This window comes from Sinohyriopsis cumingii, unplaced genomic scaffold (assembly GCF_028554795.1).
Source record: "Sinohyriopsis cumingii isolate HCF-2022 unplaced genomic scaffold, ASM2855479v2 utg001110l, whole genome shotgun sequence".
Taxonomy (NCBI): domain Eukaryota; kingdom Metazoa; phylum Mollusca; class Bivalvia; order Unionida; family Unionidae; genus Sinohyriopsis; species Sinohyriopsis cumingii.
In genome coordinates, this window is record NW_028315961.1 from 1359838 (window position 1) to 1907384 (window position 547547).

At 36.0% G+C, this 547547-nt stretch overlaps 4 protein-coding genes, 2 long non-coding RNA genes and 1 pseudogene across 12 annotated transcripts; 4 read left to right on the plus strand and 3 right to left on the minus strand.

Annotated features, from left to right (window-relative positions):
* Positions 1–9867: 9867 nt before the first annotated feature.
* Positions 9868–320940, minus strand: LOC149772833 (nephrin-like). 4 transcript variants are annotated; one of them, XM_089947219.1, is made up of 21 exons: positions 320617–320939; positions 315364–315427; positions 290752–291039; positions 253052–253182; positions 236762–236990; positions 234260–234538; positions 225955–226266; positions 221934–222224; positions 212419–212691; positions 188924–189199; positions 179387–179659; positions 142746–143018; positions 136263–136538; positions 128952–129254; positions 114918–115214; positions 88457–88591; positions 66951–66975; positions 55625–55653; positions 44834–44995; positions 30390–30532; positions 9868–15038 (listed from the first exon to the last, which is right to left on the minus strand). In XM_089947219.1, the coding sequence occupies exons 2-21, from the start codon at positions 315419–315421 to the stop codon at positions 14844–14846; spliced, it is 4248 nt and encodes a 1415-aa protein (XP_089803345.1). In that variant the 5' UTR covers positions 315422–315427; positions 320617–320939; the 3' UTR covers positions 9868–14843. The 4 variants fall into 4 exon arrangements, with proteins under 4 accessions (XP_089803345.1, XP_089803346.1, XP_089803347.1 ...); XM_089947220.1 differs by lacking the exons at positions 55625–55653; positions 66951–66975 and having other exon boundaries at positions 320617–320938; XM_089947221.1 differs by lacking the exons at positions 44834–44995; positions 55625–55653; positions 66951–66975 and having other exon boundaries at positions 320617–320940.
* LOC149772834 (uncharacterized) lies at positions 155901–160785 on the minus strand. The gene is made up of 3 exons (XM_089947218.1): positions 160386–160785; positions 159717–160107; positions 155901–159357 (listed from the first exon to the last, which is right to left on the minus strand). Exons 1-3 carry the CDS (start codon positions 160783–160785, stop codon positions 159216–159218), a joined length of 933 nt encoding a protein of 310 aa, XP_089803344.1. The 3' UTR covers positions 155901–159215.
* LOC149772835 (uncharacterized) lies at positions 162117–163858 on the plus strand (annotated as a pseudogene).
* On the minus strand, positions 260880–262832 carry LOC149772836 (uncharacterized). The gene is made up of 2 exons (XR_016417584.1): positions 262580–262832; positions 260880–261170 (listed from the first exon to the last, which is right to left on the minus strand). It is a non-coding gene; the product is annotated as an uncharacterized LOC149772836 (long non-coding RNA).
* On the plus strand, positions 277266–280799 carry LOC149772837 (uncharacterized). Its single transcript, XM_089947232.1, has 2 exons — positions 277266–277773; positions 280667–280799. The coding sequence occupies exons 1-2, from the start codon at positions 277387–277389 to the stop codon at positions 280694–280696; spliced, it is 417 nt and encodes a 138-aa protein (XP_089803358.1). The 5' UTR covers positions 277266–277386; the 3' UTR covers positions 280697–280799.
* Positions 320941–320955: 15 nt separating the features above from the next.
* Positions 320956–455624, plus strand: LOC149772838 (uncharacterized). 4 transcript variants are annotated; one of them, XR_016417581.1, is made up of 8 exons: positions 320956–321145; positions 330622–330981; positions 335294–335326; positions 430620–431000; positions 437289–437591; positions 441540–441567; positions 447527–455259; positions 455326–455624. XR_016417581.1 is itself a non-coding variant. In XM_089947225.1 (7 exons), exons 1-7 carry the CDS (start codon positions 321067–321069, stop codon positions 447888–447890), a joined length of 1548 nt encoding a protein of 515 aa, XP_089803351.1. In that variant the 5' UTR covers positions 320956–321066; the 3' UTR covers positions 447891–455624. The 4 variants fall into 4 exon arrangements, 2 of the variants coding, with proteins under 2 accessions (XP_089803351.1, XP_089803350.1); XR_016417580.1 differs by having other exon boundaries at positions 447527–454867; positions 454998–455624; XM_089947225.1 differs by having other exon boundaries at positions 447527–455624.
* A 3661-nt stretch (positions 455625–459285) lies between these two features.
* Positions 459286–469847, plus strand: LOC149772839 (uncharacterized). The gene is made up of 2 exons (XR_016417579.1): positions 459286–460478; positions 460548–469847. It is a non-coding gene; the product is annotated as an uncharacterized LOC149772839 (long non-coding RNA).
* The last annotated feature ends 77700 nt before the right edge of the window (positions 469848–547547 follow it).

A 547547-nucleotide genomic window follows, 5' to 3' on the forward strand; every position in this document is an offset into this window, starting at 1 on the left:
TCCGTTTACCTCAAGTGCAACGATGGTTACAAGATCAAACTACCTACACTTTGCACAAACCCATTCGACGCAAGTTTTGCAGAAGTCGCACCCAAGTGGAAGGAATCGATCATAAATGGCAAGCCGATTTAGACGATGTCTCTCATTTGGCCAGCTACAATCGCGACTACAAATATTTCTTTTGTGTCATCGACGTCTTTTCCAAATTTGCCTGGGTCGTGCCATTGACTTCCAAATCGAGCAGCGAGTTAGTGCGAGCCCTGCAACGGGTGTTGAAATAAAACGGTCGTCACCCTCTTCGATGGCAAACGGACAAAGGTACCGAATTTCTGAACCAAGCTTTCCAAAAAGATTTAAAGAAACTTGACATTCATTTTTTCACCACTGACAATCCCAAAACCAAAGCCAGCATCGTGGAACGTTTTCAACGCAATTTGAAATAACGCATGTGGAAATATTTTATTCATCACCACACTCTCAAGAACATCGACATCTTACCGTACCTGGTTCAAGCGTACAACCAATCTTACCGTACCTGGTTCAAGCGTACAACTAATCTTACCATCGAAGCATTGGACGTGCCCCGCAAGATGTGACTCACGACAAAAAAGTACTGGTTTCTGATTGCCTGTTTGATACGTCCCCGACGGTGCCTGTTCCCAAGAAAAGTGGAGTGTTGGTCGTAGGAGATTGGGTGCGCATTGGGAAAACAAAACGCACTTTCGACAAAGGTTACTTACCCAACTGGACTAACGAATTGTTTCGTGTCACTGGACGAGTGCATGGCCGTCATCCTGCCGTCTATAAATTGGAAGACATGAATGGAGAAGTGTTAAAAGGAACGTTTTACTTACCCGAGTTACAACGTGTCACCAAAAACGAAGACGACGTGTACGACATCGAAAGCATTCCCGAACGCAGAGCGCGTAAAGTGGGCAAACGACGTGTCAAAGAAGTCAAAGTGCGTTGGAAAGGATATCCTCCCAATTTTGATTCTTGGATCGACGCTTCGCAAGTCACTGACTATAAAAAGAAGTGAACATCATGCCCTTTCACACAGCCTCAACTGACGCTACCACTGCAGCGACCACTCCTTAGCCCAGTTCTTCTCTGCAAGATCTACAGAAACAGACCTTGTGGGTGTGGTGTGGAGAACATGTGCCTAAAACGCAAATCGTCTTTTTCTGCCAAATCTTTGTGGTATATTGTATTATCGGTGCAGCCATCGTCAATTTGATTTTGCAACAAGGAGACAAACAATTGTGGTCCATTTTATTGAGCAGTTGCATCGGTTACCTTCTTCCCAATCCATCCCTGAAACGCTCCTAGAACGGCAACAACGGGAATCTTGCGTCAAGTGTCAGTCACCACTCCAACAACAACAACCCCATTTTGGGCGGAGACACGCCTCCGACTTCCAGGAACCTCTCGGACAGCCACAGAACTCTGGAATTATGAACAACCATAACCAATTTTACTTAACCCTATCCAGTGACAGTTCCATGATGGTGTTTCCCAATAACACTTTGTGCTGTTACACGGCCAAATTACCTCAGGCCATCCAATTAGATCACGAAGCCCATTTGGAAGTGGCTTTGGTGGAAATCATTCACCCGTCACAAATCAAAAACATAACTGAAAAGCAAAACACTTTCCAGGTTGAAATCCTTAATGCCCAATTGGAAGAAGAAATAAATAAAATCTGGTTTTTGGGGACACAAGACCAGCAAGCAATCCATCCTTTAGTATCAACACATTGAAAATTCCTTCAGGTTATTATTTTACTGGTGAACATTTGGTGGACACTATTGCGGACAGGTTCGACTTAGCCTTTGGCAAAGCCCTGAACAGAGCCAAAAGAAGTGTGAAGACTGAGTACCATAAAGTGGCTCATCGTCTCATAATCAAATTTCAGGATACGGACACATTGTCCCTCAGGTCTAATGGTAGTTTGAAATTTTGGGTGGACATCCACAAATGGTAGCAAACAATCTGAGCCCCAAGATCAACAGTAATATGGATTGTTACAGGGCTTTTGGAAACCCGGTAGAACTGAACGAAGGGTTGAACTTGATCTTTGTGTACTTTGTGTATGTGGTGGAGTATAACGTATTGGTACACACCTTAGTGAAGTTACTGCGTGTCATTCCTTTCAAAGTGGATAGTACCACGGCCAATGACCAGAAAGCTGCAAACACCTATCATGTCCACCGTGAATTTGTACATCCTCACTATTTGCCCGTCAGTAAGTCGTATTTTGACACTGTCAACATTGCTATAAAAGGAGATCTGGGACAAAATATTCCATTCTCCAAAAGGAAAGTCACGGTGAAACTCCATTTTCGTAAACGATTCTCTAACAAATTGTAAGTCATGTATCCAGTGTACCGAGGCGTTGCTCGACAGCGAGGACACGGTTTAGGAGATATGTTAAAATCAGCCTTTCGTTCGGTGGCTCCGGTGTTGAAACCTATGGTGACACGAGGATTACATGCCTTGAAAGATGCGGCATTGACACACGGTAAAGAATGTTTCTCCAAAATGTCATCATTGACAAACAAAACCCAAAAGAAGCATTCTTGAGGGCAGGCAAAAATGTCTTGCTGCGAACGGGTAAAGACATTTTGGGCCGACGAGAAACTCCTATAAATACTCTCAACCCTACCGAGTCAGTCATTCCCGCTTCCCTAACGAATCAGCAAGGACAAGGCAGAAAGAGACGACGAAGAAAACACACCTTCACCAGACTTCACACTCCTAAAGCTAGAAAGACTAAGAAAAAAAGAACTATTCTAGACTTAGACGATTTTGATTATTAAATCATAGAGACAAAAAAATGATGCACCGAGAGTCTTGCGTCTGTTCCAAGTCGGAACTGGATCTGTTTGCCATGCCACCCACCATGATGACAATGCAAGAATCCCAATGGGTCGAATTTCAGCCCGTTTCCTCTTTGACTGATTCAGCTCCCATTGAGTTTGAAATCAAAGGACAACCCGAAGATTACATCGATCTGAATAGCAGTTACTTGTACCTGAAAGTCAAAGTGATAAAAACGGACGACACTGCTCCAGGAGTTGATGCTAGAGTATTTCCCGTGAACAATTTCATGCATTCCTTGTTCAGTGAAGTGGATTTGTACTTGAATAACAAACTGGTAAGCAGTAGCTTGGATACTTACCCTTACCTAGCGTACCTGGAAAACCTCTTGACGTACGGAAAAGAAGTCAAAAACACTCATCTGGATGCTTGTGTGGTATAGAAAGCTGACACAGCAGGTGAGAACACGTTTAACGACACAGCCCTGACAGCAGATGACGATCCTCATAGTGTAGGTTTTAACGACCGTAGAAAGAAAATCCTGCAAGGACGAAGTTTTGAACTGATGGATCTTTTGCATTTGGACATGTGGTTGCAAGAGAAGTATTCTGAACGTTGTTGATATCAGCCTGAGACTGAATCGTAGCAGTACTGCATTCCATTTGATGGCCCATGCTAACGAGTACAAAACCATCAGCCAAGAAGACAGACTCTACGTGCGACGTGTGGAAGTGTTACCTAAAGTGGGAAACGACATCAGTCACACTTTGAGCAGAACGACCACCAAGTATCAGATACGACGTGTGGAAGTGAAAACTTTCACCATTGCATCTGGACTCCGATCCAAGATCGAAGATCATCTGTTCCAAGGACAGTTACCCAAACGTTTCATCGTTGGTATCGTGAGCAATGCAGCACTCAAAGGAGCCCACGATCAAAATCCATTCCAGTTTAAGCACTACAGAGTCTCCAAAATCGAAGTCACTCGCGATGGCAACGCCTTGTGTACCCGACCTTTTGAACCTAACTTTAACCAGAATAATTACTTGAGATCGTACTTGTCCCTGTACGAACCCACCGGGCAGTTAGGAACCAACACCAGTCACGGCATTTCGTACGATGATTATACAGGAGGCTACACTTTGTAGGCTTTTGATATAACTCCAGACCAAGGCAGTTACGAGGGACATTTCCACCCTATAAAATCTGGTTAAGTGCCTGTGGAACTTCAGTTTACAGAAGCTCTACCCCAGACCGTGAACGTCATCCTGTATGCCGAATTCGATAATACCATAGAAATCAACAGTTTGAGAGAAGTCATTCTAGACTATTAGAAGCCATGGAAGACTGTTATCCCGATTTACATAGTGGAGAATCTTTGGACATGGAATGTGAAGAGACCATGGAAGGAGAACCCCAAGACAAAGACGAAAAGGACATAGTGATAAAGTCGAGATGGTCAGAACAAGAACAGCATTTAGTCTCCTGTTTTTGCCAAACACTTAGAAGAAAAAATTACGGAAATGATCAAGAACGATTGCTATCGATGTCAAAACGATCATCCCAGTCAAATTCAACACGATAAATGTATGATGCTGAGTCAAGAAGAAAAATTGGACGAGTATCTGGAAGAAGCTTGAAGTGACATCTCGAAAGGAGCCGTGTTGCATCAGTGGTATAATGACCAGCGTGAATATTCTTGTCCTCCATTAACGACTCTAGAGATATATCACATCGAAGCTCTCTTGGCTCAGAATGCAGAGACTAGACGAAGAAATGGATACTTGTCAGACAAATTCAAAGAGAAAGTCAGGATCGAATTGATCACTTATCATTACCCATAAAGAAAAAAACAACACAAAAAATGGATACCTGGGAACTTTATTACCTTTTCATCCACGGTTTGTACACTGCTTCTTGGAATCATGTCGTGTGCGCTAAAGATGAACTACCTCATCGCAAACCTCAAGACCATCAAGCTTATGTGATCAACACGGACGACAGCCATCTCCCAGGAACCCACTGGGTAGCCGTCTACTTTCCTGAAGAATGATGTATGGAGTATTTTGATTCGTATGGATTGGCCCCGTTGGAAGACGATATCATTGACTTTATGGGAAGAAATGCTCAGACAACACGATAATAATGTGAAATTACAAGGCACAGATTCATTGGTGTGTGGACAATATTGTGTGTATTTTCTGCATCAACTTAGTCTTGGATATTCTTTAGAATATTTAGCGACTTATTTTGATCGTCATTCTTCTAGAAACGATGAGAAAGTAGATCAATGGTTTTGTAACCATTATGGTTATCTTTTGTCTCTATCTAGGAAACGTAGTGTACATCAATGACCTAATGACTTCCAACAATGGAAGTCTCACTTTAATTCACAACGTTGTCAACCATGTCCAAAATAGATAGCTATTGGAAAAAATGTTTGTTAGTTATTGAATTGTTAATTTTAAAAAAAAACCTATCAATTGTTAGTTCTGAGTTATTTGAATAAAAAATGTTGTTTTTTTTTTTTTAAAAAATGCGTCTGTCGTTTGATTGTCATTGGTATCATGAACCATGCTCTTTGACTTCTCTCTATCCCTCAGATCAATCTAACTGAGCGTTCCGACTCGAAACCGTGTAGGGATGTTTTCGTTCGCATCCGCGCTTTTACAAATAAAAGCGGGGTAGTCTCCAGTCTGACCATCCATTGTCGACTCATCCACCTACGAAGATGTGCTCAAGATTAGCCAAGCTGAACGAAGTGTACGTCAATTTGCATCGTGTCAGGCAAAAGCCTGTTACAGAAGCCTGAAGAGATAGAGAATGTCAGAATGTTAAGAGTCACTGAAGACCTGATAGAAGAAGTCTTCAGAGAGGAAATTAAGCGGAAAAAAGAAGAATGGGCGGAGAAGTACAGACTTCAGAAACAACAGAGAGAGCAGCAGCAGCAACAGGAACCTGACAGAGGTTTTGTCGACACCAAAGAGTTCTCCTTCTCTTTCCGAAGAAGCAGACCTTATCCTGTGAAAAAGTCTGCCACCAGACGAAGCCGCAATCTTAGACTTTAAAAGATTGCCATCACTCCTGGATGTCAGGGATGTTTTCCTTCACGTCCGTGCTTAGTGGATATATGGAACGCTCGGCAGTCTGGCTACCCATCGTTGATTCGTGAAGAACGAAAAAATGAGCAGCAGACTAGCGAAGATTTTGGAACTTCAGATGCACCTAGAGTATGCCAGGCGATTCCTGAATGAGCTGGCAGCGGAGGCCATTGAAGAGAAAGCAAGGATAGAGAAGGAAGAGGAAGAGAGAGGGAAAAAAAGATGAGGAAAAGAAAAGGACAATTTTCCTCACATAAAGATGAGGCAAACAAGTGATGTCAAACCAGTGGTGAGGACGCCTCCACAGGTAGCACCAGCACGACAGCCACAGCCACAAGAACGACATCAACTACTAGTACAACAACCTCTAGCAGTACCACAAATTCGCCATCCACGGGTGTGGCACAGAAGGTAGGAACATCAGGATTCTGAAGCCAGTCATCCCTCATCTGCGATCCCAGCCAAATGTATCAATTGGGATCACGATTGGAGTCGTCAATGTGTCTGCGGTGTTAGACCTGGGAGATGTCATCATTATCCAGATGCATCTGAAGCTACAAACTACAGCCCTTTTCAGGGCTAACCAAAACTCTAGAAAAGAAACACTATTCAATTTGCTCATTTTTTGTGACTGTGGAGTAGTGTGAATATAAACACTTACTCCTTTACTAATGATATTATGTGTGTGTATGTGTGTGTTTGTAAGAGCTCACGTACGTTTGTGTGGATCATAGAATATTGGGGTTGGTAAGCACTCAAGTACTTGTGTGTGTATAGGTGTGGGTTTAATTTTGCTTCCTCGCAAATGTGGATAGCATATTTTGTTATGTTTTTGCTTCTTCGCGTGGGTGGATAGTAGAATTTGGTTTTGTTTATCTCCTTCCCGTGTGTGGATAGTAGATTATGGTCATGTTTTTGCTTCTTCGCATGTGTGGATAGTATAATTTGTGTTTGTGTTTGCTTCTTCGCATGTGTGGATAGTAGATTGTATGATTTTGCTTCTTCTCATGTGTGGATAGTATAATTTGATTTTTTTTATCTCCTTCCCGTGTGTGGATAGTAGATTATGGTTATGTTTTTTGCTTCTTTGCGTGTGTGGATAGTAGATTATAGGGGTTTCTTTATCTCCTTCCCGTGTGTTGATAGTATATTTTGTGTTTGTTGTTGCTTCTTCCGTGTGTGAATAGTAGATTATGGTTATGTTTATGCTTCTTCTCGTGTGTGGATAGTATAATTTGTGTTTGTTTCGCTTCTTCAATTGTGTGGATAGTATAATTTGTGTTTGTTTTTGCTTCTTCGCTTGTGTGGATAGTATAATTGTGGTTATGTTTTTGCTTCTTCGCGTGTGTAGATAGTAGATTCTTGGGGATTGTTTATCTCCTTCCCGTGTGTGGATAGTATATTTTGTGTTTGTTTTTGGATCATCATCTCTGTGTGGATAGTAGATAATATGTAAAGAGAGAATTTCACGCCCGTGCTTTACAAATAAAAACTCAATGCATTCGTCATTCACGCCATTCTAAGGAATAAGCGCAAAGAAGATGGTAGCAGTCACGGCTTTATTTAACAAATTAAATGACATTTGGTATTGGATGGTGGATGGCTAGTATGCAGTGGAAAAGATTGAACATGAATGGAGGCATCCAGTTACCAGTGACAAGTCAAGTAACAAGCCTCAAGGTAGCTATGGATCTTGTCCAGGGAATAATAGAGGAAGAAGTAAAGAGATTAAAAAGCTTCATTCACCCTCCCTATGTGAGAGTGGGAATACTGAAGGAGGCCATTGATCATGTCACGAGAGTCAGGTGATTCTTAGAAGATATCTTGGAATGGAGTGTGTGGTTTTATGTAAAGTGGGGAGTAGGTCAGCTCAAGAAAGCTAAAGAACTGATGCGAAATGTATTGAGAGAAGAAGGCAAGAAGATCAAAGAAACCTGGACTAAAAAGAGAAAGGAAAGAGAAAACATAAAGAAAAAAGAAGAGTTTGAGAGGCTCAACAACAACTGGACCAAAGTCCAGGAAAAATTCAGAGTGATAGGCCATCCTGACTGGATGCCAGAAAATGAAGAAAAGAAGAAGATGAAAGGAATATTAGGAAAAGTCAGGAACTGGTGGAAAAGTGGAGAAAATAGAAGAAGAAGAAGAAGAAGAAGAAGAAGAAGAAAAGGCCACTCATAGGCATCGAAAAGAAATTACTTTCATGCCTCTAAAAAAAAATTTAAATGTTGTATAAGTGTTTGTCTCTTGTCTGTGTTATCTCTGTACACCTGCTCTTTGCTCAGTACTGTGACGTCACCTCCCCAAGTTGCCACATTGTTACCAGTCTCCCCTACCGTGACGTCAGACGCTATACAAACTCCACTTCCCCTTGTCGCTATACCAACCCAATAGTCCCATCTTAAATTCCCATTGTCCCTAGACAGTCCCAATACTTTTTGTCCCTCTATAGTCCCACCCATGTTAAATTTCCCTATGTTCAATTCCAATTGTCCCTAGACAGGCCCACAATGTTAAATTCCCATTGTCCCCAAAGTGTTGGTCCTGTATTTTCCATGTTAAATTTCCCCATGTTAAATTTCCATTGTTCCCAGAGTGCCAGGACCCTGTTTTTAATGGTAAGTCCCATTGTCCCTAGGGTGTCCCCATTATATATATATATATATATATATATATATATATATATATATATATATATATATATATATATATATATATATATATATTATGTGTGTGTGTGTGTGTGTGTATAGCAGCAGAGAGGATGAACAGACCACATGTTAGAAGGGTCCAAATGCCGAAATAAGCCTTCCTAAAAAACGATTAAAATGGCATAATTGACCTTAAAAATCAAAATATTCTAACCACACTGAGGATTCTCTCCAAAAGGTTAGTTCATTTTATTTTTTTATTTTTTTCTCGGAATGAAAACTCATCAAGATAAGCTCGAATATATTATGAAATTGAACCAACTTGAGGTTGCACCCTCTCTGCTGCTGTAATTAAATCATTATCATATCAATAATGCCACCAGCTAAAGAATCTCACACTGCTAGACAAGCTCGAGAGAGACTAGAAGCAATCAAAAAATTTCTTCCTGTTTGTGATTCTGTTAGATAAATATTGCAAGAACGTCAAGAAGCATAAGTTGAATTTGCAGAAGGAGCTGAACAGTTATTTAAACCAGTTACAAAAGTTACTGAAAGAGTTGCAACAGCTGCTGAACGTCTACTTCCATCAGTAAAATAAACCGCTGAGCAAACTAAAAAAATAGCAGCGAGAACCAAGAAAACAAAAAAGATTTTACGAGATCTTCCAACTGACATAGCTGCAACATCTCCTGTCGATGAAGAAGTACTTGAAAATATTCGTATTGAAATCACTGAGGTGAAAGAACTTGCTCGTAAATCCAAAGTAAGAAAAGAAATATTAAGTTGGCTGAAAGATAGAGCAATACCTAAAGCATTTATCGAAGTAGAAGGTGAAATTATAAAAACAGATGATATTGAGTATGGGGGTGATGTTAGAATTAGTTTTGTCAACAATGGTATTATGGCCTAACTAACGATTATAAAATGAGGTTGTTTCACCCTCTCTGCTGCTCTGGGTTTTCAGAGCCACTGCTTGAATAAGAATGCAAGTTGTGCAGCCACAAGCAGTAAGATACATGACAGTTTTGTGGCAGCCAGGTAATCTTTGTTTGTAAAATGATATCCACATGACAAACAGGTTTCTTCACTTTGAAAATTGTCCTTGCAGATTCAGTATATTAAAGAATTTGGAAGGGGACAAGTCTGGACTTCAAAAATTATGATGGCAGTTGTGACTGATAGAAGTTAAATGAATGAAAAATGTTAGCGGAGAGAGATCGTTTTATACTAAAAGATATTTTGGACCACAAAAAAGATCAAACAATAGTGCTTTACGAATAAAAAAAGAAATATGGTAGTGAGGTAAGTCATTTGTTTATTTATTTATATACTTCATTTCAGGACAAACTTGAATTCTCTTTCTACAATAACAAGTCATGTAACTAATCTAACCCCATATTTTCAGTTGACCACAGCAACTTCTGCTTCAGCCATGAGTAGCTTTGTTTCTGGAAATATTGTTTTGACAGCAGAAATATCCTACATCCTTGACTTTGTCCAGAACATTAATTCATTCTGAGTAGTGAAATGAAGAAAATCCTGTTTGCAAGAAGATATTTCCTGAGCCTGAGGTGATCAGTATTGTGGTACATGGCGAATGAAAATGTGCTTACTAGACAACTTCAGGTATTGCTCTATTTTTCAGTTCTCTGTTGGTCTCCAAAGTGAAGTCAGCCAGTGACTGGTTTACGTTTTGATGACAGCTTGAATACTCACTATTCGGATGGATTTTCATGTGAGATTTTGAGAGGAAGGACAGGTTGACACACAATGTTTTCTTCTAAATTATTTTGCTATGCCACTGCAGGCAATCTCCATGGTAAGATGAAGGATGTCTGCTCTTCCCTTTGACACAGTCTCTTGGAACATTCAACAGATGGACCAAATATCAAGTGGAAATGTGCTTCATCTTTTTGAGCATGACACTGCTGGTGAATGAGACCAAGTTCTTATTAACATTGGAAACTCCTGAATACACTTTGTTGACAATACTTTTACAACTGATGATATGTGGAGTAAACACTGACCTCTTTGTTTTGGTTGTTTAAGGATTCCCCTACTTAAGGTGACGATTTTGCACATCAATGTGAACAAGGAGCTGCTAACCTCTGCTAGACAATGGTGTTGAGCATTTCTTGATAAGGAAAACAAGAGTGAAAACAATGTCTCTTGACTACAAGAAAAAAGTAGTTATGGAGGAATTGAATGACCTCAAGCAAAGAGAAGACAAGCAGCAAATAGATATAGTTAAGTCAGCTGATTAGTTTGCAGGGAAGGCAGAGGCAACTGGACAGCTGCAATAAGAACAGCTTCCCCAAAAATATGATGCTTAACTAAATTCTCTTAAAAACATGGTTGATTTTAAGTTACAAGATCTGAACAACTGTGAATTTTGTGGACTTGTTAAACCCCTACTCACCCAACAGTAATTCTCGTTATAGTCACACTCCTATTTTTACCTTTTTAAGGCAATTCACTAAAGAATAACCAGTGACCAAACAATGGCAAAGAGTTATTTTGTTTATGTGATTGTTGAAGTGGTGCATTTTTAGGCTTACAAATATATTGTTGTATCTTTTCTAAACTGCATGATTTTATATTTGGACAGGAGGATACTATTTCAAAGAGTTAATAATAAATGTGCTAACAAGGAGGGTCACCAAAATAGATTAATGTGTGTAACTGATTCAAGAAAATTCATGTATACTGGTTCCTTATGACTGTTCATACAAAGTTTAAATTAAGCACTGCAAAGAGGATTACTGATGCTGAGACTGGCTGATACAAAGTTAAAATACATGTGCCAGAGGGGTCAGAAAAAAACTGCAAATCCATCTGGATAAAGTCTGGAATATTTTACCAATAGCTGTATGAAAATTGCAATTATTAATGGCCACTGTAAGTTGGATGCAGGACCACCCCATAATCTCCACTGGCTGGGTCAGCTAAGATTAAAATTAAAAGAATTATTATGGTCATTTAAACCCAAACTCCTGTGGTCAAGTACACAAAGTTGTGATAGGAGAATCATGTACTGAACCATACAAGTTCAAAACATGACCTTTCTATAGTGTGCTCTACAAATTCAACCATGTCCTTTTAACAGTGTACATACCGATTCAAACATGGAATTTACCTCTACTCCCTTAAAATATTGTTTCTTGTATTTTCTGCTTTGGGCAGTAACATACTCATAAACAAAATAAAATAAAATAAACTGTTCTTTAAATTATTACAGAAAACAACTGCATATTGATTTAAGATAATACATTAAGTCTTTAGCCGTAATATGCAATGTTTAAACTTTAACCATCAGAAGAGCATGTTTTGTGACTAAATACTATCTCTATAAATTCAGAATGTTGTAAAATTCATTACTGAACTGATTCAATTTACAAATAAGATTACCAATCAGTTCATGTGTACCTGGTTATTTTATGTGACCATATTGTTAAGAGGAGCTGCAGTAATAAACTTTCAAATGTGTTCTAGGTGAAACTGAACCTTTATATCATATGGTTTTTTTAAGGAAATGTATCTATCAAAATCAAAAGTTTTCAATATGGCCACAATCTATCAGTACCATTTTTATTTCAGGAAAAGTATATATTTATGGATGAAATTGTGTCCTTTGTAATTTATGAGTAATAGAAATAAACGTGCTAATAAGAATCTGAAAACATACCAACAGGCCATTGCATAAGCCTAAAGGCCTTTAAAGCACAAAAATAGTGGCTGTATACACTTTTTGGACACAAAAGACTTCCTTACAAAAATTCTAACAATTTGTTTAAGTCAGGATGGGTTATTATCATTCATGGGGTTTTCGTAAGATAAATATCACAATTTAGTGGATGTTCTTACGAGTATTGCAGTGTCTGTGGTATTTACCTTGACATCATTTACTACTATGATCAAGATATGCAGTATTTCTTTCTTAGACTGGATTGCTGTTTCACATGGAGGTTACATAATTTAAACTTGAAGAGTAAACGTGAATGTTTGTGTTTCACAAAAGGTTGTTTTTCTTCATATTTTCATGTTATAATAACATGAATATAGTACATCTAAACACATATTTGACCTTCACAATGGCATAAAATGATGAAAAATATTTAGAAAATGTTCTTCACTGAAGTCAAGAATCTTGGAAAACTATACAAATGCATATATTATTCTGAAAACAAAAATTTTTTATTCTGAAAATATGAATAAATATTCTTTCTTGTAACTTTGTTTCCCCTTTTCTGCATGAAACTTATTAATTTCTGTATCTTCAATGTTGTGTCTATAATTATGCCTCTATCATCAATGTCTGGACAGTGCTAAAACTGCACCAGGGCTGTGTTAGAAATGTGCCATAACCATGCCTGAGCTGTGCTGAGCTGCACTATAGTACAAATCACACGGGTCATGTAAGCATTCAAACACTGATTATTTCAGTAATTGGTGTAAAGTTTTACAATCTGATTCTACATACCTTTAAGTGGCAAGTATTCACTTCATTTGGATTTGTACACATCCATATTCCTTTGGAAGGTCATTATTTAGATGCTCCAAGAGGTGCAAATCGCAAAATCAATCTTATAATAGGTAGACATTTTTGGATGAAATGATCCAGTAAAATACAGACTGAATGTTGTGCTCTGTGATGTCACAATGAAAGTTACGCATATTGCTAAACAAATCTGTACTACCTTCAACTGTGATGATTCCACTCAAAGTGCTCTTATTTTGACCCAAGTTTAGTACATGGACGCCATTGTAAAAGTTCATAGCGATAGACAATTTTCATCTGGAAGTTTCTTGATGACAGTTAAGGTGCAGAGCATTCAATAATCAGCGGTGAATAGACTTTGGTTAAAGAAAATTAACGTTAAAGTTTGAACGAACAATTTATAATTAATTTAAAATTAGTAAATGTGCATACATGACTCATGTGACTGTACTATAGAACTATGTGAAAATCATAACACTATTGCACCAGAGCTGCAATAAAACTGTTCCAGAACTGTACATCTATTGTTCTTGCACTGTGCCAGGACTGTGCTAGACAGGTGTAAATTTTCACTTACTTGACATGCCTCCTGTACAACTCTGCCATTAACCAGTGGCACAAGTTTGCTAATTTTCAATACTAATTTTCATGACCTGCAACTGTGATCATGGGATCTTTTATTTTGGTATGGGTCTCTTTCAACATGGCATGTAATTAATATATAAAAGAAACAAGAAAGTAGAAATTTTCAGTCACCAAATAAGTTATTTAAGATAGAAATACCATTATGAAATATAATTCCTTTTGATGATTTTTGCACCTGTTTAGCAATAATTATTGTTAGCATCAGCAGAGCAAAGGTCTGTCTTGAAATTCATTAAAATTCTGTTTCCATATCCTATAGTAAATCAATTGTGCAGTTTGGTTTCTACTAAATGCATTTTTTTGACAGAATCAGTCGGTGCAAAATTTATTTATTCTTAGGCCAATTAAAACGTGACTTTCACATCCATCATGTGGATCAGTATATATATATATATATAAACCAAATATTCAGCATATCTTGTTTACATGAGAGCTGATTATATGATTATACTTAATAAGGATATGATTTGCCAAAAATAGTGGCACATATGAAAAATAAGATTCAGTCAATTTTTTTATTGCAAATCAATCTCATGAAGTGAATTTCTTTTAATGGCTCATTGACCCTGGAAAGTGTTATCTGTGGCATAAGCACTGCGCAAAATTAAATGATTTTCTGTTCATAACTTGGTGGCTGGAATGACTATTTCATGCTTTATCATGATCTCATTCTATATTTTCCTTCTACCTGATTCATTATTAAATAATCAGTTCAATAATGTGCTATTAAATAATTATACTAAAGAGTATATATATATATATATATATATATATATATATATATATATACATGTACTCTTAACAAATAATTTTTCATGATATACTACACAAGTACATGTAAAAAATGCATATGACCTTCACCATTATTATAAAGCATACTTATTAGCACACTGACCAAATGTTACACTCAAAGAATATAAAGCTGGATTAAAGACTACAGGAACAACAACGAAATGGTCAGACAAACAAAACAAATATATGGAAATAAGACCAAGAGACTTTAGCTATTTTATGACAGAATATATCGAAAAATGCTACAACATTAATGCAAGTGATGAACATTAATAGTGGCATTACAAATATCTTTATACAAAATGTTCATGACCAGATATATATACCGACACATTTGAATCACACATATTTTTTCTTATTCTTGCCATTATCAACCTTTTCTTCATCACTGTCTGGAAGAAACTTTCCCCTCTTGCTATATGCAATCTCTGCATACTCTGTACGGTTTTCTATGCCTCGTATGACCACCTTGCCATTCTTGGTTGTAGGGGGATTCAGCATCAAGTCAGCATACAATAAACCATCTTTATTTATCTGAAATATTAAAAGGCAATTTGATCTTCCATTTACTCTGAACAAATTTATTTTTGCGACATGCGCAAGATTTTAACTTTTCAACTAAGCCTAACCATATTATATGGCTTTGCAACACATACTGTGAAGTTACGAGCAAAAATGTTTAGCTTTTGAGGTTTTAAAACCTGTGGTGAGTGATCTAGAGGTTCATCAGTGTCTTTAAGCTTAGGGTAGAAAATATTAATTTTGTTACCCTCTCTGTACAACATCTCAAACCCTTTGCCATTTAACTTCAAGAGAGATGTAAAGTAAAGGTAACAGATTCTAATCTGTGTCAACATCTGTAATCAACTAAGGGAGCCATATGAAGGACATGAATTTAGGCTTAAAATGGATAAAGATGACAAGGTAGCCATTCAATACTTTTCTGCAACTGTTTGATTTTTTTGAGAACCATTATGGATGTATATTTCTATTTGAAGCACGATATTTCCAATTAACCAACTTAACCAAAATTGCAGTACACTAGTGTAGCTTAATTAGTGCGTGTTCTTGGCATAGCCATTTTTTAAGCAGAGTATATGAACTAAATGTGTTACTATGTAATAAATTCTAAAGATAGCAACATATTCTTAACATGTTACAACTGGTTCTATATGATCATATGAGCAAAGCTATTGATATGCTTCTGTCAGCCATGTTTTGTTAGTCACCAGGTGAATGACACTGCATTATTTACATCATAACAAAAACAGAAATAAGCAACAAGCAGTAGGTTACATGTACTTTGCAAAACATTCTATTTTGGAAGGAAACTTAATCCATGAACCGATATTTTATGATTTAGTGATTTCCATAGTCTTCAAAATCAACAATTTCTTATCGACCATATTCATTCATTTATTTAGGGTCTAGGATATTGATCTTTGCATACAAAACCATTTCTCAGACTGATGTTAAGTTCATGACTGAAAGCATTTGTAATGCAGACTTGGAAGGCAGAAATCAATTTAATGAATGCTAGAGGAAAATAACTTGGATTTGAACTGGAACTTCAGTCTAAATAATCAGTGAGTAGATTATTTCCAATAAATAATGTACCAGTACAATACATTTTTCCAGTTTTTTTAGAATTGTGTCTAATTCATGTACATTATTTCCTAACACCCCCCCAAAAAGACATAAATTCTGTATATTTGTATCCTCCGTTTTATTCACTATAACATTCCATTGATGGATAATGGTGTTCATTTTGTTGTAGACTGAGAGGGAGCAAAAAGTCTTACGGACAACTCATTCCCTTATTGTTGATAATTTGCATGTATGCTGAAAGACTTTAATTTAAATGACAGGGCTCCTTTATGGGTTGGCACTGCACACTACCCGCATTGAAGTCACTCAAGAGAGATAATGATGAAAACACATCAAATGTACTCCAAGACTCCAAAAGACCTTTGCTAGTAGACTGAATACCAAATTTGTAAGATACAAGGCACTGGAACTTGAATGCTTAGTATAATTCAAGGATCCTTTCATTGCTCAGTGAAGCATATTATTCACCTCCTGCCATTTCTTATACAGTACTGTATGTGTGACAAACATTACGGATGGGTCAACAGGAATATATAACATGTACTATGAATCTTAGGCCAACATATGAATATGTATAATGCTAATAAGGTTTATTTATAGTAAATACATTATGAGTTATTATATTATGTTGGTCATGAAATCATTACTAAAAATGTTTGTAACATTATGTATATAAATATGTTGGCCCAAGATTCATATTGCATATTATATATTCCTACACTGAGCAATGAAGGGATCCTTGAATGAATTATACTAAGCATTGAATATTTCATATTACATTTTTGTAGTATATTACGTAGTATGAGTGTCTCTTAAAATTTCACTTTGTTTTAGGGAAACAAATTATTTGTTGAATTTTACTTAAATTGTTGGCTTCATGTATTTTCTGTTACATAGTTTAAGACAGTTTGGTGATAGAAAAAAGATAGTTATCAAGTCATGAATATCAGGATAATGATGTTATGAATACTAGCTGCACACAAAGACTTGCTAAAGTCTGATTTAGCATGTACAGTGTCTGAATGCCAGGTCATAGGCCCAATCGGATTTACTGGAAGTAAAAAAAGAGTAGGTCCAAGTAAGCCTTCAATCACTCAGTTGGCTGTCATCTGCCTAATAGGTAAATGCAACAACTGTTGACTAATAATCCATGGAAGAAGGATGCTTCATATAGAAATTATATCATAGCAAAACTGCATATGGTAAAAAGTTAAAATGTCTCACACTTTCTGCATAGTTTTGGTTTCTTCATGCAATGGCATAAAATAGCCATCCTTTGTCTATTACTAACAGGTATTTATGCTAGTATTCTGACAAATTCGACTAAATGATTTTTGACATGAAGCTGTTCAAATGAACTTGTTTCTTTCTGCTTTTTGTAACCAGTGTTAATATAGAATGGCAAATTGGTGTCATCTGTAGAAACATTAAATGTCTTCTAACCACAATGCTTTCTGCCAAAGTTGGTCACATTCTGCTCAGCACTTTTTGTAAAGTTGTTCTCATATTTTTCCTACTTTTAGTAATGGTAATCATGTCTGAAGGCAGATCAGCATCATCTGCATAAATCTGAATGCCCTTGGTGATTAGAATACTTTGAAAAATTTTTTAGAATTCTGTTGAGATAGTTTAAATGTTTTCAATTATTAGTAATGGCAGCCATATTTTATGGTGGATCAGCTTCATCTATAGAGTCTTTCTAAGATGTTTACGCTATGGCAGAAGAGAATTATCTGTTTACATTATCTGAATATATTTGAAACCCCATCATTCCAGGATGCTTCTTTTGTAAATATGATAGAATGATCCTCAGTGGCTTTTGAGACAACATGTAAAAATTTTATTTTTCAAATGACAGCCATAATTGTTTAACAGTCTGCATCTTTGTATAAATATTGATAGCCTCTGTACAAGGATGTCTTAAGTCAATCTGCTCAGAGCATTTTACATGTCTTGTTTATTTTTTAGTAATGGCAGCCATTAATTAGTCCACACATCAAAGATTCAATTAAGTTAATTCCCTTTGGTTATGGACACAGGGCAGAAAAAACTAAGCAGATTTTCATTGTTTGCTACATATGGTGGGCACACACTTTGTCCTGTTGGACTGTGACACTGATTTTAGTATCACCATAGTTGGTTTCATGGCACTTATCATTAAATTTATTGCATCTATCATTGGAGTCAAAACACATAGCAAATAGACATGAGACATGCTGAATCAGTTAGCACAAGCTTGGCAAATGTTGATTTATATTCCTGTACACACTTAGTATAGCTGCCCTATAATTTCCCTACCATTTGATTTCCAGGTCAAACCTGTACCATATCACTGAAATCAGTAACAAAAAAGACCCCCACCCAACAACATGAAACAATTTGTCTTTTATAGACGGGTGTCACTGAAATACAGGGATCTTTCTTTGATCTGCTTTACAACTTGTACAGTTAAGACTCAGAGTAAAAATGCCAGAATTTGAGATTGTTAGGAACAATAATATTACTTTTGGAAATAAATCATGTACTGCACTGTAACATTCAATATAGATTTATATACACAGGGATAGGAAACTTCAGAAATTGTTGTATATCACCAATTCCCTTTCAGTGGGAAAGTGCAGTTCCCCATGGTTTGTTGTGCAGTAATATTGCATTAATTGGGCACATTTGCCCACGGGCTGGAAACTAATAACCAATGTCATATGTGGAAGCTAACTGAAACAGTGTTCTTAATCCTTATCATTTTAAACTAATATGTAATAATTTCCTAATATATGTACCAAAAAGAAAGATCAACTGTCTAAAAAAGATGTTACAGAACATAAAGATTCTATACCTGATATAATGATAATTTATTAAATTTTAGTTTATGCACAACTTGATGATCTCAAGTTATTTTAGGTACATGTTGCACGTTTTATAATGGGGATTCTCCTATAATGACAAGGGAGGAACTGGTGGTGTGGTAAGATAATGACATTATTAAGGGAGATATTGGTGGTGTGGTGTGGTAAGATAATGACATTAAGGGAGGTATTGGTGGTGTGGTGTGGTAAGATAATGACACTGAGGGAGGTATTGGTGGTGTGGTAAGATAATGACATTAAGGGAGGTATTGGTGGTGTGGTGTTGTAAGATAATGACATTGAGGAAGGTATTGGTGGTGTGGTGTGGTAAGATAATGACATTAAGGGAGGAATTGGTGGTGTGGTAAGATGATGTAATGTCAGATTATAAAGCATAGTCAGTGGCTAATGCTGGGATAGAGGTGTTGTACATGTACCTTGAAATTGAGAGGCAGACAGTGAATTATGCAAGAGTTTGTTATTAGCCTCTTACTAGCTGTCTTCATGGGGCTTTTGCCAGCTGAATTCAAAAGCCAGTTACATTAGATAATCTTACATAACACTGCATCATATATAGTACCAGATGATTCGTCAGTTATCTGGTTTTTCAAAGATACAGATAATGAATGTAGAGTTTTACATGACTGGCTTTTCAAAGGTACAGACAGTGAATGTAGGGTTCTTATCACTGGCTTTTCAAAGGTACAGACAGTGAATGTAGGGTTCACATTACTGGCTTTTCAAAGGTACAGACAATGAATGTAGGGTTCACATTACTGGCTTTTCAAAGGTACAGACAATGAATGTAGGGTTCACATTATTGGATTTTCAAAGGTACAGATAATGAATGTAGGGTTCACATCACTGGTTTTTCAAAGGTACAGACAATGAATGTAGGATTCACATCACTGGTTTTTCAAAGGTACAGACAGTGAATGTAGGGTTCACATTACTGGCTTTTGAAAGGTACAGACAATGAATGTAGGGTTCATATCACTGGCATTTCAAAGGTACAGATAATGAATGTAGGGTTCACATTACTGGCTTTTCAAAGGTACAGATAATGAATGTAGGATTCACATCACTGGTTTTTCAAAGGTACAGATAATGAATGTAGGGTTCACATCACTGGTTTTTCAAAGGTACAGACAATGAATGTAGGGTTCACATCACTGGCTTTTCAAAGGTACAGAAAATGAATGTAGGGTTCACATCACTGGCTTTTCAAAGGTACAGACAATGAATGTAGGGTTCACATCACTGGCTTTTCAAAGGTACAGATAATGAATGTAGGATTCACATCACTGGCTTTTCAAAGGTACAGACAGTGAATGTAGGGTTCACATGACTGGCTTTTCAAAGGTACAGACACTGAATGTAGGGTTCACATCACTGGCTTTTCAAAGGTACAAATAATGAAGGTAGGGTTCACATCACTGGTTTTTCAAAGGTACAGACAATGAATGTAGGGTTCACATCACTGGCTTTTCAAAGGTACAGAAAATGAATGTAGGGTTCACATCACTGGCTTTTCAAAGGTACAGACAATGAATGTAGGGTTCACATCACTGGTTTTTCAAAGGTACAGATAATGAATGTAGGATTCACATCACTGGCTTTTCAAAGGTACAGACAGTGAATGTAGGGTTCACATGACTGGCTTTTCAAAGGTACAGACACTGAATGTAGGGTTCACATCACTGGCTTTTCAAAGGTACAAATAATGAATGTAGGGTTCACATCACTGGTTTTTCAAAGGTACAGACAGTGAATGTAGGGTTCACATGACTGGCTTTTCAAAGGTACAAATAATGAATGTAGGGTTCACATCACTGGCTTTCAAAGGTACAGACAATGAATGTAGGGTTCACATTGCTGGTTTTTCAAAGGTACAGACAGTGAATGTAGGGTTCACATCACTGGCTTTTCAAAGGTACAAATAAAGAATGTAGGGTTCACATCACTGGTTTTTCAAAGGTACAGACAATGGATGTAGGGTTCACATCACTGGTTTTTCAAGGTACAAATAATGAATGTAGTGTTCACATGACTGGCTTTTCAAAGGTACAGACAATGAATGTAGGGTTCACATCACTGGTTTTTCAAAGGTACAGACAATGAATGTAGGATTCACATCACTGGCTTTTCAAAAGTACAGACAGTGAATGTAGGGTTCACATGACTGGCTTTTCAAAGGTACAGACAGTGAATGTAGGGTTCACATGACTGGTTTTTCAAAGGTACAGACAATGAATGTAGGGTTCACATCACTGGTTTTTCAAAGGTACAGATAATGAATGTAGGATTCACATCACTGGCTTTTCAAAGGTACAAGTAATGAATGTAGGGTTCACATCACTGGTTTTTCAAAGGTACAGATAATGAATGTAGGGTTCACATCACTGGTTTTTCAAAGGTACAGACAGTGAATGTAGGGTTCACATCACTGGCTTTTCAAAGGTAAAAATAATGAATGTAGGGTTCACATCACTGGTTTTTCAAAGGTACAGACAATGAATGTAGGGTTCACATCACTGGTTTTTCAAAGGTACATACAATGAATGTAGGGTTCACATCACTGGCATTTCAAAGGTATAGATAATGATTGTAGGGTTCACATGACTGGCTTTTCAAAGGTACAGATAATGAATGTAGGATTCACATCACTGGCTTTTCAAAGGTACAAGTAATGAATGTAGGGTTCACATCACTGGTTTTTCAAAGGTACAGATAATGAATGTAGGGTTCACATCACTGGTTTTTCAAAGGTACAGACAGTGAATGTAGGGTTCACATCACTGGCTTTTCAAAGGTACAAATAATGAATGTAGGGTTCACATCACTGGTTTTTCAAAGGTACAGACAATGAATGTAGGGTTCACATCACTGGTTTTTCAAAGGTACATACAATGAATGTAGGGTTCACATCACTGGCATTTCAAAGGTACAGATAATGATTGTAGGGTTCACATGACTGGCTTTTCAAAGGTACAGATAATGAATGTAGGGTTCACATCACTGGTTTTTCAAAGGTACAGACAGTGAATGTAGGGTTCACATCACTGGCTTTTCAAAGGTACAGACAATGAATGTAGGGTTCACATCACTGGTTTTTCAAAGGTACAGATAATGAATGTAGGGTTCACATGACTGGCTTTTCAAAGGTACAGACAATGAATGTAGGGTTCACATCACTGGTTTTTCAAAGGTACAGATAATGAATGTAGGATTCACATCACTGGCTTTTCAAAGGTACAGACAGTGAATGTAAGGTTCACATGACTGGCTTTTCAAAGGTACAGAGAGTGAATGTAGGGTTCACATCACTGGCTTTTCAAAGGTACAAATAACGAATGTAGGGTTCACATCACTGGTTTTTCAAAGGTACAGACAGTGAATGTAGGATTCACATCACTGGCTTTTCAAAGGTACAGACAATGGATGTAGGGTTCACATCACTGGCTTTTCAAAGGTACATACAATGAATGTAGGGTTCACACCACTGGCATTTCAAAGGTACAGATAATGATTGTAGGGTTCACATTACTGGCTTTTCAAAGGTACAGATAATGAATGTAGAGTTCACATCACTGACTTTTCAAAGGTACAGATAATGAATGTAGGGTTCACATGACTGGCTTTTCAAAGATACAGATAATGAATGTAGGGTTCACATTACTGGTTTTTCAAAGGTACAGATAATGAATGTAGGGTTCACATCACTGGCTTTTCAAAGGTACAGACAATGAATGTAGGGTTCACATGACTGGCTTTTCAAAGATACAGATAATGAATGTAGGGTTCACATCGCTGGCTTTTCAAAGGTACAGACAGTGAATGTAGGGTTCACATCACTGGCTTTTCAAAGGTACAAATAAAGAATGTAGGGTTCACATCACTGGTTTTTCAAAGGTACAGACAATGGATGTAGGGTTCACATCACTGGTTTTTCAAGGTACAAATAATGAATGTAGTGTTCACATGACTGGCTTTTCAAAGGTACAGACAATGAATGTAGGGTTCACATCACTGGTTTTTCAAAGGTACAGATAATGAATGTAGGATTCACATCACTGGCTTTTCAAAGGTACTGACAGTGAATGTAGGGTTCACATGACTGGCTTTTCAAAGGTACAGACAGTGAATGTAGGGTTCACATCACTGGTTTTTCAAAGGTACAGACAATGAATGTAGGATTCACATCACTGGCTTTTCAAAGGTACAAAGGTACAGATAATGAATGTAGGGTTCACATCACTGGTTTTTCAAAGGTACAGACAGTGAATGTAGGGTTCACATCACTGGCTTTTCAAAGGTACAAATAATGAATGTAGGGTTCACATCACTGGTTTTTCAAAGGTACAGACAATGAATGTAGGGTTCACATCACTGGTTTTTCAAAGGTACATACAATGAATGTAGGGTTCACATCACTGGCATTTCAAAGGTATAGATAATGATTGTAGGGTTCACATGACTGGCTTTTCAAAGGTACAGATAATGAATGTAGGATTCACATCACTGGCTTTTCAAAGGTACAAGTAATGAATGTAGGGTTCACATCACTGGTTTTTCAAAGGTACAGATAATGAATGTAGGGTTCACATCACTGGTTTTTCAAAGGTACAGACAGTGAATGTAGGGTTCACATCACTGGCTTTTCAAAGGTACAAATAATGAATGTAGGGTTCACATCACTGGTTTTTCAAAGGTACAGACAATGAATGTAGGGTTCACATCACTGGTTTTTCAAAGGTACATACAATGAATGTAGGGTTCACATCACTGGCATTTCAAAGGTACAGATAATGATTGTAGGGTTCACATGACTGGCTTTTCAAAGGTACAGATAATGAATGTAGGGTTCACATCACTGGTTTTTCAAAGGTACAGACAGTGAATGTAGGGTTCACATCACTGGCTTTTCAAAGGTACAGACAATGAATGTAGGGTTCACATCACTGGTTTTTCAAAGGTACAGATAATGAATGTAGGGTTCACATGACTGGCTTTTCAAAGGTACAGACAATGAATGTAGGGTTCACATCACTGGTTTTTCAAAGGTACAGATAATGAATGTAGGATTCACATCACTGGCTTTTCAAAGGTACAGACAGTGAATGTAAGGTTCACATGACTGGCTTTTCAAAGGTACAGAGAGTGAATGTAGGGTTCACATCACTGGCTTTTCAAAGGTACAAATAACGAATGTAGGGTTCACATCACTGGCTTTTCAAAGGTACAGACAATGGATGTAGGGTTCACATCACTGGCTTTTCAAAGGTACAGACAATGGATGTAGGGTTCACATCACTGGCTTTTCAAAGGTACATACAATGAATGTAGGGTTCACACCACTGGCATTTCAAAGGTACAGATAATGATTGTAGGGTTCACATTACTGGCTTTTCAAAGGTACAGATAATGAATGTAGAGTTCACATCACTGACTTTTCAAAGGTACAGATAATGAATGTAGGGTTCACATGACTGGCTTTTCAAAGATACAGATAATGAATGTAGGGTTCACATTACTGGTTTTTCAAAGGTACAGATAATGAATGTAGGGTTCACATCACTGGCTTTTCAAAGGTACAGACAATGAATGTAGGGTTCACATGACTGGCTTTTCAAAGATACAGATAATGAATGTAGGGTTCACATCGCTGGCTTTTCAAAGGTACAGATAATAATTGTAGGGTTCACATCACTGGCTTTTCAAAAGTACAGACAATGAATGTAGGGTTCACATGACTGGCTTTTCAAAGATACAGACAATGAATGTAGGGTTCACATGACTGGCTTTTCAAAGATACAGATAATGAATGTAGGGTTCACATCACTGGCTTTTCAAAGGTACAGAAAATGAATGTAGGCTTTACATCACTGGCTTTTCGAAGGTACAGATAATGAATGTAGGGTTCTGATCACTGGTTTTTCAAAGGTACAGATAATGAATGTAGGGTTCACATGACTGGTTTTTCAAAGGTACAGACAATGGATGTAGGGTTCACATCACTGGTGTTTCAAGGTACAAATAATGAATGTAGGGTTCACATGACTGGCTTTTCAAAGGTACAGATAATGAATGTAGGGTTCACATCACTGGCTTTTCAAAGGTACAGATAATGAATGTAGGGTTCACATGACTGGCTTTTCAAAGGTACAGACAATGAATGTAGGGTTCACATGACTGGCTTTTCAAAGGTACAGATAATGAATGTAGGGTTTACTTCTCTGGCTTTTCAAAGGTACATGCAATGGATTTAGAGTCTCTGCATCAAACCTTTCTTAGGGATTTGTGCTGGCCGGCCACCCACCCCCACCCCCATCACCACCGATTAATGGATACATCATAGGGTTGTGTCCTTAGAATATTTTTCCCCATTCAGACAGTCATATGCTATACTAATAACGTAAATGATCAGCATACCATTGATTTGCTTAAAGATGGGATCTCCCCAGAATACACTGTAATACTGCGATCAACCAAGCACTGATTGAAAAAAAAATAAAAATAATCAAAGTCAATCTTTCACATTGAGCTGGAATCAGCCTAGCACCAATTCTAGTTGAGCTGTTTTCAGCCCTCAACCCAGAATATACTGTCATGCTGGGATCAGACTAGCACCGATTGGGAATTAGTCTTTCACACTGAGCTGGGATCAGCCTAGCACCAATTCTCATTGAGCTGGCATCAGCCCTCAGCCCAGAATATGCTGTAATGCTGGGATCAGCCTAGCACCAATTGGAAATCAGTCTTTCATATTAAGCTGGGAACAGCCTAACAGTTTTCCCCCAATCAGAAACTCATAAACTATCAGCCTAGCATAGATTTAGTTAAGATGGGATCAGCCCATAATACATTATCATGCTGGGATCAGCCTAGCACATAGTTTACTTAAGCTGGGATCAGCCCAGTATACACATGAATTCTGGGATCAGCCTAGCACAGATTTTACTGGAACTGGGATCAGCCCAGAATATACAATCATGCTGGGATCAACCTAGCATAGATTTATTTGAAGATGGGGTCAGCCCAGACTATACTCAAATGCTGGGATCAGCCTAGCACAGATTTTATTTGAGCTGGTATCAGCCTAGCACCAATTCTAATTGAGCTGGGATCATTCCAGTATACACTGTAATGCTGGGATACGCCTAGCACCAATTCTACTTTAGCTCAGTGTACACTGTAATGCTGGGAGCAGCATAGCACCAATTGGGAATTAGTCTTTACATTCAGATTCTAGCCCATGAGTAGCCCCCACACAGAGAGCCAAATATTATTTAAATATTTTAATTAAGTGTTGATGTTATTTTAGTTATGATAATGAAAAGTGGCATTTTTGAGAGAAAAAGAGTGAGTGAAAGAAGAGAATAAATGTATTTACTCATGTATATTTCTTACAATGCCTGTATTAAATCATTTTTTTCTTCTTCTCTTTCATACACTTCAGTACTTATTATGTTGTGCATAAATTAAGTGTTTTACACAAATATAATAATTACGAATTTATTCAAAGTTTTGTTAGATACAAAATATTTCCAGGAAAAAGACAATGGAAACAAATTATTAAACATATTACTTATAAGTATGAAATGAGTGTCTTTCAAACTTGTGCCATACTGACATGTCCTAAAAAAAAATATTCAAAAACATTCATACTATTATAAAACCATAAATTGTATGGCAAACTCCAAAGCAGCAAGAGAATGAAAGTTAATTGCATCCCTTGTAAACATTCTAATCACTGTTCAAATTAATACCATATGTCTGTAAGCACTGCAGTTATTCTTACAATGTAGATGTCATACTCCACCCATTTATTTGCTGCCAAAGCACTCTGCGAAAAAGAGAAATATTTGTGACACATATTATAAATAATTTTGGCACTTTTGTCTTGGTACATTTTTTCATAATATAGAGAAATCTTCTCTCCTAGGAAGGGATTTTCCCAATGGCACCTGCTTAGATATGCCCAGAATACTAAGAAATTATATAATGTCTGCTTATGTGTTCTCTGCATCTGTAATACATAAATTATTTTCTTAGTTATAAGATCGATTTTTGAAATATCAAGATTTGAAAGACATGATTGTTGAAATTATGGCAGTCACATATTATTGCATGCTATTTATGTTGTTGTTGTTGTAGGCTTTGACACCATTTAACAGCACACTATAGGCTATACATGGCGGCCAGTATTAATGGTGGAGGAAGAACCTGGGAAAATCTGGAAAGAAACACCAACCAACGAGAAGTTACTGACGAGCTTTCTCACATACCCACATTGGCTGAATCCAAGACTCGAACCCATGCAGACAGAGGTGAGATGGCAGTGATCCGTAATGGAGAGCACTTTAGACCACTCGGGGCCCCTGCTATTTATGACTTAACATATAAAATATTATTTTATTGTATAAAGTTAATGATGATGTGTATAATAATTAAGCATTAGAGGGCTTTGCAGGAGTATGCCTTACCATATAATAAATATAGCACTCTCATATGAGAATCCTCAAAGGTAATCTGTGCTTCTAAGAGACTTATGTACATCTATGCTTATTGTATATAAGTAATACATTAAGTTTTATATTTCTTTTTCTTATGTTTGCAGCCTTAGATCTGAAAAGAGGAAATAAAGATTTTATATATTTTCCTAAGTACCAAAAAAGAAGGATTCCCATTCCCATCCAACTTGATATTATTGTTTGCATTTTTGTAATTTTATGATCATAGAGAGAACAAAAATAATACAAGTATATCTTAGTGAATAGATCTCTTTTTGCTAAACTTAAGTTAACCTTGATTATCAATTTCAAAGTATCAAAAATGGAAAATGAAATAAATTATTTAGTTAAGATTAGTAGCAATATGCATTTGTCAAGGTATGTTCATGCAAATTTGTTGAAGTAGTTCAAAAGAAACTATGCTACAAAACTTCTGTGCATAAGAAAATTCATCTTTTACCAGTTGGTTTTTAAACAATTGTTCCTAAATGTCAAATTGAATCACATAAATGCACCTTTGCCTATAAAATGACATCTTTATTTCTTGTCTTAAACACTGAAGTCATATACCTCACACAATCTTTTTCCTGGAATTTCAGCATCTATACCTCTAAAAAAATGGTGTGCATATAAAAATGAATTTTGTATCTCATTTTTCAAATAATCTTTGTGCATGGTGATAACTCTGCCACAGTGAATATCGTTACCAAATGAACATTGCTTGCATAGATCATGTACGGTATATTTTATCATACATCATTACACTTAACTGCAACATCACTGGTCTAGTATTAGGTTGCAATTGGCAAGATTTAGATTTCATTTTCTTCAGGATGAATCTAATTGGCACCCTTTGCCTGAAACTAACTAACTACAATGTACACTTTAGGTGAGAAAAAATATAGTAGTTCAAATATAAGTCCATATGTCAAATAAATGCTAGATCGTATGGCAGCTCTGTAACATGACATATGCGTTTCAACTGCAGTGGAATTTAACTTTGTAGTGGAATATTTGTTTCATGTTTTGAGATATGCAGTCAAATTAAAGTTCAGTATCTGCAAGGCATTTCATCTTTCATTTACTTCATGTTTCCAGCTGTGACATTTTGAGCAGGAAATACAGGTTACTTCTTACTTGAGCCATCATCAAAGACAGACATATATCACTCTAGGGTCAACATTCCAATTTACAGAACTCTTGGCTGTATCCAGTGTTGTATACAGAATAGTATTTGACCCAGTATGGTCAGTGTGCTCTAGCTGGAAGTTATGATGTCAATACTATGGGATGTCCTTTCCAATATGAACTATTTCCTGACTTATTTAAAAAAAAATTACTGGCATACCTTGGTCATGATGAACATATTTAAATGGGTCATTGTGTCTGCATTGGAAGAGCCACAAGTGTCACTGCCGTTGGCATAAAAAACCAGCTTACTGGCCATGGTCATGTTGTATGCATTACATTAGAGTTGACCCAAGCAGAATTCATTGTGTTCTAGAACAGTCATGTACAGTCTAAGCTTTATTTATATTTATCTATGTCCTTCATTGTATAGTGTGATTCCTAAAGGTACTTTCATAAACTGGACAACTAATTATTTTACAGCTAGGGAACCAGTTTACTGGTGGGAGAATAAAATCTTTTGAGATGCATCTTTTAAGTAATAAATAGGTTCAAGTTTTTCCATTATTAATTTCACAAACTTCTATCTCTCTACTATAGCTGAAAACAAGATGTTTGCTTTTTTATATCATGTATTTAATTTCATACTGACCAAAAAATTATATGGACTCTTGGTGCAAGTCTATGTTATATGGTGCAGACCAGAGGTCATTCTGTTTAACAGAATGCTAAAAATGCTGCGTAACATGTAATTGTCATGAATAAAACCAAGTAGGGTTTGTATGATGCTAATGTACAAATTCTTGTACATTTTAATATAGTACCTTTACAATTAAGTTCAAAAGGGAATAAATACAAAAACTAGTTTGATCCCATCATGACCATGTTGTGCATAATGAGCATTTACTTAATTAATTTTTAAAATTTTCCCAGACACAGTCTATGATGCTTTGTTTTTATTTCCTAAATCAGTAGTCACTGATCTCTGACTTGCATTTCAACTCTGATTAAGTTTTAAATCATTATTCACTGTTGACTTATTTATAGCCTAGAGTTATGTTTTCTTTAGTTAAGAAACTTTTTAATGAATCTTACTAGTTTGTTATCATTGTTTCCTGCCATTGCTGTCACAGAAGCTCTAGTTTTTTTGCATCCTCATTTTGTATAATTTTACATCAAAAGTTATCAACTGGCATAAACTTGGGGATTGTCATTTTGTGACTTTCTTTCACAATCAGATACTCATATTCGATACTAATAATAATGTCAAAGATCAGACAGCAGTATCACTTCATGTTTCAGCAAAAGTACATGTTATAATAAATATTTATGTGGAAATCACATGATGCTATGATAATACATACATACATACATACATACATACATACATACAAAGTCACTGCACTTTTTCAAGATCAAGACTTTTAAGATAGATTCCATGGTGGTCAAGTTGTAGGTCATGCTGACATCATTTTCATTTAGGGACTAACTACACAATATAAGAAATATATTAATTAAAACCCTATGTCAATATACAACCATCTTTTCAGAAGAAGTAATGATAACACGATGTTTAAGATTGACATCAAGTTCAAGGTACCCAAGAGTTTGTATTCCTTCTTAAACAAGCAGTAGTTGTAATATGTCAAATGAATATATCACACATACTTGCAAAGACACTGGCAATGTTATTCCTCCATTTTAAGTATGTGAAACATTTACCGCTGTCCGAATAACAAGGAACAGATTAAGGTGGTTTACACAAATCTGCATCAATACTATCTACCTACCTGGGCACTGTTTGATACAAGTGCTGCAGGATTTTCATAAACATTCACATCTGAGGTTTCTGTTCTTGTTCGTTTTAAGTTCTCATTTTCATTGTCTGCATTTGTATTTTTCCCTCGCAGGTCAATATTTTCATATATGTCTCCTGAAAAAAAAGATGGGACACATTCTTTTCACAAATTGTCACAGAATTAAAACTAGCAAGATTAATCAGTGATGTCTTATTACCATGAAGATAATTTGTGTATTGAGTCAGAGCCAAATTTCTGCTAAAACATTTTGTATGAGGTTGCAAATCACAGGTTATAGATACATATCTTTTGGTCAAAATGCTCTCTCAATTATAAAAAATATGAGTTTTATTAAAACACAACTGTTCTGGGACTTTGGGAGTTAATTAACATACCTGCCATATTCTCCCACATTGATAGTTTTTTTTTATGAGGAGACTGAAAAAGTGTTTTGAGGTGGAGGTCAGTATCATGACCCAAAATAAAAGTATCTTGTTGAATTGAGAATAAGCTATTTTTTCATACAAGCCTATATAAAATGATATGAAATTCAAATCTGAATAAAACAAAATAATTTGTCTTTTTTTTTTAAAGCATATTCCTGGTTAAAATGTGGATTAAATTTTAGTGAAATTTTAGAAAAATTCACTGAAATGTCTCTTTTCACCAAAATTATGGCATTTCACCAAATTTCAGTGAAATTTCACCGAGATTTTAACAAAAGTTCTGAAAATATCATTGAGAGTTTGTGATTTAAATTTTAAATAATTTTCAATGAAATTTTATCAGTGAGAAAGTACTTACTGACATAAAAATGAACATATATTCCATTTTAACATAATTTATTTTCTGTTTCTTGTACATTCTGAATGATTTTCAGCAAAGCATATATTCCTGATTCTGATAGCTCTAATTTTATTGTTTTTCTCCACAACGTTCCTTGACACATTTCCTTTTTTTTGGTTCAACTTGAATTAGATTTTACTGCCCTCAGATGACAAGATTGTTTTCTGTTTGAAAGCAGAATTCTGTTTTTCTCCTGACACAAATCTTATTTCCCTCTATATGAACTGTTTTCGTTTTTAATATATATCATTTCTGAAACAGTTTTCAAAACAAAAGCAAACTGGTCTGTCTGGTCCCATTCCATAATGACCCTGTCAATAGTATTCATTCTGTGTATTATTTAGCAGATGATCACTATACAGATCTTTCTGATTGGTCATACATTTGTACTTGCGTAACGGAAACTGATGTGAATGAGCATGCTTGCCAAACATGGCGTTTCGCATTTTTGAGCAGGAGATTGACACAAATTTTTTTGAATAAGGGTTAGGAAAAATTTTCGGAAATGAGAATGGCTTGAGTGCAAATCAATGAGAACATAACTGGTCAGTCTGTAACACTCAACACCAGGATTTGCATTTTGCGATATTTGCCATAAAGCTTTTAACTATTTCTAACTCAACGGTAGAGGCTAACATGTTAAATGAGAAGAAATTGGACCATATGTTTTCAAAGTTATATAACTCTAGACTGATTCACTTCCAGAATTTAAGAACAGCCAATGTATAGATCACTGGTGGGGAAGTGATGATATTGTTGCCAGATACCCATGTCTATCAAAGATGGTCTTATTGAAAATGTAATGTGAAAAGCCCATGGCCAGTAATTTTAGTTTCAAATAGATTCTAGTTTTGTTAAAGTTTATGTTTGATTTTAACTGTTAGAGGGCTTTGTAGTGCCACCTAGCATCTTAGTCTTAGTTTGGGTCATGTGATTCTGCCTGGGTGTGTGTGTGTATATATATATATATATATATATATATATATATATATATATATATATATATATACATGTATATATATATATATATATCTCTCTGTGTGTGTGTGTATGTGTGTGTGTGTGTGCCAACTGTGGCTGCAATGGGGATGTATTATGAAGCGGTATTGTATGAAGACGTCCCCTTGCAGTGAAACAGTATAACCACCTCACCAGAGTAAGCACATCTGGTCGTAGTTCGTCCCATCATTTCTCCCTGTTCATCTCTCTCAATCTTGAATGAGTAACAACGCATGACCATGACCTCATTGTGACCAGAAGACGACCAGTCAATGACCCAGGAGGATGACTCTCAGATTACTAGGTGACCCTAAGGACAACTCAGCGACACAATCGGCGACCTAGTCAGCAACTCAGTCAACAATCCCAGCAACTCAGTTGATGACAGTCAGCCACCCAGTTGATGACTCAGCAAACTAGTTGGTGACCCAGTCAATGACTCAGCTACTCAGTCGACAACACAGTCAGCAACCCAGTCAGCGACAGGAAACCAGGAATAAGGTGGTATCTCACACGGGTAGAAATCTGTCACACTCTGGAGTGCCAATCCTCAGACAGATACAGCGGGGTATCACTCCAAACAAAAACACCTATCTGAAAGAACCTGAGATAGCGAGACTCGGGATAATGTAGCCCAGGGAATTTCTGCTACACTGTCGTTGTGGAATTGTTTTCATGGCCCACAAGTAGAATTACCACCATGTCGGCTATTTCTGCATGTCGGGTAATTCTACACAACGATACATCATTTTGTAAATATTGGGTCACGTGTTATATTTGGTCAAAAATCCATTTTGTATCAAGAAAGAACGATCATACTTTAATTAAGGAAAGTGATATTCATAAAGTGAACAAAAATATACCACATTTCTATTCTAAATGTATATGAAAATGTGATTTCTAAATGTTAACATGAAGACCCATTCCATGACTTTTTCAACCTGTAACCCAGAAAATCCTATTTACTATGTATCCTTTAGAATCAAACAAATACATTATACAAAAGATAGAAATATACACATTAAAACAATTCTGCATCTTAATCCAGTTTCCAATTTTGCAAGAAGTTCCCCACACATACAAAATCGTCTGCTGCCTACCATGTCAACTTGCCGCTAGAACGGAATTCTCAAGAAATTCCCTGGCGTATAATCTGTTTCTAAATTCTTTAGTAAATTATTTATTAATTTTTCCCCATAAACAAGGTGTTGTAAACATTACATCCTATCATTGTTGTTTATCTTCCACATAATAGCTTATTTTTTTATAAAATGTTGAACATTACTAACTTTTTTACAAAATCTGTTCATTTTGTTTAATAGCTCTTGCCATTGATTGACATTGCTACGTTGAATTTTGTAAAAGTAGTTATAAACCTGACTTAATTACTCTACTGAACTGCTGACAGAAATAGTCCAAAGTAATGCATTTCATTTCCATAGCCCGATGCATAAACATTACATCTTTTCAAAGTTGTGTGCAGAATAGGCCAACATATTGAGAGTCATGAAGACATGGGGGTGGTATCCTGTTTGTCCAAATTTATTTTGAACAGAATACTTTGGTGACAATTGCCTCTTTTCAAATGGTAAGCACTGCAGTATTTTATTTTCGTCAATCGGTCGAATTCGGTATGCGTTTTGCTTCAGTAATAGAGACAGAAACCTAACATGCCCAGAAATGCCCAGTAGCATTGTATATTTCAGTGTCTTCAGTGATATAATTGCTCATATTAGCAAAATATTCTAGGTGTGTTATAAGTCTGAGTAAAATCAGTTTAATTATATCATGACAGATAAACATTTTTCATTGCTGCTTACAGATCGAGGGCTCATTCAAGCGAGCACAACATCATCACAGTTTGTCGACTCAGAAGTCAGGCCTAAAGTACAATTCTCAGATCTCTCGGATTTCTTATAATTATAATAGTTATATAATTTTGTTTCATTTATAATGAAATATTGTTTATTAAAGTGCTGTATAATTTGTATCCATTATTTAATTTGAAATGTCTGAAAAATTATGAAATATAGTAACTCAGAAATGTCACCATTTTAGTCAAATTTCACTGGTAACTCAATGAAGATTTTGATCAAAATTTTAGTAAAATCTCACCAACATTTGAATAAGTTCTCACCAAAATTTCAGTGTAATTTTAGTGAGATCTTGCCAAAATTTCATAGAAAGTTTAGGCCAAAATTTCGTAGAAAGTTTAGGTCAAAATATTTGCATGAGATCTCACCAAAGATTTCAGTGAAATCTCATTAATATTTTGACCCAAACGTTCAGTGAAATGTCATGAAATTTAAATGAATTACCATTGCAATTTCACCAAAATTTCAGTCACATTTCACTAAGGCTACTACACTTACAGAAAAATAATAATTGGTAGACATAGCATTGTCAAATATCATCACAATATTCAAATGTGCAAATACTTACATAATCACAATCACACTGATAATAAATACATCACTGAGTTTTTTAAAAAATCCACTGGATGGCAAAATATAGTTTTAATTAGGTGCAGTCTTTGCTGCTCTTAATGGTTTAATAGGAGGTATGAAGGTAATGCATGTGCCATTTCTGTTCATCACTGCATTCATTAGAGTTCTTCAAACTTCCCTGCTAGATTCAGACTGACTAAGGCAAAAATAGGGTTGTTTTTGCTGACCATAACATTAGCATTTTCAGAACTGTATATCATGCAGTTTGACCATGAGATATTACTTGTCCCTACAGACAAAAGAATATGTATCACATTTGGGACAGTCCATTTCACTGGCTGTGGGCAGGACATATTATGTTTCAAGTTGAATGGGGCATTACAGGTAATACAGCAGTAATAAATGCCTCTGTCCAGTACAGGAGTTAATATTTTAACAACACAAATCATCTGTGTTTGTTATTTTCTTTCACTCTATCTATTCAATATCTTTACTCCTCCTGAAAAGTATGGGTCAAGTTAATAGTACTTTAACAAGATTGAGGCAAATGATGATAGCAAGAACAAATTTGAATGTTCAATTCAGCATGCTGAATATTGGTTTGCTGCATTATTACTGGCGGTATTGCTATTCTGATTAAAAAATTGTGACTTATATTGATATGTTGTTTGCAGTGATTCACAAAGTAAAGCTTAAAGAAATTTAATTTTGCTGGACTTTGCGTGTTTTGTTTATAGCTTTTTGCTTCATGAAACATCCTTGAAAACATTTCTGGCGACTGAAATATCATGCTTAGCATTTTATATATGGAGTAAAATCCAACTTCAAAGAAATGTTGCCACTGTTCACAAACTTAATAGTCCGTACACATCACATAAACATTGCCCTTCAAGGTAATGATATATGTTAACTTTTGTTCTTGAATAATTGCATCTCTTTGATTTACCAATAATTTGAAATAAATCAGATTGTTCCACTGTACGAACTTTAACTATATAAATAGCATAATGGACCCCCCACACAGTAGTCTTCAAAGGACTGACCGTATTTAGCTGTGCATAATGTGCACTCTTTTCACTTAATTTCCATATTTTACATAAGATGTATGTGTTTTATGCAAAACAGAGAAGGTTTTGTCCAGATCAATCATACAAAAGGATGAAGGTACTGTGTTTTCCTACATGTGTTACATTCACTCCTTGTGAAATATTAAATCCTTTGAAAGCTGCATTCTAATTAAATTGTTTACTGGTGCTAACATTATTAAAAAATTAAATAATGATTACAAGCCTTGTTTTTTGTATTGCTTAAGTTAATAAACTTGTTTCATTTCACAAGCATTTTGTTCTGTGCTGTGACACATGGACTGGTAACTTGCTGTTCTAATGCTGTGCACTGCAGCAGAACATAAAAAATAGTTAGCATACCTATGTCATAAATGTTGTGCATTTTATAACCGTGGATCAAATACATTTTTGGTTTTGGTTGAATTGAAAAAATAATTAGAATTCAATTAGTGTTAATGTTTTCATCAGAGGCACATTTAGGGGCACATTTATCAGTAGTATATGGGGATACCCTAGGGACAATGGGGAATTAACATTGTCGGACTGTCTAGGGACAAGGGAAATTTAACATGTGTGACATCATAGTAGTGGACACTAGGGTAAAAATGGCAACAGTGTTGCAAGTAGGCTGACCTCAATCGGGTGGAAACTTAAGTACAGTGTTCGAGTTGACCTCAATGCATCCTACTGCAGGTAGGTATATGAAATGTTTTTTAATAGAGACAAACAAAACATAGACAGTCACAAAGAAACAAACAAACAAATACTTATACAACACAACAACAAACATTTTGGGGTAATAGTGAATGAAGATATATTTTCTAGACAAATGAGAAATGGAAAAACCTAGTATGTATTTATGGCTGCAACTTGTGGTAAATTCGTATGTAAAACCTTGTATCTATTTTTAGCTAGAATTTATGATAAAATGCTATGGAAAAACCTAGTATCTATTTATAGCTACAGCTCGTGGAAATTCCTACGGAAAAACCAAGTATTGATTTTTAGCATAATTTGTGCTAAAATCGTATGGAAAAACCTAGTATGTATTTATAGCTGAAACTTGTATGAAACTCCTATGGAGAAACGCAAGTATATATTATTAGCTATAATCTGTGGTAAAATCCTATGGAAAACCCCAATTACATATTTATAGCCTCAACATTTCTAGCTTCAATGACGTCACTGTACTGGAGTGTAACGTCGCCTTCTTAGTAAGAGGGGTGGTTAATTGAGTTTGGCTGCGTTATCCAGAGGATGACCTCCCTCAATATTATAGCTCGGCGGGAGTGAAAGAAGAATGGAATTCAGTAGAGAACTGAGCGAGAATATTGTGAAGAAATAAACAATACGAGCCCCCTTTGACAAGAAAATAACAAATTTAATCAGAACAAATTAATACCGGCAATTCAAATTCAAGTAAGATTATATAAGTAGAATTTAACAGGTGTGTCCAATCTGGATTTATTACATCATCATAACGACAGGTGAAAAGAGCACAATGTCCACGATTGATTACATCACCTTAATTAATGTTGACCGTATATCAACGTCTCCTAGTTCATCATTCCAAACTCTAGGTTCTGCTCCTTCATGAACTTCCTGGTCCCTTTATTCTGACCTCGTCCTTCTTTCTTTCTTTTCCCGGTACTCCTGTCTTCGGACTGTCTCGTCCTTCTCTCAGAAAGCTGTTCCTTGTCAGTGTATTGTTTTCCTTCCTTCAGGACTTGTGCGTCCTAGCACTAAACATGCCTTTCTTTTTATACGATGACCAACTGGTCCCCTTTCTTGTTTCATGAGGAAAGCACTTATATTTAGGCTTCCACAGAATCTAGACAAGGTTTCCTCTTCTAGGAAATTTCCAGACAAAAGAATTTCGACCAGGGTCGTCACTTTAAAGTCAGATTGCTCTAAAGCGTACACCCTAATTTATTCTACCCAATCGTAGGCGGTGGTCCCTAATCTTTCCCAAAGAAATAATTTCTTTCATCAGATTTAGACAGCTCATAATCTGTGTACAACAGTGCGTGACAATTTTCCCTTTGAAAATATGATAAGTGGATATAGGTTCCTACCAAGCAGTTAGGGTTGGTAACTCAAATGTTTACTTTCTAAGTAAGGACCGTGTTAGGATACCCCGGTCAATTTCACTGGGTCGGAAATAGTGTTCTTTTGAAGTTTACACTGATATGGGGGAGATGAATGACCAAAGTTCGAAGTGACCTTCACAAAGACTTTTCTGGCTTAACTGCGATAAGACTTGAATTGCTAAATGCATTCAACTTTAAAAATTTTCTGAAATTCAAAATTCGACAATTCACATGGAGAAAGGCGAAATTCGACACTTCACATGGAGAATAGGCAAAGTTCGACACTTCACATGGAGAATAGGCGAAAAATGGCAACAGTGATGCAGGTGGCAGTGATTTAGCAGCAGTGTTCAAGTTGATCTCAATAGAAGTTACTGCAGTTATGTATGTTAATTGTTTTTATAGGGACAAACAAAACACAGACATAGATAAACAAACAAATAAATATACAGAATATCCAAAATGTTTGGTGCAATCACCACATGCACACACACACACACTCCAAATGCCTTGTGTTAGCTTAAAGTGTAAGAGAAGAAGGTGAAATCCCACAAACCTACTATCACAGACCTTATATACCATCCAACATCCCATTATACACTCTATCCAAATGCCTTGTGTTAGCTTAAAGTGTAAGAGAAGGATAGGAAATCCCAGAAACCTACTGTCACATACCTTATATACCATTCAATATCCCATTATACACTCTATTCAAAATGCTTTCTGGTAGCTTAGAATATAACAGAGCGAGAAGAAATCTCACAAAATATACTACCACTTACATCACACAAAATACTATCCATCACACCACTATACTACACAACATCCCAATACCATCCAACACCCCTTATACACTATATAAAAAAGTCATGTGTTAACTTAAAACCGAAGAGAAGGAGATGAAATTCAATAAATATACTCTCACATACATTATATACTATTCAACTTCCCATTACACACTATATTCAAAACGTGTTAGCTTAGAGTGTGAGATGAGATGAAAATAATTAAAATATATTTACATCACAAAACTACTATCTATCGCACCACTATACCATCCAGCATCCCAATACCATTCAACACCCCTTACACACATACTATCTGAAAATGCCCTGTGTTAGCCTAGAGTGCAAGAAAAGTAGTTGCAAGCAAACAAAACCTACTATCCCTTACACCATAAAAATACTATCCATTACACCACTATACATCATCCCAATACCACCCATCAACCCACACACTGTGCCAAAATGCCATCTTAGCTTAGAATGAAAGAGCAGGAGATAAACTCTAACAACAATCACACACCAACTATAACATCCAATACCTCATACATGCGCTAATAATAATGCCATGGGTTAGCTTAAGAAAAGGAGATGATGAAATTTCACAAACCTACTATCCCTTATACCATAAAAATGCTATCTATGACACCGTCTATACCATCCAGCACCCCATAAATATACTATCCATTACACCATCTATGCCATTTATTGGAGGAGCATTTTTCCATCTCCCTAATGTGGTAATTTTTTTTGGGGTGCTACTGGTTTGCTATGGCTTGGAGTAGACTCACTTGGTCTGGGTGCAGATGACGAAGGTGTGATTCAGGCTCAGTCCTTTTGTCTTCTAAATCGCTGGCATGAATTTGAGCCAAGACTTCAGCAATTATGTGAGGCAGTGTGGCGTCATGGCCTCTTACTTTCTTTTCCTTTCTCATTGAAATCCTGCGATTGTTTGTTCTTGATTGCAAAATTGCAGATGACTAGATTCTACAAGTGATTGAGGCCCTATATATGTATGGTTTGTGTTTTGAGACTACAATTACAAAAACAAGATCATTTTTTACTTGACATGAATAATTTTTTTATTATTTTGAAAACAACTAATACATGGCTAAATAGTTTCCCTATAAATATGGTTTAGCTGTTATTTTTGGCTGAGTCAAGGACATTGATTTTGCCACATTTTATGTTCTAATCATAACCGTTCTGGTGGTCTAGTGTTTAGAGCATCCACCTTGGATGCAGGAGGTCACAGGTTCGAACCCCGGCGGAATCTTACCAAAGACTTAAAAAATTGGTACAAACAGCTGCCTCGCTTGGCACTCAACATTCAGAGGTTAGTGTTAGAACTGGTCAACCTGGTGTCAGATAATGTGACTGGGTGGGACATCATGCTACATGTCTGGCATGATTCCCCAGTGCTAGACATCACTATAAACTGCCACATTCCAGACATCGTAGCAATGTGACTGAATTTTTTTTAAAGCTACGCTAAAAATTCATATCACACACATATTCTATCTATAACTATCTTGTAAACATTAGGAACCTTCTAGAAGGTTATTTTATATTTTTTGTTAGAAAATGTTGATTATGACCTGATATCAGGTAGAGGACTATATTACTATATTACCTTGCTTTTCTAGAAACTAGTCATTCAAGCTTTAAGATCAGAGCAGAATAACTTGTATTATTATTGTGTCCAGTAGATCCAGTAGATCATTTGGGCTGGAATTTTATTTATTCAAATTATTTATTCACTGGAAATACAAAGTGCTCATCAAAAATAACATTCTTGTAAACAGAGACTTGAATTTATAGAGAAATTTCAAATGAGGGTATATTCTTGGATTGTATTATTGTGATTCAACAAAAGATTGTTGGCACATCACCATTACACAGGCCACTAGAGGCACATCAAGACTTTCAGTATTGGATTTAGTTTGGATTTCCACTTAAGTGTATTCAGAACATTAATCATAAGGATTTATGTCTGTAATTCTATGATTATTTAGGATTTGATTCGCAATACCCCAAGTAATTTCTTTTACATTTTCACTTTGTTCTATATGGAAATATATTATTTGTTGAGTTTTACTAAGACTGTTTTTTCTCATTCTTTTCTATTACTTTTGTTAAGACCACAGAGTCATAATAATCACATAAGGGATAATGTAACTAAAAAAATGTAGTTTTTCATGTAGCTCCTGATTTCTTAGTGGTACACATATTCGTGTTTTAAGCGAAACGTTTCAGTAACCAAGCTGTGTTGCTTTCTTCTTTTCTTTTTATAAGTCAGATATGGTAGAAATTAAGACACATACAATTTTATGATTTTTTTCTGTTCAGACATTGTTATGCATTCCCAAGATGACCAGTATTTTCAATTCACTGTCAAACCAAAGTAATGACACCAGTATATATTTACATAAATATATAATTACATTTTGCAAGATAAATATTGGTCACTTGAATTTCAATGAAGAATTCCATCCATCTCAATTTCTATGAAGTTTTGTACTAAATGATCCATTTTGGTCAACATCAATTGTAGACCGCTATACATGCACCATAAAAAGAAATATTCTTGATTAGCCAAAAGAACTGAAACATTTCTAAATCAATATCCTAACTATATTTTAACCAATCAACCACTGGCTTGTTAACGCTATTTGCTAGGCTAAAAGATATCTCTTGAAGAAAAAAGATCCATTTAAAATTATTAGTGCCTACCAGACTAGAGACTTCTGTCTCAACAGCTATGCCACATTACTCTCCAGAACCACTTGACAAAAATCCTTTAAAACAAGTCCTTTTCCTGAAATACTCTGCGAAGATAATCAACAAATAATCAACATAAGCAGCAGGTTTCTCATCTCTTGTAAGAATCTGACAGCAGCCCGATGCAAATTTTACTTCTTTCAGCTTTATCATTCACAACTCTCAAAGTAGATACTGTTTGCTGTTCTGCAGAATATTCTGATAGTCCACTCCAATCCCCACCTTATGGAACGTTTTCTCTTTACTAATGCTATAAATATTTTAGCTGCCTTTTTCGAATCGACTGACCACAGGGAATTGAGAAAAAAGGTCACATCTTTCTGATTATGGCATTTACCCTACTATGGCTCATTATGCCATGTTATACCATGCACTGAAAAAAATGGCGTTAAACCCCAAACAACAACAATTAGAACAACAAATGAAATTAAGGGTATTGGTCCACTGACAGCATGCATGAAGGGAGGGGTAGGCAGTAATCATGTAACAAGAAATTTGCCCTATATAAAAGAGTGGTTTAAATGTTAACTTCTAGAAGCAAATAAAGTCACCTCTGTTCATAGAAGAATGTAAATGTAAATTGGCCTCTCAACTGACAGAACTTTAGGCATATCAAACCACAGAACTTCTATGTGGTAAAATAGCTCAAATGATCTAAGGTCTCTTATGTGATGCAATTCCCACTGTCTTCTGTTTCAAATCAACTAATGCAAATATCCGGTCACTAATACATTACAGTATATATGGAATTTCTTCATCTATAATAATCCTTTTAAAATGAATATCCAACAACTTCCACTACTGAAAGTGACATACCTTAGGTATCAACATTGTTAAATTGATTGTCTAACATCAATGAATCAAACTACATGTATGTGAAATCACAGGGAACTTCCATACAGATTCTGTGTTGAGAAACAATATTCTCTGAGTCAATTGTTCCATTCATACTCAAGGACAATTACTCTTTTAATTCTTATTTGCAAAAGAAAATCTGTTTTTAAATTTTATTGGTTATATAACTGCCCCAAAAATTGAAAATAGTTTTTTTTTACTATCTTTTGTACATGCAACAAGTCAAAGGTACATCATCTGAGTCAGAATGAATGACATTATTTCTTCTTCTTTCTATTTCCATTACAACAAAAAACTGTGATAAACATAATCTCAAATGGGTCATGATTTAATATTAAATTTATGAAACTTGTTGAATAATGTCCACCTTTTGCTCACTGTTATGTATATTTGATTAAATTTATATTTGATTTAATTTAATTGTTTGTTTGGTAGTATTACATTTTTTGTATTATTCCATTACATGCTATTGTAATGTAATTTTATTTACTGGATTTGACATTTTCCAGAAATTCATTTTCCAGAAATTCAATTCAGTTTTTCGTAAAGAGAACTTTGTATCTAATGCTGACCTAGTTTCTGACCTTAAATCATGAGCTGAATTAAACAACTTTTTAGAAAAAAATCTTTCTTAGAGTAGTTTCATAAACTTAAATTGAGGCTGTACTGAGAAATAATTTAGTCTTGCCTTGACCCTGGAGATGTTCATGTGGGTTTTTTTTTGTAACCAGTTTGAGTTGAATTTTTTAATTTTTCTTCAGATTATTTGGATTCTAAGAGATTATTTTTCCCTGGAAATACTTGTGCTCAAAATTAATTTTTGGACAAGGACAGTTATCGAAATTTACAGAATTCAAACATTGGAATATTATTTTCTGTGGTGCAACAAAGAACTGTAGACACATTAATATGATGCCAACCATAGCATATGTCTGATCGCCTTCCATTTTTTATTTCATCGGGATGGAATCTAAAATTTCATTAGGACTTTTTATTATTAGGACTTCTATTTTTTATTTCTTGGATTATTTTTGGATTTGATTCTTAAAACATTAAGCTCTTTTTCTCATTTTTACCTTGTTCTTCTAGGGAAATAAATTATTTGTTAAATTTTACAAAGCTTGTTGCCTTCACTTTTTTCTTTTCACTGTTTAAAAGAGCCTAAACACGTAAGAACAAATTGGGGCTTATCTGGAATATATCAATTTTGGCTAAAACAGTTCAGAAAACTGTTTCTTGAAATTTGACTTCTCCTAGTTTTTGAATTTTTTTAAAATCACAAGTATTATTTTACAATTTTGAAATCTTCAGTAAAATCAACAAGCTTCGGGTACAAAGTCATCAAAAGTGGAAATCTTTCTTTCAAATCCTACTCAGGAACAATTAGACCTTTTGAAAAAAGATGAATTGTTTCAACTTGTCAGAAAATATTATCTTTCTGAGGCAAGGGTTTCCTTAAGAAATAAAAAATATTTTGGTCCAGTATTTGGTAGAAAAGAATGTTTTGGATAAAAATGCTTTGGTTTTGATCAGTAAGTCTGTATCAGACTCTGACATTAAAATAAAGGAATTACAATTAAAATACAAGATGGAATTAGAGTTAAGGAAGCTGGAACTTCATACAGATAAAGCAGAAAAACAAATGTAGTTGCAATTGGAAAAAGAGAAAGAACAAAAGAAATTATAGAAAGAGAAAGAACAAATGCAATTACAAAAGAACAAATACAGTTAAAGAATGAGCAAATGCAAAAAGCACATTCCTACTTTAGATACAATCTCAGTGTTATAAAGAATATTAGGTTAGTGCCCATATCAGAAAAAAATATAGACAAATATTTTCCTTATTTTGAAAAAGTTGCTGAGAATCTGAAATGGCAAAGGGTGCATTGGACTCAGTTATTACAAAGCACACTTTTTGGCAAAGCTCGAGATATCTATGCATCGTCCTATGATTTGGTGAAGGAATTAAGGGGTTATGAGTTAGTCCCTGAGGCTTATCGGCAAAATTTTAGAAACTATAAAAAAGAAGCTGGACAAAATCACATCGAATTTGTAAGAGAAAAAGAGCAGTTATTTGATAGATGGTGCTTAGCCAAGAAAGTTGATCAAGATTATGAAAGTCTCAAACAACTTGTATTACTTGAAGATTTTAAGAATTGTATCTATACTGACATTAAGTCTTATCTTGACGAGCATAACAATGACACCTGGAATGAACACTTAGCAACAATTTGGAAATTCTTTGATAGACTCACTGATGCAAGTTTGACAATTAACTTATCCAAAAGTGAGCTTTGCCAAGGTTGTGTAACTTTTCTAGCACATATCATGGGACATGGAAAAGTTAAACAAAGGTAAAGGCTATCTCAGACTTCCCTGTGCCTGTCAGTAAAAGCTATTCTGGGTAGGGCTGGTAAAGGCAAAGTACCTGAAAAAGTACTCAAATTGTTGTCAAGTAAATGCATTAGGAAAACAAGAGTCCCTCATTGGTAATGGCAAGAAAAAATTGTACCTATTGCTTTGGTTTCATTTTAAGACACCTAATGCTGCTAGGAAATGGCCACTTACCTTTCTTCATTTTTTTATTTGTCTTGTCCACCTGAGCATACAAACTGCTGGGGTCCTCCACTAAGGTGCCCTTATTCTTGGACTTGGTATCTGTGGCATGTTTACTGGTTGATGGAACAAATCTTGGGCCCGATGTTTCATATACAGGATTGTCCACCAACCCTATTGAAAATATACAAATAAACATTTTGTGTGGCTTAACTAAATTTGGAAACCATAGCAGAGTACAGTCTTTCAGTTACCTTCAAAAGCCTTGGATTGGGTCCTTAATGAGACACTTTTTATACTGATACTACTAATAATTATCATCACACTATTTTACCCATAGTTGGAATTGTGCACAAGGGCATTGTGAACAGCATTATGAGTTGCTACCCAGTCTCAAGGAGGCTCATTACCATCTGCCTGAGGGTGACTCCCTTCAACATCACAATCATACAGGCCTATGCACCCACATCTAACTATGATGACAATGAACTGGATAATTTTTATAACCAACTGCAAGGTGTCATTGACAACTCACACAAGAAGGACATTCTGTTTGTACAAGGAGACTGGAATGTAAAGGTGGGAGTTGGTTCACAGACAAACTGGCAAAGCACCTGTGGACACTCCTGCAATGCAGAAACAAATGAAAGAGGACTCAGGCTCTTGGAGTTTGCTTCCTACAATAATCTTGTGCTAGCCAACTCTTTTGGCCCTCAAACAGTAACTAGATGGACCTGGCAGTCCAGATGGACAAGATCACAACCAGATTTGACTACATCTTGGTGAAAAAAACCATACTGCAAAGGTGAAGTTTTCCAGGAGCAGATATTGAACGTGACCATAATTTATTAATGACAATGTTTCGCCACCACCTGAAAATGATCAAAAAGCCTAACCAACCAAAAATCAGATTTGATTTTGAAATACTGAAAGATCTAAAAGCCACAAAAGCCTTCCAAGCAATGATAGATGGTAAATTTGCACCTTTGATAACCCTGGATAGCCTAGAGTCCTCAACAACCACATTCAACACAGCTGTGTCTAGCACAGCTAGCGAGATCATTGGCAAATATCATCGAACAAAGAAACATTGGGCTACAACAGATGTCCTTGAACTATGTGACAAAAGAAGAGAACTGAAAAAAGGAAAATGGATCATCTAGAAAATGCAGAGAGAAAAACAATATGATCAGGAAAATCATGAAAAAGGCAATGGAATCCTGGATAGAAAGACAATGCTGCAAAATTGAAGACAGTCTGAGTAGGAATGATAGCAAAATGGCATATCAACTGGTGAAAGATCTCACAACCCATAAACAAGGGAAAACTACCACCATCCAAGACAAATCAGGAAATTGCCTCACAGAAGATCAAGAGATCATCAAGTGATAGAATACTGCTTAGAATTGTACAATCATAAGACCCAAGGAGATCTAGCAGTACTAAATTGCCCTCAAGAAGACGAAATTGATGACAACCCAATTCTTCATGAAGAAGCAGAAATTGCAGTTAGGTCACTAAAGAAAGGAAAGCCAGCCGGCATTGACAACATACCAGCAGAGCTCATCCAAGCAGGAGGATAAGAAATAGTCACAGTCCTACCAACAATCTGCAACAAGATATGGCAGACAGGAGAATGGCCCAACACATGGACTCAATCCTTGGTCATTGTGCTCCCCAAGAAAAGAAACCTACAGCTATGCCAAAACTGCAGAACCATCAGTTTGGTCACTCACTTGAGCAAAGTCATGAGGAAGATAATTCTCAACAGACTAAAGCCTCAAGCAGAGAGAATTACTGCTGCAGAGTAGACAGGCTTCTGAGCAGGAAGGAGCACCACAGAACAAATCTTCAATCTCAGACTCCTTTGTGAGAAATACCTTCTGCACCAGCAGAATCTATACCATGTCTTTATAGATTTCAAAAAGACTTTTGATAGGGCCAAAAGGCATGCATCCTTATGGGCAACTATGAGGAAGTAAACATAAGATCAAACCTGGTGCAGGTTGTTGAACACATCTATGACAAAGCCGTCAGTGCTTTCCTCATCACTGGAAGCAGAGGAGATTGGTTTTGAACATCAGTTGGAGTCAGTCAGGGGTGTATACTGTCACCTACACTCTTCAACATTTTCCTGGAAAAGATCATGGAGGATGCCTTGCATGATCACAAGGGCTCTGTCAGCATTGGAGGAAGAAAAATCACCAACCTTGGCTTCACAGATGATATTGATGGTTTAGCAGGAGATGAAGAAGAACTGGCTGACTTGGTTGAGTGTCTCAACACAACCTCCACAGCATACAGTATGGAGATTAGTGCCGAAAAAAGCAAACTGATGACAAACAACACCAGAAATAAAGGTCAGTGGACAGAAGCTGGAAAGATTCACAAGCTTCAAGTACTTGGGATCATTTATCACAGATTAGGGCTTCAAACCAGCACTACTTTGCAGGAGACAACACAGCAATAACAAGGTTGAGACCAATATGGAAAGATACCAACATTACGTTTGGTTCCAAATTAAAGCTAATGTGCTCAATTATCATATCCATCTTTCTGTATGCTTGTAAAACATGGATGCTCACATCAGATCTATAAAGAAAGATTCAAGCCTTCAAAATGAGATGCTGCTGCAAGATCTGTGGCATCTCATACATTGACCATGTATCCAAAGAAGTCCTCAAACGGATCCAATGAGCTATCGGATCCTATGAAGACCTCTTGACCACTGTAAAAATAAGCATAAACTGAAGTGGTACGGTCATGTCTCAAGATCATCTGGATTGGCAGAAACAATCTTGCAAGGCACAGTGTGAGGATGCAGAAGAAGACGCAGACAGAAAAAGAGGTGTAATGAGTGGACAGGCATGGGATTTGGAGATTCCCAAAGGGCAGTAGAGAACAGGGAAAGATGGAGAGAATTGACTGTAAAGTCAACTGTGGTGCCCCAGTGACCTCTTGGGTTAAGGGGTTGATGATGATACAATCTGCTGCTGTTGCATAACTGAATTTCTCAATTTTGTGGGATGCTGATGATCCTACAACTGGCACAAGAAAACAAACAATACGGATGGTATCCACATAGGCCATAGTTATGACAATCATACCCAATCAAACATGCCTTCACAGGGACAGAAAAAAGGGGGAGAAGGTAGTGCTCCAAAATATGACTTGTATCAAAATGTCCAGAGATCAATAAGTTAGACAGGCCCATGAGATGGCAATGGTTGGAACCTTATAGTCTTTAATTTTCATGAAAGAAAGGTCCACATTGGTAAGGAACTGATAAGCTCTCTTGATAGCTATTGCAATCCACCTTGAAATGATGTAAATTGAAATATCAATTGAACACTTAAATGTTTGGGGGATGGAGAACAATGCTTTCTATTCTTTTTTCTCTCTTTAGAGGCTGCCAAATAAAAACATAATGACCTAACAGAACAAAAGGTCTGTGGCAAACATCCCCAGCATAGATAAAACTGAGATTGAGGATCTCCACTGGGAGTGGTGCAATCAATGGAAGATGATATTTTGTAAGAAACCTAGATGGCAAAGGAAATAAACTTACTCATACTTTTCATTGAACCTTATGCTCTGAGGACATGGCATGAAGCTCGTTTCTTTATTCCACACACGCCAAGAAGAGCACACAAAAAAATCAGCCTGGAGGTTAAGGTTCTCAAAGGAGGCATCACTCAAAGATTCATATGGGATTTTATTTAGAGACCACAAGACACAAGAAAGAATCTGTCTGGGCACTAGCAAGTGAGACACAGGTCTTTGTAGCTCGAAACACTTGATGAGGCCTTTTTATTGAGCCTGTCCTGAACAGTTAAGTATTGGATAGGGCTGCACTACAGACTTGTAGGTAGAAACCAAGCATTGTTTCTCTTCAAAAAGAAAGAGAAGAAATCAGCCACTGTGCTCAAAGAGGGACAGCTATGATTAACATGCATCCTACTTCATCAATCATAAAAGATTCTCTAATTGGCATCATAAATTTTAGATATAGAGGATCCACTGGACTGAATGATGCACTTTGCAAATTTATTTGAGAACTTATTGTTTCCGGAGAGATTGTTTGAGATGAGCCAAGCATGAAGGCAGCGAATATGCGGGATGCTGTGCAGGAGAAAGCCCCATGCACTATGACAGGAGATTCTTACTCTAGGACAAAGCCATGGGACAATCCACTGGCAAATCAATAATATAACTGAAACATGAATACTGCAGCCACAGAGTGGCTATCAACATGAATTCCTTATTTTCAAAAGCACCCGTGCTGGTGAATAGACGATTCCATTTTAATCTAAAAGCATCCACTGTGCAGACCCACTGGTCAGGGAATAGCGAAATGTAAAAGGGAAAGTTGGAGAAAACAATATGGAACCTGCTTTAGATTGGTGTATAGAATATTCTGTGCAGACTATCTTCCCTTTCTTTGACAGACTGTGTGCTAAGATAGGCTGGAAGACATTACTGTCAAAACAAAAGACATAGTGCAATTTCTGCGCGCAAGTAAAATCTCATCGAGAACAAGTCCGTGTGGTGGAGATGGAATGAATAACAGTAAAATATTGTACTTCATGCAGATGCAAAGAACTCCATAGCCATAGGCTCTTCCTTTTGTAAGTGAAGAAGGAAAACTATTTACAACACCCAGTCCCCTTCTAAAATTTTTTAAATTTGCACAATGTGACAAACTCGTGTGGTTTGAAATCTGTTCCCTTGTCAGTTACATGCGAAATTGTATTTATTCTGATGGCATGTTCAGCCTTTGATAAAACATCTCAGCAAAAAAAAGACATTCAAAATTTGTTTCCGATGTACTATTTACATACTTTAAGATCATCTAATAACCACTTTTGTCCAAAGTTTCTCTGTTGCTTTGCAAATACTTATGTGACATGCAGGGAATAAGCTGCATTATGGTCTGATAGGTGGTTATTGTTTATCGTGGACTGGACCAAATGTAGCCAGTGTTATATTCAACATAAAAGTTATATCGGTTGTATGTGTTGTCTTGTCATTATATGTTTACAGTGTATACAACCTGCTAGACTGTGCATTACAATATGTAGTAGAATATGTTTGTGGAGTTCATCTCATGTAGCATGTATATATACATGTATATACAAGTAGGTAGAGCGAGTCAAAAAATAAAGGTGTTCACCATAATAGCATGTGCATGGTATATAAGCACATACATTGCATGTTGGCATGCATTACTAATCCCGCCCTAATTCTCCTTTTGCTCAATGCAGTTTATATTCATAGAGAGCAGTTGTAAAACTCTCTCCAGTATGTAGCACTTGTAGAATATATATCACTGTAATTATAAGCTAAATACTATACAGAAGTCTTAGTTCTGGTAAGGACTGTAAATAATTTATAACTACAGATGATATTTGCCTCGGGTATCAATTGTGTGAAGTTGTGTATTGTCTCTATTGTAATTCTTGCTTGTATTTGAATTTGAATGTTTGCTTTATATGTTGTAGATTTTATAAATTGCTGCATACCCTGCATCAGAAATTAAATCTATATTGACTAAGGATTGAATCGTTGTAATTATAACACCCAGTTTACACAAATAATAACTCGGGATATCTCACATATTTTATTTTCATAATGGAATGGAACTGGTAATACATGCCTGTTATTTCTTTTTCTTTTTATCTGCTTAAAAAACATAACCTCTATCTCTCATTAAAATTACAATAATTAAATTTTGTAAATTTTGTGAAGCATCTAAATAGTCTCATCATTATTTGCTCAGAAATGTATTATCCATCTCTCACAATTTCTTTTTAATGGATGAGTCTTAGAATATTGAATGGCACTGTGTACTGTAGCTGAACCGATAGGTAAGTTTCATGCAATGTACATAATTATATTGTTGTGACTTTGTGACTTTATAATTAATGCAATACAATTTAATCTGTCCACTATTCGCTACAACATGGATAAACCACGACCACTATGGAAACTGCATTAAGGGATTAATGTCCACCGAGAGAGCAACGATTTTCCATAAAACGGTATGTGTGTATGAGACACACACATACACAAACGAACACACACATATATAAAGTAAAACAAATAAGTTTTGTAAAACTTAACCAGTAATTTATTTATCAAAGTTATAATGAAAATCTGAGGGGAACTTACAGTATTATGAAGTGAATCCAAACTAACCCTCATAAAAGTCTATGAAAGTCCTAACTGAATATTTCCATATAAATTTCAAAACTGGTATTGTACGGGTCCCCCAAAAACCGTGACATCAAGATGACATTGTCCAGAATTCCTTCAAATAAGTTATAACAGTTTCAGAAGAATATGATAGACCAACTAATGAGCACTTTCTATTTTTTCGAAACAAATGTTTTTCCTCTGGAATATTATATATCTACAACATAAAACACATCTGCAGACTTACAACAGGATGACAAGAAATGTGAATGACTCCAAAATCGGAATGAAACTGATGGCTCAATCCTCTTGATATACACCATATATTGCAATTATTTTGCAATAGACCCCACCTGACAGAAAACAATACTCAGTTTGCATCGAACTGGCCTATTCAAGTGACCTAGCCAACATATGGGAAGATACAGAATAATTCTAGAAACATAAAAATCCCATTAACCACAAATAAACTAAAGCTATAGGCACCAATACTTAAATCTCATTATTAAGATTATTATTATTATTGATTGTCATCACATACGTAAATATCTTTTTATAGATCCTATGTAACTATGCTCTTTAACATATTAAGGTCATGTAAACAAAATTAACTAAAGACGTTCTGTATAACTTACAGCCATGAATAAAAAATATAACAATTTGATAAAATCATACACCATGAGTTACAAAGATATATATATATATATATATATATATATATATATATATATATATATATATATATATATATATATATATATATATATAAGACTGATAAATGCAGACTATTTTTTTTAAAAAGACCTGCCAGATAACTGCCACATTTGTATTTCATTTTAAATTCAGACATAGATATATTCTGAAAACAGATTGATTACCTTCTATAGTCAAATATCAATACAGATTTACAAGATAGTTTCAGATTTGATGGGAAATACTTGAAACAGGACATGTTTGTTAGAGAGAAGGATTTTTAATTTTACTTGTCAACTGTATATTACAATTATAAATTCCCAGCTGAATGAGTTATGGAAAGGAAAAATTTACAGGTAAGTCTACTTTTACAGAAAATGCAAACAAAAGATTGCTTACCCAATGGTATAGTTTGTTTTGTGTCAAATTTAGTCTTTTAGTCCCAGCATGTGCTGACACAGTATGTTGGTGTAATATACAGTTGTAACCCAGTTCATTTTTTAAAAAGAACATTGAAAGCAGTTGGGGTGAAATGATGCACTTGTGCGATATATCGATACGATTCATGATACACAGCCTGTGATATGATACATAAAGATACACATATGAACTTGATGTTCTTTCCATCATTGGAAGATAGATGGTGCCCCTTTATGCACACTGACATACTGCTTGTATTTCTATTATGCAGATTACAGATAGAGATATAGTTATATATTCCTATGCAGTTCTCATCGATGACAAGAAAAAAAAAGTACTTTGAAACAGAGAACCTGTTGGTAGTCAGTGAGTTTTATTCAACATTTTAGGCTGTTTAATGGTGGCTCCATTGAACTTGCTTTAGTCACTAGGGCTTTTGTTTTGCACGGTATAAATGCTTTGAAAACATCTAATTACCAATTTTATGTCTTACTTAAACTTGGAAGACATTACAATGTTATCTTCAAAACATAAGAAATAAAGCAATTTCCTCGTGCAAAGAAAATCTCATCAAGAATAAATCCAGGCTTGGGAATGAGAATGACTACCAACAAAAGCTATCACATTTTACTTCCTGCATGTGCAAATGACTATTGCGGCTGCAGGTACTTGCATCTGTTAGTGAAGAAGGAAAGCTATTGACAACACCCTGTCCTATTCTATAGTTTTTATTAAAACTATTTACACAAAGTGATAAATTTGAGCAGTTTATAAAATCTGCCCGCTTGCTGATTCTGTGCTAATTTTATTATTCCATCAGCGCCTTCATTCACTGGTTAAATATCTCTACATAAAAAGAGAAACTCCAAATTTGTTCCCCATGTACAATTTAAAGAGAGATGATGACAGGATTTTATCTTAAGGGGAACTTCAGCCTTTGTCACAGAAAAAAGAAGGGGGAAGAGTACATGGTCATTTCAATGTCTGTCTCTCTTTCTTCCTGCTCCATTTTTTTAGAGCTCTTTTACAATTAATGTCTTTAAAAGATATCACCTCTAGTTATATAAGCATTAATATGTTATGTCTAAGCATACTCTGTTCCTTATCTAGCTGTGAAAGGATATTTTTATGTGCTTCCTTCTGAAGGGGCATATGCATAGCTAGCTTTCTCAGCTTGAAACTGATCTTTGTGACCGTTATTTGCAATTTTCCAAAGCTCAAAGATATCTTTTGGATACATCTGCTCCAGAATAGGATTTTTCACTAACATAAACTTACTTTCTTGAATCAGTAGTTTACTGACTACCGTGCCAGATTTCTTATATGTTCCATAATGCAGTATTAGGGTTTTTAGTCCATTAATGCCATAGTGTGCTTGTGCAGAGAGATGTATTCAAATAAATATCTTTACTTCTTAATTTTTCAATGCAGGATGATATTTTATGTTCTATATGTTTATGTTTTCACTGATGCCTGTGCACGTGTTCCAGGCTTGATACTTTGAGGGGCCCCGAGTGGCCGAGTGGTCTAAAGCGCTCTCTGTTACGGATCACTGCCATCTCTCCTCTGTCTGCGTGGGTTCGAGTCTAGGTTTCAACCAAATGTGGGTATGTGAGAAAGCTTGCCAGTAGCTTCTCGTGGGTCGGTGGTTCATCCTGAGGTTTTCCCGGGTCCTTCCTCCACCATTAATACTGGCCGCCATGCATAGCCTATCATGTGCTGAAAAATGGCGTTAAACCCCACAACAACATGATACTTTGAATTTTAAAATTATTTAATTATTTAGTGTCAAGCCAGACTCTTCACATCATGTTGTATATACTGTATATATTGTACATAACTGACAGAAGGCCTCAAGGTAGATCAGGTCTGTAACTAACTGAGTTACCTTCTCTAAAAAAGTCTTTTTTATTATCATTATTATTATTATTATTATTATTATTATTAATTTCTTCTTTTTCATCCTTATTTATTCAGTATATCTTCACCCTGATAAGGATATATGGTTTTGGAGCCCATGATCCGCAGTGCTATATTGATTTTCAGAAAAATGAAAATTGCATTCTACTTTAAATTATCTGTATTTTAAATATGCTCAGTATTCTACCCTTTCTAAATTTATAAATCGAAATACCGCTGAATGGGAGACTGACCATCATGCCACCTATTTTTATCCATCCAACATGTACATATGACTCGTATCTATAACCATTTTCGGGCTCAAGAATCACTCACTGGTATCTATATTAACAGTTTCCAGGTCCAATAATCCAATATATTTCATAACTTGAAAAATTGTTGTCTTCATCACTATTGCCAGCCAGTATCTGCTGAATGAAAACTTAATGAACAACACCGGAAATCAGACATTTTGGGTTTTCCCTGTAGCCTGTATTTTAAATACGCATTTGTAAAACATTCATGATGGAAGGTTCAAACTACACCATATAATGCTTATTCCATGGCACAATGTGCTAATTATATATTAGTTAAACAACCATTCATGTCACGCTTGCAAACCCCAGACATGTAACCAGTTGCCTAGCAATAAAACACATGTCGCAACAAGAACAATTAAATAAAAATTGTATACTTCACCAAGCACATTTTCATATGCAGGACTTTCAACTAATTTGCAGGAGTTATTGCACATCACTGTTCTCCAAGTATGCAAATTTGTACAAATTTTGCACAATTGACGCAACTGCAACCCTGACACCATCTCTGTTTAAGTACTACATATCAATGACTTTTGTGTGAAGTTTCTCTGTTACTTTGCTAGTATTTCCTGTTTGTCATGCAAGGAATAAGCTATACTAATTCCTGATTGGTAGTAATTATTTAACTTGGACCATCCACCAATGAGTTTTCAATGTAACCTATTTTTCCGTGTGACACACCAATATTGTAGCTTTCAAATTGACCCAAGTAAACAAGAAAAAATTCAACGTAAAAACTTCGCATAAAAGTGTTTATTTAATTATGAGTAAAGTACTTCATTATACATATGTAACACATTGGAATGTATCCTATATGATGAACATGCTGCTGGGTTAGGATAATTAGCATGGAATGGGTTGGGGCATATTACGAAACAATGTCACTTTGTTCTAATTTGTAGATGGCGAGCAAGTATTCTCAATTGTCTTTTTCGTTTGTAATAATAAATATCAGTGCCTGGGACTGCAAATGCTGTTTCAGATGAATTCTGTATTTCATGAATAACAAGTTAAATTAATAAAAATTATTCATGACAGGGTGAAGACTAAAATAACTGACATACAGTAAGTATCGTTTTGTATCGATTCTCCATCTCTTGTATCGATATGTGTATTGTTACAACAAAAGTATCGATGCATTGATATATCAATGAATCATTTTACTCCTATAAAGCAGGTACATTTCTAATTACCAAAATATTGCTCACAAATTTACTTTAGAAATAATGAATATCTAGCATGGAGGTTGAAAAGAGGGACAAAAATATACACCTACCACTTTCAACGTTATTTATGCCCTCAGACCTGGAAGCAAATATGAGATACTTGTATGATCAATGTATGTTTCTTTATGAGAAGTAAATAGATACATTTATATCTACTAAGTTCGTACATATGATGCAACTGTACAATCGATATACATACATGGAAATCACACATAAAGCACACGTATAACAGGTAAGAACCAGTAAATGCAAGTGATGATCTAGGGAAAAGATAATCTGATTGAAGATCACTTTCCTGTGTCTCTAAGTACTATTTATTTTATTTAGTTATTGCATGTCATTCATTAGACTTCTCCCAATGTAATGCTTAATATATATATATATATATATATATATATATAATTAACATGTAAAAGAAAGCTTGATTGCATAAATCTTTCTTTTTTATGAGTTGAAGTATTGTGTATATTTATATTATGTTTTTAACTTTAGTCCATCATTGTAAGGATCATTTGTAAACAACACATTACACATCTACATGAATTTAGATGATAATTTAGGATAATGATCATTGGCAAATAACATGTTTACTGGGATTTCAGTTCATGACATTGATTTTTTCCCCTTGGTAAAAAGATATAGTCTACCTGGCCTTTCTCATGTCTTTGGCTAAAATTTATGCAAACAAACCTGATCTTGTTGACAACTGAGAATGTTCTGCAAATGAACTTTTAACCCACATCTTGATCAACTTATGTATTTTATAAAAGGTTGTTTTCATGAAAATTATTTATTCCTATCTTTAAGTTTGGTTATATTCAGAATTAATTTGAAATGAATATTTGCTTTAAATTATTTGTTGGAATTAAATAGTGCTCATTGACAGTCTTGAGCTAAATCACTATTGTGATACATCAAGACTCTTGGCACACCAGCTAATCCAATATCACTGGTACATCAGCATATTCAATACTGGAATTCACTTGTAACACCATTTTAGTTTAGACATGTGATAGGACTATTTGGGATAAATTCACAATACTGTATGTTCTTTTTAAATTTTCACTTTATATGCCAGGGAAATACATTATTTGTTGGATTTTACTAAACTTGTTGGTTTTCGCTTTTTCTGTTACTTAATTTAAGAGCAAAGAGTTGTAAGCAAGTATTGTCAAATTCTGCTTGCATAATATTTACTGTGTTCACTATAGCTAGTGCAAATTGAACTTCCACATCGAGTATACCCCTTAAATAATCGCTGGTGCCTAACTGCTTTAAACAGTGCCAAGTAGGATTTCAAATAGCTTTTCTCGGCAATGTTAGGTTCCAAACATCTGGCCAACATGGGTGACTTCTATCTTGGACAAGCTAAAGTGTTGGAACTTAAAAGGACTTTAATTGATGGTTCCAGTAAGGGCTGCATTGTCGACTATGCCTACGAGTAGCTGTTCTTAGAAAATGTGATCTTTGATCTTGGATCAGATTCCAGAGGCAATGGTAGATGTTTTCACTTCCAGTGATCATAGAGGACTCTTGATTAGTTATGCTCCAAGTTTGATATCATTTCCCACTTTAAGTGAGACTTTCACAAATGTTGCATAAGTCTAGCTTCATCATTTTTGTACTCATCTGATACAACGTTTTGGTCTAGTGCTCCACTCCATTCAACAAAATTACTACTTATCTTGTAACCACATATCCAATTACAAACAATCCATCAGCTCTAAGCTTCATCCTTGTTTAATGTCTTTCCATGGTCATTAAATTCAATATCATGAGGATTGTCATCTGCAGTCAACTCTGTGTCATAGAACTTGTTCGATGTGTCAGTAGTTGATACCAGGGATGCATGGAGATTTGTGTTCTTGGCTTATTTCCATACATCAAGAGATTTTCCAGGTACACTCAGTAAGGGTTAAGTGCTCACCAGTATGCTATTCAAGTACAAATCCACACTGAACAATGAATGCATGAAATTGTTGATGGGAACAAAACTGACAATTGCGTCTGGATTTCTGTTGTCCACTTTGAGAATTCTGACCTTCAAGTAATTGTTATTTGATTTGTACTTATATTTCACATTCAAAAAATGATGAAGTGCTCAAAGAGTACAAGTGTAAAATTCTCCCCAACATAAATTCTTGCCTCATCGTCAATATTGGTGACATGTTAAACAAATCAATTTCTGACTTGGAACATTCACAAAAATCTCAGTTCATCCTTACAATTTTCAAGATAGCAATCAAAAACATAAAATTATCTCACAGCTCATCTTTTCATATTCTTTATCTGAACATGTCTATGAGGTTTGGAGAGTTTTTAACATCTCTTACTGCCTTGTCTTTGATGTGGAATAGAGAATGATTTAATTCCTTGCCCAAAGGACAAGCGAATTTATAGGGGTGTTTCAGTGGCCCGAAAGATATTTTCCGCTTTGAATCAAAATGTGTTTATTTCTGCTTTCATTAAAACTTCTATTTATGACTTTGTTGGTAGATGATTAAGTTTTTCGGAAATTTTTTTCCTCATGTCAAAGATGCATTCTTTAAAGCATGTATAGGTTCTGAATTTAAGCAATCATACAAAAAGCTGGTTATCACATATCTGCTAAAAATTATGTAATTCTGGTCGAGTGTCTCCATGGTACAAAGGAAACACCTTTTACAATTCACTGGAGAATTGTTTCTGAAAATGTAACCATGACATGAGTTTGGAGAATAGAATATTTTATCCATGATCACCTTTGAAATTAACATACATACTGTCAAAATACAACTTACTGACATGAAGATAATACGTATAAATTCTTCCTTCATCGTAAGCTGTTATGGCAGAATCCACTTTGAAAGAAATGCCTCTTAGCAGCAGAGTAGCTGTGTTTCCTATGTCATTACACACGAGAGCATCATAATAAAGAAACATTAAAATTCATTCCTTCATTCAATTCAATCCACAGACCATTATCTGTTTTTCCTCCGGTTACCAAGTAGTACTTGTCGGCAGATTTGCTAACATTTAGGAAGTCATTACAGCAGTTTGTTCTCTTGCTTTCTTGCAATGAGGTAATCAAGACACTCGTTGTACTGACGTTTGTACTCACCCGACCATTTTCAAGCTCTTCCATAGACGGATGTGATGATATTAGCAGGAATTATGCCTTGCTTAATTATCATGTTATCATTCTAAAGGCTCATCCCTGTCATAGTTATGGCTTGCTGCATCTTCAAAATCCCAGTTTTGTTTCTATTATGTGTTTGACAATCATCGAGGACACAAATTCAAGGCTGCCCAGTAATGCTCAGTGGTAAAAGTGGTATTCACAGTTCTTGCCTTACATTTGGTGTAAAGGATCTTACACTTGTGTTCCATGATTACCAAGTTTATGATATTTTGTTTTAATGGCAAACAACAACTTACACTAATCTACTCCATATAAAATGGGTCATTTAACTGTCTTAAAGATGCTGTCGATGCTGTCGATAAATGCAGTGAAATGTTGTTCCAACTGATTTCAGGACACTGCATTTTGCTGTTGGTCTGATCATGATAGCTGCTTTTGCATCTGCATTCCATAGATGTGTCCCGGTGCTTGTTGAGGTACAAAGAAGATCAGCTATCACAACAAGACTGCTCCAAAAACATAAGATGGCATTCTCTGCTGTTTTTCATGAGCTGTCATTGTGCTTGTCCTTATTGAAGTTGCATATTAGCACCAAAAAGAAATCCACATTATATCCAGAATATCTGCAGTTATTTCTAGGCAGAGAGTGGCTTACAACTATATAGATACTGTGTACAGTTCAAACAGTCAAAACACCATGGATGTAGTTATGATGGGTCCCAGTTTAGCCTTATACATGGTATATGTGTATGTTACCTCTTGCATGTCACATGTATTGTCTTTCTTATTCACCACCATCATGCAAATGCACCTCACTTGGGTGTAAAAGATATCCACCTTTCCCAGGGTCAATGTTGACATTTTGTATACTGATATACATCATTATTATGCTCTTTGTTCATCAGCCAGCTAGCTTGCTAGAGATCGCTCAATCCTCAAAACACTGGCATCAACAACGCAGCCAAATGATTTCCTTCAAGCTTAACACTTATACATTTGGCAATGGCATGGCCCAGTTTGCTTTTATGTTGATCTTTGCAGTTGTACAATTGGTGCCTAGGGCTGGTTAGCCACTGCTTAAAGCAATTTGAATGTCAGCATAAGGGGACCAGGCAGAAATACATCTTTTCTGAGGATGTTTGGAAATCTGAAAATACATTGACGGTTTTGATCTCTGGTGCTTGGGTTATTAATCACAACAACACTGTTACAGATTCACATTATGATAAGTACGGAGGGAAATAACAGCTCAGGTTTGTTTCTGTATGGAGACACGCTTCAGTTTAAACAAGTTTGGTACTGCTGGATTTCCTTTAACATTTAAAGATTTGATGTTGTGTTTCTCAAGTGCTTTCCCTAAAAGTGAACCATGGCCGAAGAAAGTGAAGGCATGACTTACCTTGGCAACCATGGACAGAATCTGCTAGATGAACATTAATCCACTCTCACCACCAAATTAAGGAGACAAAAGAGTAGCAAAAGGAAACCCATTCTTGAGCAGCAGCATTTAGATGCCCGCTTGGTCAGAGCAGAAACATATAACCCAAATGGATGGACTAGTTTAGAACTAAACGAATTTGATACACATTGTAAAGTTTTCTCTTATATCCTCATAGGTGCCAACTTTTAGTTCCATGTCAGTTGTGATCATGTAAAGGCTGCCACCAAGGAGATAAGTTAAATAACTTCTGGCAAATCCAAGCAATTCCTGGTACTTATTGAGCAGCTCAGGATCATTACCTGTGTGATCATGCACATGTATATTTGTGACACACTGCTTTTGCAAACTAAAGGGCTTTTCTGAATCTGCTTAAGTCAGATAAACATTTGGGTTTGCCCAAAAGTGGACTGCAATGTTATCAATAAGATGCTATCCATCAGCTCCAGTAAAGAAGTTAAACTTGTCCAGCATAAATTATCTGAAGCTGGTTTAGCCCTGCTGCTTGGACTAGTATGTGATACACAGTTAATTATGTGCTTCTTTGAGTAGCCTGATGCATATCAACTTAAGGTATGAGAGAAATATATATATGAATTTTGACCTGCTGAAAGAATGCTGGCAAATTCCACTAATGCAAAGAGGAAAAAGGCATTTGGAACTGTTAAAAAGTGTTATGTACATCTATACTGTGTGCTTAACTTTGTCCATCATTGTGTATATCTATATGGTGTGCTTAATGTTTGTCCATGATTGTAGACTGTACCTTAAGATAATATAAACATACTGATATGGCCTTTTGACCTTATAAGGTTCTAGAAGCAATTAAGTTTACAGCGTGGTGTAATATTCAATGAAGATGATTTAGTATTTTCTGAAAATGTTTTTGAGACATAGTTGAAGACGGGCAGTATATAAATGAGGTTTTGTCAAGAAAGTCTTCATTCCTGTCTTCATGTCATTCTTTGGGGAACCTATGATCAGTTGTAGCTGTGTTCAGTTATAACCTGAGAGGAATTATTTATCTATATTAATCACTGGCATTACAAACTGCCCATTAACTTCTGGAATAAAAAATTATTTTGTGATTATTGAAGACTCATTCAAGGAGATTCTGGATTATATCACTGTGATACATCAAGAATGTTGGCACACTAGTAAGTTCGACACTACTAATATATTACCACATTCAAGATTTGAAGTGCCAATTGAATCACTTGGAACACACTATACTTGTTTACTTGTAATGTAACTTTCAGGATTATTTGGGATTTAATTCACAATACTGTACCTTCCTTTTATATGTTTACTTTGTATTCTAGGGAAAGAAATTATATTTTGAATTTTACTAAACTTGGTGGTTTTGCTTTTTCAGTTATTTCATAAGTTCATAGTCATGAGAATAAGCTCACCTTACAATGTAACAAACCTTCCTTAATGAGGAAAAAAAGTAACACCATTATACTAAGACAATACAATCTTACACAAAATTACAGGCCTATTTTGGTCTCACACAACATTTCAAAAATTATTGTTGAAACATATTTTTTGTATTCTTAGCTGACAAAGAAATAACTGACTGAAGGTTACTGTTTTTGTGGAAAAGTATGTGATTCATTAGCTTTTACAATTATAGTTAAATATAATAAATATAATGTCCAATCATAGACTTTTTAATTTTTTATCAATGTACAAAACAAAGTTTGTTGGTCTTCCTGTACCAGCAGAATAACATTTGTGGCTGAGATGATGAATTATCTGCTAACTTCAACTGTCCAGGTATGGACATTAATTAATTAACTAACCTATAATTAGCATATTTATTTGCAGAAAGTAACTTTGCTCTTGTGGTACAGAGATTATTTTTTGCTCGACTGTTTCATCATGCCTGAATTCATGCACCTGTTAACACCATGCCAGGTGGTGTTTGTCATTTCCAAACAAAGAAAGTGTGGTCAATCAGCCAATATGTTCAATCCATACATCAAATAACATAGTGTTTGGCATACTTCTGTTATCTTACTCGCATGAAACATATTATGTTGATACACCTGGAGGGGGTGCTGGCAGGGTTGTCAAGAAAAATAGTGGGGATGGGTTTACATGATGAAATGCTTGAGTTCACATTTTTTAATTGCACATTCGCTTAGCTCAAGAGAGTAAGATTTATCGTTCTCAACAAACTATATTTAAAATTTCAAGTATAATACAATTAAATAAATTACAACTAAAATTTTAACAAACTAAAGTTTACACAGACATAGACGTGCTGATATGCATAGACTAAAAATGAGAAATGCACATTAAAAGGTGATTAAATTTTTACAATTACAGACATGAATGAGCCATATCATTTTGAGATTTTTTTTAATTTTATTACTATCATGATGTTGGTTTAAATAATTTAATACTTGCATTATTTGACTGATAATTATGAACATGAGGCCTTTGTGAGTAATAAACATGGTATGCATGAGTAACATCTTTTATCAACTACATAGTTTATTTGCTAAGTAATAACATTTATAATCTAAAAACCAGAATCATAAAAGGTTAAGAGTCCTTAGCTTTCAACTTTATCGCAAGGCCTTCATCAAAGGAATGACTTCTGGACTGAAGTCACGTAATCAATATGATGTTGACCTCATGACAAAACTCTTCTGTACATTGGCGGAAGTTCCAATCCAGAATCACAGTTCAACACTGCCCCCCCCCCCCCCGCCCCTCCAAGATTTCAATCGCTTCTATTATTTTCCTCCTCAAGGTATTGTTCTCTCTGCCAAGTACCCTGGTGTTATTCCAAGAAATAGTATGCCCTGATTCTCTACAATGTTCACCAACTGCTGGATTTTCTGTTTGGTGTACAGGTGTTCTTTAACTCTTGTTTCAAGGTTCCAAGCGATTTCCCCAATGTAGTCTTTTTGACCGAGCACTTCTTACTCAAAGGAGTTTGAGTTTTTGGATGTACGAAGAATGAGTGGATGGTGTTATAGGGCTTGTGGAGCACATTTGCTCCATATTTTTGGGAAGATTTTGTAATTGTTTGGAGAGACAACCAATATAAAGTAGAGGGACAGTTACAGCCTTGTCATCTTTCTTCAGATGTTCTTCCCTCCTCCATTCTTTATCAGTGATCCAGTCTTTGCAGCCACTGGCCCTCAAAGCTTTCTTCATATGATCAATATCCAACACCCAGTCTTCCTCAACACTGACAGTGCTGTTCACCTGATACTGTAACAAAAGAGTTCTCACAACTGATATTTTATGTTCAAGATGGTGGTTGGAGTTGAAGTAAGGACATTGGTCAGTATGGATAGGTTTGAGGTAAATGGTAACTTTTGTTCCCTCGTTGTCTAAAATGTGCACACAATTATCCAAAAAGTTAAACTTTCCATCCACTTTCACCTCATGGAACTGAGATGCTCTGTAAATTCTTCAATCTTTTATTCATAGTTAAAGTGTTATACACATAATGAAACTGCACATATGGAGGATGGTCTGCATTGGAAACAGCATTCATTTCAAAATCTTCCATATATAACTTTGCCACAATAAGAGACACTGGTGAATCCATTGCTGCCCCAAACTTCTGTTGATAAAATTCTCCCTGGCAGAAAAAAGTAGTATTCAAGACCCATATCAACAGAGTAATTATTTGTTCTAACACCAAAGTAGTACATTTGTTTCACTCTGCGTCTTTCAAGAGCCTATTTTGGATGAATGTCAACAGGCATGCTAGTAAAAGTGGTGCTCACATCATAGGAAACTAACTTTTTTCCCTGGAGTTTCTTCCAGAACATTAAATTTTTGGACAAAATCAGCTTTGTTTTTATGTAAGATGTACCATAACCCAACACTTCTGCTCTGTATTTCGATACTGGATAAGTAATAGAACCAACCCATGAAACAATAGGATCAAGGGGTGTTCATCATATGTACCACGGGGAGTACATACAACTTTGATACCTCCTCACAAGTGGGATAAATATGGTTGTATAGATATTTATTTATCTTTTTATTTTTCTCCATGTCCTTAGAGTATAAAAGAACTTACTTTTGTATTTGCTACTGGGATCATGTTTTTAACTTCACATCTTCTCATCCATCAAAAGTGTCGTAATTTTTTAGATGTAGTCCCTATTAATCATAACCACAGTTGCTATACCTTTGTCAGCTGGGAGTATCAGGATTGAATTATCTCTTTTTAGACTCAGGAGTGCTTCCCTTTCTTGGTAACTGATATGTTGTTTTACGTTTCTCTGAGATCAGTATTTTTACTACTTCATGTTTAAGGCTCTGAACATCTTCAGGATTGGTCATATGGTAGCCTGCCAATTACGAGGACAACACAATTTCATTAACTGGATCATACTACAGCGTAATAGCAATGTTCATTCCTTCTTTGTGCAGAAAGGTTTTGTCATGTGACCAACATCAAGTTGATCTCATGACTCCAGTCTAGAAGTTATTCCTTTGAAGAAGGCCTTGTGATAAGGTATATGTCTCTTAGATTTGTTGACTGCAAATGGCTGTAGCAGGTAACAATTTTCATTCTAGAATTGTTAATCTAGGCCTGGAATAATTTGTTTAGTTAGGGATGGGGTGCCGGTGAGAGTCAAAATGTGTGATTGGGGGATACTTACAGATTTATATAGATGAACTTGAAAAATTCAACCGAATATGCACAAATCTGTGCATTATTTGTTTAAGTCATATATTTATTTTTTTTGTTAAATTTCTTCTATGTTCTCAATTGTTGAAGAATGATAAGTATGAGGAGCAAAACATTTAAAGAAAAGGATAGATTTGAAATTTGACTTAAAATTAGCCTCTTTCTTGTTCTGCTTACAATAATCTAAATGTTATAATTTAAAAACTAAAGACAAATACAATAAATATATATTGAATTTTTGGCATGATCATGCAAGTTAGCTGATGAGTTACATAATTTACAAATTACCAATGTTACAAGTACTGTTACTTAATTTGCACAATCAGATCTTCAGGAATTATGCTCTTATTTCATGAATATTTGATTTGATTTTGTCTTTTTGGGTACTGCATTTGTAAAAAGTGGATGAATGTTTAATTTACAAATAAAACAGATTTGCATCCTTGTGCCAGGGACACCAAAATACTGTACAGAAAACTAACATTTATATTCATCTTCTTGTGTTTCTACTTGGCATTTTATTTAAGTGATATATCTGGACAAATAAAATCTAATTTTGTGCAAACTGATTTCACCATCCACTTGCTTAAATTGACAAGAGAGTGCAGAAGTTAACATGTAACCCTGCTTAATGATATTAAGGGATACACAGTTACAGTGAACAAAGTTTCTTTACACTAGTTATCTTGAATAGTAAGCAGTGCTGAGATGACGTGACTTAGTTCAAGCAGTATATCTTTTCAACTTAGAGTAGCCTGAGCAGAACAAGACACAGACTGACTTTGCTGTGAAGGATACCAACTCTGATTTTTAACCTTAATAAAAAATTTTAAAAATCAACATAAAAATAAAGTGATGGTTCTATATATGTAGAATTATTTTCTTTTTCATACCATGTTTCTCTTTTTAATTAACTATCCTTACTATTTAATCTTTTCAGATTCTTTTTCAGTTTATCTTAACAGTTAAATAAATATTGTATACTGTGCAGAGTGTATTTTTATATGTGCTACTTTGAACTAAATGATGCATCACTGCCTTTCAAGTGTGCAAATTTGATCAGTGTCTGCATGATTTGTGCACCTATATGTGGCCTATCATCTTAAATCTACTTATTCAATTATGGTTAAATGACTGGCAATGTTTAGTTCAGTACAAATGACCACTCCTGTAGCCTAATTGGTTAGAGCATCTGTCTTGTGTATGGAAGACTGTGGGTTTGAACCCCAGCTCAGCCATACCAAAAGCCCTATAAAAATGGTACTAGCAGCTGCCTCGCTTGGTACTCAGCATTATTAGGTTAGTGTTAGGACTGGTCGGTCCAGTGTCAGGATAATGTGACTGGTTGGGACATTGTGCTACATGTCTGCAGCATAATGCCCCAGTGCTAGACATCGCTATAAACTGCGACACTGCAGACATCGTAGCGATATGAATGAAGAATTAAGCTACGTTAAAAATCCAAGTCACACACACATACACATGCATCCCATATGAATATGGTACAGACCTCAGATCCAATATGGTGAAAATAACAGCCTTCTTAAAAGTTCTTTTATATCTGCTCCTCCTAGATGGATACAATTTTGTTGACATTTTTGTAAATGTTTAATTGAAGTTTTTGACTTTCTTGATAGCACTGTGGAACATATTGGGTTTTCAGAAACATTCTTTCATTCTTCACTTTTCAACAATGTTTTTGAATGTTGTCAGAATGTTGTAGGAATGTTACTTTATGACATTAAACAACAACGTTTTAGCAACATTCAAGCAAGTTCACCAGATCACATTCCCACAACGTAATATGACAATGTTGCCACAACCTTAGTACAACGTTGATGCAAAGTTGTTGCAATGCTGAAATGTTAGCTGGTATATATTATTTTTATTTTAACTACAGCCACTGGATATATTTAGTGTGAAATAGAGGAAGAGTTGACATTTATAAATTTTGCTGGCACTCTATTCCATGATTAAAGTCCACAGCCGTCAGATTAAGGTAATATTGATTGCCAAATCTGCCATCCTCTAACTGAATTTTGCAACCTTCAGACAATTTAATTTCTGAAATCTTTTTTGTTTTTATTTGCTAGAAGTTTTATGGGGGGAGGGGAGATAATACAATGGTTAGAAATTTCCACTTACCTTTCATTAAGCTCTAAGGTTGTACCTAAAATTATATATATTACGATTCTCAAATTACATTAGCAAACTATATGAAGTCCCAAATGTTACTTGCAGTTATTCTTTATTTTATACATATAGAATATCGGGATTTAAAAGTTTGTAAATAAGATAATTTTTTTAATAAATTAATAAAAAAGCAATAAAAACTAAAAACGTATTTTTGGAATACAGATGCTCCACCACAGTACCTGAAATAACCTTAAAGTCAAACTTAACCAATCTGTGATGGACCAGCAGTTGTGATGGAACTGAAAATATCACCAATATTAGTATTGGCAATCAATCAGCCTTTTGCAAAATGGATCCATTCATACACATGAGCATTTCTTTCTAAACCTATTCAAGACAAATATTTAGATCTTTGCTACGAGTTTCATTATATATCATGCAAGTGATCTAACAGTTAAAGGGGCTTTCAGACAATACATATACTCTACAACTCACTAAATTGCACTGATGATTGCATCTGATCAAATACATTGGTAAGAAAAGAAAATATCTGACAACACACTGGTAATATACTCCATATTCACAACCATTGAGGGATATAGAAATTTTCGAAAGGGGTTGGAGTTTAAAAGAAAAACTGAATTGCTTTTACTGGGAAATTTGCAAACACTAAATGGATATGACCATCTGCCAATATACTGGCAATAATCTTAATGTCAAAAGAGATATTATTCTTTTTAGCAAATTAATATCCTGGCAGTAATAAGACATTTGATTCCTTTGCTCCATAAAAAATATTTTATTACCAGAAGTTCAGTTAAAGTGTAAGTGTATAGTCAATTTTTCTACTGTATCTAGTACTTCAGACTCATCACCCCCATCATGATTTTTCTGACTGGTTACATTTATTTTTGGAACAAAATTAGGATTTGCAAGTTTCTTTAAAGCAATGCATGTATATAAACAGCATATGTCGTCAATTAGTATACAAGAAAATTTTATATACATAAAATCATATTTAGTACAGTATGTATCTGCAATTTTAAATGTATATACCTGTCATACTTAAACTGGGTGGGTTTTTTTAAAGTGTAAGTGTGTTTTGAGGTCCAAAGGACTGTCAGTTCACGTGTCAAAAAGCTATGTTGTCCAATACACATCAAGTTTCTGTTTTTAAAATTCATTTGACGGCAAAATGAAGGCTTAATTAGATGCAGTTTTTGCTGCATTCAATAGCTCAATAAGGGGTTTGCAAGTGTCATTATTGTTCATCTTCATACTCAGCTGACACTGGATCGTACTGTTGTTCAAACTTCCCTGCTAGATTCACTGAGCAAATCCTGATCAGAACAGAGTTGTTCGTGATGACCATAATGTGTGTGTGTGTGCGATTTGGATGTTTAATATAGCTTTAAAAAATTTTCAGTCATATCGCTATGATGTCTGCAGTGTGACAGTTTATAGTGATGTCTAGCTCAGGGGCATCATGCCGCAGACATGTAGCATGATGTCCCACCCTGTCACATTATCCTGACACCAGGCCGACCAGTCCTAATACTAACCTCATAATGCTGAATGCCAAGTGAGGCAGCTGTTAGTATCATTCTTGTAAGTCTTTGGTATGACTTGACCGGGGATCGAACCCATGATCTCATGCATCCGAGGCAGACGCTCTAACTGCTAGGCCACCGGAGCCGATCATAACATAATAATTGTTAAAAATGTATCTGATACAGTCTGACCACGAGACATGCTTGTCTCGATAGAAAAATGAATAATTTCACATTCGGGACTGACCATTTACTTGGGAGAAAACTGGTTGTGGGACATTATATTTTCAGTTTTAATGGGGGATTCACAGGTAATACAACATTAATAAATGCTCTGCCAGTTAGAGTGTTTAACGTGTTATGAAGACAAATGAACCGTGCAAACACAAGCATATTTATTATTGTGCTTTAATCAATCTATTTCGTGGTTAAAATCATCATAAGAAGCTTTGGTCAATTAATAGTTAGTAATTGTAATGAACCTGAATGTTCAATTCTTTGGTTAACCAAGTTATATATATGTGGTGTCACATTTTTGATGGATGTCGTACGCTCCAGAATGAATTATGTCGGTACAGTGTTTGCTGTGTGTTTCAAGAATTAAATGCTACCTAATGTTGCTGTGCTTCACAAAGTGAAACTTCATCAACCTGGAGTTCTAAATTTATTTTTGCTACTCTTTGATGACAGCTTATTGCTTCAGGAATCAATTTAAACATCAATCACACTTAAACACTATACCGACAACTGAGATAATAATGTTGTGCGTTTTATGTCAAGATAAAGAAACACTGACACTGTTGACAAATTTGCCAATAATCTTTAATACAGATGGTTTAAACATTCCCATTTATGGCAATGATGTGTAATAACTTTTATTCTTGAACATGCATCTAGCTCTAGCATTTGATTGATGTACCTAGAACTTAAATGAATTTGCTTGTTCCATTTTGTGAACTTCACCTGTGCAAAATTACCTCAGTGGGTTCCCTCATAGTGGTCTTCAAAGGACTTAACACATCACGTGGCTATTGTCAACCAATTAAATAATACATGAATGCCTGTTTATACTGAACTTCCTTGCTGTTTAAGTGCCTCTATAATATTTTGCAAATTAAGCTGCCCAAAGGATAGTTTTACATGACTTCTACGCAGCTTACTTTTTATACATGCACATATTATGGGCATATACCAAAGTAGTTCTCTTCCTTTTCGAAGATTAGTAAAAATAGTGTTTTTCGAAACATGACAGTGTCAGGAATTTGGGGAGTAAACAATTGTGTTTTTGTGTGTGATATGTAATTTTATGACAGGTATGAAAGCAATGTACCAATTAGCATTTGTCTTTTAAGCCAAATAAGAGGTGTTATTCATTTAATGCAGATCATCTGTGGCATGGATTTATCCACCAAAGAACCAGCAGAGTATAACCTTTCCTAATACATGTTACCATAATATACTGTTATCCGACTTTTCAAAAGTTTCAAATGCATTTTGTTATTCTTATATTAGAAAAACACAAGAATTATATATATTGATGAAACAGAGCAAACAGTATGTAAAGCATAATGCATGCTCTATCTTGTACAAGTAACAGATATCTCTATTTAGTGCTAAGCAAAGGATTGCATATAGCCCAGCAACTACATCCATATATAGTTGTAGATATTTTAGGTATGAAACAATATTGATTATGATAAGCATGGTGATGAATTTGGGTTTTATGGTGCATTAGTAAAATAAGGCCATACAGCACACCCCAGGAACAGCAATAGTGATATTAATACTAAGTATATGCTACCATCTTTTGTGCAACATTTGCTTGTGTTGTAGGCCTAATGCCATTCTTCAGCACATGATAGATTATATATAATGGCCAGTATATTTGGTGGAGTAAGAACTTGGGAAAAGTTTGGGAACAGGGCAAGACATGGGGTTTGACACCCTAGGTAAATGATGACTTTTACACATACAAACACAGAGACGCTCACATACACTCCTTAGAGCGCCAACATATTTTAGAAACACAGACCCAGAGGAAGCTACTGGCAAGTTTTTCACATACCCACATTGGCCAAGTTGAGACTTGAACCCACAGCTAACAGAAGTTACATGTCAATAATCTATAAAGCCGAGCACCTTAGACCACTCAGCCACACAGGACCAATGTAACATTTGTAATACACCTATTTATGAACAACCCATATAAGTAAAAAATTACTTTACCTACAGACCATTTCAAATCAAATTTGTTACAGTTGCAATCGACCGCTCTGGTGGTCTAGTGGTTAGAGTGTCTGTCCCAGATGTGGGAGGTCATGGGTTCGAACACCAGCTGAGTCATACCAAAAGACTCCTAAAAATGGTACTAACAGCTGCCTCGCTAAGTGCTCAGCATAAAGAGGTTAATGTTAGGACTGGTTGGCCTGGTATCATGATAATGTGACTGGGTGGGACATCATGCTACATGTCTGCTGCATGATGCCCCAGTGCTAGGCTTCACTTTAAACTGCTGCGCTGCAGACATCATAGAAATATGACTGGAAAATTGTTAAAGTTATGTTAAAAATCTAAATCACACACACACACACACACACACACACACACACACACAAAGTTGCAATTAACACAGCATAAATATTTTCAGTCACATAAACTTTTTTTAAAATTAATTTTTAATTTGTATAATTTTGAGCAATTCTGTAAATTAGAAAACCTGAATGTTTGTCAATATTCCCAAGTAAAACTCTTTTCTTGTAAAATGGAAGATAGGTGTTGACATTTAGTCTAAATCCAATGGAAAAATATATAAAGAAAGCATTTGTGTTTATACAGTGATCTGCTGCATTCTAACAGAAATAGCATGTGTAAGTTTTCACCTATCCAATTTTACTAAGCATTTTTTTGTAATCAAAATTATATGTAGTATTTTAAATTCAGTCGGTCAAAACACAGCTGCCTGAAGTCAATCTTAAATGTGTCTGATAAACAAGTATGTGTATTTGTATGTGATATAAATAAAATATATGTATAGCAAGCTAAGCCTGCAAAAACTTATATATCTCATGGTAATTCAATGATAAGCATATATAGACACACACACACACACATATATCATATATATAATAATAATAATAATAATAATAATGAGGACTTTGTATAGTGCCTAATCTTTAGAAGCTCTAAGCGCTTTACAACATTAGACAACACCTATAAGATAAAAAACATATAATGATATGATTACAAAAACAAACACCATGAAATTAGAAAATGTTAAAAAAAGAAAATTAAAAAAACATGCTGAGAATATTTAAGGTAGGAAACATTATTAGGTCTTTAAGTTTGTTCTTGCAGTCAAAATAAGTGAGTTTTGAGAGTCCTCTTGAATGGGATCACTGTGTCTTTGTGTCTAAGTTCAGTGGGCAATTCATTCCACGTTGCTGGGCCCTGGTATGCAAAAGAACGCTGTCCATATGACTTTGTTTTCATAGTGGGAATAATGAGTATATGATTGTCAGAAGAGGAGCATAAGTATCTTGCTGGTGTGTACACATGGGTGAGGTCGGATAGGTATGTTGGACTAGAGTCCGACTGTGAAACGTAGCACAGAGAACAAATTTTGTGTTTGATTCTGTATCGATTGGATAGCCAGTGTAGGGTACAGAGCAGCAGGGAGGTGTGCTCTGATCATGGTACTCTAAGTATGATCTGAGCAGCTGTGTTTTGATCTTTTTGAAGTTTCTGGAGTAGATATTAAGAGGAACCAGACAGAATTGAGTTACAATAGTCCAGTCTTGAAAGTACTAATGAACATACAAGTGTTTTAGTGCCATCAACTGAAAGATATTTGCGAATCCATTTGATATAATAAAAATTTAATTATTTAACTGCAGCCCAGACAGAGATCATAGTTTGATTATTTATTGAGCATTTATCTGTAATATTAGAATATCCTTTTATAGCAATTATATTTTGTGGCAGCTTTTGGTTGTCCACCTGTCAGGCTCTACACAGGTACAACAAAAAAACAGTATAATCATAGGTTACATATTTCACCTCAATTTTTAGTATTCTACAAGAGCCATTGTAAACAAATATTAGTTTATAAGAAAGTGATCTTGACAATGAAATGCTAGTCAATTTTCTCTTATTGCAATTCTATCTCCTCACATTTTAAAATATTTAATTTGTCAAAATTGTACATTGAAACTTTTAATAGCCAGTATTGTATTGCTGTACCATTAAACAACCTACCTTCCTACATACATAAAGTAAGTGGGCATAGACATAAAATAACTGAAAAAAGAATTCTCCATGATGTCAATGTAGAGGTTACATAATGTGTTAATAATGGGCACATGTTTGGTTGAATACCTCTCAAATGAAAAAAATTATATATGACAGCTTGTAAAGGCAAGTCCACACTTGTTTTTAAACTGTAGACAGAAAAAAGTTTGGATCACACATCTACCTAATAAAGTTTGTGTCATTTACCTTCATCCTGTTACTATATATATATATATACCACATCTGATAAGAATCTGACTGGAAAAAATGCATTGAGAGTGTTAACAAATGAATGAAATGAACAGCAAGCTCACTTCATTAATTCATTGCCTACTAGAAATTATTTTCATTTTCACCAGAAATGGGGGCAGGAAGCTCATTTCTGGTGTTACTTCTGAATTAAATTCAAGCACGAGTTTCTGAGTGATTTTAATTTAACTAGATGCTTTGCTGCCCAAGATTTTGTTGTGATTGGCTATTTCTGCAGCACATGTGCAAAAAGGAGACAAATTGTTTGCTTTTGAAAATTTTATATTGGACCAACAATTTGTATGTTCTGGCCCCATTTTAGTTCAAATCTGAAACTTATCAAAATGTTGCCAAGGTTCATCTGTAGGTGCAGATCATGTTAACATGATCTAGATCTAAGACATAACAGTCTAAAATCTGCACATAACCTTTAGTTCCAAAATAGTAATGCTTGGCCTGAAAAAATATGGTCTCAGAAGTTGTTTTTTTTTTTTTCACTGTAGAATGTCTACATTATATAATATAAATTAACAACTACACCTTTCCCCTTTCCACCCACTTTAGTATATCCTGGATGATGTTGGCTTTCCAGAACTCTGAAGTATGATACTGCTTCATGAAGTGTAAACATGGCATGCAGAGTTTATGAGTTAATATACATGGATGACATTCATTCATTCAAAATTCAGAATCACTGGAGTTAATAAAAACATAAGCTTACATGTCCAATCTGATCAAAATATGATTGGAAACAATGCATTGAGAGTGTTCACAAACCCAGGCAATGAAATGGAACATCACCTTATTAATATTCATGAATGATGATCAAAATAAAAATCACCTGAGACAATGATGACATAAGCTTACATGCCATACCCATCAATACAGAGTATTTACAAGCTCAGCCAATCACATGCAATATGATCATTTTAATATGGACATATCTCACTCATTATTGAACTCATCTGACATCTTCATATACGATGTATTGCAAGTTTGAATATCATTACAGTGGTAGTCGATATAAGGGGGTTTCTGGCTCAAAACTATATTTTGAATCTCACGACAATATGATTTTTACCCCTAAATGACCCCCTCAAGTAGTCTAAACAAAATACAAAAACAACTTTGTTGAGACAACAGCACCTATTTTAGTATTTGATTAACCGTCGAGCACATGTTATTGATCATCATCATCATCAAACAAAAAAGGGTTTGATCCAGAAACAACCCCCTTTATATCTACTATTATATATTTCACACAAAATTTTACTTGAGATCGTAGCAATTTTTTAAATTATATTTTACATAAAATTTATATAATATTGTTAGAGGTTTATTGTAATAGCCAATCTAAACTATCTACTTTGCTAAAATCAATACTATCAAATTTTTTATATCCTACTGCAAATGTGTTAATACCATCAAAACAGTAATGCTTATCTTTGAAATTGCAAAGACCAGATTCTATGATAACATCTGTCTCAATTTTATGACAATTTGTTGCCATCATTTCAACATGACCACTAAAACCGTCTAATGCCGACTTATAATTATCGAATCCGATTACTTTACTGACCATATTTCTTTTTGTACCTTTGACTTTTTTATTTTCCTTGTTTTCAAGAAGCTGATATGCTTACATTGTATTGCACATTCCGTCAAACTTTTATAATTTTCATAGCTACTTCATCTTTAAACTTTCCTATTACTTTTTTAATATCACCGCACCAGAAGCCGCTGACTCAAGGATAATCAGAAAGATCAAACAGCTTCTGGTGTTCATAAAACTCCTGGTAAATATCATTAGACTGCATCTATTACATTAGTGAATCAGTGTCAGTAAACAGTAAAATCAGTTTACATTTTTAAATTTAAGTGTACATATATGTTAAAACAAACAAATTGGTTCTTTCATATACTATTGACAGTACTGGTACTGATTTTTTCTAATAACATTTCTTTGTAATTTACCAAAGAATATTACTTCTGAAAAGATAATATTATTAATGATGCTTATATTTTGATAATTTTTAGGTCTTAAAAGCATTTAAAACAATATATCACTTTTTAGGAATTAATTTAGCATAACACACACATGACACTGAAATTGTGAAGAGTTACTGAGTGCAAAAAGTGCATTATAATTAGATGATTGCGAGCACATAACAATTGATGATGCAAGAATTAGAAAGAGTTTAAAGCATCATTCTTCAATATTGTTTTACCTCAGATATTACTTGACCAATGTACCATTTTAAAGCATTTCCTTCCTGGAAACCATGTTTCAATATTTCCCAACAATAATAGGGTTATCTTCATTTCCATTTTCAGTCACTGAATATGCATGATGTACAAGTTTTTTAATATTCACAGTAAACTCATTAGAAACTTTCACAAGTTAAACTTTCCCTTTTTCATGGGCATAATTCATTTAACTTAAAGTTAAATGTTTATTTTTTTGATACGAAGTCAAATATATAATTTAAGTGTAATAAATTTGTTTAATTTATTTACATATCTAGTTTTGCTTTTTGGAAAGAGAACACATTCAAATTATTGTTTGTGATAGTTCAGTTACTATACATCACAAAAACTTACAATACAGCTTTCAGCTTCAATATCAGAGTCAAAGGAAATTCTTGTTTTTTGGGGATTTCTCTTAAACACTGGACTTGTTCATAAGAACATATTTGACTTTCATTAAAAAATAAACTTTCTATCATGCTTCTACGAGTTACACTTCTAGGTACATATTTAGTGAAAACTGGGTCAACATTCAAATAAACTGACTAATTATGAATAAATAATATCAACAGGAATAGTAGTATTCATCTGATCTTTGCAAAAAAAACCCACACTGATGTAAGTAAATTCTTTTGTCATTTAATATGACGTCATGCAATACGCTTCACTGCTTAGAATAAAAATAAAAGCCATTTGTTAAACATCAATCCTTACCACAAAATTCTCGTCCTAAGGGGTTAAACACAGTGAATACTGGGATAACAATTGTACTGCAGGAGACTGTGTTGATAAGTCAATCACCTCAATGTCGATCTCTAAATCAAATGAACAAAATGGAGGCTGTGTAGATCTTTGTGAGAATGGGATTGGACTTAAGGAGCCTGATACCATCTGTTCAAGTATCCCTGTGTTTGGGTGGTCTATGTCTATGAACAAGTCTTGGTGTTAGTGTTGAGGATATATGGGCTAGACATAACTGTTACTCTGAATTTTAAAAACAGGACACACAATGTACCTTTCTACAACTATTAATTTAAATAAGTACACTATTCTTCATAAGAGGTTTTAAAAAAAAGACAGTTTTCTTTAATTTGTCTGCAAATTAAAAAATTGTCTAAACCATATGCCATCCACTACACACTAATTCACAGTGCCTATTTTTGCATTTTTGCATTTTCAGATATCAGCAACTGCAACTGTGATCTTTATCATTAATTTAACTAATTAATTAAATTACCTGTTTACTCATCCATACAATTTTGCAGGGGAATTAAAGTCAACAACACCAGAAGTAGGATAGAATTGTGAAGGGAGATAATTTGGTGATAACTTTTCAGGCAGTTAGGATAGGGGATATTGTGGACTGTGGTTTGCTGAAAACTGTTCTATTTTGATGAAACTAAAATATGTTACACATGCATACAAATGTTTGAATTTACTTAAAATCTTCTTTTAAGTTCTATTGTGTAGAAATGGGGTATGAAAGTGTTAAAGTTTGCTCTTTTTGAAATTCACTAAAATTATATAAAATATGATAGAGAGTAAAGTTTTAATGTACTTACCCATTGGTAGCTTCAAATGTAATGAATGGTTGCCTACTTCCATGGTTTCCTTCTGATTTGGTATTTTTCTGATTTTTTTAGTCTAGTGGATTTTCCATGATTCTCCAATATGGCGGCCTAAATTCCCAAAAATTAGCGTAGTCCCCTTATTTCCCCATGCATGTTTAATGTATGTACCACAGTAAATAATAAAAATAAAGTACATGGTAATTAAAAATATGTTTATCTGTTTAAATCATTCCATTTCAGACATTTAATCTGAACAATACTTATAAAACTCACATAGATAAAACAGCATAGTTTTGCATTGTGGCAGAGGCAAATGGGCACTGCGAAGAAACCATTGAAGTTGCTACTTAATATGACAAGGAACTGAACCAGGATGATTTCAAAGTTATATAACTCCATAATGATTAACTTCCAGAATTTAAGGTGGGACAACGTATAAATCACTGGTGGGAATTGTTGATATTGTTGCCATATATCCATGTCTATCAAAGATAGTCATATCTTTGCGGAGTTTTCTCAGCATACAAGTAGAATCATTCTTCAATATCATGAGTGATATTATTGTTTTATATTATCGAAATATTCTAGCTGTGTTAGAATTCAGTGTAAAATAAGAGTAATTATACCATGAGAAACATTTGTCATTGCTGCTTATGGAACAAGGACTAATTCAAGCGACCACAACAGCATCCTAGTTTGTACATAGTCAAAAATCAAGTCTGCAGTACAACTCTTATGTCTCTTGGATGTCATATAATTACAACATCTGTATAATTTTGTTTCATGTACACTGGAATTAATACCCTGCTTAATAAAATCAAGTTTAATTCATACCCATTATTTATTTGAAACCTTTTGAAATGTCTGTGAAAAATTATTGAAACTTCAGTAAAATACTATATAATGGTCAAAATACAAGTGAAATCTCATCAAAATCTTAGTAAACTCTCATAAAACGTTCAAAGAAATGTTAAAGATCTCACCAAACCTTCAGTGAAAGTTATGGCCAAAATTTTTGTGAACTCTCATAAATGTTTTAGTGAGATCTCACCAAAATTTCAGTTAAAGTTTTGGTCAAAATGTTTGTGAAATCTCACCAAACTTTCAGTGAAATGAAATCGACTTAAATGATGTTATCATGGATTAGGTTTTTAATGCAAGAAAGAAAATGAGGACAAGATAAACCTAAATCTTATTTGATATAATCTGTCAAAATAAAATTTATGATCCATTTTTTAAATTATTGTGAATATTTATCATTGATTCCCAATGATGTCTAAGAAGCAGATTTTTTATTGGATGATATTTCTGTAGACAATTTAGACAGACTTTTTTTAGACAGAATCCTTAGGCAGATTTTTATCTCAGGTAGATTATTACTTCCCGCGGAAATCTTCGATGAATTTTTTTTTTTGTTTAAGGGGAATCTTAGGATAACCAATCTGCATATTTCACCCAAAATTCTGCCAGAAATCAACCCAAAGTCCACTTGAAATTTGCCTAAGCTTCTTTAAGTTTATGGTCAGGCAGAAAATGCATAAGAAACCCATCTGAAATCGGCCTTAAGTCCGCCTGGAAAATTTTGTACAGTATTTCAAGCAGATTTTTATTTCAGGCAGAAAAATCTTAGATGGATTCTTTTTATTTAAGCAGAATATTAGGACAACTAATTTGCATATTTTGCCTAAATTTCTGCTCTGAATTCCGCTTGAAATTGACCTAAACTCCCTTAATATGAGCATGTTGTGGTTTAGGCAGAAAACTCTTAAAAAAACATTCTGAAATCCGCCTGGAAAATTTTGTATGGATGAGTACCAAAAAAAAGAAAGAACTTTAAACATCAAATTTCAACAAAGTAATTGATGAATGAAACCTAGGCAAGATAGATATATTTTGTCAAGGTTCAAGTCTTGTCAAGATTCTCAACAAGTTTCATAATTCAAGATAGGATATTGTTTATACAGCACTCCAAAAAGTAATTTCTTGAGCTAAATGCATACACTTAAACAAAATCAATACAAGAACTAAGGTTACAGTGAGTTTCCAAACTAGTAATGGCATGGAAGCAACCAAAATACATATTACCATCTATTTCACAGTTCTAATATACACAATAAACATCAAAATTAAAAATGTAACCAAAGTCAGTATGTTTAAGGTATGGGCTATAACGAAACATGACTGAAATGAAGGAATAGTGATCTTCAAGATTGTTGTTGGTATGGTTTTAATTTTTCTACAACATGATGGCCAGTAAGGAAGCTCTTCAAGATGCATCTCTTCATGTTTCATGACTCTAGACAGATAATATTTACACAACATGAGCAATACATATGAAGTCACAAGTTAAATGCGAAAACTTAACCGAAGTCAGTAAAATGTGAAATGTAGGTCACAGTGACTTTTTACATGAGTGCAGTACTAAGAGAGATGTTTACAATTATTTATTGATTTAAACATGAACAGTATAAATACAAAAGTTGACCAAAGTCACTGGAACATAAAATGTGGGTCACAGTGACCAACTTTAAGATCATGGTGCAGTATGTATCAATATATATCTTCACAGCAAATTTAATGATTGTTGGTATAATGGCATTTTGGTGGGATTAAAAACCTCTCATATTAAATACAAAAGCATAACACAACTCAGTAAAATATGAAATTTAGGTCACAGCGATTTTCTTTTGCTGTAAGGCTCAAGTCCTAACAGATTTACATGCATTCATCACATTCTTTGTGCCAAAAAGGTGGCACTTTCATGGATATGTTGATGATGTCCTTACACAGGAATGTGCTACTGATCCAACTCTCATGAGACAACTGTGAGATTTCAGTGGCACAAAAGTTGGTGAATTCCCTAAACTGCAAAGTGCCATTCAACCCTCTCTAGTGATTGATGACGAGTTCCTAACACCAAAAGTGCCACTGTTTCCTCAAATGTTGACATTTTCCTTACACCAAGAAGTGTTGCTGATCACTCTCATATGAAAGCAGGTGACCTATTTATCAGTGTAAATGCCACTGATTCTTCATGTGAATGGAGGAGGTCATCCTGAAAAGAGGTGAACATGACTCTTGCCTTCTTTTTTCTGGAAGAGTGGTGGCTTTCTTCCATTTCTCACACATCATATGACTATAAAGCACTGAGAGGATACATGGTGCATGCCAGGCAGATGTGGTGTGCATCATAATTATTCTGGCTAAGTGGGGAAACAATATGAAGCACCACCACTTCTCGAGCATCTGCACAACTCCAACCCCCATATTAACAAAATGGAGACAAAAACAAATGCAAACAATATAAGGACAGTGGAGAAAATGTCCAAGGAAGCTATGCATCAGACTGGAATCATGCTTTTTTAAAAAATATATATAGGTTCTGCATTTGTATCGGAAAATATGAATGAGTTTTTCTGCAAAATATTGCATGACCTTGTTGAGTGCAGTATTTTTAAGAAAAATTGAGTTAATATTTTCTCATACCAATACAGTAACCTTTTTTATTATATGCTCATTTTGTTTAACTACAAGACATTACAATAAACAATGTAATTGAATTTATGCTTTATTCCAAAATAAATTCACAACCACAGATTCATCAATACACAATAACAGTTTTCATGTGCACACAGCTCCACTTGGTGCCCTTTTAACTTAGTTGCACACTCTACATCAGTTTAAAAAAAGAATTGATGCTTTGCCCAACTTAAAATTTAGAGTCATATTTTGAATGAATGCACATGGAATTTGTCTCTATGCTGATCCAACTCAATTCTACTTTTCTGATTATGAGGGGCTGGATTATTGGGTCAATTCAGCGAAACAAGGTGAACAGATTTCAGCTGGAAATGTAGGCTGCTCGAAATTCTGGTACAGCTTCTGTGTGTATCAGGTGTTGCAGGATTTAAAGAACAAAGAAAGTATAATTTGAGAAAATTCAAGATGCATAAATGTAAGTATATTTCTTAGCATTCTTATTACTAGCTAAAAAAAAACATGCTTATGCTCTGTCACTTGCGTCTCGCTAGAGGGACCCCAGCTATGAAGTGTATCATACAGTGTCTTCTATCACTAGCCTAACATTGTATTAAAGTAGTTACAGGGGGGAAAATTGAAAAGCAGCTGTTGTGTGACACTCCATTTACCCAGCATAAATAATACTTTTTGTCATCTTGGATTATTGGTTCTAAGGCTCTTAGTTTCCTACCAAAACCTTCAGTTGCATTTTTTTTCTTTAATCTAGTATTCTGATAGATTTGCACAATGGAACATTTCTGATAAGATATCCGATAACCCTTGACCTGAATATGCTTTCTATTTCTAGACCCTAGAGAGCACTTGTCATAGTCTTAACCATTCTACTTGCGAAAAGATATGAATATTATCCTAAATAACTGTTGCAATGATCAGGATGATATTTTCAATTACTGCATTTCTCATGTTGTTGACATTGTGAGTATCATGTTCATTCGTTTACTTCTTGGAAAGTTTTATTTCTGACTCAGTAAACTCGTCCATATCGTTAACTTTATTAGCTATACTTTCAAACAGATGAAACAGCTGCTTTAGTTCATTCACAAATTTATTCATTCAAATCCTAAAGCGTCTACTATACAAGTGTACATGGTTTGTTTACAGAGTAGTTCCTAATACACTATACTATCTTTGGGTCCATATTGTACACATGCGTGCAATATGAAGGTGTTCAGTATCATAAAATACTGCACAATTCTGACAATGTAAAGTTAGCAATGACAAAAATTAGCATATAATAACTGATATTACTAAATGGAGAAGGGCAATCACATTCACACCTGCAATTATGGTGAAAGAACAACATAAAAATGTCCAGCCATCTAGAAGAAGTAATGAAACAACACTTTCTAGACAGTTATTGTGGCAGTCATATTAGAAGTTAGATCGTTTTTATGTAGGAACCAAGTAGACATTTATAGAGGATCTCAAATGGGTAATGATTTAATATTGAATTTATTAAATCAGTTGAGTAATGTCCAGCTTTAGCAAGCCTTGGCTCACAAAAGCTGGTCATTATTCAATGAGTTTCATAAATTTAACATCCAATCATTACCCATTTGATATTCTTTTTAATCACATAGTTTTTATTTCAGTGGAAATTATTTAGATAGAAAGAAGAATGAACAATTTCGTTTATTCTAACAGACGTTGCACCTTTCATTTTTTTGTGCATACAAAACAGTCCCTAACAAAGTTGACTTAGTATTAACATTTAAAAGTAGATTATACTTTTCTTACAATCTATAAGTCAAAGAACAAGTATGCTTCCAAATAAACAGAACATTTGGCACAGGCAAAATCCTTTGTTTAATAAAATGACCAATGCTTGTGATGTCACACTGCCAGATGCAGTACCAGTTAGAATGCAGTAGACGGTCCATGATTACGTAACCTAACATAACACTTTCACAACTAAACATTAGATTGTTGCAATATTAATTTGAAAGAAGGTTTCCTGTATGCAGAAATTCCCATATTTACTGTAATGTATTTGTGACCAGATATTTACAGTATTTGACTTGGAACAGCAGACCACAGAAATTTCATTTTGAGTTGGAATTGCATAGCATATTTAGGCCTACCACATAAATATGCAATGGCTGGATAAACTTCTGTCAGTTTGGAGAACGCTTTATGTCCACGTTCTTCTGGGAACAGAGGCAAGTTTATTTAGTCCTGTAAGTTAACATTTATAGTGGGTGGATTCCATGCTTCAGGTTTACTGCCTCCTTCCAACCCCAACTTGCATGATTCGCTATGAACTGAGCAATACCTTAGTTTTACTTGTTGCAATTGTTCTTGTCTTGGGGTTTTAGCCATTTTTCATGTTATGATATGTTATACATGACATAACTAGCCCATGTGGTGGTAATTTGGCCATAATCAGAAAAGAGACCCCCTTGCCCAATTCCTTTCGTGAATTGAATAAAAATTATGGCCGCCAAAAAGTTCATTGACAACAAAATATTTCAGAAGGTGGGGTTAAAAAGATTTTTCCATGATCGAAGCGAATCAGTAAGGTATACTGCACAATACTTTGATGGGCTTATTTGGACCAATTAAAATCACATAAGTTGATATGTTCACATGGTATCATATCAAAATTATGAAACTGCACACACTACAGGCAAAGTGTACAGACTATGTGATAATGGGTAATACTTAAAAACACAATTTTATAGTCCCAAACCCTGACAATATTGTGGATTGGAAAACATAACCTTCAGTAATTTTTATTCGAAAGAAATCAGTGATTTCCTGAGTACCTCAATATATGCCCATAACAAATTTATGCACAAACTAGTTCTTGCTGCAGTTAATACAACTAATAGCAAATAGAGGCAACTAACTGATATTGTAGTGTGAGATAAGCAACCAATATTTCACATATGACTAAATGGCTAACAGCATCTAGGGTGGTGTAGTGTTAAGTCCTTTAGAACACTGAGTTGGGAAAGCCCACTAGACTTTGTTGCATAAGTAAAGTGCACGCAATGGAACAGCCGAAGTTATTTTAAGGTAGGTAAATCATAGGAATCCATGTTAAAGAACAAAAGTTACTACAGTCATCACTGCCTTGAATAATAATGTTTAAATAGTCTTTACTAAAAATTGTTGACAAGTTCATAAACAGTGGCAACATTTCTTTTAAGTTGGATTTTATTCCATAAATAAAATGCAAAACATGCTTAATTTTGAAGTCAGAACAGTGTAAAAGTGTTTTTGATGGCAAAATGTTGAAACTGCAAGATTCATGGAAGAATGGAGCCATATGCAAAGTGAGCAAAGCTCAGCAAAACTAAATTGGTTGATGGAGTTTGATTTTCTGTAGGACAAAAGCATGAAAGCACATTTCATTCTTTGTACATATTGCAACCACCATATCGACATTCTGGAGTGTACATTTAATACATAGCACCAGTATCATCGTATTAACATTGGAACAAACAAACACATACCTGATTCAGTGATTCAGGGTCAGTTCACTTTATTATTATTTGCTATCTTAAACTTGGTATACTACCAACTTATAATCAATAATGCTTTTCAGGGTGATTTTAACGATGAAATAGATTTGGTGGAAAAACTATAATAAGCACATATTCATGTTCACACAGTTGATTTTATTGATAAATAGACTGCATTAACACCCTTGCAAGACAGAGGCATTTATTACTGCTGTATTACCTACAAAGCCCCATAAATCTTGGAAAGAGAAAAATGCTCCACCCCCACCCCCACCCCAGCAGTATTATGGTTGGCAAAAGCAGCTTGGTTCTGACCAGGATTTGTTCAGAGAATTCAGTGGAAAGTTTGAACAACAGTACCATCCTGTCTCTAACGAGTGCAAAGATGAACACAAATGACTCTCAAACCCCATGCTGAACAACTCATGACAGCAGCAAAGGGAAGCCATGGTGGCTCAGTGGTTAGCATGACAGAATCCTACCCTTGGATAGGCCTGGATAGCCTACCATGGTGTGTCCTTGGGCAAAGCACTTTAATCCAATTATCTCAGCAATAAATATCCTAATTCTGTTGCCGTGCCATAAAAGCATGAAACCAAACCATGCAAAGATTGCATCTAATTAATTTTTCTACTTTCCACCAGATTTTAAAACAGAAACAAGGTATATTTTTCATGTCTTTGTGGCTGTGATTTTGATAATGTGTGTACATACATGTATGTGAGTGTGCATATGGTGATACTTTTTAACAATGCTAAATCTGCCAGCTATGATTTGTTTGTAAATGTATTAAATGCTTCAAAAAATCCAGGTGCTGTTTTCTTTTATTCAAATTTGAATTTCCAGACATATTCTAAAGGTAAATATAAAAAGAAAACTTAATCTGAATTGCATGACATCATTTATTTTAATCTCCTCCCCTCTCTGACTCCTCAAAACACACTTTATGAGTCTCAACCACCACACCCCACCCCCAATGTCTGGGAATATGGACAGCAGATACATTAAATCTGAGATTAGTGAAAGTAATAGCAGCAATTATTATATTACTGCTATTAAAACATAAGCTATTTTGTTGAAATCAGTTGCTATTCTTGGAGCATACAAGCAAACCCCAAGAGAGGAATAAGCATAATCTTGGCAAAATAAGTGGCAAAAAAGCAAGTTTTCCAAACCCCATCTTGGAAATGTGTTATATACATTAGATATAAAAATAAAATAAGGAACATACATGTAGGTCTACATTGGACAAATATACTCCTATGATATTCTTACACATTAGAATCCTTTTAGGAATATCCTCAAATTTTTTGTAATTAAATAGATGACAATAACAATTAAAACTTTTTTGTTTTATGTTTATTTTTAAAGTACAAAAAGCATAGCTGATATACAGACAAGTGTAATACATAAGTAGGTGATAAACCATAATGATTATGCCAAAAGTGTAAGTGTTACCGCACTTGCCTTCTCCTCCTTTGTGAGAAAATACAAGTCCAGTGTTTTGTTCAGTATTGAATTTATTATGCCTTATTGGGTTCATAGGTGGAGATTGAGACATTTCTCCTTGCTTTGTAACATAAACCCTTATCATATGGGACAAAGGCCAATTTACATCCTTGCAAGCACAAGAAACTCTAATGGACTGACCACTAACACTGGTCAACAGTGAAATCATTACTGACTTGAAAAGGCCCTAATCTGTAGTATTTTGGTGTGCCGAACACGAATATAACCGTGAAAAATTTGTATTGGCTCTCGTTTTGAAGATATTCATATACCTCATTTTCTATGTTTCACTGTGTAAATTTCTCCAGTAGGACTGCAGCAACATCCGGAATAATGATGTAACATTGCATAATACCATCATGCTCACATCATCCACAGTTGATTGCATCATTTTCTGATGCAATGCAATACTAATGCCATGCGGCTGCTGAAGTAAGTTGACGTCAGCAGTGTACTATACATGTGTAGGCCTATTATACTAATGCCAGGCGGCTGCTGAAGCTGACGTAAGCAGTGTACTATATAAAGCCCAATCAGATAGGTTCAGCATTTAAAATATTTTAGACGTTGTGCGAGACAGTTCAAGCTACTGTTACATAAAACTTATTATTTTATCCATTTACGTACAATAAAGAACAGTAATGCCTCGAAAGTGTGTTAATACCGCGGACAATTTTTGCTATATTTGTGGGGAAGTGACATTTGCCAACCAGAAGAAAAGTATCAATTCTCAAGTGAAGAAGGCATATCATCTTTACTTCGGATGCAAGGTTGGTGACCAAGACAAGCCTTGGGCTCCGCATATATGCTGTGCTACATGTACAACACAGCTTTCACAGTGGTTGAATTGCAAAAGGTCATCAATGCCGTTTGCAGTCCCAATGGTGTGGAGAGAGCCAAGCAACCACCTAAATGACTGTTACTTCTGCTTGGTTCCTCCTCTTTCCGGCGGAATAACGAAGCGAAAGAAGTCGAGAATAGTCTACCCAAACATTCCGTCTGCATTGAGACCAGTTCCACATGGTGAGGGACTTCCTATTCCAGAACCTCCAGCAGAATATTCTCTTGATTCATCTGACGAAGACAAAGGTGAGTCGACCTGTTCTTCTCCTGGTCCATCAGCATGCAGTGATCCAGATTTTCACTGTGGTGCATCATCAACCCCACACAGAATAACACAGGAAGAACTAAATGACCTGATTCGTGATTTGGACTTATCAAAGAACAAGGCAGAATTGCTAGGATCAAGACTCCAACAATGGAATCTTCTAGAAGAAGATGTCACAATTACTGCATATCGAAAGCGCCACCAGCAATTGGAGCCTTTCTTCAGAAAGGAAAGTAATCTGATATTCTGTTCCGATATTGAGGGCCTCATGAATGCTTTAAAAATCACTCATGACCCACAAGAATGGAGACTATTTGTGGACTCTTCGAAACTGAGTCTCAAGGCTGTGCTTTTGCACAATGGAAACATTCTTCCATCTATTCCAGTAGCGTATGCTGTCCACATGAAAGAGACATACGATAACTTAAGGCAGCTACTGAATTCCATTGAGTATAACAAGTACAGCTGGCACCTCTGTGGTGATTTGAAGGTAGTTGCCCTTTTAATGGGACCGCAGCAAGGATATACAAAATACATGTGTTTCTTATGCGAGTGGGATAGCCGAGCAAGGGAAATGCACTACATGAGGAAGGAATGGACTCACAGGCAGAATGTAGCCATTGGAGAGAAGAATATCCAACACCCAGCTCTGGTTGAGGCTCAGAAAATCTTGCTACCACCCCTTCACATCAAACTAGGTTTGATGAAGAACTTCGTGAAAGCCATTGACCGGACTTTGCCAGCATTCCGATACCTGCATGAAAAATTCCCTCGACTCAGCGAAGCAAAGATTAAAGAGGGAGTTTTTGTGGGTCCTCAGATTCGAGAGCTTTTCAAAGATGACCGGTTCAACAACTTGCTGGAAGGTGACGCGAAACAAGCATGGAATGCTTTTCGCCTAGTTTCTACAAACTTCCTCGGAAATGTTAGGGCAGAAAACTATAAGGAACTAGTAGAAGACATGTTGATGAAGTATAAGAAACTTGGCTGCAATATGTCTCTAAAGATTCACTTCCTTCATTCCCATTTGGATTTCTTTCCTAGCAACTGTGGTATTGTTAGTGATGAACACGGCGAACGTTTTCATCAAGATATCGCAACAATGGAACAAAGATACCAGGGAAAATGGTCCACTACAATGCTGGCTGACTACTGCTGGACACTCCTCAGAGATGCTCCCGAACAGCTGTACAAGAGACAGGCGAAGAAATCTAAGATGTAGTCAATGACTTGATTTTTTATAGGTAGGCTATTACAGTTGACCTTTTACTATTGGAATGCATTTCGTTATGTAAACATTAATTTCTTGCAGATTACAAAAAAACTAGAGCCAATTTTGCAATTTGACTGTCATATTCGTGTTCAGCACATAAAAATTGATAAGAATTGACTAATTTTATTTCAGTAACATGACTTTTGTAAAAATTTGTTGTCCAGTGTAATATGCTGGTCATACTATGTTGTTTATCCAGACAAGTAGCAAACTAACCAATCAGAAAGTTGTTTACCACTTGTCATACAATAGAACAACCTAGCATGACCAGCAATCACGGTAGTTGCATTGCTCAGTGAACAAAACTCTTAACAGGTAATCCTGGTTCAAGGTTACCTAAATGGCTAAACTTTTTGTTAATAAACATTAACTACATAAAATAATAAAATACCTATTTCTGCCTAATTAAAACATGACTATAAAATTATAAAACATATGCTCCTGCTACAGTTGGAATGTATGCTACAGTAACTATGACCATGACCAATGACCATGACTCAACTTTTTTTCCTTATTCAAGGTGAAATTCATGCAAAAAGTGTAGTCTGTGACAAAATCTACAACTAAAGTTAGTGTGTGGACACTAAAATTCAAAAGACAGACATGGATGAATGGAAAGATGGACAATGCCACAACAATATAAACTTCATCTTATGATGGGCATGTAAAAATGATACTGCTTTTACATTAATTAGTTGCCTACCAGCTTCTTACCTTCTTTGTTTCTCATGTTTCTTCGTCGGATGAAAAGTATGACCAAAATTATACAGATGGAAGCAACCACAACTCCAGCTCCTACACCACCTGCTATTGGTCCAACTTGAAACCCTGCTGCAGTTTGTACAAATTCTGAAATACAGTTTGATGTCTAAATTACCCTTTTTCTTAAAAAATCTAATATTTAGGTTAATGTGAGAAGACAGTCAAACAACAATCTTTGGACATTTCCATAAATTCCAATTACATCCCTAACTCTCACCAATGCAGAAGGTACCCTTATGGTCAATTTCTGAATTCAGGATTATGGGAAACACAAAAAAGGGAAAATATGATATAACTGCATTTCAAAATAAAAGCAATGAGTTCTATTTACCTAAGGTAAAGATATAACTGTACATACTTTAACTAATTTATATAAAAATCACAAAAATGATATGACTGCATCAGATGATTTTGTGGCTTTTACAAGTCATGAAAAAGTAATTTTCCTAAATATACACCAAATTCATGATCTGATTTGTATTTCTCAAATGTATTCCTCAACATGTCTAACTCCAAAAAGTAAAAGAAAATTATTTTTTAAAAGTTTGAGAAACTTCAGCTTTTAAGGCATGAACAGATGATTTACATGTGCATACAAATAGGCAAAACCAAATTTTTTTTGTCTACCTCAATATATTTTTGCTTTAATGTGCATTCAAAGTTTTCATTGAAAAAATCACACATCATAAAAAGTTAGAAGGTATGTGCAAAGTCGAAAATTGCTTTAATGGCCTGGAAGTCTAATCAGATCATCTCATATAAATATAAATATGCCAATATGGAGTGTTATTTTTTTTAATGGTGCCAACAAGGTTTTTGTCAAAACTTTCCAATTCATAATGAGAAACAGGCCATTACCTGCATGTCAAGCCCTAAGCCCAAGCTATAATCATAATATGGATGGTGGGATAAAAATGAAACAAAACAAAAGAAACTTTCAAGGCCACTGTTAAGCTATTGTGTGGATTGATGGACAGACAGACACTCACATGGTTGCCAAAGTGACAACTACAACAGGCTTCTGATGAGGCAGACATGACAAAATGTTGTTATATGTCCAAAACTTCAAAACTTTCTGCAATGGCCTGAAAATCTTATTAGGTCATCTAGATATGCTCTCCAAATCTTACCTTAAGAATCTTTACTAAATTGTTTTTACAAGGATTTGTCAGAAAAGTTAAAAGTTACACAAGAGTACATTTAAAAAAAAATGACATCATTTTCATTACCAGTGCTTAATAGTCTTCTGTGAAGAAGCACATATAGAGATTATCCTGGAGATTACTGTCCAACATGTTTTACTGGCCTTAAGACCTTTCTTCAAGGTGTGTGGTCTTTAACTAAAGTTATTATGCAGAAGCCAGTATTTTCTCATCACCTAATTGCCTGTCACCTAAGAACCTGAAATCGGTATGTTACTTTCTTATATATGTGAGCTATCAAGAAACAAACAAGTAAAACCAATTTTTCTTCTTATATTATTCTAACATATAATCTTAGAATCTATTGATATCATCTGCACAAGCATAGAACTGTTCATATCAAGTTTACAATATCAAATATGTCTTTTTGTTTGATTATGGATGCATCTACTGCATGGCAGACAGTGCTGCAGCATGTTCCATGGATTTACTCAGCTTTATGGAGTAAATACTTAGTCCACAGGAAAATACCTAAGTCATAAATGTTAATACAGTGATCATGGATTACTTGTGATATTTTTTAATACTGCTCTAGATGTGTGTGTGCAGAGATAGGACAAAATTATTTTTCTGCTGTGGATTTTCAAACAAGATGCATTCATTAAGATGGCTGCCAACACTCAATGATCAACTCTACTGTTGTTCATCACTTGCCACCACTGTATTTGTTGTGACCACTACAGTTAATACATATCATAATAATATTGAAATATATACTAAATAGACAAAATTTATAATGAATATTTTTCATAATGGATTCATCTATCACAACAATGTCAACTTTCTCACATTCTTCTGACTCTGAACATTTTTCACTTGAAGGATTATCTGGTATAGAACAAGAACTTCCTGTTAAAGGGTATTTAAAGAGCATGCTCTACAATGTACAACATTTAAATTCATCCAATTTCACAATAACATTTTTGACAACTGGAATTTTCCATCAGTTCCTGAAATAAATTAAAAAGGAATTCACATTTGATTCATCCCAGTCCAAGTGTACTAATACAACACATGCTGATGGACTAAAATGTGTGCTTATTTTTAATTGTGCTGACAGTCCAACAGAAGTTAGGGGTTTAGGGCCAATGAAATGGAAAGATAAGAACTTCATCAGAATGGCTACTAATCTATTTTTTGAATCCCCTATGAGTAAGGATAGTTTCAATTCCACATGTTTATCAGATATAGTGGACTCAAATGATAGCTGTAGTCATAGAAACCAAGAATTATCTGATGAGAGAACTGACGGTTTCTAGGGTTCCTGCAATGAATAGCACTGCAATGACTATGACCCCTATGCCACCTACAGAGGGCCCTACTAGAGATCATAGACAGCTCTCTCTATGTATGTGTAATACTGACCTGCTGTTGCCAGCTGTTATACAAACACTCCAGAAGCAAGGGGCAAGATGTAAAATCAAATTGACAAGCTAATAAATGAGAAGGTTAAATTAGCTGCCCAGAGAGAGAAACCTTTGACTATCAGCAGACATTCACAAACCATTGGTCCTAAACCTATTTCTCTAAGTAAAAGTGTACAGGCACCTGAAGTATTGCCAAAAGAAAACCAGTGCAGTTTTCCAACTCTGCCACTGACTCAGCTAGAACTGATCAAGTTAAGAGTAATAAAGCACCATACAGACTAACTACATCAATACAAAGTAAACATAATACTTTGTTTTCTACCAGCAGAGATAACATCCTCCTTATTGGTAGTTCCATTTTAAATTCTGAGGCACTGTGTTAGAAAGCATGCCATTTCAGGTGCCAAAATACAGACAATACTGGAAGATATAAAAATATATGATCTCTCCAAGTTTACTAAAATAATCCTCTATATTGGAGGGAACAATGCCAGTGAAGGGACTGATCTAGAACTTTTTGAAGAACTATATGACCAATTACTTACACACATCCATATGCAAAATCAAAGCTGTCAGGTTGCACTGTGTGAAATGGCCCACAGGGGAAGTTGTGATGTGTTAGATATCAATAAGGTCATCCGAAGACTGGCAAGTGAATGGAAGTGTGATATTGTTTACAATTACATGAGTTTCCTGGATGAAGAGGGACAAGTGATGCAACATTTATTTGGAAAAAGAGATAATATCCACCCTTCTACCAAAGGGGTGGAAAAGCTGGCAAAAAATATAAATGCAGTCATTTGTGTTGTCTGGTCTTACAGCCACATTACAAACTTCATCCGTCCCTATAAATCCAGTGTAGGTCAAAACAGCATCAGACAATATGATCAGCCATATCAGTACCATCAATACACTTTGGGATGTGACTACTGTAGTGAGATCAAACATTCAGCACAGGAATGCAGGCACAGACAGCCAATACAATGTCATCAGTTTTGGTAACTTTGTACACAAAGCCAAAACTCACAATAGATTTATGGAATAAAAAAAGGGCAATGAGGCCATCTCAACTCCACAGGAAGACTCTATTCAGCGGGAGGACCCATTTACCTATCAAGGACTGTCATATACACCAGGCATCCCTTGTCAAAACAGATTTGATCCCCTTGCTGATAGATGTTCTGAATGTGGAAAAGTACCAGCTAAAGCAACAAATTCAAATATGACTGATCTTTTAGATTTATACAATGATTATAAAAGTAGAAAATGCAGTTGTAAGAAAACTAATTTTTTATACAGTAATGACAGCTGTAACAATGATCATTGCGAACATAGTTTTAATACTTTTAATGTCTCCTTGAGTGCCTCTAATATCTGATGTTAACCTCATGAATTTTGGAATTTCTAGTAAGGGTTTACACATAGTTAATTTAAATATTCAGGGTTTTCATGGAAAGATCGAACAAGTGAAGTTACTGCTAACCTATCCAAATAATAATATCATTTATTTGGACTCTCGGAAACAATTTTGACAAAATATCAGGGTGAAAATGTCTTATATATCAGTGGATATGACAAACCTTATCAAAGGGATAGGAAAGCAGGTGGTGGTGGGCTCCTTGTGCATGTTAGAACTGATACTATTTATAAAAGATGGGAAAACCTAGAAATACAGGAAATATAATCCATTTGGCTAAAGATCGCTCCAGATAAAGATAAGCCCAACTTAGCAGGTTTTGTGTACAGACCCCCATCATCACATACTGATTGGTGTGAATATTTTGAACTTCAAGTAGATACAATTTAAAATGAAGAGAAAGAATTTTACATTCTAGACAATATAAATAGAGACCTCCTCAGCAGCAGAGGGGGCGAATCCCACAAAATATTTCGCTTAACAGAGCCCCCCATCGAGGACATTTTAGATAGAGATATTATTTTCACAAAATAAACCCTCCATTAGAAAACATGACAAAATGGGCTTTCTCAGCTGACTTGGAAGAGTTATATCGTGAAAATATCTACCCGTACAACTATTTCTTGGTACAAGGGTCTATGCTGCGAAAACACTCGGGAGTGTTTAGCCCCCTCTGCTGTTCTGTGAAAGTCCTGGCAGAGTTTGCTTGTCGTCGCCGTTTCTGCTGCTGTAAATTAAAAATTTAAGTTAACAATAATGGCCAACATTGGAGAAGCACATTCCGCTAGACTAGCTCGAGAGCGACTAGAAGCAATAAAAAAATTTCTTCCTGTACGAGATAGTGTAAGACAAAAATTACAAGTGCGGCAGCAAACACAAGTTGAATTTGCAACAGGTGCAGAAGAATTATTTAAACCTGTCACAACAGCTACTGAAAAAGCTGCAGCGATCACTGAAAGAGCTTTATTGGGAGATGAAAAGGGTATTCTTCCAGTGCTAAAACAAACCGCTGAGCAGACTGAAAAAAATTGCTAGAAGAACCAAACAAACAAAAAAACTTTCACGAGATCTTCCAACTGATATAGCTGCAGCTCAACCTTCGCCCGTCGGCGAAGAAATACTTGAAGGCATTGAACAAATTCGTACTGAACTTGCGTCTAAACCAATAAAGGAAAATATTGGAATAATTACAAAATTTTGGGGGGATTTTATTGAAGATCTTAAAAGTACTAAAGAAAAAGAATTGCCTGAAAAAATATTAACTAGTATATTTAGTAAGTCTAGTGTCTTAAAACCCGGCTCTGAAAAAGTAACCGACAATCTTATTAAGTGGATATATCGCATATATAAAAACAAAAAACAGGCCAGAGATGATAATTTAGAATACAGAATTCTTGATGAAAAAATAAAAAGCCTTTATAAAGAGAAAATGAAACAAATAACGCACCAGCAGGGGCCTTCTTATCAACTTCCTCCACCTCTGCAACAGATAGAACAACAACAGTCTCTTTCGCCGGAACTTAAAAAAGAGAAGTGTCTTAAAAAAGCGAGATCATTATCTAAAAAAGACACAGGGACAACAGAAAAATTTTTTGATGCATCTGACACTGTAGCTACTGGCAGTGGTTTGGGAATTACTTGTCCTGATAATATCATCAACGATGTATCACGGTTAGAAGTTCTCATCGGAGGAAGATGCGCTGGAAACAACTCTCCGGAAATTATTAATGAAGCGGCTGATATCTGTCAGCGATTATTTTGCAGCGGCATCATGGATACTAGCATCTACCGAGAACTTATTGATGAACTCATGGACAGCGACTGAAAGTCTCTGCGATTAGAGAAATAACAATTAAATAAAATGATCGTACACAATTCTCATCGTAGGCCAGTCATGGTCAGGGTTGTAAATTCATGAGTACCCGTATACAGAATGACTTATGGAAATGGACTCGGCAATGTTGTCAGGGGTTTATTCGCGAGAATGGCACCTAAAGCAATACCGATCGCAAAACAATTATCAATGAAAGCTATTGATGTTATTAAAGATAAAGCTACCAGTGCTGTTGGTAGCGCTGCCAGTAAAGCATTCTTGGCAATCAAGGACAGACTAGCACGATTAATATGCAGAAAACCACCGCCGGTAAAATTACCAGTCACCGCAGATATGCCCGCGGATGTTAGTAAAGCAATAAATAAAGCTGCAAATCAAAAACTTGCATCACTGATAGCCCCCGGACAAGGTCCGGGACAAATGAATACAAGTTTGGTGACGGGAAGTGGTCTTCGTTTTAGACGATAACTTTTATAATAAAATGTTTAAACGGGAATCCAACCCAGCATTCGACATAGACGAGCCGGTCCTTAAAAATGAATCGGTGCGTGATTATCAGTATTATTCTTATGACACACGAACCCCAAATCAACGAGGGGGGCAAATTGAACTTCAGGTCCAGGATACAAGTAGATATTTCCTGCCCGCTGAAGCATTCATTGAAGTAGAAGGAGAAATTGTAAAAGCAGCAGATGAAACAGCCTACGGACCTGATGTTAAAATCGGTTTTGTCAATAACGGAATTATGGCCCTGTTTGATAGTGCTATCTACAGCATTGACGGAAAAAATATTGAATAGATTTACAAGGATGTCGATGTTGCCACAACAATAATTGGTCTAGCGAGATATTCTGATGATTATATAAGATCAGCCGGTCCGTCAATGATGTTTGCCAAGGACGCATCTAATTTTCCTAACAGTGATCAGTTTATTATTAGACGACCAAAAAACCGTGCTGCCCCTAATCCTGCTGATATCGATGTGGAAGACATGATTATTAGCGCTAATGCAGAATTTAATTTAGGTTTCGCTGCATGTAGACAAATGCTGAAAGGTGATCGTAGAAATTTTTCTTGTGCGATTCCACTGTCGCACATCTTTGGATTTTGCAGAGATGTCAGAAAGGTAATTTTTGGAGTAAAACATACGGTCACGCTTGTTAGAAAAGTCAGCGATGATGATGCGCTATGGCGACATATGGGTGACCCTGGTCATGTAAACATAACAAAACTATCACTGTGGATGCCGGTAATGACTCCTTCAATTACTGAAGAACCACGACTGCTTTCTTTTATGGATCAAGGTGGTAAAATGCTGCTATCGTGGCTTACAACAACCACAGATAGTATGCAAGTGCCGTTAATGGTTTATTTACCTGGCATATAGCATCACAGCAGGGGGTTGCCGCGCCGCGACATATTTTTATTGCTCTTCAGGACGCTGCACAGGTAAACTCGCAGACACGTTCGCATATGATATTTGATCAACTTGGTATCACTGACGTTTGTCTGAGAATAAACAGACATCAAGAACCATCCGAGAATATAATGTTACATTTTGGTAACAACCATGTTGCACATGCATATCAACGATTGACAAAATATCTAGCGTGCGATCTAATTATCGATATTGGTTTGCAAATATCACAGTTGGATTTTATATCTCATTATCCAATCTATTACTTCTCGCTGGAGCATCTTGATTTAACCAGACAGTCTGTCGTTGATATACACTTTCGGGCTATCGTGAATAAAGACCCGCCACCAGCAGGAACAGCCGCTATAGCTAATTACAGGGCAATCGCTGTTATACTTTCCGATAAAACAATGCTGCTTGAAGGTGCTGGCAGCCGAATGAGATTCGTTGATGCACCAGTAGAAAACTTGTAGTTTTCTGAAGATATGTAACAAATAGATCAATCGCGTTTATTATAAAAAATGTCATACAGTCACGTTAATGTCACTCTGACTCCTGGTCAGGCTAAGAAATTACAATCGAAAAACGTGAGCACATGTGGGACAATGATAACACTAAAAAATGATCAGATTACCGGCGGTCCAAACAAGTTATCGGTGACTAAAACCCAACTAAAACATTTTAATAAAGCAAAACAAGCAGCGACTGGAGTTCGACTTGATTTCTCTCCTGCAGCTGTCAAAGATATTGTTAAAACCGGTGGTATATTTCCGCTTCTCACGGCAATACCAGCGTTGATAGCTGCTGCTGCCCCCGCAGTCGCTAAGGCTGCCACGTTAGGAGCTGTTGAAACCGCTGCTGGAATGGCACTAAAGAAAGCCACAGGGAAAGGATACAAAAAAAAGGGACGTGGGCTAAGACTTCCAGGAACTCCACCATCATGGTACCCAAAACAGTTCTGAAAATCGCTGGTTTTCTACCGATGTCCAATTTTGATTTGCTAGATGCTGTTAAACAATTAAATATAAAAAATTTCAGAGGTGTCTTTATGCGAGATCAGCTACCATGACAACCGAATAATCCAGAAACCGGAATTATTAATCTTGATAACAGCAATGGTCCAGGAACTCAGTGGGTGGCTTACGCGATCGATCCACGTGGAATTATCTATTTCGATTCGTATGGGTTAGCGCCGCCAGTTGAATTTCTCCAGTATACAAAAAATATCCCCGTGTCAGGGTCAAAAGTGTGGTACTCAACACTGCCAGCACAAACACTGACCGATCCTCTGATATGTGGCCAACAAGTATTGAATGTTCTTGATGCGATATCAGCGTCAACCAAACCACCTCACAAAGTTGTGCACGAGTATACCACGGGTCAATTTAAACAGTTTCCTATCAAATAATGGTTGATATCTACGGAAGATCTCTTCTTGAAACAAAGACAAAAAAATGCGCCAATGTGGATTTATCAAAATATGCGACCAAAGATGAAATCGATAATCTTTTAAGTCTGACCAGGATAGACCCAGATGAGGTTGTTTTTTTTCAGGACCGGCACGGAAAACTAAAAACCAGCGATATCAAATGGCATGAAATAATTTGTAGGGTTATTGGAGCTACTCCGGGTAACATCGCTGTGTTCACTGATAGCGGAAAAATCCGTGATTCACTGATATTAATCGCGGCGTTGCGAGATGATATACACAAAGTAGCAGTAAAAAAGACCGGTGATACAATGACAGGTGAACTCAGCATGAACGGAAACAAAATAACTGTGTTAGTGGATCCAACATCGGCGGAAGATGCCGCAAACAAAAAATATATTGACGCGTTATTTACAACCGTTGGAGGTATACTCGTTACTCAGCTAAAAAATACCGGTGATACAATGACAGGTGAACTCAGCATGAACGGCAACAAAATAACTGTTTTAAGAGATCCAACATCGGCGGAAGATGCCGCAAACAAACAATATGTTGACGCAAGCGCTAGCGCCGTTGACGGTAAACTAACAACGTTGCGAGCCGAGTATGACGTTCATGTAAACGCGTTTACAAATCTCCGTAGAAACTTTAGAAAAACTGATGAGACCACGGATGAGTTCTTTGGTACTCCGCACACCGTTGATATGAAGCTTTCTGATATCAAGACCAACACTGACACGATCAAACAAACACAGCAGGATATCATATCGGGGATTCCTGAGATCGTTAGCAAAACCAGTTTGATTAAAGTCCCCACTGGAGTTACTCCCGGGCATATCACCAATATAGTATACACAATATCATCTGGATTTGCAACATGGTCTCGACAAAATAATACTATCAAATATACTGCAACAGTCACTGGCGTGTACTGACTGTCTGTGTTCAGTGCCGCTAAATTTGAAATCTTCACAACATATCCCTGGAGACATTCTACCGATAAGTATTCCGGGGTTGTGATTATCATATTAAATAGCGGAACCGAAGAAACATTTATACTGGAATCCGCCAACAAGAAATTAACCGCAACATCTTACTGGTGGTGTTTGGCATTTGTAGCTGAAACACCTCAATTGGTTACTACGTAAAATAATAAATGACAACGACAGTGACGCAGTCACCGATAACAGCGCAGCAATAAAGATATGATCAGGTACACAAATGGCAATCAGAGTTAAAAAAATACCATCAACGAATACACAACAAAGGTAAAAAAAATACAAGCGGCGTGTAACCGTGTTAGACACAATAGTATATTCGGTATCAGTTATAGTTGCATCCACGGGTGTGTTATTATCAGCGTTAACACCAGTGACAACTGCAATTGCAATCACAATTACAGTTTCAACATCAGCGACAATTGCAGAAGTTACTAATATTATTGCGAAAAAAATATCCTCGTGTGTGCTAACAAAATTGCATGAGTATGAAAAGTTAAACAGCGTGGCCACAAGCACCTACTCGAAATTGTCTGCGCTGATATCATCCAGTCTTGACGATACAACAATATCAGATTGCGAATTCGCGCAAATGGCAGGGGTGTACAACGATTACAAAAAGAACCTCAATTGGAAACGACAGCAGATAAATAATGACGGAATTACTTCAGCAGATAGTCGCAAATACAAGCCCGGCGCGAACATCTATGTTAACAGTAACCTCAACTAAGCCAGAATTCAGTATTAATTTTCCAACTGCAATTCCAGTAAGCGAAATCGCGTTAGTACAATTACGAGTATATCACAGTTGGCCCAATATCAGATCAAGATCGTTTGGCGGATTGCCAGCAAATAATTCGTTTGTGTTCGCATATAAAAATAAACCCGATGGCACGGCAGACTGGAACGTCATTGGGTTACCAACCAGGTCTTATCAAATCGAAGATCTCAATGAGGAACTGCAACGTCGAATAAAAAGAATCACCAGGAAGGAACCAAAAATAGAAATAACTGTTCATGAGCCAATGCTGTCATCCGTGATCGAAATAAACACCCCAGACTACGCTGTGGATATATATCAGAGTTCGATCAGAACAGTGTTAGGATGGCCTGAAGTTGCTCCACCGGCACAACCAACGCCACCAGCCCCGAAGAAGTCTGATTATGTCACCAACCGCAAGTCATATCACGGAATTAGACCCGAACTGTCAAGTCTAAGAAAGGTATTGGAGGAGGAGGAAGTAGGACCGAATAAGGCATGGTTTGATGTCAGCCACCCCGGTGATGATCCAATTGGGTGGGGTTTTCCAGCACCTGGATGGGCTGCGCCATATCTCCCCATGTATCCATGTGTAATCACTGATTATTTTAAACTTATTAATCAAGAACATAAAACACAACTAACACAGCTACGGCAGCTCTTCCAAGAACATCTTTTTGATGTAACTGGTTCACGCAGCGAAATCATCACGTGAATTGAGATATTAAATCAGCTTGCCACTGACATGGAATACATAAACCAGCGACTCGTTCAGGTGACAATTGATTACCCTGATAAACTTAATAATGAGCGGCAAGAACTTCTCAAATATTACAAGCTAACAGAAGCCATTCTGCCAAATTTTAAACTTCCCGGATATAACGTGCCCGAGCTGAAGAAATCAGTCAATGATGTAATCAATGAGTTCTTTGATGACATACTCGCACAACACAGAAAATCACTACCGGAGCCAACTATCCTCAGACACAACAATAACACCGAAGGGCAGGGCCGTCATGTATCCCCAGGCATCGTAAATATAACCGATGTGGTCGCGGTCAATCTTGTGTGTGATGTCATTGATGGCAGCTACAGCACAGACATGACAGTATCAAATCAAGCCCAGCAAGGGTTTATTCTTTATTCATTTACTCTGAAAGAACCACCTGGATTTCTGATTGTGCAAGAGCCAATCAATCAGGTCTATCTGCGATGTCATAATCCCTGGCTGACCAGAATAAATTTCACGCTGACAGACCAGTCTGGGAATCCCCTTGATTTGCGGAATGAAACACTACATATTAGTCTCCTGGTCAAGTCCTAAGGACTTTCATCGTAAAACGATTTTCAGTCTTAAGACTTTCAATCCTGAAGATTTCCAAGCCTTTTCAATTAATAATATTATATTATAATAATGTCCCTGAAGAAAAAATGTGATGATGATGTCACTGATGCCACTGATGATAGCACTGATGATGATAGCACTGATGTCACTGATGATGATAGCACTGATGATGATAGCACTGATGTCACTGATGATGATGTCACTGTTGATGATGTCACTGATGATGATGTCACTGATGATGATAGCACTGATGTCACTGATGATGATGTCACTGACGATGATGACGATAGCAGTAATGTCACCGTCAACATAAAAAATATTTCAATAAATTATTTTAAATAATAAAAAAAATATAACATGACTCGTGCATTTCACGAGAAGATATTGCAGTAAAAATATATATATTTTCTGCAACACTGACAAATTCACAGCATTTATGGGGTATTTACTAGTAAAAATCACAGAAATCGTGCAATTTGCTAATTTGGAGGGGTATTTTACTAGTAAAAATCACAGAAATCGTCCGATTTGCTAATTTTGATAGGGTACTTTACTAGTAAAAAGCAAAAAAATTCACAATTAATCATCGGGTATTATATAATGTATTACCACATGAAATGTTTCATACATAATAAAGAACTTCTTGATGAAGTGTCAGAACCGGAAAAGTTACCCCGGAAAAAATAATCATTGACATATACGGGAATGACGATTTTATACTGATTGATAACCAACTTCAGGTATTAAACAAAGATCATATTGTGATCGCGCATTGCGGTATACATCAAATCCTTGAATATATACGCGTATTTAGATCTTAGATGGATTTATATGTACCACCACACAGATGTTTTTGTGTATGACAAACAAGCGCTCGAGCAAGCAGTCAAGGCTGCATTTGCACAAGAAGAAATTAACGTTAAATTGCTTATTGATGAATACGTTACGAAGATTTCTTACTAACACAGCAACAGTTGGATAATCTCAGACGCGAGCATATTATTTCAATTGTATGCGATAGAGATCAAATTCTCAATTATGCACATTCCTGTATTGAACCCGACCAATTAAGGGAAATACTATCTCGCTGACAAAATCAAGCATCAAGGAAGTAAAAAAAATATACCGTTTTTTTTTACTTTCATTTCCAAGTACTTGACGAAATCAAGGTGATTTCCAAGTAAATCAGCGTGAGATATTTACTTCCTTGATGCTTGATTTTGTCAAGGTGAGGTATTTACTTCCTTGATTTCGTCGCTGACTTCATCACTGACACTGTCCGCGGACATACAATCCTTTAACTTCCTTACCCGGGTATTTATTATCTTTTTCATTTCATACTCAGCCACCAATGCCAACCTAATCTTTTCAATTGCACGAGACAATGAAACAAATTCATTTATTTGTGCTTCTTCTACGGTAGCCAGCGATTTATACAAATTATTTTGAATTCTTTTTATAAACCGATACTGAGCAGGAAGAATATAATGCCCTGCGCATTTAGCTTCATGTAATGATTCAAAATCAGACATGATTGTTTCAGAATTTAGTGATAAATTAAATCCTTGTTTTTCTAATTTTTTAACAGCAGCAATCACATTATTGATATTTTTGTAATTCATATTTATATATATTTTTATATATTTTAAAGAAAAAAAATAGACACCATATCTCCTTGAGTCTCTAGCTTATCATATGATAGGCTACCAAACTCAGGAGCGGAAACACGACCCCCATGTGAGCCCCTAACCTGTCAAATACCAGTCTAGAAGGCCCAGAGGGTGTGTTTGTGAGCGACGAGACATTCTCCATGTGAACCCCTGGCTTACCTGATGATATGCTAGCGGGTTCATACAGGGACAACACACAACATATAGTATTTACATCTGTAAAGCTTCTAAATTGCCACCGCATTTTAGCAAGCTTACGGTAGGACGGTACAACATATAGTATTTACATCTGTAAAGCTTCTAAATTGCCACCGCATTTTAGCAAGCTTACAGTAGGACGGTACAACATATAGTATTTACAGTAGGACAGCACAACATATAGTATTTACAGTACTTATCCTAACGGAGTCATTTTCTACACTCAACAGCGGGACAATACCATCCCCTCAAAATCACCCCCTGATGGACGCAAAAAGCATCCGCCATGAGCGGATATGATGAGATGGTATTGACTGCTGTTGAACTTCGAAGACTCCATCTTCTAATAGGATCATATCGTATATAAACCAACTGATACTTGGAAGTTCAAAAATAGCTCAGGCGTGATTTGTTTAAAATGTTTTATTTGTTTTTCTTAAATATGATTGTGCAGAAAATACAGATGAACCATAACCCCGAACAAGTGCAATAAAATAAAGATTTCATCTGTGAAAAAAAGATAAATAGACAATTATGCCTTTGTTCCTGACTTTGTCAGGGATAAAATCATTCTTGACGCTGTTAAGGAATAAAGGGAAGTTATTTACTTCCTTGTACACAGAAAACCGTCTGCTCGTTGTGTTACCTGTAAACGATTTACCTCTGTAGTGGTAACAGACAGTTAACAAATTCTGAATTGAAAAATACCTATAAACGCGGAAGTGTTAACTGTATACCGCTAAATCGCGCTCGATAAATTTACCCACAATGACATCTCAAGGAGTATTGCACAAAGGGAGGGAACTAATTGCATGAGATATGCCTAATGGAGTTATCTCCGTTTTACATTACAAAACTTCAGGATTATAGTAAAGTACCTAACAATAATGAAAAACAATTTTCTGCTTATTATATTTTTTGACAGAGCTGATTTATAATTTTTTTCTGCGACTTTTCATACCGAAGCCCTACAAATATCAAAATATTTACTAGCTGAGTTCATTGATGAAAATATTATTTCTTCATTCGTATCTAAGTTTATGGATACAACCACCCTAGGCTCTCTCTTCCCCCCAGCATTCCCACGTGCAACATTTTGGCATTGTGTGATAGCTTGTAAATTTTGAAGAGAATTATCAAGTTTATTGTTGTTAATATGATCAATTACAAGATCGTTTTTGATCTCTCCATGGAAACACTCGAACACGACCCTGTGATTATAATAGTTTTTACCTCCAGCAACCTTAAATTTAAGATAACCAGTATTACTAACGACACCAACTGGTTTTTTCAATCTACGGTGCCCAACTATTCCCTCGCGAGATGCTTCGTAATTCTCGATGGTTGGATGTGGGACAAATTCTTGACTCATTTATATAATACTATATTTGTCTAATTTATAATTTGTCTGAAAACTTATTTAAATAATCGCGCTCGGATATGTCGCTGGATTTTTTGTTGTAATATCGTTTAAGATCACGGTATCGTTTTCCTCCGCAACCCGCACATAACTGTGTTTTACCCCTGACCCCAATACCACATCGCAGGCAGGGTATTGGCCCTAAACTCCCCCTTCGAACGCTTTGGGAATGGTTCCCACAGAATTCACCTCTGCAGGATTTATTACAGCGAGTTGATGATTTTGTACCTAGCCGCTTGCATTGATTCATATATATAATATTTTCTTATTTAAATGTTTGCCTTAAATATAATATGGAGGAATTTTCGAGGTTGTCTGTGTTTGGCACCCGGAGATTCGATCTTGACAGACTAAGCCCTGATTCACGGAGACGAGCCCTGACTGATCTGTTTGATATTATCAGGAATGCCAAAAAAGAATTCCGTGACGATGGCGCATCTCACGTGTGGTCGTCATTTAAAATTATCCGCGACGCCGAAATCATCGATGCTACAATGAATGATGCACGAGCGAAAACAATTATTGATTACCTTCATCAAGGCGGTCGGAAATATTTTTTCAGAATAAAATTTATTGTGTGGGCGGATTCTAACACCTGGATTATCCGTGACAAACTCGACCCTATCCTTGCTGGCGGAAAGACCATTCTGTTAAGTAAAGACTCCAAACCAGGAATGCTGACCGGGATTGATAAACCATATTACACGAGAGCTTATCCTGTGACCGCAGTCATTTATGGAATCTATCCAATAAAAAAACCCAAAATTGATAAACTCACCCCGATGAGGTCGTCGATGACGCTGAATTGTGTAGCCAAGCAAGTAATGGAACATTTTAAAGATGCGATGCGGGGAAATGGTCTGACTGCGTTAAGACAGTCCAAAATAACAGCGTGGGCTGAGCGAGTCAAACACACAGGAGCATCAATAAACGATGTTGCCGAGCTAGAAAAAGCATTAAGATTTCCCATAACCATAACAACGATAACAAAGGAAGTGTTATACAAATCGAAATATAATTGATACGGGGCTCCAATAAATATCATTGATCATAACGCTCATGCTTGGACTAACGCAGTTACGATATTTCCGCGGGATCGTGTTGTGAAATATTATCGCGGAGACATATTTGATGCTATCAAACAGATAAGCAAAACCGACCCTGTGTCGATGTGGTTGTTTAAAAGTTCCAAAGATTCTGAGTATGATCAATTTGTAAAACCCAACGGTGAATTATACCGGACGGAGTCGTTGCAACAACAATGAAAAAATTCGCAGAGAAATATATGAAAATTGAAGATTTTAAAAACACCGAGCAGTTATTGGTTAATTGTTTTACAGTTCCGAATGTTGTCGCCCACACTGCCAGAGAAAGAAATATGTGGAGACCAACCCGAAGTGAGTTTCTCCCGGACATACAATTAAGTTGTGTTGAGTATGGACACGGCGGTTTGTGGAATACCCGGTATGACCACCGGGATATGATTTCCATGGATATGATTGCGTGCTACCCGGGAAGCTTTCTCGGGATGGGCGAGTGTCGCGAATATTTTAAGCGATTTGGACATCCCACGAACTCGATGACAAGAGTTGCTATAAACGGTCCACTGCCTAATTTTGATTTGACAGGATTTGCTCGTGTAACTTCGTTTGAATTTGCTAAAGAGCTACATCCCTGCTGTTACGTTGGTTTGGCAGACACTTTAGTGAAAAGCGTTGGGCACCAACAGTGTTATTGCGATACATGCTTGACAGCCGAATACTGGTATCGTTGACTGTCAGTGAAGCAATCATATCATATCGACCGCAGACCTCAGTTTGGTTACCAACACCTGAGCATATCAGTGTAGACGATGTCATTGGCGAGTATGCACGAGACCCCAAATACCCCGATGGATGTCATTGTCGGTGAGGCTCCTAAAATTCTTAAGATCAAACTTAGCAATAGTGAAAAAATAGCAAAAGATCTCGGACGAAGAATAATCAGTAAATTTACTCAAGGCGGTGCATATGATCATAAACTACATCACTCGCGACTGATTATCGATGATGATGAATTGGATTTTATAATTGCTGATGCCGTTGCGAGAAATATATTTTGTAATCGGGAGGATGCTTACTTGTCCGACGGGGAAAAGTTGGGCACAATTGTAAGTTATATCGACGGAGAGTCGTCTCAACACATGCATTTAAGATCTTCAATGCTGGCTTATGTTTCTATAAATTTACTATCAACGATAAATCGATTTCCTGACACCGCAGTTAGAGTTGCAACGGATTCATTTTATATCAGTAGCAGATACTTAGAATCACTGACTTGTTTTACAAGGAAAGTCGAAGACTTTTGCGATGAATCATGGAGTTCGTGGAGAATAAAAGCGGAGATGTCACATAGATATTGTGAATCTGCTGATGTTACAATTAAGGATGATTATTGTAAATCAGAATTATCAGAAATGTCAAACGCACCATCTGTGTATGATCCAATCACCAGACACAAAACCGTTTATTTGAACGGACCAGGTGGGTCTGGTAAGACAACTCGAGCGATTGAATTATTTCAAAATTCAGATATGATTGTGCTAACACCTACACACAGGCTTGCCAGGGAGATGAAACAACAAGGAGTTAATTCTTGTACTTGGCACGGCTTTTTCAAATACAGCGGCGGTGCATGGACGTCAGATCGAATGGGAACAAAATATATTCCTGGGAAAATAATTTGGGATGATATATGTACGGTACCGTTAGATACATTAAAAATGCTCGTGGACTAGCTGCTAACAGCGAATACTGCAGTGATAATGTGCGGCGATCACGGTCAGCCACCTCCGTTTGTTGGGCCATCTCCACATGATTGGCTGAGGGATTTTGTTGATTATTACGAAGAAGTATCTGATGATCATAGAGCACTTGATGCAACATTGAAGGAATTTAAAACATTAATCAGATTACAACCGAATAAAATTCAATGCGAAATTATGCGCGAGATGATTCCTGAAACCTCCTTGAGTGACTTTTGGAGCACGTGGAAACCAGACGATTTGATAGTGGCAAGTAGAAAGATAGTCAGAGACACACTTCAACAACAGCTATTTCAATTACAACAAAAAAAGTTTCCAATGTTGCCAGTGCCGTTATGTTATAGACCAGCTGATACGTGGTTACAAAATACAGATGTTGATATCCCTGGGACAGAGTCAGGGAAACAGAATTTAGTATTGAATGATATTGTGCTAGTTGATATCAATGCTGTCAAAGATGCACTAAGCATGAATAAATCCCTGTGGACGCTAGGATACGCAATGACGATACATTCATCTCCAGGACTAACTATCAGTGATACAACTGTCTGGATCGTTGATGATCAAATCGAATGGTCAAACTTAGTCTACTTGGCTGTGTCCAGAGTCAGAAGAATATCTCAACTGCAAAGAATTGTCTTGGAAGAGTTAATAACTGATAGCGATGAAAACAACAGCGACATAATAAAAAGAAAATTAACTGGTTACAAACAGAGTGACAAAAAAAATAATCGTGATTTTGATCTTGATGTTGAATTTATCAGCGCGCTAAAACAACAGCAGAATAATCACTGTGAGAGCTGTAATTGTATAATGCTATGGCAGTATTCGAGTAATAATCCAAGACAATTTACCGTAGATAGAAAAGATAACAGTCACGGTCATACACGTGATAATGTGATGCTGACCTGTCTTGAGTGTAATCGACATAGAGGCGCCAGCGCCTTGGCGCTAGTTAAGTGATCGCGGTGGTAATTGGGTGTCCTCGGGAATTACTTGTAATTGCTCACGTGTGAATCCACGTTGAGCAGTTGAATCCAACCTGTAGATTGCTGGTCTACCAGTGGATCTAATTATGTTAGATATCTTGTGTGTGGTAATACTCCAGATAGGATCAGTTGCTCTTTTTTTACCACCTTCAAGTTCACCTGGTTCATATAAATATCTTACAGTGACATTACCCAGTATCGGTTGTGCTGAAGAATCACGTTGCACAGGTATATATTTTTTTGTGATCGCGATGGCAGGTTTCATGTTGGTTGTTCGAGTTATTTCATTATTTAGCGCAGCTATCATGCCTGGTAATCTTGCAACCCATTCTCGTATCCTGAATAAATTCCTTCGCGTACTGATATCCAAATAACCGCTCAGCAAGTGTTCGATTAAATCGCTCAACAATTGCCTGATCACGATGAATTTCAGTATGCCCTCGTCTGATGGTGACGTTATGTTGCTTCATCACTAATGATACTCCACCTTGAAATTCTTTGCCAGGATCAACTTGTAGCAGCTGTGGCCATCGTAGAGGTCCTCATTGATAAATTTGTTCAAACGCAGAAGCAACCTCAGATGCTGTTTTAGTCGCTAATGGTTCCGCATCTTTGTATCTACTTGCAACATCAACTACAGTTAACGCGTACTTGTATGTGTTTTGACGTCTTCGGATTTTAATAGTATCATGTGGCAGAAATAATATATCAGCCTGATGAACTTCATTTGGCACACTAACATTAAAATGTGCGAAGTGAATTTGTTTAGGACGCGGTAGTTAAATTTGCCACTATGCCTACTTGGATAACCAATTTTTAGCAGTAACTCGCGTAACTTTTGCCACTTCAGCGAGTTTACTATATGCTGCACTACCCCTCCAGTATCCACTTGGGGAATAATAAATCGACTCCATTATATACCAGCACCTAGCGCTAATTTACCTTTCGTTGCGGATTTTATTAACCAGGATGCTAACCTCTCCTTGAAAGATTTATCAGTGATGGCATTTAACGTGTGAATTAATTTCACATCCACGAGATGGCGCTGTTGTAAATCCTTGCTTCGGTAAGCTACATCATGGACATGGCAAGCGCTATTGATAGCATTTATCGGATACTCACCTGGATTGGGCTGATCTTGGGCATTAAGTCTGATATCAAGTCGGGTTCTAGGACCACAGTAATTATATCCCGGAAGATGTTTTTCTCCTGGGTATTTAGCCCACGGAGTTCCTGGTAATTTTCCTAACTTGGCTGCGATATCACCGCCTCACTTTTTTTTTTCGGAATAAATTTAAACTTGCTTGTGCCACATCGTTCACACTTGCCTGTAAGCGCAGATCAATTATTTTTTGTTGTAGTGGTTGTTATGTCTGCAGTTGGGGTACGTACTCTACATTTCACACAATATAAATCCATATTATTTTATAATATATCTAATGGAGATTACTGACTTTTCTGCTACAAAACGACGAGGGCCAATCAAACATAACTCAGCGCTACCAAACTCAATTCAAATGATTATTATAGGCCCATCTGGGTCGGGTAAGATGCAGTTGTTACTTAATTTAATAATGAAGTGGATGACGTGGGATAAGTTGTATTTGATAGCTCCATCTGTGGATGATCAGCGATGCTACAGCGTGTTAAAAGATTTTAATGAAAGCGTAAAGTCGCTAAATGACGGCGATGATGTTATTGAATTTATCACTGACATCGATGAAGCACCAAGTATTGATGATATTGATGGGAGAATTAACAATTTAGTCGTGTACGATGATGTGATGTTGGACAAGCAATCAAACCCCGCAAGGATATTTTCACACGGCAGACATAAAAACACTGATGTGATTTATGTAACCCAGCGATATACACAAATCCCAAAAGTGATCAGGGACAACTGTAACATTCTTGCGCTATTTAGCAGCGTTGATATTCATACACTGAGAAATATACATCAGACTTGGTGCAGCGGCGACATGGACATAAATAAATTCAGAAATTTCTTTAGTCGTGCTCAGGCAAAACCACATGGATTTGTAACAATAAATTTACATGATCCTCGAACACAGTATCGAGTTGGGTTAGATAAAATTTTTAACTAGACAAGCAAACTCTGCCAGGACTTTCACAGAGCAGCAGAGGGGGCTAAACAACCCCGAGTGTTTTCGCAGCATAGACCTTTGTACCAAGAAATAGTTGTACGGGTAGATATTTTCACGATATAACTCTTCCAAGTCAGCAGAGAAAGCCCATTTTGTCATGTTTTCTGAATGGAGGGTTTATTTTGTGAAAATAATATCTCTATCTAAAATGTCCTCGATGGGGCTCTGTTAAGCGAAATATTTTGTGGGATTCGCCCCCTCTGCTTCTTCCTCAATGATCAAATAAATGTGAATTGGATGAATTTTATTGCTTCTTTAGGTATGGAGCAACTAGAGTAACATCTACCTCTAAAACACTTTTAGATCATATTTATAGCAATACAAAAGAAAATGTTTTGAAAGTAATGGTTCCAAAGATTGGTATAACTGACCACTTTGCAATTTTTCTAACACATAAAGACAATGGCAAATTAAAAATAAATAATATCCATAAATCCATTACTTATAGATCTTTTCAAAACTTTGATACTGTTAAATTCTGAGAAGATCTGAAACAGATTCCATGGAATACAGTCCAAATCTTTGAAAATATTGTTTTAGATACTTGGACAGATCTGTTCAACAAACATGTCCCTTTAAAAACACACATGATAAAGAAAGACCACCAGCCAGGCTGGATCTCCCCAGAAATTTTAGAAGCAATAAAGCAAAGAGACCAACTAAAATCAGTAGGAAATCAAGCTGAATATAGAGTTTGGAGGAATAAAGTTCATAAAATGATATGTCAAGCCAAACAAGTTCACTACAAAAAAGTGCTGGATGAAAACCAAAATAACCCAAAAGCTATTTGAAAAGTGTTTACAGAGTTTGGTGCTGGGAAATGTAACACTGAAATTTTATCCCTCAATCATAAGGGTATTTATACTGATAATCCAACTGACATCTCCAATATTTGTAACGACTTTTTTGTTCAAACTGCTGAAAAACTTAAAGAACCCAGAACTTCATTGGATGAAAGAACAATTAGATGGTTTGCTTCGTACTTAAATGAGAGAACACAACATGTTTACATAAATAATGTTCTGTCTGAACCTGAAACAATTAGATATGGAGTACCACAAGGCTCAATTCTAGGTCCATTACTATTCATTTTATTTATTAATGAACTACCACTTTTACTAAGAGACTCAATATCATCTACAGATCTCTATGCAGATGACAACATTGTCAGACATCCAAAACACAAAGCATGAGCTTGAAATTTCTTTACAGAATGCACTAAACAAACTGGAAAACTGGCACACATGTAATGGCATAGTGGTAAATACTGGTAAAACTAAAATATTACTTAAATTAATACTGCCTGCTTTTCTGCAATTTTGTATCACTTTTTTGTATATACTGTATATATTGTACATAACTGATAGAAGGCCTCAAGGTAGATTAGTTTTGTAACTTACTGAGTTATCTTCTCTAAATAAAGTCTTTATTATTATTATTATTATTATTATTATTATCATGTTTTGTTTGCTTTGTTTTAGATCAGTTTTGCTAATAAGCTTTTTAGACAGGACAGATGAACAGACAAAACAAAATCAAAATGCCCCTGCCACATACAGTTGGAACATCAAAATTGGGAGTGCAGGGAGGCTACCCATTATAAACACTGGGGAGGGCGGCTACCCATTATAAACATTGGGCAGGGTGGCTACCCATTATAAACATTGGGCAGGGGGGCTACCCATTATAAACATTGGGCAGGGGGGCTACCCATTATAAACATTGGGCAAATATATTGTAGTAATTTCCAGCTTACCATTTGTCATGCATCATTAAATACACAGACTGATATGTAGGGCCATATTATGTTTATGTTTGTAGGTGGAACAAGGTCCAAAGTATGGATGGTATAAAAGAAAGATCTCTGAAAATACAAAGTTATTGAAGCATGATATGAAGGTTGTGGTATTGGGGAGTAACTCTTCTTGACAGGCAGCCACATACCAACTATTATGAATGGGATGATACGAGTTTAAGCTATAAATGAGATAAAGGATATCTCTGAAAATTTATAATATAATTCATACATGAAATTATAAAATACAGGTCACAGTGGCTTAGTTCTGATATGTGAGCTGCTCTTCTTGAGAGGCATGCACATTCTACTTCAATGAATTAAGATGATAAAAGAGACCAAGATATAGATGGTGTAATGAACAAAGCTCAGAAAATCATTAATCTGCTTTACATTCCTTGTCAGGCATTGACATAGATGTTTTCATAAGTGTAGGCTAAATAAGTCCAAGTTATAGAGTAGTAAACAAACTTCTGAATGCACAAGTTAATTATGATGAGTAGGCCACCTTAAACCTACTTGATCTGTGCATGTATCTATTCTTAAGATATATTAATCTTGATTTGTCTGGTTGAAAATAGGGTCCAAGACATGAATGGTGTAATGAATGAGTCCATGAAAATACACAAGTCACTCAAGCATGAATAGCAATTTCAGATTAATCAACTTTTAGCCTGATCAGTGAGTTAATCTTCACAACAGGCATCCACATATGAGTTTTCATGAGCCCTACTGATAGATGTGGATAGCTTAATAAAAATATACTTTGGAAAGAGACAGTTTCTCTTTTCAAGATGCATCTTAATACATGTAACAACCATAAGTTAACAATCCAAAATACAGCATGTGTAATGATTGAACATACAAACCAACAGTGAAATAACCAAGAAGGATAGCTCACCAGACAATATCTGCCAAATAGCCAAAATACAAGAGCAGTTGGCCAAGAAATGTTGATACAGTGAAATTTATCCAATTCTGTTGACTGTATTTGTTATGAAACAAAAGAACCTCAGTGGGACTGATACTCTACCAGGTGATAAGAATTTCCAGGAATTCAAGATAAGACCATTATTCCATTTAACTGCTTATTATTGGAACCATCTCCAATATTCCTCAGCAATAAGATTTTCAAACTAGCTGGTTGTGAGACTCATGCCATTTTCAGTTACTACAAAGTAGACAACATCAGAAGCCTTTGGTAAAATCTAATGTGACCATTCATATTAGGGTAGTACCGGGGCAGTGATAGCAGGATTCTGAGGAAGCAGTTATGGCAGTCATAATTTGAAAATGCGATTGGTATCAATTTTTACTTACAATCAACTAAGTATCTTAGGAAGTCAAGAGGCAAAAGCTCCATGTTGATATAGCCATCCTTTTGGGAGGAGCAAAGATAATATACACAAGATGTCCAACATGGTGGCAATATTGAGGGTCAGTTTACATCATTTCCAACTAAGTATCAAAAGAACTTGGCTCTTCTGATGAAAACTGAATGTCAAATTAACTTCCTGTTTAAGAATAGCTATAATAACAAAATTCTCAAATCAGCCATAATGGTGGCCATATTGTACGTCAGCTCAACACCATTATAATTTAGGACCCAAAAATATTTTAAGAAGTCATCTGTAATCTAGGAGAGAAAAAACATGTTGATGTGACTTTCCAGTTTGGAGAAGTAACACTAAAACTGTTCAGGACCAATATCATAAGAAATTCTGGTAAAAGCACAATTTTTATATGAAGAGCCATCTAAGAAAAGAAGGCACAGCAAGTCTTTTTAAGATGGCCATTGTGGTGGCTATATTGAAGATCAGATTGGTATATTGTTGTTTTGCAACCAGCTAGATGGGCTCTGGACTAAGTAGCTTGCCTTTATAGATCAATGACATCTCACCTCTCGCTGTGTAATTTTGAGTCTCAGGCTCGACCAGCATGGGTATGTGAGAAAGCTTCCCAGTAGCCTCCCATAGATGCATGGTTCTTCCTACAATGTGAACAGGCATTGACAAAGCACTATTGTCATGTGATAGCCATATTAGACATCAGATCAACAATATTTTCTATTAGGACATCATAAGAAGTCTTATGTGAAAATGCAATGTCAATATGACTTTCTGTTCAAGACAAATATCTACAGCAAGATTTTTAAGATGGCAAAAACATTGGCCATATTTGAATCAGACAGACACATTTTCATTTAGGACCAAGTAGACATAATGAGAAGCCCTTTAGTGAAAACCCCATTATTCAGGAGGAGTAGTAGTAACCCAATTTTCAAGATGGCCACTTTAGTGGATGTATGGGCAGTACCATTTTCATACAGTACCAATTTGACTATGGGTTTAATGTCTTATGGCAATCTATCAAGTAGCTTAGGTGGAATAGCGACTATACCAAGATGAACAGCAGACCATACAATAAACTATTCTGATACATGACCAGTAGAGCAAAACATATTATTTATTTAAACATGAAGTTGTGTAAATGTTTTCCAAAAATTAAAGCAATAGCTACTGTGGAAGTTGTGTGGGATTTAAGATCAGCATTGTTTTCATTCAAGTTAACCTTGATATTATCAAAGGTCATTGGTGAAAACCTATGTCAATATAACATCCACTGAGGAGGAGCAGTGATAAGATTTTGAGATTTTAAAATGGTCACCATGGCAGCCATACTGGAATCTTATCAGAACAATATTAATTTACAACCAGCTAGATATCATTAGGAGTCTTCATGCTGGCATCACTTTCTGTTGAGGGGCAGCAGGGATAATAAGAATTTCAAGGTCATACTGGCATATTGTTCTTTTGCAACCAACAAGACATAGTAGGAAATCTTTCTGTGAAAACATTATGCCAATATGACCATTCATTCCAGAGAAGTAATGATAACAAGATTTTCAAGATAGCTAATGCAGTAGCTATATTGGATGTCTAACTGCATTGTCATTTAGGATGAACTATACATTAAATTAATGATTCTATGCTACTCACAATTCTAAATAAACATTTTAAACTGCATCTGAAATCACAAAACAATAGGGTAATCACTCTAGTCAGTTCAAAACTTTGACCTTATATTGGAGTCGGAATATAGATCTCTAAGTGATTTTACATATGTAGTTAGTCTTATTTCTATTCATATCAGTAACATGATCAAATGACAAAGTGAAGCAAATTTTAGGGGCAACATGATAGGGCCTATACATTCACTGAACTGAGCTTTACAACTCTGCCCTTTTTATATTTAAGTTTACATATCACCTATGCATTGATGATATGGCTTTCATATCACAAAGCAGAATGTTGCTATTCATCAATTGATAAATTATTTTAGACACTGCTCCAAAATTTGTAGGGAGGACAACCAATCTGCAAAGTTCACAGGTTCAATAAAGCTACATGAAGCAAAGTATCAATATGGTACATGAAGCATCTTAGACAATAAAAATAATTGCTAATGAAGAAACAAAATGCAGGCATGAAAAAAGAACCTGTGAAAGATGTAGTTCTTCAAAATTATTTACTGTATTTATTTTTTTGGGGTGAATGGGTGCAAGTGCCACCTGTTATATCTAATAATCTGACTAAACACATACCTGATGTTGTTGTATTGATGATCTGCGTAGTCTTACTTAGTCCTATTTTATTTCTGGCATACATCTGGAATTCGTAAGTTGTTTTCTGCTGTAGATCGTTTACATTGAAAGATTGCTTCTGTGATTTTGCATCTTCCTGAATTGGATCTGTATCTATCCAGGTACCACCTGGATATATTCTGTACTGAATGATAAAATATTGGGTATGGCCACCCCAAAATCCTGCTATCCATTCCAATGTTACAGAGTTGTAATTTTGTTCAGTGACTGAAAACTCAGTAGGAACACCAGGATAACCTGTTAAGGTGAATGTATTTATATATTAACACAACGAAAATGTAAAACAACGCAAATGCATGTCAGCCTGTGAACTTAATTAGATTGTAATCATCCATCTATCAGTCTATCTATTGGTACATACAAAAGATATTATATATCCCACACAAATCCTGATGAACCAATAATAAAGTATGTGTGTGTGACTTGGATTTTTAACATAGCTTTAACAATTTTTCAGTCATATCGCTACGATGTCTGCAGTATGGCAGTTTATAGTGATGTCTAGCACTGGAGCATTATGCCGCAAACATGATGTCCCACCCAGTCACATTATCCTGACACTAGGCCGACCAGTCCTAACACTAACCTCTTAATGCTGAGCGCCAAGCAAGGCAGCTGCTAGTACCATTTTTTGTAAGTCTTTGGTATGACTTGGTTGAGGATTGAACCCACACCCTCCTGCATCCGAGGCGGATGCTCTAACCACTAGGCCACCGGAGAGGTTCAACCAATAATAATAATAATAATAATACTTTGGTGAAAGCTTAACTGTGTAGTATTATTATTCATATTTGACAATGATTTTTAACTTTTCAACAAGAAAGCTAACTTGAAGCTTTCGTCCTCTCACTAAGGACTTCATCAGCTCCAGGTTAGTTTTCCAGATATTGTTTGTGTATGTGATTGAAAAGTTAAAAATCATCGTCAAACATGAATAATCATCATCATCATCATCTTCTAAAAACAATGACTAAACATATACTGTCCTCAGATGATAAAGTACAAAGGTCGAAAAGCAAGCTACTTAAGACTGAAAATGATAACCTTACTTCCAAACAATTAGTTGGTTTCAAGGATCTACAACTGCCACTGCTGCAAGAAAGTCAGTGAAAAGCAGGAAAGGAAAATTTTGTTGAACGATCTCCTTTTGACTGTTCAGATGCAGTGGCATGATTTATTTTATGATCATTTTGGGGTGATGTTAGAAAGTACTTGATAGATAAATGAAGCAAAAACCTAAGTAAATATTCGTGCTTACCAGTAACTTCCTGACTCATTGACTAGATTGGATTTTATGGTGCACCAAGACTGTAAGGCTATATAGTGCCACATAAAGGCTACATGAAAAATGATTAATGTATGAAAAGTTTCTGTGGATTTGGCCATCTTAACAAGATTCAGCTCCTTTTCTGTTTATCTTTCCACCATCTTGGATCATCAGAGAATGTATGAAGGCCAAACCTGCACTTGAAGGTAAAACAATATCATAATAAACAAACATGAATGAGAAGATGGCCATAATATAGCCACTCCAAACAAACTATCACATGGGTGGTTTGATGTGAGAAAGCCCCATAAAGTTCACTAGGCTGGTCATCTGTTTCTTCCATATGATCAGGTATGTGCTCATATAGACCAAATGCACTGTCATAGATATTGCCAACAGATATAAAAGATATAAGAAAATAAGTCACTTCTGCATGTGGATTCGGGCAAAGAATGTCTTGGAGCCAATGCTACATTATTGGCAGAACCTCATGCACTGGTTCATCATGGGCATGTTATCATACATCATGATCAGGCCATTGTACAACATTTCAAATGTACACTTGCGGAATGATTATTAGACATCAGGACCCATAGGAATTGCTGATGCTTGGTCACAGCGGTATAAGGCTGGATAAAATCCCACTGTGACAATTGGGCTGACTGTTGTTCACTGCATACAGGAAGCTACAGTAACAGGCATTGCTGCTGACTTCAAAGTGAGAATGTCATTCCTTAAGCCAATGCCTCGCAATGCAATTAGATTCATAAAAAAAGTGAGGACAGAAATGAACTTTTCATTCATCACTTTTTTCATGATGTGAACAGCCACTGACAAAGCACTATTGCCATGTAACATTGTACGCTGGACTTGACCTTCTCCAAAATTAAATTCATTTCTGCTTGACCCTACTGACTTTCTTTTTATTTCATGTAAACAACATGGCTAAATTATACATAATCCAAGTAATTGTTTCGCAAACATCAGGATCATTTTAGATTGTTATTTTCCATTAGGTAATCTTTTTCTTAGAAAATGCTAACTGCGACTTGAGCTCAAGTAGAGAGCTATATAATCGTATGATTATATCGACTTGGTCAATCATGTTATAACATCTAGATTTTCAAATTGTATACTAAATGATGTGACCAGTAGTTCTGGGCTGGATTCTGTTTTGTTCAAATTAATGAAATTGTGATTATTTTCTCTGGAAACACAAAAGTACTCTGATAAAATTCTTGGATAAAGACATTCACTGGAATTTATAGTATATTCAAACCTGGAATTATATTGCTCTGATTCAAGAAAAGACTCTTAACACATCAACACTTTAATAGCTAATACAGACATTGACTTAAGTTTTGGGATTTATTCTGGACTTTTACTGAAGTTTATTTAGGACTTTAGATTACTAGGACTTGTATCTGTAATTCTTGGATTATTTTGGGATTTATTCACAATACCTTAAGTTCTTTCTTCTCATTTCCACTTTATGTTCTTCGGAAAAAAAATTAAATTTGTTAAATTTTACAAAGCTTGTTGTCTTTTACTATTTTCTGTTACTTATTTTAAGACCACAGATGCTCATAAAAATGATATTTTCAAAGTTTAAGGGCAAAAGTGCAGAAAATCTTTTTCATAGTATTGCTAATGTATCTTCTTTTTGTTACGTGTTTAGGCTTTTTTTATAAAAGTAACAAGAAAAAAATGAAGACAACAAGCTTTGAAAAATTTAACAAATTATTTCCCTAGACAAACAAGGTAAAAATAAGACAAAGAACTTATGGTTTTAAGAATCAAATCCAAAAATAATCCAAGAATAAAAAAATAGAAGTCATTGTAATAAAATATTCTAATGAAATTGAGTTCAAATTCCGATGAAATCCAAAATGGAAGGTGATGATGTATGCTGTGGTCAGTGTAGTATTGATGAATCAACAGTTCTTTGTTAAATCGCAGAAAATAATATTCCAGTGTTTGAATTCTGTAAATTTAGATAACTGTCTTTGTCCAACAATTAATTTAGAGCACAAGTATTTCCAGGGAAAAATAATCTCTTTGAATCCAAATAATTTGAAGAAAAATAAAAAATTCAACTTAAATTGGTCACAACAAAAAAACACCTGAATGTCTCCAAGGTTAAAGCGAGAATAACATTATTACTCAATACATCAATATTAAATCTGGCTACTGCGCAAAACAGATGCCTGGATAAGGGTCAACCTTCTGGTAAAACCAGAGTTTTGAAATAATTGCTACATGTTATTTGTCACGTACCTCATGTACGGACTTGATTTCACCCTACAAATCTACTCTTAGAAAGAATTTTTTTAAAAAGTTGTTTACTTCAACTCATGAATCATGGTCAGCATAAGTTACTAAGTTTCTAATATTAGGTTTATGAAAAACTGAACTGAATTTCTGGAATATATTTTTTCCAGTAAATAAAATTACATTACAATAGCATGTAATTGAATAAAAAAAATTTAAAACTAACAAACAAATTAAATCAAATATAAATTAAATCAAATATACATAACATTTAATTTAATATACGATGCCATATTATTCTTGCAGAGTAATTTTGGAATGGATTAGGACATACATGTCATAATGTTCTTAATATGTTCTTAATCGTACATGTCCAATATATAGTGTTTGTTTGTAATCTCTTTTAAAGTATTTCTTTACAGGGAAATTATTATAAATTAATAACCAGCATAAAAAACACTTTTATGAAATATCTTTTTTGGGGAAAGAACATCCAAGTTATGCCTAGATGTAGAACAGTATGTAAATGTATACAAATTTAAAATCACATTTTTTCTATGTTACTTGCATTAGTGCTTATGCATCCCTAGCTAGGCCACTGATAAATATAATGCAAAATATTACCACTCCAAGTTTGAACAGGTAAAGATATAAAATTGATATCTGCTCTGGTTGGATTTCTGTCAGGATTTCTCCCCTCTGTTTGTTTAGTGTGTTGCCTCACAGACAGAATAGAAATGAATCAGCAAGGGGTGCCATAAACCCACTATAGCTGCAATAAAATCAACCAGAGTGGACTTCCACTACTCAGAGTAAGCACTTAATCCCCTGTCCCTCTGTCCACATCCACCAGCTTCAGTGGCAAACAGTAAGATGCAATGCATGTACTGTAGATGAGCTGCACACAGCGCATGCAATTCACATTTATAAATTAAATCAAGTCAAACAAAAATTCCTGCATTGCTTCATAACCTGCATGGGTATGATCACAATTGTAATAATAATAATGCAAGCAGCAGCATCAATGCCAAAGGCACCAATAAGTGTTATTCTAAACAACATGGAAAAATACATGCTGGTTAAACTCAGAGAATTACAGTCATTGATTCATTAGTTTTGGAATTCATACTTGGACTAGTTAATGAACAATCTTAGGTGTCAGAAAGCTTCAAAATAACTAGTTGGTATTGTACCACGAGAAATGGTGTGTATTCCTATTAATTCACAAGTCATTGAGACAAGTTTACCAAAAATAAACTGCCAAAGATGGAAGCATTTTATTTGTTGTTGTCACGTGAAGGTCTGGTCTGCATATGATTGCAAATACATGAGTGACTATCATGATCTGTATTTGCACACTGATGTGCTTCTCCTTGCAGATGTGTTTGAGGCATTTCATGACACTTGCCATACAAGTGTATAGGTTGCATAGGGTAAGATTTTTGAAGAAAAAGAATTTCCCAGATTTTCTTCACTGGTCATACTGGTTATTTGAAAAAGACCCTGCATATCTTAGGTATTGCTAAAACAACTTTTAATTCTCTTTATTTTGGTGTATGATTGATGGGTATAATTTGGGGTATAGAATATACACCATGGCCTTACATCAGATGTTCACCTTCCAAACACTGTTAGCTTCGCTTGGTCATTTTCACTTCCTGGACTTAAGTGGTAAATTGAAAAAAAGAAAGAGCCTGTAACATTTTTTTATAAATATTATATATTTTGTAATTCATTTATTACACTCTTAGAAGCTGGCATTGTCTAGTCTGACAAAATTTGTTTTCCCTATTTTAATAACTGCTAAAGATAGTGCACTTTAGTCTAATTTTCGCGCTAACATTTCAGCTTATGGGAGCAGTCATTTGAGTTGACTATGTGCTTAGATCATGTACAATTGCTATAGGTACAATATCCAAAAACATTTTAGCCACTGTACATGAAAGTAACATATAGGTATGTCAACATTCTCTCTAATGTGCATGTTGCAAATGCAAACAGCTTCACCTTACACCTCTCACTCACTGAAGAAGTGAGCATCCCCATAAGCTCAATCCTGCAGTTTTACGTCTGTATGAATTGCTTGGTATCCATTGTATCAAAAACCTAAACTGAGTATTTTTCCCATGGAACATAAACCCTAGTGAATGTATAACACAAATCAGCTCTTGGTGTATATCAGTTCTAATCCAGTGTGGAATATCTGATTACATTTACTTCAAGTGATATTTCAAAGCTAGATAGATTAAGGCTTACACTACAAAGCTGATCCAGTCAAAGAAGCCAAAACGCATCCTTGTGGTTACCTTGCTGCAAGCTTGCCACAAGGTTGCAGCAAAACTGTGTCATCAAAATAAGCTTGCAGATAAATGTCAGTTTGTGCAAGCTTGCATAAGCATGGCACCATTTCTTACCAGCCTTTGCAAGCTTCTGTTTCTTGCAAGCTCACACAATTAGCAAGCTTATGAAAAGCGCAAGCTTCCACATATTTCCAGACTCAAAATCTTAGAGAATTTTTGTTCATTGCATGTTATATGCATATAAACAGCAAATAACTTTAAACAAATTTCAGATAGCAAATTTACAAGATACAATTTTATGCTAAAGATGACCTCAGTTAATTTAATAGTGCAGATAATTTAATTTCCAGCAATTACATTTTGTTATATTTAATATTACAAAATTTATACATAGAAATAGAAACTTAAAATGTATATAATTATTATTTTCTGAGAGAGAGAGAGAGAGAGAGAGAGAGACCCATCTCATTCTGCCAGCATTGTATACAGAATAAAGGGTCATGAATTTTGTTCTCTTTAAATAACAAAAAAATCAGAAAATAAAATCATGCAAGATGAAATGTGGTTTTCCCTGACCGAGACCTAATTCAGCACTGATACATCAGCAGTGGTTACTTCCCTTGTTTTCAGTCTTGAGACTGGTTTACGAATCCAATTTACATTGTAACGTATCTGAGTCATAGAAACAAAAGGCAGCTTCCTTTTAAAAGAGGCTTTATTTTCAAAACTGAACCGTCATAATTTAGCTCGTTAATTCAGGAAATTTCATTGCATGCAGTTCCAATACATGTGCAGCAACTGATCATGGAATCCCAAAGATAATTTAAAATCACAGAGTTATCATGTTTGTGAATAAAATCAAACATCAGCTTGCATTTTGCCCATTTACTGGATTGCAGTTTGGCGGATGATTATACTGTAGTGTATCAGTGTTTGTTTACAACACATTAATGTCAAAAGGTGACTTTGTAATCTTCCTGCACATAATCATTGAGATGACAACTTTGCAGATCATTATTATTTACTGCTGCACCATTCAAACTGCAGATTTTGATGCAGTGTTGTCAGTTATCAAAAACAGGTTGATGGATTATGAAATTACATGCAAGTATCTTAATCACATTTCTGTTTTTCTTATTTCTGTTTTTCTGAAGGACTTTTTTCTTCACACATATCAAATTCGGCAATTACCCACATACAATTAACTTTAATTATAATAAGTTCAGAAGTCACTGCATTGATCTATTTTCTTTTAATTTTTAATTTTCAAAAAAGATGGTAGTAAATCTATTTTAAGGTATCAAAGTCTCAACAGACAGTTCCAATTTTGAATGACAAGCTCCTCCCACTTAGTTACTCTTGCTGTGGCTCACAAGCTATCGTGAAAATGGCAACAGATTCATTTGAAAATATTTTCGACAATATTTCTGAAACATTCTTATCTGACTGCAGATTCTTTCAGCTCATGCATTAAAGAACAGCTTGAATTACTTACTACACACGAGGACAAAAGAACAAAATATTTCTGTTCTTGCAAAGTTATGCATACTTATTAATTATCAGATTTTCTAGTATGGCTTAATGTTTAAAAACAAATATATACTAAAGCTTTCATTACAATTGGCATATAAAAATAAAACAAGTATTTGATATCTACAATTAATAATTTCATTCTGTTTAGGTAAACATATATTGAAGTTAAATAAAAATAAAAAAAGAAACACTTTATACCAAGTAACCTGAGTAATTGAAGGAAATGTTGTAGGTTCTTTATGCTGTAGAGACATGTATCCTCAGTTGGACGGATGAACATTTCATAAGGGTATCAATGATAAACCAGTAAACTTAAATTCTATCAGATCCATTTAAAACGATCATTTGTCATAATGTCTTAAAAAAGAAGGAACTAATAATGGCACACGAAATAAGGAACAACATTCATGTTGACGGGATATATTTGCATCCACTTTGACCTTTGTTTGCTAATTAGTGTGGCTCATTTTAATTTACTATATTGACATTATAACATTTTGCATGTGTTTTAAAATCAGCAATTTTTAAGAGACACCAGTTAAAAGTCAATGCTAAGGTTTGAAAATTTTAATAAAATCAGCACTAATGAAGCACGATGCAGGATTCCAATATTCCAAATTTAATTGTTAAAAAGACAAAAGCAATGGAACTAAAAGTACACATTATAAACAACACTTGTATACAAAGTGTCTCTATTGCATGTAATATTATGGCTCCAATAAGATATACAATCTGAACATAAACATACAGTCACCCATGCTTTTCAACATCTACTTTGAGCGCATCATGAGTGAAGCCCTGAAAAACCACTGTGGGACAGTCAGCATTGGAGGGTGTAACATCACCAACCTCCGCTTTGCAGACGACATTGATGGGCTGGCAAGCAGTGAAGACGAGCTTGCCACCTTAGTGAAGAACCTGGATGAAACATCTTCCAGATTTGACATGGAGATAAGCGCTGAGAAGACAAAGCTGATGACAAATAGTGGCAAACAAATCTCAGCCAAGATTAAAGTCAGAGGACATGAACTGGAAACAGTGAGCCAGTTCAAATATCTTGGTTCCATAATCACCGAAGAGGGATCAAGAACAGAAGTTTTGTCAAGAGCAGCACAAACAATGGCAGCAATGTCAAAGCTAAGACCCATCTGGAGAGACAAGAATATCTGTCTGAAAACTAAAATCCAACTATTGCGAGCTCTAGTCATCTCAGTCTTTTTGTACTCATGTGAGGCCTGGACCCTGACAGCAGAAGTATATATATAGATACAACGAAGAATCCAGTCACTGGAAATGAGATGCTACAGAACCATAATTGGTTTCTCTTACATTGACCACATCACAAATGAAGAAGTGCAAAACACCATCAGGCGCAAAGTAGGCCAATATGAGGACCTCATCACCACCATCAAAAAGAGAAAGCTGAAATGGTATGGCCATGTCACTAGAGCCAACAGTCTATCCACAACAGTCCTGCAGGGCAGCATCCAGGGTGGTAGAAGGAGAAGTAGACAGAGAAAAAAGTGGACTGACAACATCACAGAATGAACCAGGAAATGTTTTGCAGAGACACAGGCATTGGCACATGATCGAGACAAGTGGAGGGAACTGGTCAGATGTTCAGCAGCACAGCAGTGCCTCGATGACCACACTAGGTCATGAGACTGATGATGATGATGATACAGTTAGCATAAAATTGTATTCAAAATTTTCACAACATCAACAAATGCTATCATTATTTAAAAACAGTTTTGTGTATTAAATTTTATATATGAAATATGATTATAAATAATGCATCACTTTCAACACAGAAATTGTCTCCATGTTGGTGTTTAGTTTGAGAATCTTTTAAAATAATCCCTCTTGAATCCTTTCATAATAATGACAGTCTGCATCTCATGTGCTCCAAGTACAATGTTAACCATTTTTCTGATAAATTTTCAGTGATTGTCTGTGTAATCTTTCACATTCCTCTGCAATGTAATGAAAGAGTAATCAAGCGTGGTCTCATGTTTGTGATCAAATATAGTGGACAGCAATGCGTAACTATGAAGTGAAATTGATACTTACATTTGATTGGTCAATGTACCCAGTTTGATTGACAGATCAGAACTAACCACTGAGCAATTTCATTGCTTTCTTCTGTTTAAAGATGTAAAGTACCAATCATTTGGCAGATGTCATATCCTTTTCAGAATGGATGGTAAAACTAATATTTAGGATCTATTTAAAGGATGGCCAATTTGTTTATAAGTTAACACTTAAAAAAGTTTCTATATCTTGAGAAATATTTCTCAATTGTCGAATTTAAAAGAAATGACTTTGCCAAACAGGCAAATAGTCAACTATTTTGACTAGGTTACATGTTGCTGTAGTCTATTTTAGTGGATCTACAAGAAGCAGAGGAGTATGAAAGATTTTATTTTGAGAGGATTTGTTTAGAAGAGGTGGTTGTGTATATTCAAATGGCTAACATTCTTGTTTTTCACCTAACAGTGTATAGTTTTAACAGAAAGGTTATGTAACCATCTGACATCATCCTTCCCCAACGTGATTTGAATATGGATGTGAAGTAAAAAGTTTCTGAAGCCAGGCAGACAAAAATGTGAAGATTTTCTTACATATTCAAGAAAATGCCATGCAAGATTCCTCAGACTGAAGAGCTTGACTTTCTGTGTATCAGTATGAATTTCTGGAATGTTCCTGCTCATGTGATTTTCAGATTTTGTTAGAATCTATTGGCCATGTGAGTTCTACCTAATTTGCCTGTTAAAATGCAAATAAGACTAACACGAGTTAGATTTCATGTTAGAATCACGTGTGCATAAAGGTAGCCAATTTTGGTTCAGTTGTAATTGTATCTTACAGTAAAAGTATCCTCGAGTAATTTCTTGTTTAATATTTTCTTCATAAATGGGTAATTTAAGCAAAGTTCACTCACATACCGCATTTGCAATCTGCATAACAGGGTTTTGCATTTCAAAAAGTATTATAATTTTACCATTCATGCATTCAAATACAAAACCTGAATACACACATAATGGCCCCAACTTGTTTTACAGTATCTGGCAAATGCAGTATCTGATGTAAATTTGCTGACCAGTGTTTTATCTACCCATGCATCATGCGTCAAATATTTGATGCACAAAAGTCATCGCCAGTACATAAACTGACACAGCCCAATGTTATGTCTTGCTGATTAACACAAAACAGGTTTGGTCTAAAAATCGTCACTGGTAGGTAAATTAACGCACCCCAATGTTATGTTTTGCTGATTAACACAAAATAAAGGTTTGCTCCAGCTATTTTATTGGCTAGATTACAACTCTCCCAAACAGGGAAAATGTGCACATCAGCTTCTTACGCTGATGTTATCATAATACATAGGGTTACAAGTGAGCGTTGAGCCTGGAGCTGACCTTATGTGACCTGTAACTGTCACATCATTTGTAGCAACAGGATGTTAAAACCATATAATCACCACACACAAGAAAGAGGCGGAAAATAAACATGTGATTTTAAAGTGATTTTCACAAGAAACTATTTTATGCACATCCTTGTCACACAATGAAGCAACGATTGTGTTGTTCCAAGATAGTCAACAAAAAAGTTAAAATATATCTGAAACAAACAAAATTATCATTTGGACCACGTTTTTACAGCTGACCATTGATAATACCCAGTAGTATTGTTATCGACCCAGTGGAGCATCCATCATCTAAAGATAAGGCACTGGTTACTCATAAGATAAAATGTAATTTTGTGCAGCAGTAGTTGAAAACATACGGCTGGCTATGTTTTCAAAAAAGTTAAGTCAAGTGAAGAATGTGACATTGAAGATGACTTTATGTTTTGCCATATATGTACAGAAGCTAAAAACACCTCCATGACCTTATGTGCAAAAAGCAATAACTTTCAGAACAGTACACTGGCAAGGCATGATGGGTTACCAGAACACAAACTGCTGATTGAAGGTCAACAACAACAGGCAGATTTTAATGCAGTTATACAAACAAGATATAGCAGTGAAAGTGCTACTGAAGTGTGTACACTGGCTGAGTGTAGAACACATCCCTTTTTGTAAAATACAAATCTCTTAATAATTTAATACAAGACTTAGTGGCTGAAGAAATTAATGCCACTGGCATTTTGAAGAATTCTGCCTATCAGTATGACTCAGCTACTACCTGTTCAGAGTTACTGGAGAGCCTTTCAAACATTGTTGAGGATAGTCTTATACGTGACCTGCAAAATTCATCATTTGTGACAGCAATGGCAGATGAAAGCACTGACATAGCCAACAGTAAATGTCTTGTTATATATACTCAGATTATTTCTGATGACATGAAACCATCAACAAGGTTTTTTAACAAATATATAATGTTCAGATGCTTCTGGCAAGGGAATTGGCTTTAGTCACATTATATAACTAATATTTTTGTTGTGTATTTAAACAGTATAACTGAAGACTGATTGTCGGCTTCAATAGGGCTCATAGGTTTGGATTGTGACTCATTGTTTTTTGCCCTGATGAGTAAAATGTCTTATATGAAACCATTTGTAGATGAAACACTGACAGACATGTGCTTTTCACGGCACAATACAGAGAATTAGCAAAAGAATTTTGTAAGAAGTTCATATTTTCTTACCACCATTTTAAAACTTTATACTTCAAAGAGGGCTGTGTATATTATAATTAATAATCCAAAGACAGGAAACCCAGCAAAGTGGGGGATGAATAAAAGACACTGTAAACACAAAATAGAAAAGAATAAATTTAAAGCATGCAGAAACTAACACACAAAGCACGTGATACCCATGTGATATCTGAGCTGGACAGGGTGCTTGTTGCTGATGCAATCGACTCGTCTGAATCCAAACTGATTTGAATATTGCCAAGTTACTTCGGAACAGATGCGCAGTTGACAATACATCAAAAGGGGTAGGTATGTATGCACCAAATATGCCTCTATGCATGCTTCTTTCCCATGCATGGCACACATTCAAGACGTATAAGTACATTATTATTGTTATTCTAATTCTATGTTCAAGGCATACATTTTTCCACTTGCAAATTGTTAATGAGTTTTTCGAGGATTGCTGATCTGTAAAGTCATTCTTCATGCAATATTTTTACAGCAATGAACCTTGCATAAGCTTGTGCAAGCTTGTTTGTCATGACAAGCTTGAACTAGCTCATTGTTAATCCTTGCAAGCTTGTATATATTTAGGATTGTGCAAGCTTGCAGCCATCTTCTGGAAGCTTGTAATATTTCTTTCATGTGTTTTTTTTTCTTCTCATTGTAGACTTGCACAAACATGCCACTAGGTTCCAAATACTAGCTCGCATGATAATAGTTTGCGCAAGTTTGTTACAAGCTTGCGCAAAGAGCTTGCGATTTCAGTTTCGGAATTTCATGGGTGTATACCTATTCACCAAAGTATGTTTGTCACTGCTTGATACCAAGTGATGGATGTTACCCTATGGCATTACCACCTACACATTTGGTCATCATGTGATTGTGAATTTCTTTGCGATTTTTTCACTACTGTATTTAAATGTTAACATAATAAAACAGATCTTGGTACTAATTCTGTATTAATTTGAACAACTTGCTATTCCTCTAGCACAAATGCTCTGCGGGAAGGCTTTGGACCACCTGGAGATGTGCCAAACGGTAAGATGTTGGTTGTCTTGGAGTATAAATCGGTTCTGAGATGATAAACTCATTTATGGACCATCTTGGATCAGTAAAACAATGTTGCCTGCCTTTTAATTCCCCTGGTGCATATAAATACTGAACAAAGTTATTTCCTAATGATTCCAGCAGCTGTGGCTGTGAAATCATTTCATGACTGTCCTTTGTTGAATTGCATTAGCGAGGTTGAAACCAACCAAATGTGTGGTTCATTATTCAATGCAACTATGAATAATGGAAGTCATACTACCTTTTCATCAACTGCTCTGCAATCTGAGACTAACCTAGGGGTTTAGCACTCCAAGTGCTAGCACTTTGGAACTGAGATTGCTTTGTACTCAGAGACCTTATTAGTAATTCATTTGTGTATAGATGAATGAATAACCTTTCTGCAGGTGTACAATTAAATAATCCTACAACAGCTTGGTCACAATGTATACTACTGTGATGTTCAACACAAACTCACACATGGTGTTTCATCAACAATGCAGCAACAGATCAGAGAAATTCTTTACCTGAATTGACTTGTAATAATCTTGTCCATGTTGATGGTCCATGTGCATAAATGCATTCAGTGCAATGGCAACAATTGCCTATCTTTTGATGTCAATGGCTTTACTTATTATCTGCATGCAATGTCAACAATGGTAAACATATCTGTATGCGTGTGTTTGTACAATGAGATTGTTTGGCCAGCAATGCTCGAGCAACGTCATGGGTGATAATTGCTGCGCTTGCCAATTTTTTGATGGCCAGTTCACCTCTCCAATAACTGTGAAGACTGTATTAAAGTCTGGATAAAATCTGCACAGTAACATTTATTATATTAATATGCTTTACCTCCCAGTGAAATCTTAGCCTTTATACTGCCTTTAATACTTCTATAAATAAATGGTAGACTTACTTTCTGGTATCACATTGAAGATAAGATCATTGTAGATTCCAACACTGTTAGTCATGTTCACAAGGTAGTATCCAAAATCTGCCTGACTGCCAAGATGGACTGTGATGCTGGAGTAAAGTCCACTAGAGGAATCTGGCTGATTTGGAAAAAGCTGCCATATGTCTATCTTTTCTCTCCTATGATACCACATGATATCTGTTGGCTCTGGGTAGGCTATTATGTTGACTTCCAATGTCACATTGTCATTCATCGCTCTGTAGTAGTCAGTTGAAATATTCTTTCGATAATCAAGCCTAGGTCTACCTACAAAGAAAAAGAAAAATGGCAACTAGGTATTATCAAAGGCAGATCAAATTGTTTTGAGGTAATCTGAGATAAATATCTGGTGCTTTGCTTTCTGCAAAATGAGCACATTCCTGTTTTTTTATATAAAGCACAAGTAATTGTAATAGAAATGGGTATACCACCAAACCACATGAATTTATTATAAAGTCTCATTGTTGGTTATTCTTCCAAGTGCTTATTTTTATTGACTGTTAGACATTAAATATGTAGTTACTGTGTTTCAGTATCAGTTTCAATGCATTGTACCCTTTAATATTTCACCTACTGCTGCTATACTTCTGTTGATTTGTGTAGTTTGTACTTTTTCATACTGTTGTATTATCATCCCAGATTTCCAGTTACAGATGCCAATGTGTGTGTATGTGTGCTTCTGTGTCTGATGCGGACATGTGAATTTAAATGTGTATGCATTTTGCAAATGTTGCACAAAATTAATGACTTTAATTTCATAACAAAAAGTAAAGTACTTCAAGGGTGGATGCACATTAACAGGCAATTGGTTGAGTAATGGAATAATTAAATGACCTTTTCATTTTGAAAATGAAATGAATCCTACCACTATACAAGTGCAATTCATCTAAGTAGATTGTTTGTTACAGAAACAAGTTTAATCTGCACTTTCATAACCATAACCTTTAATGTTTTGACCCAAAACTAAGTAGCTTCTTAAGTTATGTATATTAGTTTCATAATAATAGTTTTTGTAAGGATCATTTAATTAATGACATTTTTAATGCAATATCCTATGATTGTAGTCTGCACTTTAAAGATGAGTCTTGTATATTGTGTTAAGTTGATTCATTCATAAAGTTCCAAGGTTAAGTCCTACTATAAGTACAAGCAAACATCATGTGAAGTGACAAGGAGATGACTTCTAGTTAAAGGCCCAGCTAACCTAATTTCCTGATTAGGCAGTGTAAATCAGCTTATTTTGTTCACTGATAAAAATACCAAGATTATTCCTTCAAAGCCTCATGTTGTATTTTCTATATGGCATATTAGCATTCTATGTAAGAGAAGTCATACTTAGACGTAGGCTTTCTTAGTAGTATTGGAAGCGTTATATTCAGAGGACTGATTCATTTAATTTAATCATTTATTGGAATTACAGTGATTTAGCGTTCATTTGAAGGCTATTTGGATATATTATAGCTGTAGAGGATTACTGTGAACTCATTTAAAGACATTTTGGGATTATATCATAGTAATTTCTTCTGTACTGTTGACAGATCTGTATATTACTGATTATCATTCAAAATACTTTGGAACTCATTCTATTTACTCAAAACTTTTGGAATTGATAGAACATTTAGGATTTCACTTGCTAAACTGTAAGTTATTTTAATCTCTTTCACTTGGTATTTTAGGGAAATAAATTATATTTTCAATTATATAAAACTTGTCGGTTTTGCTCTTTCTTGTTACTTATTTTAAGACAATAGAGTCATAACACTTCTTGCAGACAAGTAGATTGAGTTTATCTTGTAATCCACAGTATTGTCCATTTCACCTGATGTAAACAAACTCTGTTGATTTTCCTATATATGTGCAAGGACATAAGTGATTTAATTTTGCAACTACCCAGGATAAAATAAAACTTTCTTTTAAAAACAACCATGTATGTGCTTTCTGATTGGTTTCAATATCAAAATTTGTGAAAATTTGTTACCATTTTGACACTTCTTCAAACACAGTGCCACATCTTTCAAAAAGATTTCTAAATCACTTGAGAAGGGAAATAGTCCTGTATTGAAGATTAATGGTGTTTTAATGTCACAAATGCTAATGCATCATAGGCAGCAGCATCCTCAGATTAGCAAACATAATGTTATCCCTGTATTTTGTCTCATTAAATTGTTCTTATTTTTGCTTCTATCATTCTTTACACTTGCTACCTTTCTAACTTTGTCTGTGTGCATAATGGTTGGTAAACTCTCAGAATCACTTATACCACCAACTACATTATACCATTATCAATGTCTGCAGATATTATAACAGGTGTATATTCAACAACTAGATTGTTATTTGTTATGGAAATTTTCAGGACTGCCCATACTTTGTTAATATGAGTATCACTCTATCCAGAAAGTGGACTGAAAATTCAGTAGAGTTAAAGGGTATTTCATTATAAAAACAACAGATTCAGTGTTTTTTTGTTTGGAAACACTGACAACAAATACTTTGTGCATGGTTAACGTGACACATTCTTTTTCCTAGATCATGGTAAGGCAGAATACCTCAGTAGACAGCTTAGACGCTGTTTTTAAAAACTAACAAAAAATATTTTGTTTCCTGTTCTAAACATGATATCACTGTTAAAATGTTAAAATCTGATAGACTGTAAGACAGATTTAGGGCTGAAACTATCTCAGATACTCTAGAACAATAACAAGATTTTCAAGATGGCCACCATTTTGGAATAAGATCAGCTTTATTTTCATTAGGCCCAACTAAATATCACAAAAGAAGTGTTTGGGTCAACATCTTAATATGTCAATCTGACCAATCTTTCAAGAGAAAAAGCTATAATAAGGTTCCTAGAATGCCAATATGGTGACCATATTGGATTTCAAATTGGTACTGTTTTCATACAGGACCAATTAGACAAAATAAGTCTTTTGCTGAAAACCTACACCAGTATGACCATAAATTAAAGAGGAAAAGCTATAACAAGATTTTCATATTGTCCATTGTAGTGATCATACTCGATGTCAGATATACATATAAATTTTAATTTATGACCATCTAGATCTTGTGAAAAGTTTTTTATTGTACACCCCACGTCATGCTGCTGAACAACAGCAACAACATAATTTACAAAGTTGGCCACCATGATGATCATGAAGGATATCAGATCAATATCATTTTAATTTAGAAACAATTATAAACCACAATAAACCTTCTGGTGAGAACCTCAAGTTGATATAACTTTGAGATTACAGCAATACATATTTTCAAGATGGATGAGATGGCAGTCCTGAAAGGTGATAGTGGTAATGATGAATCCAATGTTACCTCTAGATGTAGGCGAATGAGCTCAACTGACACCATCACTGTAGACAATACTTGTTATGAAGTCTTCACCAGTCTCTAACGATCATTGCCAGGCAATGGGTGATAATGATTATTCCTTCAGTAACTGAAGAAAGCTGCTGAAAACAGGTCAGCTATAGTTACTAATGAACTGGCCTTTGATTCGAAAGCCTCCATCAATTTAATCAAGAGGTGAGCAAAAGAACCTGCTGAAATGCCCACTTGCGAAGCTTCAGCATCCAAGGTTGGTGGTTTCAATGGCCAGGCAGGTGAATGGACCTTATAGCTCGAGGCTGATATCAAGGGTCTCAAATGGGACAGAAAACCCTTTATTTTGTCCTTCTGCTTCATGACCTTTGCTCAGCCATTTGCAATTTTGCTAACCGTCTGAGAGTGAGGAAGTAGCAGAAAGTCTAGTCTGGGCCTAGTTTCTCTAAACAAGAGAAGAGTTAATTGAACACTTTGGTTTTGGGCAGATGTCAGGAGGAAGAAGGCAGGAGACTTCATTTACAGCCATTCTGAATGATCAAGCCTCCTCTTCCTCAGCTACATGAGACAATGGTGGCAAGGGACTGGAGAACTTAAGAGTTTCAGTAAATTTCTGAGAATCTGCTAAATTCAACAAAAGCATCATGTTCCTGTTCCAAAGCTCAGTCAGAAAAAGGAGAAATGTAGCCCAAATGATCCCTCTTTGGGGTAGCCGGGAAGTAGGGACTGTGTCTTAATATGGTGGAGTGACAGAATTATCCTCAATGGGTGTCATGTCAAGAGATTAAGAATCGTTCTCATCTCTCTTTGGTCTCTTACAGGGAAGGGGATTAACCTTCACTTCCCTTGATGACCTTTCCTGCACAACTTGTGATGGTCATCACACCACATTACTTGTACATGCTGAAAGTCACATATATAATATATATCGCAGAGATTGTTCTCTTCCTTGAGGAGGTAAGTTCCATATACCAAATGGTTTTCAAAGAAATATGGGAAAGGAAGGACTTTGGTCCAGTTTCTTGGCCTGGAAGTGTATCTAAAAGAAGACCCTTTGTCCCTGTGGTGTGACAATTAGGTAATGTAACGAAAGGGGGTATTCACACCTACCCTAGCACTAGACCTAGATTCTGCATGTCTTGCAGACATATAACCCGTAGCTGGTCTATGTCTGATGATAAGTGGCTGGTCAGTGACTTGTGCCATGCCTCCCTCATTTGCTTGGGGGAGCATACTTGGTCCTTTTAGAAATATCTGTTACTACCTCACAAGTAGCACCAGTATTTCCTTCTATGTGAGATTTAATTGATCAAGAGGGAGAAGAATGTGCTTCCTTCCTCTTCAGATAGTATGTGTGACAGCTTTGAGCAAGGTCCCAAGTGTCATCCAACCATTCATGTACATTTTGTACACAAACGAGTATCCCATGTCTCCTATGCCCTCAATTACCAACTGTTTGAGACATCAGAAAACTTATAGTACTGAAACAAGAAACTTTTGTCTTACAAAATAACTGAGAAATGATTATATAATAACATGGGTTGTGTCAGCCTCTGTTTATTCCGTTTATGACTTATAAATACCAGAACATGATTGCTGTGTTTTAGCAATGTTATTAAATCACTACCAAAACATTTAAAGGGGCCTAGAAATCATTAATAAACAACTGTTATGACCTTGTTGTTGCATAAATAATATCGGGACCCCTTATTATAAATAGGTTGTAATTGGATCATTTTCAAGACCCTTAAGTAGTGAATACTAATTAATACCAAAATGTCCATGCCACTTATGCTAGGAGGGGAAAGGGAGGGTGGCTCATCGGCAAACAGCATGCAAATGAAAATTATGCAATTGATAAATACAGACTAAAAGTAAAGAATTCACTATATAGAACTATTATTAGCATGAAACGATTGCACTTGTAGGCATTATTTCTTTATAGCGTCTCAAAGTGCTAACTCATTGGTCATCTGGAAATGAATGAAGATGCTCTATAGAGAAAGGACTGATGACGTAGATCTGATTGAGTTGATGCACATGCTCTAAGAAATCTCCAGAACAGGGAGTTGGTGCATCTAGCAGAGATGAGGTCTTTCCATGCGGAAAGGTAAAGCATAATAATAGTGACAGGCAAGCTATTACTGACATTCAAACTGAATTTCAGATCAGCACAATTTCCATTTAGGACCAACTAAACATCACATCTTTTAAGTAAAACCCCACAGTGATATGCCCATCCATTCAGCAGGGATGACATCATTTTTTTAATGGTGGCCAAGATGGCCATACTGGCTGTTCAATATTAGGATAACCTACCATTATTGTTGTCAGAGGAGACCATCATGTAGCAACTGCTCATTTTTATTATTTGCCTCTGAAGGGCTAAGAACATTGCCCTCATTTTCAAATTGTTGATATGGAGAACTTATTCTTCCCAGGATAATGAACCCTGAAGAATCCATCTTTTGGCTCCAAACTAGACCTTAGACTGAATGTGTGTGTTAAGTTTCATGGCAAACTCCCACAAGTGTGGAAAGAGTAGTAATAAAAAGCTTGTGTTAACAGACAAATGAACAACAAGCAATCAATAATCAGTCAATTATCCATAACAAATCTCAATGGAAACCATTGGACATCACTATACTCGAAATGGAAGAGACTGCATAGTATAGCAGAATCAATAGAAATCATAATTTATCTTGATTTTGACACATACACACACACATTTGCCTTTCCAATCTTTACTGCATTGTGGAGAATAATTACGAAAGCAAATTAACCAGTTTTATAGCATCCCTGTGGGTATTAAAGCCAGGTCATGCACTTATTCACTGTAAGCATGTTGTCATATCATGTAGGTTAACAAGACAAACTGCCAATGACTTTCACTGATGTATATTTGACAAGTTTGGATTTAAACCTCTCACAGAACATAACCAAATTAACAATAAGTCACAAATACTGAAACTCCTAATAACTAATCTCAAAAGTAGCCTGGACAAAACAGTTTCACCATTTTCTAATCTGTTCAATCCATTTTCTCATTCTTGTATCATCAATATAATTCTTAGCCTGAAGACCAAACATTTGTCATTTGCCCAGATCTGCTTCTACAGAACCTTTGTACCTATAAGACCCCATTTTAAAAATAAAGTCATTATCATTAACACACTCATACTATAATAATAAACTTTTTTTTATCCCTTTTCTTTCTTTCAAGATTTGTGTATAACATTTATATGTCATTTTGCATGCTCGCATTTATTGATATTTCATTTGTTTCCCAATCAATATTAGTTTGATATATATCTTACTGACTTTCTGGAATGCTTTCCAAAATCATCGACCGCTCTGGGGGCCTAGTGGTTAGAGCATCCACCTCAGATGCAGGAGGATGCAGGTTCAAACTCCTGCCAAGTCATAACAAAGACTTATAAAAATGATACTAACAGCTGCCTCACTAGGCACTCAGCATTAAAGGGTAAATGTTAGGACTGGTTGGCCTGGTGTCAGAATAATGTGACTGGGTCAGACAGCATGCTACATATCTTTGGCTTGATGCCAAAGTGCTAGACATCAGGATAAACTGCCACACTGCAGAGATCTTAGAAAACGACTGAAAAATTGTTAAAGCTATGTTTAAAAAATTCAAATCCAAATCATGTATTCCAAAATCATCAATGCAAATTTTTGAAAATTCTCATTTTTCTGTCATGTTCGCTGTATTTGTAAATGAACTTTCCAAATGAAGGAAATAAATGTAGATAGATAGACAGACTGGCAGGCAGACAGTCAGACATAGATAGATAGATAGATAGATAGATACATAGATAGATACATAGATAGATTCACTGACCAGCCTGGTAGTGATGTTAATCATACATAGTTCAAACAAACTTGAGAAGGCAAACAGATGAAAATAAACATGTTTTCTTCACTTACATTGAACTTTTAGATCAACTTCTGCAGATATTCTTGTTCCATTCATTACCAAGTTGGTGGCACTGCAAATATACTTCCCAGTATTAAGGCATCCCATATTAACATTTTTGATTAATTCAAGTGAATCATGAACTGCTGAAATCAAAACATCACCAAAGGAAAGTGTGATGTCTGAGGATGGATTACTGTCCACACGGCAGTACAGTTCTAAAGTGCTATTCTCATGTATCTCAGTAACATTATCTTGGACAACAAATTCCGTAATGTTAGCAATATCTGAAAGATAAATAAAATGATGAAGCAGACTATTTCAGCAATATAGAATTGTGATGTTCATAGTAAATATAACCATCTTAGGAGTACATACATAACACATAGAAAGTATCAAGGATTCCTTATATAACTGCAAAACTAACTACATTCACAAAACTGTATCATATACTGCATTCACCTGCAAGTAGAAAATGGCATTTTATGTGACTCTTTCTCAAGTTGAAGCAGCTGCACAATCATAGTCAGTGCATACAACTTCAAATAATGACCATAATATATAAGTTCAACATAAACAGATCCACAAGACCTGTGTGTGCATGCGATCAGTCACATGGCTGTCATCTGCCTAATAGCAGAGCTAAGCAGTGTGGGACTGCAGGATACTTTAAATTAATATTTTCATACATCCACCTGTAAGTTGAGAAGGGGATTATATGTGACTCTTTCTTGAATCTTGGTAGCTCTGCAAAAATATTAAGTACGACTTCAAATGATGACCATAATTCATACCATGTTTCACATCAACAGATCAATAAGACCCATGTAGCTGGCATCTGCCAACAAGCTGAGCTAAGTAATTTGGGACAGCAGGACAACATGTTATACTGAAATGTTTAAAATCTATTGACTGAAGATTTATATGAATTTTTAGCATCAGCAAGTTTACAGGTCTTATGGGAACATGACTCTGTCATACAATGCAAAAACTACAATGCCAGAAAGGCAAAACCTGTAATAAAAAGTGCAGAAACAAAGTGAGTTATTATGTGCAGCTTCTGTAGATAACCAAAATATTTACAAAGATTCATGGCAGAAATAATTATGCTAACAAATTCGTGTCACTCTGCAATAATAGGTCAAAACACCACGGCAACAAATTACAAATTTAAATAATGTTTTTCTGTACACTTTAATTTGATATAAAAAAGAAACAGAAAAGTTATGCTATGAAACAGAGACTTCCAAGTGATACGTTAATTATAGCTGCATCAGAACTATGTAACAAAGGGCTATTGAAAATAATTTAATCATACTTTATTTTTATTCTGCAATAGTTGCCACTTTTTGGGCATGGATAGTGAGTCATAACAGTTTCCCAAAACTTTTACTTATTTCTAGGTGATGATCATAGTATTTACTGTATATGTTGGGACACCTTATTTGTTGGGACACCATAAATTAATTTTAAAAGTAACTTTTTGTGCACTGTATGTTCTTGGACAGATCATTTTTTGGAGTTGTAAGTTTTGAAACACCTTTAAAATCATTTGAAAATAACACGTTAGAAAATACACTCCAACTAAAATTTTATTTAAAAAAAATATAAAACTGTGTGCTTAAGATAAAACTCTTTAATCCACTGCAGCATTATCTCATGAACACTACCATTCTCTGGCATGCATATAATCCATTCTTTCAATGCATTAATACTTTTTGTAGCTTTCTTATACAATGAAAAATTATCATTAGAGGGAATGTATCACCTGAAGTGGAAACTGAAAGGACTTAAGTCAGACTTTTTTCAAATCTGCACCAGTTCTGCTAATTCACACACTTTTGACCCCCATCTTATCATCATTCCATCCAGGAATGAGATCAAAGTACACTAGGATTTCATCCATGTTAATGATCATATTGTCTGCGAAATCATCTGCTTCTCTTCTGGCCTTCATGAGTTAATCAAATGATTTTATTTGCTCCAATTCTGGGCGACACCAGGTTATCGATGTCTGTGCACGAAGCACTATGTTGTGTCACTTTAAAAATTGTTCGATTATTTCAATTTATTTTCAAAATTCCCATGATTAGCTTCCATATCTCGGCTGTCTTATTACATTCAGCAAAAAACAAAAAAACAATCGACACACTTAAAAGAATCTAAAGTCGGCTTCCAAGATCAGCTTGCTTTGTAATAAAAATAACATTTGTCTTTGATGTCCTGTTGGTAAGTCCAAATAATGAGTTTACTGGTTGCTGTCAGTTGTGTTTATTCATCGCCCAGGCTTCTATGTGCTTGGTATCTGTAGTTATAATTAACATACAGAGGCATTGATTTCTGAGGGTAAATAATATACACAACAATAACTTGCTTTAATGATACTTTTGTAACCTGTGCTAGTGTCAACTGACCAATTTTTCATGAGGCCTTCTACAATGACATTTGTATATATATATATATATATATATATATATATATATATATATGTATAATGCACAAGTTTTACAAGGTGTCTTTAGACAAAAATGATGTTAAAAACTCAATAACTGATATACTGCTCCAATAAAATATGTACAAGGCTTCAAGGATTAATTCATATAAATAGTAGTTGTGAACATGTGTAAAACATTATAAGTGAGTACATGATAACAATGCTGTAAAAAGTAGTAGCACTGAATTAAACAAAATCACACAAACGATTGCTTCTATAGATGTTGACTAAGAAGCTTTTCAAAAGCTTGGCATGTGTCAGTTGACTTTATTTAAGGTGGTGTGAAATTCCATAGTTTGGCTCCTGAAAAAGCAAAACTCTTCTTATAAAACTTTGAATTTGGTTTAGGTAAATATAACTTGATGTTTGAGATGGATCTTAGTTCATACATATGTACATTTTTAACAAATTTAAAATTACATTTAAGATAATCAGGGGCCAAACCATGTAAGTATTTACAGACTAGCAAACCCTTCTGAAATTGAGTTCTCTGTTAAAATGGAAGCCACTTTAGGGTTTCAGAAAAATTTGCTGATGGTGTATCTAAATCAGCATCAAGAATAACTCTAGCTGCTCTTTTTTGAAATTTCAGTAATCTTTCCTGATTTTGTATACCATTATTACCCCAGATAGAACAACAATATTCTAGATGTGACATGATATATGTATTGTAGAATACATATCTTTCTCTGTTCTTGAGGGAGATAAGATTTTATTCTGTTCAAGAGATAAAGCAGTTAATTAACTTTTTTAATGACCTTAACAATTTGTATTTTCCAGTACAAGATCTGGTCTATCATAATGCCAAGTAGCTTTTATTTTCAGACTGTTGTATATCCACTACTTTTATCATTACTTTGAAATAATTTTTCTCAGCTTTTACTCTTGCTCGACTACCTATGATGATGGCTTTTGATTTGGCTGCATGTTAACATTGATGGATTTCTTTAATAAATGAGCTGAAGTTTAGATATAGCCATTGTAGTTTAACTTAGTCAACTTGGGTCCCATTTTGCATTACATAAGTCCTTTGTTTTGAACAGGTTTTGAAAATTCTCTTGAATAACTGATAATGTGCACATTAAATTTCACTTAATATTTTCATAAATCTACTGTATTAATTATGGCAATAGGTATTAGCTTATTCTACACCAAATCTCTTGAATGTTGAGCTGTAACTATAGTCAAAGATATAGTGCCTGCTGTTAAATTGCTTAAAAAAATACTATTAATTATTGAATCTGAATGTTAGAGACATGGAAGATATTCTTGCTCCTTTACTCCTTGAAATTTGGAATGAATACACCACTGATGAGTAAACCTGTTCTTTTGAATATCCAAAGAACAAAGGAACCACAATCTGCCATGTTCAATCTGGCCGCTGGCTGAGCAAATTGTCACATCATAAAATACTTCTTGCATTGTATTGAAAGAGAAAAATAATGTCAAAGATTCATGAAAAGAAACATGATGTAGCCTTTTGGTCAAAGAATATTCCTGGATTTAACTGTTACTACAATTGCACTACTTCCCGATAGAAGGTTTCTACATTCAACAGTTGTCTTCAAGATATTGGTTGATTATTTCCCCCTCATTTGCAATTTTGTTGGATCCAGTTTTCAGTTGGATATCATATTCAAATCTTTGAGCACAACCAAACACTATTTGTTTTTCAATGTTTGTGTCAATGAACAACATGTCATGTGTCACTGAACATAAGCGATACACACTACAGTATACAGAGTTCGTGGACATATTTTATTCTTTAATGCCCATGATGAAAAAAAGAAATAAATGATAACAATACAAGGTTAGTTCTTTCTTTTTATTATCAAATGAGTGTTTTGTTTATCTATTTTATTGCAACGTGCAGTTGGGGTGCCACAAATTCAATACAAATTTATTTTGTTTCTTATGTCTTGGGACATACAACCTAGGTGAACAAAGTTGTACGATAAGTTCTGGGACAAGAAAAAAGTATTTTTTTTTATCGCATCCCAATATATAAGGTAAATATGTACCTGTAGCAAGTTTCACTGCAAGAACTACAGGACAAGCTGCACTAATGATATTGCATCACATATTGCTGCAAGACAATAAAACCAGCAACTCTAACAAAAAAAACTGAGAGTGGCACATTGTATAATTGACTTTCAAGTCTGACTTTACAACTCCAAAAATTAAAAGGCTTCTTCATTACCCAACACACAAGATATCCACAAAATGTTCGTTTCACATGAAGCTCTAATGTTATTGTGCAGATACAAATGCTTTACTTTCATTCAGTGACCTTGACCTATGACCTTATAAAAGATAGTGTTTTCCTTGCCCCACCTGCAAGCCATCATTAATGTGTGGTAACTGTAAGTACTGGAAAACTAAATTTATTGTGCGTCAACAATTTTTCTCCTTTCAATCACAATGAACCAGGCCGATTATTGTGTTCAGTGACCACAACCCCCATATTTTTTCATTGGTGAGATAATTAAAAAAAGTCTGAGATTATTAAGGTGAGTTTGATGTTGCATGAATATAATATTGACATCAAGGAATTTAATAGCAGATGCACTTTTAAGTGTATAGAAATATTGTATTGTTTGCTTTGCGTCATTCATAAGATTTCATCTTATGTAATTTTTTATCAATTGCACACTTGACTAATAGTAAAAAGAAAGCTTTATTGCAAAAATCTTTCTTTTTCTTGATGAGGGGAGTTGTTATGTATAATTAATTTGCATTGTTTGTTAGATAGTTTTTTAATTTTTGTTATTTCACTAAATGCTATTGTAATGTAACACTGTATTTTGGTCTGGACCTTGTCAAATATGGGGTTCATTTTCTAACTGACATAACTTGTTAACTTTTTGTATTCTGTAAACAACTTTTACAGAGCTAGAATATTCTCCCTGTGTATGTGTTTAATTTTATGATCAGTATTACAAGAAGCAAACATATTTATTTGGGTACTGGTCTAGGTATTGGAATTTCCCAATAAATTTTGCAAAGACAACCGGATTATTACACATATTATAATTTTAATTCTATTTCTAATTATAAGTAATATTTATTTTGTAAACATTAAGAACTTTCTAGAAGGTTATTTTCCATTAGGTAATGGCTTTTATTAGAAAATGCTAATTATGACCTGAGGTTAAGTAGAGGACTATATAATCTTGTCACTGAAAAATTATTCATTTGTGCTTTAAGATCTAGCAGAATCAGTTTGTATTATCGTTGTGACCAGTAGTTCATTTGGGCTGTAATTTTAATTATTCAAATTATTTCATCTCTGGAAATACAAAAGTGCTCTAATAACATTCTTGGAAACAGAGAACTGGATACATACAAAAGGATATATTTTAAGATTGAATTATTGTGATCCAGCAGAAGAATGCTGGCATCTCAACACTTTACGAGCCATCACAGACACATCAAAACTTTCAGCATTAATTACATGTATGAAATATTTAATAAAATATCAAGGACCATTATATCCAAAAAAACTTTTTTCTATTTTATCCATCTTATTAATATTTGATGTTGGAGATGAGATACTAATTTTTTGAAACCTTAATTTAACAATATGGATCTCTTTACAACTTTTCCACCATGAGTACATGGTTTCAGGCATGTGTATCACCAATTTTGGATGAACAAAACACTTGAAAACCAAAAAAACAAGCAGCAATTGTGTTAACAGTGACCTTCCTACAGATCATGCTTTTATGCTGTATAGGGCTAAATTTATTCATAGAAGCACATTTTACCCTTCTTCCAAATGAGGACATCCTCAGGTGGAGGTCTGTCCTATGTTCATGCATAATCACAAGAATATCCTCTTTATTTAAACAAATTTAAAATGCACACACACTTCAGTACACAAAAACTGATCTATACAAAACAAAATTTGACTGGAGCTACTTCAAATTCAGCATTGAATGATATCAAAAGACAATTCATGGTACACATAACATTCATTTGAAATATTGTCATTACTTACACAGAACATCAACCTGTATCTGACTTGTGCCTGTGCCATTCTGTTCTTGCCCAGATGTTGGTGTCATGATGTTTATGGCTGTACAATTGTAGGTACCCTTGTTGTTCCTTGACACAGATCTAAAGTATAACATGGAAGGTAAAGAACCCTCCCCACTTGGGGTCCAGAAGATATGTGCAGCAGATGGGTTGCTATTGAACTGACATGTTACATTGAGTGACTGGTTCTCTATCACCCTGTACAGGCTGGCCAACCCATATATGGATGGGGGATCTAGAAAAATGTAAGACATTTGTGTGTGATTATACATACATATATATATATATATATATATATATATATATATATATATATATATATATATATATATATATATATATATATATATATATCACATGATTAGTTTTACTTACAGCACTTTATATGAATAACAAAATGGCCACCATGGTATGACACTCTTAACCAGCTCCTGAAACATTCGGAAATACAGCTGTACAGAAGAAAATATACTAGTTATAAGTGCTACCAGCAACTAATGTAGGCAGTGCATAAAGTGCCAGGGTAACTCAGTATAAAAGCTCAGTCTGTGGATATAAGTACAGATTTGCATACGCCCACAAAATGGACTGATCTATAAATCCAGGGATACAGATTCTGCCACAGTAACTCTATACATAACAACTGGTAAAATTCATGTACAAGGGCCAGGCTACACAGAATGGGTAAATTATTTTATCAACACTTGTCTGCAAATGGTAGACAACACCAGATTGAAATCAATTACCTCTCAGCCAAGGGCTTCAACACCCATCCCTGAAGCCCACAGATCTCCAAATCCAGTCAACAGTAACACAGCTTTACATGAAATAAGCCAGATTGCTATCTGGGGGTGCGTGGCCTGGGCCTGACGTCCCGCTTGCCAAAGGAAAGTGAAGCGTCTCTCATAGCCTCTCCTTCCCAGGTGTAGTGATCGCCGCAGGACCATTGTCTCGCTCTGCGGGGCAGGAGGTTACTTGCATATGGCCTCTCCTACACTATTGTGTCCACAGCAGCACCTTCACGCGGTGCCCCCTGTTTTAACAGAGCCTGCTGTGTGGCGCGACCGAGTACCCGGCGGTATAACTGGGTGGGCAGACTGGGCTCATTAGCCTTGGCAGGCAACCAGTCTAAGAGAAGGGAAACTCTGACCCCAAACCCGGGCAGATGAAGCTCGTTAGCCTTGTCAGGCAGTTCATCTAGGAGAAGGAAACTCTGATTCAAAACCAACCAAGTCCCATCCATTGTATTATGGCTCCACTGCCTTGTGGATATCTTCGGGAGAAGGAAAGGCTACGGGAGTAAACCCAGACAGAAAATCAGGAGTGGAGCCCCTAAAGCGGCTGGGGGTCGACTACGACCTCCTTCCGGCAGCTCCTGCATCCAAACTGGTGTCAAATGTCATGCTCAGCATTCCTTTGGACCCCACCAGCAAGGACGAGAGGGGGATCCTGACGTCTGGGCAGCCCAGGATCTCCATATTCCACGCCCAGGCTTGCGCCCTGGAGAGGACACTCCAGTCTCGCTACTGAGTGAGGAAACAACACGGAAGCTGACAGTTTACGGGTTATAAGTCCCACCCGATTGGCGTAGGGAAGGGGCGCCACGGGTCAGCTTTGACGGTGGGAGGGATCATCGTGTCCCACTGGCCAACTATCGCCCGCCTCAAGCCGGGCAGCCCCCGGTCAATAAGGTGTTGACCCGCCATCGTCTGCCTGCTCCAGTGGGTGTCTGGAGCTCAGTGTGTTGTTCAGCATGACAAGCAGACGGTAATTCCACACCAGACAAAAGAAACAAGAAACCAATAAAGAAGACTCCAGCTCTTCGATTTGCAAGCTGGAATGTGCGCACCATGTGTACAGGCATCTCCGACGACCTCAGAGAAGTGGACGACACCAGAAAGACGGCCATCATCGATAGAGAACTCACCAGACTAAATATCAGCATAGCTGCCCTCCAGGAAACCAGGCTCGCCTCTAGTGGCTCCCTCAGAGAGGAAAACTACACCTTCTTCTGGAAGGGTCGAGAACCTGAGGAGCCCCGTCAGCACGGAGTGGGCTTTGCCATCAAAAACAATCTCCTGGCCTCGGTTGAACCTCCAACAGGGGGCACTGAGCGTCTCTTGTCCATCCGCCTCACCACTACTTCAGGTCCTGTCAACATCATCAGTGTCTACGCCCCAACCCTCATGTCATCAGAAGACGTGAAGGATCAGTTCTATGGGCAGCTGGACGAACAGATCAAAGGATGCCCCAAAAATGAACCACTATTCCTCCTCGGCGACTTTAATGCCAGAGTAGGTGCGGACCACGAGTCCTGGCCTACCTGCCTCGGATATCATGGCACTGGAAAGACCAACGAAAACGGCCAGAGACTGCTGGAGCTATGCACCTACCATGGCCTGTGCATCACAAACACCTTCTTCAAGTGTAAGCCACAACACAAAGTGTCATGGAAACACCCCAGATCTCATCACTGGCACCAACTCGACTTGGTCATCACCAGGCGCTCTGCCCTTAACAGCGTCCTCTCCACCAGAACCTACCACAGTGCAGACTGTGACTCCGACCATGCCCTTGTGAGCAGCAGAGTGCGACTACAGCCACATGTGCTACACCGCACAAAACCAAAAGGATGTCTTCGCATAAACACTGCACAGATGTCAGTCCTTGCCAAGGTGGAGGAGTATGTGTCTGCCCTGAACAAGGCTCTCCAGGACCTGCCTGAGTATGACGCTACAGCCAAGTGGAACGCCATGAAGGGTGCCATCTACAGTACAGCTATGTCAACGTTTGGCAAGAAGGAACGACCCAGCCAGGACTGGTTCAATGCACACCTATCAAGGATGGAACCACAAATCGAGGAGAAACGAAAAGCCTTCATAGCTTACAAAAAATGCCCTAATGAACGGACGCTTGCTGCTCTCAGAAGTGCCCGAAGTAACACCCAACGCATTGCTAGACAGTGTGCAAACGAGTACTGGCAACAACTGTGTGAAGGGATCCAGCGAAGTGCCGAGTCCGGACACATCCAAGGCATGTACAGTGGCATCAAGAAGGCTCTAGGCCCTACAGTGAAAGGGTCGCTCCCCTGAAATCCCTGACGGGAGAGAAGATCACAGACCGTGGGCAACTGATGGCCAGATGGGTGGAGCACTACTCAGAACTATACTCCCGAGAAACGTCAGTCACTGATGCAGCCCTCAGCAGCATAAAGAATCTGCCCACCATGGAAGAGCTCGACAAAGTGCCAACCTTAGAGGAGCTCAGCAAAGCAATCGACTGCCTTCCAAACAACAAAGCACCAGGTAGTGACAGCATCCCACCCGAAGCTATCAAACGTGGAAAACCAGCATTGATTAAACCACTGCACGAGCTACTTTGCCGCTGCTGGGAGGAAGGAGTAGTCCCCCAAGACATGCGTGATGCCACAATTGTGACCCTTTACAAAAACAAGGGCGACCGCAGTGACTGTAATAATTACAGAGGGATCTCGCTCTTGAGTATTGTTGGTAAAGTGTACGCCCGCATCATACTCAACAGGCTGCAGTTGCTGGCAGACCGTGTGTACCCGGAATCACAGTGCGGCTTCAGAGCAGGCAGGTCGACGACAGACATGATCTTCTCCCTACGACAACTCCAAGAGAAGAGCAGAGAGCAAGGTCAACCACTCTACATGATGTTCATCGACCTCACCAAGGCCTTTGACTTGGTCAGCAGGAAGGGCCTTTTTGAACTTCTGAGTAAGATCGGTTGCCCCCCCAAAACTCCTCAGCATGATAATCTCTTTCCATGCAGATATGAAGGGAACAGTCATGTATGATGGATCATCCTCAACTTCCTTCCCAATTAACAGTGGTGTGAAGCAGGGCTGCGTGCTGGCACCAACACTTTTTGGGATCTTCTTCTCCCTGCTCCTGTCCTACGCCTTCGACACGTCCACGGATGGCATATATCTACACACCAGGTCTGATGGGAGCCTGTTCAACCTGGCACGACTGCGCTCAAAGACCAAAGTGAGAGCTGTGCTCATCAGGGAGATGCTTTTTGCAGATGACGCAGCTCTTGTGGCCCACACCGAGGAAGCCCTCCAGAGACTGGGAGACCGTTTTACTGTTGCCTGCACGCACTTTGGTCTCACAATCAGCTTGGAAAAAAACAAATGTCAGCGTGCAAGATACCACCATTGCCCCTTCAATCAAAATCAACGGTGTCACCCTGGAAGCAGTCAACAACTTTACCTACCTAGGGTCAACCATCAGCAACACTCTCTCGATTGATATGGAGCTGGACAGAAGGCTTGGAAAGGCAAACACCATCATGGCTCGATTAACAAAGAGGGTTTGGGAAAACAACGCGCTGACAGAGCACACCAAGGTCCGAGTCTACCAGGCCTGCGTTCTCAGCACCCTTCTATATGGAAGTGAGACGTGGAGTACCTACATGAGGCAAGAACGCCGGCTCAACTCCTTCCATATACGGTGCCTAAAACGCATCCTGAAAATCAGCTGGCAAGACCGTGTTCCACACAGCGAGATCCTGCAGCGTGCAAGAACCCCCAGCATGTACTCCCTGCTAATTAAACGCCGCCTTCGATGGCTGGGTCACGTCCGACGCATGGAGGATGGAAGGCTGCCAAAGGACATCTTATATGGACAGCTGGCCACTGGCATGAGAAGAGTCGGACGCCCCTCACTCCGTTTCAAAGATGTGTGCAAGAGGGACATGAAGGCATGCAACATTTCACCCGATGGCTGGGAAGAGCTGGCTGAGGACCGAGGCACCTGGAGACTGATGGTAAACAATGGCATATCAGTCGCTGATGCGAGGAGAGGCCAGTTGGTGGCAGAGAAACGTAGGAGAAAGAAGAACGCAACAGCAACCACAGTAATGCAGACTTCCCAGTATGTCTGCACCAACTGCAGTAGGGACTGTCACTCACGTATAGGCCTGCACAGCCACAGCAGACGTTGCCAACAGAGACAGGCAACACCCCAAGGGCGCTATTCGCATGGTCTTTCGAGACCGAGTCGCCAATGATGATGATGATGCTATCAATGTGGAGGAAACTCCAGGACCCCAGTTTATGATAGGTGCAACAAATTCCTTTGAGTTCCATGGGACCCAAAACCAGCCTTGTACCTCCATACAGTGCTTAGTAGTGATAGGTATTCTCCAGGCCCAAGTAGAAAGGTTAGAACAGGAACTCTCTGCACTAAAATCAAAGAGTCTACACAGTGTTCAAATGGATAAACCAGGGGCAACAAAAGTGTACCAGAAAACCCAGACAACACCAGACACAAACATGTCAAAGGACCAAAACACAAGAGCATGTCAGGGCACTCAGACCATACCAAAACCAGCTATAAGAAAAAAATCATTATACACACAAACAGATGCAACCACACCAATTAAACAAGATGAGTCTCTTCTACAGGTATTAGATGGGCAGAGCCAAAAATTAGCTAAAGCACATGCTGTAAACACTGACCATCATGTGTCTCACTCACCATCAAATCCATGTACAGAAGAAACTGTTCTAAAGACTACCTCCAATTACCCACAGCAAGAAGCTAAATTAAATACAAATACTAAATACAGCAGCAGTCACCAAACTCTCGGTCAGTCTAGTCATGGAAAACAAGAAGTTCAAGCAATGCATCTGAACCCCCACTTGTCAAAATCAACAACATAGTTAAAGACAGATCTCTTCTCATAGGATCATCAATAATTAAAGGAGTAAGAACATGAAGGTTATATAAAACTGACATAAAAACCCATAGAGGTGCAACTATTAATACTATTGCAGAACAAATTTTGGAAATGGATATGTCACCATATCATACTGTAATTCTTCTCACTGGTGGCAATAATTACAGTAATGGCCAATCTTTGAAGGGCATTGATGATAATTATGAAAGCTTGTTGCATGCCATCAGGTCCAAAAACACAGAGTGTGAAATAATCATCTCAGGTCTACTGCCAAGAAGGGATATACTTATGACTCAACTAAATGACACCCTAAGTATGCTGTGTGAAAATTTCCAAATACTCTTTGCTCCACAATACAGGACCTTCTTCAAAGACAATGGAGTGAACCAACAATTATACCAGCGAGACCAAATCCACTTGTCCAACTGAGGTATTGCCTCGCTCCTTAGGAATATAGACCAGTAGATAAGACTTATAAAGTATATAAGACTTATAAAAGGGGTTAGGCATGAAGTCAGACAACTGTTTGTATTGTGGAGAGCACGGTCATGTAACACGGCAGTGTCTGCATGGAAAACAGATTCGTTGCCATCTTTGTAACGAACTAGGACATAAGCAAAAGTTGTGCACATACCAATAGGTAGAAGGCTATGATGTACAGGCCTATGCAACACATATCCAGCAACAAAATGCATTAGAATATGTGTATACTTTTCAATGTAATAATTGTAATTCTAGGTTTCAGGCACTATCTGATTTGTGTACAAAGTGCAACTTGTTAACTTGTAAACAACTATGTGATACTGTTCAAGTTACTTCTCCCTCTGAGGCCCCCCAAGTGTCTAATATGTCAATGTCTTCTTGTATGTATGCAAATGAGCCTCATATTGAACATTCTCATATATCCACTACATGTGGTCATGGTACAACAGATGGATCTTATAAGTTATCTTCTTCATGTGTTTATGTAAATAATCAAGGTAATGTAAAGAAATCTGTCAAATCTAAAAACAATACATTGCATACTACCTTGTCTGAAAATCAATCCTCTGATCAAAGTTGTCATGTATTTGGCCTCCTCAAAAGAGGTCTGCAAGTAATCAACCTAAATATTCAACACATCCTCCCTAAACTGAATGAGATCAAGTTAATATTACAGCAAACTAGATCAGTCAATATTCTAGGTCTATGTGAAACCTTTCTTTCCGATGATACTAATGATTCGGCTCTCCAAATACAGGACTTCAACTTTGAAAGAAAAGATAGACTCCATGGGGGTGGGGTATTCTTCTCTATGTAGACAGTTCCATTATTTATAACAGACGTGTTGATCTAGAGACTATTGGGGTAGAGAGTATCTGGATCGAAGTAACCCTTGCCCAATCAAAGCCAATAATCTTATGTTCAGTTTACAGGCCACCTAGTTCCACAGCTGACTGGATTGATAGATTTGAGGTTCAAATTCAAAAAGCATTACTAAAGGAAGATTTAGAAACTATCATATTTGGGGATTTTAACATTGACTACATGAAAACTCCACCATTAACATGGATAAGTAACTTTGAAACTTACAACTTTACTCAATTAATTAACACATCAACTATAGTAACAGATAAAAGTGCTACTATCATTGATCATGTCTATACTTATAAACCTGAAAACATAAGTGAAATTAATGTGCCAGACTAAACACTGAGTGACCACTACCCAGTCTGTGTAAATAGACATATTCCAAAATCATCTAAAAATGGCCAACACATTGAAATACAATACAGGGACTTCAAACAGTTTGATGAGGAAATATTCTTAAATGGTTTAGTTTGCAAACCCTTCCAATCAGTCTGCAATATAGCTGATGTCAACATTGCTTTAGACAAATGGTATCAGATGTTCAATGCTGCCTTATGCACGCATGCCCCAAGTGGATTACCCTTGAGATCAATGAGGATAGGCGCCAAAGAGATAATTTCCACAAGAAAAAAGACATGAAAAGCTATAGAAAGTGGAGGAATAAAACTAAGCACCTGATAGATAAGGCAAAAGAGAAATTCTAAAAACAGGCTATTGATGAAAGTAAGAGTATCAAGACATTGTAGAAGCATCTAAAAGAGCTGAACCCACCCAAGAACAGTTGTCTTCCCCCTAGACTTAGGCAAAATGATAATATAGCAAAATCTGTACCAGACATGGTGAAAATGTTCAACAATTTATTCAGACATGGTGAAAATGTTCAACAATTTATTCATAAGCATCTCCAGTAACAGTATTCAGATCCAGACTAACATCCCAATTGAACTTGATGCTCTTCTATTATTTATAAGAGCTAAAATTCCTGATGATAATTATTTTTCAGTAGTTAATGTTAGTGAAGCTGATGTTTTTGATATGCTAATTAAGGTGAATATTAATAAATCCTCTGGATTGGATGGTATTGGTCCACAAATTCATAAAATTGCTGCACCAGTAATAACAAAGTCACTAACGCATATCATAAATTTACGTATAATGAATGGCAATTTTCCAGAAACACTGAAATGTGCAAAGGTTACACCTATCTTTAAGAAAGGAGAAAAGGAGGATCCAGGAAATTACAGACCAATATCAATTCTACCTGTATTGTCAAAACTGTTTGAAAAGCATGTAGCAATTCGGGTCTATACATTTTTTGAAACATACTCTCTATTTCATAAAGCGCAATCAAGATTTAGAAAGTACCACTCGTGCCAAACAGAACTTACCAAATTAATTGATCTTTGGTTGAAGGAAATGGATAATGGACATATGACTGAGATTGTTTTCCTTGACTTCAAGAAAGCCTTTGATCTTATTAATCATGAAATTCTGCTGTAAAAGTTTTAACTGTTACAGGTTTAACAATCCTTCTTAAATTGGTTTAGATCATACCTAAACCAAAGGTCTCAACAAGTAAGCATTGGCAATATTAGCTCTCAAACTCACACTATTCATTCAGGAGTCCCTCAAGGCTCAGTTTTGGGCCCTCTCCTCTTCCTTATCTATATCAATGATCTTCAGATTTGTTTGCAGATGACGCAAACTTGTATACATCTAGTTCTGATACTGAAGTTATCCAAACAAGATTAAACTCAGACCTTATTAGAGTCCAAAACTGGGCACAACAAAATAGGATGGTAATTAATAAAGGTAAAACAAAATGTATGATTTTGGGGACATTACAAAAGCTACACAAGTCAGGGAACCCAAAACTATCTCTTGCAATAAATAATCATCCATTAGAAAATGTCAAACATGAAAGACTTGTAGGTGTGTCCATAGATAATAATTTATTATGGAATGACCATATTGATAAGCTTTGTAAAACACTGTCATCCAAAATTGCCCTTCTCAGAAGAATCAAGAAATATTTGCCTATGGAAACTCGCAATCTACACTACAAGTCATATATTCTTCCAACAATGGATTATTGTTCTAATGTATGGGGAAACTGTGCTAAATCTGAGCTTGACAGGATTTATAAACTTCAGAAATGAGCAGCACATGTAATTTTAGATGCATCTGTTGATCATCCCTCAAAGGCATTATTTACAGAACTCAAATGGTTCACAATATATGACAGGATAGATTTTCACAAGGCAGTTCTTTTATATAAATGTCTACATGGAACTGCACCAGAGTATCTTCAGGACTTATTCAGGCCTTTTTCAACACAATACCAGTTGAGATCAATATCACATGGAAACCTTCTAGTACCAAAATCAAGAACAGAGCAATTTAAAAAGAGTTTTCAATACTCTGGTACAGTTCTGTGGAATAAGCTTCCACTACATGTAAAATCTGCTGAAAATATTAGAGTATTTAAGAAGAGATTTCATGAGCATGTATGTGTTTCTAATAGATAATGGAATTTAGTATTTTAATACTAAACATGTTAAAATAAACACTAATTATTGCTATCTTCATATAATGTGCATTGTTATACTCTCCTTAAGAGGGCCTCAAGGGAGAATAGTCCTTGACTAATGAGTCACCCTCTATTATTATATGTAACACATAATATCTTATGGCAAAACAAATGACATCATAATGTTATGCAAAGGAAGGTGTGGCATTCACCATGGACTGCAAAATTATTTCACTTGTTTTATTAACTTTTATTTGTGATGAGTACCAAAGATCTCTCTCTCTCTCAATCTCTCTCTCTCTCTCTCTCTCTCTCTCTCTCTCTCTCTCTATATATATATATATATATATATATATATATATATATATATATATATATATATATATATTATGTTTATGCACAAAAAAAACCAGGGTTTAAGTTTGCAGATGCAATATAGTGAATAAAACGGAATGGAATGAAATGAATGCCCAGTGATTCATTCTGTCAATGAGTGATTCAGCAACTGAATGAGCACAACAGGGCTATACAATGGTCACAGCTGGGCTGTGAAACTTCCAGACAGAATGTTATGGATATCCCCAGAGTAAAGTTTCTTGAGTAGACACTGAATGAAGCCCAGTGACAAATGGGCTGTCCAATGTAAGGTGATGATGCCAAGGACTTCACTCATTGGTTGGATGCAATATAGCTCTGCCATTAGATCTTGGGTGAATAAAATAGAATGGAATGAAGTGAATGTCCATGAATTAGGGAAATCCACATGTGGCAGCAAAACAATCAGATGTTCACTGTACACCACATAAATATGCTGCTGTTCCAAACTAAGAATTGTTGAAAAAAGATACAGAACATGATGACTGTGATGTATTATTATGTTATAACTCTAGGCCTTGAGCTATGTAACAGAAAGAAGTGAAACCATCAAGTTTAGTAATAAACAATTTATTTCTCAGTGTCCAGGTGAACACTCTAAAGACACAGAATTGTGACTTAAATCCAAAATAATCCTACATGTCTTAGCACAAGCTCATAAATATAGAATGTTTCACATGAATTACAATGGTCTTGAATGTCCTTATGTACCACAATGATGCAAACCAAATTGTCTTTAAATGAATTCACAATAATTCCAAATAATGTGTTAATTCAAAGTCAGTGAGCACTTAGTAGTTCCAGTGAATGATTTAAATATATAATTTCTCTTTAATTATATATGAAACACAACTGAAAAATCTGATAAATGTATTCCACAGACCGATCTTAAGACAGGAATAAATTACATGTTTATGAAGTCCCTATATACACATCCCCACCTGAACAAGATATGAATCATTCTAATGGAAAATTTCATCATATTGTAGGCAAGTCTGTTTCTTGAATATTCTGAACTCAGAAAGATATGTCAATGTTGTACTGAAACAATCCTGACTACCTGTCAACTTATATTCTTATAAAGTGTATTTGCACATATCATTAATGTCTGAGATAATTTATAATTTCCTTTTGTTGTTTACATTCCCTTCATGTTGGAAAGTTGTACCTCTGTTTCCACTGCATATAATAGTAACTGTAGTAACAGTGTTTGATATATCACACTTGCACAAAGGAAAAGTAATTTGGTACACTATGTAAATGATTTGGTTCAATATTCATCATCTTGGGGGGGGGGGAGATTTCTGAAGCCCAGTTTATACATTACAGCACTGTAAACTGTTTTCACTTACCTTCTATTCTGAGGGAGAAATAAACAACGTTTCTCTTGGATTAAGGTAATAATCATGTAAGTTCATAATTTTTTGTCACCACTGTGACAAAGCTGTTCATCATCAATGTTAAATCTTTGTATCATTTATTGTGAAATAATTGCTGTTTTTGTCGTTTGAAATCAGGTGCCATTTTTACTAATGTGTGTATTGGGCACTCAGCTTTCCACTAGGGGGCGCTCAGGTTAATCTTTCCGCATTCTTCCATATTCAGTAATATTCGTGAAAACTTTGTTATGAATTTCCAGAGTATGTTCCCAAAACCTATAAATAGGTGTGAGATCAACCGTTTTCACAGTTGTGGTTCGAGTGGACTCCAGTAAAGGTCTCAAGACCAAGCAAACAAAACAAAAGTCTCTTGTCATCTCGACTGATAATTTCAAGCATCAATAGCAAGGTAGACTAGTCATTACCGACACATTAAATGTAGTACTCATAACAACTATAATGTTTCAATGAAGTTGTTTCAACATTTATTTCCTAGTTATATCAGATAAAAGTTCCCACAGAAGGATTTAGCTGATGACACTGTCACTGTGTCCTCATCAACAATGACATCTGCTTTCCATTGGAAGTTTAGTATTCTGATTCACAGGTGCTTGATGCGAGCTTGATGTTGAGAAACAAAAATAATATTCTGAAGGAAAAAAAAATCATACAGAGTGACAAAAATACCTTAGATTACCCCCCATGACCCATTCTGAGATAGGACCCTGTCTACCATACTATATAAGAGAGAAGGTAAGTAACTTCCAAATTCTTCGTTCCACCCATGACTCTCGATTTCCTTCTGCTATTTCTGTCTTTGAAGGCACACGACCATACTATATGTTTTGTTTTACTCCTGAAATATTTTTCTCTTCAAGCCATCAGCAACTTTTCTGCATTGTACCAAACTGAAGTTACGGGCTCTGAAATGAGTGAATTTCGCGAATCTTGCCTGCTAGGACAGTGTTGCGCTCAGGTGAAAACTGGTGAAAAGAGCTACATATACCACGTTTGCAACTCTACGTTACATCCCTTTTTTAATTACAGAACAGTGGTAGGTGCAAAAGTAAGTTTTTACTTACCATTAACTCGATTCAACTTTCAGAATCCTGTTCCATGGAAGAATTAGACATTGTCTTCTTCACTGCACATATATACAAGCGACTCTCATTTTCAAAACATGTACACTATGCGGCACACAGTTCAACAGCAAAATATGATTTGTTCAAGAGGTTATACTTAAATAACATCCATGCATCAGAGAAATAAATATTTTTAATCATTATCTAATGCATTTCTGGAAATTTTAATTTTGTTGTAGTGCAATCATGATTATTGTATTGATTGTATAATAGTTAGTATGCACAGCTTAATTATTTCCCCTGAAATGACCCAATTTCTCTGCCAATTAACTGCACGAAATTCAAATTCTGAACTGGGTCAATTGCGGATGATGGAATAGATATGGCAGAACAGAAATTTCTTAAATTGGTTAATGGTCTAAATGATTGTTTATCATATATGTTGTTTCTTGGCAAGTTAGACTTTGTATAACTTACATATATATTAAGAATTGAAAATAATTTGAACTTGTAATACTGCTTGCTTGGAACAAATGGGAAAATAATGACTATATAATAATAATAATAATAATTATTATTATTACACCTAAATTTTTATAATAAAGGATTAAAAGTTACTGTTATAAAAAATTATTACAATTGTTGTATACTAGTTTAAAATTTGATATAGGTAATTCACTCTGAAATTTGCATTTTTTTATACAAGACAGTATGACATTTGCCCATCACAATGGTCTATAGGTTTTTTTAAGTTGGGAGATCCCTTTTCTTTCATGAAATATATCAAACAAATACAAAATTTAAATGGATTCTTATTTAGAAATATGACATACAACAAATGATAGTATCATTAAAACTTTTAAAAAACTGATTATATAATATCAACTATGCACGTAAAATATTCATGCCTGCAAGTACAACAAAAACAAGAAAGACACAAGTGAAAACTGTACTCAATGCATATTGTACAGCAATTTTTATACGTACTTGACAAGACTCTTTAAAACCCGTTCAAATCTGAAATGTTGTCAACCTTGCTCTGATTAATTAATACACTTGTAGAACTAGTGTTACCACAACTTAATGATTGTTTTAAGAAAAAAATATATATGACCTCTCACAAAACATAATTTATACTATTTTTTCTACATTGTTCATTGTGCATAGAAGAGAACAAACATCAAACAAAAGGAACATATATTGTAAGTAATACAAAACATATATTGTAAGTAATACAAAACATATATTGTTAAGTAATACAAAACATATATTGTAAGTAATACAAAACATAAACTAGTTTTCCAAGATAAGACCATACTTGCATGGATGATTTTGTAAACTGGGAAGTGGTGGTTTATATACATACAAAAATGTTCTTGGAGTAAAATTGCTTACATGTACAAAACCAGACTGATCATGAAATAAAAATGCACAGTTGTTGATCTATTATCAATGTATGCACAATTTACTGCAGCATAAAATTTTAAATGCAGCTACATGAAAGTACATTTATATAATCTTTCAGATAGCTAGTATTTTGAAACATGTCACTGAATGATTGGGTCTATCACAACCATCCACAATAAAGTGATTTGAAAACCCCAAGCATAAATTTATATTTTATGCTAGGCATATAACTGCATGTCACTAGTACCTGTTAGTATTTCCAAACCTAGTGACTAAGAGAAGGGTCTGTCCCAACCTTCTACAGCCAAGTGATTTGGTGACATCATCCAGATTTCCATGTTATGCTAGACAAATAACTAACTGAATGCTGTTATTATATGTTATCTGCAAAGCCAGTAACTCGCAAAACCAGTAACATAGATATAGGGTCTGTCCAATCCTTGTATAGTCAACTTATTTTTGAACATCAACAAGATACTAGCTGCAATGTGTAAAATGGCTATTGCTTCCTTCTTAATACTCTGTGTGTGAAACAATGTCATTTTTATTCATCCAGTTATAAAACATATAATCATAATTGTTTCTTTTTTTAAGCTGTACAAAAAACTTCACCACTGTGCATGCTCATTTGATTAACAAAAAGAATCATTGATTATCTCTCTGTAACATTAAAGTACATCTTGAATAATAGTAGTAATGCCATTGATAGATATATAGATAACAAATTGCAAATACTTTAAACTCTGAATGGACCGTGCCTGCCCTTTGACAACCTAAATCTTCATTAATGTTAGTGATGCCTAACACTTGTAGTTGAAGTACATGATACTGTTACACTGAAAACAATAATTGGGCATCTTACATGTAGCACATTACATGCTCCCTATATGAACTAAATTAGCCCAGTAATGTTTTGTACTGAGAAAAGCAGAGCTTAAAGATTAGAATGAAATCTGTTCCACCACACTTTAGATATTACTTCTCTTGGGTGTACACCCTCCAAGTATAAACTGAAATTGTAGCTCCGTCTCTTCTCCTTATTTGCTCTTTTCCTATAGTGGTACAAGTCCAGTCTAAATCTAGATGAAAATGAATCTTGTTGCTCACTTAAATGCAGTAATAACTCAATTTACAAAATCAGTTTGCTCCTTAAGCTGAATATCCTGCTCCTTGAATAGATTGGGGTCATCACGTCCTTTACTCCTGTTCCATTCATAGACTGAGATAGGAGGCATCTCAAGAAATACAATTTTACACTTTTTGTTTCTGAAGAGTTGTGATGAGTCTACCATACTGTGATTCAAAATGCTGCACAACGTTTCTGGAATCTTCAACCCTTAATGATAAAAATCTTCCACTTTTATTAGAGAGTCTCTAGCAATATATAAATGCACAGTTTCCCATAGTCAGGTACATATTTGTCAGTGTTGGACTGTAACCAGAAAAACTGTTCTGCAGTTCTTGCTTTACTTTTATATGCAAAAATAACTGACATTCCAAAGTTATTCCAAGTTTTATACTACTGATCCAAATACCTTTCTTTGCTGTCACTCAAAATACATGCAGTGTAAATTTCCTGTCCAGTGTTTTCTTTGGGTTTCTCTGCTGCCAAGAATTTTAATAGCTTTGGGATACTTATGCTTCTCACCAAAATGGCACTGTGTGGTGATATGGAAATTGATAAGGAATGACAATATTGGTCTTAAAATTCCAATGTTCACAAGCTTCACAAAATATGGATACAATCACTGTTACTTCTTCATGTATAACAGCCAGTTACAACTAAGTTTGCAACAAAGTTATGAAATGATGTCATACTCTTGTATGTAAAAATACAGAAATGCAGCAGTAATAAGACAAAGAAGGATTTATATCAAGATATCTTGAGGGAATCACTAAAATATCAAACATGAAAAGATTGTGCAAAACTTCTTAGTGCCAAAATTCTATTCACTTTTATAGAAAAACAGTGTAGTCTTCGATCTTAAGTCACAGCAGATCATGCTGTCATCTGAAAGTACATGGAATAAAGCTTATTTCACTCATGACTGGTAACAGGCACATTCCTTAGGTTCATGATATTTGCCATTTAAAACTATGATTTTGTTGATTTTTCCCTCTATAGGCTCGCACATTACAAAATAGTCTAAAGTGTCTCATCCTCAAGGAATATACTAACTGATGTATGCGGCCTCCAACAAAATACAGATGCATGAAGTTTGTTCATAGTATCCTAAAAATAATGACATAAAATGTTCACAAGAAACCTCAAAGGTCAACAAACTTGAAAAACACACAATATGTGCTACAAATTTGAACATACAATTATTGTGCATTTCCAATTGTAATAATAAAGGTAATTACCAAAAGAAATGTTCACTGCCAGTGCAATACCTTAATGTTTAACTAGGCTTAAGTAATGGGTATGGATTAATCACATGTGATAGGGAGGGTACGCAGGTCTTCAAATGAAAACCTTGTATAGAAAACATTGCAAGCAGAAGACAGTGTCACATGAATGTAAAATCAATATACAGTATGCTAAATAAATCATACTAATCAATATTAGTGAGTGTCCATGACATAAAATACATTCTTATTTACTGACACCCCAAACATGGGAATTTTATTCCAGTCTTACTGAAGTTTTGCCATCTCTTAATATTACTTAATCCTGCACATTTTCTATGATACCAGCCAGAACAATCATGACACTGTATCCAAAATTCCCCTTTCACATATTCCATTTGGCAGAGTTTGCAAATTTCATCATTCTTCTCCTAACTCTCTTATTTATTATAATCTTCTTTGAATACGGCCTTCAAGCCTGATTTAACTTGTTCCTGCTACTCAATGATACTTGTTTTTTCACTTGCTGCTCTGTTACTTTATTTTCTGTATCTGTGTCGTCATCTGTTTTATATGTGCCATGAACTACATGCTGTGACACATTTTCTTGTACATGCTATATTTCAACAGCTGTGGGTCTTCTAAGGAATGCAGGGTTCATCATCTTCTCTGACTGGATTAGTCCTTCAAAAAAAAATTTTGACATTTTTTCTTTCCATCAGCTGCCCAACATTTAATCCCATATGCATTACATGTTTTCCAGTTCTTCTTTCCTGAACGACATAAGAAAGGACTTGTCTTCCAAAATACCAGATTTGAGCAAGTGATGAGAAACAACCTTGTCTTTTGACTTATCCTCAGTGAGGTTCTTGTAGGAAATAGGTGATAATTTGGTACAAGTCTGTTTTGAAATTTGTTTTCGGTGTGCCATTTTCTTCTGAACTGACACTGCCTGAAGAAAGTCCTTTCTAAATTGATTTAGCATGACAGCAAGAAATTTTTGAATTATCTCTTCGAAAAGTTCTTTTATGCATGAGGCTTTCAGTGATAAATCATAAACCAGATCTTCAACTGAATTTGAGGGAGAAATTTCCTCACAACATCTTTTGCATATAATTCCAGACCAGAGATCATACAGTGCACCTGAGCCCAATAATTCACTTACACAAAACTGGTGCAAATTTGAGCCATACATATTAATGTTTTTATCAATTAATAATTTGAGACACTGGGAACACAGTTCCATGAAAAATGTAAACAGTCATCAGAAATATTGGTCAATCCTCTTGTGAGACACTGTTTTCTTTCAGTTTCTGTCAAACTTTCTGTGTCATTTATCGACTCTATAAGATGATGCTCCATCTGCTTCAATCCATCCAAAATTGTCATTTTGCACTTGGCCTCTGCATAACATGACTAGCCTTGTTCTGATGTGTTGAAGCAATTTGACTGCTGGATACTATTATACTTGAATCTCAGCTTGTGCAGATAATGACCACCAACATACCAAATCTTACTTCTGGCACTACCTGTAACAGATGAAGAACATTGTCTTTCTGAAATCTTTCTTGACGAAATGGGTAAAAGTTTCTCCTTTTCCTTCAACAAGTATTTTCTAGCATCTACTGTTAAATTAAAACGCACGTGGTACAAAACAGCCTGTGAATGTACAGGTTTATCAGCAACCATCAAAAAGCATGAAAGCTTGTATTCATCACTTGTTTGGTACATGTGACACTTTTTGTAGAATTCAGATACGCATTCTGGTTTGACAGCATTTCTAGCATCTTTATTCATCTGCAGGTTATCATTTAACTTCATAATAACTTAAAACTGTTTACTGGACTCTCTTAAAATTTTCATCCTTTAATAGATGCATTGTAAGGTCATTTGTTTCTTTCTGCATGGGAGTTTGAACATTGTCCTTCATCAATTCACGAATACATTGCCTTATGTCAAAATCAACGGGAATCATTGTCACATCTGTATCATCTTCTTCAAGTGGTAAGTTAGCAATTATCTGATTGAAATTATCATCCAAGGCCTACTCTTCCTCTTGGAAGTTATCTTTTTCAGTAACTGTTTCACACTGAAATAAATCATCCTGGGTACACGGGTCTTCAGCCTCAACATCTGCAAGGTATTCATATGGTGGAGTCCTGAAATGAAAACAGAATGAAACAAGATGACATGAAAACATGTGTACATGCAATATGCAGTATTGTTTTTAAATAAATAAGTCCTCTGCTTTATTTATCAAAAAAATAGTATTCAAATCCATCATTTACCAATAAAAGACACACACACACATGGTCACTTTATTCATGGTAATTGAAAAACATATTATGGTAAGTACATTATCATAATAAAGTACCTTATCATAATAGCGCCTTCATGTTTTAGGTTACTATCAAGACTTAAAGTGCACGATGGAGCAGAAATAAAGGCGGATGATCTATACATTACTTACAAACTTGAATTACTGTGCAAAGGCCTGGAACCATTACAAGATATTCATTTGTTTGGAAGGTATATCAAGCATTTATTTTCTGACACAAAGAAACACAGGAGTGGAAAAAAATATGTTGGAATTTCCATAAAATCAATTGATGCTTTTAAAGATGGGTGTCAGAATCTCTCTCAGCAGGAATGTATAGACGGGATAAGAGGTGATCTTCCAGAGACATACAAAGTTAATGAAGTTAAACAGGGTTTAGTAGAATGCTTGGTAGCAACTAGATTCTCATGCAATGGAGTTTCAATTTTCAAATATTTCAAATTTCAGGAGAATGACTGAATCCTGAAAATTGCTGGCAAGGAAATAGATTTAAGGAGCTTATTCATCAATAATGAATATGAATGCAGTAGGGATGGAATACAGGCACTGTGTCAGCAAGTCGAATGTGTTAACTTGTGTGAAGGCATGAGACTAAACAAATCAGTTATATGCAAAAGAAACCACTTTGTCGAGAACCTGGCCTCTGAAAAGACAGGCAAAATACAGAAGACAATGAGATCTGTAAATTGTGTGTCATCAAATATCTTGCCCCAGGGTTTAAGCCATGTAGGGCTTGTCAAAAATTGACAGTATCAGAAAGTAGGAAAACAGAAGATATAGGGGAAGAAAATGAACATAATGTGGCACTCCAAGGATGTCGCAAAAAGAAGTAACTTTGGAAGATTTTAAGAATCTTATTCCAAATGTCCCCCCTGAAATGTTAGACTTTATGTTATGTCTAGCAGAAAATAGTGTTGCCAAGGATTCAAGAGGTCATCGATGGAGTAAGAAGTTAATTTCAGTTTGTTTAGACCTATGCACAAGAAGTCCTCAAGCATATAAAAGCATAAGAGACAGTAATATTCTTTACAAGAACAACATACAGCATCATGCAGGCTTTCAAGATGACATTTTTAAATGGATGTATTCAGAAGCAAAGAGGTTAAATGTTCATGTTGAGGGCTTTAACAGGTGGTATCATTTTTGATGAGATGTCCATTCAAGAAGATTTACAGATTGCCAAAAATGGTGATGTCATTGAACTTGTGGGTTTTTCCGATTATGGAGATGAAGGCAATGTTATCGAAACCCTAAAAGATGGAAAACAAATGAAGTCTTTAGGTAATTTTGCACTGTAGATGGTGTTTATTGGCCTTAAGGTTTTCAATTTCCATTTGCATACTTCATCACTTGACAGCCCCAGGCATCAGAATTATATACATTGTTCTGGGGGGCCATGAGTGGCCGAGTGGTCTAAAGAGCTCTCCGTTACTGATCACTGCCATCTCACCTGTCTGCATGGGTTCAAGTCTCAGATTCAGCCAATGGAGGTATGTGAGAAAGCTTGTCAGTAGCTTCTCGTGGGACGATGGTTATTTCCTAGGTTTTCCTGGGTTCTTCCTCCACCATTAATACTGGCCGTCATGTATAGCCTATCGTGTGCTGAAAGATGGCGTTAAACCCTACTAAAACAACAATATTGTTCTGGTGAGCAGTAGACAAACTATCTGTCTATGGATTTACTACTACTCATTTATGCATATGCATGGAGTTCAGCCTGAATGTGACAAGCCCAGTAAATCCTAATCAAACAGTTGTATCCACCATGGATTACTCACATGTCATCCAGAAAGTACGAAATAATATTAAGAAAAGTGGGGTCAAAAAAGGCTACACTAGAAACCTTGAACTGTCTGACAAGAACAACATTCAATGGCAGATGTGGGATGATGCCTTTAACTGGGATAAGACAAGCCCTTTACAAATCCACAGAGCCTTAGCACAAATACACATATATCCAAATGCCATGGAAAAGATGAGAAACCATCTGGCTGAAGAAGTACTAAATGATGACATGTTGAACAATATGACTCAGTACCAAGCTTCACTGGGACTGAATGGAGCCTCACTCTCTTGAAGCACACATCCAGATTGGTAAGAAATTTTCATGATCAAAGACCCATATCTCAGGTAAATGACATGAGGCTGCATGAGAACTTGAAAATTCCTCATTGGTTCAAGAGATGGGAGTAAAACCATAGCCAAAAGAGAGGATGTCTCATCAACTGAAAAGGCAAAGTAGTTTTTATTGTGTCAGTGCACTGAAGACCTATATGCATGCATTTTAGGATTTTACCAGCTATGTAGAAAAGTCATAAACATGTCATTGCATGTTACCCCAGCCCAAATTAATTCTGATGTTGTAGAAAATGAATTTTGTCAACAAAGGCAGCATACAATGGGCCCAACTCCCATCCAAATGCACTCCAATATAGAAGAAACCTCAATAACATAATTCCTGGACAGAGCAGTTTGTCAAAGAAAGGTAATGCTGGTGCAAAATGTGTTAATGCTACATTGCTACATCATATGCTTTTAGTAATCCACAACCACTGAGGAAAAGAACTAGAAAAAGCCTCCATCCACACATTACTGAATGAAGGCCCATAAGACTATAGACATACTAATACAGTCACAATACTGCATTCACACCCAGTTAGACAGTCACTAGATCATTTGACTGAAGAAGTTCGCTCAGTCATTGGTTTTAAAGTATTAGCTAAATAATGCTAATTTTGTTTTTATTCCTTAACTACCTTGATCTTGTGGACAGTGAGAGTGTAAATGGTGTTGACATGAGGAGGCAGAGCTTTTTGATTCTCAAATCAAATAAGGGCAACTTTAAATTCTGTTATTTAGCATTTGTGACTTAAATTATGTTTTATACATTTAATGGATATTTTATGTGCTGTAAATCATCAAAATTGCTTCACAATTATCAGTTTGTTTTAATATCAAATTAATACTGACTGAAAGTAATCTTAATCATAAATTGCACTTAGCTATTAGTTTACTTGACCATAACTTAACATGAAATCACCAGCACTGTATGGTATTTTCTTCAGTTAGATTAAGGACAAGTCAATCAATGTAACATAAGTATCAGCACTTGTCACTATGATAAATCATGACTTAAACATTCATTGATTACGTGGCATTAACACTTGTGTGATGACCCCTTGAATTCTGGCAGTACTATTTTCTGCTATTTTCCACACTTGTTTGAGATCTGTCATGATTCCTTTACAAATCAACAAATGTACATGTCCCCAACTAAAAGTCTGAGCTTTTGGGGTATTTCACTCTAGGCAATACAGACACTGGATCAAGTCTGAGCTTTTGGGGTATTTCCCTCTAGGCAATACATTCAATGGATGAAGTCTGAGCTTTTGGGGTATTTCCCTCTAGGCAATACAGACACTGGATCAAGTCTGAGCTTTTGGGGTATTTCCCTCTAGGCAATACAGACACTGGATCAAGTCTGAGCTTTTGGGGTATTTCCCTCTAGGCAATACAGACACTGGATCAAGTCTGAGCTTTTGGGGTATTTCCCTCTAGGCAATACAGACACTGGATCAAATCTTGTTCATATATGCCATCTATATTCAGTCAAAAATTATTAATTGTCAATGCTCATTATATTATTTGGATAGTGTATGTACACGGTTTCACGTGTCAGTCACCTGGGCATGACCTATATGTGCATTAAGTCCCTAGGTCACATTTATTAATCATTACAAACCACAAGTACATTTTATATATGAAGATCTAGGACTTGTAGTTATTGTATTTTCATACCATCCTAACACCTTGCCCAGGTAACAGCAAATGTGTAACATTTCACAAAATTACAAACCTGGCTCTATGACAACATAACAAGTCCTCTTCCTCAGGAACTGATGACTGATTGCAAAAAATATGGATCTTTTCTGGCTGCGGAATGAAAGCATCTTTGTTAAAATTAATCACTCAAAGACCACTTAGTGTATGCACCTGTCCAAGAGCAACAGCCAGTTGACCAGGTTGAGAGATCTGTCTGGAGAGAGAAAATAAGCATTTATATATTTGTTTTCATTTGTAATTTACACACTCTCTTATGTTCATTTCATTTCTTTTTATGCAAGAAATGTCCAGAAAACATCATATGTTGACAGGTTTTGCACCTTTTATTGCCACTGGGGACAGATTGACTAGGGTTGTCTTTATTAGTGATTAGCATTAGCTTCGCCTTGACTAGAGAAATACTAAACATACATTGTCCAAATAAAATGTGCAAAACAGAAAATGTAATATATATCATCACATGTAAGATCTGTACCATTCAGTATGTCGAAGAAACTGAAAAGCTACACAAAATAATCAACCTTCAAAAATCTGATTGGATGACAAAGAAGCTATACAGAAACCCAGTCGCAGAACATTTCTCCTCCCCTGGCCACATGTTCAGTGATATAACACTTACTGATATTGCTCACAACCCCAACTGGAGTTCCAAAACCAGGAAAGAAAAGGAATCTTACTGGATACTCCACCTTTGAACGTTGAAACCAAGCGGTTTAAAGCAAGAAGACTAGAAAAAGACAGCTATGCACAAATAAAATTATCTTTTGCAGCCAACACATTTTCTTTTAAATAATTCTCTAAATTTGCTTAAATTTGCTTAATAGCCTATATATACTAATATAACAATGAAATATCCAGGATATAATTTGCACTTGCATAAGTTTACATAAAGCAACAGATGTCGTTATGGCTCATCGATTTCTAGGACAATAAGAGTGTTTTTCAGCATCAGCAATAGGTTGAAATAGGCTAGTTGAAACAGTGGATTTAAAGGTTTTCTGTAGAAGCAGCCATGTAAAGTTTATAAACACACTGGTTTTTGCGTTTTGCTTTTGTTTGTCTTGTCTTTGATTTTTACTTGCCTTTGAAAAAGTCTTGTTAACACATTAACCCCTAGCAACGACTTTACAGGACAGGAGGTAGTAGCCTACTGCCGAGCTCTGTAGAGTCACGGTCATGCATGATACACTAACGTGGGGAGTATTATAGAAAGGCTGACAGATGTAGCTCTACAATGATACTAAATAATCTGGAATATCTAGTTGCACTACAAAATACAGATAAAAAAACCTCATTTTTTGGACCCGACTTTTTTTTAACCCAAAATTCGCCCTTGGTCGGAATCCGATTTTGTGTCTGGATTTTAGACTTTTTGGTCTCAGATCTAAGGCAAACTGGTATGAACTGCAAACAGACAGATCAGCCTTTGCATAAAGTAGGATAAGATGGGCATTTGGAATAAAGAGATGTCTCCATACAAAAATAATGGCTCCGTTTAGCAAAATAAAAAATAAAAAATATAAAAAGAACTCTAACTTTTACCCGTCTGCTCATGCGCAAGTCAAATATCCAATGAAAAACGATGTTTCTAACACAACGAGGCAGTATGTTATTGAAAGATGACCGGGGATTTGGTGTTTTCGCAAACAGACAGATGAGCCTTTGCAGAAAGTAGGATAAGATGGGCATTTGGAATAAAAAGATGTCTCCATACAAAAATAATGGCTCCGTTTAGCAAAAAAAACCAAAATGACCGGGAATCTGGTGTTTTCGCATCTATTCAGAAATAGCTTTCAAAATGTGTTTCCTACTCGATTTTCAGGCGAAAATGACAAAAAGCTCCAGGGGTTAATGTGTTAAAGAGTCAAAAGAGCTCAGGCACATTAGATACTAGTTTTGCACTGATTGTTGTCAGTTTATTGATATATATATATATATATATATATATATATATATATATATATCGAATAATTTTTATAAAACTATTGGCTATCTCTATGTTATTTTTAAATTTAAGTCTGCATTGGTAAAGCTAACATTGTATGCTTACAAAATGCAAACACTATCCACATTTACACATATTCTGAAAGGTAAACAGTATGTCCTCTGTGTGTGTGTGTGTGTGTGTGTGTGTTTGTGTGTGTATATATTTGTGTGGTTTTACTGTCCTATGCTTTTAATTTGAATGTAACTGTATTATTAACATGGTGTATGGAAGCATAGTAAAATATGAATGGTAGTTAACATGTTCAAAGTTTAAATTTACATGTTCACATTTTCTATTTGAATACATGAATATAATTTCAGATGTCATTTCTTATTCAAACAAAAATCATTCTTGCATGAGCATGAACTTATTTTTATGAAATTTCTGTATCAAAACCTTCGATCAATACTGATATTAATTAAAGCTCTTACCTGTGAATGACTTTTTGGGAATTGTAGCTGTCAATTTCATCTTATGAAAGAACACTGTCACACCATCTTCTTCACAGTTCACTACTGTACCCTGTGAACCATTCATTAGGGTGTCAGATATGTTTCGTATCAAAAGTACAGGGCAGTTCCTTTTTAACCAAAGCCTCTGTGGAGTCAATGCAGTGGAGACATATTTTTTCTCACCAGCATCCTGAGCAACATGTTCAAATATTTCAATATCTGATCTCGGTTGTAAGCAACAGATTGGTAGCAAAAAGTTTAAGACTAGACATCCCATCATCTGCCAGAGGTCTAGACAACTGATTCATTAATGAAATGGTGTCATCACTGATTTGTTTTCTGGCTCCAGATAATTCAGTTATAGAATTGATTAACTCATGTTGAGATTGCTTCATAATATCCGTTAAAATTACTCGGTGTGAAAATACCATGTCAAACAAATCTGATTCAAAGCAATAACTACCATCATTATCATACAAGATGTTCCTCACAGGTGTCAACTGGAAGAAATCTCCACCAAAAGTAACCTGCATCCCACCAAATAATTTTGATGTGTCCTTTAAGGAACAAATAGATTCCAAGTTCTGAAAAAGTCACTTACTAAACATTGAGACTTCATCTACTATCAAAACATCATCAGATTTTATATTCTCATAAGTGATTTTCATGTTGCTATTTGTTGCAATGAAATTTCATATTTCTTTACATGTTAGCCTCCCATCTCCATTCCAGACCACTTATGTATTGTCTCTGCACCAATGCTGGAAGGATAATTGATTCATGCAATGCCAGTTGTACATGTTAAATATAAAATTTTGCCTTCCCCTCTTAAATATTTCACACATTTTTGTACCAAGAAGGTTTCCCAGTACCTGCCTGCCCTCCAATGTACACATTATGGCTCTTTTTAATGAGACAAAATGCCTCAGTTTGCTTTAAATTGAACATGATTGTGGACTTATTACAAGTTTTTTTTTTTAATTTAATGAGGAAGTGTAAAACACGGCACCTAAGTATGTTAATCGCAAATATGCAACATGCAAGCTGACTAATTTTCTTTTAAATGATTCATCCACATTCCATTGCAGTTGAATAAATTGACAATACACATTTATAATAAAGAAGTCCAAGGAGAAGCATTTGAAAAGGTTGTTTCAAATTAATAAAATGCCAAGAATGCCATTCAGTTAAAAAGAATGTTTTTCATTTAAAATGTATACAAGTACAATACAGTGTTTCAAACAAAATGTATAAATATGTGTAAAGCTCAAACATATGCAATTTAGTCAGTGAGTAAGATAGATAATTATGCTAAACAACTTATTCTATTCATAGCAATTCCTCACTCACTTCAAGTTATTTTAGCTTAATACCATAATACTGCAATCACTTTTCAGGATTAAAGATAGATCCAGAATGATTTAATTGGCAGCCATATTAATGGTATTCTGACAGATTTACTGTTAATTTATATAGTGTTTGGAAAATAAGTAAGAATCTTGTATATCAAGAAACTGATAAAAAAACATACACACATGTACAAAATGCCAATCGTGCTATCCGCTAACATCTGTATTTGTAATTTAGAAGTTTACTTTGCCTCACTATGCCTTGTTCAAAATGACCAGTTTTTGGTGGCCACATAAAAAAGCTGGCAGAAGATCATCTGCTAGTGACATAGTCAGAAAGCGTCTATAATCATACGTAAAGAAAAAAACTTCTTATGTAAAGAAAACCCAATATACAATTTTGAAAACCAAAACCAAAATATAGTACACACAAAAAATGTATGCATATATTCATTGAGAAATGCTCTTCAAGTTTTGTAACCCATTTAAGGCCTGTTGCATTACCGTGATATGCCAAAACAGTGCAAGTTGAAAAGTGCCGAAAACTCTGATTGATATACTAATACTAAAACACGATCCTCATCATGAACAGACACACACACACACACATACATACATATATACATATATATATATATATATATATATATATATATATATATATATATATATATATATAACCCCAGGTATATAATAGTAATATTGGTAAATGGAACAAATGTTAATATCTGTGTTAGATATGATTTTACCAAAGGAAGTACAATGACAGAATTGTAAATTAAATTATGCAGATGAGCACTTTAATCTATACTCTCATTAATTAAACACATTCAAATGATTTCTAACAAGATGTGATCATGTTATTATCAATTTTTGCCAGGGTACAAATAGTCTGTATCATGAAACTGTGACAGTGCATGGATGTTATTTGAATATAAACTTTTGAGCCAATCATATTTCACCATTGATGTGTGTGCTGCATAGTGTACATGTTTTGAAAATGAGTCGCTTGCATATGATATATGTGCAGTGAAGAAGACAACGTCTTCCATGGAACAGGATTCCTAAGTTGAATCGAGTTAATGGTAAGCAAAAACTTACTTTTGCATCTACCACTGTTCTGTAATTAAAGAAGGGATATATCATAGAGTCACAAACATGGCATATGTAGCTCTTTTCACCGGTTGTCACCTGAGCGCAACGTTGTCCCGGCATGCAAAATTCACGAAATTCGCATGTTTTGGAGCCCGTAACTTCAGTTTGGTACAACAAAGAAAAGTCAATGATGGCTTGATGAATAGAAAAATATTTCACAAGCCAAAGAGTATGGTCGTGTGCCTTTAAAGATGGAAACAGCAGAAGGAAATTTAGGGTCATGGGTGAAATGAAGTATTTGGAAGTCACTTACCTTCTCTCTTATATAGTATAATAGACAGGTCCTATCTCAGAACAGGTCATGGGGTTAATCTAATGTATTTTTGTCCCTCTGTATGATTTGCTTCTTTCAGATTATTGTTGTTTTTCTTTCTTCTCAACATCAAGCTTGTGTCGAGCACTTGTGTTCCGATTGGCATGATCAAATTTCCTACTCAATTAATGTATCATTCTGAAGTCACAAATTTCCATCCATTTTGTAGTGATTGCATCATTTAGATGTCAAAATAATATACCTGACACAACATTGTTGCTACAAAATGACACACATTGTTGCATTCAACCCACGCGAGACACTATTTACATCCAGTTTCAGACTGTTTCATTTCAAAACGACAAAATGCGTTTCAGCAGTCCTGCTAAATACTGCTAAGCCTGACAAAGCCTGACAAAGCCGAACAAAACCTAACAAAGCCACACAAAGCCATGCAATTCAGATTCAAAAAAAGAGTGTATATTGTTCATTATATTGATGAATCAATTAACTTAGCCGAAAAACTAGTTTTTAACATATTGTGTAGATTTAAATGACTGAAAATTCTTTTTCTATCTATTTAACTAAGTAAAATGATAGAAACATTTTTAAACTTACAATACTGGAAAATATTTACTGTTGTTATAAAATTTAAGGCATATGGTAGTGAAGTACTACTATAATTTGATTAACACTCGTTAACACGTCCTACAATCACGAGTAGGTGAGTAGACACGTGCTACCTTTAACTGAATTAACACAGAGGCAGTATAAGGGCAGTTACAAAATGTTGATTATGTAAAATATAAGTTTATTCCTATGTGATTATGATTTATTCGCTTTCTTTCTATGCATTCCAAAAATAAAGTCAAATTGACAGTGTATTAGAGCAGAACATAATTCTTCAAAATGTTATTGATACTGTTTTGTTTTTTTCTTTTCAATCTTATAAAATTTATTCAGTTTTGGACTGTACTTCAAAGAAATAAAAATAAACATTACTGAACATTCATTAGTACACTGAATTCATTAGATATGCTATTATAAATTATAAGAGGTGGAATGTAGTGTAGTTGATTTTACTATACTTTATTATTATTTACATACATTAATGAGTTTTGGAATACAATTGCAAGGAAAAGCATGGAAAGGACTGTCAATTTTTTTGGCTCTGATATTTATGTAAGCAGCAATTAGTTTTTATTGATTATCAAATTCAGATGACTTAGTGATGTAGACGCAGACGAAAAACATGTAAATTTCGAGTATGGGAAATGGCAGCTACGGTTGGTCATGCAGCCTCACTTACATGATGGTGAACGAGTTCTCTCTCGATTTTAAAGCACATAAAATATTCTTCTGTTAAAAAAAAATTACAAAGCTATAACAATCGGACCTTACTCTTAAATTTTTCCACATATAATAGATGTGTACCTAAAACGTAAAATGGTTAAAACTGCTGTTAAATGTAACACCACTCACTGCTTAACAATTCACAGGGCAGGCCTATGTGTATGCGGTCGGCTAGGTAACATGTGTTCTATTTATAGCGTGCTGTACTTTGTCAATGTTCTATGAGGTAAAGGGATAAATACACTTGCCTAAAATGACTTGTATGTCTCTGTCTGGCTATGTGTGATTAGCATATATTGAGAAAAAAAATTGCACTTTCTTTCGATAAGTTCAATGAACAATTTAATTATGATTTTGTCATACTTTGTTAATACTTTTTCATTTTTCAATTTCAAATCTGTACTCTGTTGTCCACATTTTGGTCATTTAATTTTGCACAAATATGTTGAAAACTAGTCTTTCGGCTTTGTTAATTTATTCTTTAATATAACTAACAATATAAATACGCATTTTTTATTTGACTTGGCTTTATGTGGCTTTGTTAGGCTTTGTTGGGCTTTGTCAGGCTTAGCAGTATTTAGCAGGACCATGTTTCAGCCAACAAACGTGACAGGCTCCTGGCAAATTTCTTAACTTATGATTATGGTGTGACTTTTTCAGCTGCTATTGTTTACTATTTATAGATATGGATATATTTGTGAACTAGGTGTTTCGGGCTTGTGTTGTTCTTGAAACTGATATCAGGCATGTACACTTTGCATAGTTGCTCTGCAGTATGTTGATAGTGAAATACCAATAGTCGGCTAGGAAGAAAAGCTTGCCTCCCATAACAGTAGACTCGTGGGTTCAAGGCAAGTAGAATATCTCAAAAATGGCTCGGATGACAATTATTCTGAAATGAATCAAGCTATTTAGTAGACAATGTTTTTCAAAATTTTCATCCACGGAAATTGCAGGGCTTGTGTTTGCACTGTGAGCACCACATGCTGTCAAAAATGGCATTTGGATGTGAAAAATGCATGTATAAAATAGGGGTTGGGGTGCAAAAACTACTTCTGCTATGAATTGCCATTGACTTCTCTGGTCAAGTGAATACTATTCTTAATCTTTGTTTTAATATAGGTATCTAAAAATATGGACCTTTTTGACCTCACTTGTGTATTTTATTTTTTTATGATTTTTTATACTAGGTCACTGATTGTGGCATTAAATTTGTACATAAAAACTGGCCCCTGCCACCTTAACATCCAGTGCCAGACTGTGCTCCTACCATATTTACCATTGGACCATAAAACACAAACTCGTGTGTGGTTCCGAACCTTGACTGGATGCACAAAATCATTACCACCTCAGTATGTCAAATGAGAACTATTAACTTATTTTTCTGTGCAAGAATAGTTTGGGAACTGGGATTATCTGAGTTAGAGATTATGAGAATTAGGACAAATGGAACATTTATGCTGATTTTCACATGCAATTTACCACTGAAACTATTGTTGTCATTTCAACATGCTTTATCAAACATCTGTTCTGCATATTTGCAAATGTTATATTTCACCATTTTCAGCACTAAATTTTGTAAGAAAACACATACAAGCCTGGAAACCATATAATAAACGATGTTGGCTAATTATATTTGTTTTGTTTTATGCTTTTGTCATCTAAATAAGAACTTTGTGGTGAACACACCATTTCTTGACACTACAATACAATGGAGAGATCTAGTAACTGCAAAAGGTGTGAGCTTTCCATCTATTCCACTTTATTTGACGTTGACCCTTGACACATTACAGTATTACAACTTACATGTACAATCATGGACAAAAGCTAGCTATGTAAACATGATGTTTACAAATGACTATTATCTTAAAGTATAATCAACAATCATAGACAAATGTTAAGCACACAATATAGATATACATAACAATGCAGCTCAAACATATTGGTGTGTACTGTTTTTTGTACGCTGATAGTGAGAGATCACATATTGCTGTATATAAGCTTCAATGTATTTTTGATTCTAAATATATTCAAGAAACAATTGCAATGGCATCAACATTAAAAAAGCTAATATTGATTTTCCAGAGTTCTTCTGTAGTGGTAACATTGCTCCTTTGCAGGTTTTTGATGATTCTATGCAATGATCATCTGCACACTGCATGAACCATAAGGTATATTCTCGCTATTTAAAAGCACATAGCGTGGTCTTTCAATTTAAAACTGTCAGCAATACTTATGTTTCAGAAACATCTTATGAGAAATAATGGAAAATATTGCATTCTTCCAGTAATTTAATTTTTTTCCAGTATTTATCTTTGTTTTGGTTTGTTCCTGTAATTCAAGGGACTGCATGTTTACATCTGTGGCAGCAATTATTGAAAGTGAGAACAATTCTAAAATTCTTTTCATTGGTTGATGAGTGATGTATTAATATGTAGCTAAACCATACTGTACAATCTATTTTATGCAGGACGGTAGTCACCAATAAAGTAATTGCATAAGCAACAACTGCATGTCTCATTTAAACCTAAGTAAATATGGGTTCTTTCTGGTTCACCAACTTGATATTCATAAAACAAAGCTTATAATTGTTTTATTATATGATTTAGTAAAAAATAATGTCAAAACTTGTTTAATAATATGAAAATGATACCACAAAAATAGTTCTTGATGCCATATAAAAGTCTCTGACAACATGAGGGTGCTATATGATTTATCACAACTTGGATGATACAGTATCATCCAATGAAAAGCATCCCTACAGAACTATGCGATATTTATGGATACTGTTATCATCTGCATGTAATATAAAAAAAGAAAACCAAACAAAAATATTATACCCTTTCCATACAAAACCTTAACCTGATCCAGAAATGTCAATAGGTCAAATGGGTATGAAAATAAAACAAAGTACATCTTGATAAAGGTTTCATTTGACAAAATGTTCCTCCTGAGAGTTTAAAACTTGTCAATGTTATGTCAAACTGTATCCACTTTTATCAGATTATACCCTAAAAAATAAGCATCTTGTAAAAAAAATAAGATATTAAACTGAATCTAGACAATGAATGAATTCTGTATCTGAATTTTTAATTATTTCAAAAAAAACATTTTGGAAGGTAATCTAATTTTAATGATTCAATTCTTACCTGTAGATTTAAATATGAGAAATACAAAACCTTTTTCTACCTGTTGTAACTGCATTTGCCAGTTCAGTGGAAGGCTGATAACACCCCACAAACTGGAGAAACAAAATAAGGAAATACACACCATCATGGTAGGAGTGTCCACTACTGTAAGAGGGTATCCACCTGGATCACATTTGATGCCCTGTCTATGAAAATATGTCTTTGCTTTGTTGTTCCAAAGAACAAGAGAAAGAGGAGAAAGTAGTGTGAGATTGCCAAAATATGGCTTTTATCGTGTCCAATGACAATGAGCTATTTCGACCAGTGGTATGATCCTTCTGGATTTTAATCTTCAATGTAAGATCCCTCTTGGTAATGGACTGTTATGCTCTCTTGAGTCTTATCTCAGCCTAACTTAAAAAACAGGAAGCTGAAATATCAGCCAAACCTTTAAGATGAAGGGAAATGTTTTACACTTCTTCTCCCTTTAAAAGGCAGCCCAAAAAGAATGTAAAGCCATGCAATTTTATCTTGTTCATCCAAGCACAAACATGGCTGAGAGAATGAATAGAGAGCAGAGCTACTGACAGAAGATGCTTTCTTGCTTAAAAATGTTGGTTGCCAAAGGAGAGAAACAGTTGTCACTGAACTGATGTGAGCCTGATTCTAAGGGTCCGGCATGAAGCCTGTTTCATAGATACCAAGGAAAGCAAGAAAACTGTCTTGAAGGTTTGGTTCTTAAGAATCTTCACTCAAAGGTTCAATTGGAGTTTTCTTAACCACATGACGAATGTGAGATTCCATCTAGGCATTACAGAAATGGCACTTGTTGCTGTTGCTTAAATACCTGATCAGGTTAGCAATATGAGAATCCAAACCAATGGTTGGATATTTAGCAAATTTCTGTTAGAAAGGGGGCTGGCATATAGCCCTTAAAATTAAGCATAGTTTTTGTTCAAACAGGAAGGGACAACATCAGCCACTGCACTCAGTGAGCTAGGATTAATATGTTCCATTCTGTATCAATGAGAAAAGATTCTCCACCTGGCATAATAGACCTTAGATGTAGCACGTCTCCTGGCTTGAACAATACACTCTGCAACTTTGCTTAAACTTATTCTGGTGGAGAGATAATTTAGGAGGAGCCAAGCATGATGGTGGACAACCTGTGGACTATTGTGTGGGAGATCCCATGTGCTGTGACAGGAGGTTCATCTTCTACAGTAATGTCTTGGGCTGGTCTACCGGCAGCAGGTTGTGAAAATCATTAAACCATGATTGCTGGGGCCACATGAAATTAAGCTCAGCAGTGGAAGTCCTTACTTTGAAGTACCTGAAGAGTGAGAAGGCATAAGCAACAAATGGTCCCACTTCAGGCTGAAAGCATCCACTGACCCATTTTTATCAAAATAGTCTTTTTGCCAGGAATGTGGTGAACTCAGAGGATAATCCCTGACTGAGGCTGAAAGGTTTATCCAGCAAAATTTGTTCAGGGTGGAAAGATCATTAATAACTTCCCCACATTTTTAGAATGAGGAAAATCCATACACAGAAAGCTGCGGACTGCTTGTTGAAGACCCTCTCTACTGCAGCCATATGCTGAGGTACACCTCTTCCATTTGTAATGCCTCATTATAATGGTGGAACAACATGGGTGTCCAACTAGAGTCAGAAGTTCCCAGAAATGAAACTGGTTCATGATTAAAAGGACCCATCTACCACCCATTATGCCTGACCAACCCTCTGAACAAAGAGGTAGTCTCATACCTATGGGAGATGGTGAAAGAGACGAAGAGAGTCCTAAATGCTGCCACTCACCCACTCTGTTCCTTATGAAAGGGAAAATGGCCTGAACTATACCTCTCTTGGTGTCTTGGGCAACCGCTATTATTTGTTGCTGAGGTCCTGAGAAGACAACAAAGGAATGAGACCTCCAAAAGAGGATCTCTGCCTCTAAGGAAGCAGCCACTGGAAAGTTCTTACAAGGCATGTTGATCACTGATTCCAATCTTCCAGTAGGCACTGAAGGACAGTGTCCTTCTTAGTAGAATGGAGGCAAAATATGATCACCATGTGCTAAGGTCATCAGTGCCCTAGCCTTTTCTTCTAAGGTCTTGATTATTTAGATAGAGAGGTGGGCACATATCCCTAAGGAAATACCCACTTATGATGACCAGTATATAGAGTGGGAGGTTTAAGTGGACATGTAGGAATGTGATTCCTATTGGTAGATACAAATACTAGAGATCTCACTTTATATGTGGAAACAGACCACCCCCTACGCTGCCTACTAGACTATACATCGTTTAAGAAATCTCATTAACTATGGTTGAATGGGGGAACCAGATGAGTGGAGGCAGCTTGAGAGAATTGTTATGTCCACCAAGCTGAAGGCTTGGGGGAACAAAACTGGGGACAGGAGATTATAAACTTCATTACCATTCCATCAAAAGAACAAATCTTTTACTACTCCACCACCTGGCATGATGGTTGGAGGAAGAGAACCATATGACAGGGAGCACAACCTCAACCTGTTCTGTTTGAACTTTTGAGAGTCCACGAGGACTGATAGTGCATTATAATCCTGCTTTTGTTCCTGTGAGGCAGGACTTTTGGGCCCCATGTTAATCAGTTTGATAGAAGATCTAGATATAAGAGGAACCTCATCTGGTAACTCTTAATGCAAAGCATGGGGATTATCCATGGTGGCTGATTCCATGCAAGAGTGAGTGCACCTTTCAATCCTCTTTAGTTTTTTGGATGAAGAGGACCTAACCCTTCCCTATATTGAATCTCCATTATTGTGCCAGAACAATAAATTCTCTAGTATGAGGCAATGGGCCTAAACCCCATGGATACATATAACTGGTGGACCAACTACATCCCTGCACTGGATGACCCCACATCCCATACATATCGTGAGAGAAGTGGGGATACCAAACTGATCTCATTCCCTAGTCTGGTAATGTCTTGACCCGATCCCTAAGGGGACTTTCATGAACTGTGAATGGTGCAAAATGACTGCTTAAGTTTGTCCTGTTACCAGTGTTTAGTAGCCAGTGACTAGTGCCTTGTGGCTGGTGACCAGTCCCTGACCTTGTCTGACCAGAGACATTAAAAAGTAAAGCCACCTGTCCTTACACAATTGGTACATGCCAGACTGGTGGGGTCTGAATCCCAGGTGGCATTTTTGTGCCCACATTTACCAACAGCTTGTCTCTTAGACATTAATGTAGAGAAAAAAGAAAAAAATCTTGAATAACAAAAATAATTTAAATAAATTTGTGTATAAATTAAAATTAATGCAAAATAAAACAGCAACAAGTTGCCTACCCAGTGATTCTCTATTTAATATGAATGAAAAAAACAACTTAAGTTTTAACCCGAAAGATGTCAGCAATACTTAAGTATTTAAGTAATTGAGATGAAGAAAGCAAACAGTGTGCATGTGAATTTGTGACTTTAGATTTGTTTTGTAGTTTTAATAAATTTAGTCATATCACTACGATGTCTGTAGTGTTGCAGTTTATAGTGATGTCTAGCACTGGGGCATCATGCCGCAGACATGTAGCATCATGTAACACACAGTCACATTATCATGACTCCAGACCTACCAGTCCTCACATTAACCTCTTAGTGTTGAGTGCCAAGTGAGGTAGCTGCTAGTACCATTCTTAAAATCTGTGGTATACCTCGGCTTGGGCTCATACCGGTGACCTCCCACATCCAAGGCAGATGCTCTAAACACTTAGGCCACCAGAGTGGTAAATAAAGCAAGGAACCAGCAAGGTAAACTGATTGGACTTAAAAGGAATAATATGCTTTAAAAACAATATAAAATAAAAAGCATGCCAAATACACAATAGAGAGCTGGTATGAGACTTCCTTCTGTGAGTAGAAAATATCGTAAAATTATGGAGATTCATATCACAAGAAAATTGTGGCAAAGGAGGTACAAACTGAACTGATAGGTATGGAAAACTAATGCCAATCCAAAGATTGGAAAATAAAAACAAATCAAATGAACTTAATTTGAACATGGCAAACAAAAAAGTTGCCCTTAATGAATTATTTAGAATTAGCAATAAAAAAATATCTCCTAGACTGTTCCACAATATAGTAGCTTAACAAGAAAAGAAAGTATTCACTGCAAATTGAAATTGCTGATTACCAAATAGTGTGAGCCCACTATAACATGGTAGAACAAACCGTGTTATAATCAACCAAGTCAGCTAAAAAATTGATGCATATACTTTAAAAATGGTTTGAGGGGTAATAAACACAGATGCAAAATATGTGCTTTTGATTATATGAAGACAGCCTCTGTCTGAAATACACTTGAATATTGACAACTTACACTTGTGTAGTACAATGCATAACTTATATATATATATATATATATATATATATATATATATATTTCAAGACAAAAGTTAATTTATGCAACACATGGTACAGTTGAATCAGACTGGAGCTTGTTCCAAATTTTAGCACTCAGTAACACTTACAATCAATATATGCTATTTAAAACACTGATTTAAAGTATCGTCAGTTCAGTACTTACAAAGAACATCAACCTGTATCTGACTTGTGTTTGTGCCTTTTTGTTGTTTTCCAACTGTTGGTGTCATAGTGTTTGCGGCTGTACAACTGTAGGTTCCACTGATGCTCCTTGACACGGAGGTGAAGTACAACCTGGAGGGTACAGAACCCTCCCCAGTAGGAGTCCAAAATATCTTGTCAGGTGGTGGGTTACTACTAACCTGACAGGTCACATTGAGGGGTTGATTCTCTATCACTCTGTATGGGCTCGTCAGCCCCTGTATGGATGGAGGATCTGTTGGGAAAAAACATCATTTATAAATACTGCAAAACATATGTCATTATGGCATAAACTATTGTCATGATACAAATGTATATTTGAAAATTTTAAAAGGGATGAGTCTTAAAAATATAAATCAGACAGAGGTCATTCTTTTGCAATTCACATACTCTAGTAACGATAGAAAAGAATGCCAACTTTTTTAAAACTCATATAGTTGAGAAAGAGATTTACAAATATACACCAAACAGAATGGAAAGTGCTATCCCTGGATTCTACAGGAGAATGCTTGATAATACTAGGCAGACCTAGGTTCAAATCTCCATAGAGTACGGATTACAAATTATCTAACCTGTATGATAGTATATATATATATATATATATATATATATATATATATATATATATATATATATTAGTGTCACCCCACTATAACACAGTAGTTGGGAGCCATAGAACCCAACCGTGTTATGGACCGAACCGTGTTATAAGCAACCAGGTCAGTTAGCTGAAGAAAATGATGCATGTAACCCAACACAATTTGCAGAGGGGCTAAGTATTAAATGAGGGAGGCAAAATATGTGCTTTATTGGCATGGTTACCATCCTAAATTGATGCATATTAAATGAGAAATACACCTGTAGTGAAAACAGAAAAGGCATATATAATAGTTTACTTTATTTTAGAGAACCATGAATTGGTACATATATGTGAATACTGTTTATATATACATGTCTAATGTATAGCATGAATAGTATCAACACTGTGTACTCACCCACGAACCTCATCATATACATTGAATCTACAATTCAAGTGATTCCATCAAAAATATGCAAACACACAGATTCAAAATATTCAATAATTTTGTCACAGGTCATATTGGTCTGAATTCAGTGGAAAAACATAGCACAATCACGTAAAGAATGATGAAGCACATTTACTTTTCAGAACGTCCCAAGTCGGTTGTTGTTGCTGTTGTTGTTGTTGTAGGGTTTAATGCCATCTTTCAGCACACGATAGGCTATTCATGGCGGTCAGTATTAATGGTGGAGGAAGAACCCGGGAAAAACAAGGAAAGAACGACCGACCCATGATAAGCTACTGACAAGCTTTCTCACATACCTACATTGGCTGAATCCAAGACTCGAACCCACGCAGACAGAGGTGAGATGGCAGTGATCCATAACGGAGAGCGCTTTAGACCATTCGGCCACTCTGGGCCCCCTCCCAAGTCGGTACTAGTTAGTTTGCGTTTTAAGCCGCCATTGGTAGCGTTCGTATGCATAAACTTTATCCCTGCAAAAAGGAAACTTTCACGGCACAGTCAACGTGTTCCAGTCATGTTGGAAAATGCAAAAATCCATCAGATTCCATTACTTTTAAATTAAGTTTGTACTGACTTCCTTTGAAAAAAAGTTCTTTGTTTTTATTGATGAAGGGTGCATGCGTTATTCAAGTCACTGCGAAAGGACAACTTTGGAGAACCAAACAAATGCCCATTTCTTATTGTGGCAGCAACATCAAAATAACTGTATTGCATGATTGAGACTAATTTTTTCCATTTGCAGAGTACGTTTTCATAACAATCAGTGCTTCAAATGTAATCTGTTTCCTTTGAAATTTCAGCAAACTATTTTACATATTTGTTAAAGGGATTTGGCTGTCGTTTGGTCTATTCTAGTTACTGTTCCTCCCTGCCTATTGAATAAAACAATAAGACGTATTTATTTTTTTATTTTTATTTTTTACATTTGTGGTAGCACCATGATGCTGCCTTCCACACATGCATCAGAAATTTAATAATGGGCCAATGGACGACAGAGACGCAGGTGTTCTGGTTGATGACAGGGATCATGGCAGAAAATGTGAGTGTTCTGAAGGATTTAATTCTGAGTGAAAAGAAGATGAATTTTACTTACATCCATATACAAATGTCTTTGTAAATATATTAATTACTAGCAAGCGGCCAAAAATCTGATGAAAGATAGATTACGAGATAATGCCTTGTCTAGTTGATCTCCGTTACCAGAAATGTCAATAACAAAAAAGTGGATATCTCACCATATCCAGTACTCACGCTCAATGTCAATATAAGCGGATTATGATATAACAATGCACTGTTAAGATGGTTTGTCAATATGGACAAAGAATTTGCTTACATAACAATAGATAAATTTCAGTGCATTTTATATCCAGTTTGCGTCTTCCTTTCATGGAACCTCTGAATTTCTCCACTCCAAACCAATGGTTGTATATTGTAGCAAGGTATCTTTATTGACTTTATAAATAGTTCCCAAAGCTAGCCTGTTAAATGATCACACTAGGTCAGTGTGTTTGTCTAATGGGCAGTAAAATGGAGAGACGATGTGATAAGTACAGAGGCTGGCTGGTGCATGTTCTTTAGGCAGTGATATTGTTGTAGGCTTCAGATGTAAGGTTAATGACCTTGCGATCTTGAAAAAGACTGTAATATGCCACTGTCAGGAAAAGTTATAGGGAGGATAGAAAAATCAGAAAATCTAGACATTAGATCAGCATAGGAGAGTCCACTGTAAGATCTAGACTGGGTAAGGCTACAATAGACAAGTTTAAACAGCCAAGAATATTGCCAATAAGGGAAAAAAATCCAAGTTTGCAACATTGGCAAAGCCCTACATGATCTCAGAATAAACCTTTTACAAGTTATTTTTCGTACCTTGAAGAATAAAAAACTACCTATTTGTGTACGAGAAAAATACATTTAAAATTTCAGGAGCCACGCCACGATCATCTTGTATTATTCATACGCGATCTCTTTCCCAAAATGATAATAAACTTTTTACATTTTTTTCATACTTTTAAGAAAGACATTTTTTTCATGTACAAGAAAACTACATGTATATGAAATTTCGGGAGCCACACCATGATCGTGTTATATCCGAATTCGTGTTATAACGGAGTGTGCTATAGCGGGGTCACACTGTATATATATATATATATATATATATATATATATATATATATATATATATATATATATATATTATATATATAAAACAGTTCATAAGGAGATAAGAGTGACATGGCTAGATGAAATGATACAATTCCTAATAAAAATGTTGTTAACTCTTTCTCAAACCCTGTATTTTTACAAGACACAATGTCCAGTCATGCTAAAATGCATACCGAGTTTTGTGAAGGGTTCAGTAGATGTTACGTACAGAAAATCCTGATTGATAGACAGATCAATAAAATGACTCCATAAAAAAATCAATGCATATATTATTCAAGGTCAGATCTGTACATAACATTTTTTAAACTAAAGGATTTGCTCTTAATATTCACTATGAGTTAGAAAATAAGAGTTTGTGGATCTGGTTATTATCTGACACATGAATCCAAGCAATCTTGTCAAATATGCTTAATTAAAGATCTGTATAAATGATTTTTACAAAAAGGCATTCCTTGTCCTTTCGCATTCAAGTTCAGCAAAATTCTCCACCCAAATAAATACACCTGCCTTGATGAGTTTTGTAGTCCTCTAAATAGAAAACTAGAATTTTTGTCAGTCACAGTGACCATGACCTTAGACATTTTATATCAAAGTCAATAGGCAACTTCCTTACCCCATCCACAAACTATGGTCCATGTCTGTGGCTCCGAACTAATGTTATTGTCCCAAAAAAATTTGATTCTTTCAGTCAGAAGCCTTGAACTTTAAATTGGGTATAAGAAAATATGGTTTCTTTGTTGACCATGTGAATTTCATTCAAAAAGGAAAATGCAATTAATGAAGAACTTAAATTATTGTGCATAAATCATTTTTTTCTTTTTCTTTCAGTCCAAATTACCTTGACATTTAGCCTTTAGACCACGAAATTCCACAAACCTGGTATCTGAAAACTCCAAGTATTGCGTGGAACCATGTTTCTTCTTTCATTCACAGTAACCTCTGACTCTGAGCTTTTAACCCCCAAATTTATAAATTTCTTCCTTATCCCAAGTGCAAACCATCCACTAAGTGTGTTAACTGCTATTTAGTTGAAAACAATCGGTGACAGACATGTGCAGATGCATATCATCACAAAATATGCTCCACCTCTGCACACATTTTATGAATTGAACATAAAATACAAGCAACAAAAGGCTAATGTGAGTCTTAAATTGCTCACCTCTGAAATAGAGCCAATTATACATGTACTAATGAATGAGATATTTGCCAAGTAGTTTTCATTTTAAGACATTAATCTTAATCATCACCTCAAATTGCCATTTCTAGGAACTCAACTTTTTGGTGTCACAGTTGTTCTTTTTTGCAGTGCACTGGTTATTTATTTCATCTGAAAGCAACCCTGTTGGTGCCACATGAATCATGTCACTTGAAACAAAGAGAGCAAAACTAACCCTGCTAACTGAAATGATCTTTTCTCAGCCTCATGCCATGAGCTCCAATAACAATGATCAGCTTCAGATCTTGAACCATATACATGCTCAGTTTTCGGACCATAACACCAGATATAGTTGCAACAAAGAGCTCAAATATCATGCTAAACTCCAGGGTCATGAACACTATACAATGTCATGCTGAAATTTGGGGTAATCAACCATATTGAAAAAGAAACTTAATTTTTGTAGGTGAATCCCAGTAACTTCCTGAAAGCTGTGTGAGTGGGGATATTAGATCATGCCTCTTGCAAGTCCACACTGACTGCACAGTCTCCACAATGGACGGAATTTAGAACCCATTGTTGCATTCTTTCCTTAACCAAAGCATACAAGAATTGATTGAATGTGCTTAGGTTGAAAAACAAGTGAACAATGCCATGTTTATAGCTAAAGGAACCCTGGGCAAAGGAAGCTATTTGCTGCGCATGATACCGTGTCCTTTGGAAACCACTTGTCAGGTCGATATGTCTTCATGGCTAATGTTCCTCATTCAACAGCAAAAGATTGGAGCCTTCCCCTTACCGTGATCTGTGATAAGGGGGAGTGGAGCAAGACGGTCATGTCATTTAAAATAAGGAAGGTCTTGTGGAGAGTAATAGTGGTGAAAACTATCACCCTTTAAAGCTTCCTCTCCATTTTAGTTGTGGGACAACTGTGGTTTTTTATAGTTGTAAATTTGGTATGGCTACAGTGGCCTGCACTCTCCCTTTGTGCTCTTTTGTTGATTGACTTGCAAATCCCAGAGTCCCCTGTAGCTGTAACTGTGAGGGAGTGAAAAAGGTTATCCTTGGTGGCTTCTTTGCAGATTCCATTATCCATGAACTTGATCATTAAAGTGTAGATTAGATGTTTAAGGCTGCAAGCATAGCTTGGCCATATGATGATGGAGGTAAACAGCATTGCATCTCGTTTGCCCAGGTGCAAGTGTATTGTTGCTCACAGACAGTGTATGTTGGGCCTCTACATATAAGAAGTGGTCCATTCTATAAACATGATTCAAGAATGTCCAGTAAGACTTAGGGCTGGAGAAGGTAAGCTGTGTTCTTCCTTTTAAAAGATTGCCATAGATACTAGATCCAGCACTGACCCCAAGATCATGATGTTATGCATCAACTACAGGGTATCCAAATGTAAAACTTGTGTGTGGAGCTTGTAGAATTTATGACTACAATTTCAAGGAAGTGATCTACGAGAAAAAAAACAACGTCTGTAGATGCTTGAGATTTGTAATTGATGAAGTAAGTAGCCCAAAATGTGAGCTACTCTGACAGATTCTGGAAGCTGCTGAAAGTAGATTCTTCCTTAGTCAATGATCAACTGATGTAGGAACTGTAGGCCAGACAGGTGATGTAGAGGAATGAGGACATAACTACAATGGGGGTGGGTGGCCTGTAACCTCAAGTCATTTCACATCATAGTAGGACTGAATAATGATGATAATATGCTCCTAATTAATTGGACAGATAACACTTGGAGTTATTCATGAGAAATATGTAGTATGAGAAAGACAGAAACAAGCAAAAAAATGTTAAAAAATATTACAACATAATGAGCTGAAACTTATTTATATGCATTTATTGAGAGGCATTAAGAGACAAGTAGGACAAACTAATTTCAGATTGTACAATATAATCCATTGCTTCAATTATTTCTAAATCTGCTATTAGACATTTATTAGTCCATATTTTACTGTGCCAGCAACCCTACTGAGTTAGAGTTAATCTACAAACAATAGGTTTTACTTGAGTATTCAAAAATAATTAATGAAACTGAAACAAACAAATAACAATACTACATTTCTACTTGGTTCAGTTCTGATTTCATAATGTATGGGTGTGATGCATATTATTATCCATATTCTAATCCTGTCCTGTTTGCCAGAGTTTATATATATATATATATACATATATATAGGGGCCCCGAGTGGCCGAGTGGTCTAAAGCATTCTCTGTTACGGATCACTGCCATCTCACCTCTGTCTGCATGGGTTCAAGTCTCGGATTCAGCCAATGTAGGTATGTGAGAAAGCATGCCAGTAGCTTCTTGTGGGTCGGTGGTTCTTTCTGGGGTTTTCCCAGGTTCTTCCTCCACCATTAATACTGGCCGCCATGTATAGCCTATCATGTGCTGAAAAATGGCATTAAACCCCACAACAACATATATATATAAATGTAACGTAATTATGTACTGATAATAAAACATAATTTAAAACAATCCAGGTTCTGAAATCATTGACAGGGCTGTTTTTCTTCTCATCATTCCTTTTTGCAGACCATTTTATCAAAAACGAGCAAAACTGGCTGCTTGTTTTTGTTGTTGCTTTGGCTCTCATACCTTCAAGCACCTATTCTATGCTTAGAATATTCAAGTATTCAAAATGGTCATGAGTTGCATTAAAAACATGATTAGAAACAGAAAACAAGAATATAATATATAAATATAAATAGGAACTGACAACTGAAAATAAGATTTGCTTACAGAAACATACACTGTCATTTCTGTGATACCAGGACACATGTTAAAGACCTTTAAACAGGTAATCTAGAAAAAAATAATTTTCATTTTTCAGCTCATTGCAGATGAGAGCAAACAAGAATATGTATAAACTTTGTATATGTGTTATTTGGTTACAAAAAGTGTCTGTCTTCTATTTTTGAAGACTCATGACATGTAGAAATCAAGGAAAAAGTGAGGCTTTGAATATACACAAACCTATTTAAGGACAAAATTTACTGTTTCTTTAACACTCTTTTCATTATCTCATGTGAACAAATACTCTTACATACAATTTAATTTATTGCTAATCTGGTGACCAAACTGAACCATGGCATTCCAACTGATTGTGCAACTCCACTTTTTATAATGGACAACAAAATTGATCACAAAGTACACACCACAAATCTAACGACAAACAACATCCCTAGTGAAAATGTGACTGAAATTTCATTGAAATCTTGGTGAAATTTTAGAGAAATTCACTAAAATGTCCTTATTTTACCAAAAGAATGGTATTTCACCAAATTTCAGTGAAATTTCACTGATTTTGCCAAAATTTCAAAAAATATCTGTGAGATTTTGTGATTGAAATTTCATTGGAAAAATATCAGTGAGAAATAGTACTTGACTGATATGAAAAATGACAATATTATTTTCTGTTTTAAAGCAAAATTCTGCTTTTCTCCTGACCTGAATCAAATTTTCCTCGATATGGACCTTTTATAATATATCCTATCCAGTTTTCAAATAACCATCTGTTTGGTCCCATTCCACATTGATCCTTTTAACAGTATTTGTTCCGTATATTATTTAACAGCTGATCAATGTAAAGAGCAAACTGGAAGGCTAAAGGTTCGTACTTGCCCAATCAATCTTCACATAATGGAAACTGATGAGAATATGCATACTTGCCAAACATGGTATTTTGCATTATTGAGCAGGACACAGACAAAAATTTTGAATAACAGTTTGAAAAAATGTGAAAATAAGAATGTCTTAATTGTAAAGTCGATGGGAACATAACTGGACAATTTGTAAGAAAACTAAATGCCAAAACTAGCATTTTGCCATTTTTGCTATATAGTAGAATCTATCGAGTTACACAAGAAGGAAATGAACCAGGATGATTTGGAAGTTATATAATTCCAGACTGATTCCCTTCCAGAATTTAAGGAGGCACAATGTATAGATCACTGGTGGGGAAAAGATGCTATTGTTGCCAGATACCCATGTCAGTCAAAAGGGTCATGTCGAGTTGTTTTCATGCCCACAGCTAGAATCATCCTTCAATGTTATGAATGATATTATTGTTGATATTAGCAAATCTTATTCTTGTTGTCTTACAATTCTGAGTAAAATCAATGTAAATAAACATTTGTCAAAGCTACTTATGGATCAAGGGCTCATCGTAGCGACCACAACAGCATCACCATTTTAGTTTATACATTCAAAAGTCCAGTCTACAGCACAATTCCAATATCTTGTTTCTGTCATATAAGAACTGAATAATTTTGTTTCATTTATATTGAAATATTACAGTGATTAATAAAATGCCATATAATTTGTATCCATTACTTCATTAAAAAGATTTTTATGTCAATGAAAATGTACTGAAAGTTTAGGAAAATACTCTAAAGTTCAGTCAAATTTCACTCGTAATTCAATGAAATCTGAATGAAAGTTTTGGTAAACGTTTTAGTGAAATCTCACCAAAATGTCAATGAAATTTTAGTGAGGTCTCACTAAAGTTTCTGTGAAAGTTTTGGTCAAAATGCTTTAGGAATCTCACCAAACTTTTAGTGGTATTTTCATGAGCTATCACCAAAATTTGAGTTCAATCTCACTAATATTTAGACCAAAACCTTCACTCAAAGTTCAGTCACATTGTCACTAAGAATAGGTGACTAAACCTTGGGGGAATAAAATGGTGTCAATAGGGGGACTTGTACTTCAAAACAAATTGTAAAGCAGTGCATACAATATCTTGACAATGTATAGACTAATAACTGTGAACTGTTTCATTATGAAATCCCAGCATTTATCACACACTTCCATAAATATTTACAGATCTTTGCTTCCCTGTAACTAAGGAGGCTGTAATAATTTCATCTGTATTTATACACAATGACCACTTCCACATGGCACATGTTAGAACTAGCTTGTTGTCTTCCAGCTGCGGGTGTCATAGCAATTCTGTCCCCCCCCACACACACACACACTATAAGATACAAAAATGCATAAATGAACACATGAATCGAATTAAATTTGACTGGAGCTACTTCAAATTCAGCATTGAATGATATCAAAAGACAATGCATGGTACACATAACATTCATTTGAAATATTATCATTACTTACACAGAACATCAACCTGTATCTGACTTGTGCCTGTGCCATTCTGTTCTTGCCCAGATGTTGGTGTCATGATGTTTATGGCTGTACAATTGTAGGTACCCTTGTTGTTCCTTGACACAGATCTAAAGTATAACATGGAGGGTACAGAACCCTCCCCATTTGGGGTCCAGAAGATATGTGCAGCAGATGGGTTGCTATAACTGACTCCACAAGATACATTGAGGGGCTCTTTCTCTACCACTTTGTATGGGCTGGTCAGGTTCTGTATTGATGGGGGATCTATATATATATAACATGCTAGCATTAATCTTTAGAAGAAGTGATATTAAATGAAGTTGTATGAACAAATTAACCTCATTCTGATTAACTAAGAAAGAAAAAATAACCACCGATGATTACCTTGTTTGAAAATAGTCAAACTACCATTTAAGCAGTATGATGCCATATTAAATAGATCATGTGGTGCAATACGATTATCAGAGATAAGGTGAAACAATATCATCCAATGAAAAGTGTACCTCAGGAGGAATCATACTATACAAACAAGTAAAATGTATGTATGTATGTATGTATGTATGTATCTATGTATGTATGTGTATATAAGCATATATGTATGTATGTATGCATGTATGCATGCATGCATGGATGTATGTATGTATGTCTGTGTGTGTGTGTGTGTGTGTGTGTGTGTGTAGGTATGTATGCATGTATGCATGTATGTATGTATTTTTGAAAATAACATGGCTTTTAACATGTTTTTTATAAAGCAATTTGATATGCCAATAATGTTGATATATGAATTTGTGATCCACTATGGCACATTAATATGCTTATATAAATACAGCTGTATTGTTCCAGCATTAGGTTATATTTCAACAGTAGGCTATTGCTTCTACATTCTCTAAATCTGTGTTGAACTTCCACTAAACATTCATTAGTGTTGTTACAGTAAAATAATGATAAAAATATTAATAATCCTCTTGAGTCAGGGACTTTGCAATGGTTAGGTGTAAACAATCCATGGGATTTTAATAAAGTGTTCACAATACCAACTGTAATGATCGAAATATTGTAGAATAATCTGTGATATACTGTAAAAATGCATTTTGTTGAGGTCAGTGCATAAATCATTTTTTCTTTTTAATTTCAGTCCATCGTGACACTTAAACATTAAGTTTAATGTATTATGCTAGGATCTCTGAAGTTTGACAACTTGTAAAAATTAATCTGTTCTGGTTTAGGACATGAATTAAGTTTTAATTAGCCACCCAGTTGTTTAACAATTCAAACTGGAGGGGTGTGGTATTAACATGAAGTCGTAGCATTAAACTGTCCAGAATTTATTTAAACCAGAGAATATTTTAGGACATTGTAGTCCATCTGAAACAGGTGTAATAGAACGATATTTTCCAGAATAGGTATTAATAAAGGTGGACTATTGGAAGAATTTTCTGACTTCTATGGGGCTGATACGAATTTTGGCTGGTAAAGTAGTAATCCTGATTCTCTAAGTTAAATGAGGGTGTGTGTTCCCAGACAAAATTCTGAGATTTTAAAAATACCCCTCATAGAATGGATCATTCTAAGTTTCTTTGGGATGCCAAGTACATGTAGTTTGACTCCAGTGGAGCAAAAAGTATTCTAATATTATGAATAGTTGATGGGACAAGAGGGTCTTGAAATTTGTGAGAAGCGATCAGGGCTCGGAAAGGCTCAAAGGTATGACCTCAATTACATGTAATATTTGTTCACTGATGTAAATTTGTAATTATTGTTGAATTTATTCATTTTAAATTCATATTCATTTTTCCTTGAGTTTAGAAATAATAAGTGCATGTTCTATGATTCATGTTGTAATTATACGTTACTGCATTTGTATGGGAAAATATGAATGAGTTTTTCGGAATGCAGTATATCCATCCGACAAAACAAGTTCATATTTTCCCATACAAATGCAGTAACCTTTTTATTATATGCTCATTTTCTTATTCTACCTAAGGCTTAATTAAAAAAAATAAAATAACACTACAAGAAACAAAGTACCTGAATGTATGCTGTATTCCAATCTAAATACACAAGCGCAGATTCATTATAACAGAACAACATTATTAATACACACATAACTCCGCCCAGATAAATTTGAACTTAGTCACGCGCTAGACATAACTTTCGAGAAAAAAATGGCACGTCTAGTTAAAACTGAAAATTGGAGTCATATTGTGAATGAATGTGCATTGCAACAACTTTTCCATTTGATCTGGACTGAATAGATTTTGGTATTTTTGTCGATTCTACGAAATGTCGTGATTATGGACTGGATTTTTATGTGACAATTCCAAATGAAATACATCGGACTGAAGCAGTGAGGGAGACATATGCAAATGAGTTTCTGTTTCTGTCATTGGATGTTTGAAATCATAATGTGGGGAAAAAATATGAAGTCTTTCAATTGCAATTATCAAAAAGATGCTATGGAATTTAATGCTTATTTCATTTTGAGTGCAGTAAGGCGGATGTAAATGCACTTGGAATATATTCAAAATTACAGTAAAACTTCAAAATGTGTAATAAAGATTGAGAACCTATGATATGGCTCATATAATTTGGATTTGCAGAAGTAAGAAAGTACATTTTGAGCAAATTCAGGATGTAAAAATGCAAATAGGTTTTGTGCCATTCTTATTACCAGCTAAAGAAGACAGTTTATTCCTTGTCACTTGCATGTTATTTGTAAGGACCCTGTCTGGTGTCTACTGTATAGCTAGCCTAAATCCAAAACATTGTATCAAAAAATATAATGCGGAATGTGCCAAAGCAGATTTTATCCATTACTAGTAATTCCATCCAATATGTGCATAAAGAAGCACAATTGTTTTATTAAGAAAAAAATCATTTGCTATGTCCATTCAAATCCATTTAATTTCTTGCTATTAACACATTCACACAAATTAATGCATCCAAAGGGTCTGATGCCTGACTAACAATCAAATGCACAATTCTGACAGAGAATTTCTATATAAAAAAACCAACATATGTATGCTTGAATAGTGCATATAATTCAGCTAACAAATGTTAAAGGTATTGAACTAGCTTGCGATGAGAATTCAACAGGGATGTGTACATGCGAACTGCTTAAAACCAATTTGGGAGTAAACCATTCAACTAAGTGGGTTCAGAGTGAGTTCCTTAAAATAGCTTGAGTCTTCTCTAAAGGACAGAGGAAAAAATATTAAAATAAACCCAGTATTCATTGTTTTATTTGCTTTTTATAACTTTGACTTTGCTTCTCTGCAGAACAGCAGGAAATATAACATTTGATTATATTAGCCAATCTCTCCACCCTTATAACTTAAATGATTTTGTTCCAACCAGATTTGACACTGGAAGGAAGTTTCCTGTGTATGTGTGAATGATTTGGTCTAATCCCCACTTCACAAATGACCACTCACTCCATTCCAAGATATCTTCTAGGAAGCATCTGACTCTCATGACATGATCCAGGGCTTCCTTCAAGCTACCTACTCTTACATAGGGTGGGTCAATGAAGCATCTTAATCTCTTAACTTCCTCTACTGTCATGCCCTGGACAAGATACATAGCTACCTTCAGGTTTGTTACTTGACTTGTCACAAAATCCTTTGTAACTGTATGCCTCCATTTATGTTCAAGATTTTCCACTGCATAATAGCCATCCACCATCCAATACCAACTGTCTTTTAAGTTGTTAAAAAAAGCTGTTACTGCTACCATCTTCTTTTCGCTTATTCCGTAGAATGGCACGAATGACAAACGCTTTTACTTTTATTTCTAAAGCAAGGACATGAAGGAAAACATCCTCTACTTTTCTCTTCTCATATTATCTACTAATCACACAAAGGTAATGAGACAAAAACTAACCACATTATATACTATCCACACACGGGAAGAAGCCAAATCTAAACACATTATCTACTATTCAAACACGCAAAGAAGCAAAATCAAACCCTAACTATACTATCCACACATGCAAAAAGCAGAAACATAACCATAATCTACTATCCACACACGCGAAGAAGCAAAATTAAACCCAAAATCTACTATCCACACATGCAAATAAGCTAAATCAAACCCCTAATCTACTATCCACACATGTGAAAGAGCAAAAAAAATAACCAAAATATACCATCCACACACGCGAAGGAGCAAAATCAAACCCAAATATACACTCCACACACGCGAAGAAGCAAAAAACAAAACCCAATCATACCATTAACACAGAAGGAAAAGTTAAAAAAGCACACACTCTACTATCTGTACAAACGTACGTGAGCACTTACAAAACCCAATAATCTACTATCCACACAAATGTACATGAGCTCATACAAAACACACACACACACACATAACCACATTATTAAAGGAGTAAGTGTTTATAATCACACTAATCCACACTCATACAATTGGCATTTTTAAATAGTCTCTTTTCTAGAGTTTTGGTTAGCCCTGAAAAGGGCTGTTTTTCTGGAACTCCAGATGCACCTGAGTAATGATGACATCTCCCAGGTCTGGCACCACAGACACATCTCCTGCTCCAGTCATTATTCCAGTTAACTGTAGCAGATGGGAGTACAGAGGCTTGATGGTTAGCCTCAACACCCCAATCTTCAGTTTCTGGGATTCTGAAGATTTCCCTCTCTCTTCTTCTTCTATGCCACACCCGAGGATGTTGTCCTTGCCATGGCTCCCGCTGTCTCTCCAATTCCTCCTCCCAGTTTTCTATTTGGGGGACAGCAGCTCTTGATACTGGTAGTATTATTGGCTGTGGTTGTTGTTGACGCTGTTGTTGTGGCTGTGGCTGTCATGCTACCTGTGGAGGCGTCCTTGCTTCAGGTTTCACCTCACACACAGCTCTCAGCATGAGGTGAGGCTGGATTCCTTTTTCCTATCCTTCTCTTCTTTCTTCTTTTTTTCCTCCTCCTCTTCTATTCTGGCTTCTTCGGCTATAGCCTCCATAGCCAGCTCATCCAGGAGTTCCACATGCATCTGGAGTTCCATTAACTTCGCTATTCTGGTACTTATCGTTTTGCTGTTAACAAATCAACAGGAGTAGCCAGACTGATGAGTGTTTCCTATAAATACGTTAAGCACAGATGTGAAGGAAAACATCCCCTTACACCCAAATCTTACATTATCCATATTATCACCAAAAATGCGCAGACCTAAAAGAAACACTCTCTCACTTTTTCACTTACAATCACTCAATGAACATTTTTTGATAAGCGAAGGAAACGAACGACTCAATATTTTTTATTCAAATAACTCACAAGTAACAATTAACAATTTTTTTAAAATTAACAATTCAATTCAACAATAAACATTTTTTCAATAACTATCTATTTTGGACATAGTTGACAACGTTGTGAATTAAATTGAGATTTCCACTGTTGGAAGTCATTGGGCCATTGATGGACACTACGTTTCCTAGCTAAAGACAAAAGATAAGCATAATGGTCACAAAACCATCTATCTACTTTCTCATCATTTCTAGAAGAATGACAATCAAAATAAGTCACTAAATGTTCTAAAGAATATCCCAGACTGTGATGATGCAGAAAATACACACAATATTGTCCACACACCAATGTTCTGTGCCTTGTAATTTCACATTATTGAATCGTGTTGTCTGAGTATTTCTTCTCATAAAGTCAATATCATCTTCCAAAGGGGGCGATCCATACGAATTGAAATACTCCACAAATCCTTCTTGAGGAAAGTAGACGGCTACCCAGTGGGTTCCTGGGAGATGACTGTCATCCATGTTGATCACATAAGCTTGATGATCTTGAGGTTTGCGATGAGGTAGTTCATCTTTAACACATACGACAGGATTCCAAGAAGTAGTGTACGAACTGTGGTTCAAAAGGTAATAATGTTCCCAGGTATCCATTTTTGTATTGGTTTTTTTCTTTCTTCACAGGTAATGATAAGTGATCAATTCGATCCTGACTTTCTCTTGGAATTTTTCCGACAAGTAAACGGATATTAGCTCTGACTTCGTTCCCTGGTCCAAGAGAGTTTCAATGCGACGGATCTCCAGAGATGCTAATGGAGGCCAAGAATGTTCATGCAAGCCTTTATACCAATGATGAAACATGGCTTCTTTCGAGATGAGACTCCAAGATTCAGGACAGCTTCGATACGATGGATCTCTTGAGTGGTTAATGGTGGACAAGAATGTTCACGCAAGTCTTTATACCACTGATGCAACAAGATTTCATCCGAGATGAGACTCCAAGCTTCGTCCAGACACTTGTCCAATTTTTCTTCTTGACTCAGCATCAGGCATTTATCGTGTTGAATTTGACTGGGATGGTCGTTTTGACATCCATAGCAATCTTTCTTGATCAATTCTGTCATTTTTTCTGCCAAGTGTTTGGCAAAAGAGGAGACTAAATACTGTTCTTGTTCTGACCATCATACCTTTATCACTAGGTCCTTTTTGTTTTTATCTTGAAATGCTCCTTCCATGGTCTCCTCACATTCCATGTCCAAAGATTCTCCACTATGTAAAGAGGGATAACAGTCTTCCATTACTTCTAATAGTTTAGAATTACTTCTCTCAAACTGTTGATTTCTATGGTATTATTGAAATATGCATACAGGATCACGTTCACCATTTCATCAGGAGTTCGTGTTGCAAAATGAATTTCCACACGAATCTGACCCGATTTTATAGGGTGGAAATGTCCCTCTTCGCTGCCTTGGTCTGGAGTGAAATCAAAAGCCCAAAACGCATAGCCTCCTGCATAATCCTCGTATGTAATACCGTGACTGGTGTTGGTTCCTAACTGTGCGGTGGCTTCGTACAGGGACAAGTACGATCCCAAGTAATTCTTCTCATCACCAAACTCAGGTTCAAAAGGTCTTGGACACACAAATGTGTTAAAACCTGAAAGGATTTTTTTTAAGCTCCGTTGAAAGCTGCATTATCAACCATACCAACGATTAAACGTTTGGGCAACTGTCCTTGGAACAGATGATCTTCGATCATGGATTTCTGTCCTTTGGGAATGGAATATGTTTTCACTTCCACACTGCGTATCGGATACTTGGCGGTCGTTCTGCACAAAGTGTGACTGATGTTGTTTCCCACTTTAGGCAACACTTCCACATGTCACATGTAAAGTCTGGCTTCTTGGATGACGGTTTTGTTGTTGGTGTTGTAGTGTTTAATGCCATTTTTCAGCACACAATAGGCTATACATAGTAGCCAGTATTAATGGTGGAGGAAGAACCCAGGAAATCCCCGGAAAGAACCACCAACCCTCGAGAAGCTACTGGCATGCTTTCTCACATACCCACATGGGCCGAATCCGAGACTTGAACCTACGCAGACAGAGGTGAGATGGCAGTGATCCGTAATGGACAGCGCATTAGACCACTCAGCCACTCGGGATTTTGTACTCGTTAGCATTAGCCATCAGATGGAAAGCAGTACTGCTACGATTCAGTCTCAGGTGGACATCCACACCATTCAGCAAATACTTCTCTTGCAACCACATGTCCAAATGCAAACTATCCATCAGTTCCAAACTACAGCTTAGTGCAATATTGTTTCGTTGTTCTGTGAATCCCGAATTTGCCTCAGCCCAATCAACTGCAGTGCTGTCAAACTTTACACCTAGGGAGTCAGGCTTCCATACCATGCAAGCATCCAGATGGGTGTTCTTAGCTTTTTTTCCATATGTAAAGAGATTTTCCAGGTATGCTCGGTAAGGGTAAGTATCCATGCTGCTGCTGATCAGTTTGTTATTCAAGTACAGATCCACTGAGCTGAACAAGGAATTCATAAAATTGTAAACGGGAGCTACTCTGAATCCAGCAACTAGATTGGGATTGCCTGCCGTTTTGATCACTTTCACTTCAAAGTACAAGTAACTGCTATTCACATCGATGTAATCTTCGGGCTGACCTTTCATATCACACTCAATGGGAGCTGAATCCATCAAAGAGGAGATGGGACGAAATTTGACCCACTGGGATTCTTGCATCATCATCATGGTGGGTGGCATGGCAAACATATTCAGTTCGGACTTAGAACAGGCGCAATACTCTCAGTGCATCATTTTTCTGTTTCTCAATATTTTAATAATCAAAAACGTCTAAGTCTCGGACGGTTCTACTTTTCTTTTCTTTCTAGCTTTAGGAGTATGAAGTTTTGTGAAGGGGTGTTTTCTTCTTCTTCTTCTCTTTCTGCTTTGTCCTTGCCATGGCACTAGGGAAACAGGAATGCCTGACTTGGCAGCGTCCATAGTATTTATAGGTGCTTCTCGTCGGCCCAAAATGTCTTTGCCCATTTGAAACAAGACATTTTTGCCTGCTCTCAAGAATGCTTCTTTGGGGTTTTGTTTGTCAATGATGACATTTTGGAGAAATTCTATGTCTTGCATCAATGCGGCATCTTTCAAGGCGTGCAGTCCTTATGTCACCATCGGTTTCAACACCGGTGCCACCTAACAAAAGGTGGATTTCAACATATCTCCTAAAACATGTCCTCGCTGTAGAGCAATGCATCGGTACACTGGATACATGACTTATGATTCGTCAGAGATTCGTTTTATGAAAATGGAGTTTCACCATGACTTTCCCTTTGGTGAATGGAATATTTGGTCTTAGATCTCCTTTTATAGCAATGTTGACAATGTCAAAATACGACTTACTGGCAGGTAAACAGTGTGGATGTACAAATTCGCGGTGAACGTGATAGGTGTTTCCACCTTCTTTGTCAGCGTTCGTGGCAGAATCTACTTTGAAAGGAATGACACGCAGTAACGGTATGGAGGTGTGTGCCACCACGTTGTATTCCACCACATCGGAGTAAACAAAGATCAAATTCAGTCCTTGGTTCATTTCTACTGGGGATCGAAAATACCTTGCAAAATCCAGGTTGTTGACAATGTTTGGTATGGTGATCTTTTTGTTCTTATCCGTAACCATACTGAGGTCTCCACCCAAAATATCATACAATTCAGTGCACTTTCAAAGTGTATTAGCAGGAGATGAGACACTTTATGGTACTCAATGGTGACACGTTTTTTTTAGTGGTCAGAACTTTGTCAAATGTTGCATTGATTCTGTCAGCAATTGCGTTCACCAGATGTTGACCACTAAAATAATGTCCCGAGTTAATTTTAAACTCATAGATTAACAAAGGAGTGTCACTGTTGGGTACTGTATGCTTTGCAAGTAATCTGTGATGTTTAGTGTTAGTCAAGGTTTGTTGCAGTGTTTGGTCCAGAACTGCGACCTCAAAAGTGTTTTGAGTTTCAGTGATGTTTTTGATTTGTGTCGGGTAAATCACTTCCACCAAAGCCACTTCCCAATCGGCTTCATGATCTAATTGGATGACCTGAGGTAATGTGGCCGTGTAACAGCAGAAAGTGTTATTGGGAAACACCTCCATGGAACTGTCACTGGGTAAGGTTAAGTAAAAGTGGCTATGGTTGTTCATAATTCCAGAGTTCTGTGGCTGTCCGAGAGGTTCCTGGAAGTCAGAGGCATGTCTCTGCCCAAAATGGGATTGTTACTGTTGTTGGAGTGGTGACTGACACTGGACACAAGATTCCTGTTGTTGCCATTTGAGGAGAATTTCAGGGAAGGATTGGGAAGAAGGTAACCGATGCAACTGGTCATTAAAATGGTCCACAATTGTTTGTCTCCTTGTTGCAAACTCCAATTGGCGATGGCCGTACCATGACACAATATACTACAAAGATTTGGCAGAAAAAGACGATTTGCATTTTAGGCACACATTCTCCATACCACACTCACAAGGGATGCTTTTGTAGGTTTTGCAAAGAAGAACTTATTGAATGAGTGGTTGCTGCAGTGGTAGCAGTAGCTGAGGCTGTGTGAAAGGGCATGATGTTCACTTCTTTTTATAGTCGATGACTTGCGAAGCATCGATCCAAGAATCAAAACTTGGAGGATATCCTTTCCAATGCACTTTGACTTCTTCGACACGTCTTATTCCCACTTTACGGGTTCTGTGTTCGAGAATGCTTTTGATGCTGTACACGTCATCTTCTTTTTTGGTGACACGTTATAAATTGGGTAAGTAAAATCTTCCTTTTAACTCTTCTCCATTTATGTCTTCCAATTTATAGATGGCAGGATGACAGCCATGCACTCGTCCAGTAAAATGAAACAATTCGGTTGTCCAGTTAGGTAAGTAACCTTTGTCGAAAGTGCGTTTGGTTCTGGAAAACTTGCGTCTAATGGGTTTGTGTAAAGTGTAGGTAGCTTGTTCTTGTAACCATCGTTGCACTTGAGGTAAACGGAGACTTTTCAGTCGGGTTTTGGCAGCACGATACAATTTTTGAACTGCTCCGTAACCTGCAGGATGGGATGGATCGTAGTAAATGCTGGCTAACACCTTCTCCATCTTTTGTTTGTTAATAAGTTATCCACTCTTCGCTGGTGCTACTTTGGATGGGACAAAAGGGTGGCTTGGAAACGGATTTACGTGTCTGATGGGCCATGGCAGTAAAAGAATCTAGTGGTGGAGGTGGTAATGGAATGGCTTTGGTCTTCTTTTTTTTCACTTCTGGTTTCCCTTCTTTCTTTTCAATTTCTGTTGAAGGAGGAGTGGACATCATCTTTTAAACACAAGCTTTCATTTCGTCTCGTTGGGGTGGGGGGAAGGGGTCAACAAGGACGCTGCAATCTTACTAGAAATGGGAGCTGCTGACGGTGTTCGAAAAACTTCTCGTATCTCTTCTTCCTCAGGCTTTCGTGGGGTAGCGTCTCTCATGACCACTAGGGATGGTAGTGGTGGTGGTGGTGGTGTGGGGGAAGGACTTTTCATCAAGGTCTTAAAATCTTTCAGAGTGGGTAGAGCTGTTTCATCTAAAGGTTTCTGGTGAAAGAGTTGCAGTCATTGCAAGAGTTGACCGTACTTTTGCAATTTTTCTGTTTCGGACAAATCGGGGCGATCCATCAACGATTGCAATTCGTGTTGTAACTGGGACATCTCGGTCAAATTGGGATTGGGAGACAAATGCGGGGTTCTTTGTTCTTGCCAACGAGAATGACCAGATGGGTTTGATGGTGGTCAGACACAATTCCGTCGTCTTCGATAGGAATGCCTTCCTCAAACATGATGGAATCGCCTTGACTTTCTCGCAAGAGGCTGTATGACAATTGCCACTCTTTGTAAAACCACACAATTCATTGAGGTGGATGATCGATCAAATGATGTTTATGTTCAATCAAACGTTTGACAAATTCGGTTTTGCCTGAACCGCTAGGTCCAGCAATGAGCATGCTAAAGGGTAGACGAAGATATAAGGACTCACAACTGGCACGATCTAAGTGTTCGTCTATGACTTTGAAAGTGGAGGAAGAGGGCGCAGACACATCAGAGGTAGCCATAGTGCCAGGAATGTCACTTGTGACATGAAGACAGACAAGACAAGAGTTTATATACTTTTTGAGGACACATTTATTGATTTTTTTAAAAATAAACATGAAAGACTAAAATACATAAAAGCCAAAGGCTTAAGTACAGCGATAAAATGCACATTAAAACGATCAAAGTGGAATAGAAACAAGTCTCTGTACAACATGTTTTGGGTAACCAAGATGTCCTAGGGACAGGGTATAATGTTCTTACAGGTTCTACGGGGGTAATGTCACACAAGTGTCCTCCCCAAATAGTCTTTCAGGAATGTCCATGACAGTCCTGTCCTGAAGGGAATGGTTGTCCTCGGTGACGGGTTCTTCTGGCACTGTCATTAACACAGGTTGAAAAGTGATTTTTTTCCTTGGACATGTTGGATCACAACTCTCGAGCATACTGGGCCACTTCTTAGGTCCAAGCCTCAAAACCCCAATTTTTCCAGTCACTTACATCTGTCCAATGAGGGTGTAAGTCACAAGCTACACACACATCTTCATACACCTCTTCGGTACCTAAAACTTGACGAATCTTTTTTTCCCGTAGAGGTCGAGAAGTATCTAGATGAAAAATCAAAGCTTTGAGCGAAATGAGTCTATCGTGGAGATCTGAAGGGACCACTTTCATGTTTGATTGGGTGGTAAGTACTGTTCGTGAAGAGTCCACAATGAATCAGCTGGTAAACAAAATCCCAGAAAACAAGTCACTAAGACACACACCACACGTCGACCCAAATTCAACGGATACAGTTGTCATACTAAGTGTTGGTAATCATCCACTGTTTGAATAGTGTCATTGAGTTCCTTCCATGGAATCTGTTGAATCACTGTTGACAAAAGCCGTGGCAGGGCAGCCTGTTTTTATACCCTCTTTTTTCGGAAGCAATAAATGTACTTTCTTCCCAGAGATATTCATTCTCCAGTAAGGAATCTAAATGCTCCAAACACTAGCCTACAGTTCAGATTTCGTTCAGAAGTTTCCTCTTCCACTAAGCAGATGTTGCATAAAAGATTTCGGTATCCTTCAACTGTTCTTCCTCAATTCGTTGCAGTAGGTGTAAAGAAAATCATGAACATGTTGATCCTTCTCGTCCTTGAAGTGTTTAACAAGGTCTGAGCACTGGAACACTTTCTCATGAATCAGTCCTCTTATAGCATTCAGGTACCAGTGGTTTAAACATCAGTGACATAATGGATGCAATTGTTCTTTACGTTTGACTTGTATTTTAACCGGTTCTCGGTAAATGCTTTCTCTCAACTCCACAGGCAAATCATGAATGTTCTCTTGTAAAGTATCCATGATCAGGTCATACTAAAACCCTCTTTTGTTGGAGATAATAAGTGTACTGTCTGCACAGAGATTATTTTACTCTAATAATGAATCTAAATCGTTTAGTCATTAACTTGTACATCACAGTTCGTTCAGCCGTTTCCTGATCAGGTCATACTAAAACCCTCTTTTGTTGGAGATAATAAATAATAAGTGTACTTTCTATACAAATCTGAATGTACTCCAGTAGCTAAACAAATGTTTTAGTCTCTAGTTGACACACTACACATCACATCAATTTTCCTCTAGAGACAAAATTCGATCACATAAAAGATTTTGGTAATCCACTAACTCAACTCGTAAGTAGCAGGATGAGTAGACACCAAATTCTTACTGTCCTTTCAACTGAATCAGTCCTCTTATAGCATTCAGGTACCAGTGGTTTAAACTCTGGTGATGTAACGGATGCAATTGTTCTTTATGTTTCACTTGTATTTTAACCAGTTCTAGGTAAATGTGTTCTGTCAACTCCACAGGCAAAGCACAAATGTTCTCTTGTAAAGTATCCATGATCAGGTCAGTGTACTGTCTGCATAGAAATGATTTTACTCCAGTGTCAAATCTAAATCGTTTAGTCACTAATTTGCACATCACGGTTCGTTCAGAAGTTTCCTCTTCCACTAAGCTGACGTTGTGTAAAAGATTTTGGTAACTCTCTAACTCTTCCTCTGGAATTCGCTGCAGTAAGTCTACCTGGTAGCAAATAGAATCATCAGTAACAAACCAATCCTAAGAACCAAGGAGTAGTTGATGAATGTCTGACCACTGAAACACTTTCTCATGAATCAGTCCTTTTATAGCATTCAGGTACAGTGGTTTAAACATCAGTGACGTAACGGATGCAATTGTTCTTTACATTCATTTCACTTGTATTTTAACCATTTCTAGGTAAATGCGTTCTCTCAACTCCACAGGCAAACCACGAATGTGCTCTTGTAAAGTATCCATTCAGGGATTGCTGATATCATCCCACTAAAGGTAAATAGTGACAATTCGGGGACCATCGAGCAAGTTCCAGGTAGGCTGAATCTTGTTGTTCCAGTGGTGAAGTGACACATCGCAACTGAAGCACTGCACTTTATCCCCTTCGCCCAAGTAGAAAAATCCGGCTCTGGCTAATTCTTCGGGGGTCGGTCCTCTCAGATATTTAGGCCATTTTTCCTTTGAGCAACTGAAAATGGTTTTCAAAGTTGCAGTATTCAGGCAAACGCACAGGGAATGAATATTCGTCTTTCACAGGTTCATTTCGATGAGGGTAGGGTGACATCGACAGTAGTTTGCTCAGGGCTGGATGACATCTGTAGGGTGGTAGATGTGAAGGTTGACATCCACAATGACAACCAGTTCCACAATGACAACCAGTAAAGAGTCAACGATGACGAGTGGCATCGCTTTTGCATCCTTCAGGTTTGACACGCACAGTATCACTTTCCATGATAGGAGTAGTGGTAGTAGTAGTAGTGAGAACAAAATGCATCGCATTCCACTTGAGAATCACTGAACTTGAATTGTGCCTGTCTGAACTTGTTTTGTGTTTCTCTGAAAGTATTCATCTTTCTCGCTTGGTGTTGGTAGTCACAATGAACTATCGATCTTGGACGTTGTCCCTTTCTATATGCTGACCAATATTGATGTGACCGTATGGCAAAGTGAAGTGGTTGGGAAGTAGCACTTGCTACTGGTACACGATTTGATAGACTTTTTCCAAGGGTCGACTGATGATTTGGTGAGTGGGTAAACGTCCAATCTTGTGCGGTTGGTAGGTGGTCACTTTAAAATTTCCATCCTCTCCAGACTGCAAGGCTTCTTTCAATACCCCAAAGTTTACCACTCGACTGGTGCAATAATTGAGTCAATCCTTTCACTTTACACTCCATGTGCACTTCTCCTTGTTTGTCCCAGTATTCGTAGCTGTAATTATTTGGATCGCCACTAGCAAAACTAAAAATCTTCTTGTCGGGGTGCTCATCTGTCCAGGCTCCTAAACGGTCTCCTTCAATGTTAGGGTGATGTTGACCCGGATGATAGATGTAAATGCAACTGTTTGTATCAAAGTACAGGACGCGATCTCCTAACAGTTCTAAAGCTTTGTACAATTTTGAGCGAGCATGGGCTGTCACGTAAGCCATAATGATGACACTTCCGAATTCGTCGGCTTGTACAAAGTCCAGATCTTCTTCGTAATTGACTAAGATCAAATCCTCGTGAATGACGTCCACGTGTTTCATATATCTGGTTTTGTCATGAATCATCTGGAAGTAGCGGGAAGGTTCTGTCAAATACTCCGTCTTGGGTAAACACGGTCATTGTGCCATTTTGCCCCACAAGCAAACGATCATCTGCCTTCATTTTTCTCGAAGTGATCTAAAGTGATACCTCCCTGCTCCCAATATTTCTCTTTGAATGTCTTTTGGCCTTCGGGAGTGTGACACCAGGAAGGATAGCCACTGGCTTCTTGTTTCAGTTTCAAAAAGGTATCCACGTAGTCTGCGAAAATGCCTTTCTGAGTTGGGTCACACTTGTGGTATTTCTGTGTCTTTGGAAAGTGGTAAATTTCGTACACTTCTAACGGTTGGTATCCCAGGTCTAGAGCTTTGAACAATTCCACGCTGACCCACATTCCCGTCAAGGTGCATTCTTCCTAGGTGTGCTAACAAGGCTGGTCTTTGTTACACATTTTGGCACAAGTACAGCACAAGGGAAACATCAGTTTGCCATGGCAATGGTAAGGTAACACGGGATGATACAAGTCAGTGGGAGGCAAAACTTTGCACTTGATCAAGCCTTTGTATTGTCGAATGTGGTCCAGGTCGATGTGTTCCGTCAGCAATTGCGGGTGCCTTGTAGGAATGCAACAATATTTGCACATGTAGGGATACAATGAAAACACATCCAAGTATTTGATTTCTTCTCCTTTCTCTTCATTAGTGTGGTACAAAAAACAGGTAGCATTCGTCCATCCTCCATACAAACCATCCCTCGGGTTCAGGGGGTCCATCAACTTGCAACTTTTTACAATGCGTTTAAACTTGGGATCAGTTTTCAAACGGTGATTGTACTCGCATTCCCACATTTCCACCACTTGGTATCCTTGCTGTTTTAACTTCAAGCGTTGCTGACAAGTGGCCTGGTATAAGTCTTCCATGGTTCATTGTAAAAACTGATTTTTAGTGCCACGTTGAGGGTAACAGAGGGGACTTACGTGAAATAAGCAGCTGTTAAACTCCTACATGATCTTGGGGTTTTCTAAGTCCCAGCCATCTACCGAATACGTTCTGATGGTCTTTTCGCCTCCTCCATTGTGGGCATGCTGAATCCATTTGTCTTCCTTGTTGCACAAGTAACGTAACCAGCGTAGGGCTTTGACTGACTACTGACATTTGACAAAGTTGGTCATTTGAGGGCTGATAACAGCCAGGGTGTTTTCGGGCATGAATCGTTGATGGTACACTAAGGAACATGCTTTGGAAATGGTGCAGGCTTCTTTCAAACGATCGACCCCTCTATGTTCCATGAACAATTCTTGAAATTTTCCACAGCAACACCATAAAATGTCCACATCGGAACGATAATACTTTAACACTTCTTCCAGAAAGTCGAAGGGGTCAGCGGCGTGAGTTTAGTGCCAAGCGTAAAAAGCTTCTTGTTGTTCTGTACGCATGTTGTCGCGGTCGTAATAGTGAGCCTCAGGCAAATGGGGTAGAACAGCGTGTTGATTTGCTTCGTTATTGAAAAAGTGTGGAAAGTACCCTTTGAACATTTCTGTCATTCCAAACGTTTTAGGCATTCGACTCAAAGGCATGGCCAAGTAGCTCATTGAATCTTTAAACTGTACTTATCCTACTTGCATGGAAATGATTTTGGCTCCATTCAAAGTCACTTTAGGCCATTCTGTGCCTTGTTCCATATAGTATCTGAGAAGAAAATGTCCATCATATCCGGAGAAATTGTGAGCCATCACCATGGCATGGCGATGACAATCTCCGTAACGTTCGATGTCCTCTTGGCTCCACGTCTCGTCGATGGGGTCTAAGATCCATTGAGCAAAATCTGCTAACATGTTCGGTCCCCGAAAGATTTTTTCATGTCCTCCAGGAATCTTGCTGCAGTGAGGGCAATGACTAAAGATAGGTTCTTGGATGCACTTCTTGCACGCTTGATGAGCCACGCAGAAATTAGGAATGTGAATGCTGGTCTCCTGCATGCATTCGAAATCGAAAAAGATGAAATTGGCTTTCTTCTTGTTGTCATCATCTTCCTGTTGGAGTTGATATTTTTGAACGTAGCCTTGGTGTTCCGAGTCCACGATTTGTTGACAAATGTGGCATCACTTCTTTCCTGAACATATGTGTGCCTTGGCATTATTGGTAAGTATGCCTTGTCCACACGAAGGACACAATCTCAGCAGTTGACAAGCACATTTCTGCTGTGAACCTTGTGTCTTCAAATGTTGTTGGTAACAGGCAGGGAAGACACAAGTACGCTGACAAGCTGGACAATGCACTTGTTCTTGTCCTTCGTCCAGACAGGGTTGAGAGGCCAAACATCCTGAGCATTTTGATCCACAATGTTTGTGTTGCTCTCGATTGTTATAGCCATAGTCACATTTCTCACAGTAATAACGGTATCCCAAGAATGCAGTGATACTGGTAATGGCATCGAAATGTTCGTGGTGATAATAGACATGATTGTATTTTCCATCCTTAAAATCTTTGCCTCGAAACAACAGAGGCCTGCGTAGTACTTGAGGAAGCACTTTCAAGGTGTAGTGTGGAGCTAGGACATCTTGTAAATTTTGAATTTCAGGAATGCTACAGGATGTGTCTTTGGACAGGCCGGCTTGTTGTAATGGGAGTTCTGCTTCACTTCATTGTTTGGTTTGGTCCAATATGAATAGTTTTCCAGGCTTTTTTCCATTCTACCATGATGTTCTTGTCGGCATACATTCATCCCACCATGATGGCATGGGCTAAAGACATCTGTTCTTGAGAGTTGTTAATTTGGACAAGGCTCTTTTTGGTACTGCAAAGGTCATCCGCCAATAACACCTTTTTGCATTGTCCGGTCATGAACAGTGTCGCTTTTCCATCAGTGATGTGAAATTGGTCATTGGATTGTTGCACATGTTGTATCTTGTCCTTGACTTTGGAAGGTGTCAGTTCTGCTGGGTTGCTAAACTCAATCCAAACAGGAGATTTCAAGCTGTCATGAATGGAAAGTCTCAAGCAATTGTCTTCTTTGGCTTGACATTGGTGTTTCAGTGTGGTTAACAATGAATCCCACACCTCGGTGATGAAGCCCTCTGGGTTTTTTACAGTGGTGCGTCGGACTTGAAATCCTTAAACTTCACCCTGTAAGTGTAAGCCGTAGTTCTAAATTTTCTAGAGGAGCACTTTTCCATCTCTCGAATGTGATAGTAATTGTCAGGGTTTACTAAAGGTGGTGAACTTTGACTGTGTGTAGAATCTCTGGGTCTGGATTCTGGTTCACTCATGTCATCTTCAAAATCACTGGCATGAATTTGTGCCAAGACTTCAGCTATTGTATGAGGCGATCAATCACGTTTCTGCCTCTTACTTTCTTCTTCTTCTTTCTTGACGAATTGATGCAATCGTTTCATCTTGACTGCAAAATGTCAGATGACTACATGTTAAACACCATGGGTCACTTTATATCCATGACAGACCAGCTTATATAAAGAGGGTGTGTCTTGTCTTCCACTATTCATTTCACTCTCAAACCGAGCAGAACGATGGAAGAGCCTGCACATATCGAACATTTGATCAGAACTTTGTGAGGGGTCATCAGAAAATTGTTTTCAGACAAGCCGACGGACTACTCACTCTCCTTTCAAGATAAAAGTCAAGATACTTGCTATATCTTAAGAAGAAAGGGCATTGGTCTTCAGAGTGTCCAGACCATCAAAAAAGCAAAATAGGCGCTAGTTCTTGCCTGGACAAACCCAGTAAACTCTGTAATATGCCCGATCTCTCTTGGACTTTGATTTTGGGAGCAGGTACTTTGTAAGCAGCTGCCACTGCCACTAAATAGGAAGGTGTCACCACTGAAGAATTTCTTGGAGACATGGGCTTCCATGGTGATGGTGTCATCAACGGAGAACTGGATGAACCCGAGGCTACCGGAGACGCGGACACCGTTGTTGCAGGTCGTGGTTTGTGAATGTAAGGTTGCGTCCTGGCCGAAGTGCCTCTCTTGCGGGTAGAAGCTGTTTTCTGTGGGCTTTTCTTTTTCTGGGGGTTGTGACCTGGTCTTGACACCGCTGCTCTTTTTCTTCTTGGGAATTCGTTTGGCTTTTTTGGGGAGTGGCTTTTTCCTTGGGGAGAACTTTGGGGGCATTTGGATCCCATCCCATCTTAAGAGGGAGCGAATGATGACACCTCCTAGAGTACCGCTCCCTCCACGTTTCAAAATGATTTGCTTTTTGGTTTCAATGTCGATGCGGGGATCGGCCAGTTGGGTTAACGCTACTTTGTTTCTATCAAGAATGCATGTGGCTTGATGAGGAATCTGAATGTTACCTTGCAGTAATTGACGTGCTGTCACTGTAAACCATTGTAAGACTTCTCTGAGACTTGCTTGTAAGACACGAGCACGTATTTGAGGATTTTTGTCGCAACTGATGCCATACAAGGCACGAATCAATTTGACGGGAAGATGAGACTGAAGGGACGTCATGTTGACACTGTAAGAGACAAACGAAAAGTGTCTGAGGTTTCAGTGGTGAAACAAATGGGCACGAAATCGCAAACAATCGGGGGTAGTGGGTTTCCACTAGATGAGTAAATAGGCGTGTTGAGTTTTGAGTGGCATCGTCGTACGCCTGAGGTAGCCAAGGCGTTCCTAACTGTTTGGCTAAGACTTGCACTTGCGTTTTATCTAGAGGGATTTTAAACAAGACCACATAATGAGCAATGGTACTGATGGTACGACTGGCTTCACTTTGTTGAAACAAATTTTGAGTGATGTAAATGACACTGTCATTACGACGATGCCCTTTGCGCGTAAACCACAGTTTAATTTCTTCTTCTTCTTCTCCTAACATGTCGACGAAAATGACCAGATGGGTTTGATGGGGTTCAGATACGATTCCATCGTCTTCGTTAGGAATACCTTCCAGAAGCAGGATGGAATCACCTTCACTTTCTCACAAGAGGCTGTACTCCGGTTGACCCTATTTGTAACACCACACGATTTGTTGAGGTGGACGATCAATCAACTGATGTTTATGTTTCGCTAGGACATATTGCAATGTTTGCATTTCAGGAATGCCACAGGGTGTGTCTTTGGACAGGCGCGCTTTTTGTAACAGGAGTCCTGCTTCACTTTGTTGTTTGGCTCGGTTCGATTTTCGAATGTTCTCCCAGGCTATTTTCCATTCTGCTGTAACGGTCTTGTTGGCATAGGTTCGTCCTACTACGATGGCTCGGGCTAAACACTTCTGGTCATGAGGGTTATTAATTAGGACGAGGCTTGTTTTTGGTGTTACGAAGGTCGTCCACCAATAAGACCTTTTTGCGTCCAGTCCCTTGAGGGGGAGAGACTTGGGTCATAAGTAGTGTCGCTTTTCCATCGGTGATGTGAAATTGGTCATTGGATTCTTAAACCTGTTGTATGTTGTCCATGACTTTGGAAGGTGTCAATTCTACAGGGGTGCTAAACTCGATCCAAACAGGGGATTTCAAACTGTCGTGATGTATGGAAAGTCTCAAGCGAACATCTTCTTTAGCTTGACATTGTTGCTTCAGTGTGGTTAACAAAGAATCCCACACCTCGGTGATGAACCCTTCTGCTTTCTCCAACAATACGTCGGACTTTAAATCATTACACTTCACCCTGTAAATGTAAGCCATGGTTCTAAATTTTCTAGAGGAGCGCTTTTCCGTCTTTGGCCAGGTGAAGACTCTCTGGGCCTGGATTCTGGTTCACTCATGTCATCTTCAAAATCACTGGCATGAATCTGTGCCAAGACTTCAGCTATTGTAAGAGGCGATAGATCACGTTTCTGCCTCTTACTTTCTTCTCCTTTGTTCACGAATTGATGCGATCGTTTCATCTTGACTGCAAAAGGTTAAATGACTACTTGTTAAACACCATGGGTCACTTTATATCCATGACAGACCAGCGTATATAAAGGGTGTGTGTCGTACCCTTCCACTATTCATTTCGCTCTCAAACCGAGCAGAACGATGGAAGAACCTACCCATATCGAACTTTTGATGAGAGCTTTGCGAGGGGTCATCATGAAATTTTCTATAGACAAGCCAACGGACTACTCATCCTCCATTCGTGATAAAAGTCAAGATACTTTCTATATCTGTTAGAAGAATTGACATTGGTCTTCAGCGTGTCCCGACCGTCAAAGAAGCAAAACAAGTGTTAGAAGAGACAAAAGTCAAGATACCTCTTATCATTGTCAAGAACAAGGATATTGGTCTTCAGATTGCCCTAAGAAACAACAGGAGCAAGTAGAAGAAGAGAGGGATTCTGGAGAGGAAGAAGAGGTAGCCTCCCCCAAGAAAGAACCCAGACAAGGGCAGAAAGAGAAACATGAGAAGAAAAGAAGATGAGAAGAAAGTGAGGAAGAAGTGGAGGAAAAAACTGTGAAAGTGAAGAAATTTAAAAAACAGAGAGAGTGAAGACAGACACAGACGAAAACGTTTTAAAGAGTTATGTTATGCTGTGAATTGTACCAGGCATAAAACATAAGTGTCTCTTGGTTTTGATATTTAGAATAAGAACCTACACTCACGCACTCACACACATACAATATTGGTAAAAAGGTTTTTTTGAGTTTCAATTGATGTTGGCAATTGAAATAGTACCTCTTTTTGAGAGAAATGGGTGGCCCTGAAAAGGGCCTTTGGGTATTTGTTTGTTTAAGCAACAAACCTAGGAATGGGAACCAATCAACTTTAACTGCCTTAAGCCTTTGCCACGGCCAAGTCCTACTTCTGAACTGCCTCCTGTCGATGATGATTTGGTAGAAATCACTAAGGGTGGTATAGCAGGTGTAGTCACAGGGTTGGGTTGTTTCAGACTTCTTAACACTGCTAAAATGTATAAAAGTACCGTGACCGTTTGACTTTCACTACCTTGTTTCTTAGCTGCTTCTTCTTCTTGTCATTTCCTTCTTGCCTCTTCTTATCGCTGAAGGAGAAAAGCTTGTTCTGCTTCATTTTGCTGCTGTAAAAATATATCCAATTCTTCTTTCTGTCTCTGTTTAAAATTCTCCATGTGTGGTAAAGAAGAAGAAAGTGGCGAAGGTACTGGTTCCAGAATAAATTATTGCAAAAGAAAATCAATAAAATCCCAATTAAAATTAACCTCTTCTGGAAGTAGGTCTGTGTTGACTTTGGTAGTCAATGCTATTCCATCACTTTTCGTCTCCACTGCACCCCAATTCATTGTCTTCTTAGTTTCCGTCATGTTTGAAAACTGTCACATGTGCTTCTATATAGGGAATGTGATGTCACAGACTGCTCTCTTTGGATTGGACGACTGACTCTGTGTGGTGACTGAATTTGTAACGCTTTTTTGGATTCGTGAATGAACTAAATCCATTTCGATCCTGATTGGTGAATGAACTCAATCCGTTTTGATCCTCCCTTCCCCTATAAATAAACACAGTTTGCTGCATTCCTTCACCTGTTCTCGTCACAAGATGTGGACAAACGTAGAATCCTCTACTCTCGTATCATCAATGCTGTTCCGTACGGACTTGCCCATGTATGTCAGATCATCATGGACCATTGTCAGGATGATGGATACAAGCATTTGGAAAAGAAGAATTTATGTGGAGAGACAAGGCTGTTTGAAGAGGTTCTGATTTAAGGGACCAGAAGTCAGAAAAAGTTTGAGGAAAAGAAGGAGGCCTATATGATGCCCTCTATGTTAACGGCATAATGTTAACATAAACCCAAAGGCCCTTTTCAGGGCCCCTAATATGCCCTGAAAAGAAATGACTTTCTTGCCTGCCCCCAAATTTAAAAATAAAATGTTGGATAAGTATTTGTTTCTTGTCTGTGTTATCTCTGTACACCCCGCTCTTTGCTCAGTACTGTGACGTCACCTTCCCTAGTTGCTACATTGTTACCAATCTCCCCTGCCGTGACGTCAGACGCTATCTTTCCCTTGTCACTATACAAACCCAATAGCCGCATGTTCAATTTCCCTTGTCGATATAGTGGCCCAGGGTGTACTTTAAAGTACTTGTCGCTAAACAGGCCCAAGGGGGTCTGGTAATGCTAATTCCAAAAGTTGCTATAATGATTATCACTAAACAGGCTCATGGGGTCTGGTAATGCTAATTCCCATTGTCGCTGAATCGCCTCACTTCACTACTGTTATTTGATGTTTGGATCTAATGGGAAATATTATTTGGATACATAAATTGATACTGCAGATCACTCTATAAGTTTTTCACTAGGCAATAGAGAACATGTTTTTAGTTATGTGTATCATCAGCTCTGGAGGAAAGATACACTCCAAAACAGGGAACAAGCACCGAGCGTCTAAATGGATACCTTCCTAAAAATGATGTTTTTACATTATTCTGGCATAAAATTGTTGGGAGAAACAAGATTTTACCACTTTTCCTCATTTGGGGGTGTGTCATTAGTACATGGGTGTATAATCTTGTGTACTTTATTTACACTAAATACAAACATAGACATACATAATCACACACAATTTAAGCATTATCAATACTTACACAAAACATCCACCTCTATCTGTCTTGTGTTCATGCCTATCTGTTGTCTCCCAATTGTTGGTGTCATGGTGTTTTTGGCTGTACAATTGTAGTTTCCTTTGTTGTTCCTTGACACAGAGCTCAAGTACAATGTGGAGGATACAGAACCCTCCCCACTGGGAGACCAATAGATCTGGTCAGCTGGTGGATTGCTATTGACCTGACAGGTCACATTGAGAGTTTGGTTCTCTATCACTCTGTATGGGCTGATCAGCCCCTGTATGGATGGGGGATCTGGTGAAAAAATATATATATATATATACTGAGAAAATAAGAAACACTCTTTATGGCAATGTTATGTTGAACTTCCACCAGAGCAGATTGCTATCTCAAACTTCCACTAAGGCAGGATTCTATGTCAACCTTCTACAAGGCAGTTAACCACAGCTGGATTAATATGTTATGCTTCTGCTAAGTCAAGATTGCTTTATCCATTGTATATTAATTAAGATGGAAAGTTTACCACTGAATACACATTATTTTCTACTTCGTGTGTGAAAGAGCCTTCTCTGTAGGATATAATGTACATAGCATGGACAAATATGTATCATTAGGTAATTATAAGTTATTGCATTTGCATGGGAAAATATGAATGAGGTTATTTTTCGGATTAAATACCAAATAATCCTAAATGTCCCATCACAAGTCCAAAAGTATAGAATATTCCGAATCAGTTCAAACAGTCTTAAATTTGCTGATGTAAATATAGTCTTGAATAGGTTGAAGTGTGTGTGTGTGTGAGATTAGGATTTTTAATGTAGCTTTAAAAAAAAATCAGTCAAATCGCTATGATGTCTGCAGTGTGGCAGTTTATAAAGATGTATAGCACTGGGGCATCATGCCACAGATATGTAGCATCATGTCCCACCCGGTCACATTATCCTGACACCAGGCCAACCAGTCCTAACTCTAACCTCTTAATGCTGAGCGCCTAGCGAGGCAGCTGTTAGTACCATTTTTGTAAGTCTTTGGTATGACTCGCCTGGGGTTCGAACCCACGACCTTCTGCTTCCGAGGCAGACGCTCTAACCACTAGGCCACTGGAGCGGTCGAATAGGTTGAAGTACCAATGGTCTTGATGTGTCACAATTAAATAATGTCTTTGAATGAACTCACAATAATCCCAAAATAGTTTTTCTGTCTGCAAAGTCAATGAGCACATTGTAATTTCAATGAATAACTTGTAAAAAAATATCCTCTCAAATTATACCTGAACACAACAGAATTTAAAACATGTATGAACAGTTTTATTTACCACATTTTTATATAAAAACATAAGACACAATAAAATGACCAGGTTGTACATCACAAGGTCACTTGGTGAACATTCTACGTTTGTAAATAAGGCTAGACTTTGATCTCAAATAGTAAACAACTCATTTATAAACATGACATAAAACATGAGAATAGTCAGGTTAGCCAAACCTCTACCCTCAATTACGGATAAAGAATATTCATTACACACACACCCCATAGGAAAAGAAAGATTTACAAATTACAAATTACAACTTACCTTATTTGATATAATGTGATCTATGATACAAATCTTCCAAGGCACTGTAAATTGATGCTGAAAAGATTACACTCAGGAACAAGCACACACACATGCACATATGCATGTACACATGCACACACACCACAAATAAAACATATAATGCACAGAATAAGGCATATTGACATTATTATTAAGATGAAATATATAAGATCTTATTAGGCATTTTGGCATCACTAAAATGCCACAGTGTAACCCATGACAACAGTCATCAGAAGCATCGAACACAGACAAAAAAGGAACCAAACACATACACATAATTATATACACAGGCATGTACATAAATATGAGCCTTACCAATGTTATTCAAGAACAAAAGCTGGTAGACAATGTTCTGAATAGATCATAAATTATTTGCTAGAACTTATCAAACAGAAATGTTTTCAACTTGGATTTGAATGAATCCACATCTGGTGATGATTTTATATGGTTCAGCTCATTCCACCGTAACAGCGCCACTGAACTATATGAACGATTTGCAAATGTTTTTCTTTTTGTGAATGGTGTCTTCAAAAGTATAACTGTCATCATACCGAAGACTTTCCCTTTCCATTACATACAGCTCCACCATGTTTCTGAGATAACACGGTGATTGACCTTTTCAGGATTTTGAACACTTGAGTGAGGGCTTTATGTTTTATCCTTAGCTCAATGGGCAGCCAGTGTTTGAGGTATTCATATGAATTATTATTAGAGTTAAGCATGAGCTTTCCTGTCATGCTCTGCACCCGTTGCAGCCTTTGGAAATCACACGCAGGCAAGCCAATCAATAGGGAGTTAGAAAAATCCAGGTGTTAAACAACTAATCCCTGGATCTAACTTTCACTGGATTCTTTGTTCTCAGAAGAATTTGAATGCTTTTTATTCATTGAATATTCCACCTTGCTGTTTTGCATTTGATCGTTACGTGATGTTTATGGGTAATAGATTCATCCAAATATGCTCATTCAACGTATTTATTTGTCATAATATTTTTGAAGAAATGCATTTTTGGAGTTGTTGCTTAGAGCCAAATAGAATAAATTCTGTTTTTGTTGAATTCATGTTTAGTATCAATCTATTTTTTTAACATAAATTGCATATGGTTCAAGTTCTTGAGCTGCTGCTAGTTCCTCTTTCTTTTTGGCATCTGTGAATAATGTCTTGTGGGCATGGTTGTCTGCACACCCACGAAGGGCAATATATTTTGGTATTATCACTCATTGTGGAAGCATACAAAACAGAGAGAATAGGTCCTGCACAGGAACTCTGAGGAACAGAAAATGCTAGATCTTTTTCTTGAGAGTAATCAGAGCCAACATTGACCTTTCAGCTCCTAGGTCAGAGTTAAGTACGTTCCACTTAATACCAAAATTAGCCTCAAGAATAGACAGCAACAGTTAGCAGTGCGAAATTTATAGCATTGGAAGAAAGATTTATTTAATAAGGCTTTTTTAACATATTAGTAAAACATACATGATTCGTAAATAAATAAAGCTACGAAGGAAGATGTCTTATAAATGTCACAACATAAAGCAATACACTGTATATCCTAGAGTATAAGTCTGCGGGCCAAGGTCTAAACTTGAACGTTTTTAAGATTTTTCTGGGTTGACTACCATAATGGCTGTCAATTTTGGGACATGAAAAAAATAATTTTTTCCTTGTCCTAAGACGTGTATGCATGTGAAGAAAAAATACACTCTCTGTGTCCGAACACTTAATAAACTGTTATACACTGCTATGATTGCTTCTGTTATTATTTTGCATGTGCATATTTTCTGATCTATCTAACACAAAATTAAACAAAGGTAAATAATGACTTCATAATTCATGGGCCGGTTAGAGTTTACCTGGGAGACCAGGCTATACAGTACTTACACAGTACAAATCGTGCCTACCGTCACTTTAATCCTTGTTTATTCCAAAACATATTAGATGCAGATGTTGCTTTATTCATTTTTTCAACCAAATCACATTCTTCCAGACAACACTTCAGCTAGTTGGTAATAGCTGTTTCATTTAATATGTTGATCCACGTGCTCACGAGTTACTCTTTTCCAATGATATAAGCAATGCTACCAATTGAGGTAATCATTATTGAATCAGTTGTTGTTGTTGCTGTTGTTGTGGGGTTTAATGCCATTTTTCAGCACACAACAGACTATGCATGGTGGCCAGTATTAATGGTGGAGGAAGAACCCGGGAAAACCCCAGAAAGAACCACCGACCCACCAGAAGCTACTGGCAAGCTTTCTCACATAACCACATGAGCCAAATCTGAGACTCGATCCCACGCATACAGAAGTGAGATGGCAGTGATCCGTAATGGAGAGTACTTTAGACCACTCAGCCACTCGGGGCCCCTTATTGAATCAAATCACAATTATTAGTTCCAGTTCAACGAATGTAGTCCCAGTCTATTTTAGAGCATTTCTTACTGTCTCCTTTTGGTGGTGATACAAGAGTTAGATTTAGGCATTCTTGATATGGATTTAAAGGTAATTGTTCATTCTTTATAATATAGCTTATGGTGTGGTTGTCAGTGTGTATTTCAGCGACAGTGAACAGTGAGTAATAAGGTCTTGGTGATGATCCAGAAGGGACATCTGTGTTTCATTGCAGATTGCTTTCTTTACAGTCCAGCCTATCAAAGAAATGCCAGTGAACCCATGACAAGAACTTCACCGTGAAGTCATCTTTGAAGGTATTTTAGATTAATATATGATTTGTATTGGTTGTCACACAGTGGAAAGGTCAGTACTGAGAAACAAATGTAGAGAATAGATAGTAAAATTAATTGTTTTATGTCCTGTCAAAGGTATGTTCAGTTGTGCAAGGCACAACCAGCATAACTATTACATGTTCATGAAGGAATGGTAATAATAAAGGCTAATATTCTGAATACAGATCAATTAAGATCATCATCTATCTATTTTTAGTGTTTTGGCTGACCCTAACACCTCTGCTATGCAAAGTTCACTACATTATATGACATTGCAATTGTGTGATGGTTTCACTAAGAATTTATTAACTGTGTGAAATTAAAATTTTTACCAAGGACAATAAAAATTTAAAAAAACCCAATTTAAATCTGAAGGAAAATTGCTTTATTTTTATTTTTAATGTACAAATAAAGCATAATTTATATAGTCTTGTGTAAAATGTTATTTGGTGAAAAAAGTGTAATGATTTACATGTATAGTATGTGGTCATGAGATTTTACAAAATATTCTTCGAGAATTATGTAAAATCTTTTAATGAGATCAACTATATCACTGAAAAGAAAAACAATGCAAACAATTCACTTTTAACTATATTATACAATTACAGACTGCATTCCACTCAACAATAAACTGTTAATCAAACAAGTTTTGGAGTGAAGACAAGAAATATCCTATTTTCTGACAAATGGAACACATGAGGGAAGTTGGTGTCCTTGATTATTATGTATAAAATTAAGTCACTGAAGGTCAATAAAACATCAGTGGTGATTTAGGCCTAATAATCTTTCTGGTCAAAAAAATAAAACACACCCAAGCTTTAACAATGTTTTCTTCTTAAGTATAAATAGTATGATTGCAATATGAACAAAATTTTGCTTTCCTAACCAACTTATACATAACTATCATTAAGTAAATATAGTCTGAAGTCTTGAATGATGAATTTAATGTGTTTCCTAAATATGTTATAGTAATATAATTCTGAATGCAAATAAATTTTTATTCATCAACAATCCCCTTCATTTTTCTGTTTTTTTCTTTTTTTTCTTCAGATATTTATAAATAAACAATGACAGGTTTAGGAAAAATGGAATAAAAATGGATGAAGATAACAGAAACATTGCAAGAGCTGAGAGAAATACCAATTTCAATGCAATCCATTAAAAATTTTAACACCAGTTGCATGACAAGATTTTATCATAAAGTTTTATCATTCAGCTACAAAAGAATATGGATAAATATGAGCAAAGTGATTATCAACATGCATATCTCCATGGGATGACAGTAATCTTTTCATGCAACCTATCAAAAACTGCAAACCTAGTTGAACTAACAAGATCGTGCCATGGACATTAAGGATGGATGCATGCATATGAGAATTCCTACTGACCACATTTACAAAGATAGGATGTATTGAGTTACAGATATAAAAATAATTACATTGCACTGAAGAAATATTAATGTGAAGTGAAGCATAGCACACCTGCAATGCCATATCTGCCTGGAAAAACTCTTCAAATTTGTTTTATGTGTATAGTGATGAAGGGAGTTAATGTGCAGAAACAAAAGTCATTGAGCTTGACAATCAGTGGCCATAACTCTGCTAAATGATGACCAAAAATAACACTTGGTCATGGTCTTATCAATATCAAAACCAAAACTAATTAAGGAGTTATCGTACTGAAAAGGGTAGGTCTGAGAATCAGGGCTGTACTTTCCACTAAACAGGGAAACTGAAAAATAAAATGCAGCTGAGGTCTCATCAATATCAAGCTGTGCACCAATAACATCAAAAGAACAACAGAGGACCAGACAGATCCACTGTAATTGTCCCATTTCCTATTTTAAAAAAAAGGAGTCAAATAGATTCCAAATTGTGCATGGATACATTTTTAGATAAAGTAAAGTCAACTGAATGATAATGTCTTCCCTTTTAACATAAAGATATCCAAATTATAATATGCATTACAGTAAAATAAGTTTGCTACATACAATATTTTTGAAATTTTGTCCTTTTTTTGCATAAGTACCTAAATTCATTTTACTTCTACGCTAGTTTGGCAGTGTGGCTCGTTGAAAATACATAGTGTGTATGATATTTATTTTTTATATTGATAATCAAATGTATTGCAATGTGAATAATTTAATATTTTGGGTATTTTCAGATCAGGTGGAAAAACAGCTGAGTTAATCATATAATTTGAAAGAGAATTCTGTCAAAAAGCTTGCCAATAGTTTCCTGTTATTTGGTGGTTCTTCCCATGATTCATCACAGGTTCTTCCTCCACTAACATACTGGCCACTATGTATAGCCTATTATGTGCTGAAAAATGGCATTTGATTCACAAAACCAAAACCAATCTTGTACACTAACATGGTTGCCTATTTTTGCTACAAGCTGAATTTACCACAGAGTGATATTCTAACATTATCACAGATGATACTTACAAACAAATACTATTTGCATAGCTGCCAACCTTCCGGGCTCACAACTAGTGAAAATAGGGATAAAAAGTCGTGAATTTGGACATGAATTAGTGAAAAATACCATGACAATAACTCCATCCACTCTGACCACTCCATCCACACTGACCATCAATACTACACTATATCAAGATAGCAAAATAAAATTAAAACACTACATATATGCAGAAATATTTATTTATCAAGACATGATACTGTAGAAGACTTGAACTTCCTCAACTGCTTGACTGTAAATTTGTTTTCTAAACAGTTCAGACTTCTTGCATGTTGGTGGATCTTGGTGACTAAAATTGCTGACAAATTTTCTGCAGGTAAGGAGGCCCTAAAGTCTGTCTTATTTTTCCTCACTAGAGAAAATACTCTTTCGCTGTCACTGTTGCTGTGAGGAATGCACAGGAGCTGCAGCACTTCTGGTTCTTCCACAGGAAAATTTGGAAGCGATTTTCGAGTCTGGGAACATTTGTCAGAACAAATGTTTAGCATGGTCTCCAGCTGATAAAGGTAGCTTGTGTTCGACAAGAAAACTCACAAATAATGCTTCAGCACTGGTAGCCTGCAGGTCTTCCACTAATGGCTTTAAATATTCCAGAGCTGAAATTGGTGAATTCTTAAATTTCCAAACTTCTACGTGTTTTTTGCAACCAACGTGCTTCCTCACATCATCTCTGCGATGGAACATTGAGTGTAAATTGCATGATGAATATCAATGTTTAATGGCAGAATGCACGGCCAATATTTTATATATTCCAAATTAAACTTCACCTTTTGAGTAATACATTTCTTTTTCCTTGGTGGTGAAGACATTTTCAAGATCTTACATGCAATGCTGAACGGTAACTCAAATCAGTGTTGGTGACGCATGTGCAGAGCAAAATTCCGGTTAGGCCCCAGTTTCTCTCAAAAGCATTTGTAAAACTACTCTTATACATATAGATTAAAACAGGCTAAAATGCTTGCTACCAGGCAAACTGTACTAATCGGTGTACACCTACTAATATCGCGACCAGCAGTACCGGACCATTTCAGCAACTGCGAATATCACGACTTGCGCTTGACAGGAAATCGTTATTTTATTAAAGATTTGAAACAAGTGAGGATTGGAGAATTCATGAATTTCTGGCTTGCAGCATGAATCCTTGAATCGCTGAAAATGTCGTGAAATTCACACCAAATTCATGAGGGTTGGCAGCTATGCATCTGCTGCTAACAAACACATGGAATTGGAAATAATATTCTGGTCATATTACCTCAGGTCTCCTGCTGCCACTTTTAGCACATACAAATTTAAATGGTCACCATTTTTGCATTTTCAAGAGTTCTCCATGAAATTTTCAGTAGTATATAATATTACAATAACAACTTTATCTGGCAAAATAGGATACTTTCATTATATATAACATACTATGCTAATGAGTGGACATTGTTATCTCTGCCCTCGCAATATAAAATACTGGAAGATCTAAATACAGCTATGTTCCACATGAATGTCTGTTGTGTAGATATGTTCTTGTATTCCAGATTGACAGTATGTTGAGTTATTTCTGTGCTATATGCAACAGTGGATATCCTAAATTGCTTAGAAAATGACTGTAACTGCACAAAATTAGAGTCAGAAAGACACACCTTTATCATTGTGCATGCCCATGCATAATTCATCTAAACAAAGGCAATGATGGTAACTTAACTTCTCTGGATATTTAAAATATGAAAAGACAGGTTGAGAGACAGATAGTCCAAAATGGTGAACAGTACGGATTGTTCTATCTCAACTGTGGCCCTAGTGAATGTACATCCAACAATTGTATTTTCATGTGCAGTTTGGATACCAATAATTCCCATGTCATTATCAATTATTCAACAATGTTTCTTTGTGATATTTAATTTTTTTATTTTTTAAACTGTATTGCATTTTTAATTCCTTTGTGTTCTATTTCTGATTTAGAAATAAGTAGCAATTCTAGCAATTCACATTCCATCTTAACAGCAACATAACATCAAAGCTGAGTAACATATATATAATTGTGAGTGTGACTGTAAAATAACTGTGCAAAGTTTCATGGCAAATAACAAAAGAACTGAAACTCTATAGCTGAAAACAAATTCCAGGAATTCAAATATAAGACCATTTGTTCATTCTAACTGCTGAGTGTTGAAATCATCTCTGATATTCTTCAACAATAACTGATTTTCAAATTAGTTGCTGTGGTGGACATGTTAGATTATCACCATTTTTATTTAGAACAAACAACACATCATTTAGCACCAACAAGATGTCATAAGAAGTCTTCTGGTGAAAACCCCATGTTGATAAGACTTTCTGCTTTGGTGAAACAATAGCAAGACTTTCAAGATGGTTGCTGTAGCAGTCACATTGGGCATCAAATTGGGAATATTTTCATTTTTGTCCATCTAGACTTCACATGAAGGCATTTATTGTTATCCCACGTTGATATGACTATATATGAAGGAGTAGTGATATACTAGAGTAGCAAGATGCACCATTTTCATTTAGTGCCAACTGGACCATGAGATGAAGCAAAGTTTCATGGCAACCCTCCAAGTAGCTTAGGAGGAGTAACAATAACAAAATTGTGGTAATGGATAGACAGATGAGGGATAATATACAGTGGACAATGGGCAACATTCCATCCCATAGGTTAATCTGGTCTATGGCCAGTGAAGCTAAAAACTGAGCCTTTCTATGCACAATTACAAATACAACAAAATCTAAAACTTACAGAGAACTTGTAACAAGACAAAGACATCCCTGTTTCTGTCAGCTGGGTGTGAACTTTGACAGGTACACCTTTGGTCCTGAGCAATTATGTTCACTGTTAAGACTATATCTGAGGTAACAGTGTACCCAGATGTATTTGTTATGCCAGTATGACCCACACAGCTCCAGGAAAGATTAGCCAGGGGGTTTCCTCCATTTATTCTACATCTCAATGACTGAGAAGTGTTCTCTATGACAGTAAAATTTGATCCATTGACTTGTCCTTCAATCTCTGGGAAACCTTCAGGAGGATCTGGGAATAGATAAACAAGATACTCAAAATCAAATGGAAGCATTTTTCACTGACAAATTATTTATAATTTAGTCTTGATGATTATTTTTGTATTCCCACAATGATAATTTTCATACTTTACAAATCATGTCTAGTTACATGAAAAACATTAAACTGCTAAAAAACAATGACAATGTCTAAATATGTTGCCGTAACAAATGAAATGAGAAAATTAAATGCTACTAAAATATATTCTTCTCTGAAAGAATATTATGATTTGTGAAAGTCTCTGGAGTTTATTAAGGCCTTCAAGAAGCAATTAACAGATTTTATTGTGAATTCCATCAAGAAGAATGCAGAGAAGCTGCTTTTGAAAGCTACTCCAGTCAGAAAACAGGAGTAAAATGTAGGGAAACATCTGTGTATTGCAGTTTAGAACAGTTGGATTGATTACTGACCCAGAACAAGGAACATCATGTAAACATGTCAAGTCATGTCGTAATGAAGTAACAGTCATCAAAACAAACTAAAAATTATACAAAGGATAAAGTATTGATAGAATCATTGCCTGTGGCAGCTTCTATCACCATGCAAAGGCCAGAATAGTTTGATTTCAGTGTAATGATAAGTTTGCAAGAGAAAGTTTAAAGGTCAAGAATAGGCATAATATGCAGCCTTCATCAAGGAAAATGTCCATTACAAAAAGATCTAGATGGATAAGCAATTGTCAATCTAACAGCAGAAGGGACACTACCAAACAAAATAATTAAGACATAGTATTACCTCTCAGTTACTACTTTTATACCATATGAAGAATTTTTGGTGAAAAACCCATGCTGATATGACCATTCGTTCAAGAGAATTATCACAAGATGTTCAATGTGGCAGGCATTTTGAGGTGACATCAGACTGGTACCATTTTCTTTTTGGACTAACTAGATATCATAAGAAGTTTTTCAGAGCAAAGTCTCACGTTGGAAATGACCATCAGTTCAGTAAGAGTAGCAATATCTGAGCAATACATTAGAAGTGCAGTATTGCCCAGAAAAAACAAGTTCATGTCTTCCCATACCAATGTAGTAACCTATTTATTATATAATCAATTTTCAAGGCTGAATAGTAAAAAGAGCACACTACATGAAACAAAGTAATTGAATTTATGCTGGATTCCAAAGCAAATACACAACTGTAAGTAAACCAATATACACATTAACAGTTTTAATGTACACATGGCACAACCCAGTGACCTTTGAACTTGGTCACATGCTCAGTCATTTGTTTCGAAAATAAACCTTGTTTTGGTTTACTTAAAACTGAATGAGTGGACACTGAAACAACTTTTCCAGCTGGTCTGGAATGGATGGAAATGTTTTAAATTTAAATTTGTCCATCCAACTTAATTCTGCTTTTTAGTTGTGATGGACTGGATTTATTAGCTGGGTCAATTCCATGTTATGTACATGTGACTGGAGGTAGCAGCTTTGATTCAGCATGTGTTTCTCTTTTGTCATTGACTGTTTGGAATCATAATGTGTGAAAAATATTAATTAACTGAAATTATCAGATGCAGGATAAAATGTTTGATAGGGAGTATCGCCTTCATTTCATTTTGAGTGCAGTGAGGAGAATGTGATTTCTGTTCAAAATGCACTCGAAATCAGCCTACAGTACAATTTCGCTGTGTCGATCAATTTTTGGAACCCAAGTAATTCTGATACAAAAAGCAAATATACTGTGCCATTGTTATTACAACATAAACACAACATATGTTTTTGTCCTGTCACTTGCATGATCTTTGTTGGAGGGATCCCAGCTATTACATTACCTGAATTGTTTCAAAAAAGTAAAATGGGGAAAATTGCAAAACAGCTGCAGTGTACAGCCGAAATAAAACCTCATCATCTTGGCTTATTAGCTCTGAGGCTCATGGTTTTATGCCAAAACCAATCTTCTTCAGTTGCATTTTTGTTTTAAAATGTGGTGTTTTTACTGACTTGTAAAATGGTATATCTCAGAGGAAGTCAGAATAGCCTTGGCCTTAATATGCCTTTTTTTGCAATTTTTAAAGAACCTTGAGAGATTGTGTCCAAGTCCGAACCATTCAAATTTGCGAATAGTTATGAACAATTTTCTGAAATAAATGTTTAAATGATTAGAATGGAATTTCAATAATGTGTGTATCATGTTTATTTTGGATATCACATTCATTACTTTGCTTGGTTGAAAGTGTCTTTTGTGACGCAGTGAACTTATCCACATTGTCGACTTCATCAACTCTACTTTCTAATGGACAGCTTCTTTAGTTCATCCACAGACAAATCTAATAAATCAAAAGGCTTCAGCATCTGCTACATGAGCATATATTGTTTGTTTATAATCAAAGTAGTTCCTAAAATGGGAAACTATTTTTAGACAACATGTCATGCAGTAGGAAGCAGTGGAACAATACTGCACAAATCTAACAATGTAAAGTAATAGCAAAAACAATGAGGGTATAAATATTAATAACAAGTTTTACAAGTTGGTCATGGTAATGACCATATGATATGTCTGGGCAGAAGCATCTTCATTTAGGATTAACAAGAGATCATAAGAGGTCTTATTGTGAATAATAATAACAATAATAATAATAATAATGATAATAATCCATGCCAATAAGGCTTTCCATTTCAGAAGAGTAGATGTAACAAAATGTTTAAAATGCTTGTGCTGGTAGCTATATTGGACAGTTGACTGTCCAAGCCAAACCATTTTGCTTTAGGGCCAAGTAAACATCAACGAAAGCCTTCTGATGAAAACCCATACCTATATGAATTTTCCTTCAAAAGTTGCTATAACAAAATTTTGAAGCTGTCTGCCTTGGTTGTTGTATTGGATATTAAATCAGCACCATTTTCAGTTCTGACCAACTAGACATCTAAAGGAAATCCTTTATTGAAAACCATTTGTTGATATGACCATCTTTTGATGAAAAGTAGTGAAAACAAGAATTTTAAGATGACTTGTGGTGGCCATATTGGATGTCTGAGTAGTACCATTTCAATTTAGAGCACCTAGAACTTGGGATACATGGGCATGTGTAAAGTGTCATGGCAATCAGTAGAGGAGCTAAAAAGAACTATGACCAGGTACACAATATAAATTGTTTACTGATCAATAAGAAAATTCTAAAAGAGTATTTACTGAAAATATTCAATGGCCTGTATATAAAATAGGCTTTTGCTCTATATCTTTATCTCACTAACTAGGTCTCTTTATCTTTTATTGACAGCTGCTATCAACATTATTATTATTATTATTGTTATTAGTATTGTTATTATTATTATTATGTGATTGTGCGTCAGAAAGTAATCCCAACAGAAGGTTATTTTACAGTGTAATTTTATTTAATAAGAGTCAGTCCTTGTCATGCCAACTTGGCCACCCAAAAACTGTACCTTTTCCAGTAAGTTCTAATAACCTATGGCTAATGCCTATTGTTTAGTTAGAATCTGAAGTGGATTTTATAAAAAAGATCACATCTCTGACTTGTATAACTTCATATTTAGAGTAGGTCATGATTACAAATATTACACACTTGATGATTACAAAGAACATTATATATTAAAACAATCTGAAGGAATTCAAGTCAAGAATCTTCCAATTTTCAATATGCAGGACACAATTACTTAAAAAAGGGTTGGAACATAGATAGTTCATCACTTTTACATTACACTGTTTAGGACTGAAGAAGCACACCTGTAAAACTTACAGTAAATGTTGACAGTCAAACTTCCCGAAGTCTGGCCACTACCAAATCCATTGTACGCTCCACAAGTCAAAGTTTTCCCATTGTCTTCTCGTTGTCCCGTGTAATTCAGAGTTCCTCTACTAACAAACAGATCATTGCCATGACTAATTACAGTAAAACCAGAAGGAGAGTCAGTGATGTTAGTGCCACTCTTCATCCAATAGATGGCAGCACTTGGTCGGCATGCACCAGTCTCACAAACAATTACAGCCAATTGTCCCTCATTCAAAGTTAATGCTGTGCCATTCTGCAGTTGTACTGAATCAATGGGCACTAAAAGAGTTGTAAAATACTTATGTCATCAGAAAAATGTAACTGCTTCTGAATTACATAGAAAAATCATTTAAAAAAGTGATATAATGCAGCTTCAAATAGTTTAAAATTGTAATATTACCATTGCCTAATGGAGCTACAAATGTTGGTGATAACCAGAGTGGATATTTCAATTAACTTCAAGTATTCTGTTCATGTGGAATAATGTATATAATGACTAAAATGGTATCTCTACAAAAGAAACAATATCAATAAAAAAACAAAATAAGTTGTATACTGCTGTGTCCATGTTCACTTTTCATTGACATGGAAAATAAAAATGTACATTTCATAGGATCTACCAAGCGAACATCTTGTTTTATTTTTCTAACACAAAACTTTGATCTGTATTTTTTGCACTCTAGTTACATTTCATAAATCAACAAAACACAATTATGTTAATGGCCTTTATCAATAATATCTTAAGGATCTATGTAAATGTGTGGCACAATAAGAATTTAATGCATTTGGGACTGAAAGAATGTAAGATTCAACATAAAGATTGCAGTCTCTTTTTCCTCAGAGCTAAATTTGCTGTGCCAAGCTACAATGTTTTTTCATAATGAGAAATGTTATAAAAAGTGGTTGTAGACCCAATCCCCAATATATATATATATATATTGCCAGCAAGAAATAGCATGCTTCAAGCACATTTCTTACAAACATATAATGCAATTACAGCTGATAATGTAATACTTTTTAACATAAACTAAAACTGACCAACCGAGTTCATTTTACACCCTTTATTATTGGTAAAGCAAATTTTTAGTAAATTGTGTTTCTCCGAGAATACTTACCCGATCACATTAATGTTAGGGATATAAGCCTGCTACCTCTCGAATCGTCTTTTCGGTCTATCTCATACAGACCAAAGGGCAATAACTCCTGCCCCTTACCTCCCCTTGCCACTGCCAGGTGTCACTAGTTTTTTAAGCTGAGCAATATATATTATACGAGGATGCTCGCATAGCGGGGTGGTTGGGAGGGTTTTTAAGTAATGTGATCGGGTAAGTATTCTCGGAGGAACACAATTTACTAAAAATTTGATTTTTCCTTTAAATACATTCCCCGATCACATTAACGTTAGGAGAATAAGTAATAGGAGGAGGGAATGCTGAGCATCCTACCTCCACCCCGGGTACCTTCTAGGGAATGATGGCTGGATTCCCCATTTGAACGATAACCCGTTCTCCTAATTTCATCAGCAACACAGATAGGGTCACGTGATATGTGACCCCTATATATGGTTAAGAAGATAGTTATTGAAATCTTCTTACCAAGGAAATTTCACTGGCGAATCCAGCGAAGCTGATAGGCTGTGCTGATTGTTTTAAATGGCTCTGGTGGTCATCTGGGCTGCCGACACCGGACCTACCAGATTCAAGGTTTGCCTCTGCAAAGCCAAATCTCTGAGATAAAAATTGGAGAAGGTTGACTCTGCATGCCAGCCAACAGCTTCTATTATATCTCGGATCGAAACATTGCATTCGAATGCCAGGCTCGCCGAGATTGCTCTAATCTCATGAGCCGTAATCTTCATGAGGCGACTCTGATCTTGTGAGACCTCAGAGTACGCTGAGCGTATAACCCACTTCAGCCATGAAGCATGGGCTTGAGGGGTGATATCCTATTTACCAGCTTTGACCGGAAGAAAGAGGCGCTTATGTGTGTCCCGACATGCCTCTGTGTGTTTTAAATAATGCCTGAGTGCACGAACAGGATCTTGCATGGCTGCTGCTCTTGACTTATCTATGGAAGAGAGTGAGCGAATGACGATTCTTTGATTGCCAATGGATGGTAAACTATTTTTGCTACCGAACCATCTGATCTGAAATGAAGAAAGTTCGGGTCACTGGAAAGGGCATGTAACTCGCTCACCCTGCATGCTGAAGCTAAGGCTATCAAGAAACATGTTTTGTATGATAGTAGCTTTAATGAAGTGTGGGCTGAAGGTTCAAATTTGTCTGAATTGAGCCATGTTAAAACCCAGGACAGATTCCATTTTGGAAACAGGGTCAGGGATTTTGGTCGATTGAAATCAAAATTGGCTAAAAGATCTGACAGATCTTTGTTATGCCCAATATCACATCTACCATGATGGCGGAATGTGTCTGATATCATGGAGCGGTAGCCTTTGATAGTAATTGGGGCCAATTGTTTCTCCTTGAAAAGCCAGAGAAAAAAGTCAGCCAGATGAGGGATTGAGACACTCAACGGGACGATGTTATTGATATGGCACCAGTCCCTGAAAACACACCACTTTCCCTCATAAGCCTTCAGAGTGGAGGGCCTTCTTGCTCTTGAGATTCTCTCCACAATCGAAGGTTTAAATTGTTTGTCTCGCAAGGCTGTCCGGACAAGAGCCAAGCGTGAAGAAGAAGACGGTCCGGGCAGGGATGGAACACCTGTGACCATGGTTGTTTGAGAAGATTTGGGCTGGTTGGAATCTTCCTGGCTAGATCTATCACTAGATCGAGTAGATCGGTGACCCAGGACTTGTTCCATCTGAGAGGGGCAATCAGAATCATCCGACAGTTCTGACCCCTTAACCTCTGGATTATTTTCGGTACCAAAACCGTGGGAAGGTAGGCGAATGCCCACAACCCCTCCCAGCTGATTGACAGAGCGTCCACGGCCCAAGCCTCTAGGTCTGGAACCGGAGAGACGAAGGTGGGCAACTTGCGATTCCACCTTGTCGCAAAAAGATCGATCATCGAATGCCCCCAAAGTGTGCAAATCCGAAGAAAGACTGATTGATGGAGTGACCATTCCGTGTGAATGACTTGACCTTTCCTTGACAGAGTGTCGGCCAAGACATTGAGTCTGCCGGGAATGTGTCTGATTTGTATGTTGATGTGGAGGTTGTCACACCAACGTAGAAACTGCCAGATCAGAATGCACAGGTCTGGTGATTTGGTGCCCCCTTGTTTGAGGAGGTAAGTCACCACCACAGAGTTGTCTGACATAATGAGGACAGTTTTTCCTGAGAGTTGATCCTTCCAGAAATGAAAGGCATTGATGACAGCCCTCATTTCTAAAAGGTTGATGTAGAAAGGCCTCTCCCCTGGCTCCCATGTGCCGGTGACTGTAGCAAAGTCCAGCAACAGGTGGGCACCCCAACGGTAGGTACTGGCATCGGTACATACCGTTATCTCCGCTTGGGGCATCTCCAGAGGAATCCCCATGGACAGCCAACCGGGGTTGTGCCACTGATGCAGGAACGATCGTATCTCGGGCGTGATCATTATTGTTTGATTAAGGGGACTTGAAAAGGGGTGCCATTGTGCCAGTAACGTCATTTGTAAGAGATGCATAAAAAGATGGCCAAGCGGGATCAAGTCCGCTGCTGCATTGAATAATCCGAGGAGTTGCAAGAATTCTCTTGCTGAAATCCACGTCCTGTTGGAAACGGACTTGACGAGTTCAACGATCCGGATTACGCGAGCGCGAGGAAGCCGTACCAGATTCAGATCGGTGAGAAACTCCATACCCAAATGGATAAAACGCTGGGATGGACGGAGATCGGACTTTTTCCAGTTCACGAGAAAGCCTAGATGATCTAAAAGCACTAAAAGATCATTTCTGCCTTTGAGCAGAACAGAACTTACCATATGATTCTGGAGGAAGTCGTCCAAGTATACTGCCATCCCTGTAGATGAAGTCGAGCGGAACAGGGTGACGATGCAATCCATAACCTTAGTAAAAGCCCAAGGGCTGATGTTGAGGCCAAAGGGTAGGACCTGGAACTGATAAACCGTGTCACGGTAAGCGAATCGGAGAAATTTCCATGACACAGGGTGGATAGGAATGTGAAAATATGCGTCAGTCATATCTAGACTGATGGCATACTCATCCCGCCGGATGGAAAGAAGGATTGATCTCGCCGTTTCCATCTTGAATTTCGGTGGTAAAATGTATTGGTTCAGGCAATTCAGGTCGATGATCGGCTACAACTTGCCATTTGCCTTCTGAATAAGAAACAGCCTGGAACAAAACCCCGGCGATTGCGTTTTTTTTCTTCACAATCTGCACTGCCCATTTTTCTATGAGCTACCGTATCTCCTGTTGTAGAAAGGTATCCTTCTCCCGATCGGACGGTACATCCGTGAAGAGGGGAGAGGAGGACAGGGGAGGGGGTTGGATAAATGAAATCCGAAGTCCCTCCGAAATGACCTGGATCACCCAATCGTTCTGAGGAAAAAGGTGGTCCAGTGGTCCTGAAATTGCAGGAGGTGGATGCCCACAGGTAGGCTGTCCGTGGGTGGTGGAGAGGGTATGTCAATTTTTAGAGTTAGGAGGCTTGAAGACGGAGAAACTGCCTCCTAGCTTGATTAGACTGTTGTCTCCTGGCATTGGGTTGGGATCTATACTGCACATTTGATTGTAAGGATCCCTTGTCCCTGGTCCGCCAATCATCCCTCCGCTGTGGCAGGGGCTGATTTTTTCTAAACGCCTGCGAGGGTTGGGCGGCAAGTTGGAGGGGCAGTTCCTGAGCTGCCTGCTTTCGAACTTCTTCAATTTTTCCTCCAAAGAGTAAAGGCGACCCAAAAGGAGTCATCCGTAAAGCCAGAGTATGATGGACTTGAGCGACGTGGACCACAGACATGCGTCACATCGTATCAGGTCTAAGTTGGCAGAAGCAGTCAACGCATTAGCCATGGAATGGTGAGCTGCCCTGTTAATAACTCTAGCAATCCGGGCCGTCGCTTCCCAAGCGTGGTCATTGTCGGATTTTTCTGCGAATCGGAAAATGGCTAATGAAGCCAAGTCTAACATTGAAGACGTAGCGACTACGTTCCGGACTAGCTTTGATGTGGCATGGAACACATTTTTGTCCACTTTGTAAAACAGTGGAGCGGACGTGTGAACTGCTGCCATATTTTTGTCCAGGGCCGGAAGATCCGTACTGAAGGTGTCTGAATGAGTTTTGTACCAGCGACACTAGAACATCGCTGATACTTGGCTTTCTACAAAGAACGCCTTAACATTCCCCTCATCACCTATTTGTCCTGATAGACGATCACTGATCTCCTTAATTTTTGCCGACTGGGGAAGGAACCGGAAGGACGGCATCTCTTCCTCCCCGTCAAGATATACAGACACCTTAACTTTGTAGTCTTGAGTGGCAGTAGGAGGTGGAGGGCATTCTGAAGTTGCCAACACCCTATAAATTTCTTCCACTGCCGCCTTGAAGCCAAACTCAGTCCGTTCCATGGTTGGATATGTGTACGGCTGATTTGCAGGAGTTTCGTCACCCTCACTGTGTGCCGAGTCGTGTTCTGTAATAGCTTGCATTTCTGGATAGAGCATACCAGGTGGCATAGATGATGCAATTCCGTCATCATTAACACTGTTACTAACTCTCCCTTGTGGATAAGCCGTGAACATATGGATGGCTGGCCCTGCCGGCTGGTTTGTCTGGCTTGTGGTCAGTCTGAATGTTGGCGACGGTCCTGCTATCACCGGTACCAGCTGCTCCAATGGCCAGGCTGGACGGACAGATTTCTCACTAAAATCTCTGCCCTAGTAATGGTATGTTGCCGGCGGTACAGCTTGACAGACGGATTTATCACTAAAATCCCCGTAAGTCATGTTTGGTCGGACCGTTTTAGCAATAGGGTCCCCATGCTGGGACAGTTGGATGGCCGGTGACGTAGAGGTTGTATAAAGATATGGATCCAATGGATCCGGTAAAAAACCCATGTGTCCTGACTTACAGGCCATGCTCGGACATGCGGGGGGACTTACGCCCACTGGGCAGCCTAAAATTGGGAGAACATTCCCCCAAAGAGTCAGAAAAAGCTGTGGAAGCGAGCAAGGGAAATAAGGGTAATATCTGGCCTGATGTCAATAGTTGCGTCATCGTTTCCTGGACCAAATGACGCATCTGTTCAAAGCTGGACTGTTGTACCCTGTCAAAATTATTTTCCTCCATTGCCGCTGATGTTACTGTGGCTGATGGTTGCAAACGACGAACTTTAGGTGAAGGGGGGACCCCAACGTCTCCCACAAGGCTCGCAATGGAGGCTGTCTTCGGATGTATACTGAGGACATCAATGTTATCTTTCTTCGACTTATTCCGTCTATCCCTCCCTTTTGCTGCCTTCTGGACTACATCAGCCTACATTTGCTCTGTCCAAGTATTACACACGCTGCATGGTATAGATGATGTACACTTGGTACATACAATACAAGAGTCATGGTTGTCTTCTTTTGCTTTGAACTTTTTGCATTTCATGCATTTGGTTGACATTTCTACTGAAACGACACAAGAAAAGAAAACAAAGCACAAATTAGCAATTCAGCATGCTATTAATTCGCTAATACCACAACCGTTACTAACGAAGTAAGCGAAATTAGTCGGTGTCGCGTTAACTCTTAACTGACAACACGAGTTCCACGATAGCATGTGTAACATGGTCTTCAGTAAACGAAATCCATAAGGGTGACAAAGTCACTCAATTTTTTAAAAAAAATTGTTAAAATAATGTATACAACCTGTAGAAAAATGATTGTCCAACGCAATAAATCCAAATTTAACTTCGGATGGTCCAATTTAATGCTAAGATGGCTTGGATTGTTTGGAGGTATAATGTACATGTTATCCATACAAGCGAAGCTTAAAAACTAGTGACACCTGGCGGTGGCATGGGGAGGTAAGGGGCAAGAGTTATTGCCCTTTGGTCTATATGAGATAGACCGAAAAGACATCTTTTTGTCTTTTAGTAGGGCTGGATTCAAGAGGTAACAGGCTTATATCCCTAACGTTAATGTGATCGGGGAACGTATTTGAAGGAGAAACATATTAACATAATGCAATACTGACCAATGAAGCTCATTTTATACATTATTGCTGGTAATATTATAATATAATGTAGTACTCACCAATGAAATATGTATTACAGACATTAATGCACTATTGTTGGTAAACTAGTTTTCATTAATAAGAATGAGGCATTCTGAGTACTTTTGTCATTACTGATTATTTAATGTATCACATCAAAACTTCCTTTCAGTTACAAGAGCGGCAATTTGCAATACATGCAAGGAAACAATTTAACCATTAGCAACTGTACTAAAAATTCTGGTAAAAAATTCAATTAGAAATATGGCATCTAGAGAGATAACTTCAGCCAATCGGATGTAGCTTAGCTAATAAGATCAGCCAATCAGAGGCAAACATCAACTCATTAATATTGTTAGAACTACATCATGTTCAAGCTCTTCCAGAATGGTACCAAGCATATACTGATATAAGGAAAACTGGTGTAGGGCAATAAGCTCCCTTGGCAGATAAATGTATTTTCGTTTCAGTTATAATTGCAATTGTAACAGATAATTGTGCAACAGTATACCATACTTCATGGCAAGCCTGATAATTAAGTTCAATCTTACAAATCATTCATATTTAATACAAGTGTACATTACATATTTATATCCTTTAAGTGGTGACAGATTTCAGTACAGTTTCAATCTTGACATAAAAAATGGTTGTTCCTTTGTTGAGGGATGTATCTAGCTTGTAAATTGATATAAAAACTAGCTCCTGGAGGAAAAACATGTACATCTTGTACTCTGATAAGGAACTTTAACATCAAGGAAGAAAAGCCTCGGGTTTCATTTGTGGAAAGAGATGTATCAAATAGTTTAAAATGTGCAGCTTTGATTTGTAAAGCAGACAATTTAGTCAGTTCATATTTTGTTGGCTTTTAATGGCTCTTTTAACACACTAGCTTAGGTAATAGGAGGTAATAACCTTAGTGAAGAATATGCTGAGGCTGCAACCTCTGGCTGGCCTGGAAAAGTATCAAACCAATGACCTTTGAATTATGAATATGACACTCTACTGAGTTGCTACTGCTCTGTTGAGTTATTCAGATGCTGTGTTGAGATGTAAAACTTGTAAACAGATCCAAGGTGTATCAAAAATAGCTTGATGGTTTGTTACATTTACCTCTGACATAAAGCTTGGCTTTGTTGGAATCAATTTTCAGATTTTGGTCAGTATTGTACACCTGGCAGTACAATATCCCATTGTGGTCAGCAGCAGTAGGAGTAAAGTTCCAAATGGCTCCACTGCCCTTTGACTGATATCCTAGATACCATGTAATTGTTGCAGGTGGCCTACTGGTCCCTGTTAAACAGGTCAAGGTTACTGGTACTCCAGCTGTTACATTCAGTGTGTCTGTTATGTTCTGGTTGCTCTGTTGTATAACTGCCTCTGTAACCCGAACTGAAAATAATTTTAAAAAACTGTATAGTAAATAAAATGTCATTTCAATATAGATCAAATCACACAAAACAATTTGTACATGGAACATTTCAAATGTTTTCTATTCATGGGTTATACAGCTCCAGTCATTTAATCAATAAATTCTCATGTTTCTGGATTTTCTTTATCTCGATTATTTTGAAGTTTTATTATTTTTAATTCTTTTATACAATGCCTTAAATGCCTTCACACAAATGTAAATGGGTCATGCTCTCAATTTCAAATTCAAATAGTTTTGACCAAATTTTCAATGATTTCTGTTTCAACAAATTCAAATGCTTTTCCTTAGGTTATTCCTAATGTTGGAAATTTCTAGTAGTACCCAAGGCATGTCATTAAATTTGTTGTCTACAGTGAGTTCTATACACTTGGTCTCTTCCAAAACATGGAAAACAGAAACATCAAAATTATAGTTTGTAGTCATCATGAATTGAATCTAACCCACAGAAATGCACAGTTTTTGATTTGTTAAATTGAACCCATTCTGACCATTTTTTTAAAACTCTTTGTTAGGGTATCTATCTTTAATGTTCAACATTATTCATATTCTTTGATCAACAGTAAATAAAAAAGCTCTTGGCACATCATGAGTCATCTACGTCTGCATTTACATAATTTACATTGTTGTTTAGGTTCCAAAAAGGATGGCTGAATATATGCTATAATACCTGTCAGAAAAGGTGATAACTATCTTAACTCTGAAATTTATCTTTTAGTAATTGGATATGAAGATAGATAAGCAGCCATTTAGACCTGGATTGAATAGGTCAGTCATTACCCCATGCATCTATAGGTATGATTATCACCTACAGTCTATCACTGACAATGATAATTTAATTGGAAATCTGATAAAACTGTATACAAAGTGTAGAATTGTCCTTTTCAACACCAATATATGTCATCTAATTGCAACATATGTTATGTATTGTATTAGCTAATAAAATTATCTATATAGGGCATCTTGTCTTTCTTTAATTTCATGTTATAATAATGAAATTATTATTTAATAATAATGTGTCACTTGAAATAAACAATGATCGTGCTGCGGCCACACAACATCTTTCTTTTTTGCTATAACATGCAGGTTGTTAAAACTTCATGAATATTCCTGAAATTTCCAATCCAATCAGAGCAAATGTAAACATCTAAGTCTGGTTGTATCACCTTCATAGAATATTCCTATGCAAAGAAATATCCCCTCAAACTTGACAAAAATTTGACAAAAACTTTGCAATTTTACTAAATATATCATATATCATTAAAATCATTATATTTCCAGCTTTTGGTACCAAAGTTTTTTTGGAAATGATTATATTTGATGCTGATTATAAACTACCTGCATCAAGCATCATATTTATAAAACATTTAAATCTTGCGTTAAGATTGTCCACCAAATTTAAAGTTTCTAAAAGCTAATAATGATGTCAAATTTTGATAACTGATTTTCCAAAACTAAACTTATCATTCATTTTGTATAAATTTGTGTGCCAGAAGCACATGATTTTAAGATTTAATATATTTTTATCATATAAATGCTTGTCTTGCAGTACTGATAGTATAAATAGTCACAAAAATTAACATGCAAATTACAGATTTTCATATACTAAATAGCGTCAAGTTGCTGATGTTGTAAATATCTAAGCAAAAAAATTAGGCATCAGTTTTAAATGTTTTTTTTTGTATATTGATTACATTAATGCATTTCTTTCATGTTGTAATGCGACATTTTCTGATGAGATAATCTCTATGAGACATCACTTCAAAGCCAAGATGTATTAGAAGGTCTCTTTGCAGAAAGCAGTACAAATGAACCTACTGCGTTTTGTGGCAGAGTTGTCATGGTTCTATTAACTCTGGGATTATACAAGGCCTGACATTTCTGACACGTTGGCTACTTTTGTGAATTTACTAGGTACAGTTCATATGGCCAAAGGAATGTAAGAACTTAACAGTGCTGAAGGAATATCTGGAAATTTCATTAAATATTTGAGACCATTATAGGTTTCCTAACATCCTAATTCAAAAAGCTCAGGGTAGCATGGTCAATACCATCATTCTCCTCGCATCCCCAATTATGGACTTTTTTCTCACAAATAAAGAGAGCGACAGGTTTATTACTATAATATTCTGAAACAGGAAATGGTTTTACAAAATTACTGCACACCATTGAGGAAATCAATTTACCTGCATATCTTATTTGCCTTGACTCTTGAGAATACACATTTCTGGAAACATCAGAATAGTTAATGCCACAGGAGAGTGTGATGTTCTTGTCGACATTGCTCGGCCATGTGGTATAACGGGATAGAACAAGACTGCTGGTATACAACTCTTCTGGTGAAGTACAGTTTCCACCTATCACCTGTGTCTCTGTATCTTTGTAGACAGTGCGAAGTGCAGATGGTGCATTATCCTGTAAACAACAAAAGAATAGAACACAATGTAGTAACTTGTAGGCATAAAATGGAACTACTAGTAGTCATGTAATGCCTACACATTTTCATACACTTTTTGTAAATTATTTTGGAATGTACAAATAATTATACACCCAAAATTATGAGTTTCTAAAATATACTTTTATTTTAGAGCATTACTCTTTATCAATAAAAATGACTATTTACATCGCCAAAGGCCTAAGCAATCTGAAATCACAATAAAATTATTGGCTGATGTGCCTTTTTTGCTCTACTTCTGGCTGAATATCATCTGCAACAGTCACTGCATGGAAAAAGTACAGGAAAAAAGCACTCTTACCACCTGTCCATAAAACAGCATTTGAACAAAAATTTTAAAATACAGCAAATATGCTTAGGCTGAAGATCACAGAATCCACATGCCAAAGATATGAAGAAAAATTGTTTCCAAGTACATTTTGTCAGTATAACACAATTATTATTATTAAAATCACATTATAATTCTCCCAACATCAAGTTTGTGCAGCCAGTTTGTGTGAGTGTGAGAGATTTGGATTTTTAACATAGCTTTTTAAAAAAATTCAGTCAAATCGCTATTATGTCTACAGTGTGGCAGTCTATAGCAATGTCTTGCACTGGGGCAACATGCCTCAGACATGTAGCATCATGTCCCATCCAGTCACATTATCTTGACACCAGGCTAACCAGTCATAGCACTAACCTCTTAATGCTGAGTGCCTAGCAGGGCAGGTGTTAGTACCATTTTTTAAGAAGTCTTTGGTATGACTTGGCCGAAGTTTGAACCCATGACCTCCTGCATTTGATTTGGATGCTCTAACCACATAGGCCATCAGAGTGAACTGTGCTGCCACTCTAAGACAAGTCATAAATCGTGAATGATTTCCAAAAGGTTTCATATGTTTTTCACTGACTTTACTTGAATGACTCTATTTTCATGGGTTTTAAATTTCATGGTTTGGGTGAAAAATACATACATATCACGAGTACCTATTTTTTTATCTATGATTTACACAAAAATCTATGTACATGTCTCTGCAAATCTGTCTCTGATAATGATTATATTGACATTTGGTTCTACTCATTTGTGAGCAAGCAGGTGTAATCTATACTGCAGTAATTAATTTGATTAATTAAATTATTCATTGCTAACATCTAGCATAAATGCAGGGATCTTAAAATTAATGCAAATTTCTTTTCCAAACATATCTGAATTAACACTTTAATACATGTACCACTATTGTAAACTTAAGTAATTAGGTTCTTGTGTGTTCTTAAAGACTGCTATCAAAGCATAAAGTTCTCAACCACTTGAGATTAAGTGCCTGAACAATGCCAATGACTGAAAACATCTTTTGTTACAAACAGCCATGCCAAAATCGTCCCATGGGAACCCATTATTGCTAGGTGACCTTGACCATGTGGTCTAAAATTTGAACTGAAAGTTCCAATAAATGCCAGTTTTATTACCAGTAATGCACATCTTGTGATGGTTGATACTTAAGGAATTGTTACACAATATGCAAAACACAAACTGCAAAGATACAGAGAGTGGAGATGTCCTTGAGATCAGGTCTCAGTCAGCCTGAAAATATCTACCCTTAGGCCAGTTCATGGTAAGTAGCTTACCTGCAAACATAACACAACAGAACTTTGGAGAGACCTGATTGAAATGGCCTTGAGAAAATGGAATTAATCTGCTGATTGTTTATTTAACAGTTAGTTGATTGTATAAAAGATGGGAATAATATGAGCTTTGGGAAATAAAGAAGGGCATGGACAGTAAGTAAATCTGCATTACAACTTTAAATGAGTTTTCTTCTTGCTGATAAAATTTTGTGCTTGATTTAAATTCTAATAATTTCATTCTAGTGATCCTCATAATTCATGTACTTATCCGAATTCATATTCTCAACCCTATCGATAACCATGGTTTTAAAACAAAGGACAAAAGCAGGTAATGCCTTCTCAATGCATATGACCAGGGTCAGGGGTTGACTGTTGGCTTGGTTTCATTGCGACTTTTTACATTCAAGCTCAAGCTCACCCAAGAAAATTGGATCCCAACAAATTTAAAGGGTTTCATAGTATCATGCTCTTTTACACTGCTATTATTCACTATTTAGATTTGACATAGACTCTATAACCATGTCAATTTTAGACCCACTGACATGTCACACAAAATAAGATTTTTGACCCCAAAGCTCCCCAACAAGTTTGTGTTTGTAAAAACATAATTTCTACAACATTGTAAAAACATTGTTGTTGTCCACGTATTTTTGATTTTGGTTCTTTATCATTGATAATTGTATTTCTTTTCATGTTGAGATCGCCATACATTATGTCTCCATTATAGATCCAGCAATCTCTCCAATGATTGAATCTCTCCAATGATTGTTAGAAATGAATTTAACGATTCTTTAATTTTACCAGTTTTAGTGAACACCACTAAGTTATCTTCGGTCACACCTGGAACTCGCAGAATAATATCTGTCAACGAGGTATCACTAGTCTTTAACCGTCCTTGCTGATGCTGTAAAACAACAACTTAATTTGGGTAAACATCGGTAAGATGCATTACATCAGCAAGTTCATATAGTGTCGCATATTTTGATAAATCAATGTCACTGGGACCTTTGCGCATAGCAGATCTTCCATAAATATCTAGCATTATAAACCATTAACCTGTTTAAAATTACTGTTGTGTGTTACCTAGTGTGGCCCGAAAAATAACAGTTTCTCAGCAAAAAACAATGACTTTAATAGTCTCAGATCTCTTCACAGATTCTGATGATGTTCTGCACATTATGCTAATCTCATTCCGATTATTTATCTTGAACATGGTCTTTTGGGGATGAAATAATCACCCCATGATTACCTTCTATAAAACTGACTTCAACGCCATTTATATCTGCTCTGATTTTGGTTCTCTCTCATTGATAACATGTTTTCCATGGGCACATCAATCTCTCTCATTCGTCTGCCAACACCTTCAAGCAACATTATTTTGTCTGATAGTATAACAGCTATTGTTCTGTAACCACCAGCTGGTAAACGTGCTACATGAGCTAGAAAGTGTATGTCAATGACAGATTGTCTAAACAAATCCAAGTGTTCCAATGAGAAATAATAAACCAGATATAGTGTTGAGAAATCATGCTGAGATATCTGCAAACCAGAATCAACATTCTGATCACACCCCATAAAAGACATCAACCGATGATACGCACATGCAACATGATTATTATCGAAATTTAGTAACACTTCCTCGGATGGTTCTGGATGTCCATTTATTCTCAAAGAAACTTCACTAACTCCAAGAGTATCAAATACCATTGGGTTTAACTCTTGTGAATCTACTCTGGCGTTTTCCTGAAACGCTATGAATAATTGTCATGGCTTTGACACTCCCTGCTGCAATGCTATCTGCCATGTAAATAATCCAGCAACGGTACTCTGGATACTGTCTGTGGCCATCGTCAACCATGACAATGTTGACTTGCACCTCTGTCCATGAAAGAGAGCAACCATTGTTCTTCAATGAGTGATGGCGTCATCGTTGACATCCACAATGAAAATTTTGTCAGTTTCACTTTACCAGCATTAACTGCATTAGGTTGCCAGACTGTGTCGTTGCTTGTGGCTTTTCTGACAAGCACCACCGTTTGTTTGTCACCAAAGATAACTTTTCTGACATATATGCAGAACCCGAAAATATGTGAGAGCAGAATTGCACAAGAAAATTGTTCTTCATCATTTAACATTAATCGACATGATGCAAATCCCAGATTAAACTCCACATTCATCGCTGTTACTACATCTCCAGCAATGTTTGTTATTACGTTGCAACTGTCAAGGTAATCATTGGTGTCCTTGGCAAACATCATTGATGGACCGGCGGGCCTTGAATAATCATTGGAATATCTTGCGAGGACACGTATCGTTGTGGCAATGTCAACGTTTTTGAAACATGATTCAGTGTCTTTTCCATCAATGATGTATGTGGCTTCATTGATAACAAAACCAACTTGATCAAAAATTCTGTATGCAGTATCATCTGTTTTCAGACATTTCACTTTGATCTCAATAAATGCCTCGGCGGACACATAATATCTGCTTGTATCTTGCACTTGTAGCTCGATTCGTCCACGTGCGTCAGGTGCACGTTCATCATAAGAATAATACTGATAATCACGCACTTATTACTCTTTGAGGACTGGTGCGTCCATGTCAAATGCGGATCAGATACACGATTGAACACTTTTATTTATATTCGTGTTGTCAAAAACAACCATTAAGCGAGACCACTTCCCACTATTGACTGGCTGCTATATTTCTTTTCTTTCCGGTGGCTACTTGTTGTTTTGTTGGTGATGGCACTCAAGCTAATTCTCTCAACAGCTCATTTGCAGCTTGATTTATTATTTTGCTGACACTTGGTGGCATCACTTTGGTGCTGGGTAGTTTTACTGGAATGCTTACTTCGGTGGTGGGTTGTTTTACTGGCTGTGGCCAGAATACACGTAGTCTGCATACTAATCGTGCGAGTCTGTCTATGACCACCAAGAATGCTTTACTGGCAAGATTACCAGCAGTGCCAATAACCTTATCATTAACAACTTCGATGGCTTTCATACCTAATTGTTTTGCAATTGCAATAGCTTTTGGGGCCATCCTTCTATAAAAAAAACATGAACAATATCGCTAAGTCATCTCCATAGATCATTTTGTAAACCAGTAATCGTGAATTTATCACCATGGCGTTTTCAGGTCTACATTGGGTATTGTGTATAATCATACTATTTTGTTATTACCGATCTAACTGATCATTCACTGTGGTAATTGTCGGTAATTTCATAAATCAGCACCCTATAAATGCCTCTGTCCATGACATCAGCGGTAAATAAACGATGACAAATAGCAGCTACTTCATTGATTATTTCGTGGGAAATGTTACCGGCTCATCTTCCTCCTATCAAAATGTCTAGTCGATCAACATCAGCAACAATCACCAGCGATTCAGGAATCCTATTACCACCTCGTTTCCTACGTCTATCATGAGTGGCAAGGCCACTTCTGGTCGCTCCTTCAGGTGGTTCATCATATGAATCTGGTTCAGGAGAGAACGGCTGGAATGCTTCTGATGCAGATTTTTTCTTTTTTTTTCGTTGTTTTAGGTCCAGTTTTTCTTCTTTCTTCTACTTTTTCAAATCGATGCATCAATTCTTCATGCTCTGTTTCCCTTCTCAATTCCACTCTTGTGGCATATTCATCTGCTGCTTTTGTACAGATTTCAAAACCTCTGTCACCAGTTTTGATTTGCTGAATATTAGAACTGATGTAATATACATACACCCAATCGGCGGCTTTTAAGTTGTCAATATGTTTAGGTTTTACGTATCATCCTCAAAGATCACATCCAAATGCAGTAATGTAAAGTACTTGGTCTGGATCCCTAATAGCTCTGATACCTCCCTCAGTAAATTTATCTTTTATCTTGGTTTTAGCTTTTGGTGTTGGTGGCTGAACTGGTGGTAGTGGATGAACTGGAGGTGGTAGTGGATGAACTGGTGGTGGTAGTGGATGAACTGGTGGTGTTAGTGGATGAACTGGAGGTGGTGGTGGATGAACTGGTGGTGGCAGTGGATGAACTGGTGGTAGTGGATGATTGTTGTTGTTGTTTTGGGGCTTAACGCCATTTGTCAGCACACGATAGGCTATACATGATGGCCAGTATTAATGGTGGAGGAAGAACCCGGGAAAACCCCGGAAAGAACCACCGACCCACAAGAAGCTACTGGCAAGCTTTCTCACATACCCACATTGGCTGAATCCTAGACTCGAACCGCCGCAGACAGAGGTGAGATGGCAGTGAACCGTAACGGAGAGCGCTTTAGACCACTCGGCCACCCGTGGTAGTGGATGAACTGGAGGTAGTGGATGAACTGAAGGTGGTAGTGGATGAACTGGTGGTGGTAGTGGATGAACTGGTGGTGTTAGTGGATGAACTGGAGGTGGTGGTGGATGAACTGGTGGTGGTAGTGGATGAACTGGTGGTAGTGGATGAACTGGTGGTAGTGGATGAGCTGGTGGTGGTAGTTGGATGAACTGGAGGTGGTAGTGGATGAACTGGTGGTGGCAGTGGATGAACTGGAGGTGTTGGTGGATGAACTGGTGGTGGTAGTGGATGAACTGGTGGTGGTGGTGGATGAACTGGAGGTGGCAGTGGATGAACTGGAGGTGGTGGTGGATGAACTGGTGGTGGCAGTGGATGAACTCATGGTAGTGGATGAACTCGTGGTGTTAGTGGATGAACTGGAGGTGGTAGTGGATGAACTGGTGGTGGTAGTGGATGAACTGGTGGTGGTAGTGGATGAACTGGAGGTGGTAGTGGATGAACTGGTGGTGGTGGTGGATGAACTGGTGGTGGTGGTGGATGAACTGGAGGTGGTAGTGGATGAACTGGTGGTGGTGGTGGATAAACTGGAGGTGGTGGTGAATGAACTGGTGGTGGCAGTGGATGAACTGGTGGTAGTGGATGAACTCGTGGTGTTAGTGGATGAACTGGTGGTGGTAGTGGATGAACTGGTGGTGGTGGTGGATGAACTGGTGGTGGTATGGATGAACTGGAGGTGGTAGTGGATGAACTGGTGGTGGTAGTGGATGAACTGGAGGTGGTGGTGGATGAACTGGTGGTGGTAGTGGATGAACTGGTGGTAGTGGATGAACTGGTGGTGGTAGTGGATGAACTGGAGGTGGCAGTGGATGAACTGGAGGTGGTAGTGGATGAACTGGAGGTGGTGGTGGATGAACTGGTGGTGGCAGTGGATGAACTGGTGGTAGTGGATGAACTCGTGGTGTTAGTGGATGAACTGGAGGTGGTAGTGGATGGATTGGGGGTGGTGGTGGATGAACTGGTGGTGGTAGTGGATGAACTGGAGGTGGTAGTGGATGAACTGGTGGTAGTGGATGAACTGGAGGTGGTAGTGGATGAACTGGAGGTGGCAGTGGATGAACTGGTGGTAGTGGATGAACTCGTGGTGTTATTGGATGAACTGGAGGTGGTAGTGGATGAACTGGTGGTGGTGGTGGATGAACTGGTGGTGATAGTGGATGAACTGGAGGTGGTAGTGGATGAACTGGTGGTGGTGGTGGATGAACTGGAGGTGGTAGTGGATGAACTGGTGGTAGTGGATGAACTGGAGGTGGTAGTGGATGAACTGGAGGTGACAGTGGATGAACTGGTGGTGGTAGTGGATGAAGTGGAGGTGGTAGTGGATGAACTGGTGGTGGTTGTGGATGAACTGGAGGTGGTAGTGGATGAACTGGAGGTGGTAGTGGATGAACTGGTGGTGGTGGTGGATGAACTGGGGGTGGTAGTGGATGAACTGGTGGTGGTGGTGGATGAACTGGAGGTGGTAGTGGATGAACTGGAGGTGGTGGTGGATGAACTGGTGGTGGCAGTGGATGAACTGGTGGTAGTGGATGAACTCGTGGTGTTAGTGGATGAACTGGTGGTGGTGGTGGATGAACTGGTGGTGGTAGTAGATGAACTGGAGGTGGTAGTGGATGAACTGGTGGTGGTAGTGGATGAACTGGAGGTGGTGTTGGATGAACTGGTGGTGGTAGTGGATGAACTGGAGGTGGTAGTGGATGAACTGGTGGTGGTGGTGGATGAACTGGTGGTGGTAGTGGATGAACTGGAGGTGGTAGTGGATGAACTGGTGGTGGTGGTGGATGAACTGGTGGTGGTAGTGGATGAACTGGAGGTGGTGGTGGATGAACTGGTGGTGGCAGTGGATGAACTGGTGGTAGTGGATGAACTCGGTGGTGGTGGTGGATGAACTGGTGGTGGTGGTGGATGAACTGGTGGTGGTGGTGGATGAACTGGTGGTGGTATGGATGAACTGGTGGTGGTGGTGGATGAACTGGAGGTGGCGGTGGATGAACTGGTGGTGGTAGTGGATGAACTGGAGGTGGCAGTGGATGAACTGGTGGTGGCAGTGGATGAACTTGAGGTGGTAGTGGATGAACTGGTGGTGGTATTGGATGAACTGGAGGTGGTAGTGGATGAACTGGTGGTGGTGGTGGATGAACTGGTTGTGGTAGTGGATGAACTGGAGGTGGTAGTGGATGAACTGGTGGTGGTGGTGGATGAACTGGTGGTAGTGGTGGATGAACTGGTGGTGGTAGTGGATGAACTGGTGGTGGTAGTGGATGAACTGGTGGTGGTAGTGGATGAACTGGAGGTGGTGGTGGATGAACTGGTGGTGGTAGTGGATGAACTGGAGGTGGTGGTGGATGAACTGGTGGTGGCAGTGGATGAACTGGTGGTAGTGGATGAACTCGTGGTGTTAGTGGATGAACTGAAGGTGGTAGTGGATGAACTGGTGGTGGCAGTGGATGAACTGGTGGTGGCAGTGGATGAACTGGAGGTGGTGGTGGATGAACTGGAGGTGGTGGTGGATGAACTGGTGGTGGCAGTGGATGAACTGGAGGTGGCAGTGGATGAACTGGATGTGGTAGTGGATGAACTGGTGGTGGTGGTGGATGAACTGGTGGTGGTAGTGGATGAACTGGAGGTGGTGGTGGATGAACTGGTGGTGGCAGTGGATGAACTGGTGTTAGTGGATGAACTGGTGGTGTTAGTGGATGAACTGGTGGTGGTAGTGGATGAACTGGAGGTGGTAGTGGATGAACTGGTGGTGGTGGTGGATGAAGTGGTGGTAGTGGATGAACTGGAGGTGGTAGTGGATGAACTGGAGGTGGTAGTGGATGAACTGGAGGTGGTGGTAGATAAACTGGAGGTGGTGGCTGAGCTAGTGGTGTAGGTGGCTGAAGATGGCCAGCAATATCAGCTGGTAATCTCTCAAGAGTATTTTGTGTTGCCTCAGTCGCTGTAACAATTTTTGGGTTGGTTCCACTATTGGTTTAAATAACTGCTCTGTACACTCTGGAAATTCCACATGAGCTTCCTGGCATTGTTGCAACTGTTGCTTGACAGAATCACAGTCTGGAAGATACTTCTTAATTGCAACTAGTCGTTGTTGAATTAATTTTGCAGTAGGAGAATCCAAGGTAAGCGCAGAATCACTTATTATTATTACAACAATGATTTAATTACAGATCACTAAGTCAGTAGATACACCAGGGTTTACTGTATATCCAGTAACGTAAGGTATTTTTCCAAATACAATAAATTACTGAGATCTCAATTATACCCTGGTCACGTGACTGTGCTAAATACATGTATATCTGTTCACAAATATACCACCTATTTTGCCGCAGGCAGGAACATTCTTCTAGTATAGTGATAGCAGACCTGTTTTGCTTGACTAACTCTTCCTGTGGACTACAGATACGAGGAAGAATTTAGATATATTATTTCTGATAAATAACACTGTTTGCACTGAAATATTCTGTCAAAACCACCCATAGGCTGATTAGTATGGTGTATAACAAACCAGACTTGTTTTGCTTCATTAACTCTACCTGTGATCTACACATTTCACCCCACATGGCAATCTACATAGTGCGAATTTAGATGTATTATTTTTTTTAAATAAATAACACTATTTATTGTATTTTAGTTTAGCTAAATATTCTAGAGCACAGGATAATTATAAATTATCTGAAACGTCTTTGATATATCATCAGGAGCAGGTATTTATTTTAGGCAGTGGTAGTGTCGTTGGATTTCCAAAGAATTGCTGATATAATTCGTGGGTTTTGAACCCCGGAATCGGCGTACTGCTATGGGTTTCGCTTGAGGTTATTTAGTGGGGGCTCCAGCCAAGCTCAAAGGTTAACCGAACATTCACTGATAACACTGGACAACAAATTTTTACAAAAGTCATGTTACTGAAATAAAATTAGTTAATTCTTATCAATTTTTATGTGCTGAACACGAATATGACAGTCAAATTGCAAAATTGGCTCTAGTTTTTTTGTAATCTGCAAGAAATTAATGTTTACATAACGAAATGCATTCCAATAGTAAAAGGTCAACTGTAATAGCCTACCTATAAAAAATCAAGTCATTGACTACATCTTAGATTTCTTCGCCTGTCTCTTGTACAGCTGTTCGGGAGCATCTCTGAGGAGTGTCCAGCAGTAGTCAGCCAGCATTGTAGTGGACCATTTTCCCTGGTATCTTTGTTCCATTGTTGCGATATCTTGATGAAAACGTTCACCGTGTTCATCACTAACAATACCACAGTTGCTAGGAAAGAAATCCAAATGGGAATGAAGGAAGTGAATCTTTAGAGACATATTGCAGCCAAGTTTCTTATACTTCATCAACATGTCTTCTACTAGTTCCTTATAGTTTTCTGCCCTAACATTTCCGAGGAAGTTTGTAGAAACTAGGCGAAAAGCATTCCATGCTTGTTTCGCGTCACCTTCCAGCAAGTTGTTGAACCGGTCATCTTTGAAAAGCTCTCGAATCTGAGGACCCACAAAAACTCCCTCTTTAATCTTTGCTTCGCTGAGTCGAGGGAATTTTTCATGCAGGTATCGGAATGCTGGCAAAGTCCGGTCAATGGCTTTCACGAAGTTCTTCATCAAACCTAGTTTGATGTGAAGGGGTGGTAGCAAGATTTTCTGAGCCTCAACCAGAGCTGGGTGTTGGATATTCTTCTCTCCAATGGCTACATTCTGCCTGTGAGTCCATTCCTTCCTCATGTAGTGCATTTCCCTTGCTCGGCTATCCCACTCGCATAAGAAACACATGTATTTTGTATATCCTTGCTGCAGTCCCATTAAAAGGGCAACTACCTTCAAATCACCACAGAGGTGCCAGCTGTACTTGTTATACTCAATGGAATTCAGTAGCTGCCTTAAGTTATCGTATGTCTCTTTCATATGGACAGCATACGCTACTGGAATAGATGGAAGAATGTTTCCATTGTGCAAAAGCACAGCCTTGAGACTCAGTTTCGAAGAGTCCACAAATAGTCTCCATTCTTGTGGGTCATGAGTGATTTTTAAAGCATTCATGAGGCCCTCAATATCGGAACAGAATATCAGATTACTTTCCTTTCTGAAGAAAGGCTCCAATTGCTGGTGGCGCTTTCGATATGCAGTAATTGTGACATCTTCTTCTAGAAGATTCCATTGTTGGAGTCTTGATCCTAGCAATTCTGCCTTGTTCTTTGATAAGTCCAAATCACGAATCAGGTCATTTAGTTCTTCCTGTGTTATTCTGTGTGGGGTTGATGATGCACCACAGTGAAAATCTGGATCACTGCATGCTGATGGACCAGGAGAAGAACAGGTCGACTCACCTTTGTCTTCGTCAGATGAATCAAGAGAATATTCTGCTGGAGGTTCTGGAATAGGAAGTCCCTCACCATGTGGAACTTGTCTCAATGCAGACGGAATGTTTGGGTAGACTATTCTCGACTTCTTTCGCTTCGTTATTCCGCCGGAAAGAGGAGGAACCAAGCAGAAGTAACAGTCATTTAGGTGGTTGCTTGGCTCTCTCCACACCATTGGGACTGCAAACGGCATTGATGACCTTTTGCAATTCAACCACTGTGAAAGCTGTGTTGTACATGTAGCACAGCATATATGCGGAGCCCAAGGCTTGTCTTGGTCACCAACCTTGCATCCGAAGTAAAGATGATATGCCTTCTTCACTTGAGAATTGATACTTTTCTTCTGGTTGGCAAATGTCACTTCCCCACAAATATAGCAAAAATTGTCCGCGGTATTAACACACTTTCGAGGCATTACTGTTCTTTATGGTACGTAAATGGATAAAATAATAAGTTTTATGTAACAGTAGCTTGAACTGTCTCGCACAACGTCTAAAATATTTTAAATGCTGAACCTATCTGATTGGGCTTTATATAGTACACTGCTTACGTCAGCTTCAGCAGCCGCCTGGCATTAGTATAATAGGCCTACAAATGTATAGTACACTGCTGACGTCAACTTACTTCAGCAGCCGCATGGCATTAGTATTGCACTGCATCAGAAAATGATGCAATCAACTGTGGATGATGTGAGCATGATGGTATTATGCAATGTTACATCATTATTCCGGATGTTGCTGCAGTCCTACTGGAGAAATTTACACAGTGAAACATAGAAAATGAGGTATATGAATATCTTCAAAACGAGAGCCAATACAAATTTTTCACGGTTATATTCGTGTTCGGCACATTAAAATACTACAGATTAGGGCCTTTTCAAGTCAGTAATGATTTCACTGTTGATGAGTGTAATTGATAGTTTGCCTCAACTCTGAAAGGGATTGGGGTTTTGTTCCTTGGGGAATTTGTAGGGGGGATTGTGATGGGCGTAAAACATTTATCAATTATCAGTGAATGTCCTGACCGTATAACATGTGGCTGACAAGCCTGATTTTTTCTTCTTCAAAAATGCTAATAAAAGCATCAAAGCAAAAAATGATAATAAAAGCATTAAAACATTAAAGCAAAAATGCTAATAAACTGTGTCATTTTCTCCACTTGGTCTGGCCACCATATTCCTCTGTTTGCCACCCCATGTTGTTCGTATCAAATAAAAACATTCACATTTTATGGCACATCAAAAAACATCATGATGTGTCACATATAGTTTATGTTACTGTTCGTCGGTCATTCCAACGGTTCCATGTAAAGTTTTTTTGGTGTCATTTTTTAACTTATGTCTGGCTGATTCCCTGGTCGGTTGACCCACCTCCCTGCTTAACTACGATTAGTTGTTAATTTTTTGGTAACAAAAATATTCACATTTTATAGTGCATAAAAAACATTACGATGTGTTACATATAGTTTACGTTACCATGCATTGGTCATTCCAACAGTGCCATGTATTTTTTATGTCATTTTTTTCACTTATGTCTCGTGCCCCTTAGATCGGTTGACCCCTCCTGCTGCTGTCTTTCCTCATTAAAAATTAAATAATTTGGATTTGGCAAATATGACTGTATATGCTGTTGTTCTAACTCAATTTTGTAACCTGAACATAAAATACAGCCATCTGAAGTAATATTCTGCCATCCTCCAAAAAATGCAGAAATTTTCCCAGTGATAACATTGTCGGGTGTTTTATTCATATAAGAAACATCATGAGTACTTGCATTATGCTGCATACTACTGGCCAGGGAAGCTCTTACTGATCCTTCCGATGTTTGGGAACCTGTTCCTTGTTTCCGAACTTTTTTGCAGCCCTGCCTCGAGCGGTCATTGGTCCGCTACAGAAAATTCTAGTTCCATGAGTGTCCTCCTCATGAATAAGTCCCACTTTTCACTTAGCTGCACCTTGTTGTTTCTTCCCAAGCAGCTGAGTTCCAGCCTTATGAGATTTCTCAAGCTTAGTGATCTGCCCATTTAGGTTGTCACCAAAAATCCACTCTGTGACAGGGTTCAATGCAGCGCAGTTGGGCTAATACACATTAATATGGCTTTATTAGCTCACAGTGCTTGACAGTAAAGTCACTGAACAGAAAAGAAAACAATCTGAAAATGTCATTTACTAAATCCTAGACTGAATCAAAGGGTACTTCCTGTAGGCTGTTCCCATGCTGTTTAAACAGTTCAATTGCTCTGAAAGTTGGAACCAACACGTGCCCCAACTGAGTTTGCAGCTTTTGCAATGAAATATCTGCACTAATCGCCAGTTTGAACATTGCATTCCAGACCTCAATATTCATTCTAGGCACATTTAAAATGTCACAATTTCCTGGTTTGGTACATTTTTCCTTCAAAAGGTTGAGCCTTGTCATGAGTTAACATGGAATGCAGGCCTTTATTGACAATTCCAGCTAGTTTTTTGTCCACATTTGGGCCTGCTTTTTTCTGCTCCAACATGAAACTTTCAACCTCATTAAACAAATCGTCATCGTAGTTCATAGTAATTTGTGTCTGGCATAATTAGCCCTTCGACATCACCAATATTGGCGAGTGTCACTGTTTTGCAGAATCCACAACTGGTGTGGTCAACATTTGCATTTTACTAGCAATACTCTTTGTGTTTTTTGTGTTTTTTTGTAGTTTTTTGGTTTTGTTTTCATTTATGTGGTCAATCATGAATGCATGTTTGGTACCACAGCTGCATTTTGCATTATACTGCAAATTCCTTATCTAGAGCAGACATAATGGTGCTTTGGGTGTAAGATACGTGACTTCCGAGAGTAGAGTCAGACAAGGACATTATGTCTGGTTGTAGTTGTAATGGCCGACTTAAGCTAACCTGTCTGAGCTGGTCAACATGTAACTCACTAGACCTAGCAACTAAAGATGCAGTTGAAGATAGCAAACATGCTCGTTTTCATCAAAAAAGTAGTGGAAGACCTGCTGAAATCATATGTGACGTTTTCCTTTCAGTTATGCCAGTTTTTTAGTATTTTAATAATTCAAGCCCATCTCCTCTGGGATCTACACTGGCCGGTTTGCATCCTTCATTGTCTTGAAACTCATAGTCCAATTAAAGTTGCAAAATTTGGGAAATAGCCTGCAATACTTTGCCTACACAAAGATGCATCCCAATCTACAAAAATATATTGCTCATGAATAACAAAAGAACAATAACTGCAACATTTTTGTGCAGAAAATCGTAAACTATGCTGTATATTGGCATTTTCTTCTTTAAAAGTTTGCTCCCAAACTGATTGCATCAATGTAACCATAAATCTGATCAGTCACGTGACCAATGAAATCTCATGGGATCAAGAGGCACTTATGAGGGAAGTGGAATATGAACAGTTTATGGTTTGGGCAGAAAATCCTTTTAAAAAACCCATCTGAAATCTGCCTTAAGTCTGTCTGAAAATTTTTGTCAATGATGATATGATCATTTTTACAAGCAAAGTAGTTTTCATCATGGCCACTGTGAATGAGCAACACCATTTCATTTAGGACCAAATAAATATTAAAAAAAGTATTCTGGTGAACACCCTATGTCAATATTACTTTCTGTCCAACATTCTCAAGATAAATAATGTGTCTAGAAAATTTCATGGCAATCCACCATGTAGTTTAGGAAGAATAGCAACAACAACCTTGTGTTCATAGACTGACAATGAATAAGAACCATCCCCTAAGTTATTTTAATCTTAATATAGAAGTCAGCAATAACAACTGTTAATGAAAATTCAGTGGAATTAATGAAGCACAAAGAGTATATAGAAAAATGGTTATTAACATCACTTGATCTATTCGGAAGGCAAGCTGTCAATATGCTGTCCTTACTGTGTGATGTAGGAGCATGTTAAATTTGAAGGTTATCACTGCTACATGTACTTTTCAAATTTTGGCTAGAGCACATGTCCCAGAATTATGTTTCAACTTTTCAATTACTCCTCTGATGAACTTCATAGAACGATTTACATACAAATATTTTACAAAATAATTATTTCATGTGGATTTAACTTGCTAATTTTTGCTTGATTTGAAACAGAGATATTAGCTGTCTTTTCTTCCAATGGTTGATATGAATCACCATGTAAGTTCCTTTCATGCGTATGTGCACAGTGGAATTTTTTTTTCATCTGCTATTCAGCCTTGTAAGAATGAAGATGTTATACTTAAACGTAATGAAAACTAGTCTTGTTTTCATATCCATATTACAGGTATGTTATTATTATACTTTTCCTGTCTACAAATAATGTTTACCTCATCAATTCTATTGCAAATTTGATTAAAGAATACTTCAAGACTAAGTGGTTTTTGCTGTTGTAATATTTCTTGACATTGATCAATATTGATAGTCTTATGAATATGGATTACAGACTATGTATATCTATAATCTCAATCTGTAATTTTAATGCTTAACATACAAATTTTTATTGAATGTTCTTCTTTTAATTATAATTATCCATTACATCTTTTTCTGTCTTCAATATGTACCATGCATCTGCCATTCAGATATAACTGAATGAAAATGTCATTTTCTGCTGTGATGAAAACTAGTCTTGGTTTCATAACTATATTGCAAATCCAGTCATACAATAAATGTATAGTCCATCAGTTGGAATATCATGAGTTTATTTTGTACCCTTTGATACATTCATGTACTTTAAAACATCAATTACCTTGAAGTACCAGCTAATATTTGATACAGGATATGTGCATGTATTTGTTTGGCATTGCAGAATAGTTGAAACTTCAGCAAGGTCGACATCTGTTGTTCCTTCTTGAGTAATGGAAAAGCCACTTGGAAATGCTGTATTGAAAAATAAGAACAACTGTTAAGGTCATGCTTTTATGCACTCAGTACATGAATGAGGTGATAAATTACATGTTATGGTCAGAACAGGTGATTTGGCACATGTGGTACTAGAGCTTTTAGATCCTGCATTGTTACCTGGACATAATTTATCCCATGTGATATATTCTATCCAATCAAAAACAGATACTGAGATCATTGCAGCATCACAAAAAAAGAAGACATGGAGTTATATATCATCCATGTATATATATATATATATATACCTCATAATTATTGTTTAAAATTCTATATATATTTTTCTAAATTCAAAAGTCATTTATTTTTCTTAAAAGGAATATTTACATATTATCCTTTGACATTTCCGCATTGAATTTAGGCCAGTTGAAGTAAAGGGAATTATTCCCTGAAAGCAAAATCTCAATGTCATTCTGCGAAATGGTACTTGACACATGGAAAGGAGCTACTGAACCTGATATTGGTAACCTGGCTTACACAACCTAATAGTCGATCATTTCACTAAGTAAGTTTCTGCAGTGCTGCCAGAACATAACCTTTGTAAACTGTCTCCCAACCATAATATATCAAGTCCATTTTGCATATTTTGCATATTTAACTACAATATGAAAATAATTCTGTCCAAGCAATTACATGTATTACACATGGTTCCAGATCACAATCAGCCTCTTCATACATCTTGACGATATTAACCTATTTATCACACACCCGTTTAATCTTAAATGGCTGATCTGGAATTCAATACAAATGTTCAATCTGTAACTCCATATTGCACATTTTCGTATCGCGCACTAAAATGTATGTATTGCACACCCAACCAGAACTACTTTTACAAGTTAATATATTAAATAATAGTCCATTTATAAAATAACGGGAATGATTTATTGTTATACTTTTTAAATTATTCAAAAATGTCAACACTGTTTGTAATTTTAATAAATGCAGTTATATTTGGCAAAATGGTTGCTTATGGCACTGGGGATAAAGAGAGAGTACTGTAAGTAGCGATTAAAGCACTTCAGGTGCATTTCACAGTATCTAGGCAGAGAAAATGGAGCTTGTTGAGGTGGACAACAATATCTTGAACAGAAGGTTTAATAATGAGTTATCAGTTGAAGGGTGCAAAGTGACATCCAACATGAGAGAGAGAGAGAGCAAGTACTTTGCCACTGAAATTTTGTATTGAAATGTTTAAAACCCAGACAAAGTAAGAAAGACTCATGGAATCATTTCCAGATGTCCCACGTTTTGACAAAACTTCACCCCATGTTTAATTCTCAAGAGACTGTACACAATGTAAATCATCTAAAATACCAAAATCCATCGAATCTTCAGAGTTCCAAATACATGGTCTGCTGAATTATAATTTTTCAGGAGCAAGTTTAAGTGGATGGACTTACAATCTGTCTATTCAAATTACAAAGGGATCAAATTTGTTTAGTAAATCTTGGGATGAAACTGACAAACATGTAAATTAAAGGTTGGCATATCACAGAGAGCAGCGGCTTTTTTGCTTGTGACCCAAATTAAAAGTATTACATCCTTTATATACAGTGTTAGCAAGATCACTGAAAAACAATGATGGAAATGTATGTTTACATTTTAAATTCTTGTGGCTGTTCAAGTAGAAAATAAAGACAATAAATTAGATAAATATTGCAATATTGTTTATGAATTTCTATTTACAATAATCCAAATGAATATTATAAATCTAGACCGCACATTAGAAAGTGACAGAATCTTTGATTTTGTAATTCTATTCTTAAATGATCACTTTATGTTCAATTCATCAATGATTTCTTGTATTAACTGATAATAATAATAATAATAATGAGGACTTTGTATAGCGTCTAATCTTTAGAAGTTCTAAGCGCTTTACAACATTAGACAACACCTATAAGATAAAAAACATATAATGATATGATTACAAAAACAAACACCATGAAATTAGAAAACATTAAAAAACATGCTGAGAATATTTAAGGTAGGAAACATTATTCAGTCTTTAAGTTTGTTCTTGCAGTCGAAATAAGTAAGTTCTGAGAGCCCTCTTGAATGTGATCACTGTGTCTTTGTGTATAAGTTCAGTGGGTAATTCATTCCACGTTGCTGGGCCCTAGTATGCAAAAGAACGCTGTCCATGTGACTTTGTTTTCATATTGGGAATAATGAGTATACAAGTGTCAGAAGTGGAACGTAAGTATCTTACTGGTGTGTACACATGGTTGAGGTCGGATAGGTATGTTGGACTAGAGTCCGACTGTGAAACGTAGCACAGAGAACAAATTTTGTGTTTGATTCTGGATCGAATGGATAGCCAGTGTAGGGTACAGAGCAGTGGGGAGGTGTGCTCTGATCATGGTACTCTAAGTATGATCTGAGCAGCTGTGTTTTGAACTTTTTGAAGTTTCTGGAGCAGATATTGAGATGAACCAGACAGAATTGAGTTACAATAGTCCAGTCTTGAAAGTACTAATGAACACAAAAGTGTTTTAGTGGCATCAACTGAAAGATATTTGCGAACTGAGCTGATGTGTCTCAGCTCAAGATATGCAGCCTTGAATATGTTCATGACATGTAGGTGCAATGTGAGAGTACTGTCCAGAGTAATATCTAGGTTTCGTACTGATTGTGTGAATTTAATGTTGGTGTTGCTGATATTTATTGTTTGAGGTAAAGGATGTGAATGAGAAAGTCTTTGTGTTGTGATCAGAATGGCCTCAGTTTTATCATCATTCATCTTCAGCTTGTTACATGTCATCCATGATTTCACATCAGAAATGCACCTCTCTACACCTTGGATGGTAGCATAAACTTCAGTTGGGTGGCTAGATTTGTATATTTGGGTGCCATCAGCGTACAACTGGTGAGACAATGGATGATGATCTATGACACTTGAGAGCGAGTGAGTGTACAGAATGAAGAGAACAGGTCCAAGAACAGACCCCTGTGGAACACCACAACATAGATCAACTGGGCTGGAGTGTATTCCATTTGCAGACACAAGTTGTGTCCTGTTGTCATGTTAGTCTGTAACTTATGCCCTGAAATTTAGAATCTAAGAAAAGGAGCCACTTCCTGGTCTAAAACCAATAATCCATCTGAAAAGTAAGGAAAAAATTCACTTGCCTGTGACTGCAGATTAAACCCATTCATATGTCCCATACAACATTTTTTAAAATTCAAAGCTAAAGCATAAGTCCATATTTGAAATATAAATTTGACAGACCAAAGATGCAACTGGACAGTGTATAAGCCCCGGTTAAGCCATGTACATGTTGAGGGTCCTACACTATCTTTCATAAAATGCCAAATACCTATAAAAAGTTTTTTAGAAGCATACAGTACATTTAAAGAATGTCTGAATATAAAGGTGATATGTAATAAATACAAAACCTAATAGCCTCAACATTCCTATGCCATATCAAACTTGTTCTTTCCACCCACTCGCAACAAAACATATTTGTAGTTTTTTTCTATTTATCACGTTTTATTAGTCTAAATAACAAATATTGTCTCCAGAGATAGGGCAAGTTCAGCAAATATAATTCAATATTAGTTGATAAATCTGGGCAGATCTCGCTTTGTACAGAACATGTACATGGCTATGATGAAATAAACCTATCTAAACAAAATCCAATCTAAATGGCTGTCAGAATAAAAAAGGAATTGCTTGCTTGTCCTTTTTAAAGGAATTTTAAACCCTGTACACACAATATCAAGTTTAATAAGAAGAAGCACAAGAAGTTGTAAAGTGAATCATGTTGTACTAGTAAACGTACTAGTAACAATACTACATGGTTAATTCCCAAAGATATGTATTAACAATACCCTATTTCCCACCACTGATTTTGTGATCTCTAAAACCTGATGTAGCAACAATACTACATAGCTCTCCACCAAACCCATGTAGTAACAATACCTTATTTCTAGGCATTGATTTGTTTTCTTCAAAATCTGATGTAGTAACAATACTACATAGCCTTCCACCTAACCCATGTAGTAACAATACCCTATTTCTAGGCATTGATTTGTTTTCTTCAAATTCTGATGTAGTGACAATACTACATAGCCTTCCACCAAACCCATGTAGTAACAATACCCTATTTCTAGGGCACTGGTTTTGTGATCTCCATAGCCTGATGTAGTAACAATACTACATAGCTCTCCAACATACCCATGTAGTAACAATACCCTATTTCTAGGCATTGATTTGTTTTCTTCAAATTCTGATGTAGTGACAATACTACATGGCTCTCCACCAAACCCATGTAGTAACAATACCCTACTTCTGGGCACTGATTTTGTGATCTCCAAAGCCTGATGTAGTAACAATACTACATGGCTATCCCCCAAACCCATGTAGTAACAATACCCTATTTCTAGGCATTGATTTGTTTTCTTCAAATTCTGATGTAGTGACAATACTACATGGCTCTCCACCAAACCCATGTAGTAACAATACCCTACTTCTAGGCACTGATTTTGTGATCTCCAAAGCCTGATGTAGTAACAATACTACATGGCTATCCCCCAAACACATGTAGTAACAATACCCTATTTCTAGGCACTGATTTTGTGATCTCCAAAGCCAGATGTAGTAACAATACTACATAGCTATCCACCATACCCATGTAGTAACAATACCCTATTTCTAGTGCACTGGTTTTGCGATTTCCAAACCTGATGTAGTAACAATACTACATCGCCTTCCACCAAACCCATGTAGTAACAATACCCTATTTCTAGGACACTGGTTTTGTGATTTCCAAGCCTGATGTAGTAACAATACTACATAGCTTTCCACCAAACCCATGTAGTAACAATACCCTATTTCTAGGACACTGGTTTTGTGATTTCCAAGCCTGATGTAGTAACAATACTACATAGCTCTCCACCATACCCATGTAGTAATAATACCCTATTTCTAGGCACTGATTTTGTGATCTCCAAAGCCAGATGTAGAAACAATACTACATAGCTATCCACCATACCCATGTAGTAACAATACCCTATTTCTAGTGCACTGGTTTTGCGATTTCCAAACCTGATGTAGTAACAATACTACATCGCCTTCCACCAAACCCATGTAGTAACAATACGCTATTTCTAGGCACTGATTTGTTTTCTTCAAAATCTGATGTCGTAACAATACTACATAGCCTTCCCCCAAACCCATGTAGTAACAATACCCTATTTCTAGGCACTGATTTGTTTTCTTCAAAATCTGATGTCGTAACAATACTACATATCCTTCCCCCAAACCCATGTAGTAACAATACCCTATTTCTAGGGCACTGGTTTTGTGATTTCCAAGCCTGATGTAGTAACAATACTACATAGCCTTCCACCAAACCCATGTAGTAACAATACCCTATTTCTAGGCACTGATTTGTTTTCTTCAAAATCTGATGTCGTAACAATACTACATATCCTTCCCCCAAACCCATGTAGTAACAATACCCTATTTCTAGGGCACTGGTTTTGTGATTTCCAAGCCTGATGTCGTAACAATACTACATAGCCTTCCCCCAAACCCATGTAGTAACAATACCCTATTTCTAGGGCACTGGTTTTGTGATTTCCAAGCCTGATGTAGTTACAATACTACATAGCCTTCCACCAAACCCATGTAGTAACAGTACCCTATTTCTAGGCACTGATTTTGTGATCCCAAAGCCTGATGTAGTAACAATACTGCATAGCTCTCCACCAAACCCATCTAGCAATATTACCCTATTTCCATGTGACACTGTAAAGCAGAGTCTGTGATCTCCAAAATATGATGTAGTAACATGCTACATTGTCAATCACCAAATTTGTGTAGTAAGATTACTTTATTTCTAGGTCACATTGTAAAACTGATTGTCTTTATTTCCAAAACTTGATGTAGAGATAATACTACATTGTTCATTTAGTTGTATTACCCTATTTCCATTTAACAGTGTAACACTAACTTATTTGATTTGCAAAACCTGGTGTAGTAAAAATACTACATCATTAATTCCAAAGCACAAATAGCAACATTACCCTATTTGCATGGTAACAGTATACCATTCATTTGGTTGTTTAAAATATCTGATTTAAGATTACTAGATCTATGCCTCACACTGCCTCCAGAATATAAAAAAAATGATGTGTTGTTATTCCTATATGACTTGAACTTTGTGTTTAATATTAGTTGTAAATTCTTATTATATTATTATACTACTCTACTGATTATCAAATGTACTACCCTCCCAAGTGGAGACTGCCCATGGTAGTAATAATAGAATCCATCATGTGTCTATGTGTAGATTATGAAAATTCCATCCTTGGCTCAGAATTTAAAGTGGTACACAAGGTTGTACTGAGTGTTTGATGCAGATCTGTAATCCCAAGGGGAAAATTTCTATCCCAGATCAAAGCACAGTGATTATTATATTCTGACACATTTTAATGAAAATGGGAGTCCATGTCAAAAAGGCATACTGTTAATATTGCAGCAACTTTGAAACTTTCATTACCTAATGATAGAGCTTAAAAAGTTAGGTTTACACTGAACTATTCAGTGGAACCTTTCAGTGATGTTCCTTTTAGCTTTCAAAGAACACAAACACAGTAGTTAAATGATACACATATGAAGAGGTCACAAAAGTAAGTCCACTTTTATTGATAAGATTAATCAAGATGGACAAAAATAATGACATAGTTCTCATTCAACTTTGAGATATAATTGATTTACCCTTCAGAAAAGATACAATAAGAATGTATATTTTATAAACAAAACAACAATTACAACAGCAGCTTTTTCAGCTTAAAATGTTTGTTTTTACTACTGGGAAAATATGTTCAGGTGATGATGCAAATGAAGACATATTTGATATTTTGTGTGCTCCCAGTAAATGTGTATATGAATGTGATAATATCACTATATTGCCAAACATACCATATACCTAATTAAACTTAAGGTGATTCCTGAATACATTTACATATCATTTGATATTTGCTTATACCAAGAGGTGCTAATGTTAAATGTGACTAGTTATAGATTTTATTGTAGAATAATATCTGGATACAAAGAAAGATGTCACCCCTACATCAAGTTTGTCATCCTGAAGATCATGCTAAGCCTTCTTTCTATGATTAGTGCACAGATATATACCTGACAAGTGTGTCACTTTAAACTGAATAATAAGGACTGTTCCATTAAAACATACATGGGACAAAAGGAAGGCACTTTTAAAGTGGGGTACTCACCCATAGATGCTATTTAGAAATTTCTTATAATTTTAATATGAACTCGTTGAAATCAAAGTACCATGGCATATATTTTTTAAAAACTGCCTTCCCTGGGTACCATGTATGTTTAAATGGAACAGCCCTAATGGTTATAATAGTGCAATCATATTTTTGTAAAGAAGCAAACAGTAACAAGTGTGCATATACTGTCTTCACAAAATAGTGCAAAATACTTCCTATAGAGATTGTCATAAGTTTAATATTTTAGCAATAAAGATTGAAAAAGTTTGTAAGTTTTGCTCAAAACAGTGATGTCTTGAAAGAATCAAATCGGTCTCAAAAGGAAAATAAATCAAACAGATCGTACAGCAATTTACTTTTGTCATATGATTAATATCAATTTGCAGTTTTGTGCCACAGTGACAAGATTGTTAAACTTATTTTAAATAATTTTTTGTTCTAGTTTCCAGCCATTTCTTGTTAATATTTTTCATTGAAATTATATCTTTGGTGACATGTCCAAACAATTTACATGCTAGATAAGCTGTATATATAATATGTTTGCCTTTTTTATCAAGCTTCATTGACATTTTGCTGTATGCCAATTTCTCTTTTTGCACTTTTGCTATTGGTTCTTTACAAAATATAAAGTGTTTTCATCTGAAAAAAATGGCCAGATACAAAAATTTGTGGGTGTATTCAACAAGAGCTAACTCTTGGTCTGTGCTTTCTGATCCTTTTCCTTCCTGCAATTAAAGATAGAAAAAAAATAATTTGTTACTTCTAATCTAAAAACCAACTGCATAAAATCTGTGAAGATGAAATAATTAAGGATATAATCTTGAGAAACATACACTTTAAAGCATATAAATGTTGAATTTTTGGTCACAAATGTCCTAAAGACAAAAGGCTCATAGACCCACTACATGAATGAGTAAACCTCTGTAAACTTTACATCGTCATAAAGATACATATCATTGGGATAAATGTTAGGCCTTATTGATTTGTATTGAATTGTACAATGGAATTTAATAAAGTTAGTCAGAATCATGCCAAAAAATCACTAACGTTTATTTGCAAAAATCTAAGCTTAATAATGTGTGCATTTGGAATTAAGCTAACAAAGTACACCGCTCCCTCAATAACTCATGCCCTTATAACTTGCAAACCTGCATATTATTAATTCCAATTAATTAATTCGTAACACGTGATAGGTTGTTGAAACCAGTTGGAATGATCTTTCATATGTTGGACATTTTGAAAATAAATGTTATTTAAACAGAATAACGAACAACTTCATTAGAAAAAGCATGTTATTAAAAATTAATATCGACATGATTGTAAAATGAGGAATTGGTCAATAAACAGCACAGTTCCATAACACTGCTCCCCCCCCCCCCGCCAGTTTTCTTGATATCAAAGGGATTTTTTTCCTCAATTTTTGGAGTTTTCTTGGTAACTCACATCCTGCTTAAAGTGTGGTCTATGTCTGTGGACCTCGCTATGAAGTACTTTTATAATCAGTTACCCAATATATATAAATTGTGTCTTTTGTATTCTTCCTACCAGTGTCCAATATTCATAGCAAATACTGAAGAGGTTCTTTTTTACTTAATTCTCCACAAATGCTTCAAATATGAATAAATATATGGTCGAAGTATTTAACATTACCAGACTTGCAACTGTGTATCTTTCATAATGACCAAATGGAGAATATCTTCCAACTCTTATCACCCAGCCTAATGATGTTTTTGTCATTTAGACTAAAGGTCTGCTTGGGTTATTATTGTGGTAGTAGTCACAATACATCAAATTCTTATATAAAATACCTTGAAAGAATATTTACTGATATCTATAAGGCCATTCTTAAGCTTAAACTCAATCTGCAACTCAGTTAAAGCCAACATAACTGATATAGCTAATCACATCTACTGTATAAATTGAAAACAAAAAGTATGACTTGGAAAATCTCATATAAAATATTCATCCATCTTTAAAAGAAAGTAATTTACTAGCTTAGAATTAACTAGTTTGATGTCATTTTGTTTACGGAAATTACATTATATAAGATTAAAAAAGTCAACTGAAAATACAACTATCAAATTAAAAGAAAATATTAAATCAGTTGTCAAATATCATGACATTGAAAACATACCTTTGCATGTTGTCTGACTGCTGTTGCATATATTTGAAGTATCTTCTTTTCTGTCATCAATACATCTTTCAAAACAAAAATATTGTCTTTTATCCCCCACTTATCTTTCTGTGCCATTTGGCTCTGCTGTTTATTGGTGTGATCCCTCTCAGACTTGTATCAAAGAAGGCCCCCCCATGTCACTTCACTAAGGATGGAGTTTCAGAAATGACCAGGCAAAATGATATCAGTTTGCCTTTTATGAGAATCCCAGTTACTGGACTGGAGGACATGAAGGCTATCATATTTCAGACTATCAAGGTCAGTTTGTTGGAATGCAATTGACTGTAATTGCTACAATGAGAAACCTGTTGATATGTGATTCTGCAGCTGTTCCCCTGTAGCTGTGCAGGGTCACTGAATGGGGAGTTTTCAGAATTAGATTTTGAAAATAAAAACATTTTAGCACAATTAAGCAAAAACGATTGGGGAAGACAGATATATATATATATATATATATATATATATATATATATATATATATATATATATATAATTGACCCAATTAGATGTTCAGGACATTATAACTTCATTGTATTTTATACTTTCCACTCTTTGTAACACTTTGTACTTGAACATGCTGTCTTACAACAATTCCAAGTACAAGAAATTCACATATTCTGCCTATATCATTATTGGCTATGTATGTATTTATGTAAATGTGTTGTAACTGTGCATGGGAAAGACTATATGTATGTATGTATGTTATGTATGTATGTATGTATGTATGTATGTATGTATGTATGCATGCATGTGTGTGTGTGTGTGTGGATGGATGGATGTGTGTGTATGTATGTATGGATGGACAGATGAATGGAAGAATGGATGGATGGATGGATGTATGTATTTGTGTTATTTGTGTATGTATGTATGGATGGATGGATGGATGGATGGAAGAATGGATGTATATATGTATTTGTGTGTGTATATATGTATGTATGTATGTATGTATGCGTGTGTGTATGTATGTATGTATGCATGTGTGTGTGTGTGTGTGTGTGTGTGTGTGTGTGGATGGATGGATGTGTGTGTATGTATGTATGGATGGATAGATGAATGGAAGAATGGATGGATGTATGTATTTCTGTATGTATGTATGGATGGATGGATGGATGGATGGATGGAAGAATGGATGTATATATGTATTTGTGTGTATGTATGTATGTATGTATGTATGTATGTATGCATGTGTGTATGTATGTATGTATGTATGCATGTGTGTGTGTGTGTGTGTGTGTGTGTGTGTGTGTGTGTGGATGGATGGATGGATGTGTATGTATGTATGGATGGATAGATGAATGGAAGAATGGATGGATGTATGTATTTGTGTATGTATGTATGGATGGATGGATGGAAGAATGGATGTATATATGTTTGTATTTGTGTGTGTATGTATGTGTGTGTGTGTGTTTGTGTGTAATTTCACCTAGTAAAACAACCTGTGATGGCTCATTTCATAGGGAATCAGACTCATAATCCTAGCATTCAAGCTTTGACAGTCTACTCAAGCCAGCATTGGGCTAACCGCTTTAGTGTGTCCTTGGGAAAAGTATTTGGTTATAATGGTGCTGACAAAACCAACAAAAGCAAAACAAAAAAAATCTGGCTCTGTGGGTCAACAATATAATAACTAATGAAGCAGACTCCAAGAACAAATACTTACATTAACAAGGAAAACAAAATTAACCTAACCTCTGGGGTTTTATCAACTCATTATAGTACCTACCTTGATATCATATAAAAGAAAGTTATTGTATGCCATGCCCTGTCTTATCACTGTGAACATCATTTCATTGTCAAGATAACTTGTATATGAATTTTTCTACTTCATAATTCTTGTTCCCAATTGCATCTAGAGATTACTTTTCTAAAAGATTTGCAATGGTAGTTATATTGATTATTCTCTGGCTCATGTAAAGTTACAAATGGTTACATTGTTCAAGACCGCTCTCATGGCCTAGTGGTTAGAGCATCTGCCTTGGATGCGGGAGGTCATGGGTTTGATCCCCGGCCAAGTCATACCAAAGACTTACAAAATTGGTACTAACAGCTGCCTCGCTTGGCACTCAGCATTAAGAGGCTAGGGTTAGGGCTGGTTGACCTGGTGTCAGGATAATGTGACTGGATGGGACATCATGCTACATGTCTGCATCATGGTGCTGCAGTGCTAGACATCACTATAAACTGCCACACTGCAAACATCATACATCATAGCGATATGACTGAAAAATTGTTAAAGCTACGTTAAAAATTCAAATCACACACACACATAATTTGTCACACCAGCGTAAGTTGTCAGCTGAGTGATATACCATACCTTTATTCAATTCATTGTAATTAATAAACTGCATAGAAAACTGATCATCTTCATTCTATATTCAGAGTGATGCTCTTTTCAAATTGGGAGGGTTAACATTAGAGGCAGAATGGTTCAAACACTGACTCTGTTCAACACTGACCCATGGGAATTAGTTAATGAAGATATCCTTGACACACAGGGTGTTAGGCTGAAAATTATTTCAGCTGTTAGTACAAGTGTCAACCACAGTTATCTCTAATCTGTGTTACTAAATATATTTGCTGGTCCTGATTGTCCAATCATACATCAATCTCTGTTAATTATCAGAGCACCTGCCTTAGTTGCATGGTTTTCAAAGTATCAGTGCTTGTAGTTCCCACTCAGCCTTTGTTTAGAGAAGATGACGATAAAGATCTAAACATAATCAACAATTTCATGTGCATGACTCCCCTACACCTGTGTAAAAGTGTACAATAAATAACAGATTGGAACTTGCTGTTTAGTAAAGGCATTCAAGTAAAAGCTATCAGAACCATATTGAATTATTTTCAAGCAAGTATGTCAGGCATAACCACTTACATACAGAACCATGTCTAGTCTAATATGATTGTCATACCAAAATGAATTTTAAGCCAAAAAACACTCAGCCCTCACAAGTTTTGTGTACCCATTCATCTCTCTCTCTCTCTCTCATTGATTTATGCTCCAGTAAAAACAAAATAAGCATTATACTCAAATTTATAATGCTGTAGCTGTTATTTTTTCAAACTGTATGACATTTTCTGCATCAGTGTGCTTCTAGCAAACATGCTTGCAGACAACAATATCTTGCTACAATAAATGATTATGTATAGTAACAATATAGTCATTTTGATTGGTTCAGTTTATTTAATGCAATTACATGTAGCAAACAGTATCTTTTCCTCTAAACAGTGCTGATGTCATAAACTATCCTAACAAATAGGTTTAAGGTTGTGTCTTGTCAGTTTTGCAAACAAATCATAGATCACTTCTCTATCCAAATGTAAAAATTATATGAAAATATATCCAAGAAGGTCAGTCTCAAGATAGCTTATAACTATGTTTTAAAAAAGTGTTTTTTCTGATGCATTTAAAGGTTTGAACCGAAATCTAATCTCAATTTCCTCTAATCTCTCTATCTTGAACCCAAATAACATTCAATTCTAAATGTTTTGGGTTTTTTGATGGTTATTTTATGTCATATGTATTAGTACTGTATTGATTACCTGGAATGACTGCTGATCATTCAGATATTATTGCTAATCATATAAAAAATTGGTAACAGTGAGTTACCCATCAACCTTACTTCATAACACTAAGCATATTTAGCTAGCTGTACAAACTGTACATACAGATTGAAAATTTACATAAAATGTCTCACTCACAGTCTGGATTTCTTCAAAAGCAAGCTTTAAATATGAACTGAAGCATTGTCTGCTATTCTTAGATATAATACAGATTAATATTAATACTATCTTTGCTCATACTGTATGAAGTGGTAACATGATATCTTATGGTTTGTGTGTCTACTAGTCATTTTAAAACTAGACAGGCACAACTTTTAAAACTTTGCAGTGATTCTGAAAATCACGGTATCATTGTTACTTATTATTGCATGCAATGGTGGATAAGACAGCAAACTAATTCTTAGGTATGATACAGAGTAATATTAATAATATTAATAATATATTTGCTCATACTGTATGCAGTAGTATGTAGTAATATGATATCTTAAGGTTTGTGTGTCTACTAGTGATTTTAAAACTAGACATGCACAAGTGTTATAACTTTGCAGTGATTCTGAAAATCATGGTATCATTGTTACTGATTATTGAATGCAATGGTGGATACAACGGTGAACTAATTAAAGGTATTATACATGCCTGAACTTCATGCAAACACAAGAGTATACTACATTTGTGTCAGCAGGAGTAACATATATGTTTCACTTGATTTTAGAAATTGAATTTGCTGTAACTCTCACCATTTCACAGTCTGTACATGTTTTGTAGATTGCAATTAACCATTTATTGTTTTCTAATGAATTATGGACTTCCACTTTAGTAATTTACTGCAAGCTGACTGTTACTCTTAGTACAATGTGACTCACTCTTTACTGCACACTGCTCTGATGGCCTAGTGGTAAGAGCATCCGTCTTGGATGCGGGAGGTCATGGGTTCAATCCCCAGCCAAGTCAAACCAAAGACTTACAAAAATGGTTCTAACAGCTGCCTCACTTGGCTCTCAGCATTAAGAGGTTAGTGATAGGACTAGTTGGCCTGGTGTCAGGATAATGTGACATGATGCCCCAGTGCTAGACATCACTATAAACTGCTACAATACAGACATCATAGCGGCATGACTGGAAAATTGTTAAAGCTACATTAAAAATCCAAATGACACACACACACACACTTTAGTGCAATGTGACTTTCACTCTTTACTCTAATGTGACTGTCACTCTTTACTTCAAGGAGACTTGCTCTTTACTGCAGTTTGACCATCACTTTTTAATAAGTGTGACTGTCACTTCTGGTGCAATGTGACTGTCACTTTTTACTGCAGTGTGACCCACTCTTGGTGCAATGTGACTATCACTCTTTACAGCAATGTGACATACACCCTTGGTGCAATGTAATTGTCACCCCTAATCTGTAATGTGACTGTCACTCTTTACTTTAGTGTGACTGTCAATCTTTACTGCAATGTGACTGTCACTTTTGGTGAAATATATCACTCTTTACTGCAGTGTGACTGTCACTCTTGGTGAAATGTGAGTGTCACTCTTTACTATAGTGTGACTGTCAATCTCTACTGCAATGTGACTGTCATTCTTGTTGAAATGTGACTGTCACTCTTTACTGCAATGTGACTGTCACTCTTTACTGCAATGTGACTGTCACTCTTGGTGCAATGAGACTGTCTCTTTTGGCAGATACATATACCTGGTCATACATTTACTTAAAATAGCTATCATTTACTTATGAAAATTACAGAATTCATAGCATGTATGCTCTGTGTTGCATTCTTTAAGGTCAATAAAAACAAAAACAAAAACTGAAACAAGAACATCAGTGGCACTATTACATTCATATCTACTAAGGAATACCATCTTTATTATGCTTTAACTAGATCTGTATATATGTATGTTAACACAAAAATCATTGTGTCCATTAAGTCATTATTAGTCCTAGGTTCAACAAAATGAGACTACAGTTCAGCCAAAACTTGATAAAATATAACCATTGTGTACATTTTTCCAAGGAGAATCAATCTGGTTTGTATTTGAAACTTTCTCAAGTTTTAAACTTCCTTGCAGGTTTTATCAGGAATATACTGAGTATGTGTGTACAATGAGGAATCACTAACAAAGATAACACCCATATGTATACATTAAGTAATTTCTTGCATGTTTGTTTCAGCCATGTATACATATTTGGATAGTTTGAGTACCTTTTGTGATACTGTATTAGATTTAATTCAGTCTTCTTTGAATTAAATGTATCCAACCAAATTTGGGACCATTCCTATATCCTTACACATTAACTGAGTTTAAGTTTCAAAACAGTGATTTCTTTTATTCAGGAAGGAGAGACTTTTTTAGTTAAAATCTACTGAAATGAAATGATTAAGTTTAGTGGATTGGGCTATCTCTATACTAAATTCAAGTTCCTCCCAAGCAGCTATGTTATAATTAGGTGATCATCATATTCATGCAGCTACTACCTTCTTCCCTGTATTATTTAGTTCTAACCATGTACATTCAAGGTCAGAAATGTCCAAGTCACACTGTAGAAGAGTCTGAATGTTGTTTGTTTTAATGCTTGCATCACACTCAAGTGTAACCTTTCCTTCCTGTATTTCATCGTTTAAATAATATGCTTAAGCCACATCTCAGCAAAAATCACTACATTAGGCAAGAAAAAGTAAATATGTGTGTTTCTGGCTGGCTGACCATCTCTGTTTTTTGTTGCTGACCCCTATCACTTTTTCCCCCTGGAGTATTTTTTTAAAATCCCAAATATATATATATATATATATATATATATATATATATATATATATATATATATAGTGCAATATTAAATATACCTTTTGGGCCTCAGACATTATTGTCTATATCATGCTAACCCAGGGTGGCATAGGCCGGTATCCAACCTGCAAACTAAGCTCTCTCTCTGTATCAAATCTATGTTACATCATTGATGGTGTACATTACAATACATAATATTACAATAATTTCAACATGTTTGCGAACTGGGCTTAAGTTATATCAATTTCAGCAAAAGTAAGATCCTAGTAAGAATTACATTACTATGACAATAAAAAGAAACATTACTGGTAAAGAATGACCTATGTAAAAATAAGTTTATGTGCATCAGATCAAATAACCAAACACATGGTAGGTAACATTTGGCATTACAATGTACTGATCACATTATATAATTTTAAAATATATTAAATAATTAATATGAATAATAATAACAGGATTGTAAATATTGTCCTAAGATAGGGATCCGAATACATGTAGTATCCAAGCTAAAATCTTGCATTACAAAATTTGAAAACTGTTGTATGCATCTGTGAAAGTTGATTTGCACAAATGTCATACAATCTTATGCCAACAATTCTAACAGAACAATTTGGGAAAACACCACTGCCATAAAAGAAAGGGTCATTTGTTTTTATATTTCCCTGAACATAGACTACAGCTGTTCAGGGAACCATCTGACGGACTACATCATAATTCATTGTGGCACATTACTTTACAGGGAGTATTGGTTAACACTACTATAGAGCATTATATTCTAAGCCCAATACAGAACTTAATATTGGCTACTGTACAGAAGGAAAAAGAAAGAAGGAGACAAATATGTCAGTGTCTTAAGGACAGAGAGTGCAAAACAAAAAGAATAGTGAGAGTGACAAAAAGAGCAAATGTTTATTATAAGCATTTTCTACATGTACACATATTTAGCATACAAACATATATCAACACAAACACTTAGACAATATACACACATATACTTACATGGTCATGCACATTTGCATGTTATCACTAGACTAAACATTTGCTTGTTATTACAAGCTTTATAAAGTTGACAATATTTGCATTCTGTTACTATTTTAAATAATTATTTTCCCTTATTACTAATCTCATATGAGACAAAGAGCACTTTAACAATTTACTGCATTATTACCTTTGAAATTACTCTACTTTACTGATGTGTATATACAACTGCTAAATGTTTTTTTTCCTTTCAACAAAAGCATTAGGGGCCGTGAGTGGCTGAATGGTCTAAAGTTGTTGTTGTTGTTGTTGTTGTTGTTGTTGTATGGTTTAACGCCATTTTTCAGCACAAGATAGGCTATACATGGCGGCCAGTATAATTGGTGGAGGAAGAACCCTGGAAAACCCCGGGAAGAACCACCAACCCACGAGAAGCTACTGGCAGGCTTTCTCACGTACCCACGTTAGCCAAGCCTGAGACTTGAACTCATGCAGACAGAGGTGAGATGGCAGTGATCCGTAACGGTGAGCGCTTTAGACCACTCGGCCACTCGGGGCCCCGGTCTAAAGTGCTCTCCCTTATGGATCACTGCCATCTCACCTCTGTTTGCATGGGTTCGAGTCTCGGATTCAGCTAATGTGGGTATGTGAGAAAGCTTGCCAATAGCTTCTCGTGGGTCGGTGGTTCTTTCCAGGGTTTTTCCTGGCTCTTCCTCCACCATTAATCCTGGCCACCATCTATAGCCTACCATGTGTTGAAAAATTTCTTTAAACCCTACAAAAACAACAACAACAACAACAAAAGCATCAAATAAACAAGGCCATACTGACAACTGTAAAAGTAAATATTTAACTTCTCTGAATTTGCTTTCATAATTAAGCTTGACCATATCATCTAACTCTATAGAGAATGTAACACATGTACCTACATACCTAAAATAAGATGTATTCCAATCTAAATGATATTCTTCACAATACCTTATTGTACTTTAATATAAATACACATTTATTTTTCCCACTATTTATACAGAATCCAGAAAATTTACAATATTAGTAGATAACATACAGAGTTGACTTAAGGGACTTTGAAAAGTCATCCAGGGTGAGAGTGGTGTCATCTGCATACTGTGAAACTATATATTCTTTGTTTATAAGTGTATACCTGTGATTGTTAGCTGAAATATCTAAAACTATCTTGTTGCCATTTACATCTGCTTTTACTCTGTGTATGGAAAACTGAAAGTTATTGTTTAGTAAAAAAAAAATGTATTCCCCTTGAGTTGGATGCAAAGGAATTGAAGATACATTCATAAACCAAACATGATCTAATATGTCTCCCATCGTTTTATAATACGTAAATCTTGCAATAGATATATTAAGTATTGCATTCTTTTTCAGGTTTTTAAAACATCCTTTTTTGACTGGGCTTCCCAAACCCATGGAGGCAATTCTCAATAACTCATCCATTGTCCCTCTCTTAAAATTAATGATATTTGACATTGCTGAGTACTTTATTTCTGTATTTGCATAGACAGTCTTCTCCAAAACTGCAATAGTGAACATTTTATTTGTTCTTCTTTGGTTACATATAAAACAAAGTTTCATACTGTCAGTAAGATACTGAGAAAAGAGGAAAGACAAGAAGTAAACAAAGTCACAGGTGATACCTAAAACACAAATTGTCCATGCTGTTAAGTGAACTATCTAAATGTTTTTAAAATGGTAAAACCAATGCCCAGTAATTTGATAAGAGTATTTATGACTTGTTTGTCACTTATTTTTTAACTTTGCTTTTTTTAATTTCTTTTTATCTAAAATATCTCAGCAATCCAAATGATGCAACCTGTGTAGTCTGCTTCGTTGCTGTTGATTTAGTATTAGTGACAAATCTTGCTTTTGGCTTACCAATGGTTACCCCCCCCCCCCCAATCCCACCCTCAAGGTATTAAAGATGCAGTGGACATGGCAAATTTCTTAACTAAGGATGTGGTGTGACTTTTTAAAAAAAATATTATTGTTTAATAATTAAAGATATGGATATATTTGTTAATTATGTCTTTCAGATTTGTGTTTTTTTTTTTAAAAAACTGATGTGAGGCGTGTACACCTCATATAATCACTGCACAGTAAGTAGCCAATGAAACACCCATAGTCATCTAGGAAGCAGAGCTAGCCAGTTATAGCAGTATACATGTTGGTTCAAGGCAAGTAGAATATCTCAAAAACTGCTTGGATGACAAAATATTTTGACTTGCATCTAGCTGTTAAGTAGGCAATGTTCTTCAGAATTATTAACCAGGGAAAGGGCTGGTGTTTGCACTGTGAGCATCACAAAACATTGCTCTCAAAAATGCAGGCCTTCGAACATGAAAAATGCATGTAAAAATTTGGGGATACAGTGCAAAAACATTTTATTCTGTGAATTTCCATTGACTTATCAGGCCAAGTGAGTGATATTCTTATGTTTTGCTTTATTATGCCTATCCAAAATTATGGCCCTCTTTGACCTCACTGATGTATTTTTTAATTTAAAAAATTTATTTGGCAGGTTTATGCAACATTAAATTTTATCATAAAAACTGTCCTTTGCACCCATGACCAGTTTTCGTAATACATGATCAGCATCAAAGAAGTGGATTTTAATTGCTCTCCAGTCTGACAGTAAGCCTTTAGACGATTTGTAGAAACAAAAGCAGACTGGTTTTCTAACTCTGCTTGTAAGTACACAAGCCAGAACTCCAATTATACTAAATAATGATTGCAAAAAATAAGTAATTTGGGGACATCCATTACAGTTTTGCATGGTTAACAACAGGTATCTTCCTTGTCAAGATAGAAAGAAGGCTAAATCTGTGAGTGTGTGTGATTTGGATTTTTAACATAGCTTTTTAAAAAAATCAGTAATATCACTATGATGTCTGCAGTGTGGCATTTAATAGGGATGTATATCACTGGAGCATCATACAGTAGACATGAAGCTTGATGTCTCACCCAGTCACATTATCCGGACACTTAAGGCCAACCAGTCCTAACACTAACCTGTTAATGCTGAGTGCCTAGCAAGGCAGCATCTCAGTACCATTTTTAGAAGTGTTTGGTATGACTCGTCCAGGGTTCAAACCTGCGACCTCCGTCATTCGAGGCAGATGCTCTAACAACTAGTGGTTAAATAGGTAAAAAAGCTATTTTACAAACAATTTAATTTAGTATCAAACATAAGACAAATATTGTAGGAAAGGAACACTTCCATATATTAAATTTTAAAAAGTTATATGATACTAATTTATAAGTTTACTTACATACTTGGTCAGATTGCACTATGCTGTAAGATTTTAGTTGGGAATGTGGTCCTTTACTTTTGACAGGTTTTCTCTCATCTAGAATCTGAGTTTTTATCATTATTCATGTTCCCATTATTCTTCCATTAAAAAAATGACAGTTTACAAAGATTCATATTTTACTTTTACCGTGAAATCATATGTTGCCTTCATTATATCTTCCTTAATCACATAGTTCGAGCCCTTTAAAGTCTTCTTTGTGCCTTTTTATTTTGATTGTGTCCTTCAGGAAATTTCTGTCCTTATATCTGCATATCAGTATGTCCATTCCAAATCCACTTTAGTGTGATGGCAAAAAATTGTTCAACTAAGAATGATTAAAATTATATACATTTGAAATTTTCCAACATGCTGGCGTGATGGAAAATATGCTAATCAGAAGAGTTTCTGGTGTAATTTTACTAGCCACTTTTGAAGGCTTTCCATAGACAAGATGATTTTTCTTATGCAATTATTTGCTTGAAGGCGGTCTGATGTCCTCTCAACCAGCACATCCTGAGATGGCTTTTCCAGGGAGATATACTATGTTGTTTTTGTTGTCGTGGGTATACATTATTTTATTGTAGGCAAGGTAAAGAAAATTTTGGTTTCAAAAGTTTCATTTGTTCTTATTTCGCCCTGTGTTTAAGAATTAGTTTGTAATTAGTGCTCTATTTCTTGGTTATTTTCTGTTAATTCTCCCCTGTGGTATTTTGCATCTCATTCATCATTAGGTTGCGTGTTTATGTGGGTGCACTTATCAGTCTTGTTTGGTAATTTGATTTTGACTTCACCGCCTGCTGTCTTCCATCTGTCATCAGCTGGCGGGATTTCGGCCCACTTTCTCCTGCACATTGTGTTAGAGGCACTATGTGTCTAAATTAGTTTCTAATGATCTTTTTTTAAGTATACTGTTACATCACAACACACACACAAACAGCACCACACTGGACTTTAATGACTATGACAGTTCACTTCAAAATAATAATGATAACAAAATGGGGATGGGAGCAGAAACTTTACCCCTGGACTTCTGCAAAGGAAAAAGGAGTTCGATCCTAAGTTTCATGCATGTTGTTGTTGTTGTTGTAGTGTTTTATGTCATTTTTAAGCACACGATAGGCTTTACATGGCGGCCAGTATTAATGGTGGAGGAAGAACCCGAGACAAAACCCGGAAAGAGCCACCAGCTCACAAGAAGCTACTGGCAAGCTTTCTCACATACCCACATTGGCCGAATCTGAGACTTGAACCCATGCTAACAGAGGTGAGATGGCATTGATATGTAACAGAGAGCGCTTTAGACCACTCAGCCACTCACGGCCCCTTTATACATGTAAGGTTCAAGGCAAGAAAACACTCACAAGCACTAGAGTTTGCAAGTCTTGACCTGATAATGGAAACTGACCTACGTACCGGGTGGTAATGGAGTAGATCTCACAACCAGCATGCAGGGACAATTCAAAAAATATGACAAAATAAAACAAAGAACAACCTGACATGAAGGAAAAAAATGCATACATGAAATTCAAAATTGGGAGAACGGGGAATACATAAATTACAAACCATGACCTTTAGAAACGAACAACAGTGTGACACCTCCAACTCTTTACCAGCAAATGCTGGAACAGAGTCATGGGGTGCTAATATAACTTTGGTACATGTGTTTGGGTTTGTTGGGTTTTAAATAGCGAATTTGGGCCACTGCATGTGGGGGGGGGGGGTAGGTGCTTGTGTTCTTATTACTAGCTCATTGTAAATGGCTTTTCCCAGGTGGGGGATGGGTAGTTTCTTAGAGTTATTTGGTTTCTTTTTCTGGTGCAGTTTTGCTAGCTGCATATTGGCTTTCCAGAGTATAAATTATAGTTCAGTAATCCAAACCTGCTTTCTTCTACTTTCCATAGCATTATAAATGAAGTCTCCATATAAAACTTAGTTCTTTTATGGGTATAAAGAAGATTTTTATGCTCAAACACGCTATCACTGTAAACATCTGATCCATGCACTCTCCTTACTGAGGAATTTGCTAACTGTGAGCTCATAATTGTTTAGCATGCTGATGATGTTAGCAAAACACAGTTGGATGCACAGCAGGTGTTAACAGCCAATGAGGCCTTTATATTAAATATCTGACCAATCAAATAATGTAGACAGAGAGAGAGAGTGAGTTGTAAATATTTTTAGTATGATGAGAATAAATTATTTTCTGATTTAAAGAAAAAATGGTAGACATTAATATGATAATGCTTTCCACAAATTCATATAGTGAACCAACTTGTTATCCATATGTTTAGAAAAAAGGGCTGGGATTATTTAAAGATTAACATGAAGAGCATACATCAGAGTGTTCTCCTCCAAAACAGAAAGTAATATAACATGGGATTTCCACCAAAAGACTTCTTATGATGTCTTGTTGGTCCTAAATAATAATAATGCCAATATGGATTCCAATATGTCCACCATAGCAGTTAAATTGAAGATGGTGTTATTGTTGAAGAATATCAGAGATGGTTACCACATTCAGCAGTTAAAAAGAAGTAATGAAATTGATTTCAAAACAAAATTTCAGCCTAGAGACTGTAACTGCCTTCATGAGAATATTTGTTCGATGTTTTATTTTCCACATTTACCTTTTCAATATATATTTTATGAGAAAAATATTTTAGCTAGATTATTTGAAAAAGATTAAAATTTATTTTAAACAAATCATATATTTTTTAATAAATTTGTTGCTTTGCTGGCCTTAGTTCCAGCAGAAGTGTGTGAAAAACCACTAGAGTTGAAATATATTCTTAATGACAGAGAGAGAGAGAGATTCGTTAAGATGTAAGAACAAGAGCACTTTCTGAATGAACAAATGTATGTCCAGACTTGGAAAAGTTACTGTTTTCCAAAACAAAAACACAAAGTAAATCTACTAGTTACCTTGAGTATTTTGATGAAAGTTTAGGGATTATGCAATCCTGGGTATATGGATGAGTTGATTTATTAATAATATTGCACATGTCCTCCAAACTTTTCTTGTCTCTAGGCTTTGAAGTTTAGGATATGACTGGAGATGGTCTACCTTTGTGTATAATAGTTTTAGCATGATGAACCAACCCTGACTATTAGGGCTTGATACTGAGTTTGGAAGTTGTTTCAAATACAATTTAAATATACATTCAATCAGTCCTAAGATCACCCACATGAATTTGTTCAAATCTGAGAGTGGGTTATCTCATCAGTTACAATTATCAGCAAATTAAACTTAACAAATATTACTACCTAATTAACCTGGCTCTGTGTGGTGGCTATGATAGTGCAGATGTGCCATTGTTGCTATTTTTGTTGTTTAGGGTTTAACGCCATTTTTCAGCACATGATAGGCTATACATGGCGGCCAGTATTAATCATTTAATTAATTAATTATTCGACCCACAAGAAGCTACTGGCAGATGTGCCATGCATACATACATACATACTCAAAGTTCTTGTCCATATGATGTAATCATTATTCTGTAGGACAGAAATGCAACCCCATTTCTGTCTACATCTGTTGTAAAAATTATTCCATCTTAAATATACTTCTAATCAGAGTGCATGCAAGGAAATTGAGTGTTTCAAGAATAAAGGAAAGCATATCCCCCTCCCACCTGTATTATGGAGAAAACTCAGGTTTGGTAAAGTTATTTTATAAATACTTCAAATGGAGAGACAAATCCCTTGTGTGAAAAGATCAAAGTTTACAGCTGTTGAGATAGCAGTTACAGAGAATGGCAGAGCAGTTCTTTTCCCTGACATAGCAAGACACATGTGGGTTATGTTGGACTATATTTGTACAATTAACTAGTGTCTGAGAACTGATGATGGGAGTATCAAACTAAATGTCAGCACCTGTTGGGTAATGAATGGGATCCCAATTGGCTCACTAGTTGTAAAACAATTCAGAAGGGTAAGAACTGGATAAAATCCAATTACTCACATTAGCTATGCTATATGTGATTCTTGCAATGCCCAATGCTTTGTATTTTAACTGCTAATATCTAGCAGTAAATGTAAACATATGGCTTATTAAATGGGTTAGTATTATAAGCTGCCTGAAGTAAATCCTTGAATGTATTGCCATATAACACTGAAATGGTCAGTGAAACAGACTTGGACTTTGATGAAGTAGGCAATTCCATGGAAAACAATTATGAAACTGAAAGTAATAATGCTTTAGGAACCTCATTAATGGAAAATTATGTGAGGCAGGATAATGCTATATCCAGAAGTATTGAAGTTCTGGGTACAGCACTTATTGACAAATTGGGAAGTTCTTTGCAAGAAGATCTGTCAAAAAGTCATGATGCTTCAGATACATCAGTTGCAGAGGAACACAACACTTTTCAAGATGACAACATGACTAAGAAAGATCATGTTGATGGATTTGGATCATCAATAACTTCTACAAAACCAGCATATTCAAGAAGTTGCTTCATGGATATCCAGATGGAAAACCCATCATTTACTGAAGGTATCAAGGTATGTAGCATCTTAAATGTTATACCACAAAATATTTATAAACCTTAAAATAAATGCAATGTATTTGAGGATTTTATCTATTCTGCTTGTAATTAATTGTAATATCTACCATTTTTTTACTTCAGATGTAGCAGTTAGCAGTTACATTATTTTATATGATTCTTCAATATCCTACTTCTGATTAAAATTTAGTATAATTTATTATTTAACCAGGTGGTGTGGAACAATACGTTTTGTAGATGTAGGTATGTGTAGAATTTTTACAGTTCTTTTTGTGCCATTAATATAAGCATATCACAGCAATACAGAAATAAATGTTAGTTTGTTGATGTAGCTTCCAATTCTAGCATGCAATTTAAGCCTCAAAACGGGGAGAGTGACACAAATGAATGCACTTATCCACTTAAATGTTCATTTCGTCATATAAAGATGTTCATGATCTTAGTTATCCTTAGTTTTCATGTGACATCAAATGTATGCAAGTTGCCGAGTGGTTGTAAGCGCTCTCCGTTACGGATCACTGCCATCTCACCCCTGTATGTGTGGGTTCAAGTCTTGGATTCGGATAATGTGGGTATGTGTGAAAGCTTGCCAGTAGCTTCTTGTGGGTCGGTGGTTCTTACCGGGTTTTTTCCGGGTTCTTCTTCCACCATTAATACTGGCCACCATGTATAGCCTTTCATGTGCTGAAAAATGGCATTAAACCCAACAACAAATGTATGCACTTTATCCAGAATTGCATTTTAGCAAGAAATATGTTTGTTAATTAGTTATGACATTATTTGCAGCTGGAAGATAGGGCATGTGGTGATGCTCAGGGTTTTAGTGTCATTTAAAAAAGCCGAAACAATTCTGATTTTCTTGTATTTTGAAGATAAAATGTTCATTGTTGAATCATTATAGCTATAAAGTGTGTTTTACTGATGTTTATGTTCTTGTACCAAAATATGAAGTAAAATAAAAGAATAAAAAACAAATTTAAACTTATACATTTTATAACACAATTTAACTATAAAGCCTACGATTTAAGCATATAAATCTATGATTTAAGCATATACAATTACACCTTTGATGATACATGCAAATCGAATAAGAGCAAACAATTAAGAACTTACAGTAACTCCAAGCTGCTGGGAAAAGCTATGCAAAATGTAACATGCTTACAGAAAGCAAAACAGTGTGTGAATTACTGTCTAAAAATGATAACAGAAACTGATATCAAACAGCAAGATATTGATACTGAACAATTGTTTTGGAAGCAGAGTTGAGTGCTTTGTTTGACAAAATAGCTGATGGGAAGGACAAAAAAGGAATGTTTCTTATTTTACTGATGGTGGAAAACGTGTGTGTGTATGTATGTGTGATTTGGATTTTTAACATAGCTTTAATACTTTTTCAGTCATATCGCTACGATGTCTGGAGAGTGACAGTTTATAGTGATGTTTAGCACTGGGGCATCATGCCGCAGACATGTTGCATAATGTCCCCACCCAGTCACAGTAACTTGGCATGCAGGCCGACCAGTCGCAACACTAACATCTTTATGCTGATCGCCAGGCAAGGCAGATGTTAGTACTGTACCATATTTGTAGGTCTTTGGTATGACTCGACCGGGGATCGAACCCACGACCTCCCGTATACGAGGCAGATGCTCTAACCACTAGAACACCAGATGTTTGTATAGGATTGACAAACATTTCTATTACAAATACATAAAGAAATCTAAGGGTGGCACAATTTCAGCTGGATACAGAAAAGAGAGTGGTAAAGGACAAGGAAGAGAACATGCAACATCTTGGCTTCAGGATTATGCATACCACCATGCTGACAGAATGACAGTTAATGGTGATATGATGCTGCCTTACAAATCTAACAAACTAACAATATACGAGCAGAATCTGCATGAAAAACAAATGATCTATGCAGTTAGTCGGTCAACATTTTTGGACATGTGGAATCAAAGTTTTCATCACCTGAAGTTAAAACAGGTTAGGAAATTTTCTTAGACCATGATTTAATTAACTTGACTTGTTGTATAAATGCCATAGTTCATATGCAGATTATGTGATAAATCATCACTGCAATGACTCTAACTCTCACATATAATGTTCATCATGAGAGTATGGACATTACTGTCCACGTGAAATCTGAAGTATATTGGCCTTAATATCAAGTGTTGTTTTGCAATTGCATGCAGTTTAATCAGGAACTTGACACAATCTTTCAACTTCTGGTCTAACAGATACTGAATGTAAACTGGGTAAATCAAATAATTTAATATTAAATTGATCAAGGTCATCTTGAAAATATTCTCACTGCTAAATATTACAAAATATTTTAGAAGTTTATATTGTTTTCATAATCAATGTATTATTCTGCTTTTTGTAAAGGCAGATGTTATCTGATCCTGCCAAGACATTAAGAGGTTAGTATTAAGACTGCTTGATCTGGTGTCAGGATAATGTGACTGGGTGGGACATCATGCCCCAACATCTATATAAACTGCCACACTGTGGGCATTGTAGCGATATGACTGAAAAATGGTTAAAGCTACTTTAAAAATCCAAATCAAACACAGACATTTACGATCCAGCCTGTCCATCCATCTATATGTATGCTGATACATACATACATAATGTAGGTTCTTAAGAAATGCAGGTGGAGATCTGAAAGATGGCATACGTAATAGGCTTCATAACTACACACTTGGGTCTTCCCATTCTCCAGTGATGCCCTTGGGTAAGCTCCTGGAAGCTGCTGAGAGCACCCTATAACCATATATTGTTTTAAAGGTCATATTGTATGCTATGTGCATGGTGGATCAAAATAGCATTAACAAAATTTCCATGCTAGTGTCTGCATTGTTTTCAAATAAACTATTTTATCTTTTCAGAAAATTGATGAGTGCAAAATTCTGTATTAGTGGAGACAATGACTCTATGCGTAGGCTATATGTTGAAAAGAGATCGATGGAAGAGCAGAACAGAATTTATATGAAACTAACAGCCTCCTAAGGAAAGAATTACCTAAATATCTGCCTTATATGGAAGAACTATCAGAAATAACAGCATGAGATGCTAGTGACATTTTAATTATATTACATGAAAAAGAAATTGTGCATTACATTACTGTTGAAAATATCTATATTTCATGATGATTAAAATGTTGTGTACAAGTACTTCAATATACTGAATATCTTCTAAGTTCTATAAATAGCAACTTCAACAATCTAAACTAGACGGTATTATTACTAGCCATACTATTAAACCAGGCTTGTTGATGACAGCTTTAGAACAATGCAGTCTCCTAGAAACAACATTTTTACAAAAGGATTTCAAGTATAACAATGTAGAAATGCTACATTTGCAAGTAATATTATGTCATCAGAGAGCAATGTAGTATTGTTACTACATCAGGTTTGGAAATCACAAAACCAGTGCCCTAAAAATAGGGTATTGTTACTACATGGGTTTGCTGAAGAGCTATGTAGTATTGTTACTACATCAGGTTTGGAAATCACAAAATCAGTGCCCTATGTGTTTGGGGGGGGGGGAGCTATATAGTATTGTTACTACATCTGGCTTAAAATTACAAAACCAGTGCGCTAGAAATAGAGTATTGTTACTAAATGTGTTTGAGGGAGAGCTATGTAGTATTGTTACTACATCTGGCTTGGAAATCACAAAACCAGTGCCCTAGAAATAGGGTATTGTTACTACATGGGTTTGGGGGAAGGCTATGTAGTATTGTTACTACATCAGATTTTGAAGAAAACAAATCAGTGCCTAGAAATAGGGTATTGTTACTACATGGGTTTGGGGGAAGGCTATGTAGTATTGTTACTACATCAGATTTTGAAGAAAACAAATCAGTGCCTAGAAATAGGGTATTGTTACTACATGGGTTTGGTGGAGAGCTAAGTAGTATTGTTACTACATCAGGCTTGGATATCACAAAATCAGTGCCCTAGAAATAGGGTATTGTTACTACATGGGTTTGGGGGAAGGCTATGTAGTATTGTTACTACATCAAATTTTGAAGAAAACAAATCAGTGCCTAGAAATAGGGTATTGTTACTACATGGGTTTGGTGGAGAGCTAAGTAGCATTGTTACTACATCATGCTTGGAAATCACAAAACCAGTGCCCTAGAAATAGGGTATTGTTACTACATGGGTTTGGGGGAAGGCTATGTAGTATTGTTACTACATCAGATTTTGAAGAAAACAAATCAGTGCCTAGAAATAGGGTATTGTTACTACATGGGTTTGCTGGAAGGCTATGTAGTATTGTTACTACATCAGGCTTGGAAATCACAAAACCAGTGCCCTAGAAATGGGGTATTGTTACTACATGTGTTTGAGGGAAGGCTATGTAGTATTGTTACTACATAAGATTTTGAAGAAAAATCAATGCCTAGACATAAGGTATTGTTACTACATGGGTTTGGTGGAGAGCTATGTAGTATTGTTGCTACATCAGGTTTTAGAGATCACAAAATCAGTGGTGGGAAATAGGGCATTGTTAATGCATATCTTTGGGAATTAACCAGGTAGTATTGTTACTAGTACATTAACTAGTACAACATGATTCACTTTACAACTTCTTGTGCTTCTTCTTATTAAACTTGATATTGTGTGTACAGGGTTTAAAATTCCTTTAAAAAGGACAAGCAAGCAATTCCTTTTTTATTCTGACAGCCATTTCTAATGCAATTTCTACATTAGTAATAAGTCAATCCAATCAGATACATCAATAATAATAATAATAATAATAGTATATCCACATTAAAACCTTGATTAAAACTGATTCAGAAACCAGGCCTCAGATACATGATTAACTCATTCATGTGAGCAGATCTTGCTCATTGTTAAATATCTGCAATCATATTATAAGCTTACATGTATATTCCAATATTGATCAAAACTGGATCCGGAACATGACAGCTATTGTAGAGTTGTAGGAAGCCAATCAGATGAAAGATCATGTCTCTAACATGTGATGATCTTGCACATTACCAAATTCATTCAAGATCCTAAAAATAGAAGCCAGTATTCAAAGTTTTATCAAAATCAGAAAGAAGCCTCCAGGATCATAGCATGTTCAGCATGTTAATGCAAAATTACCTCATTAGCAGGAATAACTGATAGTCAAATATTGAACTCACTTTTTTTAGTAGGATATGCTAATGCAAGTGAAAGGATGGCTCAAAAATTTGTTGGGAAGATACAGTTAGGCTTAATACATAAAAACCTTCATTCAGGTCCTACATTGACTGAAGGAAGAATGAAGAGAAGTAGGGATTAAATAGCAGTTTTACCCTGCAAGAACTTGTCAGAATACCGTGCAGACAACAATGGTACCAAAAGTGGTGTCACTTTTGGGAGACAAATATGCACAACATAACCCAATGGACACAACAGTCTGAATCCTTAGAGCTTTGCCTTAATCATGCAATATCCTGTATCGCTGTCTTGCATGTGGCATGGACAAGCTCTATCAGCCTTATTAATACAACTGTTATTATATCCTTTGGGGCTAATTTTCATATTTTGGTAATAGCCAGATGAATGGTTCAAACTGAGGTTTTTTTCTGTTAAGACGATAAAAGAAACCCTCACTCCAGATAGGTTTTTGTTCAAACTCGAGTATTCAAATTCAAGTGTTTTGTAAATCTACAATCATAAAAAAAAGCTAGATACCTAAACATGTTTACACATGACCATTAGCTTAAACTACAACCTACGATCATGGATAAAAGTAATGCACATGGTAGGTTGCAGTTTAAGCTAATGGTCATGTGTAGACATGTTTAGATAGCTAACTTTTGTCAATGATTATAGATTGTACTTTAAGGTAATGGTAATTTGTAAAACTTTTGACATGGCTTTTTGACCTTAGAATGTTCTGGAAGCAAACCTATGACCTATATCCTGGTCATCTTATTGTGTTGTAGGTTTTCATAAAGACTGCTCAAGTGGCCTAAATGGTTAGAGCTTCTGCCTCGGATGCATGAGGTTGCAGGTTCAAATGGTACTAGCAGCTGCCTCGCTAGGTGCTCAGTATTAAGAGGTTAGTGTTAGGACTGGCCGTTCTGATATCTGAATAATATGACTAGGTGGGGCATGATGCCACATGTCTGCAGCATGATGCCCCAGTGCTAGATATCACTTTAAACTCGCACACTGTAGACATCTATGGCAATATGTCTCAAATTGTCAAAGTTATGTTACAAACAAAAAAAGACACACACACATACACATTTAAGGCAGAGGTAAGTGAAAATTATTCATTCATACTTTAAGTTCATTTTTAGTTGAGTTAGAATTTGTGAGGCATCATCTATTTAAATTATTCATTGAATTACAAAGTGCTCATTGACTTTTGGACTAAAACCCTATTTTGGGAATGTTGTAAATTCATTCAAAGACATTCTGGATTATATTATTGTGATACATCAAGACTGTTGATGTATCAACCTATTCAAGACTATTGGTACATCAGCATATTCAAAAACTGGAATTTATTTGGAATATTATATACTTTTGGACTATTGCTAGAACATTTACGATTATCTGAGATTTAATTTATAATACTGTAATTTTTTTGTTAAATTTTCTCTTTGTAATCAGGGGGAATAAATTGTTTGTTGAATTTTTCAAAACTTGCTGGTTTTGCTTTCTTCTGTTACTTAAAGACCATAACACAATATCAAAATGAACAAATCGTGTCAAGATAGAATATTTTGGTCAATGTGAATAAATTCTAAGTCAAGGCAGACCTGGTTTGACAAGTTCACTATTTATATACCACATATTGCAGAAAGTATTCTGTATAAATACACAACTGAATATGAATCACAAGCAAAGCATTTACGATAAAGACTATTTTTGTAAATGACTGGACTCTCACTGCAACAAATAAGACAGTACATATGACTGTACAAATACTTTGCACTTTCAAGGCTTGCATTAAGAAAAAATAATTAGGTTAAGTGAATGATGTGTATAAAACAGTAATTCGTTCGGGTAAAAACACATAATAAAATGTCATGTAATGCCACTTAAGTGAAAATATTTTTTCAGTGAGCCATAGATTGTAGGATCAACTTTCATAAGTATTGTTGAGATCCAACTACCACTTCTTCCATGAATAGGTTTAAAGAATTTATCCAAAAATTCACAACAGGGAATTCAAGCATCATCATAAAAAGGCAGCGCATTATGAATGCATTGCCCCGAACGCCAAATTTTTTTTCTTCCAGTTTTATTTCAGGATACTCGACTGTATCTAGCATTGACAACTGCTTCAGATTCACCCTCTAGTTCATGTGCCATGTCACAAATCCAAATAAGGCATCTGGGTAAAACAGGGGGAGGTGGTGATCCCAAGGTAAAGAGCATTGGATGCTGACCGAGTTGCTCTTTGGATATCAACATTTGTCAAAATGAACTTTTTTCAGGAATATGATCTACTGAGTGGGTCCAGCAGTTGCCAGCTGTTATTGACAAGACAACTCTGTCACAAAAAAGTCATAATCTAGACCATTTGTATTTTAACTTTAATTTATTGATTGTTGTGCACTGTCACTGTATAGGCTAGGTGCCAATCATCAATTTTGGTACAGCCTACTTGACCACCTACATGCTAACATCTACAGCATCTTTCAAAGCCAGTTCATGCCAATGTTGGGTGCCTGGAATGGTTATCATGCAATTTAGCTTCTGGAAATTTCTGGAATGGTACAGCAGGGGGATTAGATGGTTAAGCTGCAAACATCTACCCAATGGCATGGTGTGCAAATTAGAGTTTTGGGGTCTGATCCTCAACTAGTGTTCAGAATGCTACAATGAAGTCTTCCACTGCTCTAACAAATGGCCCAGGCTATGACAAGTCTGCAGGTATTTATGCACGAGCTAGGGGTGAATTTTGTCAGACTGGAGCCACATCTCATTTTTTATCTGGTAGTCTGTCATTACTGCTTCACAGTGCTGGATATAATTCTTAGGCAAATTATAGTCTCTCACCTACAATCTGTGCATCAGATGACCCGACAGCCTTTCTGCTCTGGGTAGCAAATAAAGGTCTCTATGACGAGTCATGGGACAGTGCAGACCTTGTCCCAGATGATCTTTTAAGGGATTATTTTTTGACCCAGCCACTCCAGCATTCCACTCGTTTTGACTGCTCTAGTGAAAGAAACTATTGTATGTGGGTCAACATAAACACAATGAGATATTTACTGCAATAGATGTCAATTACAAAGACAGTGTTTCATGTCCCACCACCACCACTGAGGTAACTGATTTTGTGTATCACCAGCAAATCATATGCTGATGGTACAGCTGAATCTGGGGCATCTCTGGTTGCTCCACAGTATTCCATATTGGGCATGTATGCTGCATACTCTTGTGAGGCATATCCTAGTGATAATGTGACTAAACTTTCAGTGAAATATTGGTGAAATTTCACTGAAATCCACTTAAATGTCCCTTTTTTTACCAAAATTATAGTATTTCACCAAATTCCAAGGAGATTTTGCCAAAACTTTTGAAAATATTTTGTGATCAAACTTTCTCTGAGATTTTGTAAACATTTCTGAAAATATATCAATGAGATTTTGTGATTGTAACAACAATGTAATTCAATGAAAAGATATTAATGACAAACGGTATTTTTCTGACATCTGTTGTTTAAAAAAAATGGTCTGCCTGGTCCCATTCTGCAACAATCCTTATTATAGTATTCGTTCCGTACATTTTTTAGCAGATGATTGACATAAAGAGCCCTCTGATTGGTCAAATGTTTGCACTTACCCAATGAATCTTCATGTAATTGAAACTGATGGGAATAAACATGCTTGCTAAACATAGCGCTTTGAGTTTTCGAGCAAAAAACTGTAAGGAAATGAGAATGGCTTGAATGCAACGTCGATGGGAACATAACTGGTCAGTCTGTAAGAAAACTGAACACCATGAATAGCATTTTACAATTTTTACCATAAATGTTTGAACTACTTTCATAGTCTGAATACACATCCTTGTTTGTTTGTAAACCCCACCCCCATTTAAAAAAGTGAAAAGAACAAATGAGATAAAAGATGCACATTTCAAACCTTTGCATGACCAAGGGGACCCCAGCACTGTTTTCATCTACACGTTTAATTCCAAACAGAAGTTTTCATTGCAAACCACGACCCTGCTTGCAAGTCATTTCCAGTTCCTGGACATGTCGATTTTCAGCGAAGGGTTATAAGTATGACTACACATTTGTACATAGAAGGAAAATGCTATGTTGTTTGCTTCTGATATTTACAATGTCGAATCATGCAAAGGAGAAGAATGACAACTACAAATTTGCCTTCACATCGTGGGATTTAATTTCTATGTTCATGTGTGCAAAGGGATATAACTCTAACCTCTCAACATTATGGCAATTTATAGAATTATAAAGCAGTTACCGAATAGGATGAACTGCGTCACTGTTGTCTGAGGAAAATAAACTCGCCCATAGTGTACGCAATATGGCGCCATGTTAGCATGGAAAGTCCATTAAGCATGAAAGGTACAGAGGATGCTAGTGCTCAGGGCCACTCTGGTCACAGTCAGGTTAGAAATTATAAATCAATGAATGAATTCACTAAGTATTGTGTAATTTTAATAACGACAAAGTCTTCCATTTTTTAAACTGGCAAGAGGGTACAAACAGACGGGAGGTATATTCAAACTATACCAATTCTACAGTAACTGCTAACATATAAAAGAGAAGGAATTGATTTTGAAGTTATAATACTCCAAACTGATTCACTTCCAGAATTTAAGAAGGGACAACTTATAGATCACTGGTGGAGAAGTGATGATATTGTTGCCAGATACCCATGTCTATCAAAGATGGTTATATCTTGCAGAGTTGTTTTCATTGTCCACAAGTACAATTATCTTCCAATGTTGTGAGTTATATTATTGTTTATATTAGCAAAATATTCTAGTTAGAATTCTGAGTAAAATCAGTGTAATGATATGATAAATGTTAGTCATGACTCCTTATGGATTGATGGCTCATTCAAGCAATCGCAACAGCATCAGTAGTATGGAAAGGGGCTTTTGCCTCATCCGCTAACATATTGCTCCACGTACTTGAGTCCTCGGCTCTAACATCCCATGACAGGTTATCCCCTATGCGACCCATAGATCTTTGGTTACTTTTTGTTTAGGGATTGCTAAAGGTGCAAACACCCACATGACATGAGTGATCTAGTCATTGGCGCTAGAGTCTAGAACGGCTGTCCATTTTATCACATGGTATCGAATCAGGTTAAAGAGTCCTATTTCCATACTAGTCAAGCCTGCAGTGATAGTGGAAATGAAAATCCTGCAGAGAGTGATGATATTGCTCAGCCAGACAGACGAAATGTATGGTAGCAATCAATATATATATATATATATATATATATATATATATATATATATATATATATGTATATGAAAATTGTTTTCTTTTTCTTTACTTGACTTTTTCTGTCTGTAAAACTGCAACCGCATGGTTTCTTATTCGTGTCTGGAATTATCTGTGGTTTTCCATTTGCATCAGCACAGCCTCAAACTCAGCCAGTGATTATTTTATCTTCAGTTGCAACTGAGTACAATTTACTGATCGTATTGAAACTACACTGTGTGGCCGCAAGCAATTCAAAATAGACACATGATCAGGAATGCAGCTGCATCAAAATTAACTTGCTCACACTACTAAAGACACTGGTTACTATTGACATAGCCCTGACAACAATATAGATTGGTGCACCTACAATGGTGGATGTTATCATAATGCCAGTCACACCAAGACCCACAGTAGTTGCCACAGCGAGCACTCAAATAGGAACTACAATCAAACATGTGCATTTTGTATTTTACAATCAGAACGGTTCTCTTGCCAATTTCTTTTTGCAGCAGTTATTCCACTTTGATATTTGGTAAGAGTGAGAGTGTCACAGTTCTTCTATCAATAATACAATCGCGTATTTTCATTGCAAGACAGGCAGACTTTGTCCACTCTCATCATTACGTGCAGGCGCAATACACGCACTTCAAACCTGTTATTCTTTTTGACTGGCACAATGGTCATGCTGTTATAAAATAAATAACCTCTGCCTCATGGATACTTACATCTCCAGCGATGGTTTTGTTCTGGTGGTCTGGCACCCCTTTCATTCAAAAACACACAGATTAAGCCAGAACCTTTGACATCTAACGCTGGTCTTTGCCCAATAATTGTGACCAGAACAAGCACATCCTTGTTGAATAACAGCCGAGACCTTTCTTTTCTCAGCTGAGTCAATGATGGTTTAATATATTTGCTGATGAATGTGATCAGGGTGAATACATCGGTGAATTCCACTTCACCAGTGTAGAAGCAATCCCAGAGTGTTTTAGCATCAGTTGCTGCAGAAAACGCTTCTGCATTTTCACGTGCATGTGCAAGAATTCCAAGCTGGCCTCATCGTGGTAGTGGCACATCAGGATGATTCCAACATATGAAATTCTTGCTGCGAAATTTGCAGGCATGTGTCAACATTTTGATGCCGGTCCATGTATGATCACAGATTTTGCTATGCACATGCAGTATGATTGGCCCCTGTGTAGTTAAACCAAATTTCATCTGAAGGTTCCTGAAGACTGTTCAACTGTAAAGAGACCTCAGTCACTTCTAAGTTCTCAAACACCATTTCTTTATTTGCCTGGTTATTATCTCGCTCTACAAGTTGAAAAGCCAGAAACACATCTTTTGGTGAAATAAGACAATGTTAGGTACTTATTTGCCAAGTAACTGCCCCGAAATACTAGTAGGTGAGTGCGACCCTGTGATTTGTGCGAGAAATGACAGCGCTGATGTGGTCCCTGACTCCATAAATGATAACAAGCAGGACTCTGTGCTCAGTTAAGTGGATAACACAGGTATCCACAAAGTCAGTGCATCTAATACAACTTTGCCAGCAGGAGTATCTGAACTGCACCAAATGCCATAGTTGTAGTCATTTTTGCAAAACAAAAAGGTGACCGTGTGTTTGGCTCCAAATATAACCTTGCAAACATCTTTGCAAAACCCAAAGTTGTGAATGAGTGGAATGGCACACCAAAATTATAACAAGGCTCCATAAACTGTGCTCGATGCTGTGCAAATCCATGACTGAAATCTGGGTCGGCACCATGGTCTATGGTGTAAACTGACAGACATATTGACAGATATCCACATAACTCCCAAAGTGGCAACCTTGACCAAATGAAGCTAAACAAAACTGAACAAATCGAAAATATCTGGATGCAGCAATGCTACAAAAATGCCAACTATCAATTTAATTGTTGGAGACATTGCACTACATACAATTTAGTATGCCTGCTCACCTAACTAGTATGGATCAAACAATAGAGAGGTAAAACAGAGAATTTTTGGTTGGAAACAAGGAACAATGTTGAGACATCAACCAACATATAAACAATCTAGTATAAAAAGATCTTTAAATTAATTTACCAATTACACTGAAATTTCAACAGAATCTAATACAGAAGTAATTTTACCTGACCCATATTCTGACAATAAAGGTTGAGATATAAGGCTTCACACTCTTCACCCAGTATATAGAGATTAACAATTTTTGATAATTGGAGACTTTTTAATCTTTTTATTTTTCTTATCCTTATAAGCCAATGTATAAATAATTAGCCTTTATACATTATCAATAATAATTAGTTACCTTGCCTAATTGCTTTCATAACTTAAGACTCTTACTGTGAGCATACTTTTAAACAAACCATATTATTTAGGGGCCCCTGGTGGCTGCGTGGTCTAAATTTAATACTTCGTCTTTAAAACACATGAGAACAACAATGCATATACTCTTGAAAATTACATGCTATTGACGGGACACGAAAGCTACTGACTTCCACTTTTTTTTCCAAAAGCTGAATAAAATCGATTAACTTACAATAAACATCAAGGACGATGCTTTGGTTGACTCCTGCTGAGCACATCCATAAACCGCTGTCTCGTGTTCTGCTCAGGGATGATATTGTCACTTCTGCTTTGTCATTATCAGCAGTAAATGTATAACCACGCTGAAGGTCTGAAGCTGGAAGACATCTTTGATGGTTGCAAGTTGCCTTGTAAAGTCCCTTGTGATACCATATTCTGCTTGTTTCGACTGAATAGCAAGACACTGTTGTTTTTTGGTAAAGTTCAGGCAAAGTGGGGCTGACGCTAATATTACCTGTAGCTAGAAAATATAGTACAATATATCAATTAATCCTCCCAAAAGCATCTTCTATCAAGACTATTTAACAAAAGATTTTATACTTTTAAATATTCACAAAATTCTACAACAGTAGATATTGCATGCATGTGATTCAACTGGCAGAGTGTTTTTATAATTTCACCTTCAGCGGGTAAGAAATTTCCAGTTTAGTGGGAGGTCTGATGATTCCGCAGCTGACAAATAAAAACCAAACACAACAAATATGTACAGTCACAGAAGAAAAGCAAACTACTGTGGGACTGAATCCACATGGGTCACTTTCTGAGCAACAATGACTGGACCCAGTGAAAAAATGCCTCTGCTAATGAGCGAATGTAAAAGGATGAGAAAATAGTGTGAGAGTGCCAAAACACAGCTTTCATCACATTTTCCAAAGATGAACAAGTCAGGTGCATGATGCAGCAATTCCTAAAACCACATGGGATTAATCTTAATAAAAGATGTGTCCCTATCAGTAATGGACTGGTAAGCTCTATTGATAGTAATTGTAATCTAGATATGGTGGAAGCTGAAATATCAGCTGAACATTTAATAGGGAGGAAGAGACGCTTCCAACCCTTCCATTAAAGACTGCCAGATTAAAACATAGAGCCCCAACTGGACGTAAAAGCCTATTTTGGGCATCCCCAGCACAGACACAGCTGAGACTAGTGATCTCAATCAAAGTGGAGCAAGTGATGGATGCTGATATTTTGCTTACAAAAGCCCTCTCTGGCAAAGGAGAATAACTGACTCTTAATTCCCGTTGAATCTGATGCAACCCTGTTCAATGGATCAAATGACCCTGCTGCCCATATCATGTTTCTAGATCCCAATAATCTGTATTGTGGGCAATGATGCAACCATTACCTGTCAGTGGATTTCAGTGGATTGATCTGAAACTTACTCAAAAAACTGTACACAACTATAACATCAACATGATCATAGATACCTCTTTAAAGTCAATCTATAATACCATGAACAACATCTCCATGCTCATAATGATTATCAGCTGGCACCAGAAGCATCTTCAGTACCTGATGGGTGGTTGTCTTCATTTAAGGTGCAAAATCGTTAATTAATCTGGACATAATTATATAGTGAATGAACCTGATGCTTGTTCGAAGTCAAAGGATAAAAAACAATTATGTGCTACGTGTAAGAAATCTACAGTTACACTTGTTTTGGGGGAATTCGTATAACCAAGATCCATCGAGTGCTTGGATTTCACCAGGTAAGCTTGGATCGTTCCGTATATACCAATCAACACTGATTTGCACACAACGTCCACCACTGAAAGATTTCTTTAAACTCATGAATAATTCTGTTTGACAAGACGACTTAGAATTTGCACAAATGAATCCATGTAGATATTGTTCGTGATAGTGAACAAGATAGGTTTCAAAGGCTCATCATCGATCTTTGATGGCAGACTTGCTGCTGTACATAGTAAAAAAATCGCAACTTAGGTTGACAAAACCTATCTATGTTAGATTTGTCGAAGCTGCTCTTTACTATGGCAAGATTAAGCAATTGTATCATTATCATGTGAAAATGCTCTATAAAGGCACTGACTCATCGTTGATACATATCACCACACATGACATGAATGAGGATATCGCATCAAGCACACTAGAGTGTGAATTTAACACCAGTGAATATCCGAAGGACCATCTGTTGTTTAGTAACACTAATTAAAAGGTTGTAAAAGGTAAGTTCAAGAATGAGTGTTCAGGTAAACCAATCAAAGATTATGTGAGACTGTGTCCTAAAATGTACTCAGTCTGGGTCAAATCCAGCAAGAACATTAAAAAGGCTAAAGGAGTCCCACGCATAGTTATGCAAAAGGATCTCAGGCAAGACATGCACATGGAATATCTATGATAGCGATGTGAATTTGCACACACGGCCATATGATACGGTGTAGAAAGCTTCACAGCTTGTGTACCAATGTACTATAGTTAGTTTGTCATCGCTTGATACCAAGTGATGGATACTTCCCAAAGGAATCATCTCTTACGCGTACAGGCATTATGCTATTGTGAATCTCGGTTGCTGGTAAACACCGCTAAGAATTATTAAGAAGCACTAAGAGGCTCTAAGTGTTAAAAATTGGGCACTAAGAAGATATTAAAGCATTAAATTGCCCCCAAGTCATAAATGGCACTAAAATAAATAGATAAATATTGTTAAGATGGCTCGTAAAAGATACAAACGTACTTTAAGTATCAGAAAAAACAACTCTGTGAAGGCTATTCTCTGTGAATAAATATATGCTTGCTATTCTGTGAATATATGATAAACCGTCATTATTATCATCATCACCAAAACCAGAAGCAGCAGCAATAAAATAGAACATAAATTATGTTAAAATATTCTAAATGACTATCTCGTAAGAGCCTTCTGTACGTTTGTTACCCTGCATCATTTTCCAAGTACAAAATTATTCATCATCAACAACTCTACTATTTAACAACACCTACAAGAAGAAAAAGGAACCTACATTTTCTTTAAAATGTATAAATTTAAATGATTTATTTCTCGTTTCAAGAAAAACTAAGAAGTACTAAAGGGTTCATTTTGGTACTATGGACTTTTTAAAACAATTTGTTGAATTTAAAAAATGCATGGTACTTGCAATTATTGATTAAATATTGTTGTCAGATTATTTAATTTAAAAATATATCGGTTTCATGATATATTGGTATAATAATTTTGGCAGTTGCAAAACTGAATCATTTTCCCGTTCCTTGAAAACCAAGTTCTTTGTTTCGCCATATAATATACACTTCAGAATTCAAAGTCCCATAAAAATAAATAATTTTGAATCTTTGTGTAATACAAATTTACCAATTTAATTCAATCCCCTTCATTAATAAACCAATGCATGAAAAGAGCTATTCGATATGAAACACACCAAAAACAATTTTAACAATGTATAATTTCAGTCGAAAACTAATCTTTTTTTTTAAAAAAACTTTATATGTAAATGTCCCAGTTTCGTAATTACCATATCATGGTTTTGTGTGTGAAAATATGCCCTTTTCTATGTATCTTGCCAAGTTCGCATGTATGAAAATGAAAATGTCCTCGTTTTGTATCTACCATTTTAAGTTTTTTTTTAATATATTCTCTCAAGGTTGTGTGTAAGATAATATACCCAATTTGTACATATTACAGCAAGGCTGCATGTATGAAAAAGTCCTTGTTTTGCATATACCATGGGAAGGTGTTTTGTACTTGAATGTCAGCTTATTTTATGTATAATTTGATGGCTACGTTATTAAAATGCTTTCCTGTTGTATATATCACATCAATGATGAGTGTAGATAAATGCACTCGTTTTGTATGTTCCACTTCATTGTTGTGTGTATGAAAATGATCCCAATTTGCATGTACCAGTTTAAGGTTGTGTGAATGAAAATGTCCTCGTTTTGTATATAACACTACAAATATGTATGTACTGAAAAGTCCCTGCATTGCATGTAATACGTCTAGAAAGCAGGTATAAAACTGTTTGCAATTTGTTTATTCTTGTTGCTAGTTTGAAACTATCTTCATTTTTTATGTTCAAGGCTGTATGTTTGAAAATGTCTACCATTAGCATATTCCACGTCAAAGATGTTTCAAGGAAAATGTCCCCATTTCATATGCATCACGTGAAAGTGTCTCCATTCCGAATGCGCTAAATCAAAATTTGTACTCATGAAAATGTACTCGCTTGGTATGAGCATCTTTAAATGTTGCTTATAAAAAGCTCCCGATAGGTCTTAGCAATGTAATGGATGTGTATAGAACAATATTAGAAGTTTTTTATGCACCACCTCGAAGTCTGTGTCTCAAAATGTTTCTCAGTTTCGTATTAACTACGTTTGCGTTATTAATATGGAAATGACCCTATTCTGAATATCTAAAATTTTATGTATGAAAACATATCTGTTTATGTGCATCAGGCAGTTTAGTTGGTCGAGCGTCATCCTCTTAGTCCAAGGGTCGCAGATTCGATACCAGCACAGGTCAGCCCAGTTCGGCAGCCTCTAAGTATCCTTAGTATTTGTATTTTAAAAAGCACATAAGCTGTATAGATGAGTTGTTGTTGTTGTTGTTGTTGTAGGGTTTAACGCCATATTTCAGCATAAGATAGGCTATACATGGTGGCCAGTATAAATGGTGGAGAAAGAACCCGGGAAAACACCGGAAATAACCACCGGCTCACGAAAAGCTACTGGCAAGCTTTCTCATATATCCACACTGACCGAACCTGAGACTCGAACTCATGCAGATAGAGGTGAGATGGCAGTGATCCGTAACGGTGAGTGCTTTAGACCATTCGGGGTCCCTGCATAAATGAGAATGTCACTTTCTGTTCTAAATGAACGTATTGATCATGTGTATGGCAATAATCACAACCGGTATGAAAAAATATCAAAACTTGGCATAGGAATCCGTACATGTTTCGTAATAAAAACGCATACATCTGTGTGAAAGTTGACATACCCATTGATAATCACCGAAAACACAGTTCTTTGTATTAAAATGTTCTCATCCGGTTTGAACCTTTTGAAAGTTGCATATATGAAATGCCTCAGGCCACCCACCCTAACTTTCATCTGAGTATGAACCCTAATATAACATTTGTGAGTTCTGAGTGAACAGCCCCAGAATAAATGTATGAATCTAGTCCTATTCAATATTGGGAACCACAACAAACTCATGTTAGAAAACATCCATCTTGAGTTTGATAATGGTAAAATATATGTGAGAGTATTTTGGCAAGTTCCATGTGCTTTAAAAATATCTTAAAGATCATTGAGAGAATACATTAAGTCATAATGATGAAATACACAGATTTACTTAAGTTTTCTTAGTTTGGCAACATACGAAGTATTATTATTTTTTAAAGCCGCTGTTGGTTATTTTTGACTATGAAAAAACACTGATACACCTCGTATAAGTATCAGTATACAAATCACATTTTTAAATTAATTAAAATGCTTTGCAAAAGATTTTAGTGCTAATTTCTAAAACTTATTGTTTTCTAGAGCTCTACTTAGTGTTTCTTAGTAGTTCTTACTGCTGTCAGACAGTAAATACATGCTCTTTATTTGTAAAGACTGAAACATAATGCACATATAGGAAGAAAGGAAACATGTTATGCTAGAAAAATGGAAAAAGTCTTGCCAAATTACCTCTCTCTGCACACAGTTTGAAAAAAGTACTTTAATAACTGTTTTATTCCCAGCTGTATCTAAAATAAATTTTAAAGTTTTTTGTTTCCTTGTTTACTTTTGTTTCATACCCGTTTCTTTTCATGTAGCAGCAGAGGCGAACAGACCTTTTGCTGAAATGTAACTTTGAAAACTAAAACCTCATATGAAAAAAATAAAAAGATAAGGTCAATAACGCTAAACCAAAGCCTCTAACATTACAGAGATTTTCTCTAATTGGGTTAGTTTACTTTTGTCGAAATTTGTATGTGTTTTTGTTTACCCGCCTGACGTCTCATTGAGGTCGCACCTCCTCTGCTGCTATAATTAGATAATTATTTTTATATCAATAATGGCACCTGGTGCTGAATCTTATACAGCTAGATTAGAATGATTGGAAGCAATCAAAAAGTTTTTGCCTGTTCGTGATTCCCTTAAACAAAAACTTCAAAAACGTCAAGAATCTCAAGTTGAATAAGCAGAAAAATTATTTAAACCTATTACAAAGGTTACTGAAAGAGTTGCAGAAGCAACTGAAGGTCTTCGCCCAATGTTAGAGCATACTGCTGCAGATACTAGAAAAACAGCAGAATGAACTAAAAAAACCAAAAAGGATTTTGAAAAATCTTCCAACTGAAATAGCTGCTGCTCAGCCATCCCCTGCAGATGGAGAAATACTTGAAGGTATTGGTCAAATAAAAAAAAGAAAGTTCTTACATCTAAACCTGAAGTAAAAAAGACAAATATTAAATTGATTAAAATTCTGAGAGAAGATTTTGTTGAAGAACTTAAAAATATCAAAGAAAAAGATTTACCTCGTGTGACAATAGAGGGTATTTTTAATAAGTCGAAATATTTAAAACCTGATCATAATACTGTAAGCGATGATAATTTCATCAAGTGGTTATATTGCATATATTATAACAAAAAACAAGCCAGAAATAATGATCCAAAATATAGAAGTTTTGTTAGTGAAATAAAATGACTTTATAATGAGGTACCGAAACAATCAGAACCACAACCTCCTCAGCAAGGACCTTCCTATCAACTTCCTCCACCGCAGCAACAAATAGAGTGAGAACAAAAATAATCACAATCTCCCCAGCAAAAACCTAGTACCTATAAAAATATATTTACTGAAAAAGTCGTACATTACTTCATAATCGAGTATCATCAGCAAGTATTGCTTTTTGATGGAAATAGAGTTTATTTGAAAACAGATTTTACTGAACAGGTAAAATCAGGAAATTGGATTGCTATAGTATATCCCACCCTTAAAAATCAAGTTTCTTTATATAGTCAGGATTTTATTCACTTTAAACAAGAATGAAACGTAGAGATAAAATATATGAAAGAATAGCTGAAAAATCAAAAATGTGACCATTGGAGAAGCTAAACAGCAACGTAATGACCCTGATAAAATTTACGAACCTAAGTCAGGTGCTACTGGAAGTGGTTTTTACTCAACTACGCCAGGAGGAAGTGGTCTTATTGCTTGTCCTAACAATATTCTTTCGGACGTGGATAGATTAGAAGTTCTGATTGGAGGAAAATATGCTGGAAATAATTCGCCGGAAATCATTAATTTGTCGAAAATTATTTACTGGCAGTATTATGGATATCAATGTTTATCGTTCTCTCATTAATGAAACTGCTGATAATTATCACAGCGACTAAAACTATTAATTAATCATCATGTACTTTAAAAAAATGATTGTGCACAATGCACAACGTAGACCCATAATGGTCAGGGTAGTAAACTCATGATTACCAACTTACAAAGCAATTTACAGAGATGGACTTGGTGATGCTGTTATGGGTTTACTCAAAAGGATGACTCCAAAAGTAATACCAATCGCAAAACAATTAGGAATGAAGGCTATTGAAGCCATTCGTGATAAAGGTATTAATGCTATTGGTAATCATACCGGTAAAGCGTTCTCGACATTCAAGGATAGACTAGCTCGATTAGTACGAAGAGAACCACAATGGAATTGCGCAACCACAACCAGTAAAATTACCTAGAACTGAAGTTATGCCTGCAGATTGAGTAAAATAATAAATAAAGCCACAAATCAAAAACTATCAGAGTTGGATGGTTAGGCAGAAGGAAATATAACTGCAAAAATTTAATAGCATGAAGTGGTCTTCGTGTTAGACGATAACAATTATACTAAAATTTTTAAATGTGTGTCCGATCCGGCGTTCGATGTAGACACATCAGTTCTCAAAGATGAATCTATACTTGATTATCAATTTTATTCTTACGACGCAAAACAACCAAATCAGCGTGGAAGAATCGAATTACAAGTTCAGGATACAAGCAGATATTTCTTACCCGCTGAATCATTTATTGAAGGAGAAGGTGAAATTATAAAAACAGATGATACTGAATATGCAGCTGATGTTAGAGTTGGTTTAGTTAATAACGGCATCATGGCGTTGTTTGACTGCTACAAATATTATCGAGGGAAGAAAAATTGAATCAATTCAAAAGAACATTGACGTTGCCATGACGATAATAGGTTTAGCAAGATATTCAGATGATTACACAAGATCAGCTGATCCGTCACTGATGTTCGCCAAAGACACTTCTGACCACCCTGATAACAGACAGTATAATACAAGATGACCAAGAAATTTTGCAGATAACAATGACACTGATGTTTGGCCGGTGGTTCATGGTGCTAATCCAGAATTCAACTTAGGATTTACAACATGATGATCAATGCTGAAAGATGGTCGGAGAAGATTTTCAGGCTAATTCCAATGTCACATATTTTTTAATTATGCAGAAATGTTAGAAAAGTTATTTTCAGAGCTAAACATACAGTTGTACTTGTAAGAAAGGCTACTGACAATGATGCATTCTGGTGCCCTGTTGGTGATGCTGGCAAAGTATTACTGACAAAACTTCCCTTGTGGATGCCAGTAATGACTTAATCAATTGCTGAGGAACAAAAATTACTTCCTTTTATGGATTCTGGTGGTAAATCATTGTTAACATGGTTGACAGTAACTACTGATGGCGTTCAAAGTGCTGTTAATGGTTTATTTACATGGCACATAGCATCACAGCAAGGTGTTTCTGCACCACAACATATATTTGTTGCTTTCCAAGATACTGCATGAGTAAATTCACAAACACATTGTCATATGATATTTGACAAACTTGGCATATCTCAAGTTTCCTTAAGGATAAACAGACATCAAGAACCGTCTGAAGATATATTACTTAGTTTTGACCAAAATAATATAGTACGTGCATAGCATAGTTTGATGATATTTATGGGACATGATCAAAATATAGATACTGGTTTACAAATAACACAACTAGATTTTACAACATTGTATCCAATCTTTAACTTTTCGTTGGAGCATCTAGAGAGTCTGTTGTTGATATTCACATTCAAGCTCGAGTAAACTTATTACCCACTGGTGATAACTACAGAGTAATTGCAGTTATTCTTTCAGATAAATCAATGTTACTTGAAGGTGCTGGTGGAAGCATGTGAGTTGTTGATGCTCCAGTAGAAAACATGTAATTAAATCACTTATCCTACTATAAAATTGTTGTATAGTCACGTTAGAGTAACTATGACTTCCGGTCAGTGAACAAATTACAATCAAAACTTGCAAGTAAATGTGGAAAATCATATCACTAAAAAAAGATCAAATTTCTAGTGGCAGTCCAAACAAATTACGATTAACTAAAACAAATCTCAAACATTTTAATAAGGTGTTAGAATCAAAAACCGGAGTTCAGCTTCATCTTTCTCCGGGTTTCATTAAAGACTCAATTAAAACAGGCGGTATATTTCCACTTCTTGCAGCTACACCATTGTTAGTAGCCGCTGTAGCTCAAGCAGCTGCACTTGGTGCTGCTGGAACCGCCGCTGGAATGGTATTAAAGAAAGCAACAGGACAGGGATATAAAAAAGGATAAAGACGAACAACATCAAAAGGAATGATATAGTTCGTAGAGTTCTTGGTGTTACTACGGATAACATTCCAATATTCACTGATGGCTGTAGAATCAGCGACTCACATATATAATTCGCAACTATTAGAAATGAAATTGCACAGAGGGTTGCTAATCGCTTGCGGAATACCGGTGATACAATGACAGGTGAACTCAGCATGAATGGAAATAAGTTGTTTTAAGAGATCCAACATCTGATGAAGATGCTGCAACAAAAAAAGATGTAAACATTAACTATAATACAGTAGATACTAAATTATGCACGTTACGAGCTGAGTATGATGCTCACGTAAGCACGTTTACAAGACTTTGTAGAAACATTCAAAATCTTAATGAAATCGCAGATGATTTGTTTGGAAGTCTGTTGACTGTTGATGTAAAACTCATTGATATTAACACAAAACATAATAATATGACAGCTATATCAGATATTGAAACGATTAGAATAAAAAAACTAGATGTCCTGAGATCGTTAAAAAAATAATCTAATTAAAATCCCCCACGGGCAGATTACCAACTTAGTATATACGGTGTCATCAGGATTCTTAACATGGTCACAGCAAAATAACACCATCAAACATACTGCTAGACGTTACTGGCTTGTACAGACTGTCTATGTTCAGCACTGCAAAATTTAAGACATTTACTATGTATCCCTGGTGCCATTGGACCGAGTTGTGTATATCATATTAAATAAAGGAAACGATGAAATATTTATTCTGGCAGCATCCAATAACAAATTAACTGCAATGTCTTACTGGTGGTGTCTGTAATTTGTGGCTGAAACACCTCGATTGATTACTAAACAAAATATAATGAGTATTCTGATCAGTGTTCAACGCAATGTTGCAACGCAACATTATAGATATAATCAAGCATGTGAGTGGCAAATGAAATTAAAAAATATCGTTGATGAGAATGTAGCAAAAATACAGAAATATTGCAAACATGTAGTTATTGTTGATATAATTGTTTATTCAGCGTCTGCTGTTATTGCTGAAACCAGCGTGTTATTATCAACAATAACAATGATGGCACCAGTAGTTGTAACAATTTGAGTTTCAACTACAACAATGATAGCCGGTATTCTCAATATCATTACCATCAAAATATGTATGTTGACAAAAGCAAAATTGCATGACTATATAATAAAATTACATATAACAATGCAAGTATACCCCAAATTATCCTCGTTATTATCAGCGAGCCTTAGTGATGGAAAAATATCAGATTTTGAGTTCACGGAGATGATCAAAATCTACAAAGAAGCAGTGGCAGTCAGTGATTGATTTAGAAAATCATGATTTATATAACAATGTCAACTCCACTGACATCGCCAAATGAGCTACTTCAACAAATTGTAATGAATACAACTCCGTCAAAAGCAATAATGATATTGGTAAGCTCAACTACTCCAGAATTTAGTATTAACTTTCCAACTGCAATATCAGTGAAAGAAATCACACTAGCACAATTAAGAGCATATTGCAGCTGGCCAAATATCAAATAAAAATCATTTGTGCATTATATGCAAATAATTCACTTGTACTTACAAATAAAAGTAAAGATGATGGAATTCCCTTTTGGCATGTTGTTTCTATTCCTACATGAAATTATCAAATCGAACAAATCAATGATGAATTTCAGTGCAGACTAAAAGCAATAATTGGAAGAGAAGCAAACATAGCTATAACAGTTCATGAATCAACTTTATCATCCGCGATAGAGATAAATTCGCAAGATTACACTGTAGGTATTTATCAATCATCAATTAGATCTGTTTTAGGTTGGCCTGAAATTCCACCAGAGTATCATGGACCACCAGAACCAAAACAAGATGATTTTTCCACTAACGAAATTTTTTATATATAAAGGAACCTGATAATAAAAATGAGAATCCGTGGACTAATACCCGTTACATAGTTCAATTCATCATAGAAATAGATCGCAAAAATGATACATACTATATTAATGAAGATATGATTAGCTAATCAAATTAAAGGTGAATATCAAACTGTATTCGCAACTCTACATCAGTTATTCAATAAATATATTCAAGAATATCCCAATGACAAGCTAAAAAAAAACAAATGATTGAAACAATACAACATTTAAATCCAGTTGTATCATAACTTGATATTATAATCGAGGTACTGTTTTTATGGCAAATGATGGTAGAGCTAATATTGGCGGAAAAATAACTATTTCTAAGCAAATAATTGTTATCATTATAAAATAGCTGAAAAGATATATTAAACTTTGTAATACAGGATTTGAGACTGACGAACTAAAAAAAAAATCAGGCAATGATCTTGTTATGAAAACTTTCCCCAAATCGTTGAGCCAAGGAAAAATAGCTCCCCCTCCAACTATTCTTAAACACAATAATAATCTGTATGGTGAAGGTCGACATATTTCACCAGGAATCGTTAATATAACTTCAATGATTGCAGTCTATCTTGTATGTGACGTAACTGATGGCAACTATCAAATAGATCTTGAAAAATCAAATCAGGCTCAACAAAGATATATTCTGTATACTTTTACACCGCAAGTAAATCCTGGATATTTGATTGTACAAGATCCTATTAATCCTGTTTATCTACAATGTCATAATCCGTTGTTATTATTAAGAATAAATTTCAAACTTACTGACAATCCTGATACTTAATTGATTTAAGAAATGAAAATTTGAAATCAAATTTATATGCAAGATCTTAAAAATTTTTACTGCAGAAAGGAATTCTGCAGACAACATTTGCAGAGCGTTCACCGTGGAAGCTTAGGACCAGTACAGTGCCTGCGATGTGTTGTTTGAGTACAAGGAAAAACACAATTATGCGCAAATCTTGGTGGAAAAAAATATCACAAGCTTAAAAGATATTATAATAAAATAAATAATGACAGTGACAGATCTATAAAATCCGTAGAAGACTATCTAAATAAGTTTTCAGGCAAATTATGATTTAAACAAATAATATTATTATATAAATGAACGAGTTTATAAAGCATCCTAAAATAACAACCACGAATCAAATCGTAATGGAGTGATCAGAAATTGCAGGTTGAAAAAAACAGTTGGTGTTGTTAGTAATACTGGTTATCTAAGATTTACTGTTGAGAAGAACAGATATCATTGTCATAGATTTATTTTCGAATGTTTCTTTGGGGTGATAAAAATGGTCTTGTGATTGATCATATTGATGGAAATAAACTTAATAACAATTTATCCAATCTTCAGGCTACTACACAGTGATAATTCTACACGAGGTGGGACTGGTAAATATAGGACAATTAGGAGGAGGAGGATTAAATCCTTCAATACAGAGATTAGCGAAGATAGAACTTTTCAATCAATAAATTCAGCTGGCAAATACTTTTGATATTCTCCCGTATTCAGTACAAAAAGTCGCAAAAAATAACCAAATCCGCTTTCTCTAAAAAATATGAACAAAGAATCATCTTCCAACATCAATAATGGAGATAAATTGTCAAGCCAGTAAGTAATTACCTCAAATTATATTTATTAACTATTTATTTATTTATTTATTTTGTCAGAAATTCCCACTCATATACTACTTATTTTTCTGACTTGAGCGAAGGGAGTAAATTCTGCAAACATATTTCTCCTTAAATTATGATTTTTACGGTTGTAATTAGTCAATTAACTATCTACGTCGTAATTAATGCCAGTAATGTAACAAGTAGAAGGATATTTATGGTTTCAAACTTACAAAATAGAAGAATAAACGTATTTTACATCATACAATATAGTTATTTTCAGATCTGTTACGAGAAATCGAGGCAGAACATGCTATTTTTCAGTGCAGATATTTTAAGATCTATCCAGAAGCAGCTGTTTTAATGCAGAAATATTTACGATATTCTCGTGTGCCCACTGAACTTGGTAGAATGCGGTGGCAAACTACGAGTTCTAGGTTGTGCTGTCCTTATATGTATCCTCTAAACTTGCTAGAATGCGATGACAAGCTAGAAGTTTATATGGAGATTATTTTGTTTTGTTTTAAAAAACTAGAATAATAGATCCGCCTAACTACATATCAGAATTAAAAAAATATTTCAGAATAATAAAAAAATATTTCTGAATAACGATCGATTTGATTTTCCAAGATCTATTTGACAACTGCCATCGATCACATCACAAACTAAATTAACCGCGATCGCTGAGGTTATATTAACGATTCTTGGTGAAATATGTCTGCCGCCTCCGTATGGATCATTGGCATGTCTGAGAACAAGCGGAGGTGGGCTATTTTTCTCCATGATTCAATGATTTTAGGAAAATTTGTATCAATAATTTTTTTAGTTCATCTTTATTAAATTTTGTACTGAAAACATAACATCTTTCCCTTCATATTCCTTTTCTGTTATTCTGTAATAATTGAAAAATGGTTTTCTAGGGCGGGGAAAAGAAGTACCATGGATAAATACTTCCTTAATGAAAGTTTCATTAACATAATTATAATGTGATTCTAATTGATTTAGATGTTTTATTGACTCAATGATTTGCTGTTTTACATCATCGTTATAATGTTGCGATAACGACAAAAAACAAATTTTGTATATTGTCGATTGTCTCACTTCAGAATTAATAGGGCCGGAATACATTTCATAAACTTCTAAATATCTTATTTCATCACTAAAAGTATAAAGCTTATACACACTGGCTCCATTCCACGGAAATTTCTCTCTATATTTTGGAATTGTTATAAATTTCTTTTCATCTGTAATAAAATCATCCCGACGTGGTTCCGGTGGTCCATGATATTCTGCCTCAATATCAGGCCAACCTAAAATAGATCTTATCGATGATTGATAAATAACAACGGCGTAATCAGGAGAATGTATCTTAACTGCAGAAGATAGCGTCGGCTCATGAACGTTAATTGATATTTTTGCTTCTTTTCCGGTTATTGATTTTATTCTACGCGCAATATCATCGTTGATTTGTTCAATCTCATAACTGCCAGTGGGTATCCCAACAACGTTCCAGTCAGGTGTTCCATCCGGTTTGTTCTTATTAGCAAATACAAGCAAACTATTTGCTGGTGTACCATTAATGATTTCAATCTGATATTTGGCCAGCTGTAATATACTCGTAATTCTGCTAGTGCGATTTCTTTTGCTGAAATCACAGTTGGAAAACTGACGTTTATTTCAGGATTAGTCGAACTTACTGAGATCATCGTTGTTTTTGTGGAGTTATGTTTGCCACGATCTACTGGAGTAGCTCTAGTGATGTCATTATTTAATATATTTGTGCCTTTAATACCAGCACAGTTGTATATTTTCATCATTTCTGTAAACTCAAAATCAGATATAATTCCATCATTAAGACCTGTTGATAACAACGAAGATAACTGCGATGATGCTACCGTCGCCGTGTGCAACTTTAACATGTAATCAGATAATTTTTCATTCATAGACGTGCATATTTTTTTTTTGCAGTGATCTTGAGCACACCTGCATATGATGTTGTAGCTGAAATACAAATTGTTACGGCTCCTGGCGCCATCATTGTTATCGTTGATAATAATACGCCGCCGGACACAACAACAGCGGATACTGAATAAACGATTACGTCGACGATAACTAGTTGCTGTTGATATTTCTTTACTTTTACCGTGTATTGTTCGACCCGATTTTTTAAGTTTGTTTGCCATTCACGTGCTTGATTGTACCTGTAATGTTGCGATGCAACGTCAATTGAGGTACTCATTATATTTTATACAGTAACCAATTGAGGTGTTTCAGCTACAAATTCTAGACACCACCAGTAAGATGTTGCGGTTAATTTCTTATCAGCTGCTTCCAGAATAAATATTTATTCGCTTCCTTTCTTTAATATGATAGACACAACTCCAGAAAACTTATCGGTGGAATGACGCCATGGATTCGTTGTAAATATCTCAAATTTTGCAGCACTGAACACAGACAGCCAGTACACGCCAGTGACTGTTGCGGTATATTTAATAGTTTTATTTTTATGTGACTATGTTGCGAACCCGGATGATACTGTGCATACGGTATTGGTAATATGCCCGGGAGTTATTCCGGCTGAAATTTTAATCAGACTAATTTTGTTAACAATATCAGGAATTCCACTTACGACATCTTCGAGTGTTTTTTTAGTTCCGTCTAGGTTAGTTTTGATATCAGAAAGTTTTATGTCAACGGTGTGCGGAGTGCCGAAGAATTTATCTATGGCTTCATCGGTTTTTTGAAAATTTCTTCAAAATCTTCCAAAAGCGCCTACGTGCACATCATACTCGGCCCGCAACGTGGATAATTTACCATCAACGGTGCTGCAGCCGACGTCCACATCTTTTTTCGTCGCAGCATCTTCGCCGTATGTTGGATCTCTTAACACTATTATTTTGTTTCCGTTTATGCTGAGTTCACCTGTCATTATGTCACCGGTATTTTTTAAGCGATTAGTAACAATTTTTGCAATTTCATCAATAATGGTTGTAAACGATATACTTGAATTCCTGATTCTACCACCATCAGTAAACACGGGAATGTTATCCGTGACCGCACCGAGTACTCGTCGAACTAATTCATTCCATTTGATATTGCTAGTTTTTAGTTTTCCGTATCGGTCCTGAAAAACAATAACTTCATCTCGGTCTACTCCAGCCAGGTTCATAATATCATCGAGTTCATCTTAAGTCGCGTACTTCGACAAATCTATGCCAGATTTTTTCTTACTGGTAGAAGATCTTCCGTAAATATCAACCATTATAATTTAAGATCTGTTTAAAACGAAGCAGTTACTTGTATAATCATGCACGACTTTATGAGGTGCCGTGGAGGACTTTGATATAGCGTCGAGTACATTAATGATTTCACTGCCGCATACTGGCAGATCCGTCATTGTTTGTGTTGGTAGCGTTGAATACCAAACCGCTGAGTGAAGTGGCGCGACATACTTGATAAACTAACGAGGTGGAGCTAACCCGTACGAATCGAAATAAACGATTCCACGTGGATCAATTGCGTAAGATACCCAATGAGTACCCGGTCCTGAATTATCAACGAGATTAATGATACCCGTTTCAGCGCTGTTTGGTCTGTCCGGCAATTGATCTCGCATAAAAACACCTCTGAAGTTTTTTATTTCTAGTTGTTTAGCAGCATCAAGTAAATCAAAATTTGATGCTGGAATAATTAATGAAGTGTTCCTGGAAGCCTCAGACCTCTTCCCCAACGAGATCCCGGTAATCTTATTCCGGTCCCTCTTTTTTTTCAATCCTCGCCCTGTTGCTTTCTTTAATGACATTCCAGCAGCGGTTCCAACAGCACCTAATGCGGCTGCTTTTGCTACGGCAGGTGCGGCTGCGGCGATTAATGCTGGAATAGCCGCGATAAGTGGAAAAATACCACCTATTTTAAATGAGTCTTTAACCGCACCCGCAGAGCGATTAAGTTTGACGCCTGTCTTTGATTGATTAGCGCCGTTGAAATGTTTAAGTTGACGTTCTGATAATGATAATTTATTCTGACTACCCGTGATCTGATCTCGCTTTAGTGATATCTTCATTCCGCAGTTTTCTGCTGAATTTCATTGAAGGTTTTTAATCTGACCAGGAGTCAGACTGACACTAACGTGATGATATGGTATTTTATGACAATACTCGTGTTTTTAAATAACATGATTAAAGATTTTCCACTGGTGCATCAATGACTCTTATTCGACCACTACCACCTTCAAGTAACATTGCCTTATCACTGAGTATAACCGCGATTACTCTGTAATCAACACCAATCACCCGTATTCACTTTGGCTTTAAAGTATACATCAACAACAGACTGCTTGGATAAATCAAGATGCTCCAGCGAAAAGAAATAAATCGGATGCAGATTTGTAAAACTGAACTGTGATATTTGCAGCCCAGTATCTATATTTTGATCACGTCCCATAAATGACATCAAACGATGATATGCACGCGCTACACGATTTTGATTAAAACTTAACGAAATATCTTCAGCTGGTTCTTGATGTCCATTTATGCGCAAAGAAACTTCATTAACTCCAAGTCTGTCAAATATCATATGTGAATGTCCGTGACTATTCATCCGATCACTATTTTGCAGCACAATAAAACTATGTCGTGGCGCAGAAACACCCTGTTGTGAAGCTATATGCCAAGTAAATACATCATTAACAGAACTTGGAACAGAGTCTGTGTTTACTGTTAACCATGATAACAATGATTTACCGCCTTAATCCGTAAAAGAGAGTATTTTTTTTCTTCAGCAATGGATGGATGGAATCATTACAGGCATCCACAGTGAAAGTTTTGTTATATTTACTTTACCAGCATCAGCATCACGAGCACCTCGCCAGATTGCATCATTATCATCACCTTTTCTTACGAGCACAACTGTGTGTTTAGCTCCAAAGATGACCTTTCTAACATTTCTGCAAAATCCAAAGATGTGAGACAGTGGAATTGCACATGAAAATGTTCTATTGTTTCCTGACAACGCTGCTCGGCGTGTTTTAAATCCTAAGTTGTAATTTGCATTAACTTTTCCCATGATATCATATGCACCAGCAGGTCTATCTTCATGTTCAAAATCAACCGGTTGTGGATCAGCTGCAGTACCTCGTGGTGTTTGTACATTAATATACTGAACATGATCAGCGTTGTCGGTAACATCTTTAGCAAATATCATTGATGGACCTGCTGATCTTGTGTAATCATCAGAATATCTTGCTAGACCAATTATTGTTGTAGCAACATCGACATCATTCTGAACTGATTCAATATTTTTCCATCAATCATATATGTGGCGCAACAGTGCCATAATCCCGTTGTTGACAAAACCAACTCGGTCATTGACGCCAGTTAGTACCATCCGCCTTTGCAAGTTCACCTTCTACCTCAATAAACGCCTCAGCGGGTAAGAAATATCTACTTGTATCATTAACTCGTAATTCGATTCTCCCCCGCTGTTCTCGGTTTTTTGCGTCATAAGAATAAAATTGATAATCTCGTACTGATTCATCTTTGAGGTCCGGTCATCCATGTCAAATGCTGGGTCGGATATACGCTTGAACATTTTATAATTACCCATTTTTCCAAATGGTGATCTAAATTATCGTTGTCTGACACGAAGACCACTTCCTGCTATTAAATTTGCAGTTATATTTCTTTCTGCTTCTTCAGATAATTCCGCTAGTTTTTGATTTGCGGCTTGATTTATTATTTTACTGACATTTGCGGGCATAACTTCAGTGCTGGCCAGTTTCATTGGTTGCTGCTGTTTTCTTCGTACTAACCGAGATAGTCTGTCCTTGACTGTCGAGAACGCTTTACTGGCAAGATTACCAACAGCGGCAGGAATTTTATCACGAATAGCCTCTATAGCCTTCATCCCTAATTGTTTTGCAATCGGTATTGCTTTTGGAGCCATCCTTCTAAATAGACCCTGAACAACATCACCAAGTCCATCTCCGTAAATTGTTTTGTAATTTGGCAGTCGTGAGTTTACTACCCTGACCATGATCAGTCCACGTTGAGCAGTCTGTATAATCATTTTTATATACTGATTAATTAATTGTTTAGTCACTGTGATAATCATCAGCAATTTCATCAATAAGGGAACGATAAATACTGCGATCCATAATATCGCCAGTAAATAATCTTCGACAAATATCAGATATTTCATTAACAATTTCTGGAGAATTATTTCCAGCTCGTTTTCCTCCAATCAGTATTTCTAGTCGTTCTACATCAGAAAGAATACTGTAAAGACAGACAATAAGACCACTTCCTTGAGTAACCAAAGGAAAACCACTTCCAGTGGCACCTGATTCTTCTGGAGGTTTTGGTGGTTTTGCCGTTCTTTTTACATCCTGTACAAAATCTTTATACTCTGGATCATTAGTATTAATACTTGAATTTTTAGATGCAAAATATAATGTAGGAACCCAAAGTTTAGGAATTATTAATTTAATATATTCAGGTTTCACATATTTTTTTCTGAATTTATATTGAAACGCAGCAATATTAACTAATTTATCTCGGTCAGTAAAAGTATTAAGAGCTTCATCGGTAAATATGTCTACAGGATGAATATTTATTTTTGGTTTTTCTGTCTGTTGTAGAGGTGGAGGAAGTTGATAAGAAGGCTCATGCTGGGGGGATTGCGGTGGAGAAGATTGTTGTTGTTCTTTTTGTTTCAGTCTCTCTCTATAATGTCTCTTTACATCTTCATCAAGACTTATATATTCCAAATCATCATTTCTGGCTTGTTTATTGTTTTTATATATGCGATATATCCACTTAATAAGATCATTATTGTTTACTTTTTCATAACCGGATTTTAAAATACTGGATTTATCAAACATACCAGTTACTATTTTTTCAGGTAAATCATCTTCTTCAGTATTTATAATTTCTCTGATAAATTTTTCATTAAATTTTTTTTATTAATTTAATGTTTTCTGTTATTGGTTTAGATGCAAGTTCTTTTTTCACGTCGGCAAATTCAGTACGAATTTTACCAATACCTTCAAGTATTTCTTCATCGACGGGTGGAGGTTGAGCTGCAGCTATGTCAGTTGGAAGGTCTCGTAAAAATCTTTTTTGTTTTCTTGGTTCTTTCTGCTATTTTTTTTAGTCTGCGCAGCGGTTTGTTTTAATACTTGAAGAATACCCTTCTTCTTCTTTTTCTTCTCCTCGTCCTCGTCATCCTAGTAATCCTCATCATCCTTAAAATCTCCCCATACAGCTTTTTCAGCAATTGTTGTAATGGGTTTAAATAACTGTTCTGTACCCGTAGCAAATTCAACTTGGGCTTCTTGACGTTCTTGCAATTTTTGTCTAACAGAATCACGAACAGGAAGAAATGTTTTGATTGCTTTTAGTCTCTCTCGAGCTAATCTAGCAGTGTAAGATTCCTTAGCTGGTGGCATTTATTAATATGATAATTTTTAATTGATAGCAGCAGAGGGGGGTGGGACCTCCTGTGGGTAAACAAATATTTCGACAAATATAAAATAATCCAATTAGAGAAACTCTCGGTCAAGTTAGATGCTTTGATTTAGCGTCAGTGACCTTATTTTTTTTATTTTGTCATTTTAAGCAAATGACGTTTCAGACAAGTGGTCTGTTCGCCCCCTCTGCTGCTGCTGTGATATATTTTTTCATTCGTTCTTTAAGTTTAATGATGGTAATTACTGCATATATATTCGGTACATTAATGCCAGGTGTTGATTCATTTATGTTTCGTTAGTGGGAATGGCAATCCTAGTTTCTTTGTCGAGAAAAAAATCTACAGCATTCGGTGATCATTCTTGGGATTTATAAAGCAATTCAGTACAAGCGAATCACATAAAGCGTGGCAAAAATAAATTTCCGAACTCCTGGTCGACGGAGATGTACTTTGTGAAGCTAACCATAAGGAGAGGGGAGCATTTCATTCCTGAATGCATGAAATCGACGGTCGCATTATACATCATTTATCTTAGATTGCAAAGGACGACCATAGCGTTTTAGAATTAAAATGTCATTAACTAAAGTTCCTTACAAAACTATTATTTGGAAAATAATATACATAATATAGATTTGCTTAATACTTGATGTTTCTATAAAAAAAAGAGAGAGACTGTAGATGTCAGGAAAGTAGATATTTTACATTTGATAATGCATTTATTTCAGGTGAAAACAGTCATACCTATGCACTAACTGTAATGCGGGATGCAAAGACCGTGGAAGTAGTGCAAAACAGTCATGTAATGATTTATTATGTAATAGTATGGCTGTATTGATTGTTGTCAATAAAGTAATAAGTATTCCATCTTTTTCAGTTTTCATTGACTATTACATTAATAGACTTGGAAAAATATTCACTACTTGTTCTGGTGACAGTTTTTGAAAATTGGCGACAAAATATTGAGGTTGGCGATTTTTTTTGGTGACAACTTTTTAAAAGTCAGTACCATCCATGAAACTTCTTATTCATGATCATTTTCTGCCACCACCTTGATGACTAGATGCGAATTGTATATAGACCAGGCATAGAGCTTATGGATAAATGAGATGTATATTTCTTCTGGACTTTTATAGTTTAAATTGCAGTCATTATGCATGTAATTATATTTCTTTTACAAAATTTTGCTATGTAATGCTCATCATTGAAAACTATTGGTTCATACTAATTCATAACTGATTTTATGTGCATGCATTGTCCTGATGGACCATGCCTAGCTATTGCCACTATCCATAATGCATTAGATTTGGTTTGGAATTATCTAAGGGAACAATTATATTCTCACAATCACAATATAATACAATTGGAATCTTCTATTTATTTTGATTATTTATACAGATGTCTTTTTTTCATTTTTATTATAGCAGAACCCATTTCAGGCATTATGTGTACAAGATTTATACTACATAAAAGTAAATGATGTAATTTTAGCTCAGAATTAGATGGAGAAAAACACTTGTTAACAAAGCATTATTTCTCACTAAAATATTTTATTTGTCAAGATATTAATCTAGAAAATGAGCATATCCCACAGTTATGATAAATTTCCCCATCAGTAATAATCAGCATATATATGTGCATATCTCTCCCTTCTTTCACAAACTCCAGTTTTTTCACTGTTTTATTTAATAATTTGTTCTTAATTTTAAAAAAAATTATTAAATGTTTTTTCTTCAATTTATTTTTCAGATTGTTCAAAATTGTTGAAAGAACTATCAAATCCTTTCCATTAACAAAACTACTTTTTACCATTGCTAATTTTACACCTCAAATTTCTTCAATCCTGAATGTATGTTCCTGGTTACTGTAAAGAGAAAATTCATCTCCATAAAATATTCCCCATATTTCTTCACCATTTAAATACACTTGTATAAACATAGTTTGGTTTCCTAGGTTATTAACCTTACAAGTCTTCTGCAAAATTTAGAAGATATCCTACTTTTAAAAACTATATCTAGAAAACCTATCACTCCACCTATATCTGAATATAAAACTATCTGTTGTTAAATATCCAATCAAATTAATCCATACTAGTAATTCTGTTTCCACTTTTGTAGCTTCAGCAGGTGTCATATCTACTGAGGAATCAAAAGTATTACCTACTTAAGTCTGCTAATACATATATCCATTTTCCACTAAACGTTTATAAGTAAAATATTTCCACATAAATGTTTTCAGTATTCTTTTAAATCTCTACTACTGTTTTCCCTGAAAATTAAAAAGATTATCAAAATCATTATTTTAGGAAAGTCTTTTAACTTTCTTATACAATTCTTTTTCCTTCATTAAACTTTTTTGTAGTTTTCTTTCTTAAAAAGTTTGTTTAAATGCAGCTCATGCTTCTACTTCAATCTTTCTTCTAAATTGTACAGCCCGTGAATATTTAGAAAATACATATACAAGTGAAGAAATAAATTTATATCCACTATTTTATGTCTTTCAAGCTTTGTTATCAACCTACGCTTGCCACTGACCATCAGTGTGTTTATCAACTTTTTGAAATGGAAATTTATTTTTTGCCAGTGTTGTTGGTATGTCTTCCGATCTTCAGCCATTTGCACATTTCATAGTATTATATCACTTTTGATCCTGTAATATATGACTCCAAAAAACTATTATAAATGGAGCAGCTAATATACAAGCAGAAGTTTTACAAACCTGGATACTCAGACATTCATTCACTCATACAGGCAGAAAGGCAACAGACATTCCTGCCACAACCAATGGGGTATCTAATTCATGTCAACAGCCAGCAAAATCCTAACCAGAAATCTGCTGAATCATATTGTGCATCACACTGATCAAAGGTTTATGCCTCAGAGTCAGTGTGGCTTTTGGAAAGACAAGGGACGACAGACATGTTATTTGCAGCTCATCAACTCTAGGAGAAATGCTAGGAACATAACTCCTTTTTGTAATTGTTTTTATCAGTTTCATAAGGGTATAGGGTACACGTTAGTTGAAGCTAGAGTTTTGTTTTTAAAAAAACTATGGAAAACCATAGTAAAGTGGTTGAATGGTCTTGAACATGCAATATCTTTCTAATTGTATATAAAACCATTCCTATATATCATAATTGTTTGTGCAATACACAAATTAGCATAAACTATAGTGCAGCTTTGAAAAAGTCTAATTATGAGAAGAAACTTCAGATATCTTCAAATGTCTTTACTGCACTGAACTTTCAACTATATGTCTGTTTAACAATTCCTTGTGCACATTAAAAGCTACATTTAATGACAGCAGAATCAAATTAAATTATATATATATATAAATATATATATATATATACAGATAAGTTTTGCGATGGAATTTATCATTTAATAGTATGTTGTAAATACAACCTCCTAAAAGGTGCCATCTGATTTCTAGAACACTGTAAAGAAATGACTCATTTTCTGGGGAAGAGGACCTGGGCTTTTCCTTCAAACAAGAATAATTTTTACTTCAATATAGTTTATTTCACCTAATATAATGGATATAGTAGGCTCTTTTACTACAACTCCTAGAAAGAATATTTTTCAAACTATTATAGGGATGGAAATTGTTTCCAAAAAACAATCATAGGTTCTCCCTCCCCACCCTTGAAAAGTAAATGGTCTGTCTCCCCACCTCTTGAAAATTACATTGCCTCTTAGTATTCAATACTGCCTATTTATTGATTTTCTGATAGCCTATTTGGCACACATTCCATATTGTATATGTCAATACATAACCGGAACAGCAGTTAATAAGCTTCACTGTCAAAGCTGTTGATATAATTAATCAGTATATATTTTTTTTCAATTTCCAAACATGATTAAACTATTTTAAACTTTGTAAAATGGTTCATTTCTGTGAATAAGGTTACTTTTGTTTACTTATATCATAAAAGTGTAAGGCTTTTTTCTACTTTAATATCAATACCCCAACTTCCAAGTGAACTCCCACTCAAATGCAAATGTCAGACAGCATCTTTGAAATTGCTTGTAATCAGGAAATATATGTAGCATTAAGTTTCCATTGTTAAAATTATAAGCCTGCATGTCTTTTGATCACTGCTGCATTTTGTGACGAAATTATACAATTACAGTGTATGCAAAATATAATTACCTTGCACAACTACAATTAGAGCAGATTCCAACCAAAGGATGTTTGAAATTAACCTCATTGTAACCTGAAAATACATATAAAGAGTATTTTTATAAATTAAAAATATTTATGTGTACAAGCAAAGCTGAAATCCTATCACAGAAAATTTTAAGTATGTCAGAAAGCAACATTACACACTCTCCTCACTTCCCACACAGTTCCACTTCCACTCCAATGCAAAAAGATTTATAATTGCAAGTGCTTTCACTCCAGGTCTATAGAAATGCAATTCTAAAACCACTGCACACATGTAAAGACCACACTGAATTATGTCCTCAAGCTAGAAGTAAAAAATTAAGTAAATAATAATAAATCACGTAACACATTCAGCACATAAGATGGAGAAAACATCTGTTTTGAGGCCTTTACAAAAATCTAATCTTAAACAGAAACACCAAAGACAGTTAAACGTATGGATAATGTGAAATGCTTGAAATTGAATTTCATCTTTTGCTATCAATGATACTAATGTTGTGAATATGAAAGATTTTTTTTATTTTTTAAAAACACCAGTGTTAGGGTCATTACATATTCCTATTATTACTCCTGGACCATGCTTATTATTTTATCCATTCACTATAATAACCAGCTATAATAAATGTGTGTGTGTGTGTGTGTGTGTGTGTGTGTGTTTGTGTGTGATTTGGATTTTTAACACAGCTTTTAACAGTTTTCCAGTTGTGTCACTATGATGACTGCAGTGTGGCAGTTTATAGTGTTGTCTAGCACTTGAACAAAATACCACAGACATGTAGCATGATGTCCCACCTAGTCACATTATCGTTAGTGTTAGAACTGCTTGACAGTTATAGTTTACATTCTTTAATTCAGTGGCTAGTTAGCAATATCGTAAAGTACATGTGCATTTCTTCGTAAGAAGGCAAGTTGCTAAAGCCAAATCAATAACTATTTCAGTCAAGAATGCCACATGAATATGAATTGAGGTGACATAAACAGCACATGGAATTCAGTATATTTACCCTGTCGAGAGCTATCACACACATCCCGAACATTTGATTGGTTCAACAAGACATGCAGGTCAGAACAGGACTGTTTGTTCGTGACCTGAATTATTTTGAAATAATATGATTTAATTGTTCGAGAAATTATAGTGATTCTGTTGATTTTTTTCTGTAAATGTTTGTAATAATGATTATAGACACCACATATTCCATTCTTATTCAGTTATGCTGGCTTTAAGAGTCAGAGAGGAACTTGATTTATTTACGATACAGTATTTTCATCAAATATGGCAGAGTGGATAATCTTTAATTCAAACAGTCACTGGTTTGAGATTATGTGAAAAAATTTAAGAACTTCAATATTTAATTAATTCTATCAGTTTATATGAAACGTTTCAGGATTTAAGTAATATTTTATACTCACAAGATTACATTGAAGTAAAGATGTTTGGATTAACAACTGCTGAACTTTGTATAGTGTTATCACAGTAGAACATAAGTACTTCAGAATATTCATTTAGAATACCTTGAAACAGTTTCTGGATTTGTAAGAAATTGAATGTAAAATTTAGGATTATTAGGATATCATTGTAGACATTCATACAATGTAAGATATTTTTAATATTTTCACTTCTATATTTTATTTAAATAAATTTATATTTTGGAAAACTTAAATGGTTTTTTAGGTTTTACCTGGTCTTGTTATTTATGGTTAAGCCCCTAGAGGTAACACTGGATAACCCATATTGTTATTAAAGTGTTTGAAAAGCTCTATAAATAATGTGTTTTATGCAATACAAAGTTTTAATTTGTGTATATTTGCCTTATTCACAAGCCAAATCTTTATACCAAATCATATTTCCAAAGTTATCTGTAAAGCATGTGGACTGATAAGCCTTTGACTTGTAAAGGCATCATCCACATTGATTTCTCAGCTGATAATCCTTTGATAGAGCTGCACATTTGATACCTGTTCAGTGTAAAGTAGTCATATATCTCTACGTGCCTATCAGAACATAATCACTTAACTTCTAAAGTTAACACGTGATTAATTTCCCCATTTGACATCTTCTTTGTTGTGCTTCAGATTTGATCATTATTCAGTACCAAGTAGAATCCTATAGTTAGTTAAGAAACAGTTGTTATTTGAGCTCCCTGTGATCATGTCGCATAAATGTTATCTTTTCAGTTGCATCCTTTAATTGATTTCACTGAATTTATGATCGAAGTGTCACTTACAAAGCCTTAACTCATTCTCCACAAAGCAATCACAGATGACAGTAAAAATTAGGAATCAGAGTCATACATTGTTTATGACGAGCAGATAACAATGGAGGATATCAATACTTATTTGGTGACTTGGATGTTGAAAATTAATTCTTGTGCTATGAATCATGCATAATAGGGAGTATTAATTTTTTTCTTCTGATCATTATGGGCATTAATATTTATTCCTGCATGTGCCCTATACTAGAATTCATGGATTTATCATATACTGACAATCATTGTGGATTTATGTGGAATTTATTACACTAAGATAAACAAAATGTAAGTGGTTAATTTATTTGTGACATATTCCATTCAGCAACTGTATTTATATTACACAGTTTTTTTTGTTGTCAGTTTGGCTTGTTTCTATTTCAAACTGTAACTCAGACTTACTAGTGACAAGTCACTACTTACAGGTAGATCTGAAGTGCAAAATTCACCTCTACAAATAGACCACTGTTATTTTCATTCGATAATGAAAACATAATTCACTAATTAAAATCCTAAAGCCTGGTACTAACAGCTGCCTCACTTGGCGCTCAGCATTAAGAGGTTAGTGTTAGGACTGGTCGGCCTGGTGTCAGAATAATGTGACTGTGGGACATGACACTACAGGTCTGCAACATGATGGCCCAGTGCTAGACATCATTTTGAATTGCCACACTGCAGGAATCGGGTCACAATTAATAGTTCCAGTTCAGTACCCACGAATGTAGTTCTAGTCTATTTTTAGAACATTTTTTCCTCTTTCATTTTGGTGGTTATAGAAGAGTTTTATTTATGCATTTTTGGTAGGGATTTAAAGGTAACTCTTTATTCTTGATAATATGAGCTCAGGATGTTGTTGTCTGTGTGTATTTCGGCGACAGTGCACAGTAAGTAATAAGGCCTTAGTGATGATCCGGAAGTGAAATCTGTGTTCTGTTTACATGCTGCTATGTTGACAGTCCAGCATCTCAAAAAAGAGCAGGTCAGCTTTTGAGAACTTCATCGTAAAGTCATCTTTGAAGGTATTTTAGATTAACATATGATTTGCATTGATTGTCACACAGTGGAAAGGTCAGTACTGAGAAACAAATGTAGAGAACATACAGTAAAATTAATTGTGTACTATGTCCTGTCAGGGCAATATTGGAGTAAAGTTTAAATTGGTATAAAATCTTTATTATTAATGATAGACACATGAAATTTTATTATGTCATGTATATTGACTCTGAAAATACAAAAAAGAAATTAAAATAAAAAATTAATTTTTATTTTAAAAATTTTAATAAAATTAATAAAAAAATTTAAAAAATAAAAATTTCCCTCTAAACTGCACATATATAATATTTTTTGGAATGATATTAAATGTTACCAGCATGTATATATTCCTACACCATATACAAGCCCCAATGTTGTATATTTGTCACATTTTGTCAGAGAAAATATCTTTGTAAGTCAAAATGAGACCATCATTTAAAATACACAAAGACAAAATTATAAGTTGTATTGGTCATTCAGACTATTTTCTAGGGGTCCAACCAGTTAATTTATGTGTTTATGATGGGGTCACTTCCTGAGTAACACACATCTGCTTGTATAGCCTTCAGTAATTGTTTATAAACATAGTCATAAGGTATTTAGTGAGAGGACAGCGATGAAAACTTTATACTAGAACCTACTCAAGTCCTCTACTAAATCATTTTAAAGTGTTTGAGAATGAAATACATGTCAAAGGGATAAAATATGCTTTCCCCAGGTATACTTACCCTTGGATGTAAGAAAACAGCAAAATGATATAAGCTGAACACAAAATGCATTCCACTGTATTGTTCAGTTTGGTTAAGATATTGATTGGTGGAGTTCGGCATTGTGGCCTATATGATGTTATGGGAATTCTAATGATCCATCTTGCTTTATGCATTATTAATTACTAATAATATTTGTTAACTGACACTCTAAAGACTACATAAGAAATATTAAAACAGATTATTTGAATTTAACTTTGTACAACTGATCTTAATGTGGTTACATATCCCACATAAACAAATATCCAAACATTTTAGAATGTTTGGGATCAAAAGTTCACATTCAGTACATCATATAGGCTGACATTGTACCATAATAGTGAATCTGTAAGGCACATTTCTGTCTGTGTGCACTGAAAATATCCCAAAATGTTATTTTCATCATGAATATTCTTATGTATGGTAACATATTTCAATTTAGTACTTTGACAGAGTGAGGTATTGAAGCATCATTTGATATATGATTCCACTGAATCAATGAGCTTAATAATTGGTAACCAACACTCTTAAAAATACACTATAAATGTTCAAACAAATCATTTGAATTATGTTTGCACAATTGATCTTAACAAGTACATTGTATATGTCCCACATATGCAAATTTCCATCCTTGTTTACAAGTTTTGGGGATCAGAATTTCACATTTAGTTGATGATATAGGATATATTGGTACTTATAGTTGATCTGTATGGCCACATTTTGCTGTATTCACTTGCAATATCCAAAATTGTTATTTCCCTCATGAATAAGATTGCCTATAGTAATATATTCTAATTTAGTACATTGTCGCTTGACTTTCCTGTATACTGTTATGTACTAATGTTTGCATCAATGATCAAACCTCACTGCCCCAACATTGCCTTAAACTTTATGATACATAGTCTACCTGATTAGTTATTTAACCTGTAAATGGCTAAATATACTTCTGGAAACCTCATGTATTTTTAGGATGAATTTATCACTTTAATACATGGCCATTGCTTCACACTTCTGAGTGTCACTCTGTCAAGTTTAATATTTATCCGCATGCTTGCAACATAAATAACATGAGATAAGTCTTACATTGTAGGACTACCTTCATACACGTAAAAGAAACGCGGCAATCAATTCAGATTTATTTTAGTTAAATTTTACATGATGCTAAATTATAATTTTGAAGAAATGTCACATGTACAAAAATAAAACGTACGTACAAAAAATGTATGTTAATCCTCGATTCCATTCATAGCTAACATCCATACGGGAGATAAATGCAAATGCGCGTGATTTCTTGTTCGCACTACTGTAGACATTGATTCCCCCTTTCACTAATAAACAATTCCATCCAATAACAACTTCCTTGACCCTAAGGCCGAACTGCCGTTGAAAACGTCAATAGCGATCGATTATTTTCGTCTGTAAATTTTGGTATGACAGTTATTGTTCAGATCACTTAAAAATCATGTTTGAATAAACTTTGTTAGAACTATATTACGATTAAAATTTAAAATTGATGTAATCCGTGTGACTTTTACTTACAGGAGGTGCTCGTTTACATTGGGGTATTGGAAACACAGCAACAACTATATATTTAAAAAAAAAAAAAAAAAAAAAAAAACTAAGTGGTTTTGCCTAACTTAAACACTTCCGACCGACAATAAAACATGGTGAAGATGTCTACAATATTGGATAAGATTCTTCGTGTATGTACGCTGTGGACAGTATTGTCTTGGAAATGCATTGGTAAAATTTGTGTACTTTCAAATCTCTATTGTGGCACAGTTTTTTTTATCTCTTCCGTGGATTTGGGTGCAGGTCGTTTCGTAACCGAGACTTTTCGTACCCAGTATTTCTACAAATGCTGTTTCTGTTTTCCGTTAACATGTAATCGAAAGAATTGTGAACATTTTTAATTGTGTATTTTTATTGTTAAAATAAAAAACAGGTATCATTTTACAGTCGTTGGAAGTACAACAAACAATATAATCATAAAAATTTATCACTATAGTCTAAATTTGAATTTTAAAAATAACAGCTTGTACACAGAAGAATTATATACATTATATAGTATAATAATTGTGTATTGAAAATTGAATAGCATTTGCAGAAGTACATATCTTAAACGCTATAAACTTTTTCAGGTGATTTTAAGTACTATAGTACCTCATATAACACTATTTAAAACTTTTATATGGCAAGACTGTGCTATCTAAGCACCTTGGAAACCATTAGAATTTTAATTAATTTTGACTATTAATTTTATCCTGAAATGGTAAAGAATGTTGATCTAAAATCTACAAATGAAGATTAATATTTGCATACCCTTTTTTTAAACCCCCTAACAATTTTAAAAATTAAAAAGCATTGTGGATATAAAAAAAATGCATAAAACTTAGTAATTTCATTCATTGATTTATAATGTCAAACTTGACTGTTGCTAAGGGGTCCCTAATACTGTCAAATTATTGGCATTTCAATGCAAATGGAAGCTCTTGATGTAAACAAACAAACAGATTACTCACTATCCATTTCTGGCTTCTAGAATAGTCTATTTCAGTGAAAACTCTGTCTTCTGCATCCAGTATTTGCAAATTCTAGTTTTAATATTTCTAAAACAAATTGAACAAATAAATAGGAGGAACTCTTGTATACAGAGAGATGCAAATCCAGAATTTACTGAATTATTGAGATTTTCAAAGACAGTGAATTACATCGCCTCTGATTCTTGAAAACATTGACTGGCCCAAGCAAATACGGTGACCATGTTTCTAAAGAAAATCCCATTTGATTTGAAATGCCAACAAGTTGACAGTGTTTGCGACACACACAGACACACCCAAGGACAATCAGGTCAGATCTTATTAATCACTGAATGAAATGACAAGGTTTTGTGCATTTTTTAAATCCTTGATGCTTTCTGTTGTTAAAATCAGGAGGGGGTCACAAACAAATGGGATGGTGTGAGAATACTGTACTATTATTGCTTTGTTTTACTCTCCTTTTCTTATGTACCATCATTTGCCCAACTGTTATCACTTTTATTTTTAAGTCATAGTATAATCTGCATCTTATCATGATTTTAAATTGCATTTACTCAAACAATTGTTGTTGTTAAATTTAATACTTGTGCTTAACTGAAAATACTTTGAATTTTTGTCCTGTTTGCTAGTAATGGATTGTAATATCGCCCTCTTAGTAAGAGGGGTGGTTAATTGAATTTGGCTGGCGTTATCTAGAGGATGACCTCCCTTGATATTATAGCCCAGTGGGAGCGAAAAGATTGAATTTCAACAGAGAACTGAGCAAGACTATTTGGAAGAAATGCAATACAAGAAAAATAACAAAATTTAATAGCAACAACTCCAATTCAATCTGTTATGTCAACCTAATTTAATAGCAGAGTCTAATTTGGATTTATTCATCATAATAATGAGGGGGCCCAAGTGGCCGAGTGGTCTAAAGCACTCTTCGTTACGGATCACTGCCATCTCACCTCTGTCTACGGCGGTTCGAGTCTAAGATTCAGCCAATGTGGGCATGTGAGAAAGCTTGCCAGTAGCTTCTTGTGGGTCGGTGGTTCTTTCCGGGGTTTTCCGGGTTCTTCCTCCACCATTAATACTGGCCGCCATGTATAGCCTATCGTGCTGAAAAATGGCGTTAAACCCCACAACAACAACAACAACAACATAATAATGAGTGGTGAAAAGAGTGCAATGTCCACAACTGATTGCATCACCTTCCTACCTTGACCATGTATCAACGTCTTCCTATTTTTTGAGCCTTCCTATTCTCTGCGCTTCACCCCTTCCTGGACTTCTTAGTCCTTTATTATGAGCTCGTCAATCCTATTTTCAGACTTCTGTCTTTGGACTGTCCCATCTCTCCCCAGAAAGCTGTTCCTTAAAGGACAAAATTACCCCTTAATCTCTATATGTATCACTTTCTATACGTACATAAATGTCCTCATTTGCATTACTCAGTAGCATTCTAGCTATCCACACTGCATAAATTCTGACTTAATCTAATAGAACATCACCCTTGCTTCGCAGCAACAGGCCATAATTAATATGTTAGCGGTATATCTAACTTTACCATATTTCTTGATCTATGCTATGACATGCTCAATTACTATTGCATAAAATTTGCAAAATTCTAGCTCACAGCAATCCCTAATGTAAAAGATTATTTCAACATTAAAAAATCAGACATAAACATGCAATTATAGTTAACTCGCAATAATCAATATCATCCTTACAGATAAAGAAAATTATTTCATATAACCCTATGAAATCCTACACATATGAAAACTTGGATAGCATGCAATCATCAGTGCTATCAATAAACTAGTAACTGTAAAATTAAAGAGATAAATTGCATAACAACTCTAGCCTCAACAGATTTCCATGAAATTGAATAAATGATACACAATATGGATCCTAGTCATATCAACACATTTGCACAAAACAAACAATTAAAAATAGGAAATTACATGAAAATTAAACTTGCATGCCTTAATGCTGTTCTCTTTCAGATATTGTGCATCCTAGCACTAAACCTGTCTTCTCTTACAAGACAGCCACTTGGTCCCCTTTCCTTGTTTAACGAGGAAAGCACTATTCTTTTTAGGCTTCCTCGGATCCACTTTACTCCTCTCTCATGATTTTTAGACTAAAGAATTTCGACCGATTTCATCACTTTAAATTCACATTACTTTCAAACTGTACGCCTTAATTTACTCTGCCCAATTGTAAGAAGCGGTTCCTAAATTATCCCAAGATAATCATTTATTTCATCAGATTTAGACAGCTTGGAATCTGTGAACTATGGTGCATATCAATTCCTTTTGAAAATGATAATTTGACATTGGTTCCTATCGAGTGGTTATGGTTGGTAGCTCAAATATTTACTTTCTCAGGACAGCATTGCAATACCCTGGTCAAATCTTACTGAGTCATAAATTCTAGCCTTTCAAGTTTTAACACTGACATGGGGGGTGGGGAGAAGAAAGGTCGAAGTGACCCGTCACAAAAACTTTTTTGGCTTAAATGTGATAAAATTTTAATGCTTAGTCCATTCAATTTTAAGGTTCAATACAATGCAAAATTCAACACTTTACATGGATGATTAATCTCTTTAGCTCTTTTTAATAGGCATCAGTCAAATTTTGAACACTTTGCTATGACAGCATATTGCTCTGTTACATTTATCACTGAAAAAAAGATAATTGTATGTGGTCCTGTATATTACAGATTTCAAGCAGGAAAGATGTATATACTGATCCCAATTCCACATACAAGCCCTGTTTGACTTACTTATCTCACCAGGAGGGAAAAAAAATCATAATTGCTTTAGTGACCTCAGTCCAATTGTATTGAGAAAAAAAATACTGCTTACATTTGATTTATTTATTATTCTTCATAGTATGCTTATCAGGGCCCAGCAATTGTTCATGAAGAGTGGCATGAAAAATATTCTATGCATTTAAAACGTACTTAAGACTGACATAATTAAATATTGTCATCCAGGTGATTTTACATTTATCTTTCCATCTCTTTAGTCTGTAACTGTGTCTTACCTGAAATTACTGACTAGAAATTCTCAATACTTATGTATTTATTTGCATGTAAATATATCTAAGAGGAGTAAAAGTATTTGATTTATCTCCTTGGAATTCATGAGGAAGTCGCATACTGTGTCTTTTTAGCCAAGTTTTGTATATCTAGTTATTGTAACAAGACATATCCTGGACATGGGTTTTGGACCAACGAGTCATTGCTCAGTAAAGAGGGGTGATCACATGGCCAGGACTACAAGTCCGAAAAGTTTATATTACAGATCAAGAAATATTTAATAAATTTTGTGTTTTAGATAACTTTATTTCAAAGATTGGTTTCAGGACAGTCTATGGGAAAGTGTGGCAACATGAGGTACCCTTGGGATACACACCCAGACTTCCTCACATGTTTAAAGTATGAATATAAGAACAGTTGTACTTTCTTCACAATGTGAAGTAATGAAATCTAGCGATTCCAGATATATTTATAGAGGGCATACGAAGCGTCAGTTCCACTCATCTTAATTTTTGGGTTTTTCTCTTATAGAGCCCCAAGAACCTGGCTGTCAAAAGACTAGTTCTTCAGGTCAGAAGAATATTCCCATGTCCCTGAAAGGGAGTAGTATTTTTTAAAAATCGTGTTTACAGTAGAAGGGAAGTGCACCTCTTGTCTCAGGATAGTGTGTTGCACCACACCCAGTATGCCCAGGGCAGCGTGTCACACATTCCTGAATGGAAACCATGCCTTGATGAGTGATGAAGATGAACTAGGTTCTGACATATCTTTATCTCTTGTCCTGTCCTTGGTCATTGTCTGGTCACCAGGCACCAGTCAGTTCATCAAAATGACCAGTTACCATGCAGTTCATCCTGATGACTGGTCAGATCATACCAGTCATCTTGCACCAGACACTCGCATTACACCAGTAAGTACTTGTTAGCCTCATGGCACATGGCTAGGGATTTGATTGAGATCATCCCTCTTTCCATTCCACTATCATACCTTGTGCATGAGCTTTGTGTCCACCCAGTGGCTCCAGGCTAGAGAATGGGATTTTACTGGTATTAAGCCCTCCTCCCTTTCATGTTATACTAGTGAATATGTAGGGGATGTGGGGACCTCCATCTCGTAGTAATAGGTCCCAGGAGCTTTTTCTATATAAACAGTCTCTTCAAAACAGGTAGGGCCCCTCTAAAAGAATGAGTATTTGAGGAGTAGAACACCTTCCCCAAAACAGAAGTTGAGCACCCCTCACATTTATAGTAGAATGATGCTGCCCTCTGTGGGGACGGACTTGCACCACTTATCTCAGGGTAGTGTGTCACACCCTTCCATGAGGGAGGAGTCGCAGTGCACCCAATACTTCTAGGTAACATGTCGTACCTTCCGAATGGTAGGAGCAGCTCTGCACTTTGAGTTATGAAGATGAACTAGGCTCTCACATATCTATGTCTTCTTACTGGTTACCTGTTAAAATCTGGTGACCATTTCATCCCAATTACTGGCTAAACTGTTGGCCACTGGTCATCTCGTACATGTCACCAGCTTAACACTGGTCATTACTCCGAGATCTCATGATACATGGATAGCGATTGAACTAAGATGCCCCCTCTTCTCTACTTTACCATCATACCGTGTACATGCTTTGGAGTCAGTCACCACCTCTTAACCACCGAGTGGTGACTGAATCCATCTGGTGCATAGCCCATGAAGGTCCTTGCCATTTTAGAAAAGATCTCCATGACTCAGCCACAACCAGATCTCCTACTTGGTCCTGTTTCTAGTATATGATTGAGGAAATAGCACAGAGGTTTTTAACAAGCCCAGATGTCAGTAGACAGTGCAGACAGTGGTCCATTCCTCTCTCTGTCTTAAGACCTAAGGTTTCTGCCATGAGTTGTCAGGTACATTCCTTGAAGTGGTCCATTAAACTTCCCCAGTTGGATGCATGTGTGTCCAAAGTTGCTATTATAACTGGAGCCTGAGCCATGGCAGATGAAGCCATGAATTTGGAAGTCATGCTTCTGGTAACTATAGCTTCCCATGCTGATCTCTTCTCTGCTTGTTATTTATAGTTGCAACATAGCATGTGATCTATACCTACACTGATATTCTTTAAGTGGATCTCTCCCTCATTAGTGGTTATATTCCATATTTTCTGTTTCTTATCAGTTTAACATGTCAGTCTACCCACCTAACTGACAAGTTCAGATACACAGTAGCAATGGACAAGCGTATTGCTGCTATTCAAATGTCATTGGTCGGGGGAAGGGGTCAAACTAATTTTAATTATGCATTACGGTACAAACCATTGCTATTGCAGCTGCCCTCCCACCCCATTCTGAAATCATAGATTAATTGTTGTCTCTAAAAAAGATAACTGTTCCATACTTAGGCATTCAAGGTGTGTGAGTGGACCATGTCTTTTTGATAATTCTCTGTTCTCTCACATTAAATGGAGCTGTTGAAGCATAGAAGTAAAAGCTGCACAATAGTGACGGGTACTGCATAATTAAAATTAGTTTTTCTCTACAAAAAGCTTCATTTGGACAAAATAATAATCATGGTTTAATCCAGAATATCGAATGTATCTTTTTAGATGATTTTCATTAAATAAAATTCCATTTTGCTCAAAATGAGGAATGGTTAAATATCATATGAACAAATGTTAACCAGAAAACAGCAAACAAGAAAAGAAATTGTACTTCATCCATTATTAATCCTGAATATTCCAGAGTCTTACAAGATTGATTCACATAACTGATGGAGGGGATGATATATGGCAGATGGTATTAGAATGAGAATAATTTTATACAAGATTTATCTGAGACATCATTGGACAAAATCTTGGAATTCTGGACCCAGTTAAAGGTCTTGATATGTTTTATGCATGACTCTTAGTTTCAATAGGTATGTTTGCTTAAAGAAGCATAAAAAATAAAGCCAGGCAGGGAGCTTTACTGGTGCAATAAGACGATCCAAATGCATTGAGATCAGTATTTGTTTAAACCCTGAATTTCTATATATTTTCAGTTTATTCAATACTTATAACTCTAATGATCTCTTAATTTTGACATGTCTAGTTAATTTTGTAATATATCTTTTCGTGATCATTTTTTTTTTAAATTTCAGCACTTTTTCTCTGTTCATCAAGATTTTTAAATTAGATAAATAGATGGCTACAGTATAGTGTAATAACCTGCAATTAGGGGGTGAGGTATGCATGCATGTATGCGGTAAACACTATTCATACAAGCTGCCCAATTCAGTGTAGATTTTTTTTAAAAATTATAAATCAGTGCATTAGCAGTGAATTGCTCAAATGAGTTGACAATACTATTTTCTAGGATCCTTTGTTTTGTTTACTTGTCGATTAATAGTTAGGTGGTATAGTCTACATGTTTTTGTGATAACGAAAATAGGGAGTATCTTGCCGGCGGCTGGTATCCAAGATAATTCGATTAATGACTATTTCTAGTTAACCGCTCAAGACTGTACGGTACATACTCAATGTGTTTTTTGTCCCTGATGTTTCATTTGTATACGTCATCGCATTTAAGTTTGTTTTTCCTCTTCTTTATTTCTTTGATACATATACATGTTGATTATCCTGTCATGCGGTCTACCTCGGTAATATTGTAAGAGTGCATAACACGGTTTCCAAACCAGTGCTATGAGTGACAGACTAACATGGTATGTGCCGCGAAATACAAAACTTTTTTTTTTCTTTTTTTACTTAGGGCAATTCAATCACAATGTAGCAATGTGTAAAATATCCAGCTGGTAATTTCTATAAAAAAATCATTGCGAAAATTAACTAAATATACGCATGCAATACTAGCTCATGCTGGTTTGAATATTCCAACAAAAATTGTGGGTTTTGCTAGAACTGTCGGTTTTGTGGGCGTTGTGGGCTTTGTTGGTTGTGGGTTTTGTCAGGAGTATATAAGGCTTTGTGGGCTGTTTGAGGGAGTTCAGACAGCTAGCAGCCATCAAACTAGGTACATCACAGTTATTGTGAGTTGAGATTTATGTTTTTATTATTGTGTTTTGTTTAGTTTATTAGAGAATTATGTAACTTTAGACAATATTCTGGACAGTAAATATTTGTATAAAGTTATTTAAGTACAAATCAATTTTTATTTAAGTTATTTTTTTAATATTTTTAATTCCTTTCTCTCTTCCAGATTATATGCATTCTAGTCATTTCTAATTTATTTTTATAAGCACACTAGATATTGTTTTATCATTTGTTATTTGAAATTCAGTTATATGGTCAAGTGAGTGTTGTCCTCACAGACCAATACTTTTATTCATTTCTTTATTTTCTTTTTTTTAATTAGTTTTATGAAGCTAAAGACATACAGAGAAGTTTCTCTACATTACAAATATAGAGTTCCTTTTCTTAAATTATAAGTTCAACAAAGTTCTTAAGAAATAAAATGTTTAAGTCATTGTGAGTGTTTTCCTCACTGACTTGACATTCTAAATTCAATTCAACAATGCTTGATTATTCTGGCAGTCTATAAAACGTAAGTTATGTGTCTATTTTATAATTTACTAGTTGTCTAAGTCATTGTGAGTGCTTTCCTCACCGACTTGACATTCTAAATTTAATTCAACAATACTTGATTATTCTGGCAATCTAAAAAATGTAAGTTATGTTTCTGTTTTATAATGTCTTAGTTGTCTAAGTCATTGTGAGTATTTTCCTCACCGACTTAACCAATTTACTTCCATCTATACCAATTCACTTCAAATAAGTATTACGCTATAGTTGAAGTGTAAAGTCAAGCAAGTGTTTTCCTTGCAGATTTTACTTTTACGTATTACAATCAAGTCATGGTTTCTCTTCTGTAGTAAACTTTATTGCAACTAAATCCACATATGGTAACTCTAATATAATTTTCATTCATCAGAAGAAATAATATAATGAACTAATAGTATAGTGCTAATGTGTACCCTGACCTTGCATGAAATTATCATATACCATACTGTACCTCCACACAATGATATTATTCTCACTTAGTACAAAAACAACAAGACCGTCATGGTTATGAACTGACTTTATTCGCTGTTTCTTAATAAATGAATCATCTTCATGGTTGAAAAGAAATCAAGAGTTTGAGTTTACTCCATTCTCCCCCTCCTTAGTCAGCTGATAAGAAGCATACTTATCCCTGGTGTGATACTCCAACATAGTATTATCAGGACCTAGCTCAGCCGCTGCAATTAAAACTAAAATGGATATAATTAGTAAAACTCAACTGGACTAACATCTACAGCATAAAGAAACAAATATAATAGAAGTTAATACAAATTACACATGATTAAGATACTGTTACCACATCTACTACTTATAAATGTTAAATGGTCATAAAATCAGGATTGCTCCTTAACATATTTACAGTATCTGAACCAATATAATATGAAATTGTTGAAACTATTTGCAATTTTTATAAAGTAATTAATTACTGACCCATCAACAATAAGAAGGTAAGTATGTACATCATGAATCAGGTGTTAATAAACTGTTGATAATTGATATGGCTTATATATATTTTTTATAAAGTTGTTAGTATTAAACTGTGGTATATATATATATATATATATATATATATATATATATATATATATATATATATATATATTGATATTTTACAGTATGCCTAAATGCCAACCTCGGAGCAAACAATGTGCATGTGGCAGTAGGAGGTTCCATAACCTTGACTTGCAGATACATTGGAGGAGGAAATGAGACAGCTATAGCATGGTTGAATAGTTCAAATACAGATATTCTAACCCTAACAGCAGGATCCACAGTACCACAGTGTGATGTGTTTGCTACTGTGAATGCATCTTTTGATCCTTCTCGACTAAGTTACACATGTGATGAAGTTGGCAACATTTACACATTGACAATTAATCCAGTCCAGGCAAGAGATATTAATGTAAAATGGTCATGTACCTTTCAGGATCCACAGCCGGATACGGTTTATTCAGACGTTATTATACAGGGGATAAGTAAGATATTTGCATATTTTCATGTCATTTAAAGCAATGATGTACATTAAATATTATAATGTACAACAGTTAAATGTTGATTTCCAAAGACAAGGGATGGACATGTAATATAATCTGGAAAAGTTATTTTCTTACATTAACTGATGGAGGATCAAAAGATTGTGCATAATGTTGCATTTTCTATAAGCTATGTTCTGTTGACCATGAAACTTGCTTTGAAATTGTTGACTGGATTGGTTTGTAAATTTCTAGTTGAGTCTACATGAAAATACTCCATTAGGCAAATTAGGATAGTCACAATGGCAGTTCTGTTTTTGCTTTTCCTCTAAAACAATGAAACTATCATGAAAATTTCAATTTGATATCAGACTAGCATAAAGATTGTTATAAAAAATGACTTGGTGTATATTTGGCCCAAAATAATAACTGTAACCCATAGGTCCTTAATATGGCAGATAAGACAGCCCTCATTAAAATCTTTTAACTGTAACGTCATAAATTTTGGAAATAGCATAATGAAACTTAATAGATACAAGTTAAATTCAAATGGATTGCTGTAAAATGAGATCCAAACTTAAGAATCTAATCAAGTCTGTAAGCCCTCCACAAGTACAATGATCTGCATCAAGTTTTATAATGGTGATTTTTCTCTACTATGCACCCAATTAATATTTAAACCAAAACTCAACTACAGTACCCTTAATTAATAGGCAGTGACCATGAAGTATATTTTAGACCCCACTGAAAAATTTCACTTCAGCGTTTTGTATCATTGTGGGATCACACCAAGAAAAAGAGTTTGGGACCACCAAAAGAAAAAAACTAAATCTTTTTTGTAGGGGCGTCCATAGGGATTCCAATTGAAGAATCATGCACCTAAAATTCTGCCAAGAAAAAAATGTGACTATTTTATATTACAGTAGAATTGTACTGGGAAACCAATCCAGGACTCATCTGTGAAAAAGGGAGAATATTGTGGCATCCTGGCATAATTCTGCTGAGGTATTACTGATTGTTGGAAACTAAAATTATATAAGCTCTCAGCTTGACTTGTGGAGACACCATTTTTATGAAAGCTGTCTGAGAAATGACAAAATAACTAATCAAAGAGTCAAGTTAGGATGACTGCTACTGAATTTCTGAGTGATGTTTTTGTCTTAATGAAAATCTTCACATAGGTTGAAAGATTTACTGGGTCTGATTTTTCTTGTCTTTTGCAATAGTAAAGAGATGAAGAGGAGAGAAAGTAAAGCAATGTTCTGACAGTTCAGATGTGAAATTTGTCATTGTTAGCAACAAGGTCATTGGAAGAATAGCTCTCTGAGTTTCATACTGAGTTTCTGTTATACTTACATTCTCATAGCAAAAGAAGGTCACTGATCCATATTTCATGCTTCTCTGACATTGATTAAAATTTTTGGTTCATTTTCTAAGCTGATTTCTATTCTCAGTTAGTACTATACCTTTATTACACAAGGTCATTGCATAACTAAAATTAGTTTTACCCCCAGTTAGCAGCAATTACTTATCCTGTCACTATTGCTTAGCTGAATTTGTCAGTAAGATAGGTAGGCTGATGTTAATCTGATTAAAAACAGAGAAGTTAAATGTACTCACCATAGAGAGATCCATCTATAGAAGGTTAATATCTAAGTAACACGCTTCACCAGATATAAAAAAAGGGAGGAAAAAGTAATATGAGAGTGCCAAAAGGCTTTCTTCATGATATCCTCCAGGGAGGAATGATTAAAATGGGCCCATAAGGTAGCAGTGGCTCAAACCTCACAAGCTTTAAATTTCATAAAGGTACGGTCTCGATCTGTGAGGGACTCATAGGCTCTTTTGATTGACCATCGAAGTTTGAATCAACTGGGAGATAGTGGTTGCCAAAATGTCTGCAGAGCCCTTAATAGAGCGAAAGGGACGTTTTCTACCCTCTCTGTTTGCTTTGGAGGCATTAAGATTGAAGCAGATAGCATGCACGGGACACTAGAGTCTATCTTGATCATCCCCTGCACAGATTTACTGAGAGTGGGAATCTATGGGTAAGGGAGCTACCAAAGGTAACTATTTTTGTGAGAAAACTTGGTTGGCAGAAAAGGGAAACAGTCATAATTCCTATTAAACTGGAGACAGTCAAAGTCACTGGACAGGGCATGAATCTCACTTCTTATTTTTGCAAAGGCAAGAACAATTGAGATCCAGAAAGGAAGCATCACTCAATGGTTCTGAAGGGGTTTTGGTTAATGACCGTAGAAAACAAGAAAGATTTCATCTGGGCATAAGTGAGTGAAGAGACATGGCCTCTGAAACTCAAAATACTTTATAACATCAGCAAGATGCAGATCTGAACTGATTGGACATGAATATGGAGAATGTCCGGGCTATTGTGAAGAAGGGATCCCAAGTGTCATGACAGGAGATCCCTCCAGTATGGTAGAGACCTGGGTCGATTGATCAAGAGGTCTAGGAGATTGTTGAACCATGATCACTGGGGCAATAACGGAACAATAAGAATGATCCAAGCATTGAAAGTTTGGTCTCTTTGCAGAACTTGTAGTAGTCAGAAGGGTGGGAAGGCATATGTGAATAAGTGATCCCACTAAAAGCTGAATGCATCAACTGCTGATGCTTTATGATCTGGGACAGAAGACATGTACAAGGGAAGTTTGTTGCTGAGCTTGGTCACAAATAGGTCCACCAGAGGTCTTCCCCAGAGGAAGACAGGGATTTTGTTACTGAGTAGTAAAGAGAGCATTGATCTGTTCTAGAGAGGCTGTCAACTAATACATTCATCTTACCCAGAATTTGGGGAACTCGGATTGTGACAATCTCTGAGGCTGCCCAGATGAAGAGTTTCCAGATCCCCACACAAAGAGAAGGGGCATGTGTGCATCCTTGCTGTTGAATGTAAGCTATGACAGATAGTTTGTCTGAGGAGACCATGACACATTGGTCCCTTATGTCTGCAAATTAAATAATCCATAGGTCACCTTTAGCATAAAATTATTTCTTGTTCATTTGCTATCTGAAATTGTTTAAAAGTTATTTGCAGCTTAGAACACAAATTCTCATAGAAATCGAGTCTGGAAAAATGTGGAAGCTTGCGCTCTTTATAAGTCTACAAATTGCAGATGCTGGTAAGAAAATGACTACAAATGGTGCCATGCTTGTGCAAGCTAACAAATATTTATCTGCAATCTTATTTTGATGATACATGTACAAGTTTGCCACAACAATAGATTAACTAAGTGATAGTGACATGATGATTAATTGCTGCTATTAAAAAAGGGTTTTCATCAAAGACTTCAGATGATCTTTAGCTGATCCTAAATTAAAACAGTGTTAATCTTACATCCGATCTGGTTACTATGATTGCCATTTTGTAAATCTTGTCATTGCTATTCCTTCACAATGAATGCTTTTAACAATGTTTGGTTTTCACCATAACACTTCCTGTATCTAGTTTCATACGTGAAAATTGTACAAATCTTTTGTCCAAAAGTGGTTATCATGTAAATCTTGTTGCGATTCCACCATGACAAGGTTTTCCATTAGAGGTGTCTTAGATGTCAAGTTGGTTGAACATGAAAATGATGCAGATCAATATTGCCAAAAGGATAACAATCTTAAAAATCTTATCATTACTATTTCTAATTGAAATATGTAAGTGTTAGGTTTCAACTTGAAGACTTTTATTGGTGTGTCTCATTGGTCCTGTGTGAAAATCTTACCCATCTTAAATCCAATACAGTTCCCTTCATGACTGTTGCAATTGTTACTTATCCTGAATGGATTTTCATGTTTAGGCACACTCGAAAAAATATGTTGACCCGCCCTGTTTTTCATTGTCAACCCTAGCATATTTTCCCCCTGGATAAGAAAAAAGAAACAGTCTCAGAATTAAAATGTGCATCAGTGTGAGCTGGTTTTGCCCAGTATTTGAAGTGCTTAGTATAAATAAATATATATATATATATATATATATATATATATATATATATATATATATACTCTAATTTTAAAACCAGTGCAATAGGAAACATAATAGTGGGGGAGGGGGCTTGTATTGGGTCTTCTGCAAGGATTTGTTATGATATCTGTTTCTAAATAAAATTGAGGAAATATTAGTTAGAACAAAATGTTTTTACTGTTAAGATCACTTTAGTCTGAATTTAATATCCATATGTTAATTCATGTTAACAGTGGCTACTAGAGACTACTGCAGACTTTGTAGAGGTGAATTATGCACTTGTTGATTACACTCCATTTACATGCACTTCTGTACTAAAAGTAATGTTTTAATTTTCAGCTACAACCACATCAAAACCTACTACTACAACTAGTAAGTAATCCTTACTGTACTCTCTCTCCACCCTCAAAAAAGATGGGTCAGTCCCCACTGGCATTGCTTGTTTTTTAAAACCCATCCTTGCAAGGGTGTGATGCATATTAGTGTTATGTTGTACATCTGTCTGTCCATCCATCCCTTCATAATATTTTCTTGTAAATAGTATCTGAAAATATATTAAGCCAGACCAGACCATATTTGTACATTTGATACGGTTCAGAGGCCTGAATAGGTTCTGGAATATGTGACCTTATTTTTCAGTTGTTATCACATTTATAAACTTTTTGAATGCAACCCTTTTAAGCATAATTAAGGAACAATCTCAGGGTTTTCAATAGATTTCCAAACTCAAGAGTCAGTTGACCTGTGACCCCAAAATCTCAAGAGTCGAAAAGAAAATCTCAAGAGTCAAATCTGAAATCTTGAGAGTCAATTCTTTTGGACAGTCATGAGCCCATAAGCTGTGATTCCTCCTTATTTGTGGAAAGAAACGACGTTTAAGTTTTTTTGTCACGTGCTGAATAACTATAAATACTTGTACAGTATTATGTAAGAAACAGTATTATGTAAGAAACATACAATCTCATTTTTGTAAATGTTTCTCTTTGTAACAATATATTACGATGTGTACATTTTGTATATGAAACAGACATAGGATTGTTTTATACTTTATTATATTTACAACTTCTCAACATATCCTACTATCAGCTGCTCAGATCATTGTATATGCAAATATATACCCATACACTAATGAAGGTTATATTTTATTCAGATATCAAGTATGTACGTCACAGTTCACTTATCTTTAACTTTTCTAACAAATTTTGGAGATTGAGTCTTCATCTCAGCAGAGCTGACACATCCTTCTGTTTTTTTTGGAGTCTGAGGGTCAGAAAATTCATCACCAGTAGGTTATTCCTGAGACCGAGATAGAAATGAAAATATACTTATTTGCACCATTTGATTTTAAAGTTCGTATGTATGAACTGAGTGTTTTGTCCATTCAATTTTTTCAGAATGATCCATTAATAAAAGCCTTTAAGGTTTTAAATGTTAGACCGATTGAAGCAAATTATTCATCAATAAAACACAATCCCACACTGAAAACTGGCTTCCCAAGAAGCCATATATTCGCGTTTTGTCTGATTATAATTTAAAGCAAAACCAAATAAATGCCGATATTTTATCAGAAATCATCCATTGAAAACATAAATGATTACAAATTTTTAAACATCCTGCCAAATGAAGCAAATTGCCAATAAAGTAATTCAGGTTGTTCCACTTAATTTGACAACTGGTTTCATGAGCCGTCATATTGACATACTCCAATTCTGACCAGTTGATTAAAATTTTATGTCCAAACATACCAATGCTAATATTTTAATCAAAAGGAAGTTCATTGATGGCATAATTATTTTCTCTTCCTCTGTCATAAACTTCAAACATAATCTCAAAACAATCCAACCTAATTCAGTTGCACCTAAGCCTGATATCAGTGAACTGTTAGCTCTGCCCAGTTCATATACATATCTTCCATTGGTGCGATATTATTGGCCATCAAGGGGTAAGCTGTTGTTGAGCAGATGTCTACTGTGGTTTCTTCAGTAAATTTGTTATAGATAACTTATGCTTAGTAAGAAACAAAGCACCGTTCAGATGGCCTAGTGGTTAGAGTGTCCGCCTTGGACGCGGGAGGTCATGGGTTCGATCCCCAACCGAGTCATACCAAGACTTAACAAAAATGGTACTAACAGCTGCCTTGCTTGGCACTCAGCATTAATTGGTTAGTGTTAGGACTGGTCAGCCTGGTGTCAGGATAATGTGACTGGGTGGGACATCATGTTACATGTCTGCGACATGATGCCCCTATGCTAGGCATCACTATAAACTGCCACACTGCAGACATTAAAGCTACATTAAAAAATCCAAATCACACACACACACACACAGAGAAACAAAGCTTGAGGCAAATCAAGATTATTTAAGATTGATGCTCCTGGCAACATCTATCTATGTGCATCAAAAAGAAGCACAAGTCGAAATTTTCACATGTCAAAAATGGGTCATATTTAAAGATCACATGTCAAAACCCAAGTGTACGTGTCTATTGAAAACCCTGAATCTGAGGTACATAAACAAAATTTGGAGGGTATATCTGCATTATTGTATAAATGTCTTGATTATGTTTTTGGCCATTGCTGCAGTTTTTCTATTGTTTTACACAATTTTTAAATTGTTTACAATAACCATGATTACACTTAGCTTGTAAGCGAGATGTATAAAAAAAAACTAGTCAAAGTATTTAGATTCACTGAATGGATCTCAAAATTGTCTTAGTTTCAACAATTTCTAAATAGTTTAATTGTCATGCCATTATCCTATGATTAGGAAAAATGGAAATGCCATATGACTTGGAAAGCATAGTTGTATGGATTTGCTTCATTAACAACACATTTATATGTATATATAATTTTTCATACCAGTCCCAGATAAGTGTTTTCCTCATATTTTGAGTGGTTTGATTACTCATAACTAAAAGACAACTTGACAATAACAGTAAGCGTGTCAAGAGTGCATTAAGGTTTTCTTTTTTTCTTCTAAACATTACAGTTGTGTATGAAGTGAAAAGTTTCAACTTTAGAGAAACTTTGTGAATCAAAGTGTTTGGAATATACATGGAATCAGCTTCTGGCATTAGTTCAAGACATTTCAGGTTCTGTGACTTGGTATGACAGTGTTGTTTAAAATAGAAGTGCACATACATTACCAGTTCAACATGCTATTTAGTGTAGCATGAAAAATCACTACTTCAGAAAACCTTTTCTATATTTCTCCTACTTTCAGGGATAACTTGTTGCCTCTTTTTGAGTGTGTATGTGTGTAATTAAGATTTTTAACGTAGCTTAATAAATTTTCAGTCATATTGCTACAATGTCTGCAATACGGCACTTTATAGTGATGCCTAGCACTGGGGCATCATACCGCAGACATGTAGCATGATGTCCCACCCAGTCACATTATCCTGACAAGTGAGGCAGCTGCTGGTATAATTTTTATAAGTCTTTGTTAGGACTTGTCTGGGGTTCTAACCCATGACCTCACACATCCGAGGCAGACACTCTAACCACTTAGAGTACTAGAGCGGTCTGTCTGTCTGCTACCAGGAAAGAGAAGTTTTGAAAGACAGTACACAAGCAAATTTATTTTGAATAACACATTGTACAATAATTTCTCAGTAATTTGTACCTTCCCAAATGCCAAGGTTGATTATGTTAATTGGCCTTTTGTATGCTGTCCATCTATCAAGACTAATGCTTGTGAACACTACAGATCATTTGTTATAAGAATTGGTGTGTAAGCATATATTGTAAAGACTAAAGACAAGTGCACTTATGAGCAACATCTGCATATATTGGAGAGGTTAGCAGCAGAGAGGCTGAACAGGCTCTAATTGATTTTTCCATATTTCGCCAAATTAATCCATCCTGGAAAATCGCAAAAGACAAAACAAATCGCGATATCCCATCCTATCGCTGATAAGTTTTTCTAATCACGATACATCAAAGAAAAGTACGCGAGTGTGTCGGTGCCAAGTTTGAGACACTTCCTCTCTGCTGCTATAAATTAAAAATTGTATCAACACCGACTGGGTATTGTGCTTGAAGATCATGTAAGTTTATTGTTATAAATCCGTGTGGGGGTAACTGAGCCCGACTAAATAAATTTTTGAACTTGTTTATGTCCATATCACCGTTACACCAGGTCTGATGAATATTTCTCAATGTATGTGTATCAACTCCATTAAACACAGCAAGAATATTACAATTATCCCTGATCACTTTTGGTATTTGTGTATACCTCTGAGTTACATAAATCACATCAGTGTTTTTGTGTCTACCTCTGGAAAATATCCGAGCAGGGTTTGATTGTTTATCAAGCATTACATCATCGTACACTACTAAATTGTTTACTAATCCATCAATATCATCAATACTCTGCGCTTCATTGATATCAGTTATAAATTCAATAACATCATCACCGCACTCATTTAACGATCTTGCTATTTCATTAAGATCTTTAAGTACATCATAACAACGCTGATCATCAGCTGCATGGTGCTACCAAATACAACTTATCCTGCTTCATCCACTTCATTATCAAATCGAGTAGCAGTATGTCTTACCACTTCCAGATAGACCTTTGATAATCATACGACCAGAATTTGGTAGATCCGCATGATGCTTGACTGGTTCTTGTTTTCTTGTTGCAGAAAAGTCAGTGATTTCCATGTTATAGAAATATATAAAAATAATATGGATTTATATTGTGTGAAATGCAGGACACATACCTAAACAGGTGATCTAACAACTATTATAACAAAAAATAACAGATCAGCGGTTACGGGTAAGTGTAAACGATGCGGTACAAAGAAATTTAAATTTATTCCCGCTGACAAGTCAGTGCAGTCTGGTTTTTAAAAAAATGAGGAAGTGATATTGCAGCAAAATTAACAAAGTTACCAGGGCTAAATACCCAGGAGAAAAACATCTCCCAGGATATAATTACTGTGGCCCTGGAACCCGACTTGATATCAGACTTGACAACCAAGAACAACCAAAATCAGGTGAGTATCCCATAAATGCTATTGATAAAGCATGTCATGCTCATGATGTAGCTTATAAAAGTAAAGATCTGCATCATAGACACATAGCAGATGTGAAAATGATTCACGTGCTAAATTCCATTACGAATAAATCTTTCAAGGAATCATTGGCTAATTGGTTAGTAAGATCCGCAATGAAAGGTAAATTAGTGCTAGGTGCTGGTAATTAATTATAATGGAATTGATTTATTATTCCCCAAGAGGATATTGGAAGGGTAACGCAGCGATTTGTAAACTCGCTGAAGCAGCAAAGATTGCACGTGTTACTGCTAAAATAAATGGTTATCCCGACAGGCAATATGGCAAATTTATCTACCGCCACCTAAACAAATTCGCTATGCGCATTTTGATGTTGGAGTTCCTAATGAAGTTCATCAGGCTGATATTTTATTTTTACCACATGATACTATTTAAAATACAAAGACGTCAAATAACATACAAATACGCATTAACTGTTGTTGATGTTGCAAGTAGATACAAAGAAGGAGAACCGTTGTCAACAAAGACAGCAACTGAAGTAGCTTCTGCGTTTGAACAAATTTATCAGTGAGGACCCTTGCAATGGCCACAGCTGTTACAAGTTGATCCTGGCAAAGACTTTCAGGGTGCAGTATCGTTGTTGATGAAGGAACATAACGACACCATCAGACGAGGACATCCTGCAATTCACCATGTTCAGGCAATTGTTGAACAATTTGATCAAACACTTGCTGAGCGGTTACTTGGATATCAGTACGCTAAGGAATTCATTCAAGACAAGAGATCTCGTGAATGGCTGCGAGATTACCAAATGTGATAACGGCGCTAAATAATGAAATAGCTTGAACAACTGCGTTGAAACCAATTAATGAAAAACAATTACCACAGCGATCACTTAACTAGCACCCCTACGTCGATTACATTCAAGACAGGTCAACATCATATTTTCTTTGTGTATGACTGCGGCTGTTATCTTTTCTGTCCACTGTAAATTGTCTTGGATTATTATGCGAGTACTGCCACAACATTATACAATTACAGCTCTCACATTGATTATTCTGCCGTTGTTTCAGCGCGTTAATAAATTCAACGCCGACATCAAAGTCATGTTTATTTTATTTGTCACCTTGCTTATAACCTGCCAATTTTTTTCTTATTATATCGTTGTCAATATCATCATTAATGGTTTCTGACGAGTCCATGACGATTCTCCACAGTTGAGATATTCTTCTGACTTGAGACACCGCCAAATAAACTAAATTCGACCATTCAATACGATCATCAACGATCCAAACAACTGTATCAGTAATAGTTAATCCCTGAGATGAGTGAATCATCATTGCGAATCCTAGCGTCCATGGAGATTGGTCAGCGTGTAGAGTATCCTCAACAACACTGACATCAACTGCGACAATATCGTTTAATACAAGATTCTGTTTCCCTGATTAGGTCTGTCCTTGTATATCAACGTCAATATTCTGCTGTCGCATATCAGCTGGTCGATAACACAGCGGCACTGGCAACATTGGAAATTTTTCTTTATGTAACTGAAATAACCGCTGTTGAAGTGTGTCTCTGACTATCTTTCTACTTGCCACTATTAAACTGTTTGGTCTCCACGTTTGTAGAAATTCGTTCATAGAAGTTTCTGAAATTATTTTACGCACTTTTTCACGTTGAATTTTGTTCGGTTTTAGTCTTATTAATTATTTTAATGACTTTAATTCTGCATCAAGAGATTTGTGATCATCAGTTATCTCCGAGTAATGATCAACAAAATTCTTCAACCAATCATGTGGAGATGGCCCAACAAACGGAGGTGGTTGACCGTGATCGCCGCACTTTATCACAGCTGTATTTTTCAATAACAATCAATTGAGAAATGTTTTTAATATTTACAATGATACTGTGCACACTGCATCCCAAATGATGATCATTGGAATATATTTCTCTCCCATTCGATTTAGAGTCCATGAGCCACCGCTGTATATGAAAAATCTGTGATAAGTACAAGAATTAACTCCTCGTTATTTCATCTCCCTGGCAAATCTGTGTGTTTGTGTTAATACAATCATATTGTCGTGTTTCTGTTGAAATAATTCAATTACCCGAGTTGTCTTACTAAAACCTCCCGGTCCATTCAAATAAACCATTTTGTGTCTTGATACTGGATCATACACGGATGGCTCCGATGATAATTCTGATATCTGATCACTGCGATAACTATCTTTAACCGCAACATCCGTGGATTTACAATAGCAATGTAACATTTCCTTTTTTATTCTCCATGAACCCCATGATTCATTAGTGCTTGTGAAACAAACCAGTAATTCTGAATATTTTTTATTCAAGTAAAATGAATCCATTGCAACTCTAACTGAAGTGTCAAGAAATGTATTTATCATCTATAGCAAATTTATAGAAACATAAGCAAGAATTGAAGATCTTAAATGTGTATACTGAGGAGATGCTCCATCAGTGTAACTAACAATTGTGACTAACCTTGTTCTGTCAGACAAATACCATTAAGCGTCTTCCCAGTTGCAAAATATATTTCTCGCAGCGGCATCAGCAATTATAAAATCTAATTCAACATCATCCATAATCAATCATGAGTGATGCCGTTTATGATCATATGCTCCACCTTGAGTAAATTTACCAATTATTTTTCTACCAAGATCTTTTGCAGTTTTTTCACTGTTGCTAAGTTTAATCCTGAGAATATCGATGATGGCATCAACAGGAGTATTTGGACATTCCTGCTTATATTCTTCGATGACCTCATCTACACTGATATGCTCTGGTGCTGGTAACCAAACGGATATGATATATTTGCTTCACTGACCGTCAACGATATTAATACGTTACTGTCAAGCATATATCGTAAAAACACTATTGGTGCCCAGCATCGCTCTGAGAAGTGTCTACCAAACCAAACATAACAACACGGATGAAGATTCTTAGCGAATTCAAGCGACACTACACGAGCGAATCCTGTCAGGTCAGAATTGGGTAATGGACCATTAATCGCCACACATCTCATCTCATTTGTAGGATGTCCGAATTGAGTAAACTTCCTGGATAACACGTGACCATGTCCAAGGATATCATCTCATTGTGGTTCTATTCGGTACTCCACAAACCACCATGTCCATATTCAATACAACTTAACTGAACATTGAGGAACTCAGTGCATGTTGGTCTCCATGAATTTCTCTCTCTCGCGGCATGGGCAGCAACTGGCGGGACTGTAAAACAATTTTTTAATAATTGCTCAGTATTTTCTGAATATCTTTCCGCGAGTTTTCTCATTGCGAGTTGGAGAGATTCTTTACGATATAAATCACCGTAGGGTCTTACAAATTCATCGTATTCTTCATCTTCGGAACTCTTAAACAACTACACTGACATGGGATCATTTTTACTTATCTGTTTAATATATAAAATCAAACATACTTTGTTTAGAGTAAAATCTCACGACACGATCTCATGGAAATATTGTTAACGTGGAGGTCAAAGCATGAGCGTTATGATCAATAATTTTAATTGGTGTCCCTCTCGATTTATTCGGCGATTCATATAAGACTTCTCTGGTTAATGTTTTTACAGTTATTGGAAATTTTAATTTACTTGATATCTCAGCGACATCGTTTATTGACGGTCCTGTATCTTTGACCTGCTCAGCCCACTTTGCTATTTTTTCACGTCGCAGATCAGTTAATCCGTTTTCACGCTTCGCATTTGTAAAATATTCCATTACTCGGCTACACAATTCAGTGATGAAAATCTCATCGGGGCAAGATCATTAATGTTAGGTCTATCATTTAGTTGATAAATTTCATAAATAACCGCGGACACAGGATACAATCGAGCGTAATATGGTCTGTCAATCCCAGTTAACATTCCTGGTGTGGAATCTTTACTTAGCACAGCAGTTTTTCAATTAGCAAGGACAGGATCATGTTTGTCATGGATAATCCTTGTATCAGAATCTGATTGCACAATAAACTTTATTCTGAAAAGATATTTCTGATTAAGGTAATCAATACTCGTTGTTGCTCGTGTATTGTTCGATGTAGCATCAATAACTTCGTCGTCTAAGTTTGAATGTCGACCACACGTGAGATGTTCCATCATCACAAAATTCTTTTTTGGCATCCTTATAATATCAATCAGATCAGTTAGAGTTCGCCTCCTCAATTCAGAAGTTAGTCTGTCAAGATCGAATCTAAAAGCTTTCTAGGGCTTGATTGCAAATAATCTCTCAAACTCATCCATATATAATTAAGACAAACATTTAAATAAAAAATAGGGGGGCCCCAAGTGGTCTAAAGCGCTGTCCGTCACGGATCACTGCCATCTCACCTCAGTCTGCGTGGATTCAAGTCTTGGACTTTGCCAGTGAGTATATTTGAGAAAGGTTGCCGGTAGCTTCTCGTGGGTCGGTGGTTCTTTCCTGGGTTTTCCCGGGTTCTTCCTCCACCATTAATACTGGCCGCCATGTATAGCCTATCCTGTGCTGAAAAATGGCGTTAAACCCTATAACAATAACAATAAATAAAAAATATTACATATAATGAATCAATGCAAATGGCTTATGATAGGATCAGTAACTCCATGTGGCAAATCATGTGTAAAAGAATTCTGCGGGCAACATTCACAATGTGTTCATAATTGTAGTTTAGGACCAATGCCATATCTGCAATGTGGTGTCGGAGTTAGAGGAAAAACATAGCTGTGTGCGAATTAGGTGGTAAACGGTATAGAGTTAAAACGTTATTATGACAAGAAAAATAATGACAGTGACAGAGTTTTAAAACGTGAAGAGGATTATTTAAATAAGTTCTCAGACAAATTATGATTTAGACAAATACGTTATATGTAATGGAGCACACATAATTTGTCCCACATCCCATCATCAAGAATTATGAAGCAAATCGTGATGGCACAGTTATACACTGCCAGCATAAACAACCAGTTGGTGTAGTTGATAATGCTGGTTATCCTAGATTTACCGCTGGGTGGAAAAATTATTACAATCACAGGTTTGTGTTTGAGTTTTTTTGCGGAGAGCTCAAAGACAGTCTTGTGATCGATCATATCAGCAATGACAAGTTCAATAATTCTCTTCGAAATTTACAGGCTATCACACTTAGCGAAAATTCTGCACGTGGAAGGGTTGGAAAACATAGAAGTATTCCTAAGGTGGTTCAATCTTTAAATATAGCCACCAGAGAAGAGAGAATTTTTCAATCAATGACCGCAGTTGCCAAGTATTTCGGTATTAACTCTGCATGGGTATGACGTGTTGCAGATAAAGTGACCAAATCAACTTTTTCATACTGGTTTAGAAACTGGATTTCGTTCTCTTATATTCCAATGGTGTTAGATACAGATAACGGAGATAACTCTACTACATTGTGTAAAAGTCAATGATGGAGTTACTTTATTATATTTACTTATTTTTTTGTGTCAGAAAATCCTATTTACATGCTACTTCATTTTCGACCTGAGCGAAGGGAGATTATTCTGTAACGTAGCTTTCTCCGTAGTTGTAGCCGTAATTAACAAACTACATCGTAATTAATTAACTGTATATGTTGTAATTAATTAATTAACTATATATGCCGTAATTAAGGATATGTATTGTTTCTAACCTACAAACAAAAGATAATTATGGTTATACATTGCACAACAGTGAGTTATTTTTAGATCCGATGCAGAAATATACAGTATTTTTTCGATCCGTTGCAGAAATTTACAGTATTTTTTTTTTTGGAAACTGTCGGAGGTGTGGACTAATGTTATTTTATCAGAGTGATTTTACTCAGTGTTTTCTGTATTACACTTCCCATAAAGTAACTACATAATAATTTTAAAATCATATACAAGTAGATTAGAGCCATGGCGCAGTGGTAGAGCAGCTGATTCTCATTCTGGGCATCAGTGGTTCGAATTTCGTAACAGACATATTGTCGAAGGTACCGATTAATAGGGTTTTTCTACACATAGTGGGGGCGTCGGCATGTGTACATCTCTCATCACGTCAAATACATGGTGAGGTTGTGTTTTTTTGTGTTCACTTACCCCGGCATTTGATCATGGGGGCGTGTACATGAACTGAAGTGCACAGACAACTTTCTGAATATTCTAACATTTCGTTTCTCTTAGAAAATTCGCTGGAGGTATGTTTGTGACACCCCCAAAATAAACATTTGCATGGATGTATAAGCTCTAAGTCACATGGGTACCCACAAAGAAAAACATTCAGAAAGAATGTTTGGCTAAAAGAAACGGTCATGAGATGCTGAGAAGACCATAAGAAAGTCTATAGACAAAAGTCTCAAACAAAGACAAAGTCTCAAACAAGGATCTCATGAAAGACACACAGGCCAGTGCAGGGACCCATGAAATGATAACCGCTCATCATAGCTACTGTTTATTTTTGGTCTATTTAAATGTATAATATTCGGTATATAGTATAATAAATTACGAAAATATCAATGATGTAATTGTTGCTGTTAAGAAATTAGAACATGACAGCATAAATATATCTTATGAACTAAATCCTGAAAAAATTATTTCTGATTTTGAAAGAATGCAGGAGGCTAAAACGAAGAAGATATATTTTGTCATCCCAATATAGATTTATAAAGAAGATTCAGATGGCTATGTGTCAATCACTAGCCACAGTAGAAGAAACGCAAATAAAGGAATTTGTTTCGTTGTCACGTGCAATTGAAAAACTTAGATCACAATTATGTCATGAATATGAAGCAAAGAAGATAATAAATACAACTAAGAAAAATTATATCAGATCGTGAAGCGATTGAAAACGAAAGTTAGACTCGTTGATTTCCAGGAAATGAAATCGAAAGTAAAAGATAAATTTCTGATTACACTACAGATTTCAGTAAAATACTATATTTTTTGTTTTTATTTTTCACTGACAATATTATATTAATATTTTTTTTTTGTTTTTCACTGAAAATTGCTTGATTTGTATGATTTGTACTAGCAAACACCCCATCAGAATTAGCAAATCGAATGATTTCCATATTTACTAGTAAACACCCTATCAGAGTGCACAAAAAATAAAATTATTATACTTGCTTGTGAAATCATTTGATGCACACGATTTTGACTACCTAAGTACCCTTCAGAATTGAGAAATTCGACAGATTTTCAGTAAAAAAAATAAATTTCTGACCAATAGTCAGTAAAAAACATATCATGATGATCTTGACTGTCAGGAGAATTATTATTATTTTTTTGAATCGTTGATTTAAAACTGTTAACAGTTTCACGATTTCACAAGTAAATTAATATTTACCATCACATTTCTCAAATCCAACAAGTGGCCTGATTGGTCTGTTAGTTTGAAATTTATTCTTGATAACAGTGGATAGACCGTATTGATCAGCTCTTGCACAATAAAACATCCAGGTGGGTCTTTTGGCGTAAATGAATAAAGAATAAATTCTTGCTGGGCTTGATTTTGATATTGTGTCCCTGCTGTGGCTGTTATCATTTTCACACACAAGATTGACCGTGACCACTTATCAGTTGAATGCCTCCAAATATATGTTGTGAAAATCTCAGATTTTGCAGCGCTGAACACAGACAGTCTATACACTCCAGTGACTGTTGCGGTATATTTAATAGTATTATTTTGTTTTGACCATGTTGTGAATCCAGATGATACCGTGTATACGATATTGGTAATATGCCCAGGAGTTACTCCGCGTGGAATTTTAATCAGACTAATTTTGTTAATGATCTCAGGAATTCCACTTACGACATCTTCTAGTGTTTTTTTGGTTGTCTCAATGTTAGTTTTGATATCAGAAAGATTCATATCAGCGGTGGGCAGAGTACCAAAGAATTCCTCTGCGGTTTCGTTAATTTTTCTAAAGTTTCTACAGAGATTTGTAAACGCGCTTACGTGAACATCATACTCGGCCTGCAACATGGATAATTTACCGTCAACGGTGCTTTATTTAACATCAGCATAATTTTTTTCGCCGTGGCATCTTCATCGGATTTTGGATCTCTTAACACCGCTATTTTAGTTCCGTTCATGTTGAGTTCAGCTGTCATTGAGTCACCGGTATTTTTTAAGCGATTAGCAACATTTTTTGCAATTTCATCTTTGCTGATTATAAATGATATATTTGAGTCTCTGATTTTTCTGCTGTCAGTAAACACAGGGATGTGTTATCCGTGACCGCACAGAGTACTCGACGAACTATGTCATTCCATTTGATATTGCTGGTTTTTAGCTTTCCATGTCGGTCCTGAAAAATAACAACCTCATCTGAGTCTATCCCGGACAATGTTAAAAGATTATCGATTTCATCCTTTGTCGCATATTTTGAAAAATCTACGACGACGCATTTTTTGTCTTTGTTTTAATGAGAGTTCTTTCGTAAATATCAACCATTATTCTTTAGGGATTGTTTAAAATGTTAAATCGTTCCATGGTATACTCGTGCACGACTTTGTGAGGTGGTTTGGTTGATTTCGACAATGCGTCAAGCACATTAATTACTTCACGGCTGCATATTGGTGGATCAGTTAGTGTTTGTGCTGGTAGCATTGAATACCAGACTGGAATGGGTGCGAAAGTGCTTTGCACTTTATGTACGTATTTTAGAAATTCATCTGGCGGTGCTAACCCATACGAATCAAAATAAACAATTCCATGTGGATGTATCGCGTAAGCAAACCAATGAGTTCCTGGACCTTCGCTGTTATCGAGATTAATAATTCCAGTTTCTGGATTATTTGGTTCACGCGTTAACTGATCTCGCATATAAACACCTCTGAATTTTTTTATATTTAATTGTTTAGCCGCATCGAATAAATCAAAATTTGACATCGGCGTCAACACCGTTTGGGGTACCATGAGGGCAGAATTCCTGGAAGTCTTAGACCCTTTCTGTATCATGAGGGCGGAGTTCCTGGAAGTCCTAGACCCGCTCCCATTTTTTTATATCCGCACCCAGTTGCTTTCTTTAGTGCCATTCCATTCCAGCAGCGGTTCCAACAACACCTAACACAGCTGCTTTTGCGACAGCTGGGGCATCAGCAGCTGTCAGCGCTGGTATTGCTGTGAGAAGTGGAAATATACCACTGGTTTTAATCAATGTCGCTGATAGCTCTTGGAGCGAAATCAAGTTGAACTCTGGTTTTTGCTTGCTTTGCTTTACTGAAATGTTTTAGTTAAGTTTTAGTCAATGATAACTTGTTTGGACCACCATTAGCAATTTGATCTTGCTTTAGTGTTATCGTTGCCCCGGTTGCGCTCGCGTTTTTCGATTGTAATTTTTTCACCTGACTAGGAGTCAGAGTGACATTAACATGACTGTATGACATTTTTATAATTAACGTGATTGGTCTAATTGTCTACTTGTTTTCCACTGGGGCATCAATGACTCTCATTCACCCACCATCACCTTCAAGTAACATTGTTTTGTCACTGAGTATGGCCGCAATTGCTCTGTAATTAGCTATAGCTCCTCTTACCTCATGAGTTCGAAAGTGTATATCAACGACAGATTGTCTAGCTAAATCAAGATGCTCTAGTGAAAAGTAATAGATTGGATAATATGTCATAAAATCCAATTGTGATATTTGCAAGCCAGTATCGATATTTATATCACACGCTAGATATTTTGTCAAACGTTGATATACACGTGCAATATGATTATTATCAAAATCTAACAGTATATTCTCAGATGGTTCTTGATGTCCGTTTATTCTTAAGGAAACTTCAGAAATGCCAGGTTTATCAAATATCATATGACTCCATGTTTGTGAGTTTGTTCGTGTGACATCTTGAAGAGCAATGAAAATATGTTGCCGTGCAGAAACCCTTAGCTGCGATGCTATATGCTATGTAAATATACCATTAATATTACTTTGAGAACTATCTGTAGTTACTGTAAGCCATGATGACAACCATTTACCACATTGATCCATAAAAGAAAGTAATCGCTGTTCTTCAGCAATTGCCGGAGTCATTACCGGCATCCAAAACGAAGTTTTGTCAGCGCTACCTTATCAGCATCACCTATGGGTTGCCATAAAGCATAATTATTATCAGCTTTTCTAAAAAGCACAACTGTGTGTTTTGCTCCAAAAATTACTTTTCTAGCATTTCTACAAAATCCAAATATATGCGACAGAGGAATTGCACAAGAAAATTTTCTACGATCACCACTCAACATTAATATACACGTGTTAAATCCTAAATTAAATTCTGTATTAGCACCATGAACCACCGGCCATACATCAGCGTCAGCATCGTTGGCATTATTTCTTGGCTGTCTTATATTGTACTGATCATTGTTAGGATAATCAGAAGTATCCTTAGCAAACATCATTGATGGACCAGCTGATCTTGTATAATCATCAGAATATCTTGCCAAACCTATTATTGTTGTAGCTACATCAACATTATTTTCAATTGATTCAATTTTTTTTCCATCAGTCATATATGTAGCACTTTCAAACAAGGCTATAATTCCATTATTAACAAAACCGACTTTAACATTATCTCTGTATTCTATATCATCTGTTTTCATAATTTCACCTGCTGCTTCAATAAATGCTTCAGCGGGTAAGAAATATCTGCTTGTATCTTGAACCTGTAATTCAGTTTGTCCTTGCTGATCTGAGTTTCATGCGTCATAAGAATAATATTGAAAATCACGCACTAATTCATTTTTAAGAACCGGTTTGTCTATGTCAAACACTGTGTCGGATTCACGTTTTAACATTTTATTATAATTTGTTTATAATCTAAGACAAAGACCACTTCCTGATATCAGACTTGTATTTATTTGTTCAGTCCCCTGATTCATCATTGCTGCTAGTTTTTTATTTGCAGCTTGATTTATTACTTTACTGACATTTGCGGGCATCACTTCAGTGCTTGGTAATTTGACCGGTTGTGGCGGTCTGCGTATTAATCGTGCTAGTCTGTCCTTGATTGCCAAGAACGCTTTACTGGCAGCATTACCAATAGCACCAGGAGCTTTATCACAAATAATATTCATTGCTTTCATCGATAATTGTTTTGCAATTGGCATTGCTTTAGGGGCCATCCTCGTGAATAAACCCCAAGCAACATCACCGAATCCATTTCCGTGAGTCATCCTGTATACTGGTAATCGTGAATTTACCACCCTGACTATAATTGGTCTACGATGAGAATTGTGTACGATCATTTTTATTTAATTATTTATTTATCTAATCACTGTGACAATTAGTCACTATGATAATCATCAGCGAGCTCATCAATAAGTTCTCGGTAAATATCAGTATCCATGATAATGCCTTGAAATAATCGTCGACAGATATCAGCTGCTTCATTAATTATTTTTGGTGTGTTATTTCCAGCTTGTATTTCTCCTATGAGAACTTCTAACCATTGCGGGTCATCAAGGATATTGTTAGGACAGGAAATAAGACCACTTCCCAAGCCACTTCCGGTTGCTCCTTCTTCTGTTTTCGCACTTTCCTTAAATAGTCTTAAGGGTGATCTTTCTCCCCCATTTGCTTTTTTAAGTAGCTCCTCAGACTTTTCAAATTCCGACATCAACCCCTGCTGCGGTGAAGAAGATTGTTGTTGTTCTATCTGTTGCTGCTGTTCTATTTGTTTCACTCTCTCTTTATAAAGTCTCTGTACTTCTTCAAAAAGATCTCTGTGTTCTAAATCATCATCTCTGGCTTGTTTTTTGTTTTTATAAATATGATATATCCATTTAATAAGATTATCATCTTTACTTTTTCAGAACCAGGGTTTAAGATACTAGATTTATTAAATATGCTAATTAATATTTTTTCAGGTAATTTTTCTCTTTTAGTATTTCTAATATCTCCGACAAAACCCTTCCCTAAATTTTGCAATCAGTCCAGTATTTTCTTTTATTGGTTTTGATGCAAGTTCTTTTTCCACATCAGCAAATTCAGTATGAATTTTACCAATACCTTCAAGTATTTCTTCGCCGATGGGTGGACGTTGAACTGCAGCTATATCAGTTGGAAGTTCTCATAAAATCTTTTTTTTTTTTTTTTTTTTTTTTGTTCTCGCTGCCATTTTTTCAATCTGCTCAGCGGTTTGTTTAAATACTGGATGAATACCCTTCTTCGTCTCCTCCTCATCCTTAATATCTTCCCATATAGCTTTTTCAATAACTACTGTAATGGGTTTAAATAACTTCTGTACCCGTAGAAAATTCAGCTTGTGCTTCTTGACGTTCTTGAAGTTTTTGTCTTACAGAATCACGAACAGGAAGATATTTCTTTATTGCCTCTAATCGCTCTCGAGCTAATTTAGCAGAATGTGCTTCTCCAATGTTTGCCATTATTGATATAATAATGATTTAATTTATAGCAGCAGAGAGGAGCTGTCTCAAACTTGGCATCGACACAATTGCATACTTTCCTTCGATGTATCGCGATTAGAAAAACTTATCAGCGATGTTTTTTTTGCGTTTTTCCAGGAGGGATTAATTTGGCGAGATACGGGAAAATCAATTAGAACCTGTTCAGCCTCTCTGCTGCTAGGTTATCTTGCATCTCATTGTCCAAGTTTGTTGCAACTCTGGAAACCATATTTCTGGTCCCATTTTGAACACATCTGAAATATGGGTTTGTGCCCTCTAGAGCATGGGCATAATAATGATGTAATGTTTGACTGAACTTGTTACTGTTCTGAAAGCTGTAATCTGATTTTGATCAGACTTACAATCTCTTCAAGATTTTGGACCATTGGAAATGAACAAGATCCTTGCATATTTCTGAGGTGATTTTGCATATGATTAGCTGAGTTTTCTTTCACTCCTGAAGCCATGATTTGATTTTGATCAAGAGTGGGCTTGTATCATAAAGAATCTAAGTGAGATTAATGATGTGATCTTGCATCTAATTGGCTGTCCTGACTACAACTCATGAAGCCATATTTTTCATCTTTCAGATTTGTTACCATCAAGATGGGGGGGGTGAATGATTATGAGCAAAAAACTTTAAATTGTTATTATACATGTATCTTAACAAAAGATTTATGTCAGTGTATTGTAAAATAGGTAAAATCAACCTGAACAGAAATGCAGAAATATCATTCATACATTGGCTTTTTGATTTTTGAGAAGAGATTGAAAACTATCTTGATGGGGGGGGGGGCTATTAAGCATGTCATTTTGTCAAGTCTTAAGGCATCCATTGGAGAATATGTCAGTTATGGTTTTAGTATACAGTAGTAAAATTAACATACAATGAAAGCAGAAGTAGCAGCAGAGAGGGCGAACAGACCAAGATCGAAAAAGCGTTGAAAAACTAAAAATAACCCTTCCTACGAACAAAGAAAAAAAGCGTTGACACGAATTTAACCAAAATAGTCGACACAAAATGAAGCAAAAATAAATCTTCCAAATATTTCTCAAATTGGTGTTACTTTACCGTCATTATCTTTTTTTTTTTGTTCGTAGAATGGCTTATTTTACCACGTGGACACTTTATTGAGCTCGCACCCTCTCTGCTGCTATTATCTTGTTCTTGGATTATGTAAATTTATCGTTATAAATCCGTGTGCAACTTGAGCTCGTGAGAAGAAATTTCTAAATTTATTATAATCCATGTCACCACCACACAAGTTCGATCAATATTTCGCAGCATATGTGTGTCTACGCCATTAAACACAACTAAAATATTACAGTTATCTCTGATCACTTTCGGAATTTGTGTGTATCGTTGAGTAACATAAATGACATCTGTATTTTTATGTCTGCCATGAGAAAATATCCGGCTGGATTGGATTGTTTGTCTAGCATCACATCATCATACACAACTAAATTATTAATAAACCCATCAAAATCATCTACATACGGTGCTTCATTAATATCTGTTATAAAATCAATAATATTTTCACTGTCATTTATTAATCTTGCATTTTCGTTAAAGTCGATCAATATTTCGCAGCATATGTGTGTCTACGCCATTTAACACAACTAAAATATTACAGTTATCTCTGATCACTTTCGGAATTTGTGTGTATCGTTGAGTAACATAAATGACATCTGTATTTTTATGTCTGCCATGAGAAAATATCCGGCTGGATTGGATTGTTTGTCTAGCATCACATCATCATACACAACTAAATTATTAATAAACCCATCAAAATCATCTACATACGGTGCTTCATTAATATCTGTTATAAAATCAATAATATTTTCACTGTCATTTATTAATCTTGCATTTTCGTTAAAGTCTTTTAATACTTCATAACACCTCTGATCATCAACGGATGGTGCTACCAAATATAATTTGTCCCATTTCAACCATCTCATTATCAAATTAAGTAGTAATTGCGTCTTACCCGATCCAGATGGTCCTATGATAATCATTCTGATGGAATTTGGTAATGCAGGGTGGTGTTTACCTGGCTCTCATCGCTGAGTTGCTGAGAAATCAATTATATCCATATATCTTATAACATGAATCTATATTATTTACGTTGCAGATCTAAACCTCCAACTACTAATTTAGCTACGGTTACAACAAAAAATAAAAAAATAGCGTATGGTGGAAAATGTTCTGTATGCGGTAGAAAGAAATTTTCGTTTTTACCTAATAAGCGCGATGGTGATATTGCTAAAATGATGTCAAAGTTTCCAGGTGCTCCATGGGCTAAATACCCAGGAGAAAAACATCTACCAGGATATAATTATTGCGGTCCTGGTACCAGACTTGATATCAGACTTGATAATCAGGATCAACCAAAACCAGGTGAGTATCCTGTAAACGCTTTTGATAAAGCTTGTCACGTTCATGATGTAGCTTATAAAAGTAAAAATCTACAAGACATTCATATTGCAGATGTGAAATTAATTCATACGCTAGATTCTATAAAAAATAAAAATACCAAAGAAAAATTAGCTAATTGGTTAGTAAGATCTGCGATGAAAGGTAAACTCGTATTAGGGGCTGGTAATATATAATGGAATCAATTTATTATAGTCCAAGAGGATACTGGAGAGGCAAAGCAGCAATTAGTAAACTTGCTGATGCAGCAGCGGTTAAACATTCTACTGCTAAAACATGGTTATCCAAACAGGCAATATGGCAAATTTACCTACCGCGTCCTAAGAAAATTTATTTTGCACATTTCGATGTTAATGTTCCTAATGAAGTTCATCTAGCAGATATTTTATTTTTACCACATGATACTGTACGTAGAAAAACGTACAAGTACGCGTTAACTGTTGTTGATGTTGCAAGTAGGTATAAAGAGGCAGAACCGCTATCAACGAAAACATCATCTGAAGTAGCCGATGCATTTGAACGAATTTATCAGCGAGGACCATTACGATGGCCACAATTATTACAAGTTGATCCTGGTAAGGAATTTCTTGGTCCAGTATCATCGATAATGAAACAACATAATTCCAAAATATGATGAGGACATACTGCAAATTCATCGTGATGAGGCAATTGTTAAACGATTTAATCGAACACTTGCTGAGTGGTTATTTGGATACCAATATGCGAAGGAATTTATTCAGGATACGAGATCTCGTGAATGGGTTGCAAGATTACCAAGCGTGAGAGCTGCATTAAATAATGAAATTATATGAACAACCAACATGAAACCCATTAATGCAATTACAAAAAAAATATACCTACACAACGACGTGATTTAACACAGCCAGTGCTAGGTAATATCACTGTCAGGTATTTGTACAAGTTTGGTGAACTTGAAGGTGGTAAAAAAAGAGCGACTGATCCTATTTGGAGTGTTACCACACACAAGATATCTAATATAACTAGATCTACTGGTAGACCTGCAATCTACAGACTGGATTCAACTGCTCCTCAACGTGGATTTGTACGTGAACAATTACAAGTAATTCCTGAGGATACACAACTACCACCGCGATCACTTAACTAACACCCCGACGCAAATTACACTCGAGACAGGTCAACATCACATTTTCTCGTGTATGACCGCAACTACTATCATTTCTGTCTACGGTAAATTGTCTTGAATGATTATTCGAGTACCTCCACAGCATTATACAATTGCAACTTGCGCAATGATTATTCTGCTGCTGTTTTAACTCAATAATAAATTCAACATCAAGATCAAAGTCGCGTTTATTTTTTTTATCAGATTGCTTGTATCCAGTTAATTTTTTTCTTATTATATCACCGTCGATGATGATGCTGGTTTTATTAACGATTTCAGGAATTATAATTCTCCGTAACTGAGATATTTTTCTAACCCTTGATACCGCTAAATAAACTAAATTTGACTACTCAATACGATCGTCCACAATCCAAACTCATGTATCAGAAATAGTTAATCCCTGAGACGAGTGGATCGTCATAGCGTATCCCAACACCCATGGAGATTTGTCAGTGCGTAATGCATCTTCGACAACACTGATATCAACAGCAACAATATCATTTAATACGAGATTTTGTTTCTCAGTCTGCCCTGGAATATCAACATTAATATTCTGTTTTTGTGTATCTTATGGTCTATAACATAACGGTACGGGCAATTCTGAGTATTTTTCTTTATGCAGCTGAAATAACTGCTGTTGTAAAGCGTCTCTGATTATTTTCCTGCTTGCTACTATTAAATCGTTGGGTCTCCATAAATTCAAAAAATCGTCCATTCAGGTCTCTGAGATCACTCCGCGTATTATTTCACATTGAATTTTGTTTGATTGTAATCTGATTAATTTTTTTAACTCCTTTAAATTTACATCAAGAGCTCTATGATCATCATCTATTTCTGTGTAATAATCAACGAAATTTTTTAACCAATCATGTGAAGATGGTCCAACAAAAGGCGGTGGCTGGCCATGATCGCCACACATTATTATAGCTGTATTTTTTGCCAACAACCAATCAAGAAACGTTTTTAATGTATCCAATGACACCGTACATATCTCGTCCCAAATAATTATTTTAGGTATATATTTTTCTCCCATTCGTTCAGCAGTCCATGTATCCCCGCGCCACCGAAAGAAACTATGATACGTACACAATTGTACTTGCCGTTGTTTCATCTCTCGTGCAAGTCTATGTGTGGGTGTCAGCATGATCATATCTGAATTTCTAAAATCATTAATTGCTCGAGTCGTCTTGCTGCATCCACCAGGTCCATTAAGATATACTGTCTTATATCTAGTTATTGGATCACTCACTGATGGCGCTTTCGACATTTCTGATATTTTATTACACTTACGATAAAAATCTCTCATCGGAACATCTGCTGATTCTGTATAATTGTGTAATATTTCATTTTTTATTCTCCATGAACTCCATCGTTCATCATTACTTATAAATTCCATAACAGACTCTAAATATTTACTCGAAATATAAAACGAATCTGTTGCTACTCTGACTGCCGTCTCAGGAAATCTATTAATCATCGATAATAAATTTATAGAAACATAAGCCAACATAGAAGATCTTAGATGAGTATACTGTGGGGAGACATCATTTATGTAACTAACGATTGTACCCAATTTTGTTCCGTCGGATAAATAAACACTTTCTCGATTTACAAATATATCTCTCGCTGTTGTATCAGCGATTATAAAATCGTATTCGGCATCATCTAGAATTAATCGTGCGTAATGTCTTTTATGATCATATGCACCACCCTGAGTAAATTTACCTATAATTCTTCTACCGAGATCTTTTGCGGTTTTTTCGTTATTTTTAAGTTTAATCTCGAGAATTTTAGGAGCTTCTTTGATAATATCATCTTTGGAAACACCAGGACATTTTTCCTTAAATTCCTTAAAAACTTCATCGAGACTGATAGAATCTGGCATGGGCAACCAAACTTCGGTCTGCGTGTGATATGATATAATTGCCTCACTGACAACCAACGAAGTCAGTACCGCACAATCTAGCATATATCGTAATAAAACTATAGGTGCCCAACATTTTCAACAAAAATGTCTACCAAACCAAACATAACAAATTTGGTGGAGATTTTCGTTAAACTCGAATGATTCAACACAAGCGAATCCAGTCAGATCAAAATCAGGTAATGGTCCATTAATTGCCACTCGCGTCATCTCGTTTGTAGGGTGACCAAATCTTTTAAAGTACACAGAACAATCTCCATATCCTAGAAAACTTCCCAGATAACATGCAACCATATCAACTGAAATAACATCATTGTAATTATACTTGGTATTCCATAATCCTCCGTGTCCGTATTCGACGCCACTTGCGCATACGTCCTCGAATAGATCAAATCGTGTTGGTTTCCATAAATTTTTTTCTCTAGCAAAATGAGCCACAACAGATGGAATGGTAAAACAATTAGTTAGTAATTTGTCAGTATTTTCTGCATGCTTGTACTTGAGAAATTTCTCTGCGAGATTTTTCATCTCGTCGTGGAGAGATTCTGTTCGATATATTTCACCGTTTGGTTTGACAAACTGATCAAATTCACCTTCCTCATTACTTTTAAATAACCATTCCGATACAGGATCGTTTTTACTTATTTCGTTAATAAAATCAAACATGCCTCCCCCAGAATTATCTGGGGGGTGAAATCTAACAGTTCGATCACATGGAAATATTGTTACTGCACTGGTCAATGCGTGCGCATTATGATCAATAATATTTATTGGAGCTACTTTCGATTTATATTTTGATTTGTATAATATTTCTCCGGTTATCGTTGATACTGTTATTGGAAATTTTAATATTTTTCCTAATTCAGCAACATCTTTTATTGTAGCACCAGTATCCTTAACTGAATCAGCCCACGAGTTTATTTTTTCACGTCTTAAATCAGTTAATCCGTTTCCACGCATCGCGTTTGTAAAGTGTTCTATTACTCGTTCGGCTACACAATTTAACCTTGAAAATTTCATGGGCGCCAGTTTATCAACGTTGGTTTTTTTATTTATCTCATAGATTCCATAAATAACTGCTGTTACAGGGTATGCTCGCTCATAATACGGTTTATCAATACCAGTCAATAGACCCGGTCTGGAATTTTTACTTAATATGACAGTTGTATTATTACCAAGGACAGGATCATATTTGTCACGGATAATCCAACTATCTGTTTCTGTTAACACAATAAATTTTACTCTGAAGAAATATTTTTGATCACCCTCATACTCAGCGATGTAGTTAATGATAGTTGCCGCTCGTTTGTCATTCATTGTAGCATCAACAACTTTGTCCCTAACAGCGTTGTGAATAATCTTGAACGTTGACCATACATGAGATGCACCATCTGTGTAAAATTCTTTCTTGGTGTCATGAATTTTCGAGATCAAACTTTTATTTTTCGGATCAACCAAATCTCATACTGGTAAGTCAGGAGATAATCTGTCGAGATTAAATTTATATTTAGAAGGCCTAGTTTGGGATAATTTCTCAAATTCGTTCATATAATTAAAACAAATATTTAAATAAGGAATATTATATATACATGCGGAATCAGTGTATTTGGCTCATGATCGGCTCAGTAAATCGCTGCAACAGATCCTGTAGAGGTGAATTTTGTTGGATGCACTTACAAAGTTTACGGCGGGGGAGTCTAGGACCAATACCGTGTCTGTGATGTGGTGTTGGAGTGCGAGGAAAAACAGGGATATGTGCAAATTGTGGTGCAAAACGGTTCAGAGAACTTAAGAGATATTATGTTGTTGTTGTTGTTGTGGGATTTAACGCCATTTTTCAGCACGATAGGCTATACATGGCGGCCAGTATTAATGGTGGAGGAAGAACCCGGAAAACCCCGGAAAGAACCACCGACCCACGAGAAGCTACTGGCAGGCTTTCTCACATGACCACATTGGCTGAATCTTAGACTCGAACCGCCGCAGACAGAGGTGAGATGGCAGTGATCCGTAACGAAGAGCGCTTTAGACCACTCGGCCACTCGGGGCCCCCAAGAGATATTATGACCAAAAAAAAATTAACAGTGAAAACGCTATAAAATCCGTGGAGGATTATATATCAAGATTTCAGGCAAACAATGATTTAAACAAATGATATTATTATGTAATGGAGCAAAATAAATTTGTCCCACATCCTACAATAACAAACTACGAACCAAATATTGATGGTGTGATCAGAAATTGTCAGAAAAAAGTACCTGTTGGTTATATTAATAATCATGGTTATCTACTGTTTACTTTTGGGAAGAAACCTTATCTCTGTCATCGATTTGTGTATGAATGTCACAAGGGATTGATCAAAGACGGTCTTGTAATCGATCATACTGACGGGAATCCTCAAAATAATAATTTATCTAACCTTCGAGTTGTTACACAGAGCGAGAATAATATACGTGGTAATACTGGAAGATGTAAAACAGCCAGAAAGAGGGTGGTAAAATCAATAAACGTAGAAACTGGTGAAGAGATTATATTTCAATCAATGAACGCTGCTGCGAAATATTTTGATATTAATCCTCGTTCGGTACAATTTGTCGCGGAAAATATATATAGATCCACTTTTTCCAGTAAATATAAACAAAGAATCACCTTCCAATATTGTTAGTGAGATACACTATCATCACTACCTCGAATTATATTTATTAACTATTTTTTTAATTATTTATTAGTTTGGGTGACAGTATTTCCCCCATATACTACTTATTTTTTTACTCATACGAAAGGAAGATTACTTCTGTATGTATATATTTATTCGTAGATTTCTGATTTGTATGGTCGTAATTAGTCAGTTTTAACCATTTATGTCGTAATTAATTGCTCGTAGAAGTATATTTATGGTTTTTAGCTCACAAAATAAATATATAAACGTATTTCCCATCATACAACATAGCGGAGTTATTTTTGGATCTGTTACGAGAAATCGAGGCAGAACACGCAGTTTTAATGCAGATATTTACAATCTGTTTAGGAACTGTTGTTATAATACAAATCGATCTGTAGGTAATGATAATGCAGTGGTTGTATATAGACAGAACACGCTGTTTGAGTGAGATATTTACAATCTCTTATGAATAATGTTGGCAGAACACGCTGTTTATATATTTACAGTCTATTCAGAAACTGCTGTTTTAATACAGAAACCGTTGTTTTAATGCAGATATATTCAGAAACTGTTGTTTTAATACAGAAACCGTTGTTTTAATGTAGAAATATGTAACTATATATTAATTTCTAAAACATATATTGTTAACTGATTCGATAGCTCAGTCGGTAACGTATTGGATTGTGACGCTCGCGGCCCAGGATCGAATCCCCATGGCTGACAACTATCGGTGGTACGCATAATTGCGATTTTATAATAATTGGGGGCTCCGCCAACCCCCCCCCCCGCTCAGCAGAACCCTCCAACCACACATCACTGGTGGTTGATACATGTTTTGTATACCCACGGGCTGATTATTGGGGGGGGGGGTTTCTGCTGAGCATGTATGTTTGTAATGTCCTTCATTCATTGTATGTTTGTACTGTCCTTCATTTCATTGTATATATTCATTCATTCTTTATACTCATTCATTGTATATACTCATTCATTGGATGTTTGTACCGTCCTTAATTAAGTTGTATGTTTGTACCGTCCATAATTACGTTGTATGTTTGTACCGTCCTTCATTATAATCTGAGTTCTCTAAAACACTCAATTAGGGGCTCGTCATTCATTGCATATATAATCTGAGCTCGCTAAAACACTCGATTAGGGGCTTGTCATTCATAATATATGTTGTGCCGTCCTTGAAACATCCCTCCAAACTCGCTAAAACACTCGATAGGGGTTCCAGGGATATATTTTTTTTATTTTAAAGATTTATATATTATATAATGAACCATGAAAATATCAAAGACATTATTTTTGCTATTAAAAAATTAGAAGAAAACGGAATTAATATATCTAAATCCTGAAAAAATAATATCTGATTTTGAAACGTTAGAAGAACTTAAAAATGAAAATAAGTGTGTTCTGCCATCTCAATATAAGTTCATAAAGCAGATTCAGGCAGCTATTTTCCAGTCACTAGCTATGGTGAACGATGATCAAGTAAATAAATTTGTTCCTCTTTCTGTTGCAGTAGAAAAGGTCAGATCGGGATTATGCAACGAGTACGAAACAAAAAAAAAACAATCAGTACCCGCATAAGATACTTAAGAAAAATTATGTCAGCAGGTAACGAAGTTACAAGTTACCAAATCAACCCTGAGTAGTAATATTCTGAAATATAAAATCTGATTAATTGGCATAATTTTAAGTACCAAACTACAAATCTGATTAATTGGTACCAACCACCCTATCACAATTAACAAATTGATTGATGTACACGAATTTGAGTACCAGTCACCCTATCAGAATTACAAATCGGATTGATTTACACAAATTTGAGTACCAACCCCCCCATCAGAATTAGAAATCTGATTAATTGGCACAATTTTAAGTACCAAATCACCCAAAAAATAAAATATTTCAGAATAATAATAAAATATTCCAGAATAATAATAAAATATTTTTTTGTAGTATTTTTTGGAAAACTGATTGATTGGCATAATTTTAAGTACCACCCACCCCATCAGAATTACAAAACTGATTGATTTGTATAATTTTGAGTACAAATTACCCCATCAGAATTATTAAATTGATTGATTTGCATAATTTTAAGCACCAACCACCCCATTAAAATTAATAAATTGAATTGATTTGTATAATTTTAAGTACCAACCCCCCCCCATCAAAATTAATAAATTGAATTGATTTGTATAAAAAATAAAATATTTCTGAATAAAAACATATTTCAGAATACTAATAAAATATTTTTTGTAGTATTTTTTGGAAAACTGATTGATTTGTATGCTTTCGAGTAGCAATCACCCCATCAGAATTAATAAATTGATTGATTTGTATGCTTTTGAGTAGCAATCACCCCATCAGAATTAATAAATTGATTGATTTGTATAATTTTAAGTACCAATCACCCCATCAGAATTAATAAACTGATTGATTTGCATAATTTTAAGTACCAACAACCCCATCAAAATTAATAAATTGAATTGATTTGCATAAAGAATAAAATATTTCAGAATAATAATAAAATAGTTTTTATAGTATTTTTGGAAAACTGATTGATTTGTATAATTTTAAGTACCAATTACCCCATCAGAACTAACAAATTGATTCATTTACATGAATTTGAGTACCAATCACCCCATCAGAATTAACAAATTGATTGATTTTTACAAATTTGAGTACCAATTACCCCATCAGAATTAGCAGACTGATTGATTTGTATAAAAAAACAAAAATATTTCAGAATAATAATAAAATATTTAGAAAATAATAACATATATTTTGTAGTATTTTTTGGAAAACTGATTGATTTTGTATACTTTTTAAGTACCAACCACCCCATTAGAATTAATAAATTGATTGATTTGTATAATTCTGAGTACCAATCACCCCATTAGAATTAATAAATTGATTGATTTGTATAATTTTGATTACCAATTACCCCATCAGAATTACAAAACTGATTGATTTGTATAATTTTGAGTACCAATTACCCCATCAGAATTACAAAACTGATTGATTTGTATAATTTTGAGTACCAATTACCCCATCAGAATTAATAAACTGATTGATTTGTATAAAAATTAAAATATTTCTGAATAAAAACATATTTCAGAATAATAATAAATTGTTTCAGATTGATGTTAAAATTTGACCAAGTATATGGTTGAAGTCTTAGTTTCTTAATAATATTATATATTTATGAGAGTTCCGCCATCACCTGTATATGTTAATGAAAAACTGATTGATTTGTATAATTTACCCCATCATTGATTAATTTACATGATTTTAACCCTGTCAGACATATAATCTGATTAATTTGTATAAACAATAAAAAAATATTTTTATTTATTTTGAAATATTTTTATTTATTCTGAAATATTTTTATTTATTTAGAAATATTTTTTTAAGTTGATCGAGTTTAATACAGGAGTGTGTATAATTTAGAATCTGATCTCTGTTGCAAATCATCATGATAATATGTTCTCGACGGAACTCATCTAACAGTTCTTGTGTTAGTAAGAAATCCTCATTTCCGTATTCATCAATAACTAAATTAATGTTAAATTGCTCAGTGTTTGGAGGTTGTGAAAAAGCTGTTCTGATGGCGTTTTCAAGTACTTCTTTGTCATGTATAAAAACCCTCACGTGCTAGTACATTATATAATATTTACCTGATTAATTTATGGATCTTTAAGATTTCACATACAGATTTATTACAAGCTCTTCTCCACGTAGGTCAGTTAAGCGATTAAGGTGGTCTGTGAGCTTAAAACTTATTCGTGTTAACACATTATTGTGACACAGCAGATACACAGGATTAGTTGGTTCTTGCACGACTAAACTTCCAGGGGATACTTGTGGTGTAAATGTATATAAAATGTATCCTTGTTGAGCCTGATTTGATCTTCCGAGGTCTGTTTGATAGCTACCATTAATTACATCACAAACCAGATTGACCACAATCGTGCTGGTGATAATAACGATTCCCGGAGATACGTGTCTACCACTGCCATGTGGATTGTTATTGTATCTGAGAACAGTTGGAGGTGGTGCTATTTTTCTCCATGCATCGAGTATTTCAGGAAAGTTTTCGTTGATGAGATCATTGAGTGATTTTATCAATTCGCCGGTTTCAAATCCTGGTAGTGTAAAATTTAATGATTTTGCTTCAGTTATTTTATAATGATCAATATATGCTCGTTTGATACTATTTTTTTCTATACCTTTATAATCACTAGCGTTTATTACCTCAATAATAGTCTGATTAAAATATTTAAGATCTGATACAATTTGATTTAAATGTTGTATCGTTGCAATGATCTGATGTTTCAGATTAATATTGGGATACTCCAGGATATAGTTTTTAAATAAATGTGCTAATGTCGTTAATGTAGTTGTGTATTCAGTTTTAATTTCGTTAGCCTTTGATCTAAATTCTATTTCATAAACAATTTTAGTTGAAGTTTTTATATCAATATCAATAATAGAAAATGGTACCATAGGATATCTTTTACCACCATGCCAAATGTTACGATCCCTATCAGTCCATGGATACAAATTTCGGTATTTTGGAGTTGTTATAAACCTGGCTTCGTCCGTGAGAAATTCAATTAATTTTGGTTCTGGTGGTCCTTCATGCACTGGCGGAATTTCAGGCCAACCTAGCATGGATCTTATCGTGGATTGATAAATATCAACGGCATAATCAGGAGAATGTATCTCAACCGAAGAAGACAGCGTCGGTTCATGAACGCTAACTGATATTTTCGCTTCTTTTCCGGTTATTGATTTTATTCTACATTGAAATCCCTCATTAATTTGTTCAATCTCATAACTACCAGTGGGTATTCCAACAACAATCCAGTCAGGAGTACAATCTGGTTTGTTCTTGTTAGCAAATACAAGTGAATTATTTGCTTGTGTACCATTAAATGATTTTGATCTGATATTTGGCCAGCTGTAATATACCTGTAATTGAGCCAGTGCTATTTCCTTTACTGAAATTGCAGTAGGAAAGTTAATACTAAATTCAGGATTAGTTGAACTTACCGAGATCATCGTTATCTTTGGTGGAGTTCTATTAGTCACGATCTGCTGAAGTAATTCTGTCATTATTAGTACTTGTATCTTTAATACTGATACCGTCGTCATATATTTTAGTCATCATTGAAAACTCGAAATCAGATGTAATTCATCACTGAGACTCGCTGATAACAACGAGGACAATTTCGAGTATGCTACCGTCATTGTGTGTAATTTTATTATGTAATCGGATAATTTTTCATTCATGCAGGTGCATATATTTTTTTTTTTGGTGATATCGAAAACACCTGCAATAGTTGTTGCTGCTGAAATACAAATAGTTAAGGCTACTGGTGCCATCATTGTCACCGCTGATAATATAACACTGTTCCAGCAACAATAGTGGATACTGAATAAACAATCACATCAACGATAACTAATCGTCTGTTGATATTTCTTTACTTTTATTGTATACTGTTCGACTTGATCTTTTAACGCTGCCTGCCATTCACGCACTTGATTGTACCTGTATTGTGCACCGTCCATATATTTTTATGCAGTAACCAATTGAGGTGTTTCAGTTACAAATTCCAAACACCACCAGTAAGATGTTGCGGTTAATTTCTTATCAGCTGCTTCCAGAATAAAAATTTCTTCGGTTCCGCTATTTAATATCAAAGATACAACCCCGGAAAACTTATCAGTTGAATGACGCCATGGGTACGTTGTAAATATTTCAAATTTTGCAGCACTGAACACAGACAGCCTGTACACGCCAGTGACTGTTGCAGTATATTTGATAGTTTTATTTTGCTGCGACCATGTTGCGAATCCCGATGATACAGCTTATACGATGTTGGTAATATGTCCGGGAGTAACTCCGCTGGGAATTTTAATCAAACTGGTTTTATTAACGATTTCAGGAATCCCCGCTACGAATGTCTTGCTGTGTTTGTTTGATTGTGTCGATGTTCGTCTTGATATCAGCGAGTTTTATGTCAACGGTGTGCGGAGCGCCGAAGAAGTCTTCTGCAGTTTTTTGAAAATTTCTGCGAAATCTTGCAAAAGCACTCACATGAACGTTATACTCGGCCCGCAACGTGGATAGTTTACTGTCTAAGTGTTGTAGTTGACATCAACGTATCTTTTTGTTGCTGCGTCTTCGTCGGATGTTGGATCTCTTAAAACTACTATCTTATTCCCGTTCATGCTGAGTTCACCCATCATTGTGTCGCCGGTGTTTCTTACACGATTAGCAACGCTTCTTGCAATTTCATCTCTGATGGTTGCAAATGACATACTTGAATCCCTGATTTTGCCACTGTCAGTAAACACAGGGATATTATCCGTGACCGCACCAAGTACTCGTCGAACTATATCATTCCATCTGATGTTGATCGTTTTTAGTTTACCATATCGATCTTGAAAAATAACAACCTCATCTGGGTCAACTCCAGCCAGGTTCATAATATCAGCGAGTTCATCTTTAGTCGCGTACTTTGACAGATCAACGTCGCCGGATTTTTTCTTAACGCGTGAAGAAGATCTTCCGTAAATATCAACCATTATAACCTAAGATCTGTTTAAAATGAATCGGTTGCTTGTATAATCATGCACGACTTTATGTGGCGGTTTGGATGATTTTGATATAGCGTTAAGTACATTAATTACTTCATGGCTGCATATTGGCGGATCTGTCATTGTTTGTGTGGGTAGCATTGAATACGAAACTTGCGCGTGAAGTGGTGCAACATACTTGATAAATTCACGTGGTGGAGCTAACCCGTATGAATCAAAATAAACGATTCCACGTGGATCAACCGCGTATGATACCCAATGAGTACCAGGTCCTGAATTCGAATCAAGATTAATAATACCTGTTTCGAGTTTGTTTGGTTGTTTTGGTAATTGATCTAGCATAAAAACACCTCTAAAGTTTTTTTATTTTTAATCGTTTAGCAGCATCAAGTAAATCAAAATTTGATGTTGGAATATCTAACGTGGAAGCCTCAGACCTCTTCCCCAACGAGATCCCGGTAATCTTAGGTCGCGTCCCTTTTTTTTATATCCATTTCCTGTTACTTTCTTTAGAGCCATTCCAGCAGCTGTTCCAACAGCACCTAATGTGGCTACTTTTGCTACGGCTGGAGCGGCAGCAGCCATTAACGCTGGAATAGCCGTGAGAAGTGGAAATATACCACCTGTTTTAACCATGTCCTTGATGGCGTTTGGAGAAAGATGGAATTGAACTCCGGTTTTTTATTCTAGGGCTTTATTGAAATGTTTAATCTTATTATTTGTCATCGATAATTTGTTTGGACCACCACCTATCTGATCTCGTTTTAGTGATATTTTAGTTCCGCATTTGTTGGTGTTTTTTTATTGAAACTTTTTGACCTGACATGGGGTCAGAGTAACATTAACATAACTATACGACATTTTTTATATAAATATATTTTTCTAAATAACATGATTAAAGGTTTTCCACTGGTGCATCAACGAATCTCATTCGACCACTACCACCTTCAAGTAATATGGCTTTATCACTGAGTATGACCGCGATTGCTCAGTAGGTGCCACGAATAAGAGGTGGACCAGCTATATCAGGAGGAGGGTTAGTAACACGAGCTCGAAAGTGTATATCAATGACAGATTGTTTGGACAAACCAAGATGTTCCAGTGAAAAATAATAAATCGGATATAGATTTGTAAAATCTAACTGTGATATTTGCAAACTGGTATCCACATTTTGATCACGTCCCATGAATGACATTAAATGATGATTTGCATGCGCTACGTGATTTTGATCAAAATTTAACATTATATCTTCAGCTGGTTCTTGATGTCCATTTATCCGCAAGGAAACTTCATTAACTCCAAGGTCGTCAAATATATGTGAACGTTCTTGATTATTTGTCTGAGCATTATCTTGCAGCGCAATAAAAATATGTCGCAGTGCAGAAACACCTTGCTGTGATGCTATATTCCATGTAAATAAACCATTAATAGAACTTTGAGTAGCATCTGTGGTTACTGTTAACCATGATAGCAATGATTTACCACCTTGATCCATAAAAGAGAGCAATTTTTGTTCTTCAGTAATAGATGGAATCATTACTGGCATCCACAATGAAAGCTTTGATATATTTACTTTACCATCAGCAACACCAGCACCTCGCCAGATTGCATCATTATCATCACCTTTTCTTACGAGCACAACTGTGTGTTTAGCTCCAAAGATGACCTTTCTAACATTTCTGCAAAATCCAAAGATGTGAGATAATGGAATTGCACATGAAAAATTTCTATCATTTCCTGACAATGCTGCTCGGCATGTTGCAAATCCTAGGTTGTAATTTGCATTAACACTTTTTATAATATCAAAAGCAACACCTGGTCTGTCTGCGTGTTCAAAATCAACTGGTTGTGGATCAGCAGTACCTGCTGGTGTCCGTAATTTAGTATATTGAACATGATCAGCGTGGTCAGTAATATCCTTGGCAAACATCATTGTTGGATCGGCTGATCTTGTGTAATCATCAGAATATCTCGCTAGACCAATTATTGTTGTAGCAACATCAGCATCCTTCTGAATTGATTCAATATTTTTTCCATCAATGATGTATGTGGCGCTATCAAACAACGCCATAATCCCGTTGTTGACAAAACCAACACGCAAATTGGCACCATATGGCGTATTAGCTACAACATTCGTTACAAGTCTACCTTCTACTTCAATAAATGCCTCAGCGGGCAAGAAATTTCTACTTGTATCATGAACCTGTTATTCGATTCTCCCCCGCTGATTTGGTTGTCTTGCATCATAGGAATAAAATTGATAATCACGTACCGATTCATTTTTGATGACCGGTTCATCCATATTAAATGCTGAGTCAGACATACGTTTAAACATTTTATTATAATTACCATTTTTCCAAATGGTGATCTAAATCATCGTCGACGAAGACCGCTTCCTGCTATTAAATTTGATGTTATATTTCTTTCTGCTTCTTCAGATAATTCCGCTAGTTTTTGATTTGCAGCCTGATTTATTATTTTACTTACGTCTGCGGGCATAATTTCAGTACTTGCCAGTTTTACTGGTTGTTGTTTTCATCGCATTAATCGTGCTAGTCTATCTTTAATCACCGAGAACGCCTTACCAGCAACATTGACAATTGCTACAGGAGCTTTTTCACAAACAATATCAATAGCTTTCATTGATAATTGTTTTGGAACAGGTGCTATTTTTGGAGCCATCCTTGTAAACAATAAATAATCCCTGAATAACATCACCAAGTCCATCTCCGTAAATAGCTCTGTAGATTGGTAATCGTGAGTTTACCGCTCTGACCTGTATGGATTTATGATGATTATTGTGTACTATCATCTTATTTTATTTGCTATTTATCTAACAACTAGTCACTATAATCATCAACAAGTTCATCGATAAGTTCTCGGTAAACGCCGATATCCATGATACCACCTTGAAATAATCGCCGACAAATATCAGCTGCTTCATTAATTATTTTTGGTGAATTATTTCGTTTTCCTCCCATGAGAACTTCTAACCGTGACACATCATTAATGATATTATCAGGACAAACAGTATTATTTCCCAGACCACTCCCCGTTGCTCCTTCTTCTGATTTCTTAGATGGTGTCATTTCAAATATATTTTTAATTTGTGACAGCGGTTTTTGTTCTGTTCTTTGCAGAGGTGAAAAATGCTGTTTTTGTTCCTTTCGTTGCAGAGGTGAAGGAAGTTGATACTGGGGGAGTTGTTTCTCTCTCTCTCCATGAAGTACTTTTACTTCTTCATAAAGATTTCTATATTCTAAATCATTACTTTTAACCTGTCTTTTGTTTGCATATATGCGATATATCCATTTAATAAGATTATCATCATTTGTCCTTTCATGAGGGTGGTTTAAACTATTAGATTTGTTACAATATAATATTTTTTCAGGTAATATTTCTCTTTCAGTATTTCTAATATCTTCGGCAAACCCTTCCTTAAATCTTGCAATTAATTTTATATTTTCTTTTACTGGTTCGGGTTCAGATTCAAGTTCTTTTTTTACACCGGTGACTTCAGTACGAAGTTTTTCAATACTTTCAAGTATTTTCTCACCAGCAGGTGGAGGTTGAGCCGCAGCTATATCAGTTGGAAGATCTCGTAAAATCTTCTTTGTCTGTTTAGTTCTTCTTGCTATTTTTTCAGTTTGTTGTGCCGTTTGTTTTGATACCGGAAGAAGATCTTCTTTGATGACAGTTGTAACTTTTGCATTAGCTGCAGTGACGGGTTTAAACAGTTTTTTAGTGTCTTCTTCGTACTCAACTTGTGCTTCTTGCTGCGCTTGTAGATTTTTTCTGAATGAATCTCGCACGGGAAGAAATTTTTTAATTGCTTTTAGTCTCTCTCGTGCTATTCTTGCAGTATGAGATTCTGGATGTACCATTATTTTTAATATAACAATTTTTTAATTAATAGCAGCAGATAGGGTTCGTCTACAATCCTGTTTGGGACAAACATAATTGTAGACATGGTATGACCTATATGAACGAGCACGGATTTTTTTGCGATAAAAGATGGTTTTTGCTCTGATTATTTGGTCTGTTCACCCTCTCTGCTGCTGAAGTAGAGGTCAGCTGTATTGTACTATACACATCATTGTTATCTGCACTGATGAAAAAGCTTATACATATGTATACCCCCACTGAATGTCACCATTTTTATTAGGGTCTAGGAAACAGTTTGGAGTATGTTTCATAGCATCAACCTACAGGGGAGGGGAATTGGGAAGGCTAAGTGTGTACATGTACATTAGCTGTTCATTCTTGGTTAAGTGTTTGCATTTAGCTCAGGGATTTTTATACACTGAATGAGTAAATGAATGTTGTACTTAGAAACTTGGTGAGGAGCTGCATTTTGATGAGCACTACACCAAATGTAGGTTCAAGATAGAATCATCAAAATATATGTTTAAATTCATCTCTATAGGTACCAAACCCATACCACAAAGGAAGGTTGCTGAGACCTATATTTCATATTCTAGTGGCTTAGGTTACGTTTTTGCACACTATACTTTTATATCTGGAATCATGAAACTTTGAAGGAAATGCATTTTGATGACGTTTTGGTCTCCCCTCTGCATCTCCTAATCGACCAGAAACTATGACACAGAGGGCTCCTGTGCCCCCTCCTTCAAGGGTTATAGTGATGCCCAGCCACTCTCTAACTCATAGTGTCCTTGACAATGATGATGACAATGCACTCTCCATCCTCATTGACTTCAACGAGTTTGAGACAGAAACTGTGGCAATGACACCTTCTCTCAGGCCCACCACTTTATCTAAGGTGAATAAGAAAAAGAAGAGGCATATTCCTTTGATAAGGCAGTAAATTAGGTTTACCATTTGTTTTCTCCGGACTTGTGCCCCAAACCATCAGGCAAACAGTCCAGAAGGATCCTTTCGATTTTGGAAAAGATCTTAGGGGGTATTAATTCAACCTAACTTTTTACTTCTCCCACATTCATCCGTCATCGAGAAAATGTCACAGAGGTTTTCACTAGGCCAAAATATCGCTCAACATGATCGAGGAAATGTTGCAGGTGGTTTATTCCTCCCCCAGTGTTGAAACCCTTGTCTCTTCTTCCAGCTACCGCGTACATTCCCAAAGTGGCCTATCAACCTCCTCTTTTGGAAACTGATGCGGCTAAAGTGTGTATTTCATCAGGAACCTGGACACCTTCCCATCAAAACAATTGATGCCTTGGAGCTGAAAACCAGGATACTTTTAAATTTAGTTGCACATGCCAATCTATTTTCAGCCACTTCCTTTAGAGAATGGTCTTCTTGAATCCAGCCGCTTTACAACGTGTGCTGGAAGCTGTGACCAAGACATCCTGGCATGCGCTATATTTTACCATGGCATTATCAGTTGAATTTCTGCACATCTGCCATGACAATGCATTGAACTCATTGAAGGTCTTGCTTAATCACAGTACATACCTAAGGGCTGCTCTAGAATCTTTGGGTCTATTGCTACTTTGGTTTCTCAAGATCTGATGGGTCACCAACATCGAACTTTTGCTTCCATTCCTGGTCCACTACAATCAATCAGGAAACGAGGTCAGGCAAATCACGTTCGGTGACCATTTGCCAAATTTTTCAAGAATGCGCAACCCCACATCTTTGTTAGACCACCTCCCCCATCAGGTCCATATGCCTAAGTCACTTCAGATCCAAGAGGAAATATTCTAACCCACCTTCCTTTTCTGTCACAGGATGGGGGGGTTACAACCCTAGCAAATTATCCCCTCTCCTACCATGCATCCCCTTCCCAGTAGTTGTTCATCATGGCCTCTTCTCAGAGGCATGGTCAAGCATGGTAGATGGGCGAAACCTCTCCATTGTAAACAAGGGTTTTCAAATCCAGGAACAACCGCCACTTTCAAGAACTCCCATTTTCTTTCCCCATTGGACTGAGTCCAATCTGGTGAAATTAAATGAAGAGGTGCCAACCCTTTTGCAGAAAGTGGCAGTTATGAGGGTCTTAAGCAATCAGACTCACACCTTTTACTCCCGAAACTTTCTGGTCACCAAGAAAGGTGGGAAATTTAAAAACAGTATTGATACCTCTCCGTTCAACTAGTTTCTGTTGTAGGAAACCTTCAAGATGGAGATAACCGCCTCAATCAAGAACACTTCGTCCTTTCAATTGGGCTGCCTCCATCGAATCTCAGGATGCCTTACACATCACCATATTTCCTGCGCACTGCAAATATCTTCATTTTTGCCTAGACCAGGAAGATTTTCAGTTCCGGGTTCTGCCATCAGAATCTCTTCTGCACCCAGTCTTCACCCGGGTCATGTGAGTAGTAGCAGCCTACCTCCAAATACAGGGAATATTGATTCGCCAGTATTTATATCAAAGTTCGTTCCCTCCATCATAATCTGTTCCACTGTACCTCAGTTGGGTCTCCTACCGAACCTTGAGAAAAGCTAGAAAATGTTCCATCACAGGACTTTGTTTACTTGGGGATGAACTTCCTCATATACCAAAACTTGGTTCGGGTTCCACTGGATTGGGTAGATCGAATCCTGACTCTGCTAGAAACGCTACGAACTGAAACTGTGTTATTTGCTCGCCTTTATATTTTCCTACTTGGAACCTTGAACACCGATTTGATTCCTTTAGGATGCCTATTTGCATGTGCCTTCCCACCTTTCCAACTGCTTCCACGAGTTCTACAAAGAATCAGAACTTCCACTGCTTGGAACATTCTCATTGCTCCATTGTGGCCCCGGTTATTATCGTTCAGCAATCTCCTAGACCTCTTTCTTGATAGATTAACTCTGGTCTCTACCACATCGGGGGGATCTTCTGTCACAACATCAGGGATTACTTCTCCACAGCAGTCCAGATATTCTCGACCTTCACGCCTGGCTCATCTCAAATGATCTTTGCGCCAGAAGAAGTTTTCGGGCCTTGTTGCCACTTGCATCATTCAAGCCAGGAGAGTTTCAACATCCAAAGTTTATGATGCCAGGTGGAGAATCTTCAGTGATTGGTGCAGTAGGAACTCAACCCCATCTGCCCTTCTTTAACTTCTATTTTCTTTTGTTCATCTTTGAGACATAAAGATGTTCAGTTTCCACTCTCAGTGGCTATCTGGCTGCCTTCTCCAACACACTTAAATTCTCTGAGAGCGTTTAGATCTGCATCTTGCTGATCTTATTAAATCTTTTGAGCTTCATAGACCTGTCTTCTGCTACCATAGTACATTTTCTTCGTCCTGCCTAGTGCAACTGAGTGCATGCATTTTTTCTCTGGGTCCCTTTGTCACGTCACAGTGTGTTACTCAGAGAGACATTAATCTTCTATAGATGGACCTTTCTACTCACCTTTAATTTCTGTTTTTGATCAGATTGACATCGGACTACACACCTTACTGACAAATTAAGCTAAGCAATAGCGACAGGATAAGTAATTGCATATTGCATATTAAAATGTAGTTTTTGGTGGGTAAATTAAATTTTAATTATGCAATACTTACCTGTCGCTATTGCCAAATACCCTCCTCCCACACCGCTCTGATAATTTGGTAATTGCCTGTGAAAAAGATGATACACATAAGGTACAGCTACCTTCTGTGCATGACCATGACAGTGGTGTGCAAAAGTTCAAAAGGTCATATTGACTTTTCTAAATTCTATAGGGAGATGTGTTCACATCATACGGACGGTGTGTTTTCGGCATGAAAATATATAGCTAAGAAATAACAACAGGTAAGTATTGCATAATTACAATTAGTTTTATCTCCCAAAAACTACATGTTAAGTATGTAAGATATACTCGTTATAATGATGTATGTAATACTGCATTTGAATCGATGAACCTGTCAACATTCTAGCAGCCATATATCTGATATGTGAAACCTAATCAGCAGGAATGCAATAAGGAAAAAAATCAAAGCCATAACAATACAGAAAGAAAAACAGTCATACATACTCCCCCGCCGTGGTTATCAAAACATCATCACATGCAGATGTGGATTGAACTATTTAAGGAGATAATTAAATCTAACAGCACCATACTCCCAAATTAGAAAACATAATAGAACACCTAAACTCAAGTGTTACCAAACATTATCATGCTAAATGCAGAATTACTCTTCAGTCCACCATCATAAATCATAACCACAACCACCACCAATCTCTCTGGATAACACAACTAAAATAAAACTTATTATCTGGCAATGGAATTGTAGGGGCCTATCCAAAAACCTACCTGAACTAATACACAAAATCAATAACGCAGTCAATAAACCCGACATAATCTGCCTTTAGGAAACACACCAGACAATCCAAAACATATGCCCAAAATCTACGGATACTCACCAGGCATATTCAAAAGTCGTAGCAGTGGGAAAAAGGGAGGAATACTTGCAATACTTCTAATTGACTCGCTGCCCTACAGTGAAGCATTAACAATCCCAATGCCAATAGACATAAATAACAATTGAACTTGAAACTGTATTAGTCAACATAGGATCAAATAATATAATAATAACTAATATATATGACCCGGGGGCAATGACAACCCAATCAACTTAGAATTTTATTGACAAATCTCCACTAACCAGTCTGGAAACCTAATCATTTGTAGCGACTTCAATGCTCACAATGAACTCTGGGGAGAAAGTAGAAGGGATAAAAAAGGCAAATTAATCGAAGAATGGATTGCTGAATCCAACCTAACCATACTCAGTGATGGGTCTAAAACTTGACTTAATCCTGAGGATGGCTCCCTCTCAGCAATTGATCTTACTATCATATAGGCAAACTAGGCAGCTGATTTCAGGGGGGCGCAATTTAATTATTTTTTTTATTGTTTATTAATTTGGAAATTGATATTTTCGTGGGGGGGGGGGGCACCAGACTCTAACCTTGCCTAGGGTGCCAGATAGTCTGGCACCGGCCTTGCTTGCTATATGTGCACCCAAACTAGCCCAACTTACAAACTGCTGGGTTGATCAAGATAACACATTAGGTGTGACCATTTCCCCATCATAATCTCCCTCGAAATATCAGTTCAGCACAACTCCTATGAAGCCCCACCCAAATGGAGATATGATAAAGCTGATTGGGATAACTTTAGAAACATCCTAGCCGCTATTAATAACAAAGAGCTCGAAGACCCATGTATAACAATATTCCATGACAATGTAATTAATACTATACTTAATGCAGCTACCCTAAATATTCAAAACAAAAACAACACTCAAACTAAACAATCAGTACCATGGTGGGATGATCAATGTCCAAAAGCACATAGAGATTTTAAAAAAAGCACTTAACAAATATAAGTGAACAAGAGACTCAATAGATTTCATCCAATATAAAGAGAAAGAAAAACACCTTAAAAGGATCACAAAACTAGCCAAAGAAAAACATGGCAACTCTTCTGCTCCAAATTGAACCTCAAATCTAACTCTAAACAAGTATGGGATAAAATAACATCTATCCGGGGGAAAGCTATCAACTTAACACCTAAGCTGAAAAATGCTACAACCAACCATGACAAAGCTGACCTACTTGCTAACCATTTCTTGGCCATGAGTGAGTGAGTAATACCAGTCACACTAGGAACTTCCAAGAACACAGACAGAAAACTGAAAGCACACTTCTTAACCTCTTTAAAGAGTCCTAAGGTTTAAGAACTCAGATTTAAATTACGAAATCACGCTATATGAATGGAAAATAGTGCTAGGGTCTAAAAAAGAAACCTCACCTGGGAAAGATCAAATTGCATATATCATACAAAAATCTTCCAAACATTTCAACAACCATTATAAAACTGCTCAAACAATTTTGGCAAAATGGAAAACTATCACTCAGCTGGAAACAAGCAATTATAATCCCAATCTCTAAACCAGGTAAAGACCCTAGTAATATTAACTTGTATCCTTCCATCTCCCTCATTAATGACATACGCAAAATGATGGAAACAATCCTAGCCAACAGATCAAAACACCACCTAGAAAGTTAAAAACTCCAATCAGAAAAGCAATGTGGCTTCCGTAACAGGCGCTCCACCACAGATCAACTTTTAAGACTAGAAGCTGATATCAAACTAGCTTTCAACTCAAAAGGAAAATAAGACAGACAACTTGCAGCAGTCTTCTTTGACCTTGAAAAAGCGTTTGGTCTTGTCTGGATCAAAGGATTCGTTGCAAAACTCAACCACTTTGGAATTACTGGACGCATGTTTAACTGGATCAAAAACTTCCTAATAGGTTGCAGAATAATCACTAGAGAAGGAAACACCACCTCAAAAGAATACCCCCTTGAAAACAGTACCCCACAAGGGAGTGTACTTAGTCCTACGCTATTCACCATCATGATTAACAACCTTGACCTCAACCTAGCGACAAAACGGGTTAACATTTCCCAATTTGCTGATGACAGCGGCATCTGGAGGGCAGGAAACCCTGCTAACAATCAAGTAGTCAAAGAAATCCAGAAAAGCCTAGATAGCATAGGGAGATGGGCAGATAAATGGGGTTTTAAGATCTCACATGAAAAAACCGTTGCAATAATCTTCTCCCCAAAACGCAATAACCAGATAATTTAACCCAACTTCTATATTCAAAACCAGTTAATAAAATATGCTACTGTAGTAAAATTCCTAGGTATGTTCTTCAATAATCATCTAACTTGGAAACACCAGATTAAACAACTAATTCAAAATTGCAATAAAGATATTAGTCTCTTAAGAAATCTTAAAGGGACAACCTGGGGATCCAATCAAGAAACCCTATTAACCATCTATATAGATCACTTATAAGGTCGAAGCTAGATTATGGATGCCAAGTTTACAACTCAGCGAAACAAACATTACTGAACAAACTTGATACAATCCAAAGGAAAGCATTATCTGTTTGCACTGGTACTCTACTATTGACATTATTGATCATTGGACGAACTTCAAGTCCTTGCCGGTGAACTGCCAATAAAAATAAGAAGACAGGAAATGCTCCTCCGATACTCTAATCGATTAACAAATCGCCACGACTTGCATCCAACAAAAGTAACCATTAGCAAATACAACAAAAAACTGTTTAGCTGCAGACTAGTTCCTAACCCACCAGGTGGCAAACAAATCCTAGAACTTGGGGGAGGGGGGGAAGCTGCCAACACTCACTCCCCTGACCCATCCCCTTGGACAAACCCTATCCCTAAGATCAACACTAGAATCACCAATTAAGGAAACGAATTGGAACAAGAATCTAAACTCAAAACCACCGTAGCAATGAAAATACAAGACACCTACTATGGCTTCGTAAAAATTTTCACTGATGGATCCAAAACAACCGAACTTGCTAGAACAGCAGCTGCAGTGATTATTCCCAAATTCAACATACAGATTGGATCCAGATCACCAGACCACTGCTCTACTTTCACCACAGAGTTCTTGGCAATAATACAGTCATTAATATGGATTAAAGACCAAAATGTTCCAAAGCAGTTATCATCAGCAACTCATTTAGTGTAATGGAATCCATATATCACATCTCCAAATCAAGAGAACAATTCTTGGCTAGAGTTTTCTATATGCTTAACACATTAACCCCTGGAAATTTTTGTCATTTTTGCCTGAAAATTGAGTAGGAAACAGTTTGAAAGCTATATCTGAATAGATCCAAAAACACCAAACCCTCAGTGATCTTTCAGTAACTTACTGCCTAGTTGTGTTAGAAACATCGTTTTTCATTGGCTGTTTGACTCGTGCATGAGCAGAAGGGTAAAAGTTGGGAGTTCTTTTTTTTTTTTCTTCCTAAACGGAGCCATTATTTTTGTACTGAGACCACTCTTTATTCCAAATGCCCATCTTATCCTACTTTTTGCAAAGGCTCATCTATCTGTTTGCAGTTTATACTGGTTTGCCTTAGATCTGAGACCAAAAAGTCTAAAATCCAGACACAAAATCGGATTCCGACCATGGGCGAATTTTGGGTAGAAAAAGGTCAGGTCCAAAAAATGACATTTTTTTAATCTGTATTTTGTAGTGCAACTAGAATTTCCTAATTATTTGGTATCATTGTTGAGCTACATCTGTCTGCCTTTCTATAATACCACCCACTTTAGTGTATCTTGCATGACCATGACACTACAGAGCTCATCAGTAGGCTACTACCTCCTGCCCCGTTCAGTCCTCGCTAGGGGTTAATGTGTAAAGGAATTATCCACAGCAGATCAGATAGTTGAATTCATGTGGATGCCCTCACATATAGGAATCCCTGGTAATGAGCTAGCCGACAAAGTCGCAAAAAATAAGTTAGAGAACCCTAACCGTGCTTCACTCAGTTATAGCATAACGGATACCCAAAACATAAGAAGAAACTCTATTAACCAGAAATGAATGGAGCACTGGAACTCAAATACCAAAGGCAGGATACTCTACTCCATTATAAAAGAAACCAATAGATCCATCAAACGACATCAAACCACCCAAAATGCAAAGTGAACAGTGTAGACCAAAAAACAATTTCAATCACATCGTAACCGGAAAAACAAATTAGCAGGAAGCTAGAATGGAATTTCAAAAAGCCCCCCAAAAATTGAATCCCCTACCACTTACCCAGATTTCCTTAAAAATAACAACCCCAACATAAATATGACCTACCAAAACATACTTAAATTCCTAGACACATCCAAGCTAAAATAAAAAATATAAAACACCCTAAAAACAAAAACAACCCGACCTGATAACTTAGAAAAGGCTCCCATCATCTTAAATCCCAAATGATATTTTTAAAATAATCTTCTTCTCTGCTCTCTACCTAGCCCTAACATGAAAGACAGCCAATATAATACAGCCGCCTACTTCTGTAATACAGACCATACTAACACTATATAAAGCAGCACAGTTTTCCATCCAACCAACCTAGCTCATCTTAGAACAATTTCAGACACAAGAACCCAAACTCAAAATTCACGCAGGTACATCAATTTAGACCAGTGCCCTGGAATGAGCGGACTCCTGCCTGCAGATGGTCGCCTGCCTTCCTGGTCACTTTCTCCCTTGCCTCAATCGGACACAAATAAGCGTGCAATGTGCGCATGAAACACCTAACATAAATTAAAGCAAACAAATATGAGTAGCGAGTGGCACTATGTGTCAGAATTCTCACACAATTCTATCAAGAGGCCTACAAGAACTACTCAGTCCAGCAGCTAGTAGATGCAGCTAACTATATTTCTTTGCTACACAGCTACCATTTCCCCAAAATTACCTGAGAGGAAAAAGGACTGCGGAGAAATGTAAAGAAGCAGAAGAAAAACGGGGAACTCTTGCTTAAAAAGCCCTTCTAAGGGCTACCAATATTGCCTCTTATCCAGGGAACCATTTTGGCTTGGTATCCCGTGTTGACAAAACTATTATATACACTAACTTGATCCTAAGAATCAGTCCACTGCTTCAAAATTCAAACCTTTTATGACCTAACAGTGACCAAACTTGTTATATGCCGCTCAGATATATTAGTTATTAAAAGTTTGTAGGGCATCTACAATGTACACTATGTACTAGAATTTTTACGATTGGTAAGACATAGGAAAATGTTACATCTTGTTTTGATGTGACTCGATTGCACACGTGGCTAACACATTATTGGCATTTTTTGTTGTCCATTGGTACAACTAGATTAAATCTGACTAAGTACCGGCAGGCATTCTTGGGAGTGCATGACATCCATGGCTGGCTTGCAGAGTTCCTAGCCCTCTTGCCTCTCTCAGACATCGTATAACAGCAGAGATGCAGAAAAATTTCCACCCGCCTAAAGCTAGATGTCCCAATGTTACGTCATCATTGCGACCGATCGCAACAGGCATTACATACTGCTTGGGTCGACATCTTGTACAGTCAATAACGGACTGAAACCATCTCTTTGTTAACATGAGTGTGTGTTGGGCCCATTCCCACTCATGAAAGCCCTTCATTCAATTCATTAGAGACATACAGTCCTACGACCTGATGGCTAAATTAGCAGTGCTTCTTGAGCTTATAAACGCCTGGGTGATGTGGCACTAATTCCTTCCCCCAGGAACATTTAGCATCCCGCTGTGTGGGAATAAACCCGTCACACATGCCTTTTTGGGAGCATGCGATGTAAATCCAAGTAATCAATCAAAAATCATTAAACAGCCCAGTCCCCCCCCCAATTCTGCGGTTCTCTGGATGTCATCGTTTATAGTACGGTTGGTGTTTTGTGGACCCCGATGTGCGCTAGATGTCAAGGGAGAGGAATATAACAATAGTTTTATTGTTTATAATACTACATAAGCCAGCTTAATTAATAAAGTACGTGAGCTAAATGAGCAATATTATAATTATGTTACCAAGAGTTTTGTGTAAGAGTAATGCTTTTGTAGTAACTAGCGTCATGCGTTAAATGTCAGTTCCTCTATGCAAATTATCAACAGACTTCCACAAAATAACAAAGAAACAAAGCGCCGCTCTGGTGGCCTTGCTAGTGGTTAGAGCATATGCCTGGGATGCAGGAGGTTACATGTTTGAACCCCGGCAGTTATACTAAAGACTTATGAAAATGTTACTAACAGCATCTTTTCTTTGCGCTCAACATAATAAGAGGTTATATAGTGTTAGGACTGATTGGCCTGGTGTTAGGATAATGTTACTGGGTGGGACATTGCATGTGCTACATGTCTGCGGCATGATGCCCCAGTTCTAGACATCATTTAGCTGCCACAATGCAGACATCATAGTGATATCACTGAAAAATTGTTAAAGCTATGTTAAAAATTCAAATCACTCACACATGCACACACTCCACAAAATAATGGCAGCCATATAAAGCTTTTCAGATTTTGCATGGACAGTATTGGTATTTCACTGCCTTAATTTATGTGCAAGAAAGCAATTGAAGTTCAACTATTTTGGAGACGTTCACATTGAAATATTTTCACATTGCTTCATATGTATATGTAAGATAATCTTCTTTTCAATAGCACCAGGCTGCAAGATTGAAATCTATTGTAAACACAAGTAATGTATCTCTACGTCTTCAGAATAATAAACTGAACTTCAATTTCTTTCAGCAACATCACCTACAACAGAAAATGCAATGGAACCAAACCAAACATCATCATTGACCAACACATCAGATACAGATCAAAGCAGAATAGACAACCATCAACGTGTAATTATTATTAGTGTTAGTGTCAGTGGTAGTGTCATAGTGGTTGTAGTTCTTTTCATTGGCATCAAGTCTTACTGCCACAGGAAGGAATTAAAAAGGGAAGAGCTAAAAATTGGCCCAAATGCAGGATTTGGAAATAATTATTGTCCAGATCAAAGTACAGAATTAAACAATGTAACTTCAGATGCACAGTTATGTATAAGTGTTTTACAGCAGACAAGTGCTTCATACCAGGATGAAGAAAAAGAAATGGAAAATGAAGAAGTAAAACATGAAAGAGTGACTACCGGTACCAACCTGTGAACCATGTTCATATCCAAAAGCATATAATCAGTATCTTATGTTTGAGCTCAAATTAAATTTATGAAGTACATGTATGTTAAATTTTTTTGGATAGACTTGGTGAGCAAAAGTTAAAATTATTCTCTGAGTTTCAAGAGTTTATTTGTAATAAAACTACTGTAACATTCATTTTATCACTGATGACAAATTATGAATTTATTCAATGAAACCACGTAATAGTGCAGCAAAATAATAATGACAAATGACTATTTGATGTAGATGTTACTTTTTATTTGCCAACTTTTGTCACTTCTGTATCAAAATGTGAATAAAAATGTTATTGCCATCTGATAAATGATTTATCCAACGGGAAATATTTAAGATGATGAATGTGATGTTCTGTACTGCTCGTTTTTGAACAAAATTCCCTTTTAGGTGCTTACTGTAAAAGTCAGTTCAGTGATATCTCCCTGTTTGCATTCCGTGAGGTAACTGTGAAAAAAGGATGGTTTTAGGTTCAAGACTAATAATGTGTACAACTTATCATTCACAGGTGCTTCTGATAAATTTACTTCATTTTTTCAGGTAATTAATTTCAGCCAATCAGCAACTATCATTCTTTTAAATATGCTAAATATGGTATTAAATATACCACAGTGCGAAGGCTGGTTCCATAGCACATAACATTAATAGATGCCAGTGACCATTTGCCTATTTGCCTGTTGCATTGTTTATGTTACCTATTAACCAGTTTCCATAAGAAAAAAATAACTAAATATGCTCTTATTCAGACAGTTATTACAGAAATATAACAGCTGATAATTTGAAAGACCGAAATTTGATGATCTTGGATTTAGAAAATTGTGCTGTGACCCTTCTAACAATTTGTAAGTCATTAGAAATTGAGATCACTATGCAATCCATGTGTTTTTGTTGGCTGCTGTATCACACATCCCAAGCTCATGAGACACAGGTAACTATTAACTGCTACCTTTAAAAAATGTACATATGTATAGTTTCTATTCATTATTGAGACTCAACCAGTCAATGTAGTTCTGGTGGGAGTTTCTAAACTAGTTGTTACTTCAATCACATCACAGCTGTGCAAACAACAGCACTAATCAATTCAGAAGCAACAATTACTTTTTACAGCTGTATGCTTTCGGTTTGTCAATGTAGGCCAGTATTGGTCAATCCCTGTTGTAGGCTTGTTTTAGTGTTGAATGGGTTGTATAACCATGATTAACAGAAAAGAAATTAAGCAGAAAATATGGACTTTCACTTAAAAATGCCAGCATTGTTAACATTACCATAGGTTAATAAACGTTGGTCAACCCTAAATCATCACTTGCCATGTTGAGCTTTAAATTTTCAGCCACTGTATAATTTGCATTTTAATTTTGAATGCAAACAAAATTATTGACATTTTTCCTGTGTTGGTATGTGTTGTTGTTGTTGCTATGGGGTTTAACACCATTTTTCAGTGCAAGATAGGCTATACACAGCAGCCAGTATCATTGGTGGAGGAAGAACCTGGGAATACCCTAGAAAGAACCACAAACCAAAAAGAAGCTACTGGCAAGCTTTCTCATGTACCCACATTGGCTGAGCCCGAGACTCGAACCCACGCAGGCAGAGGTTAGATGGCAGTGATCTGTAACAGTGAGCACTTTAGACCACTCATCCACTCAGGGCCCAGAGTGTTTATATGTGGCATGTGCAGAAGATGCATCATGACTGAAATGATCCCTGGTTGATTCTAGTTGCAGATGTACTCAAACATGCAAATTGTTATGAAAGACATCATCTCACAAAACATTTTTTTTTATCAGTGTTACAGCAACGGGGGCCCAAAATTCCCATCTTACAACTTCTTTTTTTTTGGGTGATGGCCTGATAATTAAGGGGAGGGAGGCAGAATTTCTTGCAATACTGTTGATTCAGGAATATCACAGAAGTTTACTATTGCTGCTTATAAGCTGATATGACCTCCAGTGTTATCATCACATTGAACATTCTGTATATCTTGTCTCTAATTCTCCAGAAATGATGGTCATATCAATATGGGGTTTTCACCAAGAACATAATAATGGAGACTGCTCCAGTGGCCTAATGGTTAGAGCGTCCACCTCGGTAGTGGGAGGTCGTGGGTTCGAAACCCGGCCGAGTCATACCAAAGACTTCTAAAAATGATACTAACAGCTGCCTCGCTAGGCACTCAGCATTAAGAGGTAAGTGTTAGGACTGGTCGGCCTGGTGTCAGGATAATGTGACTGGGTGGGATATCATGCTACAAGTCTGCGGCATGATTCAGTGCTAGACATCACTATAAACTGCCACACTGCAGACATCATAGCGATATGACTGAAAAATTGTTAAAGCTACATTAAAAATCCTAATCACACACATAATAATGGTGTCTAATTTGTCCTGATTGAAGATCGTGCTTAATCCTTCTAATATGGCTGCCACATTGGCTAATTTGAATATCTTGTTACTCAAGAATATCAGAGATGGATTCAACACTCTGCAGGTCAAATAAAGAAATGGCCTTATTGAATTGCTGATAACTTATTTTGGACATTAGAGATCAATACCTTCAAGGAACTCTTGTCTTCTGTTTTTGTACCTATTAGTGCAGTGATAAACAAAGAAACATATGAAAAAGTTAAGCATCCATAACAAAAAAAGGTAATTAAAAATCAGCTCTCTGGGTCTAAAAGAACCTTTGGATCCTAAGATTGGCTGGCTATAAAACAACCAGGTTAATTTCACCATATGGCATTTAGAAATTCATATAGACGTAACCTCAGTATGGTTCACCCATTCTTCACTTTGAAACAAATGTTACTATCATATAAAGTGATAAAATTCTTAGCAAAGTGCCCTTCCTCCTCCCCAACCCTGATCCCCATTTTAAGTTTAAAGGAAGTTGTATGTAAATTAGTATTAATTAGAAGAAAAGAGGAAGAGGAATAATAATAATTCTTTATTTAATGAGGATAGCTTTTTTAGATACAAATGTATCAAGTCTCCCTTGATACCCAAAACATACGTATATGTACCAGAAAGTTGTAGTTCCAGAAAAGAAATCTAAATAATGATGAGTACAGAGTAGTGTTCAAATTATGTCTCCTAAATCAAATTGTAAAAATGAATAACTATTGTAAATGCATTGAAAAATAATGGATGTGAATGCAGATTGCAATAACACAAGAAGTGAAATGTATCATTTAAAAAGCAAGGTTAAAATATATTGCATATCTTTTGGTAAAATTTGTAGATTTTGCAGGGAAACAGTTCCATATCCTTGCTTTAGAGTATTTCAAACTACTCATAAATTGTCAGTATTGGGTTTTAGAATTACAAGTGACTTTGTGTGGTTAATCAAAAAAGGTTAGGCTCCATGATTCTGGTTAAAATGATTTGTATGTATGCTGGCATATTACCATTTACACATGTACATGAACATTGCTTTATGAATGTTATTAGATCACTTACTCTGGGCCACATCATTTCATGGAATAGAATTTTAGATGGTATGTCTTATGGAACATCAATAATGACATATTTCTCATGATTCAACAATAATTCATTAAATGATCAAATTATGAGTTAATTAATAATATGATTTGGTATAAATATGACTGTTGCTTTATTTATCTTACAGAGATATAACTTTTCGTGTTAATTATTGTCATAATTTTGTATTATATATAAAATAACCCTTTTCATGTAATAGCATGATTATGTCCAATTTTATTGTTCTCAGTTATTGTTACAATGCATATCATGTTAAGCAGATCATATCATGTACAAAAATTTTTAATGACTTTAAAATCATATTTAATTTTAATACCTTAATTATATGATTGATTAAATAAAATGTATTCTCATCATCAAAACTTTCTTGCTTTTCATATGTATTTAAGTCTACTGGCCAGTAAGTTATAGATTAATGTCATACCAATATGAATGGTTAATTAGACATTTTAGCAGAGAAGAATTGTTACATGTCATTTTCATACATAAGTACAACCTTTTTTGTTGCTCATCATTTACAACACAATTTACCACTCTCTTCTTTCATCAATTAGCTGCTACCAGTGCATCAGTGGATTTCATCATGTCCACCTCTGTAACCCCCACTTACAAGAGGGTGATGAATAACAATAATGTGTTATCACACCAAGCAAGATAAGTTACAGCATTGTCATGTGATCACCAATGGCTGCTATTATGCCGAGCTCTGTAACACAAAATGGCTATAGCATTGTCTCAGTTACTTTTGCGGATGTTGTCACACTAGACACCATAACACCATATTATGATACTGGTTATAGTAATACCTTGCTGATATTAATTGGTGTTGGAATACCAACCAATGTAACACCAAATTACAACACTGAATACGGTACATAATCTCCCAATTATCAGGTATCACTGTTATGTTTAGTAATTGCGATCTGTTCTGTAAAAGCTTAAGTATCTATGTTCAGCTTCTCATACTTCATTTCTAATACATGGACAAAGTTAGGTATTACATTTACATTAGTCCATAAGGCATCAGCTTTAGAGTGTTCTTGGGAAAGGCAGGCTCCCATTTCCTTGGCATGATATTGTTAGCTGAATATGTTGTCAAAACTCAAACCTGTATGCATAAAGCTTTACAATCATAGTAATGAAACTTGTATCTTGATGTAAATACTATTTTAATTTTCATATTTCATGGCTGAAGTTTTATATAATCAGGAATGTATTAACCTGTTATACATTACATTAATCATGTGAGAAGTTATATTATCAGCAATACAAGCCAGTGGCATCAGAGTCTGAGTTTTTCCTCTCACCCTAGTATTTCTTTAAACATGCTTCACAGCTAAATTATATGTGATTGTCCTCAGGTTTGAAACAAACATGGCAATCAAGATATCGTTTCATTGAGTCCTTTAATGTTTCTGTAACTGTGTCCTTTACCTGTAGATTATATGACATTTTGCTGATACATGTCAATCTGTTGTGTATGGTAACATGAATCTGTTATGGCACAAAAGTAATTACTTACTTTGCAATACTACTTTCAGCAATCTGTGATGTCACTCTATCATTAAAACAAATTTTAATACCACTTAACAAGCTTGGATTGATAGCATATGGGCAGTGGACTGCTTTAGTATAAAATTTTAAGTGTACCAAACTAAAGTTAACTTTCATGCCTCAGTGGCTAGGATCAGAGGCTTATCTGAGATCCTTGGTTTAATCAACCACAAAGACTGCTGGTCTGTTAGTGTGTGACATAAAAAAATTAAGCTTTTCAATACAATGTATAGGCCCATATGAAAATGTATCAAAACATGTTCTAGGTTCAAAAGTATAGTCCTGGAAATATGGGTGTGTGTGTGATGAAAACCATTTACTGAGCTTTTACAAATGTTGGAGCTATTCAGGAATAAATACAACCTCATTGCATCATGTTTCTTGTATCTGGTGTGTCTGGACAGAAGACAATTTTAACTTGCTTGAGGCAAAGTAAGGAGCTAGTTTTTTTACACCATGCATTGATGTTGACAGTGTCTGCATTTCTTCCCAAATAAAAAGCATACACATATGTAAAGCCTCACTGCAATTCAACTCTTCTTATTTCCAATGTTTTGGCAATTGTTTAGTGTTTGATAGCACACATTGTATGATTTGCCTGTAAATTACTATATTGCCAACATACATATTAGGTATATTTTTGTCTTAAAATAGCAGAGGTGGTCTGAATGAACACTTGGAGAGGAAACTAAGGAGGCTGACTTTGTACATACCTATACATTTCTTGTTCATTCCAGATTAAGATTATGCATTAATTCAGGTTTATTGCACCATTATACATATGCAATAGTGGAATCACAAAATTTGTTGAGGGGATGCATCATGACAAATACTACACCCTGATCACCAACATAGCTTACTCATGGTGACCAATATTACATGTTTCAGTGACTTTGGTTTAATTTGTATTGTATTTCTTGCAAATTTCATGCTAGAATAATCAAACTAGAGATTGCATGCATCTCTATTAACACCACACCTTTACAATAGTGGTCATTCTGTCCTAAATTTCACTTTTTATTTATGTTTTGTAAAGTAGATGCTTTTTTCATATACATGTATGTTAATATCACATGAAGAAAGGATACTGCTATTTGAATTACAAAATTTACTGGCTTTTGTTAAGTTAATGAGTTTATCTCATGACCACATAGGTTTCTGGCATCCTCAGTGCATGTTCTGCTTGGAATAATTAAGCTTTCTGAGGGAATGCATCTTGACGAATACAGTTGTACTCCTTTATCACATAAAAGTGACTCACATCAAAAACTTTTGTATCTTAACTATTGATACTAGAATAATTAAACCAGATGTTTCTTTTATATCTATATCACTACCACATCCATGCATAAAGGTCACTGTCACCTACATCGCACATTTGATTGGCTTTGGTTAAGTTTTTTCATTATATATTGTTATATGTATTTAATTTTTACATAATCATTGCCCATAATAGAGGTTAGGCCTACCTGACTAGTGTCATGCTTTTATCATGTAAGTTATAAATGTTTACTGATATTTGAGTTCAAGGTCTAGTTTTATTTACAAACATAGATTGTTCTGGAAACAAACTTGTGACCCATATCCTATTCATTTTATTGTCCCTTAGGTTCTTACATAAGGTTGTAGTAAAGAACATTCTATCTTAAAATCAGTCTGTGGAATCATTTTTAGTTATATTTAGATATTTTTTGAGAGGAATCAATTATTAATTGGAATAACAAAGTGCTCATTGACATTGATGACTTGAACAGTAATTTAGGATTCACTGAAAGATATTCTGGATTATATCAAGGCTGTCAGTACATGAACCTATTGAAGACTATTCGTACATCAGCACATGGTGCGAGGAAGAAGCCTTTCGATTTTGGTTATGTTAGGTCTAAAGTCAGTAGTCATTGGGGCTCAGGTTTTATGTTCTTTCTACATGAAATAACTCCAGTTTCAGTTGATCTGATTTTCATCAAACTGTTACATTTAGACTACTCTGGGGCATGGGCAGCTCTATGTTGATTATGGGACTAAGAAGTGAAATGTAGCACTGAAGATGAGTTTGTATTTTTTCATGTTTTTGCTTCCTAAGTCATGCTTACTGAATAATTTTCATCAGACATCATCTGTACTATACATTTGACTAAAAGCACCTTCCAACTGATTCTATAGATCAAAGGTGAAAGGTCAACATCACAGGATCTAAAATTATGGTCCACTTCCATGTTTACCTTTGAAATGTTTCTGGCACCCAGTTTTTCAATTGTATAGTTGTATGTTATTTTGAGAAGAACAGCTCCCAATTGAATCAGTGATTGATAAATCAAAGATTAAGGTCACTGGACATGAAATTGTTATTTTTTATTTGTAATAGTTATGGTTGGTCAGGTGGATTAGTCATTCTTCTGATGGCTATTTTTTTCTCTATGACATCTTTGTTTGCCAAGGTTTCAGTCTTTACCAATGTAAAATACTATTATAATGGCCAGTCAATAATCATTTATTGAGCCAGCTGTAGAATTCTACAAGTTGCCTTCCTCATAAGACGAAACAGACCAAAATATTATGTAAGATACTTGTAAATTAAATATAATTCACTAAATCAAAATGATGAGATAAATAGAGCAAGAAATTCACATTATAGGGGAGTCATAACGTTGGCAGAAGCAGAGACAGTTGTTTTGATCAATGGCTAAGATAATGAGTCAAGATGGATGACAGGCTTATGCAAGACTCAGTTAAATGCTTAGGTCAATGTTTAATACTTTATTGTAATTTTTGGATGATAATGTGCAGTTTTGTTTATCGCCTTAAAAGGGGAATAATATAGCAATAACATTATCCATATGTCTGCTCCACAATATAAATTTTATTTTTATTTCTCCAGCCTCATGGTTTGAGGCTGAAAAGCCTATAGATTGTACTAGTGTTAGGTCTAAGGTTGAGGTTAGTGGAACTGAACTTGGGTATTTTAATTCTACAAAAAAACTTTTCTTGACCTGATTTTCATAAAACTTTATTTGTACACTGTTCTTCAGAAGTGGTAGGTCCTATTCAGGAGGCCATGAAGTGAAAAATAAAGGTCATTGGATTGCACATTGCAGTCTTTTAAATCAACTGGTCATAGACCAAAAGAGATTGTGGGATGGACATTCATCCATTTTCTGATTTATCATCTGTCATCCAGTGTCCATTCAGAAGTTTCTTATCACTGTTCCTAAACTACATTTAGGATTATCATAAAATGTTAGACACATGTTCATTCGATGGTTCTGTTTGCGCTAAATGAAAATGGTGCTGCTCAGTTATCCAGTATGGCTACCACAGTGGCAATCTGTACATCTTGTTATAGTTATTCCTCCTGAATGGATGATTATATCATCATGGGGTTTCACTAAAAGACTAAATAAGATGTCTAGTCCCAAATGAAAATGTTGCTGATCTGATACCTAATATGGCCAACATAATGGCCATCTTTAAAATCGTGTTATCACTGACTCTTTTGAACAAAAGAGTTATATTGACTGGGGTTTTCACCAGAATAACTATTATGATGCCTAGTTGGCTATAAATGAAAATGGTGTCACTTACAAATCCAATTAGCTGCCATCATGGCCAATTTTGAGAATACTGTTATTGCTACTCTTCCTGGATGGATGGTCACATCATCATTGTTTTTCCAAAGACTTCTTATGATGTCTAAGTAGTCTGAAATAAAAATTGTGCAGCTCAGACATCCAGTATGGTGACTGTAGTGGATGTTTTGAAAAGCTTGTTTATCACTACTTGCTCTAAATGAATGGTGGTATCACCATAGGGTTTTCACTGAAAGACATGATGGCTGGTTGGTCACAAATAAAAATTTGTGTTGTTTATTATGGCCACCACCAAAACAACAGCTTGTTATGACTATTTCTCCTATATGTCTGGTCATATCAACTTCATGCTTTCACCAGAAGATTTCTTATGATATCTAGTTGGTCCTACATGGATTGATATGAATCTGATATCCAATATGGCCACCATGGCATCCTTGAAAATCTTGTTAATGCTACTCTACCAAAATAGAAAGGCATATCAACATGTGGTCTTCACCAGATTTCTTATAGTGTCTTGTTTGTCCCAAATTAAAATGATGCTGATCTGATGTCTAATATTTTAAAAAATTGGAACTTCAAATCATCTTATAAGGAAAATCATTTTGGTATACGATTTTCAGCAGAAGAGTTCTTATGATATCAAGTTGGTCGTAAATTCAGTGTATCCCCCAGGGGTGTGAAACTGAGGGTTAAAAAAAAAAACCTTGGTTTCAGAACTGGGGGTCAAATAAAAAATTTGGGGGTCAAAAATGTACTGACAAATAAACGCATTTGTCTGGGCAAGTTTACTGATTTCTTTGTTGTGAAAGAGTGTCTTGGGTTATAATGTGTTCTCCATATATCTTGTGCAAACGCGGGAAGATTTTTATTATTATTAAATTAATTATTAAACCATGTCACGAAAAGATTATTCACTTTTGCAGTCTTCGCAATCACGCGATCAGAAGTCACACCGGTATTAATCCTAATGGATGTGCTGTATTCCAGTCAAGGGAATTATTTTCTCCATTTCTCATTAAAGTTAGATCCACCGTTACTCTTTTGAGTTATGCTTCTTTCACTTTCTTTACTAATGATTCTTAGTGCACACCATTTTAATCTGGAGATCACTTTCTAGTGCATCAGAAGGAAAATTTGAATCTCTTTTAGTTGGTATAAAGTGCTTAAAATAGATTGAGTAGTTATAGTTTAATTTTGAATTAATGTCCTCAAAAAGGATAAAGTTTGCAAGTAATTTCCTACTCAGAATAATATTTTTGGAAATACTAACATACAGTATCAGTGGGAAAAGAGTGTGTATAGAGAGTAGATATATGGCTTTATTTCAGATCACATAATTTAGATTATGTGCATTTTGATATGTAGATCAGAGTTAAATAAAGGGTCTGCACCTAACACAATCAGACCAGAAGTTTAGTTTTAGAATAGGTCTTCAGGGAATGTTCTCTCTGAAGTCCGCTGGGATTGTTTGAAAAGCCAGGTCAAACATAGTGCAGGGAGTCAGCATGAAGAACTAGAGGTAACAGAATTCGATTAAAAATGGAAAAGAAGAAACCCTCATGCTTGTGACTAATTCCCCATAGCGCAGTTACATCAAAAAGGCGCTTCAAAATTGATATGTGCTTTTTGGCAAAAGACTATTAATAATGTCTGCTTGGTCCTACAGAAAATTGGTGTCAGATAATATCCAATATGTCCTTCACAGCAGATAATATAAAAATTATTGCTAAAGAATGTCAGAGATGATTTTGACACTCAGCAGTTACAAGAAAGAAATATGGCCTTATCTTGAATTCCAAGAAATTATTTTCACCCAGGTTACTGTCAGTCTCATTGGAGAGCTTTTTGCTTTCATAGTCCAGAAAATTACCTCGAAATCTATGATCTTTGTGGTTCTGTTATCACTTGATCATAAAATACAGGAAGATTTGCAGACAAATGTGTCTGCAACATATCAGTTTACATTTTAGACACTTAACCAATATTTCTTGTGTCTCATGAGATATCGTTGATTGAAGGGTCCTTTTGGCAATATGTGCAGAATATTTACCTCTCAATATGTTTGGTGACTTGTAAATCCATGTGGAATAACACAACCCTATGTCCTGTGACCATTTTGAATTGTATGCTAGATATGGCTGTTACCAAATACTAGTAAGTGTCTAAACTGTACACAGACTGTTCCTGAAAGATTTGCATGCAGCAAAATTGCACATTTTAATGAGCAAGGAAGATCTGACCAACAAATCACAGATTTGGGAGTCTGATTTATTGAACCAATGCTTGCTTCTTGGACCATTTCATCAAATGTCATTTGTTGTCTGCATTTGTATAGATGCAACTCCCAGTTGATTCTGGAGCCCAGAGGTCATGATTACAGTATCTGAAATTGCAGTTTTGGGTTCCACATTCCAAGTCTGTTCTTCTCAAGGTTCCAGTACCCAATTTTTGCATTTTAGAATGAATGGCTCACTATTCAGTCTGCAATTGTTAAATCAGTGATCAAGGTCACTGGACATGAAATAGCAAAATTATGGTTATCTTACATTTGTAACAGATATGATCAGTTTGTATGATTGGCCTTTTTACAACTCTGCCTGCCAATATTTCAATCAGTATCATTGAAAACTCCTTGTCTGATCAATAATTAGTTTTGGAGCCTAATAGAATAATATGCAGTGCCTATGGAAACCATAACACACAAAGTGCACCATAGTTTTCTACTTTTGCAACCAAAGGTGGTTTGATTTATTCAAATGGCTTACAGCTGCATCAATTGAAATATTTTTCCCACTGATTTGGAAATATTTTAGCTATCCAGAAGGGTACCAGATATTTTTATAGATAGGAATCTTGGCTGGCAAGGTTATTCTTTGGAGAATCATATTCAGTGCATTTGGAACCTAAAGCTGTACCGATTAATCGGCCATACTCATAATTGGGCTGATTATTGGAACAGTCGGTATAATGGGTATCGGCAGAAATAATTGGTGCCGATATAAACAAATTTCCAAAATATAAATTTATTCATAACGTTCATCTCAACATGGTTGAATTGTAAATCAAAATTAAATAGTGGAAATTAAGGAATAAACATTTGATTTGGGGATTAGTTGAAATACAGTATATTCTTAAAAGTAAATACTTTTTAACATGCTTGCTGTAAACTACCGCTGATTGTCTGAGCACAATAAATTATCAATGCATGCACTCATCCCAATCACAGTAGCCAACCAGCCAATGAGGCCTCGTGTGGCTGTTGAACTTCCAGCATATACATTATAGGGATGGTCCTGGGTTTTAAAAAGTCGTGACCAAAAAAATCACCAATCTCAATATTTTGTTGCCAATTTTCAAAAAATGTCACCAGAATAAGTAGTGAATATTTTTTCCAAGACTATTAATGTAATAGGCAATGAAAATTGAAAAAGATGGAATAGTTATTACTTTATTGACAACAAGCAATACAGCCATAACATTACAAAATAAATAATTACATGACTGTTGTGCACTACTTCCATGGTCTTTGCATCCTGCATCACCGTTAGTGTATAGGTATGACTGTTCTCACCTGAAATAAATGCATTATCAAATGTAAAATATCTACTTTCCTACAGTCTCTCTTATTTTAATAGAAACATCAGGTATTAAGCAAATCTATATTATATATATATATATATATATATATATATTATTTTCCAAATAATAGTTTGGAAGAAACTTTATTTGATAATGACATTTTAATACTAACACCCTACGATCGTACTTTGCAATGTAAGATAAATGACGTAAAATGCGACCGTCGATTTCACGCATTCAGAAATTAAATCCCCCCCCTTTTGTATGGCTAGCTTCACAAAGTAAATCTCCGTCAACCAGAAGTTCAGAAATGTATTTTTCGTGCGTTTTACATGCTTTGCTTGTTTGTGAGTGAATTGCTTCCTAAATCCCAGGAATGATCACTGAATGCTTTACATTTTTTCTCGACAAGCAAATTATGATCTCCATTCCCACCAATTAAACTTACATGAGTCACCTTGACCTGGCATTACTGTACCGTATATATATATATATATATATATATATATATATATATATATATATATATATGCATTGATTACCATCATTAAATTAAAAGAATGAGCATATGTACCCCCTAAAAACTAATTCGGAATAAATATGTCGTTTAGTAAAGAGTTTTATTTGCAAATATGAGTTAACAATAAGAAATAAGGTGGGATATAAAATGTGGGAAATAGTTATCACATGTATGTTAGCTTGAGACCACATTTGAACTGTTAACCTAAATCCGCACCCATTTTAGGCATTGTTAGTTATAACAAAAATAGGGCATGGTTTACTTGTCAATCAAATTCTAGTGCTTTCACTAACTGTAGAACAGGCGGTTTCTTGAAATAATCGGTCTCATAATCGGTATCGGCAACTTTAATAATCGGCTATATGCGGTATCGGTATAATCAGCAAAAAGTGACATCGGTACAGCTTTAATGGAACCTATTTTTTAATTAAATACAGGAACCTCATGAGGCTTCCTAAAATGACTGAAGCACCTTCAGACTTGCACACGATAACTTTTCATGAACAGTCTAAAGCAGTTCTCTCTTAAAATATAACCCATGTCAGAATGGTAATTAATAGACAATTAAAGCATAACCCAGGGTATTAACACAGTGCATGTATTTCATACAGAAACTGTTCTGGCATACTTTTATTAGTAACATTGACTAAAAATTCCCAGATGAAGGCATAAGCTTCAGCATTATGAAGGCCTCATTTTTTATTTGTTAACATATTCAGCAACTACATCAGTATCTACCCTTTCATCAACTACAACTGGACAAACAATGTCAACAAGTCCAGCATCTTCAACAGAAACAACTGCAGGTGTGAGTACATTAACAATACAAGAGGAAACAAGTTCAGGGACAGGTTCAACTATGGCTGTTAGGTCAACAACATCACAAACACTAAGTTCAGTGATCAATTATGCAGGTTCAGGGACAGGCTCAGTTACAGCTGTCAGGTCAACAACATCAGAAACAGTACTTGCAGTGACTGGTTTAACAAAACGTTCTACAGCAGAATTAATATCTGGAGAGTCAACAGTAATGTCAACTATTTCATCAACACTTGAAGGTCTTTGACCTCTTTAATAGGCTCAACAGCAGCTTTGGTAGGAACAACACTGAGAGCTGAACAACTAAATATGACTTCAAAATGGTCAACCACACAAATGTCAACATATGAAACAGTGATGGCAACAGCCTCGATTGTAGCAGCAACCACCACAGTAATAACAACAAGCAATTCAAGAGGATCAACTGAAAAGCAAAGATTAACAACAACAATGAAAACAGCAGCCACATCAGTAACAGATTCATCTTCCATAACTGAAAAGATGCCATTAGCATCAATGATATCTTCAACAACAAACCTCACCACATGCATATAACAATAACATTGAAAGTTACATCTGTAATGTCAACTAGGGAGCCAACATCAACAATTACCAGAATGCCTATAATTGATTCAACTTGACAACAACTAAACAGACATTAGTATCAATATTGTCATCAACAGCATCAATAAAGTCAACAAAAACATTAACACCTGTTTCAGCATGTTCAGAAAAATCAGTACCATTCACAACAATAACTGTCACAGCAGCAGGTTCCTCTATAATGTCAAATCAGGAGCAGTCAACATCAGCACTAACAATAACATCAAAACCATCAACAGTTGCAACAGTAACAACAGTAGTGAAAGATTCATCAGCATTGAAAACAGAAATACCAACAGCAGCTGCAACAGATTCATCTGTAGAGACAACTTAAATGGAAAGATGATCAACATCTCAAAAGATATTACAACTTCAAAAATATATTCTTCTCCAATGAACATGGCAGAGCAAACATCAGTTTCAACAACTCTATCCACAATAAAAGCAACTACAGCAACAGATTCATCAAAAGAGACAGTTCAGAATTATCAACAGTATCATCATCGACAATAGTGACAAAACTATCCACACAAACATCAAATGATTCATCCACAGTGACAGCTCACAGCCAGCCAGCAACAGGGACAACAACAAACACAGCAGTAACATCAACAATAGTTACAAATTCTTCTGCAATGATAACAAAACACTTATCATCCATATTTATTGGTTCACTGTTTCTTGTAAGAAAAGTGTCCAAGAAAGACTTCCAAGTTAAAAAGTGAAAAAGGGAAATAAAAGCCAGTGGATCCTAATATTACTAGCAGCTGTGACTCAAGTAAATTTCAATTAAAGGCAATTGGGAGGAAATGTGACAAGTAAAGGTGGAGGATACATCATATTCAGTGGACGGCCATCATTTGAAAAAGAAACTCTAGGTTACAGCTGGATTAATTCATACACAAATATGATTGTTTTTTCCATTGGACTTGTGTGATGAAACTGATTTATGGAACCACAATTCACTCCAAGGTCAAAAAACAGAAGTAAATATTCAAACTTCATCAATAAAACTGACAGAGCAGAGTGGTGTCCACCTTTGGATCAGTTGGGAAGAATGCATGTTTTAAGAGATGGTGACTACATGATATATACAGTGGACAACCAGACTTTGAATTGGATATGAAGAGGGTTAAAACACAATCACTTCCAGACATCACATCCAGTGTGTTGCTCAAGGAGGACTATGAAGAAGAGAAAGAGGAGAAGGACAAGAAAAAACTTGAGAATAGATATTTTACCTCAGCCTCCTATAGAGAACATCCAGCTTGAACTAGAGATGTGATAGGTTCAGCCCAGTCAGCAGCCATTTTCCTGCAGCTCATCAGGATATTTACAAGTTTAAAAAAATAAGTCTACCTGGGACCAGACAGTTTTGATTCATCTGTAGAGGAGATGGCTTTACTAACATTTCAATGCAGCAGTCCTCTTTAAATGCATCAGACTATTTAAATATAGCATTGTTTGATGATAGTGTTTTGGTTTTATTTACTAACATTTTTATGATACTCTGTTATGTTACACTGTTTGCATTTCCTTTAAATTTACAATAATTGCATCCAGAATTGTGGCAGTTACTCTAAAACCTCCATTTAAGGGGCACCTTCTCTTGTAGGATAACATAATATATGGGAATCATTCTGGAAATTTTAAACTATATTTTTACCTTTATTTGAAGGACACTTCGCTATAAAGGATAAATTATATTGTCCGTCAGGCCTGTAAACATGTTTGGTTGTATGATTGGTCAGTTTAAATCCTTTCAATATATTTTACTAATATACCAAAACATATCAAGCTCTTAAAGAATCAGAATTATGGGCAAGTAGAAGTATACATGTTTAATTTTGTTAACTGAAGGCTTGTTAGAAAGTAAATTGAACTTTATCTAATACTTCATCTTTTCCAATGCTTTTTCAGACTTCTATTTTTGTTGCTCCTTTGTGTCTCTGCTTTCAAAATCTTTAAATTACATGAAAATAATATATGTGTCATTTCTTCCTGATCCCACCTTATTTGATGGGCATCTTTGAAATGGTTCTATTCTTTTTCATGTTTAACAGTTCGACAGTTTGGCATCTAGCTCACACATCCAAACTCGTAGCACTTAAGAAGCAAGAGCTGGTATCCATGATGTGTATGTCCATGCCTTGCTCTTCAACTCCATTGTTTTGTATTTTTCCATTTGACCTTGCATTTTAAAAGTAAAATGATCTATTCTGACATACTAGCAGCAATACATATTTGGAATAGTAATATTTTATGTTGATGCACTATATCATAATATGGAAGATTCAGCATGTGTGATAAATGTAATCGTAAATCACAAATATATAAAATAAATTAAAAAGCTAGATTCTGCATAAAGTGCTGAAGTTTGAGCTATTTTAAGAAAAGAAATGATTGAGGTAGAAACTGTATAATTTAAGTAGCAGGATGTGTTTTATTTTGGTAATAAGAGGAATTGCGAAGTTAGTCTTAAATTATGACAACACAGTCAAGCCTATAATAAGATGTAATAATGAAATGTAGTCAACACATGGTTGGTACATTTTGCACACAATATTTGTGATCTATTATTATTGATATGTCAACACATTAACATATCTTTGACTAGTCCAGAAATCCTTGCTCAGTATTATTAATTTTGACTGCAACCATGGGAATTTTCTTGCCCTGCCCTCTGGAACCAGTTTATTTTGCATTACTATTCACAGTATCATAGCCATCTTATAATAAATAGCTAAATGGACACTGGGAAAAATAAACAGGTGACTTTCAGAAGAAGAAAAAAACACACTTTAGCTGTTACATATAGATGTAGATATATACTGTAGTTCATAGCACTTCAGAAGCAGGAACAGGAATCAGTAATGTACATGTCAGTGTCTTGCTCTTCAAATCCTTTGTTTTGCTTATTTAGTCTTGACATTTCATCTTGCTTAAAAGGAACTTGATCTGTTGTAACATAAAAACAGCAATACACATATGGAATGTTAATATTTTGTGTTGATACATATTATCACAATATGAAAGAGTCAACATTGGTGATAAATGTAATCATTGATGATAAATCACAAATATATAAAATAAATAAAAAGTAGGTTTGAGATTTTGCTTAGAGTGCTGAAGTAGAGGTAATTTTAAGCCAAATAATTTGAAAAAGAAATGAAAGAAGTAGAAACTGCAATTTAAGTAGTGCACATGATATATTTTATTTTGGTGATAAGAGGAAGTGCAAAGTTAGTCATAAATTATGCTAACAAAGACCATAACACATTGTAACAATGAAATGTGTTCAAGGTTGGTACACTTTACACACAGAATGTGCAACTTACTATTATTGATATATAAACACATTTATATCAGTTTCTGTGAATTTAATTTGGTCTGAATTCAACACATTAACATATTACTTCCTGTGAATTTGATTGGTCCAAAATAAGCTCATGAAATCCTTCTATAGGATTATCATTTCTGATTGGCTGCAGCCATGGAAATTTGTCTTGCCTTGCCTTATGAAACTACTTTATTTACTATCAAACAGTATAGTGACCATCTTTCCAATCAGTAGCCAAATTGACAGTAGGAAAAATTAAACATGAGACTTTCAGAAAAACACAGTTGTGATGTTGGTGGCCCATTTACTCTACATATAATTCTTTGAATTTTCAAGTAAAACTTGAACATGAGTAAACATGATTGATGTTCACCAAGTTAAACTGAAAATATCAGCCTACTGAGAAAATATATTACATTGTACAACATAAACATGCCAAGTGTATACAGAAAACATCCAGCAGCCTATTTTATGGCAAATATTCATTTTACATTGCTGCTTAGTTGTAACCATGCAGTATGGATCTTGCACCCCACCCCTAGGAAAAACATGGTTTAAATGTCAACTTTTAGGGGTTAATAAACACCTCTCTCTTATACAGCACATGTTCATAAATGCTGGACTCTCAAGTGACAAGAAGTTACCATCCATATTCTGTTCCATTAATCAAATAATGCACATATCTGGTTAAATAAACATTCAGTCTTGGAATAAATCAGCCATAATTGTAATGGGTATAATGCAGCCATTAATATGCTGATGTGCCATTTTATGTTAATTTTGGAAGTTGGTTAAATGCACAAGAGTGTTCTGCCAAACCGAAATACCAGATTTGCTAAAATGTAAATAGGTTACAGAATGAAGCTTTCTGCTTTTTTATCTATCAGGATTGTATTTTTTAATTTTAGGTTCAATAATGCAACAGTATATAAATATATTGTTTACATGTTTTTGTATGTAATTGTTATTTGTTTGTGTCATCCATCTTGACAAAGGGATGCACAGATCTTGAAAGTGCTTGGTCAGTTTCTCAAACTTGCTACATTATGTATTGTCCTGTTTGTTTCCTTTATAAATTTAACATGACAAAAACAATCCCTCAACAATTTGGTGCCTTTGGAAAGATTGTTATTTCCTATAAAATGTTTAACATATGTCTTTACAGTTAAATGCTCCAGGCTGATGAGGACACATTTTCTACAGTGAAAAGGTGGCTTTATTAAAACTGAAGTTCTCATATGATAGAGATAAAATATGCTATTTTGATGCTGAGAAAGGTGGCTTTATACAAATGGTGGCCTATCTTAAGTGGTGTCCTTTACTGGGGGAGCACTCTAAGTTACTTCAAAGGAAAACTTTAAGTTAACATGGAGAGAAGAATTCTTGTTGCCATTATTGATTGTTTGGAAAGAAAGAACTGTAAAATATTATTCAGCGGTTCTTACTGAGGTTTACCCATATTTATACTCCAGTAGTTATGCTGTCTGCCATGTTAACTTAAAGCCTCCATCTATCATGTGCTGAAAAATGGCACTAAACCCACAACAATATCTTTACCATTTGTATTTTATGGGAGTCTACATGTATTTTTGCTTTTGTTTGGAAGAGCTATTTTGCTAAAAGTTCAGAAATTTTTAATGTTACATTTTTACAACTAATTTTTTCACTGGCACTATATAGCCATGATTGTGCTGATGTGCCATTAAATTCTATATTTAGATACATATATACAGAAATGCATTTGAGTACATCAGATGGAGGAATAAATCATACCCTCAAGTGGCAGATTTTTTAGTTGTCCCAAATTCCAAACATTTCACAGTTTTGGTCAATAGCTTAAATTATAACATGTGATTCTCAAGCATTGAACTCGTCATGGACTTCACTTCCATGTTATACTCTAGACCAGAAAACTTACCATTGTTATCAATAAGCATACAGGCAAGTCTTTTCTGTCAACCAAACCATTCTTAAGTTTGAAAAATCATGAAACTGTTTTCTTTTTAATACACAATTTTCTCGCCATGTTTATATGCAATCATCTTCTGACGGAAACTAGTTGGTTTTCATTTAAAAGAACTTCACTACATGCTTTTAAAAACTTTATACATTTACTAAAGAATATTTTACTTGTATTATTGACATCCAGTAACTACATAGTAAAAGGTGGCTTTGTGATTCCCAGGTACTACAACAAAAGAAACAGTGACTTCAACTTCCTCACCATCAACATCCATGTCTTCAACCACTATCAAAGCAACCACCAACAACACATCAGCAAACCCTACAGCAACAGGATCGACATCAACAAACTCGACAGCAGGATCAGCTGCCAGTGCCACCATTAGTAGTACCTCAACAGCAACAAACTCTACAACAACAGGATCGACATCAACAAACTCTACGGCAGGATCAGCTGCCAGTGCCACCATTAGTAGTACCTCAACAGCAACAAACTCTACAACAACAGGATTGACATCAACCTCAACAGCAACAAACTCTACAACAACAGGATCAACATCAACAAACTCTACAACAACAGGATCAACATCAACAAGTCCTACCAAAAGCAGTAGTAGTCAGGGTGGTGATGACACTAAGGTCATTGTACTAGCTGTAGTTGTTCCCATTGGTGGACTTTTACTAATAGGAGTGATCATCCTTGCAGTGTGCATAAGGCATCACAGGTCAGGGAAAAATGATCATGACATTCCAGATGGTAAGGCTGCACAGAACAGAAGCAATAATGTAGATGGATTTAAACATGACAGGACTGCTAAGCAGTTTAATGCAATACAGACCACATCTGATGATTTTATTATATACCCAGGTCCAGCAGCCATGTCTACTGCCAGACCATACAAGGAGAAAAAGTACCCTGATGGGGCATACCAGTATGAAATACCCTATACTGGGACCTATGGCTACCAGACTTCATATGTTCCAAGCACTTACACATATGCTAGATCTTCCACTCACAAGGACACAAAACACCATAATGTAGGACACCCATACAGCAGACCTTATACTGGGACCTATGGTAACCAGACTGCATATGGTCCAAGCACCTACATGTCTGCTGGAATATACCCTCCTAAGAACCAGAACTATGATTATGAATCACCTTATCGAATTGCTGCCAGCAGACCAGTCTACAATCAGACTGCATATTACCCACAAACTGGATACTATGGGAAGATCAGTCAGGATGTGTACTACAAAGGTGGTGGACATGATTCATATGGACATAGGTCAAGGCCACACCTTGACCACAGTGGCAGAAAGCAACAGAGAGAATATTACACCCATTATGAGATGGCAGACTATGGAGGCAGTAGAACACAATATGGACAAACAAAACAATATGGACAGGACACAGCTTTCTTTTACTGATCTCAACCTGTTGATGACATTAGTTCCTTCTTAGCCTTACTGTATCAGTTTCATCGTCTAAACAGTATTACTAATGATAATGTAATTGCTTACTTCATTCACAAGACCAGCTTCATTTAGCTTTTACATTTATCCTACATATGCAAGAATAAATATGATGCATAAATGAAACTTAAATGAACACAAAAGGGAAATATTGATTTCATAAAAACTGATGATCTTACAGTGGAATATAATTGATCCCTATCTACAAATCTGGATGGTTTCCAATACTTAGCTCACACTTACTGCAGAGACATCATTGGTATAATGATAGTTTTCCATATGAGAGGTGGAAGTCTCATAGATAAAGTGTATTAAGTTTTGGATTTTTTTTTTACATCAGTACAATCCAGATTGTGAAAATCTCTCAACAACATGAATCAGTTTTATATTTTCCATATTTATTCTGAGGAAAACTAATAAAAGATGATAGTTATTTTTATTTCTTTTGCCTACCCTCTTTCTTTATGTAGTTAGCTATTTTTATTACTGTTGATTATTCTTGCATATCATATTTCTCATTCTTAAACTGTGCTACTTAATATAGCAATGCAAATTAATAATCTAATATCTTGCACTTTTCTTATTGACAGCTTCAGCTTTCTCTCATCATAGGTTGGGTAGATATTATAGTACCAGTGTAATAAAGCCGCCTTTCTCTTGTCAGGAGCTGAGTAAATATTTAGTGTATCTGTGTAACAAAGCCACCTTTTACTGCTGTAAAACTATTTGAAATATTCAGATGATAATTTAGACATCCAGTGTCAACCAGGAAGTTTTATACCTCAGTGCTTTTGTAAAATGAAGCTTGCACCAGCAGTTTATGTATGCAGTGATCTGTTTACTTAAAAAACACTTGTAATGTTTTGTGAGCTTTTCAGCAAAATGCTTGTATTTGTTCAGTTTTTCAGAAGGGTATTTTATTGTACTATTTTACATGAAAGGTTTGTGATTTTAAATTTAAGCCTGAAGGACAATATGTACATAATAAACAGAGATCTTAATTCTGAACAGAGTTTCATGTTTTACAAAGGATGCCATATTTGCAATATGATACCATCTTTATCATAGAAAACAAGAAAATCTCACATTTATAAAGGAAGTCTTCCTCTTGTGTTAGAAATTTCTGTGCAAATAGTCATTACACAGTGGTGACAGTATACATTATGAGATTTCTACATTTCTATGCAAATACATGACACAGTGGTGACTATATATTGTTATGAGATTTCTACATTTCTATGCAAATACATTACACAGTAGTGACAGTATACATTGTTATGAGATTTATACATTTCTAGGCAAATGCATGACACAGTATACACTCTGTTGTCAAATTCAAACTTTTCTTGGCAAATAGAGTACACAGTATAATGTACATGGTGTGAACACTTTATTATTTTCACCTTTTTATTATCGAGTTCATTATGCATGTAAGTGTATATAAATATTTGAAAATTGATCCATTGATTAGTACAGGGTGTAGAGATATTGAATTTTCTGTTTCAGTTTCCTTTTTACTTTACACACAAGTGGTTGTGCAAGAGTGTTTTCTTTTAGAAAGACTCACAACTTTTTACTTTTTTTTTACAAGTCTTTATGTTGAGATGTTTTTAAAACAATGTCTTTTTTCAATAAATAATACATGTTCATAGAGTTATAAACATGATTTGTTAACATTTTCATTTTGCATATTTAATTGATAATTATGTAGAATTCACTGTACAGAGGGTCATACATGTGGACACACACAAACGGCCAAGCCAATATTAACACATTTGGGTACTGTAAAGATACCAGTTATTGCGAAAAAGCTCCAAACTAAATCTTTCGCATTTCAAAATTTAAGTAACACATGCTGATCCTCATTTTTAAGGATACAAGTTTACTATGTGACTGCCTTCAGCTGATTGATTACAAGTTTTGTACCTAGCTTCCACTCATGCTTTACATCTATTGTTCCCTTGATAGTGTACCTGGCCATTTGAACATTAAAATCCACTTATGAATGACAATGTTTTTTTTTTGAACATGAACACAATAATGCACCGCTCTGGTGGCCTAGTGGTTAGAGCGTCCGCCTAGGATGGGGGAGGTTGTGGGTTCGATCCCCAGTCGAGTCATACCAAAGACTTACAAAAATGGTACTAACAGCTGCCTCGCTTGGCACTCAGCATTAAGAGGTTAGTGTTAGGACTGGTCGGCCTGGTGTCAGGATAATGTGACTGGGTGGGACATCATGCTAAATGTATGCGGTATGATGCCCCAGTGCTAGACGTCACTATAAACTGTCACACTGCAGACATCATAGCGATATGACTGAAAAATTGTTAAAGCTACGTTAAAAATCCAAATCACACACACACATGAACACAATTATGGAGAAGTTCATTTCAACAAATATATTGAAGTGGTTTGCTTCAGTAGCATTTATAAGAAACTAAGTTTTATTGTAAATAATGTTTTTTCTACTGTAATATATGGAATATATATTTTTCATCTTATAAAATTAAAAGTAATAATAAAAAGTGGGTACTCATGTAAATGCATCTCTTATTTTGAGTTGGTCAAATCCATTTTTAACATCTGACATGGAAATATCAAAACTTTTTGACCACAAAACTCAAGGTCAAGCTCATAATCACTGACCACTGACAGGCTGTAACACGGACAATAAAGACCGAAGAACAAAGCCAAAAACCTTGACAGGTTGTATTACTGAGAATAAAGTTTGAGTAACCAAACTTTTGGGATTTTCTTAAATTTATCATCTTGACCTACCATGCTAAATTTCACACACACACATAAAAGGTTTTGAGATTATACAGGATACAGGTATAGAAAATGCTCAACTGTAATTCTTTTTACATTTGTGTAAAATTGAAAATTAACATGAATAGTGCACAGTCCTCTAAATAGGATATGCTTGATATATGGCAAAATGTTTTGATACAGAGCTAGGTATTTAATACATAGATGTTTTGATACAGGGCTGAGTGTTTTAATGTGGCAAGATGTTACATTACATGGCTAGGCAATTTGATATATGGTCAGGTGTTTTGACACAGGGTCAATGGCCTGATACAGGGCTAGTTGGCCATATGTTCCATACATGGTCAGGTGTCTTGATACAGAACCAGATACTTTGCTGTAAGGTTTTGAAAACTTTTGATCTGGTTGATATCATGATACAGGCTGCTAATATAGATAATAATGGCATGACTGTTTTATTATTTTAATTCCTTGAATCCCATTTGCCTTGGAAGTAATCTGACAATCAGACTATTTTAGCTACTGAAGTACATTATATTTACTATGGATTACACATCAGCCATGATATTTCCTCCCATTTGTTTGTTTTATCTAGGAAATAGTCAGGTTCCAATGCTGTAAAATCATTCTCATGGTCATTCTCATCTCAAAATGTTGACTTATGGTTGGTCAGTGTCAAGTTGACTGACCAGGCAATATATCATTTGAGTGTTAGTTTCAACTTGAAGTTATCTTCATAACAAAGAGACCTGAATAATTCATTGTCTAAAAAAATATTGATGAAATCCATTGCCAAAAATGCTTTTCAGATCTCAACATATTTGGATATGTATTCTGTATTAATGAAGTACCGGTATGCACTCTTTTACATGAACTGACCTTAGGGTTCACGAGGAAAACTAAATAACCTGACTGGTCTTGACCTTTTAGTCTAGTGACATGTGTATCAGATTGTAAGGCAAATGAAGTAGTTTGAATTCAGGATGGTGATGTTTATACAAGTGGCTTATGGGCTCAATGCCACCACAGATCAGTTGCCTTATTTTGTCCTTTTGCAAGGTACATTATAAGCTCCCATTTTCTTGGCATGATATAGCCAATAACATGTTCAAGGTGCTTTATAAGCCAAACAACCCCACCCCTTTTCCCATTATATCTGGGGTTTATCGAACATTCTTAACCTGGTGGCAAAGTAGAAAATTTGTTCCAGCTGGATAAATATGGTGACATTTGACATTGAATGCTAGTAGTAAGTGGAGGGGAGTGGATCTGATCACATTTGACTGAATGCTAGTAGTAAGTGGAGGGGAGTGGATCTGATCACATTGACATTGAATGCTAGTAGTAAGTGGAGGGGAGTGGATCTGATCACATTTGACTGCATGCTAGTAGTAAGTGGAGGGGAGTGGATCTGATCACATTTGACATTGAATGCTAGTAGTAAGTGGAGGGGAGTGGATCTGATCACATTTGACTGAATGCTAGTAGTAAGTTGTTGTTGTAGTAGGGTTTAACGCCATTTTTCAGCACAAGATAGGCTATATACATGGCGGCCAGTATAAATGGTGGAGGAAGAACCACCGACCCTCGAGAAGCTACTGGCAAGCTTTCTCACATACACACATTGGCCAAACCCAAGACTCAAACCCACACAGACAGAGGTGAGATGGCAATGATCTGTAACGGTGAGTGCTTTAGACCACTCTGCCACCCAGGTCCCCACCACAAGCTAGTAGTAAGTGTAGGGGAGTGGATCTGGTGACATTTGACAATGAATGCTAGTTGTCAGAGTGGATCTTGTGACATCTGACAGTGAATGCTAATTGTCAGAGTGGATCTTGTGATATTTGACAGTGAATGCTAGTTGTCAGGATGGGTGTGGATCTTGTGACAATTGACAATGACTGCAATTAGTAAGGGGAGGGGAGTGCTGCAGTCATGCAAGACATATACTAACAAGCCTAGATGGTACAAACCTTTTTAGTCTTGTGGTATGTGTGCTTCATTGTGTGACAGATGCACTTGATTTGATTTCCAGCAGCAAACTACAGCATGTTGTCCACTCCTATTACACTTGTATTCAAATGTATCAACAAATCATATTTGTTGCTTGTCTGCTTTTTTATATATATCCATTGTACTGTACCTGTTTACAGATTTGTACCATATCTGTGTTTTGTTTCTTCCCTTATGGAACCAATCATATCAACCAAAGGTACTTAGGGTTATCATAACAAGACAAGAAATCCATAACATTTTGGTTTATATTTGTTTTCTCTTTTGTTAAAATGCAAATAAATTGATGTTTGGTTAAATTGGCAGTTTGATTTTTCATATATAATTGGAACAAAGTGATTATTGTTGTAATTCACAGCTGTTGATTGTATCCTTGTTTGTCAAGTTATTTGCTCAATATGTAATTAAATGTATGTATTTTCCTATGTATTTTGTTTATGTATATTTAGATAAACTGTACTGATCTCTTATGTAAATTTGCTGTTGTTTGTGTTTTATTGTAAGCATTATAGTTCCCATTGCATATATAACTAGCTAAAACAGTATATACCACTCTGCTATCTAATTGGATGCAACAGACGGGCACTGTGCCAATCAGATCACTTGTTACACTTTTCTGGGAAGATGGGAATAATGAGAGCAACTATACTTACAGTGACACGTGTTTGTCCCATTTCACTCCAAGTAATTGTTTCACATCAGTTGGGTATGTGGACATCATGGAAGTCACCATATTAAATACCTGACAGGGTGCTTAGCAGTTCTGTATTGGTCAATTGATTTCACTTACGGTGGGTCGTAACTGTTTCATCTGCCAAAGGAAACTTATTCATAATACTGTTCTGGCTACATATTCCATTGACCAATGTTGAATAAGTGGAATGATGACCATCAGCTGCCAGAGATATGGAACCGTCTTCTTGGTGACACTTTAAGTTGTGACCAGGCTTTTATTTCATACAGTATGAATCAATGCATATCCATCATGGTGAACTTATCACACACACCCCAATTCAAGTAGGTCATGCTATTTATAAAACTGACAAAAACTAATCATACAGGCACATTCATACGTAATTCTTCTTTTCTCTGATTTCACTTTTAGAGCAATATATTTTATTCAGATCCCATACATCCATGCAAAATGGTGATTTTACACTGAAGTGTCGTTTTGTTTCTCCAGCATTATGTTCAGTCTGATCATACAATAGCTGATTAATTAAAAACAAATTTCCCCATGAAGCTTTACCTTTCTTTTCTTCTTTCTTATTATTTCAGGTTCAGTATCCTTAAGATGAGAAATTTGTGCCATTATATAACCACTAAACAAAAAGTAAAAAGGTGTGTGTGTGTGTGTGTGTGTGTGTGTGTGACGATCCATGCATAATTGACCTGATAGCAATTCCACCCATCTGTCTGCCATACTTAAGAATTGACCAATCACATGTTACCAATGATTACTGATAAGACCAAAGTAATTATAAACACCTTAGACACTTAGACAATGGACTCTTTTGGTTGCATTTTACTGTAACTTTGAATATATCAGTATCTATAAAAAAAACTAAGGGCCAGACTTTATTGAATTGTATTTGTATGTTTATCTCACTGTCATCATCACTATCATAATTGAAATATAAAAATGAATACGTTGAAGATAAAGGAGATATACTGAGGAAGGTCTGCAGAAGGCTTACTATGTCAAATTTCCAAATTAAGTATTTCAGATTTTTCATGTGTGGCATTTTATAATGATTAGATGTCACATAGTTATTCAATCTTCTAGCTTGCATTGTTATTACCCGACATTAAAACTAAAACTGATTACATAAATCATGTACAACAGTTGTCTTTATAATTCTGTCTCCTAACTTGCTTTGTTACTGGACATAGAACTAATACTTAAAGTTATATATTTAAATATTCCAAATAATACCATGTTACATTTAGTAACATTTATAACTTGACAATACAAATTGATTCATAAACTGTGTTGCAAAAAGTAGGCACTTAAACTCAGAAAATCGTCAGTCATAGGCTCTCACACAGGAGAAGGTTAATAACAAGTATGCACTTAAACTTTACTGTCATTACAGTGGAACCCGTCTTGAAAGGCCACCACTTCTGCCAAAACATAATGGTCTCTCATGACAGGTGGTCTCTCATAACAGGTTATAACACTATATAATCTCTAAATCTGTACATGGAGAACCTGGTCTCTCAAGACAGGTGGTCTCTCATAGCAGTGGTCTCTCAAGACAGGTTTTACTGTATTCAGTCTTGCACACTCTATTTAACCTCAGACTGTCTTCAGTCAGAGACAGTCACACTGGAGAAGCTCTTTAACAGCCATTGTCATGTTCAGAAGTAAATGATGTTGACTGTAGGTTTTTTTAGGTTATATTTTTAGTTTAAAAGTGATTTACTAATTGATGATATTTTTATTGCATTATTGACAATGAAATATAATCATTCATGCTTTAATCCTTTTGTAGCTGATGTACATGAAAATTCTTATTCCGATTTTTGTCTATAAATATAAGTATTTATTGATCTGTTTTGATATTTATATTATGACTTTTTGACTTCAGACGAGATATTTAGATTTATATCATGGCTTATTTGTTTCTGATAAAGAGATATTGATATTGACATCATGACTTATTGACTTCTGACACTGAATTATTGCTACTAATTCTTCAGGATTTTATATGAAATTGCATAAACCTGTCATTCCTTTTGTGTTTTAGAGTTAGATACATGTAAAACGTGCCACTTTTTCATCATTAGGGTAATTTGTTGTTAACAATGTGACTTGTAGACAGAAACATTTGTAACTATACTCCAGAAATGTAGAATCTTGACACTATTTGATAATTTTGGTATTCACATGACATAATATAGTACTATGCTGGTTAACTACATATTTTACATAATGTATTAAAGATATAATCTCAACATAATATTGTTTTTCATTTAATTTTGGGAAGATGAAATTATCTCCCTCATTGTTTCCCTACTGTCAGATGATTTTGTTTCTAACTTGTATTCATTCATCCTGTCACAGATTCATACTCCCATGCAGTGTCTATTTATGTCTATTGTTTTTGTGTTTACATACTTAATGTTCAAAATAGACAAATATTTACATGAAATACATTTCTGACAATACATTGCCATTTAGATTCAGTTAAGATTAAAAGAGATGAACTTACTGCAGAATTTATAATTAAAATAATTTATAATGAAATGTGAATATTATTAATATTTCCATAAATCACAATGATACAACATCAGCAAGATTAATACTGTATAGATTGCTGATAGACACAATATATATGTGCATACAGTGTAGATAAAGGAGGATCTTAATTACTTGGCTGTTCATTAAAGAAAACTTTATGAACAATGTCAAATGAATTATTTGCATTGCAAACCTCAGCAAACGAAGGATTTAACTTAATTTAGATGTTGAAAAGTTTTATTTGGAATGAGCACAAATTTAACATGACTGTGTATCACAGTGACAATAATACCCAAGATTTTATTTGCTAAAGAGTGCATTGAACAGATTTTGAAATACATTCTTAATTCTCTGTTATTGCACCATTTACTTTCATCATTTGTCAAGTTAGAGGTATTATTACCTTTTGTTTCATATATAACAATTGAATTTTGGTCTTATCAAACTAAATAACACAGTATTTATGTGATAAATATGTTTAATTATGTTTAAATAATAACTCAGTATACTTGATACAGATTTCATGACTGTCACTAAATCTAATTTGTTTATTTGCAGCTAGTAGTACTAGTTATACATCATACGTGACTTCAGGTATGACATATCGGTATATACCTCCCAGACAAAATCTATATATAGCAGTGCTATATTCATGTACTTGGTTGCATTCCAGCTGGTATTTTAATGCTTAAAAAGTCTTACAAGGCATTATGCTTCAAACCTTTTAATAACTTGGCTTTTCACTTGATTTATTTCCTCATAAATTTCACATTTGATACAAACTTTAAATTTAAACACCCAATGTACAGTGATCCTTATATAGAAAAATAGTTCTTCTTTCCATTACATTGTGTTAAATTTTGTACAGGGGCTCCAAGTGGCAGAGTAGTCTAAAGCGCTGTCCATTACAGATTACTGCCATCTCACCTCTGTCTGCGTGGGTTCGAGTCTCAGATTCAGCCAATGTGGGTATGTGAGAAAGCTTGCCAATAGCTTCTCATTGGTTGGTGGTTCTTTCCGGGGTTTTCCTGGGTTCTTCCTCCACCATTAATACTGGCCGCCATGTATCATGTGCTGAAAATGGCGTTAAACCCTACAACAATAGCTACAACAAAATTTTGTACAGTTGCTACAAAGAATGGATTTAAAACACCCACTATACAGTGATCCCTGTGTGAAAATATATGGCCCCAGCACAAATGATTTAAATCCCAGTGAAAATAAATTCTTTATAAAGCCACAAAGACTGATAGCCGAGAAAATATATTATGTGACAGTATTTATATAGTTTCTATGCTTGCTTATAGTCCCTTCTGATATCTTACTTGAAACCTGCTAATTTATTTGATAAACTTGATTGCTTACAATACATTCTTGCTATCAGATTTGCCTTTGTAAAATGATAGCAATCCAGCTGTCCCATCCTATTGTCATCATAGAAACCTGCTACAAGGTGATGGTAAAAATGTTGAGGCCATTTAATGTTGCTTGCTTAGTACACATTGATCCTAATTCATGTGTTGTCCCTGCTTAGAAAACCATGCTGCATGATACATGCAGGGTTTGCAATTTCACTCACCCAACTAAAAATGACTGCAAGTCTCTGACAGTAAGTGAATGTCAGGGCTGACCAGTGTTTTCCTTGAATTAAATGTATATTCTATCAAGGACCAGATTTGAAATGACAAAGCAGACAAAATTATTGTTCTTGGAGGCCATGATTGGCTGTTAAGTTTGGTCCTGGATATTTTGGAAATTTCAATAATTTGGCATTTCCATAGGTTTATTATAGAAATTGAATTAGCACTGTATACCATATAGAGAACACTAGCCTTACAATGATGTGATTTACAGTTAGAAAGCTATCACTATACAGTATTCTCTTTCATGTTATGGTTAAGAACCAAAGTTGATACCTATGGTCTACCTCTGAAAGATTTTCAGTTGGAAATTAAATACCATGTCAAACATATGTGGTAACCATTTCAATGAAGAGGGTATGGTGGAGTATGTGGATTTGATCATTTGCATACTGATAGAACAACTAAATATATTTTAAAAGTTTACCATTTATATGGTAACTACAGTAATTGTTTTAGACCATTTACCATTCATCAAGTAATTATTATTTTATTATTTATAGACAGTTGACTGTTTATTGACTAGTCATGGTCATCAAGTTGATATTTCTTTTCCATGTTGTGACACATAATGCTTCAGATTTGATCATTTTGGTCCCAAACATTATACCTAATGCTGACAACCCTTCATTACTTTGATCTTTAACATCATACCTAATGCTGTCAACCCTTCATCCCTTTGGTCTGTGACATGATACCTAATGCTGACAACCCTTCATCCCTTTGGTCTGTGACATGATACCTAATGCTGACAACCCATCAACCCTTTGGTCTGTAACATGATACGTAATGCTGACAACCCTTCATCACTTTGGTCCCAAACATCATAACTATTGCTGATGACCCTTCATCACTTTGCTCCCAAACATCATACCTAATACTGACAAACCCTTCATAACTTTGGCCCCAAATATCATAACTAATGCTGATGACCCTTCATCACTTTGGTCTGTAACATCATACCTAATGCTGACAACCTTTTATCACTTTGGTCCCAAATATCATACCTAATGCTGATGACCCTTCATCACTTTGGTCCCAAACATCATACGTAATGCTGACAACCCTTTATCACTTTGGTCCCAAATATCATACCTAATGCTGATGACCCTTCATCACTTTGGTCCCAAACATCATACCTAATGCTGACAACCCTTTATCACTTTGGTCCCAAATATCATACCTAATGCTAATGACCCTTCATCACTTTGGTCCCAAACATCATACCTAATGCTGACAACCCTTCATCACTTTGGTCTGTAACATCATACCTAATGCTGACAACCCTTTATCACTTTGGTCCCAAATATCATACCTAATGCTGATGACCCTTCATCACTTTGGTCCCAAACATCATACCTAATGCTGACAACCCTTTATCACTTTGGTCCCAAACATCATACCTAATGCTGATGACCCTTCATCACTTTGGTCTGTAACAACATACCTAATGCTGACAACCCTTTATCACTTTGGTCCCAAATATCATACCTAATGCTGATGACCCTTTATCACTTTGGTCCCAAATATCATACCTAATGCTGATGACCCATCATCACTTTGTATCCATTTATTTACTTCTTCACTGTGCTACTACAGTAAAGGTCTGTCAGGCGAATCAAGGGTGGATAATGGATATAGAACTAATGGTATGTAAAAAGATTAGAACCAGGCTAAAAATGGGTGAATATAAAACAGATGATACATGAGTTTGAGAGACTGGGGTTGTTAGATAATGAGGAGTTAAATTAATGTTTCAAAGCTGATCTTAAAAGTGGAGAAAATATTCTATTGATATATTTTTGCTAGCTTGGTTTTGGATCCCCGATAAGTTGTTTATTCCTTAGGTGTGGAATGGGTGATACAAGGTTTACAAGAGCTTATTATGCAGCAGTATTGGACTGACATGGCAAGTGAATTTTTAGACAGATTTAACAAACCATGACAGTGTAATATAGTAAGGTACCTCTCTAATATGTATATTAAAACCTCACTAATAACATGACTTAAAGTACTTTTTAGAGGTGACCACATTACTAGGGTGGTCTTAGTAATGTGGTCTACCATAGACATCTATCTCTTTGTATATATATATATATATATATATATATATATATATATATATATATATATATGTGTGTGTGTGTGTGTGTGTGTGTAAAATATATGAACATGGATCACAATGAACATGAATTGGTGTGGGGGTGTGGGTGTAAAATTCAGAAGATCACAAAGTTTAAATTACAAACATTTTCAGAATTACAAAACAATTTCAGTTTTCAAGTAAAACCATCATGATTATCTGATTCCTGTCAGACAAAAGATTTGGAACAAATTGAACTATACAATTTTTATTGTTTTACATTTTGATGAAGGAGTTTCCTTTTTTTTCCTAGAGATTTAATATCTTGTTAAAGAAAGCTTTTTTTCTTTTAAGTAAGCAACAGGCATGTATGTTACCTAGCCAGGATTGAGATCAATACATTTTGACAACTTTAATCAGTTTTAAAGAGTGATTCTAACAATGATTACAGTAATAATTAATTGTTGAAGTTCCATAACTCAGCATCACCTTAGTGACAATTGTACATTTGTAGCAAGGACACCTGAATCAACAGGTACTGTGACATTTGTTATACAGCTTTTAAATCCACATGCTTTAATTTCTCTCTTTGGTAGCAAGTACTCCTGAATCAGCAGGTATGTCATTTCATTTCTCTAAATATTAGGTAGCAAGTACATCTGAGTCTACATGTTGTTGTTGTTGTTGTAGGGTTTGACGCCATTTTTCAGCACACGACAGGCTCTATATGGCGGCTGGTATTAATGGTGGAGGAAGAACCCGGGAAATCCCTGGAAAGAACCACCAACCCTCGAGAAGCTACTGGCAATCTTTCTCACATACCCACATTGGCCAAATCTGAGACTTGAACCTGCGCAGACAGAGGAGTCAACATATATGGCACTGTGTGTTGTACCAGCTGTCACATATACATGCATTCATTTCTCTGTTGTAACTATGAAAAAGATTAATATGTTCGTACTTTCAGTTTCATAAATGTTTCCACAACTCTTTTTCAAGGCATTTTTTTAATCTATATTTGACTATTTGCTATTATAGTAAACCTTACACGAATCAAATAGTCTTCAATTTGTACATCAAAAATCATGCTTGGTTCTGACCTATAAGCTTCACTGTAGCAGTCATAATACTTGCTTGTTTTGCTTATAATCGTCATTGTATCTGTTAAAACACATGCTTGATTCTGATTCACAGTTTTCAGTGTATCGGTGAAAATGCATTCTTGGATTTGGCTTACAAATTTCAGTCTATTAATCAAACTACATGACTGTTTTAGATTAAAGTCTTTAATGTATCAGTTAAATAATGCTTGGTTACGACTTAGTATTCGATTTTTCAGTCATGATACATGTTTTGTACCAGCTTATAATTGTCATTTTTATCATATTTATTACCTTCAGAAATTCATATATATATCATTCAAATAATGAAATGCATTACTCAGTCATACTACAGATATCATTCAAATAATGTCATGCATTACTCAGTCATACTACATATATCATTCAAATAATGCCATGCATTGCTCAGTCATACTACATATATCATTCAAATAATGCCATGCATTGCTCAGTCGTACTACATATATCATTCAAATAATGCCATGCATTGCTCAGTCGTACTACAGATATCATTCAAATAATGCCATGCATTGCTCAGTCGTACTACAGATATCATTCAAATACTGTCATACATTGCTCAGTCATACTACAGATATCATGCATTACTCAGTCATACTACAGATATCATTAAAAATAATGCCATGCATTACTCAGTCATACTACAGATATCATTCAAATAATGCCATGCATTGCTCAGTCATGCTACATATATCATTCAAATAATGCCATGCATTGCTCAGTCATACTACATATATCATTCAAATAATGCCATGCATTGCTCAGTCATACTACAGATATCATTCAAATAATGCCATGCATTGCTCAGTCGTACTACAGATATCATTCAAATAATGCCATGCATTGCTCAGTCATACTACAGATATCATTCAAATACTGCCATGCATTGCTCAGTCATACTACAGATATCATGCATTACTCAGTCATACTACAGATATCATTAAAAATAATGCCATGCATTACTCAGTCATACTACAGATATCATTCAAATAATGCCATGCATTGCTCAGTCGTACTACAGATATCATTCAAATAATGCCATGCTTTGCTCAGTCGTATTTCAGATATCATTCAAATAATGCCATGCATTGCTCAGTCATACCACAGATATCATTCAAATACTGCCATGCATTAGTCATACTACAGATATCATTTAAATAATGCCATGCATTACAGTCATACTACAGATATCATTCAAATAATGCCATGCATTACACAGTAATACTACAGATATCATTCAAATACTGCCATGCATTACTCAGTCATACTACAGATATCATTCAAATACTGCCATGCATTGCTCAGTCATACTACAGGTATCATGCATTACTCAGTCATACTACAGATATCATTAAAAATAATGCCATGCATTGCTCAGTCGTACTACAGATATCATTCAAATAATGCCATGCATTGCTCAGTCGTACTAAATATATCATTCAAATAATGCCATGCATTGCTCAGTCATAGTACAGATATCATTCAAATAATGCCATGCATTGCTCAGTCATACTACAGATATCATTCAAATAATGCCATGCATTGCTCAGTCATACTACAGATATCATTCAAATAATGCCATGCATTGCTCAGTCATACTACAGATATCATTCAAATAATGCCATGCATTGCTCAGTCATACTACAGATATCATGCATTACTCAGTCATACTACAGATATCATTAAAAATAATGCCATGCATTACTCAGTCATACTACAGATATCATTCAAATAATGCCATGCATTGCTCAGTCGTACTACAGATATCATTCAAATAATGCCATGCATTGCTTAGTCGTACTTCAGATATCATTCAAATAATGCCATGCATTGCTCAGTCATATTACAGATATCATTCAAATAATGCCATGCATTACACAGTCATACTACAGATATCATTCAAATAATGCCATGCATTGCTCAGTCATACTACAGATATCATTCAAATACTGCCATGCATTAGTCATACTACAGATATCATTTAAATAATGCCATGCATTACAGTCATACTACAGATATCATTCAAATACTGCCATGCATTACAGTCATACAACATATATCATTCAAATAATGCCGTGCATTACACAGTCATACTACAGATATCATTCAGATAATGCCATGGATTACACAGTCATGCTACATATATCATTCAAATAATGTCATGCATTACTCAGTCATACTACATATATCATTCAAATACTGCCATGCGTTACAGTCATACCACAGATATCATTCAAATAATGCTATGCATTACACAGTCATGCTACATATATCATTCAAATAATGCCATGCATTACACAGTCATAGTACAGATATCATTCAAATAATGCCATGCATTACACAGTCATGCTACATATATCATTCAAATAATGTCATGCATTACTCATTCATACTACAGATATCATTCAAATAATGCCATGCATTACACAGTCATAGTACAGATATCATTCAAATAATGCCATGCATTACACAGTCATACTACATATATCGTTCAAATACTGCCATGCATTACAGTCATACTACAGATATCATTCAAATAATGCTATGCATTACACAGTCATGCTACATATATCATTCAAATGCCATGCATTACACAGTCATAGTACAGATATCATTCAAATAATGCCATGCATTACACAGTCATGCTACATATATCATTCAAATAATGCCATGCAGTGCTCAGTCATACTACAGATATCATTCAAATAATGCCATGCATTACAGAGTCATGCTACATATATCATTCAAATAATGCCACGCATTGCTCAGTCATACTACAGATATCATTCAAATAATGCCATGCATTACACAGTCATGCTACATATATCATTCAAATAATGCCATGCATTACTCAGTCATACTACAGATATCATTCAAATAATGCCATGCATTACACAGTCTTAGTACAGATATCATTCAAATAATGCTATGCATTACACAGTCATGCTACATATATCATTCAAATAATGCCATGCATTACAGAGTCATGCTACATATATCATTCAAATAATGCCACGCATTGCTCAGTCATACTACAGATATCATTCAAATAATGCCATGCATTACACAGTCATGCTACATATATCATTCAAATAATGTCATGCATTACTCAGTCATACTACAGATATCATTCAAATAATGCCATGCATTACACAGTCTTAGTACAGATATCATTCAAATAATGCTATGCATTACACAGTCATGCTACATATATCATTCAAATAATGCCATGCATTACACAGTCATGCTACAGATATCATTCAAATAATGCCATGCATTACACATAGTACAGATATCATTCAAATAATGCCATGCATTACACAGTCATAGTACATATATCATTCAAATAATGCCATGCATTACACAGTCATGCTACATATATCATTCAAATAATGCTATGCATTACACAGTCATGCTACATATATCATTCAAATAATGCCATGCATTACACAGTCATAGTACAGATATCATTCAAATAATGCTATGCATTACACAGTCATGCTACATATATCATTCAAATAATGCCATGCATTGCTCAGTCATACTACAGATATCATTCAAATAATGCCATGCATTACACAGTCATACTACAGATATCATTCAAATAATGCTATGCATTACACAGTCATGCTACACATATCATTCAAATAATGCCATGCATTGCTCAGTCATACTACATATATCATTCAAATAATGTCATGCATTACTCAGTCATACTACAGATATCATTCAAATAATGCCATGCATTACACAGTCATACTACATATATCATTCAAATAATGCCATGCATTACACAGTCATGCTACATATATCATTCAAAAAATGCCATGCATTGCACAGTCATACTACATATATCATTCAAATAATGCCATGCATTACACAGTCATACTACAGATATCATTTAAATAATGCCATGCATTGCTCAGTCATACTACGTATATGATTCAAATAATGCTATGCATTACTCAGTCACACTACAGATATCATTCAAATAATGCCATGCATTACTCAGTCGTACTACAGATATCATTCAAATAATGCCATGCATTGCTCAGTCTTACTTCAGATATCATTCAAATACTGCCATGCATTGCTCAGTCATACTACAGATATCATGCATTACTCAGTCATACTACAGATATCATTAAAACTAATGCCATGCATTGCTCAGTCATACTACAGATATCATTCAAATAATGCCATGCATTGCTCAGTCGTACTACATATATCATTCAAATAATGCCATGCATTGCTCAGTCGTACTACAGATATCATTCAAATAACGCCATGCATTGCTCAGTCATAGTACAGATATCATTCAAATAATGCCATGCATTGCTCAGTCATACTACAGATATCATGCATTACTCAGTCATACTACAGATATCATTAAAAATAATGCCAGGCATTGCTCAGTCGTACTACAGATATCATTCAAATAATGCCATGCATTGCTCAGTCGTACTACATATATCATTCAAATAATGCCATGCATTGCTCAGTCGTACTACAGATATCATTCAAATAATACCATGCATTGCTCAGTCATAGTACAGATATCATTCAAATAATGCCATGCATTGCTCAGTCATTCTACAGATATCATTCAAATAATGCCATGCATTGCTCAGTCATACTACAGATATCATTCAAATAATGCCATGCATTGCTCTGTCATACTACAGATATCATTCAAATAATGCCATGCATTGCTCAGTCGTACTACAGATATCATTCAAATAATGCCATGCATTGCTCAGTCATACTACAGATATCATTCAAATACTGCCATGCATTGCTCAGTCATACTACAGATATCATGCATTACTCAGTCATACTACAGATATCATTAAAAATAATGCCATGCATTACTCAGTCATACTACAGATATCATTCAAATAATGCCATGCATTGCTCAGTCGTACTACAGATATCATTCAAATAATGCCATGCATTGCTCAGTCGTACTTCAGATATCATTCAAATAATGCCATGCATTGCTCAGTCATACTACAGATATCATTCAAATAATGCCATGCATTACACAGTCATACTACAGATATCATTCAAATAATGCCATGCATTGCTCAGTCATACTACAGATATCATTCAAATACTGCCATGCATTAGTCATCTACAGATATCATTTAAATAATGCCATCCATTACAGTCATGCTACAGATATCATTCAAATACTGGCATGTATTACAGTCATACAACATATATCATTCAAATAATGCCGTGCATTACACAGTCATACTACAGATATCATTCAGATAATGCCATGGATTACACAGTCATGCTACATATATCATTCAAATAATGGCATTCATTACTCAGTCATACTACATATATCATTCAAATACTGCCATGCATTACAGTCATACTACAGATATCATTCAAATAATGCCATGCATTGCTCAGTCATACTACAGATATCATTCAAATAATGCTATGCATTACACAGTCATGCTACATATATCATTCAAATAATGCCATGCATTGCTCAGTCATACTACATATATCATTCAAATAATGCCATGCATTACACAGTCATACTACAGATATCATTCAAATAATGCCATGCATTACAAAGTCATAGTACATATATCATTCAAATAATGCTATGCATTACACAGTCATGCTACATATATCATTCAAATAATGCCATGCATTACTCGGTCATAGTACATATGTCATTCAAATAATGCCATGCATTACACAGTCATACTACAGATATCATTCAAATAATGCCATGCATTACACAGTCATACTACAGATATCATTCAAATAATGCTATGCATTACACAGTCATACTACAGATATCATTCAAATAATGCCATGCATTGCTCAGTCATACTACAGATATCATTCAAATACTGCCATGCATTACAGTCATACTACAGATATCATGCATTACTCAGTCATACTACAGATATCATTCAAATAATGCTATGCATTACACAGTCATGCTACATATATCATTCAAATAATGCCATGCATTGCTCAGTCATACTACATATATCATTCAAATAATGCCATGCATTACACAGTCATACTACAGATAGCATTCAAATAATGCTATGCATTACACAGTCATGCTACATATATTATTCAAATAATGCCATGCATTACTCAGTCATAGTACATATATCATTCAAATAATGCCATGCATTACACAGTCATACTACAGATATCATTCAAATAATGCCATGCATTACACAGTCATACTACATATATCATTCAAATAATGCCATGCATTACACAGTCATACTACAGATATCATTTAAATAATGCCATGCATTGCTCAGTCATGCTACATATATCATTCAAATAATGCCATGCATTGCTCAGTCATACTACATATATCATTCAAACAATGTCATGCATTACTCAGTCATACTACAGATATCATTCAAATAATGCCATGCATTGCACAGTCATACTACATATATCATTCAAATAATGCCATGCATTAAACAGTCATGCTACAGATATCATTTAAATAATGCCATGCATTGCTCAGTCATACTACGTATATGTTTCAAATAATGCTATGCATTACTCAGTCACACTACAGATATCATTCAAATAATGGCATGCATTGCTCAGTCTTACTTCAGATATCATTCAAATAATGCCATGCATTGCTCAGTCATACTACAGATATCATTCAAATAATGTCATGCATTACACAGTCATACTACAGATATCATTGAAATAATGCCATGCATTGCTCAGTCATACTACAGATATCATTCAAATACTGCCATGCATTACAGTCATACTATAGATATCATTTAAATAATGCCATGCATTATTCATACTACAGATATCATTCAAATACTGCCATGCATTACAGTCATCCAACAGATATCATTCAAATAATGCCATGCATTACACAGTCACACTACAGATATCATTCAAATAATGCCATGCATTACACAGTCTTTCTTCATATATCATTCAAATAATGCCATGCATTACAGTCATACTACAGATATCATTCAAATAATGCTATTCATTACAGTCATGCTACATATATCATTCAAATACTGCCATGCATTACAGTCATACAACATATATCATTCAAATAATGTCATGCATTACACAGTCATACTACAGATATCATTCAAATAATGCTATGCATTACACAGTCATGCTACATATATCATTCAAATAATGCCATGCATTACACAGTCATACTACAGATATCATTTAAATAATGCCATGCATTGCTCAGTCATACTACGTATCATTCAAATAATGCCATGCATTACTCAGTCATGCTACATATATCATTCAAATATGGAGACAATTTTAAACCCCTGATAATCTAATATAGTAAAACCTGTCGAAGAACATGATTGAAAGTACTTTTGAGAGATGGTCACATAATTGCAATCTACCAGAGGCATCCAGCATTTAGTCTATAAACACATGTAAAGTGCATGAAAATGGATCATAATGTAATTGAATGGACATGTATGTATGTATGTATGTATGCATGTATGAATGCATCCATATATGTATGTATGAATGTATGTATGTATGTATGCATGTATTTGTGCGTATCTGTGATCTGGATTTTTAACATAGTTTTAAAAAAAAAATCACCCGTCATACAATGTCTGCACTGTGACAGTTTATAGTGATGTCTAGCACTGGGGAATCATGCTGCAGACATGTAGCATGATGTTCCACCCAATCACATTATCCTGACACCAGGCCGACCAGTCCTAACACTAACCTCTTTATGCTGAGTGCAAATTAAGAGAGGCAGCTGTTAGTACCATTTTTGTAAGTCTTTGGTATGACTCAGCCAGAGGTCAAACCCATGACCTACTGCATCTGAGGTGGATGCTGTAACCACTAGGCCACCAGAGCGGTCATCTATGTATGTATGTATGTATGTATGTGTTTATATATGTATGTATGTGTGTGTTTATATATATATGCATGTGTGTGAATGTATGTGTGTATGAATATATGTATGTATGTATGTATGTATGGATGTATGTATGTAAAAAAGTATGAAGATGGCAATGAATGTTAAAATTAAAAGATTTTCAGAATTATAAACAAATTGTCAGTTTTCAAGTAAAACCATGATAATATTCTGACTTCCTGTGCTGACTCAAGATTTGGATCAAACTGAACTACCATTTTCTTATTACTTGATTTAGTTTTTGCTGAAGTTTTCTTCTTATTTGCCAAAGAATTAATATCTTGTAAAAAAAATTTCTTTTTGTTCTAAGTTAGCAGTATGCATTTTGGTAAATAGCCATGATTGACGGATAGTATTTACGTCTGAGCTAAATCCTTCAGTGAGATCAATGCATTTTAAAGAATTTTAAGCAGTCTTAAAGAATGATTCTAACAATGATTATATCCATCATTAATTTTAAATTCCATAACATAGCATTAACTTATTCACAACTATACATATGTAGCAAGTACTCCTGAATCAGCAGGTATGTTGACATTTGTAACACAAACTTTCTGCATACACTTATATTCATTTCTCTGTTGTAACTTTGGTTACCAATGGTCCAGGATTTATAGGTATGGCAGTATGTGTTGTATCAACTTTCACATCTATTCATCTCACTGTTGTAATATTGAAATTAATTACAGTGTGTGTACTTTTAATATATGTACCTTACAAGAAACTTTTTAATGGCATTTGTTTGTCTATATTTTATCGTTAGATTAAAACTTGAATGACTGAAATAGTCCTCAGTGTATCAAATGCATATTTGGTTCTGATGTGCAGATTTCAGTATATCTGTCAAAAATACATGGGGGGGTGTGTATACAGATATTATGAATTTCTCAGAGAGTGGCAGGTGTAAGGTGAAGTTGTGTGCATTTGCAACATGCACAATGGAGAGAATGGTGGCATACCTATATGGTACTTTCATGTACTGTGGCTGAAATTTCTTTGAATATTGTACTTCTGAAAATTGTACCTGATCTAAGCACACTGCTAACCAAAAATGGCTGCTCCCATGTGGTAAAAAATCAACCTGAATTAGTACACTGTCATTAGCAGTCATTATAATATGGAAAAATAATTTTGCCAGAGTAGATGATACCAGCGTGTGAAAGTGTAATGAATGAATTACAGAATAATGTAAAAATGTTATCAGCAGCTTTTTTATACGTGTACTTCTCAAACAAGGTAAAGCTGCATATTCTGTAACTCTAATTACATCATCAGTCACTCACCAAAATAGAGGGAATTTAAAGCTTTTTAAAAATGTCTTTTTTTAAATAGCCAGTATAACCAGTTAAAAGACCCAGGAAAATTCAGTTTTCTTTAAAATTCTAATCTGTTGCAAAATAAGAAACTAGAGTGTCACCATAAAACAAATATGACAATTTCGTTTACATATTTTCATATTATGTATAATGTTCTCAAGAAAGTGGTAAATTAACATTGATGTTATGCACAAAAATAAGCTAATTTTGCATATTTTGCTCTTGCTTACATAATTTGCCATGATGCATGTTTGTGTGAGTAGTGACCTTAATTATGGGGAAATTAGAAGTCTTCGAATATAGGAATAGAGTCAACTTAAATTTAAAACTGTTGCAATAAGTAAAAGAAATATATAGTGAATACATTTCTTTTTATTTATTTGCAATGAAATTAAAAATTGATGGCAGTATTGAGTGTGCAGTGGGGAAATTATGAGGAAATTAAATCTTGGAACGGGGGGGGGTAAAGTCATTTTAATTTGAAACTGTTTCATTAAGTGAACAAAAAATGTGAAATGTTTCTTTTCATTCATTTGTAATGAAATTAATAAATAAATGAAGATGAAGCAAATTCACTACAGCTAAAAGAATAAGCAAACATTTTGACCTTTGACCTCCATGGACCTGATCAGTTCCATCCTTTTCAAACTCTAAAATTTATTAGCGACATTTCAGGAATAATTGTGGTAAGTTTAATGTTTCTGTCTTTCAGCATGACACTGGGTGTTATGTTGCAAAAATGCAAAGTGCATTTTTTAAAAAGCACACTTTTCACAGCAGGGGTGGTGGATTTGTGTATGAATTTGTTGCTAATGAATACTGCTTTGTGGGGGGAAAAACATGACACTTATTCAGAGGGCTGTTTTGATCCTTGTGACTTAAACGTTTCAGCTATACAACCAGATTAAAATCATACAATAATTATACATATCTGGTCTATATCGGGGCACTCTACAGATATTATGAACTTTTGAGAAAGTGGCTGGTGGAAGGTGAAGTTGCATGCATTTGCAACATGCATAATGCAAAGAATGTTGGCATAACAATATGTTAATTTCATTTACTCTAGCTGAAATTTCTTTGGATATTGTACTGCTTGAAATTGTACATATTCTAAGCACACAGCTAACCAAATTGCTGCTCCCATGTGCTCAAAAAAATCAGCCTGAGTTAGTCTAAAGTACACAACTGTAATGACTTTATAGTCTTAAACTAAGTACATACTAGAGTGAATACAAACAAGTTTTGTAAAACTGGAAATATAGTTTTTTCATGAAAATAGAAAGTGAAGAATTAAAAACTAACTTTTGAATGGTGACTGAAATTCTAAATAGTCAAATTCTATCACAAGTCAAAAGTACTGAATAACACAGATGAGTTCCAGTGGTAATCTGAATGAAGTTCACTCTATTGTGCTAATGTGCCATTATTCATAATGTGTCAAAATTATTTCATCCAAAATTTATTTAAATGAATTCACAATAAATCCTAAGGAGCTACTAAAGCTGAAAATCGAGCATTTTGTAAATCCAATGAATAATTGAAATAAATAAATAATTACACTCAAAGATCACAATTAGTCTCTTTTAGGACTGATGTTCATGCTAGGAATAAATACTTTCCAGTTAATCATGCCTTGTTTCAAAAACTGAGATGCAGTACAGAAAGTAGAATGAGGCTCAACTTAACATCTTCAGATCACTTTAACTATTAAGAAGATCAAGAACTTTAGCAGCCTGCCAGTCAGAAATTAGGTCAGCTGGATTTCACTTAGGAGAATCCCATGACCTGTGCTGAACGCCTCAACAATTAAAAGTACATCTCACTGTCTTGGAAACTATGAAAGTTTTCACAAGAATGACCTTATCATACAAACCTACAACTATAAAGGACATTACTATTTAATGTTATTTAGTAAATCACCATTTCAATGTAGAATCATGAAAATTAACACACAATATTGATATGCATAAAACTATCTTTAGCAATTTATTGAATTAGGAAAAACAAATTTTGCCAGAATAGAAAAAAAACAGCTACTGAATGTGCAATGAATGCAAAATAAAATGTAAAACAATAAGCTCTTTTTTTAACAACTTACCTCTGAAGTTTAGGAAGTGAAAATGGCCAGATGGAGCTAGCAATTTTTTATAGGTGTACATCTGATTTTAGTTCAGGCTGTATACTGTATAATAATCCAAATTACACCCATCAAATATTCAACAAAATAAAGAGAATTTAAAGTTCTTTTAATATTACCTAAGATATTCTTGGTCTTTTCTAAATAGCCAGTATAACCAGTGAGATAAACCTTGGAATAAATGTAGATTGCCACCTTGGTTTTGGCTTACAGTCCTCAGTGTATCAGTAAAATAAATGTTGGTTTTGTCTTACTGTTTTCCATGTATCAGTCAATACATTGTATATATCTTTCATTGTGGCTTCAGGTCTTCAGTGTATGATAGTCAAAACACATGCCTGGTTCTGGCATACAGTCTTCATTGTATAAGTAAAATGCATGTTGTGCTTTGGCTTAAAGTCTTCAGTATATCTATCAAAATACATGCCTGGTTCTGGCATACAGTCAGTGTATCAGTAAATACATGTTTCATTCTAGCTTACAATCAGTCAAAAGATATTGTTCATTCTATTTCCATCATAACAGTCAAATTACACATTTGTTCCTGGCATACTGTCATCTGTGTATCAATAGTCCTCAGTGTATCACTCAAAATGCATGTTGATTTTGACTCATAGTCCTCAGTGTATCACTCAAAATGCATGTTGATTTTGACTTGCAGTCCATGATGTAGCAGTCAAAATGCTTGTTTGATTTTGACTCATAGTCCTCAGTGTATCACTCAAAATGCATGTTGATTTTGACTTGCAGTCCATGGTGTATCAGTCAAAATGCATGTTTGATTTTGGCTTACATTCTTCAGTGTATCAGTTAAAACACATTCTTCATTCCATCTCCATTATGTCAGTCAAATTACACATTTGTTTCCGGCTTAGTCTTCACAGTTTAATCAAAATACACACTTGGTTCTGGCTTACAGTCTTCAGTGTATGTGGCTGATTGTCTTCAGTCAAAATATATGCTTCGTAACAGCAATAAGTGTTCACATTTTTTCACCTTTAGGACCTTCAAAAATCTAACACTCAAGTAATGACATGCATCACTCAAAGTCAGATATCATTTGTGACAATAAAAACATCATTTCTAAATAGAAACTAAATTCAAGTCAGCATTACTACCACTGAGCAACATGTTAGCAGTGGTCAGTGCATATGATAACTACTACTGTCCCAGGGAATAATGCACATTCAAATTGATCTGCATATAGTATATACATGGCCAGTAGTAAAGTGAATAGTTTATACGTGGCCAGTAAGACAAATACTGCATAAGCCTGCCTTGATTGTATACCCAGATTATGCTAGCATTTCCTGTCTCACCAGCATAAATAGAAACTACTAGAATGTCATTATAATGTCATTGAAATGTCAGACAAAGAAAAACATACAGTGTGTTCCATATTACGATTGTTTTCCAATCCAGTCCAAAATATTCACATCAAAACATTAAGAAAAATATCTAAACATAGTTAATTAAATATGCTTCATAAAGAGAAATAATTATTAGATGTGTCACACAGATGCACACCGCACACCTTCAAATATGCAAATATTGGTGGACATTTCTTGACTTTAAGCTGGGTCTTTGCTTTACCTTACCATTAAAAACCCTCACGATAAAAAATGTAGTTACAGAATGCATTTTTCTCCTGCAATTCATAGAAATAAATTGAACTCGGATTAGTGATTATCCCATGAGTGTAGATTGTGCCATCACTTTTGGAATTTCAATCTTGCCCCCATGGGTTGGGCTTGGAGTATAAGGTTGAATTTTATGTAGATTTGAAGTAACTATTAAATTGTTTGTCTTGCCTATATGAGAACTGTCATATTTAGTCAATAACCCAAGGGTCAACACATCAGACCTGGACCCATAGGTCTTACCTATTGGAAATAACAGCAGGAAATCATGGTCACTTGGGCATTAAGACATCTAAATTAACTTTATGTTGCAACCACTCCTGTGGCCTAGTGTTTAGAGCATCTGCCTCAGATGTGGGAATCCATGGGTTTGATCCCCGGCCCAGTCATAACAAAGGCTTACAAATATGGTACTTTCAGCTGCCTTGCTTGGCACTCATCATTAAGAGGTCAGTGTTAAGACTGGTCGGCCTGGTGCCAGGATAATGTGACTGGGTGGGACATCATGCTGTATGTCTGCGGCATGATGCCCCAGTGCTAGACATCACTATAAACTGTCACACTGCAGATATTGTAGCAATATGACTGAAAAATTGTTAAAGCTACATTAAAAATTCAGATCACACACACACACACTGTATGTTGCAATTATGTAATGAAGAAGAAGGCATTATAAATATTGCTGATCATTAGAATGTTCACTATTTCCTTCATGTTAAAGGCTTTAGTCATGATATGAGACCACTGTGCTATTGTGACATATTTTACATGCCTGAATCTAATTAGTACACAATTTTACTCCTTCACATAGTGATATAAACACATGTATATTACAAGTGATCTATATCTACTATGGTTACTCATTCTTTTGATCACATTACTCATCTTCATGATCTTGATCTGCTATGGTTAATATTAGAAAATTCGATTTACGTGCAAATATATTTTTGTCCCTCTAATTGTGGCTTTCCCTTCCCCCAGAAAAACTCCTGTGGACACCCATGATCAGCTGATACAACTGATACATATTTTGCATGCCTGAACCTAAAATGGTACAGCTATGGCTACATACAGTTACTCATTCATATCATGAATTAAGATAACTCTTTTTTTCAGCTCCATCTCCCCTCCCCAAAATACTTCCCCCCTGCATAGTTGGTGTGGCTGTCATAGTCATCTTCCTGATCTTCTTCTGCTGTGGATGTCTGGATTGCTGCAAATGCTGCAGGATTTTTGATCACTATAAAGAAAGCAATTTTTTCTATGTGACCTGGTATTTCATAAAGAGAGGATGTTGCAGTTTCTTCTTCTGTAAATCTGGCAGCAAAAGGGGGAAATGTTTCTGTGGCTATCATAAAGGGGAACGTTGTGGAGGATGCCTTCCTTGTCGCAAAAAATATACATGTGGTTGGCCAGACAACTGCAAGACTATGGACTCTGTCAGTTTTGGTTGGTGCTTCTGCATATGCTGTGTGACACCAAGGAGGGAGGAAGAAGGTAAGTTTTGTTTTACAAGGACTTCTTGTTATTTTAGCTCACTTAAGCAAATGACCAAGGGAGAATACATCTGTTACATGTCATGATTAACCAGTTGCTTCTTACCAATCTAGAGTACATAATTTCTTAACTGATTTCAATCAAACTTGGAATATGGGTTTATATCATCAGACTCTCAGACAATTCAGTAATGAGCAAAATCCAAATATTGTAATGAGGTGATCAATCCATCTAATTGGTTGGGTTTGTCACTGCTCTGGAGGCCATATGTTTTATCTGAATTTTATTTAACTAGTCTTGGATTATATGCCGTTGTCATTTAAAATCAAAGAGTGATTTGATAAAACCTCAAGCCTGAAATGCCTAATTCACAAATATATCTCTATCTTTAATTATTATCAAAAGTCACATTTTAGCCTTAAGTTAAGAAGCCTTAAGTTAAAAAGATAAACTTTGTCTAAAAGTAAGACTAGAGAAGAAGATGTCAGTTCACTTTTTGAATCAATAATAAAAATAATAATGACCTTATTTAATGAGGGTAACACAATTAGCTAAGAACTAATCTGATCATACAACATAATTGTTTACAGGGTCATTTAATCTGAAAGCATGATTATGGAAAGTAGAGTTTTGAGAAAAGGAAAGTTTAGTATTGAATGCAGTTTTACTTTTCTTGATTTCTTTTTGACAACTTTTCTGATGTACAGGGTGCTGCAGTATCTGAAAGTTCTTCACTTGTAAATGCAGCATGTGTATGATATTATTCTGTCTGTTTTGGTTATGCAGCTAGATGAAATTTTGTTGGAAGTAACTAAGTTTGGAGATCTGTTGAAGAGTTCACATTTCAGTTTAGGATTTTCTAAGAAAAAGTACATGTTCATCTCTGAATATATTGATGAAAGTCTGAATATATGTAATGAATCATAGTTATCTTGCCATAATGAAAATTGTTTGTTTCTGGGAGTAGGCATCACAAATCTGATGTATCCATTATATTACTTAAGATGCAAAAATTATCTTGTTTTAAAAGGAAAGAAATATCCTTGTTTAAAAGAAAACAAAGGCCTATTTCCCATTAAATGATTTATCCCTTAGTAGCAAAATCTCTTGTTTAAAATTGTTACTTTGTTCTTTTATGATTTATTGAAATTCATTTTCTGGACTTCTGGTATCTATATAGTCACCCTATATTTGTATGATTCCTTTGTGGCCCAATTTTCTTACATTCTGTTTGGATATGAATCTCCAGTTTTTACATTTTGTATATATCATATATGCAGAATTTATCATTATTTGTAGTAAACTGTGTTCAGGGGCCTCAAGTGGCCGAGTGGTCTAAAGCACTATCCCTTATGGATCACTGCTATCTCACCTCTGTCTGCGTGGGTTCAAGTCTCAGATTCAGCCAGTGTGGTACTGGGTATGTGAAAAAGCTTGCCAGTAGCTTCTCGTGGATCAGTGGTTCTTTCAAGGGTTTTCCCAGGTTCTTCCTCCATCATTAATACTGGCCACCATGTATAGCCTATCAAGTGCTGAAAATGGCATTAAACCCTACAACAACAACAACTAAACTGTGTTCAGTTGTAGACATCTGTATTTTATATATAGTCTTTAAAGAATAGTATCAGTTATATTCTGTCAGAATTCTGTGGATATTATTGTCATTGAAACATGAGTTTTGTTGTTGTTTTAATTTATATTGAATATTGACTCTCTGGGCAGTAAAGAACGGTAATGACATTTTAAATTACATTCCATGAACATTGTCATGTATGATATTGGTATAGAAGACTGTTTTTATTTAATAGAGTTTTTCTTTTACACCAGTTTTTAAGAGAAAAATTGTTGGTAAATGGGACACAGAAGAAACTTGTAACAACCAACTACCTGCATAGCATTTACCAGTTTTGTCCTTTCTATTGTCTCTAATCAGATGAGGTCCAGGATTTCACTAAAAACAGATGAATTTAAAAGGTGCCTTACTATTAATCACTGGAACTTTAAATGTTTTCTATCACTGAGTACCTTGGGTATCAGAGGAGGATTTGACAGTGTATTCAGAGATGAATCAGTCTCATTGGAGGAAATAAACAAGTGAATTGTGAGTGACATGTCCTCTCCCCCCCCCCAGTGAGTAGGATCATCACTCTCTCAATTCCCTCCACGAAGATCCGATGAACAACTGCTAGTCTCTGGCCACAACTCACTGGGCAGGCCATTCTCCCATCCTAAGGAAGAGTAAGGAAGGTCTACAGCATGTCTCTCACCTTTTGGTTCCAATAGGTAATAGACCATCCCTTGTTTTGGAAGCTTGGTCAAGCAAAATATGATGGGGTGGTCCTCTCTACCATAAAACAGGATCATGGCTTTGGTTCTGAAATTTAAGGAACTACAAGTGAATCTAGATTCAAATCTGATGTAATTAAAGAAAGAGATGGACTTCCTTCTGCAGAAGATCGAGTGCAGTAGAGTGGGTGTTCAGTTACTTGTCTTCACCTTTCTACTCCCAGGTTTTCCTGGTTCCCAAACAAAGTGAAAATTTTTATCTAGTTGATCTGCCTTGTATATATCTGCAGGAGGAATCCTGCAAGAAGGAGACCACAGCCTAGGTCAAGAATGTTGTATGACCCAGTTACTTGACAGTCTCCATCAGCCTTCAGGATGTGTACTTTTACATGACTATATTTTCTTCTCATGCAAAGTACCTCCAGTTTTGTTTGTTCAGTGAAGTTTTCCAGTTTTGAATTTTGCCATGCAGCAAGCCTTCACATCCAGAAGTTTTACCCAAGTGATGGGAGTAGTAAATGCCACACACTTAAGGTCACCAGTATTTTTATGGTGAGTTAAAGTCTCTCAGACAAGATCCGGTTCGCATTTGTGACTACTAGACTGAGACATTTTCCCAACCTTTATAAATTGTTGTTGGTTCTATCACAAGATTTTGTGGGGATGAATTTCCTCATGAATAAAGGATTAGTCCATGTCCCATGGGACAGAGTAAACAGAAACTTGAATGTATGGGAGGTACTAAAAGCCCATACATTGTTATCAGCTTATCTATATTTTTTCCTTCTGGGAACCATGTACTCCACAGCAGATTTGGTTCCCACAGAAGAATCTACCCACCATTCCAACAATTTGATCAGAGAACCTGGACAGTCAACACTTTTTCTCTGAAGTGGGATTATCTGTTTGAATGTGTCTTTCATTTGTTCAGGAATATCCCCCAAATTCTTAAAAAGGTTAGCCACTCCAGTTGCCCAGTGGTTAAAGCATCCACCTCAGATGCAGGAGGTCACGGGTTCAAACCCTTGCCAAGTCATGCCAGAGACTTCTATTTTTTTAAAAATGGTACTAGCAGCAGCCTTGTTTGGTGCTCAGCATTAAGAGATTAGTGTTAGGACTTGTCAGCCTGGTATCAGGATAATGTGGCTGGGTAGGACAACATGCTACATGTCTGTGGCATGATGCTCTAGTGTTAGACATCACTATAAACAGCCAAACTGCAGACATTGTAGCAATATGACTGAACCAAATTCTAAGCTACAGTAAAAATTCAAATCACACACACACACACTTAAAAAGGTTACAGACCTCCATTGCTAAGCTCACTTTGAAAGCCACTCTATGACCCCAATCATCAGGGTTCAGGTATCCAAATTCTGGCCTGCTGTCAGACAAGCCCAGGATATGGCCTCAGAAGAGGGACCTTCTGTTGCATCGCAGGGGATTTCTCCCACACAACAACCCAGGGATTCACCAACTTTATGTTTGGCTCATCTAAAATGATTTATCCACCCGGGCATGTTTTAGAGAAAATTTGCCAAGTGCATTGTTCAGGCTAGAAAATGCTCTCTGTGCAAGATCTATGATGGCAAGTGGAGTCTCTTGAGATTGAACCAATAGTAAACATGTTAATCCTAACAGCCCCTTTCTTCTTTTCCATTTTGAAGAGAGATAAGGCTCAGTTTCTGCTATGAAAGCTATCACCCCCTTTTAAAAACATTCAAATGTTCAAAAGGTCCAGCAGACAGTTCAGTTTCTTATATTACCAATCAGATGTGCCTCACTCTCCAATGTCTAGGTGGAATATCATGTGTGTCTTGTGGTTTTTGATTAAACTCACCTTTGAACTGTTGGGTGAAACTTATTTAAGAACCTTAACCCAAGATTGGTGTCCTTGGTATCTGTGAGATGAAAAAGTTAGCTTCATGCCTTATGCATAGAAACTGTGAGGCTGTCTGCAGTTCAGTGGCAATTAGAGTCAATTTCTTTCCTCAGCCAGCCAGGTTGTGTGGCAAAAACAAAACATGTTTGTTAGTAGCTTCATTACCTCTACAGATCCCCAGTCTTAGTCATATATATGCTGGGGATCATCAGGAGTGTATTATATTTCTTTTTAACTGCATCAGAAGGAAGAAGAAAAAGTCAATATTGTCTTTTCCTTTTACTCGAGTTAATATTTTGGCTTTCATTTTTATGAGGTCGATTATCATGACTATCAACAGAGCTTATCAATCCCTTACAGAGAGGGATCTTTCATTCATGAACAATAAAAACCATGTGGTCTAAGCCATGGCTACATCTTGGGCCTATTTATCTCATTCATCTCTGGAAGACATGGTACAATCTACATTTAGGTAAGCACACACTTCCTTCTTCTCTAGTCCTCCTACTTCGTGGAAGTGGTACTAACATTAGCATATATGTGTCAATGGAGCAAGCTGGGTGTGATTCACACCTGGCACTGTTTTAGCCTAATATAACAAATTTGAACATATTCCTTGCATATAATCCAATAAATTGAGTAGGCCTCTTATTTAATTCTGTAAGTATCACAAATTATTGTATAAATAGTTGTAAAATCTCGTTTACCTTTCTTGGGATCAGTTTGTAGTTTCAACCACAGCAAATCAAGTTGAGGCTATGACATCATAGCTACCTTCTTCTTCTCCTGCTGCTTTTGTTCCATGGTGCACCAGCATGCTTGGATATTTACTTGATTTTCCAATCCAGATATTAAAATATAGTGGGGGGAGGGGTTGGGGAGAGAGTTAAACTATTGCTATTGCCTGATTCCCTTCTTCCTCCCCATTCTGATGTACCACTAGTGGCCTGTGTTCCTGAAAAAGGATGAGAACTACCGGGTATGCACTAAGAGGCATATAAAGCCAATTAATGCCAATTAATAATAATAATAATAATAATAATAATGGTAATATGTTATAATAAGAAGAACAGGACCGACAATGACAATGACAACATAAACAGGTTAATAATGTATCCGATGATGAGATCAAGAAGAATACAGTAATATGTAATAATTCTTAAGCTTTACCTGTACTGGTTATAAACCAGAGAAGTATATGAGATGGCCTATTTTTCCATTTGTCTATTATCCATCTCCTTCATCAGAGGTTTTCATATTTGAGAATTTCAGTGAAACTTTATACAGGTATTTATCTTGAGGTCTTGTTAGTGATAAATAAAACATAGTCGCACTCCTTCATCCATCATACCACTAAAAGCTTAATGATTCTTACTGGGTTTTTCCAGGTTCTTCCTCCACCAGCTATACTGGCTGCCTTGTGTAGCCTAGCATGTGCTGAAAAATAGCATTAAACCATAAACAACAACAACTATAAGTCTTCACATAAAGTCTAGAAGGTCAAAAATGAAAATCATGAATATCTTATATCTGTTGTGACTGCCATAACCATTTTGAAAAATTAGTCGTCACTACTCATGAAGTGAAAGTCTTATTGACATGGCATTTTCAACAAACTTTCTGAAGCTCTTTAGCTGGTGCTAAATGGAAATGTTGCTGATTCTAATATTTATTTCAAAATAAAAGGATGGGCTTCTTAATAGTAATTATCCTCCCAACATTTTCTATAGCTATGAGGTGGACATCAAGCATATAGACTTGTTGTCAGGTAAATATGACACTTGTTGGTTTTGCGATTCACAGCATGAGAGGATGAGATCTGAATATAAGTATTATTTATTTATTTATTTATTTATTTAAATCACATAACATTAGTTGCAATAAAATGGAGATAATTTATTTTAAGATTTTGTAAAAGTTCAAACTTTGGTTGTTTTTATGTCTTGAATTTACTCTGTCAGGGCTTTAGATAATGATTTAAGATTGACAGTAGGTATACAATTGCTATTCATAAAATAGGTCAAGATAAAAGTATATGTTACTGAACATATAATTTGTAATTTTACATGAAAATAAGGTTATGTTTATGTATTCAATGCATCCTTTATTTATTGTTTCAGATCCAATAATAGTGTGCATTGACAATAAAGATGAATTATTTAGACCTGCAGATGATAAAGTGACAATAACATGTTCTGTAAATGGATATGGACCTGGTGATATAAAAACTGATTGGACTGAGCCACAGGGGAATGAATTTAAAGACAGCACAAAGTATAAAATAACTCCATACGACAAGGACACTGGGAAAAGCTCTCTCACTATTTCATCTTTTTCTAGCAGTGACAATGGACTGTACACTTGTCAAGCTACAGATGGAGAGGGATTTTCTGTAAAAGATTCCATCGTAATCACAGTACATGGTAATTATGATAACATAAGTATTTGCTTTACATATTTATTAACCAAGATAATTAGCATTTTGATTTTTCTAATCCATTCAACAAACCCATTTCAAATTTGATAGAATGAATCCAAGAATAAAAACATTTAAATTCTGCACAGAAGATATTGATCTAATATTGTTAAGATTGTTCTTATTACTTAAATAAGAAAAACATTGTAATGATTTCTGAAATTCTGGTTATTACAAGTTGAATGTTGATAACATTTTACAGAAGGCATCCAGACCCAAGGCCTTATATTTTTCAAATTTGATTTTGATCTGCCATCTGCTTTGTTTGCCATTACTACCCAGATTTATTTTTACAAAGTGCTCCTGCATTTGGCATGTTGGGTAGCTGTTAGTCAATTTAGAGTTTATGGGTCCACTTGGGTAAATGTTGATGGATTGCCATGAAATATTATGTCATTGCCTTGATTTATGCATAGTGACAAATCACTGCTCCACAATTTCTATAAGAGTTTATGCCTTTTTGACTTGTAACTGAATGCAGTGTATGACACAGAATCATGTGAATATAACTATTCTCATATTTTTAATTTGATTACCATGAAACTCAGTCATACCAATGTTATCGTCTGATGATTCACATTTAAAAAATCCATTCATTTCTTCAATTTCTGTTAGAGTTATTACCTTTTCCTTGTCATGTAGCTGAATGCATTTTAAGACAAAATCTGGTGAATGCAACCATTCTCACATTTTTATTTGATTACCATGAAACTTTGTCATCATTTGCAGATCAGTTTAATTTCCTCAGTTTTTATTAGTTAGTGCCCATTTGGTCTTGTAGCAGTGTACAGCTGTATTGACAAAATGTCAGTACAGTGTGCCAGTTTTTTATGGAGTCTTTGGTCAATGTAATGGTCATCACTTGAAGATGTGCATATCAACATTTCTAACTGAACTGTCTCAATGTTCTTGATGGAGTGATATAACCTGTTTACCACCTGCATATCAATAAATCACATTGCTCATGCAACTTTTATAAGATTTATTCTCCAATTTTGCTTTGAGTTAAATGCATTGTATGAGAACATATGAATGCAGCTGGTCTCACTTTTATGAATGGAAACAGCATGAAAACAGTCCATGGTCATCATCAAAGCATTAACGTGTCAACAAATCACTTTGCTTCAACAATTTTTTTTAGAGTTATTGCCTTTTTTGTCATGCACCTGCTTGCTTCTTATGACAGAATCTTGTGAATCTAATCTCGTACTTTTTAATGAACCAGATGCAATGTGAGACAGAATTTTGTGACCACAACTTTTCTTGCAGTTTTGAACTCGAGTGTCATCAACCAGAATTACTGATGAGATGGCCTTTCGGTCATGCAGCCATTCACAAGTCATCAACACTGACATCCTAGCCATCCAGTATGGTCAACATTGCAGCTATTTTGAAATGATTTGTATCACCTGTCCTCTTAAATGTAATGTCATATTGAATTGAGCTTTTCACTAGAAGATGTTATATTACATTTAATTAAGCTCTACTTTTACATCATAAAGAGATACTCATTTTAATCAATTTTTAAATCTGTGCTATTTTCAGAGTTACCCACTTATTGAGTCACACCCATCATGGTGTAAAAGTGGGATGCAGAGAGACAAGGGTACTTGCATGAGTAAATTATAACCAATCCTTGTGTTATTTCATATGGAATTTTCATATTTATATATAGACTATCTTAATTACAAATAGCAATAAACCCTTTTCTATTTGTATTAGTCAAAGAGGATGACCTTGAAAATTATATACAGCTTACAGATACTTCTGTTTTGAATACTTATTTTAAAAAATTGTTGAGAGGACCACACCTTAACAATGAAACTGTAAGTAATTAGTCACGGTTACCCCATATTGTAATTACCGAAACTATTAAAGAAAAGGACCAATTTTCAGAAGATGGTTCTATGCAAATGTTACATGTTAATTATTTAGCAGTTTTGAAATTAAGCTTGGGGGAATCACATCATTAATGTATGTTGATTATACCTGTAACAAGATAACCGGGTGGGATATTTCAGATTGACAACAGAACACGTTTTGACGACACAGATATATATGGTTTAATGTGATGATTTATATGAGCAGTAGATTATGAAGATGTGTGCGTATTTATAATTCAAATATTGGATTTTTTAACATAAAACGCATAGATTGAAAGATGGAAATAAAAATACAAATAAATTAGTTCAGTAACACAAAAAAACCACAGGATAAATGATTCACAAATGATTCAATAAAGGAAAGATGAATATAGTTCACTCAAATAGTAAACGATGTAAGCTTTTTACACATAGTAAAAATGTATTCGCTCAGGTAGCGAAATTATGTCAGGATAAACACAAGAATGGATATACCATCTATCTTTCCAGTCTTGAATGATACACTGGGTCTTACTAACCCAAAATTAGCCTACAGCTAATAAAATACATGTATGAAGATACACTCCGTTACCCGTGCACCATATCCGCTCCACAGCTCCTACGAATCAATTTCACAACTGCTACAGACTCGGGACCCTCGGAATACTATGATCACTCGGAACATTAGACCCTCCAGACACTCCAAATATTAGACCCTCCAGACACCCTGGTCCTTTGACGGACCTACAGCTGGGTCACCTTAGTCACTCTTGACATTAGACACTCCGGACACTAGACATTAGACACTCCGGCACCTTAAACGCTCCGGACAAAAGGACGTTTCTACACTCAGACAACACCGGACACCCCGGATATTCCTACCCTCAGACAACACCAGACACCCCGGATATTCCTACCTTCAGACAACACCGGACACCCCAGATATTCCTACCCTCAGACAACACCAGACACCCCGGATATTCCTACCCTCAGACAGCTGAAAATATACCCGATACAGTGTACTAAACTTGATACAGACATAATAACGTAAGGACGTCATACATGCTAAGTTATAAAGATTATATTATGGCAATTACAAAATGACAGGTTCAATGGTAAACCTAACCCTTCTCGATAAGACTATAGTAAACAATTCTTTTTAAAAAAATGTAGCTTTACATTACCAATAAATCCTGTACTACGTCGCAACAAGAATAAAAAAAAATGCACGCATTATGCTGTATAAAGAAAACTATATAACAAACATGCAAAGGTAAATATGGTAATACACTAGTTATCACTTAAGACCAAAAAATTACCTACCCCTACAGTTGGAGTTGTGAGAATCCTTTAAGCAGGCTGCTTGCTGACAAAACCATTAGTATTGTAAAGACCCTTTACATACAGTAAAGTATTTATACGTTTAGACTTTCCGTTTTGCCATATCGAAAGCACCTTGCACGTGTGGCATAGGACGAATCATACTCACGATTTCGAAATACAATAGACCATATACATAATCACCCTCGGGTATTGTTGTACAGCAAAAAAACGAAACCCGAGTACATGTATTTAATGAATAACATTTACACCATTCCGTGACAATACTTTGTATGTAGTTCAAACTTTGTGTCAATAACTTCAAAATCTCTCCCAAAAAGGCAAGACATTGCATTTGGTGTGATTTGGATTTTTAACATAGCTTTAACAATTTTTCAATCATATCACTATGATGTCTGCAGTATGACAGTTTATAGTGATGTCTAGCACTGGGGCAACATGTCACAGACATGTAGCATGATGTCCCACCCAGTCACATTATCCTGTCACCAGGCCAACACTAACCTCTTAATGCTGAGTGCCAAGCGAGGAAGCTGTTAGTACCATTTTTGTAAGTCTCTGGTATGACTCGGCCGGGGATTGAACCCACGACTTCCCTCTTCTGAGGCAGATGCTCTAACCACTAGGCCACGAGAGGTAACATTTGGTGGAAATGTTCTTTATTATTATAATTTTTGTTTTCCTTCCACCAGATGCTGAAAGAAACACTAACAGAAAAGGGTGAGTGACATTTTTGTATTATGTTGTGTACTGTCAACTTGTCTCATTTTCATGCATAGTCCAATGGCTGTACAAATAATGTCTGAACATTTCTTGGTCATTGTTAAGTGAGTCATGTACCATTAACTTTGCCATCTAATTTTACATACTGTTATTGTCCTAATTTTTCATGAGACCAGGTAACTTTTCATAAAATTAATAAGCAAGCAAAAACATCAATTGTCATAAGACTTTGGTTTAAGTGCAGATTTACATTCCCATATATTGACATACCACAATTATAGCAAACAATAAATAAGGCCATATATTCATATCCAGAATTATAGCAAATAATAAATAAGTCCTTGATTCATATCCAGAATTATAGCAAACAATAAATAAGTCCATAGATTCATATCCAGAATTATAACAAATAATGAATAGGACCATAGATTCATATCCAGAATTATAGCAAATAATAAATAAGACCATAGATTCAACAGTTATTTGTATTAAGCTTTGCAAAGCATACTGATTTTTTGGACATTAAGAAAAGGTTTGTATTTTGCAAAAGATATGTATTTTCAATGGTAAAATATCCAGTGACTACTTATTCAATCATGTTTTATATATCTGTATTTTTTGCCTGCCATAATGACTGCACATGTTGTGGTGTTTGCTGGTTTTGTTCCTTGCTGCTTCAGCTGGATATTAAGCTTGTATTGAGTTGTTTATGATCTTGTGATAATTTACAATTGGATGTTGTGTTTTGCTAATGCAATAATTTAGTAAGGAGCATAATTATGAAAAAGATAAAGAGTTACAGGCATCAAGATGCAAGTTTAAGCAATATGCATTTCTCTCTCTTTCTCTCTCTCTCTCTCTCTCTCTGCATCATTTATATCAATTGTATTTATACTAATATTCTGTGCACAAATACATACAATTTAGAAAAAACTCTAGATTGATTATATTAGAAAGATGAAGTTATAAGCTACTTTAAATCAAATTTCACTGATTTATATTCTACAGATTTTTAGTATAGACATAAGCAATTTGATGATACAGCTTTTACTGTAACTTAGCTTTAAACAAATCATATCATTCATACAAATTAAGTAATGTTAGTAGTGAGATATGGTATTTATTAGCTTGAGAAGATTTTTATCATGGTATTGTGTAGAGTAGGCTGGATGCTACTGCAGACCTGATTGTATCTAATATTAGATTTTACTGATGACCAAACCCCAGGTTATAAGATCTATTACACGTGTTAACACATAGTTAGTATTAATTGATCATAAATACTGCATCAGCCCAGACAGTATGTATTGGATACAACGTTCCCTCTAAGCAAATTTTAGATGTGCACACTATGCACACTGCATTGTGCAAGCATTACGGTGACTTGAGCGGAGAACATATATATTCCTACATGCCATCTACTATGCTTTTGATGAATCATTATGCTGTTTTGCAACATTAAAGTATAAAATAATTTAAAGCAATAAAATATAAAATTTTGGATGTCAAATAGCCATCATCCAGCAGATCTTTAATTACATAATTTTAATTGATCTGATATTGCAGACAGCTATCTCAAGTTTGTTTTAGGCATTCAAACTACATGCACAATTCTGAAGTCATTATGAAATTGTACAGAGACACTGGCTACTTGACACTTTTTTTTAGGTCTGCTTAACACTATCAGGTATGCTCTGTTTGTAGGTCTGATTTACAGAATCATGGCTGCTGCTATACATTCGAAAATACTCCTATTTGTTTCCTGTCAGCTTTCATCCAATGGTTTATGGTTATTTTATTTCATTTTAAAACAGGATAGTGATTTTATTTTTAAGTAGCCATGAGATTGTGAACAAAACTAGTTAAGTACAATTTGGCCTGGAATCAGCCATACAATTCATGAAATATGCATACATGATATATTTGTATAGTTAGTGTCAAGAGAGGTGGAAAAGAATATACTTGAGCCTTTTCACAACATCTCCTATCCTTTTGTCAACCTTCTATGCCTGCTTCTTATCTAATTGTCTAAAATCAGTGTTATGGTTGTCAGCTGATGATATATGTAATGAATATATATATATTGTTGCACATTGTGGGCTAACATAGGGTGGGTTTTTGAGCAATTTCTAATAGATCTGTTATGACCCTTGTAGGGGATGTTTGCTATAAATAGCTTGCAAACAACATCATTGACTCTTAAAATTATATATATTTACCTGATGATAAGACCATCTCACATTTTTAGAAAATGTTAGCAAGTATTTACCTTGAATATCATTGTCTAATGACAATCCCACCGTACCTTTTGATACTTATTTCTGGCTCCCTGGCCTTCTCATGGGAAGAACACTATTCCCTTAATTAATTAGTGTGGTCCCATGGTCTTATCAAGAGACAGTGGCAGTTGTGTTGTAGCTGTGTAGGATAGGTGGTGGCTACATTTGGGACTTTGCTGGTAGAGCAAACAAACAAATGTCTAGGCTACATATTTCTTGAATGGTTTCTTTTCGCTATACCAAATTAAAATTCAAAAGCTCTCTCTAACCATGTCTGCCTCTGTATATATATCAGCCTTGCGGACTTCACAGGAGACATCCTGATATCATATTTCTAAAACTGGCTTGATTGTTTCTGGTACATAGATCTGTGTTTCCTACATTAAACTAAACATTTGATATCTCACTAATAAGTTGTCTAGAAGTTGATTTGAAAACATATAAATGATTATAATATATCTGATCAGATTCACACTCACTTTCAACCTCTTCCGCAAAATATAAATGTTAAATAAATGTAGTTTAAGTATAAGGGTTGGCAAAGATTGTCAGAGTTCAAGTATAAAGTATCTATTTCTTTAAAATCTATGATAAGATACTCTTGCTAATTAGAGAAACTTAATCTACTATCTTGTCTCTAATAACATCAGCATTTTCAAAATTTAAAACTAATTACCATAAATAATAAATATGTACATGCCTTCAAGGATGAGTACATACAGGATGCATACAAATACATGTAGTAGTACCGAACATGTGTAAAACATTATAGGTGTGTACATGATAAAAATGTTGTAAAGCATGGTTGTACTGAATTAAACAAAATCACACAAATGATTGTTTCTATAGATGTTAACTAAGAAGCTTTTCAAAAGCTTGGCCTGAGTCAGCTGACTTTGTATAAGGTGGTATGAAATTCCATAGTTTGGCTTCAGAAAAAGCAAAACTCTTCTTATAAAACTCAGATTTTGGTTTAGGTAAGTATAACTTGTTGTTTGAGATGGATCTTAATTCATACATATGTACATTTTTAACAAATTTAAAATTACATTTAAGATATCAGGAGCCAAACCATGTAAGGATTTATAGACTAGTAAACCCTTCTTAAATTGAGTTCTCTGCTGAAATGGAAGCCACTTTATGGCTTTAAAAAGATTTGTTTATTGTTTATCTTAATCAGCATCAAGAATAACTCTATCTGGTCATTTTTGAAATTTCTGTAATTTTAGCTTGTTTTCCTGTAATGCTGTTACTCCCAAAAGAACAACAATATTCTAGGTGTGGCATGATATATGCATTGTAGAATATCTTTCTCTGTACTTGAGGAAGATAAGATTTTATTATATTATATTCAGGAGATAAAGCAGTGAGTTAACTTTTTTAATGACCTTATCTACTTGTATTTTCTAGCACAAGATATTGTCTGTCATGGTGCCAAGTAGTTTTTCATTTTCAGACTGTTTTATATCTATTCCTTTTATCATTATTTTGGAATCAATTTTCTTGATTTTTACTCTTGCTCAGCTGCCTATGATGAAGGCTTTTAATTTGGCTGCATTTATCTTCATACAATTGTGTTCACACCAGTTATCTTTTACCAAATCTTTATTTAATTTGGTGCTAATCTCATGGCCTGTTGATCCAATGTTATATAATGTCATATCATCTTTGATCATGGTGGTGGATAGCTCATTGTGATATGGTAAATCATTGATGTACAGTAGAAATAGTAATGGTCCAAGAACTGATCCTTGTAGAACACCTGACATTATCAGTTTCTTGTCTGAAGGTTTATTTAAAATACGATCTTATTGTTGTCTGCCTTCAAGATAGGATTGAAACCGGGTTAAACATTCATGGTTAACTTGACATATGCTGAGCTTTTCCAGCAGGATTTTGTGATTGACAAGGTCAAAAGCATTTGAAAGGTCAAGAAACACTGTGCCTACAAGGTTACCTTGATCTATTGCTTTTAACCAATCACCATTCTATTTAGTGTAGTCTGGCATGAATGCTGTTCTTCGAATCATGAATTGATTTCAGGTAGTTTCTAAATTCATTACAAACATGTCTTTGTAATATCACTGAACATGATGACAAAACTGATATAAATCTATAGTTTTTCAAATCAGAAAGATCTCCCTTATGTATTTGAGTTACTTTTGCCAGTATTTGCCTGTTTTGGAAAATATCATTGGAAATTTGAAGATATACATAAGTGAAGGTGTGATCAATTACGATGAGAGTTTTAGGAATTTAGCACTTACATGGACTTCTAATTAACATCTGAACTAACACAATTGTCCAGAATTTCATATTCAGGTATGGGAAAATAAAGCAACTAATTTATATGTGTTGAAATAGCATATGAAGCCAATAGAACGTGGTAATTATTTCAGAATAGTATTCGATGGCTATAGACAATGGTAATTACAGCAACAGTTAAAAGAGCTCATATCACTTGTAAATATTACATACTGGAGATAAAACATGGAAACTAAAGGGAAATTTGAATAATATAGTGCATAATGGAAATGGAAAATGTAGCTTACTGGAAGAGTCGAATAATAGTGTGCTCATATCACTTGTAATATCGCATGATGCCTTGGGCTAACTCAAAATATTATTTTAAGTATTGTTACCTCTGGAGACAACAAATATTAAAATAATAAAACATAACTAAAACAGAAATATTAATGTCACTGTAAGGCATGGTTTAATCCATTTTCCAATTCAGTATCAAATAGATTCACAAGATTAATGATAAAAGTTAGATATTGAGGGATTAGTTTTTCCTGTTCTCTCTCTCTCTCTCTCTCTCTCTACAGTATATGACCCAGTAATGTAACTGCATACCTATTAGCACAGTTTTGTAGTATACATATATGTACTAGTATATACTGCAGCACCACAAGTTTTTCATTATATTCATCAAATATGACATTCAATATGACTGATACATGTACTTTTTAAATACAAAAATCTACCCTTCTGTATCATAATATGTGAAAATAATGCATTAATACTGCAGTCTCAAACTATAAATTATAAATTATTTAGCAGTCACTGTATTAAATATTAAAGTAAAGCAACCACAACTATATTATATATTTATTTGCACATTATTAAGCACAAATTAATATTGTTTTAACTGTTTTGTGCAGAAATTTATTTAGTAATATTATAATGACATATACATTTTCTAACTGAATTTGCTTCAAGCAGACATTAAAAAAATGTAGTGAGCATTATTGCAAATATTGCACTGAGTTCATAAGTTTTAACTGTCTTGTGTACAACTGGAAGTAAAAAGTTTCTTTGTAATATTATAATGACATATGTGACATTTTTCTCTTATAAACTGAATTTGCTTCAAGCATAATATAACAAGATTTAGTATTAAATTTCTTAAATGCACATTCTGCTTCTGAACAACTAGCAATATTCCATTGAGACAGGGATTCTTAATTTCAAGACCGCTATGTAAGAACATATCTTACATGCACTCTAGTAGTATCCCACTGACAGCGGGATTCTTAATTTCAGGTCTGTGTTACACTGTATTTACAGAATTGATTAGATTGTTACAAAATGTAGTCAGTATTAAATTTCTTAAGTGCACTGTTTTCTTCTTAGACAATTGTAATATGCCATTGAGACGGATTTTTCATTTCCAGACCCCCAGCAATTCATATAGGAACCCAAAATAAAGTTGAACCAAAAACTACCAGTAAGCAAACAAATGAAAGACTTCAACCTTTGCCTCCTGTGGGTGGAGTAGTTGAAGACAAACTGAAAATTCGTCCACAACCTCGTCCCCCAAAGAACATTGATGCTGAAGATCAAAATCTGCAGAGCAAATCTCCTAACTATGAAGATGCACAAGGACTACCAATTGAGACACCTCGACCCAACAGGCTAAATCCTCTCGCACCAAAACAACCAATTGTACAGGAGGAAGATACCTCAGAAGAAAAGACCAAAAAGACAAGAAAAAAGAAAAAAAAGAAAAAGGATCAGAGGAATGAAGAGAACCAATAAGAAGAAACAGCAGAATTAAAAATTCAAATAACATCATCAGAAGACCAAGCTGATAAATACTAACCTGTGTCTATTCATTACACCTTTATCAGACTCTCTTCGTGGAAAGTGCAGCCCTGATATCTTCACCTAAATTGTCTGGAAAGAAAATTACCGAATTATCTCTATTTTAGTAAATGAAGTTCTCTTATAAGACAGCTAAGACAATAAGTGACCCATGCCCTTTGTAAGGAGCATATAATAGAATAATTTTGCAGATGTAAAAGTTTTGGAATTCTGCATTAATTACAGTGACATAGTATGCTCTTTTAAAATTAGTTTTTATTGCAAGAAGATTCATTTTTTAATTTCCTTCATAATTTAACAAGTCCCTTTTTATTATAAGTTATTTTGGGTATATACAATTTGTTCATTAAAATGTGATATTACTATTATGAATCATTCTTTTTATATATAAGTGCTCTCTGGAGTCAGATGTGGTTAAGCATTATATCAAGGAATTCATATTATCAAGGTTCTTTATAGTAAGGGTTTCTTTAAATAATTAGGTAATAGTTATGTAATGTCTAACTAAGAATGACTGAGTACTTGTAAACAAGTATTATGTGGATTACATTTGCCCTTGTTGAAAAGAAATGAAAGTTTATCTTGAGAGTAAAAGTGTTTAAACATTGTATAGAAATACCAGGAATCATTGAAGCATATTCAGTAATTGATCATTGCCCCTAACATATAGAAATTGACTTGTGATGATTTTTATATCCAGCCCTGAAGCTTATATTTCTGTGTGATCAAAATTTACAAAAACTTAAGAATGATAATTCTGTCACACCAGACTGTGATTATACTGGAGGGCAGTGAAGGGCACAGATCCATGTGATTGATGATAATGTATGAATGAATAAATGGACAATTAAAGTCTAACATGTCAGTTGATGATAGCTTACAATATAGGGCAACAATGTTTCATAGTAATTTTACACAAATGTGATATGAGTAAATTGAATCCGTCCATTATATTAAGTTATATATTTTAGCAAAATGATTGAATTTCTGGATTTCTATCTCTACAGGTCTTTTTATCATTGATATTCCATGTGGTACCCATCATCTTCTAGCACTAATATATGGTATACTTACTAGACCATAATGGCAGTCTGATACAGTATAATTACTACATATCAGTGGCAGACTGATACAATATAATTACTACATGTCAGTGGCAGACTGATACAGTAAAATTACTACATGCCAGTGGCAGACTGATACAATATAATTACTACATATCAGTGGCAGACTGATACAGTATAATTACTACATGTCAATGGCAGACTGATACAGTATAATTACTACATACCAGTGGCAGACTGATACAATATAATTACTACATGTCAGTGGCAGACTGATACAGTATAATTACTACATGCCAGTGGCAGACTGATACAGTATAATTACTACATATCAGTGGCAGACTGATACAGTATAATTACTACATGTCAGTGGCAGACTGATACAGATTAATTACTACATGTCAGTGGCAGACTGATACAGTATAATTACTACATGCCAGTGGCAGACTGATACAGTATAATTACTGCATGTCAGTGGCAGACTGATACAGTATAATTACTACATGTCAGTGGCAGACTCATACAGTATAATTACTACATATCAGTGGCAGACTGATACAATATAATTACTACATGTTAGTGGCAGACTGATACAGCAAAATTACTACATGTTAGTGGCAAACTGATACGATATAATTACTACATGTTATTTTATGCTAAGCAGTGAATTACTTGATTTTCTAATTAAAATAATATTGATATTTCACTGTAGTGAAAAAATAATATTTTTTAACTACAGGAACTACTTTTTGGGGTCCGAACATACTTACCTACCTTTGATTTTCTGTCAGTTAACTACTTTTTCCTTATGTACATGTCATTGTCATTATTAATAATCCCTGTCTGCTATCCTTGAAACTTGTAGTTTGTTATTCTGGAAATATCAGTTAATTTTTATCAATCTGATGTGGAACTAATTTTGCGCGCAGGTACACATAGCACAGCAGAACATGTATGGTAAACAGCTGACATTACCATAAGAAATCTGCTAATTTGCTGTGTCACAAACTTTAGGTATCCAACTTATGTGAGCATAAAATAAAAAGAATATTTGCTTGAAACGAGTGAATAACGGATACATTTCATCTCGTGGGTGAAAAACTCTAGTATTTTCACTCGTGGCTTTGCCACTTGTGAAAGTATTGAGTTTTTCATCCACTCGATGAAATAAATCCGTTATTCACTCGTTTCAAGCAAATATCCTCTATTTAGTGCCAGACTGATATAAATACTAGACTTCATTGGTAATGTGATACTTCACAATTAAAGGCTAACATGTCAGTTGATGAACGCTTACAATATAGGGCAATAATGCTTCAAAGTATTTTATATAAATGTGATATGAGTAAATTGAATCCGTCCATATATTAAGTTATATATTTTAGCAATGAATGATTGAATTTCTGGATTTCTATATCTATATATTGGTCTTTTTATGATTAATCTTCCATGTGGTACCCAGCATCTTCTAGATGAACCATGTGTACATTGCTATTACTGTATGTGACTGTTGAACCACATGTACAGTGATATGAATGCAAATCCAGGAATCTAGAACAGGCCTGATGTTAGTCCCACATGTTATGGGAGACTGTAGCCATGGCGGTACAGTGGTTAGCATGCCAAGATTATGACTGTTAAACTAAGCTGAATCATGTATAGAGTTATTACTATATGTGACTGTTGAGTCATGTGTACAGTGCTATTACTGTAGGTGACTGTTGAACCATGTGTTGCTGTTACTGTATGTGACTGTTGAACCACATGTTACTGTAAGTAAATGTTGAACCATGTGTTACTGTTAGTGTGCAAAACTGTACAGTGATAATACTGGAGGTGACTGTTCAACCATGTGTTACTATTATTGTAGGTGACTGTTGAACCATATGTTACTATTATTGTAGGTGACTGTTGAACCATGTGTTACTATTACTGTTGCTGAGTGTTGAACCATGTGTTACTATTACTGTAGGTGACTGTTGAACCATGTGTTACTATTACTGTAGGTGACTGTTGAACCATGTACTATTACTGTATGTGACTGTTGAACCATGTATTGTTATTACTGTAGGTGCACATTGAACCACGTATTACTGTAGCTGTTACTATTACTGTAGGTGACTGTTGATCCATGTGCTACTATTACTGTAGGTGACTGTTGAACCACGTGCTACTGTTACTGTAGCTGTTGCTATTACTGTAGGTGACTGTTGAACCATGTGATACTATTACTGTAGGTGACTGTTGAACCATATGCTACTATTACTGTAGATGACTGTTGAACCATGTATTACTATTACTGTAGGCGACTGTTGAACCACGTGTTACTATTACTGTAGGTGACTGTTGAACCATGTGTTACTATTACTATAGGTGACTGTTGAACCATGTATTACTATTACTGTAGGTGACTGTTGAACCACGTGTTACTATTACTGTAGGTGACTGTTGAACCATGTGTTACTATTACTGTAGGTGACTGTTGAACCATGTATTACTATTACTGTAGGTGACTGTTGAACCACGTGTTACTATTACTGTAGGTGACTGTTGAACCATGTGTTACTATTACTGTAGATGACTGTTGAACCATGTATTACTATTACTGTAGGTGACTGTTGAACCATGTGTTACTATTACTGTAGATGACTGTTGAACCATGTGTTACTATTACTGTAGGTGACTGTTGAACCATGTGTTACTATTACTGTAGATGACTGTTGAACCATGTGTTACTATTACTGTAGGTGACTGTTGAACCATGTATTACTATTACTGTAGGTGACTGTTGAACCACTTGCTGCTAATCCTAGGTGACTGTTGAACCATGTGTTACTATTACTGTAGGTTCAGGGATATAAGATAAGTTTGATGCTACCTCCCACATCTTGTAAAAGGCAGTTGCCAGGGTGGCATTTTGTTTCATTAACTATTTTCAGCCAGTCATTGACATTCTTTCTGTTAAATAAACTGTGTAATATACCACTTCACATAGGCTTGTTTCAGAAGTCATAAAATGATTAGTTGATTTTGACCATGTACACCTGTGTCATGCATTTTAATTATGATAGATCATTTCAAGATGTACCAGTGAGAAAGAAATTACATTTTAGTCCATATGCCTTGTGTGGCCAAGTGGTCTAAGGCGCTTGCCTTTACAGGTCATCTCACCTCTGTATGTGGGGGTTTGAGTCTCAGGCTTAGCCATAGTGGGTATTTGAGAAAGCTTGCCAGTAGTTCCCTTTGGGATGGTGGTTCTTCCATGGGTTCTTTAGGGGTTTTTCCTCCACCATTTGTACTGGCCGTCATGTATAGCCTGTCATGTGCTGAAAAATGGCATTAAGCTCATTACAACAACAATATCTACATCATAGTCTGAACTTATGACTGTCCAGTGTTTCAAAAAATGGACAACAAAATAATATACTTTTAACATGATCATAATCATTCACCATCTGTAATTCCTTAATGTATACAAGTTTTTAAGACATACACTACATACACCTATAAGGAAGGAAAAGAAATAATTACATGTAATAATGAAATAATGAAATGTAATAATGAAATAATGAAATGTGATAATGAAATAATGAAATGTAATAATGAAAAAATAAAATGAAATAATTCCCCTTTACACTTTCCCTGTACTTGCATGAATCTAGTGTACACTTTTCCATCAGCAAAGCAATGTACAAAAGAACAATGCACTTCAGTTCATATTAAAAAAATACATTCACAAAACATTTAATTCAGTAGTTCATAAACTTATATTAGGTACTTTGGGTTTCAAAAATGTGGAAGTAAATAAATGTTAAAATAGATGCTGTTTAATAACCCTGATGAGGACTGGTTCCTGACTAGAACTGGTAGTATATGGCTACAGTAATGATCATTGACAGGACTCAAGAACTTTGCAAATATAAAATTTTTTAAACTTTTTTTTAGTATTTCTAAATAGCACTATTTGTAAATGGAAGCCTATGTATATATTTTTTGTTTTACTATTCCCTTCACTTTGATCACTGTATGTGTAGTAAATTATGAACAGTTGTGAATTTTAACAGTTTTGCTATGATGTGTTTGCCATAACATAAATTGAAGGTATAAATGTTTGTTTGCATTTTCTTGTTATAAAACATTGATTGGCAGTGTAGAGCACCTTTTTGCATGTTATACAAGGATAATCTGTGATCTTAACTTTTATGAATTTATATATTTTTATAAATTTCAAGTTTTACAATTGATTTTATATGTATTCATCTGTCACAGTATTTGTATACACTTGTAAGTAATATGCTTTTGTATTGATTTTTAGACTCATCAGAAGACATCATGGAATAATTCTATAGTTGTCTTCCATCCCATACAATAAGAACAGGAATAGAAATTGTTGTGTAAAGTCAAATAAATTTATTTATAGTAATTGTATACTTGGTGAAGAAGAATTTATATGAAGGATATAGTTGTTCAACTAAGATATATACAACATACAAGTACCAATACAACATACATGTTCTAATACAACATACATGTATGAATACAGCATACATCTGACAGTATTGTGTCTGTGTCCCCAAATTTTACCACATCTGACATTCTCATGGTCTAGGTTGTACTTCCATGATTCTCTACTGAATTGAGGACAATCAAACTTCTAATTATACATCTTTAACCAAGTGTTGATATTGATGCTCTGGTCCTATAGTAATGGACATACAAAAGGATCACATTGATTTTACAAAACTTTAGACTGCTCAAGTCCAAAGTGGAGAATTTTAAGTTTTTATGAAACTTAAGTTCATAGCTAAAATAGAGTAATCTCATGTCATAAGATTCATCATAAATATCAGGAATCACGTGTTTGGTGATTAGCATGCTGGACTTGTGACTAAAAGGATCTGAGTTTAAATCTTACCCTTGTTTTAACCCAGGATGGCTGCTATGTTGTATCCTTGGGCAAGGTACTTTATTGCAATTACCTTGGCACTGAATAACCATTTCTGTTTTACTGTACCTTAAAAAAGTATTTAAATATTCTAGGTCCTTGTTTATCCATGTGACAGCTCCATTTAGTGTTGGTTATAAATAGGTTTTGTCTGACCATGACACCCATGTTTACCTGTATGGCAGCCTCCTTAGTGTTGGTTATGCATCTGATTTGTATGACCAAGTCCACCACAAATCCCTCTGTCAGCATCCTTAATGTTGGTTATATATGGGATCTGGATGACCATTGCTACCATGTTTACCCCTTTGTCAGTGCCTTAGTGTTATACAGTTAATTTGAATGTCCAATAACTACCATGTTTACCCACATATTAATGCCCTTAGTGTTGGTAATACATGGAATTGAATGACCTTTAACTACCATGTTAACTCAGTGAAAGTACCCTAATACTGGTAATACATGGGATTGAATGACCATTGACTACCATGTTAACTCAGTGAAAGTACCCTTAGTACTGGTAATACATGGGATTGAATGACCACTAACTACCATGTTTACCCCAGTGAAAGTACCCTAATACTGGTAATACATGGGATTGAATGACCATTGACTACCATGTTAACTCAGTGAAAGTACCCTTAGTACTGGTAATACATGGGATTGAATGACCATTAACTACCATGTTTACCCCAGTGAAAGTACCCTAATACTGGTAATACATGGGATTGAATAACCATTACTACCATGTTAACTCAGTGAAAGTACCCTAATACTGGTAATACATGGAATTGAATAACCATTAACTACCATGTTATCTCAGTGAAAGTACCCTTAGTACTGGTAATACATGGGATTGAATGACCATTGACTACCATGTTAACTCAGTGAAAGTACCCTTAGTACTGGTAATACATGGGATTGAATGACCATTAACTACCATGTTTACCCCAGTGAAAGTACCCTAATACTGGTAATACATGGAATTGAATAACCATCACTACCATGTTATCTCAGTGAAAGTACCCTTAGTACTGGTAATACATGGGATTGAATGACCATTGACTACCATGTTAACTCAGTGAAAGTACCCTAATACTGGTAATACATGGGATTGAATAACCATTACTACCATGTTAACTCAGTGAAAGTACACTTAGTACTAGTAATACATGGCATTTGAATGACCATTAACTACCATGTTTACACAGGTGCCCTTAGTGTTGGTAATATATATTTGATTTGAATGACTATCGTGACCATGTTTTCTCATGTGTCTGTGTCCTTACTGTTGGTTATTCATGGGATTTGAATAACTATTATTACCATGTTAGCCCCTTTGTCATTTCCCTTAATGTAGGTTACACACGGGATTTGAATGACAATTACTACCATGGTTACTCACGTATCAGTGCTCTATAGTGTTGTTAATGCCTGTGGTTCTTTCAAGGGAAAGAGATATTCATATAATGTATAAGTGAAGTCAGCTTGATTTGCATTCCTCAGAAAGTACAATGTAAAAAAAAGAGAGGAGATCTGATGTTGCATATTACTAAGTTTTCTAATATTGTAATATCATAATTGTAGTTTGTCACTATTGTAGTCAACTGTTTATATTTATGTCTTTACTTTCTATATTTCAATAAAAAAATGTATATATGTTGGCATTTTTGTTTTAACTTGCATTATATACCTGATAGCTTGCACATACATACATACATACACACACACACATACACACATACATACAGGGAGAGGCATTTTGAGTGATGAAACAGGTCCTATGCAACCATCACCTTCAGCACCCCTGACTCAGGAAAAAAATACAGCAAACTCTGCAAAATGGCACCCTTATAAAAGCCCTGCATACACGGCTTACATGTTAGTTACAAAACCAGCCTTTAAATTATTATTCAACAAAAGAAACTGGTCAATTTTTAAAAGTTTATGAGAATGTTTGATTGATATAGTGATTTTACATAGATTCACAGGTTTAGATTTCACATAGGCCTGATCTCTGTATGGATACATTACACACAGATTATTTTGTACATCGCTCAGAAGTTTATTTAGTGACCCAGTTAAAACACTGTGCCAGGTACAGGTAATTTCCAACTGTTTTTGTATCATTCCATACTAGGTCATAATGAACAAAGTTATGACTTTGCCCTGCTTATGACCTTAACTATTCCTTGTGACATCATTTTACATAAGGGCCCCAAGTGGCCGAGTGGTCTAAAGCGCTCACCGTTACGGATCACTGCCAATCTCACCTCTGTCTGCGCGAGTTCGAGTCTCAGGCTCGGCTAACGTTGGTACATGAGAAAGCCTACCAGTAGCTTTTCATGGGTAGGTCGTTCTTCCCAGGGTTTTCCAGGGTTCTTCCTCCACCAATTGTACTGGCCAGCATGTATAGCCTATCTTATGCTGAAAATGGCGTTAAACCCATCAACAGCATAATTCTATTTAATAATCCTCTTTTTACGGCTTGGCCAAGAAACACTTACTAACTGTGACATCATAAATAACAAATGGCATCATTAATGACAAGTGACATCATTGCTGATGTAATACCACACATACTTGGTAAGGTCTTATGCCATCTCTCCATGTGACATGTTATGTTCTTCAGCATAGAAGAGGAGAAACGTGTCCTTTTATGTGAACAAATTCATTTGTGATTTTTCTGTTTTAGTGGCAATTTTCTTCAGGTACAAAAGCAGACAAAAAAGGTATGTATGTAGACATTACAATTTTAAAACGATTTTAATTTATGTATCATATTAATAATTTGTATTTCAATATAAGTAAATTGATTTTGATTTCATAAGCTAAGGTGATGGATCCCACTTTGATGCCATCCATGTTGGATTAGGTCATGCTTTTGCCTATTGTTTCATGAAAGTCTAAACACAATTGCATGTGTATTTAACTATTATGCATGGACATCTCACTGAGTGTAATTGTCACTGTCTTGTAACCAGCTTTGGAATGCATTTCTGCTTCTTATCTTGTATTGATGTACCAGCTTAAGCATGTGCTTCATGTTTCTTATATCTTCTACCAACAGAATTTAACACCAAAATAAGAAGTAAAGAATGGCTTTGATAAGGTAACATTTCTGTTATTTAACAACTGAATCATGCAAAATTACCAGCTATATAGAACCATCTGATCATCAGGCTATAACATTACCAGCTACAAAGAACAATCTGATCATCATATAACATTTCCAGCTACATTGAACATTATGGTCATCAGAGTATAACATTTCCAGCTACATTGAACATTATGGTCATCAAGGCATAACATTTCCAGCTACATTGAACATTATGGTCATCAGATTATAACATTTCCAGCTACATAGAACATTATGGTCATCAGAGTATAACATGCCCAGCTACATAGAATATTATGGTCATCAGGGCATAACATTTCCAGCTACACAGAACATTATGGTCATCAGATTATAACATTCCCAGCTACATAGAACATTATGGTCATCAGAGTATAACATTCCCAGCTACATAGAACATTATGGTCATCAGAGTATAACATGCCCAGCTACATAGAACATTATGGTCATCAGGGTATCAAATACTAGTATGTATATTTAAATGTTTTCTTTAAAACTAATTTCAATCAAAATTGTCAATATGTGCTACTGTTTGCAAAAACCAGACATTCTTTGTCAATAAGATTAATACATACAGTCTTTGTCAATGAGATTAATACATGCAGACAGCTTTTGTCAATGAGATTAATACATGCAGTCTTTGTCAATAAGAATAATACATACAGTCTTTGTCAATAAGATTAATACATGTAGACAGTCTTTGTCAATAAGATTAATACATACAGACAGTCTTTGTCAATAAGATTAATACATGCAGTCTTTGTCAATAAGAATAATACATATTACAGTCTTTGTCAATAAGATTAATACAGACAGTCTCTGTCAATGTGATTGATACATACAGACAATCTTTGTCAATAAGATTAATACATGCAGACAGTCATTGTCAATAAGATTAATACAGTCTTTGTTAATAAGATTAATACATACAGTCTTTGTCATTAAGATTAATACATACAGTCTTTGTCAATAAGATTAATACATAGTCTTTATCAATAAAATAATACATGTAGACAGTCTTTGTCAATAAGATTAATACATACAGACAGTCTTTGTCAATAAGATTAATACATACATACAGTCTTTGTCAATAAAATTAATACATGCAAATTTAAATACATTTTTTATACTAATTCCAGTTAAAATTGTAACTGTGTGCTAATGTTTGCAGAAACCAGACAGTCTTTGTCAATAAGATTAATACATACAGTCTTTGTCAATAAGATTAATACAGACAGACAGTCTTTGTCAATAAGATTAATACATACAGACAGTCTTTATCAATGTGATTAATACATGTGGATAGTCTTTGTCAATAAGATTACTACATTAAGACAGTCTTTGTCAATTAGATTATACATACAGTCTTTGTCAATAAGATTAATACATACAGAGTGTAATTGTAATAAGATTAATACATACAGACAGTCTTTGTCAATAAGATTATACATACAGAGTCTTTGCCAATAAGATTAATACACACAGACATTCTTTGTCAATAAGATTAATACATACAGACAGTCTTTGTCAATGTGATTAATACATGTGGACAGTCTTTGTCAATAAGATTAATACATTAAGACAGTCTTTGGCAATAAGATTAATACACGCAGTCTTTGGAATAAGATTCATACATACAGACAGTCTTTGTCAATAAGATTAATACATACAGAGTGTAATTGTAATAAGATTAATACATACAGACATTCTTTGTCAATAAGATTATACATACAGACAGTCTTTGTCAATAAGATTATACATACAGAGTCTTTGCCAATAAGATTAATACATACAGACATTCTTTGTCAATAAGATTAATACAGGCAGACATTCTTTGTCAATAAGATTAATACATGCAGACAGTCTTTGTCAATAAGAATAATACATGTAGACAATCTATGTCAATAAGATTAATACAGACAGACAGTCTTTGTCAATAAGATTAATACATACAGACAGTCTTTGTCAATGTGATTAATACATGTGGACAGTCTTTGTCAATAAGATTAATACATTAAGACAGTCTTTGCCAATAAGATTAATACATTAAGACAGTCTTTGCCAATAAGATTAACACATACAGACAGTCTTTGTCAATAAGATTAACACATACAGACAGTCTTTGTCAATAAGATTAACACATACAGACAGTCTTTGTCAATAAGATTAACACATACAGTCTTTGTCAATAAGGTTAATACATACAGACAGTCTTTGTCAATAAGATTAATATAGACAGACAGTCTTTGTCAATAAGATTAATACATATAGACAGTCTTTGTCAATGTGATTAATACATGTGGACAGTCTTTGTCAATAAGATTAATACATTAAGACAGACTTTGTCAATAAGATTAATACATACAGACAGTCTTTGTCAATAAGATTAATACAGGCAGGCTGCTTTGCAATTTGCCAGATACTTTAGACATAGTCCTATTCAAGATGTCTGGAAAAAAAGAAAGTGAAAACTTACCGTGAACTTGTGTTGTGGCTGTTCTGGATATAATATAATATACTGGCTGTGAAGAAGTAATAATTAAGGCACAGAAAAACCACAGCAAATGATACTTTGTTGTGTACAACTGGCCAAAGTCACAGACATGGACACATGCATTGACACTATCAGTTTTAAGGCTAGATATTTATACTCCACTATGGCAGTGGTAGAGGCATATAGTCCTTGTCTGTATGTCTGTCTGCCCATTAATCATAAACATTGTAGGATTACATTTAGGTTCAGGCACAATGTTGTGTATATATGGTTTAGGTATATGTCCATTCATCCATCACACAGTGGTGAAAATGTGTTGTACAATTCCAGACCAGTGCTGGGGCATCTTTTTTCCATGCACATGTTTGTATTTTTATTTGACGTGTTTATTTTTTGTTACAGAACAGGAAAACCAGTCTGAGGGATCTGAAATGCAGATGAGGAGTGGAAAGAGTTGAAATGGAAAGAATATTGCTGAAACAGCACATTGTGAAACATCACCAGATTTTCAAACATTCTCTCATAGTTTTAACATTATGCTAAATACATTTTATTACAAATGTTGTCCCTGTCATCAAGCTATCCTGTGGCTACTGGGACTTGTCTCCGTAATGAAGCTACACTGTGGCTACAGTGACTTGTCACTACACCTAAGCCACAATATGGCCACTGGGACTTGTCTCTGTAACTAAGTTACAGTATGGCTACTGGGACTTGTCTCTGTAACTTAGCTACAGTATGGCTACTAGGCCTTGTCTCTGTAACTTAGCTACAGTATGGCTACTGGGACTTGTCTCTGTAACTAAGTTACAGTATGTGTACTGGGACTTGTCTCTGTAACTATGCTACAGTATGGCCATGGGGACTTGTTTCTTTAGCTAAGGTACAATATGATTAGTAGGAATCATCTCTGTAACTTAGCTACAGTATGGCTACTGGGACTATAGCTAAGGTACAATATGATTAGTAGGAATCATCTCTGTAACTTAGCTACAGTATGGCTACTGGGACTTGTCTCTGTAACTTAGCTACAGTATGGCTAGTGGGACTTGTCTCTTTAACTTAGCTACAGTATGGCTACTGGGATTTGTCTCTAATGCATATAAATTTTCATTGTTTTAGAACAACATGCCATTTTTGTCCTTGCTATTTTGTCTGGGTAAGACATCCTTTTGTTTCTACACAAATACTATTAATTGTTGGATCTTTAATAATGTGTAACCACAAGCTTGGTACACACACACACACACACAGCAAATTCATTGAATTGTACACCAAAAGAGGACAAATTTTAACTGTTTTTAGAATTATGTTTAAACTTCATGTCTCAGTCAGTATTCACTTTCATCACAAATTTTAATCAGTTTAGTGATGTAGTAACTCTTTTAGCCCAGACATTGCCACATACATTTGAAAAATAATTTTTAAAACTAGATTTAGATAAAATTCTGTCATTTAGTTTCTTTCACTCAGTATATTCATTCAAGGCCAACAAGAAAATAAAAGGCCACAAGATTATAATAAGATTTTCATGCTTCAACTAAAACTTAACTTTACCTTCCGATGTCTGATTGACTGACATCAAATCACTGAACAATCAAATGTCAGAATTTTAAATTGAATCTGATTTCAGTATGTGATTCATTTGATTTGTAACATTGGATTTTGATCTATTTAACTATATTGAAATTGTGATAATTTTATATCCTTTAATTACTATGACTTTGTATTATATAGTACACCCTACTTTACATTGTGTACACAAATGACTTTGTATTATACAGTACTCTCTCACTATAATACTCTTCATTATAACACTGTTCCTATCATGAGGTGGATATTGTCATGGATTCCATGTTATTAATGTACTATTAAAATGATATGTATCATGTACTTTATTAGGAAGGTTTACTTTAAGATGGAATATGCTATGACTCCAATAGACACTAGTATAATATACTGTATTGTAAGGTGGTGCCACTATAAACACTACTTGGCTGCTATGGACAGTGTTACAATATTTCATATGCTTGAGTACAAGGTGGTCTCTCTGTATGGTTGTTTGCTCTATTTCTTTACTGGGTACATTTTTAATATGAATGTTATGTATTAATATATATGTACAAAATCTAGAATAATTCACAGACACATAATAGGCTTCATCTCTGTATCCTATCATTAAAATCAATGCTTACTGTACAGTTCCAAATGACATGATTGTTCCAACTGGACACCATCTCAGCCTTATAACATTTAATATTGTGCTGTGGTAGTTATAGCAATGTCTGCTGCATAAAACAAAATGATTTGGTCATTCCAATAAATCTTCTTGGTCTTCTGTTATTTAATATTGTTCTGTGGCAGTTTAAAGGATGTCTGCTTTTGTAAAATCAATGCTTCCTGCTTGGCTCAAAATAATTTTGTGATCATTTTATTTTGATCTCACTGATATGATGTCATGTGTTACCTTGTAGCACTGTGAACTCAGAAATAAATTAGACATAAAAATGATGTGTTTGTTACCTTTGTCTCTTACTCAGTAACAGAAATTAAAATGATGTGAAACAGCTTATAAAATCACACTAAATGTAAAAAGAAATAATGTGATACATTTTAAAAAATCACACTAAATGTAAGAGGAAATGATTTGGTTTCATGTTCTACAGTACAGCAACACAAATAGGTTAATTAGTGTGAATGCAATTGGTGTAAGGCACCTTGCCCAAGGACACAAGGTTATTTAGTGTGAATGCAATTGGTGTAAGGCACCTTGCCCAAGGACACAAGGTTATTTAGTGTGAATGCAATTGGTGTAAGGCACCTTGCCCAAGGACACAAGGTTATTTAGTGTGAATGCAATAATGCAATTGGTGTAAGGCACCTTGCCCAAGGACACAAGGTTATTTAGTGTGAATGCAATTGGTGTAAGGCACCTTGCCCAAGGACACAAGGTTATTTAGTGTGAATGCAATTGGTGTAAGGCACCTTGCCCAAGGACACAACATGGTAGCTAATTCAGGCTGGTCTGGCAAATCAATTTGAACCTATACCCTTTTCAGTTGTGAGTCTGGCAAATCGATTTGAACCTATACCCTTTTCAGTTGTGAGTCTGGCAAATCGATTTGAACCTATACCCTTTTCAGTTGTGAGTCTGGCAAATCAATTTGAACCCATACCCTTTTCAGTTGTGAGGCTGGCATGCTAACCACTGAATCACTGCAGCTCCTATAAAATAAAATGAAGTTGTACAGTTTAACAAATCAGAATAACTGTAAAAGAAAATGGTGTAATACGGTTTAATAAATCACAGTAACTGTAAAAGAAAATGAAGGGATACAGTTTAAAAATTCACAATAACTATTCAAGAAAATGATGTGATACAGTTTGAATAATAATAATAACAGTCAAGTGAAAGATAATAATGAAATCAATGAAAAGTAGAAAAGACCATAGGCGATTTGCGAAACAACCTCAGAGGTAGTTGTAAGAATACACATTAGTTGGATGTGTTTTGTGATTCACCTATGGAGGAGTGCACTTCACATGTTAAGACAGCAAATGTCGAGATTGTTCAGATTATAATTTTGACTCCTTCCACTGCTATTATTGTTCAGTGTGAATGAAAGAAGTTGAGAATACAGTGCTGAAAGGAGACGAATTTCAACCCATATTTCTTTCTAGACTTTTTGGAAAAGTCAGATTGCCGGTAACTAATAAAATAACTCCCAATTAATTAGTCATGTAGTCATGGATAATGAGGAGAATAAGATCTGTTGGAGCAGATTAATGGGTGCAGTGGATCACAGGGAAAACAGTATGGGTCCGTACTTATTGTAGTTCAGTCTATTTTTAGATAATTGTTTCCTCTCTCATTTTGGTGGTGATATATTTATGCATTTTTGATAGGAATTTAAAGGTAAATGTTTATTATTGAGTATATTAGCTTAGAGGCCGTTCATTTAGTACGTACGCATGGGAGGTATCTCATATACGTACGTTTGCGTTGGGGGGGGGGGGTCTACTGATAATGTACATACGCATAGGAAGTGTGGGTGGAGTGAAACCTTGATAATAATTTGTCTTATACGTAACCCTTTCGACTGTGTTCAGTTGGCGTTTGAATTTTAGCGTACACTAGACAAACTTTTAAGTTAAGCAGCTTATGTCTTTGATGCAATCAGTCATGCAACGTCGGTGGACTATCTGTTTTATTAAACACGTTAATATTATTAATCCTTTATGGTTTCTGCGTAGATTAAATGTAGGCCGTTCAATACAATTCGGGGGTGGGGGCATCAAGCGTACGTACGCAGGTGGTGGATGTAAAAAAAGTACGCATGTGTATAGGGAGGGGGGAGGTATCAAGCTTTGCCAGATTTTTGCGTACGTACTAAATGTATGGCGCCTTATGGTGTGGTTGTCTGTTTGTATCTCGGCGACAATTTACAGTGATTAATAAGGCCTTGGTGATGATCCGGAAGTGTTTCGTTGCATATTGCTTTGCTTACAATCCAGTCTCTCAAACAAAAAATAATGCCGGTGAAACTCTGACAAGAACTTCACTGTGAAGTGATCTTTGAAGGTATTTTCGATTATCATATGATTTGTATTGTCACACAGTGGAAAGTTCAGTTCTGAGAAACAAATGTAGAAAATATATAGTAAAACTAATTATGTTCTGGGTCCTGTCATGCAGTCTCACGATCAACGGAAATCTTGAGAACCATGGTATGACTGATGTAAACCGGTTTGAATTACAATTTGTAAATAAAGCCAATGTATATATAGAGATGTAAACTACTCAGGAAGTTGACAATCAAGTTTGACGTCATTTGCAAAATAACCAAAAAAGTTATCAGAAATCTCGATGAACTCAAGAATTCATCCTGTGTTGTGGGGGGGGGGGGATTCGATGAGAAGAATTTACAAAAAGACAGACAAAGAAGCATAGAAAATTACAGATTTTATTGAGAAAACACAGGTGCATTTACCTAGCGATGTATGATGATAACATCTGTATTTCACTATATTTATACATGTATATTGTGTGTTAGAATGTCTAATACATTTAGCTTGGTGTTGTCATCTATGGTTTCTGTAATGTATAAATGTTTGTGATGTTGATTTTTTTTAAATATTTGTTATTACAGCATTCATCATTCATCTTGATCTTAACAGCTGACTTATATAATGCTGGACTATGAGCTGCCTTTTATTCACTTTCTTTTTTTCTTCAATTTACAACAGAATAAAATTTTCACATTTCTCAGAAAATAGCCTAAATTATTGCACTATATCGAAACTTGTACACATTTTTTTATCATTATATAATCAGATTCATTTTCCACACTGAAAACTTGACAAAATGTTAAATTTTACAATCGCTTCGTACTTGATATGCTTATGCAAAGTGGAAAAAAGTATTCTGTACGGCTGGATGCCCTATTGCATCAGTATTACCGTTAACGGCAACAATGGCACCCGTTTCTAAATGGAATTTTCCATATAGAGACATAAAGGTGGTGTATGTTAATTAATATGCTAGTTATACTTCGCAAAATATGTGCAATGGAAACTCACCAAGCAAGCTTCGAAGCATTGAAGAATGATATAATTCATACAGAACAAATAGCACACGCATAGAATAAACATATTTAACAAATATCACACGCATATAATACACATATCTAACAAATATCACACGCATATAATACACATATCTAACCCATGCATACCTTTTGAAAAATGAACCTTGACCTTGAGTGAGTGCCTTGCTAGTGTCCACTAACAGCAGAACACGTTAAGTATATCAAATTCCAAAGACGAGACTTTTATAGTTATCTTGTAAAAGAAAATATTTACTTTTATTTGGAAGGTTTATCATTTGAAGAACTTCACTTGTTAACATAGATATTCTGGCAACTTTTTTAGGCTCAATGCCTTTTATCTTGAACGACAAAATATTTATATTTATTTCTAACGTTTTTCGCATAATTTTTTTCAAGAATTTAATTTGCTGTTATTTGTAAGAGAGTTACAAGAGCCTACCATTGTTGCAATTTCTTCTTGATGTTGGGATTTTGTGTTGACCCAGATCTCTCAGATTCGATTGAATTTACATCGAGTAAGCTTTATTTGTACATTATTTATGGCTGCTACTAATCTCTACCAAATGTAGGTTACAGTGACCTATTGTCGAGTCAGATTACCCGGGATTCTACACAGCCATTTTATTTTCGTCACAGGAAATGTAGTTGTACACCACATTTTAAGTATATTTTGTATCTTCTTGCCTTTAATATAGTTTTTGATTTTTTCTTCAAATAAGTATTATGTACTATCTTGAAGTTGTTACATGACTATCATGTTTGATTTGGGGTATTAATGTATAATGATGTAAGTATTGTATACGCATTACACTTTCTTGCCGAATTCCCGTTTATTGAGCTACATGGTATTGTAGTTATTGTGTGCACCTTACCTTTTCTTGTTGAATTCCCATCCATCATAATTACCTTTGATCTACATATTACTGTGATTAATTTTGTAACATTCTTGATTTTATTGAGTGGGGTTTTATTGGAGTGAAGTTCCTCTTTGACTTAAAGCATCAGACAATTTATTTGGGTTTATTTGCCTGGCGTTTATGTTTTGTTTTGAAGATTTTATTTCGCAGAGGGTTACAGAAGTTTACCTTTTTTTTACAATTTATTCTTTATGCTGGGGGGTGCATCTACACAGATCTATTTGAATCGATTTTTTTTAGCCAACAAGCTATACTTGTGCGTTTTGATGGGTACTAACAATCTCTACCAAAAATAGGTTGCAGTGACATATCTTCAAGTCAGATTACCCTCTTTGGGGTCTTAGATTATGCTTAGAGCAGGCAGGCCATAAATCGCATGACCAGCAAATTTTTATTTAATTTTGTTTGACCTTCTGCAGTTAGAGTTGAATTTATTTATTATACTTTCAACAATAAATTTCTTGAATAAAATACAGGACTTTCTGGAGCTATATATATATATATATATATATATATATATATATATATATATATATATATATATATTAGCAACTGAATCCGGGATTCTACACAGCAATTTTTTTTTCCGTCACAGGAAATGAGTAGCTCTAGACGTCTACCACATTTTAAGTATATTTTGTATTATCTTGCCTTTAATATTGCAGTTGATTATTTTCTTCAAATTATTATGTATTATCTTGTAGTTTTTACTTGACTGTATAGTGTCTGATTTAATTGTTATGTATCATCTTGTAGTTTTTACTTGATTGTATAGTGTTTGATTTTATTATTATGTATTATCTTGCCTTTAATATACATTGGTGTATTCTATACGCATTACCCATTTTTCTCGAATTCCCGTCCACCATAAGTACCTTTGATCTACATATTACTGTGATTAATTTTGTATCATTCTTGATTTTAATGGAGTAGAGTTTTATTGGAGTGGAGTTCCCCTTTGACTTAAATCACCAGGCAATGCAAATTTGTTTCCCCAGTTTACAGTGGTCATACTGATTTCGGTGTGTGCCATTGAGGTGGAGGAGGGGCCATTTTTTAATGACTTTGTTACTGTTTCAATGGTAATGTTTTGTGGCACGTGTCTCCAAAAATTAGATACAGAAAAAAATGTGGCTGGCGCGATGGTTGAGTGGTGACCATTCAAAATTTGTAAGCCATCGGTCGCGAGTTCGAATCTTGTCCAGATCAGCCTTAATCAGTTTGACAAAAGACATTACTCCCATTGCATCGGCAGTATAGAGCCTTCCTGTGTTGATATGCCACAAATAAAGACATTACTCCCATTGCATCGGTAGTATAGAGCCTTCCTGTGTTGATATGCTATCAAATAAAGACATTACTCCCATTGCATCGGTAGTATAGAGCCTTCCTGTGTTGATATGCCGTCAAATAAATATATTACTCCCATTGTATCGGTAGTATAAAGCCTTCCCGTGTTGATATGCCGTCAAATAATGACATTACTACCATTGCATTGGTATTATAAAGCCTTCCTGTGTTGATATGCCGTCAAATAAATACATTACTCACATTGCACCGGTATTATAGAGCCTTCCCGTGTTGATATGCCGTCAAATAAATACATTACTCCCATTGCATTGGTATTATAGAGCCTTCATGTGTTGATATGCAATCAAACTCCACAAAACAAAACTCTTACAGTACTAATATCAGTGAAGTATACGGTTTCAGCCTTGTTAAATATCGAAAACATCAGACGGTGAATAAAAACAGAACCTGATCTCATCCCATCACTAACACCATCATCACCCAATCTAGATATTGGACCGCTGTTAATCTCATTCCATCATTTAACACCATCACCCAGTCTAGATCCCAGATCACTGTTAATCTCATCCCATCACTTAACACCATCACCCAGTCTAGATCCCAGATCACTGTTAATCTCATTCCATCATTTAACACCATCACACAGCTGGATCCCAGATCACTGTTAATCTCATCCAGTCATTAATACCATCACCCAGTCTAGATCCCAGATCACTGTTAGTCTCATCCCATCACTTAACACCATCACCCAGTCTAGATCCCAGGTCACTGTTAATCTCATCCCAACACTAGTACCAACATAACTAGTCTAGATCCTAGATCACTGCTAAGCTGACGGGGGTTCGATTTTTCTGCCAGGACAAAGGCACGCATTATATCCTCGTAATATATCCCCGGTTGCCCCCCCCCCCCCCCCGTCGGCCCTGGTGGCTAGTGCATGTAACTTCTATTATGAAACTCTCATATATCACATAAGTATTTGATCCGTGCATACCTCTTCTAGGATGAAACTCGACCAAAGTCCATACCTTCCCATGCCCACTGATAGTAGAACTCGTTCCTGTCGAGTGCTATTGCTTCCATCCAGAAACCTTTCTTTCTTTTTTTTTAAGCCATAATGTTTTGTATGTATCACGAAATGGAATCATGGACTTTTATTATAAAAATTGTTTAAATGAAGATTTTTTTTCTTCAAATGCATATTGTTAAGTATTTATTTTACTTAGATCACATTTTCTATATTACTTTTTAAATAATTTTAATATCGTTATTGTTTATCTTTTATCTTGTACATATTTACCTTTATTTGGAAGAACTTGTAGGAGTACGTATTGGCGTTTATTTGGAAGGACATGTCTTGTAGGAGTACGTATTTACGTTTATTTGGAAGGGCTTGTCTTATAGGAGTATGTATTTACGTTTATTTGGAATGGCTTGTCTTGTAGTAGTACGTATTTATGTTTATTTTGACGGACTTAGCTTCATAAGGTTTATACAATTTTTACAAGTATATTTTTAAACATTTGGACTTGAGACATTTTTATCAACCTTGTAAGCACAATTTGAAATATCAGTGTCGCAGATTTATAAAAAAAAAGACATGTAATATAATACGCCTGAGTTTACTCATGGTTAGATTGTCTGATCAAGTTTCATGCCACGAAAGCCATATTTAGTTATTGAAATCTTGGACTTAAAAGTTTTTCATCTAGATTTGAGGTATACATATTTTACAAACAAAAATCTAATTCTGAACATTATTAACAAGTCTATTTATCTGGTCGTCCCAAGTAAAACATCGCATCGGCTCACGTAGTTTTCAGGAAACGAGAATTTAACAGGAACACAATCTAAACTCAGTGTACATGAAAAATAACTGATTCGGCCATCCGGGCAACTTACGGTTTGATGTTCCCATATGGGTCTTTTCTCCATATATTTTGGTCACACAACTTCAAAAGAGAATAGCAGAAACTGTTCATTATAATTAATTACAACTGTTAGAAATATCATGGTTACATTTATTTAATTAAAAATAGGTATAAACGTTGAATCGGTTGCCATTGGCACAAGCATTTCAGTTTTTACTTATTTCCAAAACTTGACCTAATAATAACAATAATGAAAGTACTCATAGCAGTTAGAAATAATTGCAAATATAGTTTATATTATGTTTAATTAAAGTCATGTGATCAAAATGTAATGTATAAATGTCCAAGATGGGAACATAAAACCTAATTAGTTATTTTCATGTGTTATTCTGTGTAGTAAATTGAATGTATACAAGTCCCTTGGCTTATCGAACAAAAATATGTATTGTCTTAAGGTGCTGTGGGAAGTCATTTGAATGTATCTGTTTGCCTGACTAATATGTTTGTAATTGTATTTATTGTTAATAAAAAGTCTCTCTGAAAATACGGAATTGTCTTGTTCTTCACACGGTCACGGAAAGACACTTGTTCGTCTTATTTTTCATACAGACAAAGAAAGACACTTGTTCGTCTTATTTTTCACACTTTCACAAAAGATACTTGCTCGTCTTATTATTCGCACTTTCACAAAAAGACATGTTCGTCTTATTTTCCATACAGTCACAGAAAGACACTTGTTCGTCTTATTCTTCACAGCCACAGAAAGACTTGTTCGTGGTATATATTTACAGAGACAAGAAAGGACACTTGTTCATTTTATATCTTCACACAGTCACGGAAAGACACTGGATCGTCTTATTCTTAAACAGTCACGGAGACACTTGTTCGTCTTATTCTTTACACAGTCATAGAGAGAAACACTTGTTCGTCTTATTCTTTACACAGTCATAGAGAGAAACACTTGTTCGTCTTATTCTTTACACAGTCATAGAAAGAAACACCTGTTCACCTTATTCGTCACACGGTAACACAGACACTTGTTCGTCTTATTCTTCACACTGTCACAGAAATATGTAATTGTCCATCTTATTCGTCATAGTCCTAGAATACACTTTTTCGCGCAAAAAATATTGGTTAGCATCAATAATACACACTAGATTCTCGTTTACTTTTGGTGGGTTGGGGAGGAGCAATTTCTCTCTCACCAGATTAACATTATATATATTTTAAAAAAAAAAAAGATAAACCAGGATCATGTAGGCTTGGTATTATAAAAGCCAAACTATACGAGGTGTTTACTGTTAATGGAGATTCTCGTAATCATTTTGACTTTCTTGTCGAAATACTTGAACAGAATAGCATCACCAGGAAACAACATAAAAGATGACGTTCTAATAATGAATAAATAGATGGAAAACATGTCATATATGAGAAAAGATATGGCAGCTACTATGTTACAAATAAAGTGTTTGGATAGGAAAAAGAAATGATCTGCCGTGATAATACATGTATCAATATAGGTTCCATAGTGTACGACTTCAGCATGTTTTGTCGACTGAAGATTGTCTACAATTAAAATGTGTTCCTCGTTGGGATAAAAGCGCCGAAAATCTTCCTTGTATTCGACTGGTTTAGCTCTTTTGTAGACGAAACTCTCTCTCTCTCTCTCTCTCTCTCTCTCTCTCTCTATATATATATATATATATATATATATATATATATATATATATATATATATATATATATATATATATATATATATATATATATATATATATATATATATTATTTTTGTATCTGATAATCGACTCCCCTAAACGTGTGACCAACAATAGTAACTATTATCTGAAGAAAACAAAATAACATTGCTTACATTACATAAATAATAGAAACATTACCTGTTGGTTTCACCGCTATTTGCATAATTGTTTTATATTTACAATGACACGGCTTAGACTTTCAAGTTATGTTCCAAAGTTTATAGAAATAATATAACATCTTATTTAAAGGTTTTAAATAATCTTTTTCATGACCAGACATTAAAGTCTTGAAATGGTAAATATAATCTTACAAAACTGATTTAAGCCTTTTGAAAACAAAATGTATAATGTCTTGTAGTAAGACTTATACATAGGAGTACAGTAACCGTGAGGCAAGGTTCACGGCAATCGCAGTACTAGTATTTCACGCAATATAATGCAGTAATAAGGTTTAAATGACATTGCATGCCATGTTTTCGCAGAAGTAATGTAATTTGGTATATTCAAATTAATCTGCCTGGTGCTCGTTTATCAAGACTGTTGGACGAGATAAAACCAAAATCGTGTACTCTATCAAAGACTATTAGTAGTGATAACAAAGATCACGTAGGTTATCGACTGTTGGATGAGATAGTCAAGATCGTGTAGAAATAAGTCAAATATAGATGTAATATAATCTGGTATGATCAAATTAATTATCCAGGTGTTAGCCTATCAAGGACTGTTGGTAAAAGTAAACAAGGTCGTGTAGAAAGAAATCAGACATATTGCTATCAAAACCTTTCAAAAGCTCATTAAAAAGATAATACATTATTTGGAAGTTAAATTTCTGATCCAATTATTGCGTCGCTATTTCCTAGATGACATTACCGTTTGTATAAACTGAACGCATCCTGTTTTGAAACATTGTTATGTGGTAGAAACCATTTGAAGTAGTAAGTACTTTAAAAAAAAAAACACAGTAAGATACCAACTTTGACTTTGCTGTCAGCACCCTCGGCTTAAAACCCCAGACAATGAGACCCTTCTCTCTCTCTCTCTCTCTCTCTCTCTCTGTAATTTATGGCGGCTTTATATGTAATTATGTCCCCAATGGACCCTGGATGACTCCCCTTCACAAACTTAAGTTGCATCTAGTTCTGTAAGGTACCATAACTAATGCTAAAATCATACGGAAAAATATCTAGTAACTCAGTATTAAAATCACGTGGAGTTGACATCTCAGTCCAAAGAAAAAAGCTCCTTCATTATCATACACACTACTTCCTCCATCAAGACTGCTTCCATAGTATAGGATTACAGGGCATATTCTATATATCTTAGCATTCAAGGGGACGGGTCATTGCATGGAGTTGTTATATATCAATCGTATATTTCCGACAGTTTGGGTAACACCTGATATTCGTATCACGTGTTCTTCCTGGTCCAAACACATTTATGTTATTTATTTGTGTCACCCCAACCGATATCGAAATGTATTCATCTGGTACTGACTGACGATACTACATCAAAGTATGACAGCTACGTAAACATCGGCAGTAGATAATAGCTATAGTTACCATACTAACGTGAGAGAGATGCTGGTTAACAATTTAAATATGTTTACTTGCATCAAACTTGGATTTCTAGCTAACCCCCCACCCCCACCCCCACCCCACCCCGTCTCTCTCTCTCTCTCTCTCTCTCTCTCTCTCTCTCTCTCTCTCTCATCATAGTTGCTAAATAATAAAAGTTAACAATATATCTTCAATATAAAATATAGAATTATTCATATAAGTCAAATTCATTTCATTCCTGGTTTTGCCGACTTTAATTCTTTTCAGTGAAAATAAAAGAACACATAACCAACCCCCTTCCGGACTCTGTGTCTTGTTCGGACACAGTAATCATCGGCACACCGCATGTAAGATTAAAGTCCATGAACAGAGTTTATGTTAAATTGTTCAATACCTAGGCTCGTGCCACGACTTGTATATCAATTATCTAGTTGCGGCGAAGATAAGCTATCATCACAAATGTTGTCGGCTATCCTCGTCCTGCGCATCGTGATCAGAATAAAAGAGGTTTTCAAATGGAACTGTGCGAAATGAAGAGCGATCTAGTCTTAAGTCGACGTCGGTATAGTTGTAAAATAATCCACAATTTGTTTGCATAACGTGGACACTAACTGGTCCATCTTCGCTGACCAAGGGTCATTAATATACTTTATACCAAGAAGGAAATGGATCGATGATTCTTGGTAAATTGATAGTTTAGTTGGTCAAACTAGACAAAACCATTTTGAAATTAAATAAATAGAAGAACTTAGCAAGGGCAAGTGAGCGAATTTGTATGTATTTGTAAAACAAAAGACAGACAGACAGACAGACAAACAAATTCGAGCTAAAGTCACCGTGTCTCTGTGTATGACATGGTTAGTCTTTGTTTTTTTTAATTTAAAATAAAAAGTTAATGTAGCCAAGCATACATGTAATTTACAAAACGGAGGCGATCATGTTCACGTTTACACATAGGATCCTATTAAGGAATAGGCCCAATAACCAGTTGAACATTAGGCTTAGTAACGACAAGCTAAACACCACCCTTAGCAAGGAATAGATCTAGACCAGTGGAAACACTTGGCTTAGTTTAAAAAAAAAACATGCTAATCACTACCCTTAGCAAGGAATAGGTCTAGACCAGTGGAAAAACTAGGCTTAGTAAAAAAAAACATGCTAATCACTACCCTTAGCAAGGAATAGGTCTAGACCAGTGGAAACACTAGGCTTAGTAAAAAAACATGCTAATCACTACACTTAGCAAGGAATAGGTCTAGACCAGTGGAAACACTTGGCTTAGTTAAAAAAGACATGCTAATCACTACCCTTAGCAAGGAATAGGTCTAGACCAGTGGAAAAACTAGGCTTAGTAAAAAAAAACATGCTAATCACTACCCTTAGCAAGGAATAGGTCTAGACCAGTGGAAACACTAGGCTTAGTAAAAAAAAACATGCTAATCACTACCCTTAGCAAGGAATAGGTCTAGACCAGTGGAAACACTTGGCTTAGTAAAAAAAAAAACATGCTAATCACTACCCTTAGCAAGGAATAGATCTAAACCAGTGGAAACACTTGGCTTAGTAAAAGATATGCTAAACACTACCCTTAGCAAGGAATAGATCTAGACCAGTGGAAACACTTGGCTTAGTAAAAGATATGCTAAACACTACCCTTAGCAAGGAATAGATCTAAACCAGTGGAAACACTTGCCTTAGTAAAAGATAGGCTAAACACCACCCTTAGCAAGGAATAGATCTAGACCAGTGGAAACACTTGCCTTAGTAAAAGATATGCTAAACACTACCCTTAGCAAGGAATATATCTAGACCAGTGGAAACACTTGGCTTAGTAAAAGACAAGCAAAACACCACAAGGAACAGATCTAGACCAGTGGAAACACTTGGCTTAGTAAATGGTATGCTAAACACTACCCCTAGCAAGGAATAGATCTAAACCAGTGGAAACACTTGGTTTAGTAAAAGATAGGCTAAACACTACCCTTAGCAAGGAATAGATCTAGACCAGTGGAAACACTTGGCTTAGTAAAAGATATGCTAAACACTACCCTTAGCAAGGAATAGATCTAAACCAGTGGAAACACTTGGCTTAATAAAAGATAGGCTAAACACTACCCTTAGCAAGGAATAGATCTAGACCAGTGGAAACACTTGCCTTAGTAAAAGATATGCTAAACACTACCCTTAGCAAGGAATATATCTAGACCAGTGGAAACACTTGGCTTAGTAAAAGACATGCTAATCACTGCCCTTAGCAAAGAATAGATCTAGACAAGTGGAAACACTAGGCTTAGTAAAAGACAAGCTAAACACCACAAGGAACAGATCTAGACAAGTGGAAACACTTGGCTTAGTAAAAGATAGGCTAAACACTACCCCTAGCAAGGAATAGATCTAGACCAGTGGAAACACTTGGCTTAGTAAAAGATATGCTAAACACTACCCTTAGCAAGGAATAGATCTAGACCAGTGGAAACACTTGGCTTAGTAAAAGATATGCTAAACACTACCCTTAGCAAGGAATAGATCTAAACCAGTGGAAACACTTGCCTTAGTAAAAGATATGCTAAACACTAGACATGCTAATCACTACCCTTAGCAAGGAATAGATCTAGACAAGTGGAAACACTAGGTTTAGTAAAAGACAAGCTAAACACCACAAGGAACAGATCTAGACCAGTGGAAACACTTGGCTTAGTAAAAGACAGGCTAAACACTACCCTTAGCAAGGAACAGATCTAGTCCAATGGAAAGACTTGGCTTAGTAAAAGACAAGCTAAACACTACCCTTAGCAAGGAACAGACCTGAAGACATAATGTACACGCAGCTGAGTATGGCAGATTTCTAGAGACGTTCTGAACATTATGTTCCTTTAAGAACATAATACACACATACATGCATGCATGCATACATACATACATAGATACATACATACATACATACATACATACATACATACATACATACGTGCATACATACATACATACATACATACACTGAACACTAGACATAGTAAGGAAGAAACCTAAAAATATGGATTACTATACTTAGTTAAGAACAGGCCTTCAGTCATATTGGACACTATGCAAAGCAAGGAACAAACGTAAAGGTCAGCTGAACACTAAGCATAGTAAAGAACGTAAGTAAAGGTCAATTAAACACTATACATAGTAAGGAACATAAGCAAATGTCAGTTGAACACTATACATGGTAAGGAACATAAGTAATGATTATTTGAACACTAAACATAGCAAAGAACACACGTAAAGGTCAATTAAACACTATACATAGTAAGGAACATAAGCAACGGTCAGTTGAACACTATGCATGGTAAGGACCATAAGTAATGGTCAGTTGATCACTATAAATTGAACACTAAACATAGTAAGGAACATATGTAAAGGTAAAATGAACACTAAACATAGTAAGGAACGTAAGTAAAGGTCAATTAAACACTATGCATAGTAAGGAACATAAGCAACGGTCAGTTGAACACTATACATAGTAAGTTACATAAGTAAAGGTCAATTAAACACTAAACATAGTAAGGGACATAAATAAAAGTCAACTGAACACTAAACATAGTAAGGAACATAAGTACAGGTCAATTGAACACTATACATAGTAAGGGACATAAATAAAGGTCAATTAAACATTATACATAGTAAGGAGCATAAGCAAAGATTATTTGAACATTAAATATAGTAAGGGACATAAGTAAATATCCATTGAACACAAAACAGAGTAAGGAACATAAGAATAGGCCAATTAAACACTAAACATAGTAAGGAACATAAGTAAACTTCTATTGAACACTAAACATAGTAAGGAACATAAGTAAACGTCAATTGAACTCTATACATAGTAAGGAACTTAAGTAAAGGTCAATTGAACACTAAACATAGTAAGGAACATAAACAAAGGTCAGTTGAACACTATACATAGTAAGTAACATAAGCAAAGGTCAATAAAACACTAAACATAGTAAGGAATATAAGTAATGGTCAATTGAGCACTATACATAGTAAGGAATATAAGTAAACGTCAATTAAACTCTATTTGGTAAGGAACATAAATAAAGGTCAATTGAACACTAAACATAGTAAGGAACATAAATAAAGGTCAATTGAACACTAAACATAGTAAGGAACATAAATAAAGGTCAATTGAACACTAAACATAGTAAGGAACATAAATAAAGGTCAATTGAACACTAAACATAGTAAGGAACATAAGCAACGGTCAGTTGATCACTATACATAGTAAGTAACATAAGCAAAGGTCAATTAAACACTAAACATAGTAAGGAATATAAGTAATGGTCAATTGAGCACTATACATAGTAAGGAACACAAGTAAAGGTCAGTTGAACACTATACATAGTAAGTAACATAAGTAAAGGTCAGTTGAACACTATACTTAGTAAGGAACATAAATAAAGGTTAGTTGAGCACTATACATAGTAAGGAACATAAATTAAGGTCAGTTGAGCACTATACATAGTAAGGAACATAAGTAAAGGTCAATTAAACTCTATATGGTAAGGAACATAAGTAAAGGTCAATTGAACACTAAACATAGTAAGGAACATAAATAAAGGTCAATTGAACACTAAACATAGTAAGGAACATAAATAAAGGTATAATGAACACTAAACATAATAAGGAACATAAGTAAAGGTCAACTGAACACTATACATAGTAAGTAACATAAGTAAAGGTCAACTGAACACTAAACATAGTTAGGAACGTAAGTAAAGGTCATTTGAACACTATACATAGTAAGGAACATTAGTAAAAGTCAATTGAACACTATACATAGTAACGAAAATCCCTGATGACATACTGAACAATAGGCTGAGTAAGAAATAGACGTATATACAAAACATTGAACACTGCGCTTTGTAAGGAAGAGAACCGGAAACATACCGGACGTTATTCTTAGTAAGGAATAAACCTAAATACATTGAACATTAAGGCTTTGGAAAGAAAAACTAGATAAAAACAAGTATTTTCACGTTAAATCGGCTGCATTTATACAGATAAACAATCAAGGTAATATTTAGTCTTTTAATACCATTTGATATTAATACATTAAATAAATATAAGACAGTGTAAACAAAAGCCTGGTGAATATTGAAAGTAATAAAATAAAGATAAATTGACATGTTGTATAAGTAGAGATTTCCCTACTGTTTTCTGGTCAAGGACACTGAGTCAGTGTTATCGATCTAGAATTCATAATGTATTGCTTGCACAGCCACGCCCTATGCTGGATAAATATCTTGAAGAAACAAAATGTAACAAAACATGATTTTAAAATATCGATCACCAGAACTGTAGTTCTAAATACAGTAGATAACAGAGATAAGTGATCTTTGACAACCTTGCAAGTAAGCTTTTACATTGGAAAACAATACCAATATGACGATTGACTTTGTTCCAGCAACCCGTCCAAACCATATTTTCTATCAAGATCAAATATTTACCTTTATTTTTTTATTAATTAAAAATGAAAATAAAGAAATAATAAAGCATGAAAAAATGGTAAAAGATAAACAAACGACTGTAATTACTAAGTCCCAATTACATTATGCAATATCATCGATATATCTATCTTGTCATCTGTTGGACGCGTGTTATAAGTGAGCATTATGTAACGGGATATATGTATCTATATTGTTCTATGTTGGACACGTGTTATACATCATCATTAACTAAAAGCATTTCTATCTATCTTGTCCTCTGTGTCGGAAACGTGCTGTAAATGTGCATTATGTAACGGCATAAATGTATCGAAATTTTTTGTTTGTTTATTTGTTTACGCGTGTTATACGGAAGCAACGACGGTAACAAATCGATTCAGACAAGAGTAACGACGGTCAATGTTTACAGCTACGCCCTGCTGACACATTTACATCATTGTGCAGATGTATTGATTGCCGTCGCCAGGTAAACTGTTCCGGCATTAATAGAGAAACTCAATACCAGTAATTATAATTTTCATCAGGAATTTTTATAACAAATTTTAAGTTCAAACGAACTACGTTTGTATATGATTGTGATTTTATTACGGTCTTGCATCCAACACCAACCCCTCAGCTTCCACTTTGGGTCAAAATGTGTTTATTCAGGTCACGTGATTTGGACTTTTCACCAAATGTACAGCTAACTGCAATCTCCAGACAAAGTTCTCGTCCGAGACTAAAACGAACAACCAGCTACTGTTTTAAATGTCACTAGCAATTTTCAAATCATTCATCAATTTTGTACAAAAAGAGCGTGAGTTTTATGGTTGCAACGTATTGTTCAAAGGAAACGGCTGGTACGTAGTCAGCATAAAAGATATCGTGCAAAGCAGTGATGTACATCCTTTTCACCCGAGCAGCCAAATGGCAATATTTTCTTACTCAAAGAGCCGTTGCTGAAAATTATGAAAGGATGGCGGGGCAGATATAAATCTTTGGAGGGTAGGATACTGGCCCACGGGCCGTATGCTGGACAACCCTGTTATAAATAAAATAGATCACAATGTCGTATTCGTTGTAAGATATCTCAATTAACTTCTTTTATAACATATCTTATTTGATTTATGTGTTATCTCATGACACTTGTTAGAGATCTTAAGTTTATGAGATATGTATAAAACTTTTTATACGAGGTTCTATTTAGTTTATGAGATAGATAGTTTTTCAAATAAATATCGATAACAAAAATTAATTCAAACAATAAGTTGATCAGCCTGTTATACATTACAGTTTACACCAACACCAACCCCCCAGCCCTTGGGAATAAAAATATACCTGTCCTTGGTTTCTATTTATGAGTTAGAATTTGACAGATGTGCTGAATATCAATGTCGCCAGGTAAACTACTGAAGTCTGTCAGGGTTGAGCATGATAGTCATTCACATATCGTTTGAAATAGTTTTAATTATCGTAAACACATAAATTTTTCAAGTTACGGTATTTGAGAGTGAATTGACATTTATATAATATTTATAATTATCGCTAACACATAAATATTTAATGTTACGATACTTGAGAGTGGTTTGACATTTATATGGTACCCACATTCTCCACTTCACATCAAACTCTTTCAACTACACTTGAACATCTATATGCTACAATTAAAATTCTCAACATGAGAGAGAGAGAGAGAGAGAGAGAGAGAGAGAGAGAGAGAGAACAACACTCAAATATGCTGACTTTTTTATTTTGTTTATATAAATAAAATTTTATAACAAAAGGCTACAATAACAAAAGGCTAAAAAAAAAATACAGGGCACAAAACGCGGTAACGAAGCGGGATTGGTCCGATAAATCAACCCCACAAATCTGTGTTGATATTGATGGACGATGTTGTGGGTCTGATGTCACATGTTCATTAATATGTGCATTTTTTGCTGCATGCAGATGATTCCGGAACAAACCGGCGTACACTTTAGACACATACCGATAATTGGTAATAGCCATATCAAGCGCGAAATTTAAAATGGCCACATGACAGATGGTTGTGCTATTCCAGGTGGATTTACAAGTCATTAAACATATGATTTGCTAAGGTAATATAATCTGCATGTTACCAAAAGAACCCTTCAGCCGATGGTAGCTGCACAGCCACGAGAAATCCTGGATCAGTATATAACATGTACACCGATGTGTGCAGCCAAATACGGATGCGGATAATTGCAGCTTTTAATAAACATGTAATAGCAACCCCTCATGCGAAAATTAATATCATCACGGGTGAAGCGCTGATTTATAGGCCTAGAGCAGGATCAATTCAAGTCAAGTCAGTTCACATGTATAGTACAAAACATATGTTACATTTCGCACGCGGTGGTAGAACATGATGTACTCAAGTTAAGACAAATCCTTTTTTGTGTGGTACATGATATGTTTCTCTGTAACATTTCGCATACTGTGGTGAGCAGGATGAATTCATGTTAAGTCAATTCAAATGCATAGTACAAAACATGTTCCTATGAAAATGTCCCACGCGGTGGTGGAGCAAGATTCATTCAAGTCAATTCAAATTGATGGTACAAAACATGTAGATGAGTAAATAGAACACAATTGTTTAAAAATCAAAGGCATTAGTACACTGCAAGGATGTTATGTTTCGAGTCAATAATCTGGTCTTAATATTGTGACCATTCATATTGAACACTTTCAAATTATATTTGTATTTGATATAAACGGTAAAAATGGCTTATGTATTGAACAGCATGGCATACCAGTATACTTTACTTTAAAAGGAGTAATCGCGTCCATTTTTAATAGAACCATACATTTTTGCACTAAAATGACAGGATAGTAAACACTAAATCGGTAGTTTATTTACAGGTATTTTCAATTCATGAGCACGTTTTTAACCAGGTTTAAGATTGCCCTTAGAAATCTCTCTCTCTCTCTCTCTCTCTCTCTCTCTCTCTCTCAAATGAAAAGTCTCAATAATTGATGGTGTATGTGAAGAGCAACATTTGTCACATACAACTTAGTTAATACTTTGGACTCTTTACTTTGTCAAGTTTTCCTCTTTGCTCTTCTGCAATATTCTAAAATGTTCATGCAAAATATAATGTTTGAATTTGACCATTTGTAAAGAGACTACAATTGAAGACAATGTTGAAAACATGACCATTGTTTATGTTGCTTTATACTTAGCATGAACAGACGCAATGACGGAGACTCTGATTTGATGGATGGATGGATATGTATGTACGTATGTACGTCCTTCCATCCCATCTATTTTCGTAACACTATGCTATGGTCATCCTGAAATATAATAATATAATATCGCTACAAGCAAAGTTTATTACATGAGGTCTCTCATTGAATACACGCGATATATATATATATATATATATATATATATATATATATATATATATATATATATATATATATATATATATGCAGAATGCTGTGACAAAGAAACGCATGGGTCCCACGATAGTGAATTATAGTTTTCCCCCTTTTTTACAAGGGAGACAATATCTCGGGAAATTTCCAGTTCGTTGCGTTTTCTTTTTTGTAAAACACAATACACCTTGAAAAGGTAATACTTGTTTTGCTGGCAAAGCTGAATGTTTGGGGAATTTGGATCGTGCGAAACGAGCACTTCAGTTTCCACTGAAAACTCGCTTGGTCTACCTAATACGACCCTGTATGACTCGATCATAGTGAAAATTAAATTTTAGACACCGTGTAATTGTCAGAGGGTTTCTTTCAAACAATTCACTGAAATATTACCTAAAGATGGCGTGATAATGATAGGATAGCCATCTTACATATAAGCATTCTTTAGAGGTAGATTGGAAGAGGAAAATCTAAACATTGAGCTAATTAAAACCCAATAAACTCATCATATAAGACACCCAGCTAGGGGTGTGATGAAGAAATAATTTGTCACGTGCAAGCGACATTTGCAAAACAATGGATGTAATAGGATGTTCGAGACGAAATAAAAGTAAGGGTAAAATTTCTAAAAGTGACCAGGCAAAGGAGTCTAGATAAACGGATCTGATGCAGCAGACCCGAGCTGGGCTGGGTGGGTATGTTATCTACAATCCTTTGATTACGAGTCTGGGTTGTGCTTCAGCGGTTTTCTACAATTTCCTTCTCCACTACAATAACTACGTGAACTGTACATTTATTAAAAGGAAACGCAAAGGCAATCAAATAGTTACTGTTACTGTTAATTGTCCTTAAATATTTAACTACATGCTTATCGTGTATAATTCCATTTTTTTTTGGGGGGGGGGGAGGGGACCTTTATCTGTAATTAATATAAAAATTTGTTTTATCTTGGCTGTCTTCATATTAATGCAGGTTGAGGGCACGGATAAATGATGGTGAGATATATTTATATTTTTTCGAGAGACATACAACCGAAACAAATATTGATATTAATTACGGACTGATTTCTGCGGGGGAAGAACGACACCATGCTATAATGCTTGACGTTGACTGGCGAACATTATCAAGGACTTTCTTGTTTGTACTTATATATAGTAACATTTAAACGGCAAGTTTTTATAGCTATTTATATAATGACGGAAAAGTTAGTATATTAGCCGAAATCTGAAATCCATGACACGAGCGTTTTCTGCCTTGGTGTATACTAAGCAGGCCAGTAGAGAGCGATCACGGACCCTGGGTAAGAAACACCCGGGCCTCACCTAGTTCTTGTTCAAACAACATTTTTCTTTTATAAAATTAAAAAGTGTTGTTCAGTTCCGGCCCACTTACGGGTCCGAACCCCGGGGATATATCCCGGTTGCCCCCCACCCCCCCTTTGATGGCTCTGAGACTAAGCCATGTTATGTTGAAATGCCTAAATGCCTTCGTTGTCCAATTTTATGGTGTGACACCTCCCAGTCTATATACGCAATTCTAACCGTATGCATGTTATATAATATGCCGTGTTTATGCCAAGTAATGACCTTGGATGTTTGTCGGTTATATTGACTGCTTTTGAAAGGAAGCCGCATGTGTTGTGTCGATCAACCCAAGCTGCATTGATTCCATATTTCTGTGGGAGATATAGCAAGTAATCGATTTACCTGAAACCGCGTAACTACAAACAATTGTGCATGTCGTTCTCCAGTCATAGCCAGCAATAGTAGTTTTAGGTAAACAAATCATGCATTTACCTGTTTTTGAGGTAAACAAATACATACCTGTCTCGTAAACATCCACACATACACACGGTATTTTTCCCCATCTAATGGGTATAACTAATGTAATGAGTATAGTATGGTTTTGTTTGTCATAAATCAGATGAAGTATATTTTGAAACTTTCGGAAAGCTGAAATTATTTATTTTTTAATTTCAGGCATCCATCATCCTCGAAAATTAAATTATCGCCCCCATATGTAAATGCACGCATTAGTATATACACAACAACAAACATTGGCAATAACGTGGGCGCCATCTTTAGTGGTAGTGGTCGTCTTCCTCTTCATTGTGGGACCGAGGGGGCTAAAGCACTCACACTATGTCCCCTGGGTCGGTGGTTCTTACCGGGATTTTTCCTGGGTTCTTCCTCAAACAATAATACTGGCCGCCATGTCTACCGTTCTTGTGCTGAGAATTGACGTTAAACCCAAAACAACAACTGTCGTAGATACAGCAGTAATAAGAGAAGAAAAGGCAACATATATAATTGCCACAGCATCATTATCAATAATTTTGTGAAATTGTGATATCGAATTCGCATTTCTGGATTCACATGGCATTGACATGGACGCTAACACATTGGGGCAAGGGGACGGGTACTTAACCCCACCCTGGAATTCAGCTCTAAACAATTTGTGGCCTACTTGCGTAAAATTGAATAGTTGACCACTACGTGCTTGCTAACCAACTCACCCCCACCCCCAAAAATAATTTTACGGGCTCCCCTTGGCATTGATGTTGAGTGTTTTTCATGTATTATAAACTTACTGCAGACACTGAAATTTAGTAGATTTAACCGGGATTTTTGTAGTTACATCGACTTACTCATCAACTATGGAAGTCGATACCGAAACCTGGGTGGAGTAGGTTTAAGGCAGCAAAATCAATAATGCATCACTGCTACTACGTTTGCATTATCAAACTCGGTCAATGTGCAGATGTTGTGATGTTTGGAATTATAAATAACGTAGAAACCGGATTTATCCGCCTTATTGTATATACATGTAACTACCATAAAAGGCACGTACTATTGACTAATGTTAGTGTCAGTCAAACAAGAGAAGGTTTTAAATTTTCTTAAGTGTTTTATGAGTGAAAGTTAATAGAAGTGCTGTCAGAGTGCAGAATTAATTTTGAAAATGTTCCCACTCTGTAATGTTTTAGTCATAAATCTTGCACCTAGCAGCGGGGGTGGGGGTGGGTGACAGAACGCTGATGAAAGCCAGTGGTGCCAGTAGCTATGGCATGGTACGGAGGTACTGCCATACAGGTTAGTCATGCTAGGGGGTATGTCATGGCATGGAGGTACTGCCATACAGGTTAGTCATGCTAGGGGGTATGTCATGGCACAGAGGTACTGCCATACAGGTTAGGCGTGCTAGGTGGTATGTCATGGCGCTGAAGAACTACTATATATGAGATATGTGTCAGTAACTGTCCATCCAAATTCAATAATGAGGCACAAATCAATGTCGCTGACACTTTTCTTTCCTTAATGCATACCATTTTGCTATATCAGTATACGTCTATCATTTCACAAAAACCAATGTAAACAATATACAATGCTTGGATCTGAAAATATCGCAACCTAAATGGTGTATATCAATACATACGTTGATGTCGCTAGCGTAATTACGAGCCAATTCTGTCAGATAAAGATGAAAATAAAAATGAAGATTGAATTAAAAAGTCTCTGAATCAATCGTTTATACTCTTTGAGAAATCTAAAAGCAAATTTTGAATAATTATACCCTGAACATTCATTCACGAGCCTTCAGAATGTAGGTCGCTAAGGTCACGATACATACGTAACACTTTTTTATGCACGGCTTTTTTGGGGATGTAAAACGAGGATTTTGGAGAGTTTAAAAGATGCTCAAAATTCACGTGTACGTTTTATTATATATACCCCCCCCCCCCAATAAATGGTTATTGCTGATGAATATAATTTTTACATGCCATATGTTGTGATGTTCATTGATTATAAAATATGGGATACTTATGTTACTTGGTCCAAATAATATGAAATCAAAGTCAAAGGATTGAATAAACCCTTTGAAAATGTAATCATGTTTAATATATGTCTGAGAAAAAAAATCTTGATAAATCTATCAAGTCATATGTTTACAAATTTTAGCATAACTAATGCTTGATAATACATACGTTATCGATACATGCGTGACAAATATATACTAAACAACGGAACACGTGATGATAGTCGGCCAACTTTACATGCTGAAAGGTATCTTGTCGCCATCTTTCAATTCTCAGTATATAATAAAAAAAGACATCAAATACAAGGAGGACAAGCTGTAAAATTGTGTTTTACTCCATGTACTAAAGCCCACCTATAGGAAAGCGATTCCAGTTAAAACTTTTGATTAACACTTTACGTCTTTATTGGACAGGAATCAGTGAAAAGAAAGAGTAGATATCATACATTAAAATATTGTGACCTTTTGTTTATAAGCGATGTAATCACTGTGTATAAAGTACTGATACATACGTTACAGAGCGTAACTTATGTATTAAGACTTAATCAAGAAAAAGAAAAAAACGATTATCAGTGTAAAATATGAGTACAATTTAGATGTTCAGCTTAGCTCTACTACACAAATAATTCTTAAAATCTTAATTAATATTGGATAAATGTTTAAAAAGTTTTAAAAGTGACTATGAATGACATAAATATATTCGGTAACAAATGGTTGAAGGACTAGAATAAAAAAGAACAAATCTTTAGTACGAAGGTAAATTATAAACGAACTAGGAAAAAAAGAATTCCATGCAAAAGTAAATTAGAAACAAACCATGAGTGTTAATATTTATATTTAAAAAAAATTAATTTCGGCAATACTTAATACGTCACGTGATAATTTCGTAACGTATTATCGATGCTTACGTTATTAGTCCTTTACAGGTGCACTGACACGTTTTTGTCTTATGCTACGTGTTTAGGCTCTAATAAACAGTAACTAGTAAAAAAAGTGAAGACAACAAGCTTTGTAAAATTTAACAAATAATTTATTTCTCTGGAAAAATCAAGGTAAAAATGAAAATATGAAACTTAGGGTTTTAAGAATCAAATCCAAAAATAATCCAACAAGTCCTAATAATATAATGTTCTAAAGAAAGTTGAGTTCGAGTCCAGCCGAAAATCCAAAATGGAAGGCTAGTAATGTGATGTTGTGTCTACAGTTCTTTGCTATTCCAAAGATAATAATAGTCCGGTGCTTGAATTCCGAATAAATTTAAATAAATGTCTTTGTCCAAGAAGTCTGTATGAGCACTAAAATATTTTCAGGAAAACCTATTAATCTTTTAGAATCCAAATAATCTGAGTAAAAATTAAAATGTAATTCCAGACTGGTCGCAACAAAAACGAACACCTTGACATCAATTGTTTTTAAGCCCAAACTGACTAAATTCTCTACAAACATCGGTATTACACATGACTACTGCGCAATTCCGGTAAAACCAGATTTCGAAATATAGGCTGTTTACAGCTAAAGTCACGTATTCCCAGAATGACCTTGACAAAAACCAATCATTTTACTCTAAGAATAAGATAAAAATAGAAAGTTGTTCCCTTGACTCACTGGTTTCCAAATCACGGTCGGGAACTAGATCAGCTTTAGATGTTTACGACAAAACATTCAGCTCAAACTAATTTCTGGAAAATGCCAAATTCTAGTAAACAAAATTACATTACTTTAATAACATGTAATACATTATTTTTTAAAACTTACTGACAATTCAATTAAATCAAATATAAGTTAACTCAAATATACATAACAAGTTTAGAATGGCCAAAACAAGAAAGGAAATACAAAAGGCCTACAGGAAACGCTAGAGGGCTAAAGGTCCGGAGTTCCTCCAAAAAGAGAGAGCTATGCAAAGGCAATATTATGTGACATCGTCACAACTAAATTAGAAGAAAAGGGAGGAGGGAAACACGAAAAATAAATTAAGAAACAGACTTTCACGGCTGAGAAAGAAAGAAAGAGAAGAAAGCAACGAGATCATAAGTGAACAGACCAGTGGATATGACAGTGATATTGTAACAAGAAATGAAGAGCATAATGATCACCTGATAGTAAGGATACAATTTATTACTAAAAGTAACAAAGGAAAGGGTTTGCAGATGATCAGGGGTAGGGCTTTTGCGCGTTCCCACAAAAATATAGGTATTCTGAAATCTGACGTTTCAAACCTGAGATAAAGACTAAACTCAAATATACATAACACATTTTTTATATTTTAGAATGGCCAGAACAAGAAAGGAAATACAAAAGGCCTACAGGGAACGCCGGAAGGCTAAAAGTCCGGAGTTTCTCCAAAACTAGAGAGCTAGGCAAAGGCAATATTATGTGCCATCGTCACAAGTAAATAGGAAGGAAAGGGAGGAGAGAAACATGAAAAATAAATTAAGAAACAGACTTTCACGGCTGAGAAAAAAGAAAGAGAAGAAAGCATAAGTGAAGAGACCAGTGGATATGACAGTGATATTGTACCAAGAAATAGAGAGCAGAATGATCACCTGATAGTAAGGATACCATTTAGTACTAAAAGTAACAAAGTAAAAGGTTTGCAGATGATCAGGCGTAGGGCTCTCAGACTGTTGACAGCACCTAAAGACATAACACCAAGTAAACGAGCCGTTGCAGATATTGAAAATGTATATCTAACCCCAAGAAGACGGAATCTTTTAAGAAGAAAACTCTTTGTATGCAATGCAATTTTGTCTGAAATAAAGGCGTCAAAACAGTTGTTTGAACTTTAAAATATTTCTGTTTTACACTACGACAAATACGTTACCATTCTACGTAACAAAATATTTTATAAAATATATTAGCTATTTCATTTTATTTTTGAAATGTCGTGAATTCATTTAATTAAGCATAACAATTTAAATCATTTTATCTAAATAAGTCATAATGATTATATCAGATAAATGATCATGTGCATAATGATGATGTTCAACTGTCACATACAGGAGAAAAATACTAAAATGACGAATGTACGTCTTTAATATGGTTAATCAAACATATTTGTAATAATTTCATGCCGTATTTTCATGACCAAAATGGAAAACAGTGAAATCAATTATAGATTTAATGAATAGTCTCTTGTCGTGTGCATCTGATACGTTATGTTTTGGAGTGACTAAAAAGGCATACACATTTTAAATTTTCGTACTTATATTTTGAATCGGAAACTGTTATGATTAGAATGGTATTACTTTTACAAGTTAAAATGTTTTTAATGTTTTGAATATTTATTATCAACTTAAATAAAATGTAAAATATGAGAAATTTTGGTAAAGATGCACTTTACGCACAATTTACTGTCTTTTTTTCATAACTCACGATAGAAAACGCAAAAATGTTTTGAATTGAATTTATGTGAAATTATCGCAAGATACATAATTATACAATTTTCAACCATGTTCCCTGTATAATTTTATGTGTAAATCATAGAAAAATACTTTCAAATACGAGATTTCTTGTAACGTATGTATTTTGCTTGAGAATTAAGGTTTTGAGACCACATTTGTGAGTAAACATAAACAAAATATGGGTCAGTTGGTGTTGTTGAAATTGTTACAGTTTAAATTTCAGATATTTCTCTGTAAAATTGGTAAATAAAGTTGTTTCTAGATATAAAAAAATTCTTCCATTTTTATAAGTCTAATGAGACCAGACTGCTACACTGTATCTATTACTCAACATGAGAGCAGTCTGGTCTCATTAGACGTATAAAAAAAAGTTTCAGACCCAAATTCACCAAAGAGGCATTGGTGAATTTGGGTCTGAAAATTTTTTCATTGTTGATATGGAAGCTGACGAAAGAAAAATCATGTGCTTTTGAGACGTGATTTAGTAACACGTGTGCGTGTGCGTGTGTCTGTATGTGTGTGTGTGTGTGTGTGTGTTTCGGATTTGTAACGTAGCTTTCAGTCGGATCACTATGATGTCTGCAGTGTGACAGTTTATAGCAATGTCTGCAGTGTGACAGTTTATAGGGATGTCTAGCACTGGGGCATGATGCTGCAGACATGTAGCATGATGTCCCACCCATTCACATTATCCTGACACCAGGCCGACCAGTCCTAAGTTACACTAGCCTATTAATGCTGAACGCCAAAACGCGACATCTGCTAGTGCCATTTTTAAAAGTCTTTGGTATGACTCGGCCTGGTTCGAACCCGCGACCTCCCCCACCCGAGGCGGACGCTCTAACCAGTTGGCTACCGGAGGGGTTGCACACACGATTGTCAACGGGAATATAGGTGGAGGTGTGGAATGTGCCTCACATTTTAAAATCTATTGTGCAGTATATATAGCTGCAACATATTTGTCCTTTTTATTTTTGGCTTTCCCCATCCACCCCAGGAAAATTCATGCGACACACACACACACACACACACACACGCACACACACACACACATATATATATATATATATATATATATATATATATATATATATATATATATATATATATATATATATATATATATATATATACTCATTTTCTTGAGAAGCGGCTGTTACATTAGCAAATACAATGTAGCAGTCTGGTCACTCATTTTTATTAAGAGATACAATGTCGCATTGTCTTCTCTCATGTTGATTAACAGATACACTGTAGCAGTCTGGTCTCATTCAGTATCGCAGTCATGGTCTAACAAACCTATAATAACATAAATAAATAATACACAAATATTTCTTCAGCCTTCCTATTATAACATAGACATTCCATTTATCTAATGCAAGTTTTTAAAAAATTCTTTCCAGGTCATGTAGGGGTTATACAAACATTTTATTTCACATGAAGCACTACGTAAGAAATTCATTACTATCTATATTAACCAATCCAAGTAAACAGGGAAGCATTGTTATTCAGACCAAAGTGTTTACCCAGTTTCCAAAACATGAAACCCCGTGTCATACAAAATGTAGGAATGTAATAACGTTCGTTTGCATAACAAATCAGCGGAAGAACTAAATGCTTTCTCTGCAGTCTATGATCCATACACATGAATGTACAAACAGTATTGGGAATTTTTTAATGGAAGAAAAGGGGGATTCCCTACTTTTTATAAATTATGCAACGAACAATTCCTTTCTAACCTTGCATAAATGACAGACCACCTCTGTGACTATCGTAATACAACCACAACAAAACTGTTTATATATAGAAGCCTTGTTTGGAAAAGGAACAAAAAATCGAGCATAGTATTTCAAACCTATTTGATTTTATCTTGTATAAGATTACATATCTATGCAATCTTGGCACGATAATCACGATATAGTAAATAACTTTTGTATCTAATCTGTAAATAAGTGTACTTGTTTTGGCAAATTCCCCATCTGTCTTTTACATTAATTAGCTTTATATAACCAGCAGGTTCTGTAAAGCCTAAAGAAAAGAAGAAAACGTTTTCCAACCAAAAATCCCCCACCCATTAAAATGATAAATAAATAAACAAAAGAAAAATAACATTCTTGATATGTCACAGATGATGTTGATATGGCTAAAACTTGTGTTTATATGTGTGCGAGCTTGTGTCTGTTTAAACAAACGTGTGAGCTTCTCGGTTATTATTATTATTATTTCATTTTACATTGAATATTTATATACACACAAGGTTTTCACTGTTAGTTTAAAATCTTCCATCTTTGTTCTTTAATGTTGTATACTTGTAAAATTTCAATGTTCACGGGTTGGTTGTCATAGCATTCTTACACAGAAATATTGCTTACTGCGCTTTCACTGGCACACATATGTACAATAATTTTAAAGGCTTGGTTGGGAGATTAATTTTGTCGAAAAGTTAAATGGTACTGTAAATTAATACATACAAATATTTATCTGCGTAATGCGATAAATAAATTACTGGACTAAAGAACTTTCCATTCGGCCCTGAACAATAATATTGTGTTAAATAGCTGGTTTTTTCTTTACCTCAGTTCCCTAAAATGGACAAACATATAATGTTACATTTGGAAATACCGCTTTCACCCTGCAGTCTTCATAACAACACACCGCAATCTTTAGAACAATACCTTGCAATCTTAACAACAATGTATCGCAGCATTTTATAGCAACACCATGCAGTCGTTACAACAATTCCCCGCGTTCATGGTGACATATATTCGACGTCGTTGTAAACAATAACATTACTTAACCCGTACAAGAACTGTCAACGTACACAATTAGGTTTTAATCTGTACAAGAACTCTCAACGTAGACAATATGATTTTAATCCGTCAATATTTGTCAACGTACACAGCATGGTTTGTCGAACAAGGAGCATCGAATGGGTTGGGAAGTGGCAATAAGACTCGTATTTAATCGATGTAACATCTGTTTGTGTGTCGCTCGCTTGATTAAAAAAAATATATAAATATGAATTGTTGACGGATAACTTGTTTTCACTGTTTTATGTTATTTGTTTATAATCAACATTATGTCTGGCAAAATTCGATTACATATTTTTAATTTTTACTGTTAAGGATAAAACATTACTGGAAAGTTTTAGAATGTGTCCACGTATCCTTAGTAGGATGACAGGTCATATATGCAATCAAGCAAGACTTGAATTGGATAAATATATTTATGTTCCGACCGCTCCGGTGGCCTAGTGGTTAGAGCGTCCGCCTCGGATGCGGGAGGTCGTGGGTTAGATCCCCGGTCGAGTCATACCAAAGACTTACGAAAATGGTACTAACAGCTGCCTCGCTTGGCGCTCAGCATTAAGAAGTTAGTGTTAGGACTGGTCGGCCTGGTGTCAGGATAATGTGACTGGGTGGGACATCATGCCACATGTCTGCGGCATGATGCCCCAGTGCTAGACATCACTAAAAGGTGCCACACTGCAGACATCGTAGCGATATTACTGAAAAATTGTTAAAGCGACTATAAAAATCCAAATCACATCACACACACACACACACACACACACACACACACACACATTTATGTTCCCTTAATATTATACTGAATACCACTGATTTATATAGTATTATTAATCGAGGTGTAAATGTTTTAACAACTATCACTTTACTAATTACAATGTCAAATATAAACACACGTAATTGATATTTTACATGATGAAAAGTTAGTATTTGATAGAACCCTACAGCAAACACTCTCATTTGATATGTGGCGGTCTAGTTTATACTTGATACAAACCCTACATCAAACACTCTCATTTGATATGTGGCGGTCAAGTTTATACTTGATACAAATCCTACAGCAAACACTCTCATTTGATATGTGGCAGTCAAGTTTATACTTGATACAAATCCTACAGCAAACACTCTCATTTGATATGTTGCGGTCTAGTTTATATTTGATACAAACCCTACATCAAACACTCTCATTTGATATGTGGCGGTCTAGTTTATACTTGATACAAATCCTACAGCAAACACTCATTTGATATGTGGCGGTCTAGTTTATATTTGATACAAACCCTACATCGAACACTCTCATTTGATATGTGGCGGTCTAGTTTATACTTGATACAAACCCTACATCAAACACTCTCATTTGATATGTGGCGGTCTAGTTTATACTTGATACAAACCCTACATCAAACACTCTCATTTGATATGTGGCGGTCTAGTTTATATTTGATACAAACCCTACAGCAAACACTCTCATTTGATATGTGGCGGTCTAGTTTATACTTGATACAAACCCTACAGCAAACACTCTCATTTGATATGTGGCGGTCTAGTTTATACTTGATACAAACCCTACAGCAAACACTCTCATTTGATATGTGGCGGTCTAGTTCATACTTGATACAAACCCTACATCAAACACTCTCATTTGATACGTGGCGGTCAAGTTTATACTTGATACAAACCCTACATCAAACACTCTCATTTGATACGTGGCGGTCTAGTTTATACTTGATACAAACCCTACATCAAACACTCTCATTTGATATGTGGCGGACTAGTTTATACTTGATACAAACCCTACATCAAACACTCTCATTTGATATGTGGCGGTCTAGTTTATACTTGATACAAACCCTACATCAAACACTCTCATTTGATATGTGGCGGTCTAGTTTATACTTGATACAAACCCTACATCAAACACTCTCATTTGATATGTGGCGGTCTAGTTTATATTTGATACAAACCCTACAGCAAACACTCTCATTTGATATGTGGCGGTCTAGTTTATACTTGATACAAACCCTACAGCAAACACTCTCATTTGATATGTGGCGGTCTAGTTTATACTTGATACAAACCCTACAGCAAACACTCTCATTTGATATGAGGCGGTCTAGTTCATACTTGATACAAACCCTACATCAAACACTCTCATTTGATACGTGGCGGTCTAGTTTATACTTGATACAAACCCTACATCAAACACTCTCATTTGATATGTGGCGGTCTAGTTTATACTTGATACAAACCCTACATCAAACACTCTCATTTGATACGTGGCGGTCAAGTTTATACTTGATACAAACCCTACATCAAACACTCTCATTTGATATGTGGCGGTCAAGTTTATACTTGATACAAACCCTACAGCAAACACTCTCATTTGATACGTGGCGGTCAAGTTTATACTTGATACAAACCCTACAGCAAACACTCTCATTTGATATGTGGCGGACTAGTTTATACTTGATACAAACCCTACATCAAACACTCTCATTTGATATGTGGCGGTCTAGTTTATACTTGATACAAACCCTACAGCAAACACTCTCATTTGATATGTGGCGGTCTAGTTCACACTTGATACAAACCCTACATCAAACACTCTCATTTGATACGTGGCGGTCAAGTTTATACTTGATACAAACCCTACATCAAACACTCTCATTTGATATGTGGCGGTCTAGTTTATACTTGATACAAACCCTACAGCAAACACTCTCATTTGATATGTGGCGGTCTAGTTTATACTTGATACAAACCCTACATCAAACACTCTCATTTGATATGTGGCGGTCTAGTTTATACTTGATACAAACCCTACAGCAAACACTCTCATTTGATATGTGGCGGTCTAGTTCATACTTTATACAAACCCTACAGCTAACACTCTCATTTGATATGTGGCAGTCTAGTTTATATTTGATACAAACCCTACAGCAAACACTCTCATTTGATGTGTGGCGGTCTAGTTCACACTTGATACAAACCCTACAGCAAACACTCTCATTTGATATGTGGCGGTCTAGTTTATACTTGATACAAACCCTACAGCAAACACTCTCATTTGATATGTGGCAGTCTAGTTTATATTTGATACAAACCCTACATCAAACACTCTCATTTGATATGTGGCGGTCTAGTTTATACTTAATACAAACCCTACAGCAAACACTCTCATTTGATATGTGGCGGTCTAGTTTATACTTGATACAAACCCTACATCAAACACTCTCATTTGATATGTGGCGGTCTAGTTTATACTTGCTTCAGGTTCTCCTGACCTTTACCAGCAGAGATCCAATATCTAATACGCGTGTGACAGAACACACAGTTTAAAATTAGGAATATTAAGTCCTTCTTGTGAAGACAAGGACATTGAAGGACAGAAAGAAAAAACGTTAAAATATTTATAAGAAAATATTCATGCTTTACATATAAACACTCATAGAAACATTCCTAATCCTAATTTTCCTTAAATATTTCCATGGCTAGAAAGTGTGATTTAAAAAGATTAATAAATATTATGTATACATAACAACTGTGTTAATTACGTTAATTTACCCATATTAAATTGTGTATATATGTAACCAGTGACCTGTTGTTGTTGTTGTTTTGTTTTATTTTTTCCTGAAAGGATGGTGGTCGGTTTCGAAAGGCGTTTTTCCTCCATAATTCTGAGCTTGAAAATAGGTGTCGATGTTAGATCAGTTGGGGGCTGACATCAAAACATACACTTACTAAGCGTCACTTTGGCAGTCGCTGATTGAACTGTGAAATGCGGACCGTCAACAAAAGATACACTTATTTTGGAAAAGAACGGTTATAATTGATTTTGCAGTTAAAAACACGAGCGCTTAAAATGTAAAGAACTGACCAAGGAAAATGTGAATCACACCAAGTAAATATGAATCACACCAAGTGAATCACACCAAGTAAATGTGAATCACACCAAGCAAATGTGAATCACACCAAGTGAATCACACCAAGTAAATGTGAATCACACCAGGTAAATGTGAGATACTGAAGAAAAGTGACACTTCTTAATATTAAGGATAGATTCATATTGACAACATCCCGTAATACTTGTATGTAGAGTTCAAAGGAATCATTTAGCATACGTGACAACACATGCTATACCCAGTTCACAGTCAAGATGGCTCTCAAAACTCACTTATTTCGACTGCAAGAATAAACATAAAGACCTAATGATGTTTCCTACCTTAAATATTCTCAGCATGTTTTTTTAAAAATGTTTTCTAATTTCATGGTGTTTGTTTTTCTAATCATATAATTATATGTTTTGTTTATCTTATAGGTGTTGTCTAATGTTGTAAAGCGCTTAGAGCTTCTAAAGCTTAGGCGCTATACAAAATCCTCATTATTATTATCTTCATGGTTTAAGTGGCCCACGCCTGGGAGTGTCAGGTCAAGAAGCTTTAAATGGGACAGAAGTGTTCCGAATTTAAATCTGCAGAGTAAGAAAAAAATGTTAGAAGGATGAAAAGAGAGTGTGGAGTGAAATGCGAAAGAAAAAATGTAAAAGAGATAAAAACGCAAAAATGAACTGGAATGTACCTTTATTTATACGATATTATAAATGAAAAGGACTTGTAGCTAATTAAAATATATCTCATTTATTCAGTACTAATTGTAAAGCTAAGGCCATAGCGTATGCTAAATGTTACAATCGATATATAAGGGTAGTGGATGTAAATGATTCTACAACCTCAAACATGATCTGTCTATCTATCTATCTGTCTGCCTGCCTGCCTGCCTGTCTATCTATCTATCTATCTAATCTTACCATTGCTACAACAATCTTGTAATTATTTACCATCTTATTTGTATTTAATATTAGGATCAAATTCCAATATGGCGGCATTTAGAATAAGTACGATACCTATGCTAAATAGCTTGATTCATGTTTTCAGTTTCGTCATAAATCTTTATGGGTGGCGCATTTTCGATATTTGAGTCAAACCTTCCTGATAAAGAACATGGATGAGAACAAGGGTGAATCCCAGATTATCTAACTCATTTGAGCACGTCATTTATTACAAGGAAGAAAAAGTATATAGCTGGCAAAAGACCAAACTGGAATCTCATACTTATAAAAATATAATTATTCTATATTATTTTCTTGAAAGCCATAATGTTTTAATTTCAAAGAATATATTTATTTTGGTTTTTTGGCTATTTGAGGAATACGATGGAGCTTGTAGATAAGAAATCTTAAAACGTCAAAATCTTGAGTTCAACAATTACCTCCCCCCACCCCATTAGTCTAAGCCCTGTTATACAGTCAACAAATTCCTAACTGTCCTAAGTTTGTAATTTTCAACACTGCAACAGCTGGGTTGTTTACATGGAAACAAAGACATCACTGAAACGAATGACACCCTGTTATTCATCCGCTTTGCAATCATCAGCGTTATCACCTGACGATAAAGTACTTCCTTGGATAAGAGCTCATTAAAGGCGCTGTCAGGTTTCGTTGTTTCAAATGCAGACTTTGAACATATATACTGATCCTGAATTAGAATTGTCGTTTGTTCACTTATACTAGTTTATAACATTTGTAAAATATAGAAATGCGTTGACTGAAAGTAAATTTTTGTATTTCCTTTTCTACTTTATTTATTTCCTACTAACTGCTGTTATCTTTCGAAACAGTCATTCACAGGCGCGTGCCATGATGACCTACCCTCATTTGAACCTCCAATAAATTTTTCCAAGTATTCTATTTAGAGATCAATGATAAGACTAGGAAGTTTTATTTAGTGACCGAACTTAAGCTTCGCAATGGCAATGGTTTACAGAGATCGGTGAGATGGGGGTTGACTGCCAATAAAAGCTCATGTTTAAAATTATAGATTATAATTAATTTAGGAGTTTTGAAAAGCAACTTATATTGTACGTAGTTTATAGTAAGTGGTACAATGAATGAAAATGTGAAATACGGAATTAAAGTGGTATTTGTTAATGTATATGTTATATTAATACTGACAACACCCCTTAATCGTGTGAAATATCGATCTACCTAACGGTGCCCAGATTGCTGTTTATATCTTCCTCGTTCTCGTTACCCACGCTACTGCAGGTCAGGTTATGGCATCTCAAAATACGACAGATATCATAAATTGTGTCGGGAATTTTGGTTTGACCAATAAACAAAGAACAGTTAGACAGAGCGAAACAAGAAGGTTGGAAATGGAAGTTTTTTTTAAAAAAAACAAAGATAGAAAAGAAGCAAATGAAATTATGTTTGTGTGTTATCGTGTCATATTCTATTTTCTTGTAATTATCAATCCATTCATTCGTTCTTAAATTCATTTGCTACACTTGCAAGCCAAGTTTCATACTAATTCCCAATGTGTTATATTGAAAAATGTGAATACCACGACTTCTTGTTTCATATATGACATTAAACATGGAAATGGCTTGCCGTTAATTAAAATATACTACTAAATTCAATTTTCATTAAAGAAAGGACCGCAAAGTTTCCAAGATGTTGGAATCAATATAGAACGCTCCAGTGGCTTAGTGGTTAGAGCATCCGCCTCGGATGTGAGAGGTCGCCGGTATCAACTCCGGCCTAGTCATATCAAAGACTTGTAAAAATGGTACTAGCAGCTGCCTCACTTGGCGCTCAGCATTAAGATGTTAGTGTTAAACTGGTCTTCCTGGTGTCTGGATAATGTGGAGGTGGGCAAACTTTCCAGTGTAAGTGCCGCAAACACAAATTTACACTTTGTCGCGGGCCGCATAGTTCATTAAGTAAAAAATTAATATTTGAAATAGAAAAAACAAAAGGTTTTTCTAAATAACATCATAATTAATTTTCAATTGTTAATATGTTGTTAATATTTGAAAACTTAAACTTCAAAAGAAGCACATTTATTTGTCAAACAGAGTGGCATAAACATAGTCAGTGCGAATGATGACTTGTTCCTAGGCCGCATGAAAACCCTTGGCGGGCCGCATGCGGCCCGCGGGCCGTAGTTTGCCCACCCCTGGGATAATGTGACTGGGTGGGACATGATGCTACATGTCTGCGGCATGATACCCCAGTGCTAGACATCACTATAAAATGCCACACTGCATACATCGTTGCGATATGACTGGAAAATTGTTAAAGCTACGTTACCAATCCGAAACACACACATTTGGAATAAAAATATACGAGTATGGGATGGAAAAGGTTCTACAAGGTCAAAGCCAGACATATGATTAACCACTGTGATCAGATCTATCTGCCAAATATCTGAACCCGATATGCCGATTTGTGATGTATCTTGAATATCTGCCTTTCTACAAATTATAAATATTCTATGTCATTATCTTTTAAACGATGAAGTTTGAAATTAGACCAGTATATCACGCTTGGCACTTAATTAATTTAGAATTGTCTTCGTTGACCTGTATTAGTCGATAACATTTTTAAAATCTAGAAATACAAGTAAATGAAGGTACATATTTGGCCTTTCTTTATTTCCTACTGTTTTTATTTGCCATGACAACCTACTCTCTTTTGACTCTTACACAATTATTCTAAGTATTTATTTATAGATCAACGGTAAAACTCGGAAGTTTTATTTAGTAAACGAACCGTAGTATCACATTTGCAGTGGTTTACAGAGATCGGTGAGATGGGGGTTGACTACCAACAAAAGTTGATTTCTAAAATTATAGATCATAATTAATTTTGGAGTTTTAAAAAGCAACATGTAATGTAAATAGTGTACCTTAAATGATAAAATCAATTAAAATATGAAACACAGAATTAAAGTGTTATTTGTTAATGTATAGGATATGTTACTATTGACAAGACCCCTTAGTCCCCGGGTAAATATTGAGCTACAAGATGATGCATGTTGTTCCAAGTTTGCTGCATATGTCTTCCTCGTTCTTGCTACCCACGCTATTGAGGGTCAGGTCAGGACATCTTTAAATATGAGAGATGTGATAAAATGTGTACGGCATTTCGGTTTGATGAATAAATAAGGAACAGTTAGAAAGATATAACGGGTGCGGGGAGTGAACGATAAAAGGGCTTAAAAAATTAAAAATGCAGAAAATGAAGTGACTGCTCTATTGTCTTTTAATTATCCGTTCATTCATTTGTTTTTTTTTAAATTCATTTTACCACATGTGCAAACCAAGTTTCATTACACTTCACAATATGCACTATTTACAATATGCATCACCATAGGAACGTTTGAATAGAATGACATTTTCATATACGACATTACAAAAAGAAAGTACTTGTAGTTAGTTGAAACATTTGATCTCTTCACTACTGTCATACTTTTCATTAAAGTAAAGGCCGTAATGTATGCAATAAGTTGGAGTCAAGATATGTGGGTATGAGATAGAATGGTTCTACATGGAAATGTGATTTATATAATGCACCATACCTGTAATTCGGTACCACATAGTAGTATTTTAGTTTAGGCTCTAATTTGAATATGGCGGAATTTAGAGTAAGCAAGACAAATATTGAAAATATTGATTTCATATTGTCCAATTTCATCATAATTTTTCTTGTAATGATTTCGGATGCACGTTTTTTTCAATATTTTTGGGTCAAAACTTCTTGTAAAGGGCAGGAGTAAATCCATGACTACGTCACTCAGCTGAAGAAAAAATAAATGGGTGGTTGTGTGCCAAAAAGTCTGAACCCGATGTCGATCAGTATCATGAATCTCGGGCTTTCTAAATATATAATTATTCTGTGTTATCATCTTTAAAACGATAAAGTTTGAAATTAGACCGATATGTCACTTTTGGATATTTAAACAAGGGATTTTATAGTTATTTGAGGAATAATTTTAAGTTCAGAGATAAGAAATCAGAGAATGCCACAAATTTGATAGCCACCCCGAAATCTACCTAACTCACGCTAGAAGTCAACACATTCCTGATTGTCCTACGTTTAGATTATTTGTGTCAATCTTGCAATAACTGAGTTGTTTAAACTGAAACAAAGACACTTGAAATGAACTGCACCCGCTTAACTAAACATCATTCTGTCATAAAAGCGTAATGCATCCAGAGATAATGCTCTTTAAAAAGGCGCTGATGGGTTTATTTTTTTTAATGCAAGCCTTGAAAATATATGTTGGTCTTAAATTTGAAATATTGTTCTTGTTCACATGTAATAATTCATAACATTTGTAAAATATAGAAATACAAATGATGTAGGCAAATAGTATGTCTTTACCACTTTATTTCCCACCACCTGTTTCGAATCAGGTGTGTCATGATGAATTGCCCTTGTTTTGAGTCTTGTGTGCATTTTTATAAGTATTCTCTTTACAGATATCTGGAAAATAAGGAAGCTTTAGTTAGAAACCGAACTTTAGTGGCGCATTGACAGTGGTTTACAGAGATCGGTGAGATGGGGGTTGACTATCAACAGAAGCTCATTTATAAAAATATGGATTATAGTAAAAAAAATAGTTTTGGAAAGCGATACATCTTACAAATCTTTATATTAAACGATACAATCAAATAAAATGTGAAATATAGAATTAAAGTCTTATTTCTTCATGTATAGGATACATTACTATTGACAAGACCCCTTAGTCCCCGGGGAAATATTGAGCTACATGATGACGCATGTTGTACTCTGCTGCAGATATCGTCCTCGTTCTTGGTACCCACGCTATTGAGGGTCAGGTCAAGGTGCCTTAAAATACGATAGACGTGATAAAACGTATCCGGAAGTTCGGTTTAATAAGTAAATAAGAAACAGTTAGAAAGATAGAAAAAATGTGGCGGGAGACGGACGATAAAATGGCTTAAAATATATACAAAAATGCAGATGAATGTATTAGACTGATGAGATCTCGGGGATTGTTCTATTTTTGTCTATTTATTTATTCGTTCATTTGTTTTTAAATCCATTTTACTTGTAAACTAACTTTAGTAGCACTTCCCATGTGTTATAAGGACAGTTACACATCATCATAGCTAAATAAGAATTCCAATGATTGTTTCTTATACCACACTAAAATTAGAAAGTTCTTGTTGTTAAAATGTATTTCTTTCAGTACTAGTTTTACTTTACATTCAAGTAAAGGCCGTAACGTATGCTAGAAGTTTGAGTGGTATGGAATATAAATGGTTGTACAAGGTGAGACATGTGATTAACCATTGTAAGTATCTGGCTGTTACATTGTAATTATCTAGCTGTTACATTTGTAATTATCTGGCTGTTGCATTATAATTATCTAGCTGTTACATTGTAATTATCTAGCTGTTACATTGTAATTATCTACCTGTTACATTTTAATTATCTACCTGTTACATTGTAATTATCTAGCTGTTACATTGTAATTGTCTACCTGTTACATTTTAATTATCTACCTGTTACATTGTAATTATCTAGCTGTTACATTGTAATTACAAATTACACCATACCTCTTGTTCCCTACAATTTGTAGCATTTCATGTTAGGATCAAATTGCAATATAGCGGAATATAGAGTAAAATAAAAAGCTGATTCATGCTTTACAATTTCATCACACATCATTCTGGTTATAATATTGGGCAGACACATTTTAAATATTTGGGTCAAAAACCATCCTTGTAAAGGACATGGATAAATCCAAGGTTATCTCACTCAATTGAGAATACATGTCTTTTGTCACAACAAGGAAGAAAAAATACACGGATGCCAAAAGACCGAACTTGAAAAGTAGATTTGCGGTGTACCCAGATTCTCAGACTTTCTCAAAAGATAATTATCCAATGTTATCATCTTTGAAGAAATAAAATTTAAAATTAAACACATATATAACTTTTCTTTATATTAGTATTGACTAGTTTGTTATCTAAAGAATAAAGTGAAATGTAGAAATAAGAATTTTGAGAAGGACAATTTCTTGATTTTGACAAGTACCCCAAAATGTACCTAACTTAGGATACCAAGTCAAGATGTCATTGTTATTCAAAATGTACACTATCAGGTTCAATCCAGTAAGAACCGATCGGTTGCAATCGGAAGAAGGACATCCTTCATGATTAATTGCCCCACTTAAGTAACCCTTGTGATGATCAGCAAAGTGTTATCACAAGGCAATCAAGTACTTATGATTGTTGGTATGATAAACAGGTGAGTCATGTAGACCACGAGACAGATGGGTTTTGACATGCACATAGTACTCATTCTTATGAAGGTCAGGGCCGGTTAAATAATTCATTCATTCATTCATTAATTCTAGAGGTATATAGGAATACACATCACACAACATTAAATAGATATTATCCAGATTTGTTTTGCAATCGTTTTACTTAATATAAATTCAGCCTAATTCATCTAATTCCAGGTTCCTTGCAAAAAACATAAAATATACAGAATTTCGTAGCGCGTGGACAACTGTAATAGTTTAATTTAAACTTTTACACTTTTTATTTTAATCTCTTTGTTGGATGGTTTATATTTCTTTTTCACCTTGATACTCATACTTCACTAATAAAATACGTTTTGAGATTACCCCGCACTGCTATCGCAATGACCTGATTTTAGAAACTAGTAATTCGTGATTTCTTAGTATTACATCGCTATACTGAATAATGACTGATGCAAAAATTTAACAAGTATCATACTGTAAAATAATTTGTTGATCTATATTCTTGTTTTGACTCTACTTTCGATTTCAATTTAGCTTAACTCAAAACTGTTTCCGTTTCCTTTTATATCAGAACCAGCCTAACTCAGTATTGAATGAATGGTTTACAGTTGAATACTATTGCCCATGTCCTCAAGGTAATTTTAGGTACGTATAAAGTTAAGTTGCCGAGCACGCCTCAGACCGGAACTTAACTGATACTGTATTCTTCAAACGTTATATGTTTCCACATGTGTTTTCGTCTTTAAACGTATAACAGAGTAAACATTTAATTGGTGGAAGATCAGAAATAGCACTAGAGTGGTCTAAAGTGCTTACCTTTACATATCACACATCTCATTTCTGTCCACTTAAGTTCGAGTCTAGGCTTGAAGAACGTGGGTATGGAAGAAAACTTGCTATTTGCTTCATGTAGGTCGGAGGCTTTTCCAGGGTTCTTCCTCCACAAAAATAGCCCATCATGTGCTGAAGAATGACTTTAGCTTCCCCGACTCCATCCCAACCAAACCCAACCCAAATTATCCGTAACTTTTAAATTCATTTTGGTTTCCGATAATCTTGTATTAGAGTAATGCCATGCCATTAGGCTGTTTGACAGTGTATGGTTTGGTTTCCTACAATCTTGTATTAGAGTAATGCCATGCCATTAGGCTATTTGACAGTGTGTGGTTTGGTTTCCTATAATCCTGTATTAGAGTAATGCAATGCCATTAGGCTGTTTGACAGTGTATGGTTTGGTTTCCTACAATCTTGTATTAGAGTAATGCCATGGCTTTAGGCTATTTGACAGTGTGTGGTTTGGCTTCCTACAATATTGTATTAGAGTAATGAAATGCCTTTAGACTATTTGACAGTATATGGTTTGGTATCCTACAATATTGTATTAGATTAATGCCATGTCATTAGGCTATTTGACAGTGTATGGTTTGGTTTCCTACAATCTTGTATTAAAGTAATGACATGTCAATAGGCTATTTGACAGTGTATGGTTTGGTTTCCTATAATCTTGTATTAAAGTAATGACATGTCAATAGGCTATTTGACAGTGTATGGTTTGGTTTTCTTGGACCTAGTGTCAGAATATTCATAATCATAATACTCCAACTATATAAATTGTATGGTTTATTTCCATGATGGACGTGCAAGACCACGAATAAGACCTGTTTAATAAGTCACCAGTGTAAGGGAGGTAACTCAAAAATGAATGCCTACACCTGGTAGTAGTATGACTGTGACTGGTACAAGGTCTCTTGCTATTAGAATTAATGACCTTTTTTACATTTAAGAATGCGCTAGTATCTCATTAAATGTCTGATTTATATTGGGTAAGGGGAAGTCGGCAATCAATCTCTGTAAAAGTAGATAAAAATGTGATAATACTAATTGACCAAAGTGATAATGAAAGATGGATGACATTCATTCCAATAACGACCTACTTTGAAAACGACACTTTATACAATTATGTTCACATTATTGAAACATACACTAGGTCTACTTTAGCACAACATTTTGACACAATAAATAAATACACATGCTAACTTTCCCTTTCTCAGTCCAATGTTTCTATGTCCCTTCTAATTTAAATCTACATGTTTAATAATAACAATATTTGTACCAAAAATGCATTAACCAGTAGCTCTAACCATACTTGTAATTTATCTTATGAATCTTACACAATCATATTTTATTCTTGGAACCATTATTTTCAATTCATTGCAAACAGAAAAGTTGATATATAATAAGGATGTGATAGAAAGGGTGAACACGTGATATCGATGTAATAGAAATGTTGACATATGAAGTCGATGTAACAGAAAAGTTGACATTTGATAACGATGTGCTAGAAAAGTTGTACTTATGATAACGATGTCATATACAAAGTCGTTGTATTCAGTCTCTATCAGATTTAGTTCAAACAACATTTTCCCAGAATTATTCACTCAACGTTTATCATATTATGTATTTTTATCTAACACGGTTCCGACAGGATATACCAGCTGGATGTCATTTATACATGCCTAAACATAATTTACTGAAGTTCTGTTGAACATGATGTGACAATCTTAAACAAATTTAATCTAAATTGTGTGGGCATTGACATTTTTTGATGTTGATGTTAAATTGTTGCACACATTATACTTAGAGACATTAACCATGCAGTATGTCATTGTACTTGGAGACATCAACATGCAGTATGTCATTGTACTTGGAGACATCAACCATGCAGTATGTCATTGTACTTGGAGACATCAACATGCAGTATGTCATTGTACTTGGAGACATTAACCATGCAGTATGTCATTGTACTTGGAGACATTAACCATGCAGTATGTCATTGTACTTGGAGACATCAACATGAAGTATGTCATTGTACTTGGAGACATTAACCATGCAGTATGTCATTGTACTTGGAGACATTAACCATGCAGTATGTCATTGTACTTGGAGACATTAACCATGCAGTATGTCATTGTACTTGGAGACATCAACATGCAGTATGTCATTATACTTAGAGACATTAACCATGCAGTATGTCATTGTACTTGGAGACATCAACATGCAGTATGTCATTGTACTTGGAGACATTAACCATGCAGTATGTCATTGTACTTGGAGACATTAACCATGCAGTATGTCATTGTACTTGGAGACATTAACCATGCAGTATGTCATTGTACTTAGAGACATCATCCATGCAGTATGTCATTGTACTTGGAGACATCAACCATGCAGTATGTCATTGTACTTGGAGACATCAACCATGCAGTATGTCATTGTACTTAGAGACATTAACCATGCAGTATGTCATTGTACTTAGAGACATCATCCATGCAGTATGTCATTGTACTTGGTGACATTAACCATGCAGTATGTCATTGTACTTGGATACATCAACCATGAAGTATGTCATTGTACTTGGAGACATCATCCATGCAGTATGTCATTGTACTTGGAGACATCAACCATGCAGTATGTCATTGTACTTAGAGACATCATCCATGCAGTATGTCATTGTACTTGGAGACATCAACATGCAGTATGTCATTGTACTTAGAGACATTAACCATGCAGTATGTCATTGTACTTGGAGACATCAACATGAAGTATGTCATTGTACTTGGAGACATTAACCATGCAGTATGTCATTGTACTTGGAGACATCAACATGCAGTATGTCATTATACTTAGAGACATTAACCATGCAGTATGTCATTGTACTTGGAGACATCAACATGCAGTATGTCATTGTACTTGGAGACATTAACCATGCAGTATGTCATTGTACTTGGAGACATTAACCATGCAGTATGTCATTGTACTTGGAGACATTAACCATGCAGTATGTCATTGTACTTAGAGACATCATCCATGCAGTATGTCATTGTACTTGGAGATATTAACCATGCAGTATGTCATTGTACTTAGAGACATCATCCATGCAGTATGTCATTGTACTTGGAGACATCAACATGCAGTATGTCATTGTACTTGGAGACATTAACCATGCAGTATGTCATTGTACTTGGAGACATCATCCATGCAGTATGTCATTGTACTTGGAGACATTAACCATGCAGTATGTCATTGTACTTAGAGACATCATCCATGCAGTATGTCATTGTACTTGGAGACATCAACATGCAGTATGTCATTGTACTTAGAGACATTAACCATGCAGTATGTCATTGTACTTAGAGACATCATCCATGCAGTATGTCATTGTACTTGGAGACATCAACATGCAGTATGTCATTGTACTTAGAGACATTAACCATGCAGTATGTCATTGTACTTGGAGACATCAACATGCAGTATGTCATTGTACTTGGAGACATCAACATGCAGTATGTCATTGTACTTGGAGACATCAACATGCAGTATGTCATTGTACTTGGAGACATTAACCATGCAGTATGTCATTGTACTTAGAGACATCATCCATGCAGTATGTCATTGTACTTGGAGACATCAACATGCAGTATGTCATTGTACTTAGAGACATTAACCATGCAGTATGTCATTGTACTTGGAGACATCAACATGCAGTATGTCATTGTACTTGGAGACATCAACATGCAGTATGTCATTGTACTTGGAGACATTAACCATGCAGTATGTCATTGTACTTAGAGACATCATCCATGCAGTATGTCATTGTACTTGGAGACATCAACATGCAGTATGTCATTGTACTTGGAGACATTAACCATGAAGTATGTCATTGTACTTAGAGACATCAACATGCAGTATGTCATTGTACTTAGAGACATTAACCATGCAGTATGTCATTGTACTTGGAGACATCAACATGCAGTATGTCATTGTACTTGGAGACATCAACATGCAGTATGTCATTGTACTTGGAGACATTAACCATGCAGTATGTCATTGTACTTGGAGACATCAACATGCAGTATGTCATTGTACTTAGAGACATTAACCATGCAGTATGTCATTGTACTTGGAGACATCAACATGCAGTATGTCATTGTACTTGGAGACATCAACATGCAGTATGTCATTGTACTTGGAGACATCAACATGCAGTATGTCATTGTACTTGGAGACATCAACATGCAGTATGTCATTGTACTTGGAGACATTAACCATGAAGTATGTCATTGTACTTGGAGACATTAACCATGAAGTATGTCATTGTACTTGGAGACATCAACATGCAGTATGTCATTGTACTTGGAGACATCAACATGCAGTATGTCATTGTACTTGGAGACATCAACATGCAGTATGTCATTGTACTTGGAGACATTAACCATGAAGTATGTCATTGTACTTGGAGACATCAACATGCAGTATGTCATTGTACTTGGAGACATCAACATGCAGTATGTCATTGTACTTGGAGACATCAACATGCAGTATGTCATTGTACTTGGAGACATCAACATGCAGTATGTCATTGTACTTGGAGACATTAACCATGAAGTATGTCATTGTACTTGGAGACATTAACCATGAAGTATGTCATTGTACTTGGAGACATCAACATGAAGTATGTCATTGTACTTGGAGACATCAACATGCAGTATGTCATTGTACTTGGAGACATCAACATGAAGTATGTCATTGTACTTGGAGACATCAACATGAAGTATGTCATTGTACTTGGAGACATCAACATGCAGTATGTCATTGTACTTAGAGACATTAACCATGCAGTATGTCATTGTACTTGGAGACATCAACATGCAGTGTGTCATTGTACTTGTTAATTAAAGCCAGATAAATTGAATATAAATATTAAACGTTTAACATTACATTACTAATTTAATTGTGTTTGATCATGGAAAAAACACTTAGTGGCTTCTGTAAATCGATCTAATAATTGAAAAGCGTTATTACAATTTAGAAATTAATACAAAAGACTTCAAATGTGGCATCATCAGTATTCAAAGTGAGAAAAATCCTGTTTAAGTCTGATCTATTGATTTCATTGCCATAATTATATCCTTTATCTATTATGAGTTAACACATATGAACATGATGGGAGAAAGTTAAACCTAGATGCCATTAGGTATTTTTTCAGCTCCGAATATGTGTTCACATGCACTGCTTATATGCATATTCAATACTAATTCCGAGGGGTGCTCTGAGTATGTTTTACATGCATTCCTTATATGCATATTCAATACTAATCCCGAGGGGTGCTCTGAGTATGTTTTACATGCATTCCTTATATGCATATTCAATACTAATCCCGAGGGGTGCTCTGAGTATGTTTTACATGCATTCCTTATATGCATATTCAATACTAATCCCGAGGGGTGCTCTGAGTATGTTTTACATGCATTCCTTATATGCATATTCAATACTAATCCCGAGGGGTGCTCTGAGTATGTTTTACATGCATTCCTTATATGTATATTCAATACTAATCCCGAGGGGTGCTTTGCCTCTTGAACTACTACAAGTACATCTACTAAGTCACTCCTAACGCACTGTCACTGGGAAATTAATGACTTTCAACAGTGAAAAACCCTTATATATATATATATATATATATATATATATATATATATATATATATATATATATATATATATATATATATATATTGCCATTTGTTCTTCGTTTTCATAAAACAAACTCCATTCAGTTTTGATAAATATCCTTTCGTAATTCATACATTCAAACGTTCATTGAAATACCTTTTTTGCCTCATTCATTTCAATATTAAATCCCTTGGCCTCCATTTTTTAGTTTCATCAGTAGTGAATGGGGGCACCCTAGCCTCAATGGAAATTAGCATTACAGGACCCTTTGGGCAACCCTAGCCTCAATGGAAATTTAACATGGGAAAAAATCATGGGCAGACCTAGCCTCAAGGGGGAATTGAACATGGGAAAAAATCATGGGTCACTCTAGCCTCAAGGGGAATTGAACATGGAAAAAATCATGGGCAACTCTAGCCTCAAGGGGAATTGAACATAGAAAAAAATCATGGGTCTGTTGAGCGACAAGGGAAAATGGAACAGGGTCGGGACCCTATTTTAATAAGGTCCCGACCTGATCGGTCTATGGAAATGGAACATACGAAAATTGAAACAGGGAGGGGTCTCTATTTTGTTTAAAACAAAAAATAAATAAATAAAAAAATAGGGTAGGCAATTGAAAGTCTATCTCTTTTCGAGAAATGTGGGTGGCCCTGAAAAGGGCCTTTGGGTTTCTTCTTCTTCTTCTTCTTCTTCTTCTTCTAACTCCTTAACTTCTTTATCCATCCCCTTATTTTTTCCATCATTCCTTTCTTCTTCTTCTTTTCTGTTTCCGGTATCCAGTCCGTGACCCATGGCTCGGAACTTCTGTTGGATTTTCATCCAGTTAGCGTTTAGTTTCTCTAGTTCTTCCTTTTTCTTTCTATTTTCTTCTTCTTTTCTATCTTTTGCCCACCTGTCCTTTATTTTCTCCACTTCTTCATCTATCACCTTTCTCATCTTTTCTTCCCCTTTTTTCAATTGTTCAACACTCCTTTTGACAAAGGGCCACTCTGACCTTTTATCTATCTCTTTCAAGAACCTTCTTACTTCTTTTACCTTCTCCATGGCCTCTTTTATTGTCCCCACTCTGACATAAGGGAGATTTATCAGCCCTCTCAATCTCTTCACTTCTTCTTCAATTAATCCCTCTAACATCTCCCTGGCTAATTTTAGTTCGTTCACGTAGTGCAGACCTGTTCTTAACCTCCAATCTCTTTCAATCCTTTCAACTCCATATTCACCATCCACCATCCAAACATAAACATGCCTTAAATCATTAAACAGTTGGGACACTTCCATCTTCTATTTTTATTCCTTAGAATGGTGCGAACGACGATCTTTGTGGGTTCTTATACGAAAAGCGCGGACGTGATGGAAAACATCACCTAAGACAAAAGTTATATATCCTAGATTATCACTTAAAACGCGCGGACGTGAAGGAAAACATCCCATACTTTTCTCATCTCATATTATCTACTATCCACATACGTGAAGCAGCAATAAACAAACCCCAAATCTACTATCCACACACGCAAAGCATTATAATTAAACCCAATAATCTATTATCCACACAAACATACTTGAGCGCTTACAAACACACACACACACACATACACACACACACGGAAAAAAGAGTAAGTGTTTATATTCACACTACTCTACATACACACATTGGCAAATCTATTACTATTTCTTTTCTAGAGTATTGGGTAGCCCTGAAAAGGGCTGTTTGTTTTTTGAACTCCAGTGACACCTGGTTAATGATGGCACCTTCCAGGCCTGGCACCACACACACATCTTCTTCCCCAGTCTCCTTTTAGTTTTTTTCTTGAGAGCGCAGAGGGAGGATGATTGGCTTCAGCACCCCAATCCTCTGTCTCTGGTATTTTGTAAGCCATCCTCTCTCCTATTTTCTTTTCCTCCTCTTCCCTCTGTCTTCTCTCCACCTCTTCCTTCTTTATTCTTCCCTCTTCTACTATGGCCTCCGCTGCCAGTTCATTTAACAGGCGCCTGGACATTTCCTGATGTATCTGGAGTTCAAGAAGTTTGCTTATTCTGGTATTCATTGTCTTGTTAACGAATGAACAGGGTAGCTAGACTGCCAAGCGATTTTCAATTTATAGTTAAAGCGCGGACGTGAAGGAAAACATCCCCTTAAAACAAAAGTTATATTACCTAGATCATGACCAAACAACGCTCGGACCTAAAAGAAACACTCACTGACTTTTTTAAACTACCTGTAACTATTCTAAAAAATTTCATTAAACAAATAATATACTATCCACATACGCAAAGCAGTCAAATCAAACCCAAAATCTACTCTCCACGCACGTCAAACAGCAAAAAAAAAAAACATTATCATAATCTACTATCCACACAAACACATACATTCACACCACAAAAGAGTCAGTGTTTATATTCACACTACTCTACATACATACATTGGCAAATTGATTGTTATTTCTTTTCTAGAGATTAGGGTAGCCCTGAAAAGGGCTGTTTTTTTGTGTGAGAAGTTGAAGCTAGGGCGATCTTTTAGTTTCTAAGAATGCGATGTCCTCTGACGATAGACTTTCTGACGATAGGTCTGCTTCTTCGGAAAGAGAAGAAGAACTCTTTGGTGTCGATACGACAATCGACAAAGCCTTTGTCAGGTTCAGGTTGCTGCTGCTGCTGTTGTTGCTGTTGCTGCTCTCTCTGCTGTTTCTGAAGTCTGTACTTCTCTGTCCATTCTTCTTTCTCCCTGTTCACTTCTTCTCTGAAGAGCTCTTCTATCAGGTCTTCAGTGACTTTTAACATTCTCACATTCTCTATCTCTTCTGGCTTCGGTATCAGACTGTGTCTGACCCTATGCAAATTCACGTAGGCTTCGTTTAGCTTAGCTAGTCTGGAGCACATCTTCGTAGGAGGATGAGTCGACAATGGATGGTTAGACTGGAGGCTACCCCTGCTTTAAAGTCAAAGCGCGGACGTGAAGGAAAACATCCCTACACGGTTTTCGAGCCGGAACGTCCAATGAGTGCCATGAGAGGGATAGTAAGAAGTCAAAGAGCATGAATCAAAATTCTTATAGCCAAACAAAAGACAAAGGCATTTTTTTTCAAAACACAACATTTTTTTTATTCAAAAATCACTTAACACTAACAAACAACTCTAACATTTTTAACAATAATCCAACAATATAACATCAAACATATTTTTTCAAAACACAAACATTTTTTTTGCAACTCACACATTATTTTGGACAGGGCTGACAACGTTGTGAATGAAATTGTGATTTCCACTGTTGGAAGTCATTAGGCCATTGATGGACACTACGTTTCCTAGCTAGAGACAAAAGATAAGCATAATGGTCACAAAACCATCGATCTACTTTCACATCGTTTCTAGAAGAAGAACGAGGATCAAATTGATTCACTAAATCTTCAAAGGAATAGCCCTGACTGCGATGATGCAGAAAATACACGCAATATTGTCCGCACACCAAGGAATCTGTGCCTTGTAATTTCACATTACTGAATCGGGTGATCTGAGCATTTCTTCTCATAAAGTTAATGATATCGTCTTCCAAAGGAGGCAATCCATACGAATCGAAATATTCCACACATCCTTCTTGAGGAAAGTAAACGGCTACCCAGTGGGTTCCTGGGAGATGACTGTTGTTCGTGTTGATCACATAAGCTTGATGGCCTTGAGGTTTGCGATGAGGGAGTTCATCTTTAGCACAGACGACAGGATTCCAAGAAGCCGTGTACGAACTGTGGTTCGAAAGGTAATAAAGTTCCCAGGAATCCATTGATTTGTGTGGTTTTTTTTTCTTCTTCTTCACAGGTAATAATAAGTGATCAATTCGATCCTGACTTTTTGCTTGAAAATGTCTGACAAGCAAAAGGCGTTTAGCTTCGTCTCCCCACTCTGATTCAGAAGAACTTCGATACGATGGATCTCTTGAGTGGCTAATGGTGGACAAGAATGTTCACGCAAGTCTTTATACGACTGATGCAACACAACTTCGTCCGAGATGAGACTCCAAGCTTCGTCCAGATACTCGTTCAATTTTTCTTCTTGACTCAGCATAAGGCATTTATCGTGTTGAATTTGACTGGGATGATCGTTTTGACATCCATAGCAATCTTTCTTGATAAATTCCGTCATTTTTTCGACCAAGTGTTTGGCAAAACAGGAGACTAAATGAGCTTCTTGTTCTGGCCATCTTGACTTCATCATGATAACTTCTTCGTCTTTGTCTTGAGATTCTTCTTCCCCGGTCTCCTCACATTCCATCTTCAAAGTTTCTCCACTAGGCACAGAGGGATAACAGTCTTCCATGGCTTCTAATAATCTAGAATGACTTCTCTCAAACTGTTGATTTCTATGGTATTATCGAATTCTGCACACAGGAGGACGTTCACTGTGTGATCTGGAGGTGGATTTGCAAACTGAAGTTCCACACGAATCTGACCCGATTTTATAGGGTGGAAATGTCCCTCGTCGCTGCCTTGGTCTGGAGTGAAATCAAAACCCCACAAAGCATAGCCTCCTGCATAATCGTCGTACGAAATACCGTGACTGGTGTTGGTTCCTAACTGTCCGGTGGCTTCGTACAGGGACAAGTACGATCTCAAATAATTCTTCCCGACATCAAAATTGGGCTCAAATGGTCGGGTACACAAGGTCTTGCCGTCGCGACTGACTTTGATCTTGGACGCATTGTAATGTTGAAACTCAAAAGGATTTTGACCGTGGGTTCCGATGAAGGCTGAATTCCTGACGATACCAACAATGAAACGTTTGGGTAACTGTCCTTGGAACAGATGATCTTCGATCATAGAACGCTGTCCAGCGGGAATGGTGAACGTTTTCACTTCTACGCGTCGTATCGGATACTTGGCGGTCGTTCTGCTCAACGTCTGACTGACGTCGTTTCCCACTTTAGGTAACACTTCCACACGACGCACGTAAAGTCGGGCTTCTTGAATGATAGTTTTGTATTCATTGGCATGGGCCATCAAATGGAAAGCGGCACTGCTACGATTCAGTCTCAGACGGATATCCACCCCGTTCAGCAAATACTTTTCTTGTAACCAAATGTCCAAATGCAAACGATCCATCAGTTCTAAACTTCGTCCTTGCAGAATTTTCTTACGACGGTCGTTAAACCCCACATTGTGAGGATTGTCATCTTCTGTCAGGACTGTGTCGCTAAACGTGGCCACACCTGCCGTGTCAGGTTTCCATACCACGCAAGCATCCAGATGAGTATTCTTAGCTTCTTTTCCGTACGTCAAGAGATTTTCCAGGTAGGCACGATATGGGTAAGTATCCATGCTGCTGCTGACCAGTTTGTTATTCAAGTACAAGTCCACTTCGCTGAACAAGGAATGCATGAAATTGTTGACAGGAGCTACTCTAGCATCGCCTCCTGGATTGGTGTTGTCCGTTTTGATCATTTTGACTTTGAAATACAGATAACTGCTATTCAGATCGATGTGATCTTCGGGCTGACCTTGATTTCAAACTCGATGGGAGCGGAATCCGACAAAGAGGAGACGGGGTGAAATTCCACCCACTGGGATTCTTGCATCGTCATCATGTTGGGTGGCATGGCAGACAGATCCAGTTCCGACTTGGAACAAGCGCAAGACTCTCGGTGCATCATTTTTTTCTCTTTCTCAATAATCGAAAACGTCTAAGTCTCGAACGGTTCTTCTTCTCTTTGCCTTTCTAGCTTTAGACGTGTGAAGTCTGGTGAAAGGGTGTTTTCTTCGTCGTCTCTTTCTGCCTTGTCCTTGCTGAATGCCTGACTCGGTAGCGTGCAGGGCATTTATAGGTGTGTCTCGTCGGCCCAAAAGGTCTTTACCCGTTTGCAGCAAGACATTTTTGCCTGCCCTCATGAAGGCTTCTTTAGGGTTTTGTTTGTCGATGATGACATTTTGGAGAAATTCTTTGCCTTGTGTCAATGCCGCATCTTTCAAGGCCTGCAATCCGCGTGTCATCATCGATTTCAACACCGGAGCCACCGAACGAAAGGCCGATTTTAACATATCTCCTAAACCGTGTCCTCGCTGTCGAGCAACCCCTCGGTACACTGGATACATGACTTACGAGTCGTGAGAGAACCGTTTTCGAAAATGGAGTTTCACCGTGACTTTTCCTTTGGTGAATGGAATACTTTGTCCCAGATCTCCTTTTATAGCAATGTTGACCGTGTCCAAATAAGACTTACTGACAGGCAAATAGTGAGGATGTACAAATTCGCGGTGGACGTGGTAAGTGTTTCCACCTTCCTCGTCAGCGGTCGTGGCAGAATCCACTTTGAAAGGAATGACACGCAGTAACGGAACAGATGTGTGTCCCACCACGTTGTACTCCACCACATCGGAGTACACAAACATCAAATTCAGTCCTTGGTTCAGTTCTACCGGGGCACGAAATAACTTGCTAAAAGACTCGTTGTCGTAAATGATTGGTAATTCGTTTTTCTTGAGCATGGCCATTCTCATGTTCATGTCTCCGCCCAACATGTCAAACAATTCAGGACAAAATAAAATGGACACGATTTTACTCCCGTCAAATTTCATCAAGAAGCGACGAGCTGCTTTGTGGTATTCCATGGTGACACTTTTTTTGACACTTTCCAAAGCTTTCAGAAACACGACATTAAACCTGGAGGTTATGGTGCTCACCAAATGTTGACCACTAAAATAATAGCCTGGGGGAACGAACAAGTAATAGGTGGTGTACTTTTGATTTTTTGTGCCAGGGGTTTTCTTGTCATATTTGCCATAGGTATCCAAGTACTGTTGCAATTGTTCGTCATGAACTTCCACATCAAAAAAATTTTGATTGGGAAGGACATGAAGGACTTGAGTCGGGTGAATGATTTCTACTAAAGCCACTTCCCAATGGGCTTCGTGATCTAATGGGATGGTCCGAGATAATTTGGCCGTGTAACAGCACAACGTGTTCTTGGGAAACACCTCCATGGAACTGTCACTGGGTAAGGTTAAGTAAAATTGGTTTTGGTGACTCATAATTCCAGAGTTCTGTGGCTGTCCGAGGGGTTACTGGACGTCAGAGGAGTGTCTCCGCCCAAAATAGGGTTGTTGTTGTTATTGGAGTGGTGACTGACACTGGCACTGGACACAAGGTTCCCGTGGTTCCCGTTGGAAGAGAATTTCAGGGAGGGATTGGGAAGCAGGTAACCGATACAACTGCTCAATAAAATGGCCCACATTTGTTTGTCTCCTTGTTGCAAACTCAAATTGGCAATGGCTGCCCCGATGACACAATACACCACGAAGATTTGGCAGAAAAAGACGATTTGCGTTTTAGGCACACGTTCTCCACACCACACCCACAAAGGTTGTTTTTGTAAATCTTGCAGAGAAGAACTAGGTGAAGGAGTGGTCGACGTAGCTGCGTCTGTGTGAAAGGGCATGATGGTCACTTCTTTTTATAGTCGATGACTTGCGAAGCGTCGATCCAAGAATCAAAACTGGGTGGATATCCTTTCCAACGTACTTTGACTTCTTTGACACGTCGTTTGCCCACTTTACGGGTTCTGCGTTCGAGAATGCTTTCGATGTCGTACACGTCGTCTTCTTTTTTGGTGACACGTTGTAACTCGGGCAAATAAAACGTTCCTTTGAGCACTTCTCCGTTCATGTCTTCCAATTTATAGACGGCAGGATCACGGCCATGCACTCGTCCAGTGACGCGAAACAATTCGGTCGTCCAGTTAGGTAAGTAACCTTTGTCGAAAGTGCGTTTGGTTTTGCCAATGCGCACCCAATCTCCTACGGCAAAGTCTCCACTTTTCTTGGGGACAGCCCTCGTCGGGGACGTGCCAAACAGACGCTCGAACACCAGCACTTCGTTGTCGGGACTCACGTCTTGCGGGGCACGTCCGATACTTCGATGGTAAGATTGGTTGTACGCTTGCACCAGGTGCGGTAAGATGTCGATGTACTTCAGAGTGTGGTGATGCGTAAAATATTTCCACATGCGTTCTTTCAAAGTGCGTTGAAAACGTTCCACGATGCTGGCTTTGGTTTCAGGATTCTCGGTGGTAAAAAAAATGAATGTCACGTTTCTTCAATTCTTAATGGGAAAGCTTTTTTCAGAAATTCGGTGCCTTTGTCCGTTTGCCATCGAAGAGGGTGACGACCACTTTGTTTCAACACTCGTTGCAGGGCTCGCACTAACTCACTGCTCGATTTGGAAGGCAAGGGTACGACCCAGGCAAATTTGGAAAAGACGTCGATGACACAAAACAAATATTTGTAGCCACGATTGTAGCTGGCCAAATGAGAGACATCGGCTAAATCGGCTTGCCATTGATGATCGATGCCTTCCACTCGGGTGCGACTTCTGGAAAACTTGCGTCGAATGGGTTTGTGTAAAGTGTAGGTAGCTTGTTCTTGTAACCATCATTGCACTTGAGGTAAAGGGAGACTTTTCAGTCGAGTTTTGGCAGCACGATACAATTTTTGAACTCCTGCGTAACCTGCAGCATGGGAGGGATCGTAGTAAATGCTGGCTAACACTTTTTCCATTTTTTGTTTGTTTGTTTGTTAATAACGCACCCACTCTTGGAGGATGCTACTCTTTTTCTCTTGTGGTACTTTCTTGGATTGCAATGCTTTGCGTGTGCGACCAGCAATAGGTGTCGAGGAGGAGGATGTCAGAAAAGGGGATATCGGTTCTTGTTTCACTTCTGTCTTCACTTCTGTCTTCACTTTCTTTTTCTCTTGTGATGAAGAAGGGGTGGTCATCATCTTTTTAATCCATCCAATTCTGGAGGTAGGTGGTGTTGTTAACTTGCATACTTTTTCTGGTGGAGTTTGAAACCCTTCTTCTTCTTCTTCTCCTTTTTCTGTCTTGGTCACTGTTAGTGGTGGTACTGGTGATGGTGCTGGACTTTTCATCAAGGTCTTAAAATCTTTCAGAGTGGGAAGAGCTGTTTCGTCTGAGGCTTTCTGGTGAAAGAGTTGCAGTCGTTGCAAGAGTTGACCGTACTTTTGCGATTTTTCTGTTTCGGACAAATCTTGGCGATCCATCAAGGACTGCAATTCGTGTTGCAACTGGGACATCTCGCTCAAATGGGGATTGGGAGGTAAATGCGGGGTGCGTTTTTCTTGCCAACGATGGTATTCCATGCATCGTTTGTAAGGCACTAAAGCTAGTTTTCGTCCTTCCATGGGGTTGTCAAGAGTCGATTCTGAGATCATGAGACTTCAGAGGGCCTTTTTATCTTGCTCCCACCAGTCCTCCCAACATGGTTCCCAAGACTCCTTTCAGCAATGGGCCTAACAAGAGGGGTAAAATTCCTCCACGTTGGACCAACATCTTCTTCTTTTGACGAATGGGAATTTTCTTTCGAACCATTTGGCGAAGAACGTGACGATGTTTGCCTAAGCATTGTTTCTAGTGTTTGGACAAAGGGATCGTGCCTTTCAAGACGTTCAAACAACGTTCGCACACGGTATAGATGACCTCTTTGGAGGCTGATTGAATGAGTTTTTTTTTCGTAGGGGTGGAGAAGCTTTGGACAGGACAGATAACATGTCCCCATGTTTGACTAAACGAGGAGGCAGTCCTTTCCTTTTCTTTCCTTGAGTTTTATAAGAGGGATATTTTCTGGAGGGTGACATCTCTGAGTCTTCAGCACCAAAAACACTGATACCCCTACTTAGTCACAGGTCTTTTTTATACTGGAACGCGTCGCCACTGATTGTCTTTACGTCGTATTAACTTCAGGACAGGCATGACACGTCGTGCAGGGGTACGCAACGGACTAAATCGAGCCAGTTCTTGCTTGGACAAATCCAGTAAACTTTGTAACATGCCTGATCTTTCTTGAACTTTGATTTTGGGAGAAGGTACTTTGTGAGCAGCAGCCACTGCCACTAAATTGGAGGGTCCTGCCACTGGGGAAGTTCATGGGGTCATCAACGGAGAAGTTCTTGGTGTAATCAACGTCTCCAGGTACTCTTCAGTTCTTGGTATCATCAACGGGGAAGTGGATGAACTTGAGGCTGTCGGAGACGTGGTCACCGCCATTGCAGGTCGTGGTTTGCGAGTGTAAAGTTGCGTCCTGGCTGAAGTGCCTCTCTTGCGACTAGTTTTCTTCTGTGGGCTTTTCTTTTTCTGGGGACTTTTTCTCTGTTTCTTTTTCTGGGGGCTTCTTTTCTTTTTCCGGGGTAGTGTAAGGTAAGAGGAGGGTCCCGCCACTGGAGAAGTTCTTGGAGACACGGGTCTCCTTTGGGACTTGGTCTTGACACCGTCGCTCTTTTTCTTCTTGGAGCTTCGTTTGACTTTTTTGTTGGGGAGAACTTTGGGGGCATTAGGATCCCATCTTAAGAGAGAGCGAATGATGACCCCTCCTAGAGTACCGCTCCCTCCAGGTTTCAAAATGATTTGTTTTTTGGTTTGAGTGTCGATGCGTGGATCGGCCAGTTGGGTCAAAGCGACATTGTTCCGATCAAAAAAGCGTTTGGTTTGATGAGGAATCTGAATGATCCCTTGTAGTAACTGACGTGCTGTCACCGTGAACCATCGTAAGACTTCTCTGAGACTAGCTTCTAAGACACGAGCCCGTATTTGTGGATTTTTTTCTCGACTGATGCCATACAAGGCACGAATCAATTTGACGGGAAGATGCGACTGAAGGGACGTCATGTTCAAACTGTGTGTGAGACAGACGAAAAGTGTCTGAGGTTTTTATAGATTTTTTTTTGTGGAGTGAAATTAAGTCGAGGACGGAGACGTGTACAGGACAGGCCCTCCGTCTTGGCACCAGTGGTGAAACAAGTGGGTACGAAATCGCAAATCATCGGGGGTCGTAGGTTTAAAATCGACGAGTAAATAGGCTTGTGGAGTTTGAGTGGCATCGGCGTACGCCTGAGTCAGCCAAGGTGTTCCTAACTGTTTAGCTAAGACATGCACTTGCGATTTATCTCGAGGGCTTTTAAACAAGACCACGTAATGCGCATTGAGACTGATGGTATGATGGGCTTTACTTTGTTGAAACAAATTTTGGGTGATGTAAACGACACTGGCGGTACGGTGATGCTCTTTGCGCGTGAACCACCGTTTAATTTCTTCTTCGTCTTCTCCTAACATGTCGTCAAAAATGACCAAATGGGTTTGACGGGAGTCAGAGACGATGCCGTTGTCTTGTTTAGTAATGCCTTCCACAAACACGATGGAATCGCCTTGACTTTCTCGCAAGAGGCTGTACGCCGATTGCCACTCTTTGTAACACCACACGATCCGTTGAGGTGGTCGATCGATCAAATGATGTTTATGTTCGATCAAACGTTTGACTAATTAGGTTTTGCCTGAACCGCTCGGTCCAGCAATGAGCATGTTAAAGGGATGGTGAAGATACAAAGCCTCCCAACTGGCACGATCTAAGTGTTCGTCGATGACTTTGACAGTGGAGGAAGAGGGAACAGAGACAGCAGAGGTAGCCATAGTGTTATGAATGTCACTTGTGACACGAAACAAACAAGACGAGAGTTTATATACCTTTTTCAGGACACGTTTAATGAATGTTTCAAATATGAACAACACGAAAGACAAAAATACATAAAAGCCAAATAGTTATGTACAGAAATAAAAAACACATCAAAACGATCAAAGTGGAATATAAACAAGTCTCTGTACGACATGTGTTGGGTAACCATGATGTCCTAGGGACAGTGTGTAATGTTCTTACAGTCTCTGCATGAGGTATTGTCACACAAGTGTCCTCCCGGAATGACCTTTCAGGAATGTCCATGACAGTCCTGTCCTGAAGCGAGTGGTTGTTCTCGGTGACGGGTTCTTCTGGCACTGTCACTAACACAGGTTGAAAAGTAACTTTTTTCCTTGAACAACTCTTGTGCATACTGAGCCACTTCTTGGGTCCAAGCCTCAAAACCCCCCTTTTTCCAGTCACGAACATCTGTCCAGTGGGGGTGTAAGTCACAAGCTACACTCACATCGCCATACACGTCTTCGGTAGCTAAAAGTTCACGAATCTTTTTTTCCTGTTGAGGTCGAGAAGAATCCAGATGAAAACGCAAGGCTTTGAGCAAAAGGAGTGTCTCGTGACCATTTAAGGCCATTGGGGTGGTAAGTACTGATCGTAAAGAGCCCACAAAGAATCGGCTGGTAAACGAAATCCCAGATCGCATTCCACTTCAGAGTCCCCACACTTGAATTGTGCCTGTCTGAACTTGTTTTGTGTTTCTCTGAAAGTATTCATCTTGTTCGCTTGGTCTTGGTAGTCACAATGAACTATCGATCTTGATCATAGCCCTTTTTATACTAGTCGCAATGAAGTCTCAAGCTTGTACATCGTTCCTTTTTTATGTTTAGTTTTGGAAGGTACCGTCTCTAAGGTGCCGTCATCATTCTACCGTAGTGTCATGGGTGGAAAGGCTATAGAAAGGTAAGGACAGTGCGGAGACCATCGAGTATGTTCCAGAATAGCTGAATCTTTATAGATACATAGATCCATTCGTAACTTCAGTCCGCAAGCGAAACACTGTACTTCGTATCCCAATCCAGTCTCAGGTCCCAAGTAGACAAATCCTGTTCTAGCTAAAACATGCGAAGAAGGTAATCCTTTCCTATCCGTAGACCATTTTTGAAACGTGTCCAATCGACGGGCACAATCACATTAGTCAGGTAAGAAGACCGGAAAATGGTAGGGTTTGAACTTGGAGTTCTCACTGGATTTCTCACTTGATTCTTGCTGTGGCGAAGTCATACTTCTGGTGAGTGGCTATCCTCTTACAAGCAATGTTTTATACCGACATGTTCATACGGCAATGTAAAGTGGTTGCGAAGCCGCACTCGCTTCTGGTACACGATTTGATAGACTTTTTCTAAGGGTCGACTGACGATGTGGTGGGTGGGTAAACGTACAATCTTGTTGGGCTGATAGGTGGTCACTTTAAAGTGTTCATCTCTCTGCAAGACTTCTTTCAATACGTCAAAGTTGACCACTCGACTGGTACGATAATTCAGAGTCAATCCTTTCACTTTACACTTCGTGTGCACTTCTCCTTGTTTGTGCCGGTATTCGTAGCCGTAATTTTTGGGACCGCCACTGACGAAACTTAGAATCTTGTCGTCGGGATGCTCGTCTGTCCAGGCTCCTAAACGGTCTCCTTCGATGTCAGGGTGCTGTTGACTCGGGTGATCGATGTAAATGCAACTGTCCGTGTCAAAGTACAGGACACGTTCCCCTAACAGTTCTAAAGCTTCGTACAATTTTAAGCGAGCACGGGCTGTCACGTAAGCCGCAATGATGACATTTCCAAAGGGGTCGTCTTGTACAAGGTCCAGATCTTCTTCGTAATTGACCAAGATCAAATTCTCGCGAACGAAGTCCACGTGTTTCATGAATTTGGTTTTGTCGTGAATCATCTGGAAGTAGCGGGAAGGTTCTGTCAAATATTCCGTCTTGGGTAAACACGGTCGTTGTGCCATTTTGCCCCACAAGCAATTTAACATCACTTTGGCAAACGATCGCCTGCCTTCGTTTTTCTCGATGTGATCTAAAGTGATGCCTTCTTGTGCCCAGTATTTCTCTTTGAATGTCTTTTGGTCTTCGGGAGTGTGACACCAGGAAGGATAGCCGCTGGCTTCTTGCTTCAGTTTCAAAAAGGCATCCACGTAGTCTGCGAAAATGCCTTTCTGAGTGGGGTCACCCTTGCGGTATTGTTGTGTCTTGGGAAAGTGACAAATTTCGTACACTTCTAACAGTTGGTATCCCATGTGCAAAGCTTTGAACAATTCTACGCTGACCCACGTCCCCGTCAAGGCCCGTTCTTCCTGGGTGTGATGACAAGGTTGTTCTTGGTTGCACGTTTCCGCACAAGTACGGCACAAAGGAAACATCAGTTTGCCTTGGCAATGGTGAGGTAAGACGGGATGGTATAGGTTCGTGGGAGGCAAAACATTACACTTGATCAAGCCTTCGTATTGTCGAATGTTTTTCAGGTCGATGTGTTCGGTGAACAATTGTGGGTGCCTTGCAGGAAAGCGACAATATTTGCACACGTAGGGATACAGCGAACACACGTCCAAGTATTTGATTTCTTCTCCTTTCTCTTCGTCAGCTTGGTACAACAAACAGGTGGCACTGGTCCTTCCTCCGTACAAACTATCCCTCGGGTTCAGGGGGTCCATGAACTGGTAACTTTCCACGAGGCGTTTAAATTCGGGATCGGTTTTCAAACGGTGATCGTATTCGTGTTCCCACATTTCCACCACTTGGTATCCTTCCTGTTCTAACTTTAAGCGTCGCTGACAAGTGGCCTGGTACAAGTCTTCCGTGGTTCGTTGTAAAAACTGATATTTAGTGCCGCGGTCAGGGTAACAGACAGGACATCCGTGAAATAAGCAACCGTTAAACTCGTACACGATCTTGGGGTTTTCTAAGTCCCAACCATCGACCGAATGCGTTCCGATGGTCTTTTCGCCCCCTCCGTTGCGGGCATGCTGAATCCACTTGTCTTCCTTGTCGCACAAGTAATGTAACCAGCGTAGGGCTTTGACCGAGTATTGACATTTGACATAGTTGGTCGTTTGAGGACTGATGACAGCCACGGTGTTTTCAGGCATGAATCGTTAGCGGTACACTAAGGAACACGCTTTGGCAATGGTGCAAGCTTCTTTCAAAGGATCGACCCCTCCGTGTTCCATGAACAGTTCTCGAAATTTTCCACAGCAACGCCGTAAAATGTCCACGTCGGAACAACAATACTTTAGCATTTCTTCCTGAAAGTCGAAAGGGTCCGAGGCGTGAGCCTGGTACCAAGCGTAGAAAGCTTCTCGTTGTTCGGTACGCATGTTGTCGGGGTCGTAATAGTGAGTCTCAGGCAAATGGTGTAGAAGGGCATGTTGATTGGCTTCCGTATTGAAAAAGTGAGGAAAGTACCCTTTAGCCATTTCTGTCATTCCAAACGTTTTAGGCATTCGGCTCAAAGGCATGGCCAAGTAACTCATCGAATTTTTAAACTGTACTTGTCCCACTTGCATGAAAATGATTTTGGCTCCGTTCAAAGTGACTTTAGGACGCTCGGTGCCTTGTTCCGTATAGTATCTGAGAAGAAACTGTCCATCGTATCCGGAGAAATTGTGAGCCATCACCGTGGCATGACGATGACAATCTCCGTAACGTTCGATGTCCTCTTTGCTCCACGTCTTGTCGATGGGGTCTAAGACCCATTGTGCAAAATCGGCTAGCGTGTTCGGTCCCATAAATATTTTGTCACGCCCTCCAGGAATCTTACTGCAGTAAGGGCAATGACTTACGATAGGTTCTTGAATGCACTTTTCGCACGCTCGATGAGCCACGCAGAAATTAAGAATGTGAATACCAGTCTCTTGGATGCATTCGAAATCGAAAAAGATGAAATTGCCTTTCTTCTTGTGTCCATCCTCTTTCTCTGGTTGGGGTTGGTATGTTTGCACGTAGCATTGGTGCTCCAAGTCCACGATGTGATGACAAATGTGACATTTTTTCTTTCCTGAACATACGTGTGCCTTGGTACTATTGGTACGTATGCCTTGTCCACACGTAGGGCACAATCTCAGCAGTTGACAAGCACATTTCTTCTGTGAACCTTGCGTCTTCAGATGTTGTTGGTAACAGGCAGGGCTGACAAACGTGCGCAGACAAGTGAAACAATGCACTGGTTCTTGTTCTTCGCTCTGACAGGGTGGAGAGGCCAAACATCCTGAGCATTTCGATCCACAATGCTTGTGTTGCTCTCGATTGTTATAGCCATAGTCACATTTCTCACAGTAATAACTGTATCCCAGGAATCCGGTGATAGTGGTAATGGTATCGAAATGGTCATCGTGATGATAGACGTGAATGTATTTTCCATCCTTAAAGTCTTTCCCTCGAAACAACAGAGACCCACGCATTTCTTGAGGGTGCACTTTCAAGGTGTAGCGTGGAGCTAGGGCATCTTGCAATTTTTGCATTTCAGGAATGCCACAGGGTTTGTCTTTGGGCAAGCCAGCTTGTTGTGACAGGAATTCTGCTTCGTTTCGTTGTTTGGCTCGGTCCGATTGTCGAATAGTTTTCCAGGCTCTTTTCCATTCTGCCGTGTCGTTCTTGTTGACATAGGTTCGCCCCACCACGATGGCCCTGGCTAAACACATCTGGTCTTGAGGGTTGTGAATTCCGACGAGACTTGTTTTGGTGCTGCGAAGCTCGTCCACCAATAACATCTTTTTGCGTCCAGTCCCTTGAGGAGGAGAGACGTGGGTCATGTCCAGTGAGGCTTTTCCATCGGTGATGTCAAACTGGTCATTGGATTGTTGTAATTGTTGAATCTTGTCCATGACTTTGGAAGCAGTCAATTCTGCAGGGCTGCTAAACTCGATCCAAGCAGGGGATTTCAAACCGTCGTTTTGTATGGAGAGTCTCAAGCGATCGTCTTCTTTGGGTTGACATTGTCGCTTGAGTGTGGTAAGTAAAGAATCCCACACCCCAGTGATGAACCCTTCTGCTTTCTCCAACGGAACTTCGGACTTGAAATCTTTAAACTTCACCGTGTATTTGTAAGCCGTGGTTCTAAATTTTCTAGAGGAGCGCTTTTCCGTCTCTCGAATGTCATAGTACTTTTCAGGGTTGACTAAGGGTGGTGAACTTTGTTTAGAGGGTTCGGATTCTGGTTCACTCATGTCCTCTTCAAAATCACTGGCATGAATTTGTGCCAAGACTTCAGCCCTGGGACGAGGCTATAGATCACGTTTCTGCCTCTTACTTTCTTTTTCTTTCTTCTCAAATGAGTTGGATCGTTTCATCTTGATAGCAAAACGTCAAATAACTAAAGTTTAAACGCCATGGACTAATTTATAGTCATGGCAGACCAGCGTATGTAAAGGGTGTGTGTCTTGTCCTTCCACTATTCATTTCACTCTCAAACCGAGCACAACAATGGAAGAGACTACCCAGATCGAACGTTTCATCAGAGCTTTGCGAGGGGTCATTAGAAAATTCTCTTCAGACCAGCCGACGGACTACTCTCCTTCCTTGCGAGATAAAAGTCAAGATACTTGCTATATCTGTCAGAAGAAAGGGCATTGGTCTTCAGAGTGTCCAGACCGTCAAAAAAGAAAAAAGGGGCTAGAAAAGACAAAAGTCAAGATACCTGTTATTATTGTCAAGAAAAAGGACATTGGTCTCCAGAATGCCCAAAAAAGAAAGAAGAGGAGCCAGAAGAAGAGAGGGATTCTTCAGAGAAAGAAGAAGAGGAAGAAAGCAGACAGGTGAAGAAAAAGAAACAGGAGAAGAAAAGAAGAAGGGAAGAAAGTGAGGAGGAAGACGAAGAAAAGACTGTGACGGTGAAGAACTTTAAAAAACAGAGAGACTAAATAATGAGACAGAAGAAGTGTATGAACTTTTTAAAGTGATTTGTTGTCAATTGTGAATTGGATTGTAAATATTTATAAAAGAATAAATTAGGTATAAAAAGGTAAGTGTCTTTGAGTTTTGATTTTAAAATAAGAACGTACACTCACACACTCATACACACGTACTATAGGGTAAAAAATATTTTTTGTTGTTGAGTTATTGGCAATTGAAAGTCTATCTCTTTTCGAGAGACGTGGGTGGCCCTGAAAAGGGCCTTTTTCTTGGTGTAGGAGTGAGTTTAAGCAATCAACTTTAACTGCCTTAAGCATTTGCCACGGCCGAGGCCTACTCCTGATGATGATGATTTGGTTGAAATCACTAAGGGTGGTATGGTAGGCTTAGTCACAGGGTTGGCGTGTTTAGCTCGGGAAGGTCGTATTCTCTTCGGTCGTAATAAAGAAGTCTGATACATTTGTTTCAGACTTCTTAACTCCGCTAAAATGTCTAACAGTACCGTGACCGTTTGATTTTCACCCTCCTGTTTCTTTGCTGCTGCTGCTTCTTCTTGTTGTTGTTTTTTTCTTACCTCTTCTTCTTGCTGTTGTTGCTGTAGGAGAAAAGCTTGTTCCGCTTCCTTTTGCTGTTGTATAAATTTCTCCAATTCTTCTTTCTGTCTCTGTCTAAAATTCTCCACGTGCGGTAATGAAGAAGGTGACGAAGGTTCCGGAACAAATTCTTGCGAGGTAAGAAAATCCACAAAATCCCAATTTACCTCTTCTGAAAGTAAGTCCGGGTTCCCTTGGTTGGTCTCCACTGCTGGTGCACCACAATTGATCGTTTTCTAAGTTTCCGTCATGTTGAATAACTGTCGCATGAATTGACTGCGCACAGGCACTAGCGAATCGATATAGACCATGTGACGTCACAGACTGCTCTCTTCGGATTGGATGCGGGCTGACTGAATTTTGTAACGCGTGTTTGGATTGGTCAATGAGCTCAATCCGTTTCAATCCTTCCTCTACCTATAAATAAGCGCAGTTCACTGCATTGATTCACCTGTTCTCAGCGCCTCAGCATGTGGACTGACGTTGAATCTTCCACCCTTGTGTCAACAATGATGTTCAGGACGGACATACCGATGTATGTCCGATCCGAATGGACAGTTGTCCATAGGACCGCCACAAGCCTATGGATACGTAGGATTTACGTGGAAAAGCAAGGATGCCTCAAAAGAGTGTTAGTGTATGGTCCTACCATTCGACGAAGCCTAAGAAGAAGAAGATGTTGCAGATGCCCTTTATGTTAAGGGCATATTAACATAAACCCAAAGGCCCTTTTCAGGGCCACCCACATTTCTCGAAAAGAGATAGACTTTCAATTGCCTACCCTATTTTTTTATTTTGTTTTTGTTTTAAAAAAAATAGAGACCCCTCCCTGTTTCAATTTTCGTATGTTCCATTTCCATATACCCATCAGGTCGGGACCGTATTAAAATAGGGTCCCGACCCTGTTCCATTTTCCCTTATCTCTCAACAGACCCAAGATTATTTTTTTTCCATGTTCAATTCCCTTTGAGGGTAGAGTTGCCCATGATTTTTACCATGTTCAATTCCCTTTGAGGCTAGAGTGACCCATCATTTTTTCCCATGTTAAATTTCCATTGAGGCTAGGTTTGCCCAAGGGGTCCTGTAATGCTAATTTCCATTGAGGCTAGGGTGCCCCGATTCACTACTTTCATCTGCATCGGTGATACAGTTGAAAGCCAGATTCGTTTTATCTATTAGATATTGCGAACAGTTTTCTTCAGATAGGTGAAATTTTCTCTCGTTTATCATTTTGTTTATTTCGTCAATACCACCTTGTAGAACGCCGAAAATATTAACCAATTCTCAATGAACATACTCTTTTGTGTCAGATTAAAATTGGTCAACGCACTGTGTGACTTATTGTAAAATTCATTGTTTTGCTTTTCTCACTCAAGTGTTCACGATATAGATTGCAAGTTATCTTCATAGATCGAATCAGTCTTTCATTCACATTAATTTGTTTCTGATGTGTTTTATCTTTTGGTTTATCTCTATTAAATAACACATTTTATGCAACTCTGACAGCGTGTTAGTGTTGGCTTTTATTTTGTTATTCAGTTAAATAGCTTTTGTAACAAAACCATCATACGCATTTAATTTTCTTGATCTTTCTGTGTGATTTCATTTTTCAGATATCTATGTTTCTGCTGCAACTGAGAATGTAAAATGGTAATGATTTCCATAGATTTGCTCTGTTACTTTGCAAAAAAGTCTCTCATTGTTAGTGTTCTATTAGATTATATATATGTATATATACACACTCGTATATATATATATATATATATATATATATATATATATATATATATATATATATATATATATATATATATATATATATATATATATATATATATATATATATTATCTATATATATTAGTCCGAATGATACCATACGGGGACAAATGTGCGATCATTGGGGGACTATGTCCCCGTACCTTGAAATTTTTGGTACCCAGCAGCAGAGGGGCCCAATCCCAATTCTTCCGAAACCTATATCTGACCCAGATAGAAGCCTCAGTCGGCAATTCCAACTGATAAATCTGTGACTTTTGACATAAAAAAATTATCAATTGCAATTTTTGTTATCATTTTGTTTGAATTTTCTGGGTCGAGAAAAATCTCTCTGTCTGAAAACACTATCAGAAAAAGTTTGCAATCATTTTCTAGGTAATTTATGGTTTCAGGAATTAATAATGGGGCCCCTCTGCTGCTATTGCAAACACAAAGTGTTTTTGGAAATACTTGTATTTCAAAAGTTAATAACGCTATCTAGTCCTACACGGTATCGTGTTTTAGGATCATGTAAATTTATTGTAACGAATCCATGCGGTGGTTCTGCTCGAGACATAAACTCTTGAAAACGATAATAGTCCGTGTCACCATCGCGCCAAATTTGATGAATATAACGTTTTGTCCACGTACCGGTACCTGAAAATATTGCTACGATATTACAATTTTGCCCGATTACTGTTGGAATCTGTGTCAGTTTTTGTGTTACATAAATAACATCAGTGTTTTTATGCCTGCCACGTGAAAATATCTTAGCAGGATTTGATTGTTTTTCCAACATCACATAGTCATACACAACTAAATTATTTATATCTCCTTTGATGTCATCAATGGATGGTGCTTCATCGATATCACTGATAAACTCAACAATGTCGCCGCCGGCTATCTCAGACGCGGTATCATTATATTCTTTAAGTACATCATAACATCGTTGATCATCTGCGATTGGTGCTACCAAATATAATTTATCCCATTTCATCCAACGCATTATCAGATTAAGTAGCAACTGTGTCTTGCCGGATCCTGATGGACCTGTAATAATCATTCGAATAGAGTTTGGTAACATCGGATGATGTCTTGGTGGATCTCGTTGCCGTGTTGCGGAGAAATCAACTACTTCCATTAAATATATACGATATTGATATGAATTTATATTGTGTGAAGTGCAAATCTCAAACATCGACAACTGATATAACTCCAATTACTACAAAAAATAACAGGCAAGCAATCACTGGAAAATGTGTCCGGTACGGCATAACAAAGTTCAGATTTGTGAAAGGAAACGCTCTCGTTAGAAATGTTAACATTTCCGGCGGTGATATCGCAGCTCAGCTAGGTAAACTGCCAGGAACACCGTGGGCAAAATATCCTGGTGAAAAACATCTTCATGGATATAATTACTGCGGTCCTGGGACACGATTAGATATCAGACTTGATAGCGAAAACAGACCAAAACCTGGTGAAACTCCAGTAAATGCTATTGATGCTGCTTGTCATCGTCACGATTTTGCATATCTAAACAAAGATCTACAACAACGTCATATCGCTGATGTAAATTTAATTCATGCGCTAAATTCAATCAAGAATAAATCGCTCAAACAAGCACTGGCAAGTTTTCTGATTAAATCTGCAAAGAAAACAAAATTAGTATTTGGAAACTGAAAGTTTTTAAATTGGAACTTCCCGTGCTAAATTATAATGGAAAAGATTTATCATTCTCCGCAAGGATATCAGCGAGGTATTGCAGCAATTGATAAACTTGCCTAAGCTGCATCGGTGACAAAAGCGACCGCAAGAAAATGGTTATCTCGACAAGCAATATGGCAAATTTATTTACCACCACCTGATAAAATTCACTTTGGAGGTTTTGATGTTGAAACTCCTAATGAGATTCATGAAGCTGATGTGTTATTTTTACCACATGACACTGTTAGCGGAGTCACATACAAATACGCGCTAACTATTGTTGATGTTGAAAGCAGATATCTTATAAAGAAGCAGAACCGTTATCGACAAAAACATCTAGCGAAGTCGCATCAGCGCTTGAAAGAATTTATCGGCGAAGTCCTCTGCGTTGGCCGAATCTATTACAGGTTGATCCTGGTAAAGAATTTCAAGGTGCAGTATCACGGCTAATGAAACAACATAACGTTGTTATCCGACGAGGTCACACAGAAATTCATCGTGATCAGGCAATTGTTGAGCGATTTAATCGAACACTCGCAGAAAGATTATTTAGTTATCAATATTCAAAGGAATTTATTCACGCAGGTAAATCTAGTGAATGGGTTAAAAGATTACCAGATGTGATACGCGCGTTAAACAACGAGGTTACTCGAATGATTGATATGAAACCTGCCATTGCAATCACAAAAAAAATATACAGCGCAAATCAGCTCAGCGCAAACCACAAGGTGGTTCACCAGCTCAGGCGGTAAAAGTACTTAATAATAACACCATTGTAAGATGTTTATATGAGCCAGGTGAGCTCGAAGGAGGTGGTCGGCGAAGAGCTACTGATCCTATCTGGAGTATTACCACACATACAATATCTGACGTGGTTATGTCTTTTAATAAACCACCGCGTTATAAACTAGATTCAACTGCTCCTCAACGAGGATTCACTCGTGAGCAATTACAAGTGATTCCTGTAGATACTCAATTACCGCCAAAATCACTTCGGTGATCTCGATGAGATTTTACTTGCGATGATTTCTGTTACATTCAAGACAAGATAACACCAAATTGTCGCGAACGTGACCGTGATTGTTATCTATCCTATCTATTGAAAATTGCCGAGTATCATTTTTCAAATAATTCCATAACATTATACAATTACAACTGTTACAGTGATTATCTTGCTGTTCGCGCAGTTTGTAAATAAATTCCACATCGAGATTAAATTCCCGATTATTTTTTTTGTCAAGTTGTTTAACCGTGGCAAGTTTTCTTCGCACAGTATTATCATTGATAGCATCATTGATAGCTTCGTTATTTACAACAATCCGCCGAAGTTGATTCATTCTTCGCACTCGACTCACTGCCAAGTAAATTAAATTTGACCACTCGATATAGTTATCAACTATCCAAACAATAGCATTGTCAATAGTTAAACCCTGTGAAGAGTGAATAGTCATTGCATAGCCTAGCGTCCATGGACTTCCAGCGGGATTTACTGCCTCTGCTACGCTGCTGATATCAACCCCGACAATATCATTTAACACAAGTTTTTGTTGTCCGCCTCCGGGAATATTCACAACGATGTTTTGTTGTCGAGTATCTTTCGGTCGATAGCACAGCGGCACTGGTAGCGCTGGAAACTTCTTCTTGTGTAATTTGAACAATTCCGTTTGAATCATATCTCGCGTTGCTCTTCTACTTGCAACTATTAAATCAGTTGGCGACCATGTTTTGTAAAATTCTTCCATAGATGTCTCTGTGATTGCCTCACGAAATTTCTCACATTGCACTCGATCAGGTTGTAATCGAATACTTGTTTTTAACGCTGTTAATTCCTCATCGAGTGATCTGCGATCTTCTGTTAATTCCTCATAGTAGTCTACAAAGTCTCTTATCCAATAATGTGGTGTCATTCCAGTAAATGGCGGTGGTTGACCATGATCTCCGCACAGTACCAGTTTGGTTGTGTTTTTATGTGTTAGTAAATATTGTACAAACTGTTTTAATATCAGCAACGATACTGTGTCTGCTTCGTCCCATATTATAACCGCGGGAATACGTTTCTTTCCCATGCGTTCACTTGTCCATGTATCTCCGGGCCATCTAAAGAAACCTTGATAAGTGCAAGATTTAACCCCGCGAGATTTCATTTTCCTTGCGAGCCTGTGTGTTGGTGTTAGCACAACTAAATCAGATCCTCGAAACAATTCGATTACTCGCGTTGTTTTACCGCATCCACCTGGTCCATTCAAATAAGCTGTCCTAACCCTAGATATCGGATCATATACGCTCGGTGCATTTGATACCTCCTGGAATACCGCGCTGTGATAATCATCACCGGTAACATCTGCTGATTAACAGTATCCGTGAATCGCTTCAGATTTTATTCGCCATGTTCCGCATGATCCGTCAGCGATAAATGGTTTAACTTCGTTGATATGTTCTCGAGAAATATAAAACGAATCCGTGGCAACTCTACGTGCGAGTATTGGAAATCTGTTTACCATTGACAGCAAATTAATAGAAACCCAACATAACATTGATGATCTCAGATGAGCAAACTGAGGTGATTCCCCGTCAAGATAGCTAATAACTGTACCTAATCGAGTTTCATCTAGTAAATAAGCGCTGCTGTTATCCACGTAAATATTCTTTGCAAGCGCATCTGCGATTATAAAATTATATTCTTCGGGATCAGTAATTAATCTCGCGTGAATACGTTTTCGATCATGACCACCCTGACTAAATTTACCAATAATTCTTCTGCCGAGATCTTTTGCAGCGCTTTCTTCGGTATCTTCAGGTGTCGGTAGCCAAATATCGAATTGTTTCTGATAGATATAATCGCCTCGCTGACTGTCAGCGATGTCAACGTTGAAGTATCAAGCATGAACCGTAACAGCGCAATTGGCGCCCATCTTCGCTCTGTAAAATGTTTACCAAACCAGGCGTAATTAATCGGATGTAAATTATCTGCGAGCGTAAACGATGTTATCTTGGCAAACCCGGTCAGATCAAAATCAGGTAGCGGTCCATTAATAGATACTCTGGTCATTTCATTACAAGGATGTCCAAACCTGGTGAAATATTCGTGACATTCGCCGCGCCCAAGAAAACTTCCTGGGTAACACGGGGCCATATCCACAGATATCATTGTATCTGGTAAATACTTAGTATTCCATAGTCCACCGTGTCCGTATTCAACACAACTTGCCTTAACATCATCGAGAAGTTTGAATTGTGTTGGCAACCATTTATTTCGTTGCTGAGCAATATATGCGACAATACTAGGAATTGTAAAACATTTCCCTGTCAACGTTGGATCGCCAATATCATATTTTGCTGCGATGTTGTCCATAGATGTTTGTAACGCTGATGTTCGATATAATTCTCCGTTGGATGTCACAAACTGATCATAATCATCTTCGGCTGAACTTTCAAATAGCCAAACTGAGGTTGGTTTAATATTCGCGTGGATCCAATCAAACATGTAACCGTTGTAATGTTTGATTGTTCTTTCGCTGGGGAACAATGTTATGTTTCGCTCCCATGCGTGCGAATTATGATCAATAATTTCAATCGGTGATCCAGCTTTGTTATACTTCGGCGCATGTAATATTTCTCCGGTGATAGTCTTAACAAGTATTGGATATTTCCTCGCTGTTTGTAATTTGGCAATATCTGCTATTGATGCTCCCTTGTCAGCGGTTTTTGTATTAAAATTATTTAGCACTGCAGTGTGTTTCTCTGTTAAACCTTTTCCTCGCGATGTGTTTTTAAGATGTTTAGTAACGTGCTCAACAACACAATTTATTCTGGGAACTCGCGCAGTTTTCATCGGAGATAGTTTTTTAACATTAGTTTTTTCAAGTGGAAATAACCCGTAAATAATTGCACTAAATGGATATGCGACATTGAAATAAACGCTATCAATTCCAACTAACACTCCAAGGCGAGTATTTCTATCAATGAGAACATTTCTGCGGTCTGATGTTAACACACGATCATGTTTATTGTAAATCTGCCAGCGTTTCCGCGCAAACTTAACATATTTTACTCTGATATGATACTTGGTTTGTCTTTTGTCGATGCGATCGAGTATATCTTCGGCGCGGATATTAGTCATCATACCATTCTCGCGCAGTGTTTTGTACGTTGAAAAAACATATCTGGCACCTTCAAATAAAAACATCATCTTTGCTTCGGCAACACTTTTCTTGATCCTCCAGTTAGGTATTTTCGAAACAAGGTCGACTATATCTCGGGGTTTTCGTGGCGGTGTTATGTCGCTGATATGATAAATATCTTCCATATAAAATTTAAGCAAATACATATTTAATTAAAAAAAACACTGTGATATATGGCTGAAAACTATTGCAAGTGGAAAATTATTGGAACCAATCAATGTTGCTCGCGAAAATGCATTGGAGAATATTGTGCAAGTCACAACCAAAATATCATACGAGGATCTCCCGGTGGAGTTATTTGTATTGTTTGTGGAAAAGCGACCCTAGGTAAAACGAAACTATGTTTGCACGATGGCGGTAAAAGATTCCGTGAGCTCGCCAGATATTATCTTCGGAGATACAAAATTGTGCTAACCGAAGATGATTATATCAAGAAAAAACAATTAAATATAAACTCTGCTTAAATTATATGGAGGTGTTTGTAAAACATCCTATCCACAGCAACTACGAATCTTCATCTGATGGGGTTGTCAGACATTGCAGATTAAAGAATTCAATTGGTTTCTTTAGCAATACTGGTTATATGATAATTACTGTTGCTACCAGCAATGGTAAAAAAAATTATTACATTCACAGATTTATTTATGAGTGTTTCCGCGGGATAATCCCTCGCGGTCTTTTCATTGATCACATCAACAGAGATCGCTTAGATAACCGCATAGATAACCTGCCAGCTGTCACTCTTAGCGAGAATGGTCTTAATACGGTGAGAAAATCTTATCGGGGTCCACCACGTGCTGTTATTGCGAAGTTTGACAACACCGAGATGAGATTTCCATCGATGAATTCCGCGGCTAAATATTTTGATATATATTCAGCATCAGTGCTTCGAGTTCTTGAAGGAGTAATTTTATCTACAAGGGCAAAACGATTTAACACTCGAGTATGTTTCTACTAATTTGATTAAGTTTGACAATCAATTAAAGCAAAATATTTATTATAGCATGAACGACGAAAACATCACCATGTTGACAACTGAGCTCGATGCAATTAAGTCTCTTGTCGGAGCAAGTACAATTTTTACTTCAACGTGGGTAATTAACGAATTCGGTAAAGTTAAAGAAGCTCGCACACAAGGCTACCGAACACATAAAAATGAGTATCGGATAATGAAAGTTCTCAATGAGGAACTTTGAAGTAAAATTCTTTACCTGAACCGAAGTAATCTATCTGTGTTAGCACAGGTGGGAAAAACAATAAGAAAGATTCTTAATAGTATCAGCGAGATATTTGAACAGGAGAAAGCTAGCAAGGCTCTCGCTGATAAATTTGATAAGTTGATCGTAGACGATACAACTAAAGACTAGATCTTATGGATTTTAAAATAATTACGATTACTCGATAATTACCAATAACAATTACTAATAATTGTTACCCGATTATGATTACTCGATAATTACCAATAACAACTATTTTGTGATAAAAACCAGGTACTCAAAAAAAAAAAAATACATCTCGGCGGTTACCAAGTAACCGTTACCGAGTAATTGCTATCAAGTAATTATTATCAGTAATTATTTTTTTGCTATATATAATGTCAAGAGTGTTTTTAACGCCCGAAGAAATCAGTCAAATACAACTTAAAAAAGGAGTTGTCCCGATAGCAGATATTGCTAAACAATTTCGCGTTGGATATAACAGAATCTATGCAATTTGGAAGGAGGCCGACCCTGCCTCGGTCAGGACAAAAGTAACAACAAAACCAAATCAACAAGTGATAGATAAACTAACACGTCAGCGAGATTCATTTGAAAACTCATGCGCGGATGCACAAACAAGAATTAAGGAGTTGATTGCTAACAACGAGGAACTTGTTAACAAACTCAATGATGCGTCTCTGATCATCGAAGAAAAGAATAAAAATATACAGTGATTAGAAAAAACAATAACAATCATGGATGCAAAATGTCTTGAAGTAGGAATAATTATGCAACTTCAAAAGACTTTGCCGGAGTTACAAAAAATAAGAACCACAACTCAGCAACAATTTGACACTGAGAAACGAACTAATGACAAACTCGGTAGACAATTGGAATCGTTGCGATCAAAAAATAATCTTATCAGGAAAAATATCGATGAGGCTAAATCTGAAAACGCTAATCTTCGAGATCATACCATTGTTGAGCCGGAAATAGATTTCTCCGATATAGCAAATACACCTCCGTTTCCACCTGGTTTTAGCACTGCTAGCACTGGAATTGCAAGCAATTCTACAGTTAACACTAGAAATGTTGACATTTCTAAAAATGTCTCTGACATTTCCAAATCTGAAAATGCTAGCATTTTTAATGCGAGCAATTCTGAAAGTGCAAAGCACTTTAACGCTAGCGTTGGAAATCCTAGGATTTCTAAGAGAAAAAAAACTAAAAAAAAGTCCAGTCCATGACGACCGAAGAATTTCGTAATTATATAAATAAATCTAATCAGGAATTTGCTGATAAATGCGCTAATACTACTCCGGGTGTAAGGCTTTTTAAGAATTGCAAGCAATTCTGAAAGTGCAAAGCATTTTAACGCTGGCATTTTTAATCGCAGTGACTAGTCACTATCGATGAAATCAACAGAATTCGCTTCTGGAAATTCACCACGACGTAAAATATCTTTGAGGGTATTTCCAGGTAAACACGAGTGCGCGTAATTGAGAACTTCATCCCGATTCATAAATACATGTGTGAAACCTTCATCAAGAAGCCGTTGGTAATCTTCATCGCGTAACATAAATTCATCGTTGCCGTGTTTATCTATGCGAAGTATAACAAATCCCAGGTTGTGATGATGTTCAGGAACACTAAATGCGTCTCTGATAGCATCAGCAAGTCTTTTCCGATCATAAATGTGTACCTGGACATGATTGTAAATATCTTCGATAATTGTATCTTCGATATTTGTATCTTCGAACATTATTAAAAATATTTATATTTCAAATCGAAGACTTCCGCGATTTTCAATATATTTTTTTATAGTTCATTGAAATATTTTTTATGTTGACGGTGACATTACTATCATCATCGTTATCAGTGACATTACTGCTATCGTTGTCGTCGTCACTGTCGTCGACAGTGCTATCATCAATGAAATTATCATCACATTTTTTCTTCAGGGACATTATTATGATATAATATTATTAATTGAAAAATCGTTTAACGGTGGAAATCCCAAAAATCAAAGATTTTTACGATTGAAAGTCTTAAGACTGAAAATCGCTTACGATTTCACAAGGAGACTAATATGTAGTGTTTCATTTCGCAAATCAAGAGGATTCCCAGACTGGTCTGTCAGCGTGAAATTTATTCTGGTTAGCCACGGATTATGACATCGTAGATAGACCTGATTGATTGGCTCTTGCACAATCAAAAATCCAGGTGGTTCTTTCGGAGTAAATGAATAAAGAATAAATCCTTGCTGGGCTTGATTTGATATTGACGTGTCTGTGCTGTAACTGCCATCGATGGCATCACACACAAGATTGACCGCGACCACTGAAGTTATATTTACGATGCCCGGGGATACATGCCTACCATCGCCGGAAGTACTATTGTTGTGTCTGAGGATAGTTGGCTCCGGTAGTGTTCGCTTGTATTGTGCAAGTATATCTTCGAATGATTTATCGATGAGATCAGTGACAGATTTTCTCATTTCGGGCACGTTATATCCAGGAAGTTTAAAATTCCACAACGTGGCTTCTGTCAGTGAAAATGCAGCTAGAAATTGTTGTTTTTCTCTGACACTATCGCGAATTGTTTCATGAATTAATAGCTGGTTAATATATTCCATGTCTGCGGTAAGCTGATTTAATCTTTCAACCCGCGTAATAATTTCGTTGCGTGCACTTGTTATATCAGCAAGATGTTCTTGGAGGAACCATCGCAGCTGCTTTAGTTGTGTTTTATGTAATTGATTAATTTCTCTAAAAATTTCCGTGAGTTCTTCTAGTCTAAGAATAGCGTAAGTACCAGTTTTTCCGATAAAAGTCCACCGAATTTGCCCATCAGAGAAGAGATAAAATAAAATACTCGTCCTCGCTGGATTTTTCATATTATCCAGGTGGGCTTTGTACCGTGGATCAATTCCGTGATATGACTGCGCGTCAGTGATATAATCAGACTTTTTAGGTTCAGGTGGTATTGGTATTGGTATTGATGGCTCCTCGGGTGGAGATTCAGGCCATCCTAGCACTGTTCCGATTGAACTATTATATATATCCACGGCGTAGTCGGTGCCATCGGCACCAGCGCTTGTTTCAATCGTCGATGACAGCGTTGGCTCATGAACAGTTATTGCTATTTTGGATTCCTTTGTTGTAATATTTTTTATTCGACGTTGTAATTCCTCATTGATTTCTTCGATTTGATAAGACCTGGTTGGTAACACAATGACGTTCCAGTCTGGGGTGCCATCGGGGTTATTTTTATATGCAAACACAAAAGAATTATTCGCTGACAATTTTCCAAACGACGCTGATCTGATATTGGGCCAACTGTGATATACTCGTAATTGTGCTGACGCGATTTCGCTTACTGGAATCGCAGTTGGAAAATTAATACTGAACTCTGGTTTAGTTGATGTTACTGTTAACAAAGATGTTCGCGCCGGGCTTGTATTTGCGACTATCTGCTGAAGTAATTCCGTCATTATTTATCTGCTGTCGTTTCAAATCAAAGTTCTTTGTGTAATCGTTGTACGCGGCTGCCATCTGCGTGAATTCGGAATCTGATATTGTTGTAGCGTCAAGGCTGGATGATATCAACGACGACAATTTCGAGTAGGTGCTTGTGGCCGCGCTGTTTAACTTTTCATACTCGTGTGATTTTGTTAGCGCACAAGAGGATATTTTTTTCGCGATAATATTAGCAACTCCTGCAATTGTTGTTGATGTTGAAATTGTGATTGTAATCGCGATTGCAGTTGTCACTGGTGTCAGCGCAGACAATAGCACCCCAGTATATGCAACTACCGCGGATACCAAATACACTATTGTGTCTAACATTAGTTAATCGCCGTTTGTATTTTTTTTATCTTTGTTGTGCATTTGTCAATAGTATCTTTTAACTCTGAATGACATTCGCGTACTTGATCGTGTCTATATTGCTGCGCATTTAATGTTGTCGTTGAAGCTGACTTTGATGCCATTTTATTATTTTACGCGATAACCAATTGAAGCGTTTCAGCTACAAATTCCAAACACCACCAGTAAGATGTTGCGGTTAATTTCTTGTCGGCGGCTTCCAGTATAAATGTTTCTTCGGTTTCTTTGTTTAATATGATAGTCACAACCCCGGAATACTTATCGGTGGAATGTCTCCAGGGATATGTTGTGAAGATTTCAAATTTAGCGGCACTGAACACAGTCTGTGTACGCCAGTGGCTGTTGCTGTATATTTGATAGTATTATTTTGTTTGGACCATGTTGCGAATCCCGATGATACCGTATATGTTATGTTGGTGATATGCCCGGGAGTAACTCCAGTGGGGACTTTAATCAAACTGGTTTTGTTAACGATCTCAGGAACCCCCGCCACGATATCCTGCTGTGTTTGTTTGATCGTGTCAATGTTGGTCTTGATATCAGAAAGTTTCATATCGATGACGGGAGGAATTCCAAAGAACTTATCCGTGGCATCATCGGTTTTTTGAAAGTTTCTTCGAAGTCTTGTGAACGCGTTTATATGAACATCATACTCGGCCCACAACGTTGTTAGTTTGCCGTCAACAGCGCTAGCGCTTGCGTCAACATATTGTTTGTTAACGGCGTCGGTTGGCAAGGTTGGATCTGCCAGCGTTGTTATTTTGAACCCGCCGAGATTGAGTTGACCAGTCATTGTATCGCCGGACTTACTTACACGGGCTAATGCAAGTTTTTGCATATCATCTCGGAGAGCTGTAATTGATACAGATGAATCTCTGATTCTACCGCTGTCGGTAAACACTGGAATGTTATCACTGGTAGCTCCTAGAACCGTGCGAATTATGTCGGTGTATTTGATATTTGATGTTATTAACTTACCTTGTTTGTCTTGAAAAATAACAACCTCATTTGAGTCTACCCCGGTCAGACTTAAAAGATTATCGATTTCATCTTTAGTCGCATATTTTGATAAATTCACATCGGCGCCTGTTTTTGTCTTTGTTTCGATGAGAGATCTTCCGTAAATATCAACCATTATTTGATAGGAAACTGTTTAAATCAACCCATAGTATACTCGTGCACGATTTTGTGAGGAGAAATCTTTGATTTCGAGATCGCATCAAGAACATTTAATACTTCACGGCCACATATTGGTGGATCGGTCAGTGTTTGTGTTGGTAACGTTGAATACCAAACCTTTGTCGTTGACCCTGACTTTGTCCCTGACTTTGACAGGGGGATGTTTTTTGTATATCGGAGAAATTCAACTGGCGGTGCTAACCCATACGAATCGATATAGATAATTCCACGTGGATCGATCGCGTAAGCAACCCAGTGAGTTCCTGGACCATCGCTGTTATCAAGATTAATAATTCCGGTTTCTGGATTACGTGGTTGTTGTGGTAATTGATCTCACATAAAGACGCCTCTGAAGTTTTTTATATTTAATTATTTAACAGCATCGAGCAAATCAAAATTTGGCATCGGTGTGAAAATGCTAGCATTTTTTAAAACACTTAGAACCGTTTTGGGTACCATGATGGCGGAGTTCCTGGGAGTCTTAGGCCTCGTCCCTTTTTTGTATCCAGATCCTTATGATCCACCTGTTGCTTTCTTTAGTGCCATTCCAGCAGCGGTTCCAACAGCTCCTAACGCGGCGGCTTTAGCTACAGCTGGTGCTGCTGCGGCAATCAACGCTGGTATCGCGGCAAGTAATGGAAATATCCCGCCGGTTTTGACCATATCTTTGACAGCTGCAGGAGAGAAATCAAGTCGAGTTCCAGTCGTTGCCTGCGCTGCTTTATTAAAATGTTTTAGTTGGGTTTTAGTCAACGATAACTTGTTTGGACCGCCCATTAGCTGATCGTGTTTCAGTGTTATCGTTGTCCCACATGTGCTCGCGTTTTTCGATTGTAATTTCTTAGCCTGACCAGGAGTCAGAGTGACATTAACGTGACTGTATGACATTTTATTTAATATGAGATTGATCTAATTGCATTGCTTTTAGCAATGTTACATGTTTTTGAAAACATCACATGTTTTCCACTGGTGCATCAGTGAATATCATTCGGCCGCCAGCACCTTCAAGCAACATTGCTTTATCGGAAAGTATGACCGCGATTGTTCTGTAATTAGCTATAGCTCCTAGGTCTCTATTCACGGTAGCCCGAAAGTGTATATCAACGACAGACTGTCTGGTTAAATCAAGATGCTCTAACGAAACGTAATAGATTGGATAATGAGATATAAAATCCAATTGTGATATTTGCAAACCAGTATCGATATTTAGATCACGCGCTAGATATTTTGTCAATCGTTGATATGCACATGCAACATGATTATTACCATAATCTAACAGTATGTTCTCAGATGGTTCTTGATGTCCGTTTATTCTCAGAGAAATGTCAGTGATACCAAGTTGATCAAATATCATATGCGAACGTGTTTCATTACCCACTCGTGCAACATCCTGAAGAGCAATGAAAATATGTCGCGGCGCGGAAACTCCCTGCTGTGATGCTATATGCCATGTGAATAAACCGTTATTGGTATTTTGAATACTATCTGTGGTTGTTGTAAGCCACGATAACAACACTTTACCACCTTGATCCATAAAAGAAAGCAGTCGCTGTTCTTCAGTAATTGCAGGAGTCATTACCGGCATCCACAGTGATAGTTTTGTTATGTTTACCTTACCAGCGTCACCTAGGGGTCGCCATAGCGCATCATTGTCGTTGGCTTTTCTAACAAGCACGACCGTATGTTTTGCTCCAAAAATTACCTTTCTGACATCTCTGCAAAATCCAAAGATGTGCGACAGCCGAATGGCACATGAAAAATTTCTACGATTACCTTTCAACATTTGTCTACGTGCAGCAAAACCTAAATTAAATTCTGTATTAGCGCTAATAATCATGTCTTCCACATCGATATCAGCAGGATTAGGAGCAGCACGGTTTTTTGGTCGTCTAATAATGAACTGATCACTGTTAGGATAATTAGAATTGTCCTTGGCAAACATAATTGATGGACCAGATGATCTTGTATAATCATCAGAATGTCTTGCGAGACCAATTATTGTTGTAGCAACATCGACATCCTTCTGAATCGATTCGATATTTTTTCCATCAATCATGTAGATAGCACTATCAAACAAGGCCATAATTCCGTTATTGACAAAACCGACTTTAACCCCCGCGTTGTATTCTGTGTCATCGGTTTTTATAATTTCTCCTTCTACTTCAATATACGCCAGCAGCAGAGAGGGTGAACAGACCACTTGTTTGAAACGTCATTTGCTTAAAATATAAGCTTCTTCCGAAACAAAGAAAAAGCGTCGACGTTACTGAGAAAATCTCTACGGAATTTCCAATTAATGTTACTCCATTGTCGTTGGTGATTTTTTTCTGCACGCGCTTTACACAATTACGCCTTCGCTGAGGTCCCACCCTCTCTGCTGCTATTAATCTATCCAAATATTTTATCGAGTCCGATTCGATATCTTGTTCTAGGATCGTGCAAATTTATTGTTATAAATCCATGCGGAGTAGCTTGCGCTCGTGAAAAGATGTTTCTGAATTTAATTATATCCATGTCACCGCTGCACCAGGTTTGATGAATATTTCGCAACATATGTGTGTCTACGCCATTAAACACAACTAAAATATTACAGTTATCTCTAATCACTTTTGGTATTTGTGTGTATCGTTGAGTAACATAGATCACATCTGTATTTTTATGTCTACCTCGAGGAAAAATCCTAGCTGGATTTGATTGTTTATCTAGCATCACATCGTCGTATACAACTAAATTATTAATAAACCCATCAAGATCATCTACGGACGGTGCTTCATCAATATCTGTTATAAAATCAATAATATTATTTTCACCGTCATTTATTAATCTTGCATTTTCGTTAAAGTCTTTTAATACTTCATAACACCTCTGATCATCAACGGATGGTGCTACCAAATATAATCTGTCCTATTTCAGCCATCTCATTATCAGATTAAGTAATAATTGCGTCTTACCCGATTCAGATGGTCCTATGATAATCATTCTGATGGAATTTGGTAACGCAGGGTGGTGTTTAACTATCTCTCGCTGCCGAGTTGCTGAAAAATTAATTATATCCATATAATTTATAACATGAATTTATATTGTTTACGTTGTAGAGTTAAAACTCCAACTACTGATTTAACTACGGTTACAACAAAAAAATAAAAAATAGCGTATGGTGGAAAATGTTCTGTATGTGGTAGAAAGAAATTTTCATTTTTACCTAATAAGCGCGGTGGTGATATTGCTAATTTGATGTCAAAGTTTCCAGGTACTCCATGGGCTAAATACTCAGGAGAAAAACATCTACCAGGATATAATTATTGCGGTCCTGGTACTCGACTTGATATCAGGCTTAATAATCAGGATCAACCAAAACCAGGCGAGGAACCAATAAACGCTATTGATCGAGCATGTTATGTTCATGATGTTGCGTATAAAAGCAATGATCTACAAGATAGGCATTTTGCAGATGTGAAATTAATTCAGGCGCTAAATTCTATTAAAAATAAAAATATCAAAGAAAAATTAGCTAATTGGTTAGTAAGATCCGCGATGAAAGGTAAATTAGCGCTAGGGGCTGGTAATATATAAAATGGAATCGATTTATTATTCACCAATTGGATACTGGAAGGGTAAAGCAGCAATTAGTAAACTCGCTGATGCAGCAGCGGTTAAACATTCTACTGCTAAAGCGTGGTTATCCAAACAGGCAATATGGCAAATTTACCTACCACCCCCGAAACGAATTCAGTACGCGTATTTCGATGTTAGTGTTCCTAATGAAGTTCATCAAGCAGATATTTTATTTTTACCATATGATACTGTACGTAGAAAAACATATAAGTACGCGTTAACTGTTGTTGATGTTGCAAGTAGATATAAAGATGCAGAGCCGCTATCAACGAAAACATCATCAGAAGTAGCCGATGCGTTTGAACGAATTTATCAACGAGGACCTGGACCACAAGGTGGTCTGCGATGGCCACAATTATTACAAGTTGATCCTGGCAAGGAATTTCTTGGTCCAGTATCATCACTGATGAAACAACACAATACCAAAATACGACGAGGACATACTGTAATTCACCGTGATCAGGCAATTGTTGAACGATTTAATCGAACTCTAGCTGAGCGGTTATTTGGATATCAATACGCGAAGGAATTTATTCAGAATACAAGATCTCGCGAATGGGTGGCAAGATTACCAAGTGTGATAGCTGCATTAAATAATGAGATCACACGAACAACCAACATGAAACCCATTAATGCAATTGCAAAAAATAATATACCAATACAACGAAAAGATATTGAAAAACAAAAAATACTGGGTGATGCTACAGTTAGATATTTATACGAGCCCGGTGAACTCGAAGGTGGTAGAAAAAGAGCGACTGATCCTATTTGGAGTGTTACCACACACAAGATATCCACTGTAACAAGATCCTCAGGTAGACCCGCAATCTACCGATTAGATTCTGCTGCTTCTCAACGTGGATTTGTACGTGAACAATTACAAGTTTACAAGTAATTCCCGATGATACACAATTACCACCGCGATCACTTAACTAACACTGGTGCCAGCGCCGCGACGTCGATTACACTCAAGACAGGTCAACATGGTATTTTCTCGTGTATGACCAAAATTGTTAGTTTTTCTGTCTACGGTAAATTGTCTTGGATCATTATTCGAATACCTCCACAGCATTATACAATTGCAACTTGCGCAATGATTATTCTGCTGCTGTTTTAACTCAATAATAAATTCAACATCAAGATCAAAGTCGCGTTTATTTTTTTAATCAGATTGCTTATAACCAGCTAATTTTTTTCTTATTATATCACCTCGATATTCGTCGATATCATCATTGATCACTGACTCGTCCATGACGATTCGCCTCAATTGCGATATTTTTCTAACTCGAGACATTGCAAAATAAACCAAGTTCGACCATTCGATGTGATCATCGACAATCCAAACAATTGTATCAGTAATAGTTAAACCCTGAGATGAATGAATCGTCATTGCGTATCCAAGCGTCCACGGTGATTTATCAGCACGTAGAGCATCTTCAACAACATCAACATCAACTGCGACAATATCATTCAGCACAAGATTCTGTTTCCTCCTTGACTCGGTCTGTCCTGGTATATCAACGTCGATATTCAGTCGTCGTGTATCAGCTGGTCGATAACATAACGGAACTGGCAATGTTGGATATTTTTCTTTATGCAACTGAAACAATTCCCGTTGAAGTGTGTCTCTGACTATCTTTCTACTTGCAACTATCAGATCATTTGGTCGCCATGTTTGTAGAAAGTCGTTCATGGGTGTTTCTGAAATTATTCCACGCATTACTTCACACTGAATTTTATTCGGTTGTAGTCTGATTAATTTTTTAAACTCTTTCAATGTTGCATCAAGTGCTCTATGATCATCATCCACTTCTTCATAATAATCAACAAATTTCTTTAGCCATCCATGTGGAGATGGTCCAACAAACGGTAGTGGTTGACCATGATCACCGCACATTATCACGGCAGTATTTCTTGTTAACAACCAGTCTAGAAATGTTTTTAATGTTTCCAACGACACAGTGCATATTTCATCCCAAATGATGATCCTTGGAATGTATTTCTCACCCATCCTTAAAGATGTCCATGTATCACCCTTCCATTGGAAGAAGCTGTGATAAGTACACGATTGTACTCCTCGTTGTTTCATCTCTCGCGCGAGTCTATGTGTTGGTGTCAGCACGATCATATCTGATTTCTGAAACAGTTCGATCGCTCGAGTGGTTTTACCAGAGCCATCCGGTCCGTTTATGTATATCGTTTTATATCTAGCTATTGGATCATATACCGATCGTAACAACGAAGTTGTCGATGATATATTTGATCGCTGGTTTTTATAATAATCATCTTTGATTGTAACATCTGCTGATTCTGAATAATCAAGTATATTTTCTTTCTTTATTCTCCATGAACCCCATGGTACATCATCATCCGTAAAATCATCCAACAACGTTGCATATTTCTTATTGATGTAAAACGAATCCTTTGCAACCCTAACTGCGGTATCAGGGAATTTATTTATCATAGATAGCAAGTTTATGCTCACGTAGGCCAACATCAATGTTCTTAAATGCGTATACTGAGGCGATTCTCCATCCATATAACTTACAATCGTACCTAATCGTGTCTTATTTGATAAATAAAGTTCTTCGCGATTTATAAATATATTTCTCGCTGCTGCATCAGCAACTATAAAATCATATTCGGTATCATCCAGTATTAATCGTGCATGACGTTGTTCATGATCATAAGCTCCACCCTGAGTAAACTTTCCTGTTATTTTTCTTCCAAGATCCTTTGCTGTTTTATCGCTATTATTGAGTTTAATCTCGAGGATTCTAGGAGCTTCTTTGATGATATCATCGGGGGAAGCGTCAGGACATTTTTCTCTAAATTCCTTGATGACCTCATCGAGACTGATATTTTCCCTCGGTGGTAACCAAAGCTCGGTTTGTTTCTTATA

Coding starts and splice junctions, on each gene's coding strand:
- LOC149772834 (XM_089947218.1), bottom strand. CDS start 160,785: ATGAAGTTAAATGATAACCTGCAGATGAATAAAGATGCTAGAAATGCT. Junction 160,108..160,385: donor CTTCAACACATCAGAACAAG/GCTAGTCATGTT, acceptor TATTGGGCTCAG/GTGCACTGTATGATCTCTGG. Junction 159,358..159,716: donor AAAGAAGAACTGGAAAACAT/GTAATGCATATG, acceptor CTGCCAAATGGA/ATATGTGAAAGGGGAATTTT.
- LOC149772833 (XM_089947219.1), bottom strand. CDS start 315,421: ATGAGGTTAATTTCAAACATCCTTTGGTTGGAATCTGCTCTAATTGTA. Junction 115,215..128,951: donor CTTCAATGTGATACCAGAAA/GTAAGTCTACCA, acceptor TCACCTTAACAG/GTTATCCTGGTGTTCCTACT. Junction 44,996..55,624: donor CATAAATAACGTTGAAAGTG/GTAGGTGTATAT, acceptor TATTTTCAATAG/GGTTGGTGGACAATCCTGTA.
- LOC149772838 (XM_089947224.1), top strand. CDS start 321,067: ATGGTGAAGATGTCTACAATATTGGATAAGATTCTTCGTGTATGTACG. Junction 321,146..330,621: donor ATTGTCTTGGAAATGCATTG/GTAAAATTTGTG, acceptor GATATTTTACAG/TATGCCTAAATGCCAACCTC. Junction 330,982..335,293: donor CGTTATTATACAGGGGATAA/GTAAGATATTTG, acceptor TTTAATTTTCAG/CTACAACCACATCAAAACCT.
- LOC149772837 (XM_089947232.1), top strand. CDS start 277,387: ATGGTCAGTGAAACAGACTTGGACTTTGATGAAGTAGGCAATTCCATG. Junction 277,774..280,666: donor CATTTACTGAAGGTATCAAG/GTATGTAGCATC, acceptor TTATCTTTTCAG/AAAATTGATGAGTGCAAAAT.